The 576,716-nt window shown below is 40.2% G+C and overlaps 5 protein-coding genes, 1 long non-coding RNA gene and 2 other non-coding genes across 10 annotated transcripts in view; 5 read left to right on the plus strand and 3 right to left on the minus strand.

Annotated features, from left to right (window-relative positions):
* The first annotated feature begins 84,998 nt into the window (after positions 1-84,998).
* Positions 84,999-85,499, plus strand: LOC124594346 (CCHC-type zinc finger nucleic acid binding protein-like). The gene has a single exon (XM_047132714.1). The coding sequence runs from the start codon at positions 84,999-85,001 to the stop codon at positions 85,497-85,499; it is 501 nt and encodes a 166-aa protein (XP_046988670.1).
* Positions 85,500-96,756: 11,257 nt separating this feature from the next.
* Positions 96,757-99,951, plus strand: LOC124594778. Of its 2 annotated transcripts, none has more exons than XM_047133183.1 (2): positions 96,757-96,904; positions 97,806-99,951. In XM_047133183.1, exon 2 carries the CDS (start codon positions 97,899-97,901, stop codon positions 99,465-99,467), a length of 1,569 nt encoding a protein of 522 aa, XP_046989139.1. In that variant the 5' UTR covers positions 96,757-96,904; positions 97,806-97,898; the 3' UTR covers positions 99,468-99,951. The 2 variants fall into 2 exon arrangements, with proteins under 2 accessions (XP_046989139.1, XP_046989140.1); XM_047133184.1 differs by lacking the exon at positions 96,757-96,904 and adding an exon at positions 97,057-97,184.
* Positions 99,952-128,799: 28,848 nt separating this feature from the next.
* Positions 128,800-129,573, minus strand: LOC124594347. Its single transcript, XM_047132715.1, has 2 exons — positions 129,536-129,573; positions 128,800-129,295 (listed from the first exon to the last, which is right to left on the minus strand). Exons 1-2 carry the CDS (start codon positions 129,571-129,573, stop codon positions 128,800-128,802), a joined length of 534 nt encoding a protein of 177 aa, XP_046988671.1.
* Positions 129,574-133,342: 3,769 nt separating this feature from the next.
* Positions 133,343-154,556, minus strand: LOC124595042. Its single transcript, XR_006978173.1, has 2 exons — positions 154,245-154,556; positions 133,343-133,783 (listed from the first exon to the last, which is right to left on the minus strand). It is a non-coding gene; the product is annotated as an uncharacterized LOC124595042 (long non-coding RNA).
* A 43,508-nt stretch (positions 154,557-198,064) lies between these two features.
* On the plus strand, positions 198,065-198,139 carry Trnas-uga. Its single transcript has one exon. It is a non-coding gene; the product is annotated as a tRNA-Ser (tRNA).
* Positions 198,140-205,822: 7,683 nt separating this feature from the next.
* Positions 205,823-205,897, minus strand: Trnas-uga. Its single transcript has one exon. It is a non-coding gene; the product is annotated as a tRNA-Ser (tRNA).
* Positions 205,898-237,706: 31,809 nt separating this feature from the next.
* LOC124595580 (protein regulator of cytokinesis 1-like) lies at positions 237,707-477,518 on the plus strand. 2 transcript variants are annotated; one of them, XM_047134370.1, is made up of 13 exons: positions 237,707-237,834; positions 268,012-268,129; positions 303,028-303,138; positions 311,700-311,840; positions 312,042-312,161; positions 344,960-345,115; positions 356,234-356,398; positions 389,824-390,047; positions 413,303-413,450; positions 423,156-423,314; positions 448,494-448,637; positions 448,796-448,894; positions 475,883-477,518. In XM_047134370.1, the coding sequence occupies exons 1-13, from the start codon at positions 237,812-237,814 to the stop codon at positions 476,120-476,122; spliced, it is 1,848 nt and encodes a 615-aa protein (XP_046990326.1). In that variant the 5' UTR covers positions 237,707-237,811; the 3' UTR covers positions 476,123-477,518. The 2 variants fall into 2 exon arrangements, with proteins under 2 accessions (XP_046990326.1, XP_046990327.1); XM_047134371.1 differs by having other exon boundaries at positions 448,497-448,637.
* Positions 477,519-526,892: 49,374 nt separating this feature from the next.
* The window catches only part of LOC124593504 (cyclin-D1-binding protein 1 homolog), a gene marked incomplete in the record, with an annotated part of 95,402 nt that continues 45,578 nt past the window's right edge, over positions 526,893-576,716 (plus strand). The window contains 4 exon segments of the mRNA XM_047131933.1: positions 526,893-527,022; positions 530,002-530,150; positions 546,045-546,107; positions 576,372-576,630. Coding sequence (XP_046987889.1) covers positions 530,084-530,150; positions 546,045-546,107; positions 576,372-576,630 — 389 coding nt within the window.

Consider the following 576,716-nt stretch of genomic DNA (forward strand, 5'->3'; position numbering starts at 1 on the left):
CATCGTCACTCTGCAATTCACAATTAAGTGCCTGGTAGAGCGTTCATAGAAGCGCCGTCAAGCTATTTCTCTGCCATTCCCCTCTCAAAAAGTGCGCGGGTAATACGAACGCTTTCATCTTTCCTTGGAGCTCTAATTTCTCTTATTTTTTTTATGATGAACATTCCTCACTATGTAGGTGGGCGCCAACAAAGTATTTTCATACTCTGGGCACATAGTTGGCGACTAGGAATGAATACTGATTCTCAGTTGAAAAGTGGTGTGAACACAGAAAGGTACTTGCAAACAGAATGTCATCAGTATGTTGTGCCCTTAGAATCCTATCATCAGTGTGTAACATGCAGTGTCTTACATATTATTCATATGTACACTCAATTCTTAGCTATGGCATTCTTTTTTGGGAAACAAATGCACAAAATATGAACACAATTTTCAAGCTCCAGAAAAGAGGCATAAGAGTAATAACCAAAAATATTAGTCGAGCTCACTGTAAAGATCTAGTCAAAACATTGGGGATTCTAACTGCTCCATGTGAATACATTTACCAGACAGTTGAACACATCAAAAATAACATTGGTAATTATTGCACAAACAGCTCTGGCCATGATCATGCATCGTGGCAGTCTCTCCCCTATTTCGTGAAAATACAAAACGAGCTGCCCTCTACATCTACATCTGCGTGATTACTCTGCTATTCACAATTAAGTGCCTGGCAGAGGGTTTAATGAACCACCTTCAAGCTGCCTCTCTACCATTCCATTTTCGAATGGCGAGCGGGAAAACCGAGCACTTAAATTTTTCTGTGTGATCCCTGATTTCTCTTATTTTATCGTTATGATCATTTCTCCCTATGTAGATGGGTGCCAAACAGAATGTTTTCGCAATCGGAGCTGAAAATTAGAGATTTAAATTTCAAGAGAAAATTTAGCAATAACGAGAAACGCCATTGTTTTAGTGATTGCCACAGCCATAATTTTTCCCGAGGGCATGCAGCTTCACTGTATGATTAAATGATGATGGCGTCCTCTTGAGTAAAATATTCCGGAGGTAAAATAGTCCCCCATTCGGATCTCCGGGCGGGGACTACTCAAGAGGACGTCATTATCAGGAGAAAGAAAACTTGCGTTCTACGGATCGGAGTGTGGAATGTCAGGTCCCTTAATCGGGCAGGTAGGTTAGAAAATTTAAAAAGAAAATGGATAGGTTACAGTTAGATATAGTGGGAATTAGTGAAGTTCGGTGGAAGGTGGAACAAGACTTTTGGTCAGGTGAATACAGGGTTTAATAATGAATAAAAAAATAGGAGTACGGGTAAGCTACTAGAAACAGCATAGCGAACGCATTATTGTGGCCAAGATAGATACGAAGCCCACGCCTACTACAGTAGTACAAGTTTATATGCCAACTAGCTCTGCAGATGACGAAGAAATTTATGAAATGTATGATGAAATAAAAGAAATTATTCAGGTAGTGAAGGGAGACGAAAATTTAATTGTCATGGGTGACTGGAATTCGTCAGTAGGAAAAGGGAGAGAAGGAAATATAGTAGGTGAATATGCATTGGGGCTAAGATATGAAAGAGGAAGCCGCCTGGTAGAATTTTGCACAGAGCATAACTTAATCATAGCTAACACTTGGTTCAAGAATCATGAAAGGAGGTTGTATACATGGAATAACCCTGGAGATACTAAAAGGTATCAGATAGATTATATAATGGTAAGATAGAGATTTAGGAACCAGGTTTTAAATTGTAAGAGATTTCCAGGGGCAGATGTGGACTCTGACCACAATCTATTGGTTATGAACTGTAGATTAAAACTGAAGAAACTGCAAAAAGGTGGCACTTTAAGGAGATGGGACCTGGATAAACTGAAAGAACAAGGGGTTGTACAGAGTTTCAGGGAGAGCATAAGGGAACAATTGACAGGAATGGGGGAAAGAAATACAGTAGAAGAAGAATGGGTAGCTTTGAGGGATGAAATAGTGAAGGCAGCAGAGGATCAAATAGGTAAAAAGACGAGGGCTAGTAGCAACCCTTAGATAACAGAAGAAATATTGAATTTAATTGATGAAAGGATAAAATATAAAAATGCAGTAAATGAAGCAGGCAAAAATGAATACAAACGTCTCAAAAATGAGATCGACAGGAAGTGCAAAATGGCTAAGCAGGGATGGCTAGAGGACAAATGTAAGGATGTAGAGGCTTATCACACTAGGGGTAAGATAGATACTGCTTACAGGAAAATTAAAGAGACCTTTGGAGAAAGGAGAACTACTTGCGTGAATATCAAGATCTTTGATGGAAACCCAGTTCTAAGCAAAGAAGGGAAAGCAGAATGGTGGAAGGAGTATATAGAGGGTCTATACAAGGGCGACGTACTTGAGGTCAATATTATGGAAATGGAAGAGGATGTAGATGAAGATGAAATGGGAGATATGATACTACGTAAAGAGTTTGACAGAGCACTGAAAGACCTGAGTCGAAACAAGGCCCCAAGAGTAGACAACATTCCATTAGAACTACTAACAGCCTTGGGAAAGCCAGTCCTGACAAAACTCTACCATCTGGTGAGCAAGATGTATGAGACAGGCGAAATACCCTCAGACATCAAGAAGAATATAATAACTCCAACCCCAAAGAAAGCAGGTGTTGACAGATGTGAAAATAACCGAACTATGAGTTTAATAAGTCACAGATGCAAAATACTAATGCGAATTCTTTACAGACGAATGGAAAAACTGATAGAAGCCGACCTCGGGGAAGATCAGTTTTGATTCCGTAGAAATATTGGAACACGTGAGGCAATACTGACCCTACGACTTATATTAGAAGAAAGATTAAGGAAAGGCAAACCTACGTTTCTAGTATTTGTAGACTTAGAGAAAGCTTTTGACAATGTTGAATGGAATACTCTCTTTCAAATTCTGAAGGTGGCAGGGGTAAAATACAGGGAGCGAAAGGCTATTTACAATTTGTACAGAAACCAGATGGCAGTTATAAGAGTCGAGGGGTATGAAAGGGAAGCAGTGGTTGGGAAGGGAGTGAGACAGGGTTGTAACCTATCCCCAATGTTATTCAATCTGTATATTGAGCAAGCTATAAAGGAAACAAAAGAAAAATTCGCAGTAGGTATTAAAATCCATGGAGAAGAAATAAAAACTTTGAGGTTCGCCGATGACATTGTAATTCTGTCAGAGACAGCAAAAGACTTGGAAGAGCAGCTGAACGGAATGGACAGTGTCTTGAAAGGAGGCTACAAGATGAACATCAACAAAAGCAAAACGAGGATAATGGAATGTAGTCGAATTAAGTCGGGTGATGCTGAGGGAATTAGATTAGGAAATGAGACACTTAAAGTAGTAAAGAAGTTTTGCTATTTGGGGAGCAATATAACTGACGATGGTCGAAGTAGAGAGGATATAAAATGTAGACTGGCAATGGCAAGGAAAGCGTTTCTGAAGAAGAAAAATTTGTTAACATCGAGTATAGATTTAAATGTCAGGAAGTCGTTTCTGAAAGTATTTGTATGGAGTGTAGCCATGTATGGAAGTGAAACGTGGATGATAAATAGTTTAGGTAAGAAGAGAATAGAAGCTTTCGAAATGTGGTGCTACAGAAGAATGCTGAAGATTAGATGGGTAGATCACATAACTAATGAGGAGGTTCTGAATAGAATTGGGGAGAAGAGAAATTTGTGGCACAACTTGACTAGAAGAAGGGATCGGTTGGTAGGACATATTCTGAGACATCAAGGGATCACCAATTTAGTATTGGAGGGCAGCGTGGAGAGTAAAAATCGTAGAGGTAGACAAAGAGATGAACACACTAAGCAGATTCAGAGGGATGTAGGTTGCAGTAGGTACTGGGAGATGAAGAAGCTTGCACAGGATAGAGTAGCATGGAGAGCTGCATCAAACCAGTCTCAGGACTGAAGACCACAACAACAACACCCCAATTCACGTATCATGTCTGTGGCACTATCTCTCCTATTTCACGATAGTACAAAATGAGCTGCCCTTCTCTGAACTTTTTCGATGTCACCCATTAGTCCCACCTGACGTGGATTGGACACCGCACAGCAATACTCCAGAACAGGGCGGACAAGTGTAGTGTAAGCAGTCTCTTTAGCTAACCTGTTGCACGTTCTAAGTGTTCTGCCAATGAATCGCGGTCTTTGGTTTGCTCTACCCATAACATTTTCTATGTGATCATTCCAATTTAGCTTATTTGTAATTGTAACCCCTAAGTATTTAGTTGAATTTACAGCCTTCAGGATAGTGTGACTTATCGCGTAATTCAAATTTAGCGGATTTCTTTCCATGTGAATAATTTCACACTTTTCTTTATTCAGGGTCAACTGTCACTTTTCGCACCGTAGAGGTAACTTATCTAAATCATTTTGCAATTCGTTTTGGTCATCTGATGACTTTACAAGATGGTAAATGATAGCATCATCTGCAAAGAATCTAAGACGGCTACTCAGATTGTCTCCTATCTCATTAATATAGATCAGGAACAATAGAGGGACTATAACACTTCCTTGGGGAACCCATATATTACTTCTGTTTTACTCGATGACTTTCCGTCTATTATTTACGAACTGTGACCTTTCTGACAGGAAATCATGAATCCAGTCGCACAACTGAGGCGATATTCCATAGCCATGCAGTCTGATTAGAAGATGCTTGTGAGGAGTGGTGTCGAAAATCTTCTGGAAATCTAAAAATGTAGAATCAATTTGACATCCTCTGTCGATAGCACTCATTACTTCATGAGTGTAAAGAGCTAGATGTGTTTCACGAGAACGATATTTCCTGAATCCGTGCTGTCAATAAATCGTTTTCTTCGAGGTACTGTATTATGTTCAAACACAGTATATGTTCCAAAACCCTACTGCAAATCGACGTTAGTGATATGGGCTTGTAATTCAGAGAATTACTCCTACTTCCCTTTTTGGATATTGGTGTGACTTGAGCAATTTTCCAATCTTTAGGTACGGATCTTTCTGTGAGCGAGTGGTTGTATATACATACATCAAAAAAAGTTTTGCATCTCCTTGGTTACGAGAGTTCCGGAATCTGTACAGAAAATTGGAATAGAGGTCAAATAAAAATCATTTCTGCCCTTTTTACTGCTGATTGCATGTTGTACCACGATACAGTGAGACCTTCAGAGGTGGTGGTCCAGATTCCTGTACGTACCGGTACGTCTCACACCCAGTAGCATGTCCTCTTGCATTGATGCATGCCTGTGTTTGTCGTGGCATACTATCCACAAGTTAACAATCCCTGTATTCGTCACGATACTCCCTATTTGTCCAGGATTATTTGTTGCTAAGAGGTCAAGTATGCTTTCGCAACCATTTACGCGTCGAGTGGGCACTGATTGTCTAGATTGTCCCATTCCTCAATGGCTATTAGGTGTAGATCTCTCAGAGTGGTTGGTGGATCACATCGTCCATAAACAACCCTTTTCGATCTATCCCAGGCATGTTCGATAGGTTTCATGTCTGGAGAACGTGCTGGCCACTCTAGTCTTGCGATATCGTTAACCTGAAGGAAGTCATTCACAAAATGTGCGCCGTGGGGGCACGCATTGTCGCCCATGAAGACGAATGCCTGATCAATATGCTGCCGATATGGTTGCACTATCGGTCAGAGGATGGCATTCACGTGTCGCACTGATTGTCTAGATTGTCCCATTCCTCAACAGCGATTAGGTGTAGATCTCTCAGAGTGGTTGGTGGATCACATCGTCCATAAACAACCCTTTTCGATCTATCCCAGGCATGTTCGATAGGGTTCATGTCTGGAGAACATGACAGAGCCTTTCATGACCATCAGCGCTGTACGTCAATCCCACATAATGCCACCCCAAAACTTCAGGGAACCTTCACCTTGCTGCACTCGCTGGACAGTGTTTCTAAGGGGTTTAGCCTGACTGGGTTGCCTCCAAACATGACTCCAACAATTGTCTGGTTGAAGGCAAATAAGACACTCATTGGTGAAGAGAACGTGATACCAGTCCTGAGCGGTCCATTCGGCATGTTGTTGGCCCCATCTGTATCACACTGCATGGTATTGTGGTGGCAAAGATGGACCTCACGGTGGACTTCGGGAGTGAAGTTGCCCACAGATTGAGTCTTAATATAACGTCCTGTGGCTGAACGAAAAGCATTATTCAGTATGGTGGCTTTGTTTGCTGTCAGGGTTCCTCCAAGCCATAATCCATAGGTAGCGGTCATCCACTGCAGTAGCAGCCCTTGGGCGGCCTGAGTGAGGCATGTCATCAACAGTTCCTGTCTCTCTGTATCTTTTCCATGTCCGAACAACATCACTTTGGTTCGCTTCGAGACACCTGGACACTTCCCTTGTTGAGAGCCCTCCCCGGTACAAAGTAACAATGCGGACACGATCGAACCGCAGTATTGACTGTCTAGGCATGGTTGAACTGCAGATAACACGAACTGTGTACCTCCTTCCTGGTGGAAAGACTGAAACTGATCATCTGTCGGACCCCATCCGTCTAATAGGCGCTGCTCATGCATGATTGTTTACATCTTTGGGCAGGTTTAGTGACTTCTCTGAACAGTCAGAGGGACTGTGTCTGTGATACAATATCCACAGACAATGTCTATCTTCAAGAGTTCTTGGAACCGAGGTGATGTAAAACTTTTTTTGATGTGTGTAATTACAAAATTACTAGATATGGAGCTATGGTATGAGCATTCTCTGAAAGGAACCTGACTGGTATACAATCGGGACTGGAGACCTTGCCTTTATTGACTGATTCAAGCTGCTTTGCTACACCGAGAATATCTACTTCTATTTTTCTGATCTTTGCAGTTGTTCTTGATTGAAATTCAGGAATATTTCATTCGTCTTCTTTGGTGAAGGAGCTTCGGAAAACCGTGTTTAATAACTCTCCTTTACTGGCACTGTCATCAGTGACTTCACCATTGTTATTGCGCAGTGAAGGTATTGATTGCGTCTTGCCACTGGTGTGCTTAATGTATGACCAGACTCTCTTGGGGTTTTTTGCCAGATTCCAAGACAAGAGTTTCGTTGTGGAAATTATTAAAAGCTTCTCACATTGAAGTATGCGTTATATTTCGAACTTCTACAAAACTTTGCCAATTTTGGGGATTTTGTGTTCTTTTAAATTTGCTTTTTTCGTTGCTTCTGCAACAGCGATCTGACCTGTTTTGTGTACCACGGGGGACCAGCACCATCACTTATTAATTTATGTGGTATATATCTCGCAACTGCCATCGATACTATCTCTTTGAAATCATTGCACATCTTTGCTACGCTTACATGATCAGATCGGAAGGAGCGAAGACTGTCTCTTAAAAAGGCGTTAAGAGCCTTTTTATCAGCTTTTTTAAATAATTATGCTTTGTGTTTCAATGGTCGCTAATCCCTGTATTTGTCACTATACTCTCTATTTGTACAGGATTATTTGTTGTTAAGAGGTAAAGTGCGGTTTCGCAACCATTTACGATTAGAATGGAGTCATAAACTAATTGTTCAAAGTAATTTTCTGATAAAGCATTCGGTACAATTTCGGATGACATTTTATGCCTGCCGCCGGCTTTAAACGTATAATTTTTCCAGAATGTCGAGAGTAGATTGAAGTCACCACCGACTATAAATGTATGAGTGGGGTACCAATTTGAAATGAGACTCAAGTTTCCTTTGAACTGTACAGCAACTACTGGGTGTACATAAAGTCCGGGAACACTTTCAATTATTTATTGCACAAGAACCGATCATTTTATAGATATCATACATATGTCATTTGGAAAAGAAGCCCTGGAAGGTTTTTTTTTCACGTATACCGCCACAGTGTAGTTTGGTAATTTGCTGCTAGTCAGCGCTAGTCACAAACATGGGGATCTCATTCCATGTTACTTTGTTCTGTGAGAACACATTAAAGATCTGGTGTATGCACTATCTCTACCACATGATGTAGCAGAGCTGCGGGAGAGAATACGGGAAGCGACTGCTACAGTCAACGACGCCATGCTGGGACAGGTATGGCAAGAATTTGATAACCGTATTAACGTCTGCCGGGACAGTCATGGTTTGCATATCGAATGTTAGTAAAATAAACTTCCAGAGTTTCTCTTCAAAATGCAATATGTATCACATCTGTACAATGTTTAGTTCTTGTGCAATAAATAATTGAAAGTGTTACGGACTTTATGTGCACCCTGTATATCTTCTGACTCAGGAGGTCGGTAAAACGATCCAATTAATAGTTTAGTCCGATTGTCAAGCATAACCTCTACCCATACTATTTCGTAGGAACTATCTACTTCAATTTCACTACGAGGTAAACTACCTCTGACAGCAATGAATACTCCACCACCAACAGTATTTAATCTATCCTTTCTGAACACTGTCAGATTGTTTGCAAAAATTTAAGGTGAACTTATTTCTGGCTTTAGCCAACTTCCTTTACCTACAACTATTTGAGCTTCAGTGCTTTCTATTAGGGCTTGGAGATCTGGTTGTTTCTGAACACAGCTACGAGAATTTACAACTACAATACTGGTCGCTTCTAAACTACCTTATTGTGTTTTACCTGCCCCCTTTCAGACAGACGCCTTTCTGTGGTTTCCTGAGACCCTCTAACTTAAAAAAAAACCTCCCAGTCCCTTCCACACAGACCCCACTACCCATGTAGCCACGTCCAGTATACAGTAGACTCCTGACCTATTAAGCAGAAGCCGGAAACCGCCCACCCGATGGTGCAAGTCAATGAATCTGCAGCCTACACAGTCAGAGAACCGCCTGAGCCCCTGATTCAGAGCCTCCACTCGGCTCTGCACTAAAGGACCACAGTCGGTTCTATCGATGATGCCTTAATCTCTCAAGCAAGACTGGAAGTCTTTACCATTTGCACTAGCTGTCCAAAACCAGAAGGAATCTCCTCTGATCCAAAGCGTCACACGTCATTGACATGAGCCACCACCTGCAGTTGGCTGCACTCTGTACTCTTCCTGGCATTCTGAATGCACATGGAGGGCATGCTGGCTTCCTTCCCCTACTTGGCAGCCATATTCCTAAGGGGCCCCATTACGAGCCTAACGTTGGAGCTCCTAACTACCAGCAAAACCACCCTTTGTGAATACCCAGACCTCCACAGATAACGCCTGAAACCTGTTTGTCAAAGTTTCTCCCTTCTTTGAATTTTTTCGATCGATTCTATCTGCTGTGAATCCCACTCCTGACAGCAATACTCCAGAATGAGGGCAGAAAAGCATAGTGTATGTAGTCATTTTAGTGGATCTGTTGCATTTACTAAGTGCTCAATCAGTACATCTCAGTCTTTGGTCTGCTTTCCACACAATGTTATCCATGTGGCAGTTGCATTTTAAGTTATTCATAACTGTAATCACTAAGCACCTAGTTGAATTTACAGCCTTTAGAATCATATGTTTTATCCTGCAAACCGAATTTAGCGGATTCCTATTAGTACTCATGTGGATGACTTCAGATCTTTCATTATCTAGGTCAATTGCCACTTTTCTCACCATACAGATATCTTGTCTACGTCGTTTTCTAATTTTTCCTTATCTCTGATGACTTTACAAGACGGTAAATCACAGCATCATCTGCAAACAGTCTAAGAGGGCTGCATAGATTGTCTCCTAAATAGTTCATTAGAACAGGAACAGAGGAGCACCTACAACACTTCCTTGCAAATGCCAGGTATCACTTCTGTTTTACTTGATGATTTTCCGTCAATAGCTACATACGTGATCTTTCTGACAGCAGATCACAAAACCAGTCGCACAACTAAGACGATACTCCATAGGCATGTAATTTAATTAAATTTGCTTGTTAGGAACTTCACATTTATTGCCGTCACATGACATTCTCATTTGGAAATCACACTAAAACGTTTACAGATATATTGGGTATTATGTGGCATATGTCCATAATAACATACTTTTGCAGACAAAATGAACATTTATTTCAGCACTGGACAGAGCGAATACAAAAGTGGCTGTTGAACATAGCGTGAGAACACAAAGCAAAGCCAAAGAACATAGTCCAAACAAATGGCACTTCGCGCCAGAGGTGCCACAGAGCCCCTTCCCCCCCCCCCCCCCCCCCCCTCCCCAGCAGTGAGGAGCACGATGGGGCAGAGCTAGCTCATGTCAACAAAAAATCCTGGTGCCAGCATGGCAGGCAAAGGCAGCGTCCAGCGTGTGAAGTGGGCGCCTCGAAAGCAGCGTCGACATGGTCCCGTGTGTCGGACTGCAGCGCAGGTGGACGAGAGTCGTAGGAGGCAGCGACGGAGGCACCAGCGGGCGAGGCATCGGCGGAGGCAGGCTGGCCGGGGTGACAGAAAGTGGCTCCGAGAGTGACCATGCAGGTTTTAATCGGGGTACTGAAATCATACTCGGTCGTCCATTGAGCAGAATCACAAATGTATTAATTCCGTGGTATAAGACACGGTGTGGACCTGAATATGGAGGTTGCAGGGCTGCACTAACAGAGTCATCTCTTAGCATAACGAAACTTCACGATGCCAAGTCTTTGTGAACAAACACTGGTGGCGTGGAGTGAGCGCGAGGCAGGGATGGGCGAAGGCAGGCCACATGCGCACGCACTCATTAGACAAGGTCCGGCAGGTCGATAGTGTCGCTCGAGGGTGTGTCCTCGACGAATTCAGCTGGCAGGACGAGTGGTTCTCCGTACAAGACCTCTGCTAATGAAGCACTGAGGTCCTCCTTGTGTGCGGAGCGGGTGCTGAGCCTGACCACGGCAGAGCCTCAGACCAAAGCCCACCATGGCACATGAATGCAGATTTTTAGAGTTCTGTGCCATCATTCAACCAGGGCATTGGCCTGCAGATAATACACTACTGGCCATTAAAATTGCTACACCATGAAGATGACGTGCTACAGATGCAAAATTTAACCAACGGGAAGAAGATGCTGTGATATGCAAATGATTAGCTTTTCAGAGCATTCACACAAGGTTGGCGCCGATGGCGACACCTACAACGTGCTGACATGAGGAAAGTTTCCAACCGATTTCTCATACACAAACAGCAGTTGACCGGCGTTGCCTGGTGAAACATTGTTGTGATGCCTCGTGTAAGGAGGAGAAATGCGTACCATCACGTTTCCGACTTTGATAAAGGTCCGATCGGAGCCTATCACAATTGTGGTTTATCGTATCGCGACATTGCTGCTCACGTTGGTCGAGATCCAATGACTGTTAGCAGAATATGGAATCGGTGGGTTCAGGAGGGTAATACGGAACACTGTGCTGGATCCCAATGGCCTCGTATCACTAGCAGTTGAGATGACAGACAAGTTATCCGCATGCGGTAAAGTATCATGCAGCCACGTCTCGATCCCTGAGTCAACAGATGGGGATGTTTGCAAGACAAAAACCATCTGCACGAACAGTTCGATGACGATTACAGCAGCATGGACTATCAGCTCGGAGACCATGGCTGCCATTACCCTTGACGCTGCATCACAGACAGGAGCGATGGTGTACTCAACGACGAACCTGGGTGCACGAATGGCAAAACGTCATTTTTTTGGATGAATCCAGGTTCTGTTTACAGCATCATGATGGTCGCATCTGTGTTTGGCAACATCACAGTGAACACACATTGGAAGCATCTATTCGTCATTGCCATACTGGCATATCACCCCACATGATGGTATGGGGCGCCATTGATTACACATCTCGGTCACCTCTTGTTCGCATTGTCAGCACTTTGAACACTGGAAGTTACATTTCAGATGTGTTACGACCCATGGCTCTACCTTTCATTCGATCCCTGCAAAACCCTACATTTCAGCTGGATAATGCACGACCGCACGTTGCAGGTCCTGTGTGGGCCTTTCTGGATACAGAAAATGTTCGACTGCTGACCTGGCCAGCACATTCTCCAGATCTCTCACCAATTGAAAACGACTGGTCAATGGTGACCGAGCAACTGGTTCGTCACAATACGCCAGTCACTACTCTTGATGAACTGTGATATTGTGTTGAAGCTGCATGGGCAGCTGTACCTGTACACGCCATCCAAGCTCTGTTTGACTCAATGCCCAGGCATATCAAGGCTGTTATTATGGCCAGAGGCGGTTGTTCTGAGTTCTGATTTCTCAGGATCTATGCACCCAAATTGCATGAAAATGTAATCAGATGTCAGTTCTAGTGTAATATATTTGTCCAATGAATACCCGTTTATCATCTGCATTTCATCTTGGTGTAGCAATTTTAATGGCAAGTAGTGTATGTTGTCATGTGAAATTTTGCCACCCCTCACAGCTCACACAGTTCAGCAAAAATCGACGACTCGAATTGTCGGCCCTGGTCCATAGTAAGTGAAAGGGGGCAGCCCAATCTCGCCAGCCACACCAATATGAAAGTGTGAGCAATGGTCTCAGCTGTAATGCCTACCAGAGGGACCACCTCAAGCCAACGGGTAACGTGGTCGGTCATGGACAGAATGTATTTGTACCCCTCAGAAGTGGGGGAGAGGATCGACCATGTCAATGTGCAAGTGGCACAGGCAGCCATTGGGGATCTCGAGCTGTCCTAAAGGCGGTTGCATGTGCCTACCCACCTTACTACATTGGCAAAGAACGCTCGTGCATCTCCAGGAGTAGCAATCATGCTGCACACCCGGCCAGACAAAATGTTCGGTGACAAGTCTTGTCATTGCCCGTGTCCCAGGGTGGGCAAGACTGTGTAACGCATCGAAGATCCCACGCCAAAGGGCGGACGTCATCAAGAGGCGGAGGGAGCCAGTAGAAACGTCGCACAAGACAGGGGATGACGACCCATGTAGGGTAATAGGTTTGATGGCGAGCGAAGACCTGGCGTCCAAAAGCAGTTGCTGTGTGTCCACTTCCTCAGCCCGAAGTCGCGCCAATTCATGTAAGTTCAAGGGGGCGGAGATCACTGAGATACAGGAGAGGTAGTCAGCAACTACATTTTCTGCACTGTGGATGTAATAAGTGTCCGAAGAATGTTGGCAAATAAACTCCACGTGCCGGAAGCATCATGGTGAGAGATCCTTCACTGGGTTGCGTATTGCATCAACAAGAGGTATATCGTCCGAATAGGTGGTGAAAGCGCGCCCTTCCACGTCGCTCCTGAGGTGTATGACTGCCTCATAAACCACAAGAAGGCCGACCATTCACACTGACTTCTGGTTAGTTTTTTTTTAAAGAAACGGAGCGGCTGCGTGGAGTCTGCGGTGTGCTGCTGGAGAACAGTGCCCAACGCCGACTCGCTTGCGCCGGTAGTGATAGCAATGCGTGCCTCTGGACATGGATGCGCGAGAGTGATAGCTTTCGCAATGGCCAATTTCAGATTGTCGAAAGCGTCGAGCATGGGCTTAGACCAGTCCAACTTATGCTTCCCGGTGGTATTATTACCAAAGAGAGCGTCAGTAAGGGCCCACTGACGGAAGCAGCCCGAGGAATATGTCAGCGATAAAAGTTCACCATCCCCAGAAACCGGTGGAGTTGCGCGTAATATTCAGGGAGAGACAGTGCAAAAATATGAGACCTGAGTTTCTCCTGGCGTATACAACTTTCAAATAACTTCCAGGAATTCAGCCAGGTAACACTTTCAGCGACCGCTGACATTTCGGAGGGAGAACACCCCACCATTTTCAAGGCAAACTGCAACGGACAGGCGGCGTACATGCAAATTTAAAAACTCAGTTGTCAGACTGAAGCAGGAAACAACACACCCACTGAACAATAGTGAGACTACGAATTCGCAGGTGAGGTAGCATTGACTCTGTCCCTCTGTTTTTTGACAAGGGAGAGAGCCGGATTCCAGAGTTCCGAAGGTTCACAAGGAAGGGGTTCCGTTCTGTCCTGTAGCGAGTAACATCGGCACTCGAACATGTCGGGTAGCCAAGCATCTTGCTTCTCTGTTGAGTCCACAAGTAGGTCAGCGTGAACATCATATCAGTAACTCAGCTGATTTTTTACGTCGTTTGGAGTGACTGCGGTTGAATGACTCTGATAATTTAGTGAGTTTCGATGTGGTCTCGCTCTTAACTCGTGTTCCTCTGTCTGATTCGTTGCGGTTAATTGAGGCTAGGTTTGGTGCTGAATTAGCTAATCTCTTTCGGCATGTGTTGACATCCACTTACTTTTTATTCAATGATCAGTATTACAAGCAGACAGATGGAGTTGCGATGGGTAGTCCGTTGTCTCCTGTGACCAGAAATTTGTTTATGAAAGACTTTGAGGAACGTGCAATGGAGTCGGCGCCTTTGAAACCCGCCTGTTTCTTTGGATACGGTATGTTGATGATACCTTTGTTGTTTGGCCTCATGGTAGGGAGAATTTGAATGCCATTCTAGAACATCTGAACACGATCCACCTGAACATTCGTTTTACGATGGAGGTGGAAGAGGATGGTTGCCTCCCATTTCTTGACATGTTGGTTAGGAGGAGGGATGATGGATCATTGGGACATGCAGTCTACAGCAAACGTACTCACACCGACTTGTACTTACAGGCTAACATTTGTCACGATCTGGCTCAGCGTGAAGGGGTACTTCGTATCTTGGTACACAGGGCACATGTCGTTTCTGACGCTGAGACTTTTCCAACTGAGCTATCCCATCTTGAAGTTACATTTCCTCAAAATGGTTATAGTGATAGGCAGATTGAACGTGCGTTATGCTATCGACCAACTGTACATCAGGTGATTGATGATAATTCTGAGTCAACACCTAAGTCTACTGCCTTTTTGCCTTACGTAAGAAACACTTCTAACAAGATCGGACGTATTTTACGGAAATACGGTGTTAAATGTTTTTTCCGACCTCCATCTAAAATTAGAGCGCTTTTGAGTTCTGTTGAGGATGATCTTGGTCTCCTTAAGGTGGGTGTTTATCGTATTCCTTGTAGCTGTGGCATGGCATATATTGGTCAAACTATCAGGACCGTGGAGGGCAGATGTACTGAGCATAAACGGCACACACGATTACAGCAGCCAAGTAGATCTGCTATTGCTGAACATTGCTTGGAAACTGGTCACCCCATGTTATATAATAACACCGAGGTATTGGCATGCACGTCCAGCTATTGGGACAGTGCTATTAAGGAGGCAGTTGAGATTAAATTAGCTAGCACCCTCGTTAACAGGGATGGAGGTTTTCGTTGAAATTCTGTTTGGAATCCGTCTCTCTCCCTTGTCAAAAAACAGAGGGACAGAGTCAATGCTGCCTCACCTGTGAATTCGTTGTCTCACTATCGATAGCTCTGACTTTGGTCATCTTTGGTAGCACTAGTGTTCAGTGTGTGTGTTATGTTTCCTGCTTGAATCCGAGAACCGAGGTTTTAAATTTGCATGTACGTTGCCTGTTTGTTGCAGTTTGCCTTGAAAATGGCGGGGTGTTCTCCCGCCGAAATATCGGCGGTCGCTGAAAGTGTTACCTGGCTGAATTACCAGAAGTTATTTGAAAGTGCAAGAATGGTTGCAATCAGTAGGGCAGAGGCCGCCGACTGAGACCGTATGGCCAAGGAATATAACAGATGTGGAACATAATTGCGATTTGTCGTGGTTGATAACGACACCGTTGGCTGCAAGAGCCACACGAACTGCATCAAGGTGAAATTTGTGTTCCTCAGCAGACGAGGAAAAGATCAGTATGTCATCCAAATAGGAAAAAGTGAAAGGTTGAGGAAGCAAAATCGAATCAATGAAACGTTGCCACGTCTGCGCGGCGGTTTACAAGCCATAGGGCATGTAACAGTATTCGAAAAGGCCGAATGATGTGATGATGGCCATCTTCGGAATGTCTGGTGGGCGCATGAGAATTTGGTTATACGCCTTCAAACAGTCCAAGACAGAGAAGAACTTTGAGCCATGCAATAACTGAGTAAAATCCTGGATATGAGGAATTAGTTAGTTATCTATTATTGTCCTAGCATTAAGAGACCTGTAGGCCCTGCACATGCATAGCAAACCGTCTTTCTTAGGCACTAGGTGGATGGGAGAAGACCAGTTGCTGTCCGATGGTCAGAGCATGCCAGAAGCCAGTAAATCCTGAACGATTTCTTTCGCTCACAGCAATTTTGAAGCGTTAAGATGTCGAGCTTTGTGAGGTACAGTTGGGCCATCCGTGGTGCGGATTCAGGGACAAGTGCTGTTGCTGATTGCCAAGACCAGTGAAGGGAGGCACACGTGGTGGGGCGAGAGGGGGGGGGTACGAGCGGCGGCGGTTCACTGACCTTGGCTGGCCAGGAACGCATGTGCAGAGCATCAGCAGCAGGTGACGACTGAGGACATGGCACAGTATCCACGCGATGCAAGGGTTCCTGCGAAGTGGGAACAGGAGCATTCTTCAGTTCCAACTGCGACAGCACAGAACCAGCAGCACGGAAAGTGCAGCTCGATACGCGAGCAAAGCAGGAGAAGAGGATGGTGCACCAAAAGAAGCAGCTCTGCAGAGAGACTGCATAAGCCAATCCAGCAGAGGTGGTAGCAATGCGAGAGCATAACTCCGGGTTATGTGTGCGGAGCCCGTCGAACTGTTTGCGGACGTCCAGTAAATTGGAGAGACGTGCCGTAATATCTGTAAGCAGAGATGCACATGTGGAAAGCACAAGCAAGGACGCGAAGAGCAGAGATGTGCTGCATTCGTTCTAGCACGGAACAGTAGAACCAGATGCATGGCAGAGTACAGCAAACTGCAGGTATGGCGAAAGTTCATAATGGTGTAGAAAGTCCAACCCAATCACAAGTTCATCCACATCGGTGATGTGGAACGTTCAAGGAAACGTCGCGCTCAGTGACAGACGAAGCAACATCTTGATGGAGCCAAGGACCATGATGGGAGAGTGATTTGCGGCGATCAGTGCAAGGTTAGCAGGAGAAAGTGTGTTGCCAACATGCTTGGCCAGGATAACGCTGACATCGGCTCCATTATCGATGACAAAGCATGTGCCTAATGACAAGTCTGTGAAGTAGAGGCGTCACGCCGCTGGGGCACGTGGTGCAGCGTCGGAAGGTGGGCGCCATTGACGATCATGGCAGGATGTGGCGCCTAAATGTGCCCGCCAGAATCGTTTGGGTATGCACGAGGCTCACAGCAGTTGCGAGTGGCATCCCCGTAGGTTGCATGGTACCATCAAAGTGGGTAAACTTGGAAGCGAGGCGTTGCGTGACGGACAGGGGACACAGCTGACTGCATCGTTGTCCGAGACCCCTCAGGCTGCTGCTCGGGCGAGGTCGGCTGCTGTCAGGAGGTTTCAGGCAGTATCTTCCGTAGGCCGCCAGGAGGCAGCTCCTGGCAGGCCGCTGACCTGCTGAGGTGCACACGCTGCCCCCTACCGACAGGGCACAGAACCGAAAGTGCAGGCATGCCAACTGAAGGTGAAGGCGATGTCGTCCATGACAGATGATGTCAGTGAAGAATGAATGCATAGGCCTGATCTGCCATACGTAGACGAACATCGAGAGGGGCCACTACATGAGAATAGGTGAAGTTGTCGGTCCAACGGAAGCTTGACCATACACAGGGTCCACAGCAGGGTGCGTGGTAGAGCTTGATGCCGCCAAAGTTGCAAAGATGCGCGGTTGTTGAGATGCTCATCATGGATGATGTGGTGGATAGCCTCCACTGGAGGACAAAGAAAGGCGTTCAATCAGTAATGTTTTTGCCATTGAAAACTTTGGCGAGGCAGGCGGTGAGAGGAGCAGATCACTGATGAGGTCGAGCATGGTGTTGGCTCAGCAGGCAGACGAAATGTGCGTCGTCATCCGAAATTCTGTGGATATCCAGTAGATGGTCCACCAATGTGAACCAAGTCTTAGGGTTGGCCTTTTGCAACGCAAGTAGCTTAGGAAATCTGCCGGGTAACACATGTTGATGTAGTACAGGGAGACGAAGATCTGAGTGAGAGGCGTAGGAAACCCCCGACGCCGGGAGTGTAGTAGTGGTTGGACGATGCATCGCTCGAGGTCTGTGTGGGAGGATGGCTGCAGGCAGCACACCATGTGGAGTGAGCTGGTGCAATTGATGGCACGGTATGTCCCAATTGCAGGCCTGGAGGCGGGTGCAGCGCAGGTGTAACAGCCGGTGCCATTGCAACAGTGGGCAGGAGGCGTTTGTGATGTAGCCAAGGGGGGGGGGGGGGTCTGATCTGGAAACCAGTGCAGATGAAATGGCTGATGCCATTACGAGAGCAGGCAGAAGACGAGCATGGAGGGGGGGAGAGGGGGGGGGGGGGGGGGAATGACGCCAGGTATATAAAAATTTGCTACCCCGTGTACATGAACTTTCGAATTACAGTTCTCAAGCTTCATAGATACATCAAATCAACCCGAAGGTGACTGTTTAGCTGAGGCGTGAAACACAGCGTCCTTCACACAGTTATCATTCACAATGTCACTAAGCGGTGTGCACTGTCCATGCAGAAGGCATTGCTGCATGGTAGCATTTGATGGTGGCTACGTTGATCCGGTAACGGTTAAGTGACTGCCAGTGTGGCTGGGGCCAGATAATTGTTCACTTTTAACCAAATGTACATTGGGAACACTAGTAAAAACGCAAACACAGTTAATAGGATGCGGAGGCACTGGCACAAACTTGTGGATCCATTGTTCTGAGGACATTGTGGGCCACCACACGGGATTCATTAATGATGAAAAGAAGCACAGAATTATTCTCAAACACACCACGATGATGTTGGGTCACCACAGTTGGTATTACGTGGCGTAGATCTGTAATAACACACTTTTTCAGACAAAATGAACATTTATTTTGGCACTGAACAGAGCAAAAACAAAAATGGCTGTTGAACATAGTGTGAGAACACAAAGACAAAAGCAAAGTGAAAGAACATAGTCCAAAGAAACAAGAGCAGACCCAGCAGCAACAGTTGAAAAAATCTCAGGAGAAGAGTGAAAAGTAAGCCCTGATGACTGGCATTATTTGGGCTTGTAGCATTATTTGTTTTTTTCTTCCCTTTCTGAACTGAGTAATATTTTACTTGTATTAGCTTTGGTTTGCGGTAGTGATAGATTTTGAGCAAGAAAGCGTGAGGTACTGAGGGTAAGAAAGTGGCTACCCAGGAGGTAATCTAGAAATTACTTGATCAAGTTACACTCATGCTCAGAAATAAACAGAACACCTTGAACAACCAGAGATAGGGTGTATATTCACGGGACATGTACATTAGTATGTTCCGCAGAAATGATTAACATTTGAACCATGTCAGCCAACAGGTCCAAGGTCAACATCGATATCACGGCACAACACCACCTACTGCTAAAATGTGCAAGCGGCTCTCGTTGTCAACATAAATAAAAGGCAATGGTTCAGTGTGAGTTGAGCAGACATACAGAATTCCTCCCAGATGTATGTGCAAACTGTATCATCAAATTAATGAGTCTGAAAGAGGCATGAGAGACTGTGATGTGTCCATCCAGGACGTTGCTGCTCATATGGGATGAAGTGTTTTGGAATTGCAAATAGGCATGTGCAGAATAGTTCACAGAAGGCCATAAAACATTATGAGGTGGGTCAGGTAGCACCACCCCGACCACCCCCAGAGGAGATCGACACCTTATCCAAATGATATTGCAGGACAAATCTACATCCTCCTCGGCTCTGGCTCAACAGTGGAAGAGTGAAACACATCATACACTATCAGGAATGACAGTCCATCACTGTTCATTATTGCATGGGTTTCGTGAACATTGTACTCTTTTCTGCCTACCTTTGACAAATGTGCAGAAACATGCTAGATAGTAATGGTGTATGGAACGACATCACTGGGGACATCAGGTAGTGTTTTTGGATGAATCCAGGTTCTGTTTGTTTCAAAACAATGGCCGCATTTTGGTTTGCTGCAGACAGGGGGATTGGCATCACTGTGACTGCAAGGTCATATGATGTGGGGTGCTATTGGGTGCAACCACAAATCACAGTTGGTGCATGTCCATGGCACTGTTACCAGTGTGACCTATGTGAATGACATCCTGCGACCTGTAGCCATACCCTTTCTGCCTAACACCCCAGAAGCCATTTTTTGACAAGAAAATGCACAACCACACGTTGCTGCAAGAACACTTGTCTTCTTGGTGTCACAGGATGTCGGCATTTTGCACTGGCCAGCCAGATCACCAGCCTTGTCACCAATCAAAAATGCGTGACATATGGTGAAACCATGGGTGCAGTGCTGCGACCCAATGCCAACCACTGTAGATGAACTTTGGAACCAGGCAAAAGCGGCAAGGACAGTTGTACCACAGGATACCCCTCCGCCTTATACACATTAATGCCATTGCATATGGAAGGGTCATGGCAGACCCTGTACCTATTAGACAATGGGACACATGATGAAGCGAGGTGGCTGAAATGCTAATCATTTCTGTGGAACATACTACTGCACATGTCCTGTGAATATGAACATTCTGTTGTTCAAGGTGTTCTGTTTTTTCTGAACATAAGTGTACTTAAATGTGAACAGAGAATTAAATGTTACGTAAGGAACTAGAAAGGTTATGGAGAGACTAAAGATATGTAAGGAGCTAGAGTTTACAGGAGGAGAGGAGGGAACAGGCCCATCCTAGCGTGTCCCTAACCACCAGATTAGTTACTCACTTCTCTGGTATGTCAGAGGAGGATGTTTGGATTTTCATGGATAACCTACATACTGACACTGAATTAGGGGGTGGAATAATGAGCAAGTGTTGAGTAAGTGTTGAGTACAGTTCAACAGTTCAACTAAAATTATCAGAGAATGCAATGGCGTATGTTGTGTGCCTTGAAAAGTTGAAGAATTCTCGTTACTTCCAGGATTTACAGAAAATGGTTTAATGGAATGTTACTGGAGGAAGAATACTTCTAGATACTAGCAGGAACAGCTGAAAGGTGTAATGTGGAGTAAGACAGTACACAGAAAATTTTGTGAACAGAATTAGGTAATTAATTATTAGTGCCTATGAACTTATAATGACAGTGCCAACAAAGTCATTCTGCAGGAGGCAAAGGAAATGGTGCTGGATGCATTCTGTGGGGGTTACCAGGCGAAGTTTGCCATAATATATGATCAGAGGTTTTGAAGTCAGGTACAATGGCTCTGGCAGAAATACTCATTGATGCAATGACAAAATCTAGAGAGAGTAGGATGGTCTTAAATACTGAAGTGACGTGTTACCACTGTTGTTAGTCTGTTCACCTCTGATGCAACTGTGGGAAACCTCAGTGTGGGAAGTGTAAGCAGGTTTGACATCTATAGCAGGAATGTCAGCATAAGTTTCCATATTTGCAGAGTAGATGGACACAGAATGTAAATCATACTCTGACATTAAACAGAACTGGGAGCATTGCAGCCACTGAGTGGCACACCCAGTAAATGTAAGCTCAATCAGAATCAGTGATGGATTGTTGAATGTCTGGCTTTTTGGGAAAAAGAGTATGTAAATTGTTACTGGACACAGGATTGCAAATAAGGATGTATCTGGAGTAAGAAATTTGGATCTTCTCATTGTAGACTACGTAGCTTGATGGGGGGGGGGGGGGGGGGGAATGTGCCCATTCACTCAGTGTGGTGTTAGTGATGTAGCATGTGGGACTTACAAGTTGGCATCAGCTATGATATCATACAGTACAGCAATCCATTTAGGCACTACTGCCTGTAATACTGAACTGACACAAGGTTCATCCCTGGTGCAAGGGAAACCACTTAGACTGCATGCAAGTCCTTTAGAATTGACAGGCATGATAAAATACTACATGGGTACAGGAAAACTCGTCTGCGCAGACGTAAGATCAGATTTGCCAGTCAATACCTTGTTTGTAATGGAACCTTTTGTGGAAAATGAGGAACTGGACAAAGTACAGTTTTTTGTGGGTAATAGTGTGTCATGTGATGGAAATAAGTTAGTGCTCATCAACATGCACAATTTTAGTTCAGTGGAAGGAGAGCAACCACACCAACTAAGAGGTACTGGTGGAGAAAGATTTGGATAGTTCACTAATTTAGCCACATCATGGGAGAAAGTGTGACACAGAGAAGTTGTAAGGAGAAAATGGACAAATTGTTAGAAGAATACGCAGAGTTGTTTAACACTCCAGGACCTTTCACAGTAACTCTGGTAATATGATTCTAATGGAAAGTAGAAGGTGTTGTAGAAGAAACCATACCAAGTTCTACGTAACCTCCAATCAGTGATGGAGGAATTTTCAAACCAGCACCTCCATGACAGGTTTATAGAAGAAAGTACCAGAACTTGATGGGCTGCTAATAATATATAATTGTTGTGTCCACAAAGGCACATATGGGGGATAGCCATATCAATTTTGTTGTGACTATTGGTATTTAAATCAGTACATTGTCATGAATATGTACACTATTCTGAAAACCATAGGCTCTTCATGTAACTTGGCAGCAATGCTGATCTTTTGCATCTGTGGATTTGCGGAAAGTATACCATCTGTTGATTGTAGCACTATAGGATCAACCCAACACCATTTTACAGTTCCATCTGGTCATTACCAGTATCACTGAATGCAAAGTGTATTAAAGAATATGCTGACAATATTACAACACCTGTTAGATGGAGTGATATGGGGATTGAAACCAAAGGAATGAATGGTACTCTGAGATGAAAATGCAATGTATTTCAAGGTCATCCTAGAACACATCGTACGATTACAGGACATGTTTGATTGATCATGAACAGCACAGCTAACATTGACTTGGGGCAAATGACATTTTGTAATAAAGGAAGTTCACTATTTAGCCCATATTATCAATCGGAATTATGTGTGAACAGAATCCTGGGTGATAAAAGCCATGTGGGAATTTCCTACTCCTTGTACTGGAAAATAGCTACAGTCCATTTCATGTTTGGCTAATTACCATAGGAAATTTGAGTTGAAAGTTGCAAGACTCCTCACACTTCCTCTGACAAAGGGATAAAGTTTCACTGGACATTGGACTGCAAAGAGGACTTTGTGTAGTTGAAAGACTTACGACCACACGTCGGGTCCCAGTTTTTCCAGATTATCAGAAGCAGTTTATATTGTCATGCTGTGCTATCAGATATGCCTTAGGATTAACATTAAGCTAAGAAGCAGCCAGAGCAGAACACCCAATGGCCTATGCTTCCAGGCAACTAAATAATGTAGAGCAGAATTATCTCACCACTGAAAAAGAGACACTGAGCCTGATTCACAGTATCACATATCTTGACTGTTATTTGTATGATAGAGACTTCAAAGTAGTAAGAGATAAGTCAGCATTGTGAAGGCTTATGGGCCAGAAGAACCCAACTAGCCCAACTAGCCACTTGAGTCAGTAAATGTTATGGCTCAGTGACTTTGACTGTAAAGTGGTACACCACCTCATGAAAACTGCTGAAGGTCTCAGTCAGAAAGTGTGTGCAATAGTGAGTGTTGCCATTTCTGCAGATGAGTCGCAAAGGTGCAGGTACTGACCCAGACTGTCAGCAGTTCACGATGGAAACTCATTTCTGTGCTGGTAGCAAGATAGCGTATAAACAAACTGAGTGTGGGTGACATATTTCTGCCAGCAAGTTTATGCAATGAGGTGTTGAGGCAGGTCCACAATTCTGTTTTGGATGGCATGGAGGGTGACAAACTATGGAATGGCATGTTGTGGAGAACTATTGGTGCCAAAAACTCAAGCAGAATGTGGAGCAATATGTAAAGAACTGTGTGCCTTGTTCCCAAAGACCAGGACTTAGCTATCAGCAAGAATCACTGCAGAGATTACCAGAAACCAGCCTATTTCAAATGACTGGTAAGTATGTTCATGAGCTTTCTTACAAAAACACCACGGAATTTGTACATTTTAGCATTGATGATCAGTTTTCATGTTATGTAGCTATGGTTGCCATGCCAAACCAACATGCAGAGACTGTAGCACTGGTAACAATTGGATCTCAAAGTCTGGGACCTGGGAAATCATGACAACTGACCAAGATATTAATATTTATGTTTGAGCTGATGAAGCATTGATGTTGGCTCCTATGAATTTGGAAATTACAGTTTAGCAGGTAGACTGTTTTCCAAAGGTTGGGTCAAATTCATTTTTTTCAGAGACATGACTGATGGTCACCATTTGCACGCATTACATCCAGTTTCATCCAGGCAACATGCTTGGCCTAAGACTACAGAGTCTGGGTTTGATAATCAATGATATCCACTGCGATTTATCAGGGCTCTCTTTCTAATTGTTGGCAATGATTGTGAAGACTATAACGCTGAACATCATCTACTTACTACTTTACCTGCCTGCCCTTACTTTTGAGTACCTGCCAAGTAAAAATCGAACTTATTGAAATGCCATTTGAGCCCAATGCTTCTTCCTCCGTAAACCAAATGGTAACAGCCCTGGATAGTGGAATTTCGGTGAAACAACCTTTGGGACACACAAGACAATACTGAATTGATTCACAACATTAGAAACCTGTAAGTCATCCACAATCTTAGTTCTGTAAAATGGCAGCCTATTATAATGAGAAGATACACTTTTTTCAGTCACAAACATGTGACAGTGGACACAAAGGCAGCAGCTATCACTCTATCAAGGCAATGGGAAACCACCACTGGAATCACTTCCCTAGATACTCACGCGGTGTACCCCTCTGACGAGGCTTCCCCCATGACAAGACCTGCCGTAAGGCAGAACACAAACTTTTTTTCTTCTCCTATCACTACTCTGTCGTTGTCAACTATGTCCTGTAGTCAATGTGACCCTCTCTTACTCTCACACTGCCGTTGGTTCCACTCTTTCTACACCAAAACCACTGTCTGGTCCAGTATTTATTACTTTTCCGTCTCTTTCCCACTACTACTGTCTCCTCCACTCTCAGCACAAAAAGACGCTCATGCGTTCGCATGCTAGAATTACGGGGAATTTTTTTTAGGTACTGAGGAAGGTAGAACGATGCAGCGGTACCCCACTTTTCAGTCAGTATTCATACAGTAGCATATCGCATATTTTGTACTCCAATAGGAGAATTTTTCCGCTGGAAGGAATTTTTGGGCCAGTAAACTATTGATAGCTACTTATCTGACACTGAAATAATTCAGAACAAATTTTACATTTCAAACAGGATTTTACGTGCACAAAAATTTTTCATGTGCTTCAGTACTACAATATGAGGTTTCCAGAACCCATCTGATGATAACAGAGACACTTTACAGCAGATTTTTCTAAACTACGTTTTCGCCTCACATCATGTTTTAAGTCTGCATTTTACCTGTGCAAGTAGGGTAACTTGGATCTCTGTAACTCGGAAACGGGCAGATATCAAGAAAATTATCAAGGATGTTAGAGATCGGAATCTCGTAAATATGGCGTAAAAATTACACCCATTGTCTGTGTATAGGCATCTTGAAATCTGTGGCTCGATTCTGGTACCCAAAAACACTGATTTTGGGGTGTTTTCTCAGTAACAGAGAAATATTTTTGAAACTGGGATGATGGCTCTTCTAGGCAAATGGCTGGAGATAGAGGATAATATAACGTTAACATCTGAGCAATTTGGTGTGGTTATTTATAATTTAGATTTCGTCTCTAACTGGAACGTATTTGCGTATTTCCTGTGTACACGTGAAGTAACTTTGGACCTCTCGGAAATGGATAAAGATGTGACTAAAATCTTCAAAGCTTTCCGAGATCTAGACCTTACAAATATGTTGTAAGAGTTTCAGCCGTTTGTTATGCATAATCGTCTTGGAATACGAGGCTCAGTTTTGGTACGAAAAATGGACAAAATCCTTTTTTGGGATTTTCTAAGGAACCACCGATGAACTAATGATGCCCCTAAAAACCTCTTAAGTCGCGACATCTAATGCAAAAAGATCCAGCCGATTTGCTCCATTGGCCTAAGTGAGAGAACGTGTGCAATATTCATACTTTGGCTCTCTACAATAGGATAGTGACAATATGACGATCATTCTATTGCGTATACAAATGCTCCCTAGCTTAAGGGCTATTCAAAGCACTTGACTGTACCTTTCTGTCGCCAATAGAACACAAGGTATGAGCCCCAGAAGACTCCAGTTTTTATGCGTAGCACTTTCGAGTACATTAGATAGTGCAAGCTGCCACATGCTCACCGATATATTACTGAAGACAACAGCTAGCTATAGTTTTATTTCATTTAATACACAGTAGCTTCACTTGCAGCAATGTGCTATTAGATCATAACCTAACAACACCCTTGTAATTAGCGGCATATTAAGAAAAAAACACCTAAATATTTATGACATCCAAGGTGTTAAATTTCATTGCTTATCCTTTCACTTGCAGCTAGGGTTGCCAACTATCCTGTATTTCCCGGGAAATCCCGTATATATATATATATATATATATATATATATATATATATATATATATATATATATATATATATATATATATTTATTTATTTATTTATTTATTTTTTGTAAGTTCCCATGTCCCATATTATTTCGAATTTATCCCGTATTTTTCTATCTTTTGCAATAGTAATTCAAATAATGTATTTCGCCTGACAGTAAAAGTTACGCAGCTTGCACTGAAGCAGTACTAAAACAAATAGTGATCTATATTGGCGGCTTGACATGCCGTACAAACGCGCGTGAAAGAAACGCTCATGTGGCCGTAGCTGAGGGGATTCACACTGCATGGTAAATTTTTGTTGTAAGATCTTATGGGACCAAACTGCTGAGTTCATCGGTCCCCAAGCTTAATCACTACGTAATCTAACTTAAACTAACTAACACTAAGGACAACAAACACACTCATGCCCGAGGGAGGACTCAAACATCGGACAGAGTGAGCCGCGTGAACCGTGGCAAGACGCCCCAGACCACACGGCTACCCAGCTAACTGTGCAGCGTACTATTAGTCGGTGTTGACACTTGTATCTACTTCTAATTTCGCATTTATTTCGATAACCAATACTAACTTTTCCAAAGCTTCTTTTACTTGTTTAACTCCTCAGTCCTTAAAGTGATATCAATGTCAGTGCCACCAAGGCACCAATATTTAACTGGTTACTTCAGTCGTGCGTATAGCTGCTTTCGTGGAAGCACAAAACACATTAGTAGATGACGTGACGTTGTTGTGGTCAGATTTGGAGTTTGTGACTTCTTGCTTTAATATGCGTAGTGACAAAGATAGGGTGAAGTCATTCACAAGGAAGAGTACTAAAAACATTTGTGTTCACCATTCATGTTGGGAAGAAACATATTCCTGCATTCGTCCTGTGGAAGCTAATTGTTTCAAAGCCTTCTGTTGTATCTGCAAACAGGTATTTAGTGTGGCACATGGAGCCAATGCTGACTGTTCTCTGCATGCAAAAACTACAGGTACGTTATAAGTCAATGTTGTAGTAGCATAGTCTTACATTGTTTGGTGTAATCTAAAATTACACAAATTGATATTATTAAGTCATACAAACAAGGAGCAAGACATAAAGCAGTCTTCCAAAATTTCCAGCTTCTTTTCTGCTGGTGGTAGGTCCATCACAAGTGGATTACACAGAGCTGTTTCAGCAGAACTGACATTTGTGTATCACACAGTGAAACATAATTTCAATTATAGTAGCTTGGACTGCAATGTTAAAATCACGAAGGATGTATTTAGTGATTCTAGTGTTACAAAACATGTATTGTGAGCACACTCAAGCTGAAGCAATAGTGAACGACGTTTTGGCTCCAAAAAGTGTTTCAGATTTTGTTACAATTTAAGCGATTCCACCAAGTCGAGTAAATTTTTATCTATTGCAGCTGATGCTTCAAACCAAAAAAATAGGAAGATGTTTACCATTGTTTTGAGATATTTGGATCCCGAGAGTTGAATTCCAAATAAACTTCTGGATTTTATAGAAGAGAGCAGTGAAACAGCAATGTCTATACACAATTTGTTAAGACGCTCGTTAGAGTCCGAGAAACTTGATATAAACAACTGCAGTGCTTTTTGGATGATAATGCCAATACTAATTTTGGAAAGCACAATTCAGTATTTAAACTGTTACATGATGTTAACAAACAAATATTCAAGGCAAACTGTTCGAATCATATTTTGCGCAATGCGTTGAAACATGACTGTGATACTCTAGATGTTTATCTTGAAATTTTCGATCTAAAATTTTATGGTCACTTTCCCCATTAAAAGTTATATGAAAAGTACTAATGATCGTCCCCAAGCTCTAAAAACATTTTTGGATGATTCTGACGACATTGAAAAAGATTTAACTTTGGAGAGTCATTTAACTTTTTTCCTATGTCGGTGCAGTTGTTTTAGATTGTTCTAAGTTTTCAGAACGCTCTAATGTTGCTATAATTGAAACTTAAGAAGCAGTCAAGACTTTGATCAGTAAAATCGAGTAAAGAATGTGTGACAGATATTTTGGTAGGGGCACTTATAAAGTTTTAAGTAAGTTAACTTGTTCCATAACCAGAAAACGCATTCAAGGTTATCCTATGGAATTTTATGTGTCATTGAAAACGTATTTGATCAAGAATTTCAAATTTGAAGGTCAACTGTCAGTGTCAGTTGAGTCTTGGACTTCTTTGTCTAAGTTCTGAGCTAAAATTTAAGCATCTTCAGGGAATAATGGGGTCAATGCAGATAGATAATGTAGATGAAGATTGTTTTTATGAGGAATTTTCTAATGTAAAGAGTATTTTGAGGCAAAGCATACCTATAGAAGCCAATGCAACCAGAAGGTGTGTTAATGTTTTCTGTATCTTGAGAACCAAAAATATTCAGGTTCCCAATTTGCTGAAAGTCGTTTGGTTTGTATTAAGCATTTCTGGTGCAAATGCTGAGGGAGAAAAATTTTTTCCCTAACAAACCATAAATGGACAGAGGTGCACAACAAAGGTACCATGGCGCTTATAAAAGCAGAACTGCAAGTAGCAGTGAATTTTAATTTTAACTATAGAGAATTCTTTATGTATGTAAAATTGAATGAATCTTTGAAAAAAGAAGCAAAGTCTGTAAATAAATACAAGCAATAATGTAAAATAAAACATTAATGCACATTTTAAATATATTTCTCCGTAGGAAACACTGTTTGAACTGCTTATTTTGCACACTTCCCTCTCGATTCCTCATTTACTCTGTAAAAAGTTGGCAACCCTACTTGTAGCAACATAAGCTGTGCTATTAGGTCCCAACCTATTCACAACCTTATAATTCATGACCACTCAGAGCAACCAAGTTTATAAATTTTACTGCTGCTCATTTCATGTGCAGCAATTTATGCCACGCTATTCGGTCTCAGCCTAACCATACCCTTAGTCACATGTCCTGTGCTGTGGTTGGTTAACAAGATCATGTGCTCTGTGCTGCGACTCTAAGCTGTGACTGGCTCACGAGATCATGTGCGCTGTGTTGTCATCAGCTAAAAGAAATAAACCAAGCAGCTGCCCTGCTGATTTCAGCGTTTGCAAAGCTGATATGATGTATTTTGTCGTTTTAGTATTTATACTTGCCTATCATGAAAATATACGGTTTCAGGGATACACCACATTAAAGGTCTCTCCAAACCACCACATTTTTGGTACAGTTTGTTGCGCTAAAGTGCTAGGATATGTGACTTCAGCCTATAAAACCTTTAATCTGTATTGATAGTGTTCAGTCGCAACATTCAACTGAATCACTGTAAAGTTCTGCACCCTCTGGATGCATTTGATCTTGAGGGACAATGGGTGGCAGTAAACCCCATCCAAGAGCGCCTGAAGAAACACTTGTGTCTGAGAGAGAATGTAACCCCAGCTGGTTGGCTGTTGTACAGATGTGATCCATGCACTTTGTATGTTTAATGCTGAACATGTGTAATTTCACAACGAATGTTTATGCAGTTGTGAATAACAAGTTCTTCACTGACACCTTTCATCATACATTTACAATCTGAACCATTATGCGGTCCTCACAAATTCCTGGTCTTTTGATAACACACAACTTTCACATCTTCATCAACAGACAAAAACAAGTATTAATTTGTTAATGCTAACTATGTACTGTTTACACAGCACACCTGTTGTCAATGTGGATGATTGTTACAGCAGGCTACACTAATTGTTGAGCTTTCATCTCAACAACGGATGGCCAAGAACTTCACACACATTTGAGACTCTCGCAAATGTGTGAGTCTGTTCATCTGACTGCACAAATCCCCCACTATCACACCATGCTCTGTGTGAGCAGACAGATGAGGAAACTGGAAACATCCTGTTTTAGATGGCAATGCAGTTGCACAGAGTACCCACAGTGATTTCCATGCAGTTTGGTTACATATTATGCTATATCAGGGAATTATAAAATCTGAAGCTTTACACAATTGATCCTGAAGAGCAATATTATATTGTTACTAACTGTTGGTACAGGCGATTACATATATAAAAATAATAATAAATTAAGATCGGTTTGCAGCTCTAATACACAATCAATATTGTTTGCACCACATTTTCTCTTTAAAATTCTTGCAATATTTAAGCTTAGATATAGAAAGAGAGACAACTACGAATAGTACGCCATTAGGAGTGGAATAAATGTTCCTTCCACAAGCACTTAGATTTCATGTGTAGTTAGAATCAAATTTCACTATCTAGAACTACTCTCGCCAATGTAGTTTCTACATATCTCAACATGTTGAAAAAAAAAAACAAATTTTCGTTATTATTTAGTTTTTTTATTCATTGAAGATACATAAAATTTATGTCTGGAACAAACTGTAAATATACACTCAGACACAGACAGTTGTGCAGATTTTCGTCGTTCAGGTTGCCATGTAATCATGGTTCATTTAATTTCAGTTTTGAATATAAGCTTTCACACATATGTTGATCAATACATTGACATCAGTTGACATTACTCTTTCAGCCTCATAACGGAGGCTTAGGAAATCATCTCGATGAAAACACAGTAGAAATCCTAGAGAGTTTTAATAAGCAATAATTTTTCTTTTAAATGAGAATTACACTGCAGATTCGTCAATTCCAATCGAAAATGCACCCTGTCAAATGAACCAGCAAACAGTCTTGGACTGAGAAGGTGAGACTGGCAGTTTCCTGTAAATATTTAGAAAAGAGTTCCTGTAGTTGTTTAAATGCCACAACAAATTCTTCAAAATTCTTATTATATTTAGAAGCAGAGCTTAGGGCAGTGAGCATTACTCTTATAGTCAGAAATTGTCCTTTCCACAATGCGATTGCCTTTATAAATGTATCAGCTTTTCCAATCAAACCAGAAACAAAGTGCCTCTCACCTTTTAAAGTCTCACTGAGGGCCTTAAAATCTCCAGTCATGTCCACTAGTATGCAAGGTCGCAGTCCATTCTGGATCTTACAAGTTAGACTTCTGTTTTACTTTCTCCTCCAGAAATTCAACAATAGCCAATCTTAAAACGAAAAATTGTTCATTGTATGCTCCTCTACTTAACCAATATACTTTGCAGTAATGTTTAATGTCTCCATACTCTTTGTTCAGTTGAAATGATGATATAATAACCTATGTGACGTTAGAAAATTTATTATTCACCCCCTTAATTTCATCAAGTACTCCATGCCTTCCTATTTAGCAGACAGTGCTTCCTGATGTACAAATTAATGAATCCTGCACAATTTGTCTGATCATTGTAATTATTTGCTCTTTCATCACCAACTAAATCTTTAAATTCTCTGTGCATACCGTCCTGAAGCTGTCCAATAACAAGTCTGAGGTCCCCAGTAATTATACAGCTCCATAATAGACACTGAAAATTCTTATCCATCTCTCCAGAAAAGAATTGTTATTCCTATTAATTTTCAAAGGTTTGTAATGATAGTTCGCTAGCTGCCTATTTCTGAGTGTATGTCTCATTCCAACAGCCACTGAACCTCTGAACTTTCTTTATACAACAAACAAATAGAAAGGGATAAACAATGTTGTTGCCATGATTTTTCTGAACTGAGGAAAGTCATGCCAACAGAACAATGCCTCAGCAGTAAACAGCAGAATACAGTATCATATCGCACAGCTAAATGAAACGTCTCATCATTCTTGGTAATCCTAACAAAGACCGAGCATAACTGAGATGAACAAAACGGATCTGAGATGTACCAAACAGGGTTGAGACCATAGCTGTGCATCATGCCCCGCCAGCTCATACAAGCCGACCTGAGACAGGCTGAACTCGCATAGCGCATAATTAAGGCCTACTTTCTGTTTTCTTATAATAAATGACACTTTTATGCACTTTTTTTTATGAGAAGGAAGCTGTGGTTGTCCAAAGAGTATTGCATTTGATTTGTTGTCTCCAAATGAAGCATCTGTAGCTAGCACAATATTCAGTTGTTTGGTTCTTAAAAAAAGAAAAGCAATATCGATAAGATAAACAGTGTCTTTATATAACTTTATAAATATTCTCTGAGGTGTTTGTATGTATATATTTTCACCAGCAGATAAATGTTGATGTCTTAAAATGTCGGATGACACTTCACTTATTGTTTGACTTCTAAGAAGTTAACATACAAACTTTATGAAGAAGATTTATTATAAGTTTTCCTTGCCAGTTCCTTAATTCCGAGACTATATTCTGACCCTTCATATCATTGACATTTCTTAACCTCACTTTCAATGTTTGATGCTGGGTTAAGCAAGTGATATATTGACTTTCCATCTGATGTGAACACACTACCACTTACAGTGATATCACATCACCTGCCATTCCATTAACATCTAGTGTGAATTGTGATACTGCATTCTGACTTTCTATGATGGTTGGCATCTGTGAACCTCACTTCCACCTTAATACTGGGCTAAGCGAAATGTTATTTTGATAGAAATAGTGCATCAGATGTGACACTTAATTTTGCAATAATGATCAGAGTCAAACGAATATGTAAATACATATTCTCCACGTCTGTAGGAGACTTGGAACAATAATAACCAGACTGTTCACCAATCTGTACAAAAATACTATGAAGATACACTGAATCACCAAAGAAACTGGTATAGGCATGTGTATCAAATACAGAGATATGTAAACAGGCAGAATACGGTGCTGTGGTCAGCAATGCCTATATAAGACAACAAGTATCTAGCACAGTTGTTAGATTGGTTATTGCTGCTACAATGGCATGTTATCAAGAGTAAGTGAATCTGAACGTGGTGTTATACCAAGCACACGAGCGATGAGACACAGCATCTCCGAGGTAGCGATGAAGTGGTAATTTTCCCACAGAAACATTTCACAAGTGTACTGTGAATATCAGGAATCTGGTAAAACATCAAATCTTCGACATCACTGCAGCCAGGAACGGATCCTGAAAGAACAGGACCAACGACGACTGAGGAGAATTGCTCAACATGAGAGAAGTGCAACCCTTCTGCAGATTGCTGCAGATTTCAATACTGGACCATCAACAAGTGTCAGCGTGTGATCAACAAAACATCATCGATATGGGCTTTTGGAGCCAAAGGCCCACTCGTGTACCCTTGATGACTGCACAACACAAAGGTCTGGGTCCATCAACACCGACATTGGACTGTGGATGACCAGATACATAGTGTCTGGTCGGACGAGTCTCATTTCAAATTGTATTGAGTGGATGGACGTGTATGGGTATAGAGACAACCTCATGAATCAATGGAGCCCGCATGTCAGCAGTGGACTGTTCAAGCTGGTGGAGTGTCTGTAATAGTGTGGGGCATGTGTAGGTGGAGCGATATGGGACAATTGATATGTCTAGATACGACAGTGTGAGGTGACACATATCTAAGCATCCCCTCTGATCACTTGCTTCCATTCATGTCCATTGTGCATTTCGATGGACTTGAACAATTCCAGCAGGACAATGCGACATCCCACACGTCCAGAATTGCTACAGAGTGGCTTAAGGAGCATTCTTATGAGTTTAAACAAGTCCACTGGCCAACTAAATCCCCAGACATGAACATTATTGAGCATATCTGGAATGCCTTGCAACGTTTTGTTCAGAAGAGATCTCTGCCCCCTCGTACTCTTACGGATTTATGGACAGCCACGCAGGATTCATGGTGTCAGTTCCCTCCAGCACTACTTCAGACATGTCAAGATGTGGCACTTCTACATCCTACAAGATGTTAGGCACGTTTACCAGTTTCTTTGGCTCTTCAGTGTAAGATTGCCTTGGAACACTTAAGGATGCAGGGTACTTTTCTGGCTCAATATTATGTAAAAATCAACACCTATTTCTTTCAGGCAATGTTTATAATGTATATGTTTTACAGATTTTTTGTTGATATCAGGTAATGCAGCACATTTTCTAAACAAATTAGAAGTATTTTGAATATTATTGAACCTAAAAAATTACAAAGAAATTGATGCAATTTTTTTTCCAAAATGCTTCCTCAAATTGAGGTACCATTTAATCCAATGTTATACATTTGAAGGCGACCAAATTTTTACCAGATATGCATGACATGATGGCTGAGGTATTAGACCTATTTAATTCCATCTATTATGTATATCACAAGGATAAAAAAGTATCAAATCTTACATTTTAATTTTTGTACTTTCTTGCTAATAACAATGTTATTTTTACTATAATTTAGTTGATTTTGCAATAAAGCTTAGGTCCACTACATAAGTATGGACTATTGCAAGTTACAGAAAAAATTAGAACAATGCTTTACAAACTTCAGGAAATGTTTGTACCTGGATTCTGAAAAATACAGCTTACGGTAAATTGTGAATGAAGATATGAGTCCAATTGAACTGTGCCTCAGAACATTCCTGAAGTATAGTCTTCATCTTGCAGCATTTCTTCATCTTCAGGCTTCCTCTCTGCATTCCTTTTAGCGCTTCTTGCTTCTTTGGTAACTTGAAGAGCAAATCCTTCAGTTTCATGCACCTGTTGTCTGTCACACACAGGCAGTTGATCTTCCATATTAGAGTCACATATTATGCTTAAATTTTCCAGTTCTTCCAACCTTCCTATCACTTCACCATTGAAACATATCACTGCATCAAGTACACCAACTTTTAATGTATTTAGTCCTGCAAAAAAATTCTTGGGCAATATTTCCCATATACAATAGTTGTATTTTGAGTGCCCCCATGAAGACATTTACTAAGTAAAACAGAGTCACTCAGGTCTCTAAAAATTGGTTTTATTTCATTCATAGCAGGCTCAGGAAGAGAATGCTTATGATGGTACATTTGACCATTTTCTTTTTCTTTTTGGGAACCACACCATGAAACTTTTCCTTTATGGCAAAGTCCGTGAACAGGGTGGTCATCTGTGGACAACATATGAAAGTAGGTGGCCCATATAGCTTTTCTCATTGCTGTAACATCATTCAGAGGTGCAGTTCGTCTAATGGCCAGTCCATAGTAACTCTGAAGAAGGTCTATTTCACTTTCTGTCAGTTTGCCTCCGCCAGACAGAGATTTTCCATCAGATAGCAACTTTCGTTTCATTTCTCTTCATTGCTTCCTCAATCTAGCACCCATCATCTTCTGCACATGTCCACAACACTACAGTTTTGTTACCAAGGTATCATAATCAACATTGAATTCATTTATTTTATTGAAAGCTTTAGAGTCCCCATCGCCTAGGTACTTCGTATATCTAACGTTATAAACAGGCACCAACCTCTGAAATATTTTCAGAGCACCATCACACTCCATACCTCCACTTTAACCATTATAATACTTAGAACACTGATGTTCAATATGTCCTTCAGTGTCACCATGGCAGGTGTGGCAGTACTTAGATAAGCACTCAACATCTACAACTTTTCCATTGTCCAGAGAATTAGCACTTACAACACCATTCAAGGAACGATGTCCTCAAATTTGCCATGTCCCATCAAGTGCGACAGTAATGTCCCTGGTTCCACTAATATTCACAGTCTCTTCTCCTGCACATTCATAGATGCTTTAGACACAAGCGTCAAGGCACCTAAAAGTATTTTTATGTACTTGCTGAACCTACTGGGAGGGGGAGGAAGGTCCATCAAACCACAAAACGTTTGAGCAGCCTTTTTTCCTTCTCCTATTGCACACATTGCATACACTAACTTCAAATTCACATCATATGTATTATGTACGGTGTTCGAAGTAATTTTCGAGGTAGATTCATTGCAGGATCTACACAGAACGACTAATTTTGACGCTAAGTCCTTCCTGCTACATTGTTGTTAAGTTATTTCCAGACAGTCTACATGATCACATTGTGTACATTTCGCCAATTCCTTTATCAAAGAAGATAAGATGCCCACACCAACAACAACAAATCCACATACAGCATCATTGTTAACCCAAAAATTTGAATCACTAGGAGGCATGCCATGTAGGAGTTTCTTACCTGAAGAACTGATACATAGGTTACTTGCTTTGTTTGTGAACTGATTACCACGGAATTTCCTTTTATTGAATTCCTTGATTCGTGGCATAGTTCATTTTATTGCACACTAACGGATATGTACTTCCACAAATATATGTAGCACTTGGGCAACAAATATTCAGTACCATGTGAACAAACTGCTTCAGCGTAACAAAAGTAAATGCTAGCAAAAATAATCATTTACAGATACTAGAAACCTGCACTGTTACCAATATATACAATGTATCATGTATATAATCGCTGGAATTTCACAGAAAGTTCCTAGTTCTTTTCGAAATAATACTGGTTTATGTAAAAGAAATAAAGGTGGCATGGCAGCATACATGACCGTAACATTATAATTTGGCATATATAGGTCATTTTTCATTTGAAATCCTATAATGTATATATCAATGTAATCAGGAAAGACTATAGAATTCAATAACGCGATAAAAAGTTTCGATTTTTCCACCATTAAAAGTATGCTTTATCCTTAAGAGTGAATGGGAGGGGGGGGGGGCTTGATAATGGAAAGAAAATTTAATTGTGTGTACCGAAAACAACCGATAGTAGTGTCGTATACCCAATTTTTGTGGTCCCTGGGTCAAGTGATAACATTCCTGATGACAATTATCTCAAAATTCAGGTGATCAGTTTTGTCAATGTTTGGAAATGAACGAAACTTATTAGAATCGTCTATTAGGAAATGAAATGCGAAACCTTTTTCGCCCCATTATGTTCTCAGAAATCATTCTCCTCTCTACACACGTACAAAAACGAGTGAATGTAATTTTTATTAACAAGAACCAAATTCCATTCAATTCCCTCAGATATAACTTCGACTTGTCTTGGAACACCTCATGTATTATCTTCAATCTGTTGAATTAGAGTGATTATAGAAAATCAGCTGCAATTTACTAACTGTGCACTTCATAATTTTGATGGTGAGGCTAGGAAAACTGCAGTGTAAACACAAAATTCTGAAAGTGGAAGACATATTGTCGTTGACAGTAGTTTTAATCTGAAACATATCAAAAACAAAGAAGACCGATTTTAGTATCACTGACACAAACTAATTACTTTTTATCTTACGTTGAACAATAGTTCTAATGTAGTACAATTGTACTCTTGTCTATATCACTACAGCTATAGCACTACAGAATTCGGAAGGTTCAAAAAATGGTTCAAATGGCTCTGAGCACTATGGGACTTAACTGCTTAGGTCATCAGTCCCCTAGAACTTAGAACTACTTAAAACTAACTAACCTAAGGACATCACACACATCCATGGCTGAGGCAGGATTCGAACCTGCGACCGTAGCGGTCGCCCGGTTCCAGACTGTAGCGCCTAGAGCCGCTAAGTCACTCCGGCCGGCCAATTCGGAAGGTATGCGTCCTTCTTTTAACTACATAACAGGGTGCAACTATGCAAGTTGCTTACTGAAAAAAAGCGAGAGAAGTCTGCTGTATTAAGCACAGCTCTTGGTTCTTGGATATGTGTTTAATTCCTTTCTGGTCTAGAGAGCAGAGCCGCTCAGCTCCTTGACGTTCCCATACATTAGCCCATCTCAAAATCAGGGTGACGTTGTGTTGCTGTTTCGTTTCGTGTTTTCGGAAATTATGAATTAGAATCTATTCCTCTACTAGAAAATCGTCTTCGGCGCCATTCCTAAGGTTGTTGCTTTCTATGCTTGTACAGTGTTTGTTGCAATTCGCGTTACCTGTGTTCTGTGACGAAAATAAACTTTTCTTTATGAGACCTTGACTTTTCCCGGCGAATTGAATGTTCAAATAACTTACGGGTTTGCTGCCGGATGACGTCGTCGATCACCGCCGATATCTCAACAGGAACACACCCTGCCATTCTCAAGGCACAAATGCAAGGAGGAAGCAAAGTGCAAGGGAATTTAATACCTCCGTTCACAGAGGAGAAATAAGGGAGATACCACACACAGAATAAGTGTCAAACAAATATAAACAACATTAGAAATATAGATAGTGACTATTAATCAACAGGTGAGGTATCACTAATTCTGTCCCTCTGTTTTTTGATGAGGGACAGAGCCGGATTCCAAGCAGCATTTACACAAAATCCACCATCTCTGTTTATAAGGTTGCTTGATAGTTTGATTTCAACAGCTTTCTTAATAACACTATCCCAATAGCTGGACGTGCAAGCCAGAATCTCCATGTTGTTGTATTCCATAGGATGACCGGTGTCAAGGCAATGTTCTGCAATAGCGGATTTGCTCGGATGTTGTAAGCGTGTGCGACGCTTATGTTCAATACACCGGTCTCCCATAGTCCTGATTGTCTGGCCAATATATGACATGCCACAACTGCAAGGAATACGATAGACACCAGCCTTACGCAAACCAACAGCGCCTTAATTTTAGAAGGTAGTCGAAAAACACATTGCACATCATATTTCCATAAAATACGGCCAATCCTGTTCGCAATGCTTCCTGCGTAAGGCAAAAAGGCTGTAGACTCAGGTGCCACTTGGTTGCTATCGTCACTCACCCGTTGTACAGAAGGCCGATAGCGCAACGCACGTTTGATCTTCCTCTTACTACGACCATTCTGACGAAAGGTGACTTCGTGATGTGACAGCTCAGCTGCCAAACTTTCAGGGTCTGAGATAACGTGGGCCCTGTGCAGTTTGCGTTTTGCAGGGGGGGATGGGGGGGGGGGGGTTTCTCCCCTCTGCATCAGACCATCCTCTGGTTTTAGTTTATGCATCCCAACCTGAGATGTTTATTTCCCACGCACTGGAGTAAAACTTTACATATAATTTAAATTTGTGGAGTTTTTCATACAGTCTTACTATTAATACTATAATATGTTTGCTTATTAATTTTGAAAAAGTGTTATGTAGTGGTTAAGCGTTTCAAAATCTGGTTCTCTCCTTCATCACCTCCTACCCCCTCCTTCACTAAGGTCAATTTCTCTCCCCCTCCACGTCAATCTCCTCCGCCCCTCTCTTTCTGTCCCTGTGACATCCAACATTTACGTATTGAAAGCAGTAACTTGTGTCTACAATTGTCATAAGGACAATTTTGTAGTTGATGTATTCACTTCCAGTATTCGGAGGTCACATAATTTGCACATGTTTCCCATATATGGCTCCTATGCAGTGAGGGAAATTCCACTTAACTTCGAAATTTCTTGCTACCTTCTGCCATTCTTCAGTATGCTTTGGAATCTGAAAAGTAAAACATACTCATTACTTTCTCTATTTTTTCAGACTGCTGACACAGAGGACAGAGTATCAAAAGATAACGGCGATGAAGCTCTTGAATAACATGTACCTCCCACATATGTCAAGCATATACACTCCTGGAAATTGAAATAAGAACACCGTGAATTCATTGTCCCAGGAAGGGGAAACTTTATTGACACATTCCTGGGGTCAGATACATCACATGATCACACTGACAGAACCACAGGCACATAGACACAGGCAACAGAGCATGCACAATGTCGGCACTAGTACAGTGTATATCCACCTTTCGCAGCAATGCAGGTTGCTATTCTCCCATGGAGACGATCGTAGAGATGCTGGATGTAGTCCTGTGGAACGGCTTGCCATGCCATTTCCACCTGGCGCCTCAGTTGGACCAGCGTTCGTGCTGGACGTGCAGACCGCGTGAGACGACGCTTCATCCAGTCCCAAACATGCTCAATGGGGGACAGATCCGGAGATCTCGCTGGCCAGGGTAGTTGACTTACACCTCCTAGAGCACGTTGGGTGGCACGGGATACATGCGGACGTGCATTGTCCTGTTGGAACAGCAAGTTCCCTTGCCGGTCTAGGAATGGTAGAACGATGGGTTCGATGACGGTTTGGATGTACCGTGCACTATTCAGTGTCCCCTCGACGATCACCAGTGGTGTACGGCCAGTGTAGGAGATCGCTCCCCACACCATGATGCCGGGTGTTGGCCCTGTGTGCCTCGGTCGTATGCAGTCCTGATTGTGGCGCTCACCTGCACGGCGCCAAACACGCATACGACCATCATTGGCACCAAGGCAGAAGCGACTCTCATCGCTGAAGACGACACGTCTCCATTCGTCCCTCCATTCACGCCTGTCGCGACACCACTGGAGGCGGGCTGCACGATGTTGGGGCGTGAGCGGAAGACGGCCTAGCGGTGTGCGGGACCGTATCCCAGCTTCATGGAGACGGTTGCGAATGGTCCTCGCCGATACCCCAGGAGCAACAGTGTCCCTAATTTTCTGGGAAGTGGCGGTGCGGTCCCCTACGGCACTGCGTAGGATCCTACGGTCTTGGCGTGCATCCGTGCGTCGCTGCGGTCCGGTCCCAGGTGGACGGGCACGTGCACCTTCCGCCGACCACTGGCGACAACATCGATGTACTGTGGAGACCTCACGCCCCACGTGTTGAGCAATTCGGCGGTACGTCCACCCGGCCTCCCGCATGCCCACTATACGCCCTCGCTCAAAGTCCGTCAACTGCACATACGGTTCACGTCCACGCTGTCGCGGCATGCTACCAGTGTTAAAGACTGTGATGGAGCTCCGTATGCCACGGCAAACTGGCTGACACTGACGGCGGCGGTGCACAAATGCTGCGCAGCTAGCGCCATTCGACGGCCAACACCGCGGTTCCTGGTGTGTCCACTGTGCCGTGCGTGTGATCATTGCTTGTACAGCCCTCTCGCAGTGTCCGGAGCAAGTATGGTGGGTCTGACACACCGGTGTCAATGTGTTCTTTTTTCCATTTCCAGGAGTGTATTTTCAAATGTTCTTTTTAAAGCGGCCTTGGGGGAGTATGAACAGCAAACTCCGAGCATCGAAACATTGGTTGCAAAACCTAGCTGTGAAATTGTATATGTGGACAATAATAATTGTGACGAATTTGTTCAAACAGTAACAGAAGAGCTCGAATTAATTCGATTTTAGAAATAAGTATTTTTAACAGTTCTTTAATATCCATTTTAATTTGCTTAAAATGCCAATAAAACATTACTTAAATGAAATCAGTATTGAATGTTGCATGCTTACCTTTATGTAATTTATAGCGTCCCCAGTGCCAAATTTTTATCAGGTAGCTGTAAAATAATAATTTCTCTGTGTAGGTTTAGATTGCAAAGAAATAATTTATGACAGAATGATCTAAAGAGACGACAAGTTACACTCTTTTGTTAATTTTTTAGTCGACCTTACTTCTTCACTTGTCTTTATGATGACAGATGGACATCTTGCGAGTGCTGGCAAATGTAAGCATATTTGTATGAGTTAAGCATATAATATACTGATTTAATATTATTGTGCACTTTTAATTTGTAAGAGGTGATCCCGATTTCATGTCCGCCTTCCTTGAATTAACCTGCATTCAAGTAATTTACAGTTCAACAATCGCAGCGGCCGATGCAGCCAACGACGCCATTACGTGGCGATATTAACTTATGAAAAATTAGCGGAAGCGGAAAACTCGCCCGCTATTAGCATAATATTAATTTTTCTCCACAGCCGCACGAAGTTGCAGAAATACTTAGCTTTAAGATTCTTATTTTCAGTACCATAGCCGAGACCCAGAGCCAGGACTCTGACTACAATACAATGGTTAACGGAGGTAAGAAAAATACTCTCGCGCGTGTGTGGGCCGCAATTTTAATTAATAACTAAAGATTTCTTGCTTTAAAGTGAACTGACTAGCCGAGGAAATTAATATGAAAAGTTTATTACATTGTTCAACTTAAATATCATTTTTATTAAGGTCCACCACGTAAGTCGGCAACAATCAAAAAATAATAATAACACTAATAATATATATATTAAATTACGACAGACACGAGAAATTCTTCAACATCAATGAAACAGCTTCACATACTTCTGGCACTATGAGGGAAATATCAGAATATGATACTTTAAATAAGTACATTAGTGACTTGTATGAATCGCCAGTGGCTAAAAATCTTAATGTGATGTGCCATCGAATTCTTGGTGAAGTACTGTCTTGGCAGTTGTTATCTTTCTTTACAATAAGAGGTGTAGTTAACTGCAGTAAGTAAAGTCTTCAGTCGACATTCTCGTAAAATTACTAAATAACGCACTATCGTCTGCTTCTAGTTCCTATGATAATATTTCGTGGACCTTCTTTAAATACTCTTCCACCATCGTTTTCTTTTTCTTTGGTTTTCATTTCCGTTGTTAGCTGCTTGTGAAAGTACCAAGTAGGCTCCCGCTGTGATCACTTTATCATCCATTATGCTGCAAGACCGACACACGTGTGGCACAAATTCTGTTGCTTTGGTATAAATTAACCTGCCGCATGCAACATACGCCGCAAGATGTTGCCTCTTGTAGCATGCTACAAGACGACGCACGCCACATTTCCGCAGCATGCCACAATGTGGCAAGACGTCGCCCCAGCGTAAACGAGGCTATAGAGCCAGTTCTGTATTCTATGGTGGATGTGATGTGTTGCGTAAGAAACTAAAACCTGCAATCAGATCCAAACTTCGTGGAAAAATGTGAAGAGGTGTCATCCTGCAGCAATATAACCCTCGCCCACATTCTGCCAAACGGACAGCCGACGCAGTAAAGGAGTTGAGATTCTAGGTGCTGGAACATCCACTATACAGTCCAGACCTGGCTCCAAGCGATTTTCACATGTTTGGACCCTTAACGGAAGCACTACAGGGAAGAAGACTTGAAAGTGATGAAGACATCATTGCTGCGGTGCAAAATTGGTTACAGATGCACCCGAAAAAGTATTTTCTGATGAAACAAAAAAAAATTCGTAAAACGTCGGGAAAACTGCATTGAAGTCCAAGGAGGTTACATAGAAAAATAACTCCTGTTTCAGTTTCCTATCATCAGAATAAATACAGCTTTTCACAAATGTGCCTTTACTTTTTGAATTCCCCTCGTATACCTGTATGTAGATGATTTTGTGAATAGTGAGTTTCGGCATTAACATCTATTTATAAATAACTGTTTAGCCATGGGTAACGCCACGGTCCAAGCTAGTAACATATATAATTATGCTAACCCCCTAAGACATCACTCCCCCCCTCCCCCCCCCCCCCCCGCCACCCCCCCCCCACCCCCACTGATAAAAGCAGAAATCGCACACTGACCTTGTGAACAGTTCTTTGCTGGGGGATCAATCCCATAGAGAAAAAGTTTGACGACACAGTTTTGTCTGTGCTGGGGAAAGGTTTGAATTTCGCACCGACGCCTAAGAGTCTGCCAGTCGTTTATTTTATTAGTTCTATTGAACAGGCTGTTTATAAACTACCTTCCGAGGCTGTGGAAGAGGTTAGGAGGGAAGCTTGTCGTGTGTTGACTGGGGCCCGTCCACCCAAGTGTAACATTACAGCATCTGAGGCGGCTGTTTAACGTTCACTCAGGATGGATCCTGATATTGTTATTTTACCTGCGGACAAGGGAAATTCCACGGTTTTGTTGAACAAGCACGATTATATTTAAAAGACCCAGTGTCTACTTTCTGCTTCGGCGTATAGCAAAATCGGTGCTGCCCCTACTAAGAGTGTTGAGAGGAAGACTAATAACCTCCTGAAGAAAAGTCCTTTGTCACAGGAGACTATCAAGAGTCTTAATTCTTACTGTGCTGTACCACCTCGATTATATGGCCTCCCTAAGGTCCATAAAGAGGCTGTCCTGTTGAGGCCTATTGTTTCCATTGTTGGTGCTCCGACATAGCTTGTAGCTGAACATCTTGCTAGTTTGTTGAGCCCACCAGTAGGTAGGTGTGAAGACCACATTAAGAACTCTGCAGATTTCTTACGTCGATTGCAGGGATTGCGTTTGAATGACTCTGATATTTTAGTCAGTTTCTCTTTTCACTCGTGTTCCTCTCTGTGATTCGTTGCAGCTAATTTAGGTTAAGTTTGGTGTCGATATAACAAATTTGTTTCGACATGTGCTGACTTCCACTTACTTTTTATTCAATGGTCAGTACTACAAACAGACTGATGGAGTTGCAATGGGAAGCCCATTGTCACCTATTGGGGCCAATTAGTTTATGGGGGACTTCGATGAACGTGCTTTGGAGTCAGCGACCTTGAAACCTGCGTGTTTTTTCAGATATGTAGACGACACTTTTGTTGTTTGGGCTCATGGTAGTGACAATTTAAACCGGTTTGTGGAACACCTGAATTCAATCCACCCGAATATTCAGTTCACTATGGGGGTGTAAAACTATGGAAGCCTACTCACATTGATTTGTATCTGCAAGCTGATAGTTGTCACCATCCAGCTTAGCGTGAAGGAGTACTTCGTACTTTGGTGCACAGGGCCCACTTTATCTCAGACCCTGAAAGTTTGGCAGCTGAGCTATCACATCTCGAAGTCACCTTTCGTCAGAATGGTTATAGTGAGAGGCAGATCAAACGTGCATTGCGCTATTGGCCTTTAGTGCAACGGGTGAGTGATGATAGCAACGAAGTGACACCTAAGTCTACAGCCTTTTTGCCTTACGCAGGAAGCATTTCCAGCAGGATTGGCCGTATTTTGCGGAAATATGATGTGAAATGTGTTTTTCGACCACCTTCTAATATTAAGGCCCTGTTGGCGTTCGTGAAAGATGATCTTGGTTTGCGTAAGGCTGGTGTCTATCGTATTCCTTGCAGTGTGGCATGTCATATATTGGTCAGACAATCAGGACTGTGGAAGAGCAGTGTATTGAACATAAGCATCACACACGCTTACAACAGCTGAGCAAATCCGCTATTGCAGAACATTGCCTTGACATCGGTCATCCTATGGAATACAACAACATGGAGATTCTGGCTTGCACGTCCAGCTATTGGGATAGTGTTATTAAGAAAGCTGTTGAAATCAAACTATCAAGCAACCTTATAAATAGAGATGGTGGATTTTGTTTAAATGCTGCTTGGAATCCGGCTCTGTCCCTCATCAAAAAACAGAGGGACAGAATTAGTGCTACCTCACCTGTTGATTAATAGTCACTATCTATATTTCTGATGTTGGTTATCTTTGTTTGACACTTGTTCTGTGTGTGGTATCTCCCTTGTTTCTCCTTTGTGAATGGAGGTATTAAATTCCCTTGCACTTTGCTTCCTCCTTGCATTTGTGCCTTGAGAATGTCAGGGTGTGTTCCTGTCGAAATATCGGCGGTGGTCGATGACGTCACCCGGCAGCAAACCCGTAAGTTATTTGAATAACTTTTCTTTTGTTTCAAATTATAGCTGCTTTATTAAGATAGAAAATAAAAGAAGTGTAAGAACATCTGTTTCACTACGAGTATAATGTTCTGTTATGTTAACGTCTATAGGGAATTAGCATCTACATCCAGACACAAACCATGGAAATCAATACAAAAATTAACATTTCAATTAAAAATTGATTTGAAAACCCTTTTTGTCATTATTTAGCAATTACGTTTCAATGAAAATTCTTGTAATTCGCGCTACCATTGCCTCCTACAAACCTTGAAGGAAGCCATGAGTATTCTGGCATTGCAAATGAATAACCAATTTAAAGACCTGTTTCCACAGGCAATGAAACTTCACATTTTTAAGTTTTAATAATTTTTCCTTACTCATGTTTTGTTATTATATATTGTGCAGCATGTTCATATATGTGTTCCTTAACTTTTTGCGTAGTGCTATGATACACTCTAAAAAAAAAAAAACAAAGAAAGATGCAATATGAAGGAATCTCTCCGAATGGGAAAGAAATTGGTGCTTGTGATATACATGCACAGACAAACAAATGATTACCAAATTTATTCAAGAGAAAGGGATTCACAAATTGTTCAGGTCAATAATGTGTTGGTCCACTTCTGGTCCTTATACAAGCAGTTATTTGGCTTTGCATTGATTGATAGAGTTGTTGGATGTCCTCCTGAGGGATATCATGCCAAAATCTGGATAACTGTCCTGTTAGATCTTCAAAATTCTGAGGTACTCGGAGGGCCCTGCCCATAATGCTCTAAACATTCCCAATTGGGAGACATTAGGCGACCTTGCTGGCCGACGTACGGTTTAGCAAGCAAGAAGATAATCAATAGAAACTCTCGCCATGTGTGGGCGGGCATTATCTTGCAGAAATGTGAGCCCTGGATGGATTGCTATGAAGGACAATGAAATGGGACGTAGAATATCGTCGACGTACCTCTGTGCTATAAATGTGCCACGGATGACAACCAGAGGGGTTCTGCTATGAAAAGAAGTGGCAGCCCAGACCATCACTCCTGGTTGTCAGGCCATATGGTGGGCCACAGTCGGATTGGTATCCCAGCGCTTTCCAGGGTCTCTCCAGGCACGTCTTTGTCCTATAATCTCATTGACTGAAGTAGTATTGTCTTCACTGATGAGTCCCATTTCGCATTGAGCCCCAATAACCTTTGAAGACATACCTGGAGATGCCCAGACAGCATTGGGATACCAACGTGACTGTCATCTGCCATACGACCTGGCAATCTGGATTCTATTAAGCTAAAATTGGAACTTTTGTCAGGGTACTGTTTTGTAAACGTCAATTATAGCGCTTCGCTATGTTAAAGGAGTTGTCCTGACTTCCAGAACGTTAAACTAACAGGAGGAGAAAGTCATAATATGTAAAGTCTTGGAGTGAGAAAGATCTTGAAGAACAATTTTTTCTAGTTTTGAATATTAGCAGCAACATATCCAGGAAAATAGCAAACTGCAAGTAGACCAGTCAAATGATTAAAAAAATCAGTAATGTTATACGATACTAGTAAGTCAGTCAATTATTTGTAAAACTGTATACAAATTCAAGAGTATGTGGGAGATTTAGCAGCAGAAGGTGAAACAGTAAAAGAGAGCGATATTAAGTTGCAAATTCTTGGAATGTTACAGTCATTACTTTCATACTGCATGAGATAATGTAGCAGCAGTCAATAATAATCTCAGCAAATTATCTGACTGTTTCCATCTGGAAGAAGATAGATTAAATGAGACAGAAGGTGCTTGCATGACCGAAAATGCTTTCATCTTAAAACAAACTAGACACTTTGTCAAAGACAACCAGCAGGAAACGGTTTACAGTTCAGAGTATCAAATGTGAAAAAAAGTCATGAAAAGAAACACTGTAGAACGAAACAACATGCAAAATACTTGGCATGGTGCAGATACAATTATTCATGTAACAACTGTAAACAAAAGGGTCATTTTGTCAGGGAATGTTCAAATGCAACATTAGCCAGAAATGAGAGAAGCAAAAAACCCAAACGTAAAGAATTAAAAAGTTTAAAATGTAACATACACGTTTTTTACCAGGATTGAGGAGGCACACACCACTTGATGTTTAGGACTGCTTAGTAATTTTTTAAATGTTAGATGTTGATGCTATCGAATTAGAAGGAATTGGAGTGGGAGAAATCGAATTAGAGGCTCTTGTTGGTGAACAGTTGTATGACATTGTTCAAAGAAAATTTTATTTGTGCTAAATATAAACTCTAATTTATTTTCTGTTATTCAAATCTTAGGTAAGGGCTATTTGCAGACTGCAAATGCAAACATCTCACTTTTCAAAAGCACAGGCAATCTGGAAATTGTAGCGTAGGCAGACATGAATAACAGCTGCATAAAATGTTCTTTCTTAAAAAAGAGTCTAACAGATTTATTTCAGCAGTGCTAATTAAAATATGGTATGAAAAGTTGGTACTCTTTGTGTCACATATGTCAGACATGGCACTGATTATAATGATGACTGAAAAGAGCAGTCTGAAAAGTTCTTGTCCTTATAGTGAAAGCACAGTTTATTCTTTTAAAGAAGTTTCCTTTTTCATCATCATCTTCTTCAGTTTCAATACATTTCATCCAGTGGTGTTCCAATTCCATATCCCCTCTCTGTAGTGTTCCCCAGAAGTGTTGCAAAGTGCCTATTTACAACTGCAATGGCTTCTTTATTGGACGAGAAGCGCTGACCAGTGGGAAATCTCTTCAGTATTGAGATTAGACAGAAATCTAAGGGAGTTAAATCTGTGGAATAGGGTGTATGTTCCAGCACTTCATGGTGCAAATCCCTGAATTTTCCCATTATCAAGAAACTATTGTGGTCAGATGCATTGTCCAGATGGAATACGATTTTTTCCTTCTCTAATCAGGGTTGGTTATCATAAATGTTTTGTTAGAAGTTGAGGTCATATTCTCCACTTATGGGTTTACTTTTTCCTAGATATTCAATCAACAAAATTCCTTTTGCATCCTAAAACATCGACGTCATGATCTTTCCCGCCGATGGCACCATCCCTGCCTTTTCTGAAGCCGAAGAACTTTTTGGAAAGAGTAGTTCAAATGCACTTGTGATGTGCAGTGAGCACACTCAGCACTCATCTTGTGCAGAGCTTTCTCATTTTCAGTTTTTGATGCAAGATGTAGCCAACACATCCCTTTGATAGCAAAAAACATTACCAATTTTACCCACCTTTCTTTGCCAATCTCCTAGATCATATCATGTACTTATCGATGATTCCCAGTGCACTTGCACTTTTTGCGACGTATTTCACATAAATCTACTTGAGTGTTTTCACAGCCGCGTTTAAACTCGATCGCCCATTTCTTTAAACCGCAAATGAATTTCGGTTGGTGTTAAACCTTACTTTATGAAGAATTTAATCACTGCACGATCCTTGATTTTTCAGTTTTCAGCACCACAACTGCTTCAAACGACTGCCTATAGTAAACTGCTGTCTAAAATCGATTGCAGTTTTACATGGCGTCTACTAACACACATACCAATCTAAGGGGTGGAGATATAACATGAGTAGTGCAGCAATCTCTGGGCTGGACCAAGAACTTATCAGGCAGCCCTCATATGTGTTGATTGTAACTACAACAAACAACATAACAAATCTTATCCAACAAACACGAATTCTGATGAAAATACGCTGAAAAGAACTTATGTTGACCCAAGTGAAATGAGTCTCATATCATTAGGAGGAACAAGGTATTTTTCGTAGTTTACAGATGATTGTTCCAATTTCTGAACTGTTTTCTGAAGACGAAATACAAAGCTGTTTCAAAATTAGAAATTTTATGAAAATGGCAGAAAATCAGTTTGGTGAGAAAGTAAAACGTTTAAAGTCAAAAAAGACAGAAATAAAGAATGCTCTCATTAAAGCGCTTCTAGATGAACTTCGAGATTTTCACATCAGGACGAAAATGTGTACACTCAACAAAAAGGAAGAACTGGAAGAGAAATGTGCACACTTGTTGAGTCAGCATCCTCAGCAATACATGTATGAAACCGTAATGCGAATCTGTGGGGTGTCTTTCCGCCAACTCAAGGCAGAAGGAGTTCAATAAAGGGAAAATATCCTCATGAATTGTGGGTTTGCACGAAACTTACTAATTTTAGAAATTTTGTATGTGACTGCTACATTCTTATTAAGGCTCACAAGCGAAGAAAGACCGAAAAGGAATTAGAGAAAGGAAACTCTGTTGGATATGATTTATATTGGCCCCACTACAGAATCTACTAACCCGATGAAAAAGACGTTGCTAACGCTGACGATATAATACTTAATGAAAGAACTGAAGATAAAGAAGGTACTGCAGTTAAGATTTCTGCAAGAGAAGATAAGAACGAAATCGAGTATCCAGAAGCAAAGAAGATATCTGATGATTCTGTCTGTGATGTTTCTGAAGACTGCATTTTGTAATGTGATTGTATAACTGCAAATAGAGGCTATTGATCGACAAAACCTTGGACCACCTATCAGATTCACAGACTATGAGCTGAATAATGCAAATCTTGGTATGTTAGGTAAAGATGAAGACATTTCTGTTTCAGAGGTCATGAAACACAAAAACTGGCATAGAGCAATGTCTGATGAATGAAAATTGCTATTTATTGTCTTAAGATGGGCAAACAACAAAAAATATTAAAATTGAAGACCAGGAGTCTCATAGAACTTCCAAAAAATGTAAAACCCTTAACCTGTTGTTGGATGTTCTGTAAAATACAGGCGTTATAAAGACAGTCTAGCTGAAAGTCATGCTGGGTAAGAGGAAAGACTTGACTATTCAGGAACTTTTGGTACTGTGGCACATTATGAATACTGCCTCTTGATCTTGCCACTGCAACTTCTGATCTAAAGACAGGGTTTCCAAACATCGATCTGAAAGACCATATCTACATGAATCAACCTGACAGATTCAATAATAATACAATTCAAATTTGTAAGCTGAAGAAAATTGGATATGGCATAAACAAGTTTCAAAGAACATGGGAACAGAAATTCTCAAATTATCCCACGACATTTTGATTTGTAAATGCCAATGATGATCCTTGTACCCATAACAATGGAGAGAGAAGCATCGTTTCAGCATTGTGTGTTGAAGAAGGATTAATTATTTGAAAAAAAAAACGACTGCATAACTTAGGTTTTGAACAAGTTGAAACAGAAGGCTGAAATAACATTTGACTAGATATTTCGAAGCCAAAAGTCATGTATTGGAATGAAAACTAAAATAAGTTCACAGGGAAGTTTCGTAAATCAAACTATGTATACAGAAAATACATTCTGAGTTTGATTATGTAAATACAGTATCTACGCCAGTGAAACCTCGAATGCTGACAGACAAAGAAAATCTTGTCAATAATGGGCCATTGTAAAGAACTGAACCCTCTCGAGAAGCTATGACGAGTCTCCTCTACTTCAGAACAATATTAGTTTTGCTATTAATTACTTAAGCTAATTTAGTAATAAACCAATGTTTAGTCACTGGAAAATAATAAAGCGCATTTTAAGTGCCTGGAAGGAATTACAAAGTCTAGTACATTCTTTGATAGATGCAGAACTCTTATTGCCTATTTTGGTTCTAATTATGGAGATGTTATCTCAACTAGATTGCACACCAGTAGAATTCTTATCATTTGAAAGCAATTTCTTGAGGCAACTTCAACAGCTGAATCAGAGTACCAAGCAGCTGTCTCTTCAATCAATGACATGTCTTGTATACAAGGACTTGGGGAACTTGGAAATTCAGGTTTCAACCAACTGACAGAACTGTGTATTGATAATCAGGCTGCCATGAAAATGTTGAAAAATACCTTTGAAAGAAAAATAATGATTGGCAAGAACCATATTGGAGTTTCACGAAAATTCACTCAACAACATGTTGGAAAGACTATCAAGTGACTCAATTGGCTCATAAAGTGTCTGTAGATCTAAGAAGAAAAATAATTAAGGAAGAGAGTTAAGAATTAATTATTTTTCTTTACTCATGTTTTGTCATTATATATTGTACATGATGTTCGTATATATATGTTGCTTGTGTTTACAGGCAGTTTCATAATAATGACTCTTTGATTTTTCTGTTAGTTAAGCAAAATTTCCATGGGCATGTATTACTTACATATGCATGCCCACATCATTACTTGTTTTAGTCATCTTTTAGTCATCTTATATGTGGAAACACCTCACTTGCACACTGCCATGTCAACTTGATTATAAGTTGAAATCATTTTAACTTTCTTACATGATGTCGCTTCCCCAAACTTCGCTTATGAGCTTCACCAAGTGCCACGAGGTGAATCTGCTCTCATTCTCCTCTTGCTCATTGGTCTGTATACATCTTGAATCGTTTATTTTCTACATGAATATTTAGCTTCATGGCAAAGTAATGGGCTTAGTCTTCAATTAAATAAATAAATATTTTGTAAATTGGCATAACTTTCTTAAGCTATTCAATAACAATCTCATTCTATCAATTGAGGAATTCCTTAGAATTTTGTTTGTTTTGTTTAAAGTAACACAGCATCATTTGAATGGCATATGGATTCGAAAACTATAACAACTCAGAATGTTAACTTGCTGAGGTTGGTATTACTGCAATAGTCAATATTGTAAAGGTAATTTTTATTTCAGTATAATGATGACAATTACTTCCATTTGTACCTCTAGGGACTTAAAGCTACTCTTGACTCTAGTTAAAATCCCATGTAAATACAAAAGTGTTCATATTGACACATCACTGAATAATGACTGTTCTACATGGTAGTACAAGGTTTGGTTACAATATTAAATAACATATTGGTTAAGAAGCGTCATATTTACAACAGTTGTGACCTATCAGAATCTTCCTCCGTGTGTTGTAGATAGCATCCAAGTACTTAAAATATAATTTTAGAATTAGTGCTCTTTTGTATGCGATACGTGTTTTGCAGCGTTGTTCATCTTTATTCCGACAGAAAGGAACATTTATTTATTTAAAAATTAAAGCTTTTCAGCAACGTATGTGGTAAATGTGTGGGTCATACATTTTAGTGACATTACTGCTTTTAATCCTGCCCATTCACTTATAACATTTCTATTTTAAAATTATACAAGAAACAATGAGCATATTACTGTCACGTCACGTGTAAACAGCATGAAATCTCCGATTTTATATTCTTTCCACACGTTTCCATCCTGTATATGACAGCAGACACATGCATGCCTTGGCCAGCTTATGCTAAAGTACGAGGGTTGAATGAAAAGTAATGTCGCTACCTTCGATAATTGAGTTTGGATGGGAATATTTTCATAAATAAAACTCATAAATAATCCTTAGAATGTGATCTTTAGTTACCAATATTCACTTTTCCACATAATCACCAGCCAATTGGATACATTTCTGCCAATTATGAACAAGTTTTCTGAAGCCATCATGGAAGAAGTCGACACATTTTTTCCGTAACCACGGCCTCATAGTTCTCCCAATATCTTCATCAGAAGCATAAGTATGTCTCCCCCGCAGACCATCTTTCCTTATCAGAAAGTGCTAAATCTGGTCTGTATGGAGGATACTTTATGGTGGTGAGATTCAGTCTGTGAAGTTGTGTTGTGGTTGCACGTGAAGTGTGTGGTTAGACAGTGTCATGCTGCAAGAAAATATTTCCCTTTTCCTTTCAGATCCTTGTTATCCGTCGTTTCACAGTTCGCAGCGTTGTGATGTGACACTCTGAATTTATTGTTGTTCCACAGTCAAGGAATCAATATGGTTAACACTATCTGTGGCCCAGAACACTGTGGCCATGATTTTTCCAGCTGAGGGCTGCGTCTTGAATTTCTTTTCTGGGGCGAGTCTTTATGTGGATATTCCAAAGACTGACGCTTCGTCTCCTGGTGATAATGGTGTACCAACATCACGTCACAATTGAATTTTAGAAAGACATCACCTTCATTCTCGTAATGCGAGAGGAGTTCCTGACAAATTTCAAGTCTGTGCACTTTCATTACAGGAGTCAGCACCGAGGGTACCCATCATGCACAGATCTTCCGATAGCCAAGCAAAGCAACAATGTGACCCACACGTTCTCGTGAAATGCCGATAGTGCTTGCAATTTCTCTCTGAGTGGCACAACGATCGCCCTGAATCAATCTGTCAATATTTTGCTTGTAAAATTCGGTGGTTGCTGTCACAGGACGTCCAACTCTTTGTTTGTCATGCAGGTCAGATGTTTCTGGCTCAACATCTTTAAACTTACTCGCCCAACGACGCACTGTACTCACATTAATACAATCACCATAAACTGCTTTCATTCTCTGGCGAATCTCCTTTGGGATGGCACCTTCTGCAGTCAAGAATTCAATGACTGCACATTGCTTAAATCGCATTGACTGACCGTCTGAGCAGGGTTCCATACTTTACACTGTAACAACGCAACCGTTCAGTTCTAAGGCTTCCGCCTAACTGCTGTAGAGAAGAGGCTACAGAACAAGCCAGTACCTGCCGCCTACCAATGCTGCTAACTGTTGAAGAGATATGAAGGTGGAGGCATTACTTTTCAATCAACCCTCGTATTTGAATATTTGATGCTGGATGGAAAAAACGATTCCTTTAGTTGCAAACTGTGGGAAAAGAGTACAAAGCAGTCAGAGCTCTTCAGCATACTTAAAACATGTACAGGTTAGTTGTTTGATTGGTCTTGCAGTCAAGGCGCGTTTACCTGAGTTTGAAACATGTTCTGCAACGTTGTTCATGGCTACTACTGGTCTACCGATTTATGTAACATGTTGGATACACAATATCCGTGTAACCACGGCTGTGTGGATGAATGCTGTGTCGATAAATACTGCTACCATTAAATACTGCTACACAGCAATAGGGTTTTTTTTCTATATGTAATATTGCCTGTAGTTGTTTCGTGTGTTTCTTTACAGAATGGCGTGGCCAAGAAGTAAAATTTATGAACTCGTTATATTAAGTGACAGAGAGTAGTGCCCTCTGGAATGTTCGAAGACATATTTATAAAAATGTTAAACAGAAGCCTGACTCCCTACAATAAATTGCTATGTTGCTTGGCACCAGCACCAATGAAGTAGATGAAGCAATTAAGTCTCTCATTTCTCAAGACTGCAACAACAACATGATTCGTTACCTGAATTTGGAAAATTTGTCATCAGCAAGCTACACGAGTTGCTGGCGGTGAAGGAAAAATGTCGGTTTCTGTGAAGCAGAAATAAATGTATGTATGAGGCAGCAGTCAGTAATGAATGTGGATGTGAAAAGGGGATCGTCAACAACAGATTCCTCTGTCAGACCCGTTGGAAACGTGAGTGACATTGAGGCTACAGAAGTTTTCTTTATCGAAACTGACATTCAGGATTAATTTTAATATGAAAATAAAAATTAATGTACCGGTATGATTAATTAAAAATAATTTTCAGTGCTATTAATGTAATTGAATTATTTTTACATAATCCTTCATCCAAAGCCTCACAAACTACAGGAACTATATGAGAAGGATGGAATAAATATGATATACTTTAATATGAATCTCCTGTTCCCAAAAAACGAAGAGTAACAACAGGTTCTCGATTCACAGGAATTATTTTTCTGAAATTTGTGTGTTCCTTTGAACAGCGACGTCCTAGTGAAGTTACGAAAACCACAACTGTCTTCCAAATTCAGCTCACAATGCGTGTCATTCCGACCACGTCTTCTACAACATGCTTTTGTCCACCAACGACAACTTCGTCCATTTTTTTGGTCTGCTTATATCGTCGAGTACTACTACTGCAGCACCACATATTATTAATTCTTTCTCTTCAGGCCCGTCCACACGCAACGATCTGTCTGCGCAAATGTCTGCGCACATCACATCTGCGCAGACAGATCGTTGCGTGTGAACAGAAGATTTGCACCAACCTGAGGTGTGTGCAAACCTGGAAGTTGGAGTTGGAGGTTTGAGCGAAACCTCTCAAATCTGTCGGTTCAAACCACATCTGCGCAGACAAGTTGGAGCGTGTGGACAGGAGATCGTCGCAAATCTGGCGCGAAACAGCTGTTTGCTCAGTCTAGTGGTTGTATTTGTGTGCACTGGGCATTAAAATGGCTGATACTCGTCAGTGTTCTCGAGAGTTTGTAAGTGAATTCATTGAAATATACAGAAACCACCCATGTTTGTGGAAGATTAAAAGTAAAGAATATAGTGATCGAGACAAAAAGACAGCAGCATACAATGCTCTAATTGAAAAATTGCGGGCAGTTGGCGCCTCGGCAAACAGAGAAACGGTAATAAAAAAATAATTCCGTTGCGAACTGGCGAAATTATTTGCGGATGGATGTCGAAACTTATAATTATCTCTTAAAGCATGTAACCCCTCATATTATGAGAAAAATACTTGTATGAGAAGGGAAATTTCTCCTCATGAACGCCTGGCAGTAACATTAAGATTCCTAGCAACAGGAAGGAGCTACAATGATTTGGAATTTTCATCTGCAATATCGAAACAAGCATTGAGTGAAATAATACCCAACACATGTGAAGCTATTTACGCTTTCCTGAAAGATGAGTTCATGAAGGCAAGTCAAGTAAATTAGTCTGTCAGCGAACTGTTTACCGAAAAGAGTTATCCAAAGTTCAGAAATCTAGAAGATCTGGTGTAGCAGCAGATCAAGTATACCAGCCAACGTTATGGTATTTTTATCTACTTGGCTTTCTTAGTGATCAAGAAACGCCAAGACCAAGCAGGAGTACAATTGAAGATGAAATTGGAGTGCCAATGTGCGAGGAAATGGAACACGAGGTTATGTAAAACAAAACAGGTTCGCCCTGCAACTCTCGCAGTAAATTTACGTGACAAAACTGCTTTCGCTTTAGCAGCCACTGTCTGCACCATTTTGACCGCTTTCTCTGTTTCCTGCAGTTGGTCTGAATGTTTTTTGCAACACAAGTTGCGAACACAGACCACAACAGAACGTCCTCCATTTCTATTTTTTAAAATAACTGAATTAAATTTTGACGTTTTCGGGGAGCGTAGTCGCTTGCCACTGATATTTCTTTTCTACACTGACAGATGGCGGGCGAGTAGTAGATTGGGGTTTGTGTCGTGTGAACACACCACATTTGCAGCGATCTTTTGCATGTACAGACATCTGCGCCGATGTCTGCGCAGACAGATCGTTGCGTGTGGACCGGGCTTTCGCTTGTCATAGCTCAGCTTTTGATGCAAATGCACAATGTAAAATGTTTACTGCCAGTTCACAGTACCAGACGACGCAAATACGTATGCGGAGACTATTCACCTAGAGATGGGATGTGACTGATCACCACCCGTTTGAGTGAAAGCAGGGATATCAAAAATTCTTCATGTATGGCGACGTCACAACGAAGCGTGCGTCGCTCGTGAGAATGCCTTTCTTGTGAACTCTGGCTACAACGAAATGAAAGAATGCATAAAAAACCGACTGGCGGCATAGCAGATTCAGGCACAAGCGATGTCAATTACAATACCAGTTACAATAATGTTGAAGGAACTGTAAAACTAATTTCATTCTGTCGAAATCGAACTACTTTCATTCGCGTTTACAACAAAACGCTCTTCTCTCCCCTCTATAATGCATTGTAATTTTCGCTTCTGAGTTTCAACTATTCCCATCACATGGAGGACGCATTTCTTTCACTCTTCTGGGTCACTCTTCTTACTGCTTGTTCTAATAGTTTTCTTTCACTTCCGACGTTTTTTTTGTATGTACTGTTTCTTGCTGCAACATATCCTTTGATTCTTGTCCAAATTAACTCGATGGCTTATAATTTGTAGTCGCATGGAAGAACTCGAAGAACAGGTTTCCCTGAATTTTTAACCATTTCATCTACTGCGTATTCTTTGTGTGCTATTCTGTTTTCTTTAACGATTTCTAGGCGTTCTTTCTTCAGCACATTGTCTTCAAAGTGATATTTTTAGATTTTAACCATTCTGATAAATCTTTCTTATTGTAATTTGCATTAGTAAATTTTTCTTTTCGTCGAGAATGGTACGCCGCCTTATCAAGAACAATAACTGTATTTTCCTGAATTTGAGGAAGAACGTCGTTAAACCACTTCTCTAACATATCGCCGCAAATCTCCTCGTGATAATCTCCACTCTTGTTGGAATCGAAAATCCACAAAAAGCCTTCGACGAAACATGATTTGCTTCCAATGTGTGTGATAATCAGGCTTTTACCTTTACCCGTTGGGCCCTTGCTTCATGTGGATAATCCGGACAGAAATCCTTGTTCAGAGGTTTTTAAGGCGATATGTACCCAGGTGTTTCTTCAGTTCTCGTGAAAGTTAAGTAATTTAGGTTATAATTAATTGTAGTTGAACACTTTAACTAATTAAATACGTTCTTTAGTGTACTCTTCAAGCTCACCATTAAAAGGTTTTCTTTTATTTGCGTAATGTTCTAGTAATCGCGAAAAGTTCGTTTGTTTACTTACTGCTGCTTTTTCGAGTGTGTATATTTAGCGTTATACCGCAATTATAAATGCATTTGCTATAGTTTAACTGATTAAATACGTTCATTAGGGTGCCTTTCAAGCTCACCATTAAAGGTTTTTCTTTTATTTGCGTATTGTTCCACTAATCGCGAAAAGTTCGTTTTGTTTATATTTCGCGGCTTTGTCTTACTTTCCGAGTGTGCATACTTAGCGTTATACCGCAATTTAAGTACATTTGGTAAGGATTAACTAATTAAATACGTTCATTAGTGTACTCTTCAAGCTTGCCATTAAAGGTTTTTCTTTTATTTACGTATTCTTTCACTTATCGCAGAAAGTTCGTTTTCGTTACATTCGGCTGTTTAGGCTTAATTTTTGATCAGGCATATTTATCGTTGTACAACAAATTTAAGTGCATTTGGTAATAGTTTACGTACATATTAGTTTCCAAAACATATTTAGTGTCCTTTTGCATCTGTATTTAATATATTACCGTACCACTTAGTAAATCTCTTAACTAATTTCCAAACTACCATGGATACTAACAAGGGAACCTCCCCGTCGCACCCCCCTCAGATTTAGTTATAAGTTGGCACAGTGGATAGGCCTTGAAAAACTGAACACAGATCAATCGAGAAAATAGGAAGAAATTGTGTGGAACTATGAAAAAAATAAACAAAATATACAAACTGAGTAGTCCATGCGCAAGATAGGCAACATCGAGGAGCGAGTCAGCCCAGGAGCGCCGTGGTCCCGTGCTTAGAGTGAGCAGCTGTGGAACGATGGGTCCTTAGTTCAAGTCTTCCCTCGAGTGAAAATTTTAATTTTTTTATTTTCGCGAAGTTATGATCTGTCCGTTCGTTCACTGACGTCTCTGTTCGCTGTAATAAGTTTAGTGTCTGTGTTTTGCGACCGCACCGCAAAACCGCGCGATTAGTAGACGAAAGGACGTGCTTCTCCAATGGGAACCGAAAACATTTGATCGCAAGGTCATAGGTCAACCGATTCCTCCACAGGAAAACACGTCTGATATATTTTATACGACACTGGTGACGGCATGTGCATCACATGACAGGAATGTGTTGTCGACCCACCTAGCTTGCACACTTGACGAATGGGTAAAAAGATTCTTCTACCTTGCCTGATTTAGGTTTTCTTGTGTATGTGATAATCACTCCCAAAAAGTGATGAAAACATAAGAGTTTGTCAGATAATAATTGTCTGAAAATAAAAAATTAAACTTTTCACTTGAGGGAAGACTTGAACCAAGGACCTATCGCTCTGCAGCTGCTCACGCTAACCACGGGACCACGGCGCTCCTGAGCTTAGATTGTCGCTGAAGTTGCCTATCTTGCCATGGACTACTCAGTATGTATATTTTGCTTACTTTTTTCATAGTTCCACACAGCTTCTTCCTGTTTTCTCGATTGATCTGTGTTCAGTTTTTCAAGGCCTATCCACTGTGCCAACTTATAACCAAATCTTAGGCGGGTGCGATGGGGAGTTTCCCTTTTAAGTGTGTGAGCTGCAGTAGGAAAGTTAGTTCAGGGGTTTTGTGCAGCTGTTGTGACAGGTGGTTTCATTGGGGAAATTGTAGCGGCGTGGGAATTGGGGAGGAGAAAATTAGAGCTCTTCAGGCTGATTTGGACAGAGCGAGGGAGGAACTGAAGATGTTAAGGGGGGAGGAGGGCAATCAGCGGTGGGAAGTGGTAGCTGGGAACAGAGGCCACAGAAAGAGAACAGTGCCTGACAGTTTCCCAATTGGCACAACCAACAGATTTGCCTTGCTACCACAGTTAAGCAAGGAAGAGGCTCCAGTAGAAGTAGATGTAGTTAAGATGCAACAGAATCTAACTAGGAAACCAACTGTTTCCAAAAAAGTAGGAAGTAAGAGGAAAGTTCTGTTGCTAGGTAGCAGCTATGGAAGAAGTGTGCGCCAGATTTTGCAGGAAAACTTAGGTGACAGGTACCAGGTCACAAACTTTTTCAAGCCAAGCACAAGTCTTAGCCAGGTGGTAGAGGATATAGGTTCCTTGTGCAAGGATTTCACAAAGCAGGATCATGTGATGATAGTGGGTGGAGTGGGAAACAGTATTGATAGGGATCAGGGCTACAGTGTTGAGTGTGACCTCAGCAACGACCCATACCAGTGTTGGGCTGGTGCCTGCTTTCGTGCAGTGTGATCAGCCGCAGTTGAACTGCTCTGTCAGGGGGGTGAATATGGAGTTGGATCAGTTGCGTAGGGCGGCCACTCTGTCAGACATTGGATTGGTTCCTGTCGAGGCTATTGATAGGGGGGATTTCACAAGGCATGGCCTACACCTCAATAGGAAAGGGGAGGATAAACTGGCAGAGTTGTTAAGGAAATCCATAAGGGAGGACACTAGTATTCATGGATGTACCTCTTTTTTAGACTAATATCAGTGTCCAATGAGAAGTTCAGACAGGCAGGTGCTATAGAGGTCCAAACCTCACAAAATTCTTACAGCAGGGAAGTAAATAATGATGTTACCATATTTAACTAAAATATTGGTGGATTAAAGAAGAAAGTAGTCTCACAAAAGTAAAGTAAAAAATAAGGTTACCATTTTTCACCAAAATATTCCGGCATTGAAGAATAAAGTAGATGAACTCCTGGTTTGTTTAGATGACATTGAATCTGATAATGTAATAGATATACTTTGCCTGTCTGAGCATCACATTGTGTCTGATATGGAGAAGGTAAATATCAGTGGTTATAAACTAGCTACACATATGAGTAGAGAGAATAAGGTGACAGGAGGAGTTGCCATATATGTCAAAAGTTATCACTGTGTAGAAAGCTTAGATCCAAAAAAGTTTTGTCTAGAGCAACATCTAGAAGCATGTGCCTGTCAACTTAAACTGAAGGAGGGCTCTTTTGTAATTGTAACAGTATATAGGTCCCCTTCAGGGAACTTTCATTTATTCCTGGAAAACTTGGATGCCTTGTTGTGCTATCTGTCAGATAGGGGAAAGCAAATTATTATGTGTGGGTATTTCAATGTTGATTCACTAAAAGAGTGTAATAGGAAGAATGGCCTGGAAGTCTTGCTCGGTTCTTTCAATTTGACATCTGTCATTAATTTTCCTACTCGGGTAGTAAAGGACAGCAGCACCCTGCTACATAACACTTTTATAGACCAAGACAGGTTTAAAAACATAAATTCTTGTCCTGTTGAGAATGGGCATTCTGATCATGATGCTCAGCTAGTTACAGTATATGACATAGCTCCATTCAGTAAATCAAAACTACCCTCCAAAGTGCATTCAATTAAAGACTAAACAATTAGAAATTTCAGAGAAATTCTTCAGCAGTTAGACTGGGATGATGTGTACAAGGAACCCAATCTTAATTTAAAATATAACTTATTTCATGATACACTTGTAAGAGAATTTGAAAACTGTTTCCCCAAGAAAGAAGTTAAATCAAATTATAAGACACCATGCAAAAAAGCTTGGCTTACTAAAGGAAAAAAAATATCTTGTAACCACAAATGGAAACTATCTAACAACAAGAAAGAGTAATGACCCAGAAACAGCCAAATATTATAAAAACTACTGTGCTACATTAAGAAAGGTTATTAAAAAGCCCAGAAGCATGTGCATCATGTCTGAGATTAGTACCTCTGATAACAAAATCAAAACAATTTGGAATATTATTACAAGGGAGACAGGGCAACCAAGTGTACAGGATGATGGCATCACCATCAAAGCGAATAGAAAATTGATAAACAACAAGCCGGAAGTCGAAAACATTTTGAATAATCATTTTTTAAATGTTATACAGAAAATAGGATCTAAATGTTCATTAGAAGAAGCAAGGCAGTTAATGGAAGAGGTCTTACCCACACTATTTCATACAATTGAAATTCCACCCACCTCTACTGCTGAAATTAGGAAGATAATAAACTCTCTCAACAATAAAAGCTCACATGGAATTGATGGCATTTCCAGGAGGATAATAAAAGCTTGTTCCCAAGAAATAAGTGATATTCTTAATCACATATGTGGGTATGTTCCCAGATTGACTGAAGTATGCCACTGTTAAACCACTGCATAAAAAAGGGGATGCATCTGATAGTCACAAGTACTGCCCAATCTCTCTTCTGACTGCCTTATCCAAAATTTTTGAAAAAGTAATGTATTGTAGAGTAGCTTCACACCTTTGTAAAAATAAAGGTTTAACATAATGTCAGTTTGGTTTCCAAAAGGGTTTTTCAACAGAAAATGCTATATATATTTTCACTAATGAAATACTAATTGCTCTGAGTAACTGGAAGTCACCCATTGGGATTTTTTTTATCTATCAAAGGCTTTTCATTGTGTAAATCATGGAATACTTCTAGATAAGCTCAAGTACTGTCGTATGAATGGGACAGTGCTCCAATGGTTTAAATCATACCTAACTGGAAAAGAGCAGAAAGTTGAAATTACCAGTTCACATAATATGCAAAAAAACTGGTGATTTCTCTAACTGGGGAACAATCAAGAATGGGGTGCCACAGGATTTGGTCTTGGGTCCTCTGCTGCTCTTAATATATATTAACGACCTGCCATTCTATATTCACGAAGATGCAAAGGTGGTACTTTTTGCTGATGATACAAGTATAGCTATCACACCCAACAGACAAGAATTAACTGGTGAAATTGTAAACGATGTTTTTCAGAAAATCATTAAGTGGTTCTCTGCAAATGGGCTCTCATTAAACTTTGACAAAACGCAGTATATACAGTTCCACACAGTAAATTGAGTGACACCATTGATAAATATAGGCTTCAATCAGAAATCAGTAGCTAAGGTAGAATATTCAAAATTTTAGGTGTATGCATTGATGAGGGGTTGAAGTGGATAAAACACACTGAGGATCTGCTGAAAAGTTTGAGTTCACCTACTTATGCTATTAGGGTCATTGCAAATGTTGGCGATATACATCTGAGTAAATTAGAATACCATGCCTATTTTCAATCTCTGCTTTTGTATGGCATCGTATTCTGGGGTAACTCATCATAGAGTAAAAGAGTGTTCATTGCACAAAAGCGTGTAATCAGAATAATTACTGGAGCTCATCCAAGATCATCCTGCAGACACTTTTTTTAAAGAGCTAGAGATCTTCACTGTAGCCTCACAATATATGTATTCACTTATGAAATTTGTTATTAACAATCCGAACGAATTCAAAAGTAATAGCAGTGTACATGGCTACAACACTAGGAGAAAGGGTGATCTTCACTACTCAAGGTTAAATCTAACTTTGGCTCAGAAGGGGGTAAATTATGCTGCCACGAAAGTCTTTGGTCACTTACCTAGTAGCATCAAAAGTCTGACAGGTAGCCATATGGCATTTAAAAGGAAGTTAAAAAAATTTCTTAATGGCAACTCCTTCTACTCATTAGATGAATTTTTGGATATAATAAGTGGGTAATTTCCTCAACCCCCACAAAAAAATTAAAAATATTAAGTGTCAAGTAATATTTTGTGTAATGTAATATCTTGTATAGACACCTTTTATTAACCTGACATGTTTCACATCATTACGAAGTGTAGTATTCATGATCAATGGAATAAGTACTAATCTAATCTAATCTATGTCCTAAATTCAGCCAGGTCTTGTCCAAATGGGAAATGGTTCTTCCTTCATCTCTCAACAATTTAACAGTTCGTAGATAACGCCGCCTCCATAAAATAATATCATATAAAATGAAGTTTTTCAAAGTTTCCCAGATCTGACCTTCGTTCACAGCAGCAAGCACTTCCCCCATTCTTGACAATTCGCCATGAAAGAAAATTCATGTACTTTTCCTTCATATCGTATTTCTAACGAAATCATCAACATCCTCTGAAAGTTTCTGTCGTGGTTCTTCTTTCTTCAGAGACCCCAAAGGGTGTGTAGCCTTGTACTCACTTGTCTCACAGTACAGTGAAGAACGACCAACACCTGTAGATACAGCTCTTTTCATAACAGTATCAGTTGTTGATTGCTCTGGATACAACAGCTCTGCTTTATACACGTTAAGAACCATGTGTTTCTCAGTAGAACTTAATGATTTTTTCTTTGATCGCTTCTGTCATGTCGACTTTGCTCGCTTTATCCAAGGAGGATGACATAACGAGTTTACTCGAACGTGATATTAATTGGAGAAAAAAGAATAGCCATTGAGTAGGAACAGAAACAATGAATGCTGAATATCACGAACACTATATTCATCATTTGGATTCGCAGCTCCTTGTGTTCACCGTGTTTGCAGTTAAAATTGTAAGTTGTGAGGTCCGCTAGTTGCGCAAAACACCTTTTTTTCTCAGTATCTAAACATGTTTCAGCATCACTGTGCCATCATCAGTGTGTTTCCGTTTTAGTTATTATTTATACTTGGTGTGGATGATTTTCGCAGATAACTTGTGAATTATTTTCTACAGGTGCCTTGTAATGTTTTCGTGTGGCAAGCCATTTTATTCTCTGCATCATGGTGAGGTGCTGTGATGCACGTGTAAATATAACACGTATTTTCCACAAATAAGGTCGTACAAGCACTTTTCATTTCACCAAAACACAGTTTGATTGTGAGTGAAACGATATGCAATCACATATATTATCCTGATTCTCACAAATATTTGACTATTTCTTTCAAACTATGTTAATTTCGAGGAAGTGGTTATGTTGGGACATAAGAATACAGCCATGGTCCCCTGTATTACAGGCTAGAGTGCTGAAATGTGGCAAGTGTAGGTTAAGGCCACTCGCACAGTTGTGGCTATGTAGTAGTGGATCGAAGTATTTGTTTGTGTACCTTTGCGTCTTCCATTTAATAAGACTTTACCTAAAATTACAGCATATAGTCGTGACTACAGTCGAAGATAAAACACAAATGTAAGTAGAGGATTCTGTAAAGTATGTAGTGTTTTATTCATATATCTGCACCTATATTTGCATCTGTGCTATCTAAACGACTTCTCCAACAGATTTGGAACAAAACATTATAGAGAACTTAAAAATAATGTTTCAGAATCATAAATTTAGAATCTGAATCCTCCCATAAGTGATTATGCATTAATATTATAAATGTTTACATACATTCACCTCAATTCGCAGACTTACTTTTGTGACTCTGAAGTTGTACAACAGACTAGTCTACAGAAATTCTCAGTTGTTCTTCATACCTAATAGTAGTTTTGTTTAAGATACAAAAAATTAATGCATCATTATATTGGCAGATGCCTGAGATATTTTGTGTTCCTGGTTGCAAGAACAATCACAAATCCAGTAAGGAAGAGGGATATGTATACGTTTTTGTATTCCCAGTTACAGAGGAAATCAGAAAACGCTGGATAAAAAACATCCCTATACGTGACTGGAATCCAACAGAAGTCTCGTTTACATTGAAGACGAGAAATGTGATGTATTACAAGTCTTTGTCAAGAGTTCCCTCGTCAGATGCCACTGCTTTTACCAGAAGTCATGCCAAAATTATGTCCTTGGTTACCATCACATTTAAGCAAGATACATCCTCCAACAAGATGTGATCCACTCTGAGAAGGAAACATGTATGCAAGGAAGAGTAGGAGAAGAATTACACCTGGTTAAAGGAGGATGTTATGCCAAATTTTCAATGTTTGTGTGGTGTGCACCACATAGAGTAAATAGTGCATTCAAATGGAGTGTTAAATTAAAGACAATAAAATTTTCATTTATGGTGTAGGTTTTTATGAAGACATACTTTTTGTCAAAGTGAGTACAGTACTCAAATCAATGACAAACTCATTTCAAATGTAATATTACCAACTAAGTCTTTGTTCCATTATTAATCTATTACTGCAAATATGAATTCATATTTCTCCTTCCTTATGTCACAGATCCCTCCTTTTAACTTTTTTCGGTGTCATGCATTAAGAAAACTGTGATGATTTCAATATTACTGTACATATTCAGGGTGTTTGTTTTACCTTGGGACAGGTATGGGACAGGCATTGGGCATATGACATAGGTGGTGACCTTCCCTGACTCATGTCGCCAATGTACACTTTGTTGAGCTGTTCCGGCGTCATGATCGTCCACAACTTGATGGAGCTGGGAGGCGAATTATTGTAGGGTTAGGGATGGCTCTCAGGGCAGCCAACATCACTCATGTTTTTCTGGTGCCTATCGGGACTGTCAGCAAATGAGGTTTCACTAGGCATGGCCTACACCTAAACAGGACTGGGAAGGGAAGATTGGTACAGCTGACTCATGAAAGTATAGGAGGTGGACCTCGGGCTGCACATGGTCTAATACCTGTTGTCATGGGTAGGAAAAGTAGGCCTTTTTTTTAGGATAAATCCAGACAACAGGTTCCCCTGTCTAAAGAGTATCTCCAGCAGTTTAAAAAATACTGAAACAATCACTCAGAAGACAGAGTTTAACATTTCAAATATTAAACATACCAGATGTCACAAAGAAAAACAAACCATTGGAAAGTGTAATATGGGGCATTTCACAGACTTAACAATCCTCCAGCAAAACATGCAATCAATAAAAAATTAAATATAACTATTAGAAGTTGAGCTCCAATCTTTGAACTGCACAGTAGTTTGTGTTACTAAGCACTGGTGTGGAGACACAGAAATCCAACATGTAATATTATCATTGTATGAAAGGGCAAACATTTACTGCAGAACTACTTCAAGGAGTGGAGGACCATGCATTTATACCAGAAAAGGAACACAGTTCAAATCAAGACATGACCTCAGTACATTAAGTGAAGACAAACGCTTTTAAATATCAGCTATTGAATTAACAGGGCTTGATATCGCCAAGAAATTAATCATTTTGTGTGTGTATAGATCTCCCAGTGGTAGCATGGACACTTTTTTCAATAAGTTAACACAAGTTCTAGATAAAGTCTCAAGTATGAAGGTCAACATAATTCTGTGTGGGGATATGAACACCAACACTAATATCATAAATGAATCCAGAAGCACCTCATATATATCCTTCAAAGTTTCGGCCTGTCACTATTCGTCAATAGTGCAACAAGGGTTACTACAGTGACTCCATCAGTAATTGACCATGTGGCCACAAATACAGTCAGGGAAAAACGTGATGTAGCTGTAAAATATCTTTGACTATCAGACCATCTCTGTCAAATAACAACAGTAAAATCAGGCATCGAATCAGTCCTAAACTAGAGGACTACAAATGACATCCATTAGAAATCAAAATAATGTATAAGGAAACCAATGTGAATATGAAATTTTCTAAATTCTCCACATTATTTAAAGTTATCTTTGAAAACGCATTTCCAAAAGTATGCATGTCTGTATAAGCATCTCACAAAAAGAGATGGATAACAGCAGGTATTAAGAAGTGCTCCCAAACACTTAAATACCTCAGTTCCATGAAAAAGAGTCGCAATAATCCAGAATTTTTACATTTCTATCATCTATATAAAACGATCTATAGGAAGACGCTGATTGCTGCAAAAACGTCATTTAATTAGAAAATAATATATAAAGCAGAGAATAAACGCAAAGCAGTCTGGGATGTTATAAAAAAGGAAATTGGGAGAGGCAAACAAACACAGAATAACATGTTGCTAAGGGAGGGGGGATAAGGTAATAAATGATCCACAACAATTAGCAAACGATTCAAACGAGCATTTTTCACGTATTGCAGAGAAGTAACGGCAAAAATTCCCCAAAACAAATATAAAACCTGTAAATAATGTTGCACTAAATACAATGATGTTACTTCCAGCCACAGAGAATTAAGTCAATAAAACTGTTCAAAAGCTAAAAAATAAAAAGTCAGTAGGCTTAGATGAAGTACCAATGTGTGTACTGAAACAGTGCATAGAGATTATACAAGGCCCCTTAACAAATATAATAAATGCGTCCTTCGTATCAGGGACATTTCCAGAGCAGTTAAAACAGGCAAGAGTTGTACCTTTACTTAAGAAGGTAATGCAGAAGACATACAAAATTACCTGACCATTCCACTGCTGTCACCATTCTCAAAAATAATACAAGCAATGATGAAAGACAGGTTAATGAATTACTTGAATAAATACAATCTATGAAGCGAATCAAAGTTTGGTTTCCGAAGTGGCAAAAATATGGAGTCAGCCATAGTAGAATTCACAAAAGTTGCACTTGATGCTCTTGATAAAGACCTTTCTAAGGTCTTTGATACAGTCGACCACAAGAATTTATCAAACAAATGAGGACATTGTGAATGAGAGGGGTAGCTAATGACTGGTTTCGATCATATCTAGTAGATAGGGTACAAAGAGTGGAGCTAACACACACTTCAAATAGATCCAAACATTTAGTAAAAGAGTTATCAGAACCAAAATACATTAATATAGGGGCTCTGCAAGGCATCATATTAGGGCCAATATTATTCCTGATATACATCAATGACTTTCCCAGTAGCGTTACTCATGGTGGAAAAATTCTATTCCCTGATAGCAATATTATAGTCACTGAGAAAACAAATGAAGCTCTCAAGGAGGTTTACGATTGGTCAATAAGCAATACAATAACATTGAACAGAAAGGAAACTAATGCCATGAATTTTAGTTTGAAGAGGGAAAAGGACAATTTTAAATTAAATGTAAATGGAACCTCTATAGATTGTGTAACAAATGCAAAATTTCTAGGAATGAATATTGATTCTCAGTTGAAGTGGTGTAAACACACAAAGGTACTTGGAAACAAAATGTCATCAGCATGTTATGCTCTTAGAATCCTGTCATCAGTGTATAACATGCAGCGTCTTTTAGTTACATATTATTCATGTGTACACTCTATTCTTAGCTATGGCATTCTTTTTTGGGAAACAAATGTACAAAATATGAACACAATTTTCAAACTCCAGAAAAGAGCCATTAGAATAATAACCAAAAATAGTAGTCGAGCTCACTGCAAAGATCTGTTCAAAACACTGCAGATTTTAACTGCTCCATGTGAATACATTTACCAGTCAGTTGCACACATCAAAAATAACATTAGTAATTACAGCACAAACAGCTCTGTCCATGACCGTGGAACAAGAGCTATACTCAACTTACTTTTACCAAGAAAAAAATAAACACAAAACTCGAAACAGCATTTTCTACCAAGGAATAAAACTGTACAATAAATTACCAAAAGAGATTAATGAAATTGCAAAAATACACTTATTTAAAAAGGCAGCTATAAAGTGTCTGTTATGCATTACATTTTATACATGGAAGGGTTACTTAGATAAAACAGAGTAGGGGCTTGTTAAAAAAAGGTAACCAAACTATAAAACGTCAAATATTTCACATAACACCTTCATACTATGTTTTCTTTCCTTCTTTTTCCTTTCCCAGAAATACTTACCCCCCAAGCTATGTGTAGTACAATACTAACACCTCTTCCTCTATCTGAGCTCAACATCTCACTCATTATAGAGGGATGCTGACTCAGTTTTTGAGGATAGCTAATGGGAAGTTGTGCAGAAAATAGCCCAGATCACCTGTGTGTGTGTGTGTGTGTGTGTGTGTGTGTGTGTGTGTGTGTGTGTGTGTGTGTAGTGAGTGATGTGTTATGAAAAAATGTGTGTATAGTGTGTGCAGCGACTGATAGAGATGTACAAGTGAACAGTGTGGCAATACATTATTTGTAAAAAAAAAATTGTGTATACCAGGAGTAAATCTAACGATTGTCTCTAACTAGCAGTTGAATGTATGTGTATACGAATTAGCTTATTTTAAAGTGGTCTAAACTTGTAAATACTTTGACATGTCTTACATCCTTGTAAAAAGAGATCTAAAGATGAAAAAAGCTACTACTATTATTAAATATCTCAAAAACGACACATTGTACAAAGAAAATTTTGGAGTTCAAAAGTTAATTTATTAATGCTGACTGTGCTACAAATGGCCACCTCCCAACTAACCCCACAGTGTGAGTGGTGTTAACTTTGTATTTTCAAATGGTAGTCCCCATTCTTATCGAATATTCGGATTCTGCCCCAAAAAATCATACTGTTTTTTCAAAACATTGTTTCGTATTCGTGGTGGATGGTAGAATAATCGACAACTATCAGGTCTCCATGTTTTTGCTATTAAAAACCGACACATTTGATTCCACATTTCGTTTACAAATGTTGACCTTGGTGTTCTAACTATTTATACTTACACTCAAAATTTACTTTAGTGTTGTAAATAGTACAGCACAACATGGTTAGCTATTTCAGTGTCTGGTTAGAAACTACATTTAGTGCGACCCAGGAATAACAACATGGATGTAATGGTTTTCTGTTCACATCAGCATGCTTGATATCAGCGAGTCTCCTTGCCTCTCAACACAAAGGCGCTTGCTTGATTTTGGTGAGACCCTTGCCATTCAACATGGGGTTGCTTGATTTCAGTGAGTATCCATGGCAGGTGCAGCTGTCAGTATCACTCAATTTACATTTTACCGTATTAATTACAATGGTTATGGTTTGTATTCCGCCAGTAACCACATAGTGGCCAGCAAGAGAGTTGTCGTAGTCAGATGGAAATACATACTGAAATCAGTCACCTTATAGCTGGATTAGAGAGTGGCCACTGAAATCAAACCTTCTGATGGTTTGGGGGCTCACCATAATCAACACCACAGGAAACAGAAAATTATTTGCCAGAAGTGTAAATGTGTAACCATCATACTTTTATTTTGCAATTACATTTGCAACACTTAAGTAAATTTTGAACATAAATATCAACCATTAGAACATAAAGGTTAACATTTAGATCGCAAATGAAATGTAGGATCAAATGCCTTAGCTCTTAAGTGCAAAAACAGACAAATTTGATATTTGTCGATTATAGTTACATCTACCATGAATGGAAACAATGGCTTGAGTGAACCACATGTATTATTTGGTGCAGAATTAGAATATGCAATAAAAATGAAGGGACTCCCATTCAAAAATACAACGCTGAAATCGCCCCCACAGAAGGCATGTTTAGGAAGTGGCCAGTTGTAGCACAGACAGAAGTCCTCTTTAGTAATATTAACCTTTCACCTACATCCATATTTTTCATAGGATGCTTCGTTTTTGAGATATTTGGTTGTCTCGAGTTAAAACAAATATGCTGGCTATAGTCAGATGTCTGTAGAGAAGACCAGTAGATATCTGCTAAGGCAAGATGCAGTTTTGGCTGGAATACCAAACACACTCCACTCACAATGGAATGCCCACAACAACTGGCATACATACACTGTGCATTGTTTGTCTTTTCATATGGTAATGCTGCATACATAAAACACAGTAAGATATGTTTTTGGTTTACTATTTTTCCATACCCACACAAGATGTTTAAGGAAATGGGACACCTTATCCAGTTGATAGATTGATTTCATTGCAGCAGTATTTCAGATTATGTAATAGATGTCAAACATTGCTAGTTCTGCAGTATACCACAGATAAAACTTTGGAGCGCTTGCAGCATGTTCTGTAGTGTGAAACTGTCTGTTAGAGCCTAAAATTAGTGATTTCATGTGGTGACTCCAGATTAAAAAATCCTATTTTTGTCATCCTCAGGTAGCCCAAATTTTTTGTTGCAGAACACAAGTAGGCTACTTTTTTCAATCCATGATCTAAGTCTTTCATGCTGTTATTAGTAAGTATTAGTTTGGACCACTAAGAAATGATCTATAAAACTTGGATACATTACAGTTTAATAATAGTAAATCAGTCATGTTCCTTACACAAATCCCACACCAAAATCCCCATTTCACCATGTCTCAGAAATATGTGCAAGGGGATTTAAATAGAAAAAATGACACATTCAAAATGTCGATTAACACATATAAAAACTTGTTAAAATAATTATTCATTACATCATAACTTTACACAAATTTGTAAAAAATATTACGTTTCATTTCCTGGAGACTTATGCTATTTTTATGCCAAATGAACATGATTATACATCTCAGACAACAGTGGATTAAAATAATTGCAAGTCTGGGAAATATTTTATGTAGCCATCTAATAAGACCATGGTTGGTGAGCTTGCAACTGCATCTCTGATGAGAAACGTCATAATGTGTTGTTATGAAAGAGACATGAGTCACCGAAAAGTTTATCAGAAAAGTTTGCAATTGTTGCGATTAAATGAATGATAACATAAAGTCGACACATTACACTTTCTGAAGTTACTACGTTATTTAACTGAATCATATCTGAAAAAAAAGAAACTTACAAAGTTATAATAGCTGTCATGCTACCTGCAATTGGCGAAATCTAAAAAGTGATCTTGGCCTCGCCCACTGATGTCACAAGCTGTGGCTACAGCCTTGGGCATGGTATAGCTTAAATTTCAGCAACCAAATATTTGCCTAGTATCTTTTATGTGTAGATTTTATATGTTCCACTACTGATGCATCTGGCTGTGGGAGCATTTCATCTCTTTGGGTGCTTACCTTTTAGATGTCTATTCTTCTTGTCCTTTTCTCATATCTGTATCACCCTAGTGTGAATGTCGAAGTGCATGTGTCCTACTCATTCTGCTATCCTAGTTTTGTTAATATTTACTGTTCGTGACTATGAGTTTCTATATTTATGTTAATTCTGTCACTCATGTATAATGAAGCAGGTGATCCTAATTGAATGTTAATGTTCTTGCATCTCATGAATATATCTCAAAATAAAATTTTTAGTTCATATTGAGTTGAATCTGAGTTGTAGTACTAGAAATTTCTCCACATTTCTTTAGTTATATACATCCGAAAGCTATTTCCATGTGCAGGTTAAATCAGGCTGATTATTGTGTATAATCTGCTAACCACACATTGCAATCCCATACACTCCCAGATGTGCACTGTGTTGCATGATGAGAACCATGCAGTTTAACAGTGCTTAGTAAACTAGTAATACTATGAGATTCAGCTTACTAGTGGCTCAAATTTACTTATTTACATATTTTAATTAATTTAAAATCCTCACATTTTTTGTAGCCGATAAGCATTTCCTAATCCAGTCCTATTTATTCTCCTTCCATACTTCCACTAATACGCTTCACTTATTCATTGAAAATCATTCCACAATGGAGAGACACCCTTCATTGGTTATGTGAAATCTATAAATGAAAAGAAAGTCACATTTACGAGGGCAAATGTCTCTTAATGTATCAAATACACATTTAAGACAAGAAAAGCACTTGAAAGTGCCTAGTATGTTATCAGTTTAAGCACTGTAATATTTACTATTTAAAACAACTGTCATGTGTACACGACATAAATAATGAACAAAAAATGGCGATCATAAACAATCTTCTTGTAAACAATAGTCCACTAATGTACATCAGAATTTTATTTACCTCCAAGATTACATCAAACAGTGTTCTTTGGAGATTTACTCTTGCCCTTGAATCCATGTGTGAGCTGCTCATTTTAAATGTATTGTAAGTATTTTACTCATATTCTACTTTATTTAAGCTCATCTCTGCTTTTTGTACCTAACCTCATTTAACAGAGAACTCAATGTTAGCAGATTTTGATAGAACTGATATTCAGATTTATTACATCCTGTCATGGAATGAGTATGTACTTCTGCTTTGCTTCTTGAACTCAGTATGCTTTGTAGTCATAGTGACTAAGGCATTCTTCCTCAAAAGTCTAAGAATGCAACAGTACTCATACCAATGTGTTCACACATTATTAAAAACTAGTACAAATAATACATTTCAATGGAATTCAATGTTTTAAAGTCATCCTCCCATTCCAATGAAAATTTAAAAGCTAATAGTACAGGCTCTCATTCTTCCATCATTGGATCTACTAGTGAATTCTGTGTAAGTAAAGTTTATTACGTGTAGTAGCATTTTCATTATGGTGTATGTACATTCACACTATACCACACAATACCATGTGAAAACACAGACTAGGATGTAGAATATTTTTATTGCATAATAGTATCTCGAACAGTAATGTTACCCTATACTGGTATCGCATTTTCTGTGGCTGTAGAAAGAGGAACCGTGCCAAAAATAATGTGGTGTTTCATTTGAACTGCATATTTTCGTAATATGGAAGCATAAATAAATAATCCACCAAGTATGGCATGATAGCTTTGGAAATTGAAATCGAGATTGTTCTGAGCAATGTGCTTTTGTCAGCCAATCAGAGCACAGGGAATTTGATCTCGCCAGCGATTACAGCACAGAGTCAGAGCACAGGAAAGGAGAACTAGTCACTTTTTCGTTGTGCACACACACAAAACTTTGAACCTAGGAAAAGAATGAAATGATAATAGTTGGTAGCTTAAGCCAATAAGCCAGTACACTAAAAGCAAACTGATGCTATCACATACTGGCAATTGTGAGGAAAGTGTAGGCGCTAGTTCCCCAGAAAGACACGTAATTATATTCGCTAGTCGTGCTTGCTGCGTCCTGTGAAAGGATTATTATGTCACAGTTCCACCTGGCGTGTAGAGTTTACCTGTCTCAATGAAAAAGTACAGTAACATTTCTCTCGAGCAATCTGCACAACACAACATGTACTCAGATAGGTAATACGTGAAGTGTTCGGTCTTTCTGTCATATGGCGGGATGGCACCTCAGACGTCCCACCACATTCTCTTCATATTCTGTGTGTGAACAGAATGATATTTCGGATCTACGAAGTTCACACTATGCCACCCTCTAAGGTCCTGAAGACCTTCAGAGTGCATGAACTGAAACAGACGCCAACTATTGTCATCCCAGAAAGGATCATTTCTTTAATTATTCTTACAAAGACTTCCTTGGTCCGAAATTCACTGGGCTCAAGGAACCACGTTTTCGACCCTCATTGAATTCCACCGATTTTACGGCATTTGCCGTGCTTCTGTTTCCTAAATTTCGCCTCGTCTGTTTCAACGATTCCTGGTTTCCCTAACTGTTATCAATTGTTAATCGTCCACTCGATACACTTCACGACAGAAGGAAGACCAGTCATTCACTGTGCCTTTAGGAAAGCTAATGTTTGTGATAAGTCTATTCATCTATGGCGTAGAAGTCAGAGATTTTACTGACCGTTACTCGTGTACTACCAAACCAAATACTGCTCCTGGCACTTCACTTGAATATTCACTGTACACTGACCAGGCAACCACGCTTCGGCACCTTCTGTTGGCGCCAGCAATGGAAAGAGTCTACGTTTGGTAAAAAGTTACAAGGCGCTTGGCGACTGGAGCAGTCCATCTCTCAGTCAAAAAGTTGCTGGCCAGGCGGTAGTTCGTCGTTTTATGATGGACCATACTGCAAAATTTAGTGAATTTAGTGAACAGAACGGACTCAAATTGCCGCCCTCGATCCATCGTGATGTGCCATATTGCGATGCCCAATGCGACATAAAAGCGACGGCTAACGTTTCCACTGAAATATTTCTCTACCAGTGAAGCTTCTGCTCAGCAAGTGAAGAAGTCTGTCATTGTGAGTAGATAGCACTGGCCATTGACGGTGATAGAGGCCTGATAACGTCGATGTGTACGTGGACGATGTGGGCGGCCATGTTCAGAAGGTGCCTTACAGTTGCTTGCCCTTGTTGATGAATCTTCCTGCGTTGATATTTAATGCAACTTCTCGCCCATTCATTGGAGTCTTTCGGCATCCTTCGGCCATACATAAAGATTTGTAACAAGACAGGTCATCGATCATAAGCCTGGGTGACACAATTCATGTAAAGTCATGAATGTGTATCTTCTGAAGGTGGCTGGTAAGGAACGGACGAAATTTTGAGTTCGACATTGCACAATACATTTTAACACTGGTACTAGGTATCTCAGTTAACTGGAGCTCTAACGCTGATGATGATGCTGTTAGTACTTTCTGTGGATCCTGATATAGTTTTTGTGCTTTGCCAAGCTTAGTGTAATCGACTGTGCTGGAGATGCTGCCAACCTGGGAGAGACATTTGGCCACCATATTGTTAATATCAGAGAAGTGTTGAACATCAGTGCTAAAAGGAGAGATGAACATTAGGTGGTTGTGCTGCCTTGGCAAATAGTTCATGTTGTTCTGATGAAAGGCGAATGTCAACAGTTTGTGATCAGTATAGATGGTGAAGTCTTCCACATTAGGCCCGAAGTATTTAATGGCCACATATGTAGCTTGACATTCCTAGTTGTACATAATCCATTTCGGTCGAGAGGGTGCAGCTTGATGTGAAGGCAATAAGTGGTTGCTATGTGTAATAGCACCGTTGCTGTAGCACTGAGCCAGTAGTCAGCTGACTAATTTTAACTACAAGTACCAAGGGCGCATTAGGCTCATGGTGTGTGAGCAATGCACCACTTGCTATACTCCTTTTGGCTACTTCAAACGCCAAGGTCATACCATCAGTCCACGTTATGGGTGAGATGCGTTTACTCTTCAGACCACGAGAGTGCTGCAGGTAATGACTCTAATAGCTGAGCCAAGTGTGGGCGATGGCGGCAGTAGAAATTCAACATGCCTAGAAATTGGCGCAATTCCTTGACAGTGGTCTGCCATGCGATCTGCTCGGGTAGCTGGTCTGGAGACAAACGTTGTGGTCTACAAGATGTAGGAAGCCTGTCAATTGTCTTGATAGATGACATACAGTGTCATGGGTTACCTCCTTAGCACATCAGGTGTTATGTCAAAATTGTAAATCCTCACCACAGTTCAGTATACTCTCCATCGATGACTTGAACCAGTTTGGAACATATAAGGCTGCAATTCATCAAAACCCAGACGCTGTTAGGCGAGCAGTATTATCAATGAAGCGCATGTTCATCGTGTCAGGTATAGGTTATACTAGTCCAGAAAGTCTGCTCCAGTAACAGATTTGGCGATGGTCACGATGGTGAAGTCCCATGTGAAAACTCGCCACAAACCTAGAGCTAACTCTAGCTGCATAGTGCTAGATGTTGTTATGAGTCAGTTTGCAGCAGACAGACGGAACAAGGTAAGTAGTTGTATTCTGTGGAAAATGGTTCATGGACAAATTCACAAATTGGATCTGGTGGCTGGACCACTGATCACTAACAAACAGGTGCATGTTCCTCAAATTTTTGATGATACCAACAGATACCTTGCTAGTCAGGCCCGGATGCAGAAGAGCTCTTCGATAATCTGCTGCACAACCATTGGCAGTATCAATTCTGGCCTGTGTCATTGCTTGAGTCGTGACGAGATAATAGTTTGCTGAACTGCTGCTCTGCCAAAGAATTTTAATCTGTGCGTGAAACAATTGGCCTCGCACTAGTGCACTCCACGATGATTGTGCTGGCAGGAGCTGCCATCATCGCATCCAGGATTTTATCTGCCAATTCCGCTACGGCGTCCAAGTATATGTTAGCTTGGACGCTACGATTGCTTCTAGGACAGTGGTAAATGACTGCTCCATATTGTGCACAGTAATTTGTAAGTTGTGCACTTTGCTTTGTAGGTGTTATGGCGTTTGGCGATTTCATACTGCAAAATATCTCAATACAGCAAAACTGAGCTACACAAAATTTTACTTTGTGCAACCAGTGATAAACTTTAGTGAATGCGATCACAGTAGAAACAGCAAAGAAACATAGTAGCTTCTGAGAATACAGGCTCATAACACAATGTTAATCCATAATGAACAGTACATAGAAGTTATCCCATAACTATGGGCCAACAACTAGAAACAGAAGACGCAAGAACTTAAACAGCATAAATCAAAGAATAAATTGTTAAAGTTTTGCGTAGTGAATAGTTGTATTTAATAACTTCACTGACATTTAAATATATCTGTCTTACCAGACACGAATTTCTTTGCGTTCTTTGCTGCAATGGAAATTTATTATTGTTGTGCATTATTTCTGTAGACTTCTAATAAACCAGGAGGTTTTTTTTTCATCTATGAGAAACTTGTCTCATTCCTAAATACCCAAACAGGTTATGGGCTCAGGTGTGCTACTGCATAATTATTTAAAGGAACTGAAGAAACATAAGTTGTAAGTTTCGTCGTAAATGAAGTGCAAATTTTGAAATTCACATATTGCAACTTTAGTATGTCGGTGTAACTTTTGGAATGAAATATGTCCATGGATTCGACAAGACTAATAATCATTGGTTTATTGGAAGGACAATCAAAAGAAATAGGTGGGAATACAACGCAAATGCCTATCTATGTGTTTTGTCTGCAGCACTTTATGTTCTTGAAGGTAGTCTAGTTAAACCCATAGAATTTGCAGAAGATGCTACTGCTCAAGTGAAAGAGACATATAAGAACGCACCAAATAATTATGCTACAGCTCACAGCAATGCTTTGCCGGCCGTAGTGGCCGAGCTGTTCTCGGCGCTACAGTCTGGAACCACGCGACCGCTACGGTCGCAGGATCGAATCCTGACTCGGGCATGTATGTGTGTGATGTCCTTAGATAAGTTAGGTTGAAGTAGTTCTAAGTTCTAGGGAACTAATGACATCAGATGTAAAGTCCCATAGTGCTCAGAGCCATTTGAACCATTTGAACCGTTTGAACAGCAATGATTTAATTGTGCTGACTACAAATATCAGAGGAAACAGTGGAGAAAATAATGTGTTAATACATCTCGAGAGGTATGGGCAGACTTACAAAAATTATTTGATGCTGTTTCTGAAGATAAAGTTTATGACCTTGGTTTACGATTTTTTTGATATGTGAAACATTCTAGTGATGATGCAGCAACTCGCATTTCAAAATTAAAAAGTATGTGGAACCATTTGAAGCAAGAAACGGCGAAAGGTATCGGAAACAATCCAGAAATATCCAATTTATTTTTAATCTGTAAAATTTTAAGCCCACTACCAGATGAGTAATTTTCATTTAAATTAGGTTGGATGGATATGTCAAAAAGTGATAGGACTACTAATAACTTGACAACTCAAATTTGTGCATATGGGACAGTTTTGTTGAGTGAAGGAAGAGATTCTACATCTCAAAATGCTCTTATAAATAACTCATTGAAACGGTGATCTAAATAACCATAAAGGAAAGAAAAAGTTGTCTGTCATTACTGTCAGAAGCCAAATCATGTGATCAAGAAATGCCGAAAGCGGACTGCGGATGGTCAATCACAAAAGCCTCAGAAATGTGATGTGTCGGGAGCTCCTGAAACTTCAAATACGAAAACGGTTCTCTTCGCTGAAATGTCTGTTGTTATGTCACCTGAGTGTGATATTGGTAGCCTCTTCTTCATCTTCTGTAGTGGTCAATCCAAGGATTGGTTTGCAACAGCTACAATGGCAGCTTGTCTCCATTCTGTGCGTCTTTCAGCTTTTCTCATCATTTCTTTATAGGTGTTACATCCCACATCTTTCATGATTTGATCCATGTACCTCAGTCGTGGTCTTCCTCTTGGTCTTTTTCCATCGACATATCCCTCTATGATTGTGTTCAGGAGTCCTTCATGTCTTAATAGATGGCCTGTAAATTGCACTCTTCTTTTAACGATGAAACTCCAGAAGCTTCTCTTCTCACCTGCTCTTTCCAGAACCACTTCGATTGTGACCTTGTCGATCCATTTTATTTTGAGGATGCGCCTATAGCACCACATTTCAAAAGAATTTAGCTTCTGGTCTTCCTCTGTCCCGAGAGTCCATGTTTCACACCCATAGCATGCCACACTCCACACATATGATTTCAAAAATCTTTTCCTGATTTCAAGGCTGATGCTCTTAGATGTTAATATGTTTTTCTTCTTGTTAAAAGCAGCCTTTGCTTGAGCTATTCTACTTCTCACTTCTGCCTTGCTCCTTCCATCCCTGGTAATATTACTGCCCAGATAAGTAAATTTATCAGCTTGTTCAAGCAGTTCGTTGCCTACATGAACTTGGACTTTCACTTGATCTTCTTTGTAGCACGCCATTACTTTTGTTTTTGCTTTATTAATTCTCATATTATATTCTTCACCCATAACTTTATCCATTCTATTCAGTAGGACTACATGATCTTCTTCACTTTCAGCCAGGACAGCTATATCATCGGCATATCTTATCATATCTATTCGTTGGCCATGAATTATTACACCTGTCTGTGAATTTTCCCTTACTTTTTTCAGCGCGTCTTCGATGTATACGTTAAAGATAACAGGGGATAGTGCGCAACCTTGCCGGACACCTTTCCGTATCTGCACCTCTTCTTGTTTTGTCCGTCCACGGATAACTGCTAGTTTATAGATAATGGTGCAACAAGTCATATTACCAATACTGACATTTTTTTCAAGACATTTGAATAATTTTCTAGGACACAAGGGCACAATAGAAGTGGAAGCAGCAGTGAATGGAAAGTGGCACAAAATCACTTCGAGTGATTATGGTACATAACAGTAATTAAAAAGAATCTGATGTCAGTGCTAGCAGCACAAGAAAAAAATCCAAAAAGTACACTTTTGTCCTCATCAGAAAGTTGTTATTTTAAAATTGGTGAAGTCGCAAAACTAGTTGGCTATTGCAATCGTTATGGAGGACTGTTTCATTAATGATGAGAATCATTTTTGCTAGAGTAAATGAAATCAGTGAAGAAAATTTACGACAGTTGTACCATGAAAGATTTGGACTTTAAAATAAGCGACATGTCAAGATGTTAATCTCCAAGATCTTGGCAATAACGTGAGAATGGACTCTGAGCTCTGTGAAGGCTGTATTTATGGTAAAGTGCATCAGCTTCCAAAGGCACCCATAAAAGAGCTTCTCAACTGGAAAGGCTGAATCACAAGGAAGTCTGTGGTCCTTTCTAAAAGTCCAATTCTGGGTATCGCTACATTGTGTTATTCGAAGACGATTACAGTAAATTTCAAGTTGTTTACTTTGTCAAGGAAAAAAAACAGAAGTTCAAAATAAACTAAGACAGTTTATAATTGAGAAAAAACTGTTGGGCATACAATTAAAAACCTCTTTGGAGGAGAGTTCAACAATAAACAGACAAGAAAGATTTTACAGGAGGGCATAATCCAACGTTTTACTCTGCCATATACTCCACAGCAAAACAGATGTAGTAAAAGAGAAAACGTACTCTTGTCGAAACCACCAGGGCTGTGATGCATGCTGTTGGAAACATTCCTTAGTCGTTTTGGGGTGAAATGATAAATTCTGCAGCATACATCCTGAACTGAACAGGATCTTCCAGTATTTACGAACGTCTCCACCTGAAATGTGGCGTCAATAGAAGCCTGGCATGAAGAACCTACATCTAATAGTTTCTAAATGTTATGTTCACGTTCCCAAAAAATTAAGAGTGAAAATGGATCGAAAAGCAGTAAAAGGGATTCTGATTGGCTGTTACCATGTTTATAGTTATCAGATCTGGTGTGAAGAAATTAGTCAGTTAATGACATCATGGGGTGTTATTATTGATCAGAAAATTATGCAAAAGGGAAGTCCAGTAGTTCCTGTGGATCTTGAGTTGTCTCACTGGAAGACCCAAGAGTCATCAGACAAAATTAAAAGCAAAGTGAAATTTAGTTTTCCAAGAGAAGATGAGTTCCATAATTATGATTATGTACAGGATGAAACAGATGAGTAATTAGAAAAAAATGTGTTCAATAACAAGGATGATTTACAGGATGAAACTAAAGAGACATTCAACCAGTCTGATGATGTAAGAATTAGGCCACAACTGCTTGAACGATAACGCTAAAAAAACCAAAGAGGCTTCAAGACTATGTACTGCAGTTAATGATCTTTGAGAACCAGAATCTTGTTGGGATACCATAAATTTTAGTCAACGAGACGACTGGAAAGCAGAAATGTATTAAGAAATGGCAGCACATCAAGAAAATGGAAGATTTACCTCCTGGAAAGAGAGCAATTCCTTGTAAGTGGATCTGAAAACTGAAGACCAATGCTGATGGATCGGTTGACAGATTCAAAGCAAAATTGGTTATCAAAGGATTTTCTCAATAGAAAGGGCTTGATTATGAACAAACTTTCAGCCCTGTGGCAAAGACGTCGACTATTGGATCGTTGCTCAGCATTGCAACCAAAGGGAAGATAAGCATTGAACAAATAGATGTCATTACTGCCTTTCCTTACGGTGACCTGAAGCAAACGATATTTATGACACACACTGAAGATTATGATGATGGTTCCAAAATATTATGTTGATTAATGAAAAGCTTATATGGCCTGAAACTTTTAGCCCGAGCTGGAATGAGAGATTCACTAATTATGAGATGGAATCAGGATTTAAGAGAAGTGAAGCTGATCCTTACCTCTTTATGAGATGGAAGAGATTTTCTTTGTACTCTATGCTGATGGCGGATTGCTTGAGGTTTTGGAGCACATTGGCATGAGTGATTGTAGAGCTGTAATAACTCCAGTTATCAAGAACGACAGTGTGGAACAGACTCTGCCAACATTAAATACCCTTACACACAAGCAACTGGATCCTGGACATAAATGCTGTGTGGGACAAGACAGATATAGCATATGCTGTTGGAGCAGTATATAGATGTCTTAAAAATCCAACCGAGCGTGGTCTAATAAGCCTAAAAAGAAGTTTTCGCTATTCGCGAGGCACATATGACTATGGACTTATTTACAAAAGTGGTGAAGACGAAGGTATTCTTGAACGTTACAGTGTTGCCGATCATGGAAATGATTTAGGGAAGGGTGCGATCAACCTCAAGTGTTCTTTGTCTGTACTTCGCTACACCTGTCAATTGGATAAACCAGCGACAAACTTCAGTTGCAGCCTCAACTACAGAAGCTGAAATTGTAGCAGCTAGTGAATCAGCATGAGAAATGGTCTGGATGAAGCGACTTCTAACTGAAATTTGGCAGGAAATGGATATGAAACCTTGCCTACTGCCTACTGTTTGACTCACACAGAATCATGGATTTCACTGATGGATGGAACATATTCATCTCAGACACTTCTTGTTACAGCTAGTGAATTACCATTTCAATAGTACAGGCAGATACAGAAAATCAACTTTCGGATTATTTGTACCCAGCTGAGAAAGTTGTGCAAAAATATGAAAGTGTCTCAGTTATTAAACAAGGGATAGTGTAAAAGTTTTGCATTGTGAACAGTTTTATTCAATAATTTCACTGACATTTATATATCTCTGTCTTATCAGACATGGATACTTTTGCGTTCTTTGCTGTAATGGAAATTTATAATCGTTGTTATGTGTTATCCTGTTGTGACTGTAGAAAATTATAATTTTTATTCTTGCTTTTGTGACCATTGTAAGAGTCCAGGCTTCATAGGCAAACAGCCGGCCAACATTGAGAAATAGTCCACCAGGACTTAGGGACAAGATAAGCGGCGGAGGCTGCCAAGTATGGCTTGTTGATAAAATAACTTAGTGCTTGACTTCCTTCCAGAGGAAGCGGCATGAGCAAAACTTGCACAATGGACGATGCAAACACCAGGGCGATAATACAGCAAGAGAGAGTGTCAGTCACATGTGGAAAAGACTCGTGTGGAACCAAATTAAGTTGTGAGCAGCTAGAAACGAAAGTGTCGTGTGGAACCGAATGCATTCTTACGCAAGCCAACCAATTAGAAACGAGAGTGTCGTGTGGATCCATAGGCATTCTTGTGCAATCCGATCACTTAGAAATGAAAGGGTCATGTGAAACAAATTAACTCGTGTGCATCCAAGTACATGAGAAACGAAATAAAAGGCCAGGCAGTGGAATACCTAGAGGCAGAGATTCAGATACAGATTCAGAGCCAGTGCCGGGAGTTTGGAGATTCTGCAGTGAGACGCCAGTGGGGCCGAGTGGGCTCATAGCAGCCAATACAGCTGATAAAGACTTGAACTATGATAAGATGGTGATAGACTCTGGGGGACACTCGGAAACTGCAGGTCAAGTAGGATTTTTAGAGTGTCATTGGAATAGTGTTGAACAGAGGCTGTCAGTCTTGGTCTCAATTACTTAGAGAGATTTCAGTGCTAACCAAGAACAAGTGATTGCTTTGTACATGTACTGGCAATTAGCTTTGAAGTAGCAAGTCCGAATAAACAGACTGAATCTTACTAAGGGGTTTATGGTCCAACACCTCACATGAGTATATGTGAGAATAAACTTGATAGAAACTAACCAATCTTTTCTGCCTATTGCAATTCTGTAACCTATTTTCAGGAAACTTATTTACTTCAAACCAAGGAGATTCTCTCCCTTTCATCTCCAATATAAAAGCTGACAGAAATTTATAACGAACCCATTGTCGTAAATGTCCCTATTGCGCTACGCAGTTCGCACTTACTTCATTCTGGTATAGTGAGGCTGTGCCAGGACACGACATAAATAAATGGTGCCAGGTGTGGGGTAGATTCGGAATTAGGTGGAGTTGTAAGGAGAGTAAGAGAACAATGATTAGCAGTTGTGTCAGCAAGTCTCACCGCAACAAGAAGAAGCCGTTACGAGTAGCAGCACTCAAGATTCGCAAGCAGAGCCAGAGCACCACGAGCAGCACAGAACATCGCAAGTAACATCAAGACATCTAAAAAAGGCAATGCACTTAGACAACTTAAATATAAGATCCCTTGTGCTTGTATACAGTGACGTTCTCCAGTAGTGACAGAACAGGTATAAGTGCTAAACATGTGGTAGTTCTTGTTCCGAAAACATTTGAAGGTAACAAAAGAGGATTGCAAGAGTTCATTGAGAATGTGAATGCTGTAGTCGTAAAAACTGAGGATGCAAAATTATTGTTTCAATATAATATGTAAAATCAAAAATAACTGGGGGTGCTAGATCAAAATTATTAGTAAGAGAGAACACAAATAATTGGCCTGAAGTAAGAAGCATTTTAGAAAAAAATTATGTGAACAAAAGAACTATTGACTTTTTCGCATGCAAAATGTTCCAAACTAGACAGCATCAGGGGGAATCAATTGCCTCTTGGGGAAATAGAATAGACGAGTTATCTAAATCGTTCAAGCTTGCCATAGCATGAGTAACAACTAAGGAACAATTAAAGCGGTCAATAAAATTGGTTTATGCTCTAAGCCGTGCATGTTTTATTCAAGGGTTAGCGAATGAAAGAATACAGATGATTGTACGCAGTCAAGACGAAAACATTAATTTAAGTGAGGCTGTAGAACTCGCACAACAAGAAGAAAGAGCAACCATGTCAATGAGAGAAAAGGATCAAAAGTCAAGGGAAATAAGCGGGCAGAATTATCAAAGAGACCAACCAAAGCAGATGAAGTGTTACAATTATGGTAAAGCGGGGCAAATATCCAAGCACTGCAACAGAAATACCAAAGTAAGATGGATGCAGACACCCAGCAGGGCAGAAGAAGCACGGAAATTTCAGAATTATTGTTACCATTATGACGAACCAGGGCATGCAGAAGCGAAATGTAATAGAACTATTATATGCGAAAAATGCCAAAGGCGTGGGCATAGGGAGAAAGACTGTCGAACTCCTAAATGTTATCGGTGTAATAAATATGGGCATTTAGCATCACAGTGTAGAGAGAAAATAGAAAAGTTCCGAGGAAAAGGGACGGGAAACGAAACAGGTGGTATGGGCAGCAGTCATGCATAGCCACTGTTAAATGGCCCAAGGTTAGGGCAGCAGGCTGCGAAGCTGAATATGATGTAATGATGCCTTATTGCAATGAATTGGGTAAAGAATTGATGCTTTTAATAGATACAAGAGCCCATATCAGTTTAATCAAAGAAGAAGTGATAGATAGTGGAATGCCGGTGAATAAGGACGAGGTACGAATGTTAAAAGGATTAACACAGGATACGATGAACACATTGGTTACAGTGACGTTGAATTTATGGGTAGCTGGAAGGGAGTTAGGCGAGCATACTTTCCATGTGTTAAGAAAAGACACAGATGTCCCGTATAATGGTTTGGTAGGTAGAGATTTCCTACAAAAACAGAGAGCAGTCATTGATTATGGCGATAACCAACTAGAAATAAATGGGAAGAGTATTCCATTGATCACAGCACTTGAAGGCGCGTTACCAAAGGGATGGAGGGAAATACAAAAGTTTAATGTACCGACGGTAGCACTGCAAGGCCGTCAGAAAGATAAGAGTAAGCTGAACGAGTTACATGAAAGGAAATATTGGAACAGAGAGCTAAAGGGACAACACGTTATCAGTAGTAGTAACGGACTGATACCACGGTCAAGTGAGGCACGGTCACACACGCTGACTCAAGGCCAGGCAAGTGAAGGTCGCTACTGCACGGAAACAATTGGTCCCAGACATGAAAAGGTTATGAGAATCCGATTATTAGAGCGTAAGATGATTTCGGAAGGCGAAGAGATTATAGTACCGAAACAAGAAGTAATGAAGGGTATATACATTCCGGAAGGTCTAGTACGAAATACGCAAGGTACGTATATTATTAGTGTAGTGAATACGAATGAAGTAGAATGTGACATTAGTTCAGTGCGTTTAGTTAATGAACCCTACACGAAGAAGTAGTACTAAGAAGAGTAACAGAAACGCCAGAACATGCAGCGGATCACAAGAATCGTATGGCACAGGTCAGAGATTTTTTGCGAACAGAACACTTAAATGAGGAATAAAAATATGAGCTAGAGAAATTGTGTAGTGCATATTGTGATATATTTCACTTAAAATGCGATAAATTATCGTACATGGAGACAGTAAAGCATGTACTTCCACTATTGCCCGAGCATACAGGCAAAGCTACAAATGTCAGACCATATCGTATACCAGAATCCCAGAAAGAGGTATTACGTGAGCAGATAGAAAAAATGTTGGCAGACGATATCATCATAGAAAGTCAAAGTCCGTGGAATGCTCCAGTATTGTTAGTTGAGAAAAAAGTAGATGTCAGTGGGAAACTAAGATATAGGTTGGTGACTGATTATCGTAAGGTAAACGAGATTTCAGTAGGAGAGGCGTTCCCAATCCCGAATATATCGGAGATCCTAGGCCAGTTGGGGAAGGCTAAATATTTTTCCACTCTAGATTTGGCCAGTGGATATCAACAGATTTTAATGAGTATGTACGACAGGGAGAAAACAGCATTTAGTGCAAATTACCAACACTATGAGTACAAGAGGATGCCTATGGGATTGAAAGGGGCACCTAGCACATTTCAAAGACTAATGAATGTTGCACTGTCAGGATTACAGGGAACGAAATGTCTAGTATATTTGGACGATATTATCTGCTATGGAAGTTCTTTAAGAGAACACAATGATAAATTGCGAGAGATTTTTGATCGACTTAGGGAACACCAGCTGAAATTACAGCCAGACAAGTGTGAATTTCTGAGAAAGGAGGTAATATTTTTGGGACATAAAATAACCAATAACGGCGTACAGCCAGACGAGCGAAATGTAGTAAAAGTGAAGAAATTCCCAGTACCGAATACAAAGAAAGAATTAAAAGGGTATTTAGGGTTAGCTGGATATTATCGCAAATTCATAAAAGATTTCAGTAGAATAGCAGCTCCTTTGATAAAATACTAAAAGATAATGAGAAATATGAATTGGGAAGGCCACAATAAGAAGGGTATGAAACACTGAAAGAGAAGTTAATAAATCCTCCAATACTACAATATCCTAATTTTGAAAAACCTTTTGTGATTACAACAGATGGATCTGGAATAGGAATTAGTGCTGTTCTATCACAAGGCAAAGTTGGCAGCGACCTTTGAGCATATGCATCTAGGTCACTGAATAAAGCAGAAAAAAAATTATACAGCTACTGAGCTGGAATGTTTAGCATTCTTATGGGCAACAAAACAGTTTAGACCATATGTGTACGGAAGGAAGTTCACATTAGTCACAGATCACAAACCACTGACATGTATTTTTAGCGTAAAAGACCCATCCTCACGTTTATTAAAATGGAGACTGAAACTAGAAGAATATTCATACGAAATTATATACAAACCAGGCAGACTGAATGCTAACACATATGCATTAAGTAGAATACCTTGACATGATGAAGAGGCCCACGTAAAGGAAAATCCAGTAAGAGTGACAACAGAGACTAACGAGTCAGATAAAGAACTAGTAGATCTAAGTGAGGAACAGAAAGCCGAAATATTGAAAGAAGTACACGACAATCCATTGGGGGGACATCAAGGGATCCACCGAACGCTAGACAGGTTGTCAAGGTACGGTTTGTGAAAGGGAATGAAAAGAGATGTAGAGGAACACATCAGGAAATGTGATAAATGTCAGCAAAATAAATTTACTCAGAGTAAGACCAAAATGCCATTGGTAATTACAGATACAGCGGAAACCACGTTTGACAAATGTTATATGGACGTAATCGGTCCATTAGATGTAACTGCTCAAGGCAACAGGTATATTTTAACTTTTCAAGATGGTTTGAGTAAGTTTACCGTAGCAATACCATTGGAGAGAGAAGACGCAGATACAGTAGCAGAAACGTTTGTAAAAGAAGTTATCTTAAGGTATGGTATTCCTTCAGTGTTGTTGACAGACCGACGTTCAAATTTTTTAAGTCAAGTTTAAAAGAATACGTAAATTATTGACAATACAGAAGATACAGACAACAGCTTTCCACCCCCAAACGAATGGAGGTTCAGAGAGGACACATCGGACTTAATGGAGTATTTGAAAAACTTTATAAAGGAAAATCACAGCAATCGGGATAAATGGATTTCTTACAGTGTGTTTGTTTTCAATACTACCCCCCATAGCAGTGCAGGATATACTCCTTTTGAAATGATGTTCAGAAGAACAGTGAACTTACCAGGAGTGCTACAAAAGGAAGCAGCCACAATAGGTATAATTATGAGGATTATGTACACCAATTCAAAGCTAGGATGCAAGAGGTACATCGAGTAGCGAGAGAAAAAATGAAAGAGGCCAAAGAGGCAAGAAAAGTTTATTATGACAAAACAGAAAAGTACAGAACGTTTAAAATAGGGGATAAAGTACTTGTAAAGGACGAATCAGTAAGATGTGGGAGATCAAAGAAATTAGACTCTCAGTTTAGAGGCCCACACGGAGTAATAAATGTAGAATTGCCTAATGTAGCATTAACGACCAACAGGAGACAGGAATTGAAAGTTCATGCGAATAAATTGAAACCGTACTACTGAGATCAAGATTTCACTTACACACCCATCATGATGCCCCCAACTGCTATGATGTGGATGCGGTGATTCATTAGCGGATGGTGGACCAATAACTGGCAAGTTCGTGGAGACACAGACAGAATTGTGGACGTTCACAGAATACAGACATCGCCAGGTATATATTACCATCATAAAGGCGACGTCGAGATAAGCAGAACAACCTGGAAACTGGTAACTTACATGAATCTGAGAACCCTAGATAAAAGGTTTCACTCGGTAAGACGAGTAGGACTAAGAGCGAAACAACAATGTAAAGAGAGATTAGAGCAACTCAATATTAGTCAGATAGAATGTAATAGACTAATTCAAGGGGTTTTGCACAATGTAGATCGATTACAAGAGACACAGTCCTTAATACATCAATCAACAAGACCAGTAAAGCGACAGAAAAGAGGAGTTCTCAATTTTGTAGGAGAAATCAGTAAAATCTTATTTGGAACCTTGGACGAGGCAGATGCTGTTTATTACAAAAAGCACATCGATCAGATGGAATCTAGATCAGAACAATTACTGAGACTCTCAAAAGAACGAGTGGCGATATTCAGGGCCACATCGTCAGGTTTAAATAGAACTGTGGATTCAGTCGCTACAAACGAGCAATTGCTTAAAAATGGAATGGGTAAACTAGAACAATTTATTATGTACTCTCTGAAAATTACAGATTATGGTCTGAAGAGAATTGCTGCATTCATGACGATCAGTGAACAACTCTTACAATTACAAATTTTGTTTAATGAATTAAGTGTGGAATATGATAGACTTGTAAGCGCAATAGTTCATGCAGAGAAGGGAATGTTAGCCCCTCACATTGTAAATCCAGTGCAAATTGTAGTGTATTTAAGATTAATGCAAAATGAGCTGAGAGAAGTAAAGTTTCCAGTACTGCCCATGGAGGAGTATTGATACATATTGTTAAGAACTATGGAACTTGATGTATTTGTAACTGAGGATATATTAGGTTATGTAATTAATCTTCAATTAATTGAGAATAATGAGTTTAACTTACATAAAATGTTGGCATTACCAATTAAAATTACCTCAGGTGAAGACCAATATGCTTACATACAACCAGAGAAAGAGTATTTGCTGATTGATAATTCTAAGAAACTATATGCTAAACTGTCCTCTGATCAGTTAGATTGTAAGGAAATGGGCAAGCAAAGAAGTATATGTAAACAAACCTTTAGGTTAATTTCAATGTACAATCAGGAAGACTGTGAAGTGAAATTATTACACGACATCCCAAGTAAGTGCGTCAAGAAAATGATCTCATTAGAGAGAAGTTTGTGGACTAGTTTAAGTACTAACGAGTGTTTATATTTAATACCTAAGGAAGAAGACATGACCATTTTGTGTAGCACGTATCCAGCTAAGGATATAAAATTAAGGGGAATGGGAATAATCACATTCAAGAAAAACTGTAAAGGTTATGGATCACACACACACATATATATAATATACACACACACACACACACAGACAAAATACCAACAGTAAACATGAATTTTGATTGTTGTGATGAAATAGAGACAAAAATTAATACTTCAACAATAAAACGTGAATTACCTTTGAAGTACATCACATCCAATTTAGATGATTAAAGATGATTAAAGAGTAGTGGATAAAAGACAAGAAGACATTGATAAATACATAGATAAAGAACAAATGGAATTGGAATGGGACAAGAAGGTCCAAACCTATTCTTTTGTTACCTATATCAGTATAAGTGTAATCATTTTCGTCGTTGTATTTATGTGCTGTACCAAATGTAGTTGTTGTACATGTTTGTTCAAAAAATTCTTTGATGGCCCAGGAGATGAGAACTGCTGTCGATCTTTTTGTGTAAAGACGACAGTAGTACAGACACCTGAACTTAATCAAATACCATTAAAATCAGTAAACAGAGACGAGGAAATGGTCATATATGAAAGACATCCAAGACACATGGATGACAGTGTAATTATAAACAATAGACGTTATAATGCTTTTGTAACTATATTAATGGCACTTTAGGTAAGTGCACATGAATGTAATTTTGGGGGAGGTGTTGCGCCTGTACAAAATTTTAATTTTTATTCTTGCTTTTGTGACCATAATAAGAGTCCAGGCTCCATAGGCAAACAGCCAGCCGACATTAAGAAACAGCCCACCAGGACTTAGGGACAAGATAAGCGGCGGAGGCTGCACAAGTATGGCTTGTTGATTAAATAACTTAGTGTCTGACTTCCTGCCAGAGGAAGCGGCATGAACCAAACTTGCGCAATGGAAGACCCAAACACCAGGGCGATAATACAGCAAGAGAGAGTGTCAGTCACGTGCGCGAAAGACTCGTGTGAAACCAAATTAAGTTGTGTGCAGCTAGAAACGGAAGTGTCGTGTGGAACCGAATGCATTCTTACGCAAGCCGACCAATTAGAAACGAGAGTGTTGTGTGGAACCATAGGTGTACTTGTGCAATCCAATCACTTAGAAAAGAAAGGGTCGTGTGAAACAAATTAACTCGTGTGCACCCAAGTACATGAGAAACGAAGTAAAAGGCCAGGCAGCGGAATAGCTAGAGGCAGAGATTCAGATGCAGATTCAGAGCCAGTGCCGGCAGTTTGGAGATTCTGCAGTGAGACGCCAGTGGGGCCAAGTAGGCTCATAGCAGCCAATACAGCTGATAAAGCCTTCAACTTGAGAAGATGGTGATAGACTCTGGGGGACACTCGGGAACTGCAGGTCAAGTAGGATTTTTAGAGTGTCATTGGAATAGTGTTGAACAGAGGCTGTCAGTCTTTGTCTCAATTACTTAGAGAGATTTCAGTGCTAACCAAGAACAAGTGATTGCTTTGTACATGTACTGGCAATTAGCTTTGAAGTAGCAAGTCCGAATAAACAGACTGAATCTTACTAAGGGGTTTATGGTCCAACACCTCACATAAGTATATGTGAGAATAAATTTGATAGAAACTAACCAATCTTTTCTGCCTATTGCAATTCTGTAACCTATTTTCAGGAAACTTATTTACTTCAAACCAAGGAGATTCTCTCCCTTTCATCTCCGATATAAAAGCTGACAGAAATTTATAACGAACCCATTGTCGTTAATGTCCCTATTGCGCTACGCAGTTCGCACTTACTTCATTCCTGTATAGTGAGGCTGTGCCGGGACGCGACAATCCTGTAGGCGTCTAATAAACTATGTGTTTTTTTATCTACAAAAAACTTGTGTCATTTCTAAATAACCAAACACATTTTTAAAACAGTGTCTCTGACGTCTGGCGCGAAATATTTGACGGTGCAGTCTCTGTACACATATGCACATGGTGTGTGTGACACAACACTGAATAATGGCAGATGGTCGCTATGCTTATCTATAATACACTGAAGGTACATCGGAAAGTAAGATTTTGTCTCAACAATTCAGCTTTGTCTAGTCAAGGTTCTGATTGTTCGCAAGTGCAGTAAACATGCATTTGTTTTACTGGTATGATACTGTATGAAACAAGCATTATTTTAGTAAGGGTCAAGAATAGTTTTAAATCTCTAAAGCTACATATAAATTTTCATTTGGTGATATTTACATTGAAATAGTAGGTAAAAACATTATTATAGTTATAGCGAAATAATAAAGCACCTTTACAGTATAGTCTGGTCTGCATCATTATGAGCATGTTTGCACGCTCATTTTCAATACTTTTTAGTCCATTTCACGATAGCATGTTACTCTATCACAAATAAGCAATGATACGAACTTACTGAATCCTACAATACTTTATCTATCACACTGTTTAGCAACATCTTGCCATTTTAGGCAGTACTTATTTACTTAATTGAAGACTGAATTCATTATTCTTGTATGACTAACTTTTCACAAATGTAAACAAATGATTCCAGATCTGTGCTGTCGAACGAACCAGAGCAGAATGGAAGTGGACCCACCTATTGGCAGCTGCTGAAGCTCATAGGTGATAGTGGGGAATGTGACATGATTTCAGAAAATTAAATGGCTTTTAACTTCTGTAACTCACACGTAAGCTGGCATGGCAGTGTGCTGTTAGTAAAACAAGGCGGATATGTATAATATTAAAGTTTCGTAATTACCACTAATTGTAGACAAGCGGCGGCGTCACAAAATTAAGTGACTAGCCTGATTTGATATTGAGAAAATGTAAGCTGCTGTACGCAAGTGGTGTGCAGGAGAACGCATGTGTAAGTAATTCATGTCTATGGGAAACTAGCTTACCTGCCTTCTGCATTCAGCAAGAGATATAGCTCAAGCGGAATTCAGCAGTCATTTTATTCATTCATTTACTTTTCAGATGACAATTTGTACTCTTCTAGCAACACTTCTAACAGCAGATTTGATGACCTCAAATTCTTTTTGTGATAAATCAATTAATCAATTTTTGTACCCTATATTGTGGGATTACATCCTGTTTGTGAACTCTTGAGTTGGAATCTGCACAATTGCATGTTCGTCTGCCAGACTTATTTCAGTTGCCACCATCTTGGACGGATTACCAGCAGAAAATTCACATGGTGCACATAGGAACCATTGAGTATGAATATCTATGGAGAGGATCAAGTAGGTAAAAAGACGAGGGCTAGTAGAAATCCTTGAGTAACTGAAGAAATATTGAATTTAATTGATGAAAGGAGAAAATATAAAAATGCAGTAAGTGAAACAGGCAAAAAGGAATACAAACGTCTCAAAAATTAGATCGACAGGAAGTGCAAAATGGCTAAGCAGGGATGGCTAGAGGACAAATGTAAGGATGTAGAGGCCTATCTCACTAGGGGTAAGATAGATACCGCCTACAGGAAAATTAAAGAGACCTTTGGAGATAAGAGAACGACTTGTATGAATATCAAGAGCTCAGATGGAAACCCAGTTCTAAGCAAAGAAGGGAAAGCAGAAAGGTGGAAGGAGTATATAGAGGGTTTATACATGGGCGATGTACTTGAGGACAATATTATGGAAATGGAAGAGGATGTAGATGAAGATGAAATGGGAAATAAGATACTGCGTGAAGAGTTTGACAGAGCACTGAAAGACCTGAGTCGAAACAAGGCCCCCGGAGTAGACAATATTCCATTGGAACTACTGACGGCCGTGGGAGAGCCAGTCCTGACAAAACTCTACCATCTGGTGAGCAAGATGTATGAAACAGGCGAAATACACTCAGACTTCAAGAAGAATATAATAATTCCAATCCCAAAGAAAGCAGGTGTTGACAGATGTGAAAATTACCGAACTAACAGCTTAATAAGTCACAGCTGCAAAATACTAACACGAATTCTTTACAGACGAATGGAAAAACTAGTAGAAGCCAACCTCGGGGAAGATCAGTTTGGATTCCGTAGAAACACTGGAACACGTGAGGCAATACTGACCTTACGACTTATCTTAGAAGAAAGATTAAGGAAAGGCAAACCTACGTTTCTAGCATTTGTAGACTTAGAGAAAGCTTTTGACAATGTCGACTGGAATGCTCTCTTTCAAATTCTGAAGGTGGCAGGGGTAAAATATAGGGAGCGAAAGGCTATTTACAATTTGTACAGAAACCAGATGGCAGTTGTAAGAGTCGAGGGACATGAAAGGGAAGCAGTGGTTGGGAAGGGAGTAAGACAGGGTTGTAGCCTCTCCCCGATGTTGTTCAATCTGTATATTGAGCAAGCAGTAAAGGAAACAAAAGAAAAATTCGGAGTAGGTATTAAAATTCATGGAGAAGAAATAAAAACTTTGAGGTTCGCTGATGACATTGTAATTCTGTCAGAGACAGCAAAGCACTTGGAAGAGCAGTTGAATGGAATGGACAGTGTCTTGAAAGGAGGATATAAGATGAACATGAACATCAACAAAAGCAAAACAAGGATAATGGAATGTAGTCTAATTAAGTCGGGTGATGCTGAGGGAATTACATTAGGAAATGAGGCACTTAAAGTAGTTTTGCTATTTGGGGAGCAAAATAATTGATGATGGTCGAAGTAGAGAGGATATAAAATGTAGGCTGGCAATGGCAAGGAAAGCGTTTCTGAAGAAGAGAAATTTGTTAACATCGAGTATTGATTTAAGTGTCAGGAAGTCATTTCTGAAAGTATTCGTATGGAGTGTAGCCATGTATGGAAGTGAAACATGGACGATAAATAGTTTGGACAAGAAGAGAATAGAAGCTTTTGAAATGTGGTGCTACAGAGGAATGCTGAAGATTAGATGGGTAGATCACATAACTATGAGGAAATATTAAATAGGATTGGGGAGAAGAGAAGTTTGTGGCACAACTTGACCAGAAGAAGGGATCGGTTGGTAGGACATGTTCTGAGGCATCAAGGGATCACCAATTTATTATTGGAGGGCAGCGTGGAGGGTAAAAATCGTAGAGGGAGACCAAGAGATGAATACACTAAGCAGATTCAGAAGGATGTAGGTTACAGTAGGTACGGGGAGATGAAAAAGCTTGCACAGGATAGAGTAGCATGGAGAGCTGCATCAAACCAGTCTCAGGACTGAAGACCACAACAACAACAACACCTATGGATTGATGATAGGCTACTATGCATGTTGTCAATATCAAATTGGGCTAGTCACGTGATTTTAGGATGACACTCCTTGTGTACAATTATCAGTAATAGCGAAACTTGAATATTACTTTGTTTCATATACCTTTATGCATGTTTGAGTCTTAGTAACAGGCATGGTGCAGTACTGTTGTTGCTATGAATGTACAGAAAACTACATGAAAGGAGGAACAGCTTCTTTTCATAGGTATGTACAACATAAATATATTTGTAAATGTCATAGTAATACGAGGCGTTTTATATGTTGAAAAATATCGAGATTTATTATTATAAAGTCTTTTCCTGCAGAGATAATTTTTGCGACAATATGGCCATGTATTTCTGAGACAAGTGCTAACTAAATCTGCGAATGTGTTTGAGTAAACTGCCAGTCAGCGTACACATATTGGTTCTATGTTCATATGCAGTGCAGTCTGCTTAATTTCATCCAGTTTATACACGTTCTCAAACCCTTGTGTGTATCTAAGTATTTCTGCAAGAGACAATTTTCTATAAAGTGGCATTGTAATATAATTAATTATCACAGATTCTACAATATGAATCCGTGCAAAAGAAAACAAAAAAAATATTGTTGGCTGTCACTTCTTTTCTTATTCCAAAATTCGAGCATTGATCTCGTACTCATTATTTGGGCGTAGTGTATAATTTTACTTTTCTGATATGATGGCGAAAAAAGGTTATAGATATTTTACTTATCTACAAAAAGCAGAAGAGTAAATAAAAACCGAAAATAATAATGGACAAGCAGTTGGTGTAGTCGGTTGCAGTATTTACGGTACACTTCCAAATGCGTTGTTATTTCGTAACACTTAAGCACCATCAACTGTCACTGTAATTCGACAATATAAGTAAGTACAATACAAAATGCAAAAAAATATATATATTGTTGGCTGTCGCTCATTCCGTTAACGAAAAAAAGGAAATGAAGTTGGATCTGAACTATGACACTGTGGCGAAAAAACACAATACCATTGCTTTTCACATCTTTAAGCCAACTTCAGTTCCCGGTATCCAGTTGATAACAGATGTTTGTTTACTGGTCTCCGAGGGCTATTGTGCAGTTTTGCTTGTGTATGCTTTTGTGTGCTGTGGAAACGTGGCTGAAAATCTTTGCCATGTGCGCGGATTAAACTTTCTACCGCCAGACAGCGCTTTTATCACTGTTCGTGAATCAATTTAGAGTATATCTTTGAATATGTTCTTGTTTTCCTGTTAGGGAAAGATATAGTTGTTTTTGCAGATGAAATTTGGAAATAAAGATTTGTTGCGAGGCAAAGGTACTGAAGTATCTAATATTACATTTTCGAATAATTAACACAATGAAGTATTTTTAGTTTAGCCTTGGTGTTCCTTCTACCTAATTAATTGCTTGGCGTTTTAGCTTTAAAGCATATGCGTTCCAAAAAGTTACGTGTTTGTGGTCGTATGTGAGAATGAACCCAAAACCAAATTGCTTTTAAACCTGTATGCTTCTTCTGTAATAGTGTGATAAGACGGAAGTGAAAGTGATGAGTGGTGAATTAACTCAAAATGGCCACCACATCGCTTGAGATCAAAGTATGCGTTGGAGATTGCCCTTGTATGACATTCACTTCACAGATTGAATTTGTTCGTTAAACATATTCTGGGTTTTAGACATTTCAAACGATCATATTTGATGTGCCCCATCGTTTTCGCGACGCAACCGCTAAGAAGTGCTGTACTTATGGTGTATTTACTTGCGTTCTTTCTGAGAAGAGCAAGAACAATTTTGCTTTGTGTGTATTGACATACTTTGAAATACATCGACATTGCCATGTTGATGTTTTTAAAGTTTGGAAGAACAAGTAGTAAACAAAACATCGTTTAAAATTGTATATATAGATAATGGAAGTCAACTTTTCCATTGCAGTTTATGAGTCAACATTAAATTGATGAAAATGTAGACACCTGTAAAACGTCCTTATTGGACATCCTGTTTATACAGCACACAGTTCGATGCTTTATCTCCGCCACTCTTGCTGTCAATATGTGGGTGGTGGGGATGAGTGAAAGTAATCTAAATTCAAGTGACCCTAATTGCGCCAAATTGAGTTATCTATGTTATATACTCTATAAGCAAAAAAGAAATTTTATTGCCCACAAGTTCATTTGGAAAATAAATTAACATTTCTCAGAAGTGTCATTTATGTTTTGCAGGTTCTTGTCACATCATGCCCATTGTGCCACATACTTCAAGATGATGACAAAATTTCGTAGCAAGAAGTTGCAGTGCGGTAATCATCATAAGTGATGGGTCAGCGGCTTAGTGACCTAAGAGGTTACTTTGGCGTTATGGAAGACGAAGAAACTGGAGTAGCAACATCAGGCAGTTTTCATGTTACTGGTGAAGACTCAGTGTCTGGAAGTCCAAGTGGAAGCAATAGTAATGCCTGTAGCACAGTTGCAGATAATACGACAGAGGCACTCAGTTGTCCTGAAAATAGTGCAGTTCAGGTTGTAGAACATGTTGATCAACATTTTGAGAGCATTTATAATATAGGTATTGAGGGCTTTAGAATAGATGAAGCAAGTGTAAATGTGGTGGAAAGTGATTTGTGCTCTTACCATACTGAATATTCCTGTATTGCAAAAGGTGACTGTAATTGTGTTGATGAAGGCACATCCAGTGCAGCTGAAGAACAGAATCTGGAAATATTAAGTGGTAGCTATAATGGACAGACTCTTACTCTTGTAAATGGTAAAAGATCAAGAACCAAACTGGGAAGATCATCAAAGGAATTGGGCAGCTGCGGCAAGAAGAAAAGAAATCATTGGGTTCTGAAATTTAATTGTGCTCGCCTGAAGGGTGGTGGAAACTGTGGACCAGTGTCTGCAGATACAGATATTGCAGAGCCCAATATCAGTTGTGAATCTTGCATATGCACAGGCTATCGTAGGACAGAAGATCACCACCTAGGGGCAGGTGTTATTTTCAAAGCAGGTGCTGCAGAAACTGGATTACAAGAGAGTAGCAAGACAAATTCCAGTGTAAACCTGCCATCGAGTGACAATACATTACGAGCAGTGGTATCTGCAGAACATCTCATTGACATGTCCAGATTTAATCCTGAAGATTATCCAATTGAAGATTGTGATGAAAGGGCGAGAATAGAGCGGGCGAGAGAAATTGCAGAAGGTGTCGAGCCACCACCTGGATTTCTCCCATCTGCTCACATCCAGATCTCACTTGATGAATTCACAGCATTCTTCCAATCACATTTGAATTTCCATCCATCAGCGTTCTCAGCGTGTCCACAAATAGACATGAATCTGTCATCAGGAATACCAAGAACTGTTCACACCCAAGTGGATTATATTCATTGTCTGGTGCCTGATCTTCTGCAGATTACTTCTTGCTCATTTTATTGGGGTAAAATGGATCGTTATGAGGCAGAGCGATTGTTGGAGGGCAAACCTGAGGGTACATTTCTTCTTAGAGATTCTGCACAAGATGAATATCTGTTTTCAGTTAGTTTCAGAAAATACGGGCGATCTCTGCATGCACGCATTGAACAGTGGAACCACCGCTTTAGTTTTGATTCACATGATCCAGGTGTATTTGCTTCACCAACAGTTTGTGGTCTCATTGAGCATTATAAGGATCCATCGTGTTGCATGTTTTTTGAACCGATGCTTACAATACCACTGCACAGAAATTTCACATTTCCCCTGCAACACTTGTGTCGAGCTGTTGTATGTAGCAGGGCCACCTACGATGGATTAAATCAGTTAAACTTGCCTAAGTCTCTGAAATCCTATCTTAAAGAGTATCATTATAAACAACGTGTACGAGTAAGACGACTTGATTTAGAACAGTAATCTAATAATTTACTCTGCTGTAATCTTTTCTTTTTTTGTTGTTGTTGACTAAAATAAGTACCAAAGAGGTGCTGGAATGTTTATACTGTTTGTGTACAGTGTTTTATGAAGTTTGTTGATGTATATTTTATGCACAGGAATACTTGTTCTGTAATAATAGAAAAATGTGTTAAATAGTAAATTCTTGTTCTTATCTATTTTTGTAAGGGTTTTAAACCTTATGTTTCTCCCAGTTGAAATCTTGATTAATTTTTCATTATTGCATTTTTCTATATAGTGTCTCAAATACACTGTAAAATAGAAAAGGTCCATCAGAGTAATAAATCTGTTATCGGTAACCATATCCCTATAGCCCTTCCTGGTAACTCAGGGACAACATATGTTAAGTATTGTCTCAGCTGCAGTGTGGTTGTGATATACACTGGCCAGTTGTAAACTAACACCTAGAAGTAAAAGTACAGGAAGGACAGTTTTCTTAAACACATTTTTCACTAGTTTTTTACTAATGGATGTCGAGAATTGGCTCAGCCTTTTCATTTTGGTGCATAAATGAGTAGCGCACGTGAAGTTCTCTGTTAAAATCCATGGCCTAGTTCAGATGATAGAAGGTTTGTACAGTGGTTTAATCGTGATGGTATGTAAACTTCACAGATATATGCAAGTCCTAAATATACCCATATAGCGTTTTGCAGATAGGCCTAAAGTAAAATTAAGAAGCACATAAATGGGCTGCTGCTAGATTCTTCTAGAATATAATTTATGAACTTTACAGGCACGCAGAAAGTATTTATCTTGTAGTAGGCATGTTATGAGATTTGTACTGGTGAGGTAGGTATTGGCAACATTTTTTAAATTATTTTCTTGCCTTACAAATACACGAATCACAGAAATACTGGATACAATAGAAGTAATGAAAAATTAGTATGAAAGTTGTCTTCATATTGCAACTAAGAAATTTTTCAAACTAACTCCCTGTAGCACTTGTTCACAGCTTGTAGATATTGTTTAAAGGATATGTCTGCTTATGCCCATGTTTTGTTTTGCATATGCACCCTTGTCAAGCATTTAAAAGTGACTGATGCAATGTCGTGGCACAGAGATGAGTTACGTAAACACTAGATAGGGATCTGTTTGGAAATGCTTTTTATTTCTAATATTGTCATTGTGAATTGCACAGTCTAGCTTAAATTCTCTTGTTATTAACCTCAAATACCAATAGAAAGTGTGTTTTTGACATGCAAGTATGAATCTTGAAGCCCCTAAAACAGCTTTTGTGAGGCATTCAGTTATCAGCTGTACAAAATATTCCTACTGGACCCTTCAGTAGAATAACTACTTTTTCACCTTAACACACAACATTGTGCCGTAGGACAGGATGCCGAATGTTTGGTAACAATCTCATCTGCAGATCAACATAATGAGAGATTTGTAAGTGTGAACCTGCCAGGCACTTTTTGATTAACACATTGCCTGCCACAAGGCTGGCAATGGCTACACCTTATGCGTGACACTGTGTGCCCGCAACGACAACAGAGCCTCACTACTGACGCAGTGTCGTGGCAGCTGAACGTACATGACTTCGTGGAGCACTAAATATGTTGGCTTATCCCTGTGCTGGTGTGAAGCCTCACCCATTATATCTCCAATTAATTCTATTTACGTTAGCAGCATGCTATTTTAATTTATTTGCATGAGCATAATCTTAGTCACTGAATGATTATAGGTTAAGAAATTTGCTGTGAACCATCTGCAATAACTCCTGGCAGTTTTGGGTATGGATGTGTTTGAAGAGTTCTCCACTGTCTGGTATATCAGTATGTCAGGAGCTGGCCAAGAACTGGACCTTGAATTACATCATATTTAAGGTTTTCTCCCCGAATACAGTCTCATTCCTTTTATTTTTGGCAGTACAAGATTACAGTACTGGTTGAATTATTCACTGGTTCATATAGCTTAATGCAAAAGCATTCTGGGATGCGGGACAGAGGTGAACCAGACCCAGATGAGTTACAGTGGTGGATTACAATTGTTGTTGGTATGCTTTTGAGCCAGTGATTTGTTGGCAGTTTCCCATACTCATTTGGGCAAATGCTCATCTCAAATCTCTGCTTCACAGAAGAACAGTTAAAAATGATAGACACACAAAACAAAGGTTTGCAAAAATCTAATGCCTGCTGGTGTAGTATAAATTTAGTAGCCAGTGATTTGAATTTAATATAATTTGTGTATACTCCAGCTTTAGGATTCAATATTACCTTCACTACTGTGAGTGCATTTCATGCATGCCAATACTCCAACTTGATTTTTTTTTATTGGAATTTTTTGTGCATAGTGCTGGATGTTTGCCTTGCAGATGCCACTGAAGAATTTGCATGTTCGACTGTGTGCATTTTTAAGCATTAATTCGAGCTAGTCTTCTCGGTTAAGTAAAGGTATTTCTTTCTGACTACAAGATTATGCTGTTGCTGCAGTTGTCCCTGGCCTGTTGTAAAGAAAAACAGGATTCATAGTTAAGGCTATTTTGGGGGGAGAAATTTTCCATCTACTGCTCCTATTTCTCCATCCTGTAAATTCTCTCTGGTGGTATATTTGAGTCAGCATTTATGATTCTCTGAAACTTTACATTTACCTTCATTAAACTTGATTGGTTGGGTTATGTTATTGCTGCCATTTGATCATTATAGTCAGTGAACCATGCATGAGGAGGATCACACGTTATTTCAAGAAAGATCCGGATTTAGAAACAAAAATATCAATTGTTGCTGCACAATGTCTTGAGAATGTTACTGTGGGATAAACAACAGCTGCATGTCGGTATCTTGGCGTGCCCTTGATCCGGGATGAAATCTGTATTGAAATTTCCACATAGAATCAGTTCCCAGTTGTTTCTACTAAGTAACATTAATGCCTTCCCTAGTTTCTTGATGAATTTTGAAACATTTGCAATTGAGGGACTGTGCACTTTTAGAACCACAATCTCAGGTTTCTGAGTGTTACTGAAGTACACATTTATTTTTCAGCTACCTGTAGCAATATAATGAACTCATCTTCCTTTTTATTAAGCTCAAATCTATTATGGTTGATGCCTTTGTGCTGCCATCTTTTTTTCTCCACTGATTGTTGCAACTGTTATTTCAGAAATATTTACCTTAGAAACAGCCCCATGAGAATGCTGGAAATCATGTAGATTCAAAAACAGTGCTCGTTTCCCTGAATGCAAATGAAAATTAATTGTACACGTAACCTCTTACCAGTAATATTCACAAGTACAAACGTGGTTGGAAATAAACACTTGTGTAAGAGTGCGTTACACCATTCAATGACTTCTAAGCTCTTTATTTACATATTTGACAGAATGTTCCACAGATGACATATTCCTCATGTGTAGTTTATATTACAATCTAAACTGTCCCCTGTAGCCCTACTAATCACTATACAATCTTCTTTACCAAGATCATTTTCCAGAGAACATATGGTTCAAATGGCTCTAACCACTATGGGACTTAACATCTGAGGTCATCAGTCCCCTAGACTTAGAACTACTTAACCCTAACTAACCTAAGGACATCACACACATCCATACCCGAAGCAGGATTTGAACCTGCAAGCTGGCCGAAGTGGCTGTGCAGTTCTAGGCGCTGCAGTCTGGAACCACGAGACCGCTACGGTCGCAGGTTAATCCTGCCTCGGGCATGGATGTGTGTGATGTCCTTAGGTTAGTTAGGTTTAACTAGTTCTAAGTTCTAGGAGACTAATGACCTCAGAAGTTGAGTCCCATAGTACTCAGAGCCATTTGAACCTGCGATCGTAGGAGCAGCACGGTTCCGGACTGAAGCGCATAGAACCACTCGGCCACAGCGGCTGGCCCAGAGAACATAAATGAAATTAAATCATCATATGGCATTGTTGGCCGGGAGGCCCCAATCAAGGGAGTTTGGCGGTCATATTGCAAGTCCTTTTTAGTTGATGCCACATCGGCGACTTGTGAGTAAATGATGATGAAAATGCTGAGAAGGACACACAACACCCAGTCCCCTGCCGGGAATCAACCGGGCCCCCTGCGTGGTAGGTGGTAACACTACTGCTACACTATGGAGGGGACTCCCAGAGAACATAAATCACAGGTGACATCATTGAGCCATGTCACAGTGTCGAGCAAGTTGTTCCATCACTACACCATGGGGATGGGCACCTATAAGCAACTGTCCATTCAACAGCAGATATGGGCTACCTACCAGACAATCCTATCTATCACTACTTACTCAATCTCTCTCTCTCTCTCTCTCTCTCTCTCTCTCTCTCTCTCTCTCTCACTCTCACACACACACACACACACACACACCTACCTGACTTCATAGTTAAGGCTATTTTTGGGAGAGAAATTTTCCATCTACTTTTCCCATTTTTTCCATTCTGTAAATTCTCTCTAATAGTATATTTGAGCCAGCATTTTGCCCACCAAGCTGGAATAGCTCCTGAGAGCAGCTGTCAGTGATTAGTGCTCTTTATTGCTATCATGTCTGAAAGATGACTAAATGTCGCTGGTTGCTGGGTGGTTAGTAGAAGTGAATGTGCAAACTGTTGCAATCTTCTGCAAGTGACATGTCCTACAACAAGAAATAATTTTGCTTTACAGTGTATTTGTACTTGTTTGCTCCCTTCTGTTAGTTTGTTGCATGCCATCCATATCACGGAACTGAGAACTGAACACTTTGTATGTAAAAACCTATCTGCTTGTGCATGTAAATTGCAAATGCCACTCAAAAAGTAGGAAGATATTTATGATGTATGGTGGTGGCATGCTTCACAAAAGGCATGTAGAATTACGTTACACCACATGACGAAGACCACACAACAATAATTGTGTATAATCATTCTTATCTTTAAAATAGTCATTCCAAACCAACCCATTTTTATAGATGCTAGACACATGTCCTGCCGACCTCATTTTTCTAACATGTATGCACTTTTGAGCACATCTTCCATCTTTTCTCTTTATTGATTTGATTTCATTCTATAATTTCTTTCCATCTTTAACTCAGCTTCAGTCAAGTGACTATTGTGGCATTCAAATTATTATAATTTTTTCGTCAGCGTTTTAATCCAAATACTCAACTGTGCCACTTTTATTGTTTCAGCAACTGGCAAATTGTCCCCCCTTCCTCCTCCTCCCCCTATCCTGTTTACGAGCCAGAGAGAGAGAGAGAGAGAGAGAGAGAATAAGATTTTATGGCTCATCAAATGGGTGGAATGTTCCAATAGAGCTGAAGTAGGTGTCACTTCTGATACTTGCCATACATGTATTCTTACCATACTCCCCAAAAACAATGCTAACATTTAACAGACAGACTTGGTATAAATATGAGATGCATCACAGTTATGCCTGGACATCTAAATCTGTTTCTTGTAACATTATTTAAATGAATTACTTGAGACATTGTGATACATAAGAAACTAACCAAATAAATAGGAGAAATTTCATCAGTAAGGTACAATTCATTTCTGTAAAGCCTGTTAATGCAATCTTATAATCCTGTCTCAGTCTTATGCTTTCTTTCTCCCTCTCCTCTCACTAATAAGTTGATATCTCTTATGTTGATAGTTGCTGTCCAATGTACGTTAAGCATTTCTTTATGTATAGTATTAAAAATAGATGTTATATTGTAGACAGAGAGAAATCTTGGGCTCTCCCACCACTGCTATGATAAGAGAGAGAGAGAGTTTAAATAATTTTATTGTTGTTGATCAGAGAGAAACCTATGATATTTGGTTTTACAAAATTATTTGAGGAATTTTAAAGGTGAAATTTAAGAGAGGTTTTTTTTTTCCTCAGTCTATAGTGTCATATCAACAGTTCAAGTTTCCTTAGTGCCTGCACTTCTACAAAACTCTCAGTTTTTATCTACATGTTCTCTAAAAGAATTTGTATCACGAAATGTGCTCTCTGGCAGTCATAAATTTTTACATAAGGTATTCCTGCTTGCAAAATGTACAGAGTAATGTCAATCTCCACAGTTACAAAAATGTAAAAAAAAGGATCCAGTTGATCTGTGTTATTAAAAACAGAAAATTACACAAATTTAATCTTTTCCAGTATTGCTTTCAGTAATTTAACAACATCACAATCATGAACTGAGATATTGATGATGTTTCCTATCGTACTTGCCAGCTGCTGAAGTCTTGTGCATTGTTTCTACATACTAGGTGCATTTACAATAATATCCTTTTGAAACTGTAAAAGGAAAACAATTTTTCCAAAAAGAAAAAAATAACAAATGCAGATGCAAAAAGAATCAAGGTTTTTTCTGGAAACAGAAAACAAAGGGTTGTGGAATGGAGATTACTGGATTAAGGCCATCGATTGCAACTGCATGTGTTTGCTGCCTAGTGTGTGTTAATAAGAGTGATGCAACAGTCTTGTTGAAATGCAATAATTTAACTAAAAATAAAAAAGTAAACCAGTTATCCTTAAATGAACATTTTAGGGTAGGGCTGACTGATTACAAATTACTGTAATCAGTCACATTTATTGACTTTCCACTATGCATTTTGGAAGACTATACCCACATTATAAAAAGTGGGTTTATATCAATAAGGTATGGCTCTATTTTATGTACAAATTTCAAGCAATATTTGGCACTTTCTTCTGATGGTCAAAACCTAATTATCCTGTTCAGTTCACATCACATACTAAACTAAGCAAAGATTAGGGTATTATGCACTTGACTCTGGCACAAAATTGCTATTACTGCTGGTGAACTGAATCTCAGAACAAGCACCTGAATTCTCTGAATCATAAAATCTCTTCTTCGTATGGCTTTCACAAGCTCTGTATGATTCGAGAGTCTTATGTATTTTTTTTTTTTTTACAGTAATAAACAAAGATGGCATGCAAATGTTTTCTTACTCTGCGATGTAACTGTCGTCATCTGATTGTTGTGTTAAATTTAACAACATTAAATTTTTAAAATTTTCTATTTTTATTAATAACTTAAAAAATAGCTGGAAAGAACTTGAGCTCTATAATGGGCTGGATCTAACAGCTCACTGTTCCTTGGAATATGGAATGAAAAGTACAAAAAACTAAGGAGTCTGCTAATGTAAGTATATGTACTACCGCAAGTACATATTAATGTTAGGAACAAAATCATTGCTTCTGAAGCACAAGTCAGAAGCTGCAACATAGTTCACTTGAAAATATCACAAAATAGTGGTTATGGTCAAATGCCAATAAAGGAAGAAAACAATCACGGAAGTAAATTGACAGGTTACTGATGACAGTAATGAAGCAGCTGCAGCCCTCTGAAGATAGATATAATGGTTCAAAGCCTACCGAAAAAGTATCGGTGCCTGTTTGCAGTTACCCTCCATGATCCTTAAATGGGTACAAGTTTTGGTACAGTCACATTTAGTGCTTATGAAATGTGGAAGTAATTTAGTATATTATCTAAGGAATAACAAGTTTGTAACAAAAATTTGCACAAGATACTATCTTTACTTAGAAATTATCCTTAATTTCGTTGAGTTCAACTTTTTAATGTCCCACTCAGTGTTTCCCTTTAACTTGGGCAACATGAGGGAGACAAGACAAGTACACAATGAAATATCATACAGAGTGGAACATTCCACTTCCTCCATTTCTATTCCCCCTCATCCCATGTTAATATCCCTATATGTTGTACATAGTCAAACATCCAATTCCCCCCTCCCCCATATTGATAGCCCTATACATTGACCTTGAGCAAAGACATCTTTGACTGCAATAATGGAAAATTTGGTGATTTGTATTAATCTTTCTATGTTAATGTCAGACATTACAATTAACATCCATTAAGTTTAATATTTTCCGTGAAATATCTAACTAGGATGAACTTGCTATTTTGTGATCATACAATCTGAGTCAGGTGGAAAGGTAAATACTTTGAGGGGTGATAGTATTAGAGATTTTGGCTAGAAAACATCATATGAACATATGTCCTGTTCTTAACAGTTTATGAAGAAACTGATGAAAACAATGGGGAACAGGGCAAATGCAGGTGACATGAAACATTGTGATCCAATGTTTTGTTTCATTGTGCACATTTTCTCACAAAAGATGTTCAAACAGTCCACCATAAACTGCAATGCATTTTGCAGTCTTGTGGACAGCTGCTGTGTAGATGATCTGTGCTCATCTGTACAATCCTTTTACTAGAGCACACGCTTGCAGGATTCGTAGCCCACCTCGACAAATTAAGTGCACTGCGACACAATGAAGTAAAGTCAACACTACGTAATCTAATGTCACTTTGGTCATATTTGCATGCGAGTGCTGGTGAAGATGGACATGCGACTCACTTCTGTGATTTTCAAACAGCTGTCTATGTCAGATATACAGTTAAGAAGAGTACACATGTTCATTTGGAGCTTTTGTTCAGAATCACCAATACTATTTATCACCCCTCAAAGCATGTACCTTGCCTCCTGACTCACCCTGTTTAATGGGCAGTCAAACTAAAATGAGACAGATGGAAAAAGCAAGTAAACTGTTTATTATTTCAAAAGTGATTACCATAACTGTTAATACGTTTATCTAACTGTGAGACAGGATGATCAAGCCTTCATGTAAAAGTGTTTGCAGTTGCCTACGGAACCTTTATTATACCTGTGCAAACACCTCTCTGTCGATGGCCACAAATGCATTTCTTCAGGGCTTCAAAAATATGGAAATTGCATCGGGAGAGTCTAGTACTGCATTCCCAATGAAAATTCAGCAGAGTAGTCTAAACAACTTTGGCAACATGTGGGCAGGCATTATCCTGCAACATAATGTTGCTGTCCATCAACAATACTGGGCATTTGGAATTGGTGTCCTGCAGTTTTTGCAAAGTGTCTATGAGGAGTTTATACTCCGATAATGGTAGCGCCAGCAAGTCAAAGCTCACCAAACAAGGTTTATTGTTCCCAAAAACCATCTCAAAAACAACTTGACACACTAAAGGGAGACACGTCATTTTGAATTCAACACATGAGAAAGCTGATATTGAAGAAAAAACTTTAAGGAAAATTAGAAGAAAAAAGAGAAAAGAAGTGTGAAGAGCATAAAAGTAAGCAATGTGAAAGTAACAGAGCTTCATGTGAAAGTGATGAACAAAGTGTAAAGATGAGATGTCTGATGAATCAGAGGTCAGTTCATCACTAGATTTTGAGAGTTGAACCAAGATGTCATGACTCGCAACTACATTTTGGTAAAATTTCTGAATGATTTATTTTTTTGTAGCTGAAGTGTATGTATTATTTTGCAGCTAAAGTGGTGCCCAAAAATAAATAAATAAAAACCTTAGGTTATGTATACCCAGAAGCGGAAGACTGCAGAGCACGTAGCTTGTATGTCACATAAAGATATGATAACGTGCCTCCAATGTTGCCTGTGACTAAGAGACTGTCAAATTATGTTCCGTTTCCAATTAATTTTAACAGACTCTATGCACATTGAATAGAACTTTTTCTATCTTATCATTAATTATTTAACTTATATATTTACGTTTTATGTGTAATCAAAACTATTCAAGTTTTACATTTATTAAAACATAAATCAATGTGATACATAAAATAAGGGCAATGCAATCTCTCATCTATACTGAAGTGATACATGGAGCACACTAATACCCAACAGAAAACACTGTTCTCACTAGCTTTCAGGAACTAGCTCTTTTTCTAGCAGACGTACACACATTCTGTGCTCCACCTATCAATCCGCTATAGATGAGCAGCTGCCATTCCTCATTTTATGCATTGCTCCATCCAGGAATTTTTGTCATTACCACAAATAAATGCGGAATAGTTGCCATGTTTTTTTGAGTTCAAATTTCTTTTGGTAATTAGCTGCCAAATTATTATTTTGTTCCAAACAGTTGGCACAGAAATGTCCTTTTAAGTAAATACAAGCATTTTGTTGTGTACCAAATAACTGCACAAAAATCATCAAAAGTATAATTTTTGTTTCACTCTGTACTACTTTCCCCTACACGTATAAAAATAATTCATATTTCTTGCTGAGTGAATTTAGTGCTTCTGGTGTTAATAGAAGCACTCTAATTAAAGGGAAACTGTCTTTTCTGTGGGTAGAATAGCCATGCTAGGAAAACATTTTTGACTCTGGTGGGACTTCGAATCTCTCCCTTCTTTTTATCTTCCCCACGTTGAAAAATTAATTTTCTACAGATATGGTGCCTGATAAACTTACAACTAACAGTGTCCATTTTTTGTACACTTCAGGTGGAGCATTACGTAAATTTCTATTCCTTAGTGAGAACATTAAAGAAAGTGGTACTTCTAAATTAATTCATCAATGAAATATAGCAATTCTTAGCCCCACAAAGCCTATGCTTCCTTTGAATTTCTGTAAGGTTTTCAAATGCAGAGAGAAAAATGTTTGCTCTGTATACATTGTACCTGATGATATAAGAAAAAATCTGCAAATTGTTTATGGAGCCTATATTTAATCGTAATTCTACAAGTATTTGTTCTCTCTCATAAATAATTCTGCTTGTGTAGGTTTTTGGTGAGCAGTTTAAATCATTGTGAAAAATAACGCAAAGATTTGTAGCCCAGATTGCACATCAACCGACTGTTTTCACTTTTAATGTTTCCACATATGAATGGGATATATGACTGTGTATAGAGAACCAGTAAAGTGCAGTGATTAGCTGCCTACATGGAGCACATCACAAACACTGATAATACAAGTCCATACATCTTAAACCATGTGATGCTTGCTATACACACTGCAGAAGAATTGACTGCAATTTAAGGAGAGCCATAAAAACAAATATAGGGAAAAGTAAGGCGAAGAAAAACAACAGTGATTCATCAGATTCTTTTAGATTAGCAGTTAACTTTGCATGCCACTGCATTAACAGGGTTGTAGAGGGATACTGCTTCATATAACAAGATTGTAGAGAACAAAACACAGATTTAACAGCATTTCATGAAATCCTCCCAGACTCCACGTTATGAGAACATCAGGAAGGGATGCTGAAAAATAAACAATGCAATGACAGCATAAGATGTAATTTGAAAACATAATTGCCACAACAAATTCTTAATATGCTAGACAAAAGACAGACTGGAACTAACACTTATTATCATGAAAATTGGAACCACCAGAAAAAGAGAATATGGTGGTTACGGATTCAGGAACTTGGCATCAATCTTATAACTGTCCTGTCAGAAAATTGAAAATAGGTGCCAACTATCTCAGGAATGCCTGTTTAAAAATTCAAGACACAGAATTAAGTGAGGAATAAAGGAGTATAATATAATCTCCAATGTATCATTTCCACAGGGGTGACAAAGAGATGATTACACTAGTAACAGCACACACAGAGGCAATTAAGTAAACATCTGGCATGTGATGCATTGAATGAAACAGAAGACGCCTTAGAAAGTGGTGCAATGGGAAGTACCCTCTGCAGAGTGCAAATTTACCCACATGAAGTTATAACTGGTATTATATATTTAAAATGAGTAATATATGAAAACTTCAATTACAATACTGTTAATATTAGCAGCCATTCTTCTTGAGTTGCTGGAACAGTCCCAGTCACAGCACAGATACTGTAAAGATAATACTACGTCTCTGTCAGCAGTTATCTTTCCAGATAACTGAAGGTCTCATACAGCATTTAATTATGGTCTTCCATTAATGTGCACTCTCCTGAACACTACATTAACTTCTACAAGCTACCATGGACTGTGCCACACTGGACTGGACTCCATGTCTCAGCTATGCAGGTAGCCATATGTACAAACAAATTGGGGGGTGACATTTGTGGACGTCAGACTAACATTTTCAGTAGTTGCAAGGGAAACATACTGGGCGATAAGTGCTGGTCTAGCATTGTAACATTAGTCAATATGGATGTACTATGTTTGTACAGTGGGATAGCTGTTAAAAAGGAGAAAGTACACCTATTTTCCAGTACCATGCAGCTGTATTATCAGTTAATGACGGCACCTTCCTGGGTAAAATATTCCACATTTAAAATACTATCTCGTCATTGCAAGTCTGGTGCTCTGCAAATGAAAGTGTGGAATGTTACATCCTTTTTTTTCACAAAGACAGATTAAAAAATTCAAGTTAGCTTAAATATCCTGAGTTAGTGGAGTGCAATAGCAAGCAAAAGGACCATTTCTGACCAAGTGAGTACTGAGTTAACACAAAATCAAACAGGCATAATGCAACACATTTAATAAAGAAAAAGTATGTGACTGACGGCTATGAACAGAATAGTCAACTTCACCATAACAAAGATAGACGAACTGCAACAATACAAATACATATGCCTTCTGAGACAGCACAGAAAGTAAATGTGAGAAGAAGAAGGAAATAATTAAAAGAATGAACTCTTAGTTAAGATGGGAAACTGGAATTCAGCAGTAGGAAATAAGGAGAAGGAAAAATAGTAGTAGAACATGGACTGCGGAAAATAAACTGAAAGAGAAGCTACCTGATAGTAAATGTTAAACTGAGTCCTGTGGGAAATTCTAACATTTGATTTAGGAATCATAAAAGAAGGTTGTATTCATTGTACCGAACTGGAGACAGCAGAAAGTATTGGGTAGATTATATGTTGGTACAGTAGATTTAAGAACCAGATTTTAAACTCTTACTGTTTTAAAATCTGTAATACATCTCCAGCAGGTGGAATAGACTGTATTCCCTGAGAATTATTAATATCCTTGGGAGAACAAACCATAACAAAACTTTTACATCTGGAATGCAGAATATATGATACAAAACAAATGTCATCAATCATCTAGTGCAATGCAAATAACCCCAATAAAAAGAAGGCAGGTGCTGGCTGATACCTGAATTCCAGTTTCATAAATCTTGTTGCTAAATACACACATCAAAAAAAGTTTTGCATCACCTTGGTTCAGAGAGTTCCGGAACCTGTACAGAAAATTGGAATAGAGATCAACATGAACATCATTTCTGCCCTTTTTATTGCTCATGAAAACCACACATTGCATATTGTACCACCATACAGCAAGACCTTCAGAGGTGGTGGTCCAGGTTGCTGTACACACTGGTACCTCCAATACCCAGTACCATGTCGTCTTGCACGGCATACTTTTGCTGGCCATTCTAGTCGAGCATTGTCATTATCCTGAAGGAAGTCATTCACAAGATGTGCACAATGGGGGCGCGAATTGTCGTCCATGAACATAGATGCCTCACCGATATGCTGCCGGTATGGTTGTACTATCCGTTGGAGGATGGCATTCACATATCGTACAGCTGTTACGGTGCCATCCATGACCACCAGTGGCTTACATCGGCCCCACATAATGCCACCCCAAAACAGCAGGGAACCTCTAACTTGCTGCACTCGCTGGACAGTGTGTCTAAGATGTTCAGCCTGACCGGGTTGCCTCCAAACACGTCTCTGACAATTGTCTGGTTGAAGGCATATGCGACACTCGTTGATGAAGAGAACGTGATGCCGATCCTGAGCGGTACATTCAGCATGTTGCTGGGCCCATTTGTACCGCACTGCATAGTGTCGTGGTTGCAAAGATGAACCTTGCCATGGATGTCTGGAGTGAAGTTGCCCTTCATGCAGCCTATTGCGCACAGTTTGAGTCTTGCCACAACGTCCTGTGGCTGAACAAAAAGCATTATTCAATATGGTGGCATTGCTGTCAGGGTTCCTCTGGGCCATAATCTGTAGGTAGTGGTCGTCCACTGCAGTAGCAGCCCTTGGGCGGCCTGAGTGAGGCATGTCATCAACAGTTCCTGTCTCACTGTATCTCCTCCATGTCTGAACAACATTGCTTTGGTTCACTCCGAGATGCCTGGACACTTCCCTTGTTGAAAGTCCTTCTTGGCACAAAGTAACAATGCAGAGGCAAGCGATCGAACTGTGGTATTGACTGTCTAGGCATGGTTGAACTACAGGCAACACAAGCCGTGTACCTCCTTCCTGGTGGAATGACTGGAACTGACCGGCTGTCGGACCCCCTCCATGTAATAGGCACTGCTCATGCATGGTTGTTTACATCATTGGGCACGTTTAGTGACAAACAATGTCTATCTTAAGGAGTTCTGGGAACTGGGGGTGATGCAAAACTTTTTTTGGTGTGTGTACTTGCAAAACTTATTTTCAAAACAATGAAATGATTAGTAGAAGCTAACCTGGGAAGCAATCAATTTGAATCTGTTGAAATCTTGGAATGGGCGAGGTAATGTTGGCCCTATCACTATCTTAGCAGACTGTAGAAAGATATGTGTGTGTTTATAAATGTAGAAGCAGCTTTTGATAATGTTCATTGATATTAGGAAAAGAGTGCATTGCTACTCACCATAATGATGACATGTTGAGTTGCAGACATACACAATGAAAAGATTGTTACACATTTAGCTTATTTCAGAAAACACACACACACACACACACACACACACACACACACACACAAGTAAGCACACCTCACGCACACTTTACCGCTATCTCCAGAACCTCCAACTGGAATGCAACAATCATGTTGAATGAAAGCAGCAATCTGGGTAGGTGCGGAGAAGGAGCAGGGATAGACCATATGAAAGAGGGGATCATATCCCTGGGAAAGACGTAGGTGCAAGTCCTACCAAAGCTATCCACCCAGCAATTCCTATTCCAGCCTTGTCATAGGCTTATTCTACCCCAGCAGAGGCCAGGCCACCTGTGAAAGCTGCAAACATCGCACAGCTTTTTATACTTATATGACTACCAACCAGCTGTCCACCAGGATGAACAACCACAGCCAAACTGTGGCCAAGAGCAAAGTAGACAACCCTATGCCAAAACATGCAGTTGGACATAACATGCTTTGCAGCTGAATGTAACAGGTTTGATTTCAATGGCTGCTTCATAGCTTGACTCATCTGGATCATCCCCTCTACCACCAGCTTTTCTGAACTTCACAAATGAAAGTTATTCTTACAACACATTCTCTGCTCCAAAAATTATCCCAACCTCAGCCTACAGTATCTTACTGCCCCAGCCCCTCACCCAACAGTTTCCACCACTGTCCTATCACCACCTCCCTATTCTTGTCCCCTCACCCTCTGTGTGTTTCCCCTCTGCCAATGAACCCACCTCCTTGCCCCACAGCTTCCAGAGACACTGTGCCTGTTTGCAGTCTAGTCACTGTACACTCCATAGCCCGCCCCACTCCAGATTGCTGCTTTCGTTCAACATTCTGTTCGGAGCTGCTGGAGATACCAGTCTCGTGCATGAGAGGATGTGTGTGTGTGTGTGTGTGTGTGCGTGTGTGTGTGTGTTTTTCTTTTCTGAAGAAGGCTTTGGTGAAAGCTAAATATGTAAGAATCTTTTCGTTGTGTCTGTCTGCAACTTAATGTGTCACCTTTACAATGAGTAGCAATCAATCCCTTTCATAATATTCAATGAAATACTCACTTTGAAATTCTAAAGGTAGCAGGAATAGCATACACAGAGCAAAAGAATATCTACAACTTGTACCAAAACAGACCACAGTGAAACGTCGTCGTCCTGAATGCGAGTCCAGTGTGCAAATGACTGTGCCACATCGCACCTGTCAAAAATTTAGAAACAAAACATTAGAGAAAAATCTGATAAACGTCATTTAATGTACACAATTTTGAGCATCATTCAAAGGAACATCAAATGTTTCTCTAATCTATTTTATTTCTTACTTTTAGACAAAACGTTTGATTGATTTCATTTAATTATCAAATTTTGTTCAGAAAGCATGATCTTATTGACAGCTCATTTGACTTCCTCGCATCATCTTTTCACAAAATTTCCTGTTTTTGGTACTCAATTTGGATGAAACCATTTTGACAGTTAAATATCACATAAATGTAACTTTTGATGCGCAAAATATCTAGACAAAAAAATAAAAAAACATGGTCTTGAAAACAAACTTTTTGACACCTCATGTGCCTTCTACACATCTGCTGTTCTTGAAATGTCCTAAATTTAGTACATGATTCAAAGTAAGCCATTTTAAAAATCAAATATCACAGCAATGCAACTTTCTTATGCAAAATAGCTAGGTCCAGAAGAGATGAAGTACTGACACGTCATTTACACAGGTCGCGGCAAATATTTGTGAAATATCTCAATTTTCCCTCAACTCAGTAATTAATTTTTCTTAAATACTGTGATTGAAGCAACTACCAACCCACCCACCCCACCCCCTTTTTTCTTTTACAAAACTAGAATTCAAGCTGGTCAGTTTGACACCCCATTTGTCCATTTCCCACTCCTCACTTGGCTATGAAAAACCTGAACAAAAACCCATTAAGTAATTTCTTAAGAGTCTTATTTTCACACTCAAATATTTGACCAATAAGACATTAAGAACAGCAGACAAGTTTTGCTATTTTGTGAAGTGAACTAATTGACAATGACCAAAGTAGAGGATATAAAACAGACTCATAATAGCATAGAAAGTATTAACATAAAATACAAATTTAAGTCAAAAAGGACAGACACTGAAATAATGAATTAAAATTTGTGCCAAGGCTGGGACTTGAACCCAGGTCTCCTGCTTTCTAAGCAAATGTGCTAACTACTACATCATTGTGGCTCACACAGTTGCATGGACTTACTCCAATGCCCTCTTTAAGACAGACCTCAGTTCATGCCTTCAGTCCATTATCCCATTCTTACATCATCAATATTGCCAAGGCTCTCCAATATTGGAATAGTATTCCAGTACATAAGGGGGAAGCCCTGCCTGTGATCACAATTTTAGAAGGAAAAATGGGCTGAAGGCATGAATTGAGATTTGTGTTAGGGAGAGCATTGGACAAGCGTAGTCTATGCAGCTGTGTGAGCCACAATGTCACAGAATTTCAGTACTTAGCATGTCTGCCTAATAAGCAGGATACCCTGGTTCAAGTTCCTGCCTTGCCACAGATTTTAACTCATTACTTCAGCCCTTATCCTCATTGAAGAAAGTTGAGACTCTTAAGCCTCCAAGAAAATTTAATTCCATTACATCAATAAATTTAAGTGATAGGAAGACTTTTCTGCAAGTATTTGACTGGAGTGGTAACCTATGGAAGCAGAATTTGGACATTATGCAATGCTGACATGAGTACAATAGAAACTTTTGAAATGTAGTGTTACACCGGGGAGTGCTAAGGACAACAGAACACATCAAGTAAATAATGATGGGGTACTAAAATGAACAGGGGAAAAAAAATATTTATATATATATATATATATTTTTTTTTTTTGGTTGAAAAAACCGGAAATTTCTTGTGGAATATTTTCAAACATTCCCGCTTCGTCTCGTATAGTTTCATTGACTTCCGACAGGTGGCAGCGCTGTACGGAGCTGTTAAAATGGCGTCTAACGGATGTGAGTTGCAAACAACGGGCAGTGATAGAGTTTCTTTTGGCGGAAAACCAGGGCATCTCAGATATTCATAGGCGCTTGCAGAATGTCTACGGTGATCTGGCAGTGGACAAAAGCACGGTGAGTCGTTGGGAAAAGCGTGTGTCATCATCGCCGCAAGGTCAAGCAAGACTGAAGCAAGACTGTCTGATCTCCCGCGTGCAGGCCGGCCGTGCACAGCTGTGACTCCTGCAATGGCGGAGCGTGCGAACACACTCGTTCGAGATGATCGACGGATCACCATCAAACAACTCAGTGCTCAACTTGACATCTCTGTTGGTAGTGCTGTCACAATTGTTCACCAGTTGGGATATTCAAAGGTTTGTTCCCGCTGGGTCCCTCGTTGTCCAACCGAACACCATAAAGAGCAAAGGAGAACCATCTGTGCGGAATTGCTTGCTCGTCATGTGGCTGAGGGTGACAATTTCTTGTCAAAGATTGTTACTGGCGATGAAACATGGGTTCATCACTTCGAACCTGAAACAAAACGGCAATCAATGGAGTGGCGCCACACCCACTCCCCTACCAAGAAAAAGTTTAAAGCCATACCCTCAGCTGGTTAAGTCATGGTTACAGTCTTCTGGGACGCTGTAGGGGTTATTCTGCTCGATGTCCTTCCCCATGGTCAAACGATCAACTCTGAAGTGTATTGTGCTACTCTTCAGAAATTGAAGAAACGACTTCAGCGTGTTCGTAGGCACAAAAATCTGAACGAACTTCTCCTTCTTCATGACAACACAAGACCTCACACAAGTCTTCGCACCCGAGAGGAGCTCACAAAACTTCAGTGGACTGTTCTTCCTCATGCACCCTACAGCCCCGATCTCGCAACGTCGGATTTCCATATGTTTGGCCCAATGAAAGACGCAATCCGTGGGAGGCACTACACAGATGATGAAGAAGTTATTGATGCAGTACGATGTTGGCTCCGACATCGACCAGTGGAATGGTACCATGCAGGCATACAGGCCCTCATTTCAAGGTGGCGTAAGGCTGTAGCATTGAATGGAGATTACGTTGAAAAATAGTGTTGTGTAGCTAAAAGATTGGGGAATAACCTGGTGTATTTCAATGCTGAATAAAACAACCCCTGTTTCAGAAAAAAAATGTGTTGCATTACTTATTGAACTGCCCTCGTATTTATGGCACAACTTGATAAAAACCAGAGAGAGATTGGCAGGACACATCCTGGTGCAATGCTGAAAATATACTGATGTGAAGAGACTTGCACAGGACAGAGTAGCATCGAGATCTGTATCGTCCTGCCTTCCAGCTGAAGTTCATGACAACAACAAGATCTTTCTATTTAGTAAAAATTAAGAAAGGGCCATGCATGCAGTTAAAATAGTCATTGTTGTCATCATCATCATGATTTCCTTCCAGCGAACCGGGTAGGAACTTTGTGAATGATATGCCTCCATTGGTTTCAGTTGTGGTATAGCTTTTCCCTCCCCACTACATCCCATGTTACTCCTCTCCTCCTGAGATCTTCCTTAACTTGGTCTGTCCACCTCTTTCTAGACTGACCAATTGGTCTTCTCCCTGGTACCTCCATCTCCAAATACTGGCGTGGAGTTCGAGTCGGGTGTATTTGCCGCACATGCCTGAACAACTTCAATCTCAAAGCACTTATTCTCTCCTTTGCAGTCAATGTCACCTAGAGGTCTCTCCTACTTTTTTGTAGAGCTGACCTAAGGAAGTTCATTTCACATCCTTGTATTTGACTCTTCTCTCTTATTTATGACACAGGTCTCTAAAATACACATCATGATTGGCAGGAGATAAGTTTTATACATGGTCTGTTTGGCTCTTTGAGTGACTTTCTTGTCCCAGATTAGATTTCGTACTTGGTGGAAGAAGCTGGATCCTTTTGTTATTCTGTTTAAGACTTCTAGTTTGGAACTTCCATCGCGTGATATGATGCCACCCAGATAATGGGAGCTTTTCACAAATTCATCCTTCTCCCCCCTCCAGTATGATGTGACAAGGTGTGGGTGTCCTGCTCATCTTCATTGCCACTGTCTTGTTCCTACTCCAGTTAACTTTAATTTTTTAAATTTGGTGTTCCAGTAATCTAGTCTCCTCTGAACCCCCATTTCCATCTCTCCCCGAATGGCAATGTCATCAGCAAAAACAAAAGCATTGAGATCTTCATTTTCTTCTTCCTTTATTTCTTTCATTATTGTGTCCATAAGTGTAATGAAGAGTAAAGGGGAGAACAAACTGCCTTGCTGAACACCTCTCTTTGTCTTAAACCATTTTGATCTTTCACCTCCTACTTGTATACTGCTCTCACAACCATCATACAGCATCTGGACTTTTTAAATTAGTGTATCAGGAACATTATGTTTTCTCGAGCATTCCCATATTTTATCCCTTGGTACACAATCATATGCTTTTTCCAAATCCACAAATACTACTATCAAGTCCTTTCCTTTTTCCCAATATTTCGGCAATAACTGATGAAGGAGAAAATGAGATCTATTGTTCCCCTATTACTTCTGTACCCATGCTGCTGTTCCTCTAATTGGTGTTCTAGAATTTTCTGCGATCTTTTTTCTATGACCTTTTCCATTATCTTAAGGCAGTGTGATTCCTTGGTAGTTGGTGCATTTCTTTCTACTACCTTCTTGAACAATGGTATTGTAATTCCTTTTTCCATTCATCCAGCACTGTTTTCTTTCCATATCACCCCCAGCACCTGGTGTAACCATTGTATTCCATGGATTCCTGCGGCTTTAATCATATCCGCTGTCAGCTCATCTACTCCAGCTGCCTTTCCCCTTTTCATCTGTTTCAGGGAATTCTCAGTTTCTAACTGAGAGATTGGCTCCTGCTCTTCCTCTAATTCAATGACTTTGGTGTCACTTTTTTTGTGCACCTACCCCATTCAGTAAGATTTCAAAGTAATTCTTCATCTCTTCTCTGATACCTTCCATGTCCCTGATAATATCCCCATCCTCTGATCCAATTGCTTTTATGTCTTCTCTATCGGATATTTTCCTTTTCAATAACCCATATAGCAGTTTTTGGTTCCCTTTGCTATCCTGCTCTAGTTTCTAAGTGAATATTTTCCAATTATTCTCCTTTTCTTCTTTCACAATTCTCTTTGCTTGGAGTTTCTTTTGTTGCTATTCCTTCTCAAATATTGTCATCTTGTGTTCATCTTTTGGTACCAGCCCCTGGTTCTCATTTCTTTTTTCAAACTCCATGTTTTTTTTGCCGTATTACGTTTTTTAATTGCATCTTTTTTTCTCTATCGTTCCACCAACTGGTTTCTTTGTCTTTCACTTTACCCTTTGTTTTGTTGCATATCCGCACAGCACTGTTAACTATTGATGTTTTAAACAGGTACCACTCTTCCTCTACACTACCCGTTTCAGTTTTTGGCAATTTTTGTGCTACTAGATTTTGGAAACTTTTCTTATTTTCTTCTTCTTCCAACTTCCACTCTTAATTTTTTGCATTCTTTGTAGAGCATTAAAACTTTTTCATCTTATAATTTAGATCAGCTACAATAATCCATTCATCATATGAATAAACCTGATGTACACATTGCACTATGTATTCTTCCGCATTTGCTGGAACCTCATTGTGTTTACATTTCATGTGGAACTGCAGCCAAGCTGTCTCGAGTACTGTCAAGTACGATAACAAGGGCGTGTTTTGTGCTGTGCGTTATGCACACATTGACTTAGCAATAATACGAGACAACAGCTTTACCTGCGCATTTAACTTGGACAGCACTGGCCGGGCAGCTGGTACAGCTAGCCTGCAGTGACTTGGCCAGTTGCAGTTCACACATAAAGAGACGAGCAGAGGAGCAATACAGCTTCGAATGTCATTTAATTTTTAAGCAGAATGAAATAATACCCTGCACATCTCCCACAATATGCTCATTAGACGAAAACCGTGCCACATTATCAGTTTTAGCTTACAAACTATTGTAATTAAAAACAAGAATGATGAAAGTTCCTGACTTAACCACAAGGTTATTTTTCTGTATAAGCTGTGTGTAATGTAAGAGTATTGAAAGATTTCACCGTATAGTTAAATATTTAATCCACATTAGGTATTACTTACAGTCAGTCATCTGGTGATCTCTGAGCTCCTTCCATATCCAAATCCGAGAAATACATCTCAGTTCTGGAACTGTCACCTGCTACACTGATAATGAGCCTACCAACAACAGAATCCATGAAGCCAACCAGGCGCAACATTTTCTCTTCTTTTATGATGAGCCGTTCTATATCCCACCAGTGTTCGACAAGAACGCGTTAAAAAGCTGTGTGCACTAGTTCCAGTACCTCTGGCAGCTTAACAGCCTTGTTACCTCTCGGGCCAAATCCTGCAGCTTCGCTCCAAATCAGTTCTGTTGGGTTCATACTGTAATAGTACAGTAGCAAATGTAAAAATGCAGCATTTGTATCATGTTTTCGATGCTGTGAAAATTTTTGTTTTTCACGTTTCTACGATACTTATCTCCCTCTGGGGTATAGAACGATGGACATATTCCAAATAAAGAGGATTTGGCTACTTTGAGAAACTCTTGAATTGTGAACCCATCCTTGAAAAACTTGAATCCATTCCAAACAACCGTGAAAAGCCGGATTCAGAACCACCGACGACTGAAGAACTACAGAAGGTCATCTCAGAACTTAAAAACAACAAGGCGTCCGGAGAAAATCAAATAGTGGCCGAACTATGGAAAAAGGCTGACAAAAATGCAGTTACATCCCTAAAGTGTGTTTTCGATCAAATCTGGAAAGAAGAAGAGATCCCCGCAGAATGGAGAACAGCTCTCATCCACCCTATCCACAAGAAAGGTTTGAAGACAGACCCCAACAATTACAGAGGAATATCACTGCTGGATATAACGTACAAGATTCTTTCTAAAGTCCTTTTGAACAGGGCAGAGCCGCAATTGGATCCGCAAATCGGGGAATACCAGGGAGGTTTTAGAAAGGGTAGATCATGTTCGGAACAAATACTAAACCTCAAAAACATCATGGCTTACCAAAAATCAAGGGCAAAGACATACGTAATCTCCTTCATTGATTTCAAAAAAGCATATGATTCGATTGATAGAGAATCTCTGTTATCAGTCCTGGAAGAAATGGGTTTGGATAAGAAAACAACTAATATTATAAAAGCGACCCTTACAAATACATTTTCGAAAGTTAAATTTATGGGCGAACTATCGGAACCCTTTGGAATAAAAACGGGAGTGCGACAAGGCGATGGGCTCTCACCGTTGCTGTTCAATTGTGCTCTTGAGAAAGTAGTCAGAGAATGGAAAACAAATATTAAGAGTGGTATAAGAGTGGTATAAGACTGGGTTGCAAAAAGAAGAATCTTAAAGTAAATTGCATTGCTTTTGTAGATGATATGGCCCTGTTTGCTGAAACAATGGAAGAAGCACGGGAGCAAATCCTTGAACTAAAGAAACAAGCAGCTAAAATTGGTCTTCACATCTCCTCTGAAAAAACTAAGATATTGACAAACATCAAGCACTCATGTAAATACCTCAAAGTTCAAGAACAGAAGATTGAAATAGTAAAAGAATTCAAATATCTCGGAGAATGGATTACTTGGAATGCTGGGGAAAGCAAAGCAATGGAATCCAGAAAAAATAAACTTGAATTGGCCTTCCAAGTAACAAAAAATACATACAACAAAAAATCCCTTTCATGGGGGTCCAAAATTACACATTACAAGACAGTGATTAAGCCAGAAGCACTGTATGCAGCAGAAACACTTAACATGAAATTCAAAGGCCAAATGGAGAAACTTGAGATAAAGGAAAAAAAATTTTTAAGAAAAATCATTGGGCCAAAATTTCAAGACAATAAGATTATATACATCAAAAATGAAACTCTCTACAAGAAAATTGAAAAACTTTCAGATTCTAAGCGAAAAAGGAGAATAAATTTTTATGGTCATCTTCTCAGAATGAATTCCAACAGATTAACTAAACAAATCTTTGACTTCTTCCGTAACCAAAAAACGAAGCCCAACTGGTTTAAAGAAACTGAGAAAGACCTAGTGGAATTAAATATTTCAGAAAATTCACTTATTGATAGAACTGCTAAATTAATTACTAAAGATGAAAACATAAGGTTCCAAGACAAATCCACACAAAAGTCCAAATCCTTCATCTCGGAAGAAGAGAGGAGAAGAAGATCAGAAAGAATGAAGAAATACTTGGCCCTAAGAAAAGAACAACACACAAAGAAATGATTGATCCAGCGTACCCCAAAGAGGGTGAAACGAAAGAAGAAGAAAAAGAGGATTTGGTTTTTCATTCTTACCTTAAAAATTAAACTTATGTTTTCTTAATTTAATCAACTTTTATCAACAGTCCTTCATAAAACATCGATAATTACGAATTTGTATTTGAAATGGAAACAGGTATTTTGTGTCGAATATGTAATTAGCAACAAGAAGTGCATTATTCATAAAAATGATGATTAGTTTTATAATTACAACATGTAGGTATTTGAAACTGAATGGGAAAAAAAAAGGTTGCATATTGATTTGAACCAGCACACGAATAACCGCATGTGGTCCAATACGCAACCAACTGCGCTATACGTTCATTGTTATGATCAATATCAACTACAGTATATTGCTGGGAAAACTTCAAAGCTGATTCTCTCTGTAAATTTATGAAAAACATTAAGAACAGCCTACTTCTCGGCACTTTTTAACCGTGTTCCATGAGCATGTTTCACTTCGGAACAGAAAGCAGCCTCAGCTATTTTCATACTGCGCATTAACAGTGCGACAATCAGAATGCTGCAGAGGCTGTGACTGTATACGATTTTTTGAAATAAAAACTACGTAACTAAAACATAGTTAAGAAAAACGTTGATGGCTGTTAATACATTTTAATATCTTGAAGTTTCATTTCACGTAACTTAGTAATAAGATATCTAATACATAATTAGGACCTACTTCCAAGAGCGTAACAACACCAGTGTACGTGTGCTACAGCTTCTGGCCAGTCATTGCATTTGTGTTTGTTTACATCAGGTTTATTCTTACGATAAACAGATTACAGCACTGGCAAAAAGGGCATTCCTGGCCAAGAAGTCTACTAGTATCCAACATAGGCCTTATATTATGGAAGAAATTTCTGAGAATGTACATTTGGAGCACAGCGAAATGTTGACAGTGGGAAAACCAGAACAGAAGAGAATCTAAGCATTTGAGATGGGGTGCTATAGACGAATGTTGAAAATTAGATGGACTGATAAGGTAAGGAATGAGGAGCTTCTAGACAGATTCAGAGAGGAAAGGAATATGTGGAAAACACTTCCATGGCACTAGAGGAAGCTGTAGATGGCAAAAACTGTAGAGGAAGACTGAGATTGGGATATGTCCAGCATATAACTGAGGACATAGGTTCCAAGTGCTATTCTGGGATGAAGAGCTTGGCACAGGAGAGGAATTATTGGTAGGTCACCAAGTAAAAACAATTCTCAACCCTATGGCACAAGCCTACAAAATCACAGCCTAGCTTCTCACAGAATGTTTGCTCTCACTGGCTCCAGCCTTCCAGTCAACCTGGAACCAGAGGGCCATGATCTGTTCTGGGGACAATTTTGCAAATTGTGGGCTTTGTTGAAACTCCATGAGCAAGTTGTTAACCACCAGCTGGATTTTCTCAGGTTTTCAGACTTCCTTTATAAGTCAGATTTCTTATTTTCAGAATCATATGAGGGGCTTTCAGTAAGTAATGCAACACTTTTTTTCTCGCACACTGTCGGTTGAAAAAATGCAGGGCTTTTTGTGAGACATCATGCAATATTCCCCTTCAGCCCCCTATACATTCATGAAGTTCCGGAGGTGGTGGCGCAATACGTAGCCTTCAAAATGGTGAAGTAATGGAGGTTCAATCCAAGCAGAAAGCTGTCATTGAGTTTCTTTTGGCGGACAACGTTGATAGCTGTTAATACATTTGAATAGGGGAAGAAAGGGAACTGAGACGCAAAAATTGAAATCTAAATAACACTTTTTTTTAAAAAAAAATCTTTATTGGTTTAATATCTTCTAGTAACCATGTATACTGTGCTTTAAGTATATCCGAAGTGGTACAATAATATTTTAATGTATTGTCTTTCCTTTTAAAAAAAGGAATCATGAAAGTGTCTCACTGTACCCATGAATTTTTAATAGTGAGTTCAGTGAAACAGTGCGTCAAATTCTAACAAACATCATAAGAAGCAAAGTTAATCTCAAATGAAACAGCAGATTGTTGTCTTTTTGTCTTGCTGTGTGTTTTTGTAGGGTTAAGCAATAACATTTTTATGCATTTTGTTTCAATGAACGAAATATCTGGAACTACAGGAATCGCAAATTTTTTCTCTAGTTTCAAACTTTTACTAAGAAATGTAACTTCGAAATTCGGATGACTCTCCTACAATTGAAGGAATTTTTCCTACATAATATATTTTCTTTTTTGCCTCAAACTCTACTAAAACAAAGTCACCCACTTTGGGTGAGCGCTGTAAGTTTTCAAAGTTAACCATTTCTGGTTCTGGAATCAGTTGTATCTGATCAAAGGTCTCATCATCAGAAAAATCGTGCAAAATTAATTCACTTTTGTCAGCATCAGTTTCACCAACTAGGAATAAAGCTTGCTTTGATTTAGGTCCCTTAACGTCTTTTCGTTTCCTTTTCATTTGTAGTCCATTCCTTTCTGGTGTGTCAGTCGCAATCATTGTTCTTTCTTTAGGCCGCCGGCAACTGCAACTTTTTCTTGGTCTTGCCTTTGGGAAACCTCTTATGTCTTTTGGAGAGAGATAAGACATTGGTGCAGATTTTCCCTGTGATTGTGAAGAACTGGATGCTATAGACTGTGCTTCACTTTCATCATGTGACGGGTGTCCCACATAGGTTTCAGGTTTAATGTCTTTTTCGGGTGATGCGTGTTTCCAGGCTTTCATTTAGAGGTTTGTCAGTAACAGAGGATGGAAGAAAATCATCCTCATTGAACACATGGCAATCTAAAGGAAATATTCCTGTCTTCTTAAATCTGGCAATGATATTGACAGGAGTCATTCCTCGGGGATATGCTATCCCCACACAGTGAGCAACATTGTAAATTGAAAATGTTTCACCTGGATGAGACATCATCTATGTATCTACAGCAGCATCATGAAAGGTACTGATAGGTTTCATGACACTGACATCAAGAGGCTGCAGTATATTGGTGCAATGAGGTGGAATTGTCAGAATTGTTATCCCATTATCTTTGCACAGATCTATTGCCTCTATTGAGAGGATGATATCATGATTATCCATCAGTAACAAAGATGGATTTGCTTTTGAGCTGGCAGAGAACTTGATGAAGTGACGAATGACGCTCACAAAACATTCCGAGTTCACCCAGCTTCCTTTAACGGCAAGACCTAATGTGCCTGCAGGTGCTCCTAATATGATATGATCTTTAAAATTCACACGTGGAAATATCATGACAGGGGGTAGGCTGCTACCGAGGGCATTTATAATACAACATGTCATAACCAGTGTTCCACGTTCTGCACTGGTTACCTTATTAACTTGTTTCACACCCTTTACGGCCAAAATCTTCTGTGACTTCTGCACCGTTGTTCCAGTTTCATCAAGACTGAAAATACGTGATCCATCAGCAAAATTTGGATGACGTTTGATTACTTCTTCCAGTTTATCAAAGAAATTTGACACATTAAATTTATTAAAGCCTGTAGCTCTAGATAAGCTGCATCCTTCTGGGGTTTGAAGAGACAGCCGAGGGAATCTCTGTCAAAAATCTTTCATCCAGTCTATGGATGCTTTCTCACTTGCAGTCCAGGTTTTGGGTAAAACAATGTTATTTTTAATACTTAATTCATAAGCCAAAGCACGGCAGTTGTTCATAGTAAGTCCATAAAACATTTTAGAACACACAACTAGATATTTACACAAACTAAGCTCCAATTCTGGTGGAAAAATGCGGTTCATTGAATAAGCGGGACACAAGTTTGAAGTGTTATCCTCATGATATTTCTTAACGTATCGACTAACATTCTGAAAAACCTTCCTATTTCCTTATCGGTCTTCTTTCTCCTGGGATTTTTATAACCTAAAAAGTTTGCACACTAAAATCTACAGAAATCACTGTTTTATATAGCAAGCATGCACTGTCTGACACTCTGCACAAGCATTAGGAACAGTGAGACATGTGCAAACACCTTCAGCTTAAAGCAACCTTTCAATTAAGGGGATTTATGTGTCTCGAAAAAACCATAGTTTTGAGTAACTAATGAAATGATGTGAAAATACCAATCGTCTACTCAGAAACCAGCTACGTAAATTTAGTAAAAAGATACTTTTCTTACCTCTGAGCACAAATATACCAACAACAAAAATCACAACAAGAATGTCAAGTACGAAACATGGAAATTCATAGACAATAGCACAGCGCAGCATGGTGCAGGGAATGACAATTGAATCTCAATGTAGACAAGTGTACAGTGCTGCAAATACATAGAAAGAAAGATCCTTTATCATTTAGCTACAATATAGCAGATCAGCAAAAAGACGATCATGTGAAACCCAGCTTGCACTATTCGTCCACGAGAGTCAGAGGGCCATAGACACAGGTTTCCAGGTAGATGCCGTGTGACTTCCGCAAGGTGTTTGATACAGTTCCCCACAGTCGTTTAATGAACAAAGTAAGAGCATATGGACTATCAGACCAATTGTGTGATTGGATTGAAGAGTTCCTAGATAACAGAACGCAGCATGTCATTCTCAATGGAGAGAAGTCTTCCGAAGTAAGAGTGATTTCAGGTGTGCCGCAGGGGAGTGTCTTAGGAGCATTGATATTCACAATATATATAAATGACCTTGTGGATAACATCGGAAGTTCACTGAGGCTTTTTGCGGATAATGCTGTAGTGTATCGAGAGGTTGTAACAATGGAAAATTGTACTGAAATGCAGGAGGATCTGCAACTAATTGACGCATGGTGCAGAGAATGGCAATTGAATCTCAATGTAGACAAGTGTAATGTGCTGCAAATACACAGAAAGAAAGATACCTTATCATTTAGCTACAAAATAGCAGGTCAGCAACTGGAAGCAGTTAATTCCATAAATTATCTGGGAGTAGGCATTAGGAGTGATTTAAAATAGAATGACCATATAAAATTAATCGTCAGTAAAGCAGATGCCAGACAGATTCATTGGAAGAATGGAAATGGCAGGCCGAAAACAAAGGTAGTAGGTTACAGTACACTTGTTCGCCCACTGCTTGAATACTGCTCACCGGTGTGGGATCCATACCAGATAGGGTTGATAGAAGATATAGAGAAGATCCAATGGATAGCAGCACGCTTCGTTACAGGATCATTTAGTAATCATGAAAGGGTTACAGAGATGGTAGATAAACTCCAGTGGAAGACTCTGCAAGACAGATGCTCAGTAGCTCGGTACGGGCTTTTATTGAAGTTTCGAGAACATACCTTCACTGAGCAGTCAAGCAGTACATTGCTCCCTCCTACGTGTATCTCGCGAAAAGACCACAAGGATAAAATCAGAGAGATTAGAGCCCACACAGAGGCATACCGACAATCTTTCTTTCCATGAACAATACGAGGCTGGAATAGAAGGGAGAACCGATAGAGGTACTCACCGTCAGGTGGCTTGCAGAGTATGGATGTAGATTACAGAGATAAAATCAATGTCCCACTGTTCCCACTCTTCCCCTACCTTAAAGTTTCATTTAACGTAACTTAGTAATAAGAAATCTAATACAAAAGTATGATCTGCTTCAAAGAGTGTTACACCACCAGTGTGTGTGTGCTACGGCTTCTGACCAATCATCGCGTTTGTGCTTGTTTACATCAGGTTTATTCTTATGCTGAACGAATTATAGTAACCTGTGGTTGCTATAAGGGCTCACTTGGTATGACTGTCCCCCTTACTTTTCCTCCAATTAATTTGTCCATTAATATATAGTCTATAACTGTCTTAGATTTGCCATCCCAGCCATACCTAGTAATCTTATGGCTACCTGGTTTCTTGAAGAATGTATTCATCACTAAAAGATGATTCCTTGTGCACAGATATAGAATTTCTTTACTCTCAACATTACGTCTTCCGTATCCAAAAGTGCCCATCACCACCTCATATCCATTTCTATCTGTGCCGATCTGAGCAGTAAGATCCCCAATTATCATAATGTTATCTTCTCTTACTTGGTCTTCAAGTAATTTCGTTTTTTCTTCCTCACTGCACCCTTGCTGAGGTGTGTATACTTTAAGTACAGTAAAACTATTCTTTCCCAAGTTCACTCTTGTTCTAATTATCCTTTCACTTACAAAGCTCACATCTGTAACTGGGTCAATGTCTTTGTGAAACACAAACCCCACTCCATTTTTGTCTCTTTATTGTGACCCTGCCAGTATAATTTGTACTTACCTCTCAGCAATTTAAAGTTTTTTCCCTTCCACTTGGTCTCACTCAATCCAAGGATATGAATTTTTCTCCTCTCCATCATGTCTACAATCTCTTCAGTCTTTCCTGTCAAGGTTATTACATTTAATGTTCCCACTCTCAACTTGTTTTCGTCTTTTTGTTGGGTTCTAGTTTTTTGTTCTTGTTTAGTGTATCTTTCTGTGTTACTTGGTTTTTTCGTCAGGCTGTGAAGAGCTGACTGACATTCTTTCCAGGGGAACAAGAAGTGCTGTCTACATTACGTATTTTTAATCCGAGGCTCGTTCTTTGATTGAAAGCAATGACAACTTTTTCTCATCTGCTGGCCTGTTAAGCCTAAAACATCCAAGGATTTTCTTTCAGCATTTACTCCCTCAGCCTTTGAAGATCCCTCTTCACCACAAGGCAGTGGTTCCACTCCTCATTTGCCCTTAGGAGGGAAAGGGTGCCTCCCCACCAGCTGTGCTGAACCAAGGATGTTCTTCTCCGCCGTAGCTGCCGTTAAGGACTTCACCATATCCCTAGCAAGGGTTTGATAATGGTAAGGAGATGGATTGGATAGGATAGGATACAGGCTAGTGACAGGTCATTGTTAAAATAGTAACCTCATAATATGTGGTTTGTTGACCACAAAAATTTGGAGTGAGCTGTCAACCCTGATATTATAACTATCACTCAGGTTGGGGAGAAGTTCTAGCAACACAAATTAAATGCAATGAGAGAGAGTCTTGCAGGTACTATAAATTTGTGTCTTGTCTAGATGGAGGAAGTAAAGGCAGCTAGGAGGGCAACGTCCAACAGGACTGTTTCTTACTTGTTTGTTGTGGTCTTCAGTCCTGAGACTGGTTTGATGCAGCTCTCAATGCTAATCTATCCTGTGCAAGCTCCTTCATCTCCCAGTACCTACTGCAACCTACATCCTTCTGAATCTGCTTAGTGTATTCGTCTCTTGGTCTCCCTCTACGATTTTTACCCTCCATACTGCCCTCCAATGCTAAATTTGTGATCCCTTGATGCCTCAGGACATGTCCTACCAACCGACCCCTTCTTCTAGTCAAATTGTGCCACAAACTTCTCTTCTCTCCAATCCTATTCAATACCTCCTCATTAGTTGCGTGATCTACCCACCTAATCTTCAGCATTCTTCTGTAGCACCACATTTCAAAAGCTTCTATTCTCCTCTTGTCCAAACTAGTTATCGTCCATGTTTCACTTCCATACATGGCTACACTCCATACAAATACTTTCAGAAACGACTTCCTGACACTTAAATCTATACTCGATGTTAACAAATTTCTCTTCTTCAGAAACGATTTCCTTGCCATTGCCAGTCTCCATTTTATACCCTCTCTACTTCGACCATCATCAGTTATTTTGCTCCCCAAATAGCAAAACTGCTTTACTACTTTAAGTGTCTCATTTCCTAATCTAATTCCCTCAGCTTCACCCAATTTAATTCGACTACATTCCATTGTCCTCGTTTTGCTTTTGTTGATGTTCATCTTATATCCTCCTTTCAAGACACTGTCCATTCCGTTCAACTGCTCTTCCAAGTCCTTTGCTGCCTCTGACAGAATTACAATGTCATCGGCGAACCTCAAAGTTTTTATTTCTTCTCCCTGGATTTTAATACCTACTACAAATTTTTCTTTTGTTTCCTTTACTGCTTGCTCAATATACAGATTGAACAACATCGGGGAGAGGCTACAACCCTGTCTCACTCCCTTCCCAACCACTGCTACCCTTTCATGCCCCTCGACTCTTATAACTGCCATCTGGTTTCTGTACAAATTGTAAATAGCCTTTCGCTCCAACGTCCAACAGGACTGTTTCTTACTCTTAAGATGCTGAAATGATGTTGCAGAGTAGATCACCTTTTTTTCTCAGTACCAGGCAATAGGCTATAGTGTGCCACAAGGTGGTATTGCCAAGCCCTTCTATGATCTAGGTTATTTATATCTTCTTCTGCTTGCTGTGATAGTCCTCCTCCTGAAGGAAATGTGCCAGGAATTATCCATCAGTGTTAATTTACAGTACATTTTTTGAAGAGCATGCAGTACACTTAGAAATCCAAAACATCTTAATTTGCAGAGCACTTTTTCCACTTCAGTCCCCTCCCACTGTTCAACTGTTTCACGACATAACAAGAAGAAAGTTAGGAGATGGAGTTGCCATCAGCTTTATTATGGGTATTAAAAGAGAAGCATGGCAGTTTGGATACTATGAACTTTACTGGTGTTCAAACATAAAAAGGATATATGGAGAACCTAACTCAAAAATTTTTTTAAGATTGTTCCTGAACATTTGCTGAATATTTTAGTGACCGGGACCCATGTCTCAGAGGCTCATTATTGAGAATAATGACTATATGATTTAGTACACATGGAACAACTTGGCATAGCATCATCATGCTGCTCTTCCATTACATTCAGTGAAATCGCAGTAGTCAACTACCTCTTCATCAGGATACATAATTGTACTGTTGTGTTAACGCACAACACACACTACTGAAAAGCACATCCGAGACAGAACCAGGCAGTACTGAATGAAAGCTGGAGGATGAAGAATGAAATGGATATTACTGGAGGAATAGAAAGAAAGGAGAAAGTATGAATGACTGGAATAAGTAGGTTTCCAAACAAGACACACAGCATATACTGAGCCCATTTGCAATACTGTATTGATATTTTCAGGTGCAACAGAGATACAAAGAAAGCAAACAAAATTATACCCAACTTCTCAAAAAATATATCTGAACAACTTCTAAATTTCATTGGAGTTTCTCAGGTTCCCCCAGTATAACGATAAATGTCAAAGAAATAAATTAAAAATAGCCTACATGCAAGTGAGGGAATCACTATGAAGTGGATGCAGTGGTACCAATAGAGAAATAATATATGTGATGTACACTGACAAACGAGAAATCAGCCTAACACTTTGTGTAAAGTATATGGTGGAATTCACTATAAATGTGTAAACTAAGTATACCAATGAAAATTAGGAGCAAGAGGATGAAGCAATACAAGGGTCAGACACAGTCATCCAGAGGAAATGATATAGCAGTGATCACTATATTTCTGAAAATGATGTACATAACCCCCCCACCAATTATAGGAAAACTGGAAGAACTGCTCAAGAATAATATTGTTACTGCCAGGGAGATACTTGTATTTGGCAATACCATTGATTTCATTTCAGTTTTTTAAATGTTTTGTGCCTGTATTAAATTTTAAACCTTACATCAGCAGAAAGGCCATGATAAGAAAAACAGAATTCTGGTTAGAATTATTTTGCTGAAGTGCTTAAGTTTCGTATCATTGGTTGAAACTCCCAAACAACTCACTAGAGTACTATGAATCACTAGTAACTATTTCATGTATCAATGTTTGTGAATCCTTATGTCTCTGCTCACTGTTTCATATAATAAGTTTTGATTATGTAGTTTCATAGTCACCATGTCTGTCATACAAGGCCAGATCACATGATCCACTTATACTGAATTTAGTTTTCAGTTCACTCTTCATCTGTAAGCTAACAGTTACAAAGGCAGTTATAATGGGAAAACAAAGAAACTTAAAATCCTTCACAGATCTCCAATATATACAAGTCATAGTGTTGTTTATGCCATTGCGTGCCATTAAGGATAATTTAAAATTCACTGCAGTAGTTATCCATAACATATTAACATCTTAATTTGTTGTAAGTTTATACTTATCCATATCAACGTTATGAACAACTTTAGCAATGTTGGGAATGTACAGATTTATCATTTGAAGGCTCATTTCTCAAGAAAGAAAAGACAGTATAAACTGATATATGAATTTAAAAAATAAAAAATAGGAATGCAGCGTCAACTCATAAGGATTTTAAAAGAATGAGACTTCACATTTACAACAAAATGTGTAAATAATACAGTAACAATTTTCTCTGTTCATTACAATATTACCAATAGATTATTTGATCAACAGCAGCATTAACAATGATGATTACACTATGTATATAAAAGTCCATTGTTTATTATTAATAAGTAGCATATTGCAAAATACACATTTCTTTCATAACATAGTAATAAATTTTAGAATTCTGAATTTCTCGCAGAGCTTCCTTTTCAACTAAACAGTACACCAAGATAAATGACATAGGCTACTCAGACTATCGTGTACTGTATGGAATGCATGTAGTTTGTCGTGGGATACACAACTGAAAATAAATTTCAGTGACTTTATCACAAAACCAGATGACCTTTATAATTTTGTGTAAACTGATATCCCACTTTCATGTTGAGACACTATGCTTATAACACAAAATAAAAAGGCAGCACTGTGCATATGTCCGAGCACTAAACTAAAGTGTATCTCACAATTGATGATGTGGCATAAAGCAGAACAGCATAATTGAAATATGATAGCATTAGAAATACCACAAGTATGGCAACATCTGAAGTGGTGTTAAGGTCAACTCACAGCTGAATGGCACACATTTGACAGAACTATGTTATATATATTACTGTAATGAGATGACATTACTTATACACAAACCATGTAAAATACTCTCATAATTTAAAAAAATAATGCAGATTATTAACAACCATGTAATTTTTTTTACCTTAAATGATTCCTGCATATGAATGTCAGATTCATCTCACTTCAGCTTTCCTCAAACACAAATATACCCCACGACCTATACTTTAAACTGCAACAACTATTTCAATGACCCTGATCTATGGGGCTACAAACTTTATTTAACACCCAATGTCAATAAATTCACTATTTTACACTGATGTTTGAGAAAGAATTGCTCAGATTATAAATTATTACCGGTACAGCATAGAATGAATGTATAATTTGGACTGCGACACATAACTGAAAGTAACTGTCAGTAAAACTTTCCTGGCAGATTAACACTGTGTGCCGGACCGAGACACCGTATCAGGACCTTCGGTTTTCACTGGCATGTGCTCTAACAACTTAGCTACCCAAGTGCAACTCATGACCCATCCTCACAGCCTTACTTCTGAAAGTACCTCATCTCCCAACTTCACACAAGTTCTCCTGCAAACTTCAAGACTTGCACTCCTGGAAGAAAGGATATTGCAGAGACATGGCTTAGCCACAGCCTAGGGTATGATTCCAGAATGTAATTTTCACTCTCCAATGGAATGTGTGCTGATATGAAACTTTCCTTGCTAGTTTTGCAAGAGTACTTCTGTGAAGTTGGGAAGGTAGAAACAAAGTACTGGCAGAAGTAAGGCTGTGAGGATGGGTCGTGAGTCGTGCTTGGGTAGCTCAGTTGGTAAAGCACCTGCCTGTGAAAGGTAAAGGTAGCCTACTGAGTTCAAGTCTCTGCCTGGCACTTAAGTTTTCATCCGTCAGGAAAGCTTGATACCAGTGCACACTCCACTGCTGAGTAAAAATTTCATTCTGGAACTGCCAGTAAATTTATCACAAGACAAGCTGAGCCTTATAAACGTGTATAAATTGATATTCCACATTGATCCAGAAGAGAACCAATCAATATGAACTAGTCACTTATTTGTACTATATTAATGAAAAAATGGTCAAAAAGAAATGTGTAGTACAAAGGAAGGAAGATTAGCTCTAACTGGGCCAGTATAAGATAGGAAATTATTATGCTCTATAGAAGGAATCATCTTAGCCCACACCATATGATGTAGGGAAGCTGTGGAGAACTTATATCTGTATCGTCACATGTGGGATTGGTTACCCAGTCCTCCAAAATGCAAGTTTAGTTTGGTTAGCTTCATGTTCCATGGATCATCTGCACAATAAATCATACTGATGTGAAACTTCATTTTACATTCATTCACATCACAGATTAATTTGTAAATACTAAATACGGCTCTATGCTGAACATTCATACGTTTTCTCCTCCCCCCCCCTTTCTTATATTTGTGGAAAAGCAGTCAAAGTACGTGCCAAAAACATGTATATTTAGTTTATGCATCATTTTTAATAATGAATATCTTGTTATGGTCCTTTATTTTCTGGATGGCCCTCGTACGTAACTGTAGTATGATATATACAAAGGCCAACCAGATAGTGAAGAATGTTTCACCATCCTAAGATATTCTATAATAATAATAATAATAATAATAATAATAAGCAACAAACTTAGAAACCAACACAACTGGATACAGATCACAAGTATACACAACATTTATTACCAGATACCCAGAATTAAAATTTTTAACAGAACAACGACTAGCTGATCAGATCCGTGTGATAATCAAAAATAACAAGATACCCCAGTCAGAATTAGAAAACATCAAACAACAAGTACAACAAATACTGGAACAAAATAATGTGCAATCAGAAGAAGAAGAAGAAGAAAATACAGTAATGGACTCAAACATCCCAGAGCAAACAAACAAAGAACAACACGCATCAATTAAACAGTCAGAGGAAAACGAAATCTTAAGACAGCCACCAGAACAAGCACAAATAGAACACGAAGTGACACACATGTTAGATATAGAAGAAAAATTTCAGCTGACATATATAGAATACAAAGAGACAAATACAGACATTAGACCATTCTTGCATAGACCGCCAAATAACCCACAAGTCGAAACAACAATAAAAACTATCAACACAATCATACACAACAAAATAAATGAAAACAACTATGGAAGAGTTTATATAGGAGCACTCACAACACTAAATATACACACTAGGCAGAGATCAGAACCAACCAACACACAGAAGAAACCCACAAAACCAGCATGGCAACACAAGCTACAGATCAGAATAGGAAAACTGAGAAAAGACATCGGACAGCTAACACAATTTATAAGGAATGAAATGTCAGAAAAAAAACGAAAAAGGTTAGGTAAAATCTCACAACAAGAAGCATTAGAGCAATTAGATGAAAAGAAGCACAAGTTACAAGCATTGGCCAAACGACTTAGAAGATACAAAAAAAGTGAAAATAGAAGGAAACAAAACCAAACATTCAACACAAACCAAAAGAAATTTTACCAGACAATAGATAACACACACATTAAAATAGACAATCCACCAAACATAACAGACATGGAACACTTCTGGAGCAACAAATGGCCAAACCCGGTACAACATAACAGGCATGCACGGTGGATACAAGCAGAAACAGTTACATACAAGATGATACCACAAATGCCTGAAGTGATAATTTTGCAACATGAAGTCACCCAAGCAATTAATTCTACTCACAATTGGAAAGCCCCTGGAAAAGATAAAATAGCAAATTTCTGGCTAGAGAAATTCACCTCAACACATTCACATCTAACTAAATTATTTAACAGTTACATTGCAGACCCATACACATTCCCTGATACACTTACACATGGAATAACTTATCTGAAACCTAAAGATCAAGCAGACACAGCAAACCCAGCTAAATATCGCCCCATAACATGCCTGCCAACAATATACAAAATATTAACTTCAGTCATTACACAGAAATTAATGACACATACAACACAAAACAAAATTATAAATGAAGAACAAAAAGGCTGTTGCAAAGGAGCACGAGGATGTAAAGAGCAACTGATAATAGATGCAGAGGTGACATATCAAGCTGAAACTAAACAAAGGTCGCTACACTATGCATACATTGATTAGCAAAAAGCTTTTGATAGTGTACCCCACTCATGGTTACTACAAATATTGGAAATATACAAAGTAGATCCTAAATTGATACAGTTCCTAAACATAGTAATGAAAAAATGGAAAACCACACTTAATATCCAAACAAATTCAAATAATATCACATCACAGCTAATACAGATTAAGCGTGGAATATACCAAGGAGACTCATTAAGTCCTTTCTGGTTCTGCCTTGCTCTGAACCCACTATCCAACATGCTAAATAATACAAATTATGGATACAATATTACTGGAACATACCCACACAAAATCACACATTTGCTATACATGGATGATCTGAAACTACTGGCAGCAACCAATCAACAACTCAACCAATTACTAAAGATAACAGAAGTATTCAGCAATGATATAAATATGGCTTTTGGAACAGGCAAATGTAAGAAAAATAGCATAGTCAAGGGAAAACACACTAAACAAGAAGATTACATATTGAATAACCACAGTGACTCCATAGAAGCGATGGAAAAAACAGATGCCTATAAATATCTAGGATACAGACAAAAAATAGGAATAGATAATACAAATATTAAAGAAGACTAAAAGAAAAATATAGACAAAGACTAACAAAAATACTGAAAACAGAATTGACAGCAAGAAACAAGACAAAAGCTATAAATACTTATGCTATACCAATATTGACCTACTCATTTGGAGTAGTGAAATGGAGTAACACAGACCTAGAAGCACTCAATACACTTACACGATCACAATGCCACAAATATAGAATACATCACATACATTCAGCAACTGAAAGATTCACATTAAGCAGAAAGGAAGGAGGAAGGGGATTTATCGACATAAAAAACCTACATTATGGACAGGTGGACAATTTAAGAAAATTCTTTATAGAACGAGCAGAAACTAGCAAAATACACAAAGCAATCACTCATATAAATACATCGGCTACACCACTGCAATTTCATAACCACTTCTACAACCCTTTAGATCACATAAAAATCAACAGATACGAAGGAAGTAAATTGGAAAAAGAAAACCCTACATGGCAAGCACCCGTATCATCTAACACAACCACACATCAATCAAGACGCACCCAACACATGGCTAAGAAAAGGCAATATATACAGTGAGACGGATGGATTCATGATTGCAATACAGGATCAAACAATAAACACCAGATATTGTAGCAAGCATATTATTAAAGATCCCAATACCACAACAGATAAATGCAGACTTTGCAAACAACAAATAGAAATAGTAGATCACATCACAAGTGGATGTACAATACTAGCAAATACAGAATACGCCAGAAGACATGACAATGTAGCAAAAATAATACATCAACAACTTGCCATAAAACAAACTAATAAAACAACATGTTCCCACATACAAGTATGCACCACAAAATGTACTGGAGAATGATGAATACAAATTATACTGGAACAGAACCATTATAACAGATAAAGCAACACCACATAACAAACCTGACATCATACTCACCAATAAAAAGAAGAAATTAACACAACTAATCGAAATATCCATACCCAGTACAACAAATATACAGAAGAAAACAGGAGAACAAAATTGAAAAATACACTCCTGGAAATAGAAAAAAGAACACATTGACACCGGTGTGTCAGACCCACCATACTTGCTCCGGACACTGCGAGAGGGCTGTACAAGCAATGATCACACGCACGGCACAGCGGACACACCAGGAACCGCGGTGTTGGCCGTCGAATGGCGCTAGCTGCGCAGCATTTGTGCACCGCCGCCGTCAGTGTCAGCCAGTTTGCCGTGGCATACGGAGCTCCATCGCAGTCTTTAACACTGGTAGCATGCCGCGACAGCATGGACGTGAACCGTATGTGCAGTTGACGGACTTTGAGCGAGGGCGTATAGTGGGCATGCGGGAGGCCGGGTGGACGTACTGCCGAATTGCTCAACACGTGGGGCGTGAGGTCTCCACAGTACATCGATGTTGTCGCCAGTGGTCGGCGGAAGGTGCATGTGCCCGTCGACCTGGGACCGGACCGCAGCGACGCACGGATGCACGGCAAGACCGTAGGATCCTACGCAGTGCCGTAGGGGACCGCACCGCCACTTCCCAGCAAATTAGGGACACTGTTGCTCCTAGGGTATCGGCGAGGACCATTCGCAACCGTCTCCATGAAGCTGGGCTACGGTCCCGCACACCGTTAGGCCGTCTTCCGCTCACGCCCCAACATCGTGCAGTCCGCCTCCAGTGGTGTCGCGACAGGCGTGAATGGAGGGACGAATGGAGACGTGTCGTCTTCAGCGATGAGAGTCGCTTCTGCCTTGGTGCCAATGATGGTTGTATGCGTGTTTGCCGCCGTGCAGGTGAGCGCCACAATCAGGACTGCATACGACCGAGGCACACAGGGCCAACACCCGGCATCATGGTGTGGGGAGCGATCTCCTACGCTGGCCGTACACCACTGGTGATCGTCGAGGGGACACTGAAAAGTGCACGCTACATCCAAACCGTCATCGAACCCATCGTTCTACCATTCCTAGACCGGCAAGGGAACTTGCTGTTCCAACAGGACAATGCACGTCCGCATGTATCCCGTGCCACCCAACGTGCTCTAGAAGGTGTAAGTCAACTACCCTGGCCAGCAAGATCTCCGGATCTGTCCCCCATTGAGCATGTTTGGGACTGGATGAAGCGTCGTCTCACGCGGTCTGCACGTCCAGCACGAACGCTGGTCCAACTGAGGCGCCAGGTGGAAATGGCATGGCAAGCCGTTCCACAGGACTACATCCAGCATCTCTACGATCGTCTCCATGGGAGAATAGCAGCCTGCATTGCTGCGAAAGGTGGATATACACTGTACTAGTGCCGACATTGTGCATGCTCTGTTGCCTGTGTCTATGTGCCTGTGGTTCTGTCAGTGTGATCATGTGATGTATCTGACCACAGGAATGTGTCAATAAAGTTTCCCCTTCCTGGGACAATGAATTCACGGTGTTCTTATTTCTATTTCCAGGAGTGTACATCCAACTGGCTGAGAAAGTCAAGGACATGTGGCATCAGGATAAAGTTGACGTTATACCGATTATACTATCAACTACAGGAGTCATACCACACAATATCCACCAGTACATCAATGCAATACAGCTGCATCCAAACGTATATATACAACTACAGAAATCCGTAATTATTGATACGTGTTCAATAACCCGAAAGTTCCTAAATACAATGTAACATATACCATACAGTTAAAAGGAAGTCACGCTTGATGAAGGTCCGCGTCACTTTCCATTTTTAACCAGACCTAAGGTCTGAGAAGGATAGAAATAATAATAATAACAATAATAATAATAATAGCACAGAAAGAGAATATACACGTTTTGGCACATACTTTTCCACACAGTAGCCTTTGACATTTAGGCACTTCTTGTACCTTGGCATCATTTTGGGTATACCCTCTTCATACCCTATGACTACATGGCTATTCAAGCAGGTCACAACATTATCCTTCAGGAAATCATCATTTGCGAAGCATTAACCAGCAAAGTGCTCCTTCAAATTTGGAAACAGAAAAAAGTCTGATGGTGCCAGGTCCAAACTGTAGGTAGGACGCTCGAAAATGTCCCACTGGAATTTCTCATGCAGCAGGTTTGTGTCCACTGGGCAGTCTGCGGACACGCCGTGTCATGCAACAGAACAATTGAAGACATCCACAGAAAAATAAGCTAACCCTCTACATAGAGGTAAGTGTCGCCATCTGTTGCAGGGTACGTGATATTTAGGGGTGAGACCAATGTCAATTTTGATAGTTCCCGTACCCAGAAACAGATGGGAACACTTATCTCTAAGTTTTTACAGTCAAGGGTTAGCCCATTTTTCTACCCATAACTTAAATTCCACCTGAGAGCTTGCCTCTTCGGTGGTTGTGAATAGCCCAATGAAGACATTCAAGGGTACCACAGTAAGTTTCACTATTGCTTGGAGTGTTGTGGGGCACGAATTCGACAATACGACCCCTTCACTGTCGCAAATATAGAAGCCATCAGTTTTTGAGTTGATGCATTTTTTTTTAATTTGCGTGTCTTCTGTGGCAACTGAAGATGCCTATCCATGGACTTGCTTCATTGTGTGGGTATTATGAGAAACACATGTTTTATCCCCTATAACAATCTGGCCAATGAATATGTTGCTGTCCCTTTCATGATGCTCCAAGAATGTTAATGCAGCACCCCTTCTCACAGCTTTCTGGTCATCCGTGACTGTGTGGCAGCCTCTGTGCACAGATTTTGTGGTATCCCTAGTGCCGAGTGATAATTTCCATGTACAATTGGATGAGACACTTCCTAACATTGTTCATGCATGCTGTTAATCATGAATCATCATTTTTTTAAAATGATGCAATCCATGTTTTGTTTTAGTGCATCTCTGATGATGGAGGGTCACCCTGATTTTTGCTCATCATAAAGATCTGTTCTCCCATTCTTAAACATTATGCATCGCTTTCAGACACTGGGTGCATTCATCATACCTTCACCATAAATGCTAACAAGTCTATGGTGAATTTCACAGGGTCTAACGTTTTGCATCTCCAAAAAATGAATAACACTTCGCACCATGCAGTTGGCAGGATCCACAATTGGCACAGGCATGGTCACAGCTATCTCTGCATTTACTGTGTAACAAACAGTCAAATGTTGCGAGTTCCGAAGGGACCAACCCGCTAAGGTCATCGGTCCCTATACTGTGTAACAAGATCCAACTTACAACTGCGAGCAGCAACTGTATGCGTCACATCAAACAAGCGACAGCCTCAAGACAGGTGCATGGACTGTTTGCACAAATGCTCTTCACATTCTGGATGGACCTCATATTTCAGAATACAAGTTATTAATCAGTTGTACAGTTATTTTTATTTTGCTTTGCCGGTTTTGACATCCTAATCTGTCATCTTCAGAAGCCTGCAAAATTTGGGATAATGTAAATAATAAGAACTTTATCATAAATTATTAAATAAGTTTTTCTAATACACACCTTATGCTTTACATAAATGTACAGCCAAATTCTTACAAGTTAAATTTTGTAGGCTTCTGAAGATGAACGATTAATCTATCAAAACTGGTAACATAAAATAAAAATACTTTTAACACTGATAGCTGATTCTTCTATGGAATGGCAGGAGTTGTCAAGGAGACACTTTTTAGTTGGTTTTCAAATTTTATTTTGACCATTGGGTCATTGATCAAAAAACTTTAGTTGCAGCACTGTGCACCCCTTTTTGCGCTGGCAACAACATTACTGTGGAGTAATTTTTTCTTCTGATATTGTAATTACATACATCATTGTTCCTTTGGAAATGCAATGGAGTCTTTACAACAAACTTCACAAAGGAATAAAGACACTTTGAACCAGTAGTCACGAGGGAATAAATACAGTGTGAAGCAGTATTCACCCTGCCTAATTCTTTAAATTGATATCTACAAGCGGATTGTGGGTGAGCACCACATATTGTTCTTAAAGTATATTTCTGAGCAACAAAGACTACCTTCCTTAGAGATCAGTTACCCCAGAACATTACTCTGTATGACATTAGTAAATCAAAATTTGCAAAATATTGTCAGCTTACCAATTTGTCCCTCCCCATGCTCTACTATGATTCTAAGTGCACATGTGGCTGAATAAGTTGTTTTAAGAGTTCCAAAACCTGCTTTTTCCAGTTTAAATTCTTGTCTCTTGAAAAATGCCTTGAGTTAGTGATGGATTCAGATAAAATTACAGGACTCTTGTTCAAGCAATGTCTTAATGTTTGCTTGAAATGAATAGCCAATAGCAGACTAGAGTAATAAAAAATAACCAGAAGAAGGTATAAACATAGAAAGCTTGACCCCCTCGCCCCCCCCCCCCCAAAAAAAAAGAAAACATGGGGGGGGGGGGGGGGGGGGAGAAAGAAAGAAACAGAGTGAAGCACATGTAACTTTAGCTATGGGCTAAACACTGTATCCCCAAAAGATATAGTCAACATATACAAATGAAATAGCTGTATACAGTACAGAACTGATCTACATGTAGACAATAATGTAACATAATAAAGAGTAGTGTCTACTTGGCAGATCCTGAAACAGCAGCAGGTGCACATGTGCGCGGACTCGTCCGCAAATGCACATGCTAACTAGTTTGAATTTTTGAGTTTGTGTATGTGTGTTGCCATGTAGTTCCTTCTTCGGCTCCTGTCAAGAAAAGACAACCGTAAAATGTGTGTGACAAGATAATACTGAGTGCCACACAACCTCTAATTTACACCATCTCCAGTCTCAATTTGGCTCTCAGTTCTAAATTATCATATACTATTCAGCACAACAGGAAGGGTCCAACTTCCTAGCAATGGAAACTGACACTGCTCTTCTGAAAGACCGAAAGAACAATCTCAGTACCTGCTGTAAGCAATCTCACTGAAAATCTAAATGTGAATGGCTGGATTGGTATTTGAACCAGTTTGATACTGACTGCAAGTCCAGTATTTGTTTTACAACTACATTATCTCATTTAGTCAGTGCAACATACAGTAAGCTTATTCATTCTTAGTCTTGTAAGATGAATAGTATATAAATTTTCAATACAATATTACATTCAGTTTACCTGAATAAAACTTCTCCCATGCAGGGATATGACTGTTCTTACCATATCTATGATTATACTTTTGCAGGAGTAAAATTTCATAAAAAAATTCAGTAGTGAGGAGGAGGCTGTGCATGTCACTGCTGCTTGAAAATTGCTACAAGTCAACAGACATGTTATTTGTAGTGATAAGGAGAGAGTATCTTAATTCATTCTGCGTACCCACCTTTACATTCCAAGTATGTTTCTCAATATAGTATTTCACACCATTGTGGATTATGAAATGGCACTATACATACCACAATATTTTCTAAAACACTTAATATCTCAAATTGCAGGAGATGCAAAAATCTGACAGTCAACTGTACAACAGTTATTCAAAGAGGGGTGAAGTAAGCCTGAAAACTGCATTATCAAATTCCTAACAGCTAGAACCATGAATGAGAAGAAAGACATTACCAAAATACAGAAGTGGCTATAACATGTCTAGCACAGTGCAGAGAAGGTCTACCTGAGCAACAATAGCATCTTATCCTGCATTTAGTAGACATCACCCCCCCCCCCCCCACACACACACACACACACACACACACACACACACACACACACACACACACACACACACGATCTGCAATTCACAATTAAGTGCCTGGTATATTTTTGTGCAAGCTCTGCTTTATCATACTTTATTATGATGATCATTTCTCCCTATGCATGTGGGTACCAACAAAATACTTGCACATTCGAAGGGAAAGCAGGTTACTGAAATTTGATGATGAGATCCTGCTGCAATGAAAAATGCTTTTGCAATGAAAAATGCTTTTGTTTTAATGGTTGCTACGCCAATTCGCATAACATCCATGGCACACACTCATCTGTTTCGTGAATAATACAAAACAAGCTGCCCTCTTTCAACTTTTTGGATGTCCTCTGTCAATGCAGTCTGATACAGATCCCACACCACACAGCAATACACCACAGGAGGACAAAGGTCACTCTAGTACACCTGTAGCATTTACTGTGTGTTCTGGCAATAAAATGCAGTCTTAGTTCACTTTCTCCAAAACATTATCTATGTGATCGTTCCAATTTAAGGTATTCATAACTGTAATATCTTTAGATTTGTGGAATTTGGCATGTCACCAAAATTTAGCAGATTCCTTTTAGTAAGTGTGAATGACTTCACATTTTTCCATTATAAAAGCCAACTGCCACTTCTCGCACCCATGTCGGCAATAAATAAAGAGCTAGTTGTGTTTGAGAAGAATGAAATTTTCTGAAACAGTGTTGGCTATTTGTCAATAAATTGTTTTCTTTCAGGTAATTCATTATCTGTTTTAGTGGCACTTATCGATAACATTCCCACTATCATGAATAAAGTTGTTGGCCTACAAGCTCCTTTTCAAGCTGTTTTCCTAATGTTCTTTATTGATCCATCCTCTTTATGCATCCAAACCATCTCAATCTTCAGGTTCTTATGCTGTCGCACGGTGGTTTCTTTACTTCAGTTTCCTAATGTATAGGTAGCACAGGTTTCAAGGACACATACAGGATGATTTCTTTTTTTTTTTTTCTATAGTGTACAAACTTTAGGGACTGATTCATGAGAGGATACAGAACAAAACAGATCTAATGAACTTGTTTCCGGAAGTGCTAGAGACCATTTATTCAATCAAACTTAGTTACATAGGTTGAGGTCTAATACAAGCTGTCTCATGCAGCCACAGTTACAGTATGCATGGTTTCCTCCTAGAGGGCGGTACTGTTCCCCATACGTCAAGCCGCAGCACCCTCTCCTGTGATAGTAATTGCTAATGTTTTGTCCGATTCACTTTTCTTGTTGACTCACTTTGTAGTGGATAAGATACAGCGCTGTACACAATGGTTCTGTATTCGAATTGAGAGCTTGCCGACATGGTGTTTACTTACAGAAAGACAAATGGCAATGAGCAGCAGGCAAAAACATTTTATCACAAGACCTATCCCCGCGAACAGAAACCACAACATTCAATGTTTGCAACAGTGTTTTGCCATTTGGCTGAGACATGGTCATTTCAGGAAGCAGGAAATCATGAAGGATGTACCTGAAACATTTGGGCACCAGACTAGAAAGAAAATTTGATTAACACTGTTGAAGGCGACCGCCGTGTCAATACCAAGTAGTTGGCCCACCAGCACAGGGTAGGACAGACAACCGTGTGAAACACTATCAATGACAATTGTTACTACCCTTATCACTTACAGCTTGTGCAGAGCTTAGTAGCAACAGACTTTCCACACCGGGAGCAGTTTCACCACTAAGCAACACGATTATGAGATTTGTGTCATTCATCCTATTCGTAAATAAGGCCACATTTACAAAGAGTGGTGTCCCCAACTTTCATAATAGTCACCTGTGGGATTGTGTGCAGAACCCCCATGGTACAGTGACAGCGAATCATTAGGGTCGATGCAGCCAGAATATGTAGACTACGATAATTGGCGACTGTATTTTGGGACCAGTCTTCCTTCCATGTCTCCTAACAAGCTGTCAATATCCGAGTCTCCTGCAGGTGACTGTCTTCCCTGTTGGAAGAAGTGCCACTGATAGTTCAATGGACTATGTGGCTGCTACATTATGATTCTCCAGCCCACTTAGCTGTTAATGTATGGACATATCTCAACTGTTTCTTTCCTGGTCAATGGATCTGAAGGGGGGGGGGGGGGGTCCAGATGCATGGCCTGCTAATTCACCAACTCTCAACCAGTGCGATTTCTGGTTATGGGGTCATCTCACAGGTATCATGTATGCGCAGCCCATTCCAAATGTGGAGACACTGGAGCAGCATATTCATGCTGCCTTTTGACACTGTTTGGATCCAGCCTGGTTGCTATGGCATGTAAATGCTTGTGTTGAGGCATATAGAAACCATTTTCAACACATACTGTAACTGTGGCTGCATGGTACAGCACATATTAGACCACAGCCTCTATAACAATGTATGACCGAATGAGTGATCTCTCTCTCTCTCTCTCTCTCTCTCATGGAAACCATGCATTTCTGGACACAAGTTTATTACGCCTTTTTGTTCTGTATTCTCTCCTCGATCAATCCCCAGAGTTTGTAAACAGTGGAAAAATCACTGTGTAGTTTTTGGTAAAAAAATTATTCCTGATTTGGTTGTCCTACAAGAGAATCCTATCTCAGTGGTAAAAGTGAAATCGTTTTGAATTATATTAGTTATTTTTGCAGAAGAGTTGTTGTCTCAAATTGTGATACTATCAATGTACTGAAAGTGCCAATATCTCTCCATCTGGGTCAATGTTGACACAATATTTGTCTGCTGGCTGCCTGACTGCTTTTTAGACCAAATTGCCTCAATAGGTGGTTCCATATGTTAATTTCTGTTGCACTTTAGTAATTACTTCATCCATCATAGTGATGAATAGGATCAGCATCCATGCAGTGCCCATTTGCTTTCTTTGCTTGTGATCAACCAGACACCATCTCCTACACAGATGCAACTCTGGCAGTACTGTGCTGATAAGAGAGATTGGTACATTCCTGCTAGCCAGATTTTCCATAATTTCTCTTGGCAAGCTGTTGTAGGCCTTTTTCTAAATCTAGGAAAACAAAGATGTTAACTCCTCTTTTCTCCCAATATTTTTCTGTTATCATCCAAAAAGCTAAAATGTGGTCTGCTGTTGTATTATCTCTAAATCCATATATTCTTTTTCAAATTGTGGTTCAATTATAGTTTTTAAATAGTGTTCAATAATTTACTACATCAATATAAGTCCGTGGAACAGAAATGTGATCCCTATTTGGTTGCCACATTTCCACTAGCTTTCTTTCTTACACAAGGAAAGACTGGCACAATTACACCATTTTTCCAGCCTGTGGGGACTTTTTCCTTCTTTCCAAATGGTGTTTATTACTCTGTACTGATGGTGGAGCCTATGCATTGCAGCAGGTTTGATCACGTCTGCGTGGCTGAGCAGTTCTAGGCGCTACAGTCTCGAACCGCGCGACCGCTACGGTCGCAGGTTTGAATCCTGCCTCGTGCATGGATATGTGTGATGTCCTTAGGTTAGTTAGGTTTAAGTTGTTCTAAGTTCTGAGGTCATCAGTCCCCTAGAAGTTAAGTCCCATAGTGCTCAGAGCCATTTGAACCATTTTTGATCATGTCTGCACGCCATCTACACCCAGTGATTTGCTTTTGTCCCTGCTCTTCAAGGCATCGACAACATCAGGCAAAGGCTGTACCATGTCACTTCTCTTTTTCTGACTTTCCTAATTCTTTCTCTGGTCAATCTATTCCAGTTATTCATGATACTTAATCTCTTTTCATATTGTCTCATACCTCCATGTTAGGGTTTCATCTTCCTTCCCCTGAACTTTTATTGGTGCCAATGTATTACTTTTCATTTTCACAATTCAGCACAGTGCTTTCTAGTTATTTTTACCCTTCACATTTCTCAGAACACTCTAGACAATTTTTTTTTCTTTTATTGTTTCTTTGCACTATTATCAGGTATCTGATTTTTTATATGAGTCTCTAGGCCTTTCCATGTTTGTTTTTTTCTGCTCCCTTCTCATCTCTCTCTTTTCTTGCTGTCTTTCATTATTTTATGGCAAACTGAATGGAAAAATTGAATGGAATTATTCCAAGAAGATGCCTCACTTTCACTGCTGTACTAGTTTTTCCCACTGCACCCGCTGCAGTGTCCACAAGAACTTCCTTAAATTCTGTACCCTGCTCAAGTTCCTGTTTAATTTTTGGGTGACTGGTCACAAATCCCTTCCGATTTCCATATTTCCATCCATTTCTCAGGCGATTTCGATTCACTTCTACTGAAGGGGTAATTCTCAGAATAACAGTAGCTTTTGGTCACTGTCCACATTCTCTCTCCCATGAGGATTTTTGCAAAGGTGTAAAGGATCCCAGTGCCTTTATCAGAAATAACAGAATCAATCAGTCTCTGTTCACCAAACCAAATATATATTTTGACTGACTGAGCTGTTTCCTGAAACAAATATTTTCAATAATGAGATTATTCTGTTCCTTGCACCAATGCCATTAGACCCGAGCACACTTTAGTGTCCAAACCTTTCCTCATCAACTTCGTCACTTGAATCTCCCATGACACTTACACATCTCCACAGCATGCATTCTTGTCCTCATGTGCATTCACAATAGTAAGTATCTTTCTGTTTACCTTTCTTGTAGTTTAATTATTATCTCACCGACACCCTATGTATCAGACACGTCATCTACGATGACATCCAGAAAGTAGATTATGTTTCCACCTGCAGTAACAAGGGGTAGGCCTGTATTATTGTCCGAGTGTTTATCAGTTCAGTTGGCAGTCCACCTGTACCATTGTGAGGTTTATATAATTTGCCATTATTTCACAGTACAAGTTTTAAACGTGTGCCAGACTTTAAAATTGTGCAAGTTATGAAGTGCACTCAGAAATAAGGTTTTTGTTGGCAAAAAAAACATAAACTAATAGACATTTATCAGAAATGTATACAGAAATAATATAATCACTGACGGAGTTTCCTAATAGTGCAAGAGGTTTAAAAGTGGCCAAACTGATGTTCACCATGAAGAGCAAGGTAGATGGCCAAGCACTGTGACTGACAATCTGGCCACAAAAGTCAGAACATTCAAGAAAACCACCTATTCATAATAGACCTCCCATTTGGTTTTCCACAAATTTCACCAAGTTTGTTGCATCAAATTGTGCACAGAAGCTAGGCTATCACAAACTGCCAGAGGATGTGACTAACTGGTTGAAGTCCTAGGTGACAAAAGTTTATGACAATAGAATTTCAAAGCTTGCTCACCACTACAATGAGAGCCTAAATTTGTGTGGAGTTTATGCCTAAAATACAGTACCGTTACATACTTTTACTTGATTCTCGTGCCAGGAAAACTTTCAGCTTTTCCAATGTGATCCGACATTCTTTCCCTTCCACTTGTTCTTACTCGGTCCTAAGATATCAATCTTCCTTCTCTCTATAAAATCAACAAGTGCATCAAACTAATCTGCCAGGACCTACATATCAAAATGCTTAAGATTCAATTCTAGTCTTTTCTGTGTTGATATTTCTTTGTAGTCTTCTGGTTAACTTTGAGTTGTTGGCCATGATATCCTGCAGAGGTGTGCAAAGGTGGGGTCATTTTAGGGACTAACTCAAGATTTCAAAGGGTCTTTTTAATTTTCAAAGCAGGTGCAGTTACCTTTCTGCTGCCATGCTAGTCCTAACGTCAGAGGCTTTTCTATTACTGTTTGCTCCCTAGCATTTTGAAGTTTCCCACCTAACATGCAGGGCAGCAGGTCCACCTCACATATTTCATTGGTTGGACCAACACTGTTGTCTGGGTGATAGCGCTCTGAGTTATCAAGTAATGGTGTTTTCAGTATAAATCTATGACAAATTGATTGTCACAAGATACATAAAATGTACGCGAAGAAGAAATAAACACAATGACAATGCAAAGCCTGAGGTGAAGCAAGGTTACTTACATACAAAACTTAAAACAGTGTTTGTTCAAGAAGTTCAATCTTATTATTCAAACACATTTTAACTTTTAGCATTTATCTAGTTCAGAAACGTGAAGTGGCAATGTGTTTCAGATTTCACATTAAATTGTGTCCACTGAGCTAGAACACTTACTTTTGTTGAAAATTGTCAGACTTATGTAGGGAACACAGAAAAAACTTCATCAAGTAGTGTGAGGAGGGTCCCGACATCACTCATTCCATGGCGGACTGGAGCTGCTGTGAGCTGTGCAACTCACCTTTTGCATAAGCATCACTTTGGCCATCTCTGATTGGTGCCAGATGCTGCAATTGTGCCGATGTAAGTGGAAAACTGTGTCAACCCCAGCAGTCAGTGGTTTTTACTCAGGACTACGACAGCAGCGATAGCCATCGAGAATACAAGCTCACATAGGAAGTATTTTACTTTATTTTTTAAAATGTAATCTACACTGGTTGAAAATGTTAAAATTTTTACGTGTATTACTTCAAGATCTAATGAAATCAGTAATTTTTCATATAGAAGGCTATGGATTACTGTGCTATAAAGGTTAAACGTCATGCCTTGCCCAGAAGAGGATGGACACCAGGTTGAAGAAGTTGAAACAAAGTTTGAGAGACAAGAAACTTTCTGATGGTAAAACCATAAGAGGCAGGCTGACAGACAAAATGATTGATGAACTATGGCAGTATTACGGTATGGCCATCAGAAATAATACTGAGGATTTGTTGAAAATGAAGCAGGCAGTATGGGCTACCTTCTTCCACAGACTGTCAACTGATGGAATACCAGTACACCACCTTTGCTCTCCTGGACCTGATTCATGATGCAATAACCGCAATACCCAGTACTCAAACAGTTGATACAGGCATAAACATTTAATCTCAACAGCAGTTATGTATATCATAAAACCTATTTACAGAGACCTGGCAAATCCTGAATTACTGAAGTGTCTGAATGGTCAAACAATATCCCAATAATCTTACATGGACCTGCTTACCAAAAAATGATTTTGTTGGAATGACAAAACTAAAGTGGGTGGTCAGTGATGCCGTTATTGCTTTTAATGATGGTAACATTGGTCGGGTGAAAGTGCTACAGCATATGGGGATTAATCATGGGGCAAACTGCATCAGAGAACTTGATGGACATGGTTCGCACTGATAAAGCAGAGTATGCAGCAAAGTTGGCCACTAAGGAGTTCAGAAAGAAGAAAAAACTCGGAAAAAGATGAAGAGGACAGTCTCTTGAAACTTTAGAAGCCGTTCCTGATAATTTACATTTTCTGTTGCATTTTTCCCTAAATCTCAGAAACTATTTTTGATTATTCAAACTTTTAGGGAGTAATAATATACGTATCCCGAATCTATTAAACTAAAAGAAGAACATAATGTTATGAATAATTAAAATTATTTAGGATAACATACAAAAAGTACACACAATTTTAACCATGTAATTAAAAAATTGTATTTTCAAATGCAGCGGCTGAAATGCAATTATTGTAGTTCAGTAGATTCAAAACATACAGTTTAATGTCCTGTAAAAGTTTCGTGTCAATGGCTACAGTGGTTCCTGAAATCCAGGGAAGCCAAGTCACTAAATTTAACATTGTCAGGATAGGGCGTTCCAACTTCCCTTAAGTCAGTAGTGTGCAAGTGTGGAGATAGAGCCCAATAGCACCCCAGATGTGTTCCACTTTGTTCAGAAAACGAGAATTTGGTGGCCAAGACATCAGTGTAAGTTACCTATCACGCTCCTCAAAGCAATGTAGCAATATTCTGGCCTTGTGACACTGACCGTTATCCACCTGGATGATGCCACTGTCATCAGGAAAGACATTGAGTGTGAAGCGATGCAGATGGTTCACAATAATATTCACATAGTCCATAGCTGTCATGGTTCCTTCAATATACACAAACACATATCTCACAGAAGCCCAAGCAAATGTCCTGCAAAGCATAATACATAATACACCACCCTGTGTGCGCGGTACTGCACATTTTGAGCACCCATTACCTGGATAATAGCTTATACAGACAACCATCGACCTGATGTACCAAGACACATTTATCTGACCAAGCAACATGTTTCCACTTATCCATGGGTCCTGTTGCTTACTGGTGGTGTCACTGTCCTTCAAACAGTCTCCACTGATGCTAACAACAGTAGCATGAGAACACACAACTAGCTTCGCTCCTTCTGAGATGCTCGTTCCAAGTGCCGAGCCACATAAATCTGCCCTTTGTCAGTGTCATTTGCGTCAATCGGTTTCCACAATTGTGGCCCATATTACTACTAGAATTCTTACCCAATCATCCTTGCTCCAATTACATACTCTCCTTATCACGTCATATGCCCGCCACGCCATCAGGTGGCATTTTCTCATAGTGAGCAGTGGTAATTATGCGTTGGCTCAGTGCATTTGCTTAGCCCGAAGTACTGGAAGCTGAGCAGTGGTATTTTCTTTTCCTGCAAAATAGGTACTTTACAGGTTATATAATCTGCTCAAACAAATGTGTCACCACACTCATGACTTATTTCTTGATACTCTTGACAATAAGAAATAACCAATGTAACAGAGGTAAAAGCAAATCTGCATGCTCAGTTCAGCTTAGCAGAATGGACTGTGTCTTCACAATGACCAAGACATTGTGAACAGTCTGTTAATATATGTCTAAATTGTTCTTTCCAAGCTTAGACTGTGTGGACATTGTCACCTTATGGCTATTTAGGTCGAAAAGCACAGGGAGTTCCCCACCACGCGAGAGTACACCAAATAATCCATTTCCACCATCTATCTTGAAACACAATACTGAAAAGCTGTCTGTAGTAGTCACTCTCAGTCAACATCAGCTGATGACTGCACCCTATAAATTATCAATTGTAGGTACCCCAAGGACAAAGCAACATACTGCGCACTGACTTCTTGGAGGGCTGTGTCAGCCTCAACATTACAGAACTGTTGTCAAATGATCAATTTGGCCTCTAGATGTGCATTACAGACAGCAGTACAAACTCTCACCCCCACTCCCAGCACTGTCATGTGCAGAGGAGGAGGACAAGGGAAAATCTTGAAAGATGTTGGAATCAATAGCACTGAGTTCTCTTTACCTATGAGTAAGACTCCAGAATATGTACAATAGTCATCTACTCCAACTGAAATTACTTTGTGATTGACAGTTTGCAGTGGGAGGGTGCAGTCTTGCCAACGTGCAGCCAACTACATTTTACAAGGTGCTGTATATACTTACAAAACAGTCAACACAGTGAGTGTGCTGCACTCAAGAAAGAACTAGGACTAGATGATATATGTCCCCTACCACTCAATTCCCTGAAATATCAATATAAAAATAATTTTAATTGGAGTATAGCAGAAGCACATGTAGTTGCCGAGTATCAATGCACTCCTCAGGCATTCAGTCCTGTATCCTCAGCAGGTAGATGGATTATTAGCTTTCTTTTGCAAGGGTATCAGATACGTCTATTCACTTTAAAGGGTAATTTGAGGGCTATGCAGTGTTAGCACAGGATGCTCCAACCTATTATGCAGTCCTACAGACAGCTCGGCAACAGGTTTGATTTTCAAGGTAATAGAGAATAGCAACATCGTTACGAAATGTCATATTCATGCTCTATGGAACAATTATTAACGTAATGTAATGCATATAATAAGGTTAAAAATACTTCACGACTTTTACATTATCTAACCTACTAAAGCGAATATTTTTAAATTTAAGTTACGCTAGTAGTAGTATTTAATGTGTAATATCATCGTGTAACTATTACTACATTTAGTTTATAAGAGCACGCAAGTAATTTGTGGCAGCACCAAACACAAGTACTATCCGGGACAGTCTTCGCTGAAGACGAGAAATACATACAGACACACAGAAAAATCTTTTATTACACAACATGAATTCCCGCACACACAAAAAAGTGGAATAGCTGTACACACCACAGTAATGTGTACGATACTGTAGGGCAGCCCGCAGTCCTGGCGGCACTGCGACCTGTTACTGTACTCGGAATACTGACAGCACTGCTATCCCTTGTAACAAGTACTTAACTATTAAATACACTTCCATTCAAATACCGGATTAATTCCGTGTAATTCCTACATTACGAAAAGGATACTTATGACTGCTCTCTCCCACCTCTCTACCATGTACAATTCAGTCACCATTAAATATCTGAAATACCAATAACTGATAAATTTCCAAAGTGACTGAATCATTTCGAAGCTGACAGCACTGCGCTACCTTCCACCAAACATCAACATCAGCGACTATGCTGCAAGCCAAAACCTTCTAAATACAAATACACGTTCCCTTAACTTCAAAGACTCTCATAATATAGTATACCACACTCTTCGACCATAGATATTAGTACCTATGGTCGAAGACCACCATGGAGGTAAAAATATTCTACCTCCATGAAGACCGCACTCGTATTTCACATCTCTGACTACACAACAAAGATCATTGACACGGCTGCGTAGATATCACACCATGGAGGTCATGGAGATGAAAAAAAGACGGGAGGTGGCCCTATAGCATAGACCAGGGGCGGGCAAACGTTGCACGCGGCTCATGAGCGCCCAGCGCCGCACGTGTGCTGCTCGCATGCAATCGTCGACTGGGGCAGTGGCGACAGCAGGCAGGTTGCGGCAGTGTAGTGCCAGGCTAAGCTGCGGACGTTAATGCGTAGCGATCACTACGTAGTGAACGTTGTATTTCAAGAACCGGAAAATGCAGAGTGAAACAAGGAAACGGAGAAGTGGAGATTTGCTATCTTTTAAAAAGTAATTGGAGAATCATTTTTTCTCTGTGCAAAAACGTGAAAATTCGAAATGTTTAATATGCGGCAGTATTCTCGTTGGTCAGCGGAAGTTTAGTATTGAAGGCCATTATAACAAATTTCACAAGGACGAGTACAATTTATTGTCGGATTCTGAGCGGATGGGGAAATTGACTGAGCTTAAGAAGAGCGATCTGACGATACTAGATGAATCTCTCGTAGTCGCTGTTGTCACGAGAGATCTGCGGCTTCCTTTCGTCATGTCTCTCATCTAACTGATTTAACATTTTATGGAGCCCTGTTTTCAATTTTTCAGGCCGACAACAATAATAGCCCAGCGGTACGTGCAAGTTATAAGATTGCGCTTAATGTAGCGAGAGCTGGAAAACCATTTGCTGAATTAGTAAGTGTCAGTTAATAGCAAACATAAGTGATGAAAATTTAAGTAACTGTTTGTGTTTGTCTGTATGTAGAAATTTTGTTCCACTCCACCTGTGATAATTAAATAAAACGTGTCGTAGGTAATAGGTACTCTTTCAAACCACGATATCTTTCAAGCACTATGGTTCAAATGGCTCTGAGCTCTATGGGACTCAACTTCTGAGGTCATTAGTCCCCTAGAACTTAGAACTAGTTAAACCTAACTAACCTAAGGACATCACACACATCCATGCCCGAGGCAGGATTCGAACCTGAAACCGTAGCGGTCTCGTGGTTCCAGACTGCAGCGCCTAGAACCGCACGGCCACTGCGGCCGGCTTTCAAGCACTCCTACTAACCTTCTTCCTTCATTCGATAAAGCAATCTAGGAAACAAAAAGCATTGCAGAGGAAGGAGCGGACACAAGGTATGGTGGGGAGGGGAGATAAGCGGGTGTCCAACCTGCCCCTGTGTGCACGCAGAACACCTGTTAACTGCACGCGTGCAAGTGCACCGCACACGTGCAGGATTCCTGCCCGCCACTGGCATAGACCATATTATCGTCTGTACCTCCATCGTACACCGCGGTGATAAGTTACTCTGACGTGCCCGTGCCCAGTTTCGACAGTGATGGGTGCTTTGATTACGTATAGATATAGCTGTTTCATCAGAAATGCCTGCTTGCGTTGTTTACGGGTGTACTGATCGATCCGATCGTAATCTAAAGTTTAAAGGAATCACACTCCATTCGTATGTGAAGTAATTCAGGCAATATTTTCTTTTATACACATGGATTATTGTTGCACTCTTTACTTTTATTGTAACGGTTTTATTTCCGTCATATGAGTTTAGATTGCCTTACCTTACTTAGCGTCCGTTCTTTCCCGAGTTTTTCATTGCTTTCCAAATCGCAAACGCTCCGACACCTGAACATCACTGTGTTAAGGGTCTTGTCTGCTCGCAATACACAGCTATGTAACTGTGCTGATTGTTGGTTCAGCATCTGATGCCCTAAATTCCTCTTCCCGGTAATTATTATTAAGTGTTCACATGTCCTCCGGCTTTAAAAAAGATTCTGGCTAGAACAGCGGAAGACGGCGGTCATATGTGTGAGAGTTTGGTGTGTATGATTGTATGAATGTGTATGTGTGTGTGCTTCCTTTCTGAAGAAGGCTTTGGCCGAAAATTTATGTGAACATTCTTTTCGTCGTGCCTGCATTGTGCTCGGCGAGTAAACCAATCTATCGGTTTCACAGGATAGTTATTTCCTCATGAACTTTGTTGTAAATAATCAACTCCACCTAAAAAGGAAAATGACACCACCAGAAGAAACAAATGACGTTCATTACGCCACATTAAGGTTGACTGTAGCTGAAACAGGAGTTTACAATGCTGCAATTGAAAGTTTAAATCACTTACCCGTTTCACAGCAAAGTAAAATTTCAAACTAAACTGAAAACGTTTCTGTTTGATAACTACCCCTGTTCTGCAGCAGATTATCTATTGTTGTAATGTGTAAATGGTGATGAGTAGAAATTAGTGACTGACATCTGTCTGTCTGCAATTAAAAATATAGAAACTAATAAGCAATCAACACGGAGGCATATTTACAAAAAAATGATGTCAGTAAATAATGACTCATTCCATATAATTACGATTTATAGTGCAAATGATACATGAAACTAAGTAACTATTAGTACATCATAAAGCATGGTACAGCTTTGAAAACCTCGAAATGAAATGCAAAAGTAAAATCAATCAGATGATCAAAGTAGACATACATTCCAATTGTGCTATGTTTGGTTATTCTTGAAACCCTGACAGAGTTGTTGGCGGGAAATACTCCGAGAAAAGAAGCAAATAGGCTACTGCTGAGAAGGCGGGCCTACATCTTACACAGATTGAGCTGTCATTACTAAAATGGTACTCACATAGGAGTTATAGTAAAATATCCATTTTAAGAGGTCGTAAGCGTTTGAGACCATTCCCTTCATCACATTTAAAGCATTCCACAATGGTAGAAGATGTTGAAAACATTATATGGTTTTTTAATCAAGTAAGTTCTTATTATTGGCCACACACTGAATGGTGCATTATAGGTAAGATTTCAAAATGAGAAGATGGGTAAACTACAGTGAGACCAATACAATGACAATGCCATAAAACAATAACTCTATTCTATATGGAGGTATACTTCCATGCAGTTCTGTTTCTTTGACGTTTCAGTAATCATTCACTTTGTTGATGCACAAGATACGACAGCATCCCCTCCTCCTTTCCTCATTGCACACGTTTATGGATAGCAAAAAACATGTGGTTAAGTTTTTTGCAAATGCGAACACTAAAAATGTTATCCATACGAGTTGAAAGCTGAAAATGTAACGCACAAGAAACAGTATCGATACCAATAAACAAACAAGCACTGGTTTCGTTGTTCCAGTTTCATTTGCTATCGATACAAATAAAGTGAACTTCTGTTTCCGGTTATCCAAAACGTAGCAGCAAAAAACAAGTACTCTAACGAGGCCAAATGTGTCGTATTACTAGAGCAAATACGCATTCAAGAACAGAAAAACGTTCGAAATTGCTTTCCTGATACTACGTTATTCATATAATCTCTATAGTTTTTAGTATTTAAAACTGTTGTTGTATACACATTACAGAAATAATGAACAACAACAATCGTAAAAAGTAGTCTGGTAATGTTTTGGACTACTTAAAATGTCCGCTGGCCCCACCGACTCTGGCTTCAGAACAACGTGCAGTGTAAGTCTGAAGTGCCACCTCCATTCTTTTTTTACCTCTATGCATTCACACCAAATGCAACAAAGAGTGGAGAGTGTCTGAAAAGTCAAAACAGAATGCACACACCTACGTTGCAGCATGGCTTCCAAAGGTAAATGAAAATTTGTCCAAGAAAATGTTAGTCGAGTTACCTGTGGAAACCTCCTACTGGCTAGCCTTCATGCTAGCAGCCAATGTAGTCAGAAAAGTTAAAACGTTATGGTCTCGTACACTTCCTCCCCCACCACCCAGGACATCCATAACAACTGCTATATATATAAAGAACCTACACAGCCTTATATACACTAAGATAATACTGTAAATATTTGTGAAACTATAATCTGTGAATGATCGTTTGGTTTTGTTTGAAAGACAATTGAGGAATGAGATTCAGCTTCCTGCATCACTCTGGTTTTAGTGCACCTTCTGTCTGAGCTGCTGGAATAAGGTGGTCATGTTCTTAACTTTCTACTTCTTAGACTAATAACATGTGCTTGGAAGATATGATGCTTTTATTTAATATTACCATAATTCCTTGGCCTAATTTCGATGTTTAAATAGTTTTACAGCTTTTTTTAATGATGAGCATCGAGTTAAGCTGGGCATTACTAATATGATGATGCTATTGATTGGCCGCCATTGCAGCATTGCTGAGCCTTAATTGTATATTGCATGGTCCCTAATAGAACCTGCCTCTACTCTAAATTCCTCACCGGAAGTTCAATACCTTCTAAAGGATCACTGGATTGCAAAGCCCATGCAGGCATTGAATTACTAATGTATATTCTCACAGTAATGCATCACCCCATAAGCAATTAGCCAGTGAGCACTGATTATGCCGATTCCTTCCTTGGCTCCCATCGACAAAATAATTCCACTTTCTCTTCTTGCTAATTATCAAATACAATCAACCTTTAAGATCCAATCCAATAGAAAGAGGTATAATAACATCGGGTTCATTACAGGACTTATAGATATTTTATGTTGTCTGTTTTTATAATACTAAAGACAACCAAATAAAGTAGGAGATCAACAAAATCAAAGAAAATTATTTACAAGGAAAAGAGAAAAAAAGGGACCATTATTTGGAATCTACAGTGTCACTATTCAAGGTAAGGACAAGAACTTTCTTTCACTTATGTTTCACATGCATTCCGCCTTTAACATTAATAAGATCTTCAGCCATTACAAATAAAAAATTCCAATTTGAAAAAAATATAATTTTTGCTACAAATTGATTTTTTTTGCCTCATGATGGCTCTTATAGTGACATGTAGTACATAATGACAAATTCACATCACATTCTTGTACGCATGGCACTTAATCATTGATTCAGGTAAGTGTGAATATAAAGCAATATTACCAAGCAGATGATGTTTCAAATCATAATACATTCAGAATTCTTTTAAAAAAATTTTATGTACATTTCTACTATGGTAAAAAAAGGGAAAATTACTGAAAGGCTGCAGAAGAAAATCGTGACATGGAACAAAGCAATTTTGCTAATACAGAAATTGACAATTCACATGTTTCAAAATACGATCTACAACGACACTCTGAAAGTGATAAAAATACAGGGTGTTCATAAATTATCTTTACAACTTACGATTTAATATAGATATTAACAAATGATTTTCAACATATGATAAGAAAAGTTGCAAGTTCTGTTTCCTCATTCATAAACATCAATCAGTCTTAGGGGCACAAATAATGTTTACTCGGAATTCCAGTTCTCTCCACGTACAATTCAAGATCTACACAGTGACATGTTCAAATGCATTGCGAATGCGAGCCTTCAAATTCTGTAGGTCTCTAACCTGCGTTTTTCAAGCCAGTTCCTTTACAAGATCCCACAGGAAGAAGTCTAGTGGTGTACTTGAACTATCTTGTTCAACCCACCTGTCTGGAAACTTTTTACCTAGAAACTGACAGACATTTGGGTGGTACCCCATCCTGCTGGAAAATGACATCAGGTTGCAGGTGTTTTAATTACGCTGCAGCAAACTTCTGTAACACGTTTAGGTGAACACTACTGTTGATGGCATATTTGATGAAAAATAATGGACTAATGAAGCAACTGCACACCACTCTGCACTAAAAATTTACCTTTGAACTGTCTCTTTTCTTTTCATGTGTAACATGAGGATGCTGTGAACCCCATGTAAAAGCACTATGACAGTACAGTTTGCTGTATGTGTGAAACAGTTCCTCACCATAGAAACAAATCTTTTCTAAAAAGTCATTGTTTGTTTCAATCTTGGTAGCACATCCACTATAAACTGTTTGTGCTGAGGTTTTTCTGTAGGCCATAATGTCTGACGGTGCTGCACCTAGTAGGATATAGATGTAACCTCTTACGCAAGACACTGCGCATTGTTGATTGTCTCATTTTCAACTATCTGGCTGTCTTATGCACCGATTTTGTTGGACTCCTTGCAAACACCTGCTCTACTTTGTCCACATTGCTGTCTGATATAGACCCAGCATCTTTTCGTGAAGACCACTAATGTTTTCATATATGATATACGTCAAGCCTGAATAGTCAGTCGGAACGATGGTTCTCTTCTATACCATGTGCGAAAGTTCTGTTGCACTTGTATATTGAGCGTCATATGCATGAAGCAGGTCACACACTGAGCTTTCTCTTGTGGCGATCACATTTTATCAGGTTTCAAGTTCAGTTTTGTGTCAAAATTATGTCACGTGGAAGGAAAAATAAGTTGAATGAGTTATCTTATGACATGTTGCAACCATCAAGTGTAGATATAAACTAATTAAATTCCATATTTTTAAAAATTATTTATGGCCACCCTGTACTTTAAATGATAATTATGTATGTGAAATTGATGTTGATACAGATTGTCCTTTAAGGAATGTAATTATTCAACTGAACGATGTTTCATGTGAATAATTCATATGAACTTGAAAACCAATGTAATTATCTGACAACATTGACTACTAATGTTTACAATTTATCACTGCAGTTTAATACTTTAACAGGCGGAGCTAACCAAATAAAGATGGTATAGTCCAATTAAATTTACTTGAGAGCTGACACTTCGTGCCATGAAGGTGATCTCCTCCAATCCAAGTGCTCAACGTCATGCCCTTGTCACTCACCTTTGTCAATGTGCTACAATAATAACTGGTCAGTTCACTTCCAGTTCCATGTCTGGCTTTCTTTCTTTATGTGTTTGGATCCCATATCATGGGTCTGGTACTTTTATTTCGTGTTTCATAACACACACACAACGATGCTAACAAAATACATACAATAGAGCACTTGCCCGCGAAAGGCAAAGGTCCCGAGTTCGAGTCTCGGTCGGGCACACAGTTTTAATCTGCCAGGAAGTTTCATATCAGCGCACACTCCGCTGCAGAGTGAAAATCTCATTCTGGAAAATACATACATTTCACAAATAGCACTAACCAAGCACTACTGCATACTTCCACACAACACACAATTCAGCATTATGTATACAGATTTCATAGTATTTGATGATAAGTATAAAAATACTTATGTGCACCATATGGATGTGATGCCACATGACATATTTTGCCAAAAATGTTACTCCATCCTGTGGGCGAAATGAGGGGCTGTTGCTCAAGAAATAAACAGAATGCTTCATTGTGATGACGTTGAACCATTTAACTCCCTGTCCTGTAGTCTATTAGTAGCAGTACATAAGCCTAATGGCAATATTCGTTTTGTCTTTGATGCATGTGCCATTAACAAAATAATTGTGCCAGTTTGTACACAACCTGAAAATTTGGAGAATCTCTTCCAGCAATTTCACAGCGTACATTTTGTATCTAACGTTGGTCTCAGATTTTCCTACTGGCAAGTCCTATTGCCTAATGAATCTAGGATGTAAATGACTTTTGTCCACACTGATAGAAATTACCAATATTGTGTATTACTCTTTGGTCTCACTGTAAGCTCTGGTGAGTTTATTGTTGCACTACATAAAGTTCTAGGACCCAACCTGCTAGGTAAAGTGACACTGTATGTAGATAAAAACGAACTTTGGTCAGGGAAAAATTAAATTTCTGGGACACATTGTGTCTCCTTCGGGAATAGCACCTGATCCTAGTAAAATAAGTGCAGTTAGGAATTTTCCAGTTCCTAGAACAATGCAGAAGCTAATTATTGGTCTCTGTTCGTTTTTTTGTCGTTTCTTCCTGAGAAATTACTCCACAGCGAAATGCTGTTAAGTTTGCTAATGAAAAATGCAAGATGAAGTTGGATGAGAGATTTCTGTCACATTTTAAATCTATAAAAATCCTTTAGTAAATTCTGAAATTCTGTGGCATCCCAACAATAATTTGAACTCTTGTATTGCAACAGACATACCTTTTTCTGGACATGGCCCCTGTATATTTCAAATATCTCAGTAGAACAACAGAGTTGAAGTTAGCATAATTAGTTTTGCAAGTCGAACACTTTGAGAATATGAGTGTGAATATTTGGTTACTGACCTGGCAGCTCTGACCATAACATGGGCATTCAATAAATGTAACTACTACAGTCATGGTAAGCTGATTGAAGTATTTTCTGATCATGAGGCATTCAGCTTTTCGTTAACCTGGAAGTTACTGCATATTAGAATCGCAGTTGACTGGCTATTAACCTTGGGCACACGTGTACCCAACAACAATTCCAGTGATGCTATGCAAACTTGATGTCAGCATGGAGTGTCATGTCCATGATGACATTAAAAAATATTCAAATAGTGTGAGCAAGGTAATAGGTTTGACAAGGACACTTGCTGTGCCTGCTGTGATGTGTGAGATTGATTAAACACATATTGAGGTTCAGGATAATTAAAGTAGTAATAAGATCTCCTATGACATCAAACAAAAATCATTGTGAAAAATAAGCCATAAAACGATGTCCCTTGATAATAACGCAGAAATCTCCTTATTCTAAGGGTATTTCTCATATGATCTATGTCTAACATGTATAAATAATGGTATTTTTAGCAATAAGAACTTTCATTGCTGCTCAGCCACTAAGAGCTGTGCAAAGACGTTGTGAACCTAGTGTACGATTATTCCATGAAACCTGGTCCATGTTGATCCCTGACGCCTGCACGAGTGACAAAATGGTTGATTCGAGATTTCCTGTGCCAGTCCAGGTATGTAAATCATCTCTGGATCCTATCCTTCTAATTGGTAGCCACTAGTGACAAAGCAGGTTGACACCCACCATCTTGCTGTGTATGCACTCCTATTTCATTTATTAAGGTCTACAGAAAATTCTCACTAATTTTCATTTCAAAACACTGATCTCCAATTTCTTATGTTAATCAAATGTAATACATATTATCAAGATTGTAGAAACAAAACCCCCACAAAACTTAATTATTTGGATCAATCAGTCTGTTGTTCTGATTGCAATGATCTATTTAATTTTGTCAGAAATAATGACCATCGAAAGTTATTCCGATTATAAAAATTTCAACATCTTATGAGCTAACAGATAAATCCAGAAGGGAAGACCACTTTCAAATTAAAGAGTTACTTTTTCCCTTTTCAGTAACATATTTACATTAGCCCAAACTTGATTAGTTTTAAAGATATTGTCAATTAAGATTTCATGTAGTCCAAACTTTCAGAGCCAATTATAGCCAAACTGCTATAAATTTCTGGACAATGTTAAGATACTTTTGACTGTATGATTTTGGTGAATCCAGTGAGACTCATATTGATGAACAAGAATCCCTAGTTAAAATTACTAAAGTTTCAATTACAAAATTTTAATGTACAAGATAGCTCCCATGGTCAACCTGGGATTCCCAACTGCATAAGCATAAATCTGTGTTGCATATTTTAAGACATGCTGCTCATGAGAAATAATATGCAAACAAAATATAATGGCCAAATCAATGGTCAATAAATAATTAACTAAATAGTCTATGGAACTTGTAAACTATTGTAAATTAACAAAGTTCAGTAAAATCCTGGAACAAGGCATTATAAGGCCAAAGCTCACGTGATTTCAGTCAGTCTGTTTATAGGTTTCATTGAATCTGATCATTCTGATCTTAGTCTTTGTCTAGTATAGCCACAGGCTAGCTAGTCAGCATTTTCGACAAACCCCAGTTCGTTTAATTAAGGCCGAGATATTTTATAGTTATGCATGGTAAATATCAAAATGTGTGTGTTACAGTTGAGCTGAATAATATTTGGTGCTATAGTAACAGTTTGATGACTTTTTCTACTTAATGGCTTGTGAAGCAACTTATGATCACTTCATCTGTCCTTTGCGCAATTTTACCTTTTGACGAAATAAGAAGTAATAAGTTTTGTGTATGTCTATACTACTACACATTATCAGAGACTGTTAGACAACTGGTCATCACTAGTATATTCTAAAGAAAAATTTAAAGATTGATGAGATTCTAATTTCGAACTTGAAAAGAACTTCTGGCTCATCTTTTCAAGGATACATCCTACATCTGCATTTTTAAGTGGTTATCCATCGAAAAGGTTATTCCACAGCATTTTCCTAAGAGTCCACTTCATATTCCTTGTTAGCAAAATTGTTTCAAATTCTTTTGCAAATGAACAGCAAGATTAATACCTAATTGCTTAGTGAAGAAAAGGTTGGACAATTCTTTATGTGCGTCGAATAATGTTGTTTGCAGACTCAGAAAAATTTTATGTTTTAAAAGTAAGCTTCTTTTATATATATCAACTAGGCAAATCTATTCTATATGTCTGTACAGCTATAATATATAACATATTACATATTGAATGATTTAAACTAGGAAATTGCCCTAATTATAGGTGCAAAAGAAGTGCAGTGCACGAAGAACTGTGCCAACACCATTCAAGGAGGCTGTATAATAGAACAATATATGAGGGTGGTTAGATGTTCTGATAAAAAAGCAAGAAAAAATGTTTGTTTCGTAAACAACTCATCTTACTTTTAGATGCAATCTCCTTTGAGGGTTATACACTTCATCCAGTGATCTTCCAGGTCTTTCATCCCACTGGGAAAATAGGTTCCATCAAACTGTGCAAAATACTTGTTGACTGCAACTATAATTTCCTCGTTTGATGAAAATTTCTTCCCAGCAAGCCAAAGTTTCAAATTAGGCAACAGGAGGAAGTCAACTGGGGCTAAGACTACTGAATAGGACGGATGAGGAACCTCTTCAAAGCCGAATTCGTGCACTTTCGCCACTGTTATCGCTGATGTGCGTGATGGTGCATTATCCCGGTGAAAGAGCACTGTTTTGCATGCCAGCCTTGGTTTTTTCTCAGCCAACACAAGTTTCAAACGATCCACCTATGAAGCTTAATAGGGTTTAGTTATGATCCGGCCGTTTGCAAGAAATCAATGGCAATACCAAAAAATTGTGATCATCAGTTTACCAGTTAACAAAATGGTGTTTGTGTTCTTTGATGTACTTTCACCAGTCTGTCCATTATTTTGACTGCCATTTAGACTCTGATGTGTGATGATGGAGCCAGATTTCATCAACAGTAACAAATCAGCGCAAAAAAATCTTGTGGATTGCAATTATACATCGCCAGGTATTATATTGGTTGAGGAGAAAGATATATATTAATTTGCACCAAAAATCGTCTGCCCAGAAACGTGCACAGGCATAGATGAGGGTGTGTTATAAAGGTTTTGGCAGTCTCAAAAATTAGGGTTAATATTAACGTCCTTTAGTTAAGTGTGCTGGTTGGTAATTTACCTTTTGTCCCCAATGATGCATGACAATGGCATCTTTGCTGCAACAGCTTTTCTCTCCTACTGTTGACTTCCTCTCTGAAGAGGCGAATTTTAAAATGGAAGTCCTCGTCGCATCAGGAGAAGTAAATTAGGATACAGCTCAATAGTAGAATTACTTCCGCATATTAGAACATTTACTTAACAAAATAATGAGACACCTCAATTCCATGCATCTTTCTCTCAGCAGCTCAGAAGACCGACAGACACCTATGTTGATGAAAAAAGACAAATGAGGTAGATAAAATGATTGCTATTTTCGTTCTTCACTTTTTTGTCAGCGTAGATATAATCATGCATCTCCATGATCTGTTGGTTCGTATGGAGATGGCGCGAATATTTATTTATATGTGTAGGCCATTTAAAGAATCTACACAATATTGCGTTGAAATGTTGTGCTGGATGTGCTTTTGGGCGACTGTGAGCAATCGCGGCATCACCTTTCAGACAGCTCCTTCATAGCCAGGTCTCGATACAGGATACTATGCACTCGCTCAGCTGAGAACCTTACAATCTCACTAGTCTCGCATAACCATATCACGTATTTTGTCAATCGTTTCCTGTAAGGTGACCTCAATTGGATTGTCAGAGCGCGCTCTGTCTATAGTGCTTGTCCAATCACGTTTAAATTCATTAATCCAGTTCTGTTTTGATTTGTGTTACAGCCCAACCCTTCAAATTAAAATGTTTAATAACAGCACAGAACTTGGTTTCCTCCGTTTTCAATTGTGGTCAACGCACTGACCAATTCATATGGCTGTCAACAATTAACTTTACATTGTACATTGTTAAAGTTCTTTATACGACCAATGGAATAATCAAGTTTACCAATTATGAAGGTGCAACAAAAATGTTTCCTTCTTTCCCTCATGAAAAAAACGTACCAAAGCATCCTCATATATACTGCCAGAACAACAAATTATTACACCTGGAAAGACAACATCGATTTTGATCCAAAGGTGGCATATGACACCTTAGAGGTAGTGGGTGTATTGACAACGATTTCAACGTTGTGTACCAATAGATAGCGTAGTGGTACAGCTACCAGACCGTCATCTGTGTACCCTTTAATAGGGAACGCTTACAGCCAGAAGACTCAGTGCAATGCAAATGTGTGGAAGCAAGCAGGCAACCATGCCACAAAGAAGCGCTCCTGCCTCCTACAGTCAACAGAGAGAGTTTTTAACGTGTCAAATTGTGGCCACCCGAGTGGTTGTGAAATGATGCTACTATCAGTAATCACGTGAACATCGTCACACTCATAGACGAGTTTCTGGACAACCACGCAACCACCTAGCACAGACGTCCGCCAGGATCGTCATATTGTATGGGCAGCAGTGGCAGATTGCACAGCTACCAAAGCACACATGTCAACACGAATTGGGGGGAACAGATTACTACCTTGGGACGAAGGGCTCGAACGGTGCCGTCAGAGGACCACTTGGAAGATGAAATGGTGTGCCATGGTCTTCAGCAATAAAAGCAGTTTATGCCTGCATGCAAGTGACGGTCTTTTACGTGTGTGACGTAGACCTGGTGAGGGCTGTGCCATAGTTTGCATTCGTCCAATAAATATTGGTCCCACCCCATGGCTCATGGTCTGGGGTGCGATAAGCTGCAACTATCGTTCACCTTTGGTAATCCTGGAGAGGTATGTGCAGAATGCTGTTAGATCTTCTCTTTTTAGTTCTTGCAACAGAAAGGTGATGTGTTGGTCCAACAGTAAAATGTTCGCCCACACATTGCCTGTGGAGCTCAACATTCTCTGTAAGAGGCGAAGCAACTTCCCTGGTCAACAAGATATCCAGACTTGCCTCCAGTCAAGCACATGTGGATATGATGGGACAAGAAGTGACTCATGCAATTTGTCAACCAAAAACACTTACACAACCATGTGAACAGTTGGAACAGGCATGACATAGTCTCTATTCCTGGAAAGTATTCCCCATCTGTACATCTGACTGGATGCAACAGTCAGTGACTACATTGTTGCCTGTGGAGGCTGCACCACATGCTAATATGTGTGTTTCAGCATTGGTTGATGCCTGGTACCTGAGAACTGGTTGTGGGGTTGGGTTGGGTTGTTTGGGGGAGGAGACCAGACAGCAAAGTCATCGGTCACATGGGATTAGGGAAGGATGAGGAAGGATGTCGGCCGTGCCCTTTCAAAGGAACCATCCCAGCATTTGCCTGGAGTGATTTAGGGAAATCACGGAAAACGTAAATCAGGATGTCCGGACGCGGGATTGAACCATTGTCCTCCCGAATGTGAGTCCAGTGTGCTAACCACTGCACCACCTCGCTCGGTGGAACTGGTTGTGGTATTGATCTGTAAATGTAATCATTTCATTACTCTATATGCACTGTTGCAATAATAAATCTTGAATGACTTGGAAACTCTAAAAGATTGTACTAAGTTTTTTCTGGCAATATGTAAACAGCGTACACAGTCTTATAGACACTCTATAAATATTTGTAAAATGTATAAACTCTGGATGATCGTTTGGATTTTATTTGAAAAAACAATTGAGAAATCAAATTCAGTTTCTTGCATTACTCCCTTTTTAGCACACTTTCTGGCCAAACAGGTATAATGAGGTGGTCAGAATCTTATCTCTGTGCTTCTTAGAGTCATAACACATGCTTGTGGTTTTATTTAATATTATCTTGATTCCTTGCCCTAACATCAATTTTTAAGTAGTTGACTTGCAAGTCAACGAAGTGGCGTCAACTAAAAGGGACTTGCAATGCGGCAGCCGAACAACCCCAAATGGCGTCTCCTGGCCAACAATGCCATCCGATTATTTCATTTTTTCATCAATTTTTAAATAGTTCTTACGAAATTTTATAATGATGAGCAACGAGTTAAGCTATATGATGATGCTAATGAATGACCGCCATTGCAGCATTGCTGGAGTGTTAATTGCATATTGCATGGTCACTAATAGAAGCTTCCTTTATTCTAAAAAGTGACTGAATTGCAAAGACCATACAGGGATAGAATTAGTGATGTTTATTCTCAGGCTCATGCATAACCTCGTTAGCAATGAACCAGTGATTACTGATTAAGCTGACTTTTGCTTCAGCTCCTGCCATTAAGATAATTTGGATTTCTCCTCTTACTAGTAATGTGTTTCAAATAATGCAAGATAAAGAGATGATATAGGTACTGTGTTTGAATAATAAATGCAAAACATCATGGGTCACAGTTCGAATCTAGCCACTTCTTAAATTTTTAATAAGAATCATCAGCAGTGGTGGCCAAAGACTTCTGGCATAAGAAGTGTCCTTCATTCTATCAACGCCATTGTCAAAGAGGGTAGTGGATCAGACAGGGATACTAGGGATTCTCTTGCCTTTGGTGTGGGAAACTGCTCGAAAATATGGAAGAATCAGCAATGGAAAATGGCTTGAGGATGCAGAAGGCATTGAAACCACAACATTAAAGAACACATAATGTGTACCCACAGGACATGTGTCCTGTAATGAAAGGGAGTATAATGATCTCTCCATTGACAAATAATTCCAGATTAGTCCCATATTCAGATCTCTGGATGTGACCATGAGAAAAAGATGGATTAACCAAAGCAAGAATAACATTCTTCACAAATTTGAACACGGTAGGGAGACTTGAAAATCTGAAAAGCGGAATGCAGAGGCTAAGTCTAGATATAATAAGGCTGAGTTAAGAGGGACGAAAAGCGCATTAACATTTCTAGTCAGACGAATATAAGGTTGATAGGAAACAGTATAACGGAAGTAGGATTTGTTACAAATGGGCAGGTAGGATAGAGACTTACTGCTAACAGTTCAATGATGGGATTGTTCTTATCAGATCTGACAGCAAACGAATACCAGATGAAGAGGTAGAGAAAGTGTATGAGGATACTGTATGGGTAGTTTACTATATAAAGGGAGATGAAAATCTAATGATCATGGGGTACTGGAATGTGGCTGTAGGGGGTGGAGTAGACAAAAGAGTTACAGTTGAAGAAGGGCTTGGTAGTAGAACTCAAGAAGGAGAAAGAGTGGGTGAGTTCTGCAATAAATTTCAGTTAGTAAATACAAAAAAAACCTTCAAAAATCACAAGAGGAGGAGATATACTTGGAAAAGGCCTGGAGATATGGGAAGATATCAGATGGATTATATCATTGTCAGACAGCGATTCTGAAACCTGATACTGGGTTTAAGGCATATGCAGGAGCAGATATAGACTCAGATCGCAATTTAGTAATGACGAAGAGTTGACTGAAGTGTAAGAGAATTATAATGAAGAATTAGTGCAGAAAGAAGTGGGATATTAAAGTACTGGAGATGAATTTGAAGTTTGCTAAAGATGTGGAGACTGTGATAAAGAATACCACATTATCTATGTTGTTTTAGTCGTCTATGCATATTCTAAAAGGGTCTGGGAGTTTCTTATTAATGTAATGGAACTATATTCTATACTGTTTGATGGGAAGAAACACAGACCAACAAACTGCTAGATTGCTTTGTACTTCACTGTGTTCATTTCTTCATTCAAGAAAAAGTCATAAATTTTGGGATATGCAGCTCTTTTGTAAACGTCTTTTATAATTGTGCATACACTAACACACACACACACACACACACACACACACACACACACACACACACACACACACACACACACACACACTTACATGAAGTATAGAAAGTGTAATAGAGTTATTGCCTTCATCTACATGAGAGCTTGCAATCATGCAATAAGATATTTTTCACGTTTTGTTTCAAGTCTTGTGTTTCACATACTCTTAAAATTCTACTACTGAACAGTAACAGAGATCAAATACGAATGGCCTTATAGTTTTACTGGAAGGTGGCAATAATAAATAGTCTTTATCTTATGTGCAGGGCTATTGTATGTACTACACTATTTATTTTAGAACTTTCATAAACTGATATCATTACTAACCGGATATAGAACTTCCCTTCTTGCCTTGTAATATGTTCATGGAGACTGAAGTTTTTATTTATGCTTACCACAGACAGTACAAAACGACTAGCACACAGACAAGGGACGAAATATGAGTTTTAATAGAGCTAACACAGGAATTTTATGCCTATCGATTTTCACAAACAAACTGTGATTTGCAAACCAGATACAGATGACAGTTGCCTCTGGGGACCATTGCAGTCGCAATCATGTTAACCAAACATCCCATACGACATGGTGCTCTGTCTCTTGTCGATGGTTTTGGTGTCCACATTACTGTCAATGTCAGCTGCCTTGTTCCACGTGAGGATGGGTAATAAAGGTTATTTTTCCCTCTAGTGTTATAGATATGTACGTCATTGTTCTTCATAGTTTGTGGTGGATTATTTATGAGACATTTCGTTAGAAAAATTGTGCATTGTGACAGCACAGTTAAAGTGCCCAGCTCCTTTCAGAGATGCCTGCATAACATTCATGGATGAAGATCACATATTATTCTTACTGCTCGTTTTTGTGTAATCAGTACTTTGTTCCTAAGTGAAGAGTTACTACAGAAAGTTATTCCATACGACATTGTTGAGTGGAAATATGCAAAATATGTCAAAAGGGACTGATACATTTGCTGTCAAGATTAGTAATTATGCAAGGAACAAAAGTAGCTCAATTTTATTGTTTGAGAAACTCAGTAATATGCTTCTTCCAATTCAAGTTTTTATCAATGCGTACATCGAAAAATTTGAAGCATTCTACCCTACATACTGGCTCCTGCTCATGTGCTACATCAATTGTTGGTATGACTGAACGTAGCATATCTTTTTTTTTTAAATTTGTGTAGACTATTTTTTGAGAACCACTTAATTGTTGGTATGACTGAATGTAGCATATCTTTTTTTCAAAATTTGTGTAGACTATTTTTTGAGAACCACTTAATAATTCATTGGAAAATATCATTTATTAACTCTTATGGTGCTTTCTCCCTCATGGAATTTATGATAACACTATTGTTGTCTGCAAAAAGTACTAATTTTGCTTGTTGAATGTTAAGTGGAAGGTCAATCACATACATAAGGAATAACAGCGGATCCATAATTGAACCCTGTGGTACTGCCTTTGTGATTACACACAAGTCGCTAAAATTTTCTACCTTTCCAACATTGTCTAAATTATTCAGCACAGCATTTTGTATTCTGTTTGTCAAGTGTTATCCAAACCAATTGCATGTAAAGCCATCAGCTCCATAATACTTGAGTTTTTCGAAGAGAGTATCATGATTTACACAACGAAGTCTTTGGAGAGAGCACAAAAAATACCAACAGACGGTATATTATTATTTAAGGGTCTACGATTTAATGAGTGAAAGTATAAATATCATTCTCAGTCGAGCAACGCTTTTCGGATCCAAACTGTGATTTGCTAAGTAAATTGTTCCACATAAGTGTGCGACTACTCTTGAGTACATTACTTTTTCGAATATTCTGCAAAAAAATGTCAGTGAGGATAGTGGACAATAATTGTTTACATCTGTCTTATCACCTTTTTTGTGATGTGGCTTAATGACTGCATACTTAAACCTGTCTGGAAAAATTCCCTGTGCCAGTATTGCTAAGGACATTACTTAATATGTTGGAATAACTTTCCAGAAATCTGTTTGAATTACCATCAACCCCACAAGAGCTTTTGTTTTATAGAGCTTTTGTAATTGTTTTAATTTCAGTGAAGGTAGTTGGTGATAGTTGTAGTTGCTTAAATATTGTGGAAAAGCATTTTAATATATTCTCTTGCTTCTTCATCTGAACCATTTTATCATATATTTGCTATTATATTTAGAATATGATTGTTAGAAGTACTTGCAGCTTGTGACTTATCAGTCACAACATTGTCATTTTGTTTAACTGTTATGGGATCTTGTAAACTGACTGGCTGTCTGTCTCCCATTTGACAATGTCCCACATACTTTTGACGTTATTATCTGTCTTATTTAATTCTGTCAGGTGATGCATATGTCTGGACACTTTAATGACTTTCCTTAAAATACTGCAGTGTTTATGTAGTATACAAGTAATGTTGTATCTTTATGTACCCTGGTCTTTATATAAATTTCCCGCTTTCCCTTACATGAGGTTTTAACTCCATTAGTTATCATTGGCTTACTAGTTTTCAATGGATTTTATGATTTTTTTTAGGAAAGAAGCTTTCAAATATTGATACAAATTTGCTATGGAATAAACTGAATTTGACATTAGCATCCCTTTCTGCATATACCTCATCCCATATCACCTCTTTTATCTTACTCTGAGAACAATTTATCCTCTTCTCATTAATAAGCCTCACTGTTTTGTATTAACCTGCCACACTGTTTATTTCCATTAATTCTGCAGCATGCTCATATAGGCCATTAGCAGTTGAGTACAAATTATTTGCTCGAGCTTGAGCGCTGTCTATAAAAATGTATCTATCAGTGTCCTACTATTTTGCTGCACATGAGTTGGAATGTTGACTACTGAAACTAGATTGAAAAACACAAACAATAATACTAGTTCATTTCTCCTGTCTGTATCTTTCATGAAATCTACACTGTAATCTCCACAAATTACTAACTGTTCCTTCCTGTCTGACAGGCAGCTCAATAATGGATCTAGATTTCTCATGAGTAGCTGAAAGGTTCCTAGAGGAGATCCATAGACTGTCACAATTATGATAGATCTATTCTGCAATAACAACTCACAAACATGTTCTACTAGGTTTTGCACAACACAGAAACTATTTATTTCAGTATTTCTTACATTGTGTCCAACTTTTACATATGTTGCAACTCCTCCTCTTTCCATGTTAACTCTATACAAGTTCTATAATCCCTGATTTTTAACTTCCCCACCCTTGTGGTTGCATTGTGTTCAGATAGGCACAGAACATCTGTCCCTTCAGAATTTTCACATCTTATAGGCATACAATAAACATATCTATCTTCTTTTTCAAGCATCTGATGTTTTGATGAAAGAAATTAATTTTATTTTTCTGGAAACTGTTACATATATTACTGTCTTGTACTGACACAATTTCTTTCAATGCTCTCTGCCTGTAACCTGATTACAGCCTAAAAAATGTGCACCTTTGGTTCCAGTAATCACATGGCTTAAGTCTTGTGTGCTTGTGGCCCTCCTTACGCTTTCTGCAAGGTGTTCAGCTAATCTTTCCTTCCTTCTTCTATTTAGGTGCAGGTCATACATGGCTAACAACCATATTATCCCTGAGCTTGTCATGTCACTGCAAAACTCCAACAAACTCTACACAAGTGTATTCTATTGCTGCTCCTATTATCTCCAGGCCACCTTTACTGCTACATTTTAAGTTGTTAACCAGGCTGTTTCCTGCTCCTCCTACAATAATTACCTTATCTTCAAAATCAAAATCTCTACATAAGGCCCTTATGTTCCCTGTCACCTGTGCTAATCACTATGAAGTGCATGGCAGAAGGAACATCGCCCCGCATCTGTTATTATATTTTTTTCCTTTTCGATTCAGATAAGGAGCACAGGAAAAATGATCGTTTAAGTGTCTCTGTGAGTCTGGTACACATGATCGCTATGGGAGTGTTATTTATGGGGTGTAGCAAGTTTGTAAAGTCACCATTTAAAGCCAGTTTTTTAAACATTGTTAAATGGACTTTCTTGAAATAGTTTCCATTTATCGTCAATAGTCTGCCACTGCAGTTCTTTCAGTATCTCTGTGAGACTTTCCCATAGTTCAAACAAACGAGTGACAATTCTTACTGCCCTCCTCTGTATACATTAAATATCCACTAATATGTAGAGGACAAGAGGTTATTGCTAGGAAATATGGTGCGAAATTGTGATTTAGTGAGTTTCAGTGCACAATGCGCCAGCGTCACAGCAGACGGCGGACGAAGGCTGACCGGCACGTTATGCAGGTGACACAGTTTTGCAACGAGCGTCGGTATGTGTGTACGTGCGCGGAAGTCATCAACAGCCAGATCGCTGCATTAGCAGAATTATGCAGGCGCAGGCCGCGTGTGGCGCAGTTGCGTTATCCAACTCATCGAGAACCTAATAAACACGCCGCCGCGTAACCAGCGGATTCAGCAGCGGTCTGCACTATTTAAGGGTATCAGAGGTGGGCGTCAGCATTCGGTTCGATCGATTGGGCGTTCGGTCACTGTCACGTCATTGTCATCAGTGATGCTGTCCCCGAGGGCTGGCCGGTGGAGGGCGTTGCCCGCTGCTGTACCGGCGACTCCCGGCGTCGTCATGACCCGCCGCATCTGCAGGAGGCGCGCTGAGCCGGGCCTCGTGCCGCTAACCTACTATTGCCTGCGCAGCCGCTTACCGAGCACGGCATCGTGTTCCCTGGGCTACGTGCATCAGCACATATCCACCATGACATGCGCAATGGGGCTGAGCTACCAGAAAATGTATTGGGAGAACCAAAAATAAAGAGGAAGATTGCTAAAAACAGTCACCTTCTTCTACCCAGCCATGCCCTGCAACCCCGACCACATCACCCACTCCGGTCATCCTATAACAAATAGTACTATTTGGTATCAGGCCCACACATTTGAAAAATATTCTACTTTGTTAGTAGACTTTCCTAGAATAGTTTCTGTCTATCGTCAAGAGTCTGCCAGTTTAGTTCTCTCAGCATCTCTGAGAGACCCTCTCAGGGTTCAAACAAACCTGTGCCCATTCATACTGCCATTCTCTATGCTTTAACCATGACTGAGTCTATATGATCAATCCATTTCATGTCCCCACTAACTGCTACACCCAGGTATTTGTATGAGTTTACAGGTTCCAACTGTTACTCCCTAATATGATATTCATATGATACTTTGTTTTTTTTTCATTTTGTGAAGTGCACAATTTTACACTTCTGAACATTTAAAGCAAATGTCCAGTCTTTACACGATTTTGAAACCTTAATAAGGTCTGATTGAATATTTATACAGCTTTCTTCAGTCTGTACTGTAACTCAAGCACCTCCAAAAAGTCTGACGTTACTGCTAATATTGTCTGCAAGATCGTTACTATACAATCTGAACTGCAAGTGACCCTACACACTTCCCTGTGGTACTCCTGAAGTCAATAACTCTCCATCCCAGATAACATGCTGCATCCTCTCTACAAAGAAATTTTGATCCAGTCACAAATTTCGTCTGATATCCCATACGATTGTACTGTTGATAACAAACGTAGCAGTCATATTGAGTCAAATGTTTTTCGGAAATCGAGAAATACTGCATCTACCTGACAGCCTTGGTTTAAGGTTTCCAGTATCTCACGTGAGAAAAGTTCGATTTGAGTTTAACATGATCTGCGTTTTAGGAATCTATGTTGGTAGGAATATAAGGGGTAACTCATTATGTTTGAGTTCAGAATATGTTCTAAGATTCTACAACAAATGTATGTCAAAGAAATTGGACGGTAGTTTTGTGGATCACTTCTGCTGCCCTTTTTGTAGACAGATGTGACCTTGTGCTTTCTTCCAGCTACTGGGCATAGTTTTCGGTTCGAGGGCTTTACGGTAGATTATAGTTAACAGCAGGGCTATTTCAGCAGTAAATTGGCTGTAGAATATCACAGAGAGTCCGTTGGTCCCTGGGGTTTTGTTAAATTTTAATGACTCCAGCTGTTTCTCAACGCCATTCACAGTAATATCTATTTCATTCATCTTTTCAGTGGTACGAGAATTAAGTTGGGACAGTACTCCTGGCTTTTCCATTGTGTAGGTACATTTGAAAATGGAGTTAAGCATTTCTGCTTTTATTTTGCTGCATTAAGTTTCGTTTCCTGTCTTGTCTCTGAGTGACTGAACACGAACTGTATATAACCAGAATTTCTTTCAAAGATCTTTCGACAATATTCCGCTATGGTAATCATTGAAGGCTTCACACATTGCTCTCCTGACAGTCAGATACGTTTTATTCAGCATCTCTCTACCTATAGCCCTATACTTTGTTTTATTCCTATTATCCAGTAGCCTCTGTTCTTTAGAGCGTCTCTACAGAGACTGTATACCATGCAGGATCTCCCCCACGATGAACTGTTCTACAGGGTACATATATATCCAGTGTGTGGGAACAACAACCTCGCTGACCATTGAGAGTGGATGTGATGACCACGAGGAGGAAACTCATACAGTGACGTCCGGTAACAAGCCACTTGGAGCGCTGCAGGTTTATCAGTCCATCACCTCGCTTTCTTATTGGCTGACTTTTAGTCTTATATGTTTGTTTTCTTTTGTAGTTGATAGAAATCGGTTTCATCGAAGTGTGCTTCTGATTACGACTTCTCGTGTGTATTGAACTCTTTGAATTGCCTTGTAAAGATGTTACTCGTATTCTGATTGTCTTCTTCTCACACCCATCATATTGTATGGATTAAACAATGCCAAATTTGTTTTTGTTACATATAAAACTGAAACTGGTTTCCTTACATGGTGTTCTGTGGACTTATGTCTATCTACCTTTTTTTCTGAGACATCAGTCTTCTGACTAGTTTGATAAAGTCCACCCCGAATTCCGCTCCTGTGCCACCCTCTTCATCTCAGAGCAGCACTTGCAACCTACATCCTCAATTATTTGCTGGCTGTACTCCAATCTCTATCTTCCTCTACTGATTTTGCCATCTACAGGCCCCTCTATTACTGTGGAAGTCATTCTCTCATGTCTTAACAGACGCCCTATCATCCTGTCCCTTCTTCTTGCCAGTGCTTTCCACATATTCCTTTCCTCTCTGATTCTGTGTAGAACATCCTCATTCCTTACCTTATCAGTTCAAATAATTTCGACATTCGTCTGTAGCATCTCATCTCAAATGCTTCATTTCTCTTGTGTTCCGCTTTTCCCACAGCCCATGTTTCACTACTGTACAATGCTGTGCTCCAAACGTACATTCTCAGGTATTTCTTCCTCATATTAAGGCATATATCTGACACCAGGAGACTTCTCTTGGCCCGAATGCACTTTTTGCAAGTGCTATTCTGGTTTTGATTCCTCCTTGCTCTGTCCATCAGTGGTTATTTTGCTGCCTAGGTAGTAGAATTCCTGAACTTCATCTACTTTGTGACCATCAATCCTAATGTTAAGTTTCTCGCTGCTCTCATTTCTGCTACGTCTCCCTACTTTCGTTTTTGTTCGATTTACTCTCAGTCCATATACTGTACTCTTAAATTGTTCATTCCATTCAACAGATACTGTAATTTTTCTTCAATTTCATTCGGCATAGCAATATCATCAGCGAATTGTATAATTGATAACCTTTCACCTTGAATTTTAATCCCACTCCTGAACCTTTCTTTTATTTCCATCATTTCTTCTTCGATATACAGATTGAACAGTAGGGGTGAAAGACTCCATCCCTGCAGTACGCCCTTTTTAATCCAAGCACCGTTTTCTTGGTTGTCCACTCTTATTATTCCCTCTTGACTCTTGTGTGTATTGTATATTACCTGTCTCTCCCTACAGCTTACCCCTGTTTTTATCAGAACTTCGAACATCTTGCATCATTTTACATCGTCGAATGCTTTTTCCAGGCTGACAAATCCTATGAGTGTGTCTTGATTTTTCTTTAGTCTTGCTTCCATTATCAAATGCAACGTCAGAATAGCTTCTCTGGTGCCTATACCTTTCCAGAGCCCAAATTGATTGTCATATGACACATCCTCCATTTTCTTTTCCATTCTTCTGCACATTATTCTTCTTAGCAACTTGGATGCATGAGCTGTTAAGCTGATTGTGCGATTAATCTCACGCTTGTCGGCTATTACAGTTTTCGGAATTATGTGGATGATATTTTTCTGAAAGTCAGATACAGATAGCTGTACCATAGGTGCAACCACAACGGAGGGGTATCTGTTGAGATGCCAGACAAACGCATGGTTCCTGAAGAGGGGCAGCAGCCTTTTCAGTAGTTGCAGGGGCAACAGTCTGGATGATTGACTGATCTGGTCTTGTAACACTAACCAAAACGGCCTTGCTGTGCTGGTACTGCGAACGGTTGAAAGCAAGGGGAAACTACAGCCGTAATGTTTCCCGAGGGCATGCAGCTTTACAGCATGGAGAGCTGCATCAAACCAGTCTCAGGACTGAAGACCACAACAACAACAACAACAGATGGTATGTCGTCAGACTCATACATCCTACACACCAACGTGAATAGTCGTTTTGTTGCCACTTCCCACAGTTATTTCAGAAATTCTGCTGGAATGTTTTCTATCTCTTCTGTCTTATTTGATCTTAAATCCTTCTACGATCTTTTAAATTCTGATTGTATTACTGGATCCCTCTTCTCCTCTAAATCGACTCCTGTTTCTTCTTCTATGACATCAGACAAATCTTCCTCCTCATACAGGCATTCCATGTACTCTTTCCATCTATCCGCTTTCTCCTCTGCATTTAACAGTGGAATTCCCATTCCTGTCTTAAAGTTATTGCCCTTGCTTTTAATTTCACCGAAGGTTGTTTTGAGTTTCATATATGCTGATTCAGTTTTCCAATAATTATTTCTTTCATGCAGCCGTTTCGTCTTAGCTTCCCTGCACTTCCTATTTATTTCATTCCTCAATGACTTGTGTTTCTATATTCCTGAATGTCCTTGAACGTTTTTCTACTTCCTTTTTTCATCAATCAACTGAAGTATTTCTTATGTTACCAATGGTGTCTTCGCAGTTACCCTCTTTGCGCCTATGTTTTTCTTTCCAATTTCTGTCACTGTCCTTTTTAGAGATGTCCATTCCCCTTCAACTGTACTACCTGCAGAAACAATTCCTTATTGCTGTATCTATAGCCTTAGAGAAATTCAAGCGTATCTGCTCATTCTGTAGTACTTCTGTATTTTACTTCTTTGTGTGTTAACTCTTCCTGACTAATCTCTTAAACTTCAGCCTTATCTTCATCACTACCAGATTGTGATCTGAGTCTATGTCTCCTCCTGGGTACACCTTACAATCCAGTATCTGTCTAACCATGATGTAATCTAACTAAAATGTTCCCTTATCACCCAGGCTTTCCCAAGTACACTTCGTCCTCTTGTGATTCTTGAACAAAGTATTCGCTATTACTACCTGAAATTTTCCTCTCTCTTTCCTTCTCCCAAGTGCATATTCTCCTGTAAACTTTTCTTCTACTCCTTCTTCTACAACTAAATTCCAGTCTCACATGACTATTACATTTTCGTCTCCTTTTACATACTGTATTACCCTTTCAATATCTTCATGTTATTTATCTCTTCAGATTCAGCTTGCAACGTCGGCATGTATACCTCAACTATCATTGTCAGTGTTGGTTTGCTGTCAGCTCTGATAAGAACAACCCTGTCAATGAATTGTTCACAGTAACACACTCTCTGCCCTACATTCCTATTCATAACGAATCCTACACCTGTTATACCATTTTCTGCTACTGTTGATATTACCCTATACTCATCTGACCAGAAATCCATGTCTTCTTTCCATTTCACTTCACATATCTAGATTGAGCCTTTGCATTTCCTTTTTCAGATTATTTGCCTTCCATACGACGTTCAAGCTTCTGACTTTCCACTCCCTGACTCATAGAACATTATACTTTCATTGGTTATTCATTCTTATCTCACGGTCACCTCCCCCTTGGCAGTCCCCACCCAGAGATCAGGATAGAGGACTATACCGGATTCTTTTGCCAATCGACAGGTCATAATGAAACTTTTTCAGTTACAGGACACATGTCCTGCACACACACGACATGTGTCTCTAATGCAGTAGTTTTCATTGCCCTGGTAGTGATCTTCTTAGAACTTCCTTTGGCGCTACGATCTTCATCATCTTTCCGCTTGTTGCCAATCACTGGAGCTTCGAATTTACCCTGGGTTGCTGGATCCTTATAGGGCTTCATTCGATTGACGTGGACCTTATCTCTGATATTTCGTCGTCTTGTGTTGGGGTCGAAATCTTCAACTTCATAAATAACATCTTACAACCTTATAAGGTGCAAAGTAGCGCCTGAGGAGCTTCTCAGAGAGACAAACCTTCCGAACAGGAGTGAAGATCCAGACGGGGTCACCAGGCTGGTAGACAACAGGGCTGTGGCTCGCGTCATACCTTTGGCGACCGTTTTCTTGAGCCTGCAGCGTGCGGAGTCGAGTTAATTGCCGAGCTTCCTCAGCTCTGATTAACACCTGGCCGATGTAGTCGTCATTCACGTCATCAGGATGTAACGGAAACACAGTGTCCATCGTTGTAGTCGCCTCACGGCCATGCACCAGGAAAAATCACGTGAATCCTGTGATGTCTTGTTTGGGCGGTGTTGTAGGCAAACGTCACAAAAGGTAGCACCTCATCCCAGTTGCTTTACTCAACACACAAACATTGATAGCATGTCGGCCAAGGTTTTATTAAGGCATTCAGTAAGCCCGTTAGTTTGTGGATAGTAGGCAGTTGTCAAGTGATGAGTAATGTTGCACCAACGGTTTATCTCTGTCACAAAATTCGATTGAAAAGCTTTCCCTCGATCTGTAATTAACGATCTTGGGGCACCGAGTTTTAATACAGTGCCTTCCACGATGAATTCGACTACCTCGGATGCTTCGGCTGTATTCACGGCTTTTGTATTGGCATAGCGTGTCAGATAATCAGTGCAAACAATAATCCAGCTGTTGTCACTAGCAGACGTTCAAAATCGTCCGAGGAGGTCAATCCCATCACGCTGGAAAGGCGTTTCGGCTGCTGGAATTGGTAAGAGTTGGCCTGGTGGTTTCTATGGAACTGCGTTTCTCCTCTGGGACTCTTGACAGTGCGACACATAGTGACGGACACTCATAAATAAACCTGGCCAGAAAAATCTCTTGCGGATTCTATCGTATGTCTTAATAAATTCTAAATGTCTGGCCTCAGTTGTGTCATGGAATTTCTATAGAACATCTAAGTGCATGTGTTTAGGAATTACTGGTAGCCACCTCTTAACAAACGGATCAAAGTTTTTCTTGCCGTTAACAATCTTAAATTGTCCTTTCACTTCCTCTGACTGATTTAAGACAATAATTTGAGATATCTTGGCGTCCTGGAGTGCAGCGAGACAGTCACTATCTCATCAAAGTCTTGATGGTGTTGCACAGGGTTTCTTGAGTGACAGTCGGCATCTTGGTGTTTTCTTTCACTTTTGTACACTACAGTAATGTCATACTCTTGAAGATGTAGTGCCACCTGGTGAGTAGTCCTATTGGATCCTTAAGACTGGTCAACTGACAAAGTGAATGATGGTCTGTAACAACTGTGAATGGCCTTCCATAGAGCTACTGTCAAAAATTTCCAGATTAGATTAGTTTTTCGATCCATAGATCTGTGCTGAGGAGATCCTCGTGGATGTGGAACATGTCAATATTTTTTTTATCTGAAATAACAATACTAATAGTATGAATACATACAATACCTCATTTACTTCTATTAAAAAATTCGTCAATGGGGTAGAAGGAGTTGGCCACTAGTAAGTCTTTCAGGCTCCTTTGAAACTGATCTTTATTTGTAACAAAATTTTTTATGTTTGCTGGCAAATTATTAAAGATGAGTGTTCCTGAGTAGTGGACCCCTTTTTGAACTAAAGTCAGTGCTTTTAAGTCCTTGTGCAGATCATTTTTGTTCCTGGTATTGTATGTATGAACTGAGCTGTTTGTCGGAAAAAGAGATATATTATTTAGGACAAATTTCATTAAGGAGGAAATATACTGAGAGGAAGTAGTTAGTACACCCAGTTCTTTGAAGAGGTTTCTACAGGACGTCTGTGAATTTACTCCACAAATAATATGTACTACTCGCTTTTGGACTCTGAAAACTTTTGTTTGACTTGAAGAGTTACCCCAAAATATTATACCAAATGACATTATGGAATGAAAGTAGGCAAAGTATGCAAGCTTTTTAATTTTTATGTCGCCTATGTCTGCTAACACTCGAATTGCAAATACAGATTTGTTAAGGCGTTTCTGCAGTTCTGTGGTGTAATCCTCCCAACTGAATTTATTGTCAAGTTGTAATCCCAGGAATTTAAGACTGTCAACCTCTTCTATCTGCTCTTCTTCATACTTTATGCATATGCTGGGTGGAAACCTCTTACAGGTTCTGAATTGCATATAGTGAGTCTTTTCGATGTTTAATGTCAGTGAGTTGGCTTTAAACCATTTATTAATATCCATGAAAATACCATTAGCAGATCTTTCTAAAACTACACTCAACATACTATTTATTGCAATACTTGTGTCATCTGCAAACAAAACGAACTCTGCTTCTGGCAGTGTAACTGATGAGAGATCATTAATGTACACAAAAAAAAGCAATGGCCCTAAGATGGATCCTTGTGGGACACCACATGTAATTTCTCCCCATTCTGATGATGACTGATGACTTAATTCACTAGTCTCTTGCACCTGACACCCTTTGTTTCCTGTTAGGGAGGTATGACTTGAACCATTTTGCAGCACTGCCCGTGATGCCATAGAATTCTAATTTATTTAAAATGATGTTGTGGTTCACACAATCGAATGCCTTTGACAAATCACAGAAAATACCTGCTGCTTGTAAATTGTTATTTAATGAATTAAGTACATTTTCACTGTAGGTGTAAATAGCATTCTCGATATCCCCTCAGAAATCCAAACTGTGTTCTTGATAATATGTTATTTGTGGTCAGATGGTTGAGAAGCTGCCTGTACATTACTTTTTTTTGAATTTTTGAGAATGCTGGCAAAAGTGAAATCGGTCTGTAGTTTCCAGAATGAACTGCCAGGAAGTTTCGGTCTGTAGTTTGATTGTATCTCTTTATTCCCTTTCTTGAATAGAGGCTTGACATCTGCATATTTTAGCCCGTCAGGAAATGTCCCAGTTATAATTGACTGGTTACCCAAGTAACTTAGAATTGTACAAAACTCACAAGAACATGCCTTAATTAACTTTGTTGATATTTCATCGCAACCACTAGAATGCTTTGTTTTTAAAGATTTTATTATGGAAGTTATTTCTTTTGGTGAAGTGAGTGACATATTCATGTGCCTGAAGCTATTTGTAAAGGCTAGTTTCAGATATTCAAGGGCATTATTTACTGATCCTGACAGCCCCATTCTATCAGTAACGGATATAAAGTACTTGTTAAATAGATTTGCCATAGTGTGCCCATTGGTTACTAATGTGTCATCTACCCTTAGTGCTATTTGCTCCTGTTCCTTTCTGGTTCTACCAGTCTCCTCTTTCACTATATCCCATATTGTTTTTATTTTGTTCCCTGACATTGCTATCTTCTTCTCATAGTGCATTTGTTTTGATGTCTGAATTACTTTTTTAATATTTTACAGTATTCCTTGTATTTAGCTAAATAATCAGCATTGGAGCTATTCTTGGTTGACAGATACATTTTCCTTTTTGTCTTGCAGGAAATCTTTATTCCTTGTAAATTCCATGGTTTTATTATAGACTTCTGTTTAATTTGAGTAACTTTTAGAGGAAAACAGTTTTCAAACATGGTACTGACATTGTTCATGAATGTGTTATATTTTTCATACATGTCATGAGCACTATAAAACATCTTTCCAGTTCATATCTTTGAGCAGTTTTCTAAAACACTCAATTTTTGGTTGATTGATGACTCTCCTGTACTCAGATTTAGCAGTCTTGATAATCTGCTTAGAATTTACATCTAAAACAAGGAGCTGCATGTCATGATCTGAGAGGCCATTTATAACAGGTTTTATGATATGATTTTCTTCCTTTGATTTGTCTATAAAAACGTTATCAGTGGCTGTCCTTGAGGATTTAGTTATCCTAGTTGGAAAGTTTACGGTGTGAGTTAGATTGAAAGACAACACTACTAACTGCAGTGAATGTTTACTGGAAGATTGCATTAGAAGAACTGTATTAAAGTCACCAGCAATCAAAATTTCTTTGTTTCTTCCTGTCAAATAACCCAAAAGAGCTTCTAGATGATCTATGAATAGATTATAATTTCCTGCAGTTGCTCGGTAAATAGTTACTATTATATAGGAGCTGTTATGGAACTCTACTTCTGTTGCACATGCTTCTAGATGCTGCTCTAAACAGAATTTATTAATGTCAATGTTCTTGAATTTATGGCAGATTTTAATAAATGTGGCAACTCCTTCTCCATCCATATCTACTCTGCAGAAGTAGGAAGCTAGCTTAAATCCTGAAATGTCTACCATATCTATAGCAGTGGTCACTTGATGTTCAGAGTGGCAGATTATGTCAATTTGGTTAAATGAATTGGTTTCGTTGATACAAATGAGTAGTTCATCACCTTTATTTCTGAGTCCCGAAATGTTCTGGTGTACTAAAGATAACTGATACTGCATACTAATGGGATTATAACTGCTTTGGCGAAGATGAACTGGCAGTTTCTGATTACTTTCTGTTAAACATTGTTTAAATGGAGGCTGTATGCTAAAATCTGACTCCTGTTCATCTGTTTTCTCAAACTGATTGTGTCTGCCAATCTCTCTTAAAACTCGTTTTCTTTCCCCCTTCCCTATACTAAAAAAGGCATCCCTCTCACACCTGTGACCACTTGTCCCAGATCACAGCAAGACATTGTCTTTCTATAGTTTAGTAGTTTCTCTCGGCTTTTATCAGTGTCCTAGAAGCATAGGCTATGACCTACCCTTTTCCATCCGAAATTTGCGCCAGAACAGCACCGATCCCATACCCACTGGCATCTGCATGTAGTTCTGTAGGTGCACTCTCTTCATACAGACCTAGTAAATGGTTAGTCGTCAGAACTTTTTGCAGCGCATCAAAAGAATCTTGTTGAGCACCACCCCAGATAAATTTAGCTTCAGCTTTTAACAACCCTTGGAAAGGCCTGGCTATGATACAAAAGTCGTTGATAAAATGATGGTAATAAGAATATAATCTGAAGAAGCTTCTCACATCTCTAATACTTTTAGGAATAGGAAATTTCATTATAGGCCTCACCTTTTCTGAGTCTGGCCGCTTACCTTCTCTTGGCACAAGGAGTCCAAGTACTTTGATTTCTTTTGCTCCAAAGAGACACTTTCTTGGATTAAGTTTCAATCTGCCTTGTTGGAGACATTTAAGAACGACCCTCAGTCTTTTTATGTGTTCATCAAATGTCTCTGAGAACACTATAATGTCATCGAAATATCAAAGACACATCGTACACTTTAGGTGACTTAGAAGATTATCCATCATCGGTTCAAAAGTTGCTGGTGCATTACACAAACCAAACGGCATTACCTTAAACTCATACAGGCCCTCAGGAGTGATGAATGCAGTTTTCTCACGATCGGCCTCATCTACTTCGATTTGCCAGTATCCCGAGCACATGTCCATGGTTGAGAAAAATTTAGCCCCATTCATACAATCTAGGGTATCGTCAATTCGTGGAAGAGGGTAAACTTCCCTTTTAGTTGTCTTATTAAGCCTCCTGTAATCAACACAAAAGCGCCAACTCCTGTGCTTCTTCCTGACGAGAACCACTGGTAACGACCATAGGCTCTGCTAAGGCTGAATGACGTCATTCTTCATCATTTTCTCTACCTCGTCGCGAATTAGTCGAGCTAGATCTTGTCTCGTAGTGGTAGCGTTAATTTCGCCCACCGACTCGGCATGGGAGGTTTCTATGACGCGCAGCTGTTCTACAATTAACGGCTCAGCATTTGCTATGCACATGCGTCTTGAAGTATCTGCGGATCTCGGCGACAAAAAAAAAAAAAAAAAAAAAAAAAAAAAAAGTCTGAGCACTATAGGACTTAACATCCGAGGTCATCCGTCCCCTAGAACTTAGAACTATTTAAACCTAACTAACCTAAGGAAATCAAACACATCCATGCCTGAGGCAAGATTCGAACCTGCGACCATAGTGGTCGTGCGGTTCCAGAGTCACTCGGCCACACCGGCTGGCTGATCTCGGCGACAGTTAACTATCCACAATTCACCATATCCGTCCTTAAACGAGAAGACAGAGGCTGGGATGGCCAAGTTTTCTTCAGTGGTATGCTTCTCTTACATTCCACTACAAGATCAATGGGCTGACGCATGGCATGACCCATGACAGTTATCTTTCTAGTGCTAACTGCAGGAATGATCACTTCAACCATCACACATAGTCTCCACACACTCGGACGCACATCTTCCTGTCCACAGTGTCTCTTCTCGTCTAACATAATCTTCGAGCGACAACAATCTAAAATTGCCTGAGAAGCTTTCAAAAAGTACCATCCGTGAATGAGGTTATGACTACACTCTTGTAAGACGATAAATTCTAAGGGTTGTATATGGCCACTTATACCCACAGGAATGACACGTCTTCCTGTAGGTTTTACATATTTCCCATTAGCTACCTTCAGCAGAGATGTTTTGCTGTCGTCGAATACGGTTTTCTGCAACTGGCGACGGTACTTCTCCGAAATGACTGAATATGATGCTCCAGAGTCCACAAGAGTTTGGGCTGGTCGGCCATTCATGAGGATATCGACATAGTTTCTTATCATTTTTGTAGTGATCGACGGCGGAGGATTTTTCTCTTCTGCAGGGTCACCTCCAAGGAAGGTCGCACTCTTTAGTTTTCCAGGTTGCGGCGGCTAGGTGATCGGCTGGAGCTTCTAAACGGCGATGGAGACCTTGATCGGCGTGTTGGGGAGCGTCCTCTCCAGCAGCTAGCTTGCGGCGATGGTGACCTACGTCGTCCTGCACCCACATCTTCTTGTTCATCTTCGTTCCGGAGTTGGCGTTGGCTAAGATCGGTCTGCTGTCTTCTAGGGCTGGCGTCACCAAATATCCGCCGCCTTTCTCGACAACAGCGCACCACATATCCCGGCCGTCCGCAGTGGAAACATACTGGTTGGCTATCCTAGGTCCTCCAGACGTCAGTCTTCCTTGGTGCCCTAACAGGTTCCTCATGCGTCATTGTGAGAACGTAAATTTAACTGGGTCTCGACTTTTTCGCCGTTTTAAAGGGAAATGAAGGACTAGAAATTGGGTTCAATGTCTGTTCCACTTCCTCCCTTATGACTTCATGAACCGTCTCGGTTTTTTGCTCGCCGTGCAATCCAAGTGCCTTCTGAACTTCCTCTCTCACTATCTGACGAAGAACACTTGTGAAATCAGTTTCTTCCTCCATCACAGACATCGATACGACGTTTGGAAGCTGTTCAAACTTCTTGCATGTACTTCTTTTTTGATACATTTTCTCGATATACTGGCGCCATTTTATGAAGTCGTCTGCTGTTGAAACCTCCTTCAGGAATAGGGCTTGATACATGTCCTCAGCAACACCCTTCATGGATGAGCAACCTTACCTTCCTCCTTCATTCTAAGATCCTCTATTTTACACAGCTGCAAGACATCTTGAATGGAGGATGCTGTAGTTTCTCCTGGACGCTGTGCACTTTAATTTATCTTCAGCCTTGTCCTTCAGTCGTTGTGTGTCGCCAAAATACTTGCGCAGTTCCGCCTGCAATACTTCCTAGCTTGTGAACTTCTCCTTGTTTTTCTCATACCATTGCTTGGCAGTGCCCTCCAAGTAGAAAAATACGTTAGCCAAACACACGGTGTCATCCCATTTGTTAAATTTGGCTATACGCTCATATACCTTCAGCCAGTTGTTTGGATCTTGGCCATCGTCACCAGAAAACCCGAAAGGATGTCTCATGTGGTGGCACACAGTTGCTGTCACCGTGACATCCTCTTCTTCTTCCTCTTCTGTCTCCGATAGATTGCGGTCTGTTGAATATGATTCCAACTCGAGTTTCTCGCCATGTAAACGGCGGATCTGTCGTGGCCTGATGGGAACCACTTCGATACTGTGCGCTATCACAAGTCCCAAAACCCAGTACCTTCCACCAGAATAACGTCATGTTGAAGAAGGTGTAATTAGATGAATTACGAACACTAACTTCAGTTAATGAAGGTTTGTTCAGAACTTGCACAAAGAAGAGCACAGAGCGAACTGCCTCCGGCCAGAACACATACAGTACATATGCAGTTACAGAACATTCCAGTACAATGATTCTTGACATTTGTGGATACTTCTAGAATGTACTCGAATCGCATATAGAAATTAAAATTTTACAGTTCATTGATTTTGAACTCGCGACCCGGCATGCAACAATCTAGTATCATAACCACTACCCCACAGTGACTGTGCTCCTTAGCGTCTTGTGCGACAATATAATTATATAATGTCCGTGCAATGCTAGTCAGTTCCATGGTACGCAACTAGTTTGGCAGCACCCACGAAACGACGCCCACGCCACTAATACGCCATGAAAAAAAAGCACTCCGTCTTCAGGCCACGAGCGGCCTACCGGGACCATCCGACGGCCGTGTCATCCTCAGGGGACTTTTCAAATCAGTGAACAGCACCCGGAAGCTGTTTTTTTCCCTACTGTTTCGTACAGTCGACAATGCGTAATCGACGTCGCCAACAATGACAGCCATCTTGCCTCACTGCAGACTCCATTTGCTTCGTGACAGCAAGAATCCGAACTCGCACGAATTCCTCTGACCATCGCCGACCATGACATCCTCGCCTCCACGCCATCCCATACGGCATTTATCACGACTTCACCCAGTAGCCGACGAAGAAGAAGTCATCCCCTCTCTGCCGCTGGAGTCGTCCGTGTCGTCGCCTCCATGACAGCCACCAAGACGACGCGACATGGATCAATCGTCGCCGACCGAGAGGACTCCACTTCTCCGCAGCAACAGTCGGCCGATGCAGCAACCTGTCGAGCAGCGGACAAGGATTCTTCCCGCACTTGCATGTCTATGTTGGTTCCACATGCGTTTCGGCCTCTCTGCACGGAAGTGTCGACGGTTGTGCATGCGCCACCATCAAGATGAGCTGTATGCACCAAATCACAGGTTCAACTCAAGACACCCATATACTAAGCGCAACAGCACAATTATCGACACACACGATGTAAACAACAGCCATGACGATGTACTGTGGTGATTGCGTCAGCTAAAGAACTATTCACAACATTAGTTAAGCTACTTCCATTGTGCAACGTTTATACTGCCACAATAAATGGAACGTTCAACTTCTGAGATAAGAATCAGACCTATGAGGTACAGTCCAGCCATGTCTGGTTATTACCCCATCCATGGCACAGTTGCTCAGGAACATCTGAGCGAAAATGACGAGTTGTAAGCCCAGTCAATCTCTCACCCATGCTCCACATTATGGGGGTGTGGAGGGCTCTGCGGGAACAACAAAATTGCTGACCAGCAAGAGCGACTGTGTGGACGCTCTGACTGTTTAATGCTCACTGTGTCTTTGTCATGGTTGGATGATCTACATATACTTGGATCAATAAAATCGTTATTTCTCCATATACAGGTTGTGTGCAGTGTATCCTACACACATATGTATCATTGTTCCTTCAAGTGCATAGTCAACTACTGTTTTAAACTTTAGCTGTAGCTCCTACTTATGCTTCTGTTCTAAGTTAAAAGTTTCAGGTTCCTCACTGACATATAACACTGCTGCATCTTAACGTATAAATCTCTCTGCTCGTTTCACTTGCCCTTTATGCTTTGGTTTTCAATGTTGTTGTAACTGGCTCTTGGTCACTGGTACCAGTTTCCATGTCGACTTCCTCAAAGAGATCAGGTCACCTTGTGGTCATTAGATCTAATACATTTCCATCAAGACTGGTGTAAGAGCTAGAAGCACATGAAAATGATATTTAGTAGTGTTTGGTTTACATTCACAGTTGTTTTCTGGTGTTTTGTTTTGGTGGTAACTTTGGTGATAAACAGAGAGCACTCACTTTTCTGCAGTATGTTTCCTTTGCAGGTGAGCTTTTTGTTATTGTTGTTATTAAACGTGATTTAAGGGAGCTCCTGAGTGGCTGGAAGATACCATGTCGCTGTTTATTGAAGAATACAGATCCCACAGAGGCATACTACAGATTCAAAGCATAAAATACATACCATAAGAAAAGTTATGCTTGGCAAAAGATTACCTAAGCGCTGAAAGTTCCAACACAGGAAATGAAGAAGAATATGAACTCCCTAAGGCCAGTTGACACTAGATGTCATTGGAACAGGTTACCACATCACATCAATATCACAATGTATTCACACTACATATCATGTCATTTCACTTAATGCAGTTCTGAATGCTGAAAGTGAGTTTAAAGATACCACTCATGATAGAAAAAGTTGAAATAGTATTTGGAACTGAAAAAATAACAATAATCGCCAAAGCATACTTCATAACGGATATCATTGATCAGTTTGGTATGGTAAGTTGCCAAGAAGTGAAACAACATTTCAATACATCAGTACTCATTCGTTAGTGAAAAAATGTATACAAAAAGATATCAAACAACTTTAAAATGGAATACAAACAACCAGTTCATACCTATTACACATTATGTCTTCTACACACACAGCAAAAAACGTCATTAACAACAGAATTTTTCTCATTCAAAAGAGCTGACTTTTTCACTTAACTAAAAGTTATAAAATAAAAATTGCTTCATCAATTTATATTCTTACTAGAGAACACAGCAGTGCTTGACATTTGCAAATATTTGCTGAAATTGTATATAAATCCTAAACGCCTGTGTCTCTATCTTTGTGCATCTCCTCCTACCCCACCTCTTCGTCCATCTCCTCCTCCTCTCCTCCCTCATTTCTCTGTGCATCACTTCCTTCCATTCTATCTGTATCCATCTCCTCCTCCTTCTCTCACTGTCCATGACCGCTCCACATCTCTTCTCTTTCTCTCTGTCCATTTACTCCTTCTCCCTCTCAACTCGTATCTCCATTTCGTGCACCCCCCTCTCTGCCCTAGACCCTTATTGATGCCATTGAAACTGAAACTTTGATTGGGATTGAAGCCACTTAGGATGAATGAGTAAATCAGTAGGGATGATTGGGTACAGAGTATGAGAGAGACCTCTCTAGCTGCTAGATCTGTGAGGGTGGTGATATCAGTGACAGTATTTTGTATAGTTTCAATCTGCAGATGCATAGAATTCCAAATTTTCGGAAGATTGAATTTCGTTGTAGTATTCTACTCAATGCCGTAAACCATAAATACAAATTTCCTGTATCCCCTTAAATTCGACTGTGAGGAAGGAAACAAAAGAACACATATTGTTGTCTGTAAAATTTTTGTTAAAAATTATATGTGACGAAAACGAATATGTATGGGAGAAACATTTTATCTAATGATTTAAATGCCTTGCTGGAGAGAAGACGAAAGAACACATTTTCACAGCACAGGACAGCATTTTATTTCGCACAGTTGGTTTTAACAGGAAATCTGTACATTACAACTCTGAAAGGTAGGAGATGACGGACTGTCAGAAGTACAGGTGTGTGGGAGAGATGTGAGTCATGCTTTGGTAGCTCAGTTGGTAGGTAAAAGTCCTGAGTTATAGTTTCAGTCCAGCACACAGTTATCTCTCAGTAAGCTACAACCTTACTCTGTTGCTTAAAAATGTATAGTGTATGTCCATTTATTTCAGTATTGTGCAAAAATTTGAAGTAATTCAGCCGGTCGGTGTTGCCGTGTGGTTCTAGGTGCTTCAGTTTGGAACCGCGTGACCACTATGGTCGCAGGTTCGATTTCTGCCTCGGGCGTGGATGTGTGTGATGTCCTTAGGTTAGTTAGGTTTAAGTAGTTCTAAGTTCTAGGGGACTGATGACCACAGATGTTAAGTCCCATAGTGCTCAGAGCCATTTGAACATTTCTTTAAAGTAATTCATTCAGTAAATTTTAGAAGTTATTGCTAAAGATGTATTCCTATTGTATAATATGTGTGTATATATATATATTTTATGTATTTTAAAATATAGAGCTTGTGGCTGCTAAAATGTTTGTTAGAGTGCTGTTTAAAAATATGAAGTGAATCGTTGGCCTGCTTACCTGGGTGGTTACATGATTACCTCCCATGCAACGGGCCCAAGTTTGATTCCTGGCCGGGTTGGGGATTTTCTCTGTTCGTGGACTGGGTGTTGTGTTATCCTCATCATCATTTCATCCTCATCGCCAGCAGACAATGTGGTGTCGACTGAAATATGACTTGCACTCTGTGGCCGAACTACCCTGGATGGGGCCTCCTGACCAACAATGCCATACACTCATATAATTTTTTATTAAGTAAATCAGTCAAAACATTGTCAAAATTTTGCTAAATATATTCCTCCTTTGTGTAACATGTGTGTACATACATACTTACGTGCCATAATAGTATACATTTACCTGAACATTTATTAGGGTATCATTTAAAAATTAGAAGTAAATTGGTCAAGAACAATTTGATAATATTGCTAACAACATTTTCCCTTGGTATTGAGGTTTCCATATTACATATTACATATAATTTTCTAAATAAGTCAACAGATGGTGCTCCAGTAGGTATATATAAACATATGCATACTCGAATGCAATGTTGTGTCACTATATCAAACCAATCAGTGAACGACCTGTGATAGGTCAAAAAGAAATAATTATTTGAGAGTCATCGCAATAGTCTGTCTCCTTAACATATTGTCGGAGTGGCTCAATGATGAACAAGATGTACTGAATGTGGGTTTGATATTATTATACACTGCTTATATGTTTCCTTCCAAATCATATTTTATAGCGTGCATGGCTGAGATTCAGTTTGAGTGGCAAAGATGCTATTTACCATGAGCAGACAGTGTGAGTGGTTCGAGCAGCAAAGACTACATTGACAGCATCCAGCCACAAGAAAAAGAGCTGAAGCCCATCTAAAAATGAAGTTAATTGTTCAAAGTAATGGTTTTGCTCTACATCTGTTTAGTAAATGGTTCCTAAAAATTTGCATATAGTATTAAGTCAGTCAAGGTTGAACTATCCTTGGGACAGAGTCAGCATAAAAAGTCTGGCTGACCCAGGTATTTTCAGTACAGGTGACTTGTGAATAGCGATTGCTAGCTATATTTGTAATAACTGTAGCTGATTAGTAGCACTTGCAGTGTGGAGTGGATTAAGTTTTATTGCTCAAAGTTCTGACTGGCTTAACATAGTCGAAGTATTGATCTAGCAAGTTTCTGCTTGTGGATTCTTAGTAAATGGTTAACATGTGGACAATTATGTAATGTGGGAGATCTGGCTATTTGATAGTGAAGAGTGGATAAAATATTTTATTGGAAGCAAACTATATGAGACTCTAGTTAATGAGTCATGATTGTAAATGATAATCACATGCTGATCTAAATATTTCTCTAAACTCGTACTAGTGTCCCTCTTTTGCAAGCTCATTTATTGTAGAGTGCTGCAATAATTATTTGGTGTTGCCATCTGATACACTTTGACTGTATAGAGTAATCAATGTGGAGATTTATAGAATAATGCACTCGCTGAAATAATAGTGCAACGCATTATTGTTGTAAAAAGGTGATTAGTTTTCTTTTTGAGTAATAGGAACTCAACTAGCAAAAATGGTAATTCATTGGCACTAACGAAATTCCAAATGTGGTAATTAGTTAGTTGTACAGTATTCATTTCGTAAGTCATTGCCAAGATTGTGCCTTAAAAATCGATTAATGAATTTTTGGAAGCATTTACTTCTACACATCAAGGTTTTACCGTAAGTTCCTGTTTTGTGTGTGGCAAGTGACCTTTAAAGTAGGGAAAGATACGTGCTCAGAAATCAGCCTAATTTTGCTTCAGTATTTTTTTTTGTTGTAGTTTTAGGGCGCAAAACTGCTAAGGTCATAAGCGCCCATACTATGGCTCAATGAAGGGTAAAAAACCGAAATGTAAATCAGCAGCAGTGGGAGCGAAACTCAAGAAGGAGGGAAACTAAAAGCATAAGCAAATCTTAACTGTTATTGAAGGGAGTTTTTTCCCTGAAAAGGGCTTCAAATGATCGATGTCATCTCACTGATAGTGACAAACTCAAGGACGCGATCGGCGGAGCGCGTGCCATCCGCTAAAAGGAATGATATATCAGGCGGCAGCTGTAAATGGGCGAAACGGGCGTGTAACTGATTAAAATAGAGGCACTGAAGTAAAAGGTGTCTCACCGTCCCCGGTTGAGGGCAGTGGGGGAAAGTGGGGGAGGATCGCCACTTAAAAAATGTCGATGGTTAAGAAGACAGTGCCCAATCTGGAGTCTAGTTAAAATTGCCTTCTCCCAACGATGAGGCTAGGAGGAAGAGGTCCGAGCACAGGGAAGAGCTTTTATGTCCCATGATTTATTATGCAGACCAATGTGTGCGCCATAAAAGAGCAACACAACGACATAAAATGCTCTGTAGAACGGGAAAGGGAATCATGCGAACAGCAGGCTGAAGAAGAAACACTGCAGCGTTTTCTTCTATATCGGCTGCCTCGTTTCTGTGGATACCAACAAGCTCTGGGATTCAGAGGAATGCCACAGAGATGCCCCCCAAGAGGAGCATGGGGATGCAATCCTGAATCCAGTGGACCAGAGGGTGGTTGGGATAAAGAGCTTGCAGGTTGAGAAGGTTGTAGGGGTGTCGCCTACAATATAGTCACTCCCAACAACAAAAGTAGTTGCTGCGATGTCAGTGTAAATAAATGTGCTCCAGTTGGTTAAATGGGAAGGCATAAAGTGATAGTGGCTCATATGGTTTCTGTTTTCTTTATTTTAACTGCTTTTTTGTGGGTTATAATTTGTGGTCACTTGTTGACTGTCATCGACTTTGTCTGTATATGAGACTCAAATAAAGCAAAGTTATGTTAAAACTCAGAAAAATTTGTCCTGACTATTAATTTCAAAGAAAATTGAAATTTTCTCTCATAACAAAAAGAATAGTATTGGACCTTACTCCCTAAATAAAGCGAGGGAAATATTTGAGTGGAAAATGATAAAATTCTTTAAAGTAGATAGCATGGGGCATTACCAGGCAGAGAACTTCCTTGATGCTAATATTTAAGTATGTGAAGTAATTAAGGTTCAAAGATTAGAGATTTAACTTCAGGCTGTAGATAATATCATCAGAAAGCAATTGCTAAAAAAAGTCTAGAAAATGCCAAAGCAGTCTGTTCACCACAACTGCACGAAATACTAAGAGAATAACTCTGGATAATTAGTTTGAAGTATAAATAAATAGACATATACCAAATAGAACAAAACAAATATTTCATAGTGAAAGAATATATTATCGCTAAGTAACTAGTAACATCCCTAGATATAACTTAGGAAAATTTTATGTTTCAATAAACCAGTATCATAACTAATTATTTATTTAGTTGATAGCTACTAATAACAAAGCATTGTAAGTAGAAGGTGATTGCTAGCCATAAGAGGTATTCTAGCAGTTAAGATGTGTGCTGAGCAAATATAATTTTGATGCAGACACAAAGATACAAGTGGATCAGTGGAAGATGTTGGCGCACATTCTCATCGTAACTATTTTATAAGATTTATGTGTTAATATGACAACAGACTTTGTCAGAAATGTTATCATTTTCTATATAGTTCCAAGCACTGAACTTACAGTGAGCTTCACACACTGTTAATAGTGATGGTATGGTGCACTTAGACATGTTCATTACGTGCAGTGAATCTATCTTAATCAGGAATTATTATAAGAACATATATCAAGGTTGTAAAGAAATAAAAAGTCATATATACGTTGTTGGCTGGCTTAAAATTGTAAGATTCAAATTTATTCCAAACTTATGACTTTATGCATACAAGTAAGATATGCACGAACTGGTACCTTTGATCATTACCACCTCAGATTTATGCATGTAAATCTTGTTTCTTACCATTTTCATAATTTAACAAGTAATTTTTCTTGAGTGGCCTTAAGGGATTAATCAGAGCATTTGAATGAATTTATAATTCGTCGACTGTAGTAACTATTAGTACATTCTGTCACACTGTAGGAAGTGCCATGTAGTCTGCTACTTAAATGTCCAGTGATATTCATTGTAAGAGGCTTAGACTGGTAGCAGGCTGAGGTTATTAACCACTTTTTAAAGCTAATTGTTGCCCAAATTCCCCTCAATGGGAAACAGTATAGGTAGTGGCTTAGTTATAAGATGTGCTCCTTGTTACAATGCAGGAAGGATCATCTGCAGCCAGAATCCACTTCTTACAAGTTAGTGCAAGAAGCTAACAGTATAAGTAGAGAACAAATGTGACATTGTATATTAAAATTGTCACTTCTACATAACAAGAATAACTAGTGACAGTTTACTATATGAAAGCACAAGAGTCGTTTTGTAACAGTGCAAACTTTCAGAGATTCAAGATTTTGGACAAAAAAGGTTTATATTATTATTTATACATTTTTATATACAGAGTAGGCGTCAATTCTGTTCTGTTATTGCAAAACCTTAATCATCTTTCAGTTTCAGAATTCTAAGCTCACTTAGGGAAGAACCCACAATGTAGAAAAAAATTCAAATCGGTATAGAACATTTGGAAATCGTCACGAAAACAAAGCAAAATAATAAGAAAAACAAAGATTAACAAGATACAAATGCAGATAATCCACTACAATAACATAAGTTAGCGTGGCGAAAATTGATTGTCTTCCGATGTTAGCAGGGATGGCACAGTTCTCCGACCAACGTCACTGTCGTAACTTCCATCCCTAAAATCCTGGATGGTATTAATGTGATGTGACTCTTCATGCCGTTTATGGCCTGTTTGAATGCCACTATTTGAAACGCATTATTGTAAATTTTGATGTAAGATGATGTGACATTCTGTCAAGTGTAAATCACCCTCTACTGCCTTTCTGGAGCGAGAAAGGTTTAAAGTATGGGCAACCTTGGGAATGAGTGCAGCGGTAAAGTATAATTCCAGGTGGATTGCCTTCAAACTGTTACTTTTTGAATATGAAGTGAGGAAAGGAAGATGTTCAGGCACAAGTTAATTCACATACATGCAGTAACAATATTTCTATGACAACTTGAATTAGAAAAACAATATAACACTGCTGAAACTTCCTGGCAGATTAAAACTGTGTGCCTGACTGAGACTCGAACTCGGGACCTTTGCCTTTCGCGGGCAAGTGCTCTACCAACTGAGCTACCCAAGCACGACTCACGCCCCGTCCGCACAGCCTTACTTATGCCAGTACCTCGTCTCCTACCTTCCAAACTTTACAGAAGCTCTTCTGCGAAACTTGCAGAACTAGCACTCCTGAAAGAAAGGATATTGCGGAGACATGGCTTAGCCACAGCCTGGGGTATGTTTCCAGAAGTTTGGAAGGTAGGAGACGAGGCACTGGCAGATGTAAGGCTGTGAGGACGGGGCGTGAGTCGTGCTTGGGTAGCTCAGTTGGTAGAGCACTTGCCCGTGAAAGGCAAAGGTCCCGAGTTCGAGTCTCGGTCCGGGACACAGTTTTTATCTGCCAGGAAGTTTCATATCAGCGCACACTCCACTGCAGAGTGAAAATCTCATTCTGGAAATATAACACTGCTGTTAAAACTTTTAGTCTTGGCATTTGTCTTAAGAATAACTGCCAGCTTATGGATATAGAAGTTAGTTAGTTCACACATTTGGCATATTTTTATTGATTGATGTCTTATGTGATGATACTCAGAGAAATTCCACACTTAGGCAAAACAATGTTTATTGCAGAAAAGAAAGTAATTAGTGTTATTTGTGGGGTTTACACATGTAAATCTTGCCAGGGATCTCTTTAAGCAGCTGGGAATATTGACCACACAATACAATACTATAATTCATTTACGAAATTTGCTACCAGCAGTCTGCCTGATTTTGGAAGTAACAGAGATTTACAAAAGTATGGCTTTAGAAGGGAAAATGTTTCACTTTACCATTTAATAAATGTAACTTTGGCTTAGAAATGGGGAGAAATATGCAGCAATAAAACTGTTTGAAAATCCACATATGGAAACGAAATCTGACAGATAGCAGAAATGCTACAAAATGTACATTAAAGATGGTCCTCCTTAAAAAATTCTATACCACAGAGGTACTCTCGAATGGTAATTAGTAAATTTTAGAGAAAAATGTAAATGCTCACTAAGTAATTATATAAGTAATCAAAATATCAACGGGTGTGCTGCCGGTCTATAGTGTCCAACGGGCACAATATTTCGACGATCATACATGTCGCCATCATCAGGTGAACTGACCGACTGAGCTCCTGTGAACGTGCCGGCACGGAGATCCGTACGCTATGGCTGCTCAGAGGGAACTGGGTTCGGTCGCGGCGGCGGCCGATTTAAATACCCTCCGCCCGCGGCGCGCTCCCTCCGCCGTCCGCGCCCCGCGCCACGGTCGCGCGGTGGAACAGATTGCGACGGCGTCTGAGATGACGTCGGTGTGATGGCTCTGTCCGCCGTGGTCGTCACAACTATACGTTTGCTCGATTTACTCTTGATTAACCCGATCGCTGGTTCCCAAGCCTTGCTAAGATTATAGCCACAGTCACGGTTTATGAGGTCGTCATTGGTGCGAATTTCGATGGCCTCTCTAACAACGCTGTCCCAGTATCTCGACGTCTGTACCAGAATCCCCGTGCGCTCATACTCCATGGCGTGATTTTCCGACAAACAATGTTCAGCGACCGCCGACTTGCTCGGATACATCAGTCGAGTGTGCCTCTGGTGTTCACGGCATCGATCCTCGACGGTACGCATCGTCTGACCAATATACGACTTGCCACATTGACACGGAATCTGGTACATGCCGGCCTTCCTCAAACCGAGGTCATCTTTGGCGCTCCCCACCAGTGCACGAGTTTTATTTGGATGACAAAACACAGTTCCGACGCGGTGTTTCTTCAGAATGCGGGCGATTTTCAAACCTTATTGTGAATGCCCACAATGTTGTGTGAGTAAGAACACAAACCTTTTAGAGAAGGTATGGTCTTATAAAAGTAGACTTTGCAAGAAGTACTCACAGTTATATAATTAGTCCTTAAGTTAAATAATAAAATTATAAATAAGAAAATCATAGGAAGTTAAAGAGGCAACTCTCTGTAGGCTACAATGCTACAATGTAGTAATGCTGTACTGTAATTCTATGATGATGTATTGATATTTTTATACCTTACAACATATAGATCTTACCCTTTCTGGATCTGTAAGTTGGACATTAGTAACAGATTGTAATTTATGTGTGTAGATAAGCACACTTATAAAACATATGTATGTTCCACGTATGTTATATAATCGTTCTCTGCCCTGCTCTTTTCTAAGATTGTAAATGACCATGGAAACAACCTTTCCCAAAACAAAAGAATAACGTCTGAAATGGGGGCCATCCCTTCTAGGTTTCCTAGAAACTTCCAGATTGACCAGTGTCGTCTGCTTACAAGCATTAGTTGGGACCACATATGTATGTACACACTTTGTTTACTGCTGTTTTGATGGACATTTCAATTAGCATACAATGGTATGTGCTAGTTGTGATATGCTATCCATTTGTTCTTTACACTCGCATTTAATGTAAACATGTGTTAAGATGTGTTGTAATTTTGACATTTGTACAGAGGTTGGTTTCAGAATGGTTGAAGCCCACTTTAGTTGTAACTCTGGCTTCCTCTTTTTGCATCGCAATCTGAAAATGATTTGCTGTCCCACTACACTCAGTACACTGGAGTTATGCACAAATACGAGAAATTATGTGTATGACACTTGTGTTCTCTCAAAACCCTGATTAATTCTAAAAATAAAAGTAGAGTGGAACTGTTAAGACAAGAGATTTACCGTCCAAAATATGTTCAAGGTATTATGAATAACAGCCGGAGTTTCACATAAAAACTTAGAAATTGTGTTCTACAGGAATTCAGTAGACATATACAGTGATAATATAAAGTTCTTTAGTTGCCAGATGTCTCAGAGTTACTTGTAAGGCCGATTTACACTAGATGTCAACGGAATTGAACGACAGGTGACGTCACCAACAGATGGTGCAGTTTTCGCACTAGATCAAACATTAATATTACGTCAGTACGATTAGCCCAGTCCTGAATGGTGAAACAGATGTTATGAGGTACCATGTGTGATGCAGAAATCCAGAATATAATTTCAGAATTAAGGAAAAAAATGGTTCAAATGGCTCTGAGCACTATGGGACTCAACTGCTGTGGTCATCAGTCCCCTAGAACTTAGAACTACTTAAACGTAACTAACCTAAGAACATCACACACATCCATGCCCGAGGCAGGATTCGAACCTGCGACCGTAGCAGTCGCACGGTTCCGGACTGCGCGCCTAGAACCGCGAGACCACCGCGGCCGGCAGAATTAAGGAAATCAATGATAAATTTTATTAGCGGTTAGACTAGACATCATTTCGGATGTTCATGATTAGTTGTATGATAAACACCTGAGAAGTGAAACAATATTTCAAAAAATCGACAGTTATTTACTAGTGAAAAGATGTGCACCTACTATCTGATCAAAAGTATCTGGACACCTATTAGTGGACATTAATATGAGCTGTGGCCACCCTTTTTCGTTATGACAGCATGGACTTTGCTGGGGACACTTGCACTGAGGTGGCTGAATGTCTGAACTGGCAGCCCACTCAACATCAAGAGCTAAAAGTAGAAGAGGTAGTTATATTTGATGCTGGAGTCTGAAAAGCGTAGAAATAATCAATTTATATCCTAAAACATTGCGTAACTTTGTTACACAAAATCTTGCTAAGCAATTAAAAATTAATCACTTTCATGGGATATTAATGACTGATGATTTACCCAATAAACCTCAAAATTTTGAATATCAGATAGTAAATTTAGATACATCTGATCATTTTGGCACACCTTGGATTTATTACTACGAAAATAAAAAAATTGTATTTGATTCATTTGATGGAAATATATCAAAAGAATTGATCAAATGTCTTGCACCATGTAAAGCAGGCACTAGGCTGTGTCTTGGCTCAAGTGAGTTGTCTTGTAATGTACAACGAATTTACAATTTTAATGAAGTAATTTATGATAATTTATATTTGTTTTAAAGCTTTTTCCAGATAATTATAGCTTGAATGATATTATAAATTTAAAATGGACATGTTCCAAAATTAGATAAATAAGCAAAGCAATGAAAAATTAAAAATACGAGACCTAGAAAAAATCAGAAGCGAAATTCAACCAAAAATAGAATATTTAATCAAACAGTTTCATAAGGAATTATGAGGCATTTGTAAAGTAACTAAAGGGTATATTGGTTTTAAAAGTAGAAGATTAGCAGATTTAAAAGATCCAATAAGCACTTATAATGAGGTTACCAAACAGTATTTAGAAAAAGAATATATTATAAAACTTGAGTACAGCAATATTCTCGCAGATTTAAAGTAAAAAAATGAGATATAGGATGCCAACATGGAATGTTATAATAAGGACATAAATAATATCAAAACAAGCCTCCACCATGCAATAGATAAAATAGATTGACTAGAAAGTCAATTTGCAGCGTTAGCTCGATAATGACGAGGGCTGTCCACAAAGTACATTACGTTTTGGAATTAAAAATAAGTAAAGTATTGGAAAATTTTCTTATTATATGCAGATGAAAGCCACACTTAAATACTACTTTTCTACATTGTTGTCATTTAAATTAAGGCACTTATCGTAGCGATAGACGAGCTTGGAAATTCCTTCGTCGTAACATTCGGCCTCCTGCTTTACATGGTGCAAGACATTTGATCAATTCTTTTGATATATTTCCATCAAATAAATCAAATACAATTTTTTTTATTTTCGTAGTAATAAATCCAAGGTGTGCCAAAATGATCAGATGTATCTAAATTTACTATCTGATATTCAAAATTTTGAGGTTTATTGGGTAAATCATCAGTCATTAATATCCCATGAAAGTGATTAATTTTTAATTGCTTAGCAAGATTTTGTGTAACAAAGTTACGCAATGTTTTAGGATATAAATTGATTATTTCTTCGTTTTTCAGACTCCAGCATCAAATATAACTACCTCTTCTACTTTTAGCTCTTGATGTTGAGTGGGCTGCCAGTTCAGACATTCAGCCACCTCAGTGCAAGTGTCCCCAGCAAAGTCCATGCTGTCATAACGAAAAAGGGTGGCCACAGCTCATATTAATGTCCACTAATAGGTGTCCAGATACTTTTGATCAGATAGTAGGTGCACATCTTTTCACTAGTAAATAACTGTCGATTTTTTGAAATATTGTTTCACTTCTCAGGTGTTTACCATACAACTAATCATGAACATCCGAAATGATGTCTAGTCTAACCGCTAATAAAATTTATCATTGATTTCCTTAATTCTGCCGGCCGCGGTGGTCTCGCGGTTCTAGGCGCGCAGTCCGGAACCGTGCGACTGCTACGGTCGCAGGTTCGAATCCTGCCTCGGGCATGGATGTGTGTGATGTCCTTAGGTTAGTTAGGTTTAAGTAGTTCCAAGTTCTAGGGGACTGATGACCACAGCAGTTGAGTCCCATAGTGCTCAGAGCCATTTGAACCATTTTTTTCCTTAATTCTGAAATTGTATTATGGATTTCTGCATCACACATGGTACCTCATAACATCTGTTTCACCATTCAGGACTGGGCTAACCGTACTGACGTAATATTAATGTTTGATCTAGTGCGAAAACTGCACCATCTGTTGGTGACGTCACCTGTCGTTCAATTCCGTTGACATCTAGTGTAAATCGGCCTTACAAGTAACTCTGAGACATCTGGCAACTAAAGAACTTTATATTATCACTGTATATGTCTACTGAATTCCTGTAGAACACAATTTCTAAGTTTTTATGTGAAACTCCGGCTGTTATTCATAATACCTTGAACATATTTTGGACGGTAAATCTCTTGTCTTAACAGTTCCACTCTACTTTTATTTTTAGAATTAATCAGGGTTTTGAGAGAACACAAGTGTCATACACATAATTTCTCGTATTTGTGCATAACTCCAGTGTACTGAGTGCAGTGAACCAACCTCTGTACAAATGTCAAAATTACAACACATCTTAACACATGTTTACATTAAATGCGAGTGTAAAGAACAAATGGATAGCATATCACAACTAGCACATACCATTGTATGCTAATTGAAATGTCCATCAAAACAGCAGTAAACAAAGTGTGTACATACATATGTGGTCCCAACTAATGCTTGTAAGCAGACGACACTGGTCAATCTGGAAGTTTCTAGGAAACCTAGAAGGGATGGCCCCCATTTCAGACGTTATTCTTTTGTTTTGGGAAAGGTTGTTTCCATGGTCATTTACAATCTTAGAAAAGAGCAGGGCAGAGAACGATTATATAACATACGTGGAACATACATATGTTTTATAAGTGTGCTTATCTACACACATAAATTACAATCTGTTACTAATGTCCAACTTACAGATCCAGAAAGGGTAAGATCTATATGTTGTAAGGTATAAAAATATCAATACATCATCATAGAATTACAGTACAGCATTACTACATTGTAGCATTGTAGCCTACAGAGAGTTGCCTCTTTAACTTCCTATGATTTTCTTATTTATAATTTTATTATTTAACTTAAGGACTAATTATATAACTGTGAGTACTTCTTGCAAAGTCTACTTTTATAAGACCATACCTTCTCTAAAAGGTTTGTGTTCTTACTCACACAACATTGTGGGCATTCACAATAAGGTTTGAAAATCGCCCGCATTCTGAAGAAACACCGCGTCGGAACTGTGTTTTGTCATCCAAATAAAACTCGTGCACTGGTGGGGAGCGCCAAAGATGACCTCGGTTTGAGGAAGGCCGGCATGTACCAGATTCCGTGTCAATGTGGCAAGTCGTATATTGGTCAGACGATGCGTACCGTCGAGGATCGATGACGTGAACACCAGAGGCACACTCGACTGATGTATCCGAGCAAGTCGGCGGTCGCTGAACATTGTTTGTCGGAAAATCACGCCATGGAGTATGAGCGCACGGGGATTCTGGTACAGACGTCGAGATACTGGGACAGCGTTGTTAGAGAGGCCATCGAAATTCGCACCAATGACGACCTCATAAACCGTGACTGTGGCTATAATCTTAGCAAGGCTTGGGAACCAGCGATCGGGTTAATCAAGAGTAAATCGAGCAAACGTATAGTTGTGACGACCACGGCGGACAGAGCCATCACACCGACGTCATCTCAGACGCCGTCGCAATCTGTTCCACCGCGCGACCGTGGCGCGGGGCGCGGACGGCGGAGGGAGCGCGCCGCGGGCGGAGGGTATTTAAATCGGCCGCCGCCGCGACCGAACCCAGTTCCCTCTGAGCAGCCATAGCGTACGGATCTCCGTGCCGGCACGTTCACAGGAGCTCAGTCTGTCAGTTCACCTGATGATGGCGACATGTATGATCGTCGAAATATTGTGCCCGTTGGACACTATAGACCGGCAGCACACCCGTTGATATTTTGATTACTTATATAATTACTTAGTGAGCATTTACATTTTTCTCTAAAATTTACTAATTACCATTCGAGAGTACCTCTGTGGTATAGAATTTTTTAAGGAGGACCATCTTTAATGTACATTTTGTAGCATTTCTGCTATCTGTCAGATTTCGTTTCCATATGTGGATTTTCAAACAGTTTTATTGCTGCATATTTCTCCCCATTTCTAAGCCAAAGTTACATTTATTAAATGGTAAAGTGAAACATTTTCCCTTCTAAAGCCATACTTTTGTAAATCTCTGTTACTTCCAAAATCAGGCAGACTGCTGGTAGCAAATTTCGTAAATGAATTATAGTATTGTATTGTGTGGTCAATATTCCCAGCTGCTTAAAGAGATCCCTGGCAAGATTTACATGTGTAAACCCCACAAATAACACTAATTACTTTCTTTTCTGCAATAAACATTGTTTTGCCTAAGTGTGGAATTTCTCTGAGTATCATCACATAAGACATCAATCAATAAAAATATGCCAAATGTGTGAACTAACTAACTTCTATATCCATAAGCTGGCAGTTATTCTTAAGACAAATGCCAAGACTAAAAGTTTTAACAGCAGTGTTATATTTCCAGAATGAGATTTTCACTCTGCAGTGGAGTGTGCGCTGATATGAAACTTCCTGGCAGATAAAAACTGTGTCCCGGACCGAGACTCGAACTCGGGACCTTTGCCTTTCACGGGCAAGTGCTCTACCAACTGAGCTACCCAAGCACGACTCACGCCCCGTCCTCACAGCCTTACATCTGCCAGTGCCTCGTCTCCTACCTTCCAAACTTCTGGAAACATACCCCAGGCTGTGGCTAAGCCATGTCTCCGCAATATCCTTTCTTTCAGGAGTGCTAGTTCTGCAAGTTTCGCAGAAGAGCTTCTGTAAAGTTTGGAAGGTAGGAGACGAGGTACTGGCATAAGTAAGGCTGTGCGGACGGGGCGTGAGTCGTGCTTGGGTAGCTCAGTTGGTAGAGCACTTGCCCGCGAAAGGCAAAGGTCCCGAGTTCGAGTCTCAGTCAGGCACACAGTTTTAATCTGCCAGGAAGTTTCAGCAGTGTTATATTGTTTTTCTAATTCAAGTTGTCATAGAAATATTGTTACTGCATGTATGTGAATTAACTTGTGCCTGAACATCTTCCTTTCCTCACTTCATATTCAAAAAGTAACAGTTTGAAGGCGCAGGCGGCCGAATTTTACGACGAAGGAATTTCGAAGCTCGTCCATCGCTACGATAAGTGCCTTAATTTAAATGGCAACTATGTAGAAAAGTAGTATTTAAGTGTGGCTTTTATCTGTATATAATAAAAAAATTTCCAATACTTTATTTATTTTCAATTCCAAAACGTAATGTACTTTGTGCATAGCCCTCGTGATAAGACTTTAGACATGAGAAATGATAAAGATTTAGAAATATTGAAATATTTGGAATAAAACTGTTAAAATTTAAAATTTAGTTAATTTTTATCTATATAAATGGATAATCATATCTATTATTTAAAGTGCAAAAATTTACTGAAAACTATAATCGTCACAGAGTAACAATTACAAATGGTAGACAAAAGGTTGAAGGCCTCTGTACAATTTGTAAGAGTAGAAAAAGTAAATTCGTTAAAAAAATTTGTAGGTGAAAGTGTGGGTGATTAACATCTTCGGTGTGTGACTCACCAGACATTTCAGTATTCATGAGGAAATTATTACTGAATTCTATACCCTGATGAGAAAAAATTTTAAAGGAAAAAATGTGGTTTCATTTGATATTGATTTATGGCAAGTGGATTTAGTCGAAATGGTTTCTGGTACCATCCACAAAATTTCATAAGTAAATAAAGGATATAAATGCTTATTAGCTATTAGCAATGTCTTTTTTCAAAACATGCTTTGGGTATTCCAGTGAAAGAAAAATGGGCAAGAATATAGTTCACATGCTCAATAAAATAACTAAAATATGTCTCTCAAGAAATTTACAAACAGATATGGTGAAGAATTTTATAATAAAGAACTTCAAGAATTAATGAAAAGACATAATATTTACCACTTTTCAACTTTAATGAAATTAAAAGAATCTGTTGTTGAAAGATTAAATAGAAGGCTTAAAGAAAAATGTGGATTAAATTGGCTCTTTGAGATAATTGCAAATGGGCTGATTCAGTTAAAAGTCTAGTTGTTGAATGCAATAGCAAAGCATCCAGCTATAAAAATGAAGGCAAAAGATGTAAGCAAAGAAAGTGAAAAAATTTGCAAACTGTATATGTAACAAATTTAGTAATGCTCTATGTAAAATAAGGAATAAAGTGAGACTTAGTAAATTAAAAGGAACATTCGAGAAAGAATATACTGCCAATTGATCAACAGAAATTTATAAAACTGAGAATGTTTTTCATTCTGACACAATCACATATAAACTGAGAGGTATCAAAGGAAATTCTTATGCACAAGAACTACAGTAAAGTAATTTTTTATGTATATCTTGTTGAGAAAGAATTGAAAAAGAAATGCAATGAAGTCTATGTTAAATTTTTGAAATTTTATAATTCACACAACAGTTGGGTAGATAAAAATAATACTATTTCATAAATGCTAGACCCTCTAGGGGGATAACTGCTGGTTACACTTCAGTTCTTCATAATATTTAATACTTAATAAAAATTTGCAATATTTAGTGAATGCTAGACTTGATAATGCACAGGGTCTAGTAGGAAAATTTTTTAAATTAAATATACATTTTTATATGTGCATGGATAGCGTTAATTATAAATTAAATCAGATTGGTATTGATTATGATATTCATTGTACTAAATGTTTTATTAAAGAGAATAGAGTATATTCCGATATTTTAATAAGGGTCAACAAAAGTGATTTAACATCGGAATTAGTCAAGAATATTAAATTGAGTTAATTGGATCAAATGACGTATTTGGTGAATTTGGCTAATTAGATGTATTTAAAAATCGTTATGAACACTTTATGATGTATAATTTTTCTTAAAAAGTACTTGGATTAATGCATTTCTATATAAAAATTCTACAGCAGACTGAGTTAAAAATTTCATCATAAATATTGTTTTTCTTCTCATTTATATCATCAACAATTTCTCAACAAAATAAGATAGTCTGTTGATGTGAATATTATAGATTCCTTTATCTTTATCTACTCTGTGTACACCAAAATAAATATTAAGCGTATTCTGCTAATTTATAATCTGTACATATATATTTTCTGACATAAAACATATTATGTTGTTCATATCTTCCACTATTATGACATGATAATATTCCTGAAAGACAATTTTTAAACAATATGCCACCAACTTTGGAATAATTTTTTTTGGCATACTGACAGAAGTGACAATGTAAATAATTTGTTCCTTCTTCATTTCTACTACATGAGATATATTACATATTTTAATTTTAAGACATTCTTGATCTTTTACTTGTAGTTTTAGCTGTTTGTTTTCTTTACCTTCTAAGTCCATAGTTCTTTATAGTTTATATTCATCATATTTTCTTATTGAAGGTAAAACTTCACCTCACAACCAATCTTGAAAATTTTCAGCTTGTTTCATTTTTCGCTTCATGATTAAAGAACACATTCCAGGTTCATTAGTAAACCAAATGTTATCTTTTATAGTTTGTTGAATGATTGGAACGTTCACCCAGATATCACTACATATTTTAAGTTGTTATTTCCCAATGTGATCATATACTGCTTTCTGAGGATTAGTGAATACTAATACTTTTGTCACATCTTTAGCTTTTAACCATGGATTATTATTTTCATCAATTACCACCAAGACTTCATTATTATTATATGCAAACTTTTTATTGAGATGGTCTATGATCAACTACATTTGTATAGAATGAAATATATTATGGGAGGGCAAATTAATATGTTTGAAGAGTGTAACAGGTGGTTACACTGCAGTTCTTTATAATCTTTAGGTTTTATTAGTAAAATTTTGTCTATACATGTATCTGAGACAGTTAGTACTTTCATTTTTTCCAGCTGTATTTTATCTTGAAGGTGATGTAAAAGGAAGTTTTCACAGGTACCTTATGTTTTAACCATATGAAAATATTTATAAATAAAGTATACAATTTCCTTAGAAAACAAATATTTTTCTCTTCAAAGAATGGAAAGCAAATACCTTTAAACCAACTTCCAAAATCTAGTTGATATTCCCTTTTCTGAATAAATTCCAATGTATTCACAATAGATTCAGATGTACTTACAATAGCTGCCATTTAAACAACATAATTTTATTAGATTTTTAATTTTTAGGTTTTAAACCTTGTGTCTGAAAGTAGGTGTAACCAGCAGTTACATTTCAGTTGTTTATAATTATTCGTTTTAAAAAACTGAATACAATTAATTGTCATTTGTTTAAAATTTTCAGTGGGGGAATTGGCCAATTCTGCAGTTCCATATAAAGATAACAAAACTTCGATTGTAATTAACACATTTTTTCTTTTCAAGCAATGGAAGTCAAATGTCTTTAAACCAATGAACTAATAAAATCTGAATTACTTATTCAATCTTAATTAAGAGAAATTTATATTGTTTATTAATACCTTACAAAAAAAAGTTATAACACTTTAGAGGGCAAAATAATTTTAATAAGTAATTGAAAAAATAAATTAAAGGCAAGAAGTTTAAAAATGCAGGATACAGAAGCCGATTGGTAGTTTTCACTCACAAAAACATGAAAAAGAATAAGCATTCATATATGTGTAAAGAATTTATTAGAAACTATCAAAGAACTGGATATAATAATAAAGTGCTTTGTGTGTGTGTAAAATATATTTAACTGTATAGCTATAAGCAACATTTAAAAAGAATTATGAGTGATAAACATTCTAAAATACTATTATCAATTAAAAGTAAAGTAGAAGAAACAGGGTGTAGAAACGTATAAGTTCTCAGGAAACTGAAGATTTAAATAGTTTTAATATAATTTTATCACCTAAGGATAACCACTTAAGTACATGTAAGATTACCTTCCTGGGTTATAACAGATGAAGTCGAGAGAATATAACTTCAAAATTAATTTGTTCCTCTTTATCCAAAAGTCTATTATTTCTCACTTTTCCAAAACCAAAAGAAATTTTTGTTTTAATTTTAGGAACAGAAATGGTGCAGACTTTGAGAAGTTATACAGTTGCTCAGCTTCGTTTTTTTGTAGAAGAAATAATTTAACTATATTTTGAAAGTATCAGAACGTAAAGATAGAGTTAAAAATCTTGGTATTAGAGCACACAATACATTAAAGAAATTAGAATTAATTAATTTAATTCTTGTACAAGATTTTTCTTTTCATCAAGAATTATTCCAAAAGATTAGATCAATGCTGAAACATGTGATAAATGTATATTATTTTTACAAATTAGACGATGTTGTCTTTGAAAAAACTCGACCACCTGGACAAAATAGTGAGACTATATCACATTTAGCAGTAAACTCTTTTGAGAAGAAAAAGAGAAGAAACTGTTGAAGAATGATTAATTTGATGCTAGAGAAATGAGATCCAGATTTAATGATAAATTTCAAGCTTGGTCTGTTGACTATAAAATTGTTTTTAACGAAGATAATATTAGTAAACTCGGTACAGTTATTGAAGAAACAGATTATGTAACTAAAGCACTTAACTCTATGGTACAAGTAGCTAAAAAAATAATTTAAGAAAAGGCTTAAGGTAAACAAAAGAATTTAATATTAAAAACTCCATTATCCTATTTCAACAGGATATAAAGCGTCGAATAATACTAAGCAATCTGCTCAAATATTGGGTAATAAACTTAGAGATATATCAACATCTCATGAAGCTATTGCGATATAGCAAATGCTTCATTTAATATTCAAATATTGAGAATTCCAAGAGGTGGTAGAGGAAATAAAATAACAGATTTAATGGAGGTTAAACAAACCAAGAGGTGTATTACTAGAATAAAAAAATGATGATAATCTGTGTCATCCTACAGCTGTAATAACTGCATTCGCATATCAAAAAATGTTATATTAGGCAGAGAACTAACTAATGCAGAAATTATGAGAAATTGGAAAAGGCTATAAATACAAATTACAAAAAGAACTAACAACAACTTTAAGTAGTCAGTTAGGTGAATACAATGATGATGGATTTACTATAGATGATATTGAAAATCTTGAAAGATATTGGATATTCAAGTAAACATCGTTTATGCTGAAAACATAACTTTGGTTATTTATTGTGATCGTGGGAAAGCAGTGAGAATTCATCTATTTAAAATTCACAATGTAGTTAACAGCACAAAAGCATTTCTAGGATCGCCATATTTTTGTAATACATGCAGCAAACAATATAACAACTAGAACAAACATAAATGCAATACAGAAATAAAAGTAGAAATACTGTTCAAAGGTCCCGAACAACTGTTGAAAACAAACTATATTGTGAAAACTGTAATATATGCAGTTATAATGAAGAAAGTTTAAACAAAGTTTGTGATACAGCTTATAAATGTGAAGACCATAAAAAGATTTGTTGGAGATAGAAAGAACATAAATGTGGCATTGAACTATGTAGTAATTGTATTCAACAAATAGAAATTAAAAATCATGAATGTTACATGCAATATAGATTACAAGTAGGTGGAATTTGTGAAAGAAAAAGTGAAGAATGTAAGTGAAATGTACCCCAAACTGTAGTAAAAACGATTGTTACATTAATAATGAATTTTTTAAATTATTGTGTATTCAAATGTTTCTAATGTAACAATATAATAAAACGAAAAAATAATGTATTGTAAAGATGGAAAGCCAAAGAGAATTAATTGTACACACACCGAAAAAAACATGTTTTTTTTATTATGAAGCTCAACAAGAAACAGGAACACATATTCCAAACTTTATAATTGATCACAATTTTAACACAGACACTATTTGCGGATTTAAGACAAATGAGAAAGTCTGTCATTGGCTGATATTTAAGGAAAACAAAAATTTCACAATTATAGCTCATTAAGCTTAAGGTTATGATTCACTATTCATTCTGAACTATTGTACTGAAATTACAATAAAACCATATACCATCTTCTCTGGAACGTAATTAACATTACAGGAGATCGAACAGTTTGGTTTAAAAATTGTAGACAGAATCAATTTTCTAGAAGCAGCACTTAGTAATTTCCAAAAACATTTGTTTTGAAATAACTGATGGACGGATTTTTCCACAATTATTCATTATGTATGAAAATGAAAATTACATAAACCCACGCCTGATACCGAGTATTATTGTGATGACACTCTGGCACCGAAGTCAGGAGAAGAATTTTTCAAATGGCAGAGTGAAAGAGATAGAGAATACTATATATTCAATATGAAAAAGGAAAGTGTTGAGTATTGTAATTGTGATGTAGATATTTGGAGAAGAGGTTGTTCAGAACTGAGAAAGCAATTGCTAGTAATAGTTAATATTGGTCCATTCTGTTATTTAACAATTGCTGGAGTTACCTATGTTTATTTACTGATCTAAATATTTATCTGAAAATACAACTGCTGTATTGGATAAAGAACAAAAAGAGAAAAATATACTAAAGAACCTACAGGTTGGTTAAATAGTTTAATCAATAAAAAAATTCAACACCCACTTTAGATGGAGAAGTAAAACTAGTTGCAACACAAGTAGTTGGGTTTCATAAAGAAACAAAAACTGCTTATCAATACCATGATTGTTTCTGGCATGGTTGTAAAAAAATGTTTTAAAATGAAAAACGAGTAACAACAAAGTAAAGAAGCAATGGATGATTTATATCAAAAGACATTAAGAAGTGCAGAAATATAAAATGCTGCATAATTTTGTTGAGATGTGGGAATGTGACTAGATTAACTCACCTGTGTATAAAGAACTTAAAAAACTATGGCAGTGACTTGAAATTGTTGGATCATTGAATCAAAGTGTCTCTTTTTTTGGTGGCCATACAAATACAATAAAATTAAGAGCTAAAGCAAGTGGTGTTAATACAAAAGTAAAATATATTGACGTATGTAGTCTTTATCCTACTGTTGATGTCATGAATTTTATCCTATACACCAACCAATAAAAATATTAAAGCAGAATATCGTAACAATGAATGGTATAGTTTAATAAAGAGTGAAGTATTGGCACCTACATGCTTGAATCATCCAGTTTTAGCAGTATGAATGAAAATTGATAAAATTGAATAACTGTTCTTCCCTTTTTGTGTGAATTGTGTAGAGGAAAAAAATAAAAAAAATATAATCATAGTTATGAAGAAAGAAGTTGTATTGGATCTTGGTTAACTGATGAAGTAAAGAAAGCTATAGAAAAAGGATATAAAATCTTAGATATTTATCAGGTGTGGAATTTTGAGGAAAAAAAAGTGAGATGTTGTTTAAAAACTGAGAGACTTTATGAAAATAAAACTGGAAACCAGTCCTCATAATTTTAGTAATGATATGTATAAAAATATATCAAAGAAAAAATAGGAATTGATTTAGATGTTGACAAAATAAAAGTACATCCTAGAAAGCGAGCTGTTGCAAAGATATGTCTCAATTCATTTGGGGGAAGTTTGGACAACAGCAAAATATGAGTAAACCAGTGTATGTGATAGACTTACAAAAATTTTATGAAATGGTGTAGTATAATTTATTAGATCAAATTGATATAACTTTTATTACTGAACAAATGTTTCAAATGAAGTACGATATCAAGGAATACGTTATTAAAAATAATACATCCACAGATATTATTATTGCCTCTTTTACTGCTTCAGATGCAAGACTTAGACTCTATGATAGACTCTAGACTCTATGACAGATAAACTAGAGCATATGATAAACCAGGAGAAGCTGTTAATGGCGAAAAATACTGCAGAAACAGACTGTATGTTGGGTGAGGGGACTGATGAATTAAGAAATAATAAATGGTTAACAAACAGAGACGAAGGTAAAGGGATTAAAGTTGAATTTTAAGAATATCCTAAAGTTTCATGGTGAATTGATGATATAATTAGTTGAAGATGAACTAAAGGAAAAAATAAAACATAGAGTGTAGTCAAATAACTATAGAAGTAAATACTAAAAATTCAGTGAAGAAAGCTGCTAAGAAAGAATTCTCATTTTACTATGATAAAAAGAATTGTAACGAAAAATCATGGTACAATACCATATGTTATTTATAATTATTAATAATTCGTATTCTACATAAATGGAAGCCTTTTTGAAGAAGCTCTACAAGATTAGCACTATTAATTTGTTTAAAAAGATCGATGAGTTACAAGTAAATGCTTTAAATATTATTACCGATTGTGAATATTTACATACCATATATGGAGAAAAAATTGTATGGAGCTTAATTATGAGCTTAAGATTAGTTTGCCAGATAGATTTTCTAAATTAAATACTGACTGGGATTGTCATTACTTGGAAGAAGATAATATTAAACTAAGATATCAAGGAATGAAGAAATTTAAGAATAATGACAATGAATTTCATGATTTGGAATTCATGATGTCAATTACTTCCACTTCAAATTTAATGGAATGATCTCCATTTCGAGATGAAACGATTTACCTTTTCTTTGAATTAATTCGACCTTTTATCAAACTGCCTAGATTATCAGGTGAGTAAATTTTTCCCTGCCTAGATTATCATGAGGATCTTAAAAAAGTAGATACTTGAATAATATAGACTTTTAAACTAATTTGACTACATTCAATGTAAACAGAAAAAATGCTATTTAAGATTAGTGAATACGCAAACATTAAATTAATTTGCCAAAGGCTTCTTCACAAAAAAGCCACTTAGTTCACACAATGTGCTCACTTACTGCTGAGGCTAGCCCCCACCCCTCCCCCATTGGGAAAACTCGAACAGGTCACAACGAGCTTCTATTCACATGCCAATAAAAAGGGCTGGGGCCTACAATTTATTCCAAACTACTTTTTCAGATACACTGAAGGGGTAGAGAAGAAAGAAGAACTGTATTGGGAAGGCGTAAACAATTTAGACAAGTATAATGAGGAGTCAGTGCAACTGTAATTAATGCTCAGATATGTGATCCAGTTATACTTGTGGTACTTGAAATGGGTGCATTGGCAAATAGAGTATTACAAGGTCTGTTTAACGAGCTGCAAAGACGATGTTATATACCAACTTTTCCAGTGCAGAATTGTCGCATTCTAATGGCAGTGGGGAGCCAGTCGAAAGTAGTTAAACTTTAGGTATTAATACCCTTTACCCATCAGCAATTTTTCTCTAAAGTGTATTTTTATGATAGTGGAAAAAGTTGTAGTAAACTGTCTTATTGCAATGGACACCTTGACACAATACAAAGTACAGATTGGCATAGGGCTAGGAAAATATTTTTTACGATCAACTAATACAAGTCATTAGTAAATTTAATTACAACCAACACAACTGAGAATACTCTCAGACCAGTACTGGTATCAGAGTACAATTACCTTATCCAAATGTACTGTTTCTTGATACACAAATGAGTGAGCAGCTGTCTGGAGAAGAAATGAACCTTGAGACTGTCCAAACCAAGTTAAGTGATTATGCTTGTTTGCCAAAGGATCAAGAGGAAGAGTTACTGGAAGTAATGCTTCAGTATGTACAAGTATTTAGAACGCGCCCCAGAGTAATAAAGGGTTATGAGTATAAAATGGATGTTTACACACGGATGACAAACAGTAAGTTCATACAAGCCTCCTATTCTCTATATTGTAGCCCTATTTTAAATGCTAGCGATCCCGAAAGTGGGTCAGGTGTTCTTGACACCTGAAGTATAAACAAACTTATTGTTCCTCTCAGGACACACCCTGACAACCTTGAAGAACAGTTGCCGAAATTTCACAAGTTTAAATATCTCAATATAGCTGATTTAAAAGCGTCATAGAGGGAAATAGCATGATATGATGATAGCAGGAGGTACACAACCTATGTGTGTGGGGAAAGGAGCTATGAATTTTGTGTTTTGCCATTCGGCTTGAACCTGACTGCTGCTGTTTTCATTTCCTTATTGGACAAAGTTTTGGAACCAGAACTGCTCAGTAGGTCACTCTCTATGCTGATGACCTCACAAGGGAACAACAAGTGAGGCTTTTGGAACAGGTTTTATACAGATTTGCAGAATATGAGGTCAGAGCTAATTTAACGAAGTCAGAGTTTGGGAAAGAGAAGATCAAATTCCTGGGTTATGTTGTCTCACCATAGCGTATACTACCTGGCTGAGGAAAACTTGATGAGATGAAACATTTTCCACAGCGACGGAATAAAAAAACAACTCATGGCACATTTTGGTTTGGTTTCGTTTTTTAGGAAGTTCATTCCAGAAAAGTTATTGAATAGTAATGAACTGTGAATTTTTTTGATTAAAAACAGTCCATGGATATGGACTAATCAATATCAAGCAAACTTTGACAAAATAAAGGAAGTCTTACTGCATGCAAACATACTACATCACCCTGACATGTCACAGGATTTTTGCTTGACTATAGATGCATATTCACAGGGACTAGGAAAATGCTTGTTTCAAATCACTGAACATGATAGGGAATTGACAGATAAGATAATCAGTTTTGCTTGTGGAACACTTTCTGAATACGAGTGATCATATTCTGTGACAGAGTTGAGGCTCTCAGGGTTATATGGGCATTTAAGAAATTTGATTCTACTTATGGGGCAAGCACACCTAATTTCACTGTGGCCATCAAGCACTTTCTTTTATGTTGACATGTAAACTATTACATCGAAGGTTAGGAAAGAGGTGCATGTACTTGCAGGAGTTCAGTTTTGAAACTGTACTCACCAAGGATAAAAAAATATAATTACAGACGATTTGTCAAGGTTATCTCAATGGTTCGATGAATTCTTAGAATTCAAAGAACAGAATTCTGAAATTAATGTTCTACCTATGCAGGACAGAATACAACAACCATATTATGTAAAGCTGTGTGAGAGTTGGGCGCGATTCAAGAGGGAGACCTATAACCAAGAAAGGTAAGGTAGAAACTGTTTGAAAATAACGACGAGAAATTGAAAAAATTCTGTACTGTATACAAGGGAGCCCTGTTTCATTGGTATATACTTAATCAAGGACAATGATGTGTTGGTTTGCCGAAAAATAATGCACATGATTTCATTTTGTACACTCTGTAACGCCGGAAATGCATATCCTCCTATTTCCATCTATTGTACTATAATTTGTTTTCCTTATTTTTGCTACCTGAATATATGATATTTCTGTGTCTTTACATATTGTAATTGTTTTACTATTTGTATATATACATTTATGCATTTATGTCGATGTATAATTGGTTTGTTGTGTAAAGATTATTTGTATTTTTACGCTGGGTCTTGCCTAGGGAAAACTGCTATTGAACGATTACATCGATAGGTCGTGTGAAGAATCAAAGTGTGTAGGATCTTTGGTAGTGTTAACTCTGCCGCGTGGAGCGCGGGCAGAGCAAGAGGGAGTCTGGCTGGAGTAGCGAGTGGAGCAGGTGTGTGGTGTGAAGCTCCCACGAGTTGCCGCGCTTTCGGGGTTTGGCAGCATGTAATTGAGCCCGACTTGCGATGATAGTTTCTGACATGGTGTCGCGGACGGGAAGCATTAGCTGGCGCACATCAAGAGCCCGTTTGACTGGTGACCGTGTCGAGAAGAAGGCGCGCCAACATCCAGCTTCTGCAACAGCGACGGCCGACAATGAGTGACTGTCGCCACCTCCTCGATCGACGGCTTCAAACCTTCAATCAACCAACAAGGAAGACTGGAAGCACGTAAAGTTTTAGAACTCAGCTTTTCAAACTTTTAGAATTGTTGCCTCGCAAAATTACAGCAACTTAGCATGAACTTTTGTTGCTCATTGTCCCAATTGCATTACCAAGCAGGGTCCCTTCCTTTTCCGAAATGAACCCGAGTGGCGTTGAAATTCAGATGCCAGCATTAAAGTACAATCATTCCATTTCACTGCTTTAATTTCAAAGTTCAGTTTAAGTATTTATAGCTGGCTACAATATTTAGATTACGCAAGCACAAATTAAGAGTGCGAGTTTTGTTGCCGTATTTTAGCTTACCTGTGACTGCAGCTCAGCTTGGTACGTACTAAATTTTACTATTGTTAATTGTTCGGAATCATTTAATTCAAGTTCAAAGCTAAATCTCTTATTTCTAAATTGCTTAGATTCAAGTAGCTTTTGAAATGATTGTTGAGGTAGTCCAAGACTAACTGTATTTTACTGAATTTCGATGTGCTTAAGAAAGAAAGCTTCTTATTAATTTCAGTCACTAAATTAACTTTCAGTTTTCCGGTTTTATTAATTCTTTTGCTAAATCAAGTCAGAGTGCAGCGAAAGTTATTACTTCTGACAAACTTTCAGTTTTCACACTACACGTGTCAACCTTCAGTTGCCACGCTTCTAGTGCTAATTATATGTGTAATTACCTTTCTTTTTCAGTTACTATAGTAATTGTCCTTAGGACTGGCGACCGTAATTTCCCCCAAATCTCAAATATCTAATTACTGCTAGTTAATTGTTAACGTAACGGCCGCACATTTACTTTCTTCATTAACTTTACCCCTTTTCAAAATTAATTTCCACCAGTTTCATTTGCATTTTTCCTTTCATTTAGATGTAACCCTTTCCTCCCTCTTTACCGACAGATTAACTTCGGTGACGATTGCTTTTTCCCAAATTTCCATTAGGTACACACGGTTTAATTTTTCACTGTCATTAAGGTCGATAAGTGAGGGGGAGGCTACAACTCTCAATATAAGATGTTACTATGGAGTTTCCTAACACTCAAAAAAATACATATATATTCAACTATTTTCCCAACCTGTGAAGAAGAGTTCTCAAAGGAATTAAGAAGAGCATTACTTATCAAAAGACGAAACTCTCAAACAAGTCCAAGCTGATTGAATTCTATCCTACAGTGTCCACAAAGCCTTCAGAATTAGTGTCTTGGATGCTGCTGGACCCTGTCTGCAAGGGAAGGGAGGTGCCAGATATGTTACTGATGCAGTGTGAACTGTGATCACAGGTTTTATTATTAGGAGGGGTATAGAAGATTATCTCCCAAGAGTGGGGAAGCCACACATATTGTTAACAGACAGTGCATCATACACAGTATGCAATAGATGGAAGGAATTTACTACCACAAACAAGATAAAACTTATGTTGGTATACAGATTTCACCCCAAGGCAAGCCCAATAAAAAGGATATTCACAGAATATAACAGGTTTATGTGCACCTATAGACCTCAGAAGCACACAGAATGGGTTGAGTTTCTCTCGCCAATGCAACAAATCATTAACAACTTATCACACACTTCAAACAGTTTTACACCTAGTGGATTGATGTTTGAAAGGAGAGAAGTTGACGAGTGGGAAAAACCATGCCCAAAATACCCAAGGGGGAGACGTCACCCAAAGAAAAAGTGTACCACTCATTGACTAATCTGGAGGAAAAGGCTGAACAGAGGAAGTAGTTGTACAACAGAAGATTAGGGCACACTATGCAATTTCAAGTAGGACAAGAGGTATTACTGTAATGCACCATAAATCTATGAAATATGAGAAAATTAATCATAAATGGCAGCTTTTGTATGCTGGGTCATTTGTAGTTATTAAAATTCCACATCCAGGTGCATATAGATTACCCTACCCTACTAGTGGAAAAGCCAAGGGAATTTACCCACACAAGGATCTAAGAGCATTTGCACACTAAAAGAATTGGATAAAGGTCAAACCTCACTTAACAAGTGAAATATTCCAATATAATACGTGTAATAATTGTTTGCTTAGTTTTAAGAGAAAATTTTCGTTTTATTTATTTATATGTTTTTAAAAGGAAGTAAAATGAGTTATAGTAACTTAAGATTCTGTTTGATGTAAAAAGGCTATATGAAGCCTGAAAAACAAACATGATCATAGTGGTGCCAATTCATCCTACAATATGTACATTTCCCAAATACAATGTTTTAATGCACTTGAGATATAAACACGTGAACTAGCATTCTGAGACGGACTGGAAATACAGGCATAGTAAGAGGTAACACATAGGTCAGCAACTTCAGTGCATGTGCAGAAACAGTTCAGTTCAACACGTCACTTAGCATGGTGGATGCAAAGCAAACTTGGCTTCTAGCCACCAAATAAGCTATATTCTGTAGGTTTTAATATAAATTAATTATTATTAAAACTAATAATCTATACTATAAGGATAAGACTAATACAGCAAGCAGATTTAAAATTATAAAAAATTACAAAGGAAGAAAGAATGACTCACTACTGAAACCTATCTACACACTACACTATTACTTGCAGTACATACAAATTTACATAGTGGTTATATTCACAATGAGTAAAACACTATAAGGAAAGTAACTATATGCAACAAAAGAAAGAAAAATTGTTGGAGTATGGTCACATTCTGGACAAACTACAAAGTATAATGAAGTTGTGTCCATCTATAACAACACTAATTTATTGCAGATGTAATAGTAACATGAATATGGAAGGACTGAGGAAGGTAAGCTGAAATGACGACATGCTCTGAATATTTGCACTCTTACAAAAGAAGAACAGGTTACGAGAATGAAAAATGAGTTGATGAATTTACATACCCACGTACATAACACAAAAAGATATGTCTGAGAGGACAAAAATGATGGATTAGTTAGCTGTGTGTGTGTGTGTGAGTGTGTGTACATATATGTATGTATATACAGGGTGAAAAGTATTTAAACCGACAAACTCTGGGAGGTTGCAGGATACATCAAAACAAATATTTTTCCCTAATGTCATTTTTTCCTATAAGGATTATTTAAACCGGTGGAGGCCATATTCTAATCTTCAGTTGTTAGAGGGCATATTACGCTCTTCAGTTGTAGCCAACTGCTGTCCACCAGTGTAGTAGTGCATTGTCTCTGTTTACTAATGGAGCGATACACCTGGAGTGAGTACACTGATATGGTTGGTGTGTACTACGTAGCGCACCACAACGGACGAGCTGCACAGCGGGTTTATCGACAACAATATCCTAATCACCGTATCCCGCATCATACGACCTTTGCTGCTGTGTACCAACGTCTGCATGAGACTGGGTCATTTAGCAGATTACCTGAACAGGGACGCCATCGCACGGTAAGAAGGCTGCAATTTGAGGAAGCTGTCTTGCAGCATGTGGAGCAGAATCCTTCAGTCAGCACTCGTGCAATTGCACTTAATGTGGGGACGAATCAGACGAATATAAGAACAGTCCTTCGAGAGCAATTCTTATGTCCATTTCATTTACAGCATGTCCAGAACCTGGAATCAGTTTAATATCCACCCAGAACACAGTTTTCACAGTGGTACCTGGAACAGTGTGAAATGCATCCTACATTTCCATCCTCTGTGTAGTTTAGAGACGTTCGGGCGTGATGGAGTCTTCAACATGCACAATTCACATGTTTGGAGTGAGGATAACCCACATGCCACAGTTACTAGCGCTCATCAAGTGCGGTTCTTCGTTAATGTGTGGGTTGGTGTTGTTGGAGACTGTTTAATTGGGCCGTATCTGCTACCTAGGCCATTAAATGGCAGGCTCTATTACAATTTTCTCGCCAGAACATTGCCAGTATTGCTCGAAGACGTCCCGCTCCCTACAAGACAACGCATGTGGTTCCAATATGACGGGGCGCCAGCACATTTCAGTCATTGTGTGCGTCGATTCTCGGACCGACAGGTCCCTGATATGTGGATTGGCAGAGGTGGTCCTGTACCATGGCCTGCTCGATCCTCAGATATGTCCCCTCTGGACTTCTCTGTGTGGAGAGAGAGGATCTGGTTGCCCGGATAATAGCAGCAGCATGAACAATTCAGCATACTCCTGGGGTTTTTGCCCATCCCAGACAGAATATGGTCCGACTGTGTAACCTTTGTTTGTGTATCAATGGAGGCATTTTTGAAAATCTACTGTAATTGAAATTGGTTTGTGTTAATTTGTTATCTCTTGGTCATGAAAAAATGGAAAAGTGTTTGTTTGTTTAATTAATTTCCCGCCAGATAACTCTTCCTCTGCCAGTTTAAACACTCCTCATAGGAAAAAATGACATTAGGCAAAAATATTTGGTTTGATGTCCCCTACAACCTCCCAGAGTTTGTCGGTTTAAATACTTTTCACCCTGTATATATATATATATATATATATATATATATATATATATATATATATATGTGTGTGTGTGTGTGTGTGTGTGTGTGTGTGTGTGTGTGTGTGTGTGTGTGTGTGTGTGTTTTGTCCTTTCGAGCCTGGAATTGAAAAAAACGATTTTAATTGTTATCCTATGCAAAGTAATACTAATGCATGAACTCAGACATTAAGAGAGCTATCTGCTCATGACAAATCTGTAAGAGTCAAACAGCCTTTTAATGGTCAGAGAAAGTGTAAGGTACCGTGTATTTATAATGTCATAATGAGTTGTCATATTAAATCTTAAAGGACAGACAGTGATACTGCGAATCTAGATGTGGATATGTATAAATTGTACCGTATATGTATCTAATGTGTCAGCAGCATTTAGATATAGCCTTATGTATGCTTTTGTTAAACGGAATGATTTTGAACTATAATGCTTATTTTGTGTACGCCATGTGAAACCACATATGTATTGTCAAAACAGACGTCAAGAGGAACTATTCACTCATCAAATGCTTGGCATGTGATGTACAAAGGATACATTTATATGTTTTATAATTAATGAAGGTGCAGGTCCTTACAATGAACCAAAAGTTTTCTGTTTGTTTCTAGCAGCGAGGGACGCTAGACTTTGATTGGCGACTCCATGGAGTGCTGTGTGCACAATGACCCAATGTGTTAAATTAAAAGGAAGGTCAGCGTTGGCTGTAATTTTGATGTTTTATTGTTAGCAGAATCGATTTTCGATCACATAGTGATCATCTTCAGTGCTGGAAGTTAAAAATTTCTACATAGCGATCAGTGAGTTAACACATAAAACCACAAATACACCTGAGTATAAACCAACTGTTGGAAAGAACGTACCTGTAAAAATTAAACTCAGACACTGGTATCAATTTATCAATAACCAAAACTAAGAAGCGATCACAATAACTGAAGCCACTGTTTACATTCACCTATACAGCAGACCTCGAGGTGACAAGGTCTTGGAACGCCCTCTATGTGGAGATTAGATTAGATTAGATTAGTTTTTCGTTCCATAGATCCGTGCTGAGGAGGTCCTCGTGGATGTGGAACATGTCAATTTATTTTTTTAATTTTTTTTAAGCTGAAATAACAATACTAATAGTATGAATAAAAACAATACATCATTTTTTTCTATTAAAAAATTCGTCAGTGGAGTAGAAGGAGTTGGCCACTAGTAAGTCTCTCAGGCTCCTTTTAAACTGATCTTTATTTGTACCAAAATTTTTTATGTTTACTGGAAAAGTATTGAAGATGAGTGTTCCTGAGTAGTGGGCCCCTTTTTGAACTAAAGTAAGTGCTTTTAAGTCCTTGTGCAGATCATTTTTGTCCTGGTATTGTATGTATGAACTGAGCTGCTTGTTGGAAAAAGAGATATATTATTTAGGACAAATTTGATTAATGAGTAAATCTACTGGGAGGCAGTAGTTAGTATACCCAGTTCTTTGAAGAGGTTTCTACAGGACGTCCGTGAATTTACTCCACAAATAATACGTATTACACGCTTTTGGACTCTGAAAACTTTTGTTTGACTTGAAGAGTTACCCCAAAATATTATACCAAATGACATTATGTAATGAAAGTAGGCAAAGTATGCAAGATTTTTCATTTTTATGTCGCCTATGTCTGCTAACAGTCGAATTGCAAATACAGATTTGTTAAGGCGTTTCTGCAGTTCTGTGGTGTGCTCTTCCCAACTGAATTTATTATCAAGTTGTAATCCCAGGAATTTAAGACTGTCAACCTCTTCTATCTGCTCTTCTTCGTATTTTATGCATATGCTGGGTGGAAACCTCTTACAGGTTCTGAATTGCATATAGTGAGTCTTATCGAAGTTTAATGTCAGTGAGTTGGCTTTAAACCATTTATTAATATCCATGAAAATATCATTAGCAGATCTTTCTAGAACTACACTCGACATACTATTTATTGCAATACTTGTGTCATCTGCAAACAAAACGAACTCTGCTTCTGGCAGTGTAACTGATGAGAGATCATTAATGTACACAAGAAAAAGCAATGGCCCTAAGATGGATCCTTGTAGGACACCATAGGTAATTTCTTCCCATTCTGATGATGACTGATGACTTAATTCACTAGTCCCTTGCACTGACACCCTTTGTTTCCTGTTAGTGAGGTATGACTTGAACCATTTTGCAGCACTGCCCATGACACCATAGAATTCTAATTTACTTAAAAGGATGTTGTGGTTCACACAATCAAAAGCCTTTGACAAATCACAGAAAATACCTGCTGCTTGTAATTTGTTATTTAATGAATTAAGTACATTTTCACTATAGGTGTAAATCGCCTTCTCGATATCAGAACCCTTCAGAAATCCAAACTGTGTTCTTGATAATATGTTATTTGTGGTCAGATGGTTGAGCAGCTGCCTGTACATTAGTTTTTCTAAAATTTTTGAGAATGCTGTCAAAAGTGAAATCGGTCTGTAGTTTGATGGTATCTCTTTATCCCCTTTCTTGAATAGAGGCTTGACATATGCATATTTTAGCCTGTCAGGAAATGTCCCAGTTATAATTGACTGGTTACACAAGTAACTTAGAATTGTACTAAACTCACAAGAACATGCCTTAATTAACTTTGTTGATATTTCATCGTACCCACTAGAATGCTTTGATTTTAAAGATTTTATTATGGAAGTTATTTCTTTTGGTGAAGTGAGTGATATATTCATGTACTTGAAGCTGTTTGTGAAGGCTAGTTTCAGATATTCAAGGGCATTCTTTACTGATCCTGAAAGTCGCATTCTATCAGTAACAGATATAAAGTACTTGTTAAATAGATTTGCCACACTATGCCCATCAGTTACTAATGTGTCATCTACCCTTAGTGCTATTTGCTCCTGTTCCTTTCTGATTCTACCAGTCTGCTCTTTCACTATATCCCATATTGTTTTTATTTTGTTCCCTGACATTGCTATCTTCTTCTCGTAGTGCATTTGTTTAGACATCTGAATTACTTTTTTTAATGTTTTACAGTATTCCTTGTATTTAGCTAAATAATCAGCATTGGAGCTATTCTTGGTCGACAGATACATTTTCCTTTTTGTCTTACAGGAAATCTTTATTCCTTGTGTAATCCATGGTTTTATTATAGACTTATAGACTACTCAGATTTAGCAGTCTTCATAATCTGCTTGGAATTTACATCTAAAACAAGGAGCTGCATGTCCATTTATAACAGGTTTTATTATATGATTTTGTTCCTTTGATTTGTCCAAAAAAAATGTTATCAATGGCTGTCCTTGAGGATTTAGTGATCCTAGTTGGGAAGTTTAAAGTGTGAGTTAGATTAAAAGACAACAGTGTGTCATGTGAAGAGTTAACAATTCTTTATCTGCCAAGACATTACCACAAAATACCAACATGTATTTGCAAATCATTAATTGAATATTTCAATTTTAAAATTGTACTTAAAAAAAAGACAGGGGGGAAATGCACATCTTGCCAACATACGCTGGTGTGTTATTTTCAAACAACTTAAAAAACATGTCAGAATAAAAATCAACAGGTGAAGTTATATGGTGTCAGATTACAGGACTAGAAAAGAAGAAAAATATACAAATAACATGACATCAAATATAACAGAATTTGTTATTACACAGTAACCACCATCTGGCGTAGGGAGTCAGAGATATAAGGTTCTTAATTTACATAAAATATTACATTGAAATCAATAAGTCAAATACATAAGTGTAATTATACAATGTATGTCACAATATAGCTAGACTTTGCTACAAGAGACCATATAATGTGAAAACGTTCATGGACTTACCTGAGATTTGGTGAGATCTCGACGTGATGCTGAATGTACTGGGCGGCCTTGGACACTGAAATATGTGATGTATAATGTGGTTCCAGTGCTGCAGGTCAGAAATAACAGGCCTTTCGTTTACAGCATCAAAATCTCTATCAACGCTCTCACCTATTCATACTGTCCTACGGACAAGCTCTATGGACATTTTGACGACATGAAATTCGTCGTTATCCAAAAACTGTGAAAACAAACTGTACCACCTAGCCATGTTGCACCAATGGACTTAAAAGAAATGCACTCAACAAATATTACTTAACCTGTGTGAGCATACCCCTGCAAGAGGCGTGTAGCACAATAATGGAGTCCAGACCCTAACTTTGAACATGCCCTTTATCACAACATGGACTTACAAAATTGAACATTCAGAATATGTAAATAAAACTGTAACATAAGAGAGAGCTGACATGCCTACATAATACATTAAAATAAGATTGACAATCAATAAAGGTATTTTAAACCCCAGACAGGCCAAAGATACAGTATAAGTTATAGCTAAAAATAAATTTTAATATGTTATGATTGTATGTAGAAGGGACACCGCTACTGTATACTGTCGTCCAGAAATCGTAGACCACGCCAGTATACAGTAGGGGAAAGGGCAATTGCATTGGATTTACAATTACGGGTATATGCTTAACTTTTTTGTCTATTTTTATTCATTCATTCGCCTAAGTAGTGCACAACAAAGGTTTAAACGTGGTATGCCCACAGCAATAAAGCCAGTGAAGCTAACGGAAAAAGCTGAAGAGCATTAATTTTCTTATTCTTGTAAAATCCTATCGTGTATTTCATTGATATTGACTTTTTCCGTCCATGATAGAGGGAGGACGTGGATTTCTATTTCGTTCACTAATAATGCGAAATTTATTAATTCTTATGGTACGAAATCAACTTCACTCACTGGTAACATATTTCACCTGATCTATCTATTTGCGTTATCGGTATCAGTAATACTTCGAGAGCAAGCCGGATGTCATAACATTGTCTTCAAAGAAGAGGATTTAAATAAGTTCAGGGCTTGAAGAACTGCTATCTAATAATCCAATATTATGTGTTACTGATTTTTCTTGTATATGAAAAATCACGTGCCTGACTGTCTGTAGTGTGCTTCACTCTGCATAGATTAGCTGAGGTACGCACTTCTGACCGAACTCACCATTGTTGTGGTTCTTGCACAGCACCAGCAAATGTCCATCGCAATTATTACCCTTAAAATTATTAATTACTAAGTAGCATGTTACAGAGTGAGTCCGACTGTACTACTTATTTGGGTTTTTTCCCCATTCCATCTCGCATATGAAGTCCAGGCGGAATGATTATTTAAATGCTTTAATGTATACTGTAACTAATCTAATCTTATCCTCATAAGTAGGCTATCTTGGGATAGTTTATGTCTATCATCAAGAGTCTCCCAGTTAATTTTTTTCAACATCTCAATGATACTGTCACACAGGTCAAACAAACCTGTGACTATTTGTGCTGCCCTTCTCTATATATGTTCAATATCTTCAATTCGTCTTGTATCCCCTGTTAGTCCCACACACTTGAGCAATGTTCTAGGATGGGTCATATGAGTGTTTTGTGAGCAGTCACCTTTGTAGATTGATTACATTTCCCCAGCATTCTACCAATAAACTGAAGCCTGCTACATGCTTTGCCTATGATGAGTCTATAGGATCATTCCATTTCACATCTCTACAGAGTGTTACACCCAGGTATTTGTGTGTATTGACAGATTTCAACAGTGACTCATTGATATTATTGTCTCAGGATGCTACAGTTTTTACATTTTGTGAAGTGCACACTTTATACTTATGAAAAATTAAAGCAAGTTGTCGATCTTTGCAACTATGTGAAAGATCTGATTGAAAATTTATGCAACTTCCCTCAGACAGTACTTCTGAAAATTTTTGCAGCTTCATTCAGACAGTACTTCATTGTAGATAGCTGCATTAATCATAGGATTAATAGAGTCTCCAAAGTCATTAATATACAATGTGAATGGTAAATTTTCTAAGAAATTTCCGTGTGGTACACAAAAAGTTTCTTCTACATCTGGTGACGACTGTCCTTCCAAGATAACCTGCTGCGTCCTCCCTACCAAAAAAACTTGTCTCATCACAGATTTCTTTTGGTACCCTCTACTATCATACTTTTGGTAATAAGAGTAAATGTGATACTGAGTCAAATGATTTTCGGAAATCAAGAAATGCTGCCTCTACCTGACTGTCGTGATATGAAACTTTGAGTATTTTATGTGAGAAAACGGCGAGTTGGGTTTCATATAATCGATGTTTAAGTAATCCATGCTGGTTAATGTGGCGGAGGTCATTCTCTTCGAGATACCTCATTATGTTTGAGCTCATAATATGTTCTATAATTTTACAACAAATCAAGGTCAAGGAAATTGGACAGTAGTTTAGGGGATCACTTTTACTACACTTCTTGTAGATAGGTATAACCTATACTTTCTTCCAACTACTGGGCACGGCTTCTTCTTCAGAGATCTTCGACAGAATCACTTAAAAGATAACTCAGCCAAAACTCAGTATGATATCTGATAAGGAGATTATTGGGCTGTGGACCTCTGTTCAGTTTTAAGGATTTCAGCGTTTTCTCAACGCCACTGACACTAATACTTATTGCACTCGTTTTTTCAGTGGTACAGGGATTAAATTGGGAAATCTCCTTGTACTTTCCCTGTTCGTTTTTCCTTTGTAAATGAACGTTTCAAATCCGAATTAAGCATAACTGTTTGTGCATTTCTAGCCTCAGTTTCAGTTCCTGTCTCATCTGTGAATGACTGGACGCTAACTTTGGTGTCATTAACGGAATTAACGTACAAAGAGGGTTTTATTGGGTTTTGTGAAACTTTATTTGACAACATTCTGTTATCGTAGTCATCGAAGGCTTCATGCATTGCTCTCTTGACAGCCAGCACCTCTTTATCTATTGCTCTTTGCTTTGTTTTATACCTATTACGAACTAGTCTCTGTACATTTACAAGTTTCTTTACAGTGACTGTATACCACAGACGGCTCCTCCCATCATGAACTTTTTTACTAGGTACATATCTATCCAGGCATGGTCAACTATGCTCTTAATGTTAAGCTACAGTCTTCTATATGCTCCTGTCTGATGTTAAAAATTTCAAGTTTCTCATTCAGGTAAGACACCGCCGCATCTTTTTGTAGGTTGCAGAACATATACACCTTTCTACTTGCTTTAGTAACCCTTTCTACTCTGGTAATCAATGTTACTACAAGTGCCTTATGGTAACTGATATTAGTTTTGATGTGGAAATCCTCAAAGAGGTCATGTGCATTTGTTGTCACTAGATCTAATATATTTCCTCAATGAATGGGGCTCTAGACTATCTGGTCTGAGTAGTTTACAGAGAAGGCAATTAGTAATGTTTCACAGATCGTGTTGTCACACCCACCATCAACAAAGTTGTAATTTTCCTAATTGTTTGTTGGCTGATTAGTCTCCAGCAATGAGTACATTATGAATGGGAAACTTTTGACCAAGTAAACTGAGATTTTCTCTGAAATTTTCAGTTACATCAGGAGGTGAGTCTGGTGGTTGATAGAAGGATCCAAGGACAGTTCTATGTCCACTCCTGATACTGAATCTTGCCAAAACAATCTCACCTGTAGCTTCAATTTTTGTCTCAGTGAATTTGAGATTCTTGTTTACTGTGACAAATACACCACCTCTAGTTCCCATTTGCCTATCCTTTCGATATGCACTTAAATTTTACCAACAATTTCATTGCTTTCAACTTCAGGTTCTAACCAGCTTTCTGCAACTAGGTTGAGGTTCACTGCTTTTCAGGAGTATTTCCAACTCTGACACTTTATTACTAATTGTTCAGCTGTTACCTATTAGGATTTTAACACTCTCACCTCTAAGGGCATTGGGCATTCATTTGGATCTTTCACTAATGGTTCAAATGGCTCTGAGCACTATGGGACTCAACATCTTAGGTCACCAGTCCCCTAGAACGTAGAACTACTTAAACCTAACTAACCTAAGGACATCACACACACCCATGCCCGAGGCAGGATTCGAACCTGCGACCGTAGCAGTCCCGCGGTTCCGGACTGCGGCACCAGAACCGCTAGACCACCGCGGCCGGCGATCTTTCACTAATATTTTTGGGTCTCCCACAGTTGTTGTTGTTGTCTGGAATACACAGAGAGTCGTCTAACTTAGGAAAACAACTTGCGTATACCCCAAAAACAGTCAGCTACCTGGGTAGCAGTCTCTCATGTGTGGTGCACATCTGTCCCATTTAGGGGGACCTTACAGGTCTCAACCTTATGGTGCAAGTCCAGGAAATCGCAGCCTATCTTGACACAGAACGTTTGATGCCTTAGAATCGACTCAAAGTTAGGGAACCAGAATCAGTTTTGGAGACAATGCTACAAATTGTGAGCTTTGTTGACGCTCTATGTGCAAGGTCGGTCTTCTCAGCCTTCTCTGCAAGTCGCTAGAATGATCCAAGTATGACCTTGGAGCCCAGAACACAACCACAAATTGTTCCAATGTGGACCATAATTTGCAGTTATCTGCACTCTGTTCCCTCAGTGGATGCTGCGATTCCATTTTGACATGTTGGACGAGAACCACAGGCATACACACCATACCTAGTATCTCTCCCTATCCCTCGCTGCCATTTGGTCAAGGGTTTCCAGTATTCACCATACTTTTGACCTCCCAATGATTAATGGACCCCTACCTTTTTGCATTTGTCTCCTTTTGACACAGGCCAAGCCAGGTCTTTACAAGATGATTCGCAACTGTTGTTAAAGGGGAAGAGCACATACACAACAATACAGCTTATGTATGCACATGCTGGAACCCACATTTATATGGAAATGACGGTCTCATATGATTTGTAGCTTGCTGGGATAACTTGTGTACTAGGGAAGGAAGTGCAGAACAATGCAAAAAGAGTGAGGACGCATTTTATAAATACACTCCTGAAAATTGAAATAAGAACACCGTGAATTCATTGTCCCAGGAAGGGGAAACTTTATTGACACATTCCTGGGGTCAGATACATCACATGATCACACTGACAGAACCACAGGCACATAGACACAGGCAACAGAGCATGCACAATGTCGGCACTAGTACAGTGTATATCCACCTTTCGCAGCAATGCAGGCTGCTATTCTCCCATGGAGACGATCGTAGAGATGCTGGATGTAGTCCTGTGGAACGGCTTGCCATGCCATTTCCACCTGGCGCCTCAGTTGGACCAGCGTTCGTGCTGGACGTGCAGACCGCGTGAGACGACGCTTCATCCAGTCCCAAACATGCTCAATGGGGGACAGATCCGGAGATCTTGCTGGCCAGGGTAGTTGACTTACACCTTCTAGAGCACGTTGGGTGGCACGGGATACATGCGGACGTGCATTGTCCTGTTGGAACAGCAAGTTCCCTTGCCGGTCTAGGAATGGTAGAACGATGGGTTCGATGACGGTTTGGATGTAGCGTGCACTTTTCAGTGTCCCCTCGACGATCACCAGTGGTGTACGGCCAGCGTAGGAGATCGCTCCCCACACCATGATGCCGGGTGTTGGCCCTGTGTGCCTCGGTCGTATGCAGTCCTGATTGTGGCGCTCACCTGCACGGCGCCAAACACGCATACGACCATCATTGGCACCAAGGCAGAAGCGACTCTCATCGCTGAAGACGACACGTCTCCATTCGTCCCTCCATTCACGCCTGTCGCGACACCACTGGAGGCGGGCTGCACGATGTTGGGGCGTGAGCGGAAGACGGCCTAACGGTGTGCGGGACCGTAGCCCAGCTTCATGGAGACGGTTGCGAATGGTCCTCGCCGATACCCCAGGAGCAACAGTGTCCCTAATTTGCTGGGAAGTGGCGGTGTGGTCCCCTACGGCACTGCGTAGGATCCTACGGTCTTGGCGTGCATCCGTGCGTCGCTGCGGTCCGGTCCCAGGTCGACGGGCACGTGCACCTTCCGCCGACCACTGGCGACAACATCGATGTACTGTGGAGACCTCACGCCCCACGTGTTGAGCAATTCGGCGGTACGTCCACCCGGCCTCCCGCATGCCCACTATACGCCCTCGCTCAAAGTCCGTCAACTGCACATACGGTTCACGTCCACGCTGTCGCGGCATGCTACCAGTGTTAAAGACTGCGATGGAGCTCCGTATGCCACGGCAAACTGGCTGACACTGACGGCGGCGGTGCACAAATGCTGCGCAGCTAGCGCCATTCGACGGCCAACACCGCGGTTCCTGGTGTGTCCGCTGTGCCGTGCGTGTGATCATTGCTTGTACAGCCCCCTCGCAGTGTCCGGAGCAAGTATGGTGGGTCTGACACACCGGTGTCAATGTGTTCTTTTTTCCATTTCCAGGAGTGTAATTTAAGAGTATCAAAACGTCAATTTTTTTTCATTTTGTGTGTCAAATATCGCACCGAGTTACTAAAAGGAACACAGTGTTACGAGTTGCCATCGTACCTCAGGGAAAGCTGATTTATTTAAGGTTAAGTTTAGTTGCCAGTAAAATGTAGATTTTTGTGAGATAGTCATGTCTTCCTCAATGTCTTTCCTTCAAGGTTTATAGGTTTTCTTTACATCTTTTACTTAGGTTTTAATAGTTCAAGTGCTTTATTTGCACTGGGGTTAGCTAGTGAAACTACATAAATATTGACAGGGCCATTTAACAGTATATATGTCTGCTACAAATATATGTTTAAGCAAACAACTCAAATACATTACTTGATACATACTTCACAAAAGAACCATTTTGCCACTCTTGTATTGTCTGAAGGTTTCAGTCCAGTTCTTTATCAAACATTGCAAATGCCTGACGACAAACAGATATATTCCACTTGCTAATCAATCTGATTGTACCCACAGTACTTTTTCGCTTCAACTTGAAACAATATTGCAATTCACTTCACTGTAAAATTTTAAATACCGACACATATAAAAATCCACTTTATAAATACAGGATGGTTCTTGCAGAGAAGATAACAGCAACCAACCACTTTTGATAATGCTATTTACTCACATAAATAGAGCCGTTAACGGTTTCGAACAGACAGTTTCATTGGCAGATGGCTTATTCCCGTTAGGAAACACTAATGTTGTAGTTTATGTTAGTTCTCACCTTTTATTCCTCCATGTGCAGAAAATTCCAAAACATGATGTGAGAAACTATTTAACTGTAATTGTACCTCATAACAACTTCAAACGATGTAAACAAATCACTAAAGTGAAAATGTTTCAGTTACTTAAGCCGAAAATTCCGCGCCATTACGTTGCAATGCTGACTGCCCGTGATTTAAAAGTGCTATTGAAAACATTTCTGGCCTATGATAATTATAACAGGAATGTGAGAAGGCTTAAGATAGTTAGGAATCAGACCTCACACATTCGTTATTTGTTCCACAACGCTTGTCTCCTACCAGTGATTGAGTATCTCCTTTCGCTCATATTGTACAGTTCAAACTGCTACCTCGCTGCTTCAGTTAATCTTTCTTCATTATAAAATTATAAATTTTAACAAAGGAAATAATTAAACGAAACAATTTACAGCAAATAACTAAAATAACGAATAAGAAATACTTAGAACAACAACTGATATCTACCACGAAAAACATGACGAAACGAAGCATGAAAGATGAGTGCACAGCTGTGTGTTCGGAGGAAATGAGTTCGGAGTCACGTGGTCAACAGCCGATGACGTTGGCCATCAAAACTTTCTTCCCATGAAACCCAGGGTAGTATGAATAAGATGAAGGATATACTTTATACTCGAAATTTCGAAGAACGATCTCAAGTTCAAATGAATAAAGCGAATCAGAGAATATGCTTCACCTGTGAACATTCTCAGCCTGAGTAAAAGGGTGGGAGAAGTTGCTCAAAACAAAGAACACTCTCTGATTCCGGTTGAATAAAACTAGAGGAGGTTCTCACTACCAGAGAACATCCCACCTTTTTTAACATGAGCTCTGTAGTATACTCGGAGCTGAGTATGTTTTATGGGGGTTAAGTTTTACCAACTTTTTGGCAGTATTGGCAGAATTTAGGTTTCTTGGAAAGCAAAAAAAAAAAAAAAAAAGTACTACATAGCCAAAAGAGATACTGAAGAGAGAATCTGTAGAAGTTTATACAGGTTTAGCAATAGAAACATTATTTGCCTGGCGAGCTTCCTTCCAGAAAAGTTGTGAAAGAAGAGGGGGCTGTCTTTCAGCAGAAGTTAAAATTAAAACATTTTTGCATAGCTCTTTAGCAAACGCAAGTTTTCAGACCGGTCTCCGAGAAGACTTAAGCGTACATCAAACTAATGTGTCACTGACATTCCAGATGTTCATTAGTATGTTTTCTCACAGTATAAATCTTATATTTTGCTATGTTAGAAATAAGTAGGCGGACCAGAAAAATAATAACTGTTTTATTACAAAAAAGTTTCCCTCGTGTCGAAAATTTGGTAACATCACATGAAAAAGCATTTTCGTAAACTGTCTGTAAAGATGGCTTCACAAACACACGTCCAATGTGACGCCACACTTTGTGGCTTACTGTAGTGGCATCGTAATGTTCGCTCAGGATGCCACAAATTCTACATAGTTTCACAGGTTTCAATATGGCATCAATTAAAAATCATATGGGAGGGTATAAATTTTATAGTGAAGGCTATGGCCTTAGAGCTGTGACAAGAGTTGAATACAAAGAAGACGAAACCGAAATGCTGGATCCGAAAATAGATTTCGCACAGGAATAAATCAGGGAAACAAACACGTTTATAAAAGAAATAACACTCAAGAGACGAAAATGCTGTTTGCAGTGGCAAACTAACCAATCTGCAGACACGCCACGCTTCCAAAATTTTAAAATCTTATTGTATTCGTTGATGTAGCATTTCGAATAACTAAGTTTTATTTAACAGCTGTCACATCAAACTCTTGAGCTATTACCTGCATATAAAACACAATTTATAGAATGTTTGGTCCCACAAATTGCGAAGTTTACACGACTTGCTCTTTTGGTTACATATATTAAATTTATTTCTTCATGGGATATGTCAATGGCTTGCAAATATTGCACACACACACACACTGCTGCAGAAAATCAAACATAGGCTGCTGTTCTTGTAGTTATAGAAGCTTTGCCAGTGTACCTGCCGATCATTGTTTTCACTTTCTTCAGAAACAAAACAAAAACACAATAAAGTCAAATGGAGGACAGCAGCATTTACTGTACGATAACTGCGACAGAATGCTCGTGTTTCGCGATACTGCCCCCAGGGAGCAGTGATGGTAGGAATGTGGGGCAAGAAAGTTCAACGAAGCTGAACTTTTTTGTTGCGTGACAAAATTTTCGTCTCATAAGTTGCGCCACTAAAAACTGGGAGTTCACGCACAGTCTAAAGGCCCGTCCACACGCAACGATCTGTCTGCGCAAATGTCTGCGCACATCACATCTGCGCAGACAGATCGTTGCGTGTGAACAGAAGATTTGCACCAACCTGAGGTGTGTGCAAACCTGGAAGTTGGAGTTGGAGGTTTGAGCGAAACCTCTCAAGTCTGTCGGTTCAAACCACATCTGCGCAGACAAGTTGGAGCGTGTGGACAGGAGATCGTCGCAAATCTGGCGCGAAACAGCTGTTTGCTCAGGCTAGTGTTTGTATTTGTGTGCACAGGGCATTAAAATGGCTGATACTCGTCAGTGTTCTCGAGAGTTTGTAAGTGAATTCATTGAAATATGCAGAAACCACCCATGTTTGTGAAAGATTAAAAGTAAAGAATATAGTGACCGAGACAAAAAGACAGCAGCATACAATGCTCTAATTGAAAAATTGCGGGCAGTTGGCGCCTCGGCAAACAGAGAAACGGTAATAAAAAAAATAATTTCGTTGCGAACTGGCGAAATTATTTGCGGATGGATGTCGAAACTTATAATTATCTCTTAAAGCATGTAACCCCTCATATTATGAGAAAAAGACTTGTATGAGAAGGGAAATTTCTCCTCATGAACGCCTGGCAGTAACATTAAGATTCCTAGCAACAGGAAGGAGCTACAATGATTTGGAATTTTCATCTGCAATATCGAAACAAGCATTGAGTGAAATAATACCCAACACATGTGAAGCTATTTACGTTTTCCTGAATGATGAGTTCATGAAGGCAAGTCAAGTAAATTAGTCTGTCAGCGAACTGTTTACCGAAAAGAGTTATCCAAAGTTCAGAAATCTAGAAGATCTGGTGTGGGAGTAGATCAAGTATACCAGCCAACGTTATGGTATTTTGATCTACTTGGCTTTCTTAGTGATCAAGAAACGCCAAGACCAAGCAGGAGTGAAGATGAAATTGGAGTGCCAATGTGCGAGGAAATGGAACACAAGGTTATGTAAAACAAAACAGGTTCGCCCTGCAATTCTCGCAGTAAATTTACGTGACAAAACTGCTTTCGCTTTAGCAGCCACTGTCTGCACCATTTTGACCGCTTTCTCTGTTTCCTGCGGTTGGTCTGAATGTTTTTTGCAACACAAGTTGCGAACACAGACCACAACAGAACTTCCTCCATTTCTATTTTTCAAAATAACTGAATTAAATTTTGACGTTTTCGGGGAGCGTAGTCGCTTGCCACTGATATTTCTTTTCTACACCGACAGATGGCGGGCGAGTAGTAGATTGGGGTTTGTGTCGTGTGAACACACCACATTTGCAGCGATCTTTTGCATGTACAGACATCTGCGCCGATGTCTGCGCAGACAGATCGTTGCGTGTGGACCGGGCTTAACAGAAAAGTAAAATCGACACGTAGTGCAATTCTTCCAGAACACAATGATGCCAGTTCTATATTAGTACACTGAATGAGCGAGTTAAATGAAACGTAACATTGTGTGTGCATACTGTGCTGGACACGGCAGACGGCACACACAGAGAAACTTCTCAAGAAGGAGGGGTGGTTGTGAGAAGAATTCCATCGACAGAAAATATGCTTCGAATTTTTTATTCATACGAAATTGAGAACTTTTCCAGAGAATGTTCTTTTGCTCTGAGAATGCTCTCCGGAGGATGTACTCTTTTTTATTCATACCACCCCCTGACGTACCGCAACGTGGCGTGACGCCAGATTGGATGCCACCGTTTGAAATGCATTGCGATATGTTTTGATGGGATGTAACGTGACGTCAATTGAACCATTAGTAGCTACACAAAGTGAGATTTGTATTATGGCAACAGAAAAACCTGTAATAAAAATTACTAGTTTCCTACAACTTTTGTCGTAAAAGTCGTTAACGAACCCGAAAACAGCGTTGCATTGTGGAAGAAATTTGTGCAATTTGGTACTGTCTATGTCCATTGTACAGCACGGCCATGGTTGAATACTTGAATAGACTACCACCAACGAGTTACCTCCGTCTGTATGTTGGAATATCGATTATCTACATAGCTACATGTCGACTATTCCTTAAAATTTGACCAATAGGGAGTGGCGGCAGGTATTTGATTTTGAAATTGGTGGCGTCGGCCTTCTCCTTGATTGAATCGAGTTTTTTTTGTATAACTGAGTGGTTGAGAGTTTATGTTTTATGATGGATGATACGAATTCTTTGTAAGTAAGCAGTGTATTGTATCTGTATTGCTAAAAAAAAAAATACGTGGAGACATGTTACTACATTGTCTAATTCTTATTGAATGAATGTTATTACAGATATTGACAAATATGCTTCGCGAGTTATTGTTTCCGTATGACTGTTTTGTGCTGTGCAGGCGAACTGAAGTTTCCTGGGAGTTGAGGTTTTTGTTTTAAATAAAGGCGGATTGCAAGTATCAATCAGTAAAATACTATCAGTGCCTGTGGTTCTTCATTTTAAATTCGTTTCTTTGCCAGTAGGCTGCAGAGTGGCGTATTACAACAATTATTGTTATTATCGGCGCGTTGTCTAGCCGTTATAGCTGTCTAAATTGTTGAATTAAGGTGTGGATTTTGCACGATTAAGGAATCTACATTTGTAGTCTGCAAACCGCCGTGGGGTGCATGACAGAGGGTACGTCCCACTGCACCAGTTACTAGGTTTTCTTCCTGTTCCATTCATGTATGGAGCGCGGGAAGAATGGTTGGTAGAATGCCTCTGTGCGTGCACTAATAATTCTAATCTTCTGCTTATGATCCCTGTGTGAGCGACACATAGGGGGTTGTAGCGTACCTCTAGAGTAATCATTTATAGCCAGTTCTTGAAACTTTCCTTTTTGGGATAGTTTACACCTGTCTTCAAGAGAGTGCCATTTCAATTCCTTCTGTGTCTCTCTGGCACACTCCCATGGATTAAAGAAACCTGTGACCATTCGTGCTTTCCTTCTCTGTATGCGTTTAATATCCCCAGTTAGTCCTATCTGGTAAGGGTCCCTCACAATAGAGCAATATTCCGTGATGTGTCGCATGAGTGATTTGTAAGTAGTCACTTTAGTAGACTGATTGCACTTCTGCAGTATTCCTCAAATAAACCAAAGCTTATCACCTTCTTTACCCGTGACCGAACCCATGTGATCATTCCATTTCATATCTGTACAAAGTGTTACACCTAGGTATTTGTATGAGTTGACCGATTCTAACAGTGACTCATGGATACTATATTCATAGGATACTACTACAATTTTTGTTTTGTGAAGTGCACAGTTTAGCATTTCTGAACATTTAGAGCAAGTTGTCAATCTCTGTACCATATTGAAATCTTACCAAGATCTGGCTGTATATTTATGCAGTTTCTCTCAGATAGTACTTCATTAGAGATAACTGCATCATCTGCAAAAAGCCTGATTTTACTATTAATATTATCTGCAAGGTGAAAGGGTCCCAACACACTTCCCTGGGGCACACGTGAAGTTAATTCATCTGACAATAACTCACCGTCCACGATAACATGCTGTGTGCTCCCTACCAAAAAGTTCTCAATCCAATCACAAGTTTCACTTGGTACGCTAAATGATCATACTTTGGCAATAAGTGTAGGTGTGGTACTGAGTCAGATGCATTTCGGAAATCAAGAAACACTGCATCTACATAGTTGCTTTGATCCAAAGCTTTGAGTACGTTATGTGAGAAAAGTGCTAGTTGGGTTTTACATGATTGATGCTTTCAAAAACCGTGCTGGTTGGCATTGAGGAGGTCATTCTGTTTAAGATACCTCGTTATGTTTGATCTCAGAATATGTTCTAAGGTTCTATAACAAATCAGTGTCAAGGATACTGGGCAGTAGTTTTGTGGATCACTTCTACTACCCTTCATGTAGATAGGTGTGGCCTGTGCCTTTTTCCAAGAACTGGGCATGGTTTTTTTCTTCAAGGGGTATACGATAGATTATAGTTAGAAGAGGGGCTAACTCAGCCGCAAATTTGGCATAGAATCTGACAGGGAGTCTATCGGGACCTGGAGTTCTGTTCAACTTTAAGGGTTTCAGCTGTGTCTCAACACCACTGACACTTATAGCTATTCTGTTTCTTTCTTTCAGTTGTATAGGGATTCCATTGGGGCAATTTTCCTGGGTTTTTCTTTGTAAAGGAACAGTCAATATTTCAGCTTTTGCTTTGCTGCCCTCAACTTCAGTTCCTGTCTGTCAGTGGACACTAACTTTCGTACCACTAAAGGTCTTTACATGCCACCAAAATTTCTCGAACTGTTCTACTGGGTACATATCTATCCAGTGGGTCATCAACTGTTCTTTTAAACTTGAGCCAGAGTTTCTCCATATGCTCCTGACCTGTGCAAAAAGTTTGAAGTTCCTCGTTGAGATAAGCATTACTAGATTTTTTTTATATAGTTTACTGAACATATGTATCTTTATGTTTGCTTTAGTTGTCCTTTGTACTGTGCTAATCATTGTTGGCACAACCGAATCTTAGTCACTGATACTAGTTTCAATGTGGACATCCTCAAAGAGGTCAGGTCTATTTGTTGCCACGAGATCCAATATGCTTCCGTCATGAACACGGCCCGTAACTATCAGTTTCACAGGATCTCTTATCACATCCACCACTAACAAAGTTGTCATTTTCCCAATTGTTGGATCATTAAATTCTTTACTGATGATTACAGAGTGACTGAGGAACTTAAGTACAAGTGAACTGAGGTTGCCTCTGAAGCTTTTGTCTACGTCAGGAGATGAGTCTGGTGGGCGATAGAAGGATCGAGTTATCATTTTATGCCCACCCCTTGCCCAAACAGTGTCACATGCAGCTTCAGTTTCTCTCTTGGTGGATTTGAGTTTCTTGTCTACTGCAACACCACCTCCATTTCTCATTAGCCTATCATTCCAAAATAGGCCTACATCTAAATTTTCCCCAAAAATATCACTGATATCAATTTCAGGTTTCAGCCAGCTTTCTGTACCTAATATTGCGTGAACTTCACTTCTTTTCATGAGTGCTTCACCCTCTGACACATTGTTACAAATGCTTTGGCAGTTTTCCATTAGGATTTTAGTACTCTCACCTGTGAGAGGCATTTCTTTTGGTCTTACACTGATACTTCTGGGTTTCCTGCAGCCATTGTTATCTGGATTGGATGGAGAGTATAAATAAAAAATAATAATAAAAAAACTGTGCACCCCACATACAGTCAGCTACCTGAGTAGCAGCCTCTGATGTGAAGTGCACAGCTGACCTATTTAGGGGGACCGTATAGTTCTCAACCCTATGGCGCAAGTCCAGGAAGTCACAGCCTAGCTTGTCACAGAACCTTCAAAATCTTTGTTTCAGTCCTTCCACTTGAGTCAGAAACAAAGGGCCATGATCAGTCCTGGGGACAATGTTGCAAATTGTGAGCTTAGTTGACACTCCATGTGCAAGGCTGGTCTTCTCAATCTTCTCTGCCAGTTGCTGGAATTACTCAAGAATGACTCCGGAGCCCAGATGACAGCCGCATTTATTCCAATTTGTGCCACAAGTTGCAGTTAGTTGCACCCTGTTCCCTCAATGGCTGCTGGAATAGCCTCTTCATCATGTTGAATGAGGCATCCAGGCATACACACTGAATGCACCTGGTGTCCTTTCCTCTGCCTTGTTACAATTTTCCTTTTGAGTACTGTCATTCACTGTACGTTTGAAATGCCAATGGTTAATAGAACCATACCCTCTTCCTGACACCAGACAAAACAGTTTTCCCCAAAACAGGTGAGGTGAGTCCCACTGGCTCAGTTTCAGTGAAAGACAGCGCCTCAAACTTGTTGGTTAGGGGCATTGGCACAATAGCTTGGTCCCCATCCACCCTTACAGGACATCTAGATCACTGATGTGCCACTCACAGTCAAGTGGACAGGCAATGAAAGACCCTGTACTTTCTGCAGAGGAGACAGAATCCACAGAAGAGGATAGTACTTGAGATAACTCTGGTACAGGTATCGCAGGTATATGACTCTTGGGAGCTCTTCCAGCACACCGATTCACAGCACCTGAGCAGCTGTCAATCATTTGACCGTAGTCAGGGGATTTCCAGCTGTTTACAAATGTCATCCAACTCTTCCCATGTTTGAGAACAGCATTCTCAGTAGGGCTGCATTTTGGCTGGTGCAGCGTGTGACAAGGCAGTGAACAAAGGGCTTTAAATTATGCCTGCCGATTATCTTTTAATCTGTGGTGCTAAAAAGTTGCTAATTCCATATAAGAACTGAAGCAGATAAACAAAACAAGATTTCTACTAATGCAACACAAAAACCTGTTGTAGAAATTACTAGTTTCCTAAAACGTTTTGATATTAATTATAGTTGTTAGCAAACTCGAAAATAGAGTTAATGTACGATAAATGTAGATAATATATAGAGCTGCTTCTCTTTAAGGGAAAACTGTATATAACACGAAACATTAGTTGGAAAATCTGCTAAGTAACTAAAACACTAACCCTGATTGCTCATAGATTAAGGACAATGGTAGCTTCCGAAAATTCTCAAAAATGCACTTTTATTTGCATTGATATACAGTGAAATTCAGGGGTGATGTATACTTTCCTTGAGCCATGAAATGTGAATGTAATCATTCAGTTTAATACTGTTTGAAACTGGCTGTGACATGAATATGAAATCTTAGTAAACATTGTACATTTATTTATTTATACTTTGCCCATGGACTGTAGCTTAAAATTTGCAGCTGATAGTGTAGGCTACAGTTTTATATGCACAATAAATGTGCATACAATAAAGAAACAAGGATTACATTTTATTGGGAAATGTGAGGTTATTACATATTTGTTTAATTTGATATTTAATTCTCCCTTAAACTATATACACATTTATCTGTAAGATACATCGTTAAAAGATGAAATTTAATACCTTTACTTCCTTGATTGATTTTAATAGCTTATTGTAAAACATTTTGTGTGCTTCATTGGGAACACTCATTGTGTATGAGATTTCACTGTCTTGTGTATAATTTTCCTTTCCTCTTGTTGTGTGGCCATGTAAGTCTGTATTTAGGTGGTGTTTATCACTTACACTGTCATAATAATATGGTGTTCAAAAGCTTGTCTACAAGTTTGTGTGGGTGGTATTTTGGCTGTAGGCTGCATCTCACTGGCATTTTCTGAATTTTAAATATTATTTTTAAATAGATACCTTGTGCATTTCCCCATATACGAATTTTGTACGGGAAATGTGGGAACCCATGTCCATAGTAGTGTCCTGGAGAACTTCATCATCCAAAACTTTTGTCATTTTGCGTATGAGGAAAACTGGAATGTTTCTTTTTACACAGTATGTGTGTTCTTCCCGTGTCAAGTGCTTATCTATAATAGTTCCTGATTAGATTAGATTAGTACTTGTTCCATAGATCATGAATACGACACTTCGTAATGATGTGGAACGTGTCAGGTTAATAAAAGATGTCTACCCAAGATATTACATTACACAAAATATTACATGACACTTAATTTTTGTTTTGTTTTGTTTATTGGGGGTGGGGAAATTACCCACTTACTATATCCAAAAATTTGTCTAATGAGTAGAAGAAGTTGCCATTCAGAAATTCTTTTAATTTCCTTTTAAATGCTATATGGCTATCTGTCAGATTTTGATGCTATTAATTTTGAAAGGGAGGTTGGGCAGATAAATTAACGAGTAGCTTGTTTTTAGAGTTGTGGTTCTGGCAGTGGTGGCAGGTAACCGGAGTGTGGGACTGGAAATGTTGCATTTTGTCCCATTCATTTGCGGTCCCTGACCCTGTAGCTCTATGCTGGGTTTGCTGAATATTCTCGACCGTAGCAGTAGACACTGCCTGCTGTTAGTTTTGGTACTTAGTACAGCCAGTGTGACCCTACGTAGTGAAAAAATTGCCTTTTACTAGTAAAGGGTCGATGGTGCAGTTGGTCACAGTCTCTTTGTAGTGAAATGGAATATACTTGCATGACTCAGACATGGATTATATTCGATTTGTGGGGCAAAGCTTGGAGCTGCAGTGACTCCTTGTTGGAGAGTAGTACTTTCTCAAATCATTCACCATATTAAATGGCTGAATTGATGTAGAAAACATCAGTATAAAGAATCTCCAACTTTAAAGTACAGGCCAAAATGTGTCACACATGTACTCATTCATTCTCACTTATTACCAACTCACTTCTTTCTGTCTACTTATCTACTAATACTTCTATATAAACAATTTATAAAACAAAACAATTGATTTTGATCACACTTGCTAATGTTCTATTAATAATTCTCTAACTTACTACATATAGGCACACGTTCGCTGTGATCCTTTTTCATAGAAATAACACGACACAAATATAATTACAATTCCCAATACTTAATAAGTAATTACAAATATTCAGCTCGTGAGAACAACTTGTTGTCTAAACATGTATGGATGTATTGGAACAATCTACCTTTCTTCTGCTTCCTTTCCCAATTCCCTTCCCTCTTCAGAAGAAGCTGCTGGCAGTTGAGCCAGTGCTTCTGGTTCACCGAGAAACAGGTGGATTCTACTCATATGGACTATTGTTTGGGTTGGGAATAGTATTTTAACATTAACTGGGGATGTTATTTCGGCTACCTGAGAGAGTCTTTGGTACCGCTGAATGAACTTCTTTGTTTTCTCCTTCAGAACATGGGCATTAGATAACATAACGCAGTACCCAATGTGATACTTGTGTAATTTCACTTTTTTATTGAGTTTTTTCTTGTCTTTCTAGAGGCTTGGCATTCTTCTTTTTTTTTTCCACTTGACACCATATCCCTTTTACTCTTTTCTAAAGGTCCGAAACTGAAGATACATCCTCCGCTGGTGAGGGTATTTTCACACCAAAAACATCCTCGTAGGGTGAAAGAGTCATGTTTTCACGGCCTTTCGCATTGTACATGCTTAAGACACACTCTAATAAGGTGTCCCAATTGTTGGGGCTACTATTCACATAATAACATTAGCATTTTTCTCAGTGTCCTTTGCACTCTTTGTGCAAATGATGTAGGTGAAGAATGTTAGTTGATAACTTGTTAACCCACAGTGGTCAACATAGCTGCTTAAACAATTCAGACATAAAGTTTGTACTTTGGTCTGTTTTTATTGCTTCTGCTGTGCCAAATTTCAATAACCAGCAATTGACAAAAGTGTGACCAACTGTCTCACCTCCTTTCCTCGTGATTTTTGTGTAAAAAAAAAAAACCAAGCACATCTAGGCTAATTAATGGAATAGTTTTCTCTGCTTCAGCCAGTCTTTGCAACAGAAATTGCTGTCAACTCAGCATGGCTGTTTGAGCACAAGGGATGCAGTTCTTCATGTAGAGCTCAAACGTATTTTTTCCTCTGTGGTCATTAATGATTTTCTGCAAGATGGCAGTCTGTGACTTGTCATGTGCTGTTCTGTTGTGCCCAGCTAAGATGGAATCATGACCTTGTCCCAACATTTCGGTGCACAAACAGACTGGCACATCATTTACTTCTAAAGCACTGTCGTCAGAGCTGAACTCTGTGTTTTGTGTATCACTGACGATTGGGTTTGGCAGTTTGAGTCTGTGCCACTCTTCTGTGCGTACTCCAATGCAATCTATGCACTGACTTTGCGGCTTAATCTGTTAACATTATCATGAGACTTCCCTGGACGATGAACTACCTCAAAATCGAATTCTCTAAACCTTAAGGTCCACTGGGTTAGCCTATTAGCCTACTGGTTGGAGTCTTTAACCCAAGAAGCATATAACAACAAATTCAGACCAAATGGAACACATTTTTTTCACACAGTGTATGTGGTAGATACATGAAAATTCTAGCTTCATTGCCAGGCATAGCTCAATGTAACTGTATTATTCAAATCATTCATCTGATTATTCTGAATCCATTAGTACAATTGGTTCGGCTAGGGAGCACAGTAATTACAAAGCATCATTACTTGAAAATAAATAAAGTAGGAAAAGATAGATTGCTACTTACCATAAAGATGACACATTAAATTGTAGACAGCTACAATCAAAAAACATTTGCACGTAAGTTTTCGGCCACAGCCTTCATTAGAAAAAGAAAACACACACCATTTATTCGCACAAGCTAGCATACCTTGTGCACACGTGACTGTCAACTCAGGCAGCTCGTGACCATCAACTCGGGCAGCTCTGGCCAGAATGCCATTGGCATTTCCGGAGTGATGTGAGTGAACGGTGTGTTTTTCTCCTTTTCTGACAAAGATCGTGGCTGGAAGCTTACGTGCAAGTGTTTTTTAGTTGCACCTGTCTGCAACTTAACTGTCATTTTTACAGTAAGTAGCAATATATCTTTTCCTACGTCACTGATGTTCCTACGTGGAGTTTCCATGGTTTGATTACTTGAAAATATTCATACACAACTACTCTGTAGATGTCGTATGATGTAATATACGTATTTGGGTGTCATGACCTGTACTATTCTTTAGTACAATACTCCAGCTTTATAGTAACACATTTTATTTTTCCAGAAATTAATTATCCCCCATGTTAATTGAATTTGAAGTTCAAAGAGGCTGCCAATTTTCATTGCAAATTGTCATAACTACTGAGAGATTCTAGACTTTGATTATCTACCTTAGTTGCCTGAATATAATTCACCATATTTTTCAGTACAGCACAGATCCATCTCAACAAGGGGATCCACATCACTTAAGCACAAATAGTTCCAGGTACTTTTCAAAATAGCCTGCTCGTAGTATTTTTCATAAACCAAAGCCCAGCTGTGGTTTGTTGTTCATTTAAAACTGATAAATTTAGTCTAGCTGATTTATAAAATACTGAAAGACCTGAGTCGAAACAAGGCCCCGGGAGTAGACAACATTCCATTAGAACTACTGACGGCCTTGGGAGAGCCAGTCATGACTAAACTCTACCATCTGGTGAGCAAGATGTATGAGACAGGGGAAATATCCTCAGACTTCAAGAATAATATAATAATTCCAATCCCAAAGAAAGCAGGTGTTGACAGATGTGAAAATTACCGAACTATCAGTTTCATAAGTCACAGCTGCAAAATACTAATGCGAATTCTTCACAGACGAATGGAAAAACTGGTAGAAGCTGACCTCGGGGAAGATCAGTTTGGATTCCGTAGAAATGTTGAAACACGTGAGGCAATACTCACCTTACGACTTATCTTAGAAGAAAGATTAAGGAAAGGCAAAGCTACGTTTCTAGCATTTGTAGACTTAGAGAAAGCTTTTGTCAATGTTGACTGGAATACTCTCTTTCAAATTCTAAAGGTGGCAGGGGTAAAATACAGGGAGCGAAAGGCTATTTACAATTTGTACAGAAACCAGATGGCAGTTATAAGAGTCGAGGGGCATGAAAGGGAAGCGGTGGTTGGGAAGGGAGTGAGACAGGGTTGTAGCCTGTCCCCGATGTTATTCAATCTGTATATTGAGCAAGCAATAAAGAAAACAAAAGAAAAATTCAGAGTAGGTATTAAAATCCATGGAGAAGAAATAAAAACTTTGAGGTTCGCCGATGACATTGTAATTCTGTCAGAGACAGCAAAGGACTTGGAAGAGCAGTTGAACGGAATGGACAGTGTCTTGAAAGGAGGATATAAGATGAACATCAACAAAAGCAAAACGAGGATTATGGAATGTAGTTGAATTAAGTCGGGTGATGCTGAGGGAAGTAGATTAGGAAATGACACACTTACAGTAGTAAAGGAGTTTTGCTATTTGGGGAGCAAAATAACTGATGATGGTCGAAGTAGAGAGGATATAAAATGTAGACTGACAATGGCAAGGAAAGCGTTTCTGAAGAAGAGAAATTTGTTAACATCGAGTATAGATTTAAGTGTCAGGAAGTCGTTTCTGAAAGTATTTGTATGGAGTGTAGCCATGTATGGAAGTGAAACATGGATGATAAATAGTTTGGACAACAAGAGAATAGAAGCTTTTGAAATGTGGTGCTACAGAAGAATGCTGAAGATTTGATGGGTAGATCACATAACTAATGAGGAGGTACTGAATAGAATTGGGGAGAATAGGAGTTTGTGGCACAATTTGACTAGAAGAAGGGACCGGTTGGTAGGACATGTTCTGAGAGATCAAGGGATCACAAATTTAGCATTGGAGGGCAGCGTGGACGGTAAAAATCGTAGAGGGAGACCAAGAGATGAATACACTAAGCAGATTAAGAAGGATGTAGGCTGCAGTAGGTACAGGGAGTGCAGTGCAGTAGGTACAGGGAGATGAAGAAGCTTGTACAGGATAGGGTAGCATGGAGAGCTGCATCAAGCCAGTCTCAGGACTGAAGACTACAACAACAACAACAACTGACAAACCCCACATTGCTTGGTTATTCATTTTGCCAATTTTCTAGTAAAACAAAAACAAAAATGAATTCTGTTTGTAGTGAAGTATCGAAAAAATTTCATTTCCATGTATTTGTGAAAACACAAAGTTATGAAGCAGTTGTACATATAAATATGGTACAGTATCCAAATTAAGAAGCATGATCCCAAACAGTTTCTCTATGCTGAGCGCGGATGCTTTGCATGTCTAAAATGCCATATTGTAAACGTCTCTATGGCAGCATGTCTTTGTAGCTATATTGATGGCTATTGTTTTTGTTTACAGCCATTTGCACTTTGCAGTGAAAGCTGCCAAAAGTGCTGCTAGGGGTCGGGGATTTCCTTAATTTGACTCGACTGTAGAAGTGACTTAGCAGTCAAGAATACAGGTTTTAAAACTTCGTCCATGATGTGGAAATTTTTCACACATCTTGATGTCTGATGTCGTATCTCTGGAACTGTGTGTTGTACAATGATTTTTCCTTGTAAGTACATTCAGCGGTATGTGTTGATACTATCTGCAGAATGTATTGAGAATAGTTAGTAGAAAAGAATTAATACATTTAAACATTGTGCATACTCAGCAGTTTTTCACATGTCTCAGGGTTTGATGTCATTTCTCCTGAACTATGTATGGTACCATGATAAACTTTTGTTGGTCCATGTAGCAGCATATGTGGATGCTGTCTTCGAAATTTATTGCAATTGAGTTAGAAGCACAGATGTATAACATTTAAATGTCATGCTTGATGCAGCAATTTTTCACATATCTCATTATTTATCTGGTAAACTATGTTCGGTAGGTGGTTCTTATCCTCACAGTGATTGTTGCCTGCCCTGCCAGTAAAGGATATGTGTACTGAGTGTGATTGAAATTGCTCCAGTGGCGTAGGAGGAGATATGAAAAATGTGTCTCTCTCTCTCCCCCCCCCCCCCCCCCCCCCCCACACACACACACACAGACACACACACGAACATGAATTATGGATTATGTGGTTTAAGAAATGTTCATTCTTACGCCACTTCATATGTAATGGACTCTGCTGGTTATAATGAAAAAATGTAAGGTAGTTGTTTCAGAAAGTTATCAGTTAGAAAAAAATACCTCTTGTCTGGTTCAGATTTTGCATCAGAATTACTTCTCTCTATTATACTTTGATTTTCTCATGTAAATTGTCTTGAATAGTGGATCCATACCTAACTTCGTGGTTTGCAGTGGATTTTGATAATGGAGAATAATAATAATAATAATAATAATAATAATGTGTTGTAATAGACAGTGTTCACCAGTAGACGTTCAATATTCTACATCTACATACACACTTCGCAGCCACTATATGGTGCGTGCTACTAGCTATTTCCGTCCCTGTTTCACTCGCAAATGGACCAAGGGAAAAACTGTCATCTATATGCCTTTGTATGAACCCTGATTTGTCTTATCTTTGCGGTCCTTGCCCAAAATGTACAATGATGGCAGTAGAATTGTTGTGCAGTCAGCCTCAAATAGTAAATAATATGTGGAATACTGTGCTGACCTATAAAGCTCTCAAGAACTGATAAATGTTGTTGAATTGGTGGTTGGTTCCAGATGGACAGCTCTAGTTACAGGGCAGTGAATAAGCTAACACTTGTTTTTAGTACTGTATATATGTGGTTTTAGGGGTCTAGTAAATTCTATTCTGTAAACTTCAAACACTTTGTCAGTCTTCTCTCTATCAGCTAGTAATGTTGCTTCTATCTGTAGGCCCACAGTGCTTTGTACAATTTTACTGGGAGATGATGATGTAACACTGAATTGATGTTTCCCATGTAGAAGAAGGGAGTGGTGATATTCGCTAGACACATTGTTTTCTTGCAGTTGGCCTCCCAAATACACAGAAGTGCCAAAAAAACTGGTACATCTGCCTAATGTTGAGTATGGCCACCGCAAGCATGCAGAAGTGCCGCAACACAACATGGCATGGACTTGACTGGTGTCTGAAGTAGCACCGGAAGGAATTGACACCACGAGTTCCGCAGAGCTATCTGTAAATCTGTAAGAGTACGAGGGAGTGGAGATCTCTTATGAACAGTACGTTGCAGTAATGTTGCTTCTATCTGTAGGCCCACAGTGCTTTGTACAATTTTACTGGGAGATGATGATGTAACACTGAATTGATGTTTCCCATGTAGAAGAAGGGAGTGGTGATATTCGCTAGACACATTGTTTTCTTGCAGTTGGCCTCCCAAATACACAGAAGTGCCAAAAAAACTGGTACATCTGCCTAATGTTGAGTATGGCCACCGCAAGCATGCAGAAGTGCCGCAACACAACATGGCATGGACTTGACTGGTGTCTGAAGTAGCACCGGAAGGAATTGACACCACGAGTTCCGCAGAGCTATCTGTAAATCTGTAAGAGTACGAGGGAGTGGAGATCTCTTATGAACAGTACGTTGCAAGGCATCCCGTATATGTTCAATAATGTTCATGTCTGGGGAGTTTGGTGGCCAGTGGAAGTGTTTGTATTGAAAAGAGTGTTCCTGGAGCCGCTCTAGCAATTCTGGACATTTGGCTGTCGCGTTGTTCTGCTGGAATTGCCCAAGTCCATCACAGTGTACAAAGGACATGAATGGATGCAGGTGATCAGACAGGATGCTTATGTAAATGTCATCTGTCAGTGTCGTATCTAGATGTATCAGGGATTCCATATCACTCCATCTGCACACGCCCCCACCATTACAAAGCCTGTACCGGCTTGGACAGTCCCCTGCTGGCATGCAAGGTCCATGGATCCATGAGGTTGTCTCCATACCTCTAAACATCCATCAGCTCGCTAAAATTTGAAATGAGACTTGTCCGACCTGGCAACATGTTTCCAGTCATCAACAGTCCAATGTCAGTGTTGATGGGCCCAGACTCGTTGTAAAGCATTGTGTCGTGCAGTCATCAAGGGCACACGAGTGAGCCTTTGGCTCGGAAAGCCCATATCGATGATGTTTCGTTGAATGGTTCGCACACTGACGTGTTGATGGCCAGCATTGAAATCTGCTGCAATTTGTGGAAGGGTTCCACTTCTGTCATGCTGAACAATTCTCTTCAGTTGTCGTTGGTCCCGTTCTTGTAGGATCTTTTTGCGGCCGCAGCGATGTCGGGCATTTGATGTTTCACCAGATTCTTGATATTCACATTACACTCGTGAAATGGTCATATGGGACCCACTTCATCGTTATCTCAGAGATGCTGTATCCCATTACTCGTGCGTCTACTATAACACCACATTCATACTCAATCAACTCTTGATAACCTGCCATTGTAGTGGCAGTAACTGATCCAACAACTGCACCAGACACTTATCTTATATAGGCATTGCACCATGTTCTGCCTGTTTGCATCTCTCTGTATTTGAATACACATGCCTATGCCAGTTTCTTTGGCACTTCAGTGTATAATAAACAATCAAAATAGGGGTTTAAACACTCGATCTTTGATGTGCTGGGTGGTGGTAGGTCTTTGATTAAAGTTTTGATTTTGGGGAAGCACCTTTCTTTCTGCGTGATCTTAATCGAATAGTAATCGGTCTATGCTGCCTCTCCTGCAGTGAACTCTGTGTATCTTCCTTCTGAATGAGTTTCCTTCTGAAGTGCATAATATAACCAGTGGTGCACTACAGTTGTCAGCAGAAAGTTAACCTACTTGTGTCCTTTGGAGGCTGTGGAGCCTGAATTGGGAAATCTTGAGGTGGTCAGAGTAGCTATTGAAAGGATATAGGTGCACTTGATGCGAGATAACTATTTGGGCAGAGCTTAGGATCTTGTAGTAGCCATGGCAGTCCATTACACCAATGTCTGAGGTATGAATCAGCCAGGTTGTCTTCACATGGATAGTGGTTCCACCAAAATGCAGAGGTGGATGATTGGATTTCTGTAATGTTGTTGCACATAAACTTTTTCCAAATTGTGGGATCACTCTCAATCTGTCAGAGGGCTAGGACTGAATCGGTGCAGAATGTTGATCTTCAGAGCTCGGAAGTAGTGATCTTGCAATAGTAGTATAGCTGTCTCTCCCTTGTTAATTCTCTTTACAGGTGCTTATCGGCTCTTTGTACAAACTAGTTAGGGACAGTTATATGTAAAAGTTGTGTATAAGGCAGCACCAAATGCTCACTCTGAGGCTTCACAAAAAACATGAATATGAGGACTCTCACCCTCTGTTGCTTGGATCCACTTCGGAATAATAATGTTAGATGGCTCAGACAAGGTTAACATCCAGGTATGCCATCTGACATCTATACTCTGAGGCAAGAGTTTTGTCCCTGCCTAGTCCAAGCAGCCGAGTGTCTTGAAATGTAATTTTTCCTACAATAGGTATTGGTTACATTAATCTCGTAGGTTTGTAGAGGCCTCTGGTGGCTTGTAATAAACAAATTTCTGTTGTTAAAATATTACATATTGATCTATTTTTGTTTCGAGGTAGTTGTTGCTGACTCACTGAAAATCTGTTATCTTCAGAATTCCACAACTCACAAAGTACAATGATGTTTGTTTGTATACTCCCCCTGCTGCCTTCCAGGTTAGAAATAACTGTCTCAAATTAGTGACACACTTATACAGTGGCCATTGTGTTTGCGTTTTTAGTGAAGACAACTTATAGTATTGTGAGATCAGGCTGCCTTATGTTACAGTTCCTGCACTAAGGCCATCCATATACAGGGTGTCACATTTATCTTGACCTGCCTAAATAACTGTTTGTCCAGATGCAAATTACAAAATGTTTCAAGCAAATGTCCTTTAGTCGTCAGGGGTCATCAGTCAGCATGATTGCCTGTGTTTTAACTTTGTTTTTTACTAAGATATGAACAGCGGTATGACATTTTTAAATGGCACCCTGTATTTTTTATTTGGCAATTCATTTCCTCTCCTAAAGACCTATCCAAAAATGTATCACAGTGTACCATTCACTTAAACACAACGTTATTAATTACGTAACACAACATTGAGCCCTTACAGGATACCTTCATTTCAAAACACGATGTGCATGCAAGGCATTAGTGTTGATACCACATAAGTATTCTTGTTCTTAGCAGCACTTCATCCAGAAAAGTAGGAAGAATTCCTCTCAGGAAGTTGGCATACGCTCCGTCTAGGCTACCATTAATGAAATAAGGACCAATAATTGTAGTACCAAGCATCCCACGCCAGTTGTTTCATTGTCCTTCATCTTGTGTTGATTTCTTCCTTAACTTTATTAGTGTTGATCTTATACTAGGAGAAACTGGTAAGGCTTCTACCATCAATGTGTTGAATGAGCTGCAGAAAGCACTGAGTAATATCTGGAGTGACTGCAAAGCACATTAAACTAATCTCATAAACCACCTGTCATCTCCCCCTTGGGTCCAGGGATTAGAATAAGCCTGAGGTATTCCTGCCATTCGTAAGAGGCGACTAAAAGGAGTCTCTCACATTTCGGCCTTTGTGATGGTCCCCTGTAGGGTTTGACCTCCATTTTTCAAAATTGTCCTGAAGGGTGAGCCAATTGGGGAAGGGGGCCTTACATGGTGCATTGTGTCCCTCATTCACTGAGACCTATCACATCCTTCGTTGCTGTGGATCTGCACTTCTACTCATTCTCCAACTGCTGGGTGAGGTCACCCTCCTGGGTGCGTATTTTTCCATCAACTGTGCAGTATCGTTTTCTACGCTGACGATGATAATGGACTTGTTTGCTTGGTTGTACCTGATAACCAGCACGGTAGCTGGTCCTCTATGGTGGGGTCACCATGTACCCTGTTGGTTGTAGCCCCCTGGCCACACAGGGATCGCTCTGCTGATGCCTGCACCATTAACTCCCCACATAAGCCGAGGAGTAGATGCCCATCAACCTGTGGCATCTGGTCTCCCGGCAATGGCCATCCTGCCAGGTGGTGCCCGTGGGGAGGGCCCCTGGTCGGAGTGGGTGGCATCAGGGTGAATGGCACATGATGAAGCGTAGTACATCATCTTTTGCTGGTGGTCAAACACCAGCAGTCTCTAAGCGTTCACAGGCTCAATTCGATGCACGGAAGTATGACCCCAAATCGTTCCCCTCCCTGGCCACACCACAGGAGGAACATCAGGCTAAGGATGGCAGCAGCTCTTATTCGCCCTGGTACCTTCTATGTTAGAGAACTGATGGGGAATCTTTCATGACGATGAAGCCTCAGTTTTCTGTTGAGCATTTAGAAGACAAGTTTGGGGAGGTGGAGGGCTTGTCCAAACTGTGCTTTGGGTCAGTCTTGATCAAAACAGCATCCTCTGCCCAGTCGCGTGCGTTACTCACTTGTGACAGGTTGGGGGATGTTTCTGTAACCATCCCAATACTCCATGTGCCCTGCCTCCCATCTATGTCAACTGTGGAGAGCACCATTCACCTTGCTCGCCAGACTGCGGGATTCTCCAGAAAGAAAGGAAAATCATGGAGTTCAAGACCCTGGACCGACCGACCTACACTGAGGCTAAGAGGAATCTTGAATGCCTACATCCTGTACACATGACACCTCTTACACTACCGCTACAACAATTCTAGTCCCATCAGCTACGCCAATCCCAGTCAGCTCTTGGAGCCAGAAGACTGAACCTGCCCCCTTCATGGTGGGGGGGCTCTTACCTCCCAGTTGCTCCTGCACCACCTACTTCAGGAGCAAACCCCCCCCCCCCCCCCAACCATTGGGGACGTCCGTCCTCACTTGTAAGCTGGAGAAGCGTACAACTTCTTTGGCTGCTCTCGCTAGGAAGGGGTCCATTGGGTCACTCCCTTCCCAGGTTTCTGCTAGTGAGGAAGATGACACCCGCCAGTGGCTGAAGAGCCCAAAAGCAGCTGGCCACAGGGCTTCACTCTTGTCTTCAGTCATGGAAACTGGTTCAGTGAAGTGCTCCCAGCCAGGGAAACCCAAGGAATAGTGAGAGAAATCCAAAAAGAAGGTCCCCAAGACCAAGTGAATTTCGGTGGCACTCACACCACTCCTACCTCCAAGCTCTGTGTCTGTGGATGAGGTGGAGATTCTGGCATCCGCTGAGGACCTAGATCTCGCTGGACCCTCTGACAAAATGGATATAGACTGCTCAGGCAAAAAGTTGGTGGCAGCAGGTGACCCTGAGGCATAAACTGCCTCATTGAATCTTCCGTGCCTTCCCAGTCTCATGATGACGTCATCCTCCAGTGGAATTGCGGCAGTTTTTTTCACCGCCTGGCTGAGCTATGGCAACTGTTAAGCTTTACACCTGCTTTCTGCATTGCACTCCAGGAAACCTGGTTCCCGGCAATGCGGACCCCTGCCCTCCGCGGCTATAAAGGATACTACAGGAACGGTAGCGACTGTAATCAAGCGTCAGGTGGAGTTTGCGTTTGTATCCTAAACTCAGTCTGTAGTAAACCTGTGCCCCTTCAAACCCCTCTTGAAGCTGTGGCTATCAGAATGAGGACGACACAGGAAATAACTGTCTGTGATGTATATCTTCCTCCAGATGCTGTAGTATCCCTGAATGTATTAAGTGCACTAATTGGTCAACTCCCTAAACCTTTCCTACTTTTGTGAGATTTTAATGCCCATAACCTCTTGTGGTGTGGCACCGTGCTTACTGGCCAAGGCAGAGATGTCGAAACTTTACTGTCCCAATTCAATCTCTGCCTCTTAAATACTGAGGCCGCCACAAATTTCACTGTGGCTCGAGGTAGTTACTCGGCCATTGCTTTATCAATTTGCAGCCCAGGACTTCTCCCATCTATTCACTGGAGAGCACATGATGACCTGTGTGGTAGTGGCCACTTTCCCATCTCCCTGTCACTGCCCTTGTGTCAAGCCCACAGACACCTGCCCAGATGGACTTTAAACAAGGCAGACTGGGAAACTTTCACCTCTGCTGTCATTGTTGAATCTCCCCCACACGGGAACATCAATGTGATGGTTGAGCAGGTGACTACAACAATCATTTCTGTGGCAGAAAACATGTGCCCTCGCTCTTTAGGGTGCCCCCAGTGAAAGACAGTCCCTTTGATGGTCGCCGGAAGTCGCTGAAGCAATTAAGGAGTGTCGGCGAACTCTACAGCGGCGTAAGTGGCACCCTTCCCTGGAGCACCTCATAGCATTTAAATAGTTCTGTGCTCGTGTTCGCCAACTTATCAAATGACGGAAGCAGGAGTGTTGGGCGAGATGTGTCTCAACCATTGGGTGCCATATGTCACCTTCCAAAGTCTGGGCAAAGATCAAACGTCTTTTCGGGTACCAGACCCCAACAGGTGTTCCCGGTGTTAACATAAATGGTGTGTTATCTACCGACGCAAACACGATTGCCGAACTTTTTTTTTTCTGTAGTAGTGTTGGTTGTCCTTCTGTCGTTCTTTTGGTTCTTCCTTTCTCTTGTTATTTTAAACCAACCACCTGTCATCTCTTGTAGTAGTGAACACGCGGATTCTTCCATGGGAATCAGTTCTACATTCTTGTATATAATATATAATTCTTGTTTATAATATACTCAATATTAAAATGTTTTAAGCACAGCTCAGGTCATTATTTCACAATAGTCTTATCCACTGTAGCAAAACACCTTTCAGTATTACGAAAATTGTTAGTAGCACTTAGTGGATTTCTGAGAGAGGCTTACTATTGGTCCTAGTCTTCAGGCATGTAAAAGACACTCTTCCATTCGTTAATCTTTCTCGATCAATCTTGATTGCAAATCCTTTGAAGTCCCAGATGTTATGAACAGTGTTGTCATTGGACAATTCAAAAGCTATATTAATGAGCTTAGTGTAGGTGTACTTCAACTCCTGGGTGGGTTCCACCAGAGTTGAGGAAACAATGGTAGAGACTGATTGGCAACGTGTCGTCCACTGTCTCCCAGAAATGATCTCTTCTTGTTATCTACCTCTGCTTACAACCACCCAATACCTTCATTTGTTCATTTCCTATCATTTCACATTTACCCAGTGCCATACCTGCCACAGTGGACCCTTGGTCTATCTTTTGCACCAGCTCTGAAAAGTCCCTGCCTAAAACCCAGTCCCACATTCTGTTCCTTAAATACTCAGGATTGCCACAGGTTCTGGAAATCAGGGAACTTCAAACATGTCAGGGAAATTTGGAAAAAAAGAAAAAAAAAACCACTGGAAAAATCTCGTTTTTATCTCAGTAGGTGAAATAGTTTGTTTACTGAGGTGCCGTACATTGTCACTGACTGGGTGCAGCTGAGCATTTGCGCAGCTTCCCTGTTCCCTCATTACTACTACTTCACTCCTTCCTACCACTCCCTTCAGCTTGCAGTCGGTGCTGCCACCACTTCTTGCCACTAGCCTAGCAGTCGCCAATGAGAGGCAAGGAGGCATGAGGAGTGGTTTGCCTGGATCTGATCCTCAGGGACTGTAGACGCAGCAGCCAAGATGTGTGTGAGTGTGTGTGAATTATTGTGTGAATGTGTGTGTGCTCCCGTTTTCTGACAAAAGCTGTGGCTGAAAATTTAGTTGTGAGTGTGATTGTCTTTTATACATGCCTCTCTGGGGCTCAGCAATCATCTTTACAGTGAGTTGCTACCTATTCTCATTATTATTGATTCCCAAAGTATTTGAACACATCTGTTGCATGGGTTGATCACCATGGTCTCATTTCATCAGCATGCTATCTGTAGCTCTTGAATAGTTCGCCACACGAGTGTATTTCCAGGACGGGCCAAAACCGGAGGCCATTTCTGCAGGTATCTGTAACGGATTTGGTCTGCCGATCGGATCAGTCTCACCAATCCACTCGTAGGCCGGGTCTCTTTGTGTGTGGCATAATGCAGGGTATTTTCATGGTTTATCCGTGGACCCAGGACTGTGGTACTCCTCAGCAGGTCAGAGGACATAGGTAATGGATTTCATTGTTACAGTGTGGCATTTTATAGACATTTTATTTGTTCTAGTACACTTCAGGCACAGTTTATATGTTAAAAAGTATGGACAATAAGAAGAAGAAAATTGTGTCAGTCGCTGGCGGTTTGTACGCTATATACTCATATTTCTTGAAAGAAAAATCACAAAATACATGTAAAATAACATATGTACAACAGTGGGTAATAACAGATAATAACGAACATAGTAGAACCAACCCTTTATTGGCGGTCACCTACTTTGTTGGTTTACACAATTCTTCCCCACCGTATACACTTCTTTCAAGAGGCCTACTTTTTTCGAAGGCTATTTCCGAAATCAGTGAAGGTATTTTAAATCTGTTTTGTGACTCCAAGGAAATGCGTATTTTTGGCACCAAATTTTATTTCCATAAAACATCAGTGGTCTTTACAAAACACACGTCATTTGGCTTGCTTTCTCCATCTAAAAACAGTTCATTGCAAAAGATGTTGATGTTAGTACTATAGATTTTTGCTCACATCAGGAACAGCCATCTGCTTGCAAGTTTTTTTCAGATGTTTCCTTGTTTGCACTATTGTTTCTTGTACCATAGTTGCAAACAGATTATCCACTTACATCTTAACTTACCCTTGAGATCTCAAAATTGGTAAGGGAAAATGCTAAAACTTGTCTGGAAATCAGGGAAATAACGGGGAATTTCACTTGGAGAAACTTGTGGCAGCCCTGATGCTGCCTAAGCCATGGACCCCCGACCCCACCTGCTTATTCATAAAAATGCCTTTCTCTAAATCCTACCCCTCCATTCACAATGACCTTCACCTTTTCAGATTCCACCCACAAACCCTCAAAAACCTGGATCTGCAAAATCACATCTACATGAAACAGGCACCCCAGAACCACTTCTGCTCCCTCTGCAAGATACTGGTACTGTGCAGTTCTCACTACATACATCACATTTCTGAATCCCTTGCACTCCAGCACTTGAAAGAAAATTCCAGGCACCATAAGTTATGCAGCCTGCTGACATTGTACTGCCAACTTGGGGCACCACTATCCAATCTCTATACTGCTCACAGTGTTCGTCCTCATCAACCCTCCATAGCGCCCAGACCCTGCCTATCTGATCTTTCCAACGTGGACATCCCCCCCTAAACTCCCTTTCAGCATCACACTAAATCCAGGACACTGTTGTTAACCTTTCCACCAAAATCCTCAGCCCTACAGAAGTTTCAATTCTATCCAAAGGCCCACCTTCAGCTCTACACCAAAATCTTGGTGTTGGGCTTGTCAGATACCTACTCTCCTCCTTCCGATCTGTGCAGTGGAAACACTTCTTCACCACCAATACTTCCAATGAAAGCAAACCTAACCCCAACATTGAACACTGCCTGTGCCATTTTCACACCACTGTCCAATGGTGATCCTCTTGTCCCCCCTCCCCGTCCCCCTGCCCTCTCTCCCCACCCACCCACGCTCACTCCCTCACTCACAACCACCCTGTGACAAAGCAAGCTGGGGAATTTTTACTTCCCATCTTGTTTTCTTACATCTGCCTCCTTAAAACTCATTTTTCCATTTTTGAATTCATTACCATTAACACACGTAAGTATAATCTGCATTTTCATAAAAGAGAAAGATTGGCCTTCAGTTGTAAAGAATATAACACCAGATACAATTTTGTGCTTCATTTTATGTATGTAATTGATTTTATAATTTATTTAAACTATTCCTAGTTAGTATGTTTTGTTATCTGGTGAAATCAGTAATTGTTTTGTAACTTAAATTCTGTTCTTACCTTATAAACAAATATAAATTCTGTACTGATTATAAACATTTGGAGATGCAACTAATAGTATTATTAAAGGATCTATTTGGCTCTGTTTGAAAACATGTTAGCAAATCCAGCTCTTAATTAATTCCAAAGTAAGTAACAGTTTTGTCAAAAGTATTGTTTGTGTAACGATATCTGTTAATTTCATCGTTTAAACAAATAATTCGGCCTAACCCTTGTAGTAGAAGAAACTGTTAAAAAGAACTAATTTTTCAATGTTTTCAGTTAATCGAATGAGTTAAGTTTTAATTGTGATTTCTGTAAATTTAACTTCAAACAATGTGTAGTTTCAGTACCTATTATTGTGAGGATATATAAGGGCTCGATTTTTTGTCCGAAGACAGTCAGTCCACATCAGAGTTTGTGTTGGTTAGAACAACATTGCATCAAATTAACTGTGAAATAAGTGTAATACATTTAGGCTGTGTGGTAAAACAATGACAGTGTCTGTTCAATGCATACCGCAATATTCTGCAAGACTTGTGAACTGTGTGGTTAGGTCTTTACTGCTCATAGATGTACAACAGTAAACTATTGAAGCAGTATGTGGATGTTCACTTGCAACCTATTAATGAGACTTATCAAGAGTTAAACAATAGTGCACTGGCCATATAACTATGTTATTCAGGGGTTGTGAACAGTTGAAGTTATAAACTGTGAAACGCAAATGTGCACCTGTTGGCTTCATCATTTAAAATAGTCTGTGTTTGACTTCCACCCCCCATTTTTCAGCCAGTATAGCAGCGCAGTGCGTCAACACCGAGGACAACAAACGAAGAAAAATAAAGCAGACGATCGTCACATCCCCACTGGTCACTTTCCAAGAATTCCTTACCTCCAACTTGGCCCCACCATCATTTCCCAGGTCCCATCCTAAGAACATCAGCACACCAGCTTTCCAGCAGAAGAATGGTCAGCCATACATACCGGTAATCTCGAAACAGATCCTGACCTAATCATCCTCTAATCGTCCTATTTGCAGATGTCACCATTGTTATGAATCGCAGTGACTACCTGGCGGAAGGCTTCTGCCTTCACGTATGAACTCTGCCTGAGTGATAACATCCCAAAAATGCAGTATAACTTCAAATTCTTGTTTAAAGCCTTAGGCTCTTCCCATAACCTCTCCTCTGAATCCATTTCCCTCATCACCCTTATGACAACTGCATCTGGGCAGAGGGCACATTTTTCAGATGCTAGTGTGAAGCCACAGTCATACCCATACCCAAGACACATAAGGACAAACACCTTCGTTCTAGCTATCGCTCCATCTCTCTCTCACCACGTGTGTTTGCTAGGTTATGGAACGTATGTTTCCTGCCCGGCTGGTACGGTGGCTTGAGTCTCGCAATTTACTAATCACGGAGCACTGTGAATTTCGAGTATGCCGTTTTGCAGTTTACCATCTTGTCACTTTGTCCACCCATGTCATGAATGGTTTTCTGTGGAAGTATCAGAGTGTGGCCATGTTTTTTGATTTGGAGGAGGCCTACGACACCTGCTGGAGAACTGGTATCCTCCGTACTCTTTACACATGGGGCTTCCATGGCCGCCTGCCCTGTTTCCTTGAGGAATTTTTAAAAGGCTGAGTTTTCAAGGCGTGTGTGTGTTCTGCCTTGTCGGACACCTTTTTCCAGGAAAATGATGTGCTTCAGGGTTCCATCCTGAGCGTCATCCTCTTCGCTATCACCACTAACCCTATAATAGCCTGTCTCCTGCGAGGCATCTCCGACTCCCTTTTTGTTGATGGTTTTGCCATCTATTGCAATTCTCCACAGACCTGTCGCATTGACGGACTTCTTCGGTGATGTCTCGATTGTCTTTACTCATGGAGCATTGACAATGGCTCTCGTTTTTCCACTGACAAAACAGTTTTTATGAATTCCTGACGGCACAGTTGGTTTCTCCTACCGTCTTTACATCTTGGGCGTGTTGCTCTTCCTTTCATTGAAACTACGAAATTCCTGGGGCTCATGCTCGATAGGAAGCTCTCTTGGTCCTCCCATCTAAGTTTCCTCAGTGGTACTTACTGGGGTGCAGATTGAACCACCCTCCTCCATTTGTACCGCTCCCTTGTCCGCTCGAAACTAGAGTATGGGTGCTTTGTTTATTCATCTGCATGTCTGTCCCAATTATACCGCCTCAACACTATCCACCATCATGATATCCGTTTGGCCACTGGCACATTTTACACTAGCCTGGCTGAGAGTCTGTATGCTGAAGCAGCTGAACTACCACTGTCCTACTGCCGTGACGTGCTCCTTAGTGGGTATGCATGCCGTTTGTCTGCCATGCTTGTCCAACTATCCTATGCCGCCTGCTTTGATGACTCCTTTGTTTGCCAGTGTGGGGCACGTCCCTCTTCTGTTACCTCCCATCTCCTCCCCTCCACCAGTGGAGTTACAACTCTTTTTGTATTTACGTGTCACACATGGCTCCCTGTCCTTGCTGTTGTCATTCCTTTTCTGTGCTGCATGTCTTGTTCACCTCCTGTTCATCCCCCGATAAAGTCCAGGTCCAGGGGGAAGTGATTTCCGTAGCTGTTACCTATCCAATTGGCGAGTGGTCCAAATGTCTGGAGTTCGGGAGGTGTGACCTAAGGTGTGAACAGTTACCTAAGGCAGGTGTGCTCACCTCTGTGGGGGATTCACCTGTGATGAGTACATCAAATCGATTGACACAGCTTCCATGTAAGAAATGGAAATGCAGTGAGGCCAAAGACATAATGAATCTTCCAGTTGAACTCTGCTACCTCATGGCATCACGCCTAGGAAGAGGTCAAACTTTTCTTCAGTGAACCCGTTTATCATTTAGAAAGGTGTGGATACAATTGTAGGCTCACTTAAGTCCTAAATTTGCTTACACAGTGGAATTTTGGTTCTAGGGACATAATGCTTGTAAAGCACAAAAAACTGCTTAAGGTTACGCTCCTCCACAGATACCCTGTTCTTGTCGAGGATCATCAAACACGGAATTCTTCATGCGGTGTCACATACTCTCAGCTGTCTGATGGTATGACTGAGGGAGATAGATAACATTATCTCTCTGATAAAGGCATAACCACAGCCCATCGTGTTACGAAGAGGGTTGATGGAGAATTCGTGTCTACCTGCATCCTTTTCTTAACGTGTGATCGAGTGGAGCTCCCTTCGAAGATAAAGATGGGCTATGAAGTCATTGTCAGACTCTACATACCAAACTCGATGTATTGCTACCAATGTCAGCATTATAACCATACTCAGATGTCGTGTAAAAATGCAGCCAAATGTGTAACTCGTGGTAAGGATGTTCATGAGGGAGATTGCCCCCACCTTATCGTCCCTGCTGAATCAACTGCAATAGCAACCATGCTGCTTCATCTCATGAATGTCCTGTGTGCCTCTACAAGCCAGCTGTTCAGAGATTTGGGTGAAGAAAAAGGCACCCCTCAGTGTTTCTCACAAAATGTCAACTAACCAAAAGCCTTGTTTACCACTAACCAGCAGTTACATTTCCGTTGTTGTTATGTCACAGCCCATGAAAGATTAATCACACAGATCTGCAACTTCCATTTCAGTGCTACGGTTGTGAAATCAACTACTAATAAGGTGACAGCCTCACCTCCATCCACTACAGTTGTTAAAGACACGAAAAATCGTTTGTCCTCACTGGTGAAGGCGCCTGTGACGCAATCAGAACGACAGAAATTTAGAAAGGAAGACTTCAGAGACAACTTTTTTTGCACCTCAAGTCAGCAGATGTCTGGGTCCATGTCTGACAAATGCAAAGGTACCAAGAAGGTGAACAGACACAAACGTTCTTTCCCTTCTCCAGCTCGGAGATCCTCTGCAACAGTGAATCCATGTGACACCTCTGTCCAACTGACCTCCATTTTGTTGGTGTGAATCAGTAACAGATTCTCCACCCTGGAGTCAGCTGACTGAGCTGCTGTTGCGATCACAATGCCCAGTTGTTTTATGCCTCTCAGAAATGAAATTACACCCTAAAGACTGCTTTGTCCTCTTAAACTTCATTCCAGTATGTTTCCACCCTGCTTTTAAGGAAGGGACTCCAGCTCACATGGGGGTTATGAAGCCCATTTGGGTCGTCTCCATAGCCAAACTATTTCATTAAACACCCTGCTGCAAGCTGTTGCTGTCTCTCTCTCTCTCTCTCTCTCTCTCTCTCTCTCTCTCTCTCTCTGCCCCCCCCCCCCCAATTATACCTTTTTTCTTTGTAATATTGACATACCCCAGTCATCCAGTCTTGCCAGCGCAGATGTACTGTAGATTACCGCTCAACACCCTCAACTGTGATTACTTCGCCTACCATTCCATTTGGCGCTGTCAGAGAACCTGCCCAAGTGACTCTCTCCTGGCAGATATTCTCAGTTAGCTTGCTCTCATTTCTCTCAACACTGGTGATTGCAAATGCTACAATACTGTTTTTACTATGAGGCAGCTTGAATGTTCTCTAACCTCGTCATAATTTTCCGCATCAATACCAGACAATTTTCACATTCGGGTGTAGCAACACCTTTCTCTTGACGGCAAGTTCTTTCTCCATTGTAAGTATAATTGCATCTGTATGGACAATGTGTTTCCCAGATGTTGGTGTGAAGCCACTGTAATTCTAATACCCAAGCCTGGTAAGGACAAATATCTTCACCCAGCTACTGCCCAATTTCCCTCACCAGCAGTGTCTGCAAGGTAATGGAATGCATGATCAGTGGTCAGCTGGTATGGTGGCTTGAGTCTTGGAATTTGCTAGCAAATGCACAATGTGGATTTCACAAGTACCACTCCACAGTTGATCATCTCATTACTCTGTCAGCCCATATTATGAACTATTTTCTGTGGAAATGCCAGACTGTAGCTGTGTTTTTTGATTTAGTGAAGACTCATGATACCTGCTGGAGGATGGGCATTGACCGTACAATGCATATGTGTGACTTCTGATGCTGCTTGCCCCATTTTGTCCAGGAGTTTTTAAAAGACTGGGTTGTCAGAGTAGGTGTGGATTCAGCTATATCAAACACTTTTATTCAGGAGAATTGGGTGCCTCAGGGCTCTGTGCTGAGTGTAGCCCTATTTGCCGCAGCAATTATCCCTATCAGGGACTGCCTTCTGCCAGGCATCTCAGGCTCTCTTTTCGTCAATGACTTTGCGATCTACTGCAGCTCTCATTGGATGTGTTTACTTGAGTGATGACTTACGTGATGTCTTGACCATCTTTACCCTTGGAGCATTGACAATGGCTTGTACTTTTCCACTGAAAAAACTGCCTGTCTGGACCTCTGGCAGCGTAAGGAGTTTCTTCCACTGCCCTTACATCTTGGTTCAGTTGCTCTTCCATTTGTCTAAAACCACAAGATTCAAGGGGCTCACGCTAGATAGGAAACTTTGAAGGAACTCCCACATGTTTTATCTGGCAGCACACTGTACCCAATCTCAAAACATCCTACGTGTTGTAAACGGTGCTTCATGGGGAGTGGATTGGAAAATCCTTCTTCGCTTATACCAGTCCCATGTCTGATCAAAAAATGGACTATAGTTGTCTCATTTACTCATCTGCATGACAACCATTTTACCGCGTCTCAACATAATCGATCATTGAGGCATACATTTGGCCTTTGGAGCTTTCTACATTAGCCCAGTTATGAGTATGCAGACACTACTGAACTACCGCTGTCGTACTGGCATGATGTTCTTGTCAACAGATATGCGTGCCACCTGTCCTCCATGCCCAACCATCCATCCTGTTTGTCCTTTTTTGATGACTCCCTTGACCGTCAATAACAGGTAAGCGCAACTTCTTTGTTTCCTCCTGGAGTTTGCTTTCAAATACTGCTTCAGCAGCTTAACCTTAAGTTACCTGCCATGTTCCAGGTGGGTGAGAATCCTTCACTGTCTTTGCTTCATGCTGAGGTCCATGTTCATCTTGAACTTAGTTCATTTCCCAAGGACACAACTCTAGATTCGACCTATTGTTAAGTTTCTTGAACTTTTCATACATCTTGGAGATGACACCTTTATCTACACTGGTGGCTCTAAGACTGGCTGTGCTGTCAGGTGCACCTTTGTCATTGGTAACACACATTTTAGATATCGTCTTCTAGACCAATGCTCAATTTTTATTGCAGAACTTTATGCCCTCTTATCAAGTCACCCAGTACGTCTGACAACACAGGCTTCTCAATTGGGTATTATGTTCCAATTTACTTAGTGCCCTCCAGATCCTCTGTGTACTATACACATACCACCCCTTAGTGCAACAAATCCATGAATGCCTCCACTCGCTCATTGATGATGGAGCCAACAAGATGTTCGTGTGGGTTCTTGGTCACGTCGGAGTGTTGGGCAATGAAGCTACCAATGCTGCTGCCAAGGCTGCAGTTAGACTATCTTGGCCTTTTAGCTGTTTTGTCCCATCAGATGATCTGTATGTTGCCGCAATGTTGAAACATTTTGTCCCTCTGTCATGAGCACTGGTATTATCTATGTGGCAACTAACTCAGGGAAATTAAAAATCTCCCAATAGCTTGGACGACTTCCTCTCAACCCTCTCGTTATGAGGAGACACTTTTAGCTTGGCTGCATATTGGGGACTGTCGCTTCAGTCACTATCATTTGCCAAGTGGAGACCCTGCACCACTCTGTGTTTACTGCAACAACCAATGGTAGTGCACAGTTTTCTGACCCAATGCCGATTTTATAACCGTGTATATTTTAATGTATGTTTGCTGTTATCAGATATTTTAGCAGATGTAGCACAAGCTGTAGATTGTGTTTACTTTTATTTGTCATAGTAATACAGCAAAGGACATTCAATTTTCAACAATTTGAGTATCCCTCTCAAAGGGGAACGGATCGTTTTTAGTATCCCTCTACTGAATTTGATTAGGCTCTGAGTATTATTGATTTCAACTTCATCCGGTAATTGACATTTTTAAGCTATGACAAGGGAGCTTATCATCTCAGCTGTTTTGCACGCTAAACAACAACAACAACAACAACAACAACAACTACTACTCCTCTGCTTCTGCCACACCCTGGTGATGCCGTGCTTGTCAGCCCTGCCCTGCCATTCCTAGTCCCTGCATACTCCACCAGGTGGCACTGATTCTTTTCCCCCCCCCCACCTGTAGCGTGCTATCCCTCACCCTTCCCTGCCCCCACCCCAGATTGTTGCTACCATTCAATGCATTTCTGTTGCAGTCTGGCCAGAGGTAGCACTCGTGTGTGTAAGGTATGATTGCCTGTCTGAACGTGTGCACATTTCTCTTTTCTAAAGAAGGTTTTGGCCAAGAGCCTATAGATAACAATCTTATCATGATGCCTGTCTGCAACTCTACATGTCACTGTTGCAGTGAGTAGCAATCTACACTTTTTTATAATATTGTTGATATCCCAACCCAGACTTTCCATCATTTGATTTTGCTTAGTGTGCAATCAGATGTCTGTCAAGATGGCAATTAGATACTATAAAGTTAGCTCTTTCTTTTTTTTTTTCCCAGCAATATGTCATCATGTACGGCATTGTCCACTGATGATTTAAGTTATTGGAAATTGTGTGATCGCATTCAAACATGCCATACACAAAATCTTCTCTCGGATGGCCTCAGATTGGGACACAGTGGGTAAAGAACCATTTTATTTCACCATTGCTCCCTGTGCTTGATAAAATCAAGATTCCTTGCACTTCTGTAGTCATATGTTCATTTAGTTTGACCACCAAATAATTGTATTTAATGTTGGTAGTGATGTGGACCAGAACAAATTGGCTTTCTAGGCAGTGGAATGGTAATACAGCCTTGTTGTGCAGAAATCATGGCGAAATTGTTCCAGTGAGGCCGATTGCAATATTTGCCATAGCCACAGTGGTGTTTGTGATGTTCCGCGTAGTTGATATGATGTGTTTATCATGTATGAATTTTATCCAAGGAAACTGTTGCAAAAACTTAATCTGTTGCATTACTTGCTCTTGATCGTGATAAAGTTTCCAGATTGTTGGGTTTGCAAAAGTACTTTGTTGTGGGAATTAAAACTGATGTTCACAACCAAAGAAGGAAAAGTGCTAAGTTTTTCATTGTGTTTAGCACTGGTGTAATTACTGCCATCATGTAAACCAAAAAATGTTGTCCTAGCTTTACTCTCAATTGCATGCATTTAACTTGCTAAAGATAATATTTATTTTCTCTCCTTTGTCTTGTCCAGGAGCTGATCTAGTCGTTACTGCTGTTAATTCGGCATTCATTGCTTTTTGTCCATCAGGTAGCTCCGAAAAGTGCTACACTGAAAGATTAAAAAAAAAATGTATCACGCTAGCATTACTGTCATAATTTGTTTTTATTTCCAGAGTGACAGCCATATCGAATAGTGCCTTCCTCAAAAATCTTAAGACGCTGTGGGCAGAATGTGGGTTTAATGCAGAGGATGTTGCAAAGCGTGGTGATGAGGTTAAGAAAGAAATTGAGGTAATAAAACAATTTTTTAACTCCTTGCAGGCAGTTTATTTTATAAGCTTATCTATTTTTCCATTACTTTATTATTTTTATTATTTTAATGTATTATTATTGTTATTAATGTTCAGGTTACAAACTTAGAATGTACCACATCTACACTTCTACTCTGCTAGTAACTCTACAGCGGGTGGTGGCGACTACTTTGTGCACCACTGTTGCTTCCCCCTTTTCCTCTTTCAGTTGCAAATGGTTTGCGGGAAGAACGATTGCTGGTAGGCCCCTGTGTGGGCTTGAATCTCTCTAATTTTATGTTTGTGAACTTTTCACGTGTTTTTGACAGTAGGCTACACTGTGATGAAGTGTGTCAAATGCCTTCTGGAAGCCAAGGGTACATTGCCTCAACCTGGGGGCCATTTTCTACTGCTTTCTGTGTCTTCAAGATGAACAGAGCATGCTGAGTTCCACTCAACCGCTGTTTTCTGAACCCTTCTTAATTCCAACAGAGGAGACAATCTGTCTCCAGAAATGTCATACTACCTGAGCATAAAACATGTTCCAAAATTCTACAGCAAACCCAGATGAGAGAGATATAGAACTATAGTTTGTTTTCATGTTTGTTTAGTGACACTTCTCGAAAATAGGAATGACCTGTACTTTTTTCCAATCACTAGGAATGCTTTGCTCTTCCAGAGACCTACCGTATATTGCTGCTGGAAGAGGGGAAAGTTCTTTTGAGTACTCTGTAGAATCGTGTTGGTATCCTGTCATGTCCAGTGGCTTTTCCTCCATTGAGCAATTTCAGTCACTTTCCTATTCCGTAGATGGAGGACAATGGTTCAAATCCCTGTCCAGCTATCCTCATTTAGTTTTTCTGTGATTTCCCTAAATCATATGTGGCAAATGCCGGGATCTTTCCATTGAAAGGGCATGGTCGATTACCTTCCCCCAACCTTCCTTCACCAGAGCTTTTGCTTCATTTCCAATGGCATTGTTGTTGACAGGACATTAATCTTCCTTCCTTACTTCCTCCCATCACATGAACACTCATTTTGATATGTCGTTTTGTCATTCATGGGACAATTTAAAATGCGATTTTTCTCTGTGAAACAGTTTTGGAGAAAAAGTTTACTATTTTGTCCTTTTCTCTGTCTTCCTTTCTTCAATGCCATTATGGTCACAGTGTGTCAGGGTGGTTCACTTTGATCCATTTACTGATTTAACAAGACCAAAACTTCTTAGGATTTTGTGTCAAGTCAAAAAATTTTACTTTCGAATTCTTTGAACACTTCATACACAGCTCTCCTTATGATATTTTTGGCTTAATTTAGTTTTTGTTTGTCTGTGAGGCTTTGACTGTTATAAAATTTACAGTGAAGCTCTCTTTTCTTTTGTAGCAACTCCAATAGTGTGAGGGTTTGAGATGACAAAGTGCAACTTCTTGCAATTAGGCTCCAGTGCGGGTTTGGAGACAACCCTGCAAACTCTCAAAAAACTCTTCTTGTGCTGTTTCCAAGCTACTGAAAGAAAGTCTATATACTGAATGATGACTTTCTTTATTGTACATGTATCAGTCTTTGAATATCACATTATTCCTTAAGAAAATCAAGATTTTCTCAAAAATCAATTGTGTACCAACTGAAATGTGTGGGGTTGTATCTTCCTTCTATCATTTGATTGATGAGAACCTCCTTGGCAAAGAATTTCTCCAGAAGGGTTCCATGGTGTGGCGCACGGCATTGCAAACTCTTGAGGTAGCACTGTATATGATGCAAGAACATCGTAAGGAGACCCCACGTCGCCACACGATGCTTCAGGAGTACCTCAAACATACAAACTCCATCCAAATGAAAACAGTGTCACACTAATTATAAACTGCATCTTCATGCCTAGTTCAGAATATCCAAGGCCATTTGACGTAACAGAACTGGACAATCACATCAATTTTCTGTGTGATTTTAATTTTTTAAGAGACTAAATGTTAATATATGTTGAAGCTTAGTGTACTATAGTAAAAAGAGTATCATTTCTTATTATAGAATGAAAAACAAAGCAGTAACTCACTTAATACAACAAATTTATAAACAATCACATATAAGATGGAACGGGACTCAGAAAAATGAGTAATGCCAACCTTCTGAGTGTTGGATGGAATTCCTGTGAAAACAAATTATTGATAGTGGCAATTTTTATCAGTGAGATCGTCAGGGATCGGATGTGCAAGTCACATAAATGCAATAGATCAAATGACTAATACGAGGTCTGTCTAGAAGTATCCGACTTCTGATTTTCCTGCGCAAAATAGAGACGATAGTGTGGCGCTACTGTACACAGTAAAGGAAGAGACCTTTATGCGCATGTGTGAATTTTGTCCCTGCCTTCCAGCGGGTCAGTTGCTGCCTGTTGGTTGCTGAGTGAAGTGTTACACAACGTGTTTGTTGGATTACCGATTCTCTCAAGATGACTGAAAGTATTGAGCAAAGATACTGCATCAAATTTTGTCAAAAGCTTGGTGATTCTCAAAGCGAAACAATTCGTAAGATTCAGCAGGTGTTTGGAGAAGATGGGGTGGTTGTAACACAAATTAAGGAGTGGTTCAACTGATTCAAAAAAAGGCCACACATCGACGGAGAGTGACCAGCGTTCTCGCAGGCCCCAAACTGCTCGGAGTGCTGCTGTTCTTGAGACGGTGCAAAATTTGGTGATGGCAGATCGTTGTCTGACCGTGCAGGAGATTGCCCAAGAGGTTGGAGTGAGTAAAGATTCTGCACATGCAATTTTGCATGATGATTTGAACATGCACCAAAGGACTGTGAAATTCTTGCCCAAGTTGTTGTCACCGGAACAAAAATACCTCCGTTTTGACGTTGCACAGGACCTTCTGAACACCACCAACACTGATCCTGGGGTTCTGAACACCATGATGACAGGAGAGTCATGAATGTACAGGTGTGACCCAGAAACAAAAATACAGTCGTCACAGTGGAAGCATCCTGAGTCTCCAAGGCCGAAGAAAGTGCGGCAAGTGCGAAGCAAAATCAAGATGTTGCTGACTGTCTGCTTTGATGGATGTCCGTGCAATTGTGCATCACGAAGACGCACCAGTAGGACAAACAGTGACAAAGGAGTATTATCAAGATGTTCTCCGGTGACTCCGTGATGCAGTTCAGCGCAAAAGACCAGACATGTGGACGGCGAAAAACTGGGAACAACATCATCATGACAATGCCCCCCGCACATTCATTCCACTTGATCCAAAAATTCTTGGCCAAACATGAAATTACAGCCATTCGCCAACCTCCCTACTCTCCAGACATCGCTCCTTGCGACTTCTGGTTGTTTCAAAAATTGAAGACGCCACTGAAAGGGTCCCGTTTTGAGAGTAGAGAAGAGAGAATGTGGAACACGATGACAGAGCTGAGCACCATTCCAAAAGAAGACTTGTGTAGGTGTTTCCGGCAGTGGAAGGATTGGTGGACTAAGTGTGCACAAGCACAAGGAGGCCTACTTTGAAGAGTATTAGGGCCCCAACCCCGTCAGGTATTCGAAATATTTTTTCTGGCCAAAGGTTGGATACTTTTTAGACCATAAAAATTTATATTTCTGTGACAGAAAGGGCAGGCAATATGACAGAAAGGGACAGGTGTGATTATCCTCTTCTCAGTTTGAATGAAAGTAAGGTTTTTTTTCCAACAAGTGGCTTATTTAGTGTCTTACATTGATTTTTTTAAAAAAAAAAAAAAAAAAAAAAAAAAAAAAAAACAGTCAACAGTATGGAGTAACAGGATACATTTCTTACATTTATGATACAGGAAAGAAATATCTGTGACGATTGTCATGTCAGGGGTGGAAAGAACTTTCACAATGTCAGATCATGGTATACAAGACATATCATTACGTTTAAAACTAAATTTTTAGTCTGTTGTATTTTTCCTCATGAACATAATTTCATACTCATCTCTATCAGTTGTGAAAATTTAGCTTATGAATTGTTTGATTCCGCTTTTGGCAGCAAAATTAACCACAACAAAAGGATCATTCATTTGGCATTTTCCTTGTAGGAAGTGAAACTGAGTTTCAATACTGATTTGAGAATGTTTGGTGTAGGATACTCTGTATGGCAAACACCTTTAACTTTGTGCGCTGATTATCAGAACTTGCATGAATATGCTCCATGGCTTCATCAAAGCACCTCTTTTGTATTTGCACTTCATCTTTTGTACACAACATCACAATGGTGGACTTTGAAACTTCCTGAGCAAATTCATAACTCAACACAGCATGCCACACGTGATGTTTTAATTCTCCACCTATACCATCAACACTTCCTTTATCATTGCTTGTAGCCAGGAAATACCATATTGATAAGAAATGCAGTTCCTCTTGAATTAAGGTAATGTTGCATAATGTACACTGTTGCTTGAACTGTCTGGCTGCTCCATCTGAAAATACGTCAGTAACTGTGACATTTGGAAACTTAATTTGTAGATGTTATAGAAAGGCATAACAGCATATCTGCTGTGAGAGAGTTTGTCACTGATTCTAGCATAACTTTGGAGAACAGCAGGAGTCATGCAGCCCTCAATTGTGAGTATGTGACTTGTTGTGAACTGCAGTGTGCAGACTGGATTTCATCTTGCTGCCGTACTGAATAGTTTTCAGTGAAATCTATTTAAAGCACAATGCTTTCTCCATCAACATTATTCTTTTTTTCTAAGAAGTAGCTATTTTGCATTTTTACTAAGATACAATGATAATAAAGTGAGGTATGTTGCTGATTAGCACTTTGAAAACTGTATCAATCTTCTCTTCCACATTTTCCAATTGTACTATGTTAAATCATTTGTATTCTCTGAGAGTTCATTAAACTTGTGAGATACATCTTGTACATCATGTAGTTCACACTTACTTCTCATTTTGTTGTTGTTGTGGTCTTCAGTCCTGAGACTGGTTTGATGCAGCTCTCCATGCTAATCTATCCTGTGCAAACTTCATCTCCCAGTACTTACTACAACCTACGCCCTTCTGAATCCGCTTAGTGTATTCATCTCTTGGTCTCCCTCTACGATTTTTACCCTCCACGCTTCCCTCCAATGCTAAATTTGTGATCCCTTGATGCCTCAGAACATGTCCTACCAACCGGTCCCTTCTTCTTGTCAAGTTGTGCCACAAACTCCTCTTCCCTCCAATTCTATTCAATACCTCCTCATTAGTTATGTGATCTACCCATCTAATCTTCAGCATTCTTCTGTAGCACCACATTTCGAAAGCTTCTATTCTCTTCTTGTCCAAACTATTTATCGTCCATGCTTCACTTCCATACATGGCTGCACTCCATACAAATACTTTCAGAAACGACTTCCTGACACCTAAATCTATACTCGATGTTAACAAATTTCTCTTCTTCAGAAACGCTTTCCTTGCCATCACCATACTACATTTCATATCCTCTCTACTTTGACCATCATTAGTTATTTTGCTCCCCAAATAGCAAAACTCATATACTACTTTAAGCGTCTCATTTCCTAATCTAATTCCCTCAGCGTCACCAGACTTAATTTGACTACATTCCATTATCCTTGTTTTGCTTTTGTTGATATTCATCTTATACCCTCATTTCAAGACACTATCCATTCCATTCAACTGCTCTTCCAAGTCCTTTGCTGTCTCTGACAGAATTACAGTGTCGGCGAACCTCAAAGTTTTTATTTTTCCTCCATGGATTTTAATACCTACTCCGAATTTTTCTTTTGTTTCCTTTACTGCTTGCTCAATATACAGATTAAATAACATCGGGGAGAGGCTACAACCCTGTCTCACTCCCTTCCAAACCACTGCTTCCCTTTAATGCCCCTCGACTCTTGTAACTGCCATCTGGTTTCTGTACAAATTGTAAATAGCCTTTCGCTCCCTGTATTTTACGCCTGCCACCTTCAGAATTTGAAAGAGAGTATTCCAGTCAACATTGTCAAAAGCTTTATCTAAGTCTACAAATGCTAGAAACGTGGGTTTGCTTTTCCTTAATCTTTCTTCTAAGATAAGTCGTAGGGTCAGTATTGCCTCACGTGTTACAACATTTATACGGAATCCAAACTGATCTTCCCCGAGGTCAGCTTCTACTAGTTTTTCCATTCGTCTGTAAAGAATTCGAGTTTGTATTTTGCAGCTGTGACTTATTAAACTGATAGTTCTACCTGAGCTCTTGATATTCATACAAGTGGTTCTCTTTTCTCCAAAGGTCTCTTTAATTTTCCTGTAGGCAGTATCTATCTTACCCCTAGTGAGATAAGCCTCTACATCCTTACATTTGTCCTCTAGCCATCCCTGCTTAGCCATCTTGCAGTTCCTGTCGATCTCATTTTTGAGATGTTTGTATTCCTTTTTGCCTGCTTCATTTACTGCATTTTTCTATTTTCTCCTTTCATCAATTAAATTCAGTATTTCTTCTGTTACCCAAGGATTTCTACTAGCCCTTGTCTTTTTACCTACTTGATCCTCTGCTGCCTTCACTACTTCATCCCTCAGAGCTACCCATTCTTCTTCTACTGTATTTTCTTTCCCCCATTCCTGTCAATTGTTCCTTTATGCTCTCCCTGAAACTCTGTACAACCTCTGGTTTAGTCAGTTTAGCCAGGTCCCATCTCCTTAAATTCTCGTGTTTTTACAGTTTCTTCAGTTTTAATTTACAGTTCATAACCAATAGATTGTGGTCAGAGTCCACATCTGCCCCTGGAAATGTCCTACAGTTTAAAACCTGGTTCCTAAATCTCTGTTTTACCATTATATAATCTATCTCCAAGCTGTCAATATCTCCAGGCTTCTTCCATGTATACAGCCTTCTTTTATGATTCTTGAACCAGGTGTTAGATATGATTAACTTGTGCTCTGTGCAAAATTCTACCAAGCGGCTTACTCTTTCATTTCTTAGCCCCATTCCACATTCACCTACTATGTTTCCTTCTCTCCCTTTTCCTACTGTCGAATTCCAGTCACCCATGACTATTAAATTTTCGTCTCCCTTCACTACCTGAATAATTTCTTTTATCTCATCATACATTTCTTCAATTTCTTTATTGTCTGCAGGGCTAGTTGGCATATAAACATGTATTACTGTAGTAGTTGTGGGCTTCGTATCTATCTTGGCCACAATAATGCATTCACTATGCTGTTTGTAGTAGCTTACCCGCACTCCTATTTTTTTTTTATTCAATATTAAACCTACTCCTGCATTACCCCTATTTGCTTTTGTATTTATAACCCTGTATTCACCTGACCAAAAGTCTTGTTCCTCCTTCCACCGAACTTCACTAATTCCCACTATATCTAACTTTAACCTGTCCATTTCCCTTTTTAAATTTTCTAATCTACCTGCCCGATTAAGGTATCTGACATTCCACGCTTCGATTCGTAGAATGCCAGTTTTCTTTCTCCTGATAACGACGTCCTCTTGAGTAGTCCCCACCCGGAGATCCGAATGGGGGACTATTTTACCTCTGAAATATTTTACCCAAGAGGACGCCATCATCATTTAACCATACAGTAAATCTGCATGCCCTCGGGAAAAATTACGGCTGTAGTTTCCCCTTGCTTTCAGCCGTTTGCAATACCAGCACAGCAAGGCCTATTTGGTTAGTGTTACAAGGCCAGATCAGTCAATCATCTAGACTGTTGCCCCTGCAACTACTGAAAAGGCTGCTGCCCCTCTTCAGGAACCACACATTTGTCTGGCCTCTCAACAGATACCCCTCCATTGTGGTTGCACCTACGGTACGGCCATCTGTATCGCTGAGGCACGCAAGCCTCCCCACCAACGGCAAGGTCCATGGTTCATAGGGGGTTACTTGCCATACATTTTTCATTCTCATCACTACAACCAAAAAGTGATATCCAATCAGAGAATTTTGTTGAAAATTCTCTTCTGTAACCTGACAGAGCTCATAGAAGCGATTGGATATTTTCTTGGTAACGGCTCAGACAGTTAAGCTGTGTCATCTCACTAAGAGGAAAAACAAATTTTGCCTAAGTGAAAAAATTTTTGGCATTCCAAGTTTGATGTCTGGGTGTTCATTTTTGAAAATTTGACAGGGTTTTGCAGTAGTTGTGTATGTATCTGTTGACATTTGGTTTTCACGTTATCTTGTCTCACAATTATGGCATCTTTTCTGCCTGATGTTTGTCTTGAAACATCGCCTCTTTGGGGGAAAATTGTTGAACTTCATTTTCCATCCCAGAAATTTGATTACTATTTTGGCGTCTTTGTTTCTTTGGTGATAATGTTACTTCACAGGTGTTAACTAGTTCTTTCATCACAGCAGAAGCCTTTGAAGGACTTCTTGTGAGTGACCTGAAGAGTCTTCTAACAGCTTTCCTTTGCTTTGAGTTGTTGTAGATCCTGGTTTGTTGGACTTATTTTCTACTAATTTTGTCTGAAAAGTTTTCCTCCCACTTTGCTGCAAGTTTTTTGAATCTCCCTATGCTTGACAATTTTTCATCATTTTCTTTAAATTCGTCTTCACTTTCTATTAATCTTCACCATTCACTCTGTCTCTCTGCAGCTGTTTTGACCATTGTAATTTTACTGTTTCAGATACTGAAAGTAAAAGTTCTACTTCAAATTTAAGAGTTTAATTATTAATATAATCAATTGTTTATACGTACCTGCAAACACTTAATATCCAATTCATAAGTTTCTACAAAATATTTGAGTAATGTGATACAACAGAAAAATGTTCAGGTTATATTTTTCTAATAATAAACACTATATTATTAAATACAATTTGTAGTGTTTATTGTCCACTTTGTATACATAGAAGTAACAGAAGGTATTATTAATTTAATAAATAATAGGAAGTAATAAACAAATAAATACAAGATTTTATGACGGAACGGGACAGGTAAATCTCTTCTACTTAAAATAGTCATAAATGTATTTGTGTGTTTTATATTATCAAATAAACATTTAACAGTATTGCCAACCAAATTTCATACATTTGGCTGCTTGTGCCCTCCAAAGTGAGTATATTGCTCTGGGGATCACCCTGTCAGGAGTAGGAATTTCCTTGAATAGCGGAAGATACACTCGACTAAGACGTTGTAACACACCCCATATGGAGACTTGAAGAAGAGCTATAAGGCCATGCAATCTCCCACATTCACTTTTGCTTCAGCTGTTAAAAAGCCAATTTCAGCAGCCAATGCTTCTATACAAATGGAGGTTGCTAGTGTCAATACTGGTACCTGCATTTGTCAGTGCGCTGTCAAGCTGCAGTTGTTTCATAGCTCATAGACCTTCTGCAAACTTCAGATTAAACAACTGTTGCCACCACTGCGGACTTTACAGTACCTCCAAACACAGAGCCCGGTAAAAAATCTGGCACGGTCTCCACTGCTGCTGTTGATAGTTCCTCCAAAGCCTTCCCAGTCTAAAAAAGCAAATGGGAAGCTTCCACCACAGGCAAAAACAGGTGGTAAATCATCAGATACTGTCGATGTCATTCGAATTGATGGTTCTGCTGCTTCTGTTTAAGAGCCAATGGACTACAAAGTCTGAACTGGGCAACCATCTTGCCACAAGCCTGGAACTCTAACTGTTGTGGGCTCCCCACTTCAGCAGAATGATAAGGTGAAAGTACAGACCCCATGGTAGATGGTTCCCATACTACAGTGGAACACGAATGGGTTCAGGAATCATGTGGAAGAACTGAAACTCATAGCGCAGGCACAGCCCTTGTGTTTGTGTTTAGAGGAACAGAAACCACTGGAATGGATGATCAGCGAGGCTAACTGGGTGCTGTACAACCAGCTGATTGTGTGTGAACGCAAAAACAGCACCCAGGAATGGCTGGACAACATCACTCGAGTGATGCATCATGCCACTGACCTAGCAATCCCAAAGTTGTCAGGTCATCTTGAGAGGCGACCTGTACTTTGGGGGACAAATGAGTGCCATTCAGCAATTCAGGGCAGGCATGCGGCTCTTCGACAGTTCAAGTGCTGGCCAACAGCAGACAACCTCTGAGCCTGTCGAGTCGTTAGGGCCAAGGCTCGTTGCGTCATTAAGGAGAGCAAGAAACTGTCATGGCAAGCATTCCTGAAGCTGTCCAGAGGATTTCTGTTAAACATAGTCATTTACCAATAGCAGCAGTGCTGAAACAGGGTATCTCCAACCAACACCCGGAGACATCGCTCAGACACTGGCTGAGCATTTTGCAAAAACTACTGCCAATGCAAGGCAAGACCTGATATTTCATCTCTACCATGTTGAGAGGGGCAAGCTGGACTTCAGATCTTCTGAGTCTTACAACTCCTCTTTCTCTCTACATCTACATCTACATCCATACTCCGCAAGCCACCTGACGGTGTGTGGCGGAGGGTACCTTGAGTACCTCTATCGGTTCTCCCTTCTATTCCATTCTCGCATTGTTCGTGGAAAGAAGGATTGTCTCTGTGTGGGCTCTAATCTCTCTGATTTTATCCTCATGGTCTCTTCGCGAGATATACGTAGGAGGGAGCAATATACTGCTTGACTCTTCGGTGAAGGTATGTTCTCGAAACTTTGACAAAAGCCCGTACCGAGCTACTGAGCGTCTCTCCTGCAGAGTCTTCCACTGGAGTTTATCTATCATCTCCGTAACGCTTTCGCGATTACTAAATTATCCTGTAACGAAGCGTGCTGCTCTCCGTTGGATCTTCTCTATATCTTCTATCAACCCTACCTGGTACGGATCCCACACTGCTCAGCAGTATTCAAGCAGTGGGCGAACAAGCGTACTGTAACCTACTTCCTTTGTTTTCGGATTGCATTTCCTTAGGATTCTTCCAATGAATCTCAGTCTGGCATCTGCTTTACCGACGATCAACATTATATGATCATTCCATTTTAAATCACTCCTAATGCGTACTCCCAGATAATTTATGGTATTAACTGCTTCCAGTTGCTGACCTGCTATTTTGTAGCTAAATGATAAAGGATCTATCTTTCTGTGTATTCGCAGCACATTACACTTGTCTACATTGAGATTCAATTGCCATTCCCTGCACCATGCGTCAATTCGCTGCAGATCCTCCTGCATTTCAGTACAATTTTCCATTGTTACAACCTCTCGATACACTACAGCATCATCCGCAAAAAGCCTCAGTGAACTTCCAATGTCATCCACGAGGTCATTTATCTATATTGTGAATAGGAACGGTCCTATGACACTCCCCTGCGGCATACCTGAAATCACTCTTACTTCGGAAGACTTCTCTCCATTGAGAATGACATGCTGCGTCCTGTTATCTAGGAACTCCTCAATCCAATCACACAATTGGTCTGATAGTCCATATGCTCTTACTTTGTTCATTAAACGACTGTGGGGAACTGTATCGAACGCCTTGCGGAAGTCAAGAAACACGGCATCTACCTGTGAACCCATATCTATGGCTCTCTGAGTCCCGTGGACGAATAGCGCTAGCTGGGTTTAACATGACCGTCTTTTTCGAAACCCATGCTGATTCCTACAGAGTAGATTTCTAGTCTCCAGAAAAGTCATTATACTCGAACACAATATGTGTTCCAAAATTCTTCAACTGATTGACGCTAGAGATATAGGTCTATAGTTCTGCACATCTGCTCGACATCCCTTCTTGAAAACAGGGATGACCTGTGCCCTTTTCCAATCCTTTGGAACGCTACGCTCTTCTAGAGACCTACGGTACACCGCTGCAAGAAGGGGGGCAAGTTCCTTCGCGTACTCTGTGTAAAATTGAACTGGTATCCCATCAGGTCCACCGGCCTTTCCTCTTCTGAGCGATTTTAATTGTTTCTCTATCCCTCTGTCGTCTATTTCGATATCTACCATTTTGTCATCTGTGCGACACTCTAGAGAAGGAACTACAGTGCAATCTTCCTCTGTGAAACAACTTTGGAAAAAGACATTTAGTATTTCGTCCTTTAGTCTGTCATCCTCTGTTTCAGTACCATTTTGGTCACAGAGTGTCTGGACATTTTGTTTTGATCCACCTACCGCTTTGACATAAGACCAAAATTTCTTAGGATTTTCTGCCAAGTCAGTACATAGAACTTTACTTTCGAATTCATTGAATGCCTCTCGCATAGCCCTCCTCACACTACATTTCGCTTCACGTAATTTTTGTTTGTCTGCAAGGCTTTGGCTATGTTTATGTTTGCTGTGAAGTTCCCTTTGCTTCCGCAGCAGTTTTCTAACTCGGTTGTTGTACCACGGTGGCTCTTTTCCATCTCTTACGATCTTGCTTGGCACATACTCATCTAACGCATTATGTACGACGGTTTTGAACTTTGCCCATTGATCCTCAACACTGTCTGTACTTGAGACAAAACTTCTGTGTTGAGCCGTAAGGTACTGTGAAATCTGCTTTTTGTCACTTTTTCTAAACAGAAAAATCTTCCTACCCTTTTTAATATTCCTATTTACGGCTGAAATCATCGATGCCGTAACCGCTTTATGATCGCTGATTCCCTGTTCTGCGTTAACTGTTTCAAATAGTTCGGGTCTGTTTGTCATCAGAAGGTCTAATATGTTATCGCCACGAGTCGGTTCTCTGTTTAACTGCTCAAGGTAGTTTTCAGATAAAGCACTTAAAAAAATTTCACTGGATTCTTTGTCCCTGCCACCCGTTATGAACGTCTGAGTCTCCCAGTCTATATCCGGCAAATTAAAATCTCCACCCAGAACTATAACATGGTGGGGAAATCTACTCGAAATATTTTCCAAATTATCCTTCACGTGCTCAGCCACAACAGCTGCTGAGCCAGGGGGCCTATAGAGACATCCAATTACCATGTCTGAGCCTGCTTTAACCGTGACCTTCACCCAAATCATTTCACATTTCGGATCTCCGTCAATTTCCTTCGATACTATTGCACTTCTTATCGCTATAAACATGCCTCCCCCTTCACTGTCCAGCCTGTCTCTGCGGTATACATTCCAATCTGAGTTTAGGATTTCATTACTATTTACATCTGGTTTCAGCCAACTTTCTGTCCCTAGTACTATATGGGCGTTGTGACCGTTTATTAATGAGAGCAGTTCTGGGACCTTTCTGTAGACGCTCCTGCAGTTTACTATTAGCACATTAATATTGTTATTCCCTGTTGCATTTTGCCTACTCCTACCTTGCTGCGTCTCAGGAGGCGTCTTTTCGGGCCTAGGGAGGGGATTCTCTAACCTAAAAAACCCCCATGTGCACTCCACACGTACTCCGCTACCCTTGTAGCCGCTTCCGGCGTGTAGTGCACGCCTGACCTATTCAGGGGGACCCTACATTTCTCCACCCGATAGCGGAGGTCGAGAAATTTGCACCCCAGATCTCCGCAGAATCGTCTGAGCCTCTGGTTTAAGCCTTCCACTCGGCTCCAAACCAGAGGACCGCGATCGGTCCTGGGAACGATACTACAAATAGTTAGCTCTGATTTCACCCCGCGAGCGAGGCTTTCCGCCTTCACCAATTCCGCCAACCGCCTGTACGAACTGAGGATGACCTCTGAACCCAGACGGCAGGAGTCATTGGTGCCGACATGAGCAACAATTTGCAGTCGGGTGCACCCAGTGCTCTCTCTCGCCGCCGGCAGAGCTTCCTCCACATCTCGGATGAGACCCCCTGGCAAGCAGACAGAGTGAACACTGGCCTTCTTCCCCGACCTTCCCGCTATTTCCCTAAGGGGCTCCATCACCCGCCTAACGTTGGAGCTCCCAATAACTAATAAACCCCTCCCCCCGTGTGCCTGCTCGGACCTTGCTGAAGGAGCAGCCACATGTCCACTCATAGGCAGAGCGGGCGATGCCACACGGCCAGCCTCCACATTGACCCTCCGCCTCGTGCGCCACGAACGCCGCTGAACCCGCCACTCCCCTTGGGGAGAGGGTGGCCCAACCGCGCCCAGTACACGCGAAGATGTCTTGACAGCTGGGACAGTGGGTGAAGCATGTAACACCTGGGGTGTACCTTGCGATGCACCAGACTCCCCACTGCCGCTACACTCCGAGGCAGCAGCCTGAAGACGGCTGACCGCGGCCATCAACATGCTCAGCTGTTCGCGAACAGTGGCCAGCTCCTCCTGCGTCCGTACACAGTAATCACACATCCTATCCATCCTAAGGAATCAATTTACTGAAGAGAGTTAATCAACCTTTAACTAGACTGATAATTCACTAAAGGCGGCTGTTTATTAACTAAACTGTGGTTGCTATGCACTTCTTGTAGAAAACAATGAAAATAGCACTACCTGTCTCTGGACTGTATTGAAAACAAACACTAGCACTACTGGCACTATGGCTGACTAAAGGGACTCTCTCTGACTGTATTCAAAACAAACACGAAATCTATGGAACACTATTAATATCACCCGACAATTAATGCTTCCTCCATGTGGGAACTGGAATCGGAACTGTCTGATACTCGTGACACTGCACCCGTCACAACTAACTCAGCTGCGTGCTACAACATTTGCCAGCGGCATCGAAGGAAATCCTCCTCACATTTTTTATATATGGCAGACAGGCAACTTCCTCAACTCACAGAGGGAGGCAATTTTGATAGTTCTCCTCAAAGTAGTAAAGGACCATGTGTGTCCCAGTAGCTACAGGAATATAGCCTTAAGGAGCTGTGTAGGAAAGACCCTGGAGCAAATGGTCAGCTGTCATCTGGTCTGGTTGTTAGAGAATAGGCAATTCCTTAGCCGCTCTGTGTGGATTCCGGCGATTTTGGTCCACTGTTGATAATCTGACGCTTCTAGAGGCGGCTTTTCAGCAGGATTTCCTACGTAAACATCACTGTATTGACATATTCTTTGATATCAGTAAGATGGATGACACTACTTGGAGACACAGTATTCTTGCACAACTGCGTTAATGGGGCTTTTGTGGCCACTTCCTAATCTTCATTTGGTCTTTCCTATCTCAGCAGTTTTTTAGCACCTGAGTTGGTGACACTTTATTGCAACAATGAGCCATCAGTTGCAATATACATTGCTTGTAAAATTGCAAAAATAATACATACACAAATAAAACGAGAAAGTAGGACCAACATAAAAGGAAAGGACAGTAGTATTATACATCAGATGAATAGTAAGCTTCAAGAAAATAATGCAATTAGTGTAAAATGAGATAAAGAAAATACATTGACGATTATGTGAGAGGAAGATTAGAACAGAAAAGTACTAGAATTTTTCGACCAAAATAATATCAAAATTATCGACGTAGATCCAACAAACAAATTTAATGCACAACTAAAGAAAGCTCTAAAAATATGTAACTTCATATTCACCGAAAAATATATAAAAGACTCCATTTTAATGAATCCAACAACACCATCATTGTGTGTCCAGCCCAAGATACATAAAGAACAAATCCTGATTCGTCCATGGTCAGTAGCCCAGCTCATGCTGTCAGTAAAAAACTCAACATACTCCTTAAGCAATGTTACATAAATGAGAAAGAATACACTACAAAAAGCCATTATGATATTATTAATAAAATCAAACATATAAAAATACCAGAAAATGGATTATTCTTATCACTCGATATATCTAACTTGTACACAAACATTCCAGTAACAGAAACTATAAAATTCATAAAAAAAACTTTCTCAAATATAACACAATCATTCAAGGATAAATTTGTGAAATAATAGAATTTTCTACTATTAATCACTTCCTACAATTATTTCTCATTTTAGAACAAAATTTATCTCCAAAAAGATGGTGTAGCAGTGGGCTCATGTCTAGCAGGTACATTAGCTGATATTTTCGTTAACACTTTAGAAGAAAAATTTTTCAATAGGTTCGCTCAAACAGCCAAAAAAATCGTTTATTACTATAGATACATCGATGGCATCTTAATCCTATTCGATGGAACAACAGATGAGTGCAACATTATGCGTTCACAATTCAACAGTTTGCATCCAAAAATTAATTTCACTGTGGAAAGGGAAAAAAATAAGATCATAAACTTTCTGGATTTAAAAATTTCAAACAAAAAATCGGAACATGTATTTGATATTTTTTGTAAACCAACAACAGACGGACACAATTGTCCACAACCAGTCATGCCACCCAATATCACACAAGCTCACGTATTTTCATTCTATGTTACACCAACTAAATAACGTTCCACTGAAAAAAGAAAATACTAAGAAAGAACTAGATCTTCTCCGAAATGTAGCTAACAGCAATGGTTATCCTAAAGAGTTAGTAGACACGTCACTCAAAAAGAAAACCAATCAAACACATGCCAGTCCCATATATGAAATAACTTTAACTGGAGACAAAAACAAACCACAGAAAAATAAAGTTCTTGAATGGCCATATCTAGGTATTATTTCCGACAAAATTACACGATGTTTCAAGGATATAAAATTATACATATCTTACAGAACCACTAACAGTCTAAACCGATTGTTGAGGCACATACCACACAAATCAGAACCGTTTTCGCAATCAGGAATCTACAAAATTAATTGTGAGTAGTGCCCAAAATTTTGTATTGAACAAACAGGAAGAAAAAGTTAGTACACGATTTAAAGAACACACGACAATAAGTGACAATAACCCATCCACATTTGGTGTCCACTTAAGATACCAACCACAAAATACCTAATATAGATGGATCACTTCAAATGTTAAATAAGTTACAGAAAGGAAAAGTCATGGATGTAATGGAAGAAATTGAAATCTACGTACATCTATAAGATCAGTCAGAGTTTTAAATGAGCAAAAAAGACCTCTGAAATGGGAAATTCCTTGACAGTTTTCTACCAGTTCTATGGCGAAGCGTTACAGAATCATAGAATGTGAAATTATTGCTACACTCATTAATAAATATGACTGTAATGCAAAACATCATGCAACCATAAAGCAGTTTTTACTGGACTCTCGTGGTTCTCAGTACTTTCATTAGAATACTGTGATAAATGTGATATATAAGATCTGTGTACCAACTATTCAAAAATAACGTGCTCCAACAACACCAGAACAAATATTTACAAGTTATTTTAAGAAATTACATACAGTCATATTTACACTAATGATGAACGATAATTAAATATAACTGAGAACAAAGGCATATGCAAGTTAAATAGCAAATTTCTGTAAAATAATTGTAATCTTCCTAGTGTTAAGTACGTTATATATAAGAGCTTTGCAACAACTGCTAAAATAGCGTGAACACCTTGAACTAATTTATGAGCATAACAGATGTCATAGGAGCAATGATGTATATGACATAATCTGTTAATAAAAATCATCCATAAAAGTAAGTTATAATGTGCCTAGTATATGAAGGGGTCTGAGAGATTGTCATAAGCCGCATTAAACTTGCTTTGAGATACGATCACTTTAAAGTTTCATGGAAGTATAAAAATGTTAAAGACAAAATAGACACCTACTTTTTGCTTTTAATTATACTTTAATACATTGCAAACCTTGTGTAAAAACACCATCTTCTTTCTGTTATGTAATATCAATTCGAGAGTCATTTTAATTATGACTTGATTGAAAATGGCTTATGACTGTGTCTCACTGAAAATAATTTAGAACACAAAATACATTTTTAAGGTTTTATTTTGAAAATTGTATAAGAACTAGCAATTTTTGCACTTTCACATACACACATACATAACAGATAAGTCAGTCTAATACTTCATTTTACACTGTAAATGTGAAATCAAGGAAGTTCTTCTACGTTATCATCGTTCACATTATTTCCAGCACATGACTGAAAAAAGCTTTGATATGCTGCAGGTATGTCTCCCACAAGAGACAGTATGTCATGCCTTTTTCTGATTAATTTGAAGTCGCTTTCTATATTTTATTTACAGCTGAAACAGATCTAGTTCATCTGGTGTTCCTTTCCTCTTGCTACATAGATCCAGCGACTTGAAGGTTCCTGTATGTGAGTAGCAGTGCTCCACGCTTAGCGTGAGCGTGAAGGGATCTTTACACTCAAACTTAAACCGAGCCGCTTCACTAAAACGAATGGGATCTCCAGATCTTAATAGAGTGGGTATATAGATTAATGACTTCAGATCTCCCAAGCTTCTGAAGTCTTGTCTGTGCATTTTCGTCACACTGAAATTTTTTGGACTAGCAGATTTGACTACTTCTGCTCATTTGTCTGGTGTGTATGCTATTGGACGTCTGTTTCTTGCATAAATTTCAATGCGACCAAAATCACGATCACAAGGAAATCTAGTATGACCTACCCCGGGGAAATAATGTTGCACAGATTCAAATCTTTTGGTGGCAATGAGAGTTCTTTCCAGGGCAATAAGAGACCAAATCTTTGGCTGACCCTTACAGTTATCTGTGATTATGTGGAGATTTTTAGCTTGAGAGCTAGTTATCTCCGAGTATTTTAATAATCAGCTCCCTTCTTCCATCCTTCTCACTCCACAGAAATATGTATCCCTTATTTGAACCACAATCGTGGATACTGTAGTTACACATCCATATTTCTCTCATGTAGAATGCTGGGCCAGCTGTGAGTTCTAGCGTGGGAAACGTTTGTTGCATGTCAATTGCTATTACGTGCTGTTCTTTCACATTCTCTTTAGCCAGAGAAGTTAAAGACACAATCATATTTTGCCCACTATCAGCATTTCTTAGATGCAATTGACTTTGTTTTTTCCTATGTGTAATTTCTTCTGCAAATAATCTTGAGTTTCTCGTTACCGTTAGAAAGGCATTACATGTAGAACAGGTGTTGCTTTTCGACAGTTTGAGGCCTATGTTAAATTCGTACACAAAAAGTGCCCTGAATTTGCATTGTGGTACAGTAGGGACACCCTTCTCCTTGCAGTATTCGGAGTATTTGTCCCTAAACAAGAATGCAATTGTGAGATCACATCCAAAATATACTTTGTTGAGGTTCTGCTGCCTGCTGTAGTGACTGTTATATTTTGATATAGCATTGATGAAATCTCTGACACCTTGCACAGCTTCGTCTTGAAATTTGTGTGGATGAGTGCCATGTTTGTCTGAAAGAAAAGAGCGCATGATTTGATACATTACTTTGTGTTATTATTATACTTCAACATTATTTTATTTGGTTCAAATGGATACCTTATAGTAAAATGTAATATACAAACCTCTTCCATCTTCTTTTGGAAATGCGCGACCCACCTTCATTTGCTGTTGCAAATTCGTCACTCTCCTTGCGTGATTCTGTAAGCCATGACCTCTGAGGAAAGCTTGCTTGCAAATCATGACTTCAAATCCATTTATTTTCACACTGCATTAAAATGTCACAGCTCTAGATGGAATTCGCTTTGTAGTCTTTTTTGAAGAGCTGTGAAAGAAATAAATGTGAAGCAGAACAACGTAAAGTAAATTTGTGACAGTTAGTCAACTCGTGTCTAAAAAAAAAGTGAAACGTACCTTCGCTTTTTTGGTACCATTTTCACACAACACGTTAGGTAAGTATTCTGGGCATTAAAGTTTCCTATGTCCCAAAACGAGTGGAAAATATTTTCTTCTTCTCCCAGTAGTTTCGTATAGCACTTATTTGAACAACTACGGGGACTTCCCAAAGATGCTGCCTGAACAGTTTTGTTGGTTTTAGAAAACATTTACTGCTGACCCGAATTATGTCGACATTTGGCCTAAATTTTTTTCCACTGATTAACATTACACTTCCTTTTTCTTGAAGAGCTTGGTTTCTGGGGTGATACTTCATTTGCTCTACTTATTTCAAGCTGTAATATGAATAAAAAAATAGTCACAGAACTTCCGTGAGATATAGTCACAAGCCACACAAATCATTATATGCCGCTGAAGCTGTAATATGAATAGAAAAATAGTCACAGAACTTCCGTGAGATATAGTCACAAGCCACACAAATCATTATATGCCGCTGAAATGGCATTGATAATAAAAATATTCTTACAAGTTTGCAGTCATGATATTATTACCGCAATCAGTGGTCATTAAAATTAGGCTCTAAAGGTTTCTCATTAACACAAAAGACGATGATCAACTGTGAGAGGAATGTTATGAGAAACAAAGTCACAAGCCACTGAACAATGATCACCACTAAAAAATATTTTGTATACTTCATCTTCTGAACTAGTACTGTTGCTTGATGGACACCAAGACTCATCACAATCACTGTCAAAAGGATGAGAATCCTCATTTACACTACTGTCCTGCTGTCACTGCCACATACGACTAGAATGTGTGAAGCACCTTTAGATGTATGTGAGCATTCACTCATTTTGATATGGCTTGTGACTATGTATCTTCTGAAAAAGACGCCATGTGGTAGAGTATAGAACTACACTACGTCATCACCTGCCACCTGTTGGAGAAAGATGGAACTTCTTCAGTCCAATATGAGGGGTGCATCGTTAAGAACGTCATACCGTGAATATCTCAATTTTGATAAAAGTGTAGCTTATCACTATATCTCTCTGACTCCTTCATATCGATAGATATGACTTGTTCCTACATCAAAATCACAAGTGTCACTAATGTATCCAATGTATCCCGTTTTAGATACTTGAAAATGGCCTAAGGGTGTAATTGTACATTCATACAGTAAATAAAGAGAATGACAGCTGAAAGCTTCAAGAAATTATTCAAAAGTTACATTCCAGAGGTTACAGTGGTCTGCAAAGACAGGGTTTCAGTTTCCTCTGCACGCACGTGTTTTTGTTTTAATCATTCTTGTCGTATTTTTAATTCTGACTTGTATATGAGGGACACCATCCTACATTTCAGAGACCTGGTGAGGTTTCCGGGTCTCATTTTTTTTTACCGTAGATTGTGGTGTTTGTCACACCTGAGAGATTGGAAAGTCAGAACCTGCAAGGCTCTGAACATCATAAAGTGCCTTTGCTCCAGGTCTTGGGGAGCAGACAGAGCACCTCTGCTCCAGTTTTATAGGACTTTCGTGAGTTCCCACATGGGTTATGGTATATGGATTGGCGAGGCCTTTTTATTTTAAGGTTTTTGATGCTGTCCACTGTGAGGGGATTCGGCTGACCACAGGTGCTAATAGGACAGTCCCATACACAGTCTTTGTGCTTCTGTGCTGAGGCCGGAGAACTGCCACTCACCATCTGGCAGCAGCTCCTCATGGTGCATTAGGCATGTAAGTTCCTTGCAGCTCCAGCTTCACCTGCATACTGTACTGTAGCTCGTTCGCCTGTGGAATTTCTTGTTTCCAACTGTCCAGGAGCCTCAATGCTATTTGGGATCCTTGAGCAGCATGTGATGGAGTCCCTCGGCGGAGCATGTACAACCCCAATCCAGGGTTAACTGTCTGCCAGCATCATTTCAGGTTTAGTACAGTACATGAGAGATTGTACTCCTCCTCCTGTTTTTAGTAGGCTATTTCTGAGCTCCACAACTATGTACCCATCTTTACGGATGGTTCTAAAGAGGGGGACTTCATTGGCTGCTTTGTCGTTTTCCCGGATCTTATCCTCAAGGTTAGACTGCCTCAAACTATCTCTGATGCAGAATTATATGCAACCTTGCGAGCACTGGAGCAGATAAGACATTCTTCCAGTGCTAAATTTCTTGTCTGCTCTGATTCTCTGAGTGTTCTGTGCTCTCTGCAATGTTTGTACGCAGCAGATAAAGGAGTTGAGAGTATCCAGTAAACCCCACTCCAACTGCGATGACTGGGGAAGGAAATGTCTTTCTGCTGGGTACCAAGGTGTGTGGGTCTCGCAGAGAACGAAAGGGTGCATCTAGCAGTGAAGCAGGCAAGTTGTGATCCTCAGTTACTTCAGTGTGCCATCGCCCTGCATGCTATCACCTCGCCGTTGAGGTACAGTCATGCGTTGATGGGAAGACATATGGCTGAAGTGACAGGTAATAACCTCTGTCTAGTGGAGTCCACAATGCGGCCATGGCGCACATCCTTCCACCCATGTCAACAGCACCAGCTCTCCTTACTCGCCTTTGCATAAACCACAGCCCTATGATGCATGGCTTCTTGCTCCGGCGAGAGGACCCTCCAATTTGTGGTGCTTATGGCATACAAATCACTGTGTGCCACATTTTATTGGAATGTGTGTTATTTTCCAACAAGCAGGCCACAGCGGGTTTGCCAATGGATCTGCCCTCTATTTTAAGTAACGTTTTTGCTGTTTCACCTGTGTTTTAATTTCATGTATAGCTACTTTTCCTCTTTCTAAGTTGTTTTAGTGCATGAGATAGTGACTGTGTGGGACTGTGTGGTCATTTCGAGTGCATGAATGTGCAACAACAATTTTAGAGATTATCTCCACATTCGTTTGTTTTAATGACTGTAAGGACACTGATAACCTTGCTGTGGTGCACTCATAAGATACCCCCAGCCAAGTGTATCCAGTGCACTTAATTGCTGGCAGCAGAGCCTGCTCCACATCTCAGATGAGACCCCCCCCAAACAAACAGAGTGGACACTGGCCTTCTTTCCTGACCTGCCTGCTATATCTCTGTGGGGGCTTCAATAACCAAGAGAATGCCTGAGCCTCAGGGTGGTTGTACTTTAACCCGTCCCGAGATAGAGAGAGAGGGGCGGGAGGTGATATTAAAGACCCTGCCAAAAAACACAGTTATATTTTGTTATGAAAATTTAATTAACATATAAAATGTTACATAGTTAGTCCTACACAAATTAAAAAGAACTATTGAGAGTTGGATGTCTATGATTCTGCTGTGTGCATATACAAACTCTTGAGTCTAAGATATCATTATCATGTGTAGTAGTGAGCAAAAACTTGTCGAGGGGAGTTTGAAGTGGTTGAACACAGCGTACGGTGGAGAGAAGCCACGCAATGTGAGAGGTCGCAGCCTGCCGTGATTGTGGTAGTAGTACCGGAGGAGACTTTGCTATTAATTCCAAATTTTTTGGTAATTTTCCTTTTTGCTGCACATATTTTGTCAGTTGCTTGTGCGGTGGAGAGGTTTTGTCAGATTTGTGTATGCACACATTGAGAGTAATATTCGTATCTTTGGGCCAGAAATGTGTTTATTTACTACAGACCTTGTGGAATAATTAAGTCTATGTAAAGTTTGTCAGTGCTCTGATGAGCCTGCGGCCAAGTGCCTCCTGGGAGTCATCACAAATGAAAACGAATTTTTTTCAGAAGATAAGGTCACACTGCCTAAGCCGACGGTGGTCATTGCCACCTGCTAAAAGTACATTTTGGTGACGCTCAGCAATCAGAGCTAAAGGGGCAGGTATTGCTGGTAAATGGTACATGATGTGACATTTCAGGCCATGCTTTCGAGTTATCTGCCACCATACCAGAACCACAAGGAAAACCTGACTTACCTAAACACCTCTTTAAACCCAACTGTTCTAGCTAACCTGGACCAGATGATAGCAGGCCAAAATGGTTACAAGAAAACACATCAGACTAAACATATCTACTGACACATAACCATAATGACCAGCACATCAGCTGCTTGCATAATACTCATAGAGATAAGTATCGTGCACTCCACAGGGAATGACTGTCTGAGGATCACCTCCAGCCGTCTACAGTCAGACTGTTTCAGATGCAGTGAACTGTGTCAGATCAAGGTCGTCAATAAAGTGCTCCATCATCTGATTCGATGCATTCATCGCCCACTCTTCCACCCACCCCGAGCGGAGCACCATTCACTAACACCTTCCAAAAACACAACCGTTACTTTACCAGGGAGGTAAAAAGTCATTGAGCAGAAGAGTATCATACAGAGATTTGAGTCAAGATCATTTCCTAGAGTGATTGTTAGAGTATCCCAAAAAGACTGTTACTTATTTTAGTCCCATCACTACTTTCATATGACATATTATCCAGTGATGCTACAGTGCACAAAGAATGACAATGTGTGTCAATTACTTAGTCTCCCACCCATTTCCCTGCTTCATATGATGGCTCACCTATGTGCCTATGGCAGGAAACAGAGTTAATTCTATAAGCTCCTGTTGCCAAGTTACAGCTGTCATAGTGAGGTGCATTTATTATTAAAGTATGACAGCCAAACTTAACATCACAACATTGTGTGCCACATGAACAATTGCTTTAGTAACTGTGTCACATGAATTTCCCTCCTTGACAGTGTCTCTAAACTGTGGAAGTCTAAGCTCTCCCTTTAATACACCCCGATTCTTGGAATCCCCCCCCCTCCCCCCACCCTGCCTGAACCTCCAGTAGCCTCATTCTTTGTCACCCTTTCTTTATATTCCAGTCAGAAAGAACAGAACAGGGGGCAGGAGAGTGTCTTAAGAAAGGTCCAAATTTTCTGAGATTTTAGTATGTTGTGTGTAGCCGGGTCTGTAATGTAGTATCCAGATTTTCGACATAAAGATCCCTGTGCTAACGTGTTGTGAAAAGAAAACATGTGAACTTATAGCACTTCCTTCAGCCTTTTGCTGTAACTTTATCCCCTTGCACACCACAACAAGAAGTGCTTAGACATTTCTTGCAGAGAGTTAAATTTCCTATAATTTGCACTGGTTAAAATCTTTTTGAATAAAATATTTACCAAGATAAATAGCTTCAAAGAAATGGCAAATTTCTGAAATTGTCAAAGAAGTGCGTGCCTCTAAAGGTCGGAATTTATAAACCCCTAGAGGCCTACCTACTTGGATTGAAGAGCTGGGTGGGCGTGTGGCCTTGGGAAATCCTAACTGGTCAGTATCCTCCATCACTGCCGGAGCTATTGTTGTAAAACTGGACTTCTTCGCGTAGTACTGTGGTCCTTCTGCTGCACTGTGGATGTAGTACTTCCAAAAGTGTACTCTAATGACATACATCAGTGAAGCTATGGAACTGGAATCTGCACATTAAATTTGTTGAAGGAAGATTTCCTATGTCCATACAGCAAGTTATTTGAACTATTATTTTTTCACTTTATGAAGAGTTTAGTGACTAATGGAAATAGTTACATCATATCATCTCTGTTGCTGCTAACAGCTTATTCGACATAGTCAATCTCGTCCACCATAGTTAGTGGACAACAATGTGTTCATGCATCTCCATATTTGTAAGCAGAAGCTAACATAACACGCTAAGTTAGAGATCACAGAAATGTTATATGTAATTGAATTTGAAATGGTTTAAATTTGTTGATATGTTCAACGAAGATACTATTCATACACATTATTGAATGCTAAAGCTGATAGTGACTGGAGCAAGTGAATATTCGCCCAAAATCATACATCTTCTACTATTGAAACAGCTACTCCTGTCAGCCACTGCACTGTAACTTTTCATAAAGTGAACTGGTGGCGTGAATAGAGTGCACATCTGTACTACAAGGATATGATCAACCTAAAAGACAAAATGGTTCCTCAGGAGTTTCACAAATTCATGAGTGAAGACTATTAATCTGAAAAATTAGACGGACATGATCATAGAGCAGGTCCTGATAACTGTAATGAAGAGTTAGGGAGGGCTGTCTCATGGTCCCTGCATAATTAACAGATAGTGTGCTGTCTCTATGTACTTTCGGGTATGAAATGCCTTCAACGCTTCTGTCAACAAATGAAGATGTTCACCGACGTATGCTCAGCAACACCTGAGTAACATGAAGGTATGGAGCCCTGCTGAGTGACCAGGGTTCTCTGAACATTCACCACCCCATGAGACTTAGTAGATAGTGTCACTTAGCACAGGGCAAATTATCCTCAAGAGGCGAGCCGCCATTTAGATCAATGAGCTGGCATCAAGTCCATGAAGAAAATAGTGGCAGAAAATTTTGAAGATTTGAAATTCAAACAAAATAATAATGTCTCTAGCCTCAGTTTCGTGTCCCCTGAAAAGTCCAGATAAAAACATACAGCCCGCCCTCTTACTCTCTTCCAATGAGTTTGCATTGCCAAGCAATCAGATGATTAACTTGAGAGAATTGTGCAGATCTGAGCTTACACCCTTTCCAGTGCATCTCGTCACTGACAACAGTATCTACAAAGGCACGGAGTCAGCTATGTATGCAGCATTCACTCTAATACAGAAGTAGTGGACGCTAAGATGAACAATGAGTAGTAATTGGAAATGGATACATTATACATATAGTTGCTTGGAATATGCCATGTTCAAGTCACTGTGTACAGTCCATGTGAACTGAGTGCAAAAACACTTTTGATGTAATACCATAGTAGTTTTTGACAGATTCTAATGATATCTGTTATCAAAGCAGGACACTTTACTGAACTTGTCCACAAAATAAGTCTTTTCTGCACCACCACCCACTACAGAGTCACAATTTTTTTTTTTATCAAAAGATACCAACAAAAAGAAACTTCATTTCAGTGCTGATGACTGAAATGGCTGCAAAGGCATTGTGGGTAAGTGACAATAAAAGATACAATTTTGATGATAAACTCTGCTGACTATGATAGCATTACCATCAAATCGGAAGACAGAGATTTTCATATTGCTGAGAGCATTGACCTCTTGTGAAAATAACATCTATTTCCAGAAGAGAGTGAAGAATAATTCTTCCAGAGCTCTGTGCTTTTCAATGTCATGGAAATTCAATCCACACTAAATTCTTTCCCTTCGTGCAGCAAGCAGGTGAGACACTTCTCAGTTCCCTTTGGAGGAGGAGGGAAGACAGCACAATTTACAAGAAAAACCTTTCCCTCTCTGACTTCCTGGTGCAACAGCATGCAAAATTTTAGAAGTAGGGAAAGGTTTCTTGCAACATTATGCAAGAATATGTGAACAGAGATACACTAGATTGTCTTTGCCACTCTATATCTGCAGCAAACCCAAACTTCAATTTGTGAGATGGCCACGCACTTGAGCGACTGTACCTATCTACAAGAAAGGTGTGCGGCTGGGTAGCAAAAAGATTTCACCATTTTGGGGCTGGACACTAATCAGAGAATGGATGATACCCATAACAACAACAAAACATGCAGCTCCAGATTCCTAAATGAAATTCATTTCTTGCACTGTATGCATACACCCAAGAAAACTCAGGGCTCTGGTACTCTGCCATTTGCGTACACTATTGTGGCAAGAATTCACCTTTGCCATACCTCAACAAGGAGAACTCTTAGAGGGATTACAATGAAGGAGAATCCCTAACCAATGACATCATCACTGAGAAGGAAGCAGCTGATGCCCAGTTTAACCTGACATCTGGACCAAAGGGGTCAAGGCATTAACTTGTTCCGAGTGATTCTGCATCCCATCACATGTGTATTAATTTGTAGTAATTTTTATTTCTTAAACATACATTTAACTGGTAAGAAAGACAATGTGTTTGATGGGAAGGCTGAGGGAGGTGGTGGTCTTGGGGTTGTTAAACCTTGGCAATTAGAGGCATCTACCATGAAAAACCTGCACTTTTTCACCACATTTATGCAGAAATGAGTGTTCCATTGAGGGTAAGAGTAAGAGTGGGTGGGGGTGGGCTGGCGTTGTTTGTTTGTGAAGCGTTGACCAACAGGCACCTACCATTATCTTTTAAGAAGTTGTTCAGTTAAAATGATAATGTTAAAAACCTATCCTTGGAGTTTTTTTTTTAAAGAATTTGACGATTATTGTGTTCTCATTTAGAAGTTATATGCCTTAGTAAGTACTTGGTCTCAAAGGAAGTCTGATGCAAGAGAAAAAATGTAGGTGAATAACCTGAATAACCAAGTTGGCACAGGGACCTCAAGATCAAAAACTTGGATGCTACACTACACACAACCAACTTAAAAAATACTTAAAGTTCATAAAATTTGGGTCTTTTGTAAGGTCTTTGTAGTTTTTTCAGCTCAGTCCAGCCTGTCTTCAAACTACATTCATCAGTTCTGTTCCCCTCACATCATTCCCTCAGTTTTGTTATGGTGTTAGTATTAATATGTTCATTGTTGTCAATATGAACTACCTAATGTCCCATCACCTAAAACTTCCCTGGCCCTCTGAAGCAGCCCACACCTTCATGAAACAAAACAAAAGATGTACTCATTATCACACTCCTTCTCCCAACCCCTGCACCCCCTCATTTTTGATTCAAATATCTGAGTTGTGTCTTATACTCTGATATTAACTCCTTTTTCCAGTACTTTGTTGTGCTGAGACACAACTGGTCAGAAAATGGTGGGAAAGTAACTGTATGCACTAACCATGCCTGAATGGTAAATCTACATCTACATGATTACTCTGCTATTCACAATAAAGTGCCTGGCAGAGGGTTCAATGAACCACCTTCAAGCTGTCTCTCTACTGTTCCACTCTTGAACGGCATGCGGGAAAAACGAGCACTCTTATTTTATGATGACGATCATTTCTCCCTGTGTAGGTGGGTGCCAACAGAATGTTTTCGCAATCGGAGGAGAGAATTGGTGATTGAAATTTCATGAGAAGATCCCGTCGCAATGAAAAACACCTTTGTTTTAATGATTGCCACTCCAGTTCACGTATCATGTCTGTGTCACTATCTCCCCTATTTTGCGATAATAAAAAATGAGGTGGCCTTCTTTGTACTTTTTCAATGTCATCCATCAGTCCCACCTGACGCGGATCCCACACTGCACAGCAATACTCCAGAACTGAGGCCAAAATCCAATCTTACCATTTTGATCAGGGTGTCATTGCCGTCCATCTGCAGAAACCAGCACGGTTTTAGGAAACAAAGGTCATGCGAGATACAGGTTGATACCATATCTCTTGATTTACGAAAGGCGTTCGACTCAGTTCCTCACTGTCACTTGCTCAAAAAAGTGCGCACTTACGGTCTATCTGATGACATATGCGGTTGGAAAGAAAGTTTTCTAACAGACAGAGCAGTATGTCGTCCTGAATGGGGTGACTTCAACAGAAACAAGTGTAACTTCAGGTGTGCCCCAGGGCAGCGTAATAGGTCCGCTGCTTTTTAAAATTTACATAAACGATGTGGTTGATGGTATTGACAGCGGCATTAGACTGTTTGCCGGTGATGCTGTAGTCTACAGGAAAGTAATATCACATGAAAGTTGTGAACAAATCAGTGAGGATTTGCAGAAAATAAATGCATGGTGCAATGACTGGCAGTTCTCTTTCAATATTAGTAAGTGTAACCTACTGTGTATAATAAGGCAAAAATCCCCATTAATGTATGAGTACAAAATAAATGCTCAGTCTTTGGAAGCTGTAACATCAGTCGAGTATCTGGGTGTGACTATTCAAAATGATTTCAAATAGAATGATCAGGTTACACAAGTAATGGGCAAGGGGAACTCTAGATTGCAGTTTATTGGTAGAATCCTGATGCGATGCAGTACTTCAACAAAGGAAATTGCTTACAATATGTTAGTTCATCCAGTCTTAAAGTATTGTTCATCTGTATGGGGATCTTACCAGTTGGGTCTGATTCAAGAGATTGAGAAGGTCCAAAGAAGAGCGGCAAGATTCATGACTGGTACATTTAGTCACCGTGAGACCGTTACAAATCTCATAGAAAGTTTAAAGTGGGACGTACTTGCAGATAGACGCGCAAATCGAAAGGGGCTGCTCACTAAATTCTGAAATCTGATCTTCACTGAGGATGTAGAGCGTATATTACTACCACCAACTTTCAAATCGTGCCATTATCTCCACTAAAAGATAAAGGAAATTAGAGCTTGTACTGACGCATTCAGACAGCCGTTTTTCCCTCACGCGATATGCGAGTGGAACAGAGGAGGGGGGATGGGGGAGGGGAATATGACTTCGGCGCAAATTGTGCCTCTGCCACACACCGCTTAGTGGCTAGTGGAGTATATATGTAGCTGTAGAGGTAATGAAAAAGGTAGATTCCTCCTTAGTGCTCATCTGCACTCTCTTCCTCACCTTTGATAGAGTGGTGCTTACGTCCAAGATCAAAGCAGGCTATGAAATTATCACAGTCCAGCCGTACATTGTGAGCCTGATGTGCTGCTAGAAGTGTCATTGTTTCAACCACACTACAATGCCTTCTCGACACCCAGCCAGATGTGTAACCTGTGGTAGGGATGCACATGAGGGCGATTGTTCGCCTTCTTTCCCCGCTGTATCAACTGCAATGGCAGCCATGCTGCCTCCTCCCAGGATTGTCCTGTGTATCTTGATGAGCGAGCTATCCAAGAGATACAGGTAAAGGAAAAAGTGCCTTACCCAGTAGCTCGCAAGTTACTGTCTCGTTGCAAACCCTGTGTTCTCCCGTCTGGCACCTAAAGTTCTGTTCTTGTTACCCCTCGCTCCATGAAGGCCATGGGCACCCAGACATGCAACCTCCAGTTCAGCTCGAGGTTGTGAAATCGCCCAGTGTCAAGATAGCATCACCGTACAGCTATGCAACAGGCCGTCAAACTCAAGTGGCAAAGCCGCCAACTACACAACCGGTAGGCAGGAAAGGACAGGAGTAGTAGTCCCGTTTAGACTTTCTCCATCCCTCCAGCCAAACAATACCTGAGTCTTCCTCTAACTGGAAAGGCTCAAAGAAGTCCACCAAATCCTTCGGTCACATAAAGAGGATTTACGGCTGCTTTTAGCATCACAGCATCCCCTTGTACTCTACCTTCAGGAAACGAAATTGTGCCCCTCACGACTACTTTGAGCTTTACCATTTCTTACTGGTTCGTTTAGACCTCTCCCTGGGATCGGCATCCCATCTCATGGGGGCGTCATGCTGCTCATACGGGATGACATTCATAGTCAACCCATTTCCCTGATGGGTAGTCAGTTAGAGGAAGGTGTTGTTTGGCTGCAGCTATTGCAGTTCGCCTTTTCCTTCCCCACCTGACTTTTTCCGTCTGTACCATTTATGTCCCTCCACCTTTCGATGTCACCAGGGCAGACTTCCTTCAGCTTATTGAGCAGCTACCTCACCCATTTTTCTACTCAGTGGCTTTAATATGCATCATCCCCTTTGGGTTTCTCCTAGGACCTGTCAGAGAGGTGCCCGCTTGGCTGACTGTCTTAATCAACTTAACCTCTTCTGCCTTAACATAGGAGCACTCACATTCCTTTGCAACTCCTTGCACACCTATTCCCATTTGAATCTCTCTCTCCGCCCTGCTCAGCTTGCCCATCATCTCTGGTGGTTCCAGTTGTGATGATCAGATGGAATATCTTACAAATGTTATCCGTACCACTGCAGAACATTCCATTCCTAGCACTTTCTCTTCCGTTCCCTGAGTCAGTTTTTACGCGACAACGTGCTCTCCTCGTTTTTAACTGTCATCCTATGATGGCAAACTGTGTTCATTATAAACAGATGCGTGCACAGTGTCATTGCGTTCTTCAGGTTAGCAAAAAGCTGGCTGGATTTCATTCACAAATTCTTTTTACAGTTCCACCCCCTCCTCTGTGTTGTGGGGCAACCTCCGACGGCTCTCTGGGACCAAGATCCATTCCCCAGTTTCCAGCCTGATAATAGCAGATGATGTCATCGTGGACCCTTTTGCTATATCTAACACCTTGGGCCGCCATTTTGCGGAAATTTTGAGCTCTTCCCGCTATCACCCTGCCTTCCTCCATCAGAAACGAGCAGAGGCGGCTCGGGCGATACATTTCTCTTCTCCGAATCATGAGTGCTACAATGCCGCCTTTACTATGACGGAGCTAGAGCATGCTCTCAGTTCATCCTGATCTTCTACCCCAGGGCCAGACCCCATCCACTTTCAGATGTTGCAGCACCTTTCTCTTGCGGGCAAGCACTTTCTGCTTTACACAGACCACCTCATGTGACGGGGCATTTTTCCCGGACACTGGCATGAAGCCACCGTCATACCCATATCTGAGCCCAGTAAGGACAAAAATCTTCCTTCTAGCTAGCACCCCATCTCTCTTACCAGCTGCTTTCACAAGGTGATGAATTGTATGATTCATGCCTAACTGGTATGGTGGCTTGAGTCTCGCAATTTACTGATGAATGCACAGTGTGGATTTCGAGTGCGGCGTGCTGCAGTTGACCACCCATGTCATGACTGGTTTTCTGCAGAAATCCCAGACTGTGGACATGTTTTTCGATTTGGAGAAGGCCTACAACACCTGCTGGAGAACTGGTATCCTCCGAACTCTTTACATGTGTGGCTTCTGTGGTTGTCTGCCCTATTTCCTTCAGGAATTTTTAAAAGATCGAGTTTTCAAGGTGCGTGTGTGTTCTGCCTTGTTGGTCACATTTATCCAGGAAAACTGTGTGCCTCAGGGTCGTCCTCTTTGCTATTGCCTTTAACCCTATAATGGCCTGCCTCCCACCGGGCACCTCAGGCTCCATTTTTGTTGGCGATTTTGCCATCTGTTGCAGTTCTCCATGGACCTGTCTCACTGAGCAGCGTCTTCAGCGATGTCTTTATTGTCTTTACTCCTGGAGCATCAACAGTGGCTTTCACTTTTCCCCCGACAAAACAGTCTGTATGAATTTCTGGGCATTGCAAGTGGTTTCTCCCACCATCTTTACATCTTGCACCTGTTGACCTTCTGTTTGTGAAACTACGAAATTCCTGGGGCTCATGCTCAATAGGAAACTCTCTTGGTCCTCCATGTGACTTACCTGTCAGCCTGCTGTACACGGTGCCTCAGCGTCCTAAGTGTCCTCAATGGTACTTCTTTAGGTGTCAATCGGACCACACTCCTCTGTTCGTACCGATCCCTTGTCCATTCGAAACTCGACTATGGGTGCTTTGTTTATGTGTCTGCACTTCCATCCCTCTTATGCCGTCTCAACACTATCCACCATTGTGCCATCCGTTTGGCCACGGGTGCTTTTTACACTAGCCCGGTTGAGAGTCTGTATGCTGAAGCTGCTGAACTACCACTGTCCTGCTGCTGTGAGTTTCTCCTCAGCAGGTATGCATGCTGTCATTCTACCATGCGTGGCCACCCATCCTGTGCCGCCTCCTTTGGTGATTCCTTTGATCACCAGTATGGGTCACGTGCCTCTTCTCTGATACCTACTGGAGTCCGCTTTTGGCATTTGCTACGGTGGCTTAACTTCACACTACCTGCATCTTTCCCCTTCACCACTGTGGTTTCGTGAAGTGGCCCATGTTAACCTTGGCCTTCATTCGCTTCCTAAGGACACTACTCCAGTGTTGGGCTATCGCCTTCAGTTTCACGACCTTCACATGGACCTTCTTGGTAGTACCTTTGTATACACTGATGGCTCTCAGACTGACCGTGGAGTCTGGTGTGCCTTCGTCATTGGCATCTGTGTCTTTCGATATCAGCTTACGACACACTGCTCAGTATTTACAGCCGAGCTCTTCGCCTTGTATCAGCCCGTAGAGTACATCTGGCAACACAACCTTCCCAATTGTGTCCTCTGCTCAGACTCATTCAGCGTCCTTCAAAGTCTATATGCACTGTACACCGCCCATCGCTTAGTGCAGCGGGTCCAGGAAAACTGTCACTTTCCCACTCTTGGTGGAGCCAGTGTGATGTATCTATGGGTTCCTGGTCATGTCGGTCTGCCAGGAAACGAGGCTGCTGCCAAGGCTGCAGCCCTCGTACCTCAGCCCACGAGTACCTATATTCCCTCCGATGAGCTCTGTGTTGCCGCCTGTCAGTAGGTGGTGTCCCTTTGGAATTGCAAATAGTCCTCCCTTCATGGGAATAAGCTCCGGCTTATTAGGCTTGTCCCAGTGGCTTGGGTGACCTCCACTTGGCCCTCCCACTGACACGCATTGTGCCCAAGTTTTAACTGTCCGCCACTTCCTGATGGAATGCCCATTTTTTAACCATTTATGTTCCTGCTTCAGTTTTCTCTCTGATTTTTATTGACTGTTTTAGCAAATGACGTATGGGCTGTCGACCACGGTTTACTTTTTATTCACCAAAAATATGGCAAAAGCCATTTAATTTTTAGTTTTGGACATCCATTTCTGTATGGTGTCTTATTTTGGCCCTCTTTCCACGTGTCTGTTTTTAGCTGTCTTCTATTATGTCAGCTGGGGTTGATGTATAGTCGTTTTTCAACTGCTCTGTCTTCGTGTTATGTAGTTATGACATGGGCGCGTATGACCCCAGTTTTTTTGTGCCTTAAAGCAAAGCAAAACAAAAACCCAGAGCCATAAAAATTATTTAATCTCTTCATAGATTAGTAACCGGCAAGAAAATTCATGTTTCACTCGTGGAAAGGTTAGAAAGTATTGTGAGAAATAACAATATAGTGAACAGGCTCTGTTCATGTAAACCATTCTCTGCAATTGATATGCAGATGCTCCTTTCACATCTATGTGTTAATACTAGGAACTAATTCTGTCATAAAAAGATTAATATGTTAAGAGAAAGGCAAGAAAGTGTCATCTACACCCCACAAGCCATATATGGTGTGTGACAGAGGGTACCACATGGATAAGAACGCGGTATTAATTTACTTCGTCGGGTCTCAGGTATGTAGAAGCAGAGTTCATTTGAGAGAGCAAAATTTGTAGCCAAATTTTATTTAAACATTCATAAAACTGAGAAATTAAATGCGTAGCTTGGTGGATCTGTAATTAAATTATGTAATTCCTTGAGAAGAGTATTGTAAAATTTCTGATTTTTTGTGATGTGTTGCTGATGCTAAATCACAGAAGAACGAAAATTAGTTTCTGATTGCATCCTCCGGCTAGTATTTATTGTTATTATTATTATTATTATTATTATTATTAGAAGATATGTTTTTGGGTGTATTGCAGATTTGATGAATCCATTTTAATGCCCAAAGCTAGTTTACCCGTAATCATATCATTTGTGACTCAAACAAAGAGACAGTTTCTGTTGATTTTTTGGATGATTCTCATGAGTAGAATTGACCTGCCTTTCTCTTAGTGGCTATGATAATGACAGTTTAACTGAGGAATATGGAAGTTATAGACAGCAGCACAATATTTTGGAGTATAGGAGATCAGCACTGTTCATTCGTTAAGCTACAATGTGTGCAATTTTTTCAACTGACAGTCATTAACACTGTAACATCTAGTTCTTCTACTTCTATCAGTATAATTTCCCATAGTATTACCATTACAGTATTACATGGTGTTTTGCAGGAGTGCATCCAGAATAGTATCCAGCATATTATTTCTAGAGAGCAACAGAAGAAACATGAGATGCATGAAAGGCTGAATTCTTTATTGCATGAAGCTGACAAACTAAGTAAGGTAAGAAAGATAATATGCTGTAGGTGATATCATATTATTGTACAAAAGTTTAATATTTGTTGTCAATGAGAAGATTGAATCAGGGTAATTTTAACTGAAGAGCAAAAATGAAACTTTTCTCCAGGGCGTTTCTGCTGAGGTTAAAGTAGCCCAGAGTAAAATTTATTATAATTCTGTATGATTTTTATGAAAGAAAGAGGTTTCATTATGAGAATTAGATTGATAGATTTGTAGTTAACAAGGTATTAATTTTTCTAATCTGCCTGGTTATATGGGAGAGAGAGAGATTTAAGAGAGATTTATGCGTCAAGAAAATGTAACTTAAGTAGGCCAACTGGTATTAGGGCAAGGAACAAAAACGATACAAAAAAAAAACAGTATCTTAGTATTACAGTAATTTTTATTTCATGTTCTACAGACTGAACTTGTGAAGTGAACTTCATTTGGAATTAGTTACTGATAAGGCCATCTTATTAATATTCAAAATTGGTGTAATGTCTTACCCTTCATAGCCCGAATTTTGAAGCATTACACTGGTCTTCTCTTAGTACCTGGCATACATCAAAGTTTCTGCTTATCCTAGCATCATGTACAGTTCCAGGTCGTGGAGCAGCGACACTAGTAAACACTTCACCATAATCATTTATTGCCTTGCACATTGACAGTAGGAAAGCCCTTTCAGTTAATATATTGGTCTGCATGTAGAGCAGGTTTTATGACTGGTATGCGTGTGCAATCAAGGGCCCACACTGCATGTGGAAACTGATACTTTGAACGGCATGTACCTTTTACTGCTTCTAGTTGTTTCTGGGAAATCGAATCCACAAAGGTGCTTTTTGGATAACATGAAGAAGAACATCTGAAAATGTCGGTGACACAGCAGTCTGATGTATACATGAGTTTTCTTTTACAATTTCTCTCTTCAGCATTTCTTTGGGCTACATGTATATTTTTTTGCCTTACAAGCAACATGGATTCTGCCATTTTTAATGAAAGAAAACTCAGTAAAATTTAACTTGAAGTTTTGTTCATACAAAATTGTAGAATGTTCTCTGTGTGGAGCAACTTCCCACACCCTCTCACTCAAGCTGAGAACATTCTCAGGTGAAGTAAGTGGTGTGTTCAAAAAGTAAGGTGACTTTATATTTTTATGAAAAAATATTTATTTATTCATTAATATTCATGTTGTCCCCTTCGAAGTAATCCCCCTAGGATACAATACAATTTCGCCAACGCTTCTTCCAATCCTCGAACCACTTCTCATAAGCATATTTTGGTACAGCCTTGAGTACTTCCAATGGTGCAGTTCTTATTTCCTCAGTCACTGAAAATCTTCATCCTTTCATAGGTGTCTTCAGTTTTGGGAACAGGAAAAATTCACAGGGGTGGCCAAATCTGGTGAATATGGTGACTGGGGCCTGGTTGTCGTGTTGTTTTTGGCCAAAACATCTCACAAGCAATGAGAAATAAGCAGGTGCATTGTCGTGATGCAAAAGCCATGAATTATTTTTCCACAATTCTGGACTTTTTTGCATATTGCTTCTCGCAAACAGCACATAACATTAAGATAATACTCTTTATTGACCGTACTACCTTCAAGCAAAAATTCATGATGCACTCCGCCCCGATAATTAAACAGTTAGCAAAACTTTGACATTTGTTCGAATATGGCCTGCTTTTTTCAGTCTTGGCTCTCTGGGCTGCTTCCATTGAGACAATTGGGCTTTGGTTTCAATGTCATAACTTTAAACCCATGTTTCATCAACAGTCATGACCCTTTTGAGCAAATCAGCAACGTCATTGACTTCATTCAAGTGCTCCTGAGCGATGCTCGTGCGACGGTTCTTCTGATCAAAATTCAGAAGTTTCGGAACAAACTTTGCTGACACACATCTCGTGCTCAAAATATCTGAAAAAATTGCATGACACAAGCCAACTGATATGCCAACATCCTCACCAACTTCTATTACAGTAATTCGATGATTTTTCAAAACAATTTTCTTCACATCTTTGACGTTATCATCTGGATATGTTGTGGCATCCAGAGTGAGGTTCGTCATTGGCATCTTCACGGCCATCTTGGAAGAGCTTTTACCAATTCTAAACATTTTTTTTTTTTTTTTTTTTACTTAGAGCAGACTTCCCTAATGCCACTGTCAACATTTAATGTGTTTTAGAGCACTTCATTCCATTTTCACATAAAATTTGATGCAAATTCGTTTTTTTATAATAATCAAAAATTGCTAAGCACACTAAAACACTCTAACCTTTTTGTCTGTCAAAAACAAACGAGGTATGCTGTACACTTGAAACTGTGAACATACGTTCGGGACATGTTTACCAATACAACAAAAAAAATGATCAATAATCGAATGTGTGTTGCCAGCACAATTTGGAAAGTCCCCTTACTTTTAGAACAGCCCTCATATATTCTGATTCTTTATTCAGGCCAACCAAGACGGTTCTCCAAAATTCCAATAATAAAGTACATTTTCCATTTTTATTCATACGACCCAGTGCCTCTTGAAACACCAAGCATGTCGGCAACTTCGGTTACTGAAGTACCCATCATACGAGCAACAACACTTTGCTCATGTTTGAATTCACTTAGCTCCAACAAATGCACTCACAATTACGCAGGACACTTGCAACGTACATTGAGGACATTGTACAGGTATCATTTGTTGTCACATTCAACAGTGCAACCTCCAGGCTTGGCTAGCATATGCATTTAATTTGAAGCACCGATTTCTCATGATTTGTTTTTATATTTTTGTCTAACCCATGTAGATGAGTTCGATGTTTCAGTAGATTATGAAATGGGCTCTAAGGGAAATGTGTTCAGGGTTAGGTAATCTTTTAAATGGGAGCATATTTTGTAAACTGATGGCGATAAGTCTTTTTTATGCTTTTGGCAGTGAGAGATATGTGGATGGAATTACTATTACTAATAGGGTTGTCAGCAACCTTAATTGTTAATTTTGGTGTACTGTGTGGGTACTTGGCCTTCCACCTGGAATAATAAATGTGGTAAATTGATTGTGTATGTTTGAATTGGAAGTGGAGATGGGGTTAGAAACCTCTCTAAAAAAGTGATGGACTCAGTGAGGTGATCAGGAGTCAGATGGAATGAGATTTGGATGCCTCCATCTCATGGGGATGTGTTGTGACTCGCAACAGAAATAATTGTGCTGCATGTCAGTCAACTGATACTCCATTCGGAAGAATTAGGGTAACATGACTTTGGGAATCTGCAATACTCCATTGAGCAATAATTGAAGACTGGGTATGTTACCAAATTATACCTTTATATTTCACATATTAAGTACACAACAAAACATCATTACATTCTTGTTTATTTACCCAACAAGAACTGAAATGCCCAATAGCTGTTGAAAACAAAGTGGAAACAATCATTCATCCTGTCATCCTGGGTTTCTTTTCATTGGAGCTTGAGAGCTTCAATAAAATATATGCCTTCTGTGAGCATTTATTACTGCCTGATACTAATGTGGTGGCTCCTTATAAGTCTGAGAAGTCACCTTGTGGTATCCATTCAAATTCTTCAGTAAGAGTTCTTAGAGAGTCTGTGGTGGAACAGAACGACCATGAACACATTTGTCAAGTGTGCCTTGCAAGTGCTTGATGGGTTCTAGATTGGGAACCACCACCGACCGTTCCATTACTTCAGTGTTCAGGCTTCCATTACTTCAGTGTTCAGGCTTCCATTACTTCAGTGTTCAGGCTTCAGAAGACATCCCTGGTAACACTGCCACGTAGACCTTGGCATTATTGTGCATGAGAAAAAATTCATTGCCAGCACCATGTGCAGCAGCCACCACATAGTCCAACCTGTATTTCAGTGTACTGCCTGGCAGTAAGGGGACTATGTACATTAACAAGATCAGTGGGGCTATTGACACTGATGCTTCCCCACACTATCAGAGAACTTTGCCCGAATCTGTTGATGTCCTCAACATCTGACAGGTATTGCACCCCATGGCATCTCCACAAGTGAACACAACCATCACCTTGTGTCAGAAGAAATATGAACTCTTATTGAATAACATGTTTTGCCAGTGACAAAGTTGCCAGTTGACATGGGAATGGCAGAACTGAATGTGAGCTGTGACATGTTGTGTCAGGTAGAGTACTTAAACAGGATTACTGGTTCATAAGATTCTTTCTCATAACCTTTTTCTTACATTCTGATTGGGGACAATGGCTCCAGTGGCCCCTCTGACATGGTCTTGCAGTGCTCTGGCAGTAGCTGTATAATGCCGAAATACAGATGGCCGAATAGTGGTCTTCATGTATGGTTGTAATGCGTCAGTGACCTTGTCCAACTTGCCTTATTTACTGGCCTGCATCCTTGTAGCATGCCACCAACTTATGGTTGGCAGATGGAAATACATTGGCATCTGCAGCAACACGATAGAAAGTTCATCTTCCTTGGATCAGACAGACAGCTCTTGCAACTTGCACTGCATTAAAATGTTGCGTTGCATGTGCTTGGCTGAATACGATGTACACAGATGACAACTGCCATCTGTGTGCTTCAGTAGGGAACATTGGGACACCAGTACTTACTTTCTTCTGCAGGGTCACCTGATACTGTAACGCATAACACAGCCAATAGAAGGCAGATGATTTTATTTGTTGAATGCACTGAAAGCGAAGATCTCGAGCTATGCAGTAGGATCACAGGTGCTATCTGTATCAAAATAGATATAACATACTGGACATTGATATATGTGTTCCGCAAATTCTTTTGAGCAGTGTATTTTATAGTCCAAGTTCAATACAAATGTAGTGCAGAATCCCAAAGACAAAACCACAAGAATAATTCAGTGTTACAGCAAATGGTTTCCTATGTAGAGAATGGTAAGTGCACAGTACTGCCAACGAAGACAAAAAGGCCAGAGTGGCCTGCAACAGCCATATAAATAGGTGGCCATAATGAAATCTGGTGCAGGTGGCACTAGGGGAGTACCTGCAGGGCAAATTTGCAGTGGTCTCTCTTTCTAGTGGCTGAGGCGCACGGTAGTGGGTGGCAGAAAAAGCAGATGAGTCATAACTGTGACTGGTCGGTGGCAATGGCATCAATCGTTTTTGATGTCCGCCTAAGGGGGTGGTAGCCCAGTGGGTTACGATGGCCCTTCCTCCATATGAGGACAAAGAACAGTGCTGTGTCATGTAGCCCAGCACCCGGCAGGCTGCCAAGAAGTATGCTGGATGAGAGCTATGTTCTTGGAACCTTTAGAGGGGTATACATGCTTGACCAGGTTCCAATTGGCACATGGCATGTGGTGGTGGTGGTGGTGCCTAGGGGTGCAGCAACATGGAGGGAGGTACCGTGGTGCCTGTCATATGGTATCCAATGATGTGGAAGTCGTTCATGGCTTGCTGGGCCTCATTGTCTAAATGGAAACAAAGGGCCTTGTCCTGACTGGACGCCGGATTTGGGTCATTGGGAGGCACACCAAGGCATCAGTGTGTGCGTGCTGAGTAGTGTTTCGGAAATGTAACTCGTAGTTATATCTACTGAGAAACAGAACATCACTGGAGCTGATGGGCTGTTTGATTAAGCTGCTCAGCAGCTGGGCTGAAGAGCGATATCAAGGGCTAATGATCAGTCAGTAAGTGGAACTTGGCTCCTTAGAGAAAAATTTTGAACTTTCTTAATGCGTAAATGATCTCGAGCACTTCCTTTTCAATCTGGAACTACTACTTCTGGGCAGTGGTCATTATTTTTGAAGCACAAGCAATTGATTCTTCAGAGCCATAGGTATTACTGTGCTCTAATATGGTGCCCAAGTGCCCTTCAGATGTGTTGGCAACTATTACCAGTTGCTTCTGTAACTAGAAAGTGGCGAGGCATGTTGTACAGAGTAAGGCTTATTTGAAGGTATGGAATGCCCAATCACAATCCATCAACCAAGAGAAAGAGACTCCTTTCTTCCAAAGATTGTACAGTAGATGTGCAGTCACTACAGTGCCAGGAATAAATTTACTATAATACATGATTTTCCCAGGGAAAGATTGTACTTCTTGTAGTTTGAGGAGCTGGGGAGTTCTGTGACCATTTCCACGTGCTTCTTCGTAGTCTGAAATCTATCTTGAGAGATGATACGACTGAGATTTTCCAATGGCAGTTCAAAGAACAGGGATTCAAGATTACACAAGACAGGAGGCCTGTAGTGTGTGGAACAGTTTTTGAACGTCAGTCGCTACAGAGTCTTAGGTTTGTGTTGCACAGTGCAAGCATAATGCAAAATTTATTCAGGGCCAACATTGTGGTTTGAAAGTCTGTTGTGATTACATTAGTAGCCATTTTTGCGGGGAGTACCACAATGAGGAGGCTAGAAATATGGAAGCAAGGCATCTGTCTTTGTTGCATTGTGCACAACTTTCTGGGCAGTCATCCCCAGAATGCTTCCGAAAACAGTCTGAGCACAGCGGGAGTGCTCCAGTTGAGTGGCTGAGAGTATGTCCTCGTTTGCAGGGCTGAGCCAGTGTGTAGCAGTGTTTCCTTTTGATGATAGCTACTTCTTCTTTGTCGGCTAAGCTGTATGCTTTACATGGGTTGAAGAAAGGGATGGCCTCCATGTCTGCCCAAGATTCTAAATGGTAGCTGGCTGCCTGGGATACTTGAATCATTGAGCCAATTTCAATACTTCCTCCAATGTGGGATTGTACTTCATTGTCAGAGTTAGGCACGGTATGACTGGTTGGGCTGTTTGCGACATTGATAGAATTCCACTTAAGATGATAATACAAGTGAAAGAAGGCATATAAAAGAAAATACATTTGATCTAAATCAAGTTAGGCCGGTTCGATAAAAGGAGCGAGCTTGCTTTAGCAGCCGATATGTTCAGGATGGAACCCAAGGCAAGAAGAGGGATTTAATAATTGCAGGGTCTCTTATCTTAAATGTGCCAAAATGCTGCCTGAGTTGCATTTCAGTATGGTGGAAATGGCAAAGGATGTATAGCTGCCACATTTTAAAGCAATTTGGATTGGTTTGTGAAGGGGGTCAAGTGTGTGTGTGTGTGTGTGTGTGTGTGTGTGTGTGTGTGTGTGTGTATTTTTGTTCCTGCATGTTGAACACTCTTCTTAGCCACTGACAGCTTTACAAAGGGCAATAAATGTCATTTTTCCCTCTAGTGTTATAGGTACGGACGTCACTGTTCCTCTCAAATTGGGATGGATTAATTATTAGTAATTTCATTAGCAGATGTATGTATTGCAACGGTGCAGTTAAAATTGCCTAGCTCCGTGAAGAGGACGCGAGGTCTGTGGATGAACACCACATATTATTCTTACTGCTTGCTTTTGTGCAGTGAGTGCTTTCTTTCCAAGTGATGAGCTACCCCAGAAATTTGTTTGGTACAACATAATTGAGTGCAAATATGCAACATGTGCCAGGAGATTAATATGTTTGTTTCCAAGATCAGTAATTGTACGAAGAGCAAAAGTAGCTGAACTTAATTGTTTGAGAAGCTTGTAACGTTTCTTCCAGTTCAAGTTTTCATTACTATGCACACCCAAAAATTTGGAACATTTGTTGTACTGAGTGTAGTACATTTTTCTTTTCTTTTCTTTTTTTTTTTTTTTTTCGAAATTTAGGGAGAGTCCATTTTTTGGAGAACCACTTCATAATTCTTTGGAAAATATCATTTACCAAGTTGCTCTTTATCTGAAGGGAATTATGATAACACTAGTATTGTCTGCAAAAAGTACCAATTTTGCTTTTTGAACGTTAAGTGAAAGGTCATTCTCATACACAAGGAAGAGAAGTGGACCCGAAATTGAGCCCTGCAGGATTCCTGCTCTGCTGCTGGATCGACTCTGATTCGTCCTTTCCATTTCCATATTTTTTCCTGTCTTGTTCTTGGATCTTACAGGCATATAATGAATCAACAATAAATGCCTTTCATTGATACTACGGCAGAATTCCGACTGCGTATTTATTATACACTAATAAAGTTTAAATTCAAAGTTCTCTCTCCAAACTTTCCACTGATTAGAGATCAGCATTCCTATCGTTTAACATTAAGATGTGAGAGAAAATTTCATTAACTTGTAAGCCAACGAAACTCGTGATTTGTCGACCAGCCCATCAAAAAATAGAACTGATGGTAGTGTTGCCAGTGTAACTCATGTATAAGTAAAAAACATACATTCTGCCCTTGATACTCTTCAGTTTAGTATTTGGGCTGGCGTCTAAGTATTACATATGTATTTTATGTACAAAGTACAGTAAGAAGTTATAAATAATTTAAAGTAGTTTTCATCCATAGATAGTAGTTAATTTTGTATTAACTGTGATATTATATGTAGAATTTTCAACATTTGTGTTAAGACTATTGTCTTGTAACTGTAAATAGTTAAAAAATGATGATTGTTAGCATTTGCCTGATTTTTTTTAAAAAGAAAAGTGGTCTTTATTAATTATGCTGCTCATCAGTTTCTCACTCATCAGACATGTACACAACCTTCAAATTTTGATACTATGTAAGTTTAGCAAGCATCAAATCATATTATTTTAATTTCTGCAGGAACTTGAAGTTCATTTTTATCCTGCATTATATGATACGCTGCCTTTATGTGAGGCTCTTACTAAGGTAGAGTGTGAAACAAGAAAACTTCAAGAGAAGAAGTGTGCGCTCATGAAAGAAGTATTGGAGATTTCAAAGCAGGTGACAGAGTCTCTTTATTCTCTAGAGTGTAATAATTAACACAGCTTACATTCTGATGCAATGCATTTCAGTAATGAGTGTTTGATTTTTGCTTCAGTGTTCCCAAATTTTGAATATTTTCTTGTATTTTTAGACATTAAACTTCACACATCATTGAATATTATAGAAAATGTCACTTTGCTGTAAAACTTTTTCATTTAGGAGGCAGAACTGTGTTCAAGTCTTGGAGAAGCTACAGAGATTAAAGTAGAGGATGCTCTACCAACAAGGGATGAGATAGCCATTTTCAATCAAAGACTTCGAGTTCTGCAGTCACGAAAGGTACTATAGAACGTACTGGCTTCATACATTATTCTTTAATTGAAATATTTATCAAGATATTGCAATTATCTTCACAAAGTACTGCATTTAAATTTCAGTCAAAGTGCACTGATGTGTTGTGAAATTATAGTACAGCTGTAACACAATGCCAGTGGACAGCTAAGACACACCAATTGTCCAAAAATTTGATTTATATAACACAATGTTTTGGGACAACATCATAACATTATCAAGTTCTTAAATTAATATACCACTAAGCACAGTCAAAAAATAATAAGCAAGCAGCAAGAATGCACTGTCAAATATATTTTATCCTTATCTCATGTTTGACACTGCATTCTTGCTGCTTGCTAATTATTTTTGACAGTGTCCAACGATGTATTAATTTTAACACTTGATAATGGAATCACGTTGTTCTAAAACATGCTGTGTTAAACAAATTGTACATTTGGACAACAGGTGCATCTTACTCCACACTAAAAACTCAATAACAATAAATTTAAGATTCGCAGATTAGTTGGGCTGTTGTCAATCACTATCTCCTTGCTTATATTCTCTCTCTCTTTTCATTTTATTTTGTTCCAAAGTTAATAAAGGACTTTCTTCATTAAATGTTAATGAAATGATTGAAGTGCCAACTCCAGAATAAATACTTCATTGCACTAAAGAATTCAATCCAGTGAGGCTTGTTCATGAAACTTCTCGATATCATTCAATGTCACTTCATTACATTTCTCAGTAACAAGAGCTTTTGCTTTTTGGCGGCTGTTGGTCAGCTTTGTGGACTATCTATTACAATTGGTACCTCTGCCTACCTTGTATAAATGATTTCAGCTTTTCCTATTCCATCAATCCCTAACCCTCACAATTATGGTTCTTTGCAATCACACACTGAACTATGACTGTAAATAACTTTCCTCTACTCCTTTTCCAAAATCTTTTTATCCTGATGCAGTAATGTTGTGTATGCCAGTTACGAGACAGTGTCGGGCTCTGACAGCTAGAAAGGAGAGGTGTGTGTGTGTGTGTGTGTGTGTGTGTGTGTGTGTGTGTGTGTGGCAGGGGGGAGGGGGGCTTTTATTCCCGCTAGCATCTGAAAAAATAACCTCAATCATTTAACGACTGAGCAAAGAATATATTACTCCCATCCAACTCCTCAACAATCTGTTATAGTTTGGAGGCCCTGCCTTGATAACCTAATCTGGCTTCTACTTTTCCAGAAACTTTTCACTTCAAATAAAAAATACTTTTCCTGAACACCCCCTTCAGGCCTCCAACACTGTTGTCAACCTATCTTCTGAAAAACTGAGTTCTGCAGAATTCTCAGTTCTCTCAAAAGCTTCGTTTTTATCTCCAAACTTAGTTTCAACCTTGCTGGGCTAATAAAGGGCCTTCCTTCCTTTACTCACTCCACTGAGTTCTGGTGGATTGGGCTTCAAACTGCCATCAGTCCAGATTTTAGTTTTCCCTAAATTCCATAAGTTGTTCAAGATGAATCGTTTGTTTGAAAAGGACATGGCCATTTTCCTCCCCTAATCAGAGTTTGTGCGCGTACATTAGTGATTTTGTAGTCAGTGACACATTAAACGAAAATTTTTGCTTATTCCTTTTTACTTGCTTCCCTGTAATGGAAACATATCTTAGACACCTACCCCATTGTTACCCCACTGAACGCAGCATACCAAAAACTGAATAGAACAATGTCTCAAACAGTTATAACTTCGTGACAGTACTATCTACAACCCTTAAAAATACAGTTCCATACCAAAAAACGAATATGACCTACATAGGTACCGAGCAAGGTAGAGCAGTGGTTAACACACTGGACTCGCATTTGGGCGAATGATGGTTCAAATCCACGTCCGGCCATCCCGATTTAGGTTTTCTGTGATTTCCCTAAATCTCTCCAGGCAAATGCCAGGATGGTTCCTTTGAAGGGGCATGGCTGACTTCCTTCCCCATCCTTCCCTAATCCAATGGGACCAATGGCCTCACTGTTTGGTCCTCTCCCCTAATTCAACAAACCAACCTCCATAGGTCCATCCCAAAACCTGTCACCTGAATGCATATCCCTCTTCTTCATTGGTAGCTCCTGGCTAATACAACTGGGGGCTTTGTAAGTGAATTCAAAATCATTTGTTTAAATGAAAATAATTAATAAACAGGCCTCAGACAACATAAATAGCATCTGAAGCAAATGAGTCGGTAACATTTTCATTGAAATTCGGTTTTTTATCATGTCCTTTCCTATGCAAAGCATGGAAATTGCATTAAACATAGTTTCAGGCATTGTTCTTTGTTAAAAATGTCATGATACCCTTTAAAGTTGGGGAGCTTGTCTCAATCTCAGCAGCTGTCACAGATATTGTGCAGACATTTATCCAGATTTTCCATTTTTCTAAAAATGTTGTTTGCATGTGGTTTTCAATTATGAATTAAAGAAAATTGGTAGTGGCACATCATTACAAAGCCTTACTGTCTGTAGATAACTCCTAATTCAGTTTTTATATGTTTCTTCACTAAAAATTAATTGAACAAGGAATTGTTTTTAATATTTCGAATGCTCTTAGCATCAAAGTAGGTTACTGAATTTACAAATTAAAATCTTACTTTATGTTACATGTTACTACATTGGATACATCTTCTGCTATGACAGTACTACTTTTTATTCCTGTTTGAATGTGAAATTTGTCGATAGTTTTTTGTTTTTATAGGCTTATTGTCGCTTTTTTTTTAGCATAATTCTGTGAAATGAGTTAAAATACTAATAGAGGATTACCTAACATTTGCCAAATAGCCCCTGATTGATTGTTGTTGACTGTTTGAGTGACCATAAATTCAATCATTTGCATTCTGTACTCAGATAAACACCGCCCTATCACTCCACTGTCAGAGTGAAGCTGAGGAGTGCGACTTAGGCTTGCTACCCAAGGTTTCTCTTCCATTGTTTCTACCCTGGTCAGCCCGAGCAATCTCATAAGTTCTCCTGGCTGCATGTTGTGGAGCTATGTGCTAGGAAAGATAGAAGCAGATTTTTAACAGTTTCTTAGGGCATAATACTTACCAGTTGCATACATGAGGTTGCATTCTGTGAGAGGCTTATTAGTGAATGTGCTCCAAAGGCAAAACTGCCACTGCTCCTTACACTGGCAACACTTTACAACCTCCTTTTATTGTCCTTTGTAGGCACTACAAACTCATTTCCACTGGTCTGTTTATTGTGACTGTTCCAATACTTTCACAATAAGATCCTCTGAGTTCGCCAAGCAGCATCTTCAGCCAACCCCATGCAATCTCACTTTTTAAGTCCAAAGCTTTAATTACTACTTCCGCTGCCTTCACACTGTTTCTGTCTCATTACCACAAGAATCATTACATGACTGTGAAGGTTACATTACTGTACATTAACAGTTCCCTATCCTGTTGCTTTGCTACCATTGGATACTAATTTTTTTTAGCGCTTCCTGATCATATTTCTTAAACCTACTGGCCCACCACATTGTGACCCATAATTATTTCTTCTTTGAAGACTAAATCCACAAACAAATCAGTGGAACTACAGTAGGCATGGTCATGGAACCATCCTACTGTAATTTGTTTATAGGCTACATTGAAAATGATAATTATCCACTCAATACCGCGAGGCCTTGTTAACTCTATTAATGACACCTTCATGCTCTGAACCCATGGCAGAAACAATTTCTGCCCTTCTTTCAGACTTTAACAACTACTCCCAAAGCCACTGCAGATGTTGTTGTTGTTGTTGTTGTTCTGGTCTTCAGTCCCAAGACTGGTTTGATGCAGCTCTCCATGCTAATCTATCATGTGCAAGCTTCTTCATCTCCCAGTACTTACTGCAACCTACATTCTTCTGAATCTGCTTAGTGTATTCATCTCTTGGTCTCCCTGTACTATTTTTACCCTCCACGCTGCCCTCCAATACTAAATTGGTGATCCCTTGATGCCTCAGGACATGTCCTACCTACCGATCCCTTCTTCTAGTCAAGTTGTTCCACAAACTCCTCTTCTCCCCAATCCTATTCAGTACCTCCTCATTAGTTATGTGATCTACCCATCTAATCTTCAGCATTATTCTGTAGCACAACATTTCGAAAGCTTCTATTCTCTTATTGTCCAAACTATTTATCGTCCACGTTTCACTTCCATACATGGCTACACTCCATACAAATACTTTCAGAAACAACTTCTTGACACTTAAATCTATACTCGATGTTAACAAATCCCTCTTCTTCAGAAACGCTTTCCTTGCCATTGCAAGTCTACATTTTATATCCTCTCTACTTCGACCAACATCAGTTATTTTGCTCCCCAAATATCAAAACTCCTTTACTACTTTAAGTGTCTCATTTCCTAATCTAATTCCCTCAGCATCACCCAACTTAATTCGACTACATTCCATTATCCTCATTTTGCTTTTGTTGATGTTCATCTTATATCCTCCTTTCAAGACACTGCCCACTCCGTTCAACTGCTCTTCCAAGTTCTTTGCTGTCTTTGACAGAATTACAATGTCATCGACGAACCTCAAAGTTTTTATTTTTCCTCCATGGATTTTAATACCTACTCCGAATTTTCCTTTTGTTTCCTTTACTGCTTGCTCAATATACAGATTAAATAACATCGGGGAGAGGCTACAACCCTGTCTCACTCCCTTCCAAACCACTGCTTCCCTTTAATGCCCCTTGACTCTTGTAACTGCCATCTGGTTTCTGTACAAATTGTAAATAGCCTTTCGCTCCCTGTATTTTACCCCTGCCACCTTTAGAATTTGAAAGAGAGTATTCCAGTCAACATTGTCAGAAGCTTTATCTAAGTCTACAAATGCTAGAAACATAGGTTTGCCTTTTCTTAATCTTTTTTCTAAGATAAGTCGTAAGGTTAGTATTGCCTCTCGTGTCCCAACATTTCTACGGAATCCAAACTGATCTTCCCCGAGGTCCGCTTCTACCAGTTTTTCCATTCGTCTGTAAAGAATTCGCGTTAGTATTTTGCAGCTGTGACTTATTAAACTGATAGTTCGGTAATTTTCACATCTGTCAACACCTGCTTTCTTTGGGATTGGAATTATTATATTCTTCTTGAAGTCTGAGGGTATTTCGCCTGTCTCATACATCTTCCTCACCAGATGGTAGTTTTGTCATGACTGGCTCTCCCAAGGCTGTCAATAGTTCTAATGGAATGTTGTCTACTCCCGGGGCCTTGTTTCGACTCTGGTCTTTCAGTGCTCTGTCAAACTCTTCATGCAGTATCTTATCTCCCATTTCATCTTCATCTACATCCTCTTCCATTTCCATAATATTGTCCTCAAGTACATCGCCCATGTATAAACCCTCTATATACTCCTTCCACCTTTCTGCCTTCCCTTCTTTGCTTAGAACTGGGTTGCCATCTGAGCTCTTGATATTCGTACAAGTGGTTCTCTTCTCTCCAAAGGTCTCTTTAATGTTCCTGTAGGCAGTATCTATCTTACCCCTAGTGAGACAAGCCTCTACATCCTTACATTTGTCCTCTAGCCAGCCCTGCTTAGCCATTTTGCATTTACTGTTGATCTTATTTTTGAGACGTTTGTATACCTTTTTGCTGCTTCGTTTACTGCATTTTTATATTTTCTCCTTTCATCAATGAAATTCAATATTTCATCTGTTACCCAAGGATTTCTACCAGCCCTTGTCTTTTTACCTACTTGATCCTCTGCTGCCTTCACTGCTTCAGCCCTCAAAGCTACCCATTTTTCTTCTACTGTATTTCTTTCCCCCATTCCTGTCAATTGTTCCCTTATGCTCTCCCTGAAACTCTGTACAACCTCTGGTTCTTTCAGTTTATCCAGGTCCCATCTCCTTAAATTCCCACTTTTTTGCAGTTTCTTCAGTTTTAATCTACAGATCATAACCAATAGATTGTGGTCAGAGTCCACATCTGCCCCTGGAAGTGTCTTGCAATTTAAAATCTGGTTCCTAAATCTCTGTCTTACCATTATATAATCTGTCTGAAACCTTCTAGTATCTCCAGGGTTCTTCCATGTATACAACCTTCTTTCACGATTCTTGAACCAAGTGTTTGCTATGATTAAGTTATGCTCTGTGCGAAATTCTTCCAGGCGGCTTCCTCTTTCATTTCTTAGCCCCAATCCATATTCACCTACTACGTTTCCTTCTCTTCCTTCTCCTACTGTCGAATTCCAGTCACCCATGACTATTAAATTTTCGTCTCCCTTCACTACCTGAATAATTTCTTTTATCTAATCATACATTTCATCAATCTCTTCATCATCTGCAGAGCTAGTTGGCATATAAACTTGTACTACTGTAGTAGGCATGGGCTTCGCGTCTATCTTGGCCACACTAATGCATTCACTATACTGTTTGTAGTAGTTTACTCGCACTCCTATTTTTTTATTCATATTTAAACCTACTCCTGCATTACCCCTATTTGATTGTGTATTTATATCCCTGTATTCACCTGACCAAAAGTCTTGTTCCTCCTGCCACTGAACTTCACTAATTCCCACTATATCTAACTTTAACCTATCCATTTCCCTTTTTAAATTTTCTAACCTACCTGCCCGATTAAGGTATCTGACATTCCACGCTCCGATCTGTAGAACGCCAGTTTTCTTTCTCCTGATAACGACGTCCTCTTGAGTAGTCCACGCCCGGAGATCTGAATGGGGGACTTTTTTTACCTCCGGAATATTTTACCAAAGAGGACGCCATCATCATTTAATCATACAGTAAACCTGCATGCCATTGGGAAAAATTACGGCTGTAGTTTCCCCTTGCTTTCAGCTGTTTGCAGTACCAGCACAGCAAGGCCTATTTGGTTAGTGTTACAAGGCCAGATCAGTCAATCATCCAGACTGTTGCCCCTGTAACTACTGAAAAGGCTGCTGCCCCTCTTCAGGAACCACACGTTTGTCTGTCCTCTCAACAGATACCCCTCTGTTGTGGTTGCACCTACGGTACAGCCATCTGAATCGCTGAGGCACGCAAGCCTCCCCACCAACGGCAAGGTCCATGGTTCATGGGGCGGGGGGGTGGTGGCGGCGGCAGATGGCCCTTCTCAATTCTGTGCGTGACCTTTCTAGATGTTTGCACTATAAAAATTTCAGGTCATATTAGACATTCCAATCATCAGTAGTGCATATATTGCTACAACTTTCATCCACTGTACTTTAAAAAGTTGTTTTCCTACTGTTTGTGCATCAGCTTGCACGTCGCCTTGTGAGGGGTCCCGCCTTGCTTTAAATTTATTGAAGTTTGACCCCTGGCACAAGTTCGACAAGACATCCGTAAATACCAGAAAACTCTGACTACGAAATGAAAGCACTAATACCTAACATTAACTGGATTTATATCCACAGAATAACTCATTAACAGTATTACATTGGGCTTCACAATCCTATATCATTGTACAGACACTCTGTGCAGATGGTATCATTTCTTGAACTATGTATCAAAGATGTGCTGATTATTTATTGTTGGGAAGCCCAAACCACGGAACTTCACTAGGAGGGGCTCCGTGGCATGGTGTATGGTGGTGCAGAGTCCAAGGAAATACTTAGGATGATGCCAGACCTTGTGTTGCCACAAGACACCCCAGGAGCACGTCAAACATAAAAAATATGACCAACTGAAACCAGAATCGTACTATTATTTCAACAAATAAACACAAACTTCATTTTTGTTGAATCTTAATTTGAACTGATCACGCTCGCTCAATTATAAATGCCATTGAGCGCACTAATGCCACCCAAACTCTGGTTTATTTCATAAAATGCCCTTGCCCTAACAATCTGAAGTTGGGAGCAATAACACAGGACTAAAAAATTAAATTTTTGTTCAAGGCTTTTAATCCTGAAGGTTGATTTTTATTAATAGCTGGCCTCTGTTAAAGAACCTGAAGTCAGATTTTGGCAATCATGTGTGAGAAAAATGCATGAGAGCTATAAAGTATTGTCATATTTATACAGTAGTAAGACTTTTTAATGTATTAATGATGGTATTTACAGCTATACTAGTAACCTCTAAACTGTTTACAAATGTATGCAATAAACAAATTCAAACAGCATTCATTTGTTCACAAATATAACAACAATTTAAGTTTAACATATTCCAAGTCTTACAGAGATACTGCACTGTTTCAGTACTGGTTCCTCTTCATACTGAAATTTTGTCTTCAAGACTTTCTTCTACACTGTATCTCCTTTTAGAGACCAACATTAGTCAGCCATCATCCCTTCATCCCACCTGCCTTGATAATGTGATTTTATTTCTTTCATGTACTGATGAGCCCTTCCTCCACGTCCTTTGCCAACATTTAGAAGATTGTCAGGGAAGTAGTCAAGAGAGCTCATGAAGGGTGGGGGATGGATTTTGAGGCTCTCATTGCATTGTAAATTTGTAAATTTTTCAGTACTGTCAACATATTTTCCATCGGGGCTTTGAAATATGTTTTCTAAGAAATTGCCAACCACGTTCTTAAATCCTCTCTAAGCCAGTCATTCTTCTTGTGTTATTACATTTTCAAATACTTCACCTTTCAACAAACTTCTGCTGTTCAATCCCACAAATATTCCGCCTTTAAGTTTATGATCGGGCAGAAAAGAAAATTTGGAACTTATATACTTAAAACAATCACCATCTTTTGGCAGTGCAAACTGTTTCATGTTTCCCAGTTTAATATGAAGAGGCAACAAGATGATTTTCTCTCATTTCACCAGAGATTATCTTCACACATTTTCACATTTTTCTCCCCAGGATTCATTGTTGTTCTGGTACGCCATTCTATTCTACTCAGTGCAATTCAGGAGCATGACTATGCCAGAGGCACAGGAAACAATGAAACATCGCAAAGCCTGACTGTTGTCCCATCAGCATTCTTCCACATACAAACCATCGATGTTTTGAATACTTTAATACCTTCAGCAGCATCTCCATATTTTCATAGGTTTCTTTTAAGTGCACATAATATGCTGCTGGCACTGAGCCTACATATGTAGAAGTACGGCCTTGGGACTTCTTTTTTTAGAATCTAGGAGCAGCCTCCATTCATTCATGTTTTATGTAACTCCATATCTTGATAACACACTTCAATGTTCTTACAATAAACAAGAGCCTTCTGTAATGAAACCAGTAGAATGTTGTGCCCGAGGTAAACAAATGTTTTTCCTTTGTGACCCCAAAGCTTGTGCTGCTTCTTTCAAGAGACCCAGGTCTCTTAGCAAGCCATATATCTCAAATGCTCTGGTTGTCCTTTTGTGGGTGTGGAGTCATAATCAGGAAATGAAGTTTCGCTTGATGATGATGAGTATTCTAAAGTAATGGGCAGTTCAGGCACATGATTGTTAGAACCATGTGGTATGGATCCTATGGCTGATATTAGGTTTGGATAAACAATTTTTTTCAGACTGTTCTTATTATGCCTGCCAAATTTCACCATACAAAAATAGCAATCTACATGGTTTTCTTTTTCTCTCCATACTGTGGAGTGTATTTTTACTTCTTTCCCTGTTGCTGTTTCTTTTATAAGATTTGTGGTAGGTCTTATACCAGCACTAGTGGGAAGTTGCGTCCCTGGCTGATATAACAGGGCAGTATTTTGCTGACCCCAATAGACTGCCAAATGAAAGTAGTATTACCTTTATCCTCTCTTCTCAGAGTACCGTATTTACTTGAATCTAAGCCGCACTTTTTTTCGGTTTTTGTAATCCAAAAAACCGCCTGCGACTTATAATCGAGTGCAAAGTAAGCAGAAGTTCTGAAAAATGTTGGTACGTGCCGCCACAACAAACTTCTGCCGTCGAATATACGTAGCACTACACAGGCATGCTTTGCAGGCACAAAGATAAATACTGGCGCCAAAACCTCTGTGTCAGTAAATAAATTTAGAAAAAGGGTGGAAGACGAGGTTTTTTTCTCCGCCTCGAGTTTCGACCACTGCATTTTCACACATCATCCAACAAAGTAAATACAAATTCCGTGTCGTTCATCTTCGAATTCTAGTAGCATTTCAATGTACTACGAAAATCCGACTGGCAAGACTGTTTGGGATGTTTGTCAATATGGCCAACTCTGCGTTCTGAATTTTTTCCTACCTGTGAGAAGAGATGGTTGCTAATAAGAACTTTTATGAATTGTGAATCACGTGCAGTACCCTCTTCACCATGAGAATAACACGAATATAAACATTTTGCCATGTATTCTTTCGTGTTTGGTGCTATCTCATTTAAATCCTGTCTGCCTAATAAACTACGAAACTAGAGTGACACAATAGCAAACGCGGAAGAATATACATATGTCATGTTTATAATCGTATTTTTCTTATGCCTAATAGTGATACAGTCAGAAATGAAGCACGGCAATTGACTTGATTTTTAAATCTAAGATGACTCTAATTTGTGTACTGAATGTTATGTACTAGAGGCGTCTGCAAAGATTTTCAAACGGAGAAAAATTTTTGCTAAACTCTCGTTCAGAACATCTTCTATCATGCGCAGTCTATTATTTGGTTCTTGTTGATCATTATCAAAGAAAGCAGCAGTGTAAGTAACAACAAATAGCAGTCTCTTGCCATTGTTTCGCTAATGAGATGATTCCTCTCTCTTTAAAAAAAATAATAAATTCCGTGCGGCGGTAACACACACAAAAGCAAGCTATGCTGCAAGCGGCAACAGGTCGTAAACACTCATTATCAAAATGCGACAAACAATGCATGACACAGTACAGTAATTCATTTTCAGCTTAGAGTGATGTAAACACCTATAACAAAGAGAACGGCAGTTAAAGGATCAAAGAAAAATAAGCAATCAATTCAAACCAGACGAACCACGTGAAAAGGGAAGGGTATCCGTATAAATACAGACGGAGCACCTGACGCATAGCAATGGCTACCTGGTAAAGCTTAACTGCTAAGCTTATGACCCGAATCAAACTACTGTAGCTGTATCATTATTCATTCGACCTAAATTCTCTCTCATATTACAATGGACCAACTTTGTTTCGATTTGGAGGTGCGGCCTACAACTTTTCTCTCCCCTTGAATTTCGAGTCTCAAATTTCAGGTGCGGTTTAGATTTGGGAAATTTTTTTTCTCTTGATTTCGAGTCTCATTTTTCAGGTGCGGCTTAGATTTGAGTGCGGCTTAGATCCAAGTAAATACGGTAGTTTTTTGGTGGTCCAGATCCTTTCGTGCCACCTCCCTGTCGATCCAACTGAGGTGAAGATTCCTGGAATCCTTCCGCAAGTTCTCTCTACTGCGCTACTAAATAAATAGCCACACTTCTCAGAAACAGGGGTACATTTTGCCCAATATTTTTACTATTACTTTTTACAACACAACTAACAATTGCTATGGTAATACCACTCTCTTGAGTACATTCAAAATGTCCGTATGTGTGTACTGTAGGACCTGAAAGAAAAACACAGATAAACAACTACCACTCTTCAATTGTTCATTACGCCCTTGTTCGTGCATCGTTTATTCCATGGCATTCAGGTTCAGGTACTTGCTGCACCATGGCACAAATGACTCTCGGACGACCAGCAGTTGTAATACCATTTTTACTGGTCCCCTTCTTTCCGGTTGCACCACTGCTACACATTCACTGCATACAAGAAAGGAAAACACAGTTTCCCTTCCCCACTACATTTATCCTTATTCAACTTACTTTCCTATGTTGTGTAGGGATGTTTAGAAATATCCTGAAGCACTACAACCGTTGGAATCCCGAGTGATAAACATTTCTGCTTGCCTTGTATCAATTTCCTCAAACCTGCAATGCATGTATGACAAACACTATTTGACACAAAAGTTTTGTCCTACTCTCCTAACCTCATACCGAAATAAGACAGTATGCTTTTTTGACAAATGAGGTTATGTTCTCTCTCCTGCTTTTGAGTCAGAGATCTGCAGATGTAACAAAACACATGATCCTCTTGACGAAGTCACCATTGTTTGAGTGATTTGAAATTACCTGGCAATTTTGACACACAAATTTCACTTCAAATGAATACTCACATGACTGTGATGCATTTAATACTTTTTGGGTTGTTTAGAAGTACACAATCTTTTTCACATTGATCATGCTGGATCTCCTTACGATCTATTGTAGTACATATTATGTGGGAAATTTGAAAATTGTTAACTTTAGAAGCTACATAAAAACTGTAGGTGTTAGAAGAAAACAAATCACATTTTCAAAGAGTGTCAGGGTTGTCACAAGTTCTGGAAGTAAGGGAATATCAAGGAATTTCAAACGTGTCCTGGGAATCTGGGGAATTGTCAGGGTGAAAAAAAAAATTTGGAAAAATCTCATTGGTCTAATTTCATCAACATCGTGTCTGTGACTTGTGAATAGCTGGCCACACAAGTGGAGTTCCATGACAGGCCAAAACTGCAGGCCATTTCTTTGGGTATCTCTAATGGATTGGGGCTGCCAATCTGACGCCCATCATTTCCCGCTAATGTGTAAGCCCTGCCCATCGGATCTAGTTTCACCGATCTACCTACAGTCTGGGTCTGTTTGTGTGTGGCATAATGTGGCAGATTTTTGTGGTTTATCCAAGAACCCAAGACTGTGGCGCTCCTTGGCAGGCCAGAGGCCATGGGCAGTGGATTTCAGGAATTGCGACTGTGTGACCACAAGTACATTGTACAGTGAGGCGTTTTGTAGACTTTTATTTATTCTAGTACATTTTGGAACTTTGAAAATAATTTATACATTAGAAACTATAGACGATAAGAAGATGAAAATTGCGGCAGTCGCTGGCGGTTTGTACGCTATGTACTCGTGTATTTCACCACAGAAAAATCACACAATACCTGTAAAATAATAGACATAACACAGTGGCTAATAACTAACAATAATGAACATAGTAGAACCGACATTTTATTGTTGATCATCCATAGTGTTGATTTACACAACCCTTTCTTGCCTTGCACACTCCTTTCAAGAGGCCTACTTTGTTCTGAGGTTATTTATGAAATCAGTGAAGGTATTTTAAATTTGTCTAGCGACTCCTAGGAAATCCGCATTTTTGTCACAAATGTGTTTCATTTTAGTGAAATAAAAGAACAGTGGTTTTAATGGAATACACATACCATTTGCCTTGCTTTCTCCACCTACAAGCAGTTCATTACTAAAGATGTTAGTACTTAAGATTTTTGCTTACACGAGGGAGAAATCTTCCATGGGCCCCCAGCCTTTGCAGCATCTTTTCCCTTCTATGCTGGTACAAGCCAGCCCAGAGAGGCGTTGTTGCCTGAGCTGCTACCTTCCCAAATTGCCGACTGGTCCCTCTATCAGGTGTTTGGGAGGTGTGACCTGAGGTGTGGACCATCACCTAAGGTGAGTGCATCCTGTTGTGAAGGTGGACCCCAGGTGGAAGCAGCATGCCATCAGACACTGGAAATAATTGGGGATTTTCTTGCAATGAGCCTATCATCCTCATAATCAACGTCTGCAAACCATAAATGGAATGAGGCTAATGATTCAAAGACCCTCCCAGCTGCACCACGGTTCCTTGTGGTTTCATGTACTGAAGACAGTCAGTCCTTTGCAATGGTAAATCCGTTTGCTATTCAGAAAGGTGTTGATGCAGTTGCTGACCCTGTGAAAACCTGCTCTCATTTACAGAAAGGCACTTAGCTTTTTGAGACTACTTCTGGTTTTCAAGCACAACTGCTTGCCGCTTCACTTCTCCAGAGCTATCCTGTTCATGTCGAGGCCCATCAAACACTGAATTCTTCCCGTGGTGTTATTTACACTAGGCTGCTCGACATTCTGACTGAGGCTGAAATCCAAACATGCCTCTCTGATCAGGGTGTTACTGCTGTCCATTGGACGATGAAAAAGATAGATGCCTTCTTAGTGCCCATACACACTCTTTTTCTCACCTTTTATAGAGTGGTGCTGCCATCCAAGATCAAAGCAGTCTATGAGGTTTTGACAGTCTAACCATATGTCCCGAACCCTATGCGCTACTACCAGTGTCATCATTTCAACCACACTCATATGTCTTGTCGACACCCGACCAAATGTGTAACCTGTGGTAGAGATGCACACGAGGGCGATCGTCCATCTCATTCTCCTTGCTGTATAAACTATAATGGTGACCATGCTGCTCCATCTCGAGATTTTCCCATGTATCCCGATGAGCAGGCTGTCCGAGAGATCCTGGTAAAGGAAAAAGTTCCTTATCTGGTGGCTTGCAAGTTATTGGCTAGTCACAAACCCTGCGTTCTACCATGTGGCACTTACAGTACTGCTCTTGCTACATCTCGCTCCATGAAGGACACAGCATCACAGACATGTGACCTCACATTCGGCTCTGAGGTTTCGAAATCGCCCAGTTTCATGGTAGCATTGCAGTCCTGTCATCTACCTGTGCAACAAGCTATCAGACTCTTGTCTCACGGGGCCAAGTCACAAGTTACACAAGCGGCAGGCTGGAAAGGACGGAAACAATGCTTCCATGACGACTTTGTTTGATCCTCCAGCCAACCAACACCTGAGTCTTCCTCTGCTAACTGGAAAGCCTCGAGAAAGTCCAACAAAGGCAAACGGTCTTCTCCTTCGCCGGCTTGAATATCCTCTTCGACGGTGTCGCCATGTGTTGCCGGAGTGGCTGGCCTCGGTGTTGCCGGTGTGCACCACCAACTGTTTTTCTGTGTTCAACTCTGCACAGGCTGACAGCAGAAGAAAGCAACACTTCTGTGGACCTCATGGAGCAGGATCCTCCTTCCTCGGTGCACTGCAGCAGCAAGTCTTTGCAGGCTGGCACTCGGCAGCCACCGAAGTGATACCACTTCATTTTTTCCTCATCATGACTCTCTTGTAATGGAATGTTCACAACCTTCAGTCCAACAAAGAGGATTTATTGCTGCTTTTAGAACTGCAGCATCCACTTGTACTCTGCCATCAGGAAACAAAATTGCTTCCTCACAGCCGTTTTGAGATTTCACATTTCTTCCTGGTCTATTTTGACCTTCCGCACGAGGTCGGCATTCCATCTCTTGGGGGGAATCGTGCAGCTCATACGGGATGACGTTCATAGTCAACCCATCTCCCTGACTACCTGTCTTCAAGTTGTTGCAGTTCGCCTTTCCCTTTCCACTTGACCTTTTCTCTGTGTACCATTTTCATCCCACTGTCATTCGATGTTACCAGCGCTGACTTCCTCCAGCGTATTGGACAGCTACCTCACCCATTTCTGCTGCCCACCATCCCATTTGGGGTTATCCCAGAACCTGTCAGAGATGCGCCCTCTTGGCTGACATTCTTAATCAACTTAACCTTTTCTTCCTTAACATAGGAGCACCCACATTCCTTTCAGACTTCTCGTAGACCTATTGCCATTTGGACCTGTCCTTCTGCACTGCCCATCGTGCCCATTGTCTTGAGTGGTCTGTTCTTTCTGTCACCTACATGAGTGACCATTTCCCATGTGCTATCCATTTGCTGCCTCCTACCCCACCTTCATGCACCTCCAAATCGCAGCTTACTAAGGCCAATTGGAGGCTTTACTCCTCCTTGGCGACTTTTGACGAACACAGTTTCCACAGTTGTGAGGCCAGGTGGAATATCTTACAAATGTTATCCTTACCCTCACAGAATGTTCTATTCCTCACACTTCCTCTTTACTATGCCACGTCCCGGTCCCTTGGTGGACTGAGGTGTGCCGCAACGCAATTCAAGCGCAGAGATGTGCTCTCCACATTTTTAACCATCATCCAGTGATGGCAAACTGCATTCAGTATAAACAGACACTTGCACAGCGTCATTGCGTTCTTTGGGATAGCAAAAAAACTAGCTGAATTTCATTCACTAGTCCTGTTAACAGTTTCACTCTCTCTTCTGTCATGTGGGCCAACCTCCGATGGCTCTCTGGGACCAAGATCCATTCCCCAGTTTCCAGCCTGACAGTAACAGACAATGTCATCATGGGCCCTATTGCTATCTCCAACACTGTGGGCTGCCATTTTGCAGAAATTTCGAGCTCGAGCTGCTCCTACTATCAGCCTGTTTTCCTCCCTTGGAAACGAGTGGCGGAGGCTTGGGCGATACCATCCTCTTCTCAGAATCAGGAGACTTACAATGTCACCTTTACTATGAGGGAGGTAGATCAAGCTTTCACTTCATCTGGATCATCCGTCCCAGGACCAGACGCTGTTCACATTCAGATGTTGTAGCAACTTTCTCTTGCAGGCAAGCACTTTCTGCTTAATACGTAGGTATAGGGCAAGTTTCCCAGTCCCTGGCGTGAAGCCACTGTCATACCCACAGCCAAGACAGGTAAGGACAAATACCTCTTCGTTCTAGCTACCGCTATCTCTCTCTCTCTCTCTCTCTCTCTCTCTCTCTCTCTCTCTCTCTCTCTCTCTCTCTCTCTCTCACACACACACACACACACACACACACACACACCACCTGTGTTTGCAAGGTGATGGAACATATGATTCATGCCCATCTGGTATGGTGGCTTGACCCTCGCAATTTACTAACCACCCATGTCATGATTAGTTTTCTGTTGAAATCCCAGACTGGCCACGTTTCTTGATTTGGAGAAAGCCTACTACACCTTCTGGAGGACTGGTACCCTCTGTAATTACTACACATGGGGTTTCAGTGGCCACCTGCCCCGTTTCCGTGAGGAATTTTTAAAAGATCGAGTTTTCAAGGTACATGTGGGTTCTGCCTTGTCGGACACCTTTATCCAGTAAAACAGAGTGCGTCAGGGTTCAGTCCTGAGCGTCGTCTTCTTTGCTATCGTCATTAACCCTATAATGGCCTGTCTCCCGCCAGGCATCTCTGGTTCCTTTTTTGTTGACGATTTTGCCCACTACAGCTGTTCTTTGCGGACCCGTCTCATTCAGGGACATCTTCAGCGGTGTCTCGATCGTCTTTACTCACGGAGCATCGAAAATGACTTTCGTTTTTCCACTGACAAAACAGTTTGTATTAACTTCTGCCAGCACTATTGGTTTCTCCCACCATCTTTACACCTTGGGCCTGTTGCTCTTCCATTCGTCGAAACTATGAAAGTCCTGAAGCTCCTGCTCCACAGGAAAGTTTCTCTGTCCTCCCACATGTCTGTCTCGGCAGCCCGCTGTACGCAGTCCCTCAATGTCCTACTTGTCCTCAATGGTAATTCCTGGGGTAGAATGGAACCACCCTCCACCTTTTGCAGCGGTCCCTTGTCCATTCGAAACTATACTACGTGTCCTTTGCTTATGCATCCTCATGTCTGCGGCTCGTGGTCTTGTGGTAGCGTTCTCACTTCCCGCCCAAGGGGTCCCGGGTTCGATTCCCGACAGGGTCAGGGATTTTCTCTGCCTTTAGATGACTGGGTATTGTGCGTCTTTCATCATCATTTCATCCTCATTCACTCGCAAGTCGCCGTAGTGGCGTTAAAGAACTCGTGGAGCGGTGGCCGAACCGCCACGCGAGGGGTCTCCTGGCCACCAATGCCATACGCTCATTATTATTATTATTATTATTATTATTATTATTATACATTCTCATGTCCGTCCCTCTTTTGCCATCGGAATACTAAGCACCATCGTGGCATCCGTTTTGCCACTGGCACCTTTTACGCTAGACCAGTTGAGAGTCTGTACGCAAAAGCTGCCGGACTACTGCTGTCCTACTGCCGCGACTTCCTCCTCAGCAGATACGCATGCTGTTTGTCTGTCATGCATGGTCACCCATCCTATGTCTCCTCCTTCGGTGAATCCTTTGATCATCGGTATGGGGTGTGTCTCTTTTCTCTGTTACCTCCTGGAGTGGGCTTTCAGCTTTTGCTCTGGCAGATTAACTTCATGCTCCTTGCAATTTTCGTTAACTTCGTGTTGACTTTGGGCTTCATTCACTTCCTAAGGACACTACACGAGCCTTGCTGTATCGTCTTCAGTTTCATAACCTTCATGTGGAATTTCGCGATAGTACCTTTGTGTACACTGATGGCTCTCAGACTGACCGTGGTGTCAGGTGTGCTTTCGTTGTTGGCACCAACGTTTTTTGGTATTGGCTTCCAGCACAATGTTCAGTATTTACAGCAGAGCTCTTCGCCCTATATCAGGCCACAGAGCACATCCTGTGACGCAGGCTTTCCAACTGTGTCCCCTGCTCAGACTCGCTCAGCACGCTTCAAATGTATCTAAAAACAAAGATGATGTGACTTACCGAACGAAAGTGCTGGCAGGTTGATAGACACACAAACCTCACCTGTCATTCAACAACATGTTTGCCTCTGCACTTCCACCTCAACTGACATCTTTGCCCAAACTCTTTGCCTCTGTATATGTCTGCTTGTGTCTGTATATGTGTGGATGGATATGTGTGTGTGTGCGCGAGTGTATACCTGTCCTTTTCCCCCCTAAGGTACGTCCTTCCACTCCCGGGATTGGAATGACTCCTTACCCTCTCCCTTAAAACCCACATCCTTTCGTCTTTCCCTCTCCTTCCCTCTTTCCTGACGAGGCAACCGTTGGTTGCGAAAGCTAGAATTTTGTGTGTATGTTTGTGTTTGTTTGTGTGTCTATCGACGTGCCAGCACTTTCGTTAGGTAAGTCACATCATCTTTGTTTTTAGATATATTTTTTCCCACGTGGAATGTTTCCCTCTATTATATTCATATCATTAATTTGAACCCAACAATTACGTTTGTTATTGTCACTGTTGCATTTCGAAATCTTTTCTGTCGTCTTATTTTCTCTTTTTGTTTTTGCCAGTAGTTTCACTTTGTATTCACCTTCTTCCTTGTTACCGTAATCTACTATACAATTTTATCCCGCCTATATATACTCAATAATACGTCACCCACTCCCAAACCATAACCAAAAAAAATTTTTTTTTCCCGCTTTCAACACTACCGCTGCTATAAAATCCACCGTTTCTAGTCCACAAACAGTTCCTTTCATCTATTAAACAACCATTTCGTCTAGTTCTGATAACTTTCGCTTTATTTCCATTTCCGTTTTTCGCACATCACTGATAATTTTTAGCCGCTTCCCACAGGTTTTAACGTCATTATTTCTTCGCCAGACAATTGTTAGCCTCATTTTCATAATCTGCCACCACAAAACCACTCCTTTTAATACATTTACACGCAGTTTTTTCGAAATTTTCCCGAATTTCTCCACCCTTTAACGTGTTTTGGCGGCAACACAACCACCCAGCCTTTGTGCACATCGTTGTCTACCAACCCAAGTTCACCACAGGATCAACATAGCCCAGCTTTAACCAACACTTTTTCGCCTTTTTTCACAACAGATCTCCAGTTACTTTCTCCAGTTATTTTCATTTTCATTTCAACCTCATGTTACACTTTCCACCTTCTAATACCATGTCACCCCCACAACGACCCCATTAAGTTTTATTTACATTCCCTCCGCAAACATGCCTTCACCCTAGCCAGATTACGCTCACATATTTTATTTTCTCAGGCTTGTCTGACATTTGGCATTACCCCCAAAGGCCTCACACTTAAAGTTCCAATCTCTGGCTGCAACCCTTCTTTCCATCAGTCCCTATACCAGTTCCAAACTGAACAATCCATTGCCCTCACCCACCTAATCCTTCACCTACACATCAACTCAGCCAATGAACACACTCGTCAATTCCTATCCTTAATAAAAGTCCTCAATCTTTCCTCTCCCACATCCACACCGGCTGTTCAGAGCATCCTCCTACAGGCCAACCGCAAATTAGAACAGCATGCCACCCTTCACCTCAAAAAACTATCCAATCTCCTGGTTTTCCACCTCCGGAAAGGCAACTCACTCACCCTTCACAACCTTTCCAGCAAACCTCAACCTCCTCTCATTGCACACAAACCCAGTCTCTCCCATCTACTCAATCTCCCACTTCCAGCTCCACTCCCTCCAAAACCTCAAAATTCCAATCAACACAATCTGGTACCACAACACCCTAATTCAGTAGTTAACCTTTCCTCCAAACCTCTCTCACAATCCGAAACCTCTGTCCTATCCAAAGGCCTCACCTTCACCACCACTCCCAGATTCAACCAAACAGCCCTCGTCAAAGATTTACTGTCCTACACTCGTACTCTCTGCTGGAAGTATCACTTTGCCATGAAGAAAAATGATCCTAATCCTACCCCTAATGATCCAACTCCCCAAGACACTATCCAAATTGAACCCTGCCTGGAACAGTTCCGTCCTCCGTCACAGCGGGACCCACCTCCTCTTCCTCAAAATCACCCTCTCCAAACCTTCCAGGAATTTCTGACTTCCAGCCTTGCCTCTCATTCCTTCTTAAAAAACCTTAATCCTACTCCCAACATCACCACTGCTGAAGCCCAGGCTATCCGTCATCTGAAGGCTGACCGGTCCATCGTCATTCTTCCGGCAGACAAGGGTTCCACGACCGTGGTACTTGATCGTCGGGAGTATGTGGCTGAGGGACTGCGTCAGCTTTCAGACAACACCACATACAAAGTTTGCCAAGGTAATCCCATTCCTGATGTCCAGGCGGAGCTTCAAGGAATCCTCAGAACCTTAGGCCCCCTGCAAAACCTTTCACCTGACCATCAACCTCCTGACCCCACCAACACCCCGCACCCCTACCTTCTACCTTCTTCCTAAAATTCACAAACCCAATCATCCCGGCCGCCCCATTGTAGCTGGTTACCAAGCCCCCACAGAACGTATCTCTGCCTACGTAGATCAACACCTTCAACCCGTTACATGCAGTCTCCCATCCTTTATCAAAGACACCAACCACTTTCTCGAATGCCTGGAATCCTTACCCAATCTGTTACCCCCGGAAACCATCCTTGTAACCATTGATGCCACTTCCTTATACACAAATATCCCGCACGTCCAGGGCCTCGCTGCGGTGGAGGACTTCCTTTCACGCCGATCACCTGCCACCCTACCTAAAACCTCTTTCCTCATTACCTTAGCCAGCTTCATCCTGACCCACAACTTCTTCACTTTTGAAGACCAGACATACCAACAATTAAAGGGAACAGCCATGGGTACCAGGATGGCCCCTCGTACGCCAACCTATTCATGGGTTGCTTAGAGGAAGCCTTCTTGGTTACCCAGGCCTGCCAACCCAAAGTTTGGTACAGATTTATTGATGACATCTTCATGATCTGGACTCACAGTGAAGAAGAACTCCAGAATTTCCTCTCCAACCTCAACTCCTTTGATTCGATCAGATTCACCTGGTCCTACTCCAAATCCTATGCCACTTTCCTTGATGTTGACCTCCACCTGTCCAATGGCCAGCTTCACACGTCCGTCCACATCAAACCCACCAACAAGCAACAGTACCTCCATTATGACAGCTGCCACCCATTCCACATCAAACGGTCCCTTCCCTACAGCCTAGGTCTTCGTGGCAAACGAATCTGCTCCAGTCCAGAATCCCTGAACCATTACACCAACAACCTGACAACAGCTTTCGCATCCCGCAACTACCCTCCCGACCTGGTACAGAAGCAAATAACCAGAGCCACTTCCTCATCCTCTCAAACCCAGAACCTCCCACAGAAGAACCACAAAAGTGCCCCACTTGTGACAGGATACTTTCCGGGACTGGATCAGACTCTGAATGTGGCTCTCCAGCAGGGATACGACTTCCTCAAATCCTGCCCTGAAATGAGATCCATCCTTCATGAAATTCTCCCCACTCCGCCAAGAGTGTCTTTCCGCCGTCCACCTAACCTTCGTAACCTCTTAGTTCATCCCTATGAAATCCCCAAACCACCTTCCCTACCCTCTGGCTCCTACCCTTGTAACCACCCCTGGTGTAAAACCTGTCCCATTCACCCTCCCACCACCACCTACTCCTGTCCTGTAACGCGGAGGTTGTACATGATCAAAGGCAGAGCCACGTGTGAAAGCACCCACGTGATTTACCAACTGACCTGCCTACACTGTGACGCATTCTATGTGGGAATGACCAGCAACAAACTGTCCATTCGCATGAATGGACACAGGCAGACAGTTTTGTTGGTAACGAGGAACACCCTGTGGCTAAACATGCCTTGGTGCACTGCCAACACATCTTGGCACAGTGTTACACCGTCCGGGTTATCTGGATACTTCCCATTAACACCAGCCTATCCGAACTCCGAAGATGGGAACTTGCTCTTCAATATATCCTCTCTTCCCGTTATCCACCAGGCCTCAATCTACGCTAATTTCAAGTTACCGCCACTCATACCTCACCTGTCATTCAACAACATCTTTGCCTCTGCACTTCCGCCTCGACTGACATCTCTGCCCAAACTCTTTGCCTCTGTATATGTCTGCTTGTGTCTGTATATGTGTGGATGGATATGTGTGTGTGTGCGCGCGAGTGTATATCCGTCCTTTTTTCCCCCTAAGGTAAGTCCTTCCACTCCCGGGATTGGAATGACTCCTTACCCTCTCCCTTAAAACCCAAATCCTTTCGTCTTTCCCTCTCCTTCCCTCTTTCCTGACGAGGCAACCGTTGGTTGTGAAAGCTAGAATTTTGTGTGTATGTTTGTGCTTGTTTGTGTGTCTATCGACGTGCCAGCGCTTTCGTTTGGTAAGTCACATCATCTTTGTTTTTTTTATATATATAAAATAGAGGGAAACATTCCACATGGGAAAAATATATCTAGAAACAAAGATGATGAGACTTACCAAACAAAAGCGCTGGCAGGTCGATAGACACACAAACATACACACAAAATTCAAGCTTTCGCAACAAACGGTTGCTTCATCAGGAAAGAGGGAAGGAGAGGGAAAGACGAAAGGATGTGGGTTTTAAGGGAGAGGGTAAGGAGTCATTCCAATCCCGGGAGCGGAAAGACCTACCTTAGGGGGAAAAAAGGACAGGTATACACACTAGTGATCGACGGTAGAGGATTTTTCTCTTTTGCAGCCTCATCTCCAAGGAAGGTCGCACCCTTTAGTTTTCCAGGTTGCGGCGGTTAGGTGGTTGGCTGGAACTTCTAAACGGTGATGGAGACCTTGATTGGCATGTCGGGGAGCATCCTCTCCAGCAGCTGACTTGTGGCGATGGTGACCTACATCGTCCTGCACCTACATCTTCTTGTTCATCTTTGTCGTTCCAGAGTTGGCGTCGGCTTGGATCGATCTGCTGTCTTCTGACACGGGCATCATCAAATATCCACCGCCTTTCTTGACAACAGAGCACCACATGTCCCGGTCGTCCGCAGTGGAAACACTGGTTGGTTATCCTGGATCCTCCAGACGTTAAGTCTCCCTTGGTGCCCAAACAGGTTCCTCATGCTGCATTGTAGGAACATAACTCTGCCTGGGTCTCAATTTTTTCATCGTATTAAAAGGAAATGAAGGACGAGAGATCGGCTTCAATGTCTGTTCCACTTCCTCTGTTGTGACCTCTTGAAGCGTCTCGGTTTTTTGCTCGCCGTGCAATCCAAGTGCCTTCTGAACTTCCTCTCTCACTATCTGAGAAAGAACACTTGTGAAATCAGTTGCCTCCTCCATCACGGACATTGATACGTTTGGAAGCTGTTCAAACTTCTTGCATGTAATTCTTTTTTGATGCATTGTCTCAATATACTGGCACCATTTTATGAAGTCGTCTGCTGGCAAAACCTCCTTCAGGAGTAGGGCTTGATACATGTCCTCAGCAACACCCTTCATGAAATGTGCAACCTTATCTTCCTCCTTCATTCTAGGATCCACTATTAGACAGCTCCAAGACATCTTGAATTTAGGATGCTGTAGTTTCTCCTGGACGCTGTGCCCTGCACTTTAATTTATCTTCAGCCTTGCACATCTGCTGTTGTGTGTCGCCGAAATACTTGCGCAGTTCCACCTGGAATACTTCCTAACTTGTGAACTTCTCCTCATTTTTCTCATATCATTGCTTGGCAGTGCCCCCAAAGTAGAAAAATACGTTAGCCAAACACACCGTGTCATCCAATTTGTTAAATTTGGCTATACGCTCATATACCTTCAGCCACTTATTTGGATCTTGGCCATTGTCACCAGAGAACCGAGAAGGATGTCTCATGTGGTGGCACACAGTTGCTGTCATCATAACATCCTCTTCTTCTGTCTCCGATTGATTGTGATCTGTTGAATATGGCTCGAACTGGGGTTTCTCGCCACGTAAATGGCGGCTCTGTCGTGGCCTGATGGGAGCCACTGTCACATCAGTAATGTGCACTAACACAAGTTCCAATACCTGGCGCCTCCAACAGAATAATGTTACGTAGAAGAAGGTGTAAGCAGATGAATGAGGAACACTAACTTCACCTAATGAAGGTTTATTCAGCACTTGCACATACAAGAGCACGGAGTGAACTGCCTCTGGCCGGAACACTTACAGTATATATAGAGCTACAAAATATTCCAGTACAATGATTCTTGACATGTGTGGATACTTCTAGAATGTACTCGAACCGAATATAGAAATTAAAATTGTACAGTCCAGGTGAGTTTTGAACTCACAGTTCTCCATGCAACAGTTTAGTATCTTAACCACTACACCACGGAGCTACTCAGCTTCTTCTGCGGCAATATTGTTACAGTCCATCTTGGATTTTACATTGTTAAATAATTAATATATGTAGTGCTAGAATAGCCGTGAATACAGAAACACGTATGAGCAAAGTTCATTTAACAAGACTGTAATTCACAATTTCAACAGCGAACATTCAGATCTGAAAGTGCAGTTTTCCATGATCAGTTATCCTGAATAACCACTACGAAAATTGTTCTGCGAGTCCATCGTACACAAATAATAATGTCAACTGCAGCAGCAGTTCATAACAGCTTCATATCCCGTAAACAGAGTTAGATTTCATAAAGTTGTGCAGAATCAGTAAGTCCTTCAAAAAGTTAAAGTATTTATCTTACATGGCTGCTCGGCAACATATCCACTCGACAAAAGCTCATTCCCTAACAGTGACCAAAGACAAAAGACACAAAGTCACTGACAAAACACTGGTGACCAGCAAAACATCACATGTGCCATACCTCTCACCCTTAAATACTTTGTGACATCAAAAACTACTGAATCAAAGTTAGTTAGTACACCACTGCTGCAGTTTCAACAATACTTTACTGTTACTCATAACCGGTTGATGCTGCAATCACTAGCACAGCCAAACACATGTTAAACGATGACTAGAAAGTTATCAGTGATTAGGTGGATATAAGGTTTGGCATTTTTCAGGCAGAGGTTAAAAGGTGACTCTGGTGTACAAAATACACCAGTGCATCTGCTCTATGGTGAAGCTCTTACGAAAACTCTGTTACTGTTTTAATGCCATATATTCAAGTATGTAATTCAGGTCTCTCCATGTACTTTCAGAATGCGCCCAGGGTTGCTCAGGTGTGAATGAAACTTGCTGAAGGTTTGTCCCACTACCAGACGGAGCTCAGTTAATACAGGGCCTTTAAATGCACTTGTGTGTTGCTTGCACAGTGTGCAGGCTGCGAGTTTTTGGGACTCTAACTTAGGTCATTCTTCCTTGAGGTATCTGAAATTACACGTATAAAATACAGTGAATTCCCTATTATATGTTTTCAAGTGGGCTAGAATTTAAAAACATAAAAGTGATGAAAAATGCAGAATCGAAACAAATGGTAACTCCTCCTGCCCCCCCCCCCCCAAATAAAAAAGAGCAAAAACACATGCAATTGGCATTTACAACTAAAAATCGCAATCCTCTCCAGTACTTTGTATAAAATCAGTGTAAGCGAAGGAAATTAAGTGTACTATATAATGTTTATACATTAATTTGTGGTATGAATTTTATCAGTTCTTTTGAAATTTGTGTCTGGTTGCAAAGAACTCGAGCATGTTTTCTGACATGCTATGACCACGAATTATATGTTCAAAACATTCGTTTTCGAGAGATCATCCTTTGTATTCACCCAGAAAAAGCAAAAATGGATAAACATGTTGAATTAAATGAAAAATATCGTAGCAGCGAAGTGGTTAAACCGTAAGCAGAAATGCAAACGTCTGATTAATGACATACTTTGTCAACCTTGCTGTAATTGTTTAATGCTTTTCTTATGAGCCGCACATCATATGCTCATCACCATTAAAGTGTTATTTTAGGCTTGGTGAGAGAAACAGAGACGTGAAAAAATGAATTTACTTTTCCAGTTGCATTACAAGCATATTAGAAGCTGACTTAGTATATTTCTGTACACTATGTAAAATGTAAATTTGAAAGAAAGCTCAAGTGTTACAGTTTAGTTTCATGCTCTTACTGCTGCCAGTCTTTATGAACTACAGTGTGTGGTATGTGCAGTGTAAAATATATACGTGAGTAATGTAGGTAGTTGTTGCAACTGAACCATGTTCATGAACACAAAAGTCTTCAAAATGTGTCATTGCAAAGCCCTTGTTCTATTTCTGTATGACATCTCTGTCATAATACATCATCTGAACGAAAAGTATATTTTCAGCACTTAAAATGCTTTCACCCCTACCTGCACTCCTGTCACTGAAGAGCCTCTCCCCCTCTCCACACATCCATTAGGTGAGCTCATTTTACATGTGTCAGTGTGGTATGGTGGCTACACTGGCTTTGGATGACTTAACAAGTCACCAGCCAATAAAAGTTCATTAGCTGGAAGTGGCCGATGTTTCCTCGATTATGACCGAGCATATCCTTTAGAAATTCACTGTTTGAATTTAAAAGATTGACATTCAATATTGTTGTTGAATACAGTACATCAGAAATACATGCAAAAATATGAGACTGAGTTGCAAGTGGTACAAGAAAAGGTGGTGGCTGGGCTTGGTCCAGATTACTCCATGTTAACTGTCTAGTTTTTCCATTACCGCCGCAGTGTAGCAGTAGTTTCACCATAGTTGTGCTGTGAAGCTAAATGTTGCAAGTTGTGTTGGTAACACCAATTGTGGATTATGTCGCCATTTCCTCTTCCACATCTCCCCTCTCCACAATAGCCATAAAATATTCCCTTAACTCCTCCACCACCCATGATGTGAACCATCTGTCTTTTATGCCACTTATAACTTGTACAATCACATCAAATGTCATTAGGAAGAAAATGGGATGAAGTAAAGTGAGACATTGAGTGAGAACTTAGAACCGAGGTAAAATTTACTAGGAAAAAATGTAAAATCAGGGAATTTTTAGCATTGATCTTATGGGTTTTACACAGGGCTACGAATTTATGGTGTAGAGCTGTGAAAAACATTAAAAATGGGGAATGTAAAATCAAAGTTCCACTGTAATTGTGAAATAATTGATTACAATTTTAGGAGAGGACAGTTCTCAGAAAGACAAATTAGCATTCAGTCTAATGTCACATAATAACTATTCTGAATAAACCCACAATGCTAAAATTTCTCCTCAATTCTCTAAACCATTCTTCGTGAATTAATTGTAATGAACAACTGCAGATAGGCTCTTATATTACTTACATCTTATGTAAGAAATTATATTTGGGTTGTGCTAAATAAACTTGATCAATTAATGTCACATTGGTACACAGGACATTACATGTTTGGGCAGATAAATGATAAGCATTTCAGTGCAACTACACTAACTAATTAGGAGTAGTACCATCAACATTCTGCATATAAGGTAAGATAACTTACAAGGGCACCACACGGCAATCAGATTTTTGTAATTTTTTAGTATTTATGGTACGTGAAGCTCAGAACTCAAATATACCTCTGCCAAGGCACTTCGATACAACATTAAAAAATACTTAAGAAAATAGACTTCAAAGTTTTCTGACCATTTTAAAGCAAGGTCGATTTTCCTCGACATTTCTTATAGCTGTGGGGTAAAATGCTTGACTACCATGTGTGTGTCTCATGTTTGATTCCCAGCCTTGTCACGTCTTCCATGAATATTTCTCTGAAACACAAAATACATAAGGATGAAAAAGAATATAATTTGTAACTAGCACCTGAGAAGCGGTCATATTCTTGGCTTGGCCATTGTACAGCCTTGTCACATACCGTGAGTAAGGAAATGGGCTTATTTGGAAATGGGCTTATTTGCAGCAAGACAAGTGTCGTCACAGACAGTGCGACAGTGTCTCTCTCACCACAGATTGTCAGTACAGTGACCATTATAGTGGCTTCACATTACACATCAGCAGAGAAAGTGGTACACCAAATGAAAATTACTCACAGGAGTGCCAACTTGTCTGTCCATATGAGTTCAGGTCCTCTATACGGCACTACAGTAGATTTATCCACCTGCAGGAGCTCAGAGGAGAATTAGCATTGCCAGTTTCCATTCGACCTCATCATCAGCATTATCATATGAACGCAGCATTGCTTGATGGTATGGTGTGCCTTTGGGTACACATTTCTGACATATCAAAGCCAGTAGCTGTGCCCTGTTGTGTTCTTCATGATGTGTTTTAACAAGGTTTTGCAAAACTTGATGTTGTCCATGCTGTCCTGACCTACCAGGATACAGTGGACCATCACATTCTCAAGTCTTTCAACCATTAAAAAATCTGGTCATGCCTTGTCAGGTCACTGACACATCACCTCTCGCAGGCCAGCTTGAGTGCCGGCCCCTCTAATTGCCGAGCACTAGCATAGAGTTGAAGCCCTGTGAAATGATGTACCTGTTATGTCATCCAAGCTCAGCACAACTCGATGCTCAGTTGGGTTGGAGTAAGAGATAGCAGCTTTATGTACTAAATTTCACTCCTTTTATACCCACGTCACGTACAGACGAATCATGTATTCATTCTACTTTACAGTATGTGCACAATAAGTAAAATTTCGTTGTAGCGTTGTCGAAAACCAGGACTGCCCTGTATTGTCCATAAGTTGCATAACTGGCTCACTGTGATGCCCATAGTAACCACTGCTTAATTCTGTCGGCCTCCAAGCTGACTGCTTGTGCTCTGAGTGATACCTTTTATAACACCTCTATAATCTTAATAGGTATAATTTTTTCCAGAATGTTGGCAATCTTGCTTACTGCAGGGTGTGAGCTTCTTATTGTCGCCTCATTACATACATTTCTGTTTATTACTCACAGGTACACATACAGTGACTCACTCTGTTGAATTGGTTACTGTGGGTGATTTTTTTTTTTTTTTTTTTTTTTTTTTAAGAACTGCTAGTACTAAGAGGTATGTAAGTATGGTTGTTATTATACGGCATGTTGCTGTCATCAGAGGTTGGATTACTCCATACACAGATGCAGTCAATCTCATAAATTTTATATTCCCTGCATATTGCCAGACAACAAAACTACTGAACTGTTACAATTAAAGTATTATACTGTATAGGAAAATTAATAAAATTTTTAAAATCGCATCCCTCTACAAATAAATTGTTCCCCACTCTAATAATTTGCCTGGAATTATTCTAAGTGTATTCGGTAGCCATGTTCTTCCTTCTCAGCTATTGTGAAGCACTTGTAACACTATTCTACTATGATGGTAAATAAATATCTAATTCTCCATATTTTAAATCCAAAACTAAATTTGCTAAAGCCCAGATATGTCTTGGAGGTTACACCAGGGCCAGAATTACCAAAAATTTTGAAACATACTGTTTACTGAGTTTTAGCAAAATGTTTTTCCTGTGCCAGATATTAATGACTTATGTCATAAGTAATCCTGCTACAACATACAAATCCCTTACATGATCAGTAAAGCTATCTTCATCTCAAAGATTGGTTTAATTAGCACTGTGCTTTCGTTAGACATGATCCTGGTGTGAGATATACCATTGCCTTCATTGCATCATGAACTGATTTACCCAGCCAGTTACAGGGGGACCAAGGGTGAAACTTGATATTCTTCACATTAACAAATCATTGCTTGAGGTAAAAGAAGCTACAAGTTACAGAAAATTTCGTGAGACTGATGGAGTATTGAACCCTGGACCTTTGGAGTGCTAATCTGGCAATAAGTCACTAGTCACACCAAATGATTGAGGAAGCTCTGCAAATCTCAGCATGTCCCAGAGGGGCCTTCCTTATCTAGTTGGGCAACAAATTGATTCCATGCACCGCATCACACATCACTGGATGTTCCTGCCTCCTTGTTTCTGTAACATTTATTGAAACTATCTTTCTACCTCACTGTCACATATGTATAAGTTCTACTGAAAATACTTTACTTCCCCAACCTCTACTTCACACTTTCACACTTTTTAGCTGTTTTGTTCACTCTTGCATTATGTCGCATCTGATCTATACCTTAATGGTCAGAAGATTTCTACCTCAGGGGCCATTAAGCTGGCAAGCTTCGCATCCCCACTATTACATATTCTTTTTCAAGGTTTCATTGGTATAACACTTGTTCTCCAAAAATTGTTGTGTATCCTTCCCCTACTCCTTCATCTCATACAAAATTCATTCTGTTTTTGCTACTCAGTTTCTGTGAAAATTGATCACAGGAATGTAATGTAACTTTCAGATTAACCACACTTATTTATTAAATTATTTGCATCTCAGTACTAACCTTCAGAGGTCCCATACTCCTTTAACTCATTTGTTGGGATCTTCAAATGGTAGCTCATTTGCTTATTTAAAAATGTATTCTGTTCTGCCACTCATCTCAACAATCATAGTTGTATATTATTGATTTCAATTCCTTACACAGTTATCTGCTATCACAATAATTTGTTTTAGTACAACAAAAACAAAAGAGGACTGATCTCAACAGGAGTGTATATACATTGACAATACCAACTTTAATGTCTTTTACACCCAGAATGATCAAATAATCAGAATTTTCCACAAAATACATTAACACTCTGGTGATCTCTTCCAATGGCACTAAATCATGCTCTTTCTTTTAGCAACCAAATTTTATACTCTGCTGTTTTTGTTTCCATGTTAACAACCGCTAGACTGCATTGAATACATGCTTGCAACATGTAAAATGCCTTGTATGTTTCTATTATGATCAGTCTGGGGCAATCTGTAATGTGTGATAACTGAAGAAAACTTTACAAGCCAAGATTGCTAAAACACATTTTTATTATATGACTGGTTTCAACAGACCAATGCTGTTGTCATCGGTTCATATGCTTTTGAATTTTTACCATCCATCAGTGTTAAAAGTCCCGTAACATTGCTTAAGTACACACAGCTACTATGAAGATCACTTCACATCATCATTTCAAATGTAGAGGTATTATGTACAAACATAAAATTAACCACGTTGTGCCGGTTGCAATTGTTTATGTTCACTACTAGCTGGTAACTGACAGAGAAGGCAATGCAATCTGCACTATATAATTAGTGTTACGTTTCTATATAATATTTTTACATTTTGACATGCTGATGTGTAGTGACATTCTTGGTAGTGGCATGTACATACGCATTGTTAAGCGACTTGTAACACTGATCGATAGTGTGTTCTAACAATCCAAAAATATAAGAGCCAGTGACTACAACATAGCACTGTTGAAACTGGTCATACAGTAAAATGCTTTTTTAGTAATCTTGACTTGGGTAGTTTTCTTCAGTTACCATAAACTGCTTTGGCTGCATATCATTGACATTGCAGGATGCTTGAACTGTATACCAGTAACATGTGTCAGTGAAATGTGAAAACTTCTTTCTGAGCAAGTTCTGGGTGTTAAACTTCGTCAACAGTAATGGAGTTTGCACATCTTCTCTGTTTTTGTTTTAAGCTTGGTTTCACTATACAACCTGATAGTTGAGAGCATCACTAGCAAGGCTACCATTAATTTTCTTTTGATGATTTGACAACTTATTTTGATAAGTGTTTTGACCCTCATTGTCCTACCTCTATCATATTGTTAGGCTTTCTCAATGTGTTTCATTGCAGAGCGGCTTGAAACCAAGACTGAGATTTTTTTAAAAGTATGTGTGTATCTGTCACCACTTGTCATGAGGGAGTTTTTGTAGTGGGCCCATGACTAAGAATACTGAGCCACAGATCAGAGGGTGAACATTTCATTCTTGATTTAGTTAATTGACAACAAATGTTTTGGTTTTGTGAGAAGTTAGACATTTTAATCAAACATCTGTGAAAGGTATTCCTTCTGATTAGGCAGTTTCTGTTTGCAGTGCAGTTTATATCCTTCTTTGAAAGTGAAGATGTGATTATGCAGTTGACACAGTTGGTAGTGGTTTTATCCCTCAACACAACATTCTATCATATAGGTCATGTGTTGTGGATGCAGAGCTTCAACAACAAATAAATCAGTGTGTGAAATCGCCAGTTCAGCTTCCCGATAAGAAAGTCAGCAAACATGACTGTAGAAGGTTTTTGTGCTGTGTCGTCCTCTGCAAATCCATGCTGCAGCTTTGTGGGAGGAAAATCATACACTTCTAGTTTAGCTCATGGACATTATCATTTAGGGCATCATTAATTGTCCTTATATGCTTTATTAAACAATAGGCTTTTCTTCGATCCTAACCCTGTATGCTTTGTTTATACTTTCATGAAATCTCTCCATATTAAAATTGTATGTCCTATTCCAAAGTAATGTTTCTGTTCCAAGCATTTCAAACATGCTCAGAAGCTGAACAGAAATTATTTATGTGACAGTTGTTTTCATGATTTATCTATTCTCTCTTCCTGACCTGCACTTTGGTTATGTTTCAGGCTATATGATGCTTTTGGGTTGTTTTTCTTGTGTGTTTGCTGCCCCGTGTGTTAATATAGTGTGCACGGTTGCAAATTTTACTATTATGGATGCACTCCAGTTACAAAGCTGATATGTCATTCCCTGCAAGACTATTGCCATGTTTATTTTAATTATGATCAGAAGTAAAAAAAATATTGTGGGCTGGTAGTATATTAGATCATGCTATTTAATTATTATTTTGCAGGCTACACTGTTCAGAGTATTTCAGTGTAAGAAATCATCAATTGTATCATCCCTGAGAGAACTGGGAAGTGAACCTTCTGAAGATTTTGAAAGGAAAGTTGTGTGTGGAAATGATGATGAATTCAAACTTTCTGAAGAAAACATGAGGAAACTGGATGTAAGTAGGTGAATGAAGGAAATACAAAACCCATAGTTTTGTTTCTTACAGGAGTAAAAAATTTAATTTTTAAGTGGTAGTAACCCCCCCCCCCTTTTTTTAAAAAAAAAAGAAGTTTTGTTAAAAAAAAATTAGCACTTTTTTAACTAATGAAAAGTTCTTTAATGAAATAATTACGTATAGACATATGAAGAGAGCTCTTATATATATATACGAAAGCGCTGGCAGGTCGATAGAAATACAAACAGACACATACATACACACAAAATTCAAGCTTTCGCAACAAACTGTTGCCTCATCAGGAAAGAGGGAAGGAGAGGGAAAGACGAAAGGAAGTGGGTTTTAAGGGAGAGGGTAAGGAGTCATTCCAATCCCGGGAGCTGAAAGACTTACCTTAGGGGGAAAAAAGGACGGGTATACACTCGCGCGCACACTCACACACACACATATCCATCCACACATATGCAAACACAAGCAGACAGAAAGTTGTGTGTGGAAATGATGATGAATTCATGTCTGCTTGTGTTTGCATATGTGTGGATGGATATGTGTGTGTGTGCGAGTGTATACCCGTCCTTTTTTCCCCCTAAGGTAAGTCTTTCCCCTCCCGTGATTGGAATGGCTCCTTACCCTCTCCCTTAAAACCCACTTCCTTTCATCTTTCCCTCTCCTTCCCTCTTTCCTGATGAGGCAACAGCTTGTTGCGAAAGCTTGAATTTTGTGTGTATGTATGTGTCTGTTTGTGTTTCTATCGACCTGCCAGCGCTTTTGTACGGTCAGTCACATCATCTTTGTTTTTAAATATATTTTTCCCGCGTGGAATGTTTCCCTCTATATATATATGAGGAAAACATTCCACGTAGGAAAAATATATGTGTGGATGGATGTGTGTGTGTGTGTGTGCGCGAGTGTATACCTGTCCTTTTTTCTCCCTAAGGTAAGTCTTTCCGCTCCTGGGATTGGAATGACTCCTTACCCTCTCCCTTAAAACCCACATCCTTTCGTCTTTCCCTCTCCTTCCCCTCTTTCCTGATGAGGCAACAGTTTGTTGCGAAAGCTTGAACTTTGTGTGTATGTATGTGTCTGTTTGTGTGTCTATCGACCTGCCAGCGCTTCGTTTGGTAAGTCACATCATCTTTGTTTTTAAATATATTTTTCCCGCGTGGAATGTTTCCCTCTATTTTTATATATATATGAGGAAAACATTCCACGTAGGAAAAATATATGTGTGGATTGATATGTGTGTGTGTGTGTGTGTGTGTGTGTGTGTGTGTGTGTGTGTGTGTGTGTGTGTGTGTGTGTGTGTGCGCACGCGCGCGCGCGCGAGTGTATACCCGTCCTTTTTTCTCCCTAAGGTAAGTCTTTCCGCTCCCGGGATTGGAATGACTCCTTACCCTCTCCCTTAAAACCCACATCCTTTCGTCTTTCCCTCTCCTTCCCCTCTTTCCTGATGAGGCAACAGTTTGTTGCGAAAGCTTGAATTTTGTGTGTTTGTTTGTGTTAGTTTGTGTGTGTATCGACCTGCCAGCGCTTCGTTTGGTAAGTCACATCATCTTTGTTTTTAGATATATTTTTCCCACGTGGAATGTTTCCCTCTATATATATAAAGTCAGACCATGAGTGCCACAGTGAATGTAAATGTTAATACCTGTGTGATAAGCACCAAAGCAGGGAATACTGTAGAGCGTGACATCACAGTCATTACAACAATACTTCAATTCCCTTCTTTCCTTTTCCACACCAGTATCCTGAACACAACTGCTCATTACCCAAGTTCTTGTCATAAGTTGTTTCACAGTAAAATTGACAGAAAATTCCAGCCAATCAGTTACCTGGGTTTTGCTTTTGCTTTCATTTCAGCATTGTGAATTGTTGTCAAGATAGACATCTGTTTGGTCCTCCCATTGAATTGCTTTCATTTCTTACAATGAAAGTGATAGAGACATATCTCTTCCGCATGAACGCACAATTCCATGCATACACATTCTCTATGCAGCAAGTGAGTTGAGGTGATGGGTAGTAATTACCATCTGTAAGGCAATAGCCTTTATTCATAAATCATTTTGTCAAGGTCATTACAGTCTGAGTTGGCCATGGCTTATCATGATACATTTCAGTCCTTTAGCTATGTATATAATGAGAGACCACACCCACCCACTTTGTCTCACATAACATGATCATCAACTCTCATCTGTCATCATACTTCTTCAGGGCATGTACTAACTTCAGGATATGTGGCTGAGGTGTTCAACTATAGGCCAAATTTTCATTTAATTTCAGCTGCGAATGGTTCATAGGAATGTGTGCCAAATTTTCGGAAAATTGGGGGCACTTTCTCATTACCAGAAGTCATGAAAAAGTCTACACCTGTTGAGATATTGGTGTAATGAGCATCAGTATTTTGTGCAATACAGTTAGTAGATTACTAAGGGAAGTAATATAAAGAATAATACAAATACTCATTCAAATCGTATTTATGATTTTATCTTGTGATTATACAAGGGTCCTACAGAATGTAAAAAATTTATTTTCAAAGTTACAGTACCCTACTTTATTTTTCAGTGTAGTCTCTATAACTATCAAGACACTTACTGCAACATAGGACCAATTTTTAATTTCTAATTTTGTATTCTACCGACAAATATTCGAGCTAGTATGTCATTATTTGAGGTGTTCATACTTAAAACTGTTTTCCACCCCAAAATTCCTTTAGTTTTGGGAATAAATGAAAATCAATTAGTTCCAAGTCAGGGCTGTAAGAAGGATGTAAAAAAAATTTCCACCTAAGATGTTGAAGTTTTTGCTGTGTATGTGCTGACGCACGAGACCATGAATTGTCATGAATCAAAAACACCTTTGCTGCCAACGTTCCATGTTGTTCAAGACTTGTTCATTGCACTATCACCATAAACATTCTTTACATGCATATAAATTTTGACATGCCAAACTTTTTTGCACTCAGAAAAGAATGACACTGTATTTCGCATTTGGTGGGATTTTCAGTGGGTGCCACTATTTCGAAAGCTTACAAAGCAAAGAGGCCCGACTGCTTGACAGCAAAACTCCGCTCGCCCTGAGATGGGAGAAGGCGCTAACTGGAATGCTAGCAGTCACAGTGGGAGGGGATTGGTACTAGGTATAGTGTGCAAGCATTCTCTACATTTTGGATGACTCTCATATAATGACTTCTAAAAAGAAAAGATTAAGCAATGTGTGTATAGGACACTATCACCTGACAGTCTCTCTCATGGTACAAAAGCTGTCTTTGGTATAGACAATTAGCCTAGGTGTCTAAAATGATTCTGTGAGTATTTGATCTTTCCTCAGATAAACGAGCTGGAAGTCAGTAAAGCTTAACCTGTGGTGGTGACGGGAGAAGTTTCTGTGATGGAAAATCATCATCATCTTGGGCATCAGATCTGATCTGCCAAATGTCCAGTCTGTAAACTAAAATCTTCTAGGGGGAGCAGGCTAGACATTATAGTACTAGTGACCCCTCTGCCATTGTATTTCTTCCCATTCTACTTCTCATGCATTATTTTGGGATGTGTGTCTGTTTTCAGTGGCAATGTTTGTCGCCATTTACAAAAGACAGCTTATTGGAAAAAATTGAATTTTTTTGGTTGCCGTCACATAAAAAATAACTAACAAGATTTTTTCTTAAATACTGTACATATCTTAATGATAAATTTAATGCCACACTTTCAGCAACATCACATTCAGCTCAGTAGAACTGAGTACTTTTGAACAATGAATTTCTTCAAATATTTGACATTGTGTGAAAAAAGAAACTATTGTTGAATTCACAGAGGAACAGTTATCCGTTGTCTTAAAATAGAATGTTTTTGTATTCTTCTTCAGTATACGAAGCGTAAAAAAAAAGTGGCCACTTGACAACCTATATTCCCATTAAAATTACTTGATAGTTGATGTCTGTCACTTGCTGCTAATGAGCGGTAGCCACATTGGTGCCAGCTACCTCTCTGTTATAGCTGACAACCAAACATGGCAGGTCACTTCACAAATGCTGTTAACATGTAATACGGAGCAATTTTGGAAGTGGCTGCCACGAGGTATGACGGAAATGTGGCATGCTCTGTTGACAACTGATTTTACGTGACCAATGACTCAACTGCAGCATTTGACACATTCTGTAGCTTTGAATTTAAATTTGTGTCTTAATCTAACTACAACCTCATGCTGTGCAGTGCATGCAAGAAAGCAATGGACAGTAGTCAGTGGCAGAACTAAATTCACAGTCGCTTTGTTCCCAGTGCCTGAAGCTAACCATTATGAGCAAAAGCGAGACAGAAAAATTTCAGTTTCAGTGCTAAAAAAACAAACGAAACATTCAACACCAGCTGGTAACTGTATTGTGTGGCCATTGTAGATCATTTTTCTCATTATATCGAAATGGTACCAATGCCAGACCAACAGGCAGTCACAAACACACAAGCATTAATTAATAGGTTGTTAATGAAGTTTGGGATGCCAGAGACAATAATTACAGACCAAGGAACAAACTTCATGTCAGGCCCAGTAAAAGAGTTGTGACAGATTTTAAAAGTAGAAACATTAAGAACTACATCATTTCATCCTGAAGCTAATGCGAGGATGGAACGAGTTCATCGGACAACTGCGAAGATGTTTAATTATTATGTGAATGTGCACCATTCGGATTGGAACACGAATTTATCCTGCATAGTGAGTGCACATAACCTCAAAGTGTACACTTAACACAGGGTTGTTGCTATTTGAGGTGGAATGTGTAAGAAGATGCATCGCCATTCAACCTGATTAGACAGAAAGGAGACAGGAATGTAGAGTTGGACTGATAATTTGCAAGAACTGTGACAAAAATGTGGAAAAAGGCCCACGAAGCAATTACTAAGGCATTGGAGAAGCAAGAAGAGGCAGTAAAGCGAGTGGTAACATTACCTCAGTACAAAGTGGGTAAAAGGGGGGTGATTCAAGTCCTTATATTCTGAAAAGGAAATCATTAAAAACAAATCTGTAAATGGTACCAAGGCTTGTACCAAGTAATTGAAATCGCATCACCAGTAAGTTAATGTCTAAAGTTGCCAGTGAGGCCAATGACGCACAACTATTCAAGGATGCGGCAGAAGCACATGAGGGTTATTAATGAAGTCAAGGAAGGAGATGAGGAAGAAGCAGGAAGAGGTGGTCTTTGTGCCTAAGGCTCTGTATATGTTGAGGCCGAGGAATTAGTTGATATGTATTGTGTTTTGGATATTCTCATTTTGTTGCTTAGGTTATTGAAGCTATTTCGGATAAGGTTATATATTATGTTAAGGTGGAATCATCTTTAGTGTGATATAAGACATGCTGTTTGGAGACAACCGGCTTCTGAGGGGAGGTGATAATGATCCCTGTCCAAGAGGAGGTGATTATGATCCCAGTCTGACGGGAGCTAATAATGATTCCTGTTCACAGGTTGCCATACGGAGAAAGGCAAGAGGAGAAGAATGCTACTTTTGGCAGTGCTGTTCTTTGATCGGGGTGGAGTGGAGCGTTCCAAAATCATCGCCTGGATGGAGGAGTTGTATTTTTCAGGCAGCAAGACATAGTATTGTCCAGCCATCAGATGGTCATTGGGTTTAGTATTTAATGTATGGGAATTTTGAAACAAAATAAGGAGATTAGAGGTGGTGTTTTCAGGGGTTCAGTAATTAGCAAATAAGTATTAAATGCTTAAGGAGGTGTCAAAGGAAGACAAAAAGTTGCTTGGGGCATATGCACAGTTGAAGGAGCAGATGGAGCCAAGGAGGGTTAAAACATTTTGGATGGATGCAAGAGGTAGAATACCTCAGACCATATTTGGGATGCAGATACAAACGACTTGAACGAATTTATCAGAATTGCGCTTCCGCAGTTTTGATCAACAAGGGGGTTAGTGGAGGCAAATAGAGCAGCCATGGAGTGACATTCCATACAGATTGTTAACATAGAAAGTGAGTGTTGAACACCACATGCATGCTTCAACAGTTCACTCTGGAAGTAAATAGAATATGCCAGAATTTCGACTTGCATTCTTAACCAGTATTTGGAGTTAGTTCCACCATGTATGCAAGCGTTATATGCAAGAATAATGCTGGCAAGACTATTGCAGTCTCTGGAGGATACGAGCGTGGTTTGAAAAGTTCTCGGAATCACCACGAGAGGTCAGTGCTAGCGCAATGATTTGTTCACGTGATATTCGTTGGACATGTTGCCTGTAACATGTGCCACATCAGTGCTCTTGGAAGGGAGCTGTGGCAGTGATGTGGCTCTGTTGTTGTTCCTGCATAGTGATTTGCGAAGATGGAAAAAATTGAGATTTGAGCAGTGATTAAGTACTTGCATGTGTTCTAGACACCGATTTGTTTTGCTTTTTACTCAAGTCATTGGCATATTCTACACATACATAGGCCAGGTGATTTCTGATTTACGTGCACATTTTCCACACATGGCTTTGTGGCACTTCACACATTTGGCACTATCTTGTTGCATTTGCAAAGGCAGGGCTGCCATGTCTTCCGCTTTGTAGACGATTTTGGTCCTATACTTTGTTCCTTTGCCTGTCCTTCCTGCTCTTTATCTCCAGCTGATGTATGGACTTCTTCTTTTCTATTTTCATGTTCATTACTATTTTGTAGATAACTCGTGCATTTGTTGGTGCCTTGTCTGCCATGTTGTAGAAGACTTGTATCAACCATCTGCCACATGCAGCCTTTGTAGTTATTTGTGGGTCATTTTATCGACCATATTCAGTCCCACACTTTGTTACCCTGTAGAATCTTATGGTTTCAGGTTTCTTCTTTTCTTCCTGTTGCTTCAGCGTGCAGTATACTCAGAAGAATGACATTTCTGTTTGTCTTTTCTTGATATATAGTTATCGTGCAGTCCGTGTTGCCAGTCTGGCACAGGTTGGTGGTGGAATGCATTTGGCTTCTTTAATCATCAAGCATTTTACAGTGTATCTTATTCGTCATAACAAGTGATAAATTTTTCTTTTCAATTATCTTAAAAATTGGAAAAGATGCAAAGAAGCTGTCAGTTGTCATGTTTTTTCATTGATTTATAAATGGCTCTGAGAGACAGAACAACCACCTCTGAGCAATTGCTTTGTTCTCTGTGTGTCCTCTTTTCTGAGGATGAGAAAGAATTATGTGTGTACTTTGTTGCTACATTGGCAGTGATCCAGAATTTGAGACCATACTTGTCAAGTTTCATAGGGATCAATTGATTGCGTCTTGTTTCTTGATAATAGCTGCTCATCCGCGGTTAAATTTTACCCAGGACAGTAAGAATGAGTACTGTTTTCCCTGAAGTTTCCTCACATCTCAGATACAGGAGCAAATTTTTTGGCTTGCAGGTGTTCCGCTCAGGCTGGGTGTGTGTGTGTGTGTGTTTTTTTTTTTTTTTTTACTGAAATGGAAGAATTTGAGAAGTTCCTGAAATTTGCTCCTTGGAATAACATCCTTCATGAAAATAGATGAGCAAGAAAGTGACCAAAGATCATGTGCAGGCATACCTTTTGTGCAAATATCATGAGCATATATGACAGCTATCGATTTTTCCAGTTACCCAAATGTCATGGTCCAATCATTGTTTTGTAATACTTTTTGCATGTTCGATTCTGTGTATTTCTTCGTGAGATGTGGCACTGATTTGTCAAAAATAAGACTGAAAGTGCTGATTCGTCTACTCATTGGAAAGAGTAAGTAGTGGGACCTCCTCTCTCATTTAGAACATTCACAGCTGAACTCCTTCCAAAAGACATTTTTCATGGGCAAAGAATATTACCTGAATGACACGGTATAAACTGTGTCAGATTGGAACGTGCCAAGATGTAACAATGAGCAGCAATAACTCTACATGATTGCTGATCGTTGCCACTTCATTGTTAGATTATCTACTTACATTCAGAAGAGAAATTGTAACATTGTCAAATTGACCAATTCTGCCATTCTAGAAACTTGCAACAATGGAAATGTCCTAGAAAATATAAATATTTTGTAAATTGTGATACATAGCTGCTGACTTTTACAGATTGTCCATAATTATTATGGATTTAACACCTTCATTATGCGGTTATGGAGAGGTACTAAAAATTACGGAAATGGTCAGTATTGATTTCATGTTTAAAACAAAATCGGGAAAGATACTGTTTGCTTTCCATCAGTCATATGCTACAAAAATGTTTTATAGATTATAAAGAAAATTGGTACACACGTCATCTGCGCACAGAAGTATATATACTAGGAATTAATAATGTTCACACGCTTCCAGAACATAGTTCCATGATATTTACACTAGAGAGCAGAACATACTTAATAAATAATAACAAAAAACAATTACATAATAAATAGGAACCCTGAGATCTCTGGAATTTTTAATTTGAATGAGTGACTCTACAAAAAGTCAGACAGTTCCCTTTGTGATTTGTGTGGTATTTCCAGTGATCAGGGTACTTCTGTGTAGTGCACATGCATGGAAACATGTCAGGACTATACGCATGCATTGTGCATGGACCGCTGATATTTTTGGTAATCTTAGTAACAACAAGAATACAACATACTAATGTTCCGCAATAATATTTATTAGTTCATTATGAACCGACTTTTGGCTTTTTAGGCCATTATCAGATAACTTAACAGATAGTCCACACAACTTCAGCAAGAATTCAGAGCTGTACAAAGAATGCTGTGCAAAGATATGTGACATCTTGTGACTGTATTGATACAAAACACAAGCATATTTTAATACCTAAAATACACTGATCAAAGAAATCTTACATTACAATATATTCAAATATTAAAACTATGTCAGCATATAAAACAGAAATGTTGTACAAGTGAATAATGACGTAGGCTACTGTGTCATGTGGACAAACTGGTGAATGTGATGAACAGACTGAATAAAGGGAGGGGAAGAATGTCACCTATGAAAAGTGGGTGTGGAACAGTTATAACAAGCTTATTAGCTAATGGTGAGAGGAATAATAACTGGCCGCTACTTTAATGTGGGTCAGTAGTGGAACTGTGTTTTGTCATTAAGGACCAAGTCAGGATTATTTGATTGGTGTTTATTATGGCCAGAATTTCAAGTAATGTTAGTTTTCTCCCTTTAGTTCATTTATGGAGGACATCACATTTTACATCATATGAATGACATTCATTTAGAGCATGTTCAGTAAAGGTGGAGTCTTTGTTTCTCGGTCTCCAGCTTCTTTCATGCTCAGTCAGTCTAGTGGTAATAGCCCTATCTGATGACCCACATATAACTTTCCACACAGACTGCAGAAAATTCTATACATTGCACTCTGTTCTACAGGTGGAATATCTTTCCTGTTGAACAGAAGGTGGGCAACAGTATCCCTAGTGTAAAAAGCCACTGCAGCTTTTAAAGTGATCTTTTTCAGATTTAAATTAAGTAGTGCAGTCTAATTACAATGCTCACTGGCAGTTCTAAGGTGGGTAGACACTCTTGGCAGCTGCCATTTCTGAATCCACATATTTAAGAGGCACTGGAGCAGATGAAGCATAATCAAGTGAAACGTCTACCTCAGCTTCCTCAAATGTCCTCAAAGTGATTCAACAGATTTGTCAGGCAGAGAAAACAGCACAAATCATTATACTCTTTTCTTCTGCAACAATAATAAGAGAAGAAAGTAGCACTTTGATGGAGGCCATGGTATGTTAAGAGTCCAGAGAAACAGGCAAGCTTGACTCAGTGGCCAAGAAGACTTGTTGGGGAACCATTGCTCATAGGTGTGGCAACATTTTCTTCGACAGTTAGTCAGCTGCCATGGATCAGAGAGAGAGAAGTGATAGCCGAATAAGGTGCAGTTGATCAGCCCATTTGCCTGGCCGTGGCATTCCTCCCAGTCAGAAATGTGGGGTTAAGCAGGATTACACTATATTGAGCTTTCACTGTGCAGCAGATTGTGTGCTGATATGAATTGTCTTGGCAGATTAAAACTGGGTGCCAGGCTGAATTTATCATGGTGCCAGAGAGGATTATGTGTTCTGTGTATGGAACAAGGTTTACTAAAGAATAGGTTTTTAGTCTGACAATAGAACCTATGCATTGGTGTGTCTGTGCCCCATACATTCAAGTGTACCACAGTTTAATACTCTGCGTTTAATTTTTGAGAGGAACAACTGTATATTTTAATGAGGACTTTTTCTTTGTGTTAGATGACGGTGGAAAGGAAACAGGAAACTGTGCATATTACAAATAAAAATAAAAATAAATTTGGTCAGCAGCCTAAACTTTTAGCTTCGAGGTTTTTACGTGTCACAGAATGGTAGGCTCCATTTTCAGTTTACTAATCAGCTAACCATATCTGTATTCTATGTCGATCAAGCTCCAAATTTTGTATCGAGGGAAAAATAAATTGCGGAGAGAGAGAGAGAGAGAGAGAGAGAGAGAGAGAGAGAGAGAGAGAGAGAATTACTAGCTAATACCTTCAGGGAGGAAAATGTTTAGTACTGCCAGTACACACACATGAAAGTAGAAATTAGGTCATCATCTTAGCTTTCAGAACTATCGGTTCCTTCTTCAGGGAGAAGGGAGGTATACAGTGGGAAAAGTTAAAACAAAAATTCAGGTCCCTCAGACCTAACGGCACAGCTCTGGATGAAATGTCAGAAGTGTGATGAAGTTTCACAGGCTAAGAACATACAATACAGAAGATTCAGCAGCAACCAAGACAACTGGTTCTGAAGTCCTCGTTACATTGCTAAGGTTGCTTAAACTAGTGTTACGTTTGTTACATCAATTTGTAACAGTGGCGACTGGAGAGAAATAGAACAAACGATGTGATAGTGTATTTTGTTTTTACAGTTTCTGTAATATTGTTAGCATATTCCATTGTATGACTGAGTGTTCCTTGCTTTCTGAATTTTCATGGCACAAATTTTACTTGACTATTGAATAGTAGAACTTTAAAACAGTTTCTTGGTCACATAGCACATCTTGTTTGACCCCAATTCTTTGTTCCTGGAGCCTGTTTTTCCATGTTGTTCCAATTTGCTCCTAACATTTATTTTTAAATGTCATCACACATTTATGTAAAATGTATCTGAAATATCTTTCTTCTTAATTTTGTAGGAGTTGGAGACATATTTTCAAAAGAAAGTTGTAGAGAGAAGGAAGTGTATTAACGCTCTCTGGGATAAGCTAAGAAATCTCTGGGTGCGTCTTAAAGAGGATGCAACATATCAAGGAGATTTCTTACGTACCAACAAAGGCATTGGCATTTCAACAATGACAGCGGTATGAATCCTCTTGACAGTTATGAAAATATTGTTTCAATTTATGATGTTACTTGACTTTGTCACACCGTGTTGCAGTAGCTTTTCTTCATTACTGTATGAAGAATATTTCGAGAGGTAGTACATAATGTTTGTGTTTGTTTGTGTGTCTATCAATCTGCCAGTGCTTTCGTTTGGTAAGTCACATCATCTTTGTTTTTAGATATATTCCAAGCAATTATTTAGATATCTTGTCATACATGTGTATCCCAGGTTTCCATGCCAAAGAACTAATTTTGATTAGTAGTATTGTTTGAATGATGTGAAACTGGCGAGTTATATTGTTACAGCCTGTAATTTTATTGTTCACTATTTATCCACCCCACCCCACCAGTCCTCCATGAGCCATGGACCTTGCCATAGTGGACTGGCTTGCATGCCTTGCCGCATGTAGCCGCACGATAGGTGCAACCACAGTGGAGAAGGGTGCCCGTTGAGAGGCCAGACAAACATATAGTTCCTGAAGAGGGGTAGTAGTAGTTCAGGGACAGGAGTCTGCACAATTGACTGATCTCATTTTGTAACATCAACCAATATGGGCTTGCTGTGCTGATACTGCAAACACCTGAAAGCAATAGAAAACTACAGCCATTATTTTACCTGAGGGCATGCAGCTCTATTGATGGCTGAATGATGGTGGCATCTCTTTGTGTAAAATGTTCTGGAGGTAAAACAGTCCTCCATTCAGATCTCTTGGCAGGAACTACTTAGGAGGCTGTCATCAGGAAACACTAAACTGCCAGGCTATGGGTCGGAGTGTGGAATGTTAGATCCCTAAATCGGGCAGGTTGGTTGGAAAATTTAAAAAAGGGAAGTGGATAAATAGAAGTTAGATTAGTGGAGATTAGTGACATTCGGTGGCAGGATGAACAGGACTAATGGTCAGGTGAGTACAGGTTTATAAATAGAAAATCAAACATGGGTAATGCAGGAGTTGGTCTGATAATGAATAAGAATACAGGTAAGCTACTATGAACAAACAAGTGAATGCATTATCATAGCTGAATAGACACAGAATCAATACCCAATAGTATAAGTTTATATGCCAGCCAGCTCTGCAGATGATGAAGCTAGTGGAGTAATATATGATGAGACACAATAAATCTAAAAACAAAGATGATGTGACTTACCGAACGAAAGTGCTGGCAGGTCGACAGACACACAAACAAACACAAACATACACACAAAATTCTAGCTTTCGCAACAAACGGTTGCTTCATCAGGAAAGAGGGAAAGACGAAAGGAAGTGGGTTTTAAGGGAGAGGGTAAGGAGTCATTCCAATCCCGGGAGCGGAAAGAGTTACCTTAGGGGGAAAAAAGGACGGGTATACACTCGCGCGCGCACACACACACACACACACACACACACACACACACACACACACACACACACACACATACCCATCCACACATATGCAGACATATTTGTGTGGATGGATATGTGTGTGTGTGTGTGTGTGTGTGTGTGTGTGTGTGTGTGTGTGTGTGTGTGTGTGTGTGTGTGTGTGTGTGCGTGTGCGCGCGCGTGAGCGTGCATGCGAGTGTATACCCGTCCTTTTTTCCCCCTAAGGTAAGTCTTTCCGCTCCCGGGATTGGAATGACTCCTTACCCTCTCCCTTAAAATCCACTTCCTTTCGTCTTTCCCTCTCCTTCCCTCTTTCCTGACGAAGCAACCGTTTGTTGTGAAAGCTAGAATTTTGTGTGTATGTTTGTGTTTGTTTGTGTGTCTCGACCTGCCAGTGCTTTCGTTCGGTAAGTCACATCATCTTTGTTTTTAGATATATTTTTCCCACATGGAATCTTTCCCTACATTATAATGAGATACAATAAATTGTACAGATAGTTAAGGGAGAGGAAATTTTAATTGTGATGTGGGACTGGAATTAGATAGTAGGAAAAAGATGAGGAGGGTTAATAGTTGGATAATTCGGACTGGGGGTAAGAAATGAAAGAGGACCAACCTGGTAGAAGTTTGCACACAGCATAATTTAGTCATCGCTTACACTTGGTTTACGAACCATGAAAGAAGGCTGTATACATGGAAGAGGCCTGGAGACTGTGTAAGGTTTCCAATTAGTTACATAATGGTAAGACATTTCCTGGGGCAAAGGTGGACTCTGGCCACAATTGATTAGTTATGAACTGTAGAGTGCAGCAGAAAAAAGGGATAAAAAGGTAGGAAATTAAGGAGATTGGACCTGGATAGGTTGAAAGAACCAGAGAATCTTGAAAGTTTGAGAGGGAGCATTAGGCAACAATAGATTAAAACATTGGAAAGGAAAAGAGTAGAAAGCAAAGGGGAAATGAAATAGTGAAGGCAGCATAGGATCAAATAGGTAAAAAGAGAAGGCATTGTAGAAATCACCCTGGATAACATAAGAGATGTTGAATTTTTAATGAAAGGAGAAAATATAAAAATGCAGCAAATTAAGCAGGCAAAAGCGATGGCAAACATTCAGAAAATGAGATTGACAAGAAGTGGAAAAGACTAAGCAGGAAAGGCTTGAGGACAAATGTAGTGACATAGAAGCATATACAAGTAGGGAAAAGATAGATATTGCCTACGGGAAAATTAGACACACATTTGGAGGAAAGGAAAGCAGATGTATAAATACAAAGAGCATAGAAAGAAAGGAAAAGAAGGGAAAGCTGAAAGGTAGAAGGAGTATATAGAGAATCTGTACAAGGAAAATGAACTTGATTGCAATGCTATAGAACTGGAAGAGAATGTAGATGGGAATGAAAATGAGATGAGAGGTATGATACTGGGAGGAGAATTTGATACTGTGGCGAAAAACCTAAGTCAAAATAAGGCCCCAGGAATAAATAACATTCCTTCACAACTAGTGAAAGCTTTGAGAGAACTACCCATGACAAAACTATTCCACGTGGTGTGCACAATGTACGAGACAGGCAGAATACCCTCACACTTCAAGATATCTATAATAATTCCAATTCCAAAGACAACAGGTGCTGACAGGTGTGAATATTACCAAACTATCGGTTTAATAAGTCATTGTTGCAAAATACTAACACAAATTATGCACAGAAGAATGGAAAAACTGTTAGAAGCCGACCTTGAAGGAAGATAAATTTCGTTTCCAGAGGAATGTAGGAACATAACTATCTCCAATGTTATTCAGTCTGTACATACAGCAAACAGTAAAGGAAACCAACGAAAAATTTGGATTAGGAATTAAAGTCCAGGGAGAAGAAATGAAAGCTTTGAGATTTGCCGATGACATTGTAATTCTGTCAGAGACAGCAAAGGACATGGAAGAGAAGTTGAACAGATGGACAGTGACTTGAAATGAGGATACAAGAACAACATTAACAAAAGCAAAACAAAGGTTGTGAAATGTAGTTAAATTAAGTCGGGCCATGATGAGGGAATTGGATTAAGGAACAAGGCACTAAAAGTAGTAGATTAGTTTTCTAGTTGTGTAGTAAAATAACTGATGATGGCTGTGGTAGAGAGGAAATAATGAGGAGGTACTGAATAGAGCTGGAGAGAAAAGGAACTTGGGGTCTAACTTGACTAAAAGAAGGGATTGGTTGATAGGACACATTCTGAGACTAGTTTAGTTTTGAAGGGAAGTGTGAGGGGTAAAAATTGGAGTGGGAGATAAAGTGAAGTAGGTTCAAAAGGGTGTAGATTGCAGTAGTTATTTAAAGCTGAAGAGGATTGCACAAGATATAGTAGTGTGGAGAGCTGTGTCACACAATTTAAAAATTATCATACAATTGCAATAAAGAAATAGTCTTCTTCTACTTTAAATCTGGCATGGAAAGTTCTGGCAGATTATAAATAATTTAAGAGTAAAGGTACCAGCTTGACAAATAGTAGAGGCATTGAGTCATCGATAGGCACAAGTTTTGAAAAAAAAAAAAAAAGAGAGAGAGAGAGAGAGAGATTTATTTTAGATCTTGCTACACTATCTCAAAAGTTTTCAAAGTACAGCGCTTGAGGGTTTACATCAACACACTTTTGCCAGTTACTTTACCACAACTCACAGGTCCCGGGTAAGTGGATTTAGGCAGGTTCTTAAGTTTATGCATGCAAGCTTCTTACAGCCCCATGATTTTGTCCTTTGAGGGGGGGATTTCACTTCTGGGAGTAGGAAAAAGTCTGCTGATGGCAAGCGGGGGCTGTAAAGGAGTTCAGAAATCATCGTGATGCTGCTTATCGTCAGGTTGTTGGTGACCTTGGAGCAGGTGTGGATACGTGCATTGTTGTGGTGTAATTGCCAATTTCTGGTGCTGGCTGGCCTCACTCGGCTGACCCTTCTTTTCAGTCTTTGTCACTTGTGGGTAAAAGGCACCATTCACTGTCTGCCCCACAGGTACAAATCCGTAGTGGAACCCCCCTCACCTTCTCCCCGTTTTGGTGTCGAAGGAAATGATGGGCTTGACTTTCACTCTGGATTTTCTCATTGGAGCAATTTTTGCATGAGATGCTGCTGCAATGTATGATTCAGAACTTTGCTATTTTATTTCTGAGTCTTATTTGGATATTCAAGTTTCATCTCCTGTGATTATGTTGTTTGAAATGGCAGGGTATTCTTCAGTGTGTTACAGAAGGCCTTCACAAGCACACACACTCACAAAATTTGATGGCATACTCCCCCCATGAACTGTGGACCGTGCCATTGGTGGGGAGACTTGCGTGCCTCAACGATACAGATAGCCGTACCGAAGGTGCAACCACTACGGAGGGGTATCTGTTGAGAGGCCAGGCAAACGTGTGGTTCCTGAAGAGGGGCAGCAGCCTTTTCAGTAGTTGCAGGGGCAACAGTCTGGATGATTGACTGATCTGGCCCTGTAACACTAACCAAAACGGCCTTGCTGTTGTGGTACTGCGAACGGCTGAAAGCAAGGGGAAACTACAGCTGTAATTTTTCCCGAGGGCATGCAGCTTTACTGTATGGTTAAATGATGATGGCGTCCTCTTGGGTAGAATATTCCGGAGGTAAAAAAAGTCCCGCATTCGGATCTCCGGGCGGGTACTACTCAAGAGGACGTCGTTATCAGGAGAAAGAAAGCTGGCGTTCTACAGATCGGAGTGTGGAATGTCAGATCCCTTAATCGGGCAGGTAGGTTAGAAAATTTAAAAAGGGAAATGGATATTAAATGTAATGGGAATTAGTGAAGTTCAGTGGCAGGAGGAACAAGACTTTTGGTCAGGCGAATACAGGATTATAAATACAAAATCAAATAGGGGTAATGCAGGAGTAAGTTTAATATTGAATGAAAAAATAGGAGTGCAGGTAAGCTACTACAAACAGCATTGTGAACGCATTATTGTGGCCAAGATAGACACGAAGCCCATGCCTACTACAGTAGTACAAGTTTATATGCCAACTAGCTCTGCAGATGATGAAGAGATTGATGAAATGTATGATTAGATAAAAGAAATTATTCAGGTAGTGAAGGGAGACGAAAATTTAATAGTCATGGGTGACTGGAATTCGACAGTAGGAAAAGGAAGAGAAGGAAACGTAGTAGGTGAATATGGATTGGGACTAAGAAATGAAAGAGGAAGCTGCCTGGTAGAATTTTGCACAGAGCATAACTTAATCATAGCTAACACTTGGTTCAAGAATCATGAAAGAAGGTTGTATACATGGAAGAACCCTGGAGATACTAAAAGGTATCAGATAGATTATATAATGGTAAGACAGAGATTTAGGAACCAGATTTTAAATTGTAAGACATTTCCAGGGGCAGATGTGGACTCTGACCACAATCTATTGGTTATGAACTGTAGATTAAAATTGAAGAAACTGCAAAAAGGTGGGAATTTAAGGAGATGGGACCTGGATAAACTGACTAAACCAGAGGTTGTACAGAGTTTCAGGGAGAGCATAAGGGAACAATTGACAGGAATGGGGGAAAGAAATACAATAGAAGAAAAATGGGTAGCTTTGAGGGATGAAGTAGTGAAGGCAGCAGAGGATCAAGTAGGTAAAAAGACGAGGGCTAGTAGAAATCCTTGGGTAACAGAAGAGATACTGAATTTAATTGATGAAAGGAGAAAATACAAAAGTGCAGTAAGTGAAGCAGGCAAAAAGGAATACAAACGTCTGAAAAATGACATTGACAGGAAGTGCAAAATGGCTAAGCAGGGATGGCTAGATGACAAATGTAAGGATGTAGAGGCTTATTTCACGAGGGGTAAGATTGATACTGCCTACAGGAAAATTAAAGAGGCCTTTGGAGAAAAGACAACCACTTGCATGAATGTCAAGAGCTCAGATGGAAACCCAGTTCTAAGCAAAGAAGGGAAAGCGGAAAGGTGGAAGGAGTAAGGGCGATGTACTTGAGGACAATATTATGGAAATAGAAGAGGATGTAGATGAAGGTGAAATGGGAGATACGATACTGCGTGAAGAGTTTGACAGAGAACTGAAAGACCTAAGTTGAAAGAAGGCCCCGGGAGTAGACAACATTCCATTAGAACTACTGACAGCCTTGGGAGAGCCAGTCCTGACAAAACTCTACTATCTGGTGAGCAAGATGTATGAGACAGGCGAAATTCCCTCGGACTTCAAGAAGAATATAATAATTCCAATCCCAAAGAAAGCAGGTGTTGACAGATGTGAAAATTACCGAACTATCAGTTTAATAAGTCACAGCTGCAAAATACTAAGGCTAATTCTTTACAGACGAATGGAAAAACTGGTAGAAGCGGACCTCAGGGAAGATCAGTTTGGATTCCGTAGAAATGTTGTAACACGTGAGGCAATACTGGCCCTACGATTTACCTTAGAAGAAAGATTAAAGAAAGGCAAACCTACGTTTCTAGCATTTGTAGACTTGGAGAAAGCTTCTGACAATGTTGACTAGAATACTCTCTTTCAAATTATAAAGGTGGCAGGGGTAAAATACAGGGAGCGATAGGCTATTTACATTTTGTACAGAAACCAGATGGCAGTTGTAAGAGTCGGGGGACACGAAAGGGAAGCAGTTGTTGGGAAGGGAGTGAGACAGGGTTGTAGCCTATCCCCAATGCTATTCAATCTATATATTGAGCAAGCAGTAAAGGAAACAAATGAAAAATTCGGAGTAGGTATTAAAATCCATGGAGAAGAAATAAAAACTTTGAGGTTCGCCGATGACATTGTAATTCTGTCAGAGACAGCAAAGGACCTGGAAGAGCAGTTGAACGCAATGGGCAGTGTCTTGAAAGGAGGATATAAGATGAACATCAACAAATGCAAAACAAGGATAATGGAATGTAGTCAAATTAAGTCGGTAGATGCGGAGCGAAATAAATTAGGAAATGAGACACTTGAAGTAGTAAAGGAGTTTTGCTATTTGGGGAGCAAAATAACTAATTATGGTCAAAGTAGAGAAGATATAAAATGTAGACTGGCAAAGGCAAGGAAAGCGTTTCTGAAGAAGAGAAATTTGTTAACATCAAGTATAGATTTAAGTGTCAGGAAGTCGTTTCTGAAAGTATTTGTATAGAGTGTAGCCATGTATGGAAGTGAAACATGGATGGTAAATAGTTTAGACAAGAAGAGAATAGAAGCTTTCGTAATGTAGTGCTACAGAAGAATGCTGAAGATTAGATGGGTAGATGACATAACTACTGTGGAGGTATTGAACAGAATTGGGGAGAAGAGGAGTTTGTGGCACAACTTGACTAGAAGAAGGGATGGGTTGGTAGGACATGTTCTGAGGCATCAAGGGGTCACCAATTTAGTACTGGAGGGCAGGGTAAAAATCGTAGAGGGAGACCAAGAGATGAATACACTAAGCAGATTCAGTAGGATGTAGGTTGCAGTAGGTACTGGGAGATGAAGCAGCTTGCACAGGATAGAGTAGTATGGAGAGCTGCATCAATGCAGTATCAGGACTGAATACCACAACAACAACAACAACCCCTATTCAGTTGCTCACTGCATTATGAGCTTGCACCGAATCACTTGACATTGTTCCACTAAAAAACACAATTTTGCCTGAACAAAAGCTCGCAGACAACTGGAACTTGGTGCATGGTGAAGGCCACGCCCTGCCCCCATGGCGCGAGTGTACTGCAACATGCAGTCACATCAGGAAAAAAAAATGTTCCTGATACTTTTTACAACCGCCCCGTGGTTGTGGAGGGAACTATGGATAACAATTTGTTGGTTTGGGAAATGAATCTTCTTGTATTTTCATTTCCCAAACCTGCAAATTGTTATCCTTGTCTCCCTTCGTAACCATCTAATTCTTTTATTGAACCATTTCTTGTGTCTATTCCACATTTTGAGAAACACACAAACTTACGTGAGTGTGTGTGTGTGTGTGTGTGTGTGTGTGTGTGTGTGTGTGTGCGCGCGCGCGCGCGCGCGTGTCAATAAGATCGTCGATGACTCAACTTTACTATTCAGTGAGTTGTTACCTTTACTCAAAATTTGTCTACATTAAGTCATGTTGAGGATGGTAATCAGCTAATGTTTTTCTATTCACAAGTTCAGTTATATTTGGCATTTGTTAACCTCAGCAGTGAGGTTATGCCTGGCCACAAAAGCTGTGGCTGTACTCTCATGAATTAAAACATTATAATATTTCATTATTTCTTGTTATTACAGTTATGATGAAAATATAGTTCTTAAAACACTACACACTTCCTCCAGTCCAGGCAAACTGATCAAATCGATTGGTTCTTTTGCATTAGGTGTGGTGTAGGGTACGGCCTTAGGCAGCCTGTATAAAGACAATTTATTCATTAGTAGTTCCTATGAAAAGACAAAAAAAACATAATTTTTGGGTACCAAAAGTACCAGTTGTGGGTATGGCCAATTCTGTAATCTCCATTTGTGGTAAGTCGTCAAATTTTTTTATGATGTGTTCTAATTATGGTGATCTCAGGGAACCTTGAAACTTTTTTTGGATGTCATTATTCATTATCAAGAGCCAGAGTTCAAATTTACTGTACTTATGCATGTGACATCAGGTCTGAGACGTAAATGTAGTTATAAATGTAGCGTAGTACAGCTTGTTGTCCTGATTACTTTTGCATGTGTATGTGCAAGTATAATGTCTCTTTACATCTGATGTTTTATTATCTTCAGCAGTTCTGACCAGCTCATGGTCTTTTATTCCTTTGGATACATTTGCATTGTTTTTTATTAAATATTTTGTTTTTTAAAGGCCTTCATTTTCATCCAAGAAATAAGCCTCATTCATCATATGATTTTATAATTTATATACAGCCTGCAACAGATTATGTGCCTAGAGAAACATGATAATTTATTGGAGTAATGTTTCATTTTCTTTATGCCAATCAAGTCTCCAAAGTGTGTTCTGTTATATTGTTGGTTTTACTTGGAAAGTGAAGAGGAAAAAGATGGACTGAACAAAGTTTTTCAGTATCCAAAAATTTGACGGAAATAATTGAAGTATCAAATGGAAATTATTATCTCTCAGGCTGAGAAATTGCTAGGTATCATTGATGGAAGTAATGTAAGGCCAGGTGCAAAGAACTTGTAGGATGAGCTTAATGCAAAAGCAATGCTTTTATTTCGCCTGGTAAGGAATTTGACCAGATGCAAATAGTCATGTTGTGTTACAGCAAACAGTTTGTGGAATTGGCCGAAGATAAGTCATGAGCAATGATCTGCACTAAATAAAGTAGCGTTAGAACAACATTGTGATTTCCCTAAATCGCTCCAGGCAAATGCCGGGATGGTTCCTTTCAAAGGGCACGGCCGACTTCCTTCCCCGTCCTTCCCTAATCTGATGAGACCGATGACCACGCTGTCTGGTCTCCTTCCCCAAAACAAACCAAACCATTAGAACAACAGTTCTTTCATTATAAGATGTCACTCTGTAAGTACAAAAGGGCTAAAGTTTTGAGTCAGTATCTGCAAAGCAGTTTAAGGAAAAGTTCTTTGAATAATAAGAATGGTGAATGCAGTTACCCTCATAAGAAAGGTCATTATTAGACTGAATGTAAGAGTAGACTGATGAAATTGTCAAGAGAAAGTCAAGAACGTAAACATAAAGCTCTGATGCACAAATCAGGAGTGCTGATCAGAACAGATGACCAGGCACAAGGAACTGATTTTAATGCTTATTACCACTGGGTATAATGTTTGGCTTGTTGATAGTGCTGCATCAAAAAAGCATGACTCACCCAAGGAATTGTTTTTAATGCTTATTACAATTGTATTTGACACCTTCGTCTCTTGTGTCCCAAAGATAATTTAGGGTGCTTTTAACAACAGTCCAGTGCTCAGGTCCAGGATTGTTAAGAAATTGATTTCCTTGTGTAACAGGAAGCATTATATCAGATCTTGTCACAGTGGCAGCAAACGTCAATCCACTTACAGCCTCATGAAATGGAACATTTTCCATAGTTTTCATATCTTCGTTGTCTGGGCACTGTCCTAAATACCACCGTCAATTGCAGTCAGTGGGTTCTGCTCGGGACTTGCAGTTGTTTGGCACCATACAATCCTTCTAGGCGTCACTTCGTAAGTCCATCAACTGCCCATTCAGCAGCAAAGCTCAGATAAAGCATGTAAACCCATCTAGGTAGTCTACTGATGCTCCAATGACAAGATCCGAAGTCAGATATAACAACCGAACTGCTCCTTAAGGTTACATGCCTCGACTAATATGCAAACTTCTTCCCTGTTTCTTGTCACAGAGGCAGAATGCCAGTTGTCAGCCAGGTGGTATGAAGTCTCAGCATTCACTCCCAGAGGACCACCTAAAACTTAGTCAGTCTTATTTGTACCTCCTGCTGCTTCACCAACATCTGCAAAAGACTGTTGCTAATGCTTCATCTTCACCAATACATTGTGCAGTGTATCACAGAGTGACAATGTATATTTAAAGAACTGTTGTTTCAATGCTATTTTATTGGAGAACCCTTCTCATGAATTATCTTAAGCCAATTCCACATACCATTTTCTGTAGCACACAACATAAGTTTCCAGCTTGTCGAATTCCATACCAACCAGATAAAAGGCATTGGTTTTGCATTAAGCTCATCCGATAAGCCTGCACCTTCAGCTGCCCTTACTTTACTTCCATCAATGACATGTAGTAATTTCTCAGCTCGCAAGATAATTTCCATATGATACTTCTGTAGTTGAAAATAATCTCCGTCAAATTTTTGGATACTGTAAAGCTTCATTTGATCCATCATTCACCTTTCCATTTTCCAAATAAAACCCTCAATGTAATTGAATACGCTTTGGAGACTTGATTACCACAGTAAAACCTCATTTTTTCTGAATGTGATGAATGTGATTTACTTCTTGGATAGAAACAGACATTTAAAACACAAGACACAAAACATTTCCTAAAAGACAAAAACAACGCAAACATGCAAAGGAGTAGAAGACCGTATACTGGTCATAAGCAACAAAGATAATAAAACATCAGACATAGAAAAACATTATACTTGCACACAGACATGCAAATGTAATCAGCACAACAAGCTGTGCTACACAGTACTCCCACTCTTGTTTGCTGGTTTTAAAGGCACAATCAATAATGATTTAAAATTGACCTGAAACTTTTCTTTTGATGGTGTTTTTGTGAACATGACCGTCAACTGATCTAACATTTAAAAACAAGAATAGAACCATAATTTATTTCTTCGCAAATGTAATGAAACCTTATATTGATATGTTCAGTGCCTCTCTAACGCTCATTGTTTCACATTAATTCTGATGCACTTCTATTGTCCCCAAAGAGTGGTTTTGGTTGCTTTATGTTAACTGCAAGCTCTTGAAAGAATGTACAAAGCCAGGTGATTTCAGCAGCTGTAGCAGATGCTGCAACATACTCTGCTTCTGTCATAGATCTGACTAGACATTTTTGCCTGTAAGTTGTTTATGTAACAGGTCCACTGGTCAGTACACCGACATAGCTCATTGTTGAATGATGAGTATTTGTACCTCCAGCAAAGCTTATTAGCACTGCATTTACTGGCAATACCTTTTTGTCTTGTATCTTGAAGATACTTTAGGATGTGTTTAACAGCAGTCCGTTGCTCAGGTTCAAGCTTGTTAAGAAACAGACTTACTTTGACTGACAAAAAGGAAGTCAAAGGCGTAGTATGTGGCCCTGTGTGTGCATTTACTGCTAGTGGAAAAGTACTAGCAAGTGACAGGAAATGCCATGTATAACTACAAAGTCCAGTGCACACCCATTCATGCCATGGCCCCTGAACAACAGGTACCTTCAGTGTATACTAAGACGTGCAAGCCAGAAAAGCGAGTTCCCGACACTTTAACATGACAGAAAACTTTGGGACTCCAGGATCACTGGGGGTTAGTGTTAGGCTGACAAACCAACCTGTAAACATAAAATGTTCTGAAATCCAGCAAAGAAATGGCTGGCCAGACCTGTTTATGATGAACTGACAGATTTCTAAAGGTGAAATGTTCTAACTCTCTGTCAAGTTGGTGCTTTAAGAAAATTCCTTTGGCAGTTGGATGAATACTGATTGGATATTATAGCTGTTCAGGATGTGAGATAGGTGAAGGAATGATAGAGAAGAAGGATCACTTGATATTTTATAGCTGCCAAAAGAAAGATCATGTTTGTTACTTGTTTTACTGTTAATAACAGGAAGAAACATTTTATTATGGACTTCCATGTGAAATGAACCATATTGTGCAGACTCAGAATCAAGGAAAAATTTTTCTGTTTTATTCTTATATGTGCACATGCTCCAGCTGAAGAGAACAGTGAAAAAGAGAAGTCTGCTTCTTGCAATGAGTTAGATGAACTGTACACTGAATGTCTGAGAGGATACTGTAAGATAATTTTTGGAGATGTGAATGCTAAAATAGGGAAAGAAGATGAATATCAGTCTTGTATTGGAAAATACAGTCTACATAACTCATAACTCAAATGACAATGGGATCAGACTTGTACACTTTGCTTCTTCAAAAAATATGGTAATGGCTAGTACAACTTTTAAGATACACATAAAATGATGTGGAAATATCCATATGAAAATACTTTCAACAAAATTGAGCATCCCCTAATAGATGCAAGACATCTGTCCAGGGTGGTGATTCACCTGGAGAACCTGGAATTATCAGAGAATTACAGTTTTCCAGGAGAAATTGGGGAAATCTCAGGGAATTTTAGGAATTTCACAAAAACTCTGGGAATTCTGTGTTTTTACCCCAGCATTGAATGTATTTCTTTTTTTTCTGTTATAAATCACAAATTTTATATTTCAGAGTCTGTTAATTATATGAATATTGTTCCATATAGCTTCTTGATACCATCTTCAACCTCACACTTGGAATTTTCAAAGAATTTTTTTTTTAATCCAATTTGAGTGCCACCCTGCTGTTTAAACTCATGGATGATAGAAGTTACAGGGGTGCTAATGTTGACTGTGTTCATTACCTTGCATAGCAACAATCAGAAGTCAAATAGCTAATGTGAGGAAGATAAGTGGTTTTCATGCACGAAAATTATGTATTGGTAAGCTCATGGAGCCAGAGTCTGCTCAGAGATTTTCTAACAAATACAAAGAATACCTAGCACACTTTCCTGACAGTGAGAGTATCGAGGAAATATGGAAAAACCTAAAAGAACACTTGCAAAAGCTGCTGATGAATGAATTTCTAACAAGAGTAAATTGGGCTATATACAATGCCTGGTTTGGTTAAGAGTGCACGTTAGTAACAGCAATTACCAATGAAGCCTACAAGAGAATGCTGCATCAGATAAACTATACCCTGAGATCTGTAAAAGATTATAGAATAGCAAAAATAGGAGAAAAGAGGCTGCACAGAAAGCAGAGGAGAGCGCATGTAAGGAAAGAACTGGGAAAAGTGGAACAACTGAAAGGAATGAGTGAAGTGAGAGCTTTTTGGCGGAAGTTAAATAAGAGCTGAAAGGATTTTCAGCAAAGGATGAATTTGCATAGAAATACAGATGGTTCAGTTTTTGAGTAGGGATGTAGCAATATGCAGAAGAAGGGCTCAGCACTTTGATGAACTGTTGAATGATGGTACAGCTGAGAACAAAGGACTCTCACCCTTTGTAAATGCAAGGAACCCGTATATAAAGGAGCCAGTAAAAATTGTAATTAAGATTTGGGCAGACAAATGTATCCCTGACTAATGGAACATAGGCAATATTATGGTGTGCTCTAACTTCAAGGCAATTTACCCAATACTTACAGCATATAAAATATTCTCAAACATCCTCCTTAAAGGCTTACACCATATGTTGAAAGCGGTGTTAGTGACTATCAGTGAGGGTTTTGTCAAGGAAGGTCTACTGTTGATCAGCTATTTATGATATGCCAAATACTAGAAAATTGCAAAGATTTTGGGACTGAGACTTCAGATTAGCCTATGACAATATTGACAGAAGGAAGCTGTATACAGCAATGGAAGAGTTAGGCATTGCTAATAAATTGATTGCCTTAATGAAAGCTAATACGGAAAACACTTGGCTACATAAGCACCATATGAAATTTTGTCATAAAAAATTCATTGTACTTGCAAATCAAACACCACAGTTTTTTGTTATAGTGTAGGTGTAGACTAAAAATGTGCCTTGTTATGTAAAGTAGTGCAAAGTGAACTTGTGTTGCAGGGAAGATATTCTGTGTTGACATTATATTATGTATACTTACTTGTTATTTATACATGTCAAAGTAGTGGTGTATAAATATTTTGAAGTATATAAATAAACTGTCAAAACTTTACAGACCGACAGATTAGTTTTATAGAACTAGCACACCTTGCTGTAACAGGGTAAAGAAGGGAACCAGCTGAACAATACTACTGTTTGAGCACAAAAAATGTGAATATGCTCCTCTTTAAAAGCTGCTGACAAAAAAGTGAACATTAAAATTAAAGGAAGTGCCCACTTTCCCCCATGCTCTGTATGCAGTATGATATGTTAAAGTTTCGTAGTCTAATGGTCAAAACATCGTGCAAACCATTGGCAAAGACGTGTGGAGAGGAGCCAGTGGTGGTTCGAGAGAAAGTTAGCGCACTGTAACTGAGAAAGAAATGGATATTGACAATGTGTGTGTGTTTGTGTGTGTGTGAGAGAGAGAGAGAGAGAGAGAGAGAGAGAGAGAGAGAGAGAGAGGGGGGGGGGGGTGAAGACAATGGCAGTGGGCCAGAGAGATAGTGCAAGTGGAAGAGGAGGAGGCAATGAGAAATAACAGCAAGAGAAAGGGATGAAGACACTGGGAGAAACAGACAATAGGAAGTCCCAGTGGGGGAGAGACATGTATAGACAGTGGCCATGAGAGGGTGATGCTGAGTATGAAGGCATCACTGCAAAGAGAGGCAAGAGGAAAAGGATTTTGAATGTTGTGTATTAAAAGAGTGCGAATATGTTCATATGCCAAAATTAACGGTGAAGAAGGTGGAATGGAAATTGAGGCAGCTGGCTGGTTGTTGTTTCCCAGTTTTCGGCCAGAGTCTTTTAAAGAGGAGCATGTTCACCTTTTTTGCGCTCATATAGGAGCGTTTTTCAGCTGGTATAATGAATACGGAGGTTTCCAACATTGAATGGCAGAATCTTCTTGCAATCACTGGCTGTTGCTCACATTGTGTTTGTCAGCTCAGCATATACAGCTGCTATTGTGAAGATACTTACGTCAGAATGTTGTGCTACTCATGTGCTACATGTGAAACATAAAGTAAGTAACATTTAGTAAATACAAGTTACCAGCAGATCAGTGTAGTTTTATACATGTCTTAGCACTTTATTATACGTTATGTATTGTTAAATTATCAAATTTTCCAAAATTCCCAGCATTAATGATTGTGACCTAGCGAGGTGGCGCAGTGGTTAGCACACTGGACTCGCATTCAGGACGAAGATGGTTCAAACCCGCGTCCAGCCATCTTGATTTGGGTTTCCCTTGATTTTCCTAAATTACTTCAGGCAAATGCCGGGATGTTTCCTTTGAAAGGGAATGGCTGACTTCCTTCCCCATCCTTCCCTAATCGGATAGGACTGAAGACCTCACTGTTCGGTCCCCTCCCCAAAATCAACAATTTGTGATTGTGAATAGTGTAGTGTGGGAAGCAGTCAATGGATGGCTATTGAACAGCAAGTCCAAAGCATATTGTGGAATATTTTTGAGTTTTGTTAACTGATACGCTACATCTTCATTCTCATAAACAAATGTTTGACATTCTTAGATAATTTGCAATCTGTTTCCTGCCACAATTACTAAGCAAAAATAGTTTCCTATCATTCTCAACATTCCTTTTATCACTAGTCAATGGTGCTATAATAGCTATAGTCGACATACAATGCCTTCCCGTGGATTCTGCAGAATAAATAAGATGACCTCGTAGAGGATCCTGACAGAATGGTACTGAATAATGGTAATGCAGCTGTACTGTTACCTTGTACTATGTATGTGGATTAGATGCATGATCTATAAGTAATTCTACCTTTGGGAAGACTGAATATGACCGTATGGGACATGTGTAACAGAAAACTTCTGTACTCGTAAAATGTTCCTCTTTACCTCAAGAGACCATCAAGAGATTACAACTGCAGGGCTCTCTGGGACATTCAATTTATAGTAAGCCCACTCATATCCGTTTGTATTTACAATCGTCCAGTTGTCATCTGTTGCAAACTGCTAGTGTGCAAAGACTTGCACTTCGTGCTTGCAGTCTCGGATTCAGATAAGTTGCCAAAAGAAGTCATCCATCTAAAAACAGTGTTCAGAGAAAATGGATACTCTAAACTGTAAATTAACGGACAAAGAACCAGGAATTTGATGAAGAGCATGCCAGCAAAATCCTTAACTTTTCTTCCCTTTGTTGGCAATGTTTCATTCAAAATAGATAGAATGGTCTGGAAATTTCTTGTTAAAGTGGTTGTCCACCCACCATCAAAGACTGCAGGCCTGGGATCAGTGAAGGACAGTTTTTTTTTTGTTGTGGAAGGCTCAGATTTACAAAATACGTTTCCAGTGTTGTGTGGCCTTCATAGGCCAGACCACACACACAATGTGGAAGAATACTGAACCAAACATAAACAGCTCACTTGTCTTTTGCAACCAAATGAGCCGCCTCCTGTCGAACATTGTATCTCGACCAGACATTCAGTGTAGTATGAGACAACAGTTTTGGCCACAGTAACATCCTTTTCTGCACACGCAGAATACACACCAATAATAAATTGTGGGATGGGAGAAGCATTCATTACTCTTCGATGGCTCATCTGATGATAAATGCCAGGTTTCCAGTAAAAATATCATGGAGAATAGTAAATGAAGGTCAGCTGCATGCCCAAAACTCCTTTGAATGCTCAGCTTTTTTTAAAACTCACATGTAGTCACTGAATCACATGAAATGCCGCAAACATCAATAAACATTATCTGTGTGCATTTTAGCACAATGTTAATTATAATTATCATTGGACGGACTGTCTTAGTTGTCACCACTCATCCAGAAAATATATCAATAACAGAAGCAATTTTTCCTGAGACTAAAGGAATCTGGCCTATTTATGTAGTCGCATTATTGAAACAGATGTGACAAGATGACAGGAATCTCAAAATGAAACATATGTTACCTTCTACACAAAATTTGTATTTATGGTTGCAGTTCATAATTAAATGGTTAATGTGTAATTAATGTGTAACTGTCACAAGGCACTCTTGGCTTCGATTATGAACGGTACCAATTTTTTTACACATATGTGTTTTCACATGACACATGATCCTCTTCAATCTTGGACATTTTTTTTCCCCCCTTGAGTAGAGTGAAAGTCTCAATATTAAGTATTCATTGTTGAAAAATAGTAGCTCTTCATAAGTTTCTTAAATTAACCTTCTTTCCTTTTTGTTTCCAGTAAGTTATTTCAGTGGCACAGTGTTGTTAACAGTAATAATGGCTGCGAAAAATTCTGCTTTTAGCAGATGCAGCAACAATCTCCAAGCCAATTTACACTGATTAGCCATTTGGGATCATTTACTGATCTGGTAGATATCCCATGTATGTGTAACAATTTGAAGTAGTATGGTCAAGAACTTTTCGAGATTTTTTCCAACAGTGCTTCCTCTTACATAGTGTCCATTGTAAAGTTTATTAGAGAATTGTGTAAGAATAGGAAATATGTTGGTCAAGAATTTTACAAGATTTTTACTAACATGCATATTTATGTGCCATATATATTAAAAAATATGTAGCTTATGCCTGTTGAAACATTTCTTAGAGCAAAATGTAATAATTTGAATTAAATCAGTCAAGATCTTTCCAAAATTTTTGCTGACAGTGTTTCCCTTATATTTATTGTATACATATTTATATATCATATGTATTTAAAAAGTGTGTATAATCTACATCTACACTTATACTCCGCAAGCCACCCAACGGTGTGTGGCGGAGTGCACTTTATGTGCTACTGTCATTACCTCCCTTTCCTGTTCCAGTCGTGTATGGTTCGCGGGAAGAACGACTGTCGGAAAGCCTCTGTGCGTGCTCGAATCTCTCTAATTTTACATTCGTGATCTCCTTGGGAGGTATAAGTAGGGGGAAGCAATATATTCGATACCTCATCCAGAAACGCACCCTCTCGAAACCTGGCGAGCAAGCTACACCGCGATGCAGAGCGCCCCTCTTGCAGAGTCTGCCACTTGAGTTTGCTAAACATCTCCGTAACGCTATCACGGTTACCAAATAACCCTGTGACGAAATGCGCCACTCTTCTTTGGATCTTCTCTATCTCCTCCGTCAACCCGATCTGGTATGGATCCCACACTGATGAGCAATACTCAAGTATAGGTCGAACGAGTGTTTTGTAAGCCACCTCCTTTGTTGATGGACTACATTTTCTAAGGACTCTCCCAATGAATCTCAACCTGGTACCCGCCTTACCAACAATTAATTTTATATGATCATTCCATTTCAAATCGTTCCGTACGCATACTCCCAGATATTTCACAGAAGTAACTGCTACCAGTGTTTGTTCCGCTATCATATAATCATACAATAAAGGATCCTTCTTTCTATGTATTCGCAATACATTACATTAGTCTATGTTAAGGGTCAGTTGCCACTCCCTGCACCAAGTGCCTATCTGCTGCAGATCTTCCTGCATTTTGCTACAATTTTCTAATGCTGCAACTTCTCTGTATACTACAGCATCATCCGCAAAAAGCCGCATGGAACTTCCGACACTATCTACTAGGTCAATTATATACATTGTGAAAAGCAATGGTCCCATAACACTCCCCTGTGGCACGCCAGAGGTTACTTTAACGTCTGTAGACGTCTCTCCATTGATAACAAATGTTTGCTAAAAACTCTTCAATCCAGCCACACAGCTGGTCTGATATTCCCTAGGCTTTTACTTTGTTTATCAGGCGACAGTGCGGAACTGTATCGAACGCCTTCCAGAAGTCAAGGAAAATAGAATCTACCTGGGAGCCTGTATCTAATATTTTCTGGGTCTCATGAACAAATAAAGCGAGTTGGGTCTCACACGATCGCTGTTTCCGGAATCCATGTTGACTCCTACAGAGTAGATTCTGGGTTTCCAAAAACGACATGATACGCGAGCAAGAAACATGTTCTAAAATTCTACAACAGATCGACGTCAGAAATATAGGTCTATAGTTTTGCGCATCTGCTCGACGACCCTTCTTGAAGACTGGGACTACCTGTGCTCTTTTCCAATCATTTGGAACCTTCCATTCCTATAGAGACTTGCGGTACACGGCTGTTAGAAGGGGGCAAGTTCTTTCACGTACTCCGTGTAGAATCGAATTGGTATCCCCTCAGGTCCAGTGGACTTTCCTCTGTTGAATGATTCTAGTTGCTTTTCTATTCCTTGGACACTTATTTCGATGTCAGCCATTTTTTCGTTTGTGCGAGGATTTAGAGAAGGAACTGCAGTGCGGTCTTCCTCTGTGAAACAGCTTTGGAAAAACGTGTTTAGTATTTCAGCTATACGCGAGTCATCCTCTGTTTCAATGCCATCATCATCCCGGAGTGTCTGGATATGCTGTTTCGATCCATTTACTGATTTAACGTAAGACCAGAACTTCCTAGGATTTTCTGTCAAGTCGGTACGTAGAATTTTACTTTCGAATTCACTGAACGCTTCACGCATAGCCCTCCTTACGCTAACTTTGACATCGTTTAGCTTCTGTTTGTCTGAGAGGTTTTGGCTGCGTTTAAACTTGCAGTGAAGCTCTCTTTGCTTTCGCAGTAGTTTCCTAACTTTGTTGTTGAACCACGGTGTGTTTTTCCCATCCCTCACAGTTTTACTCGGCACGTACCTGTCTAAAATGCATTTTACGATTGCCTTGAACTTTTTCCATAAACACTCAACATTGTCAGTGTCGGAACAGAAATTTTCGTTTTGATCTGTTAGGTAGTCTGAAATCTGCCTTCTGTTGCTCTTGCTAAACAGAGATACACCTTCCTCCCTTTTTTTATATTCCGATTAACTTCCATATTCAGGGATGCTGATTCCCTGTTCTGCACTTACAGAGTCGAAAAGTTCGGATCTGTTTGTTATCAGTAGGTCCAAGATGTTATCTCCACGAGTCGGTTCTCTGTTTAATTGCTCGAGGTAATTTTCGGATAGTGCACTCAGTATAATGTCACTCGATGCTCTGTCCTTACCACCCGTCCTAAACATCTGAGTGTCCCAGTCTATATCTGGTAAATTGAAATCTCCACCTAAGACTATAACATGCTGAGAAAATTTATGTGAAATGTATTCCAAATTTTCTCTCAGTTGTTCTGCCACTAATGCTGCTGAGTCGGGAGGTCAGTAAAAGGAGCCAATTATTAACCTAGCTCAGTTGTTGAGTGTAACCTCCACCAATAATAATTCACAGGAACCATCCACTTCTACTTCACTACAGGATAAACTATTACTAACAGCGACAAACACGCCACCACCAGTTGCATGCAATCTACCCTTTCTAAATACCGTCTGTGCCTTTGTAAAAATTTCGGCAGAATTAATCTCTGGCTTCAGCCAGCTCTCTGTACATATAACGATTTCAGCTTCGGTGCTTTCTATCAGCGCTTGAAGTTCCGGTACTTTACCAATGCAGCTTCAACAGTTAACAATTACAATATCGGCTGCTGCTTGGTCCCTGCATGTCCTGACTTTGCCCTGCACGCTTTGAGGCTGTTGCCCTTTCTGTACTCGCCCGAGGCCATCTAACCTAAAAATCGGCCCAGTCCACGCCACACAACCCCTGGTACCCGTGTAGCCGCTTGCTGCATGTAGTGGACTCCTGACCTATCGCCCCCTGCGGGTCCGGGGATTAGAATAGGCCCGCGGTATTCCTGCCTGTCGTAAGAGGCGACTAAAAGGAGTCTCAAACGTTTCGGCCTTCTGTGATGGTCCCCTCTTGGGTTTGACCTCCTTTTTTCTTCCAAATTTCCGTCGTCAGTGCGTGCCATTTGGGGAAGGACACCTTACGTGGTGTTTTTGTATTGGTCCATCATGCTCCACCATCTTGCATGTTACCTATTGTCGTGTGGGGGGGACTACGCCCAACATCTTCTGGGTGGTCTCCTTCTCGCCTTGTGCGCACTCTTCTTCTTAGCGCCTACGACAACTGTGGACCCTTTAAACACCTAAAATCCAGCACGGTAGCCAGTCCGTTGTGGTGGGGTCGTCATGTACCCTCTTGGTGGTAGCCCCCTGACCTCGCAGGGATCGCACTACAGATGCCTGAGCTGTTTCCTCCCCATGCATGCCAAGGAGTATGTGCCCATCTTGTCTGGGGCACGGGGACTCCGGGCAACGGGATATCGGCCAGGTACCCGTTGCTTTGGCTGGGTGGCGCCCTTGGGGAGAGCCCTTGTTCGGAGTAGGTGGCATCTGGGCGGATGTGGCGCAATGAAGCGCAATAAATCACATCAAGCTGGTGGTCGCACGGCCACCAGCGTCTCTAAGCGAGGTAGAGTCGACTTCGATGCTGCGCAGTATGACCCTCAGACGTTCCCCTCGTTGGCTGCGCCATGGGAGGGACGCCGATCTAGTGCGAAGCGGGAGCCTTACGTACCGCAATACCTTGTCTGCAGCAGGACTGATGGTGACTCCTTTCTTCCGACGAAGCCTATGTTTTTTGTGGAACACCTGGAGGATAAGTTTGGGGAAGTGGCGGGGTTGTCAAAAATGAGGAATGGGTCCATCCTCCTCAAGACGTCCTCCCCAGCCCAGCCACGAGCGTTGCTCTCGTGTGATAAGCTGGGTGACGTCCCTGTTACCGTCACTCCCCACAGTAGCTTAAATATGGTCCAGGGGATTATTTACCATCGTGACCTCTTGTTGCTGTCCGATGACGAGCTGAGAGCCGACTTGGAACGACGCGGTGTGCATTTTGTCCGTCGTGTCCATCGAGGACCCAAGACAAACAGGGTGGCCACCGGTGCCTTTATCTTGGCTTTTGAGGGTGATGTCTTGCCCGAGAAGGTCAAGGTAATGGTTTACCGTTGCGACGTGAAGCCATACGTCCCTCCCCCGATGCGGTGCTTCCAGTGCTGGAAGTTTGGGCATATGTCCTCCCGTTGTCCATCCAGCGCTACATGTCGAGATTGCGGACGCCCCTCTCATCCCGATTCTCCATGTGCGCCTCCGCCTGTATGTGTCAACTGTGGGGAGCACCACTCTCCATGCTCGCCGGATTGCCCCGTTCTTCATAAGGAGCGGAAGATCATGGAATTTAAGACCCTGGACCGGCTTACTTATCGAGAGGCTAAACAGAAATATGAAAGGGTGTATCCTGCTTCCCTTCGAACATCTTATGCTGCAGCCACGTTATCGTCGCCCGCACGAGCGACGGTTGTCGCTTCATCTGTGCCGCCTTCAGTGGGCCCTCGGGGCCATGAATCTCTGTCTGCCCCCCTCGTGCCTGGGGGCAAGCCTTCCTCTCTTGCCCCCTTAGCAGTTGGGGGCAAACCCTCTTCTGTCGCTCCCCCCAAGCTTACTTCGGGAGTGACATCTGCTCCACAACCGGGAGGCTCGATTCCTCCCCCTCCTTCTCCGGCGGCGTTGCCTCCGCCGGTTCCTCTCTCGCGGAAGGGGTCCCTCGGGGCTCTCCCTTCCTCCGTTTCTTCTCCTTCCCAGCCAGATGTCAGCCAGTGGCTGAAGGTTCCGCCACCTGCTGGTCGTAGGGCTTCTGCGTCGTCGTCAGCCTCCGACGCTCCTTCAGAGAAGCTCTCCCAGCCCTCTCACCCTAAGGGCAGACGCGAGAAGAAGGAACGGAATGTGTCCAAGAAGAAGGACGTTCCGGCGGTTTCAGCACCGCCTGCTGTACATCGTCCTGGCTCCGGGGATGAGGTGGAGATCCTCGCCTCTGCCGCGGATCTCGCCCTCACGGAACCCTTGGGGGCCTCTCCTATGGACTCAGCTGACTCTCCCCCAGTGGCGGCGGTTGGCTCTGAAGCGCTGTCTGCCTCTTAGTCGCATTCACGCCCTCCCAGTCCCTTCCTGCTTCCATTCTCCAATGGAACTGCGGCGGTTATTTCCGCCACCTGCCAGAGCTCCGGATGCTTCTGAGTGATTCCCCTGTTCTCTGCATTGCTCTGCAGGAAACTTGGTTTCCTGCACTGCGGACCCCCGCCCTTCGCGGTTATCGGGGATACTATAAGAACCGTGCTGCCTGTCAACGAGCGTCAGGTGGAGTTTGCCTCTTTGTTCACCACTCCGTCTGTAGCTCGCCAGTACCCCTTCAGACGCCTTTAGAGGCAGTTGCTGCCAGGGTTGAGCTCTCGCCGGCTATTACTGTTTGCTCTGTTTACATTCCTCCGGATGGGGAGCTCCCCCGCCATGTCTTGGCTGCGCTGCTGGCTCAACTCCCGCCACCATTGCTGCTTCTGGGCGATTTCAATGCCCACAATCCTCTATGGGGTGGGACTGTCTCCGATGATCGCGGTCGGGCCGTGGAGCATGTGTTGGCTCAGCTCGACCTTAGCCTCTTGAACACCAGTGCTCCCACGCATTTCAGTGTGGCCCATGGCTCGTTCTCGGCCATCGATCTCTCTATTTGCAGCCCTGGACTTGTCCCATCCCTCCACTGGAGGGTGCATCCTGACTTGTGTGGCAGTGACCATTTTCCCATCTATTTGTCACTGCCACAGTGTCATTCTTCTGGGCGCTTGCCCCGCTGGGCTCTCCACAGGGCTGACTGGCCAGCTTTTACTTCCGCTGTAACCATTGCGTCTCCCCCACAGGGTGACATTGACGAGGTCGTCCGTGTTTTCACCACGTCCATCATTTCGGCGGCCGAGGCTGCCATCCCCCGTTCCTCTGGCCTCCCTCGGCGGAAGGCTGTCCCCTGGTGGTCGCCGGAGATTGCTGAGGCTATTCGCGACCGTAGGCGGGCTCTCCAGCGTCATAGGCGGCACCCGTCTCTGGAGACCCTCATCGCCTTTAAGAGGCTCCGTGCCTTCGCCCGTCGTCTTATTGCACGGCGTAAGCAGGAGTGCTGGGAGAGGTATGTCTCCTCCCTGGGCTCCCGTGTCTCGTCCTCGCACGTGTGGTCCCGGATCCGGCGGATTTATGGCTCCCAGACCCCTGTGGGTGTCCCTGGGCTCTCCTTGGACGGCGCTGTCTGCACGGACGCTGCCGCCATTGCTGAACGGCTAGCCGCGCACTTTGCTCAGAGCTCTGCGACTGCATCCTATCCCCCCGCCTTTCGCTCTCTAAAGGAGCGAGCCGCGCGGACGCCGTTCTCATTCCACACGCGTCGTTCTGAAACATACAATGCTCCTTTCAGCGAGAGGGAATTCCTCGCCGCCTTCGCCGATTGCCTTGATACAGCACCAGGCCCAGACTGCATCCACACGCAGATGCTGAAACATCTCTCCAGGGACTGCCAGAGACACATTCTCGCGATATTTAATCGCATTTGGAGCGAAGGCGTGTTCCCGTCGCAATGGCGGGAGGGCGTTATTGTCCCCATCTTGAAACCCGGTGCGGACCCACTGGCGGTGGACAGCTATCGTCCCATTACCCTCACCAACGTTTTGTGCAAATTGCTCGAACGTATGGTGGGGCGGCGTTTGTGTTGGGTCCTTGAGTCGCGCGGTCTCCTCGCTCCATCCCAGGGTGGCTTCCGTCGGGGCCGGTCTGCAGTGGACAATTTGGTGCGGCTGGAATCTGCTGTCCGTACGGCTTTTGCCCGACGTCAGCATCTTGTTGCTGTATTTTTCGATCTGCGGAAGGCGTATGACACCACATGGAGGCATCACATCCTTGCCACGTTGCATGGGTGGGGTCTTCGTGGTCGGCTCCCGGCTTTTCTTCAAAACTTTTTATTGCGCCGCTCTTTCCGGGTGCAAGTCGGTGCCACCTCTAGTTCCTCTTATATACAGGAAAATGGGGTCCCGCAGGGCTCGGTGTTGAGCGTCTCCTTATTTTTAGTGGCCATTAATGGTCTGGCAGCAGCAGTGGGGTCGTCGGTGTCTCCTTCTTTGTATGCCGACGACTTCTGCATCTCATTTAGCTCCACGACTACGGGAGTCGCCGAACGCAGGCTGCAAGTCGCCGTTCGCAAGGCAGCATCATGGGCACTGACTCATGGCTTTCAGTTCTCTGCTGCCAAGACTCGAGTAATGCACTTCTGCAGGCGTCGGACGGTCCACCCTCATCCTGCACTTTACCTCGACGGCCACCTGCTTGAAGTGGTGGACACTTGCCGCTTCTTGGGACTCGTGTTTGATGCCCGGCTCACATGGGTTCCTCATGTTACTCAGTTGAAGCAAAAATGCTGGCGGCACCTCAACGCCCTCCGCTGCCTTAGCCACACGTCTTGGGGTGCAGATCGCTGCACGCTACTGCAATTGTACAGAGCCCTTGTGCAGTCCCGGCTTGATTATGGGAGCCTGGCCTATGGGTCTGCGTCACCCTCAGTGTTGAAGTTGTTAGACCCCATACATCACTGTGGGGTTCGGCTTGCAACTGGCGCTTTTCGCACCAGCCCCGTGGATAGTCTACTGGTGGAGGCCGGGGTTCCCCCGCTGCGGATTCGCCGCCATCGTCTGCTCGCCGACTATGCTGTCCACGTACATTGCTCGCCAGGCCATCCCAATCGTCGCCTGCTTTTTCCCTGCCTTGGTCCACCACCTGCCCGAACGGCGACCTCGGTCTGGGCTTTCCGTAGCTGTCCGTGTCCAGTCCCTGCTGTCAGAACTGGGGTCCTTCCCTCTTCTGCCTCCCTTCCGGGTCCGTACACCTACGCCTCCCTGGTGTTTGTCCCGGCCGTCCGTCCATCTGGATTTGGCACAGGGACCTAAGGACTCGGTTCCGCCTGTGGCCCTCCGTCGCCGTTTTCTTGCGCTCCTCGACTCATTTCCGGGCTGTGAGCCTGTCTACACTGATGGTTCCCTGGTTGATGGTCGCACTGCCTACGCTTTTGCTCACGCTGCCCATGTTGAGCAACGCTCCTTGCCGGCTGGCTGCAGTATGTTTACTGCAGAGCTGGTCGCCATCTTGCGAGCTCTTGAGCATATGTGTTCCTGCTCAGATGCGTCCGTCGTCATCTGCAGTGACTCCCTGAGCAGCCTCCAGGCCATCGACCGCTGCTATCCCTCTTCTCCTCTGGTGTCCTCTATTCGGGAGTCTGTTTCCACCATTACCCACTCTGGTCGTTCGGTGGTTTTTGTTTGGACGCCAGGTCACGTTGGCATCCCAGGGAACGAACGTGTTGACAGGCTGGCCAAAGGGGCGATAGACGCCCCAGCTTTGGCGATCGGCCTTACGGCTCGCGACCAGCAGCTGGTGTTGCGCCGTAAGGTACTTGGGATGTGGGCTGCTGAGTGGCGTGGCGTGACAGCCCCGAATAAACTACGGGCTGTCAAGGGAACGACCGATGTGTGGCGTTCCTCCCTGCGAGCTTCTCGCAGGGACTCGGTAGTCCTGTGTCGGTTGCGCATCGGCCATACCTACCTGACGCACGGCCATCTGTTACTTCAGGAGGATCCCCCCTTGTGTCAGTGTGGGTCCCGGCTGACGGTCGGCCACATTTTGCTGGAGTGTCCTCGACTGCGCACACTCCGGCAATCTTTTAATCTCCCGGGCACTTTGGCTTTGGTTTTATCCGACGATGCCTCCATGGCTGATACCGTTTTAAATTTTATCCGTGGTAGTCCGTTTTATGGTTCGATTTAGGGAGGTCCTGCGCCTTTCCCTTTCTGTGTCTATTGTCCTTGTGTCTGATGCTGTTCTGGTGTGCCGTGAGCTGGTTGACTCTTTCCCATTTTTGATCTCGTGGTCAGTCAACCAGTCTCCGGCCATCTTCCTTTCTTCTATTTCTTTCTGTCTGGTGTTCCTCTGTCCTGTTCTTGTCTGTAGTGTTTGTTGCTGCATTTGTGTGCTTTTAGCGCCTGGGGGGACGTCTCCTCCCCCTTTGGTTTTTATCTGCTTCGTAGATTTTCGGCTCGCCTGATTTTGGAATGGGGGACTGATGACCTTCGCTGTTTAGTCCCCCTTAAACATCCAACAACCACCACCTGACCTATCCAGCGGAACCCGAAACCCCACCACCCTATGGCGCAAGTCGAGGCATCTGCAGCCCACACGGTCGCAGAACCGTCTCAGCCTCTGATTCAGACCCTCCACTCGGCTCTGTACCAAAGGTCCGCAGTCAGTCCTGTCGACGATGCTGCAGATGGTGAGCTCTACTTTCATCCCGCTAGCGAGACTGGCAGTCTTCATCAAATCAGATAGCCACCGGAAGCCAGAGAGGATTTCCTCCGATCCATAGCGACACACATCATTGGTGCCGACATGAGCAACCACCTGCAGATGGGTGCACCTTGTACCCTTCATGGCATCCAGAAGGACCCTTTCCACATCTGGAATGACTCCCGCCGGTATGCACACCGAATGCACATTGGTTTTCTCCCCCTCTCTTGCTGCCATATGTCCGTCCAAATGTTTATTGGAGTGTGGTGCAAAAATAGAAAAATTTCAATCAAGAACATTTTGAACTTTTTGCTAACATTTCCTCTTTATGTATTATATATACATTTATCTACCACATCTACTAAAGTAATATGTAGGTGATCTAAATAATTAATGGAAAATCTCATATAAAGATGTGAAACAAATACTAACAAAGAGATAGAGAGGCTGGCCAGTACTTACCTCTGCTCAGTACAGCCGATAGATACACAAAAAACAGAACCGAAAATTTACGTTCCTAGCTTTTGGAACAAATGTTCCTTCATCAGGAAGGAGAGAGGGGAAAGAAAGGGAAGAAGGGAAAGTGGATTCAGTTACTCACAACCCAGGTTATGAAGCAACAGGGAAAGGAAAACAGGGAGGGTAGCAAGGATGGAGACATGGTTGTCAGGGGGTGCCTCCATCCTTGCTACCCTCCCTGTTTTCCTTTCCCTGTTGCTTCATAACCTGGGTTGTGAGTAACTGAATCCACTTTCCCTTCTTCCCTTTCTTTCCCCTCTCTCCTTCCTGATGAAGGAACATTTGTTCCAAAAGCTAGGAACGTAAATTTTTTGTTCTGTTTTTTGTGTATCTATCGGCTGTACTGAGCTGAGGTAAGTACTGGCCAGCCCCTCTATCTCTTTGAAAGTACGAGGGCAGTTCAATAAGTAATGCAACACATTTTTTTTCTGAATCGGGTTGTTTTATTCAGCATTGAAATACACCAGGTTATTCCCCAATCTTTTAGCTACACAACACTATTTTTCAACGTAATCTCCATTCAATGCTACGGCCTTACGCCACCTTGAAATGAGGGCCTGTATGCCTGCCCGGTACCATTCCACTGGTCGATGTCGGAGCCAACGTCGTACTGCATCAATAACTTCTTCATCATCCGCGTAGTGCCTCCCACGGATTGCGTCCTTCATTGGGCCAAACATACGGAAATCCGACGGTGCGAGATCGGGGCTGTAGGGTGCATGAGGAAGAACAATCCACTGAAGTTTTGTGAGCTCCTCTCGGGTGCGAGGTCTTGCGTTGTCGTGAAGAAGGAGAAGTTCGTTCAGATTTTTGTGCCTATGAACACGCTGAAGTCGTTTCTTCAATTTCTGAAGAGTAGCACAATACACTTCAGAGTTGATCGTTTGACCATGGGGAAGGGCATCGAACAGAATAACCCCTTCAGCGTCCCCAGAAGACTGTAACCATGACTTAACCGGCTGAGGGTATGGCTTTAAACTTTTTCTTGGTAGGGGAGTGGGTGTGGCGCCACTCCATTGATTGCCGTTTTGTTTCAGGTTCGAAGTGATGAACCCATGTTTCATCGCCTGTAACAATCTTTGACAAGAAATTGTCACCCTCAGCCACATGACGAGCAAGCAATTCCGCACAGATGGTTCTCCTTTGCTCTTTATGGTGTTCGGTTAGACAACGAGGGACCCAGCGGGAACAAGCCTTTGAATATCCCAACTGGTGAACAATTGTGACAGCACTACCAACAGAGATGTCAAGTTGAGCACTGAGTTGTTTGATGGTGATCCGTCGATCATCTCGAACGAGTGTGTTCGCACGCTCCGCCATTGCAGGAGTCACAGCTGTGCACGGCCGGCCTGCACGCGGGAGATCAGACAGTCTTGCTTGACCTTGCGGCAATGATGACACACGCTTTGCCCAACGACTCACCGTGCTTTTGTCCACTGCCAGATCGCCGTAGACATTCTGCAAGCGCCTATGAATATCTGAGATGCCCTGGTTTTCCGCCAAAAGAAACTCGATCACTGCCCGTTGTTTGCAACGCACATCCGTTACAGACGCCATTTTAACAGCTCCGTACAGCGCTGCCACCTGTTGGAAGTCAATGAAACTATACGAGACGAAGCGGGAATGTTTGAAAATATTCCACAAGAAATTTCCGGTTTTTTCAACCAAAATTGGCCGAGAGAAAAAAATGTGTTGCATTACTTATTGAACTGCCCTCGTAATATGTAGCCTACATCCATCCAAGTATTATTAGACTATCATGTAAAAGTATGAATTAAATTGATAGAGAAATTTTCAAGAGTTTGCTAGCAACAATTCCTCCTTATATGCTGAAAAATATGTACTGTATGATGATGATGATGATGATGATGATGATGATGATGGTCCCATACTCCAAGGAGCATAAGGGATGATGCGGGAAATATTCCGAGTAGCATAGGGGATGATGCGGGAGCCCAGCACCGCTGTACTAGGCAAGGTCCTAGCGGAGGTGGTTTGCCATTGCCTTCCTCCGACTGTAATGGGGATGAATGATGATGATGATGACACAACAACACCCAGTCATATCGAGGCAGGAAAAATCCCTTACCCCGCCGGGAATCGAACCCAGGACTCCGTGCGCGGGAAATGAGAACGCTACCACAAGGCCAAGTGTGTGTGTGTGTGTGTGTGTGTGTGTGTGTGTGTGTGTGTGTGTGTGATATATATATATATACATAATAGAGGGAAACATTCCATGCGGGAAAAATATATTTAAAAACAAAGATGATGTGACTTACCATACGAAAGCGCTGGCAGGTCGATAAAAACACAAACAGACACATACATACTCACATAATTCAAGCTTTCGCAACAAACTGTTGCCTCATCAGGAAAGAGGGAAGGAGAGGGAAAGACGAAAGGAAGTGGGTTTTAAGGGTGAGGGTAAGGAGTCATTCCAATCCCGGGAGCGGAAAGACTTACCTTAGGGGGAAAAAAGGACGGGTATACACTCGCGCGCGCGCACACACACACATATCCATCCACACATATACAGACACAAGCAGACATATTTATTGGTCTTTAAATATGTCTGCTTGTGTCTGTATATGTGTGGATGGATATGTGTGTGTGTGTGTGTGTGTGTGTGTGTGTGTGTGTGTGTGTGCGAGTGTATACCTGTCCTTTTTTCCCCCTAAGGTAAGTCTTTCCGCTCCCGGGATTGGAATGACTCCTTACCCTCACCCTTAAAACCCACTTCCTTTCGTCTTTCCCTCTCCTTCCCTCTTTCCTGATGAGGCAACAGTTTGTTGCGAAAGCTTGAATTATGTGTGTATGTATGTGTCTGTTTGTGTTTCTATCGACCTGCCAGCTCTTTCGTATGGTAAGTCACATCATCTTTGTTTTTATATATATATATATATATATATATATATATATATACACACACACACACACACTCCTGGAAATGGAAAAAAGAACACATTGACACCCATGTGTCAGACCCACCATACTTGCTCCGGACACTGCGAGAGGGCTGTACAAGCAATGATCACACGCACAGCACAGCGGACACACCAGGAACCGCGGTGTTGGCCGTTGAATGGCGCTAGCTGCGCAGCATTTGTGCACCGCCGCCGTCAGTGTCAGCCAGTTTGCCGTGGCATACGGAGCTCCATCGCAGGCTTTAACACTGGTAGCATGCCGCGACAGCGTGGACGTGAACCGTATGTGCAGTTGACGGACTTTGAGCGAGGGCGTATAGTGGGCATGCGGGAGGCCGGGTGGACGTACCAGCGAATTGCTCAACACGTGGGGCATGAGGTCTCCACAGTACATCGATGTTGTCGCCAGTGGTCGGCGGAAGGTGCACATGCCCGTCGACCTGGGACCGGACCGCAGCGACGCACGGATGCACGCCAAGACCGTAGGATCCTACGCAGTGCCGTAGGGGACCGCACCGCCACTTCCCAGCAAATTAGGGACACTGTTGCTCCTGGGGTATCGGCGAGGACCATTCGCAACCGTCTCCATGAAGCTGGGCTACGGTCCCGCACACCGTTAGGCCGTCTTCCGCTCACGCCCCAACATCGTGCAGCCCGCCTCCAGTGGTGTCGCGACAGGCGTGAATGGAGGGACGAATGGAGACGTGTCGTCTTCAGCGATGAGAGTCGCTTCTGCCTTGGTGCCAATGATGGTCGTATGCGTGTTTGGCGCCGTGCAGGTGAGTGCCACAATCAGGACTGCATACGACCGAGGCACACAGGGCCAACACCTGGCATCGTGGTGTGGGGAGCGATCTCCTACACTGGCCGTACACCACTGGTGATCGTCGAGGGGACACTGAATAGTGCACGGTACATCCAAACCGTCATCGAACCCATCGTTCTACCATTCCTAGACCTGCAAGGGAACTTGCTGTTCCAACAGGACAATGCACGTCCGCATGTATCCCGTGCCATCCAACGTGCTCTAGAAGGTGTAAGTCAACTACCCTGGCCAGCAAGATCTTCGGATCTGTCCCCCATTGAGCAGGTTTGGGACTGGAAGAAGTGTCGTCTCACGCGGTCTGCACGTTCAGCACGAACGCTGGTCCAACTGAGGCGCCAGGTGGAAATGGCATGGCAAGCCGTTCCACAGGACTACATCCAGCATCTCTACGATCGTCTCCATGGGAGAATAGCAGCCTGCATTGCTGCGAAAGGTGGATATACACTGTACTAGTGCCGACATTGTGCATGCTCTGTTGCCTGTGTCTATGTGCCTGTGGTTCTGTCAGTGTGATCATGTGATGTATCTGACCCCAGGAATGTGTCAGTAAAGTTTCCCCTTCCTGGGACAATGAATTCACGGTGTTCTTATTTCAATTTCCAGGAGTGTATAAAACAAAGATGATGCGACTTACCATATGAAAGCGCTGGCAGGTCGATAGAAACACAAACAAACACATATATACACACAAAATTCTAGCTTTCGCAACCAATGGTTGCTTCGTCAGGGAAGAGGGAAGGAGAGGGAAAGACAAAAGGATGTGGGTTTTAAGGGAGAGGGTAAGGAGTCATTCCAATCCCGGGAGCGGAAAGACTTACCTCGGGGAAAAAAGGACAGGTATACACTCGCGCGCACACACACACACACATCCATCCGCACATACACGACATGTCTGCTTGTGTCTGTGTATGTGCGGGTGGATATGTGTGTGTGTGCGAGTGTATACCTGTCCTTTTTCCCCCTAAGGTAAGTCTTTCCGCTCCCGGGATTGGAATGACTCCTTACCCTCTCCCTTAAAACCCACAACCTTTCGTCTTTCCCTCTTTCCTGACGAAGCAACCATTGGTTGCGAAAGCTGGAATTTTGTGTGTATGTATGTGTTTGTTTGTGTTACTGTAAAATCAGCAGTAAATTAGTCAAGAACTTTTATCAGATTTTTGCTAACATTATTTCCCTCTTATGTTTTAGATATACCATATATATTTAAAAACATGTAACCTACGTCTACCTGAACATTTATTCTAGTGAAAAGTTTAAAATACATCATCCAAGTACTTTTCGAGATTTTTGGTAACTACGTTTATTAATGACCTCTTTCTTTCTTTTTTCCTTTTGTTGAGTCTGTGTCTGTCCAAATATTTTTTAGACCGTCGCGTAAAAATTTTAAGTAAATGTCTTTATATAGTAGTACATATAGATAACACTCTTTATCTGTGCAAAATTTTAAAGGGTATATACTGCAGAAATTCTTTAAAGTATTGTTATTTACAGCTAGAACAGGAAGTACGAAGATGTGAAATCAGGAGGAGAGAAAATATACCCCACTACATAAAAGCTGTAAGAGAAGAAATACAGGAGCTGTGGGATAAATGCTGCTTTGGAAGACGTCTGCGTTTATCATTCCTGGAATTTTATTCAGAAGGGAGTAGTGAATCCTTACTTGAACGTTTGGAAGAGGAAGTCTCTACATTACGAAAGTATTATAATGAGAACAGGTAACAGAAAGTGGAGTCAGGTTTACTTTCCTCAGTAATGTTTGTTAATACTGATCTTCTTGGCAGGTTTAGACTGTGCAGGGCAGGAATAGAATCTGTGCTTTGTACTGCCTCCCAATACAACTTTAATCTCCTTCAGAGTGCTCTGTCTTAGATATAATACACTTCTCCAAATGTTCATTCCAGCATTGGAAGCACCTTTTAAATTCACCATCTTTGATACCCACTAGCACTGCCATGACATTGCATTTTGTATCATCGGTAGCAGCAACACACTTTCCTTTAAAGTCCCTTTACATCCTGGGAACAAGAAGTCAGAGGAGCTAAATCTTGCAAATAGGACACATGGGTCAAGTTAGTTGCCTTAATTGAGGACAAGAACTAGGGAACACTGAGCATGGGAGCATTGTTGTGATGCAGGAACCACTTGCCAAAGTTCCACAAAACTGGACATTTTCATGTCAGACTTCTGTGCCAGCTTCGCACGCCCTCCAAATACAATTGTTGGTTTCCGGTCTGCATTTTAGGAACATATTCTGAGTGGAGGATCCCTTTAATTGCAAATGAAAGAAAGAAATAAAAAGAAAAATTCAGCATCGTCTTCAATTTTGATTTCACCTCACAAGCTTTTTTTGGGGGGGGGGGGGGTTGGTACAGGTAACATCTTTAGACGTTACTTTTTACTTTCTGTACCATACCCGTAGCTCCAGGAAAGCATTTTCTTGGTTTAAACAATGTATTCTGGCCTTTTTAGGTCTTAATGAATAATATAATGAACACTAATATTAACATAAAAACTCTTAAGATGCATACCTAAAATTTTACCTCTTAGCACATGTTAGTAGGCTAAGAAAGATTTTTCTGTATCACAAGAGGTCAATGATATGTATTTCGACACAATCACTCATTGCCCCCAACAAGAGCCACCCGCAAACTTCTCCATATAAATAATGACAGAAATGTCCTTCATATCTGGGATTCGTCAGAAGACTATTACTTGATTTAATGCTGTACAGAGATACACCTGCATCTCAGAAATCGCGTCTACAGCACCTTTCAGTGGTAGGGATGCAGACTCTATGCTTCAAATTGCAGCAGTTAGATATTTGAAAGTGAAGTTTTAAAAATGCCAATGACACAACATTCTTTTTGTTCTTAGGGCTCTCTTGACCTTTGTTGATTCACTAGAATTGAATATGTCTGCTACCGCTTCGACTTTTTGGTAGTGTTTGGCATAATGCTCTCTTAACACTTTCGAGACGAGCGACGTAGCTCCTACGTCGGTCCGACAGTACCCCAAAAAGACGATCGACGTAGCTCCTACATCGGCCGATTGTCAGTGATGTTAACGACTCCCAGCGCATGACTTTCATATTCTGTAGGTTTAAAAGTACTCTCTGGTTATCCTAGTACCAAGAAAAAATTATAGATGGCAGCATATGTTGAAGGTGGGACTTACAACAGACACGCAGCAGTTTGACGGCAACAAATGTCAGTGTAAAACCTAATTTGGAATGGCGGAAAAAATGAAGCCAGACAGTGTTTTGGACTACAATGGTAAAAAAGCTGGTGTGGATCATAGCGACCAGCTAATGGTGTACTATCCTTTTGAACGAAAACAAATAAAGTGGTGGAAAAAAGTTTTCTTTCACATTTTCATGCTCATGACTGTAAATTCATACATTTTGTACAAAACGTCGCGGAATACAAGCAAACATCTGGTTGAATACATTACAGTTAGCAGAGAACTTGGTTCACAAAGGTGGCCTCTTAGACTCATGCACTTCTCAGAATAGATCACCCATCAACAGACTAAGCGGAAGACGTTTTCCAAAATTAATTCCACCCACAAAATTGTCTAAGTGGCCTCAGAGAAGGTGCAAAGTATGCGCAGAAACAAGCAAGGCCAGATATGGTAAAGTTCCAAGGAAAGACACGCGATATTATTGTGAAACCTGTGACGTAGGGCTTTGTTTTCCAAAATGTTTCGCAATATTTCATACAAAAGCCAATGTAACTGTGTGATTATTAATAAAATAAAAGTTCATATTTCAACAGTTATTCATTTAAAATTAACAACTTCAATCCTATGTCCCTTAGAGGTCCTAAAACCAAAAAAGAATTTTTTTTCACTGTGAAAACAGCATACTCTCAAATTAATATACAACCCTTGTGACTAATGTAAATGTTTATTTCTTTGCAGTACTCTGAAGGGAATGGATGTAATTTTTAAATGCAAAAGAGTAATCTATTTTTTGTGGTATAGAATCTGCTGTAGAAAATTCAGAAAAACTGTGAAATCGCTCGGTACCAGCCGGTTGAGTGTCGACACTCGCGCTCAGTCCTCAAAGTGTTAACCATGTAATCTTTAAGGTATCTAACCGTGCAGGCTGCAGTATTGTGATTTGTCTTTTCCAATTCTTTACACAGCAATATGTAGAGTTTTTCTTGTGCTGTTGAATGTAATTTCCCCGCCACAGCATTAGCTATAAATCTGCCACAACTGTCAGTAGTCTCTTTGACTGAAAGCCAAATTAGTGGTCACCAGTGTCTCTTCTAATATTCGCAACAGTATTTTCATACACCTGTTTCAAATTATTTTTCTGCAGTGTTAATTCATATGGTGTACTGCAGCAGCTGACACTCTCCAGGAAGCACTTAAAAATTGAGTTCTTTAGCATGTTCCATGACCCATCAGCTGACACTAAAGCCTGACAGGAGTCAGTCTAGATGAAAGCTGTCCACTCCATTGCTTGTCATCCAGGAAACTTATGGTTGAATCTGTTGCTTGTTCTTTTTCCTAGGTTGCTCGTAAACTAAGCTGCAGAATCTTTCTGTCGAAGGAATGAGACTTATTATCATGGCCTACCTAAAATTAAAGCAAATAAACAGTAAGAAGGTGGCAGTAACTAAAAAATAAGAATGTGGTCTTGTAAAATGTCAGCTTCAATTGAATCGCATATGGATGTTAGTAAACTAATTTAAAATTTTTATTTTTAAGATCTGAAATAAGAAGATTAGCCAGAAGATTGGTAGATAACATGAATGATAAAAAGCATCTGTACATAAAAAATTCTGAGTAATGCAGGAGTAGGTTTAATAATGAATAAAAAAAATAGGAGTGCGGGTAACCTACTACAAACAGCATTGTGAACGCATTATTGTGGCCAAGATAAACGCGAGGCCCATGCCTACTACAGTAGTACAAGTTTATATGCCAACTAGCTCTGCAGATGACGAAGAAATTGAAGAAATGTACGATGAAATGAAAGAAATTATTCAGATAGTGAAGGGAGACGAAAATTTAGTAGTCATGGGTGACTGGAATTCGGCAAAAGGAAAAGGGAGAGAAGGAAACGTAGTAGGTGAATATGGATTGGGGGTAAGAAATGAAAGAGGAAACCGCCTGGTAGAATTTTGCACAGAGCACAACCTAATCATAGCTAACACTTGGTTCAAGAATCATAAAAGAAGGTTGTATACATGGAAGAACCCTGGAGTTACTAAAAGGTATCAGAAAGATTATATAATGGTAAGACAGAGATTTAGGAACCAGGTTTTAAATTGTAAGACATTTCCAGGGGCAGATGTGGATTCTGACCACAATCTATTGGTTATGACCTGTAGATTAAAACTGAAGAAACTGCAAAAAGGTGGGAATTTAAGGAGATGGGACCTGGATAAACTGACTAAACCAGAGGTTGTACAGAGTTTCAGGGAGAGCATAAGGGAACAATTGACAGGAATGGGGGAAAGAAATACAATAGAAGAAAAATGGGTAGCTTTGAGGGATGAAGTAGTGAAGGCAGCAGAGGATCAAGTAGCTAAAAAGACGAGGGCTAGTAGAAATCCTTGGGTGACAGAAGAGATACTGAATTTAATTGATGAAAGGAGAAAATATAAAAATGCAGTAAATGAAGCAGGCAAAAAGGAATACAAACGTCTCAAAAATGAGATCGACAGGAAGTGCAAAATGGCTAAGCAGGCATGGCTAGAGGATAAATGTAAGGATGTAGAGGCTTATCTCACTAGGGGTAAGATAGATACAGCCTACAGGAAAATTAAAGAGACCTTCAGAGAAAAGACAACCACTTGTATGAATATCAAAAGCTCAGATGGAAACCCAGTTCTAAGCAAAGAAGGGAAAGCAGAAAGGTGGAAGGAGTATACAGAGGGTCTGCGTAGCAGCGAGGAGAGCTCCGCCTACCATCCTAAAGGAGCCAGGGTCTGATGATGGTTTTGTAAAAAGAACCGAAACCGGTCACCTGTATCATTAAAACATACATGACGTGATCAAGACTGAACTTTAGCCAAAATATAAGAGTTTGACAGAGCACTGAAAGACCTGAGTCGAAACAAGGCCCCGGGAGTAGACAACATTCCATTAGAACTACTGACAGCCTTGGGAGAGCCAGTCCTGACGAAACTCTACCATCTGGTTATCAAGATGTATGAAACAAGCGAAATACCCTCAGACTTCAAGAAGTATATAATAATTCCAAACCCAAAGAAAGCAGGTGTTGACAAATGTGAAAATTACCAAACTACCAGTTTAATAAGTCACGGCTGCAAAATACTAACGCGGATTCCTTACAGACGAATGGAAAAACTAGTAGAAGCCGAACTCGGGGAAGATCAGTTTGGATTCCGTAGAAATGTTGGAATATGTGAGGCAATACTAACCCTACGACTTATCTTAGCAAATAGATTAAGGAAAGGCAAACCTTCGTTTCTAGCATTTGTAGACTTAGAGAAAGCTTTTGACAATGTTGACTGGAATACGCTCTTTCAAATTCTGAAGGTGGCAGGTGTAAAATACAGGGAGCGAAAGGCTATTTACAATTTGTACAGAAACCAGATGGCAGTTACAAGAGTCGAGGGGCATGAAAGGGAAGCAGTGGTTGGGAAGGGAGTGAGACAGGGTTGTAGGCTCTCGCCGATGCTATTCAATCTGTATATTGAGCAAGCAGTGAAGGAAACAAAAGGAAAATTCGGAGTAGGTTTTAAAATCCATGGAGAAGAAATAAAAACTTTGAGGTTCGCCAATGACATTGTAATTCTGTCAGAGACAGCAAAGGACTTGGAAGAGCAGTTGAATGGAATGGATAGTGTCTTGAAATGAGGGTATAAGATGAACATCAACAAAAGCAAAATGAGGATAATGGAATGTAGTCGAATTAAGTCGGGAGGGAATTACATTAGGAAATGAGACACTTAAAGTGATAAAGAAGTTTTGCTATTTGGGGAGCAAAATAACTGATGATTGTCAAAGTAGAGAGGATATAAAATGTAGACTGGCAATGGCAAGGAAAGCGTTTCTGAAGAAGAGAAATTTATTAACATCTAGTATAGATTTAAGTGTCAGGAAGTCATTTCTGAAAGTATTTGTATGGAGTGTAGCCATGTATGGAAGTGAAACACGGATGATAAATAGTTTGGAGAAGAAGAGAATAGAACCTTTGAAATGTGGTGCTACAGAAGAATGCTGAAGATTAGATGGGTAGATCACATAACTAATGAGGAAGTATTGAATAGGATTGGGGAGAAGATAAGTTAGTGGCACAACTTGACTAGAAGAAGGGATTGGTTGGTAGGTCATGTCCTGAGGCATCAAGGGATCACCAGTTTAGTATTGGAGGGCAGCGTGGAGGGTAAAAATCGTAGAGGGAGACCAAGAGATGAATACACTAAGCAGATTCAGAAGAATGTAGGTTGCAGTAGGTACTGGGAGATGAAGAAGCTTGCACAGGATAGAGTAGCGTGGAAAGCTGCATCAGACCAGTCTCAGGACTGAAGGCTACAACAACAACAAGGACAAGCGATATCGTGGGTTACACATTCTTGATTTCAGTGCAGTCTATAAATTTATTTATTAGGTCTTTTCTCAAAAAGTGCAATTTCACATTATTGATTTATTTAGTATTAATTCGGACAATGTACTTAAATGCTGTGTTTTTTCTGCAAAAGTCCTCTTTAGCCTCTACTTCTTCTGTGAAAGTCTTATTTAGCCCTTTTAGGCCTTTAAGTATGATTTAGCCCATTTTAGGTTCTGCAAGGTTAAAACCTCCAAATCTGGACCCTACCATCACGTGTGATAATTTTGTTGAAAAAATTAGGATTTTCTGTGAATACATGCTTCATTTTAAAACAGGCTTGAACATGCTGACCCTTTGATCCCCAGTAAGAAGTCTGAGCACAAACCTTGCTGTTATTCTTCACATTCCAAAATCAATTTTCAGTATGTGCTGTATTGTGCTTCAGAACTACATGGATAAATCTAAAGTGTCATTGATTGACCTGCATTGATCTTCACTAGTGAGATTATGGCTTTTACTGATGTACCGTCTTTACTTCAATCTAATCCGCACTTTTTTTCTCCGGTTTTTGTAATCCAAAAAATCGCCTGCGGCTTAGAATCGAGTGCAAAGTAAGCGGAAGTTTGAAAATTGTTGGTAGGTGTCGCCACAACTAACTTCTGCCGTCAAATACATGTAGTGCAACACAGGTATGCTTTGCAGGCACAAAGATAAATACTGGCGCCAAAACCTCTGCTCAGTCAATAAATTAAAAGAAAAGGTAGAAGAATGTAAGCATTATGCCATGTATTCTTTCATGTGTGCTGCTATCTCATTTAAATCCTGTCTGCCTAATAAACTATGAAACTAGAGTGAGACAACAGCAATCGTGGAAGAATATACATATCATGTCATGTTTATATTCGTATTATTCTTATGCTGAATAGTGATACAGTCACAAATGAAACACGGCAACTGACTAGATGACTAATTTCTGTGCAGAATGTAATGTACTAAAGAGGCCTCTGCAAAGATTTTCAAACAGAGAAAATTTTTTGTTAAACTCTTGTTCAGAACATCTTCTATCATACACAGTCTATTATTTGGTTCTTGTTCATCATTATCAATGAAATCAGCAGTGTAAGTAACAACAAATAGCAGTTTCTTGCCATTATTTCACTTGTGAGACAATTCCTTTTTGTGTGTGTGTGTGTGTGTGTGTGTGTGTCAGCCACAGTAGCGCACACAAAAGCAAGCCATGCCGCGAGCGGCGACAGGTCGTGAACACTCATTGTCAGAATGAGACAAACAATGCATGTCACAGTACAATAATGCATTTTCAGCTTAGAGTGATGTAAACCTCTATAACAAAGAGAACGGCACTTATCAGATCAAAGCAAAATAAGCAACCAATTCAGACCAGACGAAGCACGCGAAAAACGAAGGGTATCCGTATAAATACAGACAGAGCGCCTGACACATAGCAATGACTACTTGATAAAGCTTAACTGTTAAGCTTACGTCTCGAACCAAACTACTGTAGCTGTATCTTCATCCATTCAACCTTAATTGTGTTTCACGTTACAATGGATCAACTTTGTTTCGATTTGGAGGGGCAGTCTAGAACTTTTCTCTCACCTTGAATTTCGAATCTCAAATTTCAGAAGCGGCTTAGATTCGGGAAAATTGTTTTTCCTTGCTTTAGAGTCTCAATTTTCAGGTGCGGCTTAGATTCGAGTAAATATGGTATTCCTCAGTTCAAGCAGTTGAAGGATGGCTGGAAATGGGCTGACCTTCAGCAAGCATTTTGCCCTTTTTAAACCAAGAAAATCATTCATTCTCTTTAGTTTTGTTAGGAGCATGTTCTCTGTATGTTGTTCGTCTCAGCACAACAGTTTCTGCTGTGTTCTTACTAACTAAAAAACAAAACTTCACAGCCGCAATTTTTAGTGAGTCTATCATTGCTTTGTGATAAGAGTGCACCATAGAGACACACAAAGAACTGCCACAGAAACCACACTTATAATTGGTAGGTGACACTAACTTGTCAGATTGGCTCAGCAGTAGTCCTACAACAGCATGCTAGAGGTGCAGGTATATAAGTACATGATGCACAACAGTCAGATCCCAGTTACCTTTTAATCCCTCCCTCATATTGCAGCAAGTGCACTGCTAACAGACAAGATCTGGTTCACTGACTAAAGGGGGAGGTAGATATTGTGAAATTCTCAGTTGTTCAGTGGCTAAAGTGTAGTGCACAAATGACACAAATTTGTCTTAGCACTGCTCCAGCGGACAGCTATAGCTATAAGGTTTCAAAATGTCATTCTCTTCTAATGACATACATGAGGGGCAATCATAAAGTTTTAAACCTCAAAAAATTAAGCTATGGCCATGAAACTTATGGGTGGTGTTAATCCTTCTTTACGTATTCAACATCCAGTGCAACATATTTTTCCATACAAATGGTGTCTTGGTGGAGACTTCATTTGTAGAAACCGACATTTTAGTAGCCCAAAAATGTTACACCTCTAAAGTCTCCTTGTCGTCATTCTGGAAATATCTGCCTTACATTGGTTTCTTCATGTGAGTAAAGTGGTAGAACTCACTGGGTGCCATGCCAGGAGAATATGGAGTTGTGGCAAAATTTGACACCTCAAAGCAGCAGTAAGTGTGACTGTGACCTATGGAGACAGGGCACGCAATACTGTCACAAAGCAGAAACACTCCTTTGCTAAGATTTCGACTATTTATAATCCTGTCTACAAATGAGAAACATCCTACCGACAATAATTCCCACCCTGTCCAAAGTAGTATTCCACTGCTTATCTTGTCTGTGCAGTTTCCTGGTCAAACTTTACATCACACTTACTCTCCACCTGTACCATATATATTGTACCTGACCCTGGTGCAAGATGTCTCCACACAGTGAAAGCAGTGATGTCATATGCCCGCTCACCTGTAATTTCTGCATGGTATTCTATAAATGAATGTCCACTGCCAAACTGTGGCTGACAGCTGAGTTGACCACCACTAGCAGATATGCTGCTGAGCACATCATGCTCAACTTCATTGGCTGCTTCGCAACCCTAGCTACCTTGATCTGTAGCTCTAACCATAGCTTCTCAGAATTACCTAAACTGAAGTTTTTCTTGCAACACATCCTTCATTCATAATACTTATGGCTCTTCCCCAGGACCTTAACTGCATCCATTCTCTCTCTCTCTCTCTCTCTCTCTCTCTCCCTCCTTCTGTCTCCTCCACCCAACCCACCACACCCTGCCTCCAGCCAGAATGTGCTCACTGCTGCTACAATCCTGCTCAATTGTTGCCCCTCTCTCCCACCCATCAGCCAACCTCTCCCAACCCTTCCTCCCGCACCTCAACCTTTACCTTCTTTTGCCCACTTCACCTGACACAACCCCTTGTCCGAGTGTGCATGCACGCGTGCGCACATGTGTCTGATGGGTGGGAGAGAGGGGTAGCAGTTGGGCAGGATTGTAGCACCAGTGAGTGGGTGCGCGTGCCCCCCCCCCCCCCCCCCCCTCACACACACACACACATGCTTCATGGCAATTCAGTTTTCCAGACACATGAAATGCAGCTTCATTGCTGATAACCAATTTATGTGGAAAAACAATCTTCCTCCACTATCGGGAAGAATGATTTCCACACACCTTTTCTGCTGTCAGTCCTGGCTGGCCCTATTGTCATCACATCACATAAGCAGCCAGTCTCATTTAATGTGTTGTACCAGTCGTGGATTATTTTGTTTGATGGAGCTGTTACCAGATACTTGGTACAAAATCATGGCTGAATCATCACGATTGACTCACACTTAGCAAATTCAGTGACACAAAAAGCACATATGATACATTAAACACCATGTTCTGACAAGTGTGCTCCCTAGTAGTGCACTCTGCGACTCCTCAATGACACTTTTTATAGATCAGAACTTTGAGAGAGATCCTGTATCTATTCAAATGTATCATTTTTCTATATGTCGTGTAGTTTTTGCGCAGTCATTTTCTGAAATCCAGGCGGGTACTTGTTCAAGCTTTATGTTTGTGACAGCACATGGTCTTCTTGTACAGAAACTGGGTATGAGAATTTTATTATATCATAATTTTATAAAACTATATGTATTTTACATGTGATTTGTCAAATTATATAGAAGTTTTGATTTTTATAAGTAAAGTTGGCCATTTGATACACTCAAGACCAGTTATCCATAAAGATAATTGTGGTTGTGTTGGAAAATAATTTTAAAAAACGTTTTTAACTATTTTAGTACTCACACTCTTCTCCAGACTGTACACTTACTTCACTAAAATTAACTAGAGGATTTGTAATACGACTCTGCAGTCTTGTTACTCCTATAAGAAGCTAGGAAGCTCTCCTCTAGATCGTTCATAAACAGGAGGCATGGAAGGTACCATGCAGCTGCCCATCGATCTGCCAAAAATTTGTCCCTCTGTTCGAAGGAGAGATAGTTAAGATATCAGGATTGCCACAAGTCTTGTAAATCAGGGGATTTCAAACACGTCAGGGAAATTTGGAAAAAAAAAACTGGAAAAATCTCATTTTTGTCTCGGTAGATGAAATGGTTTGTTTACTGAGGTGTCATGCATCGTCTGTGGCTGGGTGCAGCTGAGTATGTGCACTGCTTCCCTACTCCCTTATTCCTACTGCTTCCCCCATCCTACCACTCCTCTCAGCTTGCAGTCAGTGCTGCCACCACTTCTTGCCACTAGCCTAGCAGCTGCCAATGAGAGGCAAGGAGGCATGAGGAGTGGTTTTTCTGGATCTGATTCTCAGAGACTGTAGATGCAGCAGCCAAGATGGCAGGTATCGGTAATGGATTGGGTCTCTGATCTGAAGCCATTCGGTTCCCACTAATGTGCAGACCCTGCCTATTGGATCTAGTCTCACCGATCTGCTCATAGGCCAGGCTTGTTTGTGTGTGATATAATGCAGCGGATTTTTATGGTTTATCCATGGACACAGGACTGTGGTGCTCCTCAGTGGGCTAGAGACCATCAGCGATATATTTCAAGAATTGTGATTGTCGTACCACAAGCATGTTGTACACTGTAGCGTTTTATAGACATTTTGTTTATTGTAGTACATTTTGGCACTTCAAAAGTAGTTCATGTGTTAGAAAGTATAAATGATAAGAAGAAGAAAATTGTCAGTCACTGGCAGTTTGTACATTATGTACTCATATATTTCTTGAAAGAAAAATGACACAATACCTGTAAAATAATAGAAATAACACAGAGGTTAATTACCAACAATAACGAACATAGTAAAACCAACATTTTTTAGCAGTCACCTACAGTGTTGGTTTACACAATTCTTCCCTGCCTTATACAATTATTTCAAGAGGCCTACGTTTTTCTGAGGTTATTTCTGAAATTGGTGAAGGTATTTTAAATCTGTCTTGTGACTCCAAGGAAATACGTATTTTTGTCACCAAATGTGTTTCGTTTTATGGAAATAAAATAACATCATTGTCTTAATGAAACACACATACCAAATGGCTTGCTTTCTTTATCTAAAGACAGTTTATTACAAAAGATGTTGATGTTAGTACTTCAGATTTTTGCTCACATCAGGAAACATTGTCTGCTTGCAAGTTTTTTTTAGATATTTCCTTGTTTGCACTATTGTTTCTTGTACTGTAGCTGCGAAGACAGATTGTCAAATAACGTCTTAACTTACCCTTGATACCTCAAAATTCATCAGGGAAAAATGCTAAAACTTGTCTGGAAATCAGAGAATTTCACTTGGGGCAACCCTGGGGTTGGGCTTACGGATTTTGGGGAGCGTGTAGAGGGTGGGTGTGTGAAGTGTCATAGAGGTGAGTAGGGAAATGGATTTGGGGGAGATTACATTAGATTAATTATTCATTCCATAGACCCACAAAAGAGGAAATCCTCTTGGGTGTGGAACATTTCAGATAAACACATTGCAAAAATGTAATTAGAAAAACTTGGGGGTTTCCTTAATTTTAATGATCCTCAGTCAATAAACAGTAAAATTATGTACGTGAATTAAAATTAAATTACAGGTTTAATACTTACATCTGATTTCATTAAATCCATCATTCACACAGTAGCTAGTTACTTGGCTACTGCATCCAAGTATTGTCAAAAATTAAAGTAAATTATTCATTTCAATGATCCTCAATTAAAAACAGACAAATTATGTACAAGATTTAAAATTAAACTTCAACTATTTACAGACTTAAGACTCATCTGTTTTCCATACATCCATCTCTGCTTTCCATACATCCATCATTCACACAGTAGGTAGTTACTTGGCTGTTACAACCAAGTATTGTCAAAAATTAAAGTACAATAAATTTTTGTTAAAGTGGTCTGCTGCACTTGTTGAGAAATTCATGGATGGAATAGGAGGAGTTGGCCACCAAAAATTCTTTTAAATTATGTTTAAATTGTGCCTTGTCTGAAACTAAACTGTTAATGGTTGCTCGTAACTTATTGAAAATATGCATTGCTGAATACTGGACTCCTTGCTGGGCAAGAGTAAGTGATTTTAAATCTTTGTGTATATTGTTCTTATTCCTAGTATTCCTGTGTACTAAGCAGTTAGTTGGAAAAAGAGAGGTTCTGGGAAGGGCCTAAGGCTTTAAGCAGGGATTGAAGTTTATGTTGAACTTTTGGGATGGGATCATTCTGGCAGATTTTGTAGGTGTAGTAGTCAAATAATTGGCTGAGGCCTTCTGTCAGGTAGTCACTTATATTTATATCAGTAATAGTGGAACCTTTGTTTCCAGGTAGAATGATTAGGTCTGGGTTTGTTTTGAGGTTGTGTATGGCTGTCCTTTCTTCTGCTTCCTAAGGGAAGGGACCTGAGGAGAAATGGTGAGGCCAAGTTGAAGGTAAGGAATGCCTGGGAAGTGACCAGGGGGTGGGGAGGGTGGAGGGAGAATCATGATTGGATGGCGGTATGAATTGGGAAAGGCGGGGTTCATTGTTGGGATTAGGTTGGATTTAGTTGGAGGGATTGGTGACAAAGATGTGTGTCCATTGCGGGGATTAGGATGAGAGGAGCAGGTCTTTGACGAGTCTAACATGGTTACATTTGTTGAAGATGAGGCCTTCGGATAGGACTGATATTTGTGTGGCACTGGGGATTTTACTGGAAAGGTTAAGAACATTGTTACGGAATGTTTCGAATCTGGATTTGGTGCAGTGTTTGTAGGGAGCTTGAGGGGGGGGGGGGGGGGGAGGCAAGTTGAAAAGGTCAGCTAGGCAGGGTCTGAGTGTTGTGCAGAGTTGATGAGGAGGAACACAGTGGGTAGGATAGAGGTTGGATAGTGGTATCCCAAGGCAGCAGTAAGATGTCAGCAGGTTGGTTAACTTATGGAGGTGGTGTCTGGAATGCTCCAGGTGCTGGAGAGCAAGGGATTAAATTTCAGAGGTGTGATGTATGCGGCAGGGAATGCGCAGTTTCATTCTCTTGGAGAAGAACCGGAGGTGGTTGTGGGATGCCTGTACCATAGAGATGCATTTTTGCAATACAGCTTTGTGAAGGTCAGGGACTGACAGTTTCTGAAAAGGTGAAAATCATTGTGAAAGAAGGGATGGAATCTAGAGGAAGGAATTTTTATGTTTAGGCCATTCGGGGAGAGTCCGTGGTTTAGGCAGCATTTACGAAACAATATATGGGAGACTGGATTTTAGTAAGGAAAGGGATATTTTTCTGAAGTGGGTGCAGGAAAATGGAGTGAGGGTCCATTATGGCAGGGATGTCATAAGGAAACACAAATGAGGAGGAAATGGCCAAATGAAGATTTTAGATGGTTGTGAGGGGAGATGGATAACAGAAGAGTCATAAAAAGTACATAAAGTGATGCACAAATACATGAAAATCCCCAAAAATATGTGAAACTGCGAAACCACACAAAAATATGCATAAATTAAGTAACATGACGAATAAAAAGTTATAAGGAAATTTAAATAGTGGAAACTCCAGGATGGAATGTAATTTGTTGTTTGGAAATTGATCAATTTTAATGTAAAGTCATCAACTGAAGGTTGGTTTTGTACAGCTCTGTACTTTTAGGCAAGCTCCTATTGTAGGGAGTATGCCCTTTCCTTTCTTTGATCTTCAATTTAATATGGACTTCTAACTACAGTGCAACTTTTTGTTTTCCGCATTAGCAAGTGTTGCCAGAGGCAAAGAATTGATAAGTGACTAGTAAAAATACCATGTAATACAACAGATGGAACTCCCCCAGACCTTTAGCTCCCTCTTCTGGCACTTAATTATTGATCCACACTTCATCGATCTTAGAACAGCAAAAGTGAAGAGATACACATATAAATGATAAAAATTTCTCATGGTATGTATAAATACAAATCGTCAGTTACTCAACTAGAGAGAAATCTTATGGGACTTAACTGCTAAGGTCATCAGTCCCTAAGCTTACACACTATTTAACCTAAATTATCCTCGGGACGAACACACACACCCATGCCCGAGGGAGGACTCGAACCTCCGCCGGAACCAGCCGCACCGTCCATGACTGCAGCGCCTGAGACCGCTCAGCTAATCCCGCGCTGCTGGAATGGACTTCCTTCAATATTATACTTCTGAAAAATGCATAATTTCATATCCAATGAGGACACTAATAATCATGCCATTGAGTCAACCAAAAACAAATTACCATCATTTTCATATCTAGTTTCATTCAGTCCATCCCAAGACTTGAATGTTTTAATGATAAACATGTTGTTCTTGAAACATTTTATCATGAATTGACCCACATAATTCCTGGTATCTTACCAAAAGTGTCCCACTGAAGAACGATTCATTTTCTTCTGCTGTCACATGAAAGTCTCCCATTATCATGTTGTAGGGTGCTCCACTTTCATTTATCAGTTTCTGTAACTCTACCTAGATGATGTCTACATTCTCATCAGAATATGATAATGATGGTGCATAAACTTATAATTTCTATGGAATATCAGTCATTTCTTTTAGAAAAAGTCTCGTTTTTATCCTTGTTATTCTTTTGGTATTTGTAATATATATTTAATGTTCTTATTTACCAGAAACTGTACTCTTGAGTCAATTTGCAGCTCTGTTACACTATAGTGAAATGTTTGTCCTGGGTTTTATTAAATTTCTTCTCCACTCTCACTGATACTGATGTCAATCGTGAAAAATAGTCAAATATGTGTGGCAGTCAGTAATATAATTGGGTCATTCCATGTCAATTCAACCAACTTGAGAAAATGTTCCAGCTGATAGTCTCAGATTTGGCTGAAGTTTAGCACACCAATGCTACCAAGTGTGGAACACTCATGTACAAAATTTTAAGTTCCCCTGCCAATTAGTTCCAGAATTACGGCTTGTGAAAGAAAGTGGCATGACACGGAAATTGCAACCTGTATCTGGCAATCTATCTTCAGACCCAACTTCAGGTGTTAATAACTTTGGAACTATTCTGCACAGTCCAGTGAAATTTTTACAACCCAGTAACATCCACTTAGAGAACACACTCTATGAATCAAAATGCCAACAACATATTTCTGAGGGAAAATAAAAAATTCCAAAATGTGATTTAAAAAATGTAATACGTTAAAAGGTACAGATTGTAGGTGCCCTCTATGCTAAATATAATTCACTCAAAAAGGGTGTTTTTTTAAGCTGAATAAGGCCTAAACGCACACAGAACTCATCTTGCCCATATCAGTCACACAAGTAGAATTACATGCACATAAAAATACAAAAAATTGAAAAATTACCTGAAAAACATGGGTTTTTGAAGTGTGGTAGCACAAAAGGGACAAGTGATATCCAAGCCAAATTTCAAACAATGCATAAATAGACCATAATATAATATGAGGCAAAATTTCAGCTTGTTATTGCAAGGCATTTGTGTGCAATTAAAGTTGACAGAGATGTATTTGGTTACGTTTCTTTTAACACGATTTATCAAGTAATAGTGATGATGCAGACAGCTTGTTTCAGATAAAGCTGCGGCAATTGTTGGGAACCATTTGGCAACAGAAAGCTAAACAGTGGTAATTTTCAGGGACAGAATGAGTCATTGTTAGGCAGGAACAACAAAGGAAACAAACAACAATTACAGGTTACTCGTGTCTTTAAGATTCTAGTTCAGACTGGTCAGTACTGTTGTGGAAAGTCAGTATGGAGGCAGAAGAGTGTACTAGTGGTGCTTTTGTTCAAACAGGTTGCAGTATTGGTAGAGCACAAGCATCTGGATGTCATAAAACAACATATGGAACAAAATGTGGCATTCACTTTGTACTGTATGATCTGGATGAATCGGACCAAGATTTGTTGCTATGGAGATCCGGGATACACCCTGTGGGCACAAGAAGTACAGTTCCAGGAAACTTTAGTGTTTTTTATCATCATATGAAAGTGTTTCTCGATAAGTATTCTTTCCTACAAAGAAGTTGTTTTGATCCATTTCGGATTCATAAGAAGACAGTGATGTGCGTAGTCTCAGAGAAATTGATACAAAATCAGTATTGAAAGTGAATCAGTGCATGGGACTTAACATGAAACCAGGACAAAAGTAATGTTCCAGGTATGTTACACTGCTAAAAAATGAAGAATATTCTGATAATTTACATGACAGTGACGAATAGCATCAGCCACCTACAATCACAGTGGATGAGCAATTAAATACTTCAGTGACTGCTCTTGGTTTGTCTCCCATGAAGACACACAAAGTTGGGAAAAGAGACAGGCCCATCTATGGTAGAAAAAAAACTACAAGAAGCTCAAATGGAATTAAAACACTAAATAGCTGACACACTAGTGGTGGAAGAGGAAGAACTATCTGGTCCAAAGGAACAGAAATCATGCCAGAAATGCTCTGATTTGGACAAAATTGTGCATGATTTCAAATAAAAATGTGCCATATCCACACGTCAGAAAAAAGTAGCTATTCTTACTATTGCACCTTCCAGCTGGTCTACTGGCTACACTGCAAAGGAATTCAATGTTTCTACATATATGGTAAAGAAAGCAAGGAAAATGAAAGCAACCCAAGGAGTGCTTCCACAACTTCAGCAGGCTCAGGGTAAGCAATTCAGTTCAGAAATAAAGGTGCTAGTGTCGGAGTTTTATGAAAATAACAACTACAGCCGAATAATGCCTGGAAAAAAAAACATGTAACGGTGAAAATGGGAAATGTCCGTGTACAGGTGCAAAAAAGACTGTTGCTATGCAACATACCAGAACTATATGTAGAATTCAAGGAAAGGTATCCCAATACCAAAGTAGGTTTATCATCTTTTTTCAATCTTTGGCCAAAATGGGTTGTGCCTGTATGTGCAAGGGGCACTCACAATGTTTCTGTATGTGAGACCCATCAAAATGCTAAGCTGATGTTCGCTGCTATAAAGGATTATGGTCTGGATTACAAAGGTGCAATGAAGCTGCTAGTGACTGCCATCAGTTCCTACCAGTGCAAGATACACAGGTGTGAAAAGTGTCCTGGTAAGGCAAATCTTGCAGAACACATGAATAACAAACTGTATGGTGAACTCCTTATGGATGACGATGAACTTGTTTCTTATCAACAATGGACACACTTGTTCGCACAAGCCTTGAAACAAAGCAAAGTACAGTGGAAGATTTTGTTGAAATGTCAAAAAACAGACAAACTGACCACACACAGCTTAACAGCAACAGCACAATCGGCTTATCTCCAGTTTTGTAAGGATAATTTGAAACAAGATGAAATTATAGTAATACTAGACTTTTCTGAAAATATGCATTTATAGTTCAAGATGCCATCCAAGGATATCATTGGGACAACAGTCAAGCAACTCTCCAGCCATTTGCGATTTACTATAGAGGTGAATCAGGTGATGTGTCTGTCATGAACCTGTGTGTTTTTAGTGACTGTTTAATTCATGATGCCATTGCAGTTCATGCACACATTCGCACTGTCATGGCATATGTGAAAAACAAGCTGCCTCACATACAGTTTGCGAAATTCTTCAGTGATGGGACAGCTAGTTAGCACAAAAACTGTAAAAATCTCAAAAATTTATGCATGCATTATCATTATTTTCAGATTCGTGCAGAATGGAATTTTTTCGCAACAAGTAATGGTAAAAATGTATGTGATGGTATTGGTGCTACCATTAAACGCACGGCATCACGAGCTAGTCTGCAGCACCCTACAGAAGGTCACTTTCTAACACCTCTTCAATTATTTACCTGGGTACAGAAAAATATCTCTGGCATACAATCACTCTGTTTCAAAAGATGAGGTGCAATCAGTCAAAGAGTTGGCGAAAAGCAGACTAGAACAGGTTAAAACTGTTGCAGGCACAAGGAGCCATCATCACTTCTCTCCAGCGGACTCTGACAATGTGCAGATGAGCAGACTGTCCGGTTATAACTATAGGTTCATGTACAACATGTCTGTTCACGGTGTGTCTGACTCAGGATTCAGAAGCAAAAGCAGCAACATACAACCAGGTTGCTATGTTATTGCTGTTTATGATGACAAATGGTACTTAGGATGTGCTGCTGAGTGCTGTGAAGCAGAAGGCGATGTATTTGTGGCACCAGCAGGACCAGCAAGGTAATTTCATTGACCACGTTTGGCAGACAGGTGCTGGATTCCTTTTGAACATATTCTTATGACAGTTCCAGTTCCTACCACAGTGTCAGGAAGACAGTACAATTTGCCACTCAATGTACAGAGTACAGTAGCTAAAGTGTGGGAGTACTTCTGTTCGAAGCACAGTTGACTGGTTTTTAGCAGTAAACATTAATGATAGGTTGTGTTAATAAGTTTGTATGTTGTTGCTTAGTGATTAAACAGTTGTGGGAGAGGATAAGAAGAGACAGAATAGTTTACAATATGTTGTTACAACATTGTGTTGTGGAACAATGGCCACATCACCAAATACATCTGTCAACTTCCATTGTACACAAATGTCTTGCAATAACATGCTGAAATTTTGAGATATATACCATTATGGTCTACTTATGCAGTGTGTCTGAAAGTGGCTTGGATACCACATGTCCCTTTTGTGCTACCACACTTCAAAAACCCATGTTTTTCAGGTAATTTTTCAAATTTTTGTATTTTCATGTGCATGTAACTCAGTTTTTGTGACTGATATGGGAATGATGAGTTCTGTGTCTGTTTGGGCTACATTAAGCTTACCACAAAAAAAAAAAAAAAATTATACCCTTTTTGAGTGAATTATATTTGGCATAGAGGGCACCTACAATCTGTACCTTTTAATGTATTTCATTTTTTTAATCACATTTTGGAATTTATTTTCTCTGAGAAATATGTTGTTGGTGATTTGATTCATGGAGTGTGTTCTCTAAATGGGTGTTACTGGGTTGTAAAAATTTCACTGGACTGTGTGGAATAGTTCCAAAGTTATTAAGACCTGAAGTTGGGTCTGAAGATAAATTGCCAGATGTGGGTTGCAATTTCCGGGTCACCCCACATCTACATCTACATCTACATGACTACTCTGCAATTCACATTTAAGTGCTTGGCAGAGGGTTCATAGAACCACAATCATATAATCTCTCTACCATTCCACTCCCGAACAGCGCGCAGGAAAAACGAACACCTAAACCTTTCCGTTCGAGCTCTGATTTCTCTTATTTTATTTTGATGATCATTCCTACCTATGTAGGTTGGGCTCAACAAAATATTTTCGCATTCCGAAGAGAAAGTTGGTGACTGAAATTTCGTAAATAGATCTCGCCGCAACGAAAAACGTCTTTGCTTTAATGACTTCCATCCCAACTCGCGTATCATATCTGCCACACTCTGTCCCCTATTACGTGATAATACAAAACGAGTTGCCCTTTTTTGCACTCTTTCGATATCCTCCGTCAGTCCCACCTGGTAAGGATCCCACACCGCGCAGCAATATTCTAACAGAGGACGAATGAGTGTAGTGTAAGCTGTCTCTTTAGTGGACTTGTCGCATCTTCTAAGTGTCCTGCCAATGAAACGCAACCTTTGGCTCGCCTTCCCCTCAATATTATCTATGTGGTCTTTCCAACTGAAGTTGTTCGTGATTTTAACACCCAGGTGCTTAGTTGAATTGACAGCCTTGAGAATTGTACTATTTATCGAGTAATCGAATTCCAATGGATTTCTTTTGGAACTCATGTGGATCACCTCACACTTTTCGTTATTTAGCGTCAACTGCCACCTGCTACACCATACAGCAATCTTTTCTAAATCGCTTTGCAACTGATACTGGTCTTCGGATGACCTTACTAGACGGTAAATTACAGCATCATCTGCGAACAACGTAAGAGGACTGCTCAGATTGTCAGCCCGGTCATTTATATAGGTCAGGAACAGCAAAGGTCCCAGGACGCTTCCCTGGGGGACACCTGATAACACTTCAGTTTTACTCGAAGATTTGCCGTCTATTACTACGAACTGCGACCTTCCTGACAGGAAATCACGAATCCAGTCGCACAACTGAGATGATACCCCATAGGTCCGCAGCTTGATTAGAAGTCGCTTGTGAGGAACGGTGTCAAAAGCTTCCCAGAAATCTAGAAATATGGAATCAACTTGAGATCCCCTGTCGATAGCGGGCATTACTTCGTGCGAATAAAGAGCTAGCTGCGTTGCACAAGAACGATGTTTTCTGAAACCATGCTGATTACGTATCAATAGATCGTTCCCTTCGAGGTGATTCATAATGTTTGAATACAGTATATGTTCCAAAACCCTACTGAAAACCGATGTCAATGATATAGGTCTGTAGTTCGATGGATTACTTCTAATACCCTTCTTAAACACTGGTGCGACCTGCGCAATTTTCCAATCTGTAGGTACAGATCGATAGGTGAGCGAGCGATTGTATATGATTGCTTAGTAGGGAGCTATTGTATCAGCGTAATCTGAGAGGAACCTAATCGGTATACAATCTGGACCTGAAGACTTGCCCGTATCAAGCGATTTGACTTGTTTCGCAACCCCTAAGGTATCTACTTCTAAGAAACTCATGCTAGCAGCTGTTCGTGTTTCAAATTCTGGAATATTCCATTCATCTTCCCTGGTGAAGGAATTTCGGAAAACTGCGTTCAATAACTCCGCTTTAGCGGCACAGTCATCGGTAACAGTACCATCGGCACTGCGCAGCGAAGTTATTGACTGCATCTTGCTGCTTGTGCACTTTACATACGACCAGAATTTCTTCGGATTTTCTACCAAATTTCGAGACAATGTTTCGTTGTGGAACCTATTAAAGGCATCTCGCATTGAAGTCCATGCCAAATTTCGCGCGTCTGTAAGTTTTAGCCAATCTTCGGGATTTTGCGTTCTTCTGAACTTCGCATGCTTTTTCCGTTGCCTCTGCAACAGCGTTTGGACCTGTTTTGTGTAACGGGGGATCAGTTCCACCTCTTACCAATGTATGATGTATGAATCTTTCAATTGCTGTTGCTACTATATCTTTGAATTTGAGCCACATCTCATCTACATTTGCATAGCCAGTTTGGAAGGAATGGAGATTGTCTCTTAGGAAGGCCTCTAGTGACACTTTATCCGCTTTTTTAAATAAAATTATTTTGCGTTTGTTTCTGATGGATTTGGAAGAAACAGTATTGAGCCTAGCTACGACGACCTTGTGATCACTAATCCCTGTATCAGTCATGATGCTCTCTATCAGCTCTGGATTGTTTGTGGCTACGAGGTCAAGTGTGTTTTCGCAACCATTTACAATTCGCGTGGGTTCGTGGACTAACTGCTCGAAATAATTTTCGGAGAAAGCATTTAGGACAATCTCGGAAGATGTTTTCTGCCTACCACCAGTTTTGAACAAGTATTTTTGCCAACATATCGAGGGAAGGTTGAAGTCCCCACCAACTATAACCGTATGATTGGGGTATTTATTTGTTACGAGACTCAGATTTTCTCTGAACTGTTCAGCAACTATATCATCGGAGTCTGGGGGTCGGTAGAAGGAGCCAATTATTAACTTAGTTCGGCTGTTAAGTATAACCTCCACCCATACCAATTTGCACGGAGTATCTACTTCGACTTCACTACAAGATAAACCACTACTGACAGACACAAACACTCCACCACCAATTCTGCCTAATCCATCCTCCTGAACACCATCTGAGACTTCGTAAAAATTTGTGCAGAACTTATTTCAGGCTTTAGCCAGCTTTCTGTACCTATAACGGTTTCAGCTTCTGTGCTTTCTATTAGCGCTTGAAGCTCAGGCTCAGCGAGACACAGTGCCTGAAACCTGTTTGTCAGACGCACCGGGTAGGCTTTCTGATCAGCCTCCGGGGACGTCTTTCGCTCCCTACCACGCCTTGGAACGACCTCCCAATCAACCACAGGCGACGGCTCAGCCCCACTGCGGGCAGCAACCGGGGCAACCACAGCGACAGACCGATCTGGGGACAGACGGGACGAGGTTGACATCCCTGTGATACCCAAGTCCGGCTCCCCACAGTGGTGCCCATTGGCAACAGCCTCAAGCTGTACGACCGAAGTCAGCGCCGCTTGCAGCTGTGAGCGAAGGGATGCCAACTCAGCCCTCATCCGAACACAGCAATCACAGTCCCTGTCCATTCTGATCGATGTTGAACAACAGTTACTGAAACACGAGTCCGTGCCTAGATAACGCAAGGGAAACACGCAAAGAATGTATTAACTAACCTGTACAAATGCCTAACGACTGCGCTACAATCTGCCTGAATTTACGATTACAGTAACTAAAACTCGAAATTACACCTCCTATACGAAACTCACACGCAATTTAAGTAAGAATCTACGAAGAAACACTAAAGCGCTATGCTACAACTCTCAAATACTATAATATGCCCGAAATTTATGAATTAAACAATGCAAGTACCCAAAAACACGCAAAGAAATTAAGAATTAAACTATGTAACAAATAAGTAAGCTAGGGGTATATGACTTGCTGCTGCAGCTGCTTATCCAATGGCGGCAGGGAGCACACCTTCTTTCACAGGTTATAATTCTGGAACTAATTGGCAAGGGAAACTAATACTTTGTACACGAGTGTTCCACACATGGTAGAATTACTGTACTGAATTTCAGTCAAATCTGAGACTATGAGCTAGAGCCCCTGGTTGAACTGACATGGAATGACCTAATTGCTGGTCGTATTAGAAATAATAATTACTAATAAGAACAAAGCAAAAAGAAAATGCAACAGTTTTATTAATTTGGCTGGTAGACCAATGCAGCAGCCCATAAAATCAAGTCTGGCTCATTCTGCTTCCTCCACATTTATTCGCAGAGGCAGCTGTCAAAGAAATTCTTGCACTGTGTAGTGCTTGCATTTCGTCTTTCATGCTTTTAAAGCCAGTTGTCAAAGATATTAGTAGGGTAATTTATAAATGTGTGATTTTATGATATGTTGTGTGAGATTTGTCTGTCTTTTATTATTTAAGGTGTCTCCTGGACCTTGCCATGGAACATAAAAATCTCTGGGAAAAATTTCTCTCACTTGAGGAAAAATCTCATGACAAGGATAGGTTATTCAAGAATCGTGGAGGTGAGCTGCTGAAGGAGGAAAAGGAAAGAAATCGCATTCAAAAGGTTTGCCTCAGTCCTCAGTTTAGCTTTCTTTAACTATAGTTTGCCACTTTCTTTATAAGTTACAACCACAACTGTTGAAATCAGAGATTTTCTGTTCTCTTTTAAGATTTAAGCTCATTATAAAATAACTAAAAAGAGAGGGAGGAAAAAGGGAAAGAAATATTAAAATTCAGTTATTCGTACGCTTGTCTGATTGTTTCTATTTCCTTTTAAAAGATCTTCAAAGCAAATGTAAAGACTGAAAAAATAAACTACCTTCTTGCATCCAGTAAGCAGTGTACACAGGCTACAACAATGATACAGAGTCCATCAGACAATTTGCAGAGAGTAAAAATTTGCTGATCAGAACGTTTGGTATGTGATTTCCTTAACCATACCACACTTACGCAACATATCTTAAATAGCATAAAAGAGGAAGTGGGATGGAATCGAGGTTGGCAGTCACAATTTATAATTAAGACAATTTATTGACATTAAGCCTTTTACGGAATTTGAAGATTACAAATTGTGGACGACCCACTAGATAAAGCTTTGCAAATAAGGTTAGAAAACCAACATTCTCGGTACTCAAATAAACAGTCTCATATGAAGTAAACAGAAACTTCAGAAATTCAAACTCCCATATAGGATTTTGCTCAAAATATAATAAAAAGAATTACCAGTAATGGGTGACTTAATGACACTTGATATCAGTACCAAGCTAAGATCCAATTACATAATATGATAGAACCACTTAAATAAAAAAACTACAGCAGTAACACTGATCTTTAAAAATAAATGTTCACGTACTCAGTCACGTTAATAAAAAAAATTACTAGAAAGTGCTGCACAAGGAACTCGGCAGATGCTTTGCAGCTTAAGGTTTAGCCAGTTGCCAATCCGTAATATTTAAAGAAACATGTTCATATACGAACAGGTTACATGCAATATATATTTCTATGTCTAACTGCTTAACCTGCCTTGGCGGAACGAAGATAAATACTAAAATTTGGAAGGCGATATGTGAACAACTCCTGGTAGTGGCCAGTTTCTTAAACACTGCCAAGTCTAGACCTCGGACGACATTTCACTCCCCACCAAGGCGCTGGCACAATCGAAAGTTTCTGCCTGAATCACAAAGACTTTCCAATAACTCTGAAACATAGAAACACTCGGCAGAACCTTTGACTCAATATATGGGTAAGTGTGTAAAGGAACACGTTACACTACTGACAAAATCACAACTTTGACCTTAAGTATTTTATGCATGGACAACTGTGCAGACTTTGAAAACGCCAATATAAAATCATTTGATTACAGAGACACAAAGCACTAATAAAACTTCTGAGAAAACTTTCAAATAATGGCCACCACCTAACTAGGCCAACTGAACTTTTCCACACCATCTTAAAGTTAGACTATGAAAGTCTCACCACAGTAGTAAAGTTTAAATGTCTCTGAGTGCATTGGACAACAAAATACAACTACGACCACTTACTTCATATCACATACAAAATACGAGGGAGCTTCATTTCAAATTTTATTCTCAGCAAAGTCACAGAACTTGTATCTCCAAGCTGCCCTTGTCGCCAAAATGCCCAACCAATTTCACACCACAACATGTAACGATCATCACGCTCGTTTGGCAGCCGTTGACACTCGTCTCCCAGCGAATGTCACGAGATCTTGAGGGTTACCCGTCGAAGGCTAACAACCAACTCGCTTCGCCCGCCAACCCAGAAGGTAAGACATGTGAAAAGCAAAGATAACTTAGCTCAACCCCAATCAATCTCAACAATACATGAACAAAATAACACTAGTGCCAGCTCACCATGGCTCAACGTTATCATAAGAAGTCAGTGGCTGGGAGCTTGTGGAGAATGGCTAAGAAACTAGAAGTGCATTGATGTAAGATTTCTTCACTATGAATCAGAACGTAAGTTTGCCAATAAATGACTGTCAAGTTCTGTGAACCATTCAGAGCTAATCTAGATTCTTATTCCTGTAGGGCAGGAGGTAATAAGCAGACCACATGCAAGAGTAAATCTCAGAAGCCAGCAAGAGTAAATCTCAGAAGCCAGTTCCCGCACATCAACGTACCAAATCCCACTCTGTCAGGTACCAAGATTATAAGTAATCAGATGGCATGCCCCTGATGTACAGGTGCTACTACTTCTCATTACAGTAGCTTCCTTTTGTGCCACCAAACAAAGGCGTATGTTTCCCCTATTTTGTACAAGAAAGGGTCTGTAAAACTATCTGAGCATGTGCCTTCACATGCATCTCAAGACAGCTCCCACTTAACTGTTAGCTTCAAATATCCAACTGGTATGGATTCTGCTAACCATTGCAACATCTGTTAGAACATATGTCCTCATCTGTTGTGCAAAACCATTGGGATGCTGCACAGTACAGTCCATCAGAATTGTTGCATCCTAGTTTTTTCCAGCAACATGCTCCTTAGGTCTTATTATGTATCATATGCAAAAGTGGGTGATCCCATTGCTCCATCTCTTATTTGAACAGCTATGCAGCTTCCAACTCTTATGGCCCATTCCATTATTCAGCTTCTGCTACGCTTCCAAACTTTGGTTCTGAACAGAAAGGAGGTTAACATGTAAATCAAATGATTAATAGTATTACTTTTTTGCAGACAATATATCATCCTTTGACTAGTGCAAGAAAAAGTGAGGTAGTGCCTTAGCTAGTACAATGGACTCACATTTGAGAGGATGATGGTTCAAAATACCCGGCCGGCCATTCTGATTTAGCTTTTCTTTGGTTTCTCTAAATTGTTCAAGGCAAATACTGTGATGGTTTCTTTAAAAGGAAACAGCCGATTTCCTTTCCCAGCTATCCTTTTAATCGGAGCTTGTCTTGGTCTCTAATGGCCTCGAAGTTGACGGTACATTAAACACTGATTTTCCTTTCTTCCTTCCTAGTGCAAGCAATTCTGTGCATTGATTCAAAAAGTTTCACTGCTTGTTCAGTGAATCCCACATTATGTTACATTAACAAAATTAAAATGACCATTTTCTGATTATAGTTTCATCTTCACCTGGAAAGGCAATGACTCACCTTTACCATACTGATGTATGGCGCACACACCCAAGTAACAGAACTCAATATTAACTGGCCTTTGAATTCTGGCTCTTCTTCTGGCAGAAAGTACACTCACAGCCACCCAAACACACACTGCCTCTGCATCTACATGATCACTCTGCAGTTCACAATTAAGTGCCTGGCAGAAGGTTCATGGAAACACTTTTAAGCTACTTCTCCACCATTTCACCCTCAAACAGCGAGCTCTGATTTCTCTTATTTTATTATGATGATACTTTTCCTTATGTAGGTGGGTGCCAGCAGAATATTTTCACACTCTGAGGAGAAAGTTGGTGATTAAAATTTCATGAGAGAAGATCTTGCCATAGTGAAAGATGCCTTTGTTTTAATGACTGAAACCCCAATTTGTGTATCATATCCATGGCACTCGCTCTCCTATTTTATGGTGATACAAAACGAGCTGCCCTTCTTGGAACCTTTTTGATGTCATCAGTCAGTCCTATCTCATGCAGATCCCACACTGCACAGCAATACTCCAGAAGGGGATGGTCAAGTGCTACCTAAACCTGTTACATTTTCCAAGTGTTCTGCCATTATTCACTGTGATGGTGACACTGATCATCAGAGAGCAGTTGCCTGAGTTCATTCATGTGGGGCAGGGGCAGGGATCAACACAGGGGGGGGGGGGGGGGGGGGGGGCTAATGGGGAATGATAAATAAGTCAGTGGCTACACAATGAGATGGAAAGAGTTTTGTGACGGTAGAGCATATATCAGATGTATGGAGATATAGAAACACTGAGAGGGAAGGTGAAGGGAAGAAGGTTAGAGTGGGGAGAAAGGGGAGAGGGAAGGAAGCAGAGAGAATGCCCACTTGGAGGAATGGTGGGATGAGGCAGCACGCGTTCTGGGCAGGGAAAACTGTGTGGACAGTCACGGAAGAGAGAGGGGAAAAGGTGAGCTGAGGCAGGAAAAAAAGGTTAACAGAGATTTAGGCCAAGGAGATTTCGAGAACACAGGATATGCAGGAGAGACAGTTCCTACCTGTGTAGTTCAGATATATATGGAGTATCAAAATGGCACCAGTAATCAAGAAGCCATTAACTGATTTGAGTTGCAGTATACAGCATTTTCAGCAGTTCAGTGATCAATTTTCCAGTTTGCCACAGTTTGGCGGTAGCCATTCGTTCGAGTAGACAGTATGTTACCTATCATGCTCACATAGAATGCTATCCAGTAATTGCAGCATAGTTGATATTTAACACGGCTGCTTTCATACACGACCCTGCGTTTTATTGGGTAGGAAATGCTGCTGAATGGGCTATGGTAGGCAGTGGTGTTTGGGAATATGGGACAGGTCTTGCACCTGGACCGTCCCCAAATGAACAACCTATTGTGTGCAGGATCATGAGCAGGATTTGAATAGGAGAGGAAAAGGAGAGTCTGTAGGTTGTACGACTGGTGAAACACCACTTCAGGTTATGTAGGTAGCATCTGCATAGAATGTCCCACATCTCAGGGCATGTGAGAGGTTGTTAAAGCCCTGGTGAAAAATGTATTTGAGCTTTTCAAGGCCAGCGTGATACTGGGTGATAAGAAGAGTAGAGAAGAGCTGGTCGGTGGCTGATTAACAGGTTTACTGGTGTCAGAGAAGCAGATGGAACAGGAGTTATGTTTATGGGTGAGCTGGATATGATATTTAATAAAAGAAGACATGGTCTGTAGTAGGCTGTAGTGTAGACAATTTTTATTTAAATTGTACGATTAGCTAATTTCAGGCACATTGTTGTTGTTGTGGTCCTCAGTCCTGAGACTGGTTTGATGCAGCTCTCCATGCTACTCTATCCTGTGCAAGCTTCTTCATCTCCCAGTACCTACTGCAACCTACATCCTTCTGAATCTGCTTAGTGTATTCGTCTCTTGGTCTCCCTCTACGATTTTTACCCTCCACGCTGCCCTCCAATGCTAAATTTGTGATCCCTTGATGCCTCAAAACATGTCCTACCAACCGATCCCTTCTTCTAGTCAAGTTGTGCCACAAACATCTCTTCTTACCAATCCTATTCAATACCTCCTCATTAGTTACGTGATCTACCCACCTTATCTTCAGCATTCTTCTGTAGCACCACATTTCGAAAGCTTCTATTCTCTTCTTGTCCAAACTAGTTATCATCGATGCTTCACTTCCATACATGGCTACACTCCATACAAATACTTTCAGAAACGACTTCCTGACACTTAAATCTATACTCGATGTTAACAAATTTCTCTTCTTCAGAAACGATTTCCTTGCCATTGCCAGTCTGCATTTTATATCCTCTCTACTTCGACCATCATCAGTTATTTTACTCCCTAAATAGCAAAACTCCTTTACTACTTTAAGTGTCTCATTTCCTAATCTAATTCCCTCAGCATCACCCGATTTAATTTGACTACATTCCATTATCCTTCTTTTGCTTTTGTTGATGTTCATCTTATATCCTTCTTTCAGGACACTGTCCATTCCGTTCAACTGCTCTTCCAAGTCCTTTGCTGTCTCTGACAGAATTACAATGTCATCGGCGAACCTCAAAGTTTTTATTTCTTCTCCATGAATTTTAATACCTGCTCCGAATTTTTCTTTTGTTTCCTTTACTGGTTGCTCAATATACAGATTGAATAAATCGGGGAGAGGCTACAACCCTGTCTCACTCCTTTCCCAATCACTGCTTCCCTTTCATGCCCCTCGACTCTTATAACTGCCCTCTGGTTTCTGTACAAATTGTAAATAGCCTTTCGCTCCCTGTATTTTACCCCTGCCACCTTCAGAATTTGAAAGAGAGTATTCCAGTTAACATTGTCAAAAGCTTTATCTAAGTCTACAAATGCTAGAAACATAGGTTTGCCTTTTCTTAATCTTTTTTCTAAGATAAGTCGTAAGGTTAGTATTGCCTCTCGTGTCCCAACATTTCTACGGAATCCAAACTGATCTTCCCCGAGGTCCGCTTCTACCAGTTTTTCCATTCGTCTGTAAAGAATTCGCGTTAGTATTTTGCAGCTGTGACTTATTAAACTGATAGTTCGGTAATTTTCACATCTGTCAACACCTGCTTTCTTTGGGATTGGAATTATTATATTCTTCTTGAAGTCTGAGGGTATTTCGCCTGTCTCATACATCTTCCTCACCAGATGGTAGTTTTGTCATGACTGGCTCTCCCAAGGCTGTCAGTAGTTCTAATGGAATGTTGTCTACTCCCGGGGCCTTGTTTCGACTCTGGTCTTTTAGTGCTCTGTCAAACTCTTCATGCAGTATCTTATCTCCCATTTCATCTTCATCTACATCCTCTTCCATTTCCATAATATTGTCCTCAAGTACATCGCCCATGTATAAACCCTCTATATACTCCTTCCACCTTTCTGCCTTCCCTTCTTTGCTTAGAACTGGGTTGCCATCTGAGCTCTTGATATTCGTACAAGTGGTTCTCTTCTCTCCAAAGGTCTCTTTAATGTTCCTGTAGGCAGTATCTATCTTACCCCTAGTGAGACAAGCCTCTACATCCTTACATTTGTCCTCTAGCCAGCCCTGCTTAGCCATTTTGCATTTACTGTTGATCTTATTTTTGAGACGTTTGTATACCTTTTTGCTGCTTCGTTTACTGCATTTTTATATTTTCTCCTTTCATCAATTAAATTCAATATTTCTTCTGTTACCCAAGGATTTCTATTAGCCCTCGTCTTTTTACCTACTTGATCGTCTGCTGCCTTCACTACTTCATCCCTCAGAGCTACCCATTCTTCTTCTACTGTATTTCTTTCTCCCATTCCTGTCAATTGTTCCCTTATGCTCTCCCTGAAACTCTGTACAACCTCTGGTTCTTTCAGTTTATCCAGGTCCCATCTCCTTAAATTCCCACTTTTTTGCAGTTTCTTCAGTTTCAATCTGCAGTTCATAACCAATAGATTGTGGTCAGAATCCACATCTGCCCCTGGAAATGACTTACAATTTAAAACCTGGTTCCTAAATCTCTGTCTTACCATTATATAATCTATCTGATACCTTTTAGTATCTCCAGGATTCTTCCAGGTATACAACCTTCTTTCAGGCACATATGGAATATTATGTATTACATGTCATTATTGCCAAATTATTTTTTCACTGCACGTAAAAAGTAGATGTTACATTCCATTCTTACATTGTTAATGGGTCCTCATTAACATGTCAGCTTTAGTAATCATATTGGCAACTTTGCTCTAATTACTACAGCTTGACAACTAAAGCTGTAGCTGAGATACATGGGCAGGGTGTTGGCCTACAGCTACGAGAACTGGCTGGTTTTCATTGATGGCACTGCAGCAAAAATTATGATCTCATGTTCCTTTAATGGAAAATTAGGAAAGCTCAGTGTACAGTCATGGCTAGCAAATTTAAGTGATACGATCCCGTGCCTTCACCGTTGCTTTCGTAGTCGTCATCAGGCAAGTATTGATTCTGTTGTTTCAGCAGTACATGCAGATAAACAGTTCCACCAATTATTTCAAATATACGCAGCTCTGTTGCACAACATGAATCAGAACAGCAAGAATCTGAAATCAGTGCTTACAAGTGAATGAGTTTCTTGTATTTAAGAATACTGGTACACAATAAAATGTCTTTTCACGTGAAATAAATTCAAAGTAAGTTACATATGTTCTCAGAAAGTGTTTCCTTTACACATATGTACATACTTCCTTAGAATTTTGCATATTAATTTGCATGTTTCAGAGATTATTTCTGAAAGTAATTGCTGAGAAATAGCACTGCTCTATTTAAAAATGCAAAGTTACTACTAGCAGCCAAAAGTCTTAAAGTGACAATAGTTTACCTTCATCATGACACTGTTCCGCTTTGAAACCAATAGTCACCAAGCTCAGCTGTGTAATGAAACTGTCGCAGTCCATTCTCAGATAATTGTGAAACTTGTCACTATCCAGTTTTCTCAATGATGTCATATGACTAAAATGTTTTCCTTTCAGTAATGATTTTTTTGGGCCACATTGTTATCTGTTTCACACAAAGAGTTTCTAGCAGTGCTACCAGAGCAATACCAACTTTTTTTTTGTTTCAATAGAACAAGAGGTGTGGCACATGTACATGTGTGTTTCTGACTGAAGCCAGGATAGGGCGTTACGCCAGGTTGTGTGGATGCAGCACATAACTTTGTCAGGTGTGCTGTCAGGCCGACATGTCAGGTAATCTCTAACCACCTTTGTTCTCTCAGCATTGCTTGATTCAATTCGACTACATACGATTACCCCTGTTTCACCTCTGTTGATGTCCATCATGTAACCTCATTTCAAGACACTATCCAAAACCTTCGCTGATTAGCAAAATTATAGTGTCATTGTCTTACCTGTGAATTTTTATTTCTTCTCTTTGAACTTCAATTTGTTCTCTGTTTTTTCTGTTGGTTTCCTTTCTAGTTGTTCAATGTACAGATTGAAAAACATTGGGGCTACCTTCTCAACTATTGCTTTCCTTACAGATAATTTGATTCGTAAAACTGCAGTCTGACTTCAGTACAACCTTTTGCTCCCTGTATTTTGTCATTACCACCTTCAGAATTTGAAAGGGTGTATTCCAATCAACATTGTCAAAAGCTTTCTCTAAGTCTGCAAATGCTATAAACATAGGTTTGTGTTTCATTAAGCTATCTCTTGAGATAGGATCAGTGTTGCATCAAGTGTTCCCCAAACTGATCTTCCCTGAGGTCAGCTTCTACCAGTTTTTCCTTTCTTCTATAAATAATTCATATCAGTATGTTGCAACCAAGCTTTTTTAAATTGGTAGTTCAGTAATATTCACATTTGTCAAGACCTGTCTTCTTTGGAATTAGAATTATTACAGTCTCATTCATATCCAAGGATAGTTAATTGGTCTCGTACCTTGTATAACAGGTGGAATTGTTTTGGCATTGAGCATTCTCCCAAGATTCTCCTAAGATTCTCAATAATCCTGAGGGAATTTCACGTATTGTATTGACCTTGTTTCACTTAGAACTTTCAGTGTTCTGCCAAATTCTTCTCACAGTGTTATATCTCCAATCTTGTCATTATCTATTTCCTTGCCTTTCTGTAATAGGCTTTAGAAGGCACTTATTTATGGAGTAAGAGAGAACGCTGAGATGTTTTTCACTGAATGCCAGAACCTACATGTCACATTAGCTAAAGTCGCTCCCCCCCCCCCCCCCCCCCCACACACACACACACACACACACACACACACAAGGAGGGGCATGTTCAGCAAAAGCTGATTTAGTTGGATGCTTGAATTGAAAGTAATGCTAGTTTTCTTTACATCAGGACATGCCACATTCACAAAGTAATAATATATACCCAGTTTTCAGTTTTTTGCATAAATTTTGTGGACCTAAGAACTCATGACCAATTCATAGATGAAGTACAACATAGATTCTGTTCAATTACCATCCTTACGCAGTTCAGTGCGGTACGTGATGTGTGTGTATATTTTGAATGTTTCATTGAAACCTATGTATATGGAATTCATGAAATGTTGTAAAATGTATGTTAATGAACTGAAAGTTTTTAAACCGTATCAACATAAGATTGTGGTTGTCAATTCATTGTGTTAGTATTAAGTCACAATATTTTGAATATGCAGAGAAATTAATTATTTGTGTTTCCATAGGAGCTTCCAAAAATTGAAAATGAAATAAAAAAACTAGTTAGAAAGTATGTTGAGCAGCACAATGAGCCATTTTATTTTTACGATGAAGACATTAATGAAAAAATAGAGACGCTATGGACCAACTTGAATGAAAGTCGGCAGAAGTACAAATCTTCATGGGTAAGTGTAGCAAAATGTTGTTACCGGCAATTATGAAAATGTGTTAGTTTTGGAAAGGTGATTTATGTGCCAATGGGGATTCGCACAATTTATTTAACTAAGTGAGGTCTGTTACTGATGCAGTGAAAGCTGTTTTAAGTCAGCAACCCAGAGTCCAGTTTCTGCTAATAACATTCAATCCACAACAAAACCACTGTAAACCAAACTAGTATGCTGATCACCACTCGCTTCACTGATCACATATTAACTGATTCAGATCAACTGTGGTTTGGTTTATATACACAAGTCTGTCATGGTCTCGTCAGAGGAGGGAACTCCCGAGGACAAATTTTGTCTTGGTAGTGGTACCATGGGGGTCACTAGAAATGTGCCAACCAATCAGATTTCATAGTGATGTTGGTAGCACCATTACAGTAAAAGAAGCTATTGTAGGGACACCTGTGAAATCTTGGAAAAACCTGGAAATTTTTTTCGTCTGTGAGAAATCCAGGAATGTTGTAGAATTCCGGGAATTTTTCATTGTTTTAGTTTTCAATTAAATTGTTGTAATTTTGACTGGTAAGAATTGATACTATATCAGAGAATTTCGCTTTAGCCTACTACTGCAGAAGACAGTAACACCAAAATTAACTGTGGTTGCCAAGAAAATGCTCCACTTAACAGCAAAACAGTGTACACACGAGCATCTGCCAACAGCAAAAAGTTCAATAGGACGAAGACTGTGCTATACCTTGCAACTGCTTTCAATGAGCATGACGTCACAACTGCTTACCTTTCTAACAGGTCGCAGGAAAATATTGTGAATGGTGCATTGAGAACTGTTACTTTCAAAGTAAACCTCTTTTTACACATGAAGAGTTATATTACGTGTAAGAATGTGCGATGAATTTCTTAAGTCACGGAGCATTTGACTTTCATTCAGAACTTAACACTTTGAGGATCAGCCACTTAGAAAAATTTTGGACCCAGAAGACCAGCCATTTAACCCTCTGTTTAAAAATTTACTGGCACATTTTTGTTTCATGTCTCCTGAAGGACAACACACGCATAAAATGACCAGGCTTCGAGGTTAGTTTTTCATATTTATTTTAGTTCTTTCATAGAACACAAATTATACAGTAATGATGCCAGAACATACAATTATACAAAGAAAAAAAGTTTTAGGTCAGTTCATGAGTAATTTCACTCATAATTGGCTTTTCTATGTAAACCTCAAAAATGTTTGGCAGAACACATGTTCAGCCAGATTACTCATGAAATGTTTGGTGCACAGCAGTGAAATTTGTCATTGTGCTTCTCAGAAAAATTCAACTGCTGCAATTTAAGCTATGCTCTTATGATTCTGCCTAGCCACACCCTTGGAAAAAACAAAATTTTTTGATGGCTAACATTATATGTGAAAGCTTAGCTTTTCTTATAGCTGTACTGTATGTGTATTAATTTAAACCATTTACTTTTCATATTTGTATGTTCACACTACTTAACAGTGACATTGCTATTGCCTAGCTGCATCATGTGTCCTATGCTCTATGCTCTGAATATTGGCTGTCAGTGGCTGGCAAGATAGTCTCATGAGCTATGACTGGCTGACAAAAGTGCATCGTAGTCTCAATTTCAGTGCTTCAGAAGAAAATATGCAATGTACATGTTGCTTTGCATCAAAGAGCTTTCCAAAACACGTTTTTTATTGCTAAGTTTCATTTCTGAAAGTGCTGGTAAGTTGTACCCCCTGGTGTATGAAACCTTTACTGTGTAAAGGATTGACAAGTTTCACAGCTCTGACAGAATGTATATTGTCACATAACATGCAAAAAGTATAAATATACTTTCACGTAGTGTATAGTGTAGTTTCACTCGAGGAAAAGTGTATTTTTAACCCAGAAAAATGTGGTTATTTTTCTTTTTTTTTATTCATTTATGCACCCTGTGTTAATGAATGTGTGAATAGGTTAATGAATGTGTGAATAGTAGAGCATAAACCACAGTATAAAAATTAACTTTTTTGATCTTCCCTGGAGATGACTCAAGTCGTTCACAATTGGGAGGCAGAGATGTTTTGATGTAACACAATATTTTGTGGGCCTTGTCAGTCTCAAATCTATTTTTTGCTATTGAATACCATAATTAATCATAAACTACTTGTTTCACGTTTGTATAATGTAAATTTCTTCATCATCATGTAACTATGCAAGCAAACTTATCTCTTTATTTTTAGGATGCAAATAACTTCATGACTAATTGTGGAGGGATGTCTCATATTAATTTATTTGCTACCCTTTCCTTACTAAAATATTGTATGTGCTGTAATTTTTCTAATTTTATCAGTACTAAACATATCTTACACACACAGCTTTTAATCACTTCTTTGGCTTTAAGAGCCTTGTATAAATTTTGGGTCTAATCTTTTATCCAGTCATACGTAAAATAAAGGGAAAGCAACCACTCACCTAGAGTTGACTGATGCATGATGAAGACACACACTCAACAGAAACAGATTCCACACTAGTTTTTGAGCTCTCGCTCTTTCTTTAGCAAAAGTACACACGGTGACAACCACACAGACACCCAAACATACACACCCGCAACCATGACAAAACTCTGTATTCTAATCAGATACAGTGTTACACGATTTTGTTTATAATGTAACTACTGCAGTCACTGAAAAACTTAATGAAAAGTGAAGTGAGGTAGTTCAACATGTGTTGTATTCATCAATAACTTACATGCCCAGTGTGAAGATAGAAAGCAAACCTCCAGCTATAGGAAAATGATCTACTTGCACACTTACCACAGCCCTTTCATGGGGCAATATAATGTGTAAAACAGACTACTCTTCTTGGACATCCAGTGTTAAATGTCTGAAGAATGGAACTAGTTGGCAGCTGAAAACTGAAGGTGAGAACTGCCTAATTACTGGAGACAATTGAAACTGGCCAAGTGTGGGTGTGTGGCTGTTTAAATCTGCTGCTTGGCATATTAATTGAGGTATATGATTCATCAATAAATGGTACATAATAGAATTTTCCATAGTCACTTGTGTCATGACTTAAGATTCAGACATTCTGATCAGATCTGAATAACCATGCTCCTGTTCTTTCTAGCCGATTTCTTTTCCTTTGCAGTGTTTTCAATGCTACAGCCAGAGAGAAAGCTGGAATCCTTGTCAGGTCTATTTAAGCTTTTCCACACACAGACAGATAACTCTGATCAGATATGTATAATACAATCTCTCTCCTTTTTTTTCCTTCTGCAAGATCACTGCAGTTGTTTTGAGTGCCATTTTTCCATGGCAACACACCTCCAAGCCACTGTGTTGAAGAGCAAGTAACCCACAGCAGGTGAAAATGCTTAACTTGTCGTTCTGATTTGCAGATATACTGCACCCATGTATCTTTTCTTACCTATATAATAGACCATCTCTCCTTTTTCTTACCTATATAATAGACCATTTCTCCTGTAAGATGCTGTCTAAAACTTAACTATTAATAAAAACAAGTATTAAATATCACAATCATCTTTCATCATCCAGGACGACAGAGGATGTAACCCATAAATTTCCCCAAAATGATGTGTTACACCTCAGAATGTGCAGTGCACTCCATTTGGCAAATATGTATGTGCACCACACTTAGACTAGTGTCATACGGCACTAGTGTTGTGTGTCACCCTTCGTATACAGTGGCTGGCAGAGACAAGCAGCACAAGGACTAATGTCTTCAGCATTCTGGATGTCTAAGTGCACAGTACAGTATTGAACAGTAAGTGATTAAAGATTATGAAATAGCTGCCTGCCATATGCATACCAGTAGAAATAGTACAGTTTATTTGCAATGTCTGCTTGGAAACTGGTTGGAGATGTACATCTATTTCCTGGAACAGAGATTTCTGTTTTGTTTGAAACTGATCATCACTGTCCAGATGTGGCACTTCTTTCCAATCAATCCTTTTAAAACTACTATTCTTACAGTATGTTCCATGGCTGCATGTGGTACTACATTCCTTGTAAAAAAGTTGGACAGTTCGGAGGTACACAAACAATTTGGATGATTTCATTCATGGTGTGGTCACGAGGCATTCTATCACACCTCACATCGACCCACAAATAAACAAACCCGGTCACTGACAGTGGCAGAAGATCACAGGGGGAGGGAAAGAGTGCCCTTGAAATATTCAGAGCCGTGGCCCTTCAGTATCTAATGTGAATCTGACATAAGCTGTCCTATTCTGGGTGCAAATTGGATTCTTCACACAATGGCTTTTTTTTTTCCCCTGGTTAAATTAACATCTTAATAATAAAATCTTAGTATGTATTGTATTTGTCTTTCTTATGGCATCGTAAAACATCCATAGTTTCTTTTTTCGTTGATGTACAGGATCATTTAACTAATTATCTTGGTAAGGATAAGTTAATAACAGGCATAACTACGAAGGTATTTCAAAGCAGTTGAATGAGAAACGTGAGTAGAAGAGTCTTATATTCAATAAGAAAAATTTCATCTTTCTTCAGAAAGATGTGCATGTCTACGAAGATGCTTCCACTATGGAGTTTTAAGAGTAATTATTTGGAACATCTGCCCTATTAATCAGCTTTTCCACCCTGTTTCCACATGTGAAGAAATTTTACGCTAATGAATAAGTTATGGCAGCCACAGTTGGCAATTTTTTAGGTCCTCTTGAATAAAGATCACCAATGGAATTTATTCGATGTAGCTGTTCTGCAGATTCTATTGACCTAACAGATGACTAAATTGAAAAACATTGCATAACTAGCCCAAGTTTTTACGTCTTCCATTCTGTTAAAGTCACAGGACATGTAGTTTAGTAGAGTCTTGGCGCCTCGAGTTCTTCATAAATTTTTCACAACGGTACAGTGTTCTGTTTTGTTCTCGTTGTTGACTGTTTTCATTTGTACACATTCTAAAAATAAGTGCTGTACCAGAGGAAAGGAAATTTATGCCATGAAATGTTACGTTAGAAGCACTGAAGTGCCAAGGAAATTGATGCCTAGGAATGTTAAATTAGAAGCGTTGAAATGACTTCACAGAGGGAAACAATTTTAAAAAGCTTGGTTTCAAATGTGATGTTGGCAAAGTTACTGTTGGTGACTGGCAAAGAAACTGACTTAAATGGAATGGATTTCTTCAAAGAAATGCTCTGAAGATTCTTTTCACCGAAAAACTATGAAGTTTGAAAAACCAAGTGGAGCATTGTTCATGTCGTTTACACAATAAAGACAGAAGGAAGCTCTGATTTCTGGCCCAGTCTTGCAGGCGAAAGCCTAAATTTTTAGAAACCAGCTGTAGGTGGGAGATGGCAGTTTCGCTACTAGTGTGGGCTGGCTCGACAAATGGAAGAAGAGATATGAAGTGCATCAACTAGATGTCTGCATAGAAAAACACTCTGATGACTCCAAAGCCATTTTGGGATTTATTAGAAAGTTCTAAGAAATCATAACTAAAGGAAATGTATCGAATGAACAAATTTACATCTGCAATGAAACAGGTTTAAATGTCACATTGTTGCTGACAGACAAATGCATCAAGTGCATAAAAGGTGCTGCTGGGTACAAAAAAGTAGAGTAGTTCACAGTTATGGTGGCTTCAAATGCAATTATAAACCACAAACTATAACTGGTTGTGATTGAAAAGACTGCCAAGCCAAGAGAGTTTTCGAATGTAACAATATCACTCTTCGACTTATCGACATGCATCAGAATAATGCCTAGATCAGGGCTGGGAGCGTGAGCTGCCTGTGGACACTGTGGGCATGTGTATTGCCACGTGGGCATGTTGCACGTGCAGTTCACATTCTGTTACTTGAGAACAGGACTGAAAACTGATGCTCAAGTTTGAAGTCACATTAGTTAGTATTCTTTGCATTGTTATTATTATTATTACAGTATAGCAATGCAATGAATTTTTGTGACACAATATAATAGTCTTTTCCCTGTACAACCAACTCGTACCTCATATTCCACTTCCTTCTGAGAGTGAAGGTATTGTTTCAGCATCGTTCAAAAAACTAAAGGCAGGTACACACATTAGGTGAGACCAGTAGATGATATATATTTTCATTACTCCACTATTGTATTAAACTGTTTTTTTTTTCTGTAGCATGTCAATCTTTTGAGTTAGAATATCGGTCATCCGGTCAATGAACATTAGTAAGACTACTCCTAGATTTGATTCGTTAATTTCATTGTTGAAAAAACTCTTTCACACAAGTATGCAGTTTTGGGTATACAATAGACTCGAGCAGCTATTTGAAACATCTGCTGAAACTGTTGTGCAGGGAAGTTCTTATAAAATATCTCGATATTTTCTACAGTGCAGACCCCTCCCTGAGCACATGATTACCCTGAAAGTTGCGAAAATAGTTGCAAAAACACTAAAATAAAGTTGAAATCAATTTAAGTCACTAAATCTACTGTCAAAGTTTTGTAAGAAAGCTTCAAAATGTTTGCTCAGTGTCTCCTTTTCAAAATTTTTTTCATTTATAACTAGTGCAACATTCAAAAAGTGTGCAAAAGACCTTCCTGAAACTTGCTTTATCCACAACAGCAATTTTCTTTTAAAACGCAAAGCCCGTGATAGAAATATCAGAAGCTAGTTTATTCAGAAATTCAAGATCTAATATCCACTGGAGGTCATCAAACTCTTTTACTAGCGTTGCTTTCATGTCCATGCCTTTATCTTTACAGAAGTTGAAAAAACATTTTAAAACACCTTGTGACGACCAGCATACCTCACAAAAATAGAGCACATTGCCATAATCACACACTGGCTCAGCCAAGAAGGTTTCAAACTTCCAATGTCGCAAACCATGTGATCTCAGTTTATTAACGATTTTTACAGTGTGTCCATGACGTCACTTACTTTGACACATTTTGCCATCAAATTAACATGATGTAGAATGCAGTGCATTACTGATTTTCCTGCTGGATACCAACTTCTTTCACCTTGTTCCTTATCAAAGAATGACACCAGATGTTTGACCAAACATTGCAGGAGCTCCACCTTTTGCAATCATATCTGTCAGTAATATTGCCTAAGTAAGAAAATAAGTCACCAGTTGTAGTTGTATTGTGCATTGGCACTAAATCAAGGAGTTCCTTTATCAACTTACTCTGCTCACAATAGAGCAAGCTAAGCAACAACCATTACATCTGCGTTTTTCATCCAAAGCCAAAGAGGAAAAAAAAGAAACAAATCTTTAGTCTTATCTTTCAGTTGCATTTCCACATTTGACATTTCTTCACCAGTTATCTGAGGAAGAGGAACAGGTTCGAAAAGTGGAAGATTTTTCTGGACACTAGGTTGTTGCAGCAGCCACAAAACTTCCTAGCAAATTCTCCATGACTGAAGGGTCATGCTGTTTTTGTTGTTGTAAGATCTGTGTTATGGCTCACTCTCAATGCACCACTGTTGTGGGTACGCTACAAGGAAGAGATAAAATTGAAGGCGAAACCGCATAATACTTTATAAATAATAGTAACATTTTCAAGAAATGACATATCTGTATTAACTACTTCTTTCTCTTTTTCCTATTTTAGCTCATGAAGCCTTCATTTCCTCAATATACATAGAACTTATGAATCTCTCGTGAAGAAGCTATAAATGTTGCTTCGCGGTGTACTACTTCCATGCTTTTAAAATACCATTAAAAAAAAAAGACGCTGAGGGTCAGTTTGTGTTTCCGTAAGTAAGTAATCTACTTCCCATGGCAGATTGAAGTGTAGGGATTTGACTGATTTTCATTTTGAGGCTTTTAATTGCTACTAAGCCATTTTCTTCTTAATAGTTTTGTCCTATCATGAACGCCAAAGAGACTTCAACGCCAATGATGCTAGTGAGGTGAAGTAAACCAGCCCATCTTGCTGCGCGTGCATCATTAACGGACAATGTTGGCAGAGAGGTGGAGGCCAAACTATTGGCTGATAGTGTCCACGGGCAAACAGTGTGAACAGTCATGGACTTCCACACCTGCAGTAGCGCATTTGCCCGTTTGTCCTGGAGGTACAAAAAGTTTCACAAAAGAAGGGATTCCTGTGAAAAGCTATTTCGACAATGAATAATCTGCCCTCAAGAACTGGAGTGTGATGTGATTTGTACCTTATTTCTCCTATCAAATGTTACCAGTTTGATTCAGCCAATATAGCATGACATTCTTGAATGTCTGAAAAAAGAAGTATCATCAATGATTGCCACAATCAGTCTTGCATTCGGAAGACAATGAAAGCATTGCAGGAGATTTAAAGAAAGTGATATGTGATGAGCATTGTGTATTCATCAGTGAGTCTTGGAGTGAGATAAAGTCAAAGACAATTTCTAAATCGTGGAGTGAAATTCCACAAGAAAGTAGGCCTAACACAGCAACTAAACATTTTGACGATGAAGATGATCACCCACCGAGTAATTTAATCAGAAGGTTGCCAGGCTATGAAGAGACAGAAAATGGAGAAATAACTTAGGGTTAAACTCAAATGAATAGACTCTTCTATAATTGACGAGGTTAACATCCCAACACAGTGTGGGTGTGATTAGGAATATGAGGCTAAGGCTGCATTGGTGGCAAGTTACACCGATTGCTGCACTGCACTAGTGGCCATTGTGGGCTTCTTGGAGCAGCAGCCTAATGTGACACCAGCCGACATCCTGGTGTTCAGTCAGTGGTGTGATACTGCCATGTGAACATGCTGCAGCTTCATCAAATAAGACACTTCACCATTATTTCACAAAGTAAATTGTTACCAGGCTTAAGTTAAAATCTTCATTCTGCCAGTGCAACTGCCTGTGTAGATGCTTTGTTTCAATAAAGTTCATATTTTGACACCTGTATTGTTTTCAACATTTACCCTACTGTATTTGTTGTCTTTGTTGTTTTTTGAGTGTTTCTAGACATTGAGGTCATCAACACTATGATAGCTGGTTGATAACTGAATATAGTGTGAACTAGACCTTCAACAACTTTTTAAAAAATTCCCTTACCTCATAAATTTAGAGAGTAATCACTAACATTGTCACACCAGTGGATTCCCATTCAAAATAATGTGCGTTGTTACCTCACAATGTAAGCAACCAAAGTTACCATGGAAAACAATTTGCAAATACATGGACCAACGTGCTGTTGATGATATTAATTTTACTGAAAATGAAAAGGAGGGAAGCGTCATAGTTCCTGCCAAGAGAAAAGGCAACAGAAGGCGCAGGCAAAAAAAAAAAAAAAAAAACAGTAGTTCCGTAATTCAGTATTGTGTAGATTACAAAAAGAGTCATAGAATGCCAAGTGGAACAGGATTCCTGTATCTGCCCCTAAGAAGAATAAACAAAATGCACAAAATTAACATTTCACTGAAGATACAGATGAATGTATCATTAGGCAGCAGTAGAAAAACTTTAAAGATTATATTGCACAGAGCTGGTCATTCAGGCTCGCAAAGAATCTCTGAAGGAAAAAAAAACTTTCACCTGTTGAATTTGATTTTGAGAGTTGCCAGAAGAAATTGCTAAATGGCGACAAAGCGACAGTGTGCGAAGAGTATGTCAAACAGCAGTGCCAGTCAGTGTTTCATTGTTGTGAATCTAGAGTTTTGTTTCATATTAACTTCTCCTCTTTGACTGTAACATGAAAACGTTTGGACGATCATGGAGAAATGGACAGAAAAAAAATTAAAAATACGTAGAAACCCAAAGCTAACCTTCTGCCATTAACTTTGGAGCACCAATCTTATCTACTCTGTTGACAAAATTTTGCAAGAATGTTTCTCACCTCTTGCTGCCACTAGGCATCTAGACCTAAATCCTATAGGCCCAGTCCCAAGTGAGTGGAAGATTCCTTTATGTAATTAAGTTAAAAGAACGGATCCACATATTACAGACCAACATCAGTTTGCTGCAGGATTCTTGAACACATTCCACGTTTGAATATAATAAATTTCCTAGAGACAGAAAGGTTTCTGTCCAGAAATCAACATGGATTTAGAAAGCACTGCTCTTGCGAAACACAGCTTGCCCTTTTGTCACATGGTATCCTGCAAGCCATAGACAACAGGCAGATTCCATATTCCTAGGTCACCAGCTGATCAAAAAGAGACAGCCTTTCACAATGCTGACCTTGGTACCAGCCACTGGTAGTTATACCACATATTTGACTAATAATGTTCAAAGCTTTTTCCTGATACATAAATTAATTAGTAAAGAAGTATTATAATGCCTAGAATGTTGTAACACACATTCATCAACTATCTTCTGCAAACAACCTTCAATGAATATCTACAAATCACTGGTCAATGACATCCACACCATACTCTGTAGCATTGTATAAGAGGACAGTTTATAGTTTTTTCTTTGTTATTTTACTCACTGCTACCTCAGGATGTAGTGCACTAAGAATGATATTCTTTTCTTCTTGACGCACTGCCATGATGCAATCTTGCTTATCATTGTTCTTAAAGACGATTGTAGAATGTCGGTCATACTTGTTTTCCTTCACACAGTTTGGGAGTTTTCAGTGAATTTTTTGCCTTGTTCCCACTTCTGTTAAAGTTTCTTGGCAAGCTGAAGGGATGTGAAGGATTTGTCTGTTGTTACATTCCTCCTTTGGTTGGGAAGTGGCTCTATGAGCCAAGGAATGCTGTACTCTCCCAGCGTTTGGTTGTCTGGTCAGACTATTTCCTTACCAAGGTAACGGAAGGCATTGAAAATTACATGAAATTTCATGCCTCCAGCTGTCCAGAGTTTTAGTCCATGTATGTCTGGTTTGTTTGGCATAAACTGGGTAATCGTGCAGTAAGCATGCACATTGCTTTACTTGAGGGTAACAGGTCATCAACTGCAACATTTTCACCTGGAAGGGAACACCAGAGGCAATTGTGCACGAACTTATACTGTATTCCAGAAAGAAGAGAAAACTTGACAGTGGGAATGCTTGGAATGTGTTAGGACTTTTTATTAAAGGGAAGGAATATGGTAAGTTCGTGAAATCTATTTCTTGTCATTTTATCCCTGATAAAATTAGATCCCTAAGAATGTGACAAAAAGTCACTCAAGCAAACAACGTAAGCACAAAAAGCACCTAGGATGTTCATAATACCAGTCATTGTCTACAGTGATACTGTCTCCTCATTGTCTACAGTGATACTGTCTCCTCATTGTCTACAGTGATACTGTCTCCGTGGTGTTTTTATTTCATACCAAGAATTTGATTCTGTCTGTTTTATATGAAACACAGCATAGGCTCATCTAAAAGAAGTCGGAAGTCACTGATCACAGTCATCGATTCGGTGGCAGACATATGCAATGAATCCTCCTCCCCTTCAGGCTGTTCAAAGCAGCTCTTCTTCCAGGTGACAGCGTGTTAGCTACCTTCCTTTCTGTTCCGTCTGTAGTTGCCACCTTCACTGATGTACCAGATCTGTTGATTCCTGAGGCAATTGAGGGGGAACTGAGATGGGACGTCTACTGACAGTAACACCTCCTACCTTTACAATCAGTTGTTTCTGGCAGAAAATTAACTGAATCCAGTAAGCGACTTTCTGACTCAATATACGAGTTCTCAAGAGAACACAGTGTCCCTTACACTACCAAAACACATGCATACGCACATGCAATTTATTTGTAGCTCTCCAGTCTTCTTAATCTATTTTTGTACTCACGGTGCCTTAAATTGTAAAGTGCCTCATCAGCTTCATAATTTCTATTAATTTTGTTGTTGAAGGCATACACAAATTAAACTTCACAGCCATGTTTACAAACACACTACTGGTCAAATGTTAACATTTCACATTGCAGTGAACAGAAGACAATTGACTTTTATGATCAAATCTACTGTGAGGCCCTAGATTTGATTATATTTATTTGACGGCAGGCGAGATTTGACAAAGTTCCCTATTAAACCATCAAACTTCTTTGACATAAATATTTGACATATCAACTTTGACAAAGAAATATGATAGTGTAATACCAATCTAACTAAATTCTTTATTATGGAAACAAGAGTTAAAAGATGTCTTTGACCACTTTCTTTGATCCAATGTTAATTATAAGGCCACACATCAACATATGTTTAAACGCTGGAAAAGTGACTCTTGGGTGTAGGTCATGTGTTTCAGAGTAAATAATGCTGATGTGTAAAACTTTTGCAAATACACTTTTTTGCAAATAATATCATTATTTTCCTTCCATCTCTCCAATCTGGAGTCTGCTGCATTTGCTGAGCTGTAATGGCAAAACAGAAGATAATAGGGGAAGCCATCCACGTGTAAAGAGTAGTGTACTCCACATTAGCTGTGGACAGACAACTATTAAAAGCAGCATAAAAATAATAGTACCATAATAACTTCCTCTATGACATAATTTTCATACCTAAAACAACGTGAAGAATAGTTGTGACTGCATGTAAAAAAATCACAATAAAGTAGAAGATATGAATGAGATCATTAGCTGTACAGTAAATGTTAATTTGTGTAGTATGCCAAGCAAGCTCTCTCCAGTTTGATCGGGTTGTATATTCTGTAAGCGCAGCGAAAGAGAGAAACGTTCTTGGTTTCAAACACCCTCACAAAGTGGTTGTTGACATAGAGCTAAAAATTCTTTCCTGGCTACCTGATAAGTGAAATGCAATGATAATTATTTGTGGACTGTGATGTGTCCCTTGTTTCATGAGAGGAAGCTGTAGTTTGTTGTTGGTGGTGGTTTTCTTTCTTCAGATTTGAGCAGTGTCTTTGACCAGAATTGGTTAAAAAGTTTTGGAAGATGTCTTTGTATTGGCAGTTTAGTTGTTGCAGGCCGTAGTGTGAAAACTGTCATGGTCAGGAGCTACATTCTTTAGTACAGACAAGGTAGCTTTTAACTCCCATATTGGTAAGAGGTATATATGTCTGTATTAGTGAAATCAGTTTTTAGCTTCCCTTTCTTCATAGCTTCCTAGAAGTATTGAAAAGGGGGTGGTTCTTTTGCTCTTGTTGTTGTGCTCCAGAAATGTTGAAGCACAGTAATAGGTTCTCTACAGCAGTCAGAACTGGAATGCCTACAGTGTTGCCATCTGCCCATGACTGCAAAGAGATGCCTATTGTTACACAAAAGCCCAGGCTGCCTTGTAAGTTTCCCTGAGAACTTCATTATCAGATTGTAAGTGAAACACTGAATTGTCAGTGGTGGGATCTACTCTGTAGTAAATGGTTTATCTGTAGTCAGAGATCATCAACTGGCAGAATAGCTTCTAGTTAAGTTTGCCAAGCTTCCATTTTGCCATGAAGATCCATTTGTGTCTCATAAATGATGTGATTAATGTGAATGTGGTATAATAATGTGGGCAGTTTTCTTATTTCAGTAACTCTCTCAATCACTAGGTCCATAGACGTGTGACATCACAATCTTCACAAGACACATTTAACTGATCATGATTTGTGAGAAACAGTCTTTATATAACCTACGGCAATATTTATGCACCCTAATCTGTCCCTATTCCTATTTAGTAAATGAAATACAAATTAATGTTTGAACATTACTCCTGACAAATTCACAGAAAGCTGCGCGTGGTTTGTTTTAATTCACCACTTCATTCCTAGGCAGAGTCTCAACCTCATACATGCAAAAAGTTCATGTTTTATCAGTTCTGAGGAAGAAGATGTACATACACAATCTTTATTTCATACTTACTAAAAGCGCATTACCACGTTTATCAAGTCTATATTTTCCACAGCAAATTGCTGCTCAGAAACTCTTTACACCCTATCAGACTCAGCTTTGCACTTTAAATAATACCCAGGTCATGTTTATAACAATAATGGAAATTCTTGGATGGAGTAATATGTACAATAATGGAAAGGCAACCACTCGCCTATAGTGGATTTCTTCACGGAGCACAGAAACACCTAACAGAAATCAGCATTGACACTACCTTTTGAGCACTAGCTCTTTTCCTACCAAAAGTATGCACAACTGCACAGACACACATCCTGTTGCTGTGACAAAGACAAATAAATATTTGATACTCGATTATTGAAAGCAGTTGCCTGAGCTGATGTAGGTAGGATGAGGTAGGGAAGGAAACAAGGAGGGAATAGTGGGAAAAAGACGAAAGAATTGGGTTTCTTACAAGGTGTCCGCAGTTCATGGTCTAGTGGCTAGCTTTGCTGCTTCTGGATCACGGGGTCCCAGGTTCGAGATTTTCTCTTCACAGGGACTGGGTGTTTGTGTTGTCCTCATCATTTCATCATCATCATTCCGTGACAGTGGCTAGATTGGATTGTGTAACAAAAAAAAAAGGCCTGTGTAAAAATGGACTTTGTACGGGCGCAGATGACCGCGCAGCTGAGCACCCCACAAACCAAACACCATCATCTAACGTGGCCCCAGAGTCTTAACATCAGTCAGTGTTATGGCATCACATGACAAAACTACCGTATTTACTCGAATCTAAGCCGCACCTGAAAAATGAGACTGAAATCAAGGGAAAAAAAATTTCCCGAATCTAAGCCGCACATGAAATTTGAGACTCGAAATTAAAGGGGGGAGAAAAGTTTTAGGCCGCACCTTCAAATCGAAACAATGTTGGTCCATTGTAATATGAGACACAATTTAGGTCGAATGAATGACAGTACAGCTACAGTAGTTTGGTTCGAGTCGTAAGCTTAGCAGCTAAGCTTTCTCAGGTAGCCACTGCTATGTCAGGCGCTCCGTCCGTATTCATACGGGTACCCTTCCTTTTTCACGTGCTTTGTCTAGTTTGAATTGATTGCTTATTTTTCTTTGATCTGATAAGTGCCGTTCTCTTTGTTATAGGTGTTGACGTCACTCTAAGCTGAAGATGCTTTGTCGCATTCTGATAATGTTTACGGCCTGTCGCCGCTCGCGTCATGGCTTGCTTTTGTGCGTGCTACCGCCGCTTTTTTTTTTTTTTTTTTTTTTTAAGTAGTGGAATCGTCTCATTAGCGAAACAATGGCAAGAGACTGCTATTTGTTGTTACTTACACTGCTGCGTTCTTTGATAATGATTGACAAGAACCAAATAATAGACTGCATATGATAGATAGAAGATCTGGACGAGAGTTTAGCGAAAATTCTCCGTTTGAAAATCTTTGCAGATGCCTCTTTAGTACATTACATTCTGCACAGAAATTAGAGTCATCTTAGATTTAAAAATCTAGTCAATTGCCGTGCTTCATTTCTGACTGTATCACTATTACGCATAAGAATAATACTAAAATAAACATGAAATGTATATTCTTCCGCGTTTGTTGTTGTCTCACTCTAGTTTCGTAGTTTATTAAGCCGACAGAATTTAAATGAGATAGCAGCAAACACGAAAGAATACATGGCAATATGTTTATATTCGTATTATTCTTATGGTGAAGAGAATACTGCATGTGATTCAAAATTCTTAAAAGTTCCTATTGGCAACCGTCTCTTCTCACACGTAGGAAAAAATTCAGAACGTAAAGTTGGCCATATTGACAAACATTCCTAACAGTCTTGCCAGTCGGATTTTCGTAGTACATTGAAACGTTGCAACATTCAAAGATGAACAATACAGAATTTGTATTTACTTCGATGGATAATGTATGAAAATGCAGTGGTCGAAACTTGGGGCGGAGGAAACAAAGCTCGTCTGACACTTTTTTTTTATTTATTTATTGACGCAGAAGTTTTGGCGCCAGTATTTATCTTTGTGCCTGCAAAGCATGCCTGTATAGCGCTACATATATTCGACGGCAAGTTGTGGCGGCACGTACCAACATTTTTCAGAACTTCCGCTTACTTTGCACTCGATTCTAAGCCGCAGGCAGTTTTTTGGATTACAAAAAACGGAAAAAAAGTGCGGCTTAGATTCGAGTAAATACGGTAGTAAAAGTCAAGGTCGAGCAGACAATCTCAACGTGCAAGGTTATAGCAACCATGTTTTGGGATGAACATGGAATCTTGTTAGTGAATTATATGCAAGGGCCAACAAGAAACAAAGCCGCTTACTGTGCTACACTGACTAAACTTCAGTGTGTAGTACAGAATAACTGACGTGGCCTTCTGTCATTCACACACTATTTCTGATCAAATTTCCTAACTTACACATGTCTTTCTATTTAAGAGGTTTCATCTTGCATTGTAACTGTAAGTGTAAATTCAGGCAGTCTGTAGCGAATTTTCATTTTTGCTGATCAGCCAGCTACACAGCTCATTAAGGCATCGGCATTCATTGGTGACACACTAGGAGTGTAGGAAGTTGTGTATGTGGGTTTCTGTTTGCTTCTATAGTTTACTTCTTCAGTTAGTCTTTCTAACATGGGTAATACGTGTGCAGATGTAGGAGGAGGTGGCCACAGTTCTTCAAGAGTTGAATGCGCTTTTGGCTACAATGTGCCTCATTACGCTCTTGTCTAAGGGTGTTGCAGTAGTGGAGTATCTAGTATGTTGCATGGGACATCTCAGTTGTCACTTGTTTTGCCCATGGGCTCTGTTGCCAAGGCACCTCCTAGTGTGCCCGATGTGGTGGATCTGTCCTGACAGCAGAGTGAGTGGTGGGATGGTGTTCGCTTTGCTCGAGGTGGAGGACCAATTTGGAGCTGGCCGTCTGAACTCGCCTATTCGGCTTGTGTGTGAACAAGTGGCCATTCCTTCTGCAGGGTCAGAGCAGCATATCAGGGCAGGGGATTTTAGTTATCGGGAACCCATAGGAAGATAACAGCGAGGACTGGAAAGAAAGCCAATGCGCACTCGGTATGTCTGCCAGCATTGTTCATCAAAGATGTGGAGGCAGTCTTGCCTGTGGTTGTCAGGCATGCAGGGTGCTGTCATCTGCAAGTTGTGGCTCATGTCAGCACTAACAGCACCTTGTGCGCGGGTTCTGTGGCCATCTTTACATACAGCATCAGTATAGAAATTGGGATTAGTGATCATGTCATCATAGGGACTATGTAGTGATCATGTCATCATAGGGACTATGGTTATGAAAGTTAACAAATTAGTCAAGAATGCTAAGAGAGTGTTTCTGATAGAAAGATCAGATAAACAGTTGTTAGCATCAAGATGGCCTCATTTAGTTCCTGTATGATGGACATAGCAGAATTACGGGCAAAGTTGTAATAGATTGTAAATCATGCCCTGGATAAGATCTAGTAAATGGATTAAGGATGGAAAAGAACCACTGAGATTTAACTACAAAATTCGGAAATGCTGAGAAAACAAAGGCTGTTGCATTCTCAGTTCAAGAAAGAACTACACACAAATGATGACAGGCAACGGTTAGTAGAGATTCGTGCATCTGTGAAAAGATCTATGCATGAAGCATACAACTACCACTGTCATACCTTGGCAAAAGGCCTGTCCGAGAACCAAGAAAATTCTGGTCCTGTGTAAAATCGCTAAGTGTGTCTAAGGCTTCCATCCGATCACTCATTCACCAGTTTGATGTGGCAGTAGAAGATAGCAAAATTAAATCCAAAGATTTAAATTTTGTGTTTAAGAAAGTGTTCACACTGGAGGATCATACAAACATACCATTGTTTGACCATTGCACAGAGTACCATATGAATGGACTGGACTGGATAAGCATCTCTGGTGTAGAGAAACAATTGAAAGACTTAAAAACAAATAAGCTGCCAGATCCAGACGGAATCCCAATTCGGTTTTACAAAGGGTGCTTATGTTATTGGCCCCTTATTTAGCTTGCATTTATCGCAAATCTCTCACCCAGCGCAGTCCCCTAAGCGACTGTAAAAAAGTGCTGGGAACTCTTGTGTATAAGAAGGGTAAAAGAATAGACCCACCAAATTACAGAACAATGCCCTTAAAACCAGTTTGCTGCAAAATTCTAGAACATATTCTGAGTTAAAATATAATAAATTTCTTCGAGACAGAGAAGCTTCTATCCACTAATCAGGGTTTTAGAAGCATCGCTCAAGTGAAACTCAGTTAGCCCTTTTCTCAATGATATACTGTGAATTCTGGATTAACAGCAACAGGCAAATCCCATATTTCTGAAAAGCATTTGACACTTTGTCCCATTGTGGACTGTTAACAGAGGTATGAGTATATGGAACAGGTTTCCAGATATGTGTGTGTCTCAAAGACTTCCTAAGTAATAGAACGCAGTATACTGTCCTAAATGGAAAGTGTTCATCAGAGACAAGGGTACTGTCAGGAGTGCCTCAAAGAAGTGTGATAGGACCACTCTTTATTGTCTTATACATACAGACACTGATCAGCCAGAAAATTATGACCACCTACCTGTGTAGGTATGTACACCTGTAGCATGGATAATAGCGGCAACACATTGAAGGAATGAGACCTTTGTAGGTTGCTGGATGGAGTTGGCTCCATATCTGCACACACAAGTCACCTAATTGCTGTGAATTCCGGGGGGGGGGGGGGGGGGGGGGGTGTAATTAGCTCTGAAGCCACATTCAAACACATCCCAGACGTGTTCAATAAGGGTTCAGATCTGGTGATTTGGAGGGCCAGAACATAAATTGGAACTCGCCATTGTGTTCCTAGAACCACTTCAACACACTCCTGGCCTTGTGACACGGTGCATTATCTTGTTGAAAAATGTCAATGCAATCAGGAAACATGATCATCATGAAGGGGTGTACGTGGTGTGCAGCCAGTGTACGATATGCCTTGGCTGCCAAGGTGCCTTGCACAAGCTCCGCATGACCCATGGATGCCCACATGAATATTCCCCAGGACATAATGGAGCTGCCGCCAGCTTGTCTCTATCCCACAGTATAGGTGCAAAGGACTTGTTCCACTGGAAGACGATGGATTTTCTGTCTAAGACAGCAGATTCATGCCCTGTCATTGGCGCGCGCACACACACACACCCACACACACACACACACACACGTATTTTGCCCAGCATTAAAGTGTGATGTTAGTTCCGCCACAGTTAGCCGCCTGTCCCATTTTAGCAGTCTGCTCAGCCTACATTGTCCAACCTCTGTAATGAGGGATGGCCGCCCAACCTCACGATGTATGGACGTGGTTTCTGGTTTCATCTTTGTTTCACCACATGTTGAAGACAATCACCACAGCACTTCTTGAACAACAGAAGTCATGCAGTTTTCGAAATGCTTGTGCCAAGCCTCTGGGCTAATCTCAGTCTGCCCTTGGTCAAACTCAGATAGATAACGCATCTTTCCCATTCTACACATGTACAGCATACTCACTGATACTACAGGCACTGTGCATGTGTCTGACTACCAGTCATTCCTTGCCAGGTGACACTGCTGTCACCTGGACTGGTTTATATTGATAGTAGTTTGGTGGTCATAATGTTCTGCCTGGTCAGTGTCAGTGATCTAGTGGACAGGATGGGCAGCAGTGTCGAAGTTGAGTGACTGTAGGAGGATACAAGATAACTTAGACAAAATGTCTAGTTTGTTTGATGAATGGCAGCTAGCTAGGAAAATGTAAGTTAATGCGCATGAGGAGGACAAACAAACCTGTAATGTTCAGTTACAGAATTAATAGTAGTGTCCTGCTTGACACAGTCACATCATTTAAATATTTAGGTGCAATGCTGGAAAGTGATATGAAACAGAACAAGCATTTGAGGATTGTGGTAGGGAAGGTTAATGGTCAACTTTGGTTTATTGGGAGAATTTTGGGACAGTGTGGTTCAATCTACAAAGGAGACTGCATGTAGGACACCAGTGTGATCTATTTTTGAGTACTGCTCGAGTGTTTGAGATCTGCAAAAGGTCAGATTAAAGGAAGACATCAAAGCAATTCAGAGGCGAGCAGCTAGATTTGTTAGTGCTGGTTTTGAACAACATGCAAGTATTACAAAGATACTTCAGGAACACAAATGGGACTCCCTGGAGAGAAGCAGATGTTCTTTCCGAGGAACACTATTGAGAAAATTCAGAGAACCAGTATTTGAAGCTGACTGCAGAGAGACTCTACTGTTGCCAACATACATTTCTTGTAAGGACCACAAAGATAAGATATGAGAAATTAGGGATACAGGGGCATATAAACGGTCATTTTTTCCTTGCTCTATTTGCAAGTGGAACAGGAAATAATATGACTAGTAGCGGTACAGGGTACCCTCCATCGTCCACCGTACAGTGGCTTGCGGAGTTTGTATGTAGATGAAGATGTAGATTGTTTGGATGGGAACAGATTGGACCCAAGATACAGTCCAGACTTAGCACTGAGCAATTTTCACTTGTACAACTACTTAAGAGTTTCTCAGCAGCAAATGCTTCGCAACAGATGACAACATGAAATCAGCAGTTAGAAACAGGTTATTCTTAGGCGGGAGACATCAATGACATAAGGATACAAAAGCTCCTAGAATGTTATGATAGATGTATGAACAAATAAGAAAACTCTGTACAAAAATGAAGAAACATGTAAGGAATTAAATAAAAACAGTTTTTTGAAAAATCTGTGACGATTCAATTTTATAATAAATAAACCTTATTTTCCGAATAACCCTCATAATATCCAAATTTCATACTCAACGCTGTGTTTGCATAGATAAACACATTCAATATCAGAGAGAGAGAGAGAGATAACTTTAAGTAATGTGCCTGGGTGTCTACTGTACTCAGTTGGGGCCAACACACTGAAGCACTAATAATTATCAGCTAATGAGAAATATTACTTATGTTGTTGTTTACTTCTCTAGTATCGGTATAGGCTCTAGAACAATAATACAGCTTGCACCAAAATTAAGATGACACAAAGAATAATCAATTTGGTTACAGTGAAAGGCCTCATCATCAGATCAGATGAAATGAAGTGTTGTGAATTTCTGCAGGACTGATATCCATACATATTAAGAATAAGAAATGGTCAAATTTTGGAACACAGATACCAAACAAATTGTATATGCTGTACTACAGTTCATAAATTAGCCCCTCGTCCCCACATAGCAGACTTCAAAAGAGTGTGTGGGAAGCTCTGTAGTATTGATGTGCTTGTGTATGAACAAATGGAAGCAAATTAGACAGTCATATAGGAACAGGATCAGGAATTGCAATATTTATCAATAACCCAGCATAACAGTTTGCCATTCTACTTCCCCTCAAGTTAATGGCCGGTGTGTGTGTGTGTGTGTGTGTGTGTGTGTGTGTGTGTGTGTGTGTGTGTCATACAGGGGTGCTTGGCAATGAGTTGTCATATAATCCAGCTAAGAGACAAGGGCAGTCACTGTAAACAAGTCTGCTGTAAAATAACTATAGGTTAGCAAAGAGCAAACTAATTGTGGGAGAAGAGTTTAGAAATGAATAGGAGACTGACTGCAAAAGACACAAGACATAGTATCCTGTGATCTTCAGTGATTAAATTGCTACTATCAGTGAACTTAGTAGTTAGATTAACAGGTCCTGAAAAAGCAAAAAGCTGTTACAAACTTGTCAGAATAACTTAAGGTACACTTTTGAACTTGTAAAAGAGAGGACAAGACTATTGATCATGTTACTTTTTCTGCAATGACTTAATGATTTGACCGTCAATCATAGGAAACAAATAATCAAAAAAGGAGTAAACTGAGCCATCAATAAACCATATGTAGTTCTTAAATTCACATAAACTTGTGACAGTGTATATGATTCAACAAGATTTTTGGGTACATGATTATCTACTATCTTTAAAAAGAAGTATGTTGCCATTAAAACATGACAGAACAGTTTGATGGTTCCACGTCAAACTGTTGGACCAAAAAATTTTGCGTGTCTTGTAGTGGCACCCTCGTAAAAAGTGACGCAACTTTTATTTAACAATTACGTCGTTTCGGCCTACTTTCATTTTTGTGAGTGTTTTTTGTACTGCACCAAATGTTATGAAATGTTGGATGGCACAGTGATGGCCCCAACACTGTGTCTGGCAGTCATGAATTTCTTCATGGAGCACTTAGAGGAGCAGGTTATGAACTTGGTGGCATTATGTCAGTTTTGCTTCCTAAGGCACGTCAATGACAGCTTTCTGATATGGCCTCACAGTGACAATACATTGCAGCAGTTCACTGATGACATGAATGGTGCCCACCCAACGTTAAATTTACCGTTGAGATGGAGAAGGATGGCAAGCTACCATTCTTCTATGTTTTAATTGAGTGGAAGGCAGGAGGCCCCGGCCTGGTCATTCCTTGTAGAGGAAACCAACTCACACTGATCGGTACGTGAATGCCGATAGTTTTCACCACCGTGTACACAGGTTAACGGTTCTGAACATGTTAATACATAGAGCAAAAGTTATTTCTGATGACAACCACCAACAGTCTGAATTGCATCACTTGAGACATGTGTTTAGAGAAAATGGTTGTAACAAAGGAAACTTTGCAGTTGCTTTCAGATGCCACCAAATAAGGATGCCTTGTAAATCAGTTGAAGAGCCAAGTCAGCTGCTTTCGTGCCATACTGTGGGCCAATGAACAGCAGGTTAGGACATGTGCTGCCGAGACATGGACTGAGACCAGTGTTCTCGCCCTCCTCCAAGACACGAGATATATTGTGCCCTGTTAAATATGACATAGCTCTTCATGTGCCCGGTGTGTATTGTGTCCCTTGCAAAAGCAGCTGCATCTACATAGATCAGACAACTAGCACAGTTGCAGAGTGTTGTACCAAGCACAAGCATCATATTAAACCAAGGGAGCATGACAATTTGTTGTACAGAAACTCTTCTGTGAAAAAAATAGATTGTGTAGTATGGCTTTTTATGTACGCTTCATAATGAATTGCCTGTCTTCTTGTTAATTGCCCTAGTTACTGTGATATTTAGAGATTATGTACCTCACAACAACAAATTCGAATAGTTTGCAACGAAAAATACAGGTCATGACACAGCATGAGTTTGCATTCAGTGCATGTTAGCTCATACTTCGCTGCGTATGAATATAGGTAATATATTGAATTTTTCTCTTGACTCGAGAGGACATTACATCTGTCTTCAGTCTTGAGAAAATCCTGCACTCACTTTGCCCACGCAAACAACGATACGACTGTAGTTATATTTTCAGTGGAGGGCCATCGGTAGCTGGTGAAAGAAAAAATTAGATGGTTTTTCATAAAGCATACCATATCTTTTTAAATCGTTCTGGATATTGAAACATATTTTTGGCAGATGGTAGCTCACATTTGGTTAGTATGCCTAACTTTTTCACTACACAGGTAATTCTAGATTTTATAATTACAGGTTTTTTTCTGTGGAATATTTTCAGGGTTATATATATAGAAGACTACAGCTTGTTGGTGAAAGAAAAAATTGTATGGGTGTGCAACAACATAAGTGAAAAGATTACGGGAATATTAACCCTTCATAAACTCTGCAGTTTCTTGATAAATAGCTTATGAACTAATTAACAATTTTAAGAAATTTGCATTTTCACTTACTGTTGAAGTTTCCTATATTAAAGTGGTACAGAAATAATTTTATAACATTTTTTGTAATGTCAATTGTGTTCTTTGTGTTTTTTGTTGTTGTTGTGTGTGTGTGTGTGTGTGTGTGTGTGTGTGTGTGTGTGTGTGTGTGTGACCCCCCCCCCCCCAAATTGATGATTTCATTTCACACAGGCAAATCATGCATATAGTTTTGAGATTTTGCATTTATTTGTTTGTTTATTCTGTGAGATTTTGGCTCTGAGGATCCTTCCTATTGTATTCATCTGATAATGCATGACAGTTAATGGGAATACAGTTTAATAGTAGACATCAGTGCTCTAAATTTGCATTGTGTCACACTGTGTTTCCTTTTTGTTTGTACAGAAAAGCAATTCTGCAATTTTGGCATTTATTTTATTATTTTGATTATTGTTTTTCCTCTAAAAAAAAATCTTCAGTTGCAAGGACTTGCAATTATTTTCAGAAAAAGTACTTCCCAATGCACTCCACTACAGTGTTTTCATCCTCTGTCATTGTTTCATCTGCTGTTGATGCAACTGAAGTCTTACCTTCGACCTTAACCAGCTTGTGTGTTTGGTTTTTAATATTCAGAGCACTATAACCAAAGATTTTTAGGTTGTTTTTCCTCCGTATCCCTACTAATCACGTACAAGGTATGATCCTTCTAATGTGCTTCTCTCTCGCTTTTCCATTTTCAAATTTAAATAAAAGTTTTATTTCGGGTGATAGGGAAATCAGTGATGCAACATATTCTGTTTTTGAGGTAAGAATATGAGTACTGTCAAGTTCATGAAAGACCTAAAACTTCTGGAACTTACTTTGATAAATGCACATGTATTTTGCTTACCAAAACTAGATAGTGATTTCTGTAGACGTTTTGTATAAGCAATGAAAAGGGTCAGTTTGACGTTGTGATTCATACTCCAAATCCAAGACTAAAGATTATTATTTCATGCTAACAATGTAAGGAAAAGATAGATTGCTACTTAACATAAAGATGACACACTAATTTGCAGACAGCCTTAATTAAGACACTTACACATTAGCTTTTGGCCACAGCCCTTGTCTGAAAAACACACACACACACACACACACACACACACACACATGGAAGCACATCTCACTCATGTGGCATTCGGAAATGAGCTACCAGAGATGGAGGTCATGCGTCTGTGAAGTGTGCTTGCTATGTGAATAAATGTCTGTGTGTTTCACTTTTTCTTTGTTTTTCTTAAGAGGGCTGTCGTCGAAAGCTTATATGTAAGTTTCTTCCTAATTGTTATTGTCTGAAACTTAACATGTCATCTATATGGTAAGTAGCTATGTATCTTTTCCTTACATTGTGGTTTTGCATTGTACTAGAGAACTGAAAAATGAAGTACCCATAGTGAAAAGTACAAGAATGAGATGTGATGCCAAACAATGGGAACTCCCAGTTGGCATATAAACAATATTAGGAAAAGGATAGGTTGGTACTCACTTTAAAGATAACCCATTGAGTTGCAGACTGGCACACCAGCAAGCAAGCATGCTTCATGCACACTTGATCACACTACCGGCAGCAACTCAACGGAACATTTAACTTTATTGCTGGAGATGGGGCAGAGAATCGGTTAGACTTAGAATTAAAAATATCATTTATCCTCTCATAGTTTCCAGATTATGTGTGTTTATAAGTTTGAAATCTGAATAGCTTGCCAACTTACATAAAGTTTCCTCTGCTGCTCCTGGAGCCCCACTCTCCTCCGCTAAAATGAACAGAACTGTGGAGACAGTGTTTTATTTATTTGAATATTTTAGTAACTTATTAACCATTATAATTTTGCTTTCAGCAGAAAAAACAGCCCTCATCAAAAGAAAGTGGTGGAATGAAACGAAAATTGGATTTTGAAAGTACATCATCACACAAGAAACAGCAGTTCGCATACCGGCCAAAACCACATGAATTAGTGCCCCAGAGAGACTGTCGTAATAATGTGAGTTTTGTATTGTGTGTTATAAATTAGGTTAAAAATTTAGCTGGTAAGACATATACAAATAAGGTAAGTTATTTTTGAGAGATTTGCAATTAGATACCATTTATCAAACTTTCTTTCTTTATTTATTTGTTTCTTTTTATTCCCTAATCTTTCAGGTGACACGTCGTAGGCTGCTGTCACCACTGCCAAATATGAATGAAACATTTGTTTCTGGCATTGGGGAGATCGATGGTGGAACGTATTCTGTTTTCAAGGTAAGAGAGCATCATCTAGTTCATTAAGACCTGAAAATGCTGGAACTGGATTATTCTCCACTATAGCAGATGTAATTTGACTACTTTAACTCGATTCTTTAAACTACACCTACAGGAATACGCCTGTAGATTTAGTACAATTCTGAAATAACATGTCTGATTGATGGAAAATGTTCGTGACTAAGGAAAGTCTTCACTCAATAGTGAAAGGAGGGCAACATCCAGTGGCTACCATGTGTCATTGGATAGTGCTGTTTGTGGTTATATGCCAAGGTTGTAGGATAGCTTGACCATAACCTGTGGTGTCACTTGTGGGTTGCATGTTTGGGGTATTATGTTGGTTATGCTGTGTCAGTCATATTACATTTCATTAAATGCATCTGGCTTCATAAGATTGAGGAAATTGTACAGATCCAAACGTATTTCCTTTTTGTAGCATCACTATAAAATTAGTTTGTTATATTGTTTTCTCGTGGTGTGGAGGTTCTTGAAACAGAACATTGTAGAAACAAGGAAACCATTTCCAGGTTAATTATTTGCAATGTATAAGTAATTTATCTATTATTTATTTACATTTGTTGTCTTTCATTGCACTGCTTTAGACAATTTTGTACAAATCGTTTTTCAGTTATGTGTTGGCCAAATACACACCTGGAAATTGAAATAAGAACACCGTGAATTCATTGTCCCAGGAAGGGGAAACTTTATTGACACATTCCTAGGGTCAGATACATCACATGATCACACTGACAGAACCACAGGCACATAGACACAGGCAACAGAGCATGCACAATGTCGGCACTAGTACAGTGTATATCCACCTTTCGCAGCAATGCAGGCTGCTATTCTCCCATGGAGACGATCGTAGAGATGCTGGATGTAGTCCTGTGGAACGGCTTGCCATGCCATTTCCACCTGGCGCCTCAGTTGGACCAGTGTTCGTGCTGGACGTGCAGACCGCGTGAGACGACGCTTCATCCAGTCCCAAACATGCTCAATGGGGGACAGATCCGGAGATCTTGCTGGCCAGGGTAGTTGACTTACACCTTCTAGAGCACGTTGGGTGGCACGGGATACATGCGGACGTGCATTGTCCTGTTGGAACAGCAAGTTCCCTTGCCGGTCTAGGAATGGTAGAACGATGGGTTCGATGACGGTTTGGATGTACCGTGCACTATTCAGTGTCCCCTCGACGATCACCAGTGGTGTACGGCCAGTGTAGGAGATCGCTCCCCACACCATGATGTCGGGTGTTGGCCCTGTGTGCCTCGGTCGTATGCAGTCCTGATTGTGGCGCTCACCTGCACGGCGCCAAACACACCATACGACCATCATTGGCACCAAGGCAGAAGCGACTCTCATCGCTGAAGACGACACGTCTCCATTCGTCCCTCCATTCACGCCTGTCGCGACACCACTGGAGGCGGGCTGCACGATGTTGGGGCGTGAGCGGAAGACGGCCTAACGGTGTGCGGGACCGTAGCCCAGCTTCATGGAGACGGTTGCGAATGGTCCTCGCCTATACCCCAGGAGCAACAGTGTCCCTAATTTGCTGGGAAGTGGCGGTGCGGTCCCCTACGGCACTGCGTAGGATCCTACGGTCTTGGCGTGCATCCGTGCGTCGCTGCGGTCCGGTCCCTGGTCGACGGGCACGTGCACCTTCCGCCGACCACTGGCGACAACATCGATGTACTGTGGAGACCTCACGCCCCACGTGTTGAGCAATTCGGCAGTACGTCCACCCGGCCTCCCGCATGCCCACTATACGCCCTCGCTCAAAGTCCGTCAACTGCACATACGGTTCACGTCCACGCTGTCGCGGCATGCTACCAGTGTTAAAGCCTGCGATGGAGCTCCGTATGCCACGGCAAACTGGCTGACACTGACGGCGGCGGTGCACAAATGCTGCACAGCTAGCGTCATTCGATGGCCAACACCGTGGTTCCTGGTGTGTCCGCTGTGCCGTGCGTGTGATCATTGCTTGTACAGCCCTCTCGCAATGTCCGGAGCAAGTATGGTGGGTCTGACACACCGGTGTCAGTGTGTTCTTTTTTCCATTTCCAGGAGTGTACATCTTCATTATTTGGACTTGAGGTTTTTGTCATATGAAATCACTCTACCCATTGTAAATTTATGTTGTTTATAGCTTAGCTTGATTTTTTCAGTTGCTTGATTTTGTCAGTTTTGTTTTTTAAAACTTGTATTGCAATTTGTACTGTCCATAATTTCTCTCTTGTTCTCGTGATGGTTGTGTTTTCCCGTGTCCTGACAAGATGTCTAAAAGAGCAATGTGTTACTCCTGATCAAGCTCATTATAAGCTGCTGTCCAGTGTCAGTTTTCATGGTAATTTTTGTTTATGCCTGTTCTGATTACTCTTTCTATTTTGAGTATTCTGTCCATCTGCGTGGTGTTGGTTGTTCTAAAAATGTTGCTTGCACATGTTATTTCTGATTCTGTAATTGGAGTCTGCTACCAAAAATGGAGGGAGAAACTCTCAGAACACCAGCCACTTGTATTGACAAAGTGCCAACAAAATTGTTAAACATCTGCCAGAGATCCTGAGATTAAAGCCAACAGGCAATACATCAAATGAGATAAAAACTGTAAGATGTGAACACAGTTACATTTGTAGGTCAGCAGGGTATACCACCAACAGATGCTTTCTGTGATTGAGAGTGAGTCAGTGGCATGTGTATGGGCATTAACACTGTTGTCAGAATTTAACAAAAAATGAGCTATTCATTGTTATCATCACCATCATCATCTACATATTCATTCCCTCAAGCTCAGTGCCTTTGTGTTTTCCCCCTCCAGTTTCGGGGGTTAGAATAGGCCCGCGGTATTCCTGCCTGTCGTAAGAGGCGACTACAAGGAGTCTCAAACTTTTCGGCCGTATGTGATGGTCCCCTGTTGGGTTTGACCTCCATCTGTCAAAATTTTTCTGAAGAGCGAGCCGATTGGGGAAGGGCGCCTTACTTGGTGCTTTGTGTCCATCTAGCGATCAGACCTTTCGCCAGCTTCTTTGTCGTTGCATTGCAGTCCTGCCCGCTCTCCATCTCTTGGGCATGGATACATTCCTGCGTGCATTTTCCACCTTGCGCTGTGCGGTGCCACTTTCTGCACTGATGGTGACCATGGACCACATGTCACCTAACATCCAGCACGGTAGCCAGTCCGTTGTGGTGGGGCCGCCATGTACCCTGTTGGTTGTAGCCCCCTGACAACACAGGGATCACTCTACTGATGCCTGCGCCGTTAACTCCCCACGTATGCCAAGGAGTAGATGCCCGTCTCCCTGGGGCATCAGGACTCCCGGTAATGGCCATCCGGCCAGGTGGCTATTGCTGCGGCTGGGTGGCGCCCATGGGGAGGGCCCTTCGTCGGAGTAGGTGGCATCAGGGTGGATGATCCGCAATGAAGCGTAGTACATCTTCTCTCGCTGGCGGCCAGCCGCCAGCAGTCTCTAAGCGTTCTCGGGCTCAATTTAATGCTCAGAAGTACAATCCGACAACATTCCCCTCTCTGGCCACGCCGTGGGAGGAGCGTAAGTCTCAGGATGGAGGTAACAGTTATTCGCCCCGATTCTTAGTTTGCACGAGAGCTGATGGGGAGTCTTTTCTATCCACAAAGCCTCAGTTCTTCGTCGAGCATTTAGAGGACAAGTTTGGAGAGGTGGAGGGCTTGTCCAAAATGCGCTCTGGGTCAGTACTGATACAAACGGCATCCTCCGCCCAGTCACGCAGGTTACTTGCTTGTGACAAGTTGGGGGATGTTAACGTTACCATTACACCACATAAGAGTTTAAATGTGGTTCAGGGTGTTATTTTCCGTAGGGACCTACTTTTGCAGTCTGATGACGAGCTGCGCGCCAACTTAGAGCGTAGAGGTGTTCATTTCATCCGGCGTGTTCATCGGGGTCCGAGGGACAATCAGGTTGCTACCGGTGCCTTCATCTTGGCCTTCGAGGGTGATACATTACCGGAGAAGGTCAAGGTGATGGTCTACCGTTGTGACGTCAAGCCCTATATCCCTCCCCCGATGCGGTGCTTTAAGTGCTGGAAGTTCGGCCATATGTCTTCCCGCTGCACTTCCAGCCTCACATGTCGAGATTGCGGACCCACATCACATCCCAATACTCCATGTGCCGCGCCTCCCATCTGTGTCAACTGCGGAGAGCATCATTCACCTTGCTCTCCTGACTGCAAAGTCTTTCAGAAAGAGCGCAAGATCATGGAATATAAGACCCTGGACCGGCTGACCTATACTGAGGCCAAAAGGAAATATGACAGACCCCATCCTGTGAGAATGACATCTTCTTACGCAGCTGCTACAACAACTGTGCTAGCCCCATCAGTTTCGAGACTTCCAGCTAGCTCGATGAGCAGTACGACTCCTCCTGCCCCCTTGCCCGTGGGGGGGCTCTACCCAACCGGTTGCTCCTGCACCACTTACCTCAGGAGCAACATCCTCCCACCCATCGGGGACGTCCGTCCCCGCTTCTCAGCCGGAGAAGCGTCTAACTTCTTCAGCTACTCTCGCCCATAAGGGTTCCCTTGGGTCCCTCCCTTCCCAGGCTTCCACCAGCGGGAAGGATGACGGCCAACAGTGGCATAAGTCCCCACCAGCGGCCGGGCGTAGGGCTTCACGATCCTCCTCCGTCCCGGAGACTGAATCGGTGAAGCCTTCCCAGCCGGTGAAACCCAAGGTTCAGCGAGAGAAGTCCAAGAGAAAGACCTCTAAGGCCAAAGAACTTGCGGTGGCACCGACCCCACCGCACCCTTCTAGCTCTGCGTCTGAGGATGAGGTCGAGATTCTGACGTCCGCTGAGGACCTTGATCTCGCCGGTCCCTCGGACGCCATGGATGTCACTCGCACGGGTACTGAATCGGTGGCAGTGACTGAACAAGCGGCGTAAATTGCCTTCCCAGTCCCTTCACGCCTTTCTCAGCCATGGACAATATCATCCTCCAGTGAAACTGCAGCGGTTTCTTCCACCATCTAGCTGAGCTCCGACACCTTATCAGCCTTCACCCTTTCTTCTGCATTGCTCTTCAGGAAACTTGGTTTCCAGCAATGCGAACCCCTGCCCTCCGTGGCTATCTGGGTTATTATAAGAACTGGGCAGCTTATGAAAGGGTGTCTGGTGGCGTCTGCCTCTATGTCCTTCACACTCTGCACAGCGAGTCTGTCCCTCTCCAAACACCTTTAGAGGCTGTCGCTGTTCGGGTGTGGACGCCACAGGCTGTTACCGTCTGCAGTCTTTACCTTCCACCGGATGGTGATGTCTCGCAGCATGTCCTGGCTGCGGTGATAGCCCAGTTGCCGCCACCTTTCTTGCTACTGGGCGACTTCAGCGCCCATAACCCTCTGTGGGGTGGGTCAGTGGCTAGAGGTCGAGGTGCCACCGTTGAGCATTTATTGTCGCAGCTCGATCTCTCGATTTTAAATGATGGTGCCTTCACACATTTCAGTGTGGCGCATGGCACATAGTCCGCCATTGATCCATCGATCTGTAGCCCTAGCCTCTTACCGTCTGTCCAATGGAGTGTGCATGACGACCTGTGTGGTAGTGACCACTTTCCGATCTTTCTGTCACTACCACAGTGTCACTCTTCTGGGTGCCCTAGCAGATGGGCTATGAATAAGGCTGACTGGGACTTGTTCTCCTCCACTGCCGCTATTGAGCCTCTCTCTAATGATGACATTGATGCGGTGGTTCAATCGGTCACCACCGGCATCGTTACTGCCGCCGAATCTGCCATTCCCCGTTCTTCTGGGTCCCCTCGACGGCGGACTGTGCCTTGGTGGTCGCCTGAGATCACTGCAGCAATTAAAGATCGTCGGCGGGCGCTACAGCGTCACAAGCGACATCCATCCATAGACCACCTTATCGCCTTCAAACGGCTGCGTGCACGAGCCCGCCTCCTTATCCGCCAAGGCAAGCAGGAGTGCTGGGAGTGGTATGTGTCCACCATTGGCCTCCATGTCACTCCATCGCAGGTCTGGGCCAAGATCCGAGGCCTCTATGGCTATCGGACCCCTGTTAGCGTCCCTGTGCTCTCACTGGATGGAGCAGTTTGTACAGACTCCGACGAAATTGCCAACAGCTTGGCAGAGCATTTTGCTCTTAGTTCCGCTTCTTCCAATTACCCACTGGCCTTCCGCTCCATTAAAGAGCGGATGGAATGTCGGAGCCTTTCGTTTCGCACCCACCATCCAGAATCTTACAATGCTCCATTTAGTGAGTGGGAATTTCGCAGTGCCCTAGCCGCTTGCCCTGATACCGCTCCTGGGCCAGATGGCATCCACTGTCAGATCCTGAAACACCTTTCAGTGGACTGCCAGCGACGCCTCCTCGACCTTTACAACCGTCTTTGGGTCGAGGGGGAGTTTCCGTCGCAATGGCGGGAAAGCATTCTCATCCCTGTTTTGAAACCTGGAAAGAACCCTCTGGAGGTGGACAGCTACCATCCCATTAGCCTCACCAACGTTCTTTGCAAGTTGCTTGAACGGATGGTGAGCCGGCGCTTGAATTGGGTACTGGAGTCTCGGGGCCTTCTGGCTCCGTCTCAGGGTGGGTTCCTTAAAGGCCGCTCCGCCACCGACAATCTGGTGAACCTGGAGTCGGCCATCTGTACTGCCTTTGCCCGCCGTCAACACCTGGTCGCTGTCTTTTTCGACATGCGGAAGGCGTACGATACGACATGGCGTCATCACATCCTTTCTACGCGTCATAGATGGGGTCTTCGGGGTCCTCTGCCGATTTTTATCCGCAATTTTCTGTCTTATCGTACCTTCCGCGTGCAAGTCACGGCCTCATATAGTTCCTCTCACGTCCTGGAGAACGGTGTGCCACAGGGTTCTGTTTTAAGTGTCTGCCTGTTTTTAATCGCAATAAACGGGCTCACTGCAGCGGTGGGAAAATCTTTCTCTGCTTCCCTGTATGCTGACGACTTCTGCCTTTACTACAGCTCTACTGGCATTGCAGCTGTTGAACGTCAGCTACAAGGCGTTATCCGCAGGGCGCAGTCTTGGGCTGTAGCGCATGGTTTTCAGTTTTCGGCTGCCAAGACCCGCGTTACGCATTTCTGCCGGCGCCGAACAGTCCATCCTGAAACGCGGCTTTATCTTGCCGACGAACTCCTTGCTGTCGTTGAGACCCACAGGTTTTGGGTGTCGTTTTTGATGCCTGGCTGACTTGGCTGCCTCATATTCGGCAGCTTAAGCAGGCGTATTGGCGGCATCTAAATACTCTGAGATGCTTGAGCCACACCAGCTGGGGCACCGACCGATCTACCCTGTTACGGCTCTACCAGGCGTTAATCCAGTCCCGTCTGGATTATGGGAGCCTGGCTTATGGCTCCGCTTCCCCATCTGCGTTGCGGGTGCTGGACCCAATACTACACAGTGGGATACGACTTGCCACTGGTGCCTTCCGCACCAGCCCAGTGGACAGCATACTTGCGGAGGCAGGTGTCCCTCCAATTCGGTTCAGGCGCCAAAATTTACTGGCCGCTTACGCTGCCCATGTTTTTAGCTTGCCCGGGCATCCAAACTATCGTCTTCTGTTCCCGCGATCGGTCGTCCATCTGCCAGAACGTCGGCCCCGGTCAGATTGTACGATCGCGGTCCGCGTTCGAGAGCTTCTCTCCGGGCTTGGGGCTTCACCTCTTCCGCCTCCTTTCTGGGCACCTCTACGTACACCCTCATGGTGTGTGCCTCGCCCTCGCCTTCAGCTGGAATTGGCACAGGGCCCGAAGGACTCAGTCCCTCCGGAGGCCTTCCGCCGCTGCTTTCTTTCCCTCCTTGCAATGTATCAGGGCTCTGGCATTGCGTACACTGACGGCTCGATGGTTGCTGGTCGTGTCGGTTGTGCGTTTACTCTAGGGGACCATTCCGAACAATGTTCATTGCCGGCTGGCTGCAGCATTTACACTGCTGAGCTGGTCGCCATCTTTCGTACCCTAGAGTACATCCGCTCCTGCTCAGGTGAGTCCTTCGTGCTCTGTAGCGATTCCCTGAGCGGTTTACGAGCTCTCGACCAGTGTTTCCCTTGTTCTCATCTGGTGATGGCTATCCAGGAGTCCCTGTATACTCTTGACCGTTGCAGCCGCTCTGTGGTCTTTGTTTGGACCCCAGGCCATGTTGGGATGCCCGGCAATGAGAATGTTGACCGCCTGGCGAAAGAGGCCACCAGTCAACCACCTCTGGAGATTGGCCTCCCGGCGACTGATTTGCGGGCACTATTACGCCGCAAAATTTTCGATTTATGTTACGCTGAATGGCGCAACCTGCCCGTACCAAACAAACTCCGTCGTATCAAGGCGACGACGACTGTGTGGCGGTCGTCCATTCGGGTCTCCCGCCAGGAGTCTGTTGTCCTCTGCCAGCTGTGCATTGGGCATACTCGGCTGACACACGGCCACTTATTGCGCCGTGAGGACCCACCTCTGTGTTGCTGCGGCTCCGTTTTATCTGTGGTGCACATTTTATTGGAGTGTCCGCTTTTAGCTGTGCTCAGGCAGACGTTCGCACTGCCTGACACGCTCCCTGCCGTTTTATCTGATGACCCTGCTATGGCTGGCTTAGTTTTACGTTTTATTCGGGCAGGGTTTTTTTTATCATTTCATCTGAGTGTTTGTGTTTTATTTTATTGTTTTGTGTTGATTCTGGCCTTTGGCCTACGGTTTTAAACTCAGTTTTTAATGTGTTCTCGGTGGTTGGCTTTTCCTTTTTTTGTTCCTATGGTCGGCCAACCACCGTCACACTCTGTGTGATTTTAGTTCGTCTTGTCTGGTCTTTATCTACATTTCTCTTGTTCTGTATCGTCTGTGCTCTATTCTGTTCATCGTTTTTATTCTCTGTGGGTGTTTTTAGGATTTGGAAAAAGGGACCGATGACCGTAGCAGTCTGGTCCCTTTAATCCCAACCAACCAACCTTTGTGTTTTACATTGTAATGCCATTCTGGTGGTGAAGCTTCATTTCGATCATTCTTTGTCTGCTAGCATACATTTGTATTATTCTTTCTGACATAACCCTTAATTTGGGGCCACATAAACACTCGATGTAGTAGGTTCTTGTAAATACCATCAGATAAAACTTCAATAATCAATTGTTAAGCAAAATGCTCCATCTTTTGGGTGCTAGCTTTTTCCAACACTCTCATTTCGAGTTTCAACATTATACGACTATTCTGAAATCTAAGGGTTATCATCACTTTGATGATTCACACAGTAGATAAATATGCCACTGGGTACATGATAGTCTCTCTATCTGTCCAGAATCTTAGCCTACAATAAAATGATATTTTCTGATAAAATAAGACGCAAAGGAATCAGTTTTTAACCAAATATTATCCTTAACTTCACTAGAGAGACACTGCATAGTAAGGTACAACGTTAGTCCAAAAGTAATGATTTCTCTTTCTTTTTTTTTTTTTTCTCTCAGAAAGTAAATATTTACCTAAAAGCTAATTTCCTGTACTGGGTGTATCTTTGGTATATTCATGCAGAAATATACTCCAGAAGTTGAAATAGATAACTCAAAATCCATGTGGCTCAGCTCTTTCTGGTGCCCACACAACTCGAACTACAGTCGCCAGGGTGCAGAGACCAGTACATAAAGTCTCCCTCCTCCTATCGCCCTATTCCACATCTGACCCCTTCCACTTTCCCAACTCAACAAAATGGAGCCCACACCTAGTTTCTCACAGCATGCCCTCCTTCACTAACACACTACACCATAACTCGTACTGCTTTTAATTTCCACACTGGTCTCAAGCACCCAGGACAGTCAACTTGCCAGGCGATTTTAGTACCTTTTTTTTTTTTTTTTTTTTTTTTTTTTTTCAAAAAAAAAATCACAGTTCTATAACAGTGAATTTGGTACTTTTGTACAATGTCTCAGAGGAAAGGTCCCGTGTGGCCTACTTAATAACGAGGTGGTTGTTATAATACAAGGTTATTATTATGATACACTGATGTCCAAAATTAAAGCAACAAACCGCTGATTCCCTGACCAGATACAATCATACAAACTTAACAGATTAAGATTTTCACTCTGCAGCGGAGTGTGTGCTGATATGAAACTTCCTGGCAGATTAAAACTGTGTGCCAGACCAGGACTCGAACTCGGGACCTTTCCCTTTTGCGGGCAAGTGCTCTATCAACTGAGCTACCCAAGCACGACTCACTCCCCGTCCTCACAGCCTTACTTCTGCCAGTACCTCGTCTCCTACCTTCCAAACTTAAAGGCAAAGGTCCTGAGTTCGAGTCTCGGTCCAGCACACAGTTTCAATCTGCCAGGAAGTTTCATATTAGCGCACACAACGCTGCAGAGTGAAAATCTCATTCTTGAAACATCCCCCAGGCTGTGGCTAAGCCATGTCTCCGCATTATTCTTTCTTTCAGGAGTGCTAGTTCTGCAAGGTTGGTAGGAGACGAGGTACTAGCAGAAGTAAGGCTGTGAGGACGGGGCGTGAGTCGTGCTCGGGTAGCTCAGTTGGTAGAGCACTTGCCCGCGAAAGGCAAAGGTCCCGAGTTCGAGTCTTGGTCCGGCACACATTTTTAATCTGCCAGGAAGTTTCGAACTTAACAGATGTCTATACGACCATGTTCTGCACAGATGATGGTATTCCAGTCAACGGAGAATCACGCCAGTGATGTCATGGCACCTATCAAAAAGGGCACTGTTCGCCGGGTAGCCCCATATCCAAATTAGCTGTATACACAGTCATAGACAGTGCAGTATGGCACAGAGAAGACACCTACCACACACTCTGCGGTGGAGGGCCATAGGAAGAATGGAAGCAGGACAGGCGCAAACTCATGTGGCCCAATAGCTTAATGTGAATCGTTCTGTTGTTTCACAAATGTGGTCACACTTTCTAGAGACCGAAAATTTTATCCTAAAGACGAGGGCAGGGCCGACCACTTGCGACATCTGAAACAGAGGACCATTATTTAGCTATAAGGGCACTATGATACCGCCTTAGCACTGCATGGCAACTGGCATCTGCCCTCGCAGCATCCACTTTACATGTTGTATTGTGGCGAACGGCATACAGAAGGCTTTGGCAGAGTGGCCTTTGTTAGAAACCTGCTGCATGTGTAGCTCTGACAAGACTTCACAGAAGGGAATGTCTAGGTGGAGTTGTCAACATGCCACGTGTATGGTCAGACAGTGGGCCAATGTTCTTCTCACAGATGAGTCCCGATTTGGTCTGGAGAGTGATTCTCAGTGCATTCGTGTTTGGAGGGAACATTGAACATGATTTTGGGTTCCAAACATATACCGATATCAAGGAGGATGCCTAACAGAGTGGGCAGGGATTATGTTGGCTGCTCAAACACCTCTTCATGACATTGTACAGGTGAATCGGCAAGGTTGAACAGCTGTTAAGTATCGTGGTGAGGTCTTGGGACCTCAGGTGTGGTTGTTGCAGGATGCTGTAGCCCTAGAGTTTGTACTGACTGATGGTAATGCTTGAACCCGTACGGCACAGGTGGTTGATGTTTTCTTGTAAATGGAAGATATTCCATGCATGAAGTTGTCTGCCCACTCTCCTGATTTGAATCCCATAGAGCATGTCTGGGATCCCCTAGGTAGATAGGTTGCATCACGTCAGCATTCACCAACCACTCTCCTAGACTTGCGAGCAGGTCTGTAGAGAGAATGGGCATTATTGCCTCAAAACAAGATTATGACGTCATTCACAGCATGCCCTGTCATTGTCAGATCTGTATTGCTGCCAGAGGTGGCCACACCCCATACTGAGCACATTAACCAGTTGTTGGAATGTGTGTGCAAATCTTTTAAGTTGGAAGAAATGAAGGACATTCTTGTCTATCGTTATGCATGTAGCACTTGTTTATGTTCTGTATTCTTTACATTGTTTGTACTTTACCATCATCCGTTTGTACTACTGTGAGGCAAAATAAATGCAACTTTGCAAAATTTCCATTTATTGCTTTAATTTTGGACACCAGTGTATAACTGGCAGTCAAATGAAACCTGAACCCTTGCCCCCAGCAGGAGTCTGGTATGGCTCCACTCAGAAGTAATTGCCACACACATTAAAACACAGAAGATCAATTGCTGTTTGTAGAATGTGACTGGCCACTGATGTATCCATAATGGCACCCACTCTTGGAGTTCCTTGTCCGACTGAAACCAACATCCACACATGACTGCCATCAGGTTTTCAAATATGTAAAAATATGAAAATCACACAATGAAGGGTCCAGACTGTATGGAGAATGTTGCAGTATTTCCCAACCAAATCCATCTGACAGCATTCGTAGGTGTTGAATTTATGGTGCATTGCAGTTTCTGCAAAGTGTCTTCATAATGCTGCACATTTATTGTGGTTCCACATTCAAGGAACCTGAGGAGCAGAGCGCCCCTTCAGTCAAAGGAGGAGGTCATCATGACATAATCGGAACCTGTGTAATCAGCTTTGGATTTCTTTGGCTGGGGAGATGTGGGATGTTTCAACTGTTGGATCAAGGCTATGGTTTACTTATTTTGTTGGGAAACGCTGCAGCGTCCTCCTTGCAGGCTAGATCTTTCACTGTGTGATTTTCACATTTGGCAGACTGAAAAAAGACGTGCATGGATGTTGGTTTCACGTGGATGAGGAAGTGCAGGAGTGGTTGGGGTTGTGGATCCATCAGTGGCTGACCATGTTCTATAAAGAGGAATCGTTCATCTTGTCTCCCAGTAGGCTAAATGACTTAACATGTGTGGTAATTACTTCTGAGTGGAACCATTCCATGGTTCTGTTGTGCCATGTGTTCAATTTTCATTTGTCTGCCTCCTCATGTATTTGAAATTGCTGGTGTGTGATTTATTGTATACAGAAAGGAAACTTGTGCAATCCACATTATACTTGTTACGTTTTGGAACACTGGGACATACACACAGCAATTTCAAACTTTGGACACCATCAAGATGCTCCTTTCTGATACACTTGTCCTAACTGGCTCTTTCTTATATAGGCATATATTTTGTCCAAACCTGGTGGATGCAGTTTGTTATTGGTAGGTGGTATCTTTATGCAAAATGTCTGCTACTAAATCGTGCGTGCCCATAAATAAGAAATAACATAAGCATGTGACGTGTATTAGTGATTCATGTGTGTGGTATTGCCCCTATAAAGATAATTCTGCAACAATTGATTAAAAACCTCCATAATACCTGACTCCTGTGTCCATTTCCCTGAGTTTTACTCAATCCTAAGTATGTGCCCTATCAAAGCATTAGAAATCACAAACTGTTTTATGCCATAATTACTTGGGTTAATTCTCATGCATACATGAAAATGAATTCATCATGGAAAACTATGCAAAGCTTCATCGACTGCTAAATATCCACGAGGAACAGACTAGGGATGACACAAAATCAAATTATCAAAAAAAGGGACATTATCTTTCTTTATAGTGACACTCTGCCTGCAACTGCTACCTGAATTTCAGCTATTGTCATCCGTCTAATAGTCAAAGCAGCTCAAACAATCCTATGACCTCCTTGTGGTGCAGTCATTCTGAAACAACCCATGCCAACTATTCTTTGCTGCACTGTTGTTCTTACTCCATCAACTAACCACATGTCCTGCAGTCACACCACTACAGCTAACTGCCTGTACACTCTATCGGTATGAACCTCCTACGTCCATCATGTCAATAATTCGACCTTTCTTAAAGTCCAAAAGGTGACGATAAGCTGCTCATACATGTCCTGCATATGCATCTACACTGAAGCACCAAAGAAACTGGTATAGGCATGCGTATTCAAATACAGAGATATGTAATAAAGCACAATACGGTGCTGTGGTCAGCAATGCCTATATAAGACAACAAGTGTCTGGCACAGTTGTTAGATTGTTGCTGCTGCTGCTACAATGGCAGGTTATCAAGATTTAAATGAGGTTGAACCTTGTGCTATAGTCAGCACATGAGCAATGGGCCACAGCATCTCAGATGTAGCGATGAAGCGGGGATTTTCCTGTACAACCATTTCATGAGTGCATCATGAATATCAGGAATCCAGTAAAACATCAAATATCCAACGTTGCTGTGGGCAAAAAAAGATCCTGCAGCAACAGGACCAATGACGACTGAAGAGAATCGTTCAACGTCACAGAAACGCAACCCTTCCCCAAGTTGCTGCATATTTCAATGCTGGGCCATCAACAAGTGTCAGCGTGGGAACCATTCAATGAAACATCATTGATACGGACTTTCGGAGCTGAAGACCCACTCGTGTACCCTTGACATCTACACGACACAACGCTTTAAGCCTCACCTGGGCCCATCGACACCGACATTGGACTGTCGATGACTGGAAACATGTTGCCTGGTCGGATGACTCTCGTTTCAAATTGTATTGAGTGGATGGATGTGTACGGGTATGGAGACAACCTCATGAATCCATGGTCCCTGCTGGAGACTGTTGAAGCTGGTGGAGGCTCTGTAATGGTGTGCAGTTGAAGTGATATGGGACCCCTGATACGTCACAGTTGCTGGCCACCAAACTCCCCAGACATGAACATTATTCAGCATGTCTGGGATGCCTTGCGATGTGCTGTTCAGAAGACATCTCCATTCCCTTGTACTGTTACAGATTTATGGACAGCCCTGCAAGATTCATGCTGTCAGTTCCCTCCAGCACTACTTCAGACATTAGTCGAGTCCATGTCACATGGTGTTGCAGCACATCTGTGTGCTCGGGGGGGGGGGGGGGGGGGGGCTATGCAATATCAGGCAGGTGTACCAGTTTCTTTGGCTTTTCAGTGTATATCAGTATTCCGCAAGCCAACGGACAGTGTGTGGCAGAGGGTACTTCTTCTGGTACCACTAACTGATCCCCATTCCACCTGGAACAGCACATGGGAAGAATGATTGCCGGTAACCTCTGCGTTACCCCTAATTTTTTGAATTTTCTGGTCCTGTTCAGTTTGCGAGATGTATGAGGAAGTAATGTAATGTGTTGTCCAACTCTTTCCCAGAAAATGCATTGCCACAATTTAAATAGTAAATCTGTCCTTGATGCACATTGCCTCTCTTGTAATGTTTTCCACTGGATTTGTTGATTATCTCTCTAATGATCTCATACCTCTCTCTCTCTCTCTCTCTCTCTCTCTCTCTCTCTCTCTCTCTCTCTCTCACTCTCTCATATATCAGTCCTACCTCATAAGGATCCCAGATTGATAAACAGTACAAACAGTACCAAAGAATCTGTCATACAAGCACATTGTAAGAGACTTCCTTCATGGATGAGTTACATTTCCTTAAGATTCTTTCTTTGAATCTCTGTCTGGCATCTGCTTTTCCTTGTGTTTGTATTATGTGGTCATTCAACTTAAAATTGTTCTGGATAGTTTTTATCAAAACCTCAAAGGAATGAACCCTCAGTCTCATTGCCCAAAGTTGACATACACAGAACAGGATGTCTGTTGAATCAATGCTCATATTTCCTCTCTCCCAACGGAAGTGTTATTACACTTATGGAAAAAAAATTGCAGCCTCAAGAAATAATTAATGTAGAGTAATGAAATTTTGGGAATACATTTGTCTAGTTAACATTTATTAGTGATTAATATTGCAAGATCATAGGTTTATGTCAGTGCGAGATAAGCCATTGCAAGTGTGAAATGCTGGTACTTTAATAATGGGTGTAACTGCCAGAATGTTGAATGTAGACATGCTTGCTTTGTGTTGTGCTGATGATGGATGTCAGTTTGTTGGATGGGGTTCCATGCCTGTTACACATGGTCAGTCAATACTGGAATGGTTACTGCTGTTAGAGCATGTTGATGGAGTTGTCGTCCGATGATGCCCCACATGTGCTCAAATGGAGAGAGATCTGGTGATCGAGCAGGCCAAGGCAATATGTCGATACTCTGTAGAGCATGTTGGGTTACAAAAACAGTATGTGGACGATCTTCATCCTGTTGGAAAACAACTCTGGTATGCTAATCATGAATGGCAGCACAAGAGGTCAAATCACCATTGACGTACAAATTTGCAGTCAGGATGCATGTGAGAACCACAAGAGTGCTCCTATTGTCATATGAAAAGTTTGAAAACAGTTCTTTTGTTTGTGCAAACACAATGCAACTGCACATTTATTACACTGAACCCAGGAAAATCCCTTGCATCCTAGCATTTTGCACCTCTGTCTCACTTGCAAGTACGAAGGCAGGTGACCTACTTGATCCAGCCTTACATCTTGTGGAGGTACATGTGCTGTGGGCCCCTTTGTCTTCTTAGCTTGTATTTGGTTTTCGAGTTCATTACTTGGCCTTCCACGTTTTGCTGAAGTTTGACCTGAGCGACACAAACAGTGAGCAATTTCCATTCGAAATTCGGAGAGTTTCATAGTTCTCCTAATCCCTTTGGTTTCTGCTACTCTCCTATACAACAGCCAGGAATTGACTACTCCCATGTCCAGGAGATGGTAAAACAATCTTATATACCATTTTCAACTTTTCACAAGAATTTTATGTCGACCCATTATGCTGTCAAGAAGGTCAACGCCTCCCATATGTTTATTGTAGAGCTTAATTATTTGTGGACAAGGTATTGTTATTCTTGACTTTGTTTTTTTGTCATACCTCCCTGCTTCATGAATAGGCTGCTGTCCAGCAAGTGTAGAAAGCAACATCACACTCTTGTTATCTTTCCACACTACATTTGATATGTCGACACCATCCACTGTTGCGACGCGCTCTACTGATGCACCTCTGACATTTTCTTCAGCTCAGCTTCTGAAGGGAGCTTGCAGTCTGGCACTCTGTTTCTTCTGACTGTCCCAAGTGAGTAAATTCCTTGTTTATGTAACCATACAAGCAGTGGCAGACTTGTGTAATAATTGTCACAGTACAGTTTGTGGTTCATATTTCTTGGTAGTATCCTACTGAGTCGAACTGCAACATTTGCACTTGCTCCCAAGTCTTCCTCCCCAGTCACTCTTTTTTCTGGTTCATTTTCATCTCCAGTGAAAATCTCAAAATCGTAGGCATAACCAGATATGCCACTAATAACAAATAATTTGTATCCATATTTATGAGGCTTGTTTGGCATGTATTGTTTCAAATAACTTCTAGCCTTTGTTGAACATATCTGTTCATCAACAGAAACACACTCCTCAACAGGTATTGTTTGAAACCAAGATCTCATCAATTCTATTATGGGTCTTATCTTGAAGAGTCTATCATGACCTTTTTCACCCCTGGGTATCATTGCACTGTTGTCATTGAAGTGAAGAAACTTACGTATTTGCTCATACTGATTCACTGTCATTGTTGTCTTGATCAGATGAGTACCAGTAACTTCTCCCCAGTAATCCCTCGTATTAGGTACATGAACTATTGACATTACGAGACAGATGCCTATAAATTTTTTTATGTCATCACAGGATAAATCTATTGGTCTATCAGGATTACACTGCACACTGTATCTATGAGACTCTTCGACAATTAGATCAAACAATTTAGATGGAAATATATGTTTGAAGAATTGGTATGGAGTATTTAAGTTTATTACTTCTTCTGGTAACGAAGTATTGCCATGAAATTTTGACTGCAGTTCGGGAATAATCAACTGTTTATCTTTCCAAACCACACTCCTGCTGTTTTTGGTAACATTTTTGCTGCTGCATGGCAGTTTCAGAGCATTATCAGACAACTGTGACGTCGATTCCTTCATTATAACATCAGATTGTCTTGTTCCAGAAACATCTTCAGTCCTAATTACTGGTACTTGACTTTCTTCGTCGCTACTGTCACTATCACAATCAACAGATTCTGGAGCAACATATGTCTCATCTTGAATGGAATCGTCAGAGAAACACTCAAGATCATCATCACTGCTTAGTGGAATCTCTAACCATTCCATAAGCATTTCTTCTTGACTCTTTCGAGACATTTTTACGTCAGCGCCTGAAATGCAGTAAATGAAAAATGTAGCTGATAAGCTACATACACAAAAACAGGCCTCATTTCAAATCTATCGCAAAGACACTCGAATTAACTGTTTACACCATATCTACTTACGTTTTCAAAATGAAAAAGTAATTTTCAAACCCAGAAATCAGTGCACAAACACCAAAAACACACCTCAACTTTCCGCCAAAACACACACTTGGCAGTATGTCCACACAGCTCACTGTCGAACTGCTTCAGCTCGTCCTGCCATCTATGATCGCTATGAAGAACTACTAGAAACTGCAGCGGAGTGTATACACTTAGCTACATAACGAATTTGATCGAAAATGTTTCTCCATATGGAATAAATCGAAGAAATGAGGTCTGTAGCTTATCAGCTACAGTATGCATTAATGGGTTAAATGAGTGAATTGACCTGTTATAAAGAATCTTCAGCCTTACAGCTACACACTAACATGTATCAGACATATACACACACATTCTGGCTTACTACCAACTCACTTTTTATGTCTGCTTGCATACTTGTATACAACCTAAATATAAAGCAAAAGAATTGATTTGAATCAGACACGCTAATGTTCTGTTAACAGTTCTGTAACCTGTTATCTGTATGCAAATATCCCTGTGAACCTTTCCAAAAAAAAAAAAAAAAAAAAAAAAACACAACATAGAGATAATAATAATATCCAATACTAATGAGTAATCATAGACATTCAGTTAGTGAGACCACCTCATGCTCTTAAGGTGTATGGATGTGTTTGAACAATCTCAGGTACATCCCACATTACTGGCTTACTTCTACTTTCCTTTCTTCTGCTTTCCTTACCCAATTCCCATCCCCCTTCAGAAGGAACTGCCAGCAATTGAGGCAGTGCTTTTGGTTCTATGTGAAACAGGTGAATTCTACTCATAGAGACAGTCGTGGTTTGTTTTGGTAACTGTATTTTAACATTAACTGGGCATGTCATTAGGATTACCTTACCTGGTCCTTGGTACTGCGGAATATGGGGGTTAGATAACATAACCCACTGCCCATTGTATACTGAGGTAATTTCACCTTTTTATTGTGATTGTTTTCCTGTGACTCAACTTGGCTCTTTGAGTCCAAGGGATGCAGGTTCTTTACATAGCACTCAATGTATTGTCTCTTCTGTCGCCAACAGTAATTTTGTTCAATGGTCTGAGGGTCGTTGTTCGCTGTACCCAGCTAAGATGAATTATAGGCTTGCCTCAACATCATGTAAACAGGCTGGCAAAACAATACAGCAACCACGTCATGTTTGCTGAACTGTATATTTTGTATATTGAAAAATCAGGGTCAGCAGCTGGAAATCTAGGCCATTCTTTGGTGCTTATTCTTGTGCAGTCTAGAGTGCACACTTTGCGACTTAACCAGCCAGTGTTACCCTTAGACTTCCCGGATGATGCACGACTTAAAATCCAAATTCACAAAGCCTGAAGGCCCAACATGTTAGCCTACTGGTTGGATGCTTTAACTCCAGAACGCATTGCAGGGCTGTGTGATTTGTGATTACCTGAAAGTGCCTCCCACACAAACAGAAACGAAAATACTTGGTACCAAGAAATAATGCAAGCATTTTCTTTTCTGTAGTTTAATAGTTTTTCTGCTTTATTAAGTTGCTTGAAAACATAGGCTATGGGGTTTTCCTTCCCATGCACCTCTTGGCTAAGGACAGTCTGGGGCACGGTTGCTCACGTCACAAGACAAGATAAACTGTTTTTGTCACCTTGAAAAATGAGAACACAACTTAGTAATTCATTGAACTGCCGAAATGCTTCATGACAGTTCAGAGTCCATTGAAATTTTACCACTCTTTGAACAGATGTGCTAGGGGTCTTGGTATCATAGCCAATTCTGGAATGTCTTTCCCATAGAAATTGGTGAAACCTATGATAGGATTGTACTTCATTTACTGTCTTAGGCGTTGCAAAATCCCTTACAGCTTTCACAAATTGATGGTTGATGAGTAACTGCTATCCTGCAACACGAAGTATCACTTGTCTAAACTGAGCGTCAACTGTGCTGGATGCAACCATTCAAATATTTCTTGCAGGCACACTATGTGCTCGTGGATGTCCTTGACAATACTGCTATACCACTAGGTAAACCAAGGATAGCTTTGGTTTCAGGTCTAATTGAACTCTTATCTAAAAAGTGTTGGAAACCATCCAACAAGCGTTGGAAAGTCGCCGGCCCATTTTTTAAGACCAAAAGGCATCTGATGATACTGGAAGCATCCAAATAATAATGAAATTACTGTCTTAGGCTGATCTTCTGGTACTATTTTTAATTATTGATAGCCACTACATAAATCTAAAAGTGTGAAGTTACGGCGTTGCCCCAGATTGTCTAATGTCTCTGTGATATTAGGCATGGGGTATACTTCGGTGACTGTTCACTGATTTTGAAATCTGTAATTGCAGCAGAACCTACAACCGTTTTTTCCACCTGAGGCCTTCTTGGGCACAAATACTTCTGTGACTGACCAGGGGCTAGAACATTCTTTTATGATTCCATCCCAGAGCTGTTGGTCTGTCCTCCATTACTGGTTGCAAATAGTGGTTTATCATTTACTGGTGGCTCGTTCCAAGTGAGGATTCTATGCTGTACTAGAAGTTTAGCTGGTAATGGCCCACAAAGGTTAAACAGTCCTGATATTCTTGTAATAGCTTCTCCATATTCACTCTCTCACATCCATTCAGATACAACACATTTCCCCTCGGTCCCACTATTTAGGCAGACAGTTCCAGCTATTGAAATCCCTTTCTCATTCACCCTCTAAAACCTCTTAAGATAGCTATCAGGGTTTCTTTTGATAGACTCATCCCTCCTCACCCAAAATTATCTATGCTGATGGACACTACTAGGCTACTGTCTAACTCTTAGGGAAAGATGAGGGTTTTAACGTTCTATCTTGACACTGTCTAACTTTTGCACGTATGACAAACTGTCACTCAACACATTGTACCTGATCCAGCACCTCATTCTCTCGCAAGGGTTCTATCGCACACACACCATTCACTGGCAAATCAGCTCCTACATTCATACATGCCAGCCTTCCTGTACCTCTCAGTATCGTAGCCTGTGCATCAAGTCTGAGAGACCGTGTGAGCAGTATAACTGGTTTACCCCATGTCTCAGGTGTTCTTTGCGACAGTTCAGCTCTTTTAGCCATAAAACTGAGATGGAATGATGTCCCATCCAGCTCTACTGTGTGCTTCTAGATCTGTTTTAGTGTAATGTTTACTCAGTACAGTCCCAGGATGGAGTCATAGGTAACACCCACAGATGACAGAACTTTCACAAATATTTGGAAGTCTCTCTCTCTCTCTCTCTCTCTCTCTCTCTCTCTCTCTCTCTCTCTCTCTCTCACTTTCACTCAGAAACACAACAATGGACAAGCAAGAGAATTCATACTTCTACTACCCACACCACATAACATACAGCATTGTGAGCTCAGATTCACTGTAGTCAGTATACTCTGGCCAGTCGTAGATACCTGTGATCCTGTATCCTACAACTACATTATGTAGCCAAATAGACAAACGTCTGCCACTAATTTTGTACCAGGGCATCCTGTAGTCAAACTTACAGAGAGCGTTGCACGTGTGTCACACCACCCCATGTACCATTTAACGCAGGTACACAAGTGTTACGCCGATTCAACTCTGTGCTTCTGCGGACATTTTTGAACAAAATGCCCCACTTGCTTGCACCTCAGACGTTGTGATTTCGTACAGAAATGTTGATTGTGTCTCGGAGCATCACACCCGTATCACACAGTCTCACACTGCCCACCTCTCGCTTGGTTTAGTTAGGGAATCAATTACAGTCAAAGCTATTGCAGTTGCCTTCTGCTCCATCCAGAGTTCTTGGAAAGTCCATGCATACTTTCCATGACATTCGAGATTGCAGCCCCACAAAAACACATTGAGCGCCTTTTGTTGCGCCTCCCGCAAAATCTCTTCATGGGCACAATCATCGTTTTCTAATTCATACATATTAATATTAATTTGCCTTATGCGATCCACAAAACCCTCTGTTGATTCTCCTTGCTTCTGCATGACACTATTAAGTTATGAATGATAATCCCACAAGGTATTCTTCCTGTAATGATCCACTAACTCTTCCTGAAAGTCTGAAAGGGACTGAGCATTCCACAGTGCCATTGCACATCACATATGTTCTGGAATCCCCTACCATTTTAAACTAGCTACACTCAACACCTGTACATCACTCCAGTTCCCTAATTTCACAGCTGCATGCAAACTATCCATAAATACAAAAAATTGCTTCCCCAGATTTACCAGAAAACGCTGCCACCAGTGAGGGCATACCAGCATCAATGATAGGTGAAGAGACACCTGAAAATGGCCCTTCCTTCCTTTCTCCCTTCAAACTTCTCTACACAAAACTTCGTTGTCAGCTCTAACCTCAGCTACCTCGTTTAGAAAATGCTGAATTGTTTCCTGGGTTGTTGCTTTCTCACGGACACCAGTTTCACTCAGCACTACCACCACAAGCATATAGTATAGCCTACCCAAAATCAGAATAAAACGTGTTGCCAGCACTTACTTGAAGACTTACACTGAACGCCATTGCTGCTGCACTGCCTTCTCTTAAAGCGTCTACTGGATGACTATTTCCAGTTCCAGCAGGTATTTTGATACCAATATGGTAATGGGTTTATTGCAGGATAGGAGTAGGCTGGTTCTCTGCTGGAGGTTGGCAATAGAGTGGGCTAAGAAGCCAGCCAATCAGTTGCTAGAACACTTTGTCAATTAACAGAAACAGAAATGGTTCAACACATCTGAAACAGACATACTGCGAATGTCAGGTGGTGATCCTTGGGCCCCAACACAATGGTATGGGCATGCCAATGGAGGCGTTTTCCATAGATGGTAGGAGCCATCCTGCTACCACAGCATGCTGGCAGATAGCAGCTGACAACTGTGGGGTGGTAGCATGACGATGTTCCTGTGCCCATGGTGGACACTTAGGCAACAGTTGTCGGTTTGTGGCTCGGAGGAGGCAGCATCATAACTGTGCTGACGACCAACACCGTCTGTACATCATCGGGCGGCCCAGGTGCCATGACTTGCTGACAGGATGGTCCTGGTGGTTTAAATCCTGTTTTCACATGCTGACAGTCATGGAAGACACCTTTTGTTGAGGCCTCATCGAAATATCTGGAGTGGTGTTTATGGCCTGGCTTGGTGTAATCAGTAGGTCGGTCGATCATGTGGTGAGAGTCCACATCACGTCTCTATTTTCTGCTGATGCTGCTGAGCTGGCAGGGCATTAGCCAAAGGCTGTGGTCTGGTTTCTGTTGCTGGGCTGTGGTCTCAGCAGCCGGTGTCTGGCCCATTGCAAATGAGTAGCCCAGATCCAAAAGCCATTAAATGCATTTTTTGCTGATTTGGAGATGAGCACACTGCCCTATAGATGTTTTCAGTGGCTACACAATGAAATAGGTTTCAGGGTGCAAAACCTGTTGTAAACCATTGAAAATGGCTATAGGACAGGGTGTATACGGCCTGGGAGATCCAGGAAAAATCCGGGATTTTTTTCATCCGGGAGAAAACCGGGAGAACCCCAGGAATTTTTTAGAATTCCGGGAATTTTTCATTGTTTTAGTTTTCAGTTAAATTTTTGTAATTTTGACTGATAACAACCGATACTCTAACAAAGGGTATTACTGTATCCCGCTACTCCAACAACAAAACATAAAGAGAAAAAAACGAAAATAACGTAAATTGCAAAGGAAATGCGCCATATACAACGACGACACAGTGCTCATGCAAGTGTCTGCCAACAGCAAAATGTGTCAAAGGCTTTAGGAAGACTATGCAATGCTTCATAACAACAAATTGCCTACGATGAGCGTGAAACAACTGTTTGCATTAGATTCGTTTTAGCAGTTACGAGCGAGTGCATGCGCAGTTGAGTCGTGTTTGAGTAGTAGATTCTCCCACTTCTGGCTACAGGAATGTGGCTGTTGGCTGTGCAAGCAGTCAAAGCAAGCAGGTAGATGCTACCGGGAAAAGGGGGCACCAAATTCATATTCTAGAGGAAAAAAAACTTGTTTCACAAAGCGTCTAGCATCCATCGCACGTTTATCTATCGATTATTCATATGATTTTGAAACGCTTCCCAGTTGGTTTTTGAACATTTTTGAACACATTTTAAGTTGATTTCTGAATGAATCATAAGTTGACTTTTGAATGCATGCATAGTATATGTGATGTCTCTGTCAGCAGAATCCTCGTCACATCTAGAAATAAGCTTTCCGCAGACAAAAGGGGGCGGGGCAATACGAGCTGAGGGAGTAAAGCCGAACGGATGAATGCTGATGGCTGTCTGATTATGTGGTTGACTGGGTTTGCAAATGATCAGCATTGTTATAATTACTAGCAAAATCCATAGATTCAGACTACCAGAATGGAAATACACGATTAACAGGAATAACTGGTGAGAAACATTGCATGTTATCTTCTTGGTGTATCCAAGAAAATGAAATTTTGACTAATTTTTGGCCGGATCGCTACATAGTAAGGACCAGTTGTACAGTCCCTGGCCAGCAGCCGCTTAAGTTCTTTTCTGGAAGTAAAGTGGAAAACATGTCCGGATGCAAATCTCATCAACTGGCATCAGGCTTACCAATCGAGATGTTCAAAGCTATATTTCAGTTTGTTAAGGTTGGAAGAGAGATTTTTCGTATTCAGAGTTAGGTTGCCTCCGCTGTAGCCAACGTGTACACAATGGTGAAGCTCTCGCTGCCAGTGCGTTGTCGAAATATTCACCGGTAAGCACAGTTCAGCTAGTGAGCAACATTCATCTTGATGTATTTCTGTGAGTGTTTTGAAGAAAATGAGTGATTTTGTTGATGCTTTAAATGCAGGAGATGGTACAAATGAAGTGGGAGTAATTGAAATAATAGGAATTGTCCAATAAATTGATCCCATAGTAATAGTTGAAATGACCAGAGCGAAACCGAGGGTGGCGGTCCTTCGTGGGAAAGTGAGCGGCATCTTGCTCAGTGGAAAAGAAATTTTTCCAAAACAGAAAGATAAGAACATGAAAAGTACTATTAAAGCGATGTTATGCTATGAAAACTGTGTTGATACTAATTGTTATGACAAGTGCGGAAGACTTAGTGAAAGTGACTGGTAACCGACATTTCTAGATTCAAAAAGCCAAAAAACATTTTCACAAAAAGCAAAAATAAAAAGATTTGTCTAGTTTGTGAAGAATCCTTGTATAATTTTGGAGTTGAAGAGGGGAAAAATGTCAGCAAAAGGAAACTGCCCAACGCCAATCACAGCAGGTGTAGAATTTTCAAGAACCAACTCTGATACTTCAAAAAGCTTGTGGAGCTTCACTTTTGTAAGATGCAACTTTCTGCCAATTATATCTTTTCTAAAATTTTATCTATGTTGTACTAAGATGTAATTTGGAGCTTATTTTATTTTCTATAATATCTTGAGGTGTCCAACACATGATGGTGTATTTGAAAAGAACCTGACTGATGGATATTCATTTCTGTTCTTGTTTTGATGTTAAATAAGTCAGTTTTTCCCAGTAAAATGTTGTCACCTTCATATTTTAATGCATCAAGTTTGTAGAATTTTCAGACTTATCTTTCAAATGAAATGTATTTTGTTCACATTTGCAGTAATTATATTCCATCCTTCTGTCATTCCTAACATATCACAGAATAGCGGATTTTGTAACCAAATGTTTGTTTTGTAATTGGATCTAATTTTTGCTAAACCTGCTAACTGTATAAATGGGTGCAAAAATTGCTAAGTCAATGTTTCACTTAATATTTTAATGTAGATAACATAATTGGAGATTTCAACCATTAATACTGAATAATTAATTTTTTTACTTATTTTTAAAAAGAAATGAATTCTTTAATAGCTTGGTTGGGACAAGTTTTTTGCGATTATCTCAATTTCATTTATCATGCAGTTAGTGGCTTTTGAATCTGGACTACTCATACAGTTCCATGTGTCACCATAAATTTATCTTCAGTTTGATTTAATATTTCCACTTTTTCACTGGATAAGATTATTTGTACAAATTTCTCATAATTTACAGAAGAATGAAAACAGCTAAATGCTGTTTCACACATAAATAGCTTTCATGTGACTAATCAGGTATTTCATATATTCAGATTCAATGTGCAACATACATACTTTGCAGAAAGTGGCTGACAATAAGCTGTTACACACATTTTTTTTCTGGTAGCAGGGACTGATGACCTCGTAGTTTGGTCCCTTGCCCACTGTTTTAAACCAACCAACTACTGGTAGCAAGTTCACAAAACAAAAGAATAACAACACAAATTAACATTTTGTCAAGTGCTGTCAAGACATGAAAGACTGTTTAGAGAAATTGATAGAACCTAGCATCGGCTGGGGATAACTGCTGACCACCAGTGGCTGCTTCTGGCCTGTTAATGTCTAGCTTGACCTGCTTTGCATTCTGAAAAGCACTTGTTCATGATGGGATTTAGAGATCACAATTTGTGAAAGCATGAAAGGAGTCAGTGAATAGAAGTTTGAGAAACAGCCACACCAGAAGCTGCCGCAAGGCTTATTGAATTTGTGGCCTGAACCAGTATTTCCATGTAGTTTTCCAGCAACAGAATGCTTCTATTTGTGGAGAACGTGTAACTAGTCTTACAGCATTGACTGCTTCATTGATTTTGCGAAGTGTACAGTGATATTCCTCATGGATTGTGAATATGAAGGTGCTCTTTTGTCTTGTACATTGTGCTACACATGTAGTAACTAGCTTACATTCTTGCATACTTTACAATCTTGTGCAGAGTGTGAATATGTGCCCCACCTGTAATAGTATCACTATTTGTTTTTGCAGTGCATTGAAATTACTTTTATGTGAGGGTGATTCATTGTTGTCTTGTATAATGTATTTTATACAAAAATTTGGCGCTTATTCCAATTGTTCGTTAGTTACTAACAAATTGTTCTGTTTTTATTGTCTTGCAGAGTGCTGCTCAACAAGAAAATGGACTCCCTTCAAGTATAATTAACAAAAGGGAAGCATTCAGAGACATTAACAACACAAAACAACATATTACTCTAAAGACTTCAAAAATTCCAATGAAACCCCCACGCAAAAACATTGGTATGGCAGTTCGTCTCAGGCGTAACTCATCTGAATTTACTGAATGCCAAGCTAATAAAAAACTTAGACGTTCTTCTCTTCCTGATATGGACATACTATAAATGAAAACAAAAAAGAACCTTATTTGGTGCTCAGTGAATCTTGAGTCAGTGCAGTTGTGTCATTGTCATTTTTGTATTGTTTTTAACAGAAGATTTTTATTTATGACTGTTCCACATCCCAAAAGTGATTTTTATTTTCTATAACTACCTTTGGACTTTGTATTTACCTCGTTATAAGACAACTCAGAATATAAGATGACCCCCTTTCTTTGAAGACCCAACATGTGAATTTTTTGGTATTTAACATATTTGGACTAATATTTGCAGACTCTTTTTATTATTATATTGATCTGTCTGAAGAAGTTAAGTACCATGCACCAGCTCATACTTGCTTTGAATTCTGCACCTCATGCAGTTGTAAAATTCCTCCTCATTTCCAGCACCTTCATTTGATTAGTTTCTCAAGTAATGAGTAAGCCTTTATTCCACTTTTCTCGCTTGTACTGAACAATCCGCTGCTTCAGTCCATGAAATCTTCCCCTGAAAGTTTAGCATGTAGAACTTAAAGCATTTAATTTATTCTTCATCTGACATCAGCTACAAAAATTAACTTCTGTTTTATTAGATTTTCTTTTTGTTGCACAGACTTTTGTGGTCTCTGCTTCAGGAATAACCATTAACTTACAATTATCTGTGCGAACCAATTGTGAACTGCAGATTCATAGAGTCATGTTTCTCAACCATCACAGATATGATTTTGTATCCATTATTAATCGCTACAATTTACTGTTTTCATAGAATTAAGCAAACTTAATGACAGTAATAATTTATCCTCTTAACTCCCTACAGTGGATCAACAGGAATTGGACTACTTTAAGCTGCAAATGTACTTTATCATTTGTTGCCAGAGTTGAAAATTTCTATTGCTGTAGAGTAGAAGCTACTTTAGTAATAGTGTTGTTGAACTTGATGTTTCATTTGGTGTGACACAAGTCAGTTCTGACTACTAATGGATCCAGTTTAAATGTGATGTATGTTCCTAAAAAAACAAGGGACACAGCACAGTCCCATAGCTGGCAGCATGAAGAAAATTGCTGCCTGCTCGCCACTAACCTCTCCACATTTGACCAAGTTGATGCTGCTGCATCTTATCCCACCCTTTTGAAAACTAAGCGAAATTCACACCTGACTTCTCTGCATACTTCCAAAAAGTTCCCTAAATTCTCTCTAAAGGTGGACAAAATAATTTTTCAATCCATGTTGCAGGTATGTAACACTATGCATTTAAGGGTTAAAATTGTATTCTATTGTGTATTCTACTCCAGCAGTGTTTTACATAAATGTATAGTATTTATGCTGTAGAGTGTTGTTTATAAACCCTACTTGATAACAGTGAATGTGCAATCAAGAAAATGTAACAAAAAATTAATATTTAATAAAGTTTAATAAGACATTATTGTATCTCTCTATTATTAGTATATCCATGTAGCACGTAGCTCAAAAGTATAAAGCAGATAAATGTTTCATGTACTTTGTGCTAGTTCACCTTTGAATAACTGGCTTCTCTAAGCTGAGCTAACTGTTGTACTCTCAGTCTTGCTGAAGCTACAATCAACATAATTGCACATTCATTTTACGTCAACTACAACTAACAAGCTGAGAGTTAACAGCCAGTGAGGACCCCCTTGTGTCATACAGTAGTTTGCTGGGTACTCACCATGGCTGTTTGGCTGTTTATGCTTCTTGACTACAGGAGTCAAATACTGTGAAATTTCTAATGCTGGAAAAAAGTGTGTACATACACAACAGCAAAAATAAAGTGAGTAAACTGAAAGTAATTATCAGTCACATATTTGGCCTCTTCCAATGGTGACCGAGTAAGTTGTGACAGCTTTTTAAAAACAGCGAAGATAATTCATTGGCTACATTACATAATTGTCATGATAAAGAAACCCTTAGTATTTACATGGTTTGCAGCTAGTGCAAGCTTTTTTATTTGATCAGGGTGTATACGCCCCGGGAGATCCGTGAAAAAAACGGGAATTTTTTCATCCGGGAGAAAACCCGGGATATTTTTAGAATTCCTGGAATTTTTCATTGAGTTTTCAGTTAAATTTTTGTAATTTTGACTGGTAAGAACCGATACTCTAACAAAGGATATTACTGAATCCCGCTATTGCAGAGTAATAAAACATAAACGAGAGAAAAAGACAAAACTAACTTAAGTTGCAAAGGAAATGCGCCATATACAACAACGACACAGTGCTCATGCAAGCGTCTGCCAATTGGAAATGTGTCAAAGGCTTAAGGAAGAGTATGCAGTGCTCTATAACAACAAATAGCCTCCAACAAGCGTGAATTCGCAACTGTTTACATTCGATTTGTTTTAGCAGTTACGCGCGGGCTCATGCACATGCGCAGTTGAGTCGTGTTTGAGTAGTAGATTCTCCCACTTCTGGCTACAGGAGTGTGGCTGTTGGCTGTGCAAGCAGTCAAAGCAAGCAGCTAGATGCTACCGGGAAAAGGGGGCACCAAATTCATATTCAAGAGGGAAAAAAACTTGTTTCACAAAGCGCTTAGCATCCATCACACGTTTATCTATCGATTATTCATATGATTTTGAAACGCTTCCCAGTTGGTTTTTGAACACATTTTAAGTTGATTTCTGAATGAATCATAAGTTGACTTTTGAATGCATGCATAGTGTACGTGATGTCTCTGTCAGGAGAATCCTCGTCGCATCTAGAAATAAACTTTCCACAGACAAAAGGGGGCGGGGCAATACGAGCTGAGGGAGTAAAGCCGAACGGATGAATGCTAATGGCTGTCTGATTATGTGGTTGACTGGGTTTGCAAATGATCAGCATTGTTATAATTACTAGCAAAATCCATAGATTCAGACTACCAGAATGGAAATACACGATTGACAAGAATAACTGGTGAGAAAGATTGCATGTTATCTTCTCGGTGTATCTAAGAAAATGAAATTTTGACTTATTTTTGGCCGGATCGCTACATAGTAAGGACCAGTTGTACAGTCCCCGGCCAGCAGCCGCTTAAGTTCTTTTCTGGAAGTAACGTGGAAAACATGTTGTACGAACACGTAATAACACCTAATCCGAAAATAATCGTGGGATAACTAAACCTGTGATTCTGACAGAGTTAGTGAAGTTAATCGGCAAACAAATTGTAACAATGGCAGCAATAGCTACAGAATTGGTGATGACAATGTACGATGCAGCTGAGTGGTTGTGTGGTTGTCAAATGAAAAGCATTTTTCTGTTTCACCTGTCTTCTTACAAATAGTACTGATAGTGCCTGGACTGAAACTGGTATCACTGACTTAAAGAATTTTCACGCGCAGGTGATAAAACATAATTCCAGCGAAAAACATTTAAATGGTTTCATTGAGTTTTCAGTGCTAGGGAAAGTGGACATTATGTGCCAATTAGACAGTGCTTACCACCGTAATATAAAGATATATAATGAAAATTTATTAAAAATCGGTATATTCTGGGTAAACTGATAGACTGTATTAAATTTTGCGGCAAATTCGAGCTTGCCTTACGGGGCCACGATGAAACAGAAGATTCCAAAAACCCAGGAATTTTTCGAGGATTAGTCAGTCTTATGGCAGAAGTGGACTGTGTCTTGAAGCAGCACATCGAGAAATCAGAAAACCGTGTTTTCTTAGGCCTATCGAAGACAATTCAAAATGAACTTCAGGAATCAATTTATGAGGTATGCCTCAATCTCATCAGGAGTAAACTGTCGAAGGCAACCTTTCTCGCAATAGAAGTTGATCAAACTACTGACTGTGCAAATTCGTCACAATTGGTCCTAATAATTCGCTATGAGCTACTAAGACAAATAAATGAAAGATTTATTTCCTTTGTACGCCCAACAAGTCACAGTGCAGACGATGTAACTGCAGCTGTTCTCTGCGAGCTAGAGAAAATGAATGTACATCAAACACCTGAAAAACTGATAGATCAGTGTTACGATGGTGCTCCTGTTATGAGTGGCCATAAAACTGGAGTTCAAACTAGAATTAGAGAAATGTACAGGAATGCTCACTTTATTCACTGTTACGCCCATCAGTTAAATTTAATTGTTGAACGTTGTGTGGCAGGCAGTAAACAAGTGCGGATCTTCTTTAGCAACTTTTTCCCGGTCTTCTAGCCGTACAGCCATTCTTGACGAAGTAGTGAAGAAGCGTATTCCTACCTGTCCTCAGTCCATCAGATGGAATTTTAAATCATGGAGTGTAACCACTGTGTACAAATACCAAAAGGAAATTGTTGAGTGCCTAGAAAGAATTATTGATGATGATGCCAGTGATTACAAGACAATAAACAATACTACAGGACTGAAGGGTTTCCTGCAAGACGAAGGTTTCCTCTTCTGGTTAAATTTTTTTAATACAGTCATGCCTCATTGTGACGTTCAGCAGAGGAATATTGATGCAGTGAAAACTGTTGAATATGTATCACACTTTGCAGACTCTGCCCAGCAAATTAGGGCCTCACTTGAAACTGACGATCACTGGGAACAGGTAGAACCAACTGCAAAACGGGGACGTTTCACAGAATAAGAATAGTGTGTGCATGAAACATTTGCGACCTCATCACAACTCAGATCAGAGACCGATTCAGTTTCAATGATTACTTATCGATTTCCCAGCTGTTTGATCCATCATTGTTTGCAAAACATCAAACTATTTTTACAGAAAAAGAGCTTAAAATAGCTGTTAATTTGTTCAATTTACAGTCTTCAGATCTATGTCATGAGCTGAATGTGTTGTACAGCGGAAAAGATTTTATGAAGGTGTCAGGTGCTTTGACCTTGTTGAACTTTCTTTACGATAACAAGCTGGCTAAAGCTTTTCCTGAAAGTGTAAGACTTCTGTAAATAATAGTAACCTTCCCTATGACGACTGGAGAGGCAGAACGCTGCTTCTCTACGTTACAGAGAGTGAATACGTTCACGCGCAACACTATGATCGTGGACAGACTTTGTGCGGTTGCAATGTGTTCCCTAGAAAAAGAATTACTGAATCAGCCAAATTTCAATGAAATGGTCATAGACCATTTTGCTGCGCAGAAGGGGAGACGAGCTGACTTCGTCTATAAATAAATGAATTGAGGTAACCAAAAATGCATTCATAATTGATAAGAGGTAATTTCTTTATATGAAGTCCTACTTAGCCTATTAAGTGAAGTGAGTAAAAAAGGGTGGTGTCATGTTTAGCCAGTCATAAACGTGATGACATTTTCCGAAACGAATCACTTTTGGTACCGGTACAGTGTGTTGCGCTACAATGTCACATTTTGTGTACTTTAGCACAACAAACCGTACTAAAAATGATGTATTTTGGAGAGATCTTTAGTGCCCTATATCACATAAATGCATATTTTCATAATACACAATAAATACGAACTGTTCGCTTCTCAAACATGTGAATTAATATGGCAGTTGCACGGATTGCTCATGCCACCCAATCACAGCACAATACCTGTGACGCCACCAAAACCTCACAGTATCGTCATGCGAATTCGTAAACTTCGAGCTTTGGAGGTAAACCACAATAAACGCCTTAAGTTTAGAACTGAAAAAACCAAAAATATTAAGCAGCCGCAAAGTTAACATTCATCGCATTAAAGATCTCTCCGAAACGTGTCTTTTCATATGATTTGCTGCAAAGTGTCAGAAAATGTAATGATGACGTATAAAAACACTAACCAAAGATTTTAACTCGAAGTTAGCTGCTAATGATATTTAATACCTGATTATAGAAGATACAGTAATAAAATTATGGGTAGAGAGTGATCTGCCCACCCCCCCTCCCCCTGAATTCTTAGTTGTAGATTAATCTGTAGCGTAACCCGAGGTCTATGTTGGCTCCGATCGATAAATGCCGCAGCCTTCCCCGGTATAGAAGCCACGAGCCGCGCCTGGTAGAGAGTTATCTGCGCCCCCCCCCCCCCCCCCTCCCCCTGAATTCTTAGTTGTTTATGTCAGACTAATCTGTAGCGGATGTTGGCTCTGATCGATAAATTACGCAGCCTTCCCCAGTATAGAAACCACGTGCCGCACCTGGTCTGGATAAATCTGTTGTTTGTTTAATGTTGTGAGTGTTGATGAACCCTTTCTGATGGTTGCCTGTCAGGTGTAATTCTCCTGGTAATGGTGCTCACAGTCACTGACCGCATAGCACACAATTTGACATACTTGAAGAAAACATCGCATAGAGCAAACATATATCTTACACCTCCTTCCCCATATGGATGCGGTCCAGCCATGTCCAAGAAAACTATCTCCAAGGGTCTTTTAAGCAATTTTGGGTGTAGTTCAATTAATTTTGACTTATTTGTATGCTTAGCCATCTGACACACAACACATTTCCGTATTACTTGCAGAAATTTTCCATCTTAAATGTGGACAGTGACAATATGTTCGTGCCTTTCTCAGTTATTTGAGGACGCCATATCGTCCCTAAACATTGTGAGTGTGTAATGTATAGTAGTTAACGTGATACTCTGGTAAACAAACATATCACTGACCCTGCTCTGGGTGGTGTCTATGAACAGTACACCTAAGTAAATCATTAAAAAAATTTTCAGCCTGTCATCATTGTTCTGCAGCAGTTTTAGTCTTACATTTTGCCATCTCGGATCCTCCTGCTGTAGATGCTCCATGCTTTTACACATCCTAAAGTAGTATGGCTGTTGTGTTTTATCTTTCCTCAACAAAACCCTGATTTCTGAACTGTTCTCCACGAATTACAAGAATTCGTCTAGATCTAGTGGAACCCTTGATATGCCATCAGAAATTACGTTTTTATGATGTTTGATATACACAATTTCAAATTCTAATTCCTGTAAATACAAACACTACCTAGTGATCCTCCTATGCAAGAGTTTATAAGTGAGAAGGTAATATTTGAACTTTTTGAACGCCCATATTACCGCGAGAGCTTCCAATTCGGTCACATAATATGCTCGTTCGACTTCAGACAGGGTCCTACTAGCAAAACTAATTACCTTAAGGGGGTAAGCTCCCCATTCATGTCAGTGATTTGGAATAAACAAGCACCCAGCCATTGGTAGCACATGTCTGTACACAGACAAAAATCCTGAGTCATTTTGGGATGATGTAAGACGATGGCATTGAAAAGAGCTTTTTCAGTGTTGTAAAAATCAGTTTGGCATTGCTTGATCTGTAACCAGTGGTGGTTCTTCCGTAGAAGATTCAATAGGGCATCACTATTTAAAAAGTGCTGCGCTATAGATTTTCTGAAGGAAGATACTAATCCAAGATACCCCTTCAATTCCTTCTTATTTTGAGGTACAGGGCAGTGTCTGATAGCATCGAGCTTCTTAGAGTCTGAAGTATGCCTTGAGGCGATACTGTGTGTCTGAGGAATTGAACTATTTCCTTACCGAAATGAGACTTCATCGGGTTGGCCGTGACTTCGTATTCTTAAAACCTATACAAGACTTGAGCCAAGAACGTTAAGTGTTCTGACCAAGGGGGTAGCAATCAGTAAATTCTCAACATATGCAATGACTACTTAACAATTCAGGTTCTAAGACTCAATCTAAAGCAGAAATAAATACGCCTACACTGACGTTTAAATGAAAAGGGAGAACACGGAACTCTTACCTTCTGACTCACGTACAAAGGCAGTGTACTTACAAGGCTTGGGGATCTATTACAGTTAGGTACTTAACGTAATGGTATTTTAGAAGTTGCTCTTCCAGGTTGTCAAGTTGTGTCCTGAGAGGCACAACAATTTTATTTATTCCTCGTGCGTCGAACATGAGGACAGTACCATCTGATTTGCTAATGGTCAAAATGGGGCTACTGTATGGAGATAAGGATGGTTGTATTATTTACAAGTTTAGAATTCTATTGATCTCTTTCTTCACAGCCTGCTTCTTGGCCCTTGAAATGGGGTAAGATAAAAACCAGGTAGTTTCGTGTGGGCACACCTCCATTTTGTATTTGTATCCCTTGAGTGTGCCAGGGCGTCATTCAGAAACACGAGCAGTTCTTCCTTCTGTTGTTCCGTAAGAGACACTGACATTCACCTCGGTGTACACAATCTCATGACCTCTTTTCTCTTCCTGTAATTCCTCAATTTCCTGTGTGTTTACAAACATGACGGTGGGTAGAAGAATTATATCCGAATGTCAGCTGTGGATTTTGGTTTGCTTCCTCTGGAATTTGACTTGACTAGGTCTACTGAATATTGTTGATCGTTCACAACGAAATGACACTTCTCCTTATCAACGTCAATTTGTGCCTGGTACTTCCTAAAGGTGTCCATGCCGATAAGACTGTTTACTGTTAGCCTTTCAACCACAAGAAAAATACATTATAAAGGGAACCTGTCAGTCTGAATAGGAATTAAAGCTTGCAATTTTACAATTTTGGACTGGAAGCGTCGGTATGTGTACTTGTTTTTGTAACTGATCAAACAGACCCTGTGAAATTATATTCGTGGAAGCTCCAGTGTCCAGTACTATGGGTATCCTTAAACCAAGTATTTGTGCATTGATTACTGCGCGTATTGTGTCTTCATTTTTATCTACACAGTTGGTAATATCTTCCTAGCACAGATCATCTTTGATATCAGCACAGATATTGTACCTAAGAAAACAACTTTTACCTAGTTCCATGTCAGCGCCCCTGTTACAGGTCATCGAACAGGGGCCCATCCAGACCGGTTCGAGCTTTCCAAATTACCTTGAGCACTGATCTCCTCGTTAGGGGTAACCTCAACTATATGCACATTAGCATCTGGTTTCGCCTGTTAATATGTTGGGCGACTCTCGATTCGAGATTTCGCTGTCCCTGGCCACAATTAGAACCGTAATTTTGATTTTACTGATTATAGTCAGACGGTGGCAGATAATTTTGTCGCCCGGTTCCTTTCTGCCCTTGCCAGTTTCCGTTCATGTCATTGACCCTGGTTGGCCGCGCTTTATACACTTGGTGACTACAACCTCTCCTGATCAATTGAAATTCTGATCTTGGTTTTTTTTATATCCTCACTTTAATTTTTGTGCCTTTCCGTTGCCATTTTGATTCCTGTTGGTATTTCTGCGAGGGGGATATGGCTGCCACTCGAGTTGGTTGTTATTGCATGCCCGCTGTGTTGTTTCTTAGTTCGTGTGCAGTCTGCCTGCACATTGCCACGTTTTGGTGGTGCAGGTCTCTCTTCGTAGTTAAGTTCAATGGAATCGAGAATTGACAGGAAATTCTCTCTATCGTACTCGGGAGTGGTGATTTATTTCTCATCTTTGTTAGCTGCTAGCCGACTTTACAAATTTTTTAGGACATCTACCTGTGTTATCAGGTTTGTCCAGTAACGGGTTTTATTTAGATTTGTCTCGAATTATCTTCTGAGCTCTCAGTGTTTACTGCTGAATGGCACTGGGTTTAACACTTCAAGCCCCAATCTCTCTTGCACTGTGATGGACCAGTAATTGTCTAGGAATGCCCTTTCAAACTGTTAGTAGGTGTTATTTTTTTTGGTCATTTCAATGGCCCACAGCAAAACATCAGCCTGTGTATAACCTGCCACGAAGCATACCTTCTGCACTTCGGTCCAATTCCTTGGAAAAACGTTCCAGAAGGTAGAAATCGGAAACTGCCTGTGTCGTAATAAGCCTCCATCCACGAGCAAAGTAGAAGGATGTGTGCTACTGTCCGTTGTCGGCGTGGCATTGTTTTGATGTATCGGATCGTATTCCGAATATTTATCAATGCGCGGCAGGGACAGAAGTCGGCAGTGCCTACTGCATGTTAGAGTTGTGATCTATTTCACCTGACAGGGTAGCGCTCAAATCGGACAGATGCTCAGATTATATATCCTGTCTGTTCATACCTGATGGCTTGGGGTTGAATGATCCCTTTCATTTCAGTGTTACAAATGATGCTACTCCGTGATTTTTTTCTCCTCTGCTTTCAACCTCTGATCTATTTCAGCTCATGTTTTATTGAACCGGGGACCTATAAACGACGGAGAGACTTCGTCCCTACCGTAGCCCTCAGTGGTTCACACCACCACAACAGGTTACGGCAGTCCACTCAACCCACCGCCGCCCCACACCGAACCCAGTGTTATTGTGCGGTTCGGCCCCCAGTGCCCCCCCCGCCCTTGATTTCTATCCTTGTTGCGATAATATAGTATCCCATTCACGGAACATAGAAAGACAACAATTAATGTAATAGGAAATTTACAAAAATTATATAATTATTTTAAATTATTACAAACATGTTAACTCTTTCCCAATGGCGACGTACTAGTACAGGTCACCAGATACAGTGGTTAGGGAGGAAGGGGGGGGGGGGGGGAGAGAGAGAGAGAAAGAGAGAGAGAGTATGTGAATTGTTCAGAGCTGACGTATTTATACTAATGCATTTTTTGCCGCACCAGAAATTGTAAAGTCCAGAAACGCATGCAAGTATGGATGCATGCGGGTTAATAAACATAGTGGCAATGCCTTTGAGTTCTGGTGTACAGCTTGATATTTATTTCGTCTCCCCAACTATGTACAACAATGCTGGTGTGGCTGTTTCGGCTATTATCGCTTCGAATTGGCTTCTTCCCCAAAAGGTTCATTTAAGAATGCAAGTCCTCGTCGCATTGGGATGTGGAGATTAGGACATAGCTCGATAGGGGAATGAAAACTTGTGACCTCTGCATATTATAACTTCCAATTAACACAACTTTGGGAGAGTGCAAGTACATACGTCTATATCACAACAGCTGGTTCTTAGAAACGGCATATATACATGTGGGCTTCAATTGAAAGCCAAAATGGCGTCTCGTGACTCGGTATTGAAAAGAAATACTGTCATCTGACGTAGGTGGCGCTCTTCCATCTCATTGGTCTACGTTCAAATGCACGTTCAAAATATCTGACATGCTAGATATTACTCAGCATGTTTGGAAAGACTTCCCCAGCGTGCTTTTTGGAGCTATGAAGTTATAAACTCGGCACACTCAACTGCAGGGCCCGTGTGCCGACCACAGAGCATTGAGGTAAACAGAAGGGAGGTTTGCCAAGTTTCCCCCTACCGCTGGGTAGTCACAATCATACAGCTGCTGGTCGCTACACGCAACTTGTATCGCACGATACACGGGGAGTGAAATTTTACGTCATTCGATTTGACCCAGAAACTGATTTATGTAGATGGCAGCGAAGCTACATCAGTCTCTGTAGTTTAGTTTCTCCATAAAACTTTTACTTTTAGTATAGGTAAAAAACACTGCTTTGCAATCGTGTGTGTTCTCCGTTATACAGTATTCTTCATTTGATTGTGGGGAAACTATTCTGTAAAAAAAAAATTGTTTTTCCACATGTTATAGTGTGAAATCACAGCTTGACAATGAACTTGCTTCTTTCGTTATTGCCCATAGTTATTGTAATACTTTAATTTATAGTACCGGTTGATTATAATTAAACTTTCCCTATTTAACACGTTGTAACATGGAAAGAAGTTACCGTACGAGTACCAAACTTAGTAGCATTAATGTCCAGAGTATGAGGTGCATGATTTCCTTGCATCACAGCAACACAGTCCAATTCCAGCTATGACTAGGTGCCATGATCAGTCATCTCACGCCTCGGTAGCTGAATGGTCAGTGTGGCGGACTGCCGTCCTAAGGGGCTCGGGTTCGGTTCCCGGGTGGGTCGGGGATTTTCTCCGCCCAGGGACTGGGTGTTGTGTTGTCTTCATCATCATTTCATCCCGCCCAATGTGGCGTCGAATGTAGTAAGACCTACACCAAGGCGGCCGGAGCTGCCCTGTAAGGGCTTGGACAAAAGGAGCAGGGCATTATTGGCAAAGCTCTATTATCAAAACAATAGTAAAGCTGCAGTTCGAGAATATCGCTGGCTGAAAGGATTACAGAAGGGTCCTCTTACTTCATCTGCCGTGTGGAGCATAATGAAGAAGTTCGAATCAACTGGAGAACTGGACATTGCGCTGGCAAGAGGCCGATGACCTGTTGCACCAAAGGTGGTTGATGAAATCACTGTTGCTATGGCAGACAATGCCGCTCGCGATTCCCAATCGTCAGGCATTGCGCGTGCTGTGTCACGACAGTTGAACATGCCGTGGTCCACTGTGCAGAAGGTGCTTCGATCCATTCTCAAATGGCATCCATACAAGATCCAAATCGTACAGCAGCCTGCACCACAGGACACACAACGATGCGCTGACTTCGCTCTCTACTTTCTCGCAAGGATTGAAATTGACGAGACCTGGCCCTGGATCATTCAATGGACACGCGTAGCTCATTTCTCTCTGATGGGTGAGATGAACACACAGAATTGCCGAGTGTGGGGATCTTCACCTCTAGTCACTGTGCAAGAAGTTCCTCTCTATGGTGAACGTGCACCACATGGTGTGGCTCCTCGTCTGTGTTCATCATTGGCCCATTCTTTTTTGAACAGGCTGGCGCTCAAGGAACAAAGAAGCGCAGTGTGACTTGCCAGCGTTACAGCGATATGCTTTGCAGCATGTCATAACCGCCATACAGTTTTCATTCAAGGTGGGGCCCAACCGCAAATCGCTCGTGAAGTTCACTCACTTCTCCAAAAAACATTTGGAAACGATCGAATTACCAGCCGATCGTTTTCAAATGCTTGGCTCGCACAAACACCTGATCTCACTCCCTGTGGATTCTGGTTGTTGGACTACCTGAAGGACAGAGTTTGCCATGGGGCGTTTCATACATGTGCTGATTGAAGTGCAGCATATCAAGAGAGGTAGCCAGCATATCTACAGACACGCTTCGCTCTGCTGTGCAGAATGCAATCCTGTGCTTTCACAGTCTTCTGGACACTGATGGGCGCCATATTGAGCCCCTTTTGTAGCAGTAATGGCACCGGTATGTAATGGTATGATGTAGCGTAGCAGAACATCAACTGACAAGAGACAGGCAAGACAGTACACACTTCTTCAGTCCTTATATCCTAGCGATTTTTCTCTCTAATCTTGTTACAGCTTTACATGGCGTGCTTTTCTTTCTGCGAAAGAACTATTAACTCAAAGTTCGTCAAACTTTTTGCTACATGAAAAATCGAAATGTCATCTAATACTGAAAAAGCTGTTAATACAAATACTACCCAAGACTGGTGTGGTTTCTGGATCTGATTACGTCTATTTTGTATTTGTGTGCTCTATAAAACAAAATAGGCCTTTCTAATATTGCAGCAATTGTAACACACACCAAATCAGAGAGACTGTTCCTGGAATATAATTCACGAAGAACCAATACGAAGTAGCTATTTGGCCTACTACAATCAAAAAGCTTTATGTTAGGAAATAGTTCATTTCATTCATACGCTCCAGTTTCTCATGCATGAGACCGAAAAGTTTAGAACGAAATTTTTGTATAAATTTGGAATCGTCATATCCTTCCATAATTTGTGTGATGTCCCCGTTTCTTCTCCTTCCTTGTTCTAACAAACAATCTGGTCATCACTAATTCTGTAACTATTCCAACCACTGTCAAAACTCATTCTCCGGTTAACTTTACTAACCCTGCCACAATCACCGGTTTAGTTATCCAGCGATTATTCTCCGGTTAGGCCTTATTACGTGTTCGTACAACGCGTTTTCCTCCCTGGTATCGAATCAAGAGTCTAAAGGAATACAATTTAACAAGGACATCTACATTTCGATTGTTCATCTAAGACGATGACATCTTGGCAACAACCAGGTCTAGTCCAACTCCACAGGCGATTCACAATATCTGTCTCGTTTACTGACAGTTTCCGTTGTGTCCTTCCATTTCGAAAAGATGTTGATGGCGCTGATCTCGGAAGAGGTGTAACAATGGGTTCGTGTAAGCAGCTGCCAGACAGCTATTTTCAAGCTCTCAAAAAACAGGCGTTAATGCGCATGCGCTGCTACGATGAGGTGGAAGGCATCTTTGCATTTCTGGTTAGATTCCCGCGCACAGTGGAGGATAAACATCTGTTATGCTTACCTTACTATTAACTATGAAGTGTAAATGTGAAATAGCCGAACGCGAGAACTGTAATAGCCTCAAAACGATTAGAAAACGCGCCTCAAGCAAAACACGAGTAACGTTAAGTGTACCCCCACTCTTAACTCAGACAGCTAATCTGAAGGCTCGTTAATGCTGGGGCAACGTCTTGCAACATTACAACAGTAGAGGGACCTGGTTCGCGTCACTCCACTCTCCATTGTTGCCAAATTTATTCAAGATGGCGGCGATGACGTAATCCAATACGGCGGCATGTAGACTTGGCAACAGCGCATTACGTCATCCAAGATGGCGGCTTTTGGCGGGAAAATAGGTCAATTGTGCTACATCCACTAACCTAACCTCAAGAAAAAATGGCGGGAAGTTTGAATTTTGGCGGGAAAATAGACCAATTGTGCTACATCCACTAACCTAAGCCTCCAGAAGGAAAAATGGCGGGAAGTTTGAATTCCAACAGGATAATGCATGCGAACACCGTACTTGTCTTTCTATTATTATTGATTATCATTCATTAACATTCATTATTATTTATTATTATTGATTATCATTCATTATTATTTATTATTGTTTATTATTATTGTCCTACCTCCACTAGAAAATTCCCTCCAAATTAAAATTCCAACACGATAATGGCTGGAAAACCTTACTTTTGTTTATTATTATTCATTATTATTTATTAACATTCATTGTCATTTATTATCATTCATTATCATTTATTATCATTCATTATTATCATTTATTATTATCCACTAGAAAATTGCGCCCAGTTCAAATCCCAACACGATATTCTCTCGAAAACTGTACTTCTATTTATTATTATCATGTATTATTGATTCAAGATGTCCAATTTTCTCGGTGAGAAAGCCATTTGTCTTACATCCATAACAAAAATCTATCACAAGTTCAAATCCCAACACCATAATTGATCACACGTACGAACTTTCCCCCTCACTTATCTTTTTTCACTGGTAGCCTATCATAATCGCATCAAATAATAAACTGCTCTTATAGTAACGTAATTCACGTCCTATGATTTTCAGGGGGGAGGGGACTGAAGGCTTTATTTCAAGCAGTACAGTCATCACTTGTTCTCCAACACAGTCAGCACACTCATCTTTGATATCGCAGTGCAGTCACCACGACGTCCGCGCTCCAACTGAATCAGTTCAAATTCTCGACACCCCCTGGCCAGCGTGCGGAGACACTGCCTACACCTGTCACGTGAGGTGGCCGGCCGCTAGTGCTGGGGGCGAGCCCAGCGATCGCTCCCACATCGTAAACATGTTTTCGCTGGACACGCTGGAAATTGTCGAGTTTGATGTCACAGCGGCTCCTTGTCCGCTCACCACATGTATTCGTCGCCTCCACACGTTTCCCACCAAAATTGTCTGCCTCGGAGCTGAATCGCACAACGGTTGGTCGTTTCCCTGCAACACTTTCGGCGCCACGTTAAAACCTGTCGATGCCGACCGCTCACCGTCCACCACATGCCCCTGTGCGAGCGAGAACGCAGTGCTACACTTTTAGCGGCAAAGTTTGCTCGACAGTGGAATCCGCCATGACTATATAACAGCACGTTTGGACCGCACTAGAACGCCCTCTAATTTACTCGCTCTCGCGCGCACGTAATAACTGTACAATCGCTGCGCCGCCGCCTCGCTTACGTAACACACCCTCCATACACACGATGGACATAGCCTTCTGTAAATACCTGGAAAATGACTCTTTATTTCAGACACTACGGTCATGCAGGTGTGTCCCAACTGCCTTCTCCATGCTCACACAGCGAAACTCCAGAGCACAGCTGACGTAAGCGCGGCTCGCTGAGCCCGCTCCATCGACAGCTCCCTGGCCGGCTGATGTCAAGCGACCAGCGGTGCCCTAACACCCCCACGGCCAGCACGCCAGGTAGGCGGCGAGCGGCGCCAAAGGGTCCCGCCACAAAGGGTCAGCCGCACTAGCCTCAGAGTGCGACTACGTAAACATGTTTCGGCGCCCGCGAGCACTTAACGATGGACACGATGGAACCTGTTGACCGCGTGCCGGACGAAGGATACGTTTGGCGCTAGAGTTTGACCGACAGTGGAATCCACCATGACCGTATAACAGCGCATTTGCTCGTCGCGAGAACGCTCGCTAGTTCACTCTCACCACCCCGCTGTATTAAATAATTGAATTTACAGTTTCATATACGTATGCAAACGTGTTCAACTCCCTAATTTCAACTACTTTTCGAGGACCAGACCGCCACCTCCTCCTCCTCCTCCTCCTCCTCCTCGGAACCAGCGCCAAGTTTGAAATCTGCCAGTAAACAAAGCTCACTTGCGCTTCCGCCACCAACCTAAGAAAATTGTTTCAAACTAAGCCACCAGCACTCAACCTCTTCCTACACGTTTCTGGTAAACGGACTCATCCTGCACTAGGTCCATGGACCGAAGACCGAATTTACTTTATTTAGGAATGGAGTATATGTATCACACTGACATGTCCCACATCATACAGACCTGCAAAACACGCACACATAACTCATTTATAATGTTCTAGACACACGCTTGCTAATTGTAAACAGTTAAAAATAAGTCATAGCACAGCCTACAGACATGCGAACCGCTCGTAAATAACGCAAAACATTTACCTCCAAGTAGCCAAACAACTGCTAATTTTCGGAAATAATTTCAGTGCATAGGCTGATGGAAGGAAGAACGAGTGTACTTTATTTATTTGTGACATATCTTTTTGAAACTTTTACTTCTCATAGGTTTCGATATGTAAGGCTGGCATAAGGCAGTTTCTGAACTCCAGTAGTGCACTACACTTGGCAACACAACCACACCCATCAAGAAATTCATTCCAATCCAGACCTGTAGCTCCTCTACAGATAAATTTAATGGTTCAAATGGCTCTGAGCACTATGGGACTTAACATCTATGGTCATCAGTCCCCTAGAACTTAGAACTACTTAAACCGAACTAACCTAAGGACATTACACAACAACCAGTCATCACGAGGCAGAGAAAATCCCTAACCCCGCCGGGAATCGAACCTGGGCATGGGAAGCGAGAACGCTACCGCACGACCACGAGCTTCGGACAAATAAATTTGTCCAGTTACTTGTCTACTCACTCACACTCTGACCAGATCGCCGTAATTGCGAAAAAACAGCTCAGACTGCGTTGTGCTGCTCGGGGAAGTAAGGAAGGGCTGCACTCTATTTATTTGGAGCCCTTTTATTTCGTCGTGGAGTATATTTGTCACAAAACACCCACACTGATCCGACTGTGGTCATCTGACACAGGCCACAAACACGTAAACAATTCCTAATTTCCCACACAATAGCAAACAGCTCTTAAATAATTCACTACTCAATATCAGCAGACGAGCTCTGTACTCTTAAACTCTCCAAATAAAGCATCGCACAGTGCACAGACATGCTCGCAAAATAGTGCAACAGACGCGCCCAAACACCACCAGCTGCCAAACCGACCAAAAGTCTCTGCTCGGCCTCCCCGAAACATGACCTGAACACAGTCGCATTCGCACCTATCACCGGAGAAATTGATATCGCCTATGCGCCTTAGATAACGCTCCAAGGCAGGCCGCGCGCGCGCGTGCGGTCGGCGGGGAAGAGTCTCCAGCCAAGTTCAGCTTCCGAGCGCTCACGACAGCTCTCATGTCTAACGCCGGCGTCTCAGGTCTGGACCTGCCTTCACGTCTATTCTCAGAATAGCTCATAGCTCGTTGACACACTCTATTAACGCGGCCGGGAAAACATTTACTACTCGCATGCAACCGAGATAGTGACGGAAAAGCCAAATCACTCTGATCTGCGCTGCAGGCGCGTGTAATCATTGAGAGCACTCTGTTTATTTTTTTCGAACAACTTATTTAACCATACAGTGTATCTATCACGCTATCACAAAACACCAATCCCAGATGTGCCCTGGGCCATGTTGCACAGCCCACAGACACGCATCCAATCATAATTTCAGTACACACTATAGCAAACTGCTACTAAATAGCCGGCCGAAGTGGCCGTGCGGTTAAAGGCGCTGCAGTCTGGAACCGCAAGACCGCTACGGTCGCAGGTTCGAATCCTGCCTCGGGCATGGATGTTTGTGATGTCCTTAGGTTAGTTAGGTTTAACTAGTTCTAAGTTCTAGGGGACTAATGACCTCAGCAGTTGAGTCCCATAGTGCTCAGAGCCATTTTTTTGCTACTAAATAATACATCACACAGATGTGTAGATGAGCTCAGTACTCATAAACTATCCTAATAACGCATAGCAGAGCCTGCAGATCCGCTCGCAAAATAACTCATCAGACGTGCCCAGGTACCCCCACTCTGCACCCTGCCCACAGGATCGTGAAGTCACCCATCCGTCTGATTTCAGACCTCGCACAGCCCCTGCTCGGCTTCCGCAAGCGTGAGTTGACGCGGTCAATGCCTTCATCAGCGGTCAAAGCACACACATACGTCCATCCAGGACCGCGATCCCGAGCCGCGACCAGCGAATGCGGGTGAAAGTCAACTTTATGTCAACATAGCATAATCCCAAAGCGCAGCTTCCATACGCTAGACACATCATAGCAGCACATGACATTACCTCCCATGACACTGTAGCAAACTGCACATTGCTTCTCACAAGACATTACACGGCCCTTTAACTAAACATAACTACACATCCCTGCTCTCGCCTCGTCGCGTGACCAGCCATCTAGAAACCTTCTCAATATTATTCCTACTTTACAACTTTTTAATATGATCTAATTTACAACTCCCACCCCACATAACGTCACACCCGTCTACCACCAACATACGCAAAAGTCCTCAACCCTATCTTGACACTCATATATCACCCCACAAACCATGCCCATCAATCATTTTACCATTCTCATCCCCTCTTTTCGGATTACAAACGTAGCCTCTATCTAAACACCAACCAACTAATTTTTCTCGCACTTTCAACAGTAAAATTAATTTTACACACACTCAGAAATACCAAACGCAATTAAAGACTCAAACTTTTATACAGAGCATCAAGCACATACGACACTCACACCAATATTCAAAGCCTGGTCCATATTTACCACCTCCACCTTCAATTAAACATTATTACTGTTGCCACAACATTCTACCAGCGCTCGATTTGTACCTATTTTTCCGCTCTTAACTGTTGTCACTAGCGGTCGTATATCACTATCTATAGATTGCATAAATTTCCACATTAAAAAAATCTCGGCCCGCCGTTTAGAGACTCCCATATCCAAACACATAGCATCATTCAACTATCACTTGCTCTTATCTAATAACTCATCCATCAGGTCTTTCCTTCTTTCAGCAGCAGAGGCTTGGGTTAGTGGACGTAGCACAATTGGCCTATTTTCCCGCCAAAAGTCAAACTTCCCGCGATTTTTTCTTGAGGTTAGGTAAGTGGACGTAGCACAATTGACCTATTTACCCGCCAAAAGCCGCCATCTTGGATGACGTAATGCGCTGTTGCCAAGTCTACATGCCGCTATCTTGGATGACGCCATCGCCGCCATCTTGTATAAATTTGGCAACAATGGAGAGTGGGGTGACGCGAACCTTGTCCCTCTATTTGTAACATGCTACGAATGTGTGTCCTGCGTCATCTTGTAGCTTGCTAGAAAAGGTAACATCTTGTGGCCTATGTTGCTTGCAGTAGGTTCATTTATATCAAACAACAGGATTTGTGCCACACTGGGCCGGTCTTGCATGGAGAATGGGTGATAAAGTTATGGCGACAGTTGCTTACTTGGTCGTCACACATGCAGGTAACAATGGAAATGAAAATACACGGAAAAGGAAACGATGACGGGAGTGAATAACATTTAAAGAAGGCCCACGAACGAGTATACTAGGAAATCTAGTAGCAGATGATGGGTAATTATTTAGTAATTTTACGAGAATGTCCAATGGAGACTTCATTTATTTACTGCAGTTTTCTAAAGGAAGATAAGTGCCAAGACAATATTTCACCAAGAATTCGACTGGGCATTACATTACGATTTTTCGCCACTGGAAATTTATACGAGTCACTAATGTACTCATTCAAAGTCTCATATTCTGCTATTTCCCCGATGTGCCAGAAGTATGCGAAGCTATTTCATCAGTGCTGAAGAATTACATAAATGTAAGTACATAACATTCAATACTGACTGTATTTAAATAATTTTTAATTTTCATTTTAAGTAATTTACAATCAAAATTAAATAATTGCTGCAAAATATTTCAGATACTGTTAAAATCGCAAAAATTGATGAAACTCTTCTGATGTCCCCGTACTTTGGCAAATTCTTCACTCTCACCGGTATCATTATCAGCATATAAAATTTCGCAGCCTCTGGACAGCTTATTTCTGATTGTTTTCCGATACGATAACCGGTAGTGATGTGATGCTGGGAGAGTTCGCTTCTCTTACTCCCCCACTCCTGCTTTGAATAGCACATTTGCAAAGATATGCTTCACATATGTCTGTGTTGTCGGGAGAAATTTTCTCATTTCATTGGCGGTAAACTCTCCATTCACGCTCCACTCATCATCTCCGTTGTCAACAGTTTTTAAAATCCAGTAGGCTTCTTCAGCTCGAGCATCTCCCTCTATTTCCTGAGCTATCTTTTTTTGGGTTCAGTAGTAGTTGGTGTTTGAGGCGCATTTTCTTCAGTAGTCTGAATTGCGTCTTCATCTTTAGTTTCTGTGTCCTCTCTGTCGTCATTCTGAAAAAAAAAAAAAAAAACAAAAAGAAACAGGGAAAGTAATGATTATGTTTTACTTTTCAGATTCCGAAGGATACCGAAGAACTGAAGAATGTTACCAGAAATTTTGAGGTGAAGTGGAACATCCCTTCCTTTATCGGAGCCATAGATGGCAAACGTGTGCAAATTATAGCCTGCCAATACGGGAAGTCGATATATTAATTGTAAAAAAAAATTAGCATTGTCTTTACGGCGATTGCAACGCAAATTACTGCTTTCAAGAAGAACAGGTTGGTTGCCAGGGCCACAAATCAGATGGAGGAAGTTTTTTTTGTTTTTTTAGAACTATTCGTTTCATAAAGCGTAAATAGAAAACAGTCGCGGCTCGTGGTTTCTATACTGGAGAAGGCAGCGGCATTTATCGATCGGAGCCAACATAGACCTCGGGTTACGCTACAGATTAATCTACAACTAAGAATTCAGGGGGAGGGGGGGTGGGCAGATCACTCTCTACCCATAATTTTATTACTGTATCTTCTATAATCAGGTATTAAATATCATTAGCAGCTAACTTCGAGTTAAAATCTTTGGTTAGTGTTTTTATACGTCGTCATTACATTTCCTGACACTTTGCAGCAAATCATATGAAAAGACACGTTTCGGAGAGATCTTTAATGCGATGAATGTTAACTTTGCCGCTGCTTAATATTTTTGGTTTTTTCAGTTCTAAGCTTAAGGCGTTTATTGTGGTTTACCTCCAAAGCTCGAAGTTTACGAATTCGCATGACGATACTGTGAGGTTTTGGTGGCGTCACAGGTATTGTGCTGTGATTGGGTGGCATGAGCAATCCGTGCAACTGCCATATTAATTCACATGTTTGAGAAGCGAACAGTTCGTATTTATTGTGTATTATGAAAATATGCATTTATGTGATATAGGGCACTAAAGATCTCTCCAAAATACATCATTTTTAGTACGGTTTGTTGTGCTAAAGTACACAAAATGTGACATTGTAGCGCAACACACTGTACCGGTACCAAAAGTGATTCGTTTCGGAAAATGTCATCACGTTTATGACTGGCTAAACATGACACCACCCTTTTTTACTCACTTCACTTAATAGGCTAAGTAGGACTTCATATAAAGAAATTACCTCTTATCAATTATGAATGCATTTTTGGTTACCTCAATTCATTTATTTATAGACGAAGTCAGCTCGTCTCCCCTTCTGCGCAGCAAAATGGTCTATGACCATTTCATTGAAATTTGGCTGATTCAGTAATTCTTTTTCTAGGGAACACATTGCAACCGCACAAAGTCTGTCCTCGATCATAGTGTTGCGCGTGAACGTTTTCACTCTCTGTAACGTAGAGAAGCAGCGTTCTGCCTCTCCAGTCGTCATAGGGAAGGTTACTATTATTTACAGAAGTCTTACACTTTCAGGAAAAGCTTTAGCCAGCTTGTTATCGTAAAGAAAGTTCAACAAGGTCAAAGCACCTGACACCTTCATAAAATCTTTTCCGCTGTACAACACATTCAGCTCATGACGTAGATCTGAAGACTGTAAATTGAACAAATTAACAGCTATTTTAAGCTCTTTTTTCTAAAATATAGTTTGATGTTTTGCAAACAACGATGGTTCAAACAGCTGGGTGATCGATAAGTAATCATTGAAACTGAATCGTTCTCTGATCTGAGCTGTGATGAGGTCGCAAACGTTTCGTGCACTCACTGTTCTTGATTCTGTGAAACGTCCCCGTTTTGCAGTTGGTTCTACCTGTCCCCAGTGATCGTCAGTTTCAAGTGAGGCCCTAATTTGCTGGACAGAGTCTGCAAAGTGCGATACATATTCAACAGTTTTCACTGCATCAATATTCCTCTGCTGAATGTCACAATGAGGCATGACTTATTGAAAAAATTTAACCAGAAGAGGAAATCTTCGTCTTGCAGGAAACCCTTCAGTCCTGTAGCCTTGTTTATTGTCTTGTAATCACTGGCATCATCATCAATAATTCTTTTTAGGCACTCAACAATTTCCTTTTGGTATTTGTACACAGTGGTTACGCTCCGTGATTTAAAATTCCATCTGATGGACTGAGGACAGGTAGGAATACGCTTCCCCTACTCCGTCAAGAATGGCTGTACGGCTGGAAGACCGTGAAAAAAAGGTGGAAATCCCTCCCAAGTTGCTAAAGAAGATCCGCACTTGTTTATTGCCCGTCACACAACGTTCAACAATTAAATTTAATTTTCTCTAATTCTAGTTTGAACACCACTTTTATGGCCACTCATAACAGGAGCACCGTCATAACACTGATCTATCAGTTATTCAGATGTTTCATGTACATTCATTTTCTCTAGCTCGCAGAGAACAGCTGCAGTTACATCGTCTGCACTGTGACTTGTTGGGCGTACAAAGGAAATAAATCTTTCATTTATTTGTCTTAGTAGCTCATAGCGAATTATTAGGACCAATTGTGACGAATTTGCAGTCAGTAGTTTGATCAACTTCTATTGCGAGAAAGGTTGCCTTCGACAGTTTACTCCTGATGAGATTGAGGCATACCTCATAAATTGATTCCTGGAGTTCATTTTGAATTGTCTTCGATAGGCCTAAGAAAACACGGTTTTCTGATTTCTCAATGTGCTGCTTCAAGACGCAGCCCAGTTCTGCCATAAGACTGACTAATCCTCGAAAAATGCCTGGGTTTTTGGAATCTTCTGTTTCGTCGTGGCCCCTTAAGGCAAGCTCGAATTTGCCGCAAAATTTAATACAGTATATCAGTTTACCCAGAATATACCGATTTTTAATAAATTTTCATTATATATCTTTATATTACGGTGGTAAGCACTGTCTAATTGGCACATAATGTCCACTTTCCCTAGCACTGAAAACTCAATGAAACCATTTAAATGTTTTTCGCTGGACTTATGTTTTATCAACTTTGCGTGAAAATTCTTTGAGTCAGTGTACCAGTTTCAGTCCAGGCACTATCAGTACTATTTGTAAGAAGACAGGTGAAACAGAAAAATGCTTTTCACTTGACAACCACACAACCACTCAGCTGCATCGTACATTGCTCTATTAAAACTGCGTTTGTATCCTTGCCTACATTTGCACTGTTTCTGTTCTTGATTGATCGTTAGATCGGGTCTGGGTGCACCAAGTTCTTTCACTTTCATCCTATGGCTGTTTTCCAAGTTTTTACGTATTAAATTGCACACTGAATTCATATTGCGCTGGTTTCACACTCGCGGTATGTCGCAGATATTCACAAGCAAGTAAAACTCACTAAAATCTTACAAAATACACTCCGAAAAAGAAACTTGCTAATTTCACACGGTATCAACAAAAGCAATCAGCATCAGCAAGCAAGGAAAGTAACGGGACAAATTTCGCGCGCTTTGTCCTCTAACCACTTATGAAACTCTCGCCAGATGGCAGTACTGTTATGTTACTGTAGTCTAATGCACTCTGGCAGGATATTTGCAAACTTATTCTAAATTTAGATAAAATAGCCAATGGCAGAAACAAAACAACCATGTAATACGTTATCAAAACAATAATACTAAACGTTGATTAATGACGCATCGAAGCATAGTAGAGATGTGCAGAGACAGAGATTGTATAACGAAGTTTCGGCCACTCTACATTCCTTTATTACATAGATAGTGGAACGTGAAAAACGTGTGGTGGTTGGTATGACACCCTTGGGCTGCAAGCTCTGAGCCTTCTCGGGTCGCCCATAAAAAGCAGTACTGTGTAGAAGCCACGCCCCCAAACCGCTACTACATGCAGCTTACGGACGTTCCAAGGCGCAACCTAAACACTACTAACCGTTCGGAAAACATTTATCGATACAAACAGTTCCAAAAACGTTGACCGTCGTTATTTTAATCGGAATAGGAAACATGCGAAATTCGTCCTGATAATTTAAATTATGTAATACGTTCTTGTGAAATTTACTTTAACATATATTTTGGGGCGTCTCCACCTCAGAGCCTTTAATTACGAGCCGCGCCTGCTACAGACTCAGTGTCTGATTCATTACCAACCCCATTCCCATGTCCATTCTTTGGATCATATTGAACATCATGTGTTGCACTTTCGGTCTCATTCGGTATTTTTACATATTCTGTCTCGTGTTGTTTACGCTGATCTATCTGTTGCATGTCCAATTCGATCCTATCAAGATCTTCCATGACTTCTCTTTGTCTTTATTATTTTCTGCCATTTTTGAGCGTTCTTCTAAGCGTTGCTGTTCGCGAATTTTTTGAAACTGACTACGCATTAACATCTGATCATGAGACTTGATTCTACCCCAAAACATCGTCCTTGGTACTATATTCAATCCGATTCCTCGTCTTTCATAGCCTTTTTGTTACTGGAGTTGAGACAGAACTCAACACAACCCAATTTAATGATGTTTTGCGCCAGAAAATAAGAAATACTTCAATACAATTCTATCTACACTTCCTACACATTTGAGTCACATTTACATTTACATTTTTTTTTTTTCAATATGCGTCAGCTTATTATTTGAGAGGATTATGTGTTTTGTACCTATCAACAGCAAATCCTCAATCTATGAGAATACTGTAATTTTACATCCTGGCAGGGTCGCCATTTGTAAGATATACGCGCAAATGAATAAAGCATCTGAACTTTCTCTATATTTGTATAGAAATATGAATCTAGCCCTGTAAGGCAGCTAATATTAGGTGGAGATCATAACAAATTAATTAGAATTGCTGCTGTCACATAACTAAAATGCATGAATTAATGAAAGTGAAAGTTTGGGATCTATTCTAGAAAGACAAAACAGCTGTTCCCTTTTTCATTCTACATGTGATTTATCAACTGTGCTTTCAGGGATTAAGTGATACACAACAATCATGTTCAATTACTTCAACTGTCAATAACAAAATATTTAACTCTTGCACATATTGAATTGGCAATTATTAAATCGTTATCTCTACAAATGAATATGTTATCACAGGCAAAAATGATCAAAAATCTTCATCTATTACATTTACTTCTACGATACTGTTGCGGGTCAGTGCACTAAGTTCGTCGAGGAAAAAATTACCTTTTAGACCAACAGAAAAACTCTCATGTACTCAGTGTGAGGGTAGGTTAGTATCCTAGCTTTTGATACGCAATGGTCAAAGCATATGCAGGTTGGAGTGAGCAAAATCTCGACTCAACATTTACTGTGTCCTAATGTGCGATGGTACTTTACCAATCGGGATCTGCAATGGCATTGTCTCTGCGCTGGATCTGAAACACTAATTCCCTACTCTGGCCTTGACTGAATTCACTCACTCTCACCTTTCCTGCCTTTCGTAGAACGTTGATGTTTTTCTAGTCGAAATAATGGCTATTGCACACTCACTTAGGGTTGGAGTGACAGGCACAATTTCATTGCCCCCAGAAATTTGCACAGGAATAATTAACTACCTCTTTGCTGTCTGTCGCCACGATATGTGAAGCATATCGTCCACACTTAACAGATGCAAAACTCTCAACGCCCTCGCTATTTTCCACACACTTGTGTGGTCCACTGCGAGATGAGAGAGATCTAGAAATTTTTAGTTCTCAAAATGTTTTTATATAATGGAGATCTCCCCAGCATGTCGCGTTTGCGTCGCCCAGTGTTGCTCCAGCCAACCACCATCTCGTTACAGGTGAATTTTTATTTTTCTTGCCATGTCGCCAGTAGCCCTGTTAAAGCTGTGCAGCCACTTACCCTCAGATCCCGGCCATATTTGCATTAAAAGGAATAATGTATTGTTCTGGCCTTATCCCTTTCTGCACTGAAGCTTGGTGTTCTCTTGTTAAGTGATGTTTTACAATGCCATTAACCACCTGCTCGATTCGTCTCCAAAATGTGTTTCACTTTAACTTATTTATGCATGCCCCTCTCCTTATATTGGTAGATAGTCTGATGTTAGTTTCTGCAATTGCTTTTTATAGGTAATATAGTTTTCTGAGGGTCTCATACTGTGTTGCACTGTCATTATGGATCGAGCTCATGTAAGGTCCATCAAATCTGGACACTTTACAAGTTTAAGGTTGTTAGTTTCCATGCCATAGACTCCATTTTTCCCCAAAGTGGTGTGTGCTTTACACAGCCAAAAGCTTTACTTAGATCACAAAAAGTGATCTATGTATTTGACTACAGAGTCTAAGCCTCAACAATTGACAAGTTTTTCCTAAAACCATACTGTGGTTCACTAATTACTCATAAATTTTCAAAGTAAACAGATAACTATTCATAAATTATACATTCTAGTACTTTAGGGGACATTGTACGTAAATATTGGTCAAAATTTGACATTTTGTACTCTATGATGTACTTTGGACTTTCCTGAACGTTTTGGTATACAATACATTAAAATCAGACAATTGTGAGACCTTCAAATAATATTTTGAATGTTGGAATGTGACTGTAAAATTTTGTCGCTATGCATATATATTGCTGTAGTTGAGCAGTCATATCTTGGCAACTACACAGTCTAGAAGGTTGTGAATTGTTTTGTTTTGTGCCTTCTGCTACGTCTCAGAAGTTGGCATTACAAATAAACAAATCAGTCCTTTGTCTCTGATATTAGTTTTCTTGATTTAAGTGCAGTGTTGCCAAGTGAATTTTTGAAATCTATGGACTTTGCTCCTTTTCCACCAGGCAAATGGAAGTAGTGTGTTTTGAAACAAATTTATGTAATAAAAAAACAAAAATACAATCTCTGTCTTTTATTTACGCCAATAAGACACAATACAAATGAAACAGGAACAAATGCCCAGCTGTTGTTGAAAGAAAACAATCAAAATTTGTCATTTGATTGAATGGTTGCGTACTATAACTGTTTACATATTGTCTTTTATAGCAAATTTACAGATGCTATATTCTTTAATCACTCACTCAATATTAAAATTAAGCACGCCATTTTTAAACATTGTTAAGAGTATACCTATAATTTTTATCGAACTTGCAAATTATCATATACATTGTTTGTCTCAAAATTATTGAAACTTCTGTAAGGAGTTAAATTGAAATTATTAATAATTCTTAGTTACTTTGTTATTTTAAAATAACTGTAAAATTCATTTTGACAAGATGTAGAAAAGAAAATCGTATTTTGAATATCACTATCAAAAACGGCATGTTCAAAATTTACAGGGTATTATTCTTTCAAACTTTATACAAAGCATTTGATTTAAAGGTTCCTCCTCCAAGCAATCACACTCTACATCTACACCTTGTCTTCCACACAGTCTCACTGAAGTATGTCAGCATAAAATTTTACGAAATCATCTTCATTTCAACTATTAGCAAAGCATTGTTTCAGAAGGTCGAATAAATCATTCTTTTTTCTGAGTTTATTGGATGTATCAGACCTACAACATTTGGCTGTTGGATTTGATCTGTTGCTACACCTCTTTTTAGCAGGGTCATACAACTTTTTGATGGATCATCCAAACCATATGAGGGCTCCATCCTAAAAACAACATGGATTATTTTCCCCTTCCATTTCACTTTGAGTATAGCCCATTTCATGTCTCTTATCCCCACTGGCTTCCTCAAATTTTGGCAGGAGTCCTGCAAGTTCAGAACATCCCTGTCTGTTCCCAGTCTACGAACATTTCCAATTTTTTTATAAATCCTGTGATATTGTTGAGGAGCTTACTTCCAAAGGTTTTTTTCCACAGTACCAAAAAGTTGATCTGCAGGTAAGTAGGAGTGACTATGCACTGAAAATGCAATGCGTACTGAAACAATCTAAACTCCTCTCAAACAGGCCATAAAGGCCCAATGGTACCGACTGGCCGCTGTGTCATCCTCAGCCCATAGGTGTCACTGGATGGCGATGTGGAGGTGCATGTGGTCAACACATTGCTCTCCCAGCTATATGTCAGTTTGTGAGACCTTTACTGTGTCTGGAGATTTTTTTAACAGCCACCAATAGAGAGAATGAAGTACAAGGGTGTTCCAGTTTTTTCCAGTTCAGCCATCGCAAAATAGTCTTATTGTTCAAGTGTTTTCTTCAGATCTAAGCTTACTCAGAGCGTCTATTAAGGCTGAAGCTACTTCATTTGAACCTTTGCCAGCCTGGTTTTCAGTCCAGCAGTAAAAGTTTGGAAGCTTATTGTCAGTATATGTAATACAGATAGCGTAATATAACAGTGGCCGTGCTTAATAAGCCTAATCAATAGCGAGTTTTAGCAGGGTTGTGACTTGCTGCAGATCAAAGCATAAAGACAAGCTATTGGGCAGTTTCCCTTTCATAATTTTGTAGAACTGTTTAGCTCTCATTTTATGAGCAGCAAGCTCTGCTCCCGTCTTTGTGTTTTTGACCAACTCTTTAGTTAGTTTTATTTCAGGTTGTATTCTACAGCAGTCACTATAAACATCTACTGCAGGATCACCAAACCCCAAATTAATTTTTTTGGGAATATGTTGCTGAAGAACCACTTTTTTACTTTTAATGAATCAGGGACACTTTCATTATACATTTTAAAAAGCTTTGTCATATTTAAGTCTGAAGATAGATACGGCCTTTTACTTTTTTGACTGCTAAAGCGACTTTTTCTACCCTTCAAATTTACGATGAGATTTATCACACTATTTTTCTTTGCAAAATTTTGTTTTGTTCTGCGATCACCTCCTCATTTTTCCCAAATGATTTTACCAAAAACTACCAAGGAAGCAATGCTATTAAGTCGAGTTGTTCCTATACCGAACAGAGCTCTAAAAAGCTTGCAATACACAGGAATTTTCATGCTATCTACTCTCACCTGAAACTTTGTAGTCTGAGTCTTCAGTTTTCAGTTTTTTCGAGGACGTCGTCTTCGGACTGGAGACAACTATAAATGAAGATAGAATCCTGCCCTGCTGTTGTTTGTTAAAGTGTCTGTAGACTTTCCTCCTATTTCTGATTATATGGTACACAGGGATGGTACAGCATTTGAATCCTCCCTCTTTGTGTCCACAGGGAGACTCAAACCCCAGCATTTCAGGGCCCTTATCACGGTAACTGAAAGAGTTAAATAGTACACGTTTGAGTTGAAACCTATCCAGAAATTAAAGCAAACCACACAGTTACTATGTGTAGTAAAATCAATGTACTAGATAATCTCACAAAAATTGTCTTTTAAAACATCTTACCTCTCCACCTTCTCAATTTTTCTTTTCACGATACTCTTCTGCCGCTTCCTAGATCCAGAGGAGTGGTCCCCTATACGTACAACTCCTTCACGAGCAGCAAGCTCCCACATAAACAAGATACTGGCCAACCAATCGGTTTCATGTGACAATGCGCTGGCTACAATAATAAGTGGTATAAGTATACAACAGATACATTGTAGTGAAGTTTTAAAACGCACTCTGTCTTGGCGCCACAGTTTTTATTTGTATTACTGAAAAAACTTTCGTTAGCAATCGGCAGTAAATGGACTTATTGCATTTTGAACCGAAAGTCAAATATTGCACCTCATTTAAACGGTTGAAAATATTGATTTGAATGGAAACAACACCATAGCTCGATGTAGCACACCTTGTAGAGTAGAAATTACGCTTCAAACTAATTTTTGATCATCAGTGGACTTATCGAGTTTTGAAACGTCACTCCCTGTTTCAATGTAAAATGTTAAATACCATACCGCTATGCATAAAAATCCACTTTATTAATGTAGTAGAAGGCAAGTAATTTAGTACACACATGTACACTTCACACTGCTGCTTCTGTGCTTGAATTAATCTTTCGTCATTTGTTACGAATTTTAACAAAACAAATAACGAAACTGAACTTCGAGTGCAGCGTCACACATTTCTGAAGGAACTTCCGGATCTTCTGCACTCAGTTCTGGAATCACACGAATACCTTATTTACTAAGTTTTGCTTCCACAAAACAACATTAGTGTTAACATTTATGAGTCACTTCATATTTTCTGACATCTTTTATCAGTTTTTTTCAGATTGAAGACAATTTACTGATGGTAAATGTTTTTTATGCTAGTCTTTGATACGCAACTATGTTGCAGCTGGTGTTTCTGATGGTAATTTACTGATATTTAAAGAGCGATTTACCACTACACCCGTGTGCATCACCGTCTTGCCGAGGGTTAGCAATGTCTTTCCACTCAAAAGTTTGAGTTCAAGACTTCTACGAATCGTAGGCAGTTTTCTTGTTCTTAGCATACTCCAAGCAACTGCCTGAAATTCTTTGGATTATTTGTGACTTACACATGTTATCATTTTCCCTAAGTTATCTCAGAAGAGCTTCCTTCTGTGCACATTGTTCACTTGTGTCATCTTGAGTGGACTCTACTCAATCATTTCAGCTCACTTAAAAGTGTTTCAGTCCTAAATTTCGAGTTATTCCATCTGTAACATCAAACAGTGGTATCCTGCACTTCACCATTTCCTGAGACATGACAGTGAATTATGTATTGAATTCATTAATTACTTTTTCCAACTTTATTTGTCGTACTGCACCTGGGCCTGTAACCTGTTGTTAATGCTAGAATTTTGCGTGGATTCAGAAAAGCAGAATCAATTTTTTACTTATCACAAGCACAATTAAAACCACCATACAGCAAGCCAAAGCATAATTATTAAATTATCATGACTTCAACATGTGTACTACCATTTCATTACTGAAAGATGTGTCACATATATCAAAACAAATAAATGAGCAGGTAATATTTGCCTCTTAGGAAGGTGTATTATTCATTGGTGCATAACATGTGCAACACTTGATATATTTATATATTTATGATGCAGAAATACATTTATAGGTTTTTTGTATAATACTTTGGGCAACAGTGGAGTTACATATGTAGTTTTGCGATTCCCTGGTTAAGTTATGGGACTGTCATTGTTCAATAACAGAACCTCTAAGGTTGGCTGTAGTAAGCAAAACAAGAACTGTCTGTGAGAGACAACACTTAGGGATCGTAAGAGTTCCGTGTGTTTCCCTGGTTTATAAGACTAATCCGTTTCTGCAGTTGTAACTAAGTGACAGTAACAGTCACTAAGCAAGTTACTGCATTAATTATGTGTCAAGGAGTATGATCTGAAGGTCCATAATCACTGTTCCAGAGTTGGTGCCATTCTGCTTCAGACAACTTTGTCTTTGCAGCATCATATCATCTTCTTTAGAGCAGCCAGAATTTTCTGAAGTGTGTGTGATTACTTTCCTTTACGTATTACGCCTTCAGTTACCTACTCTGAAGTTTATTGTAAGAAAAGAAAAATAAAAATTAATTTTACAGTACTTGGGACTCAGACAACTTCGATCATTGATTCAGTGCTGCCTTCTTGCAGTCTCTGATTGTGGTATCACATATTGATATGCCTGTGCACCACAAATCAGTTATCTACAGATGAATATTTATTTGTCTTCAGTTTTATTTTTAATGTCAGATTCTACTAGTTTGTAACTGGCTGCACATGTAGATAACAGACAAATAACAAACAAGATGGCGGCGTGTATACAAAGTGTTGTGAATTGCCTCATAAATTTCGCGTTATTATCATCAGTAAAGTGTTGTTCACTTGACAATAAAGTGGAAAAAGGTATTAAAACATGTTCATTAACGCATAAATAGTGCCACACAAGTTGTTTTGTGAAATTAAACTATAATAGACTCTTGTGCGAATGTGGTCAACTGCGTAACGATCTTCAAGTAGCAATGTTAATGGTCAGTGTCCAATCGAAATAAATGTGTTATATAAGCTTTGCTGTGATATAAATGCAGCTAGAAAATGCGTAGAATTTCCGATGAATTTAAAGCAGGCACTAGGAGATCCTCTTGAAAACAATAACAATGAATCAGAAATAGTATACAGCAAGCCTAGTTCTAAAAAACTAAAAAACAATTTTGCCATTCTAGGCGGTGGAAAAGCAATCGAGGAAGGCTTTAATGATACTGATTGCCATCTAACAGACGCTGCTGATATACGGAACTATAGGAATAGCAGTGCCCCAGAAGGCAGTAATGGTAGAAATATATATCTTAGGGTCAGTTGTACAATCTAGGGCTAGCTAACCGAGGAATAGGCTAACCACTGGTTAACTTGGAGTGCGCGTTGTATGTCGCCATTTTATTCCTCGGTTAGTTGTTCCTAGAATAACGTCCATGTAGAGTTAATTTGGCAAAACCTGAAGAACACTCTGGGTACTTTCGCGTACGTCATTTCACATTTACGCAGTCGTCGTCTGCAGAAATAGTGCGTCAAACATGATTGATAAGCGTTCCATATCGGAAAACTTTTCATTCGAGGGTACCTTGAGGCTAGTAGTTCTGTGAATGAGTTCAAGAGTATAGTAGAAAACCAGAAAACTGTTGCATTCTCATTCAATGAAAGTAGTGCAGAACATTTAACTAAATTGGTTGGGTACATATATGTATAACTTCCTATCTTGAATTTTGTTAAATGATCAGGTATTTCTTATTTGACCAGTAAGAGATCACTCTAGATTTCCGAATAAAGTGTATCGAAAAAGATGCAACAGTTTTCACCAATAACTTCACATAGATTGACAGAGCAGCTAAAATGGATGAACGATTATTTTTTTTATTTATAGAAATAAACACGTAAATATTAAGCACAGGAAAGGTAACAGGGGCTGTAGATTGGTGGCTCCCATATGTGTAATGTAAGTTCCAAAAATAGATGATTATCGTCACAAAAAGACGCCCCAGTCAGTTCGGTTCAGATGCAACATTTCTGTACGATAGTATTCCGTCAAATGTAGCTATAGGGCAGATGATGAATTTAATTGTAAGCAAGCACGTAAATAGAAGCAACTGTGAAATGCAGCCTGCTTTGTGAAACAGTTGGTCTTTATAGTCCCTCCAACCAATTGTGACAACATAGTCATCATAGAGCTTGATTTGACTGAAAGGTGTTATTGACTGGCTTGCTGTTGTATTTACATCTTAAAATGTTTCATTCATTACAGCAGCAATGGATGTTATGCAGAAAATATCTTTGCTACATTATTGAACACTATTTGTGCATGCACTTTTGCGATTCTTATGCATATATAACATGTTTCTGTGATGTGACGATTATTAATTATATTGAAGGTATATATAAAGAATAAGATGCCAGCATTTACAATAAGCATCCATTATGTGTTCTTTAATCTTGGGGTGGAAATGTACCTATGGCACATACCACACTGGAGGCTGCTGTTATTATATCACACCATAAATGGTTGAAAAACTGTTTCATACATAATTTTGGGTTGTGCAACCATCTCTAGCACCTGTATGCAATCTGGGAAGGGAGGGTGAAGTAACCAGAGGCCTGGCACCTTCAGTGTGTTCTTCCTTCTTTTCTTGTCATCTCTGGTTAGAACTGTCAGTTTTGTTCGCAGAATACAAACACCTGTTCTCAAATGTGAAAGAATTAGCAGAGTTGCAGATGGTGTTGCTTTAAATGTAACTTGGCAGGAAGCAGAGAAGGGAGAAAGAACTGTATTGGTTATAAAAGCATCATAAAGCTCAAAAACAGGATCAGAAAATAAAAATTAATACAAATCATTTCAGAATAAAAATATATTAATCCATATACATTTGTTTATTTCCTTATCTTTTCCTTTATATTACATCAGAGAACAGAAATAATTAAGAAACTGCCTCTTGGGCATATTGTCCAGTGTCACACACATGCTGGCTGTAACCTTGCCAATACCAATAAAGTCTTTAATAGACAGAAAGAAATCACCAGAGCCAAAACATTTGAGTGTCGGTAGTAGCTGGTTCATTAGTACAACAGAGTCATATCTGAAAGTAAGAAAACAATGACGTGAGACAATTCAAGACAAACTTCCTGGGAGATTAATACTGTGTGCTGGACTGAGACTTGAACTCGGGACTTTTGCCTTTCATGGGCAAGTGCTCTACAAAATGACCTACCAAAGCATGACACAGGAGATGCGGTACTGGCACAATTGAAGCCGTGGGGACGGATCGTGAGTTATAGCTCAGTTTGCAGAGCACTTGCTCACAAAAGGCAAAAGTCCCGAGTTCGACTCTTGGTCCGGCACACAGTTTTAATCTGCCGGGAAGTTTCTTATCAGCGCACACTCCGCTGCAGAGTGAAAGTCTCATTTTGGAATTCAAGAGAAATTTAAAAACATAATTCTAGCCACTCTTTCCACTGTTGGATTATGTAGATCCAATAACTAAAGATTATTGTTGACCAAATAAAAAGTACCTATGTTCTTGCCACATAGAGATAATTACTTTATGATAAATATGTGCATGGTTATGTGGATATTACTAATAACTGAGAAATACAACACCTATCTGCAATAGCTTTTTTTCTAAAAATAATGCTTTCCTATTAATTTTACTATGTTAAATTTAGCTGGAGTAAACACAAATAATGCACATGTTTGTGGGAATAATGCTAGGGGGTGGACTATTTTGTTGCTCTGAAGCATTCACTAAAAGATGGAAAGCTGCTGAAGCATTCACTAAAAGACAGAAAGTTATTGTCCTAGTGGGATATAAGGGAGAACAATATTTTCTGCCATAGGTTTGACTGAGTGAACTACGAACATTAGTCTACTATCAAACTTTCTATTACATTAAACTATCATCATACGCCATAAATTTCATAAAAAATGGTACTTCACACAAGTACAATATAAGATATTTCAATTTATGTTACTTTCAACTAGCTACAGTTTGACATAAAGGAGAACACTCACAGTAGCTTGATATTCAAGGAAATTTCAAAACATAGCATTTCGGGCACTCCTTCAACATGCTACAACTATGCAGATAACTAGATACGTGTTCTGTTCTTATAGCATACAAATACAGCTATCATTTTGTGATAAATATGGGTTGGCTTATGTGGATAATACTAATAACCGAGAAAAAACACCTGTTCCATACCTAGGGAAGCATCACTTTTTAAAACAAAACGTCTTACTCTCCTCTTAATCCCACAGTGTTAAACTTAGCTGAGTAAGAACAGATAGTTCAATGGCTTCAGTGGATAATGATAGCTGGGAGACAATCTTCTTCCTCTGAAGCTCTTGTTCCTGTGAAGCATTAATGGGCCTGTAATCCTAATATTTTCAGTAAAAGGTGGACACTGCTGTGTTGTTTGCACAAAGGCAAAGAGTGGAACAATATTTTCTGTTGTTGATGAGACTTGGACACTACTGCTTTGTCAAAATGTTTTACAACACGAAAAATCGATGTGTCGCCAAAAACAGAAAACGCTATGTCGCCAAAAACAGAAAACGCTATGAATGCAAACTGTACACATAATTGGCGTGGTTTCTTTATTTGGTTCAGTCTATTATGGCAATGTATGCTAAATAAAACGAAATAGTGGATTTATTTATTTAGTCCTTCAAATCCTATACATATGGAATATATACAAGGGTACTGGACATGGTTAGTTCTTTACAAGATACTGAAGCAATTGTAACACACACCAGATAAACAAGACTATTTTTGTACGAATCGTCATTTTAATGTGCCTGATTTTCATAAATAACATGACAGAATTCACGAGGTACTGAAATCAAATGCATAGTACTACAAATAAACAATATTATTTAAGAAAACAGAGAAGTAGTCTCACCTGTTCGTCGTATGCTCCAGTTTCTCACGTAGAAGACTGACAAGACAAAGTACAGCATCCTTTCATAAGCAAAACCTGGATATAAATTCTGAATCGGCGTCGTCACTCCTTCTTTTCCTTGCTTCTTCTCACGAACAGTTCAGCCAAAATCTCGTCATTGCTGGTTGCATCGCTATCCCCGCCATCTTGAAAAGTTATTCCCCGGTTAAGCTCACTAACTGGCCAGAAATCACCAGTTAAGTTCTCTTCGAGTTTATCTTGGTTACGCGTTGTTCCGGGTTCGTACAACGCGTTTCTTGCGCAATTCCGAGAATAGAGATTAACCGGCTGCTAACTGGAGATTGTACAATAGGCACTTAGGAAATCCAAGTTAGTTCTTTACTCAGTCATGGTCGCCAGCACGCAAAAATCTTGCAAAACGAACACGATCTTAGAGCTATCAGCTATGTGAAACCAGGGGCTCCTATAACAGAAGTCGTAAGGAACTCACAGTGTGATAACACTACACAAGAAACTCGGTTTTTGGTTATAATTGATGGTGCAAACGATGTATATTGCAATGAACTAAAAAGTGCCGTCCGTGACTTAAGGAAAGCCTTAGACACAGTGGAAAATGAAAGTGTAAAAGCAACTGGAATACCGCACAGATATGACCTAATATAAACGTCATGTGTAAACCAGAAAACCAAATCCAACAGGCAATTTCGTAACATATGCAAAGCATATAGGAACACAAACCTCCTAGATGTGCAATTCCTGAAAAGGAAAAACTTCACCATGCATGGTATGCACTTATATATACATGGAAAAAAAGTTCATAGATTCTACAATAAATGAGATGGCTGAAATGATGTGCACAAATAACAATGTCATGTCTATTATTGTACTAAATCATAATGGAGAAGCCATCTCATCGCCAGTGATAACGCCAACAAAAATAGCAGCAGAAGAACATACACAACCAACTGCAGTTACACCAAATGTAGAAATATAAACAATAATCGGAGCAGAAATTCCGACAACAGCATCACAGCCAACAACAGTATCACAGACAACAGCAGCAGAAGTAATCCCAGCAATAATAGGAGCAGCAGCAAACACAGGGACAACCATCTACAGGGCAGCAAGCAGTAGCAGCTTTATTCATCTGTAGATCTCTTTTTATAAGGATATAGGACATGTCAAAGTATTTGCAAGTTAAGATAAATTTAAAATAAGCTAATTTGTATATATATGTATTTACAGACTTCTAGTTAGAGATAATCATTAGATTTACTCCTGGTATACAATACTTTTTTTCTACAAATAACTTATTAAATAATGTAATGCAACACTGTTCACTCATAACTCACTATCAGTCACTGCACACACTATACACACATTGTTTCATAACACTTACTCACTACACACACATACATACACACACACCAACACGCACACTGGTGATCTCTGGGCCATTTTCTGTGCCGCAACTTCCCATTTGCTATCCTGAAAAACTGAGTCAGCATCCCTCCATAATAAGTAAGATGTTGAGCTCAGAAAGAGGAAGACGTGTTACTATTGTGCTATTCTTAGTTTGGCGGTAAGTATTTCTATAAAGGAGAAAAAAAAGGATAAAACATAGAGTAAGGTGTTATGTGGAATGTTGGATGTTTCATATTCATCATTATTATTTATTTGTATAACATTTTTTATCAAACACCTACTCTGTTTTACCTAATATAATATGTCAATGTATAAAATGTATTACATAACAGGTACTTTTGAGCTGCCTTTTTAAATAAGTGTATTTTTGCAATTTCTTTAATCCCTTTTGGTAATTTATTGTACTGTTTTATTCCTTGGTAGAAACTGCTGTTTTGAGTTTTATGTTTATTTCTTCTTTTTAAATGTAAGTTGAGTCTATCTCTTGTTGCATGGTCATGGACAGATTTGTTTGTGCACTAATTACCAATGTTAATTTTGATGTGGTCAACTGTCTGGTAAATGTATTCGCATGGAGCAGTTAAAATTCACAGTGTTTTGAACAGATCTTTACAATGAGCTTGACTAGTATTTTTTGTTAGTATTCTTATGGCGCTTTTCTGGAGTTTGAAAACTGTGTTCATATTTTGTGCATTTGTTCCCCAAAAAGAATGGCGCAGCTAAGAATTGAGTGTACATATGAGTAATATGTAACAAAATGTCACTGCATGTTACACACTGATGATTGGATTTTAAGGGTATAACATGCTGATGACATTCTGTTTGCATGTAGCTTTGTGTGTTCACACCACTTCACCTGAGAATCAATGTTCATGGCTAGAAACTTTGCATTTGTTACTCAGGCTATAGAGGTGCCAGCTACATTTAATTTAGCATTGTCGTTTTTCCTCTTCAAATCGAAATTCATGGCATTCGTTTTCTTTAAATTCAATGTCACTTTATTTCTTACTGACCAACCATAAACTTCATTGAGAGTTTCATTTGCTTTCTCGGCAGGGAGTCTCTTGTTTTCTCAGTGACTATAATATTGCTGTCATCAGTGAAGAGAATTTTTTCACTATGAGTAACACTACTGGGAAAGTCATTAATTTATATCAAGAACAGTACTGGTCCTAATATGCTACCTTGCCAAACCCCTATATTAATTTATTTCGATTCTGATAAGTGTTTTACTAAATGTTTAGATCTATTTGAAGTATGTGTTATCTCTACTCTTTGTACCCTATCTGTTAGGTACCAGTCATTAGCTACCCCTCTTATTCCTAATACTTTATTTAATAGAATCTTGTGCTCGACTGTATCAAACGCCTTAGAAAGATCCAAAAATATGCCTGTGACACACTCATTTTTATCAAGAGCATCAAGTACAACTCTGTGAATTCTTCAACTTTGTGAATTTGTCAAGGGGCCTTGTATAATCCCTATGCATTGTTTTAGTACACACATTGGTACTTCGTCTAAGCCTACTGACTTTTTATTTTTTAGTTTTTGAACAGTTTTATTGACTTCATTCTCTGTGGTTGGAAGTAACATAATTGTATTTAGTGCAACATTATTTACAGGTGTTATATTTGTTTTGGGAAGTTTTGCTGTAACTTCTCTGCAAAACTAAAAAATGCTGGTTTACATAGTTTACAAAGTGTTGTGAATCATTTATTACTTTATCCCCCTTCCTTGGCAGTATGTTATTCTGTGCTTATTTGCCTTTCCCCATTTCATTTTTTATAGCATGCCAGACTGCTTTGCATTTATTCTCTGCATTAAATGTTATTTTGTAATTAAATGACAAAAGACAGAAATGAACACCACCTTCACATCTGAAGGATTTTTTAATTGAAGGTATGACAAAAAAGAGGCCACCAAAGTAAGTAACATTAAATGTCTAACAGTACTCCACCAAAATATTCCGTGTGAAAAAGACAAAGTGCAACAGCTCTGTTATCTGCAGCACAGAGCAGTGGTGCACAGATAATGAAATCTTATATATTAATTTTCCCTCGTATGTCCGAGCATGTTCTTATTGCAGCAACACAATGAAATGGGTAGGATCATGTATTTATATTAAGAACAGTACTAAAATTAAAGCCAGAAAGTCTTGTTAAGTATAGACAAAGACTATGAAATGTTAGCAATAGAGAGAGCAGCTATAGATACGCCCAAGAAATTAACTACATCATGTGTATTCCGTCTTCCCAGTGGTAATTGAGAGATATTTATCTCCAGACTTACACAAAGCCTAAACTAGCATTGACTTCAAAACATAACAACCTTTTGTGTGGGGACTTTAACATAAATACAGGTAAAACGGATGACACCAGTAACACATTTCTGAATATCCTACATAGGTTTGGCATGTCACCACTAGTCAGCTGTATGACAAGAATAACCTCACATTCACATTGGCCAAGTAGCTACAGATGAATACAGAGAAAACTGTGATGTACTAGTTAAAAATCGGGACTGGGGCTGTCAGACCATCTATGTCAGATTGTAAAAGTAAATGCTTGTGTAGAAAAAGCATCCAAACTGCACGTGTATGAAAGAGTCTACTCGCTATCAGCTTTGCAAGAATTTTCCTTAGAGTTGACACGTTACAGTTGGGATGCAGTTTATACAGAAACTGAAGTGAATAGGAAATTCTCCAATTTCATGTCTGTGTTTAAACTAAAACATTCCCCAAAGCATTAATTCCTATTGGAACACCCACCAAAAATAAATGGATTTGTAAAGGAATTAGAGAATCTGCTCAAACTTGTAAAAATCTAAAGTGCATTAAAAAGGACAATAGTAATCCAGATTTTTTGCACTACTACAAAAGAATGTACAGGAAGGTACTCAACACTGAAAAAATCAACCAATGATAGGTTGATAAATTTTGGAAATAATAAAAGTAAAGCTACATGAGCTGTAGTGAAACAAGAACTGTAAAGCAGAACAAACACACAAATCAAGAACAAGGAAAACTTAGCAAATAACCTGAAAGAATTAGCAAATTATGCGAATAACTACTTCAGCAGCATTGCAAAAAAAATTTTCAAAATTAATCAACCAACACAGAAGCATACGGCTACCTGAATGGTATTGCTTCCAACTACTGAGGAGGAAGTATGGAATGTTGTAAGGCAATTAAAGAACAAAAACTGGGCAGGTTTACATGAAATCCAAATGTGTGTGCTGGAAAAATGCATAAATGGTATCAAAGCTCCACTAACAGAAATCATATATGGAAATCATATATGAATCCTTCGAAACTGGTGTCTTCCCTTACTATCTGAAATACGCATAAATTTTATCAGTTCACAAGAAAGTTGATGCAGAAAACATTGAGAACTATGGACCAATAGCCCTATTGCCATCCTTTTCCAAAGTGATACAGATGATAATGGAAAACAGACTTGTGATCTATCTAAGCAAATTCAAGCTCTTGACAGAGGCACAGAATCCATAAAAACAGTTTCAGAAGCAATAGACGAGAACAGCTATGTAACTGGTCTTTTTCTAGACCTGTCTAAAGTACTCGATACAGATGACCTCCACGAACTGTTGTATAAGTTAGAGGCACTAGGAGTAAGGGAAGTAGTTAACAAATGACTTCATTCATTTGTAGAAAACAGAGTACAGTCAATAGAGATCACACATCTCCAGTGAATCAAAGTACATTGAGGAACAAATATTGGATCCACAATATATCAATATTAGGGTCCCTCGAGGAATTGTACTGGGCCCAGTATTATGTCTGGTATTTATAAATGATTTCTCACAACATATCAACCATTAAAAGAAGATATTGTTTGCTGTTGACCATAACATATTAATCACCAGTAAGACAAGTACAAATGCTGGAAAATTCTACTGAAGTGCTGAGGGGTGTCTACAAATGGTCACAGGAAAACAAAGTAACCCTCAACATAAAGAAAACAAATACAATATGCTTTAGAATTAATATGAAACAGAGTCCCTTAAATTTAAAATAGATTAAATCTTCACTCGTGATGTACCTACAACAACATTCTTAGGGCTCCACAGTGACAGCTGAATGAAGTGGAATGAACATGCTTTGAAACTCTGGAAAAAGATATACACAATATGTTATGCACTTAAAGGTCCTTGCATCCACATCCAGTGATGAACATCTGAGAACTGTATACTTTAGTTATATTCATTCAGTAATCAGTTGTGGTATAATTTTCTGGGGAAACAGTGCTCAAAATTTACAAACAGTATTTAAAATGCAAAAGAGAGCAGTAAGAATTATAACGAAAAACAGTAAGTGGGCCCACTGCAGAGAACTTCTCAAAATGTTAGAAATTCTAACTGTTGCTTGCGAATTTATATCCCAAACCATAGTGCATATCAAGGAAAATATAGAAAATTATAGTACAAATAGCTGTTTTCATAACTATGGTACAAGAACAAATCACTGTCTTCATCTATACAGTAAAAATAAACATAAGACTCAAAATGGTTTCTTGTATGAAGGTGTAAAACTGTATAATCAACCGTCACGGAAAATAAAAGAAACAGATAACATGTACTGCTTAAGAAAAATCTTAAATTGTATTTGCAAGAACACTGTTTTTACACCCTAAGTGGATTCCGTAGTAAGAGCAAAAATGATTGTACATAACGTATGTCTCACAATGTTTAACTATATGTAACGAAAAACTATATAAAATTGTAAATGTACATGTACTGACAATATCCATTCATTTTAATGTGTCTACAGAGGGCTAAATAAATAAATAAACCATCGCATATGGGTGGAAAATTAGGGATGCGTTGGCGTCAAGTGTGGGCAGAGGTGTGACACAGACATGATGTTTGCTTTCACATACATGAGGTCACTGAATTTCTATTGTAAGTGAGGCACCACTTGATAGTAGATTCGTATGTAGAACGAAAATTCAATCGAATCAAACCTTATGCAGATACATATGTGTCAGAAGGGGTATGCAGCTGCAAGATTTAATGTATTGGAGGCTACCAGCATTATGGCATTTTGTTTTGCTGATCCCATAGGACTACACTGGAAAGATCATGCAATATTGTAATTTGAAATGGAAAAGCTTGCTAATCATAGGTAAGATATTCTCCCAAAAGTCGGAAACTGATGACACAGTTTTACAGTGGCTTAAGACCCTGCCATTTAAATGTAGCTTTAGAAGCACCAGTGACCCTCTACCAGTTGTCTTTAGCCTGTTGTGTTGTTTTAGACCATAAAGGATGAACTCATACTATGTTTGATCTTTAGTAGCGTCATACTACTCTTTTGAAAGTACCCTACTACTTAAATGAAAGGCTTTTTGGATTCCAGTTTAGGGTATTGCTTGTGGTTAGTGTGTTGTAATATGTCTGTGTTGCGGCAACAAATTTTAAAATGGATACAATTTATGCAGACACAATTTATCCTGTAAAAGAAATACTGTAATGCTCACTCAAATTAAACCTGAAATCGTGGTTTTTTCTTGAAATGGTTGGCAGAAAAGTCCACCTTGAGATTCTTAGATATTATCTATCATAGCAGTATAAAATACCTTCTCTTTTTCTCTCTTTGCAATATGCCTGTGACTGAGTGAACGAAGATGTCAACTGCCAGCGACAACTGGAGTCACAATATCATTTGTCGTTCACTGAAAAATATCGAAAGGAATAGTTTAATGTACATCATGGCACTGTACTTTACATATGTAACCTATCAAATGTTATGAAATATCGCTAAATTTCATCTAGGTTTTTGCAAATACGGTTTGTTGGTGTGCTGAAACCATTGAAATAGCAAAGGAGCAGTAGAAAAATGCCTCATATGACAGGTGTACTAAATATGGCGTAGTTATTCTTTACCAAACTGGGTGACTTGTGCCAATGTAGGCAAATGATGGCTCAGTTCTAAAAAGGTGTTATATATTACTAAACCTTACATTTTGGTGTTCATTTGTAAAGGTAGTGCAATGAAGAGAATTTACTTTGATGCAGTGTATATTTTCAGATTTAGCACATTTACGTATTTCTCAATGAAAATAACTTAGTTTTAGGTTAATATTGTGATATTTGCTGTTTAATGTGCAAAATCAGCTTATGTCAGGTTACACATATATTCAAGAGTGGAATAATAATAATTTAAAACTACATAAACATAATCCTGTGTAGTTCCATATTTGTAACCCCTCTTTATTCTTATTGATTTTGTAGTGAAACTTTAATTTCTCCACAGCAATTTGCCCAATAGTAACATACAGTTACTGCTGTTTAAATACTGTAGTTCAGCAGGTCCAAAATATTCTTTATATGTAACATTCACCCTACCATTTCTTAAATAGTTCACTTTTTCCCATCTTAAACAACTACATAACCGAACTTTAGACTCTTTATGCAAGATGTTTCTTCAGTCACAGCTTCCAATTCCCTGGTAAGTAAATGTAAGAGGACATCAAGTCCCTCACATGCATTTCCCTGAATTCGCCTCTGACTTTTTACTATGGGAACACAAAGTGTATTGTGTACTCAACACCAATAGGAAGAGTAGTTGGATTTTTTGAGAGTATGTGTGCATCTTTCATAAACTTGTTCTATAGTGGAACCTAAGGATACTTTTACTAAGTCATAAGGTCAATAATGCTTTTTTAGGACTTAATGGCATTATTAGGTTTATATTGCAATATACAACAAGTATATGAAGATTGATAAGCTCCATTCACTATTACAAATGGATGAACTTTCCTTGCTGCAAAATATTTTCGTTAGATAGATGCTGTCAGTGTAACATAATTCCCCTATATTTACCACAGCACCCAGATCACCTTTCACCAAGACATCACTTTTGGTTTTTTGGTGGTGAATGATTATTCATCTACACCTAAATGAGATGCATAATGTTTATTTAACACAAATAGCACAGTCGAGTAAGAGCTTCAAAGCTTTTTTATCAAACAACAAAAACTGGTTTCACACCCTTTATAAGACATCACAGTAATTCTACCAGTAATTGTGCATACATCAATTACATTACAATATATAATTTAAAAACTAAGACTGATTAAATGTAGACTCAATCCAGAAGTATCAACATTACTTCATCACAGTATTTCATAAATACAATTGCTACTTTATTTCTTCCTGAGACATTGTTTTACTTTTACCAACTGCACTATTAAAACATTATGGTATCAACATTAGCAACGATTCTGACAAGTCTAATCGTTTATAGTTCGATGCAGGCAGCAGCTCCAACACGAAAGTGTCCTCTTAAAAAACCGACAACAGGACATCATCTTTCATCTCTCTTGCATCTGATTTACAATGTACTACATAGTCTTGAGGACAGCTTCGGGTTATCAGTTAAGGTAGGTTGATAACAACATTGTGTTGGTAACAGCAACAAGTTGTTGACATGCCACAGTGGACAACAACAGTGTCCCAGAAGCATTGACAGCCTCATACACTCATATTACACTGGTGTGAAAAACTTAAGGATGAAAGTAACGTTCGCAATATGTCACTGCCAAGTAATATAGCTCGGTCAAATTCTGGCCATAGATCGAAATAGCTGCTACTGTATAGTACAGAAGGTAACTGAAAGAAACATGCAATGAGATGAACAGCAATGATGCTTTCATTCAAAGACAACAATTACACTAAACTCACTGTGATTTTGATGGTTCCCTGGACATTACAAAAGCCAGGACATGGTTCTTAATAGAGCGTGTGATGACTCTGGACAGCAATGCATGCTCTATAATGTACTCCCATACTAATCACATGGTTTGTAAGGAATTCCGTTCCTCTACCACATTGTTGGTACATGTGGACACGCTGCAATACATCTCCCCTCCACATACAAAAGATGCTCGATGCGATTTAAGTTGAGGGAATGGGCATGCCTCCATTTACCAAATATTCTATTCTCTTGCTCCGAGAGCTCCAGCTACTGTAGTGTTTGAAGCAGGTGTGCACAGTCATTCATAAAAATGAATTCAGAGCTGAATGCACTCCAGAAAAGAGAAATGTAAGAAAGTAGTATTGTGTTACAATGATGTTGACTGCTGACTATACTGTGTTCAGAGATTTGGAGGCAGTCAAGCCGTGCAATATTATGATCCTCCCACACCTTGACACCTGGATCATCAAAAACAATCATGTTTGACAATGTTATTGGGTGCATTATGCGTTCCCACCTCTTTCCATATCCAGCCTTACATGACGTACCCAGGAACAGCATCGAACATTATGATTCTGGTGGTCCATGTGTTATGGTGTGGAGAGGTGTAAGGCTGCGTGGACGTACTATCTTCAAGACACTCACCAGTCAGAACACTACTCCTTCCAGATGTTTGTCTCTTCAAGAGTGCATTCGGCCCTGACTTCATTTTTACGGGTGGCAATGGCAACTCCAACGAACTATGCATGTGCAGGAGCTCTCGGAAGGAGAAGATAATTGGGGAATAGACTGGCCTGCTTATTCCCCTGCCTTATTTCAAATCTAGCATGTATGGGTTATGTTGGGAAGAAATAACGCAGCACATCCACCAACGACTATCCTTCAGTTGTCAATTGTACTGGAGGAGAAATGGAACGTCCTACCACAAGAACTCCTTACCAAAGTTGCAGTCAGCCTGGGAGCACACTTCAGAGCATGATTTGCTGCCCAGTATGATCATGCATTCTATTAAGAGACATGTCCTGCCTTTTATAATGTTCATAGTTCTGCTTGCAACTCTAAATATATCAGTATTAATTATATTAATTATGATTAATCACCCTAATGAGAACTTTTGTTTGATTCTCCAACCTAACAACTATTCCTGAATCATGATTTTTTTGTGAGAGTATGGGTGTCAGTATCACACTAGCTCACAACTGGAAAAAAATAGAATTACAATACAGAACATTGTCACCAATGAAACAAGCCACAGGCAAGAATTTATGCATGTTAGTAGTATGTTGTGGTCTGAAAAACCTAAGTACTATTGGGGTCTGTGTAGAGTCGTTTCATATGAAAGCTGTTTAGGATACTCAAAAGCTGTCTTTCTTATTCATTTTCAATTAACAGGATTATGTTAAAATCTCCGCATGGTAATAAGTTCACTTCATTGTTATACAAAATGTTTAGCACTGCTTCCAAATTTTTAAAAAAATTATTTCTGTCACCTAGTGGTGACCTGTATATTCATGACAATTAGATTTTTAGGCTTCTCGTCAGATTTTAGCTCTATGGCACATGATTCAAAATGTTTCTCGATATTTAGATAATATGTTTCAGATCTAACTTTATGCTGCAATTATGAGATGCTAATTCAAAATTGCTTATATTTGTAGGACTTATTTCACAGACCCTGCACCAATGTTCTGATAGACAAACACAAGAGATATCTAAAAAGTTGTTTATGGCGACTTCTAATTCTAACACTTTATTCTTGAGACACTGAATGTTTTGACTCATTATCTTGATAGTTTTGCAAGTATCTGTTATTTTGTCAATACTTGGTGAAGTGCTGCTTTGTTGCTGATTTTTTACACTTATCTGCAATTTTTCAGGCTGATTTGTCAAAATCTCTTCCTTTCCTTCATTTGGTGCCATAAAAAATCATCACTAAATGAAGCAGCTGTACCTAGGCACACAGTCTGGAACCGCGCGACTGCTACGGTTGCAGGTTCAAATCCTGCCTCGGGCATGGATGTGTGTGATGTCCTTAGGTTAGTTAGGTTTAAGTAGTTCTAAGTTCTAGGGGACTGATGACCACAGATGTTAAGTCCCATAGTGCTCAGAGCCATTTGAACCATTTTTTGAAGCAGCTGTACCAAGCCACTGGCTCCTCCTCAGGCAGAGTTGAACAGCTGCTACTGTTGTTGGAAGTTCAGTGGCCGCTGTCATCGTTGGTGGTGGTGGTGTTGGTGGTACTGCTGCTTCTTTTTCTTCAGCAGGTGACGTTAGGCCTAAAAAATTCTTTCTGTGTTTGTTGAGTATGGTTTCGGCTTCTTGGTGACGATCAAATGGTGAAGTTAATTTTGGAGCTAGCAAGATTTGTGCTTCATTTACCACTGTCCTTTTTCGCTTGAACCATTTCGTAATTCGAGGCTGTTTTACTACTTGATTTCTGGCCTACTGTGTTTAAACCACTTCGTAATTTGCAACTTATTGGGGGCTTTACTGTTTGCTGCTCGCCAAAAACAGCTTGTAATTTGCCTTAGATTGCTACTTGTCCTGGTTGCTCTATTGCCAGGCGAGATACTAGTAAATATTTTATCAGCGAGAACCTCTTTTCCTGATGCATTTAAATGAAGGCCGTGAGCTGTATAGAACCTTTGCTCTAAAGTGTTGGTGTCTATGACATCAGCATTCTGGAAATGAGTACATGTTTCCACTAAGCTCTTGTTAGCGACACTAATTTCGCGGTTTACGCATGACCATCTCAGTAAGTCATGGCGCTGTGGGACATTCACAAAGAGAACATTTGTATGAGTTAAATTATTTAGACAATTTCTCAGTTCTGTGATAACCTGGTATGATTCATTTCTATAAACTTCACTAGTTCCTCCGATCAAAACCGCAAAATCATCCTTAGTCAAGCTAGTTACTTCATTAGATTTTGTTAGGGTTGTTAGTTGTCGTAATAGGGCCCCAAGCTTCACGAATCCAGATGCCCTGATGTTGTATTTATCCGTTAACACTGCGGAAATTTCCTGGGCGTGACTATTCCCTAATACACAGATCTTCTCGCGTTTTCCAATTTTCACGTTAGGGGGATCAATTAGCAATGGTCTGTTTACTTTATGCGATTCATTTCCAGACTTTTCGGCTGCAACTGTCGTGTTCAATGAATCTTCAGCAATTTGCACAATAAGGTTTTTATGCACTTATGATTGTTTTTAAGCACTAAGGTTTCACTGTTTTTCATATGGAAGTTTCAGTGTTATTTTGAGATTACAATTCCTGGGAATAGTTTTCTTCCATTTTCCATTTATTCCCTGATGACGAATCTTCTTTGTTCATCAGTGTCTCACATATTCTGGATTGAAGCTTCTTCACGTCTGTTTTTAAAGCACCGATTATAAATTGTAAATACATTCATTAAACCTTGAAATTTCGTCCTTACAATTTACACACGTTTTGGTTTTAACCACCGAAATTTACTTTTTCCACGAAGAAGCACGATTTACTTTTACACTCGCCACCATCTTGATTCTATGAGTAGGACTATAATTGGGGTCAACAATAAATGGAACATGTTCCATGTGAAGTTGATACCGAAGAGATGATGTCTTGATCAAATTCATGCGCCCTTTCGGTCCAGCTTGTTCATTCTGTTACCCTGAAAGAGAAGCTAAATGTTAGATTCCTGAACAGCACATCATCATGAATATTGGAGCACTTTCAGCAAGTACAACAGGATGTCAGTATAATTTCCCAGAAGCCATATCGAACAGTATTGGAGAATAATTTAATTTGATACAGCAGTAAGTTTAAATAACACCGGCTTGTGAACCAACATGAAGAGACCTTAGTATCAAGTTGGGAACCTTGACAAGAAATCTAGCAGAGGCCTTGGAACCTCGATGAAGAAACCAAAAATCACAGGTTGGAGACCAAGGCAGGAACCCCAACTGAAGCTTTGGAACCACAATGAAGAAATCAGCAAACAGGGCTTGGGGACCAAGGCTAGAGATCCAGCTGACACTCTGAAACCTTGATGAAGAAACCAGAAAACACAACTTGGGAATCACAGCAAGAAATCCAACTGAGGCTTTGGAATCTCATGAAGAAACCAACAAAGATGGCTTGAAAAAAGCCGGATAGGCACAGAAACTGACTCAACTATTGTTTTTGAACTGGTTGAGTCATGAAATTTCCATGATTTTCATGGCTAGTTGGAACATCAGCATTAACCTATCAGTTGTCATTCTTGCTTGTCTTAAACGTATGGGTTCAGCATCCCATAATGTATTGCTATCATAACATACTACACTTGACTTTTGTTGAAGCTCAACCTCGCATTTGGTCCCTTTGCTGAACTGACTCTAAAATTCAACAGGATGTTACTAGTGCAGGAAATTGTCTTCCTTACAATGGTACGAGAAAGAAGAATTTCTGAAATGAACCTTTTGCAACACTTGCATTTTAACTTGGGTCACTTACTGTAATTTTAAATTCTATACAACGTTTGTGATTGAGTATAGTCGAAAATAATTGGCTAAGCAGGGAGATATGCTAAGAGGCATTGTCAACAAATGAGCCACGCTGTAGATTATTTGCATTTTTTCTTCCTGATATACCTGACCGCAAAGGAGGTCAAAAATATGTGCATTTTTCTCTGCAGGTTTCTTGAGTCATCTTCATGTATTATACTGGCTCACAAAATGCTTTACATTCTGTCAAACTGTATTGTTCTGATTCACAGCCAGAAATAATCCAGGACCTGAAAGTAATAGTTTCCCACTTGCTTCTGTCTAGTAATAAATCAGCTTCAGACATTGGTGTTTGTTCGTTTTCATGCACATTCGTCGAAATTCCATCCCAATATAATTTCGCTGTTTCTCCTATACTTAAGCTCGTGATTTAAAATTTTGCACAAATTCATTTTTAGGATAGGTCTACATCCACAGCAAATTTCAGGAAAATTGAACCTGAAGGAGCGGGAAGCCTATGACCACTTGATGTGAAATGACCCCTGTCCTTCTGTAGGCCTGTGTGTTCTCATGTACGTGTGCCGAGAGCAGCCAAATGTGTGACTTTTTTTTTCTCTGCCTCGCTGATGCCGTGGAAAACGCACATGTTTTCATTAGTTATGCCTTCATACAAAACTCTTCCCACAAACATCGCAGAACGATACACATTTGATCCGTCAGTAAATAAACCACTTGAGCGAAAACAGGGTACACAGTCTGACACTTGTATTAGACAATTAATTTTTTTCGTTGGCTGATAGTAACCGCTATCGTCATTGGCTAACTCAGATATCTAACGAATTTCTTTGGAATGGAATGTATTTTAGTTCGAGAAATATGCACTCGTAACCGAATTACGTGTGTCGTGTAACAAAGTTGGCGACATTGTTCCAACGTTTGGCTATCGACAACTTTTTTGATCCTTCAATTGTTCTGTTGTCAGTTGTGTAGAGGTGGGCCAAACGGTTATTCTGGAGTAACCGTTATCACAGTTCCAGTTATTCTTTGATAACCGTTATCGTTAACGGTTATTAATAACTGCCAAGTTATTTTTCGCTAGCGAATACCGATAACTCCGACAGTTAAATAACGACGTAGTTGGAATCCATCAGTTTAGTTATCAGTATAACTGCGAGTAGTGTGAAATAGCAGGAATGTCGTATGAATCGTGTCATAACCTCAGCTTATTAACTCCGGGTACATTTTAGTTGATGTTAGAACGATTATTAGTGTTTCAGATTATATGTTTGTAGGTTATCGGTCGCTATTAGAAATATTATCTTCGCAGCTGCGACAGAAAGTACGCGGAACTTCGCCAAAGCACTGTTTAAGTAAAATGTTAACAACGTGCGTTTTTAAGTATGAAGTAATATGTAAACTGAGTACTGTAGGTTAAATTCGAAGCTTAATTTCTTGTGCTGCTCACATAATAGAATAAAGTGTACAGCCTTGTAATACAACAAAATATACGTAATGTGACAGATTCGTTTACTCCTGTGCTGTAAAAGCTAGTCCTATTGGGGAAAGTGTGAGTACGCTAATCCAAGTTTTATGTCAGATTTGCAAACTGCTCGATTTCTCCAGCGACAGCATGTTTATAACATATGAAGACATGCAGATCGAAAAGGTTGACAGTGTTACATTTCTGGGATTACAACTCGATAATAAATTCAGTTGGGAAGGGCATACCACATTTTTTCATTCTATTATTTCATAAGGGAACATATTCTGTGGTAACTCATCAAACGTAGCAAAAGTTTTTCGCATGTAAAAGCGTGTAATAAAAATCGTTTGTGGTATCAATTCAAGAACATCATGTAGGAACCTGTTCAAGGAACTTTGTATTCTAACCACTGCTTCCTAGTATATTTATTCCTTAATGAAATTTGTTACAAGTATTTCCAACCAATAGCTTAATACATAATATCAGTACTAGAAATGGGAACAGCAATCTACATAAAGACCTAAAATTACTTACCTTGGTCCAAAAGGGGTCTAATATTCAGGAACATGCATTTTCAATAAGCTGCCAGCAAGTCAGCAACCATTAAAAACTTGGTTTCAGATAAGGCACGGTTTACAGTGTGTTTGAATGACTATTTGATACATAAGTGTCTGATTCCACCCATCATCAATATGCCGGAAATGTCTATTTTAAGTGTGTCTATGACGTCACTACATACACATGGCAACAAACACGAAGATACGTATAAATAATACAATAACATTTCCCACCAAAAATACAATTAAACCAATGGGACAACTGCGGGAAGTTGGGGGTTTTAGGGTGAGGACAAGCTAGTAAAAAAAACACACCATGATCCCAAAACACAAAATGAAGAACAAAAAAAAAAAAAAAAAAAAAAAAAAATACAGCATTCTGCTACACCAACAAAAATCTGCAGGAATCGGACACTTCCCTTGAACAATATAGGTCAACTATAGGTGACCATACCAAAACACCAATACCCATAACTAAAAGTACGAAAATTGGAATCAGACATTTCCCTTGACCTACATAGGTCAACCTCAGATGACGATACTAAAACATCAACACACACAATTATGAAAATGGGAATCGGTCATCATCCGGTGACCTATATAGGTCCACCACAGCTACTGATGCCAAAAAACCAACACCTACAACTGCGAAAAATAAAACCACAATCCCAAAAGTCCACAAATCAATCATCCCTACATAAATTAAATCACATTCAATACTTCATAAATACACAAAACATCACAGCTAGAAAAAAAGAAATAATTACCACCAGCAAATTCCGGCACTGCAACCTAGATCGACAGCCCCCCCCCCCTCCACACACACACACACACACACACACACACAAAAACCAACTCATAAACACCGTGCCGTAATGACATTCACACACCACAACACCTGTACGTTGAAGCAGACGGGTGGAATCAGACGCTTCCAGTGACCCCTCCTTCTACTCTGTAGATGAATATCGTAACAGAGACTGATAGACCAGCTCAGGTAAAAATTCTGCTATATTTCAGTTTTGACAGCACTTGGTTGCAACAGTCAAGATCGGGTATTCTGTGTACGATAAATTTATTAAAAGTACGTAACTGTGTTTTATTCTGTCAGTGTACCAATTCTGTAAATATTAGCAGTTACTGTGATATATTCACGTATTTTGACAATCTCCTGACAAATGATGAGGATAATAATTATTATATTCCACTGTATTATGTTATACTTTCTGACATGTTATTTGTCATTCGCGATGGCCAGCGGCTATTTCCGTAGCAGTACGAAAATATTTGTTCGCTCCAGTTACTATCCTCTCTGGAAATATCACCTGGAACTACGACCTTTAACTGGAGTCACCGAGTCAGGAACGTCTAGACACACAGTTATTCCGTTACCAGCTTCCAGGTTATCTGTGGTGGTAGCCCGATAACTACCAGAGAACTAGAACTACGAGCCAATAACGATAACTGCCAGAGGAGAATACCGGCTCTGACAGTTATTTCCATAGTCGCTCGAATTCCTTAGTAACTTTCCTTGTACTACCCGTCCAAGCTAAATTAACACGTAAGGCGGTGGCTTAAGGGAACGACCGTACTTGTTAATGCCTGTACTGCAGCTCCTATCAGCCACGGCTCGGACATTAACTTTATTTAATTGTTTATTCTAAAAGTAACGAAGGCCCACGAAATAGTACACAGTTCTTATCAACAGATGGCGCGCAGTCTCACAGTTATTCCCATGGTCTATAGAACGCCTTCCAAATGCGCAGTACGATCTTCGGTCAACAGATGGCGCGAGGCATTGTTGACACTAAACAGTTATTGAAATAACTGCCAGAATCAGAGGAACGGTTATCGCAGTAACCGTTACTTCTCAGTAACCGGTTATTTCTATCAGTTACGTTATTTTTTGCCACCTCTACAGTTGTGGGTTATCAACGAAGTCGAGATATAGGTTAAGTTGTGTTTATGTTTGGATTCAGTTTTTGACGCTGAATTCCACTGATATGGCCGAAGAAAATGTATTTCATAGTATATTGGAAGCGTTGGAGAATAATTTACGCGAAATAGAAAGTAAGTTTTACGCTATGTTGCGAGTAAATTATTGGGAACGTTCCTTGGAGTGCAGGGTTTCCTGTTACGCCAAAAATTAGCTGTTTTTACTGAGACAGGCTTTAACTGCACTTTGCCTCCAGTGGTGGCTATGTTTCCTATTCACAGGGAAGGAATTAATACCTTTCACGCATGGATGGCTTGAAGTGCAGTAGGCACGTGTGTTACCATGATCTCTATGGAACAACATACTTTTTTTGTTATACGTTTAAGAAATGTAATAATTGCTTGTAACCACACATTTGACACTTCGTGAATTTCGTGTATAGTGTGTTCAGGTTTGTTTTGACACTAGGCCACAATAATAAACTTGATACTTCGCAAATCAAATTAAGCCAAGCCACTTGCTGTATTAAATCATTCTGTTGTTATCAACCGTTACCTTTCCTCAAGTATCATATTGTACTTTATTGGCCTGTGAGAGATTTATGTGTGAAATATTCGCCCTTTCACAACTATTTTTATACGTTTTACGTATAGAATATGAAAGATTCTTTCTTTTCACATGTACATACATTACATTTACCCATATAGTTATCTAGATAACTTGCTATATTATCTGTAGCAATATCAACATATTTTCCATAACTTGTGCTACCAAAGGGGAGTCCATACATTATGCCCACCACAAACAAACCAAATTTCCTTAATTGTTAGTAATTTTCATTAATAAGATACTAATTAAATAGGTGCTGATGCATAGGTAGGGTACAGAACATGAAAATATCCTTTATCCCAATCGTAGCAATACCAATGCTTTTCCCATAACGTGTATGATGGGAGGTGAACTTTATGACAGTTACAAATAATAAAAGAAATATACATGTCATTCTCATTTGACTTCTATTTGTAACATACTTTATGAAGATATATAGATCTGTAAGAACCTGAAAATATGAATATGACATTTATTATGATCAAGAAGAACATAATAATTCCAATCCCAAAGAAAGCAGTTGTTGACAGATGTGAAATTCATCAAACTATCAGTTTAATAAACCACAGCTGCAAAATACTAACATGAATTCTGTACAGACCAATGGAAAAACTGGTAGAAGCCGACCTCGGGGAAGATCAGTTTGGATTCCGTAGAAATTTTGGAACACGTGAGGCAATACTGACCCTACAACTTATCTTAGAAAATAGATTAAGGAAAGGCAAACCTACGTTTCTAGCATTTGTAGACTTAGAGAAAGCTTTTGACAATGTTGATTGGAATACTCTCTTTCAAATTCTGAAGGTGGCAGGGGTAAAATACAGGGAGCGAAATGCTATTTACAATTTGTACAGAAACCAGATGGCAGTTATAAGAGTCGAGGGGCATGAAAGGGAAGCAGTGGTTGGGAAAGGAGTGAGACAGGGTTGTAGCCTATCTGCAATGTTATTCAATGTGTATATTGAGCCAGCAGTAAAGGAAACAAAAGGAAAAATTCAGAGTAGGTATTAAAATCCATGGAGAAGAAATAAAAACTTTGAGGTTCGCTGATGACATTGTAATTCTGTCAGAGACAGCAAAGGACCTGGAAGAGCAGCTGAACGGAATGGACAGTATCTTGAAAGGAAGATATTAGATGAACATCAACAAAAGCAAAATGAGGATAATGGAATGTAGTCGAATTAAATCGGGAGATGCTGAGAGTATTAGATTAGGAAATGATCGTTTCTGAAAGTATTTGTATGGAGTGTAGCCATGTATGGAAGTGAAACATGGAGGATAAATAGTTTAGACAAGAAGAGAATAGAAGTTTTCAAAATGTGGCGCTACAGAAGAATGCTGAAGATTAGATGGGTAGATCGCATAACTAACTAGGAGGTATTGAATAGAATTGGGGAGAAGAGGATCTTGTGGCACAACTTGACTAGAAGAAGGGATCAGTTGGTAAGGCATATTCTGAGGCATCAAGGGATAACCAATTTAGTATTGGAGGGCAGCGTGGAGGGTAAAAATCGTAAAGGGAGACCAAGAGATGAATACACTAAACAGATTCAGAATGATGTAGGTTGCAGTAGGTATTGGGAGATGAAGAAACTTTCACAGGATAGAGTAGCATGGAGAGCTGCATCAAACCAGTCTCTGAACTGAAGACAACAACAACAACATTTATTATGAAAAGTCACATTCGGTATTAAGACTTAAATTTGTAGGTAATGTTTTACTGAAAAATTAAAAACAGTTATGGAATGTTAGATAATAATCATTAAAAATAACAAATATCTTTCAAAAATTTAAAATATATAACTAAATTACAATATCTTCAAAAGGTGGGCATAAAGTACCCCCCTTGATATTGCGAGGGTTAATTACTTAAGTAGTCAGCTGATAAATTTTATGTTCACATACATCAAATTAACTTTCTTCAGCAGCTCTCAATATTTTATCCAGAATTTGAGCTTTGCTGTTACCTATGAGCTAGGACAGCAGCCTTCAGCAACACCGACAAATTGTTAGGTAGGTCACCAAGGATAGTGTTTAGACCAGACTGCAGCTGTGTATTCATTATCTAGATTTAAGGCTATACTCCATGAATCACTGTGAAGTACAGTGCAGAGAGTGCATCCCATTGTACCCATTATTAAGACTTTTTCCCATTCAGTTTGTATGTGGAGCAGTGGAAGAATGATTGCTTAAATGGTTCATGCATAATGTAATTAATCGAATCTTGTCCTCGTGATCTCTTTGGGAAGTGATGTAGAGGGTGTTGTAGTATATTCATAGTCATCATTTAAAACTGGTGTATGAAACTTTGTTAGTAGACTTCCTCAGTATAGTTCCCATTTGTCTTGAAGAGTCTGCCAGTACAGTTCTTCCATCTCTGTGACACTCCCTTGCAGGTCAGTCAAACCCATGACCATTCCTGTTGCCCTTATTTGTATACCTACAATATCCGCTGTTAGTCCTATTTGATACTGGTCCCACGCACTTCAGCAGTATTCTAGGATAGGTCAGACAAGTGAATTGTAAGCAGTCTCCTCTGTAGATTGACTGCATTTCCTTATTATTCTACCAATAAACCAAAGTCTGCTACCTGCTTTACACATGGGGGAGCCAGTGTGATCATTCCATTTCCAGTCTCTATGCCACCCAGGTATTTGTAGGAGTTGGCCAATTCCAGCTGTGGGATGTTGATTTTATAGCCGTAGGATCCTACATTTTTTTGTTTTGTGGAGTGCACAGTCTTACAATTCAGACCATTTAAAGCAGATTGCCAATCTTTGCACCACTTGGAAATCTTATCATAATCTGACTGAATATGTGTGCAGCTTTGTTGAGACCTTATGTAATTGTAGATAACTGCATCATCTTTGAGAAGTCAGATATTGTCATTAATATTGTCATTAAGGTCATTAATATAAAATAAGAACAGCAAGGGTCCCAACACCCTTCCGAGAGGCACCTCTGAAGGTACTTCTACATCTGTCAGTGACTCTCCATGTGAGATAATATGCTGCGTCCTCCCTACGAAGAAATGCTCTGTCCAGCCACAAAATTCAGCCTGATGCCCCCATACAATAATGCTTTTGATGTTAAGCTTAGGTATTGTACTGAGTCAAATGCTTTTCAGAAAATGGGAAATACTTCATCTGCCCCAACAGCCTTGGTTTTTCAGGATGACACATGTGAAATGTGTGACTTGGGTTTCACATGATCTACGTTTTTGAAATCCGTTGGATGGCCTGGAGGAGGTCATTCTGTTGGAGATCCCTCACTGTGTTTGAGTCCAGAATCAAGATTTTACAACAACTGGATGTCTGAGGTATTAGGTGGTAGCTTTGTGGATTACTTCTGTTACCCTACTTGTAGACAGATGTTACCTGTGCTCTCTTCCTACTTAAGGGCACAGCATTTTGTTTGAGGTATCTTATGATTTAACTGTTAACAGATGGGCTAACTCAATTGTGAATTGGGTGTAGAATATGATTTGGAATGCATTGAGCCCTGGGGCTGTGTTAAATTTTAATGATTTCAGCTGTTTCTCAATGCCACTGACACTAATAACTATTCCTCTCTCTCTCTCTCTCTCTCTCTCTCTCTCTCTCTCTCTCTCTCTCTCTTTTCCTTCCAGTGGCATGAGAATTAAGTTAGGGCAATACTTCTCGGTTTTCCTTTGTAAAGGAACATTTGAGGGAGACTTAACTTTGGGGCCACTAAGAGCCTTTATGTATGACCACAACTTCTGTTGGTTCTGTGAAAAATCTTTCAACAATATTGTATTCCATTGCAACTCTATAACTTAAACAAGTTGACAGATACAAGAAACAAAGTTGTTCTAAGAGTGAGGCATTAAATTAGCACAAATCTGGCAGAAAATCCAAAGAATGTTTGGTTGTGTGTAAAGTGTACTAGTGACACAATACAATAAATAACATCACTATATGATAGGAACAGTAATGTTACCAGTGACAACACAACTAAATCAGAGTTACTAAACATGGTTTTCCAAAACTCTTTCACAAATGAAGGTGCCGTAAACATTTCTCATCAAGAACGGTTGCCAGTGTGAGTAATGTGGAAGTAGTGAAGTAACTCAAGTCACATAATAAAGTCAAGTCTTTGCTCCATATTGTATACTAATTAGGTTTCTTGTGGAATGTGGTGATGAAATAGTACCTCTTCCATTCGTTTCACCTGGTCCTATTCAACCCAACAACCTGCCTTTGTCGATGTTGACCTTCACCTCAAAGATGGCTACACCAGTAACTCCGCCCATATGAAACCTATTAACCATTAGAAGTACCTCCACTTCAACAGCTGCCACCCGTTCCGTACTAAGAAGTCCCTTCCGTACAGCCTAGGCACCTGCGGTCATCGCATCTGCAGTGACTAGTGCTCCCTCTCGAAATATACTGAGGGGTTCACTGAGGCCCTTACAGACAGTAATTATCCTCCCAACTTTGTACAAAAGCAAATCTCCCGTGCCTTATCTTCCCGAGACACTACTGCATCAGACGGTACCTAGTGAATTTGTGTGTGCTAGTTCAGTTCATATTCAATATTTATTCAGTGGTACAGTTGTGCCTCTAAAACAAAACGATGTGATGAGTTGTTTTAAGTGTTTTGTGGATGATGCTTTGTGCACAATGATAGCTGAACAGACGAACTTATCTACATCTACATTTATACTCCGCAAGCCACCCAACGGTGTGTGGCGGAGGGCACTTTACGTGCCACTGTCATTACCTCCCTTTCCTATTCCAGTCGCGTATGGTTCGCGGGAAGAACGACTGTCTGAAAGCCTCCGTGCGCGCTCTAATCTCTCTAATTTTACATTCGTGATCTCCTCGGGAGGTATAAGTAGGGGGAAGCAATATATTCGATACCTCATCCAGAAACGCACCCTCTCGAAACCTGGCGAGCAATCTACACCGCGATGCAGAGCGCCTCTCTTGCAGAGTCTGCCACTTGAGTTTATTAAACATCTCCGTAACGCTATCACGGTTACCAAATAACCCTGTGACGAAACGCGCCGCTCTTCTTTGGATCTTCTCTATCTCCTCCGTCAAACCGATCTGGTACGGATCCCAACAGTTGCAACATATGCAGAACAGTTCATAGCTTCTCATCCCAATTTAGCAGCACGCTCTAGGGTTCACAGTTGGCAGAATACTACACATGACGAGGTAAAAACACTTATTGAAATGTTTGTACTTCAAGGAAATCTTCACAAACCAGACCACAAAATGTACTTTTCAAAGAGGGAGTCAGTTGACACACCTTTCTTCAGGAAAGTGATTAGTGAAAAGCGGTTTCATCTTCTATTGAAATTCCTCCACTTTGCTGACAATACCTCATATGATCCACTAGGCACTATCAGCAGAAAACTATTCAAAATTCACCCCATTATGGAGCATCTGAGGCGTAAATTCAGATCAGTGTACATGCCAGAAAGGAACATCACCGTTGACGAATCGTTGTTGCTCTGGAAAGGACTACTTGGATGGAAGCAATATATTCCATCAAAGCGTAGCAGATTTGGCATCAAATTGTACGAACTCTGTGAAAGCAGTTCCAGGTATGTATGGGACTTTAATGTTTACACTGGAAAGGACACTAATTATGGTAGCCACTATCCAGACGAAAAAATAACCTCTCGAATTTTTTTGGAGCTTGCTCACGATCTACTCGGGAAAGGCCACTGTATTTATCTTGACAACTGGTACACCAGTACAGATTTGGTGGACAAACTAACCAGCAATAACACCGATGTTGTCAGCACAATGCAGCAAGACAGGAAGGGGTTCCCTGACTTCGTAAAAAAGGAAAAACTGAAGAAAGGGGAGTACATAACAGGGTACAAAGGCAAGCAGATGGTAATGAAATGGAAAGACAAAAGAAACGTTGTTATGGTCAGCACCTTCCTTGACGATACACTTGTAAATGTAAACTCGAAGAAGGGAATCATTTAAAAGCCACAAGTTGTCGTTGACTACAACAAGAATATGGGGGGGGGGGGGGGGGGGGGGTGTGGATAGGTGCAATTCTCAGTTACAAAGCTACCAGATGGCCAGAAGCAAGCTGAAAAAAATACTATTAGAAGCTTTTCCGCCACTTGTCGGACATTGCATGCTACAATGCATACATTCTGCACAAGAAGCATGGTGGCGAACAAAGTAGAATGAGCTTCCTGATTAGTCTTGGTGAACAGTTGACCATATCTTCACCACATCAAAGGACACCAGTAGGACACCCACCTTGAACACCAAAAGCAACATGCCTTACAGCCAGGCATTTTCCAGACCTTCTGCCACCCACAACGAAGAAAAGACCAACAATGAGGTGTGTGGTGTGTACGAGAAAAGGCCTTCGCAAAGAGACTTCATACTGGTGCGCAGAATGCGAAGTTTCCTTGTGTGCAGCACCTTGTTTTAAAATGTTTCACACTGAAAACTATATGTAATATTGTGAAAATACAGTTTTGTTAACTTCTGCAATATATTTTATTCATTTCCACCCAATATCAATTTAAATTCAACAATGAAAATGCAAAGGAAAACGTGAGAACAACGTGCAGCACCACCGCGAACGAACGCGCTGTCGTATATTACCCACTGTGGAAGAGGCGCGTGCGCAAACTACCCACTTAACAGGTTAATCACAAAACATTTTGATGGTGCACACCTACGGTAGGGAGAAGAGACCATAAAAAAAGACAAGTCAGCACTCATACAGGAAAATTTAGCTGTTAATGTTTTCCGCATGCTATTCGAAAGTGGGATGATCAAGAGCTAGTTTAAAAGTGGTTTTGTGAAGCCCCTACCATACACTTGAGTGTGATCTGTAAGGTAATCATAGAGCTGTGGTTGTAGAAATGGGTAACTGTTAATAAATATAAACTATATTAAACACTGTATTCTTCTCTCAGATGAAAAAAAAAAACAGTCCAGTAAATAAATTCAGCAGAGAAAATGAGGTACATTTTCCTGGCCCTCCATACATTCTCTAAATTTATTAGTAATTTGCTGAACTGTTGTACTAAACCATCTTTTACATCACAAGCATTAACAAAAAATATGATAAAACATCAATTCAGGTGCTTTACAACACAACACCAACACAGTGAACTGAAGCAATGCAACATATTTACACGCACTGCACCTGAAAGTGCTGAGAAACAAAGGTGTAATGCTGAGTCAGCTGACTAATCTGCCGAGCACTTATCTAACTGCGTCTTACAGGTGCCAACCATATGCTTTGATTCACATGACTCTGGGTGAAATGGAGTGGACATCAGGTTGGTATTACCAATGTGAGCACAGGCATGTGAAACAATACCTAAGTGAACTGTGGCCATTATCTGAGACAACTGTTTGAGAGCAACCCTTCAATCACAAAAACCTGGATGAGCACCCACAACATAGCCTCTGCTATGGTTTACCGCATGACACATGGATGATTAGACATGTCATCCACCAACCACCACAAGGAACAGAAGGGGCTTGCAGAGTCAATGTGTATGTGGGCCCGTGGCTGGTTCAGTTTAGGCCATGGAGCAAAGTGGTAGTGCTACCACCTGCCCATTGCACTGTTGGCACTCACGAACGACCTTCTCAATTGCTAGGCAGTAGACAAAACACTGAGTGAGGATCGTCATGTGGTTCTTGCCCCAGTGGCTACAGTGTGGGACAGAAAGGATATGAGCCTGCAGAACCAGAGGGACAACAAAGGCGGGGGTCCTCAGAATCAATACTAAGGAGGTGTGTGCCGTTGACTATTGCCAGCTGATGACTAAGGAGGACATAATTACAGAGCAGTTGGGCAGTTGAGCGGGCCAACCACTGTGCACAAAATGAACCACCTGACAGATCATAGGATCTTGCAGTAGCCTGTATTGTGTGGTGAGACATTACTGAAAATGATCCATTGCTAGCTGCAAGTGATCATCAATCTGAAAACAGACAACTTCTGCTTTGTCAAAGGCCAAATCGGGTCCCATGGGCAAGTGTGACAACGTGACCGCATTTTCATGTTGTGCTGTTGATTTATAGTGTGTTTCATAGTGATACACACACACACACACACACACATACAAATGCTGGAGTTGTGTGATCCAGTCAGGAAGTTGCGAATGGCGGAAGCTTCTGTATGTGATAGGATGTTCAGAACTGTCAGCATTTCTGTGAGCCAATATTGCCCCTGTATAACGGATAGGTGATGTCCATAACATTGGGGTGAAATTGTGAATAATGATTGACTTTACCCAGAAATGATTGGAGTGACTTCAGATTCCACAGTTTGAGTATGTTGTCAATAGCCACCACATAGTGTTCTGTAGTTTTGACGAGGTCCTTGAAAGAAAGTGGCCCAGATATTTAATTTCCATCTGAAAAATCTTCAGCTTTCACATATTGCACCTAAGGCTCACTTCTAGCAGTTTAGTGAACAGATTACAAAGGTTAATGAGATGTTACTGCTGTGAGGAACCCATGACGATAACAATGTCATCAAGATAGTATCTGCAGCACGGAACACCCTGCATTGTGTTAACTATTTAAAAAATCTCTGGAAGATGGTAGGGGTGCTGAATGACAGGTGTGTGCAATGGTATAAGCAGAAGGGACTGTAATCTGTTGAGAAGTGGAATCGAGACAAAGCTGGAAGTATGCTTCTGCCAAGTTAATTGTCAAAAAAACACTCCCTGACTCCCATTTTCAAGGGTATTTATGTAGGGGTGGAATAGGGTAGCAATGTACTATTGGTTGGGCGTTAATGGCGGACTTAAAATAAAAGTGTGGAAATCCTACACAAAAGAAACAGCCCCCCCCCCCCCCCACACACACACGTCCTGTAGGTTTGCAAATGACAACCAGAGGTGTAGCGCACCGGTTAGAATGAGCATGTTCAGCGATGCCCAGGCCATGCAACTGTCCAATTTGTCCTTAATAGCTGGTCACGGAGCAAACGAGAAAGGCCAAGTATGGCAAAACTTAGGAATGGCTTTAAGCTTAAGGGTGATGTGAGCCTCATAGTCTTTTACATCACCTATTTCGGGTGAGGACAGTGACCAACTTGTGGCAGAGCTCATCCAGTGCCTGGAACAGGATGGAGTTGGAGGCATTGAGACAAAAAATAGTTTGTGACAGATGCACTGTCGCTGGCCAAAAATGTGATTGTCCATGTGAGATGTACTAATCTGTTGCTGAATGGGCAGAATGTTGCAGATCTTACAGGGAACACAGAGCTCTGGGCTGTGCACCAGTGTTACACTATGCATGTTTAAACTCCATGTTCGTATCTGAAGATCAGTGTTATGAGCTACTATGGCAGACAGCTGCCACGTCGCCATGTTTTTGACACATGACTCACAATGTCTGCCAGTGCAGGCAGTGACTATGAATGTGTGCACAGAAAGAACCAGGACACGAGGAGAACTGTTGTCAGAAAGTGCTAACATCCTGCTCTGAACATTGCAAACGAAATGAGCATGCCAAGGTTGTCAGCGGAACTGAACACACTGATGCTGCATCAGTTATGTTGTCAGACTGTTCAGTTGCAGCCTGTGACAATTCAAATGCCTGAGCAACAGCAAGAACCTCCTTGACTAGGATCTTCCAAACACATCACCTCAAGACACACCTCTCAGTCCGGAGCAGAGTGGATGACTGTGACATGTATCTGAGTGTCGCCATAGAACTGTTTGTAATGAGCACAAATAAATTTGCACGTCCTATTTAAACCATGGAGGTTGTCTACCCCTGCCTGATAGGACGGTCTCGGTTTATTTTACATTGGTGAAGCTCCATATGCGAAGCAACAGCCTGGATTGGCTTAAGGTAATAAGCCCTGAGAAACTGATAATTTCAGAATACAACAGTGCTGGGTCCTTAAATGGAGCAAATTTTTAAAGTGAATGAAATGTTTTGGGTTGAATCCAAGATAAAAAAAAAAAAGAAATTTTTGCCACTACCTGAAAGGCTGTGAAATGTTCCTGCAAATATTGTGCATATGAGTCCCAATCTTCCTTTGTTCATAGAATGGTGGATAAGATGGGAGAGTGGTAGGGCCTGTAGAGAGCAGTTGCAGGAGGCCTGTTGCACCCTTGTAACCAACTGGTGAAGCAAATCTTTAACTGCTGCTGCTATTATTGTTGCTGTTCAGACTTATGTTCACACAGAGTAAGCTGCAACTGCTGGTGTAACAACTGAGTCTTTGTCATATCCATCATTCTTGCAGATGACATGTGGAAATGAAAATTACCTCATCACCAAAAACTGTAGTATCTACATTCCCTTATGTACAAGATCATCCCACAAGAATTACAACGGCAGCGAACAGAGCACCAGAATTACACAAGCATGTGAGAACATTAACAGGATAATAGTTGCCCACATCAAGTGCAATAACATGCAATGTTTGTCATACAAAATTACATAACTGTCCTAGTTTGTAAGCGGAGCCTTCCCTGAGCACAGCTGAAGCAGGAGGCTTTGGGCTTTGGGCAGCTGAGACCACATGGCCAGCAGTGGTGCTGACTGCAAGCAAAGCAGGTGCCCTTATTTCATCTTCTCACCAGTGGTGCTGAATAAGAATCTGCCATCATGGTGGCAGCATACATGGGCATGCTGTCACAGGAAGACTTTGAGGATATATTGTCTTTTTGTTGGAAGAGCTGCTATCCAATGTGTATATTGCACTTCAGCATATTAAACATTAAATACATAGTGTGATGGCTGCACAAGTCCTGTTCATATGTATAATAAATAAAGAAAAAAAGACTTTGAAAAAAGTTTGTGTGAAGTGGGATATTTTGAAGTCTCTAAGAAGGCAGTCATATTAAGTTACTGGCATGTTCTTTAACAGATGTGGCCTCCACATGAATCCAATCCACCTCATAATCAGACAGCGAAGTGACATACTCAGCGTTTGCATTAGACAGTCCCACATGTTATCAATGTGGAAGAATTCAAATGGAGAGACGTGAGTTTGAGCACGTTAGAACTGGAAGAGCAAAGACCTTTGCATCCCTCTTCTTTTTATTCAAAAAATGCAGATACACATTTCCTCTTCCTGGTGTTCAAGGAAGCACTTTTTTAAGTTGCTTATAATATTTTTCTATTCACTAAGGTCCTTCAAGGAAAAAAAAAAAAAAAAAAAAAAATTGCAATCAGATTCAGTTTATGTGCCCAGCACTGAACATCACTTAAATTAAGAGATCACTTATGATTGTTTTCAAAAAGACGTAATGTTTGTTTATCTACCTAGCGCAGTCACAACTGCTTTCATATTATCACACTTAGTGTTGTACTTTGGAAGAGCCTCCAAAGTCCATTCCGTTGAATTAGCTGTCTCTGTGTGTACTCGTAAAAAAAGTTTCTACTCGTGCTACAATTCAGTGAAAACACAATGGCCTCTTCCATCAGAGGTCGTATCAGCTGATATAATGTCTTCCCTGCTAGGTGCTTTGTAATTTTTCCATCGTCGTCGTATCGAAGGCGTGATGGTCTTCCTAATAGTTCTTAAATGTAGAATGTTACCAGCACCTAAAAACGGATGACTTGTCTATTACTTATCTTATTTTTTTAAAATAATTTGAAACATTATTAATATTAAGTTGTAACACTGTGAATGCCAAATTATATTCGAACTTTTTAACAAAATGCTGCTTACTGTCAATGAGTTTGTTCATGTGCTGTTGAAAATATTAATTTTCCAATTTGTGGAGTGGAATGTTGGGCTTGAAAAATGTTTCAGTGTGCAGTTTTTGGACCAGATATTCAGTCACTTTTTTAATTTTTCACAGCTTTTAAGCCGCTGCTAATTGAAGAGTGCTGCCTTATTGTCAAACTGAACTACTTCAGTTTGTTGCTGATAAGCTTTTCACTCTGCACTTATGTCTATACACTCCCATGAAATTCTGCTATTGCAGTATTTTTGTTAAAAAAAAAAAAAAGCAATAAACTTGAGATTCTTTAATATTTAAAGAGTCAAACTCCCATTTATAAAAATATCTTCAGATGTCTGATTATTTTATAATTGAATTTGTGTGTTTAGTATTTGATATAAGGATGTAAATGAAGAAAAAAAAGGTTTAGCAAATGTTTGAAATTATGTTTATAGTTTGTTGTAAGTTACTAAGTGCTATCATCATCAAACAGTGGAAAAATGTAGTCTGCGTAGTTTGTGCTGTGTTTTCAGCAAAAGCTAGTTTTTCACGCAGATCAATGTTTATGACGTCGTATCTTGCAAACTGTGCCGTACAATATATAATTGTGCAAGTCCATTTGGTGGTATACATGGATACTGCCTTCAAATGTTTTGGAATAGAGTTAATAGCAAATAAGTAATAAATTTAAATGCCAAACCAGATGCTGAACTTTCAGTGCATGAACAGTGAAAATGTAGTTACTGTAAACTTTTTTCCTTTCATCATTTTTCGAGGTTGACAGTGAGAAACAGTTTTGTAGAGGTCTGAAGTAACGTATAAAATTTATTGGAAGTCGCTAAACGCTCTCATTCTCAAGTAGTGAGTGTGTAGAATCTGGGCAATTGGCATGCTGTGGTTTACTCTGTCTCAAGACATACACACAGTTTGTAACTATAATAATAATCTTATTGTGTTAAACCTCTAACATAATATTGTACTGTTAATGAGTAGATTATGACAGCATTTTAAACTTTTAAATTCAGTTAATAACTATACGAAATACTGGGAATCAAAGTTTTCTAGTCCCTGGAAGCCTGAATTGTTTTATCAAATTGAAGTTTAAATTTAAATCGTGTAACGTATGAGGTCTGTTCAAAAAATTCGGAAGCATTTGTAATTTTGCGCCAGTGGTGTGTGGGAGCAAAATGTCGTTGGAATCGCTGCACATGCATGTTTTTAATGTGTAACCACCGAAAGTTTTATTATTGTATGTCTGTTAGTTATTGTTCAGTACTGTATTGAGTAGAATGTTTTGTCGCACAGTTTGCGATTTTCGAGATGGCAGGTTAGAGTAGCAATGTGTCTGCATCAAACTTTGCATGAAACTCGAGAAAACCTTTACAGAGACACCAAATGAAGCAGGAAGCCTATGATGATAAGTGCTGAAGCCGTACTCAAGTGTTATGAATGATTCACATGGGCAAATGGAAGTTAAAGATGAGCCTTGTTCAGGATGCCCTTTGATGTCTACTGATGATGATCATGTCAGGAATGGCAACAACATTATGCATGCCAATTGAAGACTGACTGTCTGAGGGATTGCAGAAGAATGTGACATTTCAGTTGGATTTTGTCATGAAATCCTGACACAACATCTTGGAATGCATCATGTTGCCGCCAAGTTTGTCCCTTCGACCCACAGCTCATGAGTCAAGGCCAGAAAGACCTTCGCCTCGTAGCCTGTGTAGGGCTTTTGGATTGCGCGAATGAGTACAGATGTTCCTTAAGACAAACATAACTGTTGAGGAGATGTAGGTCTACGATTATGATAATGAGACCAAGGTTCAATCTTCACAATGGGTTGGGGAAAGGTTCTGCAAGGCCAAAAGAAGCTCATCAGGTCAGGTCAAAACTTTGTTGATTAGTTTTCTTTGACTTTGAAGGATTAGTTCACCATGAATTCATGCTACAGAGACAAATTGTTAATCAATGGCACTATCAGGATGTATTGTGATGCCTGCAAGAAAATGTTAGAAGGAAATGGCTTGAAATGTGGTGAGACAATTCATAGCTTTTCTATCGTGTGAACACACCCGAATGTGCATCCCTGTTGGTGCTTTAGTATTGCGCAAAAAATGAAATGACTATGCTGCCTCATCCTCCGTTTTCTCCAGAGTTGGCCCCTCTGGACTTTTTTTGATTTTGTTTTATTTCCAAGGCTGAAAATTCGTTGAAAGCATGAAGATTTGCAATGATAGATGAGATAAAAGAAAATTCGCAGATGGTGCTTCGCACGATCCAAAAAGAAGTGCACCAAGACTGCTTCTGAATGAGGAAACTGTTGGGAGCAGTGTATCAATTGTGGGAGAGCGTATTTCGAAGGAGATCATGCATATTAAGTAAAAGGTAAGCGTAGAAAAATTTTGTAGACAAAATTTCAGAATTTTTTGAACGTACCTCATACACTGGTGTCCATAACTTAAGCACAAAAGTAACATTTGGATGATGTGTCACTGCCAAATAACATAGCTGGATTAAACTTCGACCATATGTAGAAAGAACTGCTACATTATAGTACAGAAGATACCTGAAAGACATACATGATGAGACAAACAGAAATGACACTTTTATTCAAATGAAATAATCACACTGAAGTCACTGCACTTTGTGGTTGTCCCCTTGGCATTACAAAATGAGGGACATGAGTCCTTAATAGGGCATGTGATCACCATGGATGGTAGTTTATGCTCTGCAATGTGCTTCCGTGCTGGCCACAGGGTTGGTGAGAAGTTGACAAGTGCTGGATGGTCATTGATGCAAGTGGAAGTGCTGCAATATGTCTCCCCAACATGTCCCACACATGCTCGATTGGATTTAAGTCAGGGTAACGGGCAGGCCAGCCCATTCGCTGAATATCCACTGAATGTAAGAGCTCCACTACCAGCACAGTTTGATGTGGCTACACCTTTTCATCCATAAAAATGAAATAAGGGCCTGAAAAGATGCACATGCGGAAGGATTACAGCATCACTATAATGTTGACTGGTGAGTGTACCATTGTCAAAGATTGGGAAACATTACACCCATGCAGCATTATGCCTCCACACACCTTAGCACTGGGACCAACAAAATGGTCATGTTCAACAGCGTTCCTTTGTGCGTTACGTGTTCCCACCACTCGTCATTCGAAGGTATGTAATACACCCAGGAACATTGCTTAACATGATCGTTTTGTAATGATGTGGGGAATCATAATGTTGCATGGGCATACTGACCTAATATTTGGACATGGTACACCCAACAGTCAATGTTATTTTGACACTGTACGCCTTCCCAGTTTGTGTCTTTTTCAAGAGTGAATTCGGCCTTTACTTCATTGACAATCGGTGACTGCATTGAACTACACAGGTGGAGCAACTCTTGGAACAAGAAGATATTCAACAAATGGCCTGGCCTACCTGTTCTCCCAACTTAATACATCGAGCGTGTGTGGGTTGCGTGGGGAGACATATTGCAGCCTGTCCATATGCACCAATGACCATCCGGCAGTTGACAACCACACGGGTGGAGGAATGGAACACGCTACCACAAGAACTCCTTACTGAACTTGTGACCAACGCTTTTGTCCTCAATATTGTTTAATCCATAAGGTGGTAGCAAGCGGCCGTAAAACATCACTGGTCTTATTTTGCAGTGGGTGTATGTTATCGCTTAAGTGTAATTTTCCTGTCTGTAGTGATTCATTACATCTTTTAATATAACAACCTTTTTTTAGGTGGTGACTCAAAACAAAACGAAACGGAGATATTTTCTTTAGATGGATTTTGGCTTGCTTTTTGTAAGTATTATAGCTTTGTAAGTAATATTAAAAATTTTGTTTGGGCTATATGACATGGAATACACATAATTCACTAAGTATAGAATTCTTGTAGAAAGCAGTAATGTAATTTCTGTTATTTAACAAATACTTGCCATAACTGTCTTACTGCAGCAAATAGAAATTGTTACATAATTGATGTAATTTAGTAGTCCTTTTAAATAAGGTATTGTTTTCTAAATTTATTTCACATTTGTGTTACTAGGGGCCCACAGCAGAGGGAGGGGGTCAGAAGAGGCACTTTTGGTCTCCCCCCTCTCCCCGCCCACTCCCGGGAAGCTGTAGTGCAGAGTTTTTATTCATTACTGTACAGAATTCTCATAAACTTCTAGAAATGAGTTGATAACCATCAGTTCTGTGGGATATACAGTAAGACCACGATAATCCAGCACCTAATAATCTGGCAGACCTGATAGTTTGACACACTTAAGAAATTATCCCTTACTTTTCGCTCTGTGCAGTTTGCAGTACAATTGGACTCCTTCAAGAAACAACAGAACAGTTTGGCTTAGTGCCTTGTCAGTAACCATCGTTTGCCTCACTGAGTAATTATATTCTCACAAAGATAAGCCAGTTGCATTGTTAGGCCTGGAGAGAACGTGACATTAACTAGTCAAGGAGATGAGATGGAAATTAGCGTAAATGAAGATAAGTTGACAGTTGATTGCTCTAAAATTGTAAAAGTGATAAATTCTTCATCCACTCTTGATCTGAGTGAGTTTGCACCAGAAGGTGTTGACAAATGGATCGAAGTTGGCAGAAATTTAGCTATCAAAGAAGAGCTGATGGACGATGTGATATTACAAAATATTTTCAACCCACATGAGGCACCAGAAACTGAGAGTGATGAAGAAGAAATGCCTGCAACTCACATCTGTTGAGCTGAGGCTTCAGAAGCCTTAAATATGTTTGTGAAATTTTCTGAGAATAGCCTACAATGCAGTGCTTCTGAAACTCTGAATTTGAGCATAACTCAAACCAAGGAGCAAGTTGGCATTTCTGCAATGTTCCAGAAGGCATGCAAGAAAATTTCAGCTGAGCCTCCAGTGTACATACCAGGCTGCTGTACTCCACACCCCTGACAATGTCAGATATCTCTGCTATTCCTAAAGACAGTGATTCCAATTAAATGACACCAAACTTTTGGTAACAGGTTTTATTAATTAGCTTGTTCTTGATCTTTCCAAATCTATGGTGCTTACAGTATTTTATTTCGTAAATGAGGTACAAAAATTATATATGGATATTGAATGTTTCTAAAACATTGTGCGCCTAAATGATTTAACTGTTGTGATATTTGACTTTTAGTTCAGTTTTGTTTTTACAGAAAAGTAATACGTAAGTCTACTTTTAATTTTTTATGCTATAATCCCTCCTGTTGTGTTTAATTAATAAAATTTATTTATTTTTGTGCATTAAAACTCTAGGTTTGCTTACATCCCATTTTTAAACCAGGTTTTTAAAAATACCATAATAATCCAGCATATTCAATAATTTGGCATAGACAGATCCCTGAGCATGCAATATTATCAAGGTTGTACTGTAGTATGGTATGTATTTTATGTCCCTTATAGAATATCGTTCATGTCATGCCTTGAAACTGATGAATTGATTTATGTCAAAAATTGTGATTATAGAATAACACCCCTACCCACTCCCACCCCACTCATCATGCCTCTGCTAGATTTCTGGGGGCACCAAAGATTTAGATTGTAAGGTTTATTCAGACCTGGAAATATTTTCTTTGCAGTATATATGATTTACCAAGGTACAAGCATATTTCTTTGGTAAAAAAAGTAGTTTATGAACTGCAGCAGTTAAATGTTACATTTTCTTGCACAAAAATTTTATACCTGCACTACATGTAAATTGTTACAGTGTACATGAAAAATAACACTTATCGTTTCTGGTATCACTTTGAGTATTACTTTCGCTGTATAATAATGGAAAAGGAACAGATAATTTCAAAATTTTGAGATAATTTTTCTGTTGCACAGGAAGAGGTAGGGCAGTTGTTAACTGCAGTGAACAGCAGCCATGTTAGAATGAGATCAGATGACTAAATTATGGTATACTTACACTTCAGCAAGATAATCAGGGTCGGTACAAATATGATAACTTCAGTCTAGGTACCCCCAACAGGCAGTAGTTTCAGTACTTTAGGGAGTGAGTGAGGTGGCACAGTGGCTTGTCTGGCCATCCTAATCTATGGTGAAATCCTTCCTTTGAGAATGACATAGCTGACCTCCTTTCTTGTCATAGTCCAATCTGAGCTTGTGCTATACTTCTGTCATCAATGGGACATTAAATTCCAAACTTCTTTTTTCTTCAGTTCAATGTAGAATATGGGTAAGTGGATACTGATAAACTGACCATTTCAGAAGTTGCTTGTGGTAGAGGGCGTAAGACACAGATTGGAACTACAAAGGAAATTGTATTATTGCTGCATAGTAGTCATGGGATGGAAATGTCAGAACAGTTACAGGATTCTCTGGGATATGGACACAGTCAACTAGTATTTGTAAGGAAGATGTCTCAGTGATGTTGTTTGCTCTCTGGGGAATGATCAAAGCATACAAGATCTTCTAGCAATTGTGGGTGAAGTTTACCTGTACTTGTGTGTACAGTCTTTATTGGTGTCCACAGATATTTGCAGATGGTATTTGGTTTCCACTTCAGTTTTTCTTTGTAAATTGCAATCCCCCCCCCCCCCCCCCCCCCCCCCCCCCCCCCACACACACACACAGAAGAACGATAGTTTCCCCAGAGTGACTGGACTCTTTGACTCAAAAACTTCATAATTATTCAGAATCAAGCAATAGCCATCCTGTTACAGCAGTACATCAGCACTTGTAATGGCCTTTGTTTAACACTATCTTCGAATTTCATACTCTTAATTTTATGAAAATTTCATCAACTTCATGTTGATACTTAGGCGCATCAATTTACTAATTTTTAAAATAAATAAATTTCTTTACAAATAAAAAAAAGTCCATTCCACGATCTTCTTATCCAGATTATCAATATCATTTGAAAGTTAACTTATTTTTCAATAACTTCAGTCATGAAGAGAATTGGGCATCAAATCAATCAATATGTTTACTTTAGGTGAAAAATATGGCACTGCCACGAGAATTAATTTTTGACTGTACAATATCTACTAAGCAACTCGTGGAGCTCAGTCTTCCATGGAGTTTGGATTTGGTGAACCTGGAATTCCTGAGCTGGAAGCTGGTCATTGTTGCCTGCCACCTATCAGTGTAAGCTCTAGCCATGCCTCAGTGACCACTGTTAGTTGTGTCAAAGGATAGTCCCAAAGCATTAAAAAAAACTTTAACTTGTTCTGTGCTACTTGCTGGTGAATCAGATGGTTGTTGCGATAAAACAGTTGACTGTTGAGAGCTAACCTATTACACACATCAAAAAATGTTGTGCATCACCCCAGTTCCCAGAACTCCTGAAGATAGGTGTTGACTGTGGATATTGTATCACAGACACAGTTCCTTTGACTGTTCAGATATGACACTAAACCCGCACAAAGATGTAAACAACCATGCATGAGCAGCGCCTATTAGACGGAGGGGGTCTGACAGCCGATCAGTTCCAGTCATTCCACCAGAGAGGAGGTACACGGCTTGTGTTGTTCATAGTTAAACCGTCTAGACAGTCTATACCGCAGTTTGATCGCATCCGCATTCTCACTTTGTGCTAGGAAGGGCTCTCAACAAGGGAAGTGTCCAAGCGTCTCGGAGTGAACCAAAGCGATGTTGTTCGGATATGGAGGAGATAGAGAGAGACAGGAACTGTCGATGATGTGCCCTGTGCGGGCTGCCCAAGGGCTACTACTGGATGACCGCTGCCCACGGATTATGGCTCAGAGGAAACCTGACAACAACGCCAGCATGTTGAATAATGATTTTCGTGCAGTCACAGGACGTCGTGTTACAACTCAAACTGTGCACAGTAGGCTGCATGATGCACAACTTCACTCCTGATGTCCATGGCGAGGTCCATCTTTGCAACCACAACACCATGCAGTGGGCCCAACAACATGCCGAATGGACCACTTAGGATTGGCATCACATTCTCTCCACTGATAAGTGTCACATATGCCTTCAACCAGACAATTGTCGGAGACGTGTTTGGAGGCAACCCAGTCAGGCTGAATGCCTTAGACACACTGTCCAGCAAGTGCAGCAAGGTGGAGGTTCCCTGCTGTTTTGAGGTGGCATTATGTGGGGCCGACGTAAGCCGCTGGTGGTCGTGGAAGCGCCGTAACGGCTGTACGATATGTGAAGCCATCCTCTGACTGACAATGTAACCACATTGGCAGTACATTGGCGAGGCATTCATCTTCATGGATGACAGCTCGCACCCCCTTCATGGACATCTTGTCAACGACGTCCTTCAGGATAACGACATTGCTCGACTAGAGTGGCCAGCATGTTCTCCAGACATGAACCCTATCGTTCATGCCTGGGATAGATTGAAAAGGGCTGTTTATGGACGACGTGACCCACCAACCACTCTGAGGGATCTACGCCAAATCGTGGTTGAGGAGTGGGACAATCTGTACCAACAGTGCCTTGATGAACTTGTGGATAGTATGCCACAACGCATACAGGCATGCATCGATGCAAAAGGACGTGCTACTGGGTATTAGAGGTACCCGTGTGTTCAGCAATCTGGACTACCACCTCTGAAGGTCTCACCGTGTGGTGGTACAGCATGCAATTTGTGGTTTTCGTGAGAAACAAAAAGGGCAGAAATGATGTTTATGTTGATCTCCATTCCAATTTTCTGTACAGGTTCGGGAACTCTCCGAACTGAGGTGATGCAAAACTTTTTTTGACGTTGGTACTTTGGAGAAAGTGATGTGTTACTTCTTGTATCACTGTAACTGACAAAGGATAGTTGTGATCTTCAGCAAGCATCTTATTTTTGCAACTGTTTTGGATCACATATTGTATGGCAAATTTTCTGGTTATTTTGTGCATGTCATGAGAGCAAAAGTGGATGTATCTTATCTGCAAGACAAGATAGAAGGGCACCTGAATTCCTGCTGGTCAGGGCAGTAAGTCTGTCAAAACAGCGTCCCACCTCGACATTCGCTGCGGACCACAGTACCTTGTTGGGCATGAAAATTGTCGTGACATCGCTTGTCAAGGGAAACGAAGAGAGGATGTACAGAGTGCAAATGAAGAGTAATCTGTATTGTGAACTTCATTAAAGTTGTTTGCTGTAGTAAAATATGAAATGGAATGCATATAGTGGAGGTGAAATACACATGCGATTAAGGAGCAGATTGTGAGTTTATTTTGTTGTAATTGGTGTTTGAGATTTCCTGTTGGTACAGACTTTGCGTCTGTGAGAAATGTGTCTGGTGCCTCAAGATATAGCAATGCGCTTAGGCTGATAATATATATAAATAACAACAACCATAAAAATCTTTGTACTCCACCTCCATACAATGACTGATCAAGGGTAGCCTCGATACATTGCACTGTTGAGGTGATACAGTCATTAGTTAGCAGTCTCTTGAGTACTGTTTGCACCTTGTTTGTAGAAGGCTTGCTTAGTTATCAGGGATCTGCCTGTGGGGTCAATGAAACTAAAACTTTAATTTGCTCTTCAAGAAGCCTCTTCACAACGGCCGGGATAATGTTGGCATTGTGTGCAGAAGATGTGTGAGTGACAAGTATGTAGACAGAGTAAACTACAATATAAGTGAACACTATAACAAGATTAGAGCAGTATTCAAAAAGCCAAGTAAATTTCAAAGTAAAAAGTGATGGTCTAGTCATGGATTACCTTAAACAGTTCAGGACTGAAACCTTTATCAAAATGTTCTCTGAAGCTAGTAACATTGTAGTTAATGGGGGGGGGGGGGGGGAGAGATAAGTAGCGATGGGGATGACAAGAATTGTCCCAGGACCTAACTGTTACCTAAGAATTAATGTGCTGGAAACCATAAATGAGAATGACTGTAAAACAATATATCATATTACGATAAGAAATTCCAGACAAAAGTTGCTGTTTTTTGTACAAGTCCCAGGAGAAGAAGTCATAATTGTAAAATTTCTGATAATGAATCACCAGATGCAGCTGTTATACAGAAATCTGTCACTTTTAATATCGTCTGATGGAATGTGCAATCATTATCTGACAAACTGGCTGTTGTGGAAGATAAGACAAAGTCTTTTGGTACAGAAATTGTTTGTCTTGTAGAATAGTGGCACAAACTGGTAAAGAGATACTGTCCTCATGGTTACATCATAGCTGATAAATATTATAGGGTAAATAGAAATTGTGATGAATGTGTGATCTGTTTGTGAAAGGGTATTATTTTTGAAATCTTGGAAAAAGGTACTGCTTGGTCAGTTGAAATGTTATTTGAAGTAATAGCTATCAGGATAACATTTAAATGTCATAGTTGTAGCCCTGTACTGAGCAAAAACAGGAGGCAGCACAGTAGATGAAATTGTTAGCAAGTTAATGGCTACATATTTGTAAATATAGGATAATTATTTGTGGTGGTTTCAATTTCAAATTCCAGTTGTATACTAATTTTGGTTCTTGTGTCAATAGCTGATCCAATTCTTTCAGACTTTATATTACTACTGAAATAACAAGACCACAAGGCAAAGGCATAGGAAGCTGTATAGACAGTAGAGGTGTCCATTCCAATTAAAATATGTAAGGTCAGATATAATTAAGGCTTAGACTTCTAGGCACTTAAAACCAATGTTACAGGAAATGCTAAAACTGTCATGCTATGTATACCAATGGAAGTAAGTTGTTTGGTAAGAGAGCAGACTCTGAATATGTTGATGTTTTATTTAGACAATGGCAACTGGCTGCAAATATACTGAGAACATTCAGTTGCTAAGAAAGTTGAACATCTTCTAGTCACTCTCTCCTGTGTTGTTACCATACCCTTTCTTCATGAAGTATTCAGGTAAAGATAAGTAGATTTCATAATGTGTTTGATGAAGAGGTGCTGATGATTAAGAAAGTGTATGAGAGATAATAATATAGTTATAGAAATACAGTGTATGATGTAATAAAGATATTGTTTATAAGTGAAAAGAAAAGATCCACCCAGGCCTTAAAAGAAACAACACATGAAAAGAATGACCCAATAAGACTTGCTTCTGAAAATAAGACACGGGCCATGTGAAACATAATAAATAGTGAGTGTAAGAGCAAAAGAGTAGACAGACAGCATGTAGTGATCTGAATGCTACACAGTTCAACACTTTTTTTTACTGCTAAGTTGTAGGAAATAATAAAGAAGATCAACACTCATAATTGGTCATAAGCATTTTTTGGAAAGTACTGTAAAACCCATTAAGTTCATTTAGTTTTCAACTGATTGCGGTACAAGATGTTTCTGGTGTCTTGAAAAAGATGAGGAACAGCTTGAGTAGTGATATTTATGGATTTATTGCAGCTATTTTAAAATATTGATCAGTTCCTGTAGCAGAACTAATGACACACACAGTATATACACACATGCTGAAGTTCAGTTCCCCATGGCACTGAAGTATGTAAAAATTGCTCTAGTTCATAATAAGGTGCCTTTTAAGTTGTGACAATTATAGGCCAATAAACAAAATGTAAATTACTTCAAGGAAAACAAAGTCTTCAGTGATTGTCAGCTTGGTTTTAAATCGGGCATTGGAGCACTTATAGCTGCTTTGTCATTTCTGACACATTGTGTTAAGTAACTAGAAAGCAGAGCATTGGTTCAAAGTAGACTTCTGGCGTTTGATAAAGCTTTTGACACTGTGTCCCATAATATGTTATTAAATATGTTTCAGGTCTATGGCTTTACAGGAAATCCTGTGAAGTTAGTGAAATCTTATTTGAGTAGTAAAACACAGAAAACTGTTAATGGGAAGGAGTTGCACTTTTTAGTGGATATGGGCGTTCCTCAAGATTTGGTACTGGGTCTGCTCTTATTCGTTATTTACATTAATGATTTTCTTAATAACTTAATGCAGTTGTTTGTTTGCTGGTGATGTAGCTGTCTGCATAATATTGGAGTCAATGGATATATTGAATTGTGAAATAGGTCTGACCACACGCAACTTTGAAGTTGGTTGTAATGTGAAGAATCAATCAAGATAAAGCAGGAGACCTACGTATTAGATGGAACCATAACAAACAATTTGAACAGTAATTATACGCTATTAACTTCCTTGGGATAATGATTGAATCCAATCTGTCTTCGAATAATCGAAATAAAAGATAACCACAGTAAAAGAGTGGCGTGTAAAATCAGCAAAAGTATATCTTCCCTGAGGAAACTGTGCCTTTGTGGTAGTATTTAATTGCTGAATGTTGTCTGTTATGTTTTAATACGTAGTCCGTAATATATTGTGCTAACTCGTGTGACAGTGAGCCCCACATTGGGCATCAAACTTTGGTGCTTCATGATTGAGTCCACATTCAATGCTAAATTGTGTTGAATGGGAACTTTCAGTGGCTGTATTGGGAAAAATTGATCTTGCGTGCTGGGCACCAGGCTTGATCACAATTAATTGAACCAAAAGTCACCTCTTCAGTGGAAGTGTGCAAAACATCAGAATGACTGGGAGATAAACAAAGATAGTAGCAAAAAAAAAAAAAAAAAAAAGCAAAAAAAATGTTCAACATGGGGTTTCACTGAGCATGGACTGTCATACTTGGCACAAATTGGTTCCAGTGCTGATTTGGCTGTCAGTGTCTTGGGCCGTTATCTTGTCATTCATCTCTATAAGTGGGCAGTGCCTGGCATTTAAAGTGCCTGACCATTGTGCGGGTGGGTAGGGTTAGTGCCACTGCCCACAGATGAGGGCTACAAGGCAACGCATTTGCCATTCAGGTAGTAATATAATGAAGGGTTGCTCTGCAGCCAGGATGAAGTTCTGCATGTCAGCAGATTACAGAGGCAGCACCTAAGGAATCGGATTTAAACTGGATGACAGTGCTTGTGGGACTGTCTTGTTGGCAGTATGGAATTATATTGCAAATGAAGCATCAGATGAAAGACTGGCTTCAGAAACGAAAAGAACGTTGAATGCTCTTGAGAACAAGAATTGGACTGGAATGAAAGCTAGCAGACTGGAAAGGGAAGTGAAACAACTTGGAATAGACTGGAGTCATAAGATCGGATCAGTGCCTAGTCCTGCCCACCAGGTCTTTACATGATGTCCCAGCACAGTCTCTCAAAAGAATCCTCACAGCCTCATTCCTCATTCCACTGAAAAAACATTTTTCTGCTCACCAGCCCACTGACTTGGCTCCAGGTCTCCCCTTTTTTTGTTTTTCCAGAGCACTGAAGTTTTATCATCCCATCTTACCAGTGCCAGCTACTAGAAGATTACTCCTAGGCAGTTCTCTTGATTATTCTTTCCAAGGTGCCAACTTGCTGCTGAATTCTCCCAAAAGTTCCTAATATATTTCATTTGCAGATTGTCATTGTGTGCTGACTTTAAAGTACAGGCGTCCAGCAAGTCTTCTCACAGTTTTACCCCCCAGGATGATAACTTGCGGCATATCACAAACACATTTACTCTTTGAGGAGTTCAGGAGGTTCGGGATGGTTGCTCACCTGCAGGAATATGGCTTCCCTGCACATTTCTTATGGAGCTTTAGGTTAAGCGAAAGAATATGTTTTCCTAATGCGGAAAGCCGGCTAGTGGTGAGTCCCTTCTGTCAGTCATTACCCTTTCACAGTAATATTTCTCCAGTGGAATGTTATATCGACTCTGCACAGTGTCATTGCCCATCACTCGCATCTGGAGGATGGATTCGCAAAGGCCACGAATGGGCACTTATCAGTTCTTTTTGTGCGTAAAGCCAGTTCATCCCAGCCAAGCACTGTCTGTAATACTTTTGCACTCACTACAGTGTTGTACAATTCTGTCTTTAAATTAATAAAAAGGGCAGTGAGGACAATTTGCAGCATGGCACCCCCAGGGCTCATTGGAGATCTAGCTTCAGAAAACTAAAGATTACAACTCTGTCGTCATTGTGTATCTTGCAGCATGTAATGCATATGAGGGAGAACTGTTGTAGACACTAGCTGTATGACTTGTGCCAGAAGTACAGTACCAAGACCAAACATGACCTGGTAACATTCCACTGTGACTTAAAAGTAGACATTGTATCAGGGAGCTACTAGATAAACAGTTCAAAAGGGAAATGTAAGATTTTCTATAAAATTGAGAACTTAGTCATCAGTAAGTAGTTAGTTTTAATTGTAGCCAAGAAAATGGTGTGTTTCTAACATGTTTATCATTGTACTTGTAGTATTAGTACATGATACATCAGTGAACTGTAATATAATGCATACTTTATTTTAATGTTGTAAATGTGTTTTAAATATTTATGCCGGTAATATGTACACAATTAATAATTTGTTTTATATGTAACCCAATTGATACTTGCATTGCTCAGCTGACCTTTGAGGTCTCTACAATAATCAAAATTAAATTATGTTCATGTGTGTCCCCTCCTGATTGTGGGAACTCTTCAGCAACAATCAACCTATTAATGTCCCAGTGTGCTTGTGTGGCTTCCTGACCACATTGAAAGGAATGTTTTCTTTAGCAGCCCTAAAATAAAATGAAGCAAAAACGTAACAGGACAACATTGTGTCATAGTCCGTTTGTTCTTGTTAAGAGAGAATACACATTGAAATCATTAGGATGACTAGTTGGTACCCTGAAAACTGTGAAATGTTTGCATGATGATGCCCATCTGATACATACTACCACTGCCCAACAAGCATCAAAATTACCAAGGACAAAGAAAGAGGGTGACACTCTACAACACACTCAACATACCATGAACATAAACATGAAACAGATATTGGAAAAATGGTCACTTTTAGAGTAATAGAAGAAAAAAAATATAACTAAGTAAGTAGTGTGTTGGGGAAAACATTGACATTTGTTTTAACTCTCAACATACAGGCATAACTGAAATACATGAAGGGTGAGTAAATACTCCTTAACATACAACTCTTTACACCAATTAGACATATCAAATATCTGAGTTACAGGCACACCACAGTTCAGTGCAATGAGAAATCTGCCAGCACTATATGTGGACAAAGAGCATGTGAAACAGGGTCACCCTGAACATTCTGACCAAAGTGTGGCAGCTCTCAAATTGACCATCTCTTATAGAACAGTGACTGCAAATTACATGCCACCGAGTTGAACATTCAGGTGGCAAAAGTAACTAGAAGTCTCATATCGTGAAACAAAGTGAATATTGTCGTCTGCAAAGCTTGCAAGTTTCAGCAACTTGTTATCCACAGCACTGTAGAAATCTGTACATAAAACAAACACTACTATGCAGATTGAACAGGAGCTTTCATCAGTGGTTAACACAGCAAGCAATCAGCGAGATATGTATGACATTGCAAGGACATAGCAGGAAAGAAACCCTTTCTACACTGTCAACAACTCTTACCGTCAGTGACAAATGCCTACCAAGGTATAAGGTAAAAGCAAAGGCAGCTCACTTAAAGCCACCAGATTGAAAGTTCTCTTGCTCTCAGTTGAAGGAAACAACTTTGTAGATGTTGATGTTTGTATTGATGAATCCAAAGGCCTCATGTCAAACATTTGTAATAGCTGATCCACATCATTAAGGTGGGGATTTCAACAGAACATGAATAGATTAAGAACGCAAGTTGAAAAAAGACTGTGCTTACCCACGTGTAAGATTCTGATGCTTCTGTGCTGTTATATCCTGTAATATAAATGTAAACCTGGTAGTGAGGGAGCAAAACTGCAGTTCGGTTGTGTTCATCTTATGTCACCTGGTAGTGAGGGAGCAAAACTGCAGTTCGGTTGTGTTCATCTTATGTCACCATCAATATCTTTTTACAAGTAGTTGTTTTGACCATTCATTTGTCTTTTAAAGTCATCATTTGCTCATTGAACCTTTTACTGACACCCTCATTAGTTCCTCATATTTTAATGCCTACCACCTCTGTGGCTCTGCGAACACCTGCCCCAGAGGCTGAGAACTCGAGACACTCATCTCATCAGTGGACATGGGTGTCGAATAGAGTTCCAGTGACACACTTCAGCTCAGCAACAGATTCTATCTCTGCCTCAAACCTTTCCTGTTATTCATGTGTCCTTAGTGGCAATGTTCAGTGGGTAATAGGTACCGATCTCTATTTGTATGTCCTCTTCTCGATCTAATTACATCATCAAGAAAGGGCAGTACTGGAAGGGTAGCTACCAGAATGTGTATTCAGCAGAGCAAACTAGATGCTGTGCAGTACATTAGCGATAAGTGAACGCCGAGACAGCAGGCAGGACTGGTTGTGTATCACATCATGGGCACATTCCACTGTGCAGCTCGTGCCTTTATTTAACAGACCTTGGAACGCCAAGAGATCTATCCTGCCCCCTGCTCAAATAATCAAGAACAGGCAGGTGGTACTATGAAGATTCAAGCCCAGACTGTCAGTAGAAAACCTATCAGCCTTTTGGACAATGAGAGTAAAGCCTCGGTGGTCTTTTACAAAAAGCAGAAAGAGGTAATGGGAAAAGTTTCAGAGTTAATCATATTGGTGGCACTGGGGTAGAGATGTGTAATGTTGGTAAATCATTGTTATCCTGATTGGGATTCCATTATCTACATGTAAACATGGATGGCCGATAATAAACCCCAACCATTGATGATCTTAACATTTATGTTAAATGATGAAGTTATAATGCGCTATAAAAATCAATATAAAAATACATGCAGTATCATAATTTATTAATCAGTAAATACAGCTATAATTAACATTACATATCACACAACTTAGAAATAATAATATTTTTGAGAGACGATCCCCTTTCAGTCAGTCATTGGCAGAGAACATATCCTGCTTTTGAGAAACTGATGATTTGGCTATACAGTTCAAGTATTTAGGTGCAGTTCTGGTACCTTTGGATAGGTAGTATCCATGGTACATGTGATAGGACCGATGCTGTGATTTTGTACCTCCAGTGGATCGTACATAAGATTTAAAAGACAATCTCTGAGACAATGACTGATCTGTGAATGTAGATCCATTTCTGTTTGCAAATTATTCTTGCCTTGTACTGTTTTGTGATGTTCACCACATAAATCAAATTTGGTTTCTGGTTTCCATATATCAACATGTTGCTCATCATCACTAAGCCGTAAGAAAATCAATGATGGTTTTGATTGCCTGGGAACATGCTGAAGCATCTTGAAAGTGTATGTTCTCGAGTCGTAAGATCAAGCACTGTTGATATGTTAACATGTTCAGTTGGTAGCAAGTGCTTTTTGATTTCTATTATGATGTGGCAACTTGATGATGTACCTGTTGCTTTTGTCACACCCCATAAGTACCAGAAGATGGTACAGGGATTAATATGATCTAATATAATACACAAATGGAGAGGTGGGGGGTGCACTTCATATGTGGTGTACATTGAGGCCTGCCAGACAATGTGGTAGATACTGATGTATTCATCCTTGCTTTTGAGGGGGGTTTGCTTCTAGAAGAATGTAAGAATTATGTTACTGTTGTGATATAATGCTGTATTTCCCACTCGGAATGCGGTGTTTTAAAAGCCAGCACTTCAGACATGTGTGGCGACTCTAACCAATCATTTCACAAAAAAAAAACCATGTGGATTACCATGTGTGTGTGTCAGTTGCTTGAATGACCACGTTCCCTGATCCCTGAAATGTGCTAACCCACTCAAGGAATGCAAAATCCAACAACTGAAGGTTGTGGTTGTCTTGCATATTTTGAAGCTAAGAAAAAATATGATTGTTTGTATCCAGTCTCAATGATATTGACCTTTACCACTATGGTGGACAGGTCTTCAACAGTACCTGGTGTACATAATCCCTTAATATCTTCTTCTTCTAATTGTACAAATAAACTTGATGATGGGGGTGATAGGACTTCCCCTTTCGTGGTCCCTGCAACACCAATTTTGGGAGCTATTTGCTGCACCCATCACGAAGCAGCTTCCTCATCTGATATCGACCGATGACAGCACTCCCTCTCAGGAACACACTACCTGGAAAAGGCCGGATAGAAGCTGATGGCTGAAGGTGCTATGGACTGTGGGTTCCAGGGCTGCTCAGTCTTCTTCTGTTCGTACAACAGACCTCATAAGAATCTCGATCACCAAAAGTGGTGAAAGAGAAAAAAAAGATATCTCAGGAGAAAGTTCCCCCAGGGACCCTGGATTCCCCATTCCCCATCCCTTAGACTCTGAACCATGTTTATTGATGTTGCCCTGCACCCACAGATGACAGGTAGTGATCCTGGGGTGTGACCTGTGCTACTGATCCCTTCACGCCTAACCGGGACATCCTCAGCATGATCCAATCGAATTGTTATAGACATTATTGTCACCCACCAGAACCATAACTAATTTCCTCTTGTTTTGTGACCTGTTTTGCTCTCCAAGAAACACACCTCACTGATAACCTTTCAACAATTTTTGGAGCTTGCTATGATTTGTTGGAAGGATGGTAACCTTATGATTAGGATTGGTTTTTTAATAATGGGGCCTTTTTCCTGTTTATCAGTCTGGTTTCTAGGAGGGACGATCCACAGCCAACTATCTGGTTTTGCTGGAAACAGCAATCCTACAGGCTTTTTCTAAATGTCAACATTTATTGCAGTCTTTTTATCCCAACATAAATAGTATGACACTACTCCCCATCCCCCCTCCTCCCACCCCCCAAGGGGGAGAAGTGAAACTACTACTACTACTACTACTACTACTACTACTATGCGAACTCTGCTGGGTTCTGTGTCCATTGGCTCTGATGGTGGCAGGGCTTCAGCATTGGTAGGCTCCCGTAGTGCTGAGGCTCCCCTTCTCCTTCCACGGGTAGTGATGAGGGGATACAACATACGGAAGATGTTATTATATCTCTCACTTGTGGGAACAACATTTGATGCTGGGAACAAGTAATGTTTTCATGCTGGAGCTGGTAGCCATTGACGGAGCCCTATTTTATTATACATCCATTGACCATGTTTTAATTTGTAGTGACTCAGTGTTTAGTTTCCAGGCTCTTGATTGATATTACTCTTGTCACCCTGCGATGTCTGCTACTCATGACCTTCTTTCTGACCTTAATCATACTGCTTGCTCAGTTGTCTCTCTATATCCCGAGTCGTGAATATCTGAGGGAATGAATAGAATGACCATTTGACAAGAGTAATGATTAATCACTCGACATGTCCTTTGTGGACCCCAGGTGGTGGGCTTCACGGGTGCAAATAAGACCTCTCCTCAGTTGTAGGTGGTGCAACATGAATTGGGCTAAACTCCATCTAGTATCCCTGCCATTGAACATAAAGATGGAAGCAGATGCGCTGGCATCGGTATTTCAGCGGGATGGTGCAGAAACCTGCTGTGGAGGGTGCACATGATGCATATAGCGGATGTGTTTACCTGTGGGTGGCAGTAGGCCGGACAGGCCAGTTTTTACCTGTAGTTAAATGTTTAACCACCATGGACATCACCTTGTGCTTTGTGCCTTGTGTTGTTGCTGAGTGCTTAGCTGTTAGCAGTCTACATCAGTTGCATGCTGTTTCTTTTCTGTGCCTGTCTCTGTATGGATTATTACACTTTACTTCCCATGGGTTGACTTGCATGTCGAGGTAGATTTCCTCTCCCAGGGTTCTGTTCCCAGGCTATTATCAATTCACTGCCTGCTCGTGAAGTATTCCCGCTGACTAAATAGTGTAGCGGCATTGGCACACTGTACTGTCAAGCAGACTCCTGCTTTATGGAACTCTCTTCCTGTTCCTCCCAAAAGGAGTCCTCTGTCCTGTGTCACTTCTGCATCAGTCACACAAGATTAATCCATAGTTTTATTTTATGTAAAGAGCATTGTGTATGTTCAGGTTGCAGAGCCTTAAAAACTAGATCACTTCCTGGTGGAATTCCCCCTCCTCTTGGCTCTGCATGCTAGGAATGGCCTTCCATATTCTTTACCTGTAACATTGGGGGAAGACTCATGCACAGTTGAACTGGTCTCAATTAAAATGCTTTTATTCTCAGCTACACCATTTTAACTATGTTCATGTTGAGGTTGGGGGCAGGGCGGTCGGGTTTGGGGCATCCCACTTCATGATCTGTGTTTGGTGGGGAGGGGGGGGGGGACCTCGGTGCTTACCTCCTTTGCCAGCTGCATTGGTCGTCGCTCTTTTACTCTGTTTTAATTGCTTTTACATGTGGTTAGCCCCCTTTCTATGTCACATCCTATTTTCTGTTTTAGGTGTAGCGCTCCAATAAATAGTGAATGCTCTTTCCCTATGTATTGCTTTGAATATAAAACATTGAAGGTGAGACGGCTGTGAGAGGGTCAGCACCCACTGAATGTAGAGCTCCAGGACTAGCCTGGCCCCACCCTCCTGTGGTGTCCTGATTATTTCTCTTATCCTGTTTTGTTGTTGTTGGTCCAGCATCACATATTTAGTCTTCTCATTTGCACTTGTAAGAATCTCGTTTCACCAAGACCTTTTTACTCTGTAACTGTCTTCGCTCTTTATTAGATTGTTGGTGAGTCGGATGCGTGTGAGGTTTCTCTTACCACAGGTGGTCCCTGGGGGACCCCTTGTCTGCTCTAATCTATACTGATGAGCCAGAATATTATGACCACCTGTTTAACACCTAGTTTGTCCTTCTTTGGAGTGAAATACATTGCTGATTTTATGTATCAGTGATCCGACAGTTTGTTGGTAGGCTTGTGGAGGTATGTGGCATTAGATGTCTACGCACAGATCATGTAATTTGCATAAGTAACAGATTGCTGATTTGAGTACCTGCTGATGGCACCCAGTAGCAACCCAGATGGGTTCAATAGGATTTACATCAGGTAAATTTGCTTGCCAAGACATCAACGCGAGTTCACTATAATGCTCCTTAAACCAATGTAGCACAGTTTTGGCTCTGAGAAATGGACAGTTATACTGCTAATGAAAGATGACATTGGCATCAGGGAACATAAAGCATGAAGGGATGCAAGTGGTTCACAGCAGTCAGCATGTCTTTATTACTACCGCAGGTCCCATGCAAGCACAGGAGAATGTCTCCCACAGCATAATACTTCTCCCTATCAGCCTGAGTCCATGGTGCACTGCACGCTTTAAGCTGCCATTCACCTCAATGACAGTATTTGTAGAGACTGCCAGCAATTTAATGTAGCAAAAATGTTTTTCACCCAAAGAACTGACACGTTTCCATTGGTCGACAATTGAATCCCAATGGTTCCGTGCTCACTGCAACCATAATTGACAATGTCATTGGCTCCACTTGTGAACATGCAGGGTCGTCTGCTGCTGAAGTCCATGTTCAAGAATGTACAATGAACAGTGTGCTCTGAAACACTTGTGCATGCACCTTCATTGTGCTCTTTCAGCAGAGACGCTACAGATCACCATCTGTCCTACCTTACAGAGCAGACAAGCCTCTGAACCCCCTGTTCTTTGAAGAGTCGTGGATGCGTCCAACAATTTAGCCCCTAGTGATAGTTTCACTATCCTTCTACCTCTTTCCTTAGAAGCTCATGACAGTAGCACTTGAACATTCTGTCAGCTCGCCATTTTGAGATACTTCATGACAGGCTCTCCATACTAATAAATCTGCCTTTGTCAAAATCACTTATCTCAATGGATTTCCCCATTTGCAGCTTACATCTTCGATAGGTAGTCCCACTTCCTTGTCTGCTGTGCTAACATACTTTTGTTACTGTGTCACATGCCAGCAACGCCACCAGGCAGCATCCAGTGTCTCGGTGGGCAGTGGTCGTAATATTTTGGCTTGTCACTGTATGGACCAGACCAGCCAGTATACTTCTCCTTAAATTTTTCAGCTGTGGCACCAGTATTGCATTCAGTGCATTACTTTTACAGCTTCTCCATACTTTCGTAATAAAATCAAATTTATGGTGTATGTCATTAACTCAAGACTGACCTCCTGAGCAAGGGACTGATGACTTCGCTGTTTAGTTCCTTAACCAGACAGACAGACAGATCAGCCAGAATGATTCAGTCATAATTTTTAGAAAGAGCTTTTGTTGAGAACATGGAGAAGATATTTAAATACAGATGAAAAAGTTAATTCTTTGTTCATTGTACTACACTACTACTGAGTGAGGTGACAGTTCAAATCCCTGCATGACCATCCATACTAAAGTTTTCTATGATTCCTGTAAATTGCTCCTCTCAAATTTCAGGATGCTTCATTTGAAGTGGGCGTGGCCATTTTCCTTCCTCATGCGTGAAACATTCCGAGCTTGTCCTCTGTCTCTGATGGCCTCGCTGTTAGTGGAACATTCAGCTTTAACCTTCACTCCTTCCTTTCCTACACTGATATTAAACTTTTTCCCTGTAAACTAGATGCAGCTAAAAGCAAACAAAAGTGAAGAGAAAATTTCTACCTAACATATAGGATCTTTTGCACCAGAGAGTTGGTTCGTTGTTATTCAGAGGACAGTGGTAATCAAAAGTGAAGACTAAAGTTTCCCTGTTTGTTGTCAGAGAGCTAAAACACACGAACTTTGCACATAAAATAAAGCACTTCAGGAATTAAAAAAAAGTTACGTGGGTCATTATTAAACAACATGATAGTTGTGATTGTCCATAAACAGTGGGAATGGCAGAAATGATGGCTTGTTTAAATTATTGCTCAGAAAAGTCAATAATTACTTTCTCACAATGATGTGGATCTACATAATAAATATTATTATGTAGATGCGTGAACCACGGACCTTGCCGTCAGTGGGGCGGCTTTGGAGTGCCTCAGTGGTACGGATAGCCGCATGGTGTGGTATGAAAGAACCAAAGGGAGCATTAGGCAATGAGTGACAACAGGGCAAAGAAATACAGAAAATGATGAATAGGTAGCTTTGGGAACTGAAATAGTGAAGGCAGCAGAGAATAAAGTAGGTAAAAAGACAAGGCCTAGCAGAAATCCTTGGATAACACTGGAGATAAGTAATTTAATTGATGAAAGGAGAAAATACAAAAACACTGTAAATGAAGCAGGCAAAAGGGACTATAAACGTTAAAAAAATGAGATCGACAGGAAGTGCAAAATACCAAAGAGTCCTAAACAAGGAAGGGAAAGCTGAAAGGTGGAAGGAGTATTATAGAGGGCCTATACAAGGAGATGTACTTGAGGGCAGTATTATAGAAATGGAGGACTACATAGGTGAAGATGAAATGGGAGATATGATACTGCGATAAGAATGTGATAGAGGTCTGAAAGAACTAAATCGAAACAAGGCCTCAGGAGTAGATGAAGTTCTGTCAGAACTATTGTGACAAAACTCTTCCATCTGTTGTGCAAGACGTATGAGACAGGCTAAATACTCAGACTCTAAGAAAAATGTAATAATACCAACTCGGGGAAAAAAAGCCATTACTGACAGTGGGAATATTACAAAATACTAACAAGAATTCCTCACAGAAGAATGGAAAAACGTGTAGAACCCGACTCTGGGGAAGATCAGTTTGGTTTCTGAAGAAATGTAGGAACACTACTGGCAATACTGACTCTTCGACTTATATTAGAATATAGGTTAAGGAAAGGCAAACCTACGTGTATGGCTTTTGTAGACTTAGAGGAAGCTTTTGACAGTGTGTACTGGAATACTATCTTTTTGACTTTCTGAAGGTAGCAGGGGTAGAATACAGGGAGTGATAGGCTATCTTGTACAGAAACCAGATTGCAGTTATAAAGAGTCTAGGGGCATGATAGGTAAGCAGTGGTCGAGAAGGGAGTGAGACAGGGTTGTAGCTTATCCTTGATGCTATTCAATCTTAACATTGAACAAGCTGTAAAGAAACCATAGAAGAACTTGGAGTAGGTGTTTAAACCTAGGGAGAAGAAATAAAAACTTTGTGTTTTGACAATGACATTGTAATTCTGTCACATGGAGCAAAGGACTTAGAAGAACAGTTGAACAGAATGGACATTTGTAGACTGACAGTGTCAAGAAAAGCATTTCAGAAGAAGAGAAATTTGTTAACATTGAATATTAGATGTTAGGAAGTCATTTCTGAAAGTATTTGTCTGAAGTGTAGCCATTCATGGAAGTGAAATATCGTCATGTAACCAATGAGAAAGTAATGAATACAGTGAGGGCGACAAGAGATTTGTGGTACAACTTGACTAAAAGCAGGGATCCATTGATGATAGGGCACATTCTGAGGGATCACCAATTTGGTATTGGAGGGAAGTGTGGGGGATAAAAATCATAGAGGGAGATCAAGAGATGAATACAGTAAGCAGATTCAGAAGGATGCAAGTTGCAGTAGTAATTCGGAGATGAAGAGGCTCGCTCAGGTTAAAGCAGCATAGAAAGCTGCATCAAACCAGTCTTCGGAATGAAGACAACAACAAAACAACAACAATAATAATAATAATAATAAACACAATCATACACAACAAAATAAATGAAAACACAACTATGGAAGAGTTACAACTACTGGTTTATATAGGAGCACTCATTACACTAAATATACACACTAGGCAGAGATAAGAACCAACCAACACACAGAAGAAACCCACAAAACCAGCATGGCAACACAGGCTATAGATCAGAATAGAAAAACTGAGAAAAGACATCGGACAGCTAATACAATTTATAAGAAATGAAATGTCAGAAAAAAACGAAAAAGGTTAGGTAAAATCTCACAACAAGAAGTGATAGAGCAATTAGATGAAAAGAAGCAGAAATTACAAGCATTGGCCAAATGACTTAGAAGATACAAAAAAAGTGAAAATAGAAGGAAACAAAACCAAACATTCAACACAAACCAAAAGAAATTTTATCAGACAATAGATAACACACACATTAAAATAGACAATCCACCAAACATAACAGACATGGAACACTTCTGGAGCAACATATGGTCAAACCCGGTACAACATAACAGACATGCACGGTGGATACAAGCAGAAACAGATACGTACAAGATGATACCACAAATGCCTGAAGTGATAATTTTGCAACATGAAGTCACCCAAGCAATTAATTATACTCACAATTGAAAAGCCCCTGGAAAAGATAAAATAGCAAATTTCTGGCTAAAGAAATTCACCTCAACACATTCACATCCAACTAAATTATTTAACAATATTAATATAATAGAGGGAAACACTCCACGCGGGAAAAACATATCCAAAAACAAAGATAATGTGACTTACCAAACGAAAGTGCTGGCAGGTCGATAGACACACAAACATACACACAAAATTCAAGCTTTCACAACGAACTATTGCCTCATCAGGAAAGAGGGAAGGAGAGGGAAAGACGAAAGGATGTGGGTTTTAAGGGAGAGGGTAAGGAGTCATTCCAATCCCGGGAGTGGAAAGACTTACCTTAGGGGGAAAAGGGACGGGTATACACTCGCGCTCGCGCGCGCACACACACACACACACACACACACACACACACACACACACACACACACACACACACACACACATATCCATCCACACATATACAGACACAAGCAGACACATTTAAAGACAAAGAGTTTGGGCAGAGATGTCAGTCGAAGCGGAAGTGCAGAGGCAAAGATGTTGTTGAATGACACGTGAGGTATGAGTGGCGGCAACTTGAAATTAGCGGAGATTGAGGCCTGGTGGGTAACGGGAAGAGAGGATATATTGAAGAGCAAGTTCCCATCTCCGGAGTTCGGATAGGTTGGTGTTGGTGGGAAGTATCCAGATAACCCGGACGGTGTAACACTGTACCAAGATGTGCTGGCCGTGCACCAAGGCATGTTTAGCCACAGGGTGATCCTCATTACCAACAAACACTGTCTGCCTGTGTCCATTCATGCGAATGGACAGTTTGTTGCTGGTCATTCCCACATAGAATGCATCACAGTGTAGGCAGGTCAGTTGGTAAATCACGTGGGTGCTTTCATACGTGGCTCTGCCTTTGATCGTGTACACCTTCCGGGTTACAGGACTGGAGTAGGTGGTGGTGGGAGGGTGCATGGGACAGGTTTTACTCTGGGGGCGGTTACAAGGATAGGAGCCAGAGGGTAGGGAAGGTGGTTTGGGGATTTCATAGGGATGAACTAACAGGTACGAAGATTAGGTGGACGGTGGAAAGACAATCTTGGTGGAATGGGGAGAATTTCATGAAGGATGGATCTCATTTCAGGGCAGGATTTGAGGAAGTCGTATTCCTGCTGGAGAGCCACATTCAGAGTCTGGTCCAGTCCCGGAAAGTATCCTGTCACAAGTGGGGCACTTTTGTGGTTCTTCTGTGGGAGGTTCTGGGTTTGAGGGGATGAGGAAGTGGCTCTGGTTATTTGCTTCTGTACCAGGTCGGGAGGGTAGTTACGGGATGTGAAAGCTGTTGTCAGGTTGTTGGTGTAATGGTTCAGGGATTCTGGACTGGAGCAGATCCGTTTGCCACGAAGACCTAGGCTGTAGGGAAGGGACCGTTTGATGTGGAATGGGTGGCAGCTGTCGTAATGCAGGTACTGTTGCTTGTTGGTGGGTGTGATGTGGATGGACGTGTGAAGCTGGCCATTGGACAGATGGAGGTCAACGTCAAGGAAAGTGGCGTGGGATTTTGAGTAGGACCAAGTGAATCTGATGGAACCAAAGGAGTTGAGGTTGGAGAGGAAATTCTGGAGTTCTTCTTCACTGTGAGTCCAGATCGTGGAGATGTCATCAATAAATCTGTACCAAACTTAGGGTTGGCAGGCCTGGGTAACCAAGAAGGCTTCCTCTAGGCGACCCATGAATAGGTTGGCTTACGAGGGGGCCATCCTGGTACCCATGGCTGTTCCCTTTAATAGTTGGTATGTCTGTCCTTCAAAAGTGAAGAAGTTGTGGGTCAGGTTGAAGCTGGCTAAGGTAATGAGGAAAGAGGTTTTAGGTAGGGTGGCAGGTGATCGGCGTGAAAGGAAATGCTCCATCGCGGCGAGGCCCTGGACATGCGGAATATTTGTGTATAAGGAAGTGGCATCAATGGTTACAAGGACGGTTTCTGGGGGTAACAGATTGGGTAAGGATTCCAGGCGTTCGAGAAAGTGGTTGGTGTCTTTGATGAAGGATGGGAGCAACCACCTAACCTTTGTGCACATCGTTGTCTACCAACCCAAGTCCAACATAGCCCAGCTGTAACCAACACCTTTTCGCCTTTTTCACACCAGATCTGCAGTTACTTTCCAGTTCACCTTTATCTCTCCCCATATATTTTTATTTTCATTTTCATTTCAGCCTCACGTTACACTTTCCACCTTCTAATACCATGTCACCCTCACAACACCCCCATAACGACCCCATTAAGTTTTATTTACATTCCCTCCGCAAACATGCCTTCGCCCTAGCCAGATTACGCTCCCATATTCTATTTTCTCAGGCTTGTCTAACATTTGGCATTACCCCCAAAGGCCTCACACTTAAAGTTCCCATCTCTGGCTGCAACCCTTTTTTCCATCAGTCCCTATACCAGTTCCAAACTGAACAATCCATTGCCCTCACCCACCTAATCCTTCACCTACACATCAACTTAACCAATGAACACACCCGTCAACTCCTATTCTTAATAAAAGTCCTTAATCTTTCCTCTCCCACATCCACACCGGCTGTTCAGAGCATCCTCCTACAGGCCAACCGCAAATTAGAACAGCATGCCACCCTTCACCTCAAAAAACTATCCAATCTCCTGGTTTTCCACCTTCGGAAAGGCAACTCACTCAACCCTTCACAACCTTTCCAGCAAACCTCAACCTCCTCTCATTTCACACAAACCCAGTCTCTCCCATCTACTCAATCTCCCACTTCCAGCTCCACTCCCTCCAAAACCTCAAAATTCCAATCAACACAATCTGGAACCACAACACCCTAATTGAGTAGTTAACCTTTCCTCCAAACCTCTCTCCCAATCCAAAACCTCTGTCCTATCCAAAGGCCTCACCTTCAGCCCCACTCCCAGATTCAACCAAACAGCCCTCGTCAAAGATTTACTGTCCTACACTCGTACTCTCTGCTGGAAGTATCACTTTGCCATGAAGAAAAATGATCCTAAACCTAATCCTAATGATCCAACTCCCCAGGACACTATCCAAATTGAACCCTGCCTGGAACAGTTCCGTCCTCCGTCGCAGCGGGACCCACCTCCTCTTCCTCAAAATCACCCTCGCCAAACCTTCCAGGAATTTCTGACTTCCAGCCTTGCATCTCAATCCTTCTTAAAAAACCTTAATCCTACTCCCAACATCACCACTGCTGAAGCCCAGGCTATCCGTGATCTGAAGGCTGACCGAACCATCGCCATTCTTCCGGCGGACAAGGGTTCCACGACCGTGGTACTTGATCATCGGGAGTATGTGGCTGAGGGACTGCGTCAGCTTTCAGACAACACCACATACAAAGTTTGCCAAGGTAATCCCATTCCCGATGTCCAGGCGGAGCTTCAAGGAATCCTCAGAACCTTAGGCCCCCTGCAAAACCTTTCATCTGACTCCATCAACCTCCTGACCCCACTGACACCCCGCACCCCTACCTTCTTCCTAAAATTCACAAACCCAATCATCCCGGCCGCCCCATTGTAGCTGGTTACCAAGCCCCCACAGAATGTATCTCTGCCTACGTAGATCAACACCTTCAACCCATTACATGCAGTCTCCCATCCTTCATCAAAGACACCAACCACTTTCTCGAACGCCTGGAATCCTTACCCAATCTGTTACCCCCGGAAACCGTCCTTGTAACCATTGATGCCACTTCCTTATACACAAATATTCCGCATGTCCAGGGCCTCGCTGCGATGGAGCATTTCCTTTCACGCCGATCACCTGCCACCCTACCTAAAACCTCTTTCCTCATTACCTTAGCCAGCTTCATCCTGACCCACAACTTCTTCACTTTTGAAGACCAGACATACCAACAATTAAAGGGAACAGCCATGGGTACCAGGATGGCCCCATCGTACGCCAACCTATTCATGGGTCGCCTAGAGGAAGCCTTCTTGGTTACCTAGGCCTGCCAACCCAAAGTTTGGTACAGATTTATTGATGACATCTTCATGATCTGGACTCACAGTGAAGAAGAACTCCAGAATTTCCTCTCCAACCTCAACTCCTTTGGTTCCTTCAGATTCACTTGGTCCTACTCAAAATCCCATGCCACTTTCCTTGACGTTGACCTCCATCTGTCCAATGGCCAGCTTCACACGTCCGTCCACATCAAACCCACCAACAAGCAACAGTACCTGCATTATGACAGCTGCCACCCATTTCACATCAAACGGTCCCTTCCCTACAGCCTAGGTCTTCGTGGCAAACGGATCTGCTCCAGTCCAGAATCCCTGAACCATTACACCAACAACCTGACAACAGCTTTCGCATCCCGTAACTACCCTCCCGACCTGGTACAGAAGCAAATAACCAGAGCCACTTCCTCATCCCCTCAAACCCAGAACCTCCCACAGAAGAACCACAAAAGTGCCCCACTTGTGACAGGATACTTTCCGGGACTGGACCAGACTCTGAATGTGGCTCTCCAGCAGGGATACGACTTCCTCAAATCCTGCCCTGAAGGGAGATCCATCCTTCATGAAATCCTCCCCACTCCTCCAAGAGTGTCTTTCCGCCGTCCACCTAACCTTCGTAACCTGTTAGTTCATCCCTACGAAATTCCCAAACCACCTTCCCTACCCTCTGGCTCCTTTCCTTGTAACCGCCCCCGGTGTAAAACCTGTGGGAGGCCACCACCACCTACTCCAGTCCTGTAACCCGGAAGGTGTACACGATCAAAGGCAGAGCCACATGTGAAAGCACCCACGTGATTTACCAACTGACCTGCCTACACTGTGATGCATTCTATGTGGGAATGACCAGCAACAAACTGTCCATTCACATGAATGGACACAGGCAGACAGTGTTTGTTGGTAATGAGGATCACCCTGTGGCTAAACATGCCTTGGTGCACGGCCAGCACATCTTGGTACAGTGTTACACCGTCCGGGTTATCTGGATACTTCCCACCAACACCAACCTATCCGAACTCCGGAGATGGGAACTTGCTCTTCAATATATCCTCTCTTCCCGTTACCCACCAGGCCTCAATCTCCGCTAATTTCAAGTTGCCGCCACTCATACCTCACCTGTCATTCAACATCATCTTTGCTTCTGCACTTCCGCCTTGACTGACTTCTCTGCCCAAACTCTTTGTCTTTAAATATGTCTGCTTGTGTCTGTATATGTGTGGATGGATATGTGTGTGTGTGCGCGCGCGAGTGTATACCCATCTTTTTTTCCCCCTAAGGTAAGTCTTTCCGCTCCCGGGATTGGAATGACTCCTTACCCTCTCCCTTAAAACCCACATCCTTTCGTCTTTCCTTCTCCCTCCTTCTTTCCTGATGAGGCAACAGTTTGTTGCGAAAGCTTGAATTTTGTGTGTATGTTTGTGTTTGTTTGTGTGTCTATCGACCTGCCAGTGCTTTCGTTCGGTAAGTCACATCATCTTTGTTTTTGGATAAATTATTTAACAGTTACATTGCAGACCCATACACATTCCCTGATACACTTACACATGGAATAACTTATCTGAAACCTAAAGATCAAGCAGACACAGCAAACCCAGCTAAATATCGCCCCATAACATGCCTTCCAACAATATACAAAATATTAACTTCAGTCATTACACGGAAATTAATGACACATACAACACAGAACAAAATTATAAATGAAGAACAAAAAGGCTGTTGCAAAGGAGCACGAGGATGTCAAGAGCAACTGATAATAGATGCAGAGGTGAGATATCAAGCTAAAACTAAACAAAGGTCGCTACGCTATGCATACATTGATTACCAAAAAGCTTTTGATAGTGTACCCCACTCATGGTTACTACAAATATTGGAAATATACAAAGTAGATCATAAATTGATACAGTTCCTAAACATAGTAATGAAAAAATGGAAAACCACACTTAATATCCAAACAAATTCTGATAATATCACATCACAGCTAATACAGATTAAGCGTGGAATATACCTAGGAGACTCATTAAGTCCTTTCTGGTTCTGCCTTGCTCTGAACCCACTATCCAACATGCTAAATAATACAAATTATGGATACAATATTACTGGAACATACGGACACAAAATCACACATCTGCTATACATGGATGATCTAAAACTACTGGCAGCAACAAATCAGCGACTCAACTGATTACTAAAGATAACAGAAGTATTCAGCAATGATATAAATATGGCTTTTGGAACAGACAAATGTAAGAAAAATAGCATAGTCAAGGGAAAACACACTAAACAAGAAGATTACATATTGGATAACCACAGCGACTGCATAGAAGCGATGAAAAAAACAGATGCCTATAAATATCTAGGATACAGACAAAAAATAGGAATAGATAATACAAATATTAAAGAAGAACTAAAAGAAAAATATAGACAAAGACTAACAAAAATACTGAAACAGAATTGACAGCAAGAAACAAGACAAAAGCAATAAATACTTATGCTATACCAATATTGACCTACTCATTTGGAGTAGTGAAATGGAGTAACACAGATCTAGAAGCACTCAATACACTTACACGATCACAATGCCACAAATATAGAATACATCACATACATTCAGCAACTGAAAGATTCACATTAAGCAGAAAGGAAGGAGGAAGGGGATTTATCGACATAAAAAACCTACATTATGGACAGGTAGACAATTTAAGAAAATTCTTTATAGAACGAGCAGGAACTAGCAAAATACACAAAGCAATCACTCATATAAATACATCGGCTACACCACTTCAATTTCATAAGCACTTCTACAACCTTTTAGATCACATAACATCAACAGATACAAAGAAAGTAAATTGGAAAAAGAAAACACTACATGGCAAGCACCCGTATCATCCAACACAGCCACACATCGATCAAGACGCATCCAACACATGGCTAAGAAAAGGCAATATATACAGTGAGACGGAAGGATTCATGATTGCAATACAGGATCAAACAATAAACACCAGATATTACAGCAAGCATATTATTAAAGATCCCAATACCACAACAGATAAATGTAGACTTTGCAAACAACAAATAGAAACAGTAGATCACATCACAAGTGGATGTACAATACTAGCAAATACAGAGTACCTCAGAAGACATGACAATGTAGCAAAAATAATACATCAACAGCTTGCCTTACAACATAAACTTATAAAACATGTTCCCACATACAAGTATGCACCACAAAATGTACTGGAGAATGATGAATACAAATTATACTGGAACAGAACCATTATAACAGATAAAACAACACCACATAACAAACCTGACGTCATACTCACCAATAAAAAGAAGAAATTAACACAACTAATCGAAATATCCATACCCAATACAACAAATATACAAAAGAAAACAGGAGAAAAAATTGAAAAATACATCCAACTGGCTGAGGAAGTCAAGGACATGTGGCATCAGGATAAAGGTGACATTATACCAATTATACTATCAACTACAGGAGTTATACCACAAAATATCCACCAGTACATCAATGCAATACAGCTACATCCAAACTTATATATACAACTACAGAAATCTGTAATTATTGACACTTGTTCAATTACCCGAAAGTTCCTAAATGCAATGTAACATATACCGTACAGTTAAAAGGAGGTCACACTTGATCAAGGTCCGCGTCACCTTCCATTTTTAACCAGACATAACGCCTGAGACAAGAAAGAAATAATAATAATAGTATTAGTAATAATAATAAATAATAACTTACATAAATCTGTAATTATTGATACATGTTCAATTACCCGAAAGTTCCTAAATGCAATGTAACATATACCGTACAGTTAAAAGGAAGTCACATTTGATCAAGGTCCGTGTCACTTTCGATTTTTAACCAGACATAACGTCTGAGACAGGAAAGAGAAATAATAATAATAATAATAATAATAATAATAATAATAATAATAATGTAAGAGCATTTTGTGCACCTGTGACTTCTGTTAGTTTAAAAAATATATAATTTCAAAGGAGTGAAGGAAAGTCTAATCCCATGACAGTAGTAGTTCTTCTAGTTAAGGTGCTAGTTGAATGTTAAAACTGTGTACTGACGTTTTTGTCCACCCTTGAGCTAGCTCAGTAATACTTATTGTGTTATGAACTTAAATGATCAACATGACGACTTTTAAAAATGATGATAAACAAATTGCGTATTGTTATAGGCGGTCCCCTCCACTTTATTCAAAACTTTGTAAGAATATATGCTCAGATTGTTTATCGATTAAGTTTCTGCTAAAAGATAAGAATAATGGCAGTGCTGTTAATTACATGGTTTTCGTAGCAATAAGGTGGTGCTTGCTGTGAGGTGACAGGAATGCAAGAGCATACTGTATATCAACAGCTGGTGAGGAAATTGAAGACGTGTTACTTGCTTTGTTGTGATGAAGTGTGGCTAATTTCTCATACCCTAATTTGTAGTATAACCATAGATAGTGATCAGTATTTGAGGAGGGGGAAGGGGCACCTTCAGGAATACGTGCAATCTAATATACACCAGTAAAACATGATAGGTTGGGTAATAGAGATATAAACCAGTTGCCAGTCTGCATTGTTTTAGAAAAAAGAGCAGTCTGCAATATCCAGCAGCTACTACAGAAGGGTAAAATGCTGTCACTGTGTATGTGCAGTTTAAACTTCATGTTCCAGTGTATGCACAGCCTCAGTCTGCACTATACATTCCAAGAGATGATGGAGAGCAAAATATGGACCCTGAGCAATATTGAAAGCTTTGAATTCACTGCAACACACAAATTCCGTGTTTTCTCACACATCAACCTCTCACTCATTGCATGAAACTAGTCTCCCCATGATTTTGCAGAACTGCTGGATTGACAAATCTGCATGCTGGAAAAATATCCTCTTTAGCCCACTTTTCTAAGCTGAACTTCTTAATTGCCTCTCAGTTTTCATTCTGTGGAGTATTATTTACAGAGTTCATCTGATCACACAGGTAAACCACATCCCATGATTAACACTAAACTCAAATTGTGGCTAATAAATATTGGGACCCACAAGATTCAATACTTAATCCTTGTCTCCTAGTAATTTATAAAAACTGTGTTATTGTGACCTGTGCTTATATTATTTTACTTTGAGTAAATTAATTTTAACAGTCATACCTTTAAAATTATTTTGCAGGTTTGACAACAAAATCACTTTCTAATGAAATCACGAAACTTTGTATGTTATACTCCAAGCCGCCTCTACCTTCCATGCGGGAGACACTTGAAATTTTGAAAACCATTGAAGGTATTTGTCAAAATTTGATAGAAATATTTTACACACTTCCAAAAGCAAAGGGAATAGTACTGCGTAAAGAAGTGCAGAAATCTGTTATAAAGCTTCTGCAGTCTGTAACTGCAGTATTAAATTCTCTGAAAGATGCAACTGTTAAAAGGTTTGTTTACCTAAATTATATTGATACTTTGTATACATAAATTATACTGATACTTTATATTTACCTGAAATTTATAAAACTTTCCT

The sequence above is a fragment of the Schistocerca americana genome, chromosome 2, assembly GCF_021461395.2.
Source record: "Schistocerca americana isolate TAMUIC-IGC-003095 chromosome 2, iqSchAmer2.1, whole genome shotgun sequence".
NCBI classification, from domain to species: domain Eukaryota; kingdom Metazoa; phylum Arthropoda; class Insecta; order Orthoptera; family Acrididae; genus Schistocerca; species Schistocerca americana.

What these genes read in the sequence shown, in the direction of transcription:
- LOC124594346 (XM_047132714.1), top strand. Translation starts at nt 84,999, where the DNA reads ATGATTGTACGCAGTCAAGACGAAAACATTAATTTAAGTGAGGCTGTA.
- LOC124594778 (XM_047133183.1), top strand. Translation starts at nt 97,899, where the DNA reads ATGGGTCAGCGGCTTAGTGACCTAAGAGGTTACTTTGGCGTTATGGAA.
- LOC124594347 (XM_047132715.1), bottom strand. Translation starts at nt 129,573, where the DNA reads ATGTCAGTCAGCTCTTCACAGCCTGACGAAAAAACCAA. An exon ending in CAGCCTGACGAAAAAACCAA is followed by an intron (nt 129,296 to 129,535) that starts GTAACACAGAAA and finishes GTCACAATAAAG; the next exon opens with AGACAAAAATGGAGTGGGGT.
- LOC124595580 (XM_047134370.1), top strand. Translation starts at nt 237,812, where the DNA reads ATGATGGATGATACGAATTCTTT. An exon ending in AAAACATGAGGAAACTGGAT is followed by an intron (nt 345,116 to 356,233) that starts GTAAGTAGGTGA and finishes TTAATTTTGTAG; the next exon opens with GAGTTGGAGACATATTTTCA. An exon ending in AGAGAGACTGTCGTAATAAT is followed by an intron (nt 448,638 to 448,795) that starts GTGAGTTTTGTA and finishes CTAATCTTTCAG; the next exon opens with GTGACACGTCGTAGGCTGCT.